Consider the following 498,041-nt stretch of genomic DNA (forward strand, 5'->3'; position numbering starts at 1 on the left):
AGCTGAAAGATTTAATCAACTTCTTGTCATATCGCATTAATGACGTCACTGAAGCTGTTTGATAAAAGCTGGAATTAGATCAAATAAATACTAGATATCAGTATTCATACATGGTGTTAGGCATTATTAGGAATATTAGTATAAAATGACAATGTGTAGTAGTAGCACTAACTGTGTGCAGGTAGTGTGTAGTATGGTTTTAGGACACAGCTGACAGTGTGTGTCACTCAATGAAATACGGCCGTATAACTGTGTAACTCTGTTCACCTCTGTTTCTCACTGCAGGTGTGATCCAGTGTGTGTGTGTGTGTGTGTGTGTGTGTGTGTGTGTGTGTGTGTGTGTGTGTGTGTGTGTGTGGACAGGCTGCAGGCCTCGGCGCGTCTCTTCTTGCGTGCCCTCCTGCACAGTGTTTTCTCTGAGATGTGAAAGCTGTCAGGGCTTCACTTCTTACTGGGGCATTCATCATCCAGGAGCAGCAGCTCTGCCTCTTCTCCTTTTAGCTTCCACTCTTTCACTCTTTCAGTCTATTAATGTGTGTGCTCTCGTTTTCCCTCTGTATCTTCTTCATAATGATCCCCCCTGGGAAATTACTCTCAGAAAGGGAAAAGCTTACGCAGATACACTCATTCACTGATTATGAACTATTGGTTTATTAACGCATTGTTTTCTCTGTGTGATTGGACACAGTTCGATTATTGTGGAACTGGTCAGCGCTGCAGTGGTTTTCCATCTTACATCCATCTTTCACTCGGAGCCTTGTGCCAGATCTGATGTTGTTCCAGCAACAGTCTGGTGTTGGGCTCATTTACAGCTCTTCCACTGGGTGGGGGGGACGACGTGCGACCAATCAGAGCTTCGTCAGAGAAGGTCAGACTGACGATGTCATTTTGTTAAATTAGAGAAAAATCAATGACATTGGGACCATTTGGATTTAGTCACCTTGTTTTTGCACATAAGCAAAGACTAATGGTCAGACTAATGGTCTCTTCCCAGTGACATTGCATGAGAGAAAGGTCGTCACTAAAATTTGCTTCAAGTTCTGTCCGGACATTCGGTCAACTTACAGAAATAACAACTCTCCCTGTGGCTTGTTGGGCTTATGTTCATATCAGACTGCAAGATATCTGCTACCACTGGTGTGGACACAAGCAGGGGACTCAATAACTCATAAACAGGAGTCTGTACTTGAAACAGATTTGGTACACAGGTGAGCAGCCTGGAGAGAGGCAAACAAATCTGGCAGGGAGAAGACGAGAAGACTTGGTCAGGAGCACTAAACACAAGGAGAGATTGCAGGAATGTTTGATGCAAAAGGTGCAAAGATGAACTGGCACAGAGAGAGAGAGACAGATTAAATACAGTGGGAAGGGAAGGATGATGAGCGACAGGTGGGAAACAAAGTGAAGTATCGGAAACAAGAGGAGGAGTAAGACAAAGTAAAAAAGGAAATGATGGAAGAACGAAAGAAACAACAGCAAACAATCTAAAAAAAAAACAGGGCGAGACGTCACAGCATCACAGAATAACGCTATTTAATAATAATCTGCCTTTATTTTCATCGGGTGCCTCCAGAGTTTAGATTTGGTTCCCTTCAGGCACAAAAACGACTTGGTGAAAGCTGGGGAACGATCCTGCTCGTGGTTCAAATGAACCACGGATAGTAAACAAGAGGCTGATTGCAAACTACTTTGTTAAAGTCTGATGTTGTGTAACCCGTCCAACCAGCCCAGCGCCCTGCTGACTCTGTGGCTCTGCAGCAATGTCACACTATATGTCCTTCAGGGTTGCCAGATCTGTGTGTACAAAAGCAGCACAACAGCCAATAAAACCGGCACCAACACCAGAATTCATGCAAAATATGCCCTTTCCAGACCATTTACACCACCTGTAAAGTCCAACAGCATTGCTATTGATAAAATAATACTGTAAATGTTTAGTTCTGCCTGGACAACATGGACGTACCGTCTCTACTTCTTATTCTCTTACTGTAGTTAAACACCATATTTCAGCTGAAGCCTCTTCATGTCACTTCTGTACTTTACTACTTCTGGTCTACCACTGTGTCTGTACACTATATTTTAATCATATAAAGCTACTTGTAGTAAACATATCTGTAAAAAGTGTCATACGTTCAATACCTTCTTTGATTTTATTTGTTTACCACGTGTCATGTTTCCCCCGTGGATGCATTCAAGGTTAGAAGTTGTACAAGTTAACTAGTTTGTTTATGTGGATGGATGGACAGCATGTTGTGTGTGTGTGTTGGTGTGTGTGTGTGTGTTCGTTGAATGATCTGGCGTCAGTTTGACAGGATTTGTGCTTAAATATATTTTCCCGAGTGTCTATTTGCACCCGGATACAAACAGCCAGACGGCCGCTGTTTGTCTGTTTCACACCGACTCTGTCACGTAGTGTAAAGGAGGACACGTTCCTCTGATGGATGTGTGTGTGGTTCAGGACTTTCTTCCAGCAGATCAAGGTTTGTATCCTGTGTGAGACCAACTATCATCTATTTCTCTTTGTTTATCTCAGTTAACTTACAAGTTTCAGTTTTCTTTTGTTGTTACAAGTCTTAGTTAGTTCGTAAAGCTACTTCATTAGGTTTAGGAAAACATTATTTTGGGTAGAATAATGAGGCAAATACAAAAATAAAAGGCAGGTAGATTAAACACAAAACTCTTTCCAACATACACAAAAGGTGCAAATAGCATCTGCATAGATTTTTTTATTCCAAATATTGATGTGATTATTAATTATAAATGCATTCATGTAATTTTCATGCCCAACCAGCGGAGAAAAACATTCATCCAGCAGCAGCTCTTCAACAGTTGCCCAACAAAAACTGGCAACCTTGATATTTTTGCACTCAGTCGTTCACCGTAAATCGTTTTGGGGAATTTTCAGAAATGAAAAGACAGAAGTTTGTTGTGGTCTGATCCTGGAATAAGAGGAGTAACACGTGGTTGAAACGTTTGGACAGACTGGGACAAAACTAAATAAAGCCCCTCCAGTGATGTGATGTTATGTAACCTGTGCACAAACAGGTGTATACTTTTAGTTAATGAGACATTTTGAAGGAAGGATTCTCACCTTCCTGAAAGCAGAATTAGCATCCCAAGTTTTGAGAGACAGTTCGCCCTGCCATGAAGAAAAGATAATGGTGAAAACTCAGAACTTTGCTTGTATTCTTAAGCCTGATGAGCATCAGATATTGACTACTGGCATCTCCAGTCCAGAAATACGAGCACTGCTGGTTTCTTCTGTGTTGTGCCCTCCAACAGAGCTTGTCAACAAGACAGCCAGTACCAGGAGGGGGAGCTGGGCGCTTAATCAGATGAAACGTGTGAAACTGATGCCAGGAAAGTGTCGTAACAGGAGGATAGATGCCATACACCCCCTGTCTCTTCTGCAAACATATTAATAGCTGTCAGCATCTCCTTTAAAATGTTAGACTGGCGATGGGGGATGGAGAGAACATGGCGATATCAAATCTGCAAACACACGCAGTTATGGAAACTGAAATGTTGTGTGGAGGCCTAATTTATATTCTGATGGAATTATGCAGACTCACGCATGAGAAAGATGAACATCTGCTGTTTCTACTAGGTCGCATTTTTCTACTGGAACATGAACAAAGCAGCATATTTATTCTCCAGAGGACAGGAACATTAAAAATAAGATCTCCTCTCTGTGCAGCCTCTTTCTTCCAGAAACAACCGAGTTCAGTTTAACACCGACATGAGAGTTTGACCATTTTCTAATACGACTTAAATTCATCCGGAGCAATCTGTCCTCTTCCTCTGACCCAAATTTAAGATCTTAAAATGCTCTTTTTCTCTCTCACTGCACTGAACTTATTTAGTCTGAAATGATAATAAGCTCTTGAGATACCAGTTATATCCAACAGAAAATCTGATTTGCTATAAATGTGCCTGCACAATATCAGAAATACATTTCAGTGATTAAATTCAGGTCTCAACTTTTCCCAATTCTCAAACTGGACGGGTTAATTTGGCGGAGATTGATTTATTCTCCTACAAGGGGGCGGTTAGGAGAAGCAGGTCAGAATTATCTCCAAACAAGAAGGCAATTTATTTCTGATGCGACAAGGAAAAGACTTTTGTGAGCAGCGAAATGTTCCTGTGGGTCTGTTCTCCTGTTCTCCTGCTCTGCTGCTCTGCATATTCAATCATCTGCACAGCACAGAATGCAGTTAGTAACTGGACAAGAAACCAGAAGGAAACTCATCTCAGAGGTGTTTCTTTGTGACTCTGACTGAATGATAAAAGCTGAGTGTGGACGGCACAAAACAGCAGCTCTTTGTCAACTTTGTCCTGCGACAGTGAGTTAAAGGAATAGTTCTGAGACATTTTGGGAAATGTACTTCACTTCCTTTTTGCCTATGTGCAGTCATATCACTCTCGTGTGTGTGTGTGTGTGTGTGTGTGTGTGTGTGTATGGAGCTGAAGTGGTTAGCCTAGCTTAGCATGAAGACTGAAAGCAGGGGAAACACCTCACTTATGTGTTCAGGGTATAAAATAAAACACCACAAACAAACTCTAAAACCCACTAATTCATCATCATAACATCTTTACATCTTATTTGTGTAATCTGTACAGATTTTTGGCACCAAATCGCTGCACAATAGTTTAACACAATTTAACCTGCAAACTGTGTTTAGTTTCCTCAAGACCAAAGATCCTCTATGACTAAAAGATGGCTCACTACAGAATGTGCCACTGGTATGAAATGATCTCCACGTTCAAGATATGCGGCTTGTGAAAAATGGGTCCAATATTTACTTTGGTGACTTTGTGGCGAAAGAATCGATCATAATCTGTGATCACGTTCACGTCTCTCATCGGACTGAATAAACTCCTGCAGCCGGTCACCTGAAGGGGCGGGGCCGAGGACACACCACCTGACACGGATACAGGAAGTGACTCCTCTAAACCGTCTCTGAATCCACCTTAACTTCAGGATGCAGCTCTCTGTTAGCAGCACAAGTAACAGCTCGGATGTTTCTTACCGAACTGCACCTTGGGAGCTGTAGTTGTACACAGGTTTGTAACTTTTACGTTTTAATCAAATAATCAGATGTTTCTTAAAGCATCTGCTCTAACTGATGAAACTAGAAGAGTTGTATGTCCATGAAAGCTGTAGAAGAGCTCATCTGGTTCTCTGTGAACATAATCTCGCCCTCTGCTGAAACTAAAGAGATGGCGGGATGCCTGACTCGCTGCTAACTTGGAGTGTTGTTTCCTGATATCAACACCAAATAGGTTCTCCACAGCAGAGAGCAGGTCCTCCTTTATGCTTAGCTGCAGGAACAGGGATTGCATTCGCTCTGACTGCCCTCCCTAAACAACCCTAAACTTACTGAGAGTTAAAGTGCAGCCTGGAGACAATCAAAAGTTAATTTCTTCTGACTCAACTCCCTCCAAGCTTTACACACCGAGCACTCCGCTCTTTCCCTGTGTTACCAGTAAATTGAACTCCGTTGCCCCATCAGGAAGGGCAGGTTGTGTTTGCACTTTCATCAGTCAGAGGGGAGGGGAGCTCTGAGAGTCCTGGACATGATGTCAGGAAGCTGACAGCTCCTCTGTGCAGCTGAGTTATTGCTTTGAGCGCTCCAGTACAGGTACAACACGTTATGACTACACCAAACACCGAGCTACAGACATGAGTGCTATCAGAGCGCCGTGCAGAGGAGGAGCCTCTCGTCACTGTCACTCGTGTCACCGTTAGCGCCGTCACATATGGTGACAATTTGGGTGATAGAGGAGCAGTTCTGTTATCGTTATGTTTTATTTCTGGCCCTTTTTGTGAGTGATTAGACACCTTCAGCCCGACAGAGAGAATAACAGCACAACACTGACACCAGCAGAGACTGTTCCTGTTCTCTACTGGCTCTTCAGCTTCAGCTACCTTTAAGAATGGGCACTACATAGGACCAAAAGTGGTTCCCCTGTGATTATGAGCCACTTTTAGAGCTTCTGTTTAGTGTATACTGTACTGTTAACAAGGCATATTGGTCTTTGTCACTGTACCACTTGTGTTTTAATTACTTTCATTGGCTCATTCTTAAAAAGATCTGTTTCTGAGATCACGTTAGGGGCAGAGCTGCTGTAGGGTCAGGATGTGGTTAGTCACTTCAGCTTTTAAGGACACCTCGCCTGCCTCTGTCCAAAGATAAAATAACACATCTACAAGCAAAGTTAAAGTCCCGTCACGCTAGCTTTTAAAAAGGACGAACACTTCCAGCAAAGTTTACTAGAAGCAACGTATAAGAGCTTCTATAACCAGCTGGCTGTGTAGTTAGTAAGGTGAGACTGAATCTGTGTCCTCCTGCTTCTAGTCTTTATGCTAAGCTAAGCTAAACACATCCAGCCTTCAGCCGCTCTCAGACAGAAGAATTAAGGATAAATCAATAATTAACACTTTGCTGTTAGGTATTCACGTGTGTATACACCGATATGCTAATTTTCTCTCTGACTCTGTCACATACAAACAACTGCTTTCATTTCACTTGTTGAACTTCTACCTTTAAGTTCCTTCCATCCTCGGCTCTGTGCTCGCTCAGAGCTCGTCTCCGTCTCCTGAATGCTAATGTGTCCCAACCAGCCAGCTGCTCCCTGTTTTATTTAAAAACCTTTTGTCAAGGTCCAAATTAAAATCTAGTGCATCAATTACATTTCCCACTGTGTTAAAGTGTCTGCTGAGGTCGCCTCAAGAGGCTCTGAAAGGGCTCGGATTTTCACATTTTGTAGCGAGCTTCAGACCTCACCGGCCCTCAGCCCCACGTCTCATTATTGTGATGTCCTCAGGCATAAGTCTCTACGATTTCTCCGACCAGAAGTCTTTAATGTTGCAAAGGAATTTGATTAATTTGTTATTATTGCACAGAAACAACTGTTTTTGTTTCATGTTGAATTTGCAGCACTGCACTGAAACGTGTCTTAAAACTAACCTAGATAATGAGTCAGCCGTGCTAGCAGCAATGTTTTGAATGGAAAAATTATATATATGTATAGTATTTATACATTTATAGTATTATCAAAAGGTATTCCAACTCATCCTGAATGAGACACGAATGTCTCACGGCAAACATTTCACTCAAAACCACAGACGTGAGGCTCGTGGTGGCCGTAGAGGAAAGCTCACCAAAGTCAGTGATATACATCATTTTAGGACTGTGGATCTCTGAATTAAATTACAAGGCAATCCAATATTTGGTGAAATAATTCAATCACATCCACAGCGGCTCCCTGGAGCCACGCTGCTGCTGCCACTGCTACAAAAAACTATTTGGCTGATTAGACGCTTCTTCCTCTAACACATCTTTAACCTTTGCCGTCCGATATCACAGCCTCCCCTCGGACTCAGGTGCGTCCCGGCCACCTGCGTCGGCGCTCTAGACACCAGCATAATGCCTGGCAGGTGAAGGTTTGCAGTTAGCTCAGCCGACTCAGCTGTCGCTTCTCTGCTGCTCTGATGACGGTGGTGCTTGTTGGGATTACAGTTTTCTTTATGTGATGCCTAAAGCCTCTTGTACCTGGTTGTGGCTCCACTGACAGCACCCTTCTCCTGCAGCTTTCAGGAAACAGTGTTCTCTTAAGGCAGGGGTGTCCAAACTTTTTTCACTGAGGGCCACATACAGAACATCCAAAGGGCTGGGCCACTCACTAGAAGTGATAACTTTAATCCACTAGAGGTGATGTATATCGCCTCACCTCTAGTGGATTAAAGTTGCCAAAATCAATCAAATGTAGGTAAATTCTGCTTGATAACTGAACAACAACAACACCAACATCAGCATCAGAGAGGGAAGCTTGAAATAGTCTGTGCTATAGAGCCCTGGTGCTCGAATTAACAGTCTTACCTCCACTTTCTTGTCCCTCGGTGGACACCGTAGATTCCTTTGTGCTCCCCTGTCCCAGCTGGAGCTCCATCCTTCGTACCTCCACACAGCTCGTCCCATTTAACTCCCATCATGCCAACTGCACCTGGCACAGCTTCAGACACATCCTCACCTGTCCTGGTGCTCTTTAGTCTGTTAACATCAAGCAGCTCCTCCTTAATGCTAAAGTGATCTTCATTAGTTATTAGCTGTGCTCTCATCGCACACTGTGTCTGAAACTTTCTACACTCACTTGCTCTCTGACGTTTCCTTAATTCTGCCATCTTGGGTCACCTGTAGCACATTTCTTCTTCTATTACTCATTTTATAGAGAAGCTGCCTCGTTCAAGACCGTTACTCCACCTAGTGGTGAGACTAAGAAGTACAACACAGTCCAGCACAAGTTCCATGTGTGGGCCGCATTCCAATACAGTTTAATCTTAAGGGCATGCAGGCTTTGTCACTCAAATGTACTGACCGAGGATTATCTGAGGGTACGACGGGCACAAAACGCTCCTCTGTGCTTCGTATCTGCATGAAGCTCCTGAATATACACCCCAAAAAGATGCTCTCATTAATAAGTTCCACTGCTGTCTCATTAAGATGGATGTGTGTCCTGGTGCACAGATGCTTCCTCTGATTGCACCACAACACCACAAGATGGATATGTTCTACACTGTACACCATTATGTACCAGTATACATCCCTGTAATCAATGTTTCAGGGCTTCCACTGTGGCCAGCAGGTATCGAAGACTTCCTTCTCTGTGCAGCGGTCATTGTTTAACCCATATGAATGCAGATACGCGTCTTAAAAAGCTAATAAAGAGGCAAAACATCATCAGACGACTGATGACAACCTGATTACTCGGACTGCAGACTACAAACCGAAACCAGAATGCTTCAGATACCAAAATCATGTCCCCTTTCCTATAAATTCTTCGTTTATATGCAGATATCTGTTCACTGACAAACCTCCTCATGCAGAAAATTATACATTTAGTTAAACTTATCACAGGTACATACAGTAAGGAGGGAAAAGAGCAAGAGTCAAAGGAAGGAAGGAAGGAAGGAAAGGAGGCAATGATGCAACAGTTTCTTCTGCCAAATTACCAGCACAGTATCCCTGTGGAGTTACGTTCATATTGGACAATATTGCAGCTCATGATTTATGCCAATGCCAATGCACTGAAATGGGTCGTCCATTAATCGCATGGCAGGCGGGTCAATTCCCGGCTCCTCCCGTCCACATGTTGAAGGCGAGACACTGGCCGCCATTTGCTCCAGATGCTCAGGCCCTGCATGGTAGCTCACTGTGAGTGTTTGAATGAGACGCACTTTGGATAAAAGTAAATGGAGTCAATTTACCAGTGTGGTAAGCGAAATTGGGAGGAGGTGGTACAGATGCAGGCATCACAGCTGATTTTTGCTTTTTTTAAAACCACATCACATCTTTACTAACCTCAACCACACCGTAGCTGCCCTGCACAGATTAAATTATTTTTAAAACACGGTCACTGAACATAATGTGGAGTTTATCAGCCTTCTCTCTGCTGATGGGGTCGACAGTATTGGATGCGAACTCATCCATGTCACTCCTTGTGTGTTTTGGAGAAGCATGGCAGGTCCCTCAGATGGCCTCTGCAGTAATTACAAATCACATCAGGTCCAGAGCTAACACCGGGCTAGTGTGGGAGGGGGTTTTGTAATCATATGCTGTTTGAAAATCTAAAGGGATATGCTTGCTGTCCCTTAATTACCGTCATGGTCGCTGACCGTAGGTTGCTGACTCATGGTTTAGGAAAACATGGAGGCAATCCCTTTTTGTGGAACCTTGAATGTTTTAATTTCCTCGCATCTCTTTTTTCTTTATTATTATTATCTCTCCTTACAGTGAAGGTTCCTAAGATGATTATTCATACATATACAGCTGCATTAGTTCTGCTGTGTTGTTTGAGAGTGCACAGACACTCCTCTCGGAGCACTGCGGCGCCTCGCCACAGACATGAGCCTTACCCACACGGCACTGCTCGGGCAGATAACGCAAAACAAATACAATCAGCCGCTGCCAATGGGCAAAAATTAGCATTCTCACATGCTAATTGCCAATTATGATAAAGACAGGAAAATTAACCAAGAGTGATGAGGAAGTGGGTCGTGACAATTCTGACATTCTGACGGCGATAACGACAGCGATTCATTGATCCCTGATGGTAACACTGATGAAGAAAGCGACGCCACTAGAAATGACTGGATTATTATAATGCCAATATGCAGCTCTATCCAGAATATTAGCTCATCCTCCACTCTGATGAGCATGTATGGGTGCAGTGGTGGGATTATGTAAATGGAAAATTGAAGGAGCTGGCGGTTTCCCTGGCAGTCGACTTCAAAGCTTCCAGGACTGGAGATGGAATTAGTGCTCTGCCTAATCCCACTGGAGGAGGGTGGGAGGGGGAGCTGCACTTTATTAATGCACCAGCAAGTTTAATCAGAGACAGAGAGAGAGAGGAAGGAACAGTGGGTAAGGAAAAAAGGTAAAAGATGGTGGCAAAGTGAGAAAAGACGGGTAAAGGAGGTGAGAATAAGAGATTGAGAGTGGAGGAGCGAGTGTGTGGTGTGTTTGTGAGCGGGGAGGGGGAGAAGACGAGCAACACGAGGAGGATCAAAGAGAATTTTTATGGCAGACCTGGAACACGGTGATTTCCCACACTTGCCCGAACACAGATCTTCTCCCGCCAAAGCACCACACCTGATATTCACTCTAACAGCAGGAGGAAAAGCACATAAGGACGACAACAGAACCTTAAGGGCAGATCAATACACACACTGCAGATGCTTGTGCTGCGTGCACGAAGTCTGATGTTAGGAAGTTGTTGTCCGTGTATCAGCAGCGGCCGCCAAACATACTGAGCAAAACAGAGCTGAATCTTCAAACCAGCTCCACAGTGAGATATACTGCATGACTTTTACCACTGGCAGGATCATTAGGGATGATTGTCCGGCTTCTCCAAATCCGAGACACTGCAGGATTGTACTGTGGCGGCTGTGGCTCAGGAGCGAGAGCGATTGGCGTTTGATCCCGGCATGTCTTAGTTTTCTTGGGCCAGATACTGAGCCCCAAATTGCTCCTGAAGCTGTGCCATCAGTGAGAGTGTGTGTGTGAGTGTGTGTTGGTGATAAGCTCTTCCTGATGGGCAGCGTGGCATCATGCACGGTAGCCCTGATGCTCAGTATATGAATGTGTGGGTGTGAATGTAGCGTAAAAGTGCTTTGAGTGGTAACTAGACTGGAAAGGCAGCATGCAAGTGCAGTCCGTTTACCTTTAGTCCTTGACTTCATGTGGTTGTGACCTTTTAAAGACCAAATACTGAAGTGCAGGATTCTGCTAATGATGATTTCTGTTTTCTTTTTCCTATACGTCTTTTGTTGGGCCTTCAGATGCCACCTCCATTTATTTCGATGTAAATACTGCGTTTACCGCCCAGGTAGACGGCAGCAGCACAGAGAGGAAGCGGCTGCAACTCGTGCCAAATTACAAAGAGGATATCGACTCAGTTCCCTGAGTTATACACCTCCTCACCAGCAGAGAACAAACAATGAAGAGAAACAGGATTTGGAACAACATCTTCAAATTTTGATATTGCAGAGATTTCCAGACAACTTCTGGTTAAATTACCCTTAAATCTGATGTAGATATTCATGGGCCTGAGAGGATGAACCCTGACCTTTGCTTTAAAATCACAATCAAGGCTACACACACGTGCAGTATGTTCTTCTAAACTCCATCATGAGGTGATAATTACCACTAATGGATGGATTCTTCTGAAATATTTTCAACAAATTCATGTTCCCAGAGGCTAAACCCTTAGTGTTTTGGGACCTATGTTGCAACTAACAATTTTTTTTTTCAGCTTTTTGTCTATAAAATGTGAGAAAACAGTTTAAATTCCCCATTTCAACTTCCCACAGTGCATTTATATTGCTTATTTTATTCAACAAACAGTCTATAACCCAAAAATATTCAGTAAAGTATTATAAAATGACCAAGGAATGCATGAAATCATCACGCTAAAGAGGGTGGAATCAGGGAATTTGGCTTTTTGGTTTGGAAATTGTATTTCCTAAAATGATTGACCAATGATCAAATCATTGCAGATTAATTTTCTGTCAACTGATAAATTGTTGCAGCTCCGTTTGGGACATTTAATGAACTTTCCTTTATGCCACTAACTTAACATGTGCAGCCTCATAATCTGTAACAAATCTGAGGGAGCAGATGAAGTAGGATTAAAACAAAGATTACTTGGTCAGTAGGCAGAACATTCAGGAACAGGTGAAAGGGGGGAAAGGCTGAAGGGGGCAACAGGTCATGAACAGAAGCCAACAGGAACATATATACCAGAGCTAATGGGGTAATGACGAGCAGGTGTGCAGACAGGTGGAGCGTTGGTGGACGGACAAAATGAGAACACGATGAGGACAACCAGAGGGCAGGAGAAGAATGGCAGGTCTGAAATAACAGGAAGTCAATGGGCGATGGTGGACTGTGGGGATACAGCTAATGATTATTTTCATTATTGTCAAATATGTCAGAAAATAGTGAAGAATTGCAGTAGTATGGTCAAAAAACCAAAAGATATTGACTTTACAATGATATGAAATAGAGAAGAGCAGGAAATTCTCCCATCTGAGGAAGTAAACCAGCAAAACAGTCGCAGTTATTTATTGAAAATTACTTTAAAAATGCTTCCAAATGTCAGATTGTCAGTATTTGGATCCAGTTTAATAGTTTATTGCCCAGTTTGAAGCTATACTCGTTCATTTTGCTGGGAACACGTCAGAGCCAACTGAGATGGAGATAAACATTCACGAACATGAACATGTCTCAGAGAATGAACAGCTCAAATGTATCTGTCTTATTTATAAAATCCTGGCACTGCCCCTGACTCACAGATCAGCCCATTTGGCCTCATACATTGATGTATAAATCAGCCCGCTGTGCTGGTGACTCTTTGATATACACGCAGTTTGATTCATGAATTTGCTGCCTCGCTCTGCTGTATAACATTATATCTGCGTGAGAGCCCCGGAGTGCTCGGAACGCTGCAGCCCCCTGTGTTTAATCAATAAGGCAGTGCTGATGAATTTAACATAATTAGAGCTGCAAATATGAAATCTGTGGCGGCATTTCCCTGCTTCTTGGCATGAAATTGATTGTCAAGAAAACAAGAAAATCGATTATTTTTCTTGGAAAACAACAAGACACTTCACGGAAACCAAGGCACCTCTCTGCATCCTGAGGAGACTGTAAAAACAAACAGATTAGCATTTTTACAAACATGTGTGCATATGTGTCACATTAAATACTGAGGGAATCTGCAGTGGCAAGACAGTGCTTAAAACTATTGGACTGCAGACTCCTATTTCTTGCGTTGCATATTGCATTATGTGGATGTGCCGCAGGTACAGCGGGCTGCTGCAGTCAACTGAAGGTGAAGGAATTAAATTATGTTGCCCACCAGCACCTTCACATGGACGTTTTAAGGTACTGTTTAACTGTCTGGAACAATAACTGCAGTGACAGTCTGGGGAAAATTCATTGCTGAGACATTCTGCCAAAGCTGTGACTTTGTTAATGGATTTTTGAGTGACACCGCAGCTTTTGTATCGAGCCTTACTGGATTGCGGTGAGTAAAAAGAGCCAAACTACAAAAGCAGGCCCTGTAAGTGATATTATCAAACCTTTAATTACATTTTTTGGCCACTTTTGGCCACGACAGCAAGTTGTTATGTCAGATTTACTAGCAAACAGCGCACTGTGGGTTTATTAGATGCTGTTTGCTGAAAACGTGACACAGATGTACTAGTTGTGGGTCATAAAACAAAAGCACTGAACTAAAAGCCTGTAAAACGGTTTTGTGGCTCTCAATTTTACTGTTTTGGTTCATTCTCACAGCTGTCATAGTGCTGTTTTCACCAAAAAACCTCTAAAAACACTACCTGCTCAGCACCAGCAGACCAACTAAGTGGACTATCTGGAGAATATCGTGGTGCATTTAGCTGCTAAAACACCAGATATTTATCTCTCTAGTTGGTGGAGACCAAAAACAGAGCTAAAAGACAGGGAACAATGGATTTAAAGTCATCTGATGGACACAAAATGACTTCTTAGATCACATCTTGTTCTGCTGCCCCCAAGTGGCCAAAAAATATCTGTATCTGTATCAGTGGTAGCTGCTAGAAGATATCCTCCCCATCAAACTAAGCTAGTAATGAAAAGGAAAAGCTCACACCGCGACCTTACTTGTATGTCATTCCTTTTACTGACTTTACCCAGCATGCACTTCATCTGATAGATTCCCTCCTGGGTGAAGGGTCAGAGGAGAGACACTGTGGAGAGGAGGCCCTCTGAACTCACATGTCATTACTTACACCAAACTGAAGCGACGTCTGACATCTTTTGACGTGACAGTTATTCTAACGCTCCTGTTTTAACCACACAGAAACATATCACCTTAACCGAGTCAGCCCATGAAGGACATACGCTCCCTGTGCTTTTCATGTTTTAGCTCATTAACTTCATAGTGTGAGGAAGTGTGTAGATCGATCTCCAGGCTTCCAGGCGAAAAAATCAACTTCCACAGAGTTGAAACTTGCACGAGAAGAGAAATCTTTCACAGTGTGAACACGCTTGTGACGAGGTCTGAACAGAGGTGGTGCTACATTCATGTGCCGGTTTGTCAGAACATCAAACGTACAATGAGAAAGCTTAGTCTTGTGGTCCACACATCTGGTTATGTGTACATATCGAGCAGACGCAACATTAATATTCATTTGGAGACATATTTGTGTCCACCTGACAAATATAAGTCCAGTATTCCCTCTCCTTTGAACTCTGTTTTTGGTCTCCACCAACTTCATTAAGCTCACCAGCTAGTTCTATCATTTATTGGAAGTGTTCAGTGGATTGTTACTGCTAACACGTATCAAACATTATCCAAATATGCAACCAGAAACTATTTTCCCTTTTTGTTTTTGCCTTTTTGTATCTGTGCTCTTGGAGGCAGAGGTTAAACTGTGTGCTTCCTTATTGATCGACCTTTTACAATACATGTAAAGAAGCCAGCGAGGCTAACAAAAGCTAGCCTACTGATGCCTGTGGCTGCCTCCTTCCATCCTGTGAGCTTCGCCTCATCCATGTACTCCTCTGCTCGGGGTGAAGGTGAGTGGAGCTACACTGCAGTTAGAACCTGACGTGCCACATGGTTTGTTACGCAGAACCATCTGGGAAGAAACCTGGACAGGGCAGATAATTGGACGACCCATCTGTCCGTCACCGTCTAACACGAGCTAACTTAACGAACCGTGTAGTTAAAACTCTTGCCAAAGCCGCTCTGGAGAAGTGCCGAATGAGGAAAACCTCTCCAGTTCAGATGCTGTAGCAGCATCTTTGCTAATATATTTAGGAGCTATTGCTATTGTACAGTTGCTTCTCGCCATCATCAGACCTGAACTCAGTCCACAGCTTACACCGATCGGTCCAAATCACTGTGGTTTGTCCACAAGCATGAAACTTTCAGCCTGTAATCTCAGGAATCCAGCTGTGTCACAAGGTTACACAGACTTTTGAGACAGGTGCAAAACAAAAAAGCTAGAAATGAACTGTGTGTACAACCAGCCACAGAACAAAGGCCTTTAAGAGCAGCATTTTTATTCTGAAAAGGGGCTTTTTAAATATGAATATAAGTAAAACTATACATCAATTTATTGCTCTAAAATATTCCTAGATGTTTTCCCTTCAAACGTTTTGTTCTGTGAATCATTAAAATGTGGTTTCTGCAGGCAGGAGGCTTAAGAAGTGCTGACTAAAGTGAGGATTGCCGACACTGACGTTAACGTGTCAAGCTCTAACACTGCCCTGCAGTTTTGACTTAGCTCTCATTACCACAGAGTTTGTCTGGAGCTGATCCGCACTAATCCACCGCTTTGATGTGATGTGCATGTATCTCCACTTGCATTATCATTAAACACTGGAGCCTCTACTCTCTTTCTGATTTTAGGAAACAAACTGGAGGCACTCCTGAATTTGGCAGCACATCCTTCTTGACAAGTGTGGTGGTTTGTTTCTATACTGCAGGACCACAGACACAAAAGTCTAAAGCTTTATTGACAAGCCTGAGAATGTTAATTATGCTCCACAGTATAAAGGTGCTGCTGCTGATTTTGCTTTTCTCAGAGCTTTATTGAGTTTATCTTGACAATGCAGCTACAATGCACTTTATATTCTAAATCAGAGCTACTGTTCAAGTAAAATGAGACCTGTAATCTTCTGTTCAAATGAAAACGTGTCATTAAGCCTTGAACTCCACTGTGGTACATTCATAAAATGCACCATCACTCTGATCTATTTCATGCCCTATCGCACAATAAACTAAGCAATGCAAAATGGAGGACAGCGAGCCCGGTTAAACGGATAATCATGACTCCAAACCATCCGAGAAGTAATGCGTGGAAACGTTTAGGATTCATTACCACAGATGGGAAAAGTGTGCGTGAACGTGAGGCTGTTTGTAGACTGCAAACGGTGGTTTCACATAGTCTGAGTGGCAGCAGTGTGCGGACTAAAGAGCAGCACATGCTGTTAAGGACAGCACTGGTTTTCTAACCTGGTTTCCTCTTCCGCTCTGATGTATGTGGCACACAGGATTATTTTTTTTACTCCCAGCAGAACTCCAGGAAGCCATAAACTGAACTAAATGAAGTAAAGAGCTGCAAAGCTAAAGGAACTCCAGCCAGAGGAACTTTCTACGCTATGACATCTAAAAAGTTATCACATGTGGTCTGATCAGCTGATCAGCAACCCTGCACCAAAACAGCAGCAGCTCCATTAAACAACAGCAGCATCACAGGACCTCATATTCACTCACCTGCTTGTTTCAGGTGGCAAAAACACAAAGAAATCATCTCTGGCTGCAGATGATGTAACACACTGCACTTACTAAAGTCTACATCCGTGGTCTTTGTTCCCAGAGAGCATCATCAGTTATGTGTGTTCATGGTGGGCTGGAGACTTGTTAGGGTCCAATCAATACGTGTTTTCAAGGCTTTATCATTACATTTGTTTGGTTTTTCGGGGCTTTTTGGGTGCATATAATTTATTGGCCTATTTATTATCGGCCTATTTTTTGCAATGTAAATGAGATGTTATGTTCTCAGTTTGTAGCAGTGAGGTTTTAAACTTCTACGCTGACAGCAGGCCTTTCTAGACGCAGTTAAAAGAAAAACCTGAATAAATAAGTGGAGAAACATGGAAGGAATGCAGATGCTTCCCTACATGAGGGCTCTGTGAATGGTTTGAGAGATAATAAACAATATTTATTAATATTTTTATAGTATTTTTTCTGGTGCAAAGAGACTTAAACACATTTAACCTCATAATTTTATGTTAGGATCTAAAAACAAAAACCAGGTTCATCCAGCATGGAAACATTCTCAGCATTTCAACCCCTTTTTTTTTTCAAACTTTTATTTTTCATCTTCCTCTTAACTCCGTCAGTGTTTGTCTCACATGACGTGTGATCTCACTGCCCTCTGCTGTTCATGGACATCACAACAACATGATGGTCAGAAGTTTGACGCTAAAGCACATTAGAAAACAAAATAAGTGGTAAATAATCTTTAAAAATCATTTACTGTGTTCATTTAAACACATATATATATATGTATGTATATTTATGTATGTGTTGTCAGAAAGCATACAAACACTCACAAACATGAAACTGATACCAAAACTGCTCTTAACTGCATTTTGATTATATTAACAATGGATCAAATAACCTCAGATTGACTTGATTTCAGTTTAGTGTCACAAATCTCATCAGCTTTTAACACTTATTACTGAATGGCAGATTTTTTTGGCAACAAAACGTGCTGTAAACCCAACAATGACATTTTATTTAGCTGAAAACCAGTTAATAAACCATCTCAAGGACACGGAGCAACATTATCATTTGTTTGAAGGCCTCCTGGTGAACTCTCTTTTTTGGTCTCCACCATCTCCTCGTCTAGTTCATGTACATGTTTTATTTTGTTGCTTACACTTCTCCTCCCATGTCAGTCTTCACTTCCTCTCATTGTATTTTTCCACCTGTCTTCCCCTCCTTCGCTTCCTGTCCTTGTTTGCCTTATCTGCCTGCCTTCCTGTGCACAGACCACAGCTCTGCCGGAGCTTCCTGTTGGACATTTGACTCCTCCTACCTGTGGTTCCTCCGGTCGTTTCACACCTGAGGGAAACTTCTGGCTCTTTAGCTGCAAAAATCCTCCGTTATGTTCAATACCAGGCTTTTTTTCAGGTGGTGGCTGCTGATTGGCCGAAGCTCTGATGGCGCCTACTTTAAAATGGACCCTGCTGTGCCAGCTTGTGTTGGTTTTTTGGGATGACTTAGAGTTAACTCCTCGCTAGTGTTATAATTGTAAACGTAGACTAAAAGCAGCACCAGGTAGATGTCGGGGTGAAGAGCCTTTTTGTCCTGTATTTTCTTTTATTTAGTTGATGTTATTCATATTATTATATATTATTATTATTTATTATTATATAGTACAGCTCCTCACTCTGAGTGTACATGTTGTTATATATTATTATTAGCAGTAGTAGTAGTGGTATTATTTGTATTATTATTATAATATAGAGTCTCTTATTTTGTGTTGTGCTCAGGCTTCCTCTAGGCCGGGTGTTTGTTGCTGGACAGGTAGCCCTAACAGTAAAGTTACAGATCAGAAAAACTAAAACAAAAAGAGTTAAAACACACCGAGGGTGATCTGTTGTTGTGGCCGGACTGTGGAGAGACAAGACAGAAAGGAGCTCAAAGAAATAAAGCGTCAACTCTAATTTTAGACATTTAGTTTTTATTGTGGTCTCAAAAAGTACAGCACAGACAAATGAAGCACACAAATACAATATCTAGAAGAACTTCAGGCTTCACTGAAGAATACAGAATGCCACATCGGTGACAATGAAAATATCATCATGCAGATTTTGTGGTCTTATAGGCAGTTTCAAAGCAGAATATACAGCAGCATGTACTTAACTTCATCTACAGTATCGTCGGACACGTTGGCCCTTATACGCCTACTACCACAAATCACTGATTTATTATCATAAAGGAAACCGCATTTATATTTTTACATTAGTGCAAAGCTGACCATAGCAAAGCAAAACAAGATGCAGGCAGGGGATGAAACCAGCACTGACATTCACTGAAGTAAACAGCTGCATAATAATACTGACGGAGAGCATCACTTCAATGGGACAAAGATATCCAACACTATTAAAACACAATCAACAGTGCAAGCATGGCAGTAAAATAACATCGTACATTTTCAGTTCTGTGACGAGAACATTTGTCAGAGCTGTCAGCATCACACGGGACGTGAGCGCTCGCGAAATGTTAAATACAGTGGTCACGTGTTGAAGTGAAGCTGTGAGCGCTGCTGAGATGAAGAACCGCTCGTGTGTCAGATGTGGGCTTTTGTTGATTTCAGTGGAAAATTAAAAGTGTGACTCAGAGCTGAGATAACAATCAGGCTGATGCTCCATAGACAATGATTTATTTTGTGTGTGTGTGTGTGTGTGTGTGTGTGTGTGTCCCAACTGGGGGAAACGCACAAGATGCTTAACGAGATAGTGAAGCAGAGGAAACTAATTTCTGCTGCACCAAATTATGTTTCATTTTTCAAGACTTTAATCTTTGTTTTTCTTTTTCTTGGGAAACGCTTTTACCTCTAAAAAGTATTCAAATCAAACAAGGAGGGGAAAAAAAAACACTCTTTGGTTATAAACGGTGGATATATGCAACTGCTGAACCCCTTAAAATCTCTGTTTGATCTGAGGTCAGAGGTTAAGTTCTTCTGCTGTGTGTTTAAAGCTTTTGAAAGAGGAAACACTGCATTGTTCCTCCTAAAGCCACAACAACACACATGACGAGTAGCTTATGGTGGCTAATGTAAGCTCATGTTAAAGGTGACATTACCGAGTGCTAATGACTCCTCTGCAGCTACAGTTACTTAGTTTGTTGTAACCTTGAAGGTCCCATATTCTGCACATTTTGAAGTTCATACAGGTATTTGGAGGCCTTTCCAGCGCAGGTGAACATGGTTTGATGTTCAAAAAATACATTATTTTTCTCTGCTGCAGCTGTTTTCAGCCTCTGAGTTAGGGAGGAATAGGGAGGATGGTCTGGACTTATACTTTGAGGGTCTGTAGACACAACAAAGACACATTTTTACACATACATATACATATGTGTATACAGACACATACACATGTTATGTTTTATGTAAAAAAGTGCATTTTGCGTAATATGGGACGTTTAAGATCTCAGTTCGAGGAACGCACTTTGAGCAGAGATGAGTGAAAATACATTTAATGACTAAAGCAGAATAAATCCCAAACAGAAAATGGGTCTGAGATGATAAAAATCTTAATATATATATATATATATATATATATATAATAATTTAAACACAGAGTGTGAATTAAACGGGAAAACAATCCTATTACTATTTACCTACTGATGCTTCTACACATGCAGCATCCTTCACTTCACAAACACTAATACTAAAACATTATGCAGGTTTGGATTCAACCACAACATAAGTGCATCTAATACCAATCTAGTTTCTACGCCGAGATAAACAGGACGAGTCATGGCTATAAATCATTGTATTTTAGAGTCTAGATCTATTTATTGTATGTATTTAGTGTTATCTGATGTCAGTGGGGGTATTTTGGGGTAAAATAAAGACATTAAATAAAACAAATATGTATGCAGTCCACAGCTGGGAGCTGGCAGTGACATTTAGGAGAACCATGTTCATAATAAAAAGTCCCGTACTCAGTGTGGAGCTGTTGCCGCTGTGCGACTGGTCAGCGTGACAGCGACCGCTCTGCAGCAGGAGCGTCGACTGGCCGGTCGACGCCTCCATCTTTAGCGTTTTACATTTTCACTGTCAGCCGGCTAATCACCTAATTCATTCTCTATGGAGCAACTCTACATTTACTGTTTTATTAAAGCTGCTGTGCGTAGCATTTTCAGGTCAGACCACATTCATGCTCAAGAGCATAAAGACTACATTCTCCATAAACTCCACAGCTTCCTGTTTCACACCCCTGTCCCCCGTGTCTTTGGCTTCACTGAGGTAAACATTTTTTTTGCGGCTTTTCAGCAGATTTCATGCCAAATGTGGACTTTGTGAAATGTAGCACAGCGACTGCCAGACTTATGAGGATATTTGTTCCCAATAATTACACTGGTGTCTTGAAAATGAATGTGGTGATACTTTAAACCGATTAAAAAACGCCACATGCAGCAGCTGTAGATTGATCAGCATTCCAGCTCTGAGTGAGTGAAGTAAAGCAAATACTCAGGCACGCGTGGTGCAAATCAATACGTTTAAAAACAAATGTGCAGTGAAATGAATGTAAATTATTGCTTTGGCTGATACAACAGTGGACATAGTGTCACATTCAATGAATTAAAATAGAATCAAACAATCATGAACGTGAGCGAGTGAAAACATTCATAACAGAATCTCTGCGGGGTCAAATAAAAGGCAAAAAAAGCTTGCAAACCTGTAAAAAGATGCTCATCAGATATTATTTCTCAGGATGTGAACGTGTGCGAGGAAATGAAAAGTGTTGGGAGTATCATTTGAGACAGACCGAGCTCGTCTTAGTAGCTGAACCGTGCTGTCTGACGCTGCTCATTTAACACGTGTGACAACAAGCTTTGCAATATTTCTGAACATCATTTTACAGGTTTACAAAAATTACATTTGTGCTCACAAGAAACAAACTACTGCTGTGATTGTAAGTTCTCCACATTCAATATTTTGGCAAGGAGAAGTCTTAGGTGTTAACGTCGTGTCGGCATAAAAAGTACAGTACAATCTATATCCATTACCTAATACAGACAAAGGTAAGAGACGGACTGGCCCTGTGTTGATTGAATCAGTGCCAGCAACAGTTCTTTGATGCTTCAACAAAGCATTTAAAGTTACATAATATATCTATATCTCTTCATTTGAAATTCAAAATACTGGTTTTGACACATTTGCACTCTTTTGCGTCTGAAAGCCCGACCAGCTGATTGCCAAAATATTCTGAGCTGATGAGCGATCTAAAAGGGTGTTTTTGGTTGAGAAAAGTAAATTTGGTTTGCAATGAGAATAAGCACAGAGTCCATAACTGAGGTGTAAACGGCTGTGATACAATCGTCATGAATCATTAAAGCAACAGATAATGATGAGTCGGTGATGGTGTGGTGCAGCCTCCTCATGCACAGCTACAATCGCTATGGTCGTCTCTGATGCTGGTGGTCTAACGCTGCAGTGAGGGCGTAGAGGCAGTGTGTGTGTACATGTGTGAGTGTGTGTGTGTGTGTGTGTGCAGTGGTTGAGTGAGCTTTTGGCAGTGACGCGACATGACGTTAGCTGGGACGAGGTGGGCTGAGCAGAGGAGGAAGAGAGTCTCCCCAGATGTGTCCAGCAGCTTAGAGGAACCACCTAAAGAGAGGGTAAAGGGTTTTCTGCTTTCTGATTCTCAGTTGGCCTACCGGACATCCAGGGGAGACCTCTGTGGGGGCGTGAGGGGGTCAGTGTGGGCGGTGGGGAGGGTCACAGCTCAGGGGTGTGCCTTTAGAGGTTGACCAGGTGGAGGTCGGAGGCGGAGAAGTGGGGGCACAGGGCCATGTCCGGGTTCTTCAGCTGTCGCAGGATCCTCCGGTGGAACTTGGAGCGAACCCGGTTGAACTCCATGATGTCGCTGGGATCCTCCTCGATCCAGAAACGGTGGAACTCCTGCATCAGATAACCTGACGCAGAAAAAAAGAAAAAAGTTTATTCTTTATGTTCTTTAAAATGACTGAAATCAACATGTTCATCTGCATTGGATCTGGAAACATCATCCCTCAACTGAAGTTAGCCTCAGAGTAGAGGCTTAATTCTGCAGGTGTGCTAATTTGTTTTACTCCTGAGCATAATTGTACATAATAAGAGAACGTAACCACTGTGACGCCTCGAGTTTGTCATTTGATCGTCACCATCTTGGTTTTTTGGAGCCAGAAAAGATGTTTGATTTCTTTTACCTGCTGCTTTATGGTCTATTGTCCTCTAAATGGGGCCATAATTTAGTAAATGAACATCACGCTCTGATGAAGAAGGCTGAAATTAGAAGCAAAGACCATAAACTCATTGGGGAAAGTGTTTACTGAGGTAATAAATCAGGGGAGAAGTCGCCCCCGACTGCAGGTTAAAGGCACCTCTGTGATCCCAACACGTTCATAGCTGATTCATCTGAATAAAACCAGCTGTAGGCTTTGTGCCCGGCACCAAACTTGTGACAAAAGCTGGTGAAAATTCAGACACAATGAGCAGCTGGATGTGTGTAGCCAGCGAATCACGCTGAAAACACAACATCTGATATATTATTTATGACCGTGTGCAGTTATGGCAAATGTGCTGGCAGACAATTATCTGTTTCCACATCCAGCAGACACGGAGCAACATCGGCGTTTATTAGTAGCTGTGTTTCAGGTGTTCGTTCTCGTTGTAGCTCAGTTTTGGGTCTCCACCTACACCTGAGAAAAATATCTTGGGCTTTAGCTGCTAAATGCTCCCATTTGTTCACCAGTTAGTCGCTACCTAACTCGCGAACTGCTGTTTGGAGTTTTGCAGGTAGTGTTCAGTGGGTTTATTAAATATATGTTTAAGCCAGGGGTCCCTATGAGACGATGATCCCCTGGGTGCAGACGTGTAAAAGCACCTGTTTCATCCTTACATTTCTTATTCTGTAAGTTTTTCAGTTGTACTTTTGGTGCTCTGTTATTGGCATAAGTGACTAAACCCTGATGATAATGGTGACTTCAGGCAGAGGCTCCGGTTCAGGACCTGGTAATTCACCCATTCTGCCAAACCAGGTTGATGAGAGTAAAGTTTGAGGGTTATAAGAGGCTACAAAACTATATTATATATTATCTGATTTAGCAAAGGTGTATCTATCTGCATATATATATATATATATATATATATATATATATATATATATATATATATAAATAGATAGTGAACTCACAGAAGGTCTGCTGGAAGTGCAGCAGGCTGGGCATCTCTGGGGCCACGTTGTACAGGTGAGTCTTCAGAGCTCCACTCACCAGCAGAGAGTAAGCCAGGTCTGTGATGTTGATGCCCACGATGGCGAAAGAATAGCTGGAGGGAGGTGATAAAAACACAGGTGTTAGTTTGCAGGAGGCAGTTTTTTTTGGTTTTTACTCAGGAAGTGTGTGTGTGTGTAATGTGGTAATTTCCCAGAAGCCCCAGCCAATCATGGCTTGATAAAAGAGATTCAGGCAGCAGGACAGAGAGGACTGGAGCGTGTTATTAGACAGCAGAGACCACCGCTAAAAAAGCTGAAAATGAACATTATAGGTACAGATGAAACCGCTGAGTCAGGAGAACATGCTGTGGGAACATGGGAGCTGTAGTTTTCTGCATGCCGATGAATTAATCTTTGTTAAAATCCCAAAAGCTACAACTTCTATTTACAAGTGCTGGAGCGGATGCTAATTCGTCTTCGCACATGGGAAGTAAATCCCAGGAAAACATTTATTTTTTTCAGGGAGAAATGTTAAAATGTTTGCGTGAAGAAAAACCACCATATAAAAAACTCCTAAATCTAAAAAGCAAAAACAAAATCTTTATTTAAACACGTTTCATTGACATTGGGATCTCTTTTTTTTTTAAAAGAGACCTGTGAGCAATTAAGAAAAACAGTTGCAAGTGTGATTGTGTAAGAATAACCTTTTAAAATGTTCAATTTAAATGAGAGAATGCAAGTTTATATGCTTTTGTAGCTACTTATAGGTTTAATAGCCACTTTTCCTAAGTTCAGTGTGGTAATGTCTGCTGTGCTGTGTTTAAGTGCAGTCGGAGAGCAGAGGTAACTTGGCAGTTTTTTGCATTAGAGCCTTATAAATAAACAAAATGCAACGCTGCTATGTAATAATTATACATATCTTTGGCGTTCTTTGGCAGTGAAAGTGCAGCAGCACCTTGGTTTCACATGACGGCACGTGGCCAAAGTGTGTGGGATGTGGTGGACGATTTAGACGTGAGAGGATAACGACGTCAGCCAATCATAGCTATCGCTTTAGTGTCGCCGCTGCACAGTTTTCACACTCGACGGTACAGTAAATGACTTGCAGTTTACAGCTTGCTGCTCTGCTGGAGTGTCCTCACAATGCTGGGTGGGTATAAGAGGATTTTCTGTCTTGGTGCTTATCAGCGCTGATGCAGACTCGAGGCACGAGGACACACAGCAGTAAAACACTTCCTGCCTGTTAAACACACATCTGTATCGAGGCCAAACCTCACACAGCTCCAGCAGCAGCAGCAGCAGCAGCCCAGTTTCACCTCCTCCGACACACACTCCACACACTCCACACACACGTGCATGCCACCATACAGCACATGTGCAGACACTTACCCAATAGCTTTGTCCAGATTCTTCTGTTCCCATTCAGGCTTGTTTATCTCACTGTGAAGGACACACACTTGAGTCACGGACTGTGTGAATGCTAGACAACACAAATGTAGAGAAAAACAAAACCAACCGAGGAGTCTTAAAGTCACAATGAAATGACATTTGCTTCTTAAACTGATTCATTTCCTTCTTGTTGTAAAACCCCGTCATGGCACAACTCTTAACACTGGAACAGACTGTTCAAAACTATGAAAGTGTTAACTAATACGTGCCACTTGGAAACAAGTAGTGTCTCTGTGTTTTTTATCTATATATGATTATTATTAAGCAGTCAAGTGGAGCTTCAGCTAATTTATACCAGTGACTCTAAACTTCATGTTTAATTTATCTAATGTCTCTTATAATAATATGGAAATTATGCAAATTATTCATTAAAAGTGAATGTGGTGTGATTGTAGTATAAAACAGGATAAATTGCACAGGCAGAGATGGATGAGATGTTTTGAATACAGGAGTTAAATTTTCTTTTATTATTATATAAGTTTTCGGTTGTATTTTGGTTAGAGTTAGGGCACCAAAAGTATCTTGTTAAATTTATGAAAAGATGATGGTTTGGATTAAAATAATGAGTCAAATACAAATATAAAAGGTAGGTAAACTGCATGTTTAATGCCTTTAATGTATCTATTATAATAATATGTACATTATCCCAATTATTCTTGGATTGTGCAATTACTAAAACTATTGTTCCAGCTGTCAAAAGAGAGTTCTTTATTTATAGATTTAGTTAACATATAAAACAATCCATCAATTTTCTTTTATTATCATACATTTTCGGTTGCAGGTTGGTTAGGTTTAGGCACCAGAAGTACTTGGTTGGGTCAAAATAATAAGTTAAATATGAATGTAAGAGGTTGGGTAGCAACTACAACAACTAGGCAGCCAGCAGAAGAGTCCATCACTATATTTATTATTATATATTTGGGTTGTATAATTTGGAGAGGCATGTGTTGGCATGTGTTGACACACTGTGGATGTGCCGTAAGTCAAGTCAGGTGAAGATAAGTTTTATTGTTATCCACAGAAACCACTGAGAATCTGTACAATGAGGTTGTTGTACTAAGACTCTCTCAGCTTAGGTTCTCCACACAGTTTTAACAGAAACACACACACAGAAGTGAATCATGACTGGATATAAAAATAAACCAAAACAAATGAATAAGTGCATATAAGTAGTAGTTTTTCAGTTCATTGTGACTTTAAGTTTGCACCAAATTCGTATTTGTATTTCATATTTATATTTAAAATTCATATTTGTATTTGTATGTATTTAATTTAAGCATAATTAATAAATATTATTCTTTTTTTAGCTCTTTCTGGTTTCCATTAAAGGATAAGGCTGGAAATGGATAGTTTCATTTTACAAAATGTTCAGTGTTTTCCTAAAGTTGATACAGTACTGAGATATTTTTCTCCGTTTCAGCCCAGTACTGTGTTGTTTTAGGCAGATAAGTGTAGATAAATCGTGTTTGGTGCAGCTTTAAATGCGTGAAACGTGCAGAGGAAGCTGTGGATGCAGTGCAGAGAATGAAAGTGAAGTACCTTGGCTTTCTGTGTGAGCTCCTACAGAGCATGTGAGAGTCAGAGAGGCAGGCATGGGCAGAGAGGTGGAGGTGGAGGTGGAGGAGAAAAAGAAGAAGAATCTTCATTTGTGAAATGAGACAGCTCACTGAGATGCCGATGACAAACAATAAAAGCAGCGGCAGTCGATAAAAGATGACGCAGTGAATGGCATCAAGCTGTAGGGATGAATATACTCGAGCAGTGTGCGGTGAAAGCAGAGTTATGGATGACTTGGATGACTCCTTTAATTTCATCATGTTGTGGTAAAGCTTTGGAATAAAGGGGGCTGCCGTACTTGTGCTTTGGCTGCAGGGAGTCGTGGAGCATCTGCAGAGCAGTGGCCTTGTCATGTTCTGCAAAATACCTGCCGAGAAACGAGAGAGAAGGAAATTTAGGAAACACTTCAAAGACCACAGGTAACCGTACATATGGAGAGTATTGATTATCTGTTATTAAATCCAGTTCTCAGGTACATTTATTTACTTATTTCCCATTAACCCTGTTGAAAATGTTCATATTTAATCTGATCTAAAACAAAAACTATAATAGATATTCATTCTTTTTTACAGCAGGAAGCAAAGACTTTGGTTTTTATGTTGCACGCTCATGTTGCAAGTTGAGCCTCTGAGCTCCAGATCCTCAGTGTGTAGTGTAAAAAAGTTAGTGGAGGTCTATAGTGTGTGTGTGTGTGCTAGTTAGTCAGTGTGTTAGTGTGTAGTGGAGGTCTATAGTGTGTGTGTGTGTGCTAGTTAGTCAGTGTGTTAGTGTGTAGTGGAGGTCTATAGTGTGTGTGTGTGTGCTAGTTAGTCAGTGTGTTAGTGTGTAGTGGAGGTCTATAGTGTGTGTGTGCTAGTTAGTCAGTGTGTTAGTGTGTAGTGGAGGTCTATAGTGTGTGTGTGTGCTAGTTAGTCAGTGTGTTAGTGTGTAGTGGAGGTCTATAGTGTGTGTGTGCTAGTTAGTCAGTGTGTTAGTGTGTAGTGGAGGTCTATAGTGTGTGTGTGCTAGTTAGTCAGTGTGTCAGTGTGTAGTGGAGGTCTATAGTGTGTGTGTGCTAGTTAGTCAGTGTGTTAGTGTGTAGTGGAGGTCTATAGTGTGTGTGTGCTAGTTAGTTAGTGTGTAGTGGAGGTCTATAGTGTGTGTGTGTGTGTGTGCTAGTTAGTCAGTGTGTTAGTGTGTAGTGGAGGTCTATAGTGTGTGTGTGCTAGTTAGTCAGCGTGTTAGTGTTTAGTGGAGGTCTATAGTGTGTGTGTGTGCTAGTTAGTCAGTGTGTTAGTGTGTAGTGGAGGTCTATAGTGTGTGTGTGTGTGCTAGTTAGTCAGTGTGTCAGTGTGTAGTGGAGGTCTATAGTGTGTGTGTGCTAGTTAGTCAGTGTGTCAGTGTGTAGTGGAGGTCTATAGTGTGTGTGTGCTAGTTAGTCAGTGTGTTAGTGTGTAGTGGAGGTCTATAGTGTGTGTGTGTGTGTGTGCTAGTTAGTCAGTGTGTTAGTGTGTAGTGGAGGTCTATAGTGTGTGTGTGTGTGTGTGTGTGTGTGTGTGTGTGTGTGTGCTAGTTAGTCAGTGTGTTAGTGTGTAGTGGAGGTCTATAGTGTGTGTGTGTGTGTGTGTGTGTGTGTGTGTGTGTGTGTGCTAGTTAGTCAGTGTGTTAGTGTGTAGTGGAGGTCTATAGTGTGTGTGTGTGTGCTAGTTAGTCAGTGTGTTAGTGTGTAGTGGAGGTCTATAGTGTGTGTGTGTGTGTGTGCTAGTTAGTCAGTGTGTTAGTGTGTAGTGGAGGTCTATAGTGTGTGTGTGTGTGCTAGTTAGTCAGTGTGTTAGTGTGTAGTGGAGGTCTATAGTGTGTGTGTGTGCTAGTTAGTCAGTGTGTTAGTGTGTAGTGGAGGTCTATAGTGTGTGTGTGCTAGTTAGTCAGTGTGTTAGTGTGTAGTGGAGGTCTATAGTGTGTGTGTGCTAGTTAGTCAGTGTGTTAGTGTGTAGTGGAGGTCTATGGAGGCCACATCTGATGGAAAACATCAGATTTTTGTGGGGGTGCAATCTCAGTTCTTTTATTAATTATTAATCTAGAATTTATAAGCATTTGAAGATACAATAAGCAAAAACACAGACGGAACATTTAAAGCACAGAGATTAAAGGTTTCTAAAAGAGCAGCAGTGTTTTGCAGAGAGTGAAGCAGCTGACAGCTTACAGCAGGTTGTGCAGCCCGAGCAGACCCATGCCTCTGAAATCAGTCTTGGGATCGCTGCCCTGGAAACCAATCTCACACCACTGTTTAGAGATCCGGCCGGTGAGAGGAGTGTCAGGACGCAGCTCCTTCCATAACTGCAACACACACACACACACACACACACACACACACACACACACACACACACACACACACACACACACACACACACACACACACACACACACACACACACACACACCTTAGTACAGTTAAATTATTTACTCTCTCAACAAGAGACTGCATGCTACATTTATCTAACATTAAGCTTTATGTAAATTATCTTTCTGAGTTTATGAATATTTAAATGCTGACTTAAAGGAGCAGTTTAACATTTTGGGAATTGTGTAAACTGGCTTTCTTGCCAAGACACAAGCAGAAAATTAGATCAATGCCAATGATCCGATGTGTGTTCGTTCAACATGAAGCTACAGCCAGCAGCCGTTAAACAGCCAATAAACACCGATAACAGCTCAAATAATCAGTCAGTTGAAATAGCTAAAGGTGACAGTTAAATAAAAACATTAATGGATAATGGAACAAGTAACAATAAATAGCTGCATGTAACAGCTGAATAGCAGAGATGGTTATCTTAGATTAACGGATCAAAGGTGGATTCAGCTAATGAATAGTTAAGCTAAAATTAATGGGTGATTTGATCCACCAGGATTTCAGGTTTCTAGCCTTCGTCTTGGGCCTCATTTGGTCTTTAACTGACTCTGTTTCTGTCCATTTATCAACTTGTGGACATTAAAGTCATCGTACAGATTGATATGTGCACTTTTTCTGTGAGCTGGTAGTTTGTTTGTTTTATTATGTTCTAGTCTGCTCCGTCTCAAATAAAAACATCTTGTAAAAAGTAATGGATAACTGGTTGAAATAAATGGCAGCGCAGATGAAAGGATTCTTGACTTGGGGGGGAAACTGGCTGCTGGAGGCAGGACATGTATGTAAGGATGTACGGTTCAACCCAAATTCACTGCTGTTACTGTGATTGGTTCAAACAGCCTCAGCCGTGCACCTTCATCAGCATGTCCTCGTGCTCGGGGTTTTCACAGTCGTAAGGCTCCCTGCGTAGCTTCTCCACCTCCGCCACCAGGCTCCTGTAGCCCACGATCTGCAGCAGACTGGCCTGAAGAGAGATGCCCAGCCTGGGGACAGAGAGAGAGAGGACGGGCTGTTTGTTGGAGGAGAACCAGAAGTATTAATGCAGCAAACCGTGGTCAAGAGCAGCTCAGTATTTACAGCTGAGGAAGAAGAGCGTGCTATTTATTCCCTGTCTGAGCAGGCTACTCAAAGTGTTGGCGCTGCAGTGATAACCTCGAACACAACACCCCGACATGCGTCACACAGTAGAGGACATGTGATAGAAAATGCAGAGTCTCACTGTGGGTTGGTGTCGGGGTTAATCTTCTTCAGGGCCATGATGTCGTCAATGGTTTTCTCCACTTTATCGGGATGGACGCTGAGGGCAGACTGCAGCAGCTACAGAAGCACCAGAGCAGAGAAGACAGAAGCAAAGAAAAAAGAGGGGATGCATGTAAAGAGACTGAAAATAGACGAGTGAGTGACACACCTGTGTTATACTGCACATATATTGACAATACGGAGACTCGTACCTCGTTCTTGGAGTACCTCATTGATGACTCTGGAGGGAGATGATTGCAAAGTGTAAGACAACTGCATACAGTAACATTACAAGCAAATCAAGGCAGATATGAACATTGATGCATCTATGAGTGTAAAGCTGTTTTAAACTGACAGCTGGTTCATATTAATTAACCAAACATAAATCTAAAATTAAATGCCAGGCAGTGTGTGGGCCTACCTATCTTGAGGGTCCGGCGGGCTCCATGCTTGTTGTTGTAGCAGATTCGCTGCAGCTCGCAGCGCCCTGTAAACTTCCTGGCGACAAACTTCAGGCCCCGCCACAGACATTTACAGTAGAGGAACACAAAGAACTGGGTCACCACTCTGGAGAGGAGAAGACGGCAGGGATTAGACCGATAACCAGACAGGAAATACACACAGGCGACAGATGTTGAACGAGGACCGTGTTTGGTTTGAGATGTCAAAGCCAAGAAATACCAACTCGTGTCCCCTTTTCACAGGTCGCATTTGTCCACTAGCTAAGAGCAGTGACGAGCGATGTTCTCTTTTCAGATTTGAGCACATTTTAAAGTCCTGAATGGGTCAAACTGTCTCGTATTTCATTTATCTGTTGAGCCCTGAGGAGGTCCAGACCCCCAGGTGAAAGACCACGTACACACTAAGTAAGATACATTTTGTAAAAGCATCATTTTCTCCCTGTTTTATTCCCCCATAGGTGGAGGTATAACTGATAAAAGGTGCTAATATTTGCTCTAATGGGCCTCAGCTCCAGTTCCTCCACCTCCCTCTGGAGCATCTGCATCTAAAGGAGGAGGAGCTGCACTTCTGAGCCTCTTGTGTTTGTGCTCTGTGAGGTATTTTGATTATTTTGTCTTGAAATAAAACAAATTGATAAGTATTCTGAGAACCCTTTAACTGTTCAGTGAATGATTTTCATGTTGTGCTTGTATTTGAACACGTTTACACGGTTTAATGTCCAAAAATAGCAAAGACGGCAGCTGCAGCTGTTTTCTGTCTCTGTCAGAACAGTTTGCTTTTGTCTCGCCTTCAATATGTTCGTGTTACCGGGAGCTGGTGTCTATTACATGAAAAAACAAAGGCGGACAGCGAGATGCTTTTAGGAGGTTTTCAGCAGGCGGGACCATAGACGGTAAAAAAAGAAGTGGACGTAGCCATGGTGACGTCACCCGTTGGATTGTGGGCCGCCATTTTGAAGCCTTGAGCTTCGCTTTCCGGGAGTCGCCATCTTGGTTTTTTGGAACCAGTTAATTCCTCGAAGACCACCTCTGATTGGTTAGTCACAGCGTAGTCCCGCCCTAAAACACACCCTATTCTCCTCCTATACATCCTGCTGTGCTGAAGAAGACTGTAAACTAGCGACTGAGAGCAGAAACTCATCAGGAAAATGTTCACTGAGCTGATAAATCAGGAGAGAAGTCGGCTCATTTTCTCGCAGAATTTGGGATCTTTAATGGTTCCAGGTTCTCAAATGTGAATCTTCTTGCTTTTTTATGGTCTCACATGACAGCAAATTGAATACTGTTGGACAGAACAGACATGTAATAACATCTCTGGGATGTTGTGATGAACATTTTGCAGGCTGATGATTGATCAGGAGTTCTGTAGCTTATTATATTGGGGGAGTTTCTACTAAAAATCCCATGAATGTGTGGAATTAAAATAGGTCAAATGGACTAAATGACTAAATGAAAGCACCCAAAAATAGAGGATGATGTCAACAGCAAAGTGAGAGAGAGAGAGAGAGACAAAAGGAAGACGTGACAGTAAAGGAAAGGAAAGTGTGCTGTGCTTCGTGCCTTCCAGGTTAGACCTGTGCTATTTTCACAGGTGACGCCGAGAATGAAAATGGAGATGTGTGTCTTGGGAAATGCATGGTGACCCATTAAGAAACGGTGGAGACTAAATGATTTCCTGCTTTCATCTGCTTCATTTTGCACTGAACAAAGAAGAAAGGAAGGAAGCAAGGAAGGAATACGTTATTACTAAAGATCCAGGACAGAGTTTGTGCAACATGCCTGAATCCTTGAGGAAATTTACCTAAATATAAATATAAATATAAATGTAGGACTTCATCATGTGCACAACAGCACAACACATGCACTTTAAATAACCAACAATCCTCCATCTGCAAGCTACACCCGCAGGGCCTCACTTCCCGCTCTGTTTGTTGGTTTTTGTGCTCTTTCAGGGCAAAAACAAATCTTCCTGATGCTGAGCGATCGCAGCATAACATGATCTTCAGTGTCAACAACAGGGAAGGTAAGCAGAGGCCTGGCTGATTGATTCCTCCGTCTAGGCTCGAGTGTGAGAGCGGCATGTTAAACAGCTCATACAGACGCTCGTCGGTTTTTTTTTTAACCTTCAAGGAATGTGAGCGCCGAGCAACAGCGACGGGAGGACGACTCAGAGGTTACACTGCAAACGAACAATTAAAGGTTTAATGCAAAGAAAATGTCCACAAACGGGAGACTGAAACCTGCAACCTCATTTTAAAGCCCCAAAGCAGCGATTCTGTGCATGAAGTAAAATCCAGTTTAATCCATGGGGAGCGCTGCTCCGCCTCATGAGTCAGTACAATACAAGACATATTTACTTTAAGTAGACAAGCTGCCTGCTTATGTCGTGTATCTAACTTCTGGAGTCATAAATGCAATAATAAAGCAGTAAACTTGGGTTGTCTACAGCAGAAACAGGTTTAAATGAGATGGATAATAAGATCTGTGGGGCTCCTGCCATTAAAGTGCATTGTTTGGACATGAAAACGAATATTACAGCTGAATCCAGCACCTCCAACGTCGAGCTCTGAGCACAGACTGTATAAAGAAGTGGACGTAGCTTCTGGGTCTGAACAGTATAAGTATATATATGTATATGATCTTGTTTTTCTGGTGCCAGAAATGATGCTTGATTTCTTTTACCTGCCTCTGATTGGTCACAAACTGGTCCCGCCCTAAAGCAAGCTCTGCTTTATGGTCTATTTTCCCCTAAATGGGACCATAATTCAGTAAATGAACATCCGGCTGTGTTGACTGTAAACTAACAACCAAGACTATAAACTCAGCAGGACAATATTTACTAATATTAGGTTCATTTCATCTCATTGACTTCCATTCAATCGGTCCTGCAGACACAGAAACTAAACTCTATCTTTCTCTCTGACTAACTAATCAGAGGTGGTCTTTGTGGAATGATCGTCACCTCTGGCTCCAAAAAACCCAAGATGGCGGCGCCCATGAAGCTTCAAAACACCTCTTTCATACAGTCTATGACTCTGAGGTGGTGTTAGGATGAGTGTGCATCAAGTGTGGGTTCATCCATCAGATAGTCGGCAGGTGTGTCCCACATATGAAATATATAAATCAATCAGAAAGCATCTAAACTAATAGTAGTAGATCCATGTGTGTGTGTGGTTAGCTCTATTCCACTGCTTCATTAATTGATTTATTCCTCCTCTCAGCGCCTGAGTGAACATTTTTATAATGTTATCTGAATGTAAATTATCTGTTTGGAAATGAAGTAAAACCAGGAAACATTTGAGCTCCTCTGAAACATCTACTGGTGTTTGTGTGGGTGGTGGCGGGACGCTCAGTGTCCCACTGAGCTCTGACAAACCGTCACACTTGGGGACCAGAAATGCGTCACACACAAGTGGGCACCTGACTACTGGGAAATACTGTAAGTGTGGGTGTCGGGACGGACCTCCAGTGTCGTCTGTGGGTCTGCAGGAGCTCCGTAAAATTCACAAAAGTCACAAAAAAGAACAAAAAGTCTGGATACGTCCACCTGCGCTGATCAGATTTGGACAGACTGTATGGAAACACATCACTAAATCACTGGAATGCCCCTTTAAATTATTCTCAACACTCTGATCAGCCAAAACCATTAAAGGGGGCAACATGAATCATTTTTGCATCAGTAAAGCATTACCACAATCATCTTAGCACATTAGTATAATTACTGTAAACGAGCTCGGCCGTCACTGAAAACCATTTAACAGCCTCTACTGTTGGTTAAAAAGGGAACAAAGCTACAGACCAAAGCAAACGTAGCAAAACAGCCACTGAATAATGTTTTCTAGTTCTTTAAAGATGTATAATCTTAAGTAGGGAGGCAGGAAACACTGGGATTTATGGGAAATGTAGTCTGAAATGTGAGAAACCACCAGTTTAATCACTTTGTCCTCATTATGCAGCGGTGATTGCACAATAAAACGGCAACAGAATCACTTTACAGTGATGTGTTGATGTCTGGAGATGAGCTTAGCTTAAACACGGAGGAGCAGCGCCACAAATCAGAAAACTGGAGGTGCACTGCACTGTTACAGCACAATAATCTGAATTCTTATTAGTTTTACTCCATTTTAGCTGATTTCCCCTTATTGAAATCATATATTGCCTTGTTTTTCTTCTGTCCTGTCTTCATGGCTCTTTATGTCTTATGTGTACAGACTTGCAGGAAAAACACATGAGAACATCACTAATGTAATTCAGATTTGGCTTTAAATACAAACCAATAACAAGGATCTTGTTGTCTCTATGTTTCCATCAGGACTCAGCATGCAGTGTTTTGGTATGAAATATTTAAATAAGACCATAAATAACATATAAATACACAGAAAGCAACAGATCTATTCATAGAGGCACCAAGGGAGGTCTCTTGGTTTTCAGGGAGATAATTAAGAGGCCTCCTTTTTAAGAGACCAGTTCACACCACAGCACAACCACTTACATTATCGACTGGGAAGAGCTTGAATAGGAGAAGTGAGGATGCCGATCTACAGGATTTAGTATAAACTGAAATGATTTGGCACAAAAGAGGCATCCCACCGGATAGAAGATGAACTCTGAACATTTTGATTTAAAAAACGTACATTTATGGAGGGATAATCGCAGTAATGGAGAGTCTTTACCTCAGGAAATGCTTCATCTTGGCTGCTGTGGCCGCTCAGGTGTCCTCGCAGCTGTTTTTCTGTGTGTGGATCACCTGAAAGCAGATGACATGAGTGTTTTTAGGCGTGTGGATGAGGCCGAGGCTCAGGCCCCGCAGCTCCGGAGCTGTCCGCGGTGCTCACACACCTCCACCGCGCGTCTGATCTGCGCCTTTCGCCTCCAGCCGCGGTGCCCCCGGTGCGCAGCGTCTCTATGAAACAGCCGCACACAGGAAAAAAAGGGGGGAGGGGACCTGTTTCCAAACCGTGTGGACGTTTATTTCACCCTTCACAGAGTCGTAATCCAGTAAAAGCAGCCTGTTAACGCTCCGGTGTGATTAGCACAAACACTCTGCATAATCCGGAGCTGCAGACGCATGAATGCGCGCATGAAAGGTCGGCTGCGCAGACAACACGATCAATACATCGATGTGTGAGCAGGCGGCATTTCCTCTTACCGGTTTTGAAATAATAAGGGGTGAAACAAAGGTGGGATGCGGCGTTTGGTCCTCTTCACTGGGCTCCAGTCGCCTGGTTTTCCTCCATGATGACAGTCACTGACTCAGGCTGGGGAGTCTAAAAGCTACAGCACAGCAATGCAGCGCACAACACAGCACCTCCATCAACACTGGAGCATTTCCATCCATCTGTACATCACCTGTTCCCCCACTGTCCTCAGGTAATGCTTTAAAACACATGTAGGGTCAATACGATATAATTAATCAATAATTTAACATTTAACAACATAGTTTTATAAGCAGAAGTGCATCTTTGAGTGCATTTAGAGGATTCTGTGACGCTCTTGTCTCATATCAGTGACTTACAGAACAACCTGAGGGTTAATGTTTGTCTCAGTACCAGTTAAAATACTGCAGGCTGTGAGCAGTGTGCAGGGACGAAGCCAGCAGCTCCTGGGCCTCCACCACCTCCACCTCCACCTCCACCATCACCATCCTGCTGTTTTAACATGGATTCACCTTTTTTGGCCACTGGGGGGCAAATTCCAATAGACAGTGTAAAAGAAGTGGATGTAGGAGCCTTTAATCTGCATTCTTTTCAGTGTCCAGCAGGGGGCGACTCCACTGGCTCCAAACAGGAGTCTGAATGGATGGAAGTCAATGAGAAAGTTAGCCGGCTTCTCTCCTGATTTATTAGCTCAGGTCCCATTTAGAGGAAAATAGACCATAAAGCAGGGGGAGACTTTAGGGCAAGGACGAACGGCTTTTCTGGCTCCAAAAAACCAAGATGGCGGCGTCCATGAAACCAGACTGGAGGCTTCAAAGTGGTGGTGCACAAACCAATGTGTGACGTCACAATAGGTACATCCACCTCTCTTATACAGTATATGAGATACCGGACGACCGCTCAGCCGTGACTCCAGTTCTTCCCTGAGCAATTATGCTTAAAAAATGGCTGAGTACAATTAATTGAATATCAAAACATTAATCAGTTACTCCTTTCAGCTCTAATGGAACTAATTCAAATTAGGTTAAGAAAGAAAATGCTATTAAGTGAGTCAGTTTATAAACATATTACAGTGAAAAATGATCTCATTTAGTTGAAAACCTGAATTTATGAGCTAATTTTGTTTAATCTGTCTTCTGCGTCACATTTACTGGAGGATCCTTGTTCTGCTGCACATACTTAATAAATAATAGTCCAAAATACGGTGTATTATCATGCCTGAGTCATATTTTGCACTCATCAGAGGTCCTGTGAGCACTCAGGTTACAGCAGCATGCAGCTCCTGTGACAAGCAGGATGAACACACATCACCATCTGTAATGACACAGACTTGTCACTTATTAAAACAAAACCAAGCACACGGATTATAAATGCAAAATAACTGAGACCTGATGGAGAAGCAAGAGAATATGAAATTAATTTAATGGTAAAAAAAGTAGAGCTCTTGCTGCATGTCAACATGCTTTACTTTTGGCAACACAAGGCAAACAAAGCCATGTGGTTTACAGTCGATCTGGTAGAATACCACATGAACATTAAAACAACGCCACAGGCAACAAAAGTAGAATAAAACCTTGTGATTAGTCTGCGTTCAAATATCCACTACCCTCATATAAAAAAAGTAACGAGCAGTTTTGACACAATAAATATTCGTATCTGTGCACTGATTGTGTTTAACACGTTGAAATCAAGTACAAGTGCAGTAACGGATGATTTATGATCACTTTAAAAAAAGAAAATATGTAATATAAATAGAAATTATCGATGCAAACTGTTGCAAACGGCCACACGGGATACGTGTTGTAACAAAGAAAGCCTGAACCACCCAGAAACACCTCTGGGTGCAGCCTCTAGCTGCCGTCTCCTCTCCTCAGTGGGTTTCAGTCAGAGTGCGGCCACAGCGGTGAGCGTCTCGGCCCTCTCGGAGTCTCCGTTGGCCTGCAGCAGATGGTCCGAGGTGCCCTCAGCCGTGTGGTCAGCAAACGCCTCAGAGGGGTCGTCCTCGCTGGAGCCGGACTCCGGTAAAGCGGAGTACGTGGGAACGGCATTGAACAGGACGAAACCCACGGTGATGACGACAAAGGAGATGATGTACAAGGTCGAAAACTGAGGATGAGACACGAGACGGAGAGATTACGGACATCTTCAGGGTACAGCCAAGGTTTATTTCCTTTTGGGTTTTTCTGTAATAATGTTAAAATGCTGCTGTTAATTCCCTCTCTATAAATACAAATTATCTTGGTGCTACAAATGGATTTTCTGCTACAGCACCTTTTTTTTTAATGATCAACTCGACTGCAAATGAAAAGTCCTGCTGTTGTGAGACTAAAACAGAGCTGAATAACGTGGTTTTCTCCAGGAGTGACCTAAAAATACACATTTCCTCACGTTATCCAACATTAAAATCACACCGTGGTGCTTTCTGAAGACACTCACTGTGTAGTGGAAGAGGAAGATGCCGCAGAAGAGGCTGAAGAGGTCGGCGGTGAGCAGGGAGAGGTTGACGGCGGTGGCGCTGGTCATCTTCACCACTACGGGCATGAAGCTGTACAGCGCGTACATACACAGGGCGTAGACGGTAAACAGCGTGGCTGCAGGACACAACGGACAGACACGACGTGATGCAGTGACTTCTCCAGGCAAAGGATGCTTTAAGGTAACAAAACCTCAAACCAACATGGTCTCAAATTTCTCTGATTTAACGAGACAGAAAATTAACTTACAGATGTGAAAGTCCCACTTTATTGCTGCGATTGCACGAGTTTCCAGAACAGCTCTGCAACGGTGAGCAACACAAAGTTAGCAGAGCGAGGAAAACACTTTGTTTCACACTGAAGTGAACACTCAAGTATCACATATAAGGCTTTAAGCTCTGTGGTGTTGAACCAAAACCAGTTTAGACTTAGATTTATTCTACAAACTACTGATGAACTAATATGGGAACTGTAAGGATCTAAATACACACAGATGCAACATTTAAGGATTCTTTAAATCAAGCAGCCTTTTGGTGATCATGTACGTTTCAGGAAGCAGGCGCACTAGAGTCTCTGGATACCTTCCGGCAAGCCTTCTCCTCAGGTCTCTCTTGTGATTAGATCTTAATCTCAATGAGACTAAATAAAGATGAAATAAAAATAAAGCCCTCTGCTAATTTGAATCGGCTCTTCTAGACTTTCCAAACCTTGCCGGACCAAATAAATCACATTCTGACGGTGAATCAAGACATTTTGGGGGTTTGTGATGCTCAAAAAATGTGTTCAGTGACGTGCAGACGTCTCTTTCATAACGTCAGTCTATGGAAAACAGTCTTTTTGGGCTCTATGTGGCCTCAATGGTGCATGGTCACCTGCATGGTGACATGAAAGCTACTAAACTAAATAAGGATCAACGTAAAAGTTTGTTTTATTGTGCTAAAATGACTACAGCATCAAAAGTTTTCTTCTTTCTACTGTTCTGCTCCTGTTTACTGTGGCTTTCCAATAACAGAGCTACATAACTCCTTTTAATTTCTAACCATTTATACACATGCTTTTATTGTCTTTTTATGCATCTTCTCTTAAACTTTAACCACTTATTTATTTTCTTGTGCTTTTATTATCTTTTACATGCAATTTAATGTTTCCGTGTCTTGTTTTTATTGTGTTTTATGCCACCTGTAAAACACTTTGAACTGCCTTGTGTCTGAAAGGTGCTTTACAAATACATTTGCCATCCCTGCGAAGCACACGGCTGTCGCATATCAGAGCATATGAGGGACTTGAGGAGTAACTCACAGCTGTATCCCGCTGATGACGGTCCCGAAGAGGCCCATCATGCCCAGGAACTCCACTCGGCTCAGGTTCTTCACCGTGTACTCCTGGCACACGTTGGATACGGCGTAGAGGAAGGCGCTGATCAGGACCAAACCATCGCCCAGCACGATGTCGCTGGCTGCACGGAGACACAGGGGCAGTTAAAGACACTTCCAATAATATTAATCATTTACATGGCAACTACTGAGCGAGCAAAGATCTCCACAGAGAGGAAATCCTTTAATAACGTGAGAGATTAAAAAAGAACAGGAAATATTTCAGGGATAATTCCAGTTTATTACAACTTGGGTTTAAGGACAATCCCTCTGGCTGCTGGAAACGTCCGATAAATCATTTTTTAATCTTTTAAGTGGAGATCATAAATTATAAATCCTATTTGAGCAGGGGGGGGGGGGACATCCTGACGGTTAAATAAAACATTTTTGAAGATTTTGTTCCAAAATAATCTGGATTAGAGAGTTTTAAAAGACTGACGGCATCTAATACAATAACTATCAACATTCACTTGTGCTGTAAAGTCCACACAATCACTTTTATATTCTCAGTGATTAGATACTCGTGAACTGTGTTAAGTTTCACAGCTAAATGATGGAAAAGTGCCCTTACTGGATCCCTGGTCTCTTCCGGCCAGGATGTCGGCTCCTACCATGGCCCCCACCCCCAGCAGACACACCATCACGGCTACAAAGTGCACCAGCTTGTAGCGAGTCTTCAGGAAGAACCAGGAAAGCACCATCAGCACCGGGATCACGAAGCAGTCCAGCAGCTGAGACACAAAAAGAAACCGGCGTTACGTGTGTTCACTGCTGAGACACTTTGGACGTCACCTCACCGATCAGTGAATCACAGACTCACAGGTGCATTAAGGTACCAGCAGCAGATATTCAGAAACAAAAGTTCCTGACAACAAAGCAAACAAATTAAATCAGCAGCTGTTTGAGTCGTCATCACTTTTTCAGCAAACATCCACCTTCTCCAGTGTGAAGATTTGTCCTCTATGATAATAAGAGAAACATCTTTGGCTTTTAAAAGTGTTGGCTGAACAAAATAAAGTGTTTGCTGGAAAACATAACAGACTAATAGAGATAAATAACCAGCAGACTAGATTTAACACTTTAAAAACGCCAAATTACAACCTCAGCATACTTTAGCATCATGTCCTGCAGCCAAACGGAGTATTTCAGTAGGTGGAAACAGTCTGAGGGCAGCTCAGGAGGAATTTATATGAGAATACAAGATGAGATAGAATGAAATATGAGACAGAGCTCATGTTGATCCAAAGTTGCTCAAAGGTTTTAATGCTGTCTGATTGGTGGGGGTGCAGCTGCTCCGTGGCTCAGGCGTCTGTGGAGTATTCAACAAAGCTAAAAACATAGAAACTGTACATAACACTGAGCTCAGCCCGCTCACCTGTATGCTCGTCAGGGTGGTGAACTGGTACGCCTTCACGACGGCGTAGTTTGCCTCCACATCTGCCAGACCCATCACCAAATATTTCCACCACTTGGTTTTTAAAATCTGGAGGATGTTCCTGTCACCTGTAGACACAAGGTGAGTGAAAAGACATGGTGCAGGTTTATCTGGTGTTCATCTTGTTTAATAAAACAATACTTCACTTTACAGTGGAATGAAGAGCAGGACATTTAGATAAGATATTTAGAGGTGGTAAAGGTGCCATCAGCCTCTCTGTGATTTGAGGCTGTTCCTATCTGAAGTGACATTTTGGAGGAAAATAAAACAACTCTCTGACAAATAATCTTCTGCCATAATCCAAACTCAAACCTACACATCGAGCTTCGAGCTGGAGGAGCTGGTGTTGCACAGTGTTTGTAAACTGTGTGCAATCTGAATTTTCGTGGGTTTACGTGCTAAAAGAACAGACGTGGAGACATAAGGGCACATTAACTAGTTCCACCCCAAACACGCAGATTTGTTTTGTGATTATTTCAGATCAAAATGGGAGAATTGGCAGAAGCTTTTCCACATAAATATGCTAAAATTTAATGTTATTTTTGTGTCATTTAATGATAAATTGCCATATAATTTAAAGCTGCTTCAATCAATATTTTCAGACACGTTCTTGGGAAACTCAGAGCAACTAATTAACCATTTATTTGGAATAAACCAAAGCTCTGGAGTCACTGAAAACAAGCAGGCGTCCGGACGCCGCTCTGACCTTTGCGGGTGACGAGGATGGTCGTGTAGACGAGCAGCAGCAGGGCGTAGTTGAGGAAGCTCTGCAGCATCGGCGTCTCCACCTTGGCGTAGGCCAGGTACTGACAGCTCACTGCTGTGCCACAGATCAGCATCGACAGCACCTGCCCCATGACCACGGTCTTCAGGAGACGCCTGGGGAGGCAGCAACAGCATCAGCATGTGACAACTGCAGAGGCTGGACAGCACCTATGTGTTAAAACACAATCCAACACAGCAAACCCTCCTATTGGTGCTCTAAGAGACGAGGGAGCTGAGTATGGAGGCAAAGCTCTTGTTTTACAAGTCAGTCTACATTCCAGCGTTCACCTGTGATCTTGATTTCTGCAGGACGTCTTCACAGAGCACACACAAGCAGCTGAAACAAGAGTCTGAACCTAAGCCTGTGGACTAGAGACTTCACGAACGAGTCGAGTCTTTGAATGGCTCTTTTAAGTGAACGATGAGAACAGATTCACAGTTGCGAGCCGTTCTTATATGCAAATTGCCTGCGCTGCCTTCATGTGTCACCTGTGTGCCCCACGAGTCTGAGCTGTCCACGCTGCCTTCACGTGAACGACTAATGACATCGAGTTTGAGTCGTCCACAGCACGCTCCATTCACGTGAACGCAGCTACAGATTCACAGCATCAGGGGAGGAGACATTAGTGAGCGCCGCCCGACTGGACTGAAGACATTTACATTCAGGGAGCAGGAGATATTAACGACTGAAGAAAAGTCATTTGTTATAGTTTCCATTGTTCTGATGTGGATTCGAGTCAAGGAGCTGAGTTCCTGTTTGTAAAGTAGTTCAGGTGAACACACACCAGGTAGTTTAGTACAATTATGCATTCACATTTGTATCATGTCCTAATTTCTATTCTAGTTTTATTTATATTGTTGATTGTTTCCTTGATGAAAACAAGTTACCTCTGGTTGACTTCTAATGAATAAATAAGTAAATATAACAACGAGTCAGTCGTTTGAACGGCTCTTTGAAAGGAGCGGCTCCTGAAGATCCGGCTCCCTTCAAAGAGCCATAAATCCCATCTCTGCTGTGGACTGAGAGGATGTGGAGGTGAGCCAGGCTGGACTGAAAAAGCGTCATCACTCACCATGTGAAGACATCTCTCAGGTTGTAACTGTACAAACCACAGACGAGCCTCCATTTCCCACACAGTCTCTCCTCTTCACGCCCCTCCATGCTGTCCAGAGCTAAACCTTGAAAAAAACAGGAAAAAAATCAAAGATGAAAACCTTTGGGGGGAAATTACAGAATTACTGTCTGTCACACTTACGGTCTTCATCAGACTACCCAAGCAGAACATGGTGCCAAATCTCCTCAGGAATGTGATGAGCCTTTTGTGGGATTATAATATGATTCTCACTAAAACTAGTGAGATGATAGATGTGTCTGATAGTCGCCCTTTTCTCTACTGACTAAATATGAGCCAAGAGCGTAAATCAGACAAAACTTTTTTGTTTCGTTTCTAAATTTTATGGCAAATCTATACGAAAGGAGGCTGTAAAATGAACTAGCTCGGTCATGTGGTCAATTCGGCATAGGCTGCAGCACTGTGCTTTCAAGGTCTCTCACTCAAAAAATGTGTTTACTTTGGAGGAGTTGGCGCCTCTAAGTGAGCAGATAAGCAGGTTTAACTATGATAAGCCAAACTTACGATATTTAGCATACCCCGAATTTGAATGCAGCCGCAAATAAGTCGCAACGTATGTTTAATCATAATAAAGAAGTTGTGAACGACTGGCGAAACCCACAGAAATATCAAAATGTAGTTTTTTTTCAATGCAGTTTGGCGTACCGCGAGTGACATTCATCGTAGCTACCTTGACAACTGAATAAAAGCGAAACATAAGCACAAGCTCCATTCTGATAAATCACATGTGTACATACGTTTTCTTCCTCAGTCATGGCAGGTGTGGGGAAATCCTCCAGCAGCGATGAAATGTCATGTTTCTCACAAACGCGGCGTAGCACCATCCACGAGGGGGAAAGTGTTCCTGTACAGCCAACCTAACATGATCGTGTCCGGGACAGCGTTCTGCGCTCTGATTGGTCGAAGGAAAGCTGTGTGACGTCTGCACCGTGCAGTCAAACTTGATGTGGTGCTGATGAGAATCTTTCAGAAGTGTTAAAACCACACTGTTAAAATACTCTGGTACAAGTAAAAGTCCTGCATTTAAAATGTTACTTAAGCTAAAGCTTGTAAAGTATAATCGGGAAAATGTACTTCATATATTAAAAGTTAAAAAAGTAAAAGTAAAATGTTATTATTACTTATGCATTGATGTAAAAGCAGGATGTTACTGATGGAGTTGGTTGAGATGGAGCTCTTTTTTTAATAAAAACTATTTTGTATGTATTCTGCATTAAGTCCATTCATTGTTTTGGTTTGTGAAACTTCAGAAAATAGTGAGAAATCCCGTCATATCAACCCAGAGCCCAAAGTGACACCTTCATCATATTTTTGTTTTAATTATTAAGAGTACATTTTAAATGATTAAAAGAAAAAGCAGTAAATCTCCAGTAATCATTATTATTATTGTTATCATTTCACCAAATATTTCACTGTCTTAAAAAATATGCAGCATTGTTATTCATGAAAACAAAGATGTATAACTTTGAGTTTTAGTTTCAGTCGGCTGCAACATTAACAACATTAAAGGCTACTTTCATGTCAACATGACTAATTATGAGCCAATAATATAAATATATGAAATAATAACCTCTGAAAAAGACCATTCTGCACAATGAGCACCTTCACTTTTCATTATTTTTGTATGTTTTCTTGCTGTTTTTAATGCAGGACTTGCATAAAATGTTGATTATATATATTTAAACTGTTATTTCTTCCACCACCAAACAAGTTGTGTTGAATAATGAGTTTGTGGTTTCACTTCCATATTTCAACCTTCAGATTTTTTTTTTTTTTGTCTGCCATGAAACCACCACTGCTGCCCTGGTAAAGCGTCCTTATTATCATTATTATCATTATACGAAGGTTAAAATCCTTCTTGCTTGTGTGAGAAACGATTTGACCAAAGTATCCAGACAGAGAAGGAATGATAACAAATATTGTTCTGATTGTAAGAAACATAAACCGTCCTTGACGCTCAGCAAATATTGTTTTCTTCTTGCTCCCCGCGCTTATGTCTGTTCCGTGTCACCTAAAACCAGATAGTGCCGAGAGTGGAAATCAAGGTCAGTAAAAGATAGAAAGAAACACATGAGAAAGCTTTCAGATCCTTCAGTAAGAGAACTAGTACCACACTGGAAAATCAACTTTGTATTTAAGAAGTGTAAAGTAAATGTATTTAGTTCCCCACTGCTCAAAGTCTGTAACTAATATTGAGACACTTTAATAACTTAAATATTTCCATATAAAAGGTAAATACTGAACTCTTTACTCCACTGAAACTTTACTAAACAAGATTTTCCACACAGAACATGTCACATATTTTAAATTTTGATGCATTTCTTCCCCATAAAAATCTCCTTATATCACCTCAGTGAGTCCAAACCTTTATTTTCTCATAACGTAAATGCAAATCCACAATTAGTTTAACAATTATTAATAATATTCCAGCCTGTTTTCAGTGCAAATCAATGTATTTGAACTAAAACACACCGTTTCATAATTCCAGACCACTGAAGTGCTTTATAGATACAAAACACAGCCAGTTTATTTTGATTAAAAACAGCCTGACATGCTTTTACTGGTTAAAACGAGCTTCACTTTGGCATAAACATGAATAATAATCCAATAAATACTGCACAGTGGTATGGTTTCAGAAAGAGCTACACTCTTGCAGGACAAGTAAAAGACCCTCAAATCTGAGCAAATGTACTTAGTTACATTACACACTGTTTAGATAACTGAAATTTAAAAATAAAAGGTAATAATAATAAATGTCTATTAAATTATGAGAGCTACACGATACTAAAACAAATCAATGTGAAAATTTGTAATTTCATCTATATTAAATCCAATTCAACTTTATTTATAAAACACATTTAAAAGCAACAGTAGTTGACGCAAAGTGCTGCACAATCAGAGAAGCAAAAACTGTAAGACGACGCAGTAAAAACCAACAAAGACAAAGCAAAAACAAGAATAACATGAGAGTTTGTCATCCAATGAATAAAAATGTGTGTTTTGTGGGTGATGATGATTAAACTATCAAACTGATGATGATGAACTTGCTCAGCAGACTTAATGCTAAAGCTCAAACGAGGAAAAGTGGCATAAAGAAACAGTTAAACGTAAAGTCAAGCATCTAAAACTGATTTATTTCTGACGCCTGGTGATGAAATGAGGAGCTCGGACAGAGTCGCTGAGCCTCTTCGCTGAGTTCTCGCGAGATTCCACGAGAGGATAAGTTGAGGGAACATGGCGACGTCTAATTTGCTAAAGGTAGGACCCACTCCAATTCAATTATTCCCCATTTAACGCCCGCTAAAGTGCTTGTCACCTGCGTTGTTGTGATGTTGGCGTTTAGCCTCAGGCTTGACCGACACCACACGGCGCCTGTACGCGACTGTAGCGTTAGCATCGACTTTAGCAGGGAGGAGTTAAGTTACATCTGGCTAACATTAGCTACTTATCAGTGATTTAGCTAAATAGAATAGCTACAAGAGGAGGCACAGGGAGACAGTTAGCGTTAGCATAACCTGCGCTAAAATACAGCAGCTGTCTGTGTTTATGCTAGCTACAAACCTCATATCATCTGTCAGCCGGTGGCACAGAGATCTGCGACTGACCAGCCCCTTGAAATACATGCTAAAGGCAGCCAGGAGCCACTACCGAGGCTGAGTCTGTGCACTGAGTGGACGGTAATCCTCAGCTGCTAGTTACCTTGCTAGCCCAGGTTAGCTGCTGTGTATGGCAGAGAGTCTGCTTCAGGCATGAGTAGGGGGGATGTGGCACATAACCTTAGCAAGGAGGCGCAGATTGAAGCTAATGGAAACACTGTGCAGCCCAAAACCTTTCTGCAGGGGACAGTAGCTGCTGTGTGTTATGGGCGGACAGGCGGTGCCACAACATGCATGTAATCCTGCAAACCCCCTTATGCATTAAATACCATCCCGCCCTTGTTGTGGTCTGTGCTTGCACTGTACCTGCAGGATGACAGTTTTACACACTTCCATGCTTGTAGGAAACAAACCCCTAAATTCAGCAAACCTTTGGGGCTTTTCAGGTGCTCATAAAGGTGATATATGTGCCACATTTATCAGGAATAGACCAATCAAGTAGATAAGTGATTAAATTAACCACACATTTCTGCTTAAAAGCTCCACTTCACTAATTGTTTAAGTCAAATGAGAGAATTTGCTGCTTTTCCTCCTCTGACATTGTAATAAACATCTCAGGACTTCACCCTGATCTTTAAAAGATTGGGACTGATGATGTTTTATAGACCAAAATGATTATTGGATTAATCAGCAGATTAATAAAGCCCTAAACCAAAGTCACATGAGATATTGTGAACCCTGTACATTGAAGCTGAGGTTGTGTCATTTTGCCAGTCTCAATACAAAATGCTGATTTAGTTGTTTTTTATTGTGCCGTGTGACAGTTTTACAATAAAAATCTCACTTCCACGCTTGTAGAGACAACACCCCTGACCACAAACCCCTAAATTCAGCAAACATTTGGTGCTTTTCAGAGGATCTTCTTTGCACATAAAGGTGGTTTATAATGTAATATAACACCTATAGTTTACCAGTTCTGGGGACTCAGCCTGTGAAGATGGTGACACCTTTATGAAGTGTGAGATAATAACCCCTGACGAAGCTGTCTGGGGGATCTCAGCTTGGGCTGGGAAACTACAAATAAAGAAAAGAGCCGAGCAGAAAGCCTGCTCTGCAAACTGCTGGTGGAGTTTAAAAGATAATGCAATGTGCCCCATTTCCATACCATATAACAGCTGTATGTACTGGACTTATCTTTATATGTACGTGCACTTTATTAGGTTCAGTTCATACTGACACATCATAGCTGCTTTACATATCAGTTAGATTATCTCCCTCTATCACCAACCCACTTGTCTATTATTCATTCTGTACATTGGTTATCTGGATTTATCTCTACATGCACTTTGGCTGCTGTTTGCACTCTGTGGTTAGATGCTAAACTTTTTGTTGCTCTGAGCAATGACAGCAGAAGCGGATCTACGGTTCACTGTTTTTGCAGTTTGATCAAGTTAAAGTGTGTTGTGCTTCTGAGAAAAGTTGGAACTGTTGGTCTGTCAGGGTCCCAGAGCCAGTTGAGCTTCACAAAGACACAGAAATAATGTTTTTCCTAATAATTTAAATGTTGGTTTGTGTTCTCTTAGCTGTTTTTACCTCCAGTCATAATAAGCTTTATTTCTTTGCAACTGGTTTGCTCATTGTGGGAGAACAGAGTATGTAGTTGGCTGTTTTGAATGTGTGTAGTATGGATTTGGGATGCAGCTATTATTATTCACTGGAGGAGGCAGGCAGGCCGACAAAAAAGATGCTTGACTTCATGGGAAATGTAGGATCCAGCGGTTTTGGAGCTTATTAGGGACTAAAAGTCAGGCCAAGTGTATTGACCTATTCTGCATCTAGTGATTACTTTTGTTACCGATGAATCTGCTGATTGTTTTTCCCTGATTGGTCAATTAATTGTTTTGTCTGCAAGACATGAGAAAACAGTGAAAATGTCCAATAGCAGCAGGTTGCCTCATCAAATTGTACCTAAAATATTTTATTATAATGCTAAACCAGGAGAATCTGGAACAAGTAAATCTTTTGGGTATTTTGCTTTAAAAACGATAACAATTATTATCAAACTATTTGCTGTTTAGTTTTGTCAGTCAACTGATCATTAGAGCTCTAATTCTGTCTCAGTTTTCTGGAGGTGATGTAAATGTGCAGGGCTGAAACGAACTGTTTTCATCATAATCAATTAACATTTCTGATCATTTTCTTCTGAAACGCCAAAGGTGGTTTTCAGAGTGGTTGCAGATTAATTGTCTGTCGTTAAGCAAATGATTGTTTCAGCTCTACCTCAGTCTGCATCCACCGAAACAGAGATTCATCTGCAGCAGAACAACATTGCTCCTGTTTTAAAAAAACGGAGACAAATGAAAGGATAAACCAACATTACGTGTTGTAGTAAGATGTTCTTAGATTGTCCAAGTCTGTGAACATCTTTCTGCCTCCTGTGTCTGCTGTTTGGACGACAGTGTGGACAACGCTGTCCGACTTGTCGTTCCAAACTCTTCCATCGGTGCTCAGTTTAGTCGTGATCTGACTGTGAAGGCCAGAGCATATGATTCACCTAATGATCGTACTCATCGAACCATTCAGTGAGCCGAATGGTGCCCCGTATAGAAGCAACTGCACTGATGCAGAACCCATCTATATGTGCCACGTTTATCCGAAATAAACCAATCAAGTAGTTAAATGGTTAAATTAATCACACAGATTTCTGCTTAAAAGCTCCACTTGACTAATTGTTTGCTTTTCCTCCTCTGACATTATGATGAACTGAATATCTTTAGATCTTTAGAACATTTTGACGGCGCTTTTAACCGTTAAATGGTGTTTTATAGACCAAATGATTGTTGGATTGATCAGCAATTAATAAAGCCCTAAACCAAAGTGAGTTATGAGCACATGAATCAGTCAGATACTGTGGATCCTGTACGTTGAAGCTGAGGTGACGACTGCTGGAGAATTACTTTATTTTGCCATTCTCTGATTTTGTTGCTTTTTATTGTGATGTTGTTTTTTAATTGTTTTAGATGAACAGCCCACAAGGTTTGTCACTGTGTAATGTTGTAATGTTAAATTGAAAGAAGCCTCTAATATTTTCCGTTCCTTTAGTGTTTCAAATGTTTGGTTGAGTCGTACCTTGGAAACAAATCTCATGATATCCAATAATGTGGTAAACCAGTAAATCCAATAAACTTCGTTCCCTCCTGTTTCCAGAACAAAGGCTCCCTTCAATTTGAGGATAAATGGGACCTGATGCGTCCCATAGTACTGAAGCTGCTGCGGCAGGAGTCCGTCACCAAACAACAGTGGTTTGACCTGTTCTCGTAAGTTTACCCATAATGCTTTAACAGGAACGGGTAATTTTGTTTGGGAGGATAATTCCTCCAACGTTGTTCCCCCCTGTTTGTTTCCACAGAGACGTCCACGCTGTGTGCCTTTGGGATGACAAAGGTCCGGCTAAGATCCACCAGGCCCTCAAAGAGGACATCCTAGATTTCATCAAACAAGCACAAGCAGTAAGGCTACGACCATAATGGGAAATTACACTGTGACGTGGCTTAACTGCATCCTGGTTCTTCCCTTTGTCCCACATTCGTCCACTTCACTTACATCCTAGAAAAGATTGTTGCTTCCACTAACAGGAAGGTGTATGTATATTATATTTACAGGTGAAATCAGTCTTCTCTGTCAAATGACCGCTGGTAGCTCAATAATGACTCTGGCTTCTTTTTGCCATCAACAGGCTCAGATTGTTGTTTTGAAGTATTTGATAATGTTCTGATAACCAGAAACAGCTGTTATCTGTCGCTCTCTGTAACACCACCAGACTCCATAGACAAAATCACTTATTTTACCTCACAAAGCGCAGAAGCTGTTTATCGGTTGGCAATCTGAGTCCGTCAGTGGCAAAAACGAGCACATTTAGTGGACGTCCTTTGATCGGGTACAGCTGCCCTAGAGGATTACGTTGCAGCCCCCCTACTGGACCAATAACAAACCACTGGGCCCAAACATATGTACAAACGGGGCCCAGGTTTAGAAATACCCAAGTTCCCCTTTAAGATGAATCTTATTCTTTAACATCCTGTTTTTATGAAGCAAACAAGTGACTGATGCTGTCGCTGGTTCTCCATTGTGTTGTTCCGATTCCTAGAAACTCTCCTCTTTTGTTTAATGTCTGTCAATGTGTCAGTTAGATTCTGCGGGTGTTAACCAGTCGTGTGTCTCTCACTCTCTCTCTAAGCGGGTGTTGAGTCACCAGGATGACACGGCGCTGCTGAAGGCCTACATTGTGGAGTGGAGGAAGTTCTTCACACAGTGCGACATCCTGCCCAAACCTTTCTGTCAGCTGGAGATCACCCTGATGGGCAAGCAAGGGAGCAACAAGAAGTCCAACGTGGAGGACAGCATCGTCCGCAAGGTGAGCAGGAGCAGGAGCAGGAGGGGCAACACTTTTCTTTTTTTACTCTCAAATATGTAATGTTACGTTCTGACGATGTGTCTCTGTCTCTGGCTTCAGCTGATGCTGGACACGTGGAACGAGTCCATCTTCTCCAATATTAAAAACAGGCTTCAGGACAGCGCCATGAAGCTGGTCCACGCCGAGAGGCTAGGAGAGGCCTTTGACTCCCAGCTGGTCATCGGAGTACGAGAGTCCTACGGTGAGAGGTTTCAAGGTTTCTTCCTGTTAAAGAGGGATTTTGTCTTGCTGCTGTCGCCATGTGCTTCCTGGGTGTCTGTAAATTAAGTACAGGGCGGCTACTGCTCTTAAAAATATCTATAATTCATGTTTGCTAATAAAAGGCATCCAGTAAATGTGTATATTGAACGCTGTGAGCCTGCCGTCATTTAATGTTTGACAAATTCACTTCAGAGTTGACTTCAAATGTCTCCTGTTACAGTTCGGCTTCACTGAACAGGAACGTATGTGACTCTAAGACGGTTGTAGTGATTAATATCTTTAATAATCATATTGCAACAAATATTCTTTAAGTCAACCAGTTGTTGTCATTTTTCCTTTGAACTGGCAGCACATGTTCACAGCTGTATTTTTCAAAAACAAAATGTGCCTCAGATTGAATTAAACAGTGGATTAAAATCATTTTTTCCGCAGCATAAACAGACTTGATTTGATGTTATTGTTTAAGAGTGTGTTCAGTGATCACATTCAGTTCAGATTATTTTTCTCTGACTCAAAATCTTTGTCCAACTTGAACTCTTTGGATTTCACATCTGTCTGCAGACATCTGATGATGTGAGCTTTTGTGTTTTCTTTATTTTGCTTCTCCTGAGCAGTGAACCTGTGCTCCAACCCTGACGACAAGCTGCAGATCTACAGGGACAACTTTGAGAAGGCGTATATGGATTCCACTGAGCGCTTCTACAGAACACAGGCACCCGCTTACCTCCAGCAAAACGGGGTCCAGAACTACATGAAATATGTGAGTATGAGACGTGGATGTATTGAATGACGTGATATGATCAAACCACACAGTCAGTGTATGTCAGACTAGCATCATTTTGAGAGTTTTAACTCCTAATTAATAATATCTGAGGATGTTTTTAAAGTTGATCAACTAATTTAGTCACAAATGTTTAACGTCGTAGTGAAGCACAAGTTTTCAGAGGCTTTAACTTTATCTTAGATATTAGTTGAGATTTTCACAACCCTAACCCGACATTAACCAATAAATGAAATAGTTTGATTGGACAGCCGACCTGCCCGTCTGTCTACATACCTGCCTACCTGCTCGCAAGATGCAAGTGCGCCCATAGTGTGTGACCGGAGTCTACCATGAGGCTGAATCTAGTGGCTAGTGGTACAAAAATTAAATCACTGCTCAGCAGCAGACTGTGGTGCAGGAAGCTCAAGAGAGGGAACAAGAGACTGACCGCCACAGACGCTCGTTCAGTGAGCGATCTCAGTAGTAACATTACTCAGGCAGCACGTTCATGAGCTGTGGGGGAGTGACTTGAGCCTGAGGGGAGGGGGTGGGATATTTTCAGCTGGATGCTTTCAAAAACTTTTGGTAGTTTCTCCAACATACAGACTAACACGAACTGCATACCGTGGTCCAAAATGGCTCCCCATAGCTTCATGTGATGCTCCACTACACCTCAGAGTCAGGAGCTGTACAGTGCCTGAGGGCTCAGTATAAGACAAGCTGTAACAGAGATAACGGGCTCCATCTAAAGGGACATAACACAGCGTGTCAAGTGTCACTGCTAGTTTCCGACCAACACAGTCGTCATTTTCGAGCCCAGCGGCCAAATGTCATGTCAAGTCAATGGCGCAGAATTTTCCTGCCATTAAAAAGCCTTAATATTCAGATAGCAGATGCGGCACATGCTCTGTTCGTCTCTGTGGAGATAACGAGCAGCCGTGTGCCTCTCCAGTCCGCTGTTTAAATAGCAAAGCACCAAGTGTGTGTTTTAAAGAGAATAACACTGATTGGTTTCATTCATGTCACTCCCAAAACCCAAATTATGATGAATTAAGAGACTAAACACAATCCCTTCGTGCCTTGTGCCTTACTTTGGCCCAGATTATCTGCTGTTTAAGTGGCAAATGTGGATTTGCACTTCAGACCACACTGTACAGTTCATGTAAATATGAAATATACGACCATCAGAGTCAGAAGCAGCTTTATTGTAGAATTTGGCTTCAGGGATGTCAGAATAGACATCGAGCTAGAGAACAGAATATCTTACTTCATGCATGCTCTTGTGCACAATGCAATGGAGTTGAGCTATAGATACATTATATTATACTAATTATCCGCTGCTACTCAGTTGATAATGTGAAAGCTTTGAAATGCTGTAAGTTCTGCTTCCTGTTCAAACTGATTTGTAATCTCTTGGCTCCTTCTCGTTGCCGCTCTCAGCTTGCTCTCCGCTCACCCTGAAAGAAAACAACCTTCAGTTCGCTTCATAACAAAGATAATAGCTGCCGTCCCACAGCTGAAATTCACATCACGGAGCCGAAATTTGAGACTTCAGTTGAGGCTCCCAGTCCCTGTTTTGGTGATGTTGGCCGTGAGCCAGTCGGACGAATCACAACAGTGAGACAGCCGATCTCATGCTGGTGTTCTTCACACCATCTCTTACTCAAACGAAGCTTTTAAAGCACAGCAGGGCCACAGGTGTTCAGTCTCACTCAAGCTTTAACTCCTTCTGTGAGTCTGACAGGATTTGGAAATTGGTGCCATGTACGTTTGTGTGGGTCAAAGCATTTTAATATTGTAGTTTTTTGACATCCTTTGTGATTCTTTTAATAATGTCTGTGCCATAAGGATCCCACCGTGAGGAGGTTTACCCACCGTTCATACCGATAACACAAGAGGAGATATTCCCCTATGATGCTCAATATCTGAAGAGCACAAAATTTGGTCTTTAACATCAAATCTTGAGATTTTTTTTCTCCTTTAATGCGAAAAAAAGCACCTTTTTGGCAATATTTTGACGCCCAAATCCTCCACCATCATCTTGTCGGTGTGTCGTCCCATAAAGAAATCTGACTGGTGCTACTCTGTGCCACAACTATGCTGCTGTACAAAGCAAACACTCTCCTTATAAGTACTGATAACACATGTTTAGTCTGAGTGTTTTTTTATTTGATGGGTTAGAGTAAATGAACTAGGGTCAGATTAAATTTAAATACTATTAACTGTCAAAAAGTTTGCCTGTCATTCTCTTTTGTTGATTGTTACGAGCTGATGGTTGTATTTACTGTGGATATTATATTTTAAAGTGAGCTGTAATTAGTTTTTAGTGGTAGAGAAGCCTCTGCACAAGATGCTTCTTTTTTTATGTACATGTTTTATCAGGTGTCTCTAAAAAGATGCTGTGAGTACTTTGTGTGAAATGCATAAATAAATGTGCGTGCTGTGGTGTGAACTGTCACCAGGCTGATTCGAAGCTGAGGGAAGAGGAGAAACGTGCACTGCGATACCTGGAGACGAGGCGCGACTGTAACTCTGTACAAGCGGTGAGTATCACACAGCAGCGTGGTGTATGTGACAGTATTTTAATTCTAAAAAATATGAAGTTACATTCTCTTATTTCACTTTTTAAAAGACTTCACTTGTGTGTTTGCAATCACACTTTAAAATGACTGTCTTTATTTTTTATTGTTTCCCCTGTGTTTGTCTTCCCAGTTAATGGAGTGCTGCGTCAATGCACTGGTGACGTCGTTCAAGGAGACCATCTTAGCCGAGTGTCCAGGCATGATCAAACGAAATGAGACAGAGAGTGAGTACGGCAGGACTGCTCCCACCAAAGGCTCAGCCAGCTCAGGTTTGCACCAGGAAATAGCCCTGACCAAACCTTCTTGTCCAGCATCCGAACCCCTGTAGAGCATCCCTGTGTGTTTCCACCACTCCTCTGAGCTCAGTGTGTGATGATACACTGAGGATAGTCACAGAGTGCCTGCGCTCAAACTGACCTGGTTTGATGATCTCACAGAAATGGGACTAGAACATAAATCCAGACAGAAATCATAGGAAAAAAAAAGACTTCTTATAACTTGCCTGAGAATCATCGCGTTTTTATGTTTTCTTCAGTATTGAACTACTCCAGTGATACTTGTCTGTACATCCTTGGGCACACTGCAAAGAAGAACAGTTGATGGCTAATTCAGCATACTTTACTTTACATACTCTCAGATCAGCAATGTGTGACGGACAGTTCACCAGAGAGACTTTGGGTCTTTTGATACTAGAGTGTATACATTTCAGATACAAAACACCGTCTCCTGATTAAAATACCGTCTAAATTTAGCATTTAACAATAAAAAGAGTGCATTTGAGTAGAAACTGACCTCTGCTCAGTTCTCATCATTATATTTGAATACATCTGTGTGTGTGTGTTCAGGTCTGTGCTCATGCAAATTGGATTGAATAAATGGATAAAGGGCGCCCAGTAGCTGCTAGTGTTATAATGCAGCTCTGTATTCAATACGCCGTGTAGTAAGAGACTTCTTCTGTAGGGCTTCAGCTAATTATTGAATCATTATTTTTGATTTCATTTAATCTATGAAACTAAACGAAACAATGACATTGATTTTATTTGGCACTAGAGCAGCTGTAGAATCCTATTTTACCTGTAAAAGTGCTAAGCTGTGTTTCTCCCCCTCGCAGAGTTGCACCTGATGTTCTCTCTCATGGACAAAGTGCCCAGTGGCATCGAGCCCATGCTGAAGGACCTGGAGGAGCACATCATGAGCGCCGGCCTGGCTGATATGGTCGCCTCGGCAGAAACCATCACCTCTGTAAGTGCCACACACGCATGTAGTGATTACAGTGGGAGATGAAGACTCGTTCTTAAAGGATGATTCCAGTGTTTGTGTCTATTGTGAATACGATATCATCACCACAGTCAGTCAGATGATCAGATCCCCACGTTTAGCTATATATTTCAAGTGTTTACCCATTTACTTTAACCATGTACTCATTATTTTCAGCTAATAATTTCCACTGTGTATCTATTATTTAAAGCTAATTATTTTTAGTGTTTATCCATTAATTTTCTAGCTGTCAGTTTTCACCCATTTATCCACAACTTTTAGCAGTTTCAACTTTTTCCAGTGCAAAAAAAGGTGCATAATGGTTTGATAACTGGTTGTTATGTCAGTAAATTTAAGTCTGTTGTGATCTGGAACATATATTGTTACCAGCCCCTTACTAGCTTTTTGTGGAGCTAAATGGACTCTTAGCTAAGATTATTTTGTCAAACTACTTCTTCCGTGAACTTTGCCGATCGGTTGCATCATCTGCTCTTTGTTGCAGGACTCTGAGAAATACGTGGAGCAGCTGCTCACCTTGTTTAACCGCTTCAGCCGACTGGTGAAGGAGGCCTTTCAGGACGACCCGCGCTTCCTGACAGCCAGAGACAAAGTGAGCTCAGCTTTTACTAACGTCTCCACAAAGACGCACCTGTCGGATTATGTCCCGAACTGATCACAGCCCTGTTTTCCAAACCTCTTTGCAGGCATATAAAGCTGTTGTGAATGACGCCACTATATTTAAATTAGAACTTCCAATGAAACAGAAAGGGTAAGAGTGTGTTTAGTAATTCACCTTTTGCTTTTAAAGATAAAGGCAGTAATGTCCGACTGTACTAATTTTCCTCTCCTGTGTTTACAGGGTAGGTTTGAAAACTCAACCAGAGTCCAAGTGTCCAGAGCTGCTGGCCAACTACTGTGACATGCTCTTGAGGAAGACTCCGCTGAGCAAGAAGCTCACCTCTGAAGAGATAGAGGCCAAGCTCAAGGAAGTGGTGCGTTTCAGAGGACTCTCATATTTATATTAACCAGAAAACCTGCAGGGCTCGTCTGTGTCGTGTCCCGGCCTTTTGACTTGCTCTGATTTTGATGATTTGGTCGTTTTCCTGTGACTTTCGTGCTTCTAACACGAGTAAATAGGCTGCGTTTCTTATTCTGTTTCATCTAAATGTCTTTCTCATATGTATTTACTGCTTGGTTGTGATTGTGGGTTAAAGTCAAACTGAAAGTGCTTTTCCACATCCAAGACGAACCGGTCGTCCTCCACGCTGTTTAAAACCCTCTGACCGGCTGACGTCTGGCCTGGTGCCACCGGTTATAAAAGATTATTGATGTGGTGGTGGAATATACAGGGGTTGTTTGAAAACTGACTGCACTCTCTTTGCTTGTCTGACTTCCTGCCCGTCTCATCTGCTCTGAGCTGCTCTGCTCGACGCGGTCAGGCCGTCGCTTCCGTCAAAAATAGACCAGGCCCGTATCTTTAGCAGAGCGGAGCGCCGAGCTGCTTCCGGGATGCACCACAACACTCCTGGTGGGGTTTAAAGCACGATGACGACGCAGACGCCCCCAGAGGGTTTTAGTTGTTATTAACATCGTCTCTTTCAGCCCTGTGATTTGCACGGGGGCTGCTAATGTCACTGAAGGTGACACGGTGGTTGGACATTGTCCCAAACATGTTTTGAATCCTTTATTATTGGAGTGAAGCTCTCTTTAATCACTGGTCAGTAAGTTATAGACCTATGATACCTTATTTAGAATAAACTGACTTTATTCTTTGCAGGAATGTTTTAATGTTTTAAATGATTTTTCAGTCTCAGGTGATTCTACTTTGGTCGTTGGTACCACTAAACATTATGTGGGCCCTTTTTTAATAGTAGAATCAACAGACTGAGTTGGCGTCTCCAAGAGCACTAACTTTTAACTCAATCATCCGTGTGCTTTCTGCAGCTGTTAGTACTGAAGTACGTCCAGAACAAAGACGTGTTCATGCGCTACCACAAAGCCCACCTGACCCGTCGCCTCATCCTGGACATCTCAGCGGACAGCGAGATAGAGGAGAACATGGTGGAGTGGCTCAGGGTAAGGTCAGGGTGGACGGCCCTGTGTGTCAGCGACTGTTTCTGCTCATCCTCAGGAACAGAAAGTGTAAACATGAATATGGGATTACCTGAGGATGCAGCTTTTCATCACCTGTGATGTCATTTGTTCAAACAGGAAGTAGGAATGCCAGCTGACTATGTCAACAAGCTGGCCAGGATGTTTCAAGACATCAAGGTGTCAGAGGATCTCAACCAGTCGTTCAAAGAAATGCATAAACACAACAAGCTGGCGTTACCAGGTGAGAGGTCCAAGTACGTCATGAACATGGTGCTCTTTAGGTTTGAGCAGCAGGAACCAACCAGTAGATATTCATCTGCTTTTACTCACTAAATGACTTCAACGATTAGATGTTTTATCAAAAATTGTTATTCCTTAAAGGACTAGTTCAACATTTTGGGAAATTTGCTCTCTTGCCATGAGAGGAGAAGATCAAGTCCGCTGTCACTAAAACAAGCCACATCTCATCTGTGTGCTGAATATGAAGTAGGAGGCAGAAAGAAACTGATAACACATCTGCTGACACCCCACCAGCTCACTGATGAAGGTGTTAGATCCTTCCTGTGTAGCCTGCACACCGACAGAAGTGTAACAATGACTCACAGGGAGTTCTGTGTTGTCACCACCAAGAAACGATCCAGTAAGTTTAAGATGTGCTAACTGTACACGGTGTTTCTACCCTGCAGCTGATTCGGTCAACATAAAGATCCTGAATGCCGGAGCGTGGTCGAGGAGCAGCGAGAAGGTTTTCGTCTCTCTGCCTACGGAGCTGGAGGATTTGATACCAGAGGTAGAAGACTTCTACAAGAAGAACCACAGTGGCAGGAAGCTTCACTGGCATCACCTCATGTCCAACGGCATTGTGAGTGCAGGAACACACAAACATACTACACACCTCACATCCTAACACGATTAAGCGTACGCTCCTCTGTCGTCCCGGTAATGACGGTAAAGTTCGCCCTCTAGTGTGACATTATTACCGACAACATAAAAGATGTAATTAAATCGTTTTTGCTTCTCAAAATTGCTCTTAAATTAAAAAAAAACCTTTTGCTTGTGTTATATATCTGTTTCCACTGAAACACACGGGGCTCTGACTAACAACTGGAAAGCAATCAGTCACATCAATACACTCCTGTGTAATGTAACCTAGTTTACCGCTCCAGCAAATTAATTCACTTAATCTGTTGCTCCTTCATCTTCCTCCGTCCCAAAACTCATTATGAGCCGACAGCTTCGAACAAATTAAGTCAAATTGGGCTCCTTGATGAATTTGATTGTAATAATTTTCTATTTCCAGGACGACGTCAGTTACACTTTGCTCCGCTATAGGCACTGAACCAAATGTCATCTCTCCAGATAACCTTTAAGAACGAGGTGGGCCAGTACGACCTGGAGGTGACCACCTTCCAGCTGGCCGTGCTGTTCGCCTGGAACCAGAGGCCCCGGGAGAGGATCAGCTTCGAAAACCTCAAGCTCGCCACGGAGCTGCCTGACGCCGAGCTGCGACGCACTCTCTGGGTAAATGGAGACGAGAGGTAGACTGATGCTGTGAGACAAACGCTTCATCGCGGTCGCCACAAACGCATCAGCAAGTTTCCCACTTTTTGTTTGGTTCTGAGCTGTGTTATTTTTACCATCACACTTTCCTCTCTCTCCCAGTCTCTGGTGGCGTTTCCCAAACTCAAGCGGCAGGTGTTGTCCTACGACCCCGTGGTGTCGTCACCCAAAGACTTCGCAGAAGGAACATTATTCTACGTCAACCAGGAGTTTTCCCTCATGTAAGGACCATCCAGCATGTTCAGCATCTCCTCCTCCTAACTCACCAGTTTAAAGGCACTGGAAACTCAAACTCATGAATTTGTTACTTAATAGATGTTAATTGAGTTGCTTTTGCCTTCAGCTCATAGAAATTGCATCAGTCGCTGCTCTTGTGTGTAGAAGACTTTTTTTTTACTCCCTCATGTCTGTACAGTAAGTATGAAGCTACAGCCAGCAGCTGGTTAGCTTAGCTTAGCATAGGGAGGAGGGAAACAGCTAGTCTGGCTCACAAACTGTCGCCTGGCCACTTTTAATTTTTGGCCTGATCCAAGGTATTTGTTTCAAATGAGTCCTTGTTTTTCCCTCATTTAAAACAGACAAACTTACAGCACAGTTCACAACCCCACGCCTCTAACCCTCAACCCTCCCCCGGTTCATGTAGATTATAGGTTATGTACAGGACTTATTTTGGCCTCTCAGGTAGGAGATGGATGGGTGTCAAAACTTCACAGATTCCCCAAATTTGTTTTTGAGAGTAAATCTAACCGTGGACACTTCTTTCTTCTTCCAGAAAAAAAAAAGGATGAGCTTCTTATGAGTGAGAAGGCTGTAAAATAAGAGGTGTCTGCACAACCCTCCTGATGCTCCAGGGCTGATTAGTACTGGATCAGGTTTAGTCTCCACTAATAGTATTTTAGAAAGCAATTTAAATAGCAGAACAGCAGAACAGAAAATCTTCTGTAGTTACATTTGTCACACTGTGATGGGAAACATTCGGTGCATACATACTGTATGTATATATTTCAGACTCTTGTCCCACATTTCCTCTGATAACTGAAATTCAACTTTCCAGAAAAAACTCCAAGGTTCAGAAAAGGGGGAAGATCAACCTGATTGGTCGGCTGCAGCTCACCACAGAGCGAATGAGGGAGGAGGAGAACGAGGGCATCGTCCAGCTCAGGATACTACGAACGCAGGTACGGAGGCGCTGCTGTTTGTGTAACACCACCCGCTGCCAATAAATGGGTTCACCTTTCATTTCCCATCGTTGAGCTTCACCGGACACCCGCAGCAATGTTTGTGTGAACTCACAGGCTACAATATAATCCCTCTGTCTCGTGTCTGTCTCACACGTCTCCCGTGTCCAGGAGGCCATAATCCAGATCATGAAGATGAGGAAGCGCATCAACAACGCCCAGCTGCAGACGGAGCTGGTGGAGATCCTAAAGAACATGTTTTTACCACAGAAGAAGATGATCAAAGAGCAGATCGAGTGGCTGATTGATCACAAGTACATAAAGCGGGATGAGACCGATATAAACACCTTCATCTACATGGCATAGCAGAGCACATCGGGATGACTCGTGTTGACTTTGGTTTCAGTGGATCAGGCCTGATGGACACTAGGATATTTCCAGGCTCCCCGTCCTCTATTTAAAAAAAAAAATCCAATCTTGTGCAGGGAGGCATGAATTTAAGACTGAGACCTACCTATTTAAAAAAAAGTGGAACTTCCTGCCTTAACGTTGTACAAAGAAAAAAAATGCAAACGCTGCAGTGGGAGTTTGCACCAAGTGGTTGTAACTGTTTTTAGTTGGAGGGAGTTTCCTTGCTGTCCAGATGAGGCTGTTAATCGTTAATGGTCTGTTTTTTGATGCCATGGTGTGTCGTCTGGGCGGCTACTACAACACTCATGCTCAACGCTTGTGCAAGTCTAACGGCATGCTGACAGGAACAGCTGAGGAACTCGGGATCTCAAAATATCCGCAGCCCAGTTTTAATCCGCGTCGAACCCAGACCATCTGAACCCTGAACAAAACGCCGCCCTCCTCGCTCAAAGACGACGCTGCTTTAAACCCAGCTAGTGGGCGTGTCGCGGGGGCCCCCCCGATGCTGTCGTGACTCTCTGCAGTCATAGTTAAAGTGATCAAACACTTAATCCGGACATTCAGTGTGTATAAAGAGTCCAGATAAGCACTTCACGGTATGCAGGACTGAACCAGGCAGCAACGCAGAGTGAACTCCAAACCCCGTCAAGCCTCTGTCCCTGGGTAAAAAGGAGAATGTGTGTGTGTGTGTGTGGGGGGGGGGATTAGCATATTGCTGCAATCCAGAACCCATTTCCCATTTAGAAAAGGTACCCAGGGACAGAGGTGGTGTTGGAGTCGAAGCGGGAGCTCAGCTGGTGTTTGCGGCTGCTCTCTTTGCTGCAGGACGCCTGGGAGGAGAGGCTGAGGTCAGTATTACACATGGTAAATACTACAGGTCAGAGCTATAGGAGAGTGTACCATGAGATGTGAATAATGAAATGAATAAATAAACAGCACCTTATTATAAAACAACACGCAGGCTTGTCATTCCTCCAAACTGTACATGACATTATTAAGGCTTTATCTTGTAAAGGAAAAGTTCAACATTTTGGGAAGCTCAGCTCATTGCAGAGAGTTGAATGTGAATCATGTCTTATCTATATTTCATATGGATTAAAAGAACCAAATATATATAGTTCATGTGTTAATTAGTGAGCATTAGAGCTGCTATATGGATTTAAAAAAAAAAATTTTACCATTGATCGGAGCCAGGCTAGCCGTTTCCCCCCGTTTCCAGTCATTTGTGCTAAGCTAAGCTAACTGGCTGCAAGCTGTAGCTTCTTATTTAAGTGTGAGGAAACTTCAGGGGCATAAAAAAAAAAAAGCAAAATCGGTGGGAAGTTAAAAGACTTGAGTGTATTTAGCAAACTTGCTCTAAAAATATTTAATGTGACAATTAAGACATATTGATCAAGCAACTTATTATAATGCGGCAACCATGAACCACAACATCCTCAGTTATTGATGAAAAAATAGACACGAGCCGCTTGGAGTTTGTGAAGACAACATGTTGATGCCTGAAAGAAGGAGGTAGAAAATGTTTTGTGGTCTGAAGATGAAGGAAAATCAAAGTCCTGAGAGCAGCTGGTCTGTATCTGTTTTGTGCCTTTCTAGTCTTTTCGACCACTCAAAGCGACTTTCACATTACGTTTGCACAGGAGGAGTCTGAGATGGAGGAAACTATCCTGTCACACAGGAGCATGTAGAGGTTCAGTGTTTTTCCTGAGACTGGACGAACCTCCCGTCTTCAGACTGATGGACTTCATCCGGCAGAGAAACCTCATTCTGAAGATCCATCAGTGAGTCAGGAGCTTTGATGTCAGGGTTTGTATTCAGGATAAAGTCCATACAGCTCATGCTTAATGAGCTAAATCCTCCATGACCTCTTTACTTTGTCTTAAAATATAATTCTTTACATTTGCTTGATCTTTAAAACAGCCGCACACTTTAACCCTTTCATGCACAGAGGTCACTGCAGTGTGCAGCTATTCAAAAGCTGTTTTCTTGTATATGCATGAGTTTTGATGGCGTAGCTGCACATCAGCGACTGCAGTGGATGCTACTGCATCATCTCATACACTAACTGCTACCCAATGGGAAAAGAGTGAAACCAAGATGGTCAACTGACAGACAGAAACAAACAAGTTGCTAATTTCTTTCTGTTCAAATCTTCTATAAAAAGAAACCATGCAGGTAAGAAAGACATGGGGACATCAAGTAACATCTAAGGAGTCAAGTATTGATTTTATATTATGATTAATCACATGTCCACTGAATTTTACATCATGCATCAGTAGCTAGATTTCAACTACTGGACATGTAAATATATAAAATTTGGATTGGAAAAAAAAAAAGGTCAAATCTTGTTTTTCGTGCCTAAAGATGAATAAAACCACTTAGTAAAAAGAATCCTGACTGAGGTAAGGATCATAATTCATCCATGAAAGGGTTTTAAAAGGGACGTTTTCCGAACATGAGAACAACAAACCGACTAAAAGGTTTCATCTCTCAGTCTCAGAAAACAGCGATGTCCAATTCACCGCCAGTAATGAAGCAGTTTGACACTCTGTGCTCTTCCCTGCTGCTCTGCCTCTTGTGTAATGTGCATTAATTGGATGAACGCTGCTCGTATTTCTACCAGCAGGCGGTTCAGAGGTGAGCAGTCGTCACCTGCTAATTACCTGGAGGCAAATAAATCAGCCCCAAACTTTGGGAAGCATCCAACCGTCCTGACCTCTGTGGCGCTCCTCGTGTCCGTGTAACCCCAGACCTTCTTATCGAAGCGTAGGAAGACATTTTACAGATAATGACAAAAAAATAATGTTAAGAACAAGGTGGGTGCCATTTGCTTCTGGGTGTCAGAGGTCATCAACACTATTGAAGGGATTCATCCCCTCAGGACCTTGAATAACGTTACTAAAAATAAATCATGGCAATGCATGTGATAGTTGTATAAATCTCACTAATTCTATTATATCTATTCTATTGCTAGAGGAAAAATCAGGAGACCACTGGAGTCATTAGCATTAGCATTAGGATTCATCCTCTGGGTACCCTGAATAACAGTAAAATAAACAACATGGCAATCCATGTGATCATTTTATAAATCTCACTTAAAAATGAAAATGCCAACCGTGAGATGACTTCCATTAAAAGTCAGGAGGCCACTAGAGTCAGTTGGGTTCATTCACTGGGGACCCTGAATTACTGGACTAAAAAAATCATGGCACTGCATCTGATATTCGTCTAAATCTCACTAAAAACTGATGATGTCATCCTCAAGATGAAAAGTCAGGAGACCAACTAGAGTCATTGGCACTGACATCAGGATTCATCCTCTGGGGACCCTCAATAACCACTAAAAACAAATCAGGATTCAAGATTCCTTTATTCTCTTTGTCTTTTATATATTTTACTGTAGGATTCATCCTCTAGGGACCCCGAGTAACAGTACCAACAAAATGAATGGCAATCCATGTAATAGTTGTCTCATTAGCATTAGCATGAGGATCCATCCTCTGGGGACCATGAATGTTGATTCTAAATTTTATAGCAGCGTTTCAGTCTAACACTGCCGCAGCAGGACGAGAGCCGTGTTACTAACGAGGCTGCTAATAACCCAAACTCCTGGTTAAGAAGAACAGTTTACCTTTGAGAAAACTTTATTAAAGAAGCAGTGATTCATGGGACGTCGTCACCATGACAACTCAAGATTTAAAGCTCCAGGCTCACTTTTACTGGAGGTAACAATGCCAGCCTCCATCCACAAAGCTCCAGAGAAGCAGCACATCTTTATTACAGAGTAGCACCTTGTTGACTCTCCTCCTCTTCATGGAGACCAGTAGATGGCGCCAGAGCGACGCTGCACCAAAACCTTAATCTGAAGCAGCTCCTCTCTGATCACACATGCACACGTCCAGAGGATTTACCTCACATGTTCTTGACTCTCTGTGTGTTGGCTGATGCTCGACAGCCGACCTTACCGCCGGTGAGGTTATAATAAAACTCAGGATATCGATTTTTCTGTCAGGACTCACTCACAGTCGATCAATATCATTATACAGGTTCCAGCTTGCCAATAAGTCGTCCTGCAATAACACATGATCTGACCTGAGGTCCACTTCTTATATGATTAATGTGATGCAGTCTGATGTAGAACTGTTCAATAAGGTATTGATTGGTAATGGAGAGCCCTTGAACTCATTCAGATGACACTTTTGGTTTATTTTCTTTCCCTATAAAGTGTTTTTTGTTGTTTACTCCATTAAATTTCAATATATAAATGCAATATGCAAAGATAAAACCACAAGTGATCAGGATTATGTAATCTGATTACAAAAATAGGAGCTATAATCAACTCAGATTACATTTGAAAGAATTTGCAATGAGATCGTAGTTGCATAGTTAATGATTACTCCGTTATATTGGTGATGACGTCTTTAAAATATGTCTAATTTTAGTTTAAAATGTTTGTTTAAATTACTCATGTGAAAGAAACAGCCTCCCTCATGCTGATCAATGAGGGTGATTGGATTTTACTGCTGATGCTGAATATGTGAAACGCCTTTAATTTGCATTTTAAATGATTTAAGATGTTTAAAGAGAAAAAAGAAAGAAAAAATATTTGAGGAACTGGAAGTTTTGCAGGTTAGTCCTTTTTTTTTTTAGATATAATGTGCAAAATTCTTACTGTTTGCAAAAATAGGCATGTAATGTGTGTTTATTCTGTATATGATGCCTAAATACATGTACTGTATATCCTTTCATAGTGTTAATACTGTTCATATTGTATATATTTAGTGTCTTCACATGTACCCCTAACTCTTATCTATTTCTTACCACTGTACATATGAACATTATTCTGCATTCTACTGCATTTCTGAGCTTCTTTTCACATGATAAACTGCATTTCTCTGCCTCAGTAGTTGTGGTCACGTCATATCAAACTAGTGATTTAGTCGCACTGACATGAGCCATTTTTCTGCATAATGACTGTTTTTACTTACGAGGACTTTATGGACACACTCTTCAGTAAAATGTCCGTAAATGTGATTTATGCTGATTTCTTTTGGCTGGATGAGCTTTAACCTCTCTAGTAGCACAGAAAAAGGAGAAAAGGCAGAATATTTTTGTTGAAGACGGAGCTGTGAAATAATTGAAGTAATTTCAGCTGTACTTTTTAGAGCCCATTAAGGTTTGGGAACTTTGTGTGATGGGAAAATGAAAGAAATCATCAATTATTGATGCTTTAAAAGTGAACTCTTGACCCCTGACACCAGAGGAAGAGGAGCTTAGTTTGTAAAGCAACTTTAAATCCAGAGTTCACAAAGTGTTTTGATAAAGCAAAACAGGATATGTAATATAACAGCAGGGAGCCGAACAGTGAGGCCGAACTAAAAGCTTTAAGTATTACAATGAATATAAACCAAGAAGAAAAAGACAAAAACTGGAGAGAGAGGGCAGAAGAAGAGATAAAAGACATTAAAACAATAAAAAAAAATGCAAATATTAATACAAACAAAAGAATAAGAGTAAATATAAAACCAAAACTAATATATAAATAAATTAAAAAATAAAGAATAATATATTATTATCTGTACTTAAGCACCAGAAAATATAATTAAATATATAAATAAAGAAATAAAAGATACAATGTGTTATTATTTGTACTTTAGCACAAAACCCCCCCCAAAATATGAATAAATAAATCAATAACATATGAATTCAGCAGCATTTTCGGGCTCAATACAAATAATAACAGTGTTGTTTTGTCCCACAGCCAAAAGCTTCCTGCAGATATTTATTCTGAACTTTATTTCTCCTGCAGAAACACAAAATAAAGCTCTCTGTGTTTGTTTTCTTGCGGAATCTCCTCAGCTGTTACATGTGAGCAGCGCTGTAATTAGGAGGATAGTTTTTTCTTAATTACCGCATATTGCATCCTCTCCTTATTTATGACAAAGAGGATTACAGCAGGCCTGCTGGTTGTGCGCATGCGCAGTCTGCGTGCGAGCTGTCATGTACCGGTAAAGGAAACACAGCACTTCCTGTTTGTACATTCAAAATAAAACGCATGGTCAGTTAACGCAACACAAGCAACCAAACATGAAACAACACGAACACTCATTTGGAGGCGTGATTCTGGCTAAAGTAAGTCCAATATTCTCTTATATTTCAGCTGTTTTTGGTCTTTGACAGAAATATCCGACTGCTGAGCTAGCTGCTAATTTTTACCACTAACTTTATGTCCACCAGTTAGCTGCTGTGGCTAACTTTTGGAGCTAAAAAACAGTTCAAAGTGAAAAGTTGTTGGGTGTAAAATCAACACATTAGCGGTTAGCTAAAAGATGCTAGCTCCATCGACTGGTGATAGCTAGCTAAGTTATTTCTGGTCTCATCAATATTTTTGTATCATACATAATCTTTGAAAGCATTGCTATTTAAAAAAAATGTTGCTTAAATCGACTTGAAATATTGTAGAAAATGTTTTAAAAATTTATTAAAAATATATATTGTTTTATTCTGAAATGAGGAGATCGGAGCTTCCTGTTTCCGCGCCGTTTGCTCCGCGGCGGCTTGACGCTGCTCGGGTGAGGAGAGGAGAGGAGAGCGGAGCTCCGCCAGCGGACCAGGGAGAGGAACCCCAGCAGCCCCAGGAGAGTGAGAGGCGGACCGGCTGGACCCCCGGAGGAGGACCCGAGAGAGAACCACGTTGCCACGGGAGAGGCCTCAGTTCAGGTAACCGTGATGGGAAAGCGGCTCCCCGGCGCTGCTTCCCCGGGAAGGCGGGCAGGCAGGCGGGCAGGGGGGCAGGTGCTTGTGAGGGGCTGCCGGAGATGGAGAGGCGGCGGTCGGCGAGGAGCACGAAGCCGCTCGGTGCATCTCAGGAGATCCGCGGTGCTTTTTACTGACCTACCGCGGCTGATGCAGCCGCTCTGCCCGCGGCTGCTGAGCCCCCAGCGGGAGGCAAAGAAGCTTATTAGGGGGCTAAATTCCTCAAACCACCGGTGTGAAACGAGCTGCACGGTTTTACTTTGCGCAAAAACAGCGGCATGTTCCAGAAATGAGCGCTGTGCTGTGTGGGCTTGTTGTCACATTCAGGGGAAAGACATGGGCGTTAATTGGGTTTGGCGAGGAGGGGCTTTAACTGTGCCATTTAAAATCTTAATCCAGTTGTAATAATTAATAAGAACAAGCCACAGTTGCCATTAATCTAAATGGGAGCCATATCTGGGAATAACATCAGTGGAGCCTTGAGGAGCAGGCATATCTCCAAGCTCTTAGTAACATGAAACATGATATTACTCTGATTAAACTGTGATATCAGTCATCAATAATGCCCTCCCCTCCCCCCACCCTGGCTTTGTAAGTTTTGCTGTCAGTTTGGTGACTCCCCTCAGTGTGCCCTCCTGCCTTTTACTGCCTCTGTCTGATGCTCTGGAGCCTGTTTTCCTCCCGCATGAGCTGCAATAAATTAATAATTTCAGGAGTGTATTGTTCTGCAGGGCACCAAGAGGCGAGTGGATGCACATTAATAGTCTCTGCCCATGTGTAAGCCCCGGTTTAGGCTACTCGCCAGGTATAATGGTCTGAAAAGTGGAGTCTTGGGACTCCTGGCAGGTCTTGCAGGGGTTTCCACGGGGTCTAAAATCTCTATAAATTGCCAGAGAACTTTCAACAGTGGCTGATTTAATAACTAATTTGATTCTTACTACTGTTGGGGACAGCCCAGTTGAATACTGAAACACCAGCAGTTGTTTTCCCCCATAGACATCGCTAAAATTAATTCCTATCAAATAGGCATCCACGGCCCAGCCCAGTGTCCCGATCGGGGGGGTTCCTTCAGCTTTAGTGCACTTCAAGTGAGATAAAACAACGTTAAAACCTAATAGCCTCACCCCTATGTGTGTGTATTGGAAAATAAACTATATCTTACAGCTGAATCACAAGAAACATCAGTGTTTTTAAGATCCAACATGACTCCAACAGTGGGTGCATAGCAACAATGTTTTCTGGTCTCCCTGGAGCAGATGAAATAGTTTACAGGATGGTATCTGGCGTATGTGTGGGAGATCTTGTGGTTAGAGGAATGAAAGTGAAGACACGGAGCTGAGTGGACTTGTGATCGGAGGAAAGTGACTTTCGGTGCCAGTGTCGTATGTCATGGCCGAGCCTACAGTCGCTGGCATGAGGAGGAGACACTGCAGAGAGGAGATCACGATGCTGGGAGGCTGGGAGGCTGGGAGGCTGGGATAGCCCTCCTCCCTGATGCAGGAGGGGGTGGATGAGGGATGGTCTGGCACACCCCTCCCTCCCTTTTTCCCCTCTCTCTCTCTTTTCTCCCACTCTGCCTCTCTCTCTCCGTCTCCCTCCCTGGTATACTGGTGCATTACTGCTCACTGTTCACTTCTCCGAGTGTAATCAGTCTGTCAGCAGAAGCAGACTCAATCAGTCACTCCCCCCACCGACACCGACACCAACACCGACAACAACACCCGAACACACTCCTCCGTGATCTCTGACCAGAAGGCTGCCAGGCTCTGCCGCCGCCCGCTGTGCACATTAATGAGATGATGCACAGTTTTGTGAACAGTTAGCATCATGATGTCTGATTGGGGGGAGGAAACATAATGACAATAAATCACTGTGATATTCTTTTCAGGGACTCAAACTCCAAACAGACATGGCTCATAATATCCTTCTTTCTGCTGCAGCCAGCATGCACAGTTTAGCTGCTTTATACACAGCACTGGATATATATTTGTTTTTGTGTCACGAGCAACAGAAGCAGGTGGAGAAAAGTTCGTTATCCTCCAGTGATGCAGCCTCCCTGGATGGATGGATGGATGGATGTAGATTTTCCTGTCTAATTTAGGGGTCCACAGGAAGGTTTGTCTGCCCAGGCTGAAGCTCTGCGGTCCCACTGACGGTGTTATCACAGGAGCTGTCCGTGGTGCTGCTCTGCTCGTGGCAGGGCCGACCGGGGGGAGTGTTGTCACGGTCTTCCACGGTTCTCATGTGAATCGCTCACCGTCAGCACATCTCACAGCAGTCATTCTCTGTTGGCTCTGTTGTTGATCCTCCTGTCCTCCCGTGACCAGGAAATCGTCTTCCTATCCCTTAAATTCGAGGAGGGAAGTGAGGAGAGGCGTTAGCATACAGACAGGCACCCCTGACTACCTGCACCAGGTGCATTTAGCCAATCCAGACCAGGGGATGGTTTTATTTATACTGATCTGCAGTGTTCGGCTCTAATGCAAGTAAGACTGTTCCGTAACCATACAGACTGGCTTATTTTAGGCCTAAACAGTTCGCCACCCGACCCTCTAGGCTAACTCCTAACCAACAGCCACGTTTCCATGGTAACAATCGGTGACAGACGCTGACCGGTGACGAAAAAAGAGGAAACATGGTTAAAAACAGTGTGATGGGAGAGTTTTTAGAGATCCTAGAGTCAACCTGTTGCAGTTTTAACGTCACATGTCGTTTTTTATTATTTCTGTTTTGTCCTGCTGAGTTTTTCCACTTAATTGTCCTCAGAACTGGTGAATGTTTCCAAACATTTAACCTTTTCTGCTGGAGTGAATGGAGCTGAGCGTTAAAATGCTCTCGCTCAGTCGGCCGTGTTTTGTCGGTCTTGATTTACCCAGGATTCCTGGAAGATCGGCGCCGTTTAGGGCAGTCAAAGAGCCGGACGGCTTCGTGCAACAGATGAATGTGCGGCTATGGCAGATCTGAGTCATAATCGGAGTGTAATGGGGTGAAAGTGCCGGGGCTCTCCAGGACAGGATCTGTCGAGTACAAACATGAGTGCAGTCCGGGCTGCACGCTCTCTCTCGCCGCCTCCTAATCCAGAGGCTGCACCCTCCAGGCCAAACACGCGGTAACGGGACGATAAGGCCTGCCCCAGTTCACAGGCTCCTCCGCTGTGTGTTATTAGCAGCAGTCTGGATTTATTGTTAGTCACTGGTCCTACAGGGAAGTGGATGTTATAGATATGTTTACCATAAGGTTCAACTTCACCAGCTCCTGATCTGGTACAGGCCTGAGCGCTGTCTGTGGTGCTGATACCTGAGTTCACGCTGCTGTTGAACCCTCTACTTCCTCCTCGTCTCCTTCTGTCTTCTCCTTTTCATTCTTCTTAACCTGGATCTCAAAAACCTGCAGCTATAATTAACTGGAGTGGCTCAATGAAAGCAGTTGTATTCAACGTAACTGATTGATTAATGAAAACAGAGGCCCTGAGGGAGGTGTTGTTTGTATGTTCCTGTTTGAATCGATAGGAAATAAAAACCATAATGGACAGAGCATTAATTTTTTTGGTCTATAGTGTGTGTTAGTCAGTGTGTTAGTGTGTAGTGGAGGTCTACAGTGTGTGTTAGTCAGTGTGTTAGTGTGTAGTGGAGGTCTATAGTGTGTGTGTGTGCTAGTTAGTCAGTGTGTCAGTGTGTAGTGGAGGTCTATAGTGTGTGTGTGCTAGTTAGTCAGTGTGTTAGTGTGTAGTGGAGGTCTATAGTGTGTGTGTGCTAGTTAGTCAGTGTGTCAGTGTGTAGTGGAGGTCTATAGTGTGTGTGTGCTAGTTAGTCAGTGTGTTAGTGTGTAGTGGAGGTCTATAGTGTGTGTGTGTGTGCTAGTTAGTCAGTGTGTCAGTGTGTAGTGGAGGTCTATAGTGTGTGTGTGTGTGCTGGTTAGTCAGTGTGTTAGTGTGTAGTGGAGGTCTATAGTGTGTGTGTGTGCTAGTTAGTCAGTGTGTCAGTGTGTAGTGGAGGTCTATAGTGTGTGTGTGCTAGTTAGTCAGTGTGTTAGTGTGTAGTGGAGGTCTATAGTGTGTGTGTGTGTGCTAGTTAGTCAGTGTGTCAGTGTGTAGTGGAGGTCTATAGTGTGTGTGTGTGTGCTGGTTAGTCAGTGTGTCAGTGTGTAGTGGAGGTCTATAGTGTGTGTGTGTGTGCTAGTTAGTCAGTGTGTAGTGGAGGTCTATAGTGTGTGTGTGTGTGCTAGTTAGTCAGTGTGTCAGTGTGTAGTGGAGGTCTATAGTGTGTGTGTGTGTGCTGGTTAGTCAGTGTGTTAGTGTGTAGTGGAGGTCTATAGTGTGTGTGTGCTAGTTAGTCAGTGTGTTAGTGTGTAGTGGAGGTCTATAGTGTGTGTGTGTGCTAGTTAGTCAGTGTGTTAGTCAGAATATGATGCATCGATTTAAAATCAGAAGCTCTGTAGTGTTTCTGTGGACAGAATCCTTACTTCTAGCAAGGCAGAGGCCGCGGCGTTGGGCTAGCATAGCAGAGAGAAGCAGGGGCAACTTGTAGTGTAGACTGTGACGCTCACATTCAGCCGTTTGTTCGGGTGTGTTGTTCAGTTGCAGCCTCGATCGTAGACTCTCCGCCAAAGTCTTCTAACTTCACAAGCTGACAGGCGTCTAATAGTGTTCGGTAAACAATGAGTGAAACACCGGAGGACAAGCTCTGCACACAGTCAGAAATGAGCAGAGAGAGTAAGTATTATGAATTATTTGTCATCCTGGATCAACACGCTGCCGCTCAAGTGTAGCTGATGATTAATACACATCCAGAAACACTGCATTACACTCTGTGTTATAATGTCCATCTGTTGGACTCGCTCCTCACAGTATTGATCTCTGATTGAGCGGCTTTTCTCACCTCTCTCTCCACTGCAGGCGCTGTCATTTCTGAATCATGACTCTATTGTTTTTTTTGGGGGGGGGCGGGAGGGGGGGGCTGCATCATCTGTCAGTCATTCCTCAGCAGACGTTCTCCTCCCTTTCTCACTTCTCCTCAGTAATGTGGTGTTTCTCGTGTTTTAACATGTTTTACACGTCCCTCTAAACACAATAATCCATGTGGACAGTTATGATCTTAAATGTCCATCATCAATGCACTGCTGTCAATCTTTTTCAGCTTACTCCAATGCAGCGTTCATATAACTCAGTGTGATGAATGATGGGGATGCCATCCTGCCAACATCCACACTCCCCCCTCTCTCCCTCCCTCCCTCCCCACCGCGCCATGTTGTCTGTCTTCTGTCTTTATTGTCCATTAGCTCAGAAATGTCGCGAACAAACGGGCCCCTTTTAGCCACTTCATGGCGAACAGAATCCCTCCTATCTGTCACAGTCCCACTCTTCCTGCAGCGTAGGCAGTTCTTATTGAGTTTCCGCCTTATTCCTTTTCAATACTTTGCCATCTGTTTTGCTTCCCCACTTGTAGGCGAGCTGAAGTCTTATATCATCACAGACCACGTCCTCCCAAACATCTGTCTGCAGTCCAACAGTATTTTTTTTTTTTACACACTAAAGCATCTGTTCTCACTAATATATTGTCGTAATTAGCTTTTTGGCCTTCACTTTCTGTGATGCATGCTTTAGGAGGGTCGCCAGATTGATAATCGTTGATATCATCAGATGCCATGTGACATTTTGGTCCTCCTTCTTGGATTACTTCTCTCTGTGTTTGCAGAAACTGTCACGGCTCAGGGGTGGTGACATCGTTTTCAAATATACGCATTAAAGTGTGTGAACAGTGAGCATTTAACACGCGTCAGACAAGACTGTGGTCGAAAGTCTGTCTTTAATAATACAAACGGGCAAAGTGTGACCTGTTGATAAGGCTTCCTTACATCACATAGAGCAGAAACGTCAAGCATGGATGACTCTTATTTAGATCAGACAAGCATGGCATCCCAACAAGATGCTGCTCAATTTGTCAGACGTGTACACAATTTAAAAATAATTGGCTGTGAATGAATTAGTCATAACAGGAACAACAGTGCAGGACAAGTTATTCAGCATATTTGGAAAAATACCTGCAGAGGGGATCGAGGCAGAGCACTGTTTAATGAGTGCAAAGGCATTTTTAGGGTCTTTTAGCTCGTTGGTTTGGCTTTGGCTAGGAGATGGTGGAGACCAAAATGGAGCTAAAAAAGTCAAACATGACTCTAAATAGACGCTAATGTAGCTCCATGTTTGCTTGATGTGTAAATCAGCTTTATAAGGTCATATATGTCAGATGTTGTTGTTTTTTTTATGGCTTGTTTCACTTTCCCCAAGTTAACTGTGACACTGTTGGTTAACACCAGAAAATTTGATGATTTTGGACATTGGAAGTCCTAAGAAATCTGTGTTTAACACAAAGTAAGCCAGCTTCCTAGCTTTAATTCAGACCACGGTAGTTGAGGCATCCATTGCAGGAGCTTCTCAGTAGTTCAGGTAGCAAGAACATTTTCGGCAAAGTTAGTAACTAGCTGGTGAAAAAAGTGGAACATTCAGCAGTTAAATTGCCAGATATTTTTGTTAGGAGGTGGTGGAGACCAAAATGGAGCTAGAAAGAGTCAAACGTGACTCTAAATAGATGCTAATGTAGCTCCATGTTTACAGGATGTGCAAATTAGCTAACACATTAGCCGTATCAGCTTTATAAGCTCATATATGTCAGATGTTGATGTTTTTATGGGTTGTTTCGCTGCCCTCCAAGTTAGCTGAGACACTGTTGGTCAAGACTGGAACATTAGGAGCATAATGCAGTAAATATATATACATAAAGTAAGCTCTCAGCTTCGGTTCAGAGTGTTGTGCTTGGAGGCATCCAGTGCAGCAGGGCTCTCAGGATTCGCTCTCTGCAGGTGATGTTGTTGGCCGTCCGCAGAGGCCAGATGACAGCATGGTTTTCCCCATTGCAGTCACGAGCCAAGACACCAGGCCATCTGTCAGATTCAGCTTCCAACTGCGACCTCCTCCTTCCCTCAGGAGTTTACTTCATCGCCCACTCAGGAGTCAGCTGGTCGAGCTCGTTGAGGCCTCTGAATTGAACTTATTGGGTATTTTCTTCAGTTAATGCCAAAAACTGCTGACTCAAGGCTTCAGTAAATGTGGACCACATAGACCAGGTGTTAATGTAGACCTAAGCTTGTCGACCTTCTATACCAATTTATCATCAAAGGGGCAGACTCACATATTTGATCATAGAGATTAATGAATGCTGTAAGTGGTTAAACGTATGATATTTAACTGAGTGCAGCAGGTCTGAGCTTTCGCAGCCTGTTTGAAGTCGACATATTACACGAGTCTACTGCCGGACTTGGATGTCCCTGAATGTCAGGAAAAGTTACTTCTTAATGCCCTCAGATTAATGGTATTTGAAAGGTAGAGTAGTCGGATTTCAAGTCGTACCTGCCGTCCTTTTGATTTGGCTTCCATCCATTTTCTGTTCACTTCATTTTCCCCAGATATTAGATGTCATTGAGCACCGCTCGAAGGTGAACAGGTCAACTCCGCTCAATTAAGAAATACTTTGTTTGATGGTGCAGCTAATGTGGCATTAAGGGACTCAAACTGGGGAGTTTTTCTAATATCTGATACTTGCTCATGTGGGGATGCTTGAATCCTTAATTTTGAATTTGTGAGTCGTTGGGTTTCTCTCTCTTAATTAACGAGTTTGGTCTAAAGAGCTGCCGCTATTTAGATAAAGATTGACTCATTGACTGATTGGATTTTGTGCTGCAGTGTGCAGGTTGGAATAAATTATTTTACATAATACAGTTATATAGTATTTTTTTCTACTGTTACTACTCATGTTGCTGTTGTACTACTTCATTTGGTTCTGTGACTAATTGCTAATTAATTAGGTCAGAATAGGCTCTTTTCTCTGTTGCTTTACTCTTAACAGGGCTGCAACTAACGATTATTGTCATTATCGATTAATCCTTAGATTGCTCTCTTGATTAATCAGTTAATTGTTTGGCCTATGAAATGTCATAAAATGGTGAAATGGAGACACATTTATAATATAAATATAAAGTCCTCAGCCCAGGTACTCACCCAACCGGTGTTTCAGTCCGTTTATGTTAATATCAGAGCTGCACAGTTTGGTTTAGATAATGTTAAAGCTCCTTTTACAGGTTACTGTGGCATAGAAACATTACTGTGTCCTCAAGAAACCTTTTTTTCTGCAGTGAGGTAAAGCTGATTCTTTGATAATAAGCAAAAGTGCAACAAAAAAAATCCCCATTTCCAGTTTCTAAGTTGTAATAATATGCTGCTTTCCTTCATTGTATATCAGTGATTTCTAACCTGGATGTCAAAGCCCCTCCAGCAGGTCACAGGATAAATCTGAGGGGTTCACAAGATGCTTGTTTGGATTGGGTGAAAAAGTTCTGCCACACAGTTCTGCTTTCTCTGTGAAATTTCAGATTTACATCTTCCTATTCCAGGATTAATGTAATAAACAAGACCATATGAGACGTTTGAACATCAAAACTTGAGACTAAATTTATCTAAATTCCCCTCAGGGTAATACAGGGTATCTACAGCAATGAATCTCACAAAAGGCCTTATAGAGCATTAAAAACCTTTTCTCTTGGCTGTAATGTTGTTATAAAATGCTGTTGTGTGCGATTGCAGGCTGTCTGGAGACGTTCTGCACCTGTAAACTGCACGTGAGCCTGGCGTGACAGTGAATTGTATGTGCAGAAGGCTGTTTTAAACCTTTTGTTGTGGAGTTTCAGTCGGCACCAACAGACCACAACACTGTCAGTGCTGCTAGTTACAGTGCAGTGGCTAGGAAGACTGCACGACTGAGAGAAGGTTTTAAAATGCATTTTTGTATGTTATTAAAGTCTTAAATCTTATATTTAACTTGGCGAACTCTGCAGAAGCCATGTGATAATACAGGTGAAGTAGAGGAAGCAAGCAGAAACTGATTTATTGTAGATATTTTTATGCTTTGGGGTAATTGTTGGACAAAATAAGTGATTTAATGACGTCAGTTTTTCACTATTTTCGGACATTTTATTGATACACAACACAATCAGTTGATTAATCAGTGGAGAATATTTAAAAAAACAGCTGATTAATGGTGGTTTGCAGCCCTAGCTGACACATTTCTGTCATCACATGGTGTAATATGTAACAGCAAATCCCCCAACCACACCAAGAAACATAAACTGTGTCTCTAGTCAGCCAGTAACGAGTGCAGCCATGCTTGAAACATCGCAGTTGAGGCGTTCAGTGACCTGAGAGGCTTTGAATGTCTGTAATAAATCTCCTCTCTATTGTCAATAGTTCTGGCTGGCAAAAGTATTGATTATGAAATCAAATGACACGGACAGATAAGGAAGTATGCAAATTGATCACCATGAAAAGTTCAGCCATGAATGATAATATTTTCCTCATCTGAAATTCATATCGACTGTCAGGGCTCACAGTGTGAATGCACAGTTAGCTCCGACTAAGGCTGCTGCTAATTAGATCTTTTTTTCATTATCAATTGATTTTTTTAAGATAATTCTTCAGCCATGTAGTCTGTAAATGTCCATAAATAAAGAGTAACTCTTTACACACTGAATGAGCAACGCAGCGGCTAACACAGGAGCATGTAGCGTTAGCATGCAGGAGCCATAAAACCCTTTTATCAGGATCTTCTTCAGGACATGAGACAGAGATCAGCGGGCCGACTACACATCCTCTCTTTAGAGCATCACGGTATTAATTTAAATTGGTTTGTTTAGGTGTGGGTGCTGTTGTCGTCCCTGTGGGACAGAGCGATTGTTTCCCCCCAAAAAGGTGTGTGGTGATTAGAGCTACTCTGCCAATCTGATCTATAGCTTATTCAAACGTTGCTACAGGGTTGTTTTTATCAGTTATCGGCTCATTTTTTTCACCTTTATTGCTCAAACACATAATACTTATGCTGGGACTACACGTTTGGCGAAAACCATTGACCTTGAGTCGATCGCTGCCCCCCATCATCCTCCGTCCACATCGTTCATCTCAGCGCCCTGTATCAACCTACTGGACCCGACGGGCGCCTGTCAAAACAAAGGAAAATCCCTCCAATATCTTTACAGCTTATGCTTGAGTGTCGCTGGGATACAAACTCTACACAGAAAGGTTCAAGCTTCAAACCTCAAACCACAAACCCGTGCTGGGAAATATGTTTTTAAAACAAGACGATAGTTGCATAAACTATTCTATAACTTACTGAATATTCAAAGATCATATGTGTATCTATGTATTTATTTATTTATGTGTCATTAAACAGGTGGAAAATACTAAGCAGTTGTTTGGTAACAACAACAAACAGTCATGTATGCTGGAGAGGCACTAGTTGTTGAAATAAATCTCGTCCTAAAAGGTAGAAAGGTTTGTGTCTGTCTGGTGCTTCAGTATCGATCACCCCCCCCCCCCAATAGCTCCATCTTAGTTTGCCTCCACGCTGACTCACCAGTCCCTCCGTATGCCCTGCCAGTGCTGAGCTGATCAATGTGTACATGGCTCCTTTAATGCATAGCAGTGATAATTAGGCCCCAGAGGATATCAGTGAATTGACAGATTAATCATTTTGACCCAGTGAATCCAGGCTGTGCTCAAGGCAGCGGCGCACATCGACTTCCTATTTCCACTGAGAGCTTTTCCTGTTAAGGTATTACAGTCTGCTGGATTCTGCTGTCAGTCGGCTGTGTGTGAGTGAGTGAGTGGAAGAGCAGCAGTGCTGGGAGGAGGATTGGTTTCAGAAATGCCAGGGGAAGTCACCTGTTGGAGAGAAAATGAGTTTTCGTGATGGAGTCCAGTGTTCATAAAAAGTGTCGTGACGTGATGTGTGTCTCTGGTCTGACTGCTGTCCCTCCTCTTCCGTCCTCGTCGTGTCCTTTTAGGGTTGCAGTATGTTCACTTCAGTGAAAGCCTTCGAGGGGCAGCAGTACTCCACCCTGAAGAGGCAGTGCTTGCAGAGTGGCCTACTCTTTGAGGACCCCCGCTTCCCCGCCACCGACGACTCGCTCTTTTACCAGGGCAACAGGATTGGACGCGTGGTCTGGAAGAGGCCTCGGGTAAGTTCGTTTGTGCTGTAAAACAGTTTCAGCCAATAAAAGCTGATGGATATTTATTGTTTTAGGCTGCTGGTGGCTGATGGATCTCTTCGACAGTTATCAGGCTCCAAAGTTTTAAAATATATACAATAGTTTAGTGTGGAGGTCAGTTCATGACACAACTAAAGGGAAGTATGTGTCCAACTATCTCAGTAAGCAGCCTGCAGTCCCATCAGCCATCTGTGTTAATGAGAGAAGTGACGCTGAAAGGACTTTGGCTATAGTCCTTCCTGTAAAGCAGCAGGGATAAAAGTGACTCTAATGATTTTAACTTTTACAGTGTGAACTGTGGTTGTATCTTTTATCTGATCCACGATCAGTAAGAGCTCTGAATGGTCTGAGGGTGAGTTAGAGGTGAGTGGACCCATGTGACTCCTCCCTGTGTTTTAGCTCAACTGTATTTGTTCTAACTGCTAAAGTGCAGAAGTTACTGTTTTGTGCTGATGCGTCAAAATTCACATAAATGTTGACTGGGAGAAAAGCGGCCTCAGTATTTCAACCGTAAACTGTACATAGCAAGTCGTAGTAGCTATGTGACATCACCCGCTGGTCTGTGGACCGCCGCTTTGAAGCCTGGAGTTTTGCCTTATAGGTGTCGCAGCCTTGATCGCACGGCCGTCACCGTTTTGGTTTTTTAGGGCCAGAGGTGACGTTTGTTTCACAAAGACCGCCTCTGATTGGTTAGCTACATGGTTGTCCTGCCTATTTTCCTCTAAATGGGACCATAATTTACTAAATGAACATCATGTTGTGTTGAAGAAGTCTTGAAACTAACAACTGAGACCATGAACTCACCTGGAAAATGTTTACTGAGCGAATAAATCAAGTGAGAATTCGGCTCATTCTCTTATAGACTTCCATCTATTCAGCCCCCTGCTGGTTATTATAGAAATGCAGGTTTTAAGGCTCTTCCACACTGGCTTCACTCTTCTTAACCATCTTTCCAAAAAATATTATAAGATCATATGATGCAACTGGACATACAGCAGATATTAGGTGTTTAAAACACTCGCAGGGAGTTCTCAATGCCAGAGATCCCCTCAGGAAGAAAGTTTGATGACTAAATCATTTACCAAATAACAGTATGTCAGTTGTCATCAGCCGCTGCTCTGCTCCTCTCTTCAGTCTTCTTGTGTAAGCCGGTGCTGTATGTATGTTTCAGTGGCAGATGATATCAGATGCAGGGCCTCAGGATTTAGTGAGCTGACTCCCCTGCCACTGTTATCCCCCTCACACAGCAGGCTGTGGCTCTGGATGGAGTAACCTCCTTCTGCCTGTGTGCCGCTGCAGCGACAGCCAGCGTGCATTGCCATGGAAACTGGGTCACACAGATTATATGTTTTGGTCTGTGCTGATGTCAGTCATGCAGACTGAAAACTGGAAGAAGTCAAGAGGAGAAAAAGCAGGAGAAGCATCCTCTTGATTCCCGTCAGGACATGATTTGTGTCTTCACTGACGGTGAGTTATATCGGGAGGTTAGGAGCCATAAACAGGCACATTTTAACTCAGTATTTTTTTAAAGAACCTATTTTTGGTTGTGACAATCACAGCAAAAGGAAACTTGCTTTAGTCATTTTGTAGAGAAAAGAACATCCTTATGAACAGGAGATAAAGGGGTGAGTTAAAATGGTTCTGGAGGAAGTCGGTGTCCACTGCATGTGGCATTCAGCACTGTGGAAAACCTAAAAACTGTTCACACCAATATTTGAAACAGCAAAATCACTGTCAATTCCAATGGAATCAATATAATTAGGAGATTTGCTGATAAAATAAATCTGCACAATGTTTTTGCATAAAATTCAACTTTTAGGTAGATAAATAGATTTACTTTATTGGTCCCAGATATTTTATACTGGATATTGTATTTTGTGCAGTTCAGTCTCTGTGAGAAAGGACCAATGTTTCACAGCTTCTGAATGATTCAGACGACTTTTCTGACAATCTTTGTAGGAAAATATCTTTTTTAAAAAAGCTAATGAAAAGCTAAAGTGATGTTGGACAATAGCCGATAAGTTTTGAGATATTCCCCAGCCTACAGATTCTGCATTCATATGCAGATATCTGTAAAGATGTGGTGAACTTTGACTTGTCGATTTGTGCTTTCTTGGCCGTGCTTTTGATAGAGGATGCTATTGTAGTTTGCAAGCTGTGTTGTAGACTCAGCTCCACAGTTGTCAGACAGTAGTCTTTGCAAACAAGCTAATGAGCTAACTGATGATTAGTAACCAGGTAGCAAGCTGGAGACTGGGGAGGAGTAAAGGACACAGTGGAGAGAAGAGGATAAGAAGCTTTGGGGGCTGTTGCGACTGACCGGCATGTCCGGGCTGGCTAGCATGTTAGCGGTTAGCTTGCCAGCCACAGTTGTTCACCAATCAGAGTTGCACGGATGTGGCACTTTGCGCTCTGACCAAAAACAAAAAGACTAATTAGCTTTTAACCAGCACTTTACTTTCAGTCCACTCACACAAATTCACTGAAAACCTCAAACACGCGCCGAATGTCTTCCTCTAATGGTGACTGAGAGCTCATTCTCGATTCATTCAGGCTCATTCGGGGGAGAGTGCACGATAATGAAGTTACACGTCAAACTACTCAGGGGAAGAGTGGGCTTGAGAGAATTAAATGTTCAGAACAATCAAAATTTAATGAAGATCCTGACAAAAGCCCATTTAAGATATCGCACTCACGTACACAGTCGACGCTGCATTTCTGCCCCGTCAAAGTTGGCGTCCTTTGATCTCCATACACAGAACAACACGGTCCCATAACCTGGATAAGACTGTGTGGGCTTAGATTTGTTATATTAAAATATGATGGCATATGTAGTGCTGAATTCCAGTTAATCTGGATTTTTTTTCCCCCAGTAAATTCTCAAATATTGGATTTTATTTTGAAACTGATTTATATTATATACACACTTTTATTTCATTACATCAGTTTAACAACAGGGTCGTGTCAAACCAATGTTGTTTTCAGTTTCTAAATACTGTTATCTTTCACTATTTTTCCAATTCCTTCCACTCTTTCTATCAGTGTTGTTTAAGTTAAGGATGCGGAGAATCTACAAATGATGATGTGAAGTTATAAATTACACCTCGCATGTTGCAGATCTGATGAAACGATCCTCTGAGCTGCAATTGAACATGTCATACCTCAGGTTGTATTTGTCAAAACTGTTTGGCAGTGATTGATGCAGCTGTTGCCCCGGTATGTGAGGGCTCTCCTCTTTTCAGGTTGGAAATCTGGTGGTTAGGTGTGCTAGTTTGTCAGTTTAGTTTCAGTGCTGTTATGGTAGTTTGGGGTTTGGGGGCAGTGGGTCAGACCTGGATACAAAGCAAGGCAAATGTGTTTGTGTAGCACCTTTCAGACACAAGGCAATTCAAAGTGCTTTACAGGGACATAAAACACAGTGGAAACAAGACACGGAAACATTAAATTGCATGCAAAAGATAATAAAAGCACAAGAAAATAGATAGTGAAAGCTTAAGAGAAGATGCGTTAAGAGACAATAAAAGCATGTGGATAAATAGTTCTATAGTTGTGCAGCTCTATTATTGGAAAGCCACAGTAAACAGTGATGTTTTAAGGCCGGATTTAAATGCTCTGATGGTTTTAGCAGCCTTTAGGTGTTCAGGAAACCTGTTCCATAGGAACTAAAAGCTGCTTCCCTGGACGCAGGGATGGAGGCTGCGTTCATTCCTGTGAAAGTTGCTCAGTGGTGCAAACTTTTGACTTTCCTAGGTGTAAAAGCACCTGGATTTTCAGCATTGTTAGGCCAGTAGAGCTGCTGGACCAGCGTCTCAGACCTGCAGAGCCCTCTGCTAATTGGAATGGAAATAAAATGAGCTAATCGCCAAAACCTGGCGCACATCCTGTGGTTTCAGCTCATTTTAGGTTGGCCCAGACTTCCTTCCTTCCATTCTTTTGCTCGACCTTAATTTTCAGGTTATTATCTGTGAATTAAGTCTTTTTGCCATAAAACACTGACTTTCAGGTTTAGAGCTAAATATTACATTCCTAAAGATCATAGCAACGTTACGGTAGACGGACAAATATATAAGGCTGTTTGTAGCTCTACATAAGTGTTGTGCAGGGCTGTAGATTTCTATAAATATCCAAATGTGGACATAAATTTCAGTGTCCTTTCTAAAGCTTCTAAAGACTCTGGGAAGTGTTCTCCTTTTTAAAAGCCTGTCATCAGCAGTCTGATATGTGGCACTGAGTGGACGCTTAAAAAGACAAAATCATCCAAACTGGTAAATCATCTTCGTGACTTTCAGCTCCGTAAGAGACTTTACGTTTTTTTTAGCAAAACAGCCAAAAAAGACAAATCCGCTCACCTTCTTTTATCTCACCTGATTAAACCTGAAACGGATCACCAGAAGTCTGATGTGGTCTAAAGTTATGTCTCTCTTTTGAAACTTGTTCTGGCAACCATCTGTTGCCTTGTTGAATAATGCAATTTTTTTTTTTTTAGATACACTGATATATGAATTCATGTGAAACTGGGACACTTGATAATATATTAATGGAGCGCCACAACCGTTGGACCGAGGCCCTGTATGCCGATTTATTAAGCAGCTGCTTAAAGATTTAAAACTGGCTCGCCATTTGGACTTGATGTGAGAAGAACGGATGAAAAAATGATGTCAAAAAACTCCACAAGTAGCACACAAACCCCCGAAACTTCAGCAGCCGTGCAAGTCTTTCCCGTTCTTTGCCAAGTTCAGTCGAGAAAACTGTGTTACCAACAACATCCTCCATCTTTCTTTGGTTGGTGCATCCTTGTTAGCTTCCCTTAGGACTTCTAGCTGTTTGACATCTTCATCAATGTGCTGTAAATAGGTAAAATACCAATAATGACAAATTGAGGAAATTGTGCTTGAAAGATTAATTAATTTTGACTAAAAACATTTAGATGTTACGAGTATAAAGTTAGAATTACTACTATGTTTAGTTTAGAGTTTAGTTAATCTAAGGCCTCGTTTGAAGGTCTAGATGATCCTGATAGTTTCCTGCTGGCTCTTTATCAATAAAAAGTTTGGAGAGAGACCGTTGTTAAATGCAGGAAAGAGCTTCTGGCATTTTTGGTTGGAATCAAGAAGATTTCATCTGCTCTCTTGTTTCCAATTGAACTAAAATGAGGTAGAAATCTTCTGTGATGTGCAAAAATGTGTCTGAAAATTAAATAAAAGTTGCTTTTTCCTATTTTGTGCAGCTTGTATTTGCCCTAACGTGTGAAAACAGAGCAGATACGTGTGTTATTGGTGTTGATGATGATTATGAGTTGAGATATTTGTGTTTGGTGCGTTTAAATTATTATATTTTAGACTAACAATCAGCCGAGTTGCTCACAATGTGAATGCCATGATGGGAGAGGTCGTGTTATCAGTGGCAGGGTGAAGGTTCACAGGCTTAAACCCCCCCAGAGGTTGTTGTGCTCAGTGTTATCCTTGCTCAGATGCATCCAGGCGATATTTATGGCTGCAATGAAGTCCCAGTGGCAGAGCGTGCGAGCATAAAGAGCAGGCTCTAATAAAATGTTCCCCCTCTCTGTCTGTCTCACATTGTCTCTCAACCTGTCTGTCTTTCTGCTGCCTGCTGCCCTCCTCCTCACCCTCTCCCTCCATCTCTGCCACTGACTCTCTGTTTATTTATGTCTTGGCTGGGGTGATTTGATGATACGCTGTGAGACTATGAACTTGTTTCCACTGACGGAGAGCTTTCTATACCATTTATACCATGGAAGCTGTCGCTTTAATACATCTGAATGTATCAGGTTATTTTGGGCACAGTTGCTATGGACGCTTCAATCCGCTGACCAGGTATTGGCCAGGGTTTTTTTTTTTATCATTACAGACTTCGGGGTTTCCGCTATCACTGACATTTAGTCAGCCACACTGGGCCGTCGATTCTGCTTGTAGTGCTGCAGTAATCCCTGGCTTCTTGTTAGCTTATATAAAAACTATTACAAGTTCCGTGCTAATGGACACAGAGAGTTTTAATTCAGGAAAAGCTTCTTTACTCTGTATGAGCCTTTGTTTAGGTTTTGGCATCGGGGAGGAAAAAGTTTGATCCTGCTTGATTGACCTGATTTTTGTTTTTTGCATAAATGTGATGAAAAACTTTTCAGTTTTGAAGCATTTAAAAGATAATTGTGTTTTTTTTTTACAACTTGTATCTTATTTCCATGTTTCTGGCTTCTATTTCTGTCAGTTTAGTCGTCGTACTTACTGTGATTGCAGTTTAGTGAGCTTCATTTGAAAAGCTCACTTCTTGCCAATTCAAGTTAGCGGAGGACTAAACCAGTATGTTAGCCGGCTTGGTGCAGAAGATCTCCAAATTAATTCAGCTTTGAACTGCCGTACTTGCTGTAGTTGTGTGCGCACACAACTTTTCCTGTGCAGTTACCAACAATCAGCTCCTGTTGCCGTTCACCACTAAACGGAGCGGTCAGGATAATTTGGCTAAACTGTTGTAGCAAACAAAAACATGTCACCAAATAAAGTTCTGGTCAAAACAACAAAAGAGAGAATTTTATTGTGTATCTAGTGCACCCACGTGACGCGATGTACACTCCAGCTAACAGTTTCTCTCTATTCCACTTATCGACACTTGGTGCCACCAAGAAATTTACGCTTTACTGTTCAAAACATCGACTTTGCCTGAGGAATACAAACGATGCCTTGAGAGTGAACGTACATTTACAAGAAAATGCCTCATTCGGCCTGAGTCGTGCTGCTGGATTCCACTTTTTGTGTTCTGTCTTTGTGTGTTTGTCCCTAGTTGTGTGTTTGCATGTGTGGCTGATGGATGCTGCTCAGGACGGCTATGAGGCTGGTTGACAGGTTCTCAGTAGCACGGTAAATGATTAGGCTTTGCTCAGCCACAATATTCACATTACTTCAGTGTCTGCAGGGCTGGGCAGGGATCGATACTCTATTACTCTTCCACCTGAGCCAATCCCTGGTCGGCAGGCGACCACAGGGAGCCCTCACCGCTGCTCAGACTCCACCGATCGATGTTGTTGCGGGCAAGAGGGGGAAAAAAAACGTGATTAGAGATCTTAACTCCGGCGTCGGTCAGACAGAGGGCCATGAAACGGCCTCCGAACGTTGCTTTGAATTGTTGTGCCGACTTGCACGCACGGACACGCTTCAGGCAGGAGGGGCTTCAGTGCCGGTCTCTGTAAGGTGAGAGGGGCTGCTGGTCGAGACTGCGGGCCTCCAGGGAGCTCTGCAGTGGCCTCTGCCTCTGATTATAAGTTTGCTTTTGCAGCAATCAGCTTTGCAGAGTCAGCGAATTACTGACCTTGGTTATGTCCTGCGTGCATGTGTGTGTGTGTGTGCTTCTGTTTCCCACACTTTTACATACCCCATAGTGTGTATATGCTGTGATCAGCACGATATCCACACATACACGTGACTTTTGTAGGTTGGTACGATCACTGTTTATGTTTAAAGCAGGATGGAGGGATGGCCGGAGCTTTGCTGCTAAAGGGCTAACGCGTACAAACACATTCACACTCACTTTCGCACCTACAGGAAATGTTCTAAGTCTCCGGCATGCCGTGGACTGTGGGAGGAAACCAGAGCGCTCGGAGGAAAAACAATGTGCAGGCGTCACACAGACAGGCTACAGTTGGCAGATAGCTTCAGTGAGTTTGTAACTATTGATCCGCTCTGATGCTAGAAGTCATTTACATCTTGCTTTGCTAACATCCCTCCAAAATTGTGAATATTTCATTTTCCTTACTTATAATTGTATTTTTTGTTGGGTGGAAATGGTCTATTTATAGATAAACTTTTTCGCTCTCTCTGAATCTATAGATTATTTTTACACTGTTACCTAACAGCAAGCGACGTGAGCGTCAGCGACAAAATCAAATTGCCTTGTTTTCTGTTGGACTGTCATAACTGGCCGCGAGCGACACAGCGTGACGCTGCATGTTGTTTTGAGCTGAACTTTTGTCAGATGTCCTGTTTCTATTTCTGTCGCTTTGAAAGCACCGTAATGGATGAGGCTGATTCGTGCTGAAATGAGGAGTTACCTGTTTGATATTTCCTCCTTCCACTACAGGAACCTGAATAAGGAGGCAGCGTGCTGGAGGGAGGTCACAGAGAGCTGATATTGATAAGTCTAAATGTCACAATATAAAACATGTGTTTCCAGTTTAAAGAGTACAAACACGGGAGGACAGTCGGCACTCGCTGTCTTTTACTAGAGTGGTTACATCTCCAGTCAGATGACGACGACAGGAGTGCATATTTGACAAACTCATTGTGGACAGAGAGTCACATTGTTACGTGGCTGTTAGGACACGATCTTAGACTTAACTGTTGAAGCTGTAGAATTACAAAAACGTGTAAATCTCTATGTCCTCGAATTGCTGCTGTTTCCCAATGAACCACACTGTCGAGGCGGTGGGATTCACTCTGCTCGCTGCCAGAAACATCCACACATGTGCAGTTTGGACAAAATCCAAGGAAATCAGGATGTGTGACATAACGATTTGACCTGCATCCTATTTCACAACCTTCAAGGGCCTTAACTGTCATCGTCACTCCAGATGAATCCCAGTGACATACTACATGCTCACTGTATGCAGTATGTGCTATTGACTAGTTTCCATATGTTTTTTTTGCAGTTAATATGGATTCTTACTATCTTAACTCTTATTTTTGTAATTAAACTGCTAAAGTGCATCTTGTTCCTCTGGACTGGAGTAGCAAGGACCCTGATCGGCATGTAGGCGGGAAAACTAAGACCAATTTCACTCATATTTGTGATCTGGTGTCAACAAAAGTATATTAAATCACATCAAATTTCTTTATTGAAGCTAGAAACTCGATATGAAAAGTGTAAAAGAAAAAACATTGGCAGGCCGAGGTTATCAAAGCTCCAGCTGATGTGTTTGCTACATGAGAAAATGCCCACATGCGCCATCTTTCTCCCTCTTTTACTTTTCTAACCCTAGTTGAGTGCTGCAAGTGTGTAAAGATAAAGAGCTGTTAAGTGGTGCTGTGCTTGCTGCTGTCTGTTGAGTAATGGCCGCGGTGCCCATCGACCCGCCGGGCCCATAAAGCAGAGAGTAGAAAACAGACAGACTGTTCACACCCAGGCCGCTGCCAGCAGAGCTCTGCAGACTGTAGTAAAAATCAGGTTGTTCTGTATTTTATATTACGCTGGTGTTAACCTTTATATTAAAAATCAGATACTGGCCAGTCACTGAAATAGTGGATACAGTGTTCCCGTTACACACATCTTAAATTATTGCTCCAGACTTTTATGAAATGTACCGAAGTTGCAGCTACATGACTCTGCAGAGCGATTCGCTCCGCTGAGCTCAAACGGCTGCTCGTCTGCTCTCCACACTTTGAGGATGAGCCGCTGCAGCTGTGACGGGCCGTCGCTCACTCGTGAATGCCATGACAACCGAAAGTGACATTTGCAACCAGAAATATATTGTTCCAGCTAACTTTAGGTAGTGTTAACGTTGAAGTTGGCGAATCCAGTGAATCATAATACTGGTGACATTATTCCAACCAACAGTGGTAAAATAACTGTGATGTTTATGCATGGAAATATTTCAGATAAGGTTGTCAAAGTCTTTAAGAAGAGAGAGAAAGAAGCCTGATGAGGATGAGGTGAAGTAATGTTCCTTTAGCTTGGCAGGGGCTCAAGGCTCGTAGCTCTGCCCTGAAGTTTTAAAGGGAAATAAATGTCTTGAGTCGTGTCTGCATGAACAGATGGCCAAAAATATGTTCTAAAGTCAGGTGTCGGTTTTATTTCATATTTTTGAATTACTGATTGATATTCACAAGAAAACCTTCCTCCGCCTGCTGCTGAGAAAAATCCCAGAGGAGTCACTGCGATGTGACTGGTTTTATTTACCGTTTATTGGAATGGTAATGGTGTTTCATAGGTCCAGTCTTGTCAGGTTAGACTAAGTCTAATTAAGCCTGCATGAATATTCACACTGACTTAGTTTGAGGACGGCCAGACCAGAGAGGGTTTTTCAAATCAGCATTCTTAAATAGACGAGTAATTGATCTTCTAATCTTCTACCACTAAGCTAGTCTTATTTTACCCAGAATGCATTGCACAACAGGCTATCTAGTCTTGCATTAGTCCCTCATAGGGAGGTTTCATGCAACAGATAAATTTACAGCAGCTTAAATCTATATTTAAGTCAAAAACTGGGTCTATTTTTATGCAACTGGTGGATAGCAGAAGCAATAAAATCCTTTTTTAAATCAATAAAACCACTTTTTAGTCAGTATTTTGTGTCAAATTGTTGAATATTTTAGTCAGAAGCCGTATAATAAGCAGGATAATTTACCGAGCGAGCGTCATTTTCCTGCATCACCCTCGAAGCCAAGGTTTTTTTTTTTTGCGATAACATAGTTAAATACTTGTAGTGCCCCCCCCCAGATGAGCATTATGCTTCTGCACGATCAAAAAATGACTAAAAGTTAGATTTCTACTTTTAAGTTGTTCCAATTCTAACTACAGAAACAGAACAAAACACCATTCTGTACATATGTATTTATATATATTTAGATATATACAGATGTCATTGGAAAACAAACAGCAGAGCTTAAATGTATTTTATATTCTATACTGTGTATTTTCAGACATTTAGTTTATTTGAGGTGGTTTTCCGACACACCTCCCCCCCGTTTGTAACGAATCCCTGCTGCAGCATAGCCATTTTAACAAGAGAGTAGAGGACAGCGTGTCTCTCTAAATGGTGAGTGTCGACTCACAGCCTGTAGTACTCGTCCCACACATTATCACAGGAACCACAGGATGTCTGAGTGTGTCTTTTGTACGAGTGTGATAGCTGTGTGTGTGTGTGTGTGTGTGTGTGTGTGTGTGTGTGTGTGTGTGTGTGTGTGTGTGTGTGTGTGTGTGTGTGTGTGTGTGTGTGTGTGTGTGTGTGTGTGTGTGTGTGTGTGTGTGTGTGTGTGTGTGTGTGTGTGTGTGTGTGTGTGGAGCAGCTCATTGAGCAGCACGTCGTTAGCTGTAATAGAGGTCCGTCTCTTACACACTGTGGCAGAAAATGGACCTCAGCACAGCAGCCAGAGAAAATGTGATTTCATAAAGGCACGCATCCCTCCCACACTTGGACAGAAGATCGTGGATTTGGTACGTGGGTGAGTCAGGACAGATGGTCTCGTTCTGATTCACGAGGTTGCCTCAATAACACATTTATGCTCGTTTGTGTCACACAAACAACACACAGTTTTGTTTTGGTCATAAACTCTATTTCAGAGCCTTTTTTACTCTGCAAAGTGTGCATTCATTGGAGCCTAGTTCTAGTTAACGGTGAGGGTTTTCCTACAATACAGAGCCTTCACATTAAGACTGCCAGTTAAATGTTGTCTCAGAGTGACATAATGCAAATATTTCACAATTTGTCAGGACAAATTGCAAAGCTACTAAACTCATCTGGACATATTTCAACTGGAAACCAAGCTTCTGGTTTGTTTGAGACCTGATTTCTAATCCACAATAAACTTTAAAGTAACTCTAAACCCTAAAGAATACTAGCCAAGTCCTAACCACCATACAGAGAGAGAGAGAGTGTGTGTGTGTGTGTGTGTGTGTGTAGAAATAAACTGTCAGCAACACTTTGATATATCAACACGGGACTCATTGACGTCCTGAAGTCTTGAAACTTCTTTATGCTCAGTGATTGAAAACACAGGTTGGTTATCGTATGTATTAACATCTGCTGTGTTTTATTTGGACCACAGTGGTGAAGCTGTTAGTTCTGACTGGACCTGAACGCAGCGGTAATGGGAGAGAGGACTTCCTGTGATTTCTCATGAAAACACTTAAAAAACGCCAAATTACCACCACGGTGTACTTTAGCATCCTGTCCTGCCTCCTGCAGAGTGTCTCAGTAACAGACTCCTGTTGTGTCCATAGACTGTGTGGTTGTGTGGTACATGTGTGAAAGGGCGACTCCGGATGTCCGGACCTGATTCTCCGGGAATTGTCTGGAGAAAACAGGTTCGGTGAGGACGGGAAGTGTCATTTTTTAAGCCAGATGGAACTAATTTTGATCCACATTTGGCAAAATGTTGAAAAATAGCAAAATTGTCTGATCAGATCTGCTCCATTGTTCAGGTGCCGACGTTTACATTCATATATGTTTTCAACTAGAATTCAAATCCTATTATTTTATTATTAATATGAGCACCAAGACAAACTCAATGCCTCGCTTGACTTATAAATGCCTGAATCGTGAGAACATTAGTTTAGTTAGTTTGACCTCTGAGCTTCCACACACCAGCAAATATACACTACTCACTAAAAGTTAGGGATATTCGGCTTTCAGGTGAAATTTCAGGATGAACCTCCACCAATACATTTCCTGCTTCAGTTAGAATTGGTATTTAAACAGTCCTCCTCATCCTGCTGTTCACATTCTGACATCATGAGACCAAGACGACACCTAACAGTTGATCAGCAGCACCTCAACACTGGAGGCTTCAAACAGGAAGTCCTCAGACGGAGGTGTTCACTGAGCTTAGAGGGTCACAGAGTGTCATCAGGAGGTTGGAACAGTGATACAGAGACTGGAAGAGTCACAGAAAGGAGAGGAGTGGACGTCCTTTGGCCACGTCCCAATTTTATATTTACCCTCGTTTACCCTCCACTGTTGTTAGATTTTCTTTCAATAAATTGTTTAAGATGAATAAAATTACCAGTGCATGCTTCTACTTAAATGTCCTACTTTCATGATATAATATCACTGTAGCATTCACTTTTTACATTTTCCATATATTTCACCTGAAAGTCGAATATCCCTAACTTTTTGTGAACCCTGTATTTGAACATTGTCCCGTTCTCTGTCTGTGTGAGTGTAGGAGCTGTGTGAGGACCCTCACCTGTTTGTGGATGGCATCAGCGCACACGATTTACATCAGGGACAGCTGGGTAACTGCTGGTTCGTGGCGGCGTGCTCCAGTTTGGCCTCCAGAGAGTCTCTATGGCAAAAAGTAAGTATATTTTTGTGTGTGTGTGTGTGTTTACTGTGTTTTAAGTCACCCACCTATAGTATACGCTATGTTATATGACCAGAAGTGTGTTTGGGGTCCTCTAACTATTTAATAGTCACTGAACGATTCAAAGATTATTCGAATACCCCCAACCCCCCCTCACCCAGACACACACACACTACTGTGCAGCCAGATACATTGTTTATTTAATTATCAGCCATTTTTTCAACTTTATCACTGAAGCATGTGTTACTTGTGGCAGAATGACACGTTTGAGTTGGAAGGAGAGGAGAGCCGGGATCAGAGCTAAGCTAACACAGCTGCTACCTAAAGCTGCTTCTAGCTAATGTCCGGTCACGGGAAGATCGGCTGGATGAAATGAAACCATGAAAACGTATTAATCTACCGCGACTATTCAGATATCTGAAAATCATGGCCCATCCCTACTGAGGACAGACAGGAGGATGTATGACACACGACGCATCATTAGGACCAAAAAATGGCTCAACAGCAGCTGATGACCTGCTCACATCACGTTCTGTTCATGTGTCTGTGTTCGCCACAGAAACGGCGTCTAATCCTCTTTATACAAACTCAGAATACGTCTAATGGAAAGTCTCAAAAACTGTGGTGCCTCACTGCCACCCTGCAACCAATCAACTAATTAATCTACTTTTTAAAGAGAGTGTTTGGACAAACTAGACTATTTCTAACTAAGAGTTTTAACTCTCCATATATTGGAAAAGAGAGAAGTGCATGTAGAAAATGTTGAAAAAGGAACTTTCTGTGCGCCCAGTGGTAATTATTCCATGTTTAAGTGTTTAAGTGCCCATTAGTAACCAGTAACCATTATGATGAGAAGTAAACACCAGAGGACTCATTAAAGCACCACAAATGCCTGCTTGGTCTCGGCAGACTATCAGTCAGTGGAAGCCTGATTGCTGGAGTCTCCCAGGAAGCACTAAGGCCGGATGGATGTCCTGCCTTCTGTCATGTGTTTTTGTTAATGTCTTTCACACGGCTAAACAGATATAGATAGACAGAGAGACAAAGAGACGGATCGATAAAACCGTTTCATACCGCTTTCTAACTCCCAGCTGTTCCAGAGATGCACTTTAGTTTGCTGTGAGGGAAAACAAGAGATGTTCTTCTTTCTTTATTAATCAGGAGTCACTGTAAATAAATAACTTAGCTTATAGGGATGACAGCTACAATGATCAGCAGTCTATATGGATCTTCAGGCTTCCTTTACGGCGTCGACTATCCTGTCCTGAAATACCTGTGGTGGAAGTCGCCCTCATCTAGCAGGTTGGTCACGCTCAGTCAGCCGATGTAAGAAATAGGAAAACTGTCCAATTCATTACTTTATACTCATCTAATGAATATACAAATGGCAGTTAGATGGTCTTTTGCAGAGAAATAAAGAAAAGTAGAATATATAATAATGCTCTGTCCCCTAATAGGGATCTATTTGACCCTGAGTATCTTTAAATGTCTGTAAAAGTATTAAGTTTGCCGTCACAAATCCACTACTGCAGCTTCAGACCAAAACTGTTGGTGTCTTGTTGTTAAATATTATGTGAACCGCACCGACTCTGGTGTTTCTGGAGTCGGGATTATTCCGAAACGTTCTCTGGCATCCTTTGCGACAGAGGAAACAAAGTGATTACCGAGGTTTTAATGGGATTTGAAACAAGATGCCTCTGCCTGCTGTAGCGAGACGGCGGATTGTGACAGCCTGCTCGGAGGGAGCGTGCACATACCGGCGTGCTTACGCCGCATCCTCCCCTCCGCTTACTCTCTGCTTCTCCACACAATCATCTCCCAACTCCTTAACCAATGAGGAGCAGCTTTATTGTGTTTTTTGATGTACAGGGTAGAATAAAGACAACTCCCAGTAGACAGATAGATCCATATGATATGTGGCTGCGTTTAAAGAAATATTCAGTGTGCAACATTTTGTGAAGCAGGTTTGTTTTCTTTTTTTGCCACCTGAGACCAGACAGGAGGCTGTTGCATCACCGAGGCATTGTGATATCAAATGTCGAGTGTACTGTGGTTCAATCCGAGTGCTGCCGGCTCTACTGTAAAGTGGAGGAGTTCGACATTTACGGGATTGCACTTATTTGCTTTCAGGCGAAGAGCTGGATGAGTAAACACCGCTCTCATATCAGCTGGTTAAATGTAAGGTTAGCTTGGCTCAACACAACTGGACTTGAAACTACTTCTTGGTCACGCACAGTAACTTCCTGTTGCTGGCGCCGCTCGTCGCCTGGCAACTGCTCAGAGCCAAGAACCAGTCGGGGCCACAATGAGCCGTAACGCAGCAAATTGTCGTCTTTATTCCGGCGTTTTTACACGGATTAAATAAACAAGACGTGACATGTTAATTAGTGAGCTTTAGACGTGCTCGTAGGCGGATTGTCTTAGCTTCTGACAGCTAGCTGATTCTCCCTGCTTCCAGTCTTTGTGCTAAGCTAACCAGCTGTGGCCTTATATTTAAGACACAGATACAAGAATGGCTCAATCTACTCATTTAACTCTGCACCAGAGAGCAAATAAGCTTATTCCTCATTACACGTAAGATAAAGAGCCAAATGCTGTGCTCTAATTTTGCAGCCTTGTTAAAAGAATGAAATGATTACGCTAAATCAAAAGACGAGGGAGAATCCCAACTGTAAAACATGGTGAGGACCTTATGTAATTGTCCTGCAGGCTGGATCTGGGCCCCAGAGGCCTGGGGTTTGTGACTACTGCTGGATGCTCTTGGTTTTTAGCTTGAAATTAAACTAAAATTCAAATTTAGAGTGTCCATTTGTTAGATCTAAACAATAGTGAAAGTCTGTTGAAGCAGCCTTTGTGCAGAGAAGTTCATAATCTACAGGCCACTCGCTTTACTTCCTATGAAAGCAAAACAAGTAGTCTCACAGGAGCAGACGGTCCCCAGTGAAACTGGAGCGCTGGTACAAAGCATTGTTATTTTGCATCGCTTTTGTACTCGGTAATTTCCTGCAAAACACTGCCAGACTTAAAAACACCTTTCATTTAGCCCTGGAGCTGCTGTAACTTCTGCTTCTAGTCAACACACTTTCTGTTTAGATCTTACCAAGGCATCTCTGTTCACCATAACTTAATAATAAGGTGGTCAATGAGCTAATATTCCCCAAATTTATCCATCCGTTTGATTCTTGCTCAAAGGGGGGACTGACGGTGTGAACAAAAGGACACATACCAATGAGGACACTCAATGATAAGTTATATTTATGCATTCAAGGCTGTAGACGGGATCGATTTCATCGAGACTCCTGAGAATGAGAGACCTATTTACCAGAGAAAATGGAGGTTTCAGACAGTTAAGGTGGCAAGTTAGTTACATGTTTTGTCTTGTTTGCGAAACGAGTCTAATACCTTCTGACATCTCAGTTATTTTCTTTTCTCTCACACCTCATCTGGCACGCGTCTTCTCATTCGCCGTCACAGTTGCTGCTTCATCCCCCGTCGCAGTGTGAAGCGGTGAGCCTGCAGCAGGAGGCTGGGAGATGAAATCCACATGCCTCCTCTCTCCTGTTTGTCAGGGTCACCATGCAAGACGGAGACGGATGAGGCAGCGGGAACCTGTTTCCCCTCGTTCGCTGGGGAATACTCGCACACATACACACCAATACGCACTGTCTCTATCCGTTAGCTCAGGGGGACTAATGTTGACTAAACCCGTCAGGGCAGGCTGTTTGTCAAAGAGGAGGAGAGGGAGAATAACGTCATTGCTCAACATGCGAACCCAGAAAATGATCAGTATTCAAACACTGATTAAGAAAATACAGATACACCTTTGTGATTTAGTGATTTATTTGTATTTAGATGTATTTACACCCAACATTAAAGGATACAAAGATACAACAAAGCACCTAACGGGTTCAGTAGCAGAAGCAAGTTTTATCTTTTTTTTTTATAAATGAGATCTGTTGCAAAAGGAGGAAGAGGAGGATGGACAGTTGGTCCGTTCAGGTTGTCAGGTGATGTGACACACTGTCATTTGCAGGGAGCCACTCTTATTAAAAGGTGCAGGTTTAACCAGGTGCAGGTTTTTGATTGCCAAGAATCAGCTGTCCACTGTGAAGGTGATGGAGCAGTCGACTGTCTCAGGGCTGCAGCCTTCCGCAAACGCAAACAGGAAGTACATCACCTTCCTTACCTTAGCCAACTCGGCGATCCTCTCGCCAAATTCGTGTGCGTCAGCCTCATAGCACTGGATAGGCACGTCGCTGGCATTGCTCTGCGCTCTCCAGAAAACCCCGGCGGGCTCCAGCAGCTGGCGCGTCATCAGGTTGGTGAGGTCAGGCGTCCAGAGCTGTGAGGTGGCCGTGATGGTGAGGCGTCCCACCTGGGCCAGCTCCACCCTCCACTCCGAGAAACCGAGGGACTGTTTGGAGAAGTCCAGTCGGTACACGGCCTCGTTGGGCAGCAGCAGGCGCTCGCCGTCCTGCCTCTTCTGGCCTCGCTGCTGCAGAGACTGAACCCTCAGGCGCATCACCTCTGTCAGCTGGTTGTCTGGCCGGAAGGGCAGCTTCAGCTCTGTAGACATCCTCAGACGGCACGGCGGGCTGAGAGGTCGATACCAACTGGGAGGCCGGATTAGATTGGCAGCTATGTCGAAACTAAGCGTCTTCACTTTCCACCTGTCCTCCTGCCGTGCAGTAACTCTTACTCTCGCCTCTGCGTTTGTACAGAAATGCATGTGTGCATGTGTTTGTAGCTTGGATTGGAGAGGGCGGGTGTTACACAGAAGCACAGAGGTGCTAGGCAACAAGATCTAATGACATTTGCAACCACAGCACAGAGTTTGCCCTCAGGGAGCCGTGCTTTGCTCTGTGTGGCACTCATTTGTTTGTCTCCTGTTTTTGCTCCGTTACAGATCCTTAAGTCGGTTACCTGACGTTAAGTCCAGTATTACCAAAAATACTAGACGGCACTTTAAATGTGAACATCCAAACTGTTTTGTAAGAATAAGGTTGCTCCTTCTCAATTCAATTCAAATTAAATAGTTTTATAGTTGTATGTACAGATAAAAACACGTTTCACCGCACAATGAAATTCTCAATTTGCCCTTTCGCCTTCAACGCAGCTTCAGGTTTAAAAAAAATAGATAAATAGAAAAAGAAAGCAGATAAATAAACAGTAGCTATACAGTAGACACACAAGATTAAAAAATATGTTCAAGAAGAAAAACTGTACACAAATTCAAGTCATAACTGCACACTGATTTATCCATTGCATAGGGAACTTGTGTATGTGTGAAAGAGGGTAACGGCGCCCAGAGCTGTTCCCCTACCAGACAGTGATCAATGATGGCGGAGTAGAACATCCTCTGAGTCCTCAGGACGATGTTGAGTGTCCAGGTGAGGTCGTCACTGATGTGGACTCCCAGGAACTTGAAGCTTCAGACTCCCGGATCATCGGGCGTTGATGCAGCCTCCTCATGCCCAGGAACATCTCCTTGGTCTTGTCTGTGTTTAGGGGGGAGGTTGTTGCTCTCACACCTCACTCCACCGGACTGGAAACCTCACTCCTGTCTCTTTGGGGGGTGCTAGTGAGGAAGTCTAATACACAGAGAGTGCAGTTGAAGCCCAGGTGAAGCAGCTTGGTGGTGAGTTTGTGGGGGATGACTATAGTCTATAAACAGCATCCTGATGTGGGAGTCTTTATTTTCGATGTGGGACAGCGCCGTGTGCAGCGCTGCAGATATTACATCTACACATGTAGCCATGTCCGGCCTTCAGGGGTTAGAAGATGTGCAGAAAATCTAAGGAAAGCATCGGTTTTTCATGGCTATGCTAGTTTATTGGATGGTACTGATCAACGTTAAATGACAAAAGAGTTCTCAACCCTTTTGGCCCTTCATCAGAGGTTATAACGTGAGGCTCATATCATCATATTTCTGCGTTGCCATAATTGCTGAAACTCCATTCCTGCAGCATCAGCAGTCCTTTGGAGCTACGAGTGATGAATCTAAGTCCGATATTCACTCTCCTTTTTTTTTTTTTTCCTGCCTCTTTAGCTGCCTGTCTGTCTGTCTGTCTGCCTTTTGGTGCTGAACAGGTAGCGTACGGTGGGTTTATCAGATGCTGCTGCTGGACTCTATCAGGCGAGGGGGAGGAGGGAGGAGTGAAGGAAAAGCCCTTTTATTCCCCTCGGTGTGCGTATTGACAGACAGCAGGGGAAGCCAAGGTGCCTTCTGCTTGTGTTTCTGGTCAGTCGTCGGGTCACTTACCTACCAGAGTTCAGTTGCTGCATAGCGACACTTGGCCCAGATGTAAGCTGAGATAAATGGAGCCTTTGCTCTCTCACTACTGGCAGTGCAGAGTCAGAGTAAGAAATAGCTGGGTGGAGTGCAGGGGAGATTGCCTCCCATAGGATTACAAAATGACTCTGAGGTTTCTGTGGTGCAGTGCTTTGTTTTTTTTGTTTTTTTTCTTTTCCCCCTCCTCCTCGTCTTAAAGGAGCTGTTGCTGCCTCACAGAGCCGGTCCTCCGGAGAGGCCAGATTCTCTCCATCAGCAGAGTGTCACCTCCTGTAGAGAGGGCTGACAGGAGCTGCTGTTAAGTTGGCGCACCTTGACATCTCCAAGGACACCCGCCGGAGCACTGTCAGTTAATTCACATGTGGTGTCGCTCACTGCATCATTCGCAGTTTTTATTGCCTGCCGTATTCGCACTGGCAGAGGTTTCACAGGTGCCCTTTTGCAGGTCGCCGCTAGGATGGGTGCTGTTATGACTCTGAGCCACAGTGGGGGGAAAACAACACTTCATACGCTTTAAAGAGCAATCACAACATGACGTCATTTAGAAAGTTACTGATGAACCCACTGACACGCAGCTAAAGAGGCAGATTTATTTTATTTTTTTTAAAAAGGAGAGTGAATATTGGACTTAGATTCATCACTCGTAGCTCCAAAGGACTGCTGATGTTGCAGGAATGGAGTTCCAGCAATTATGGCAACGCAGAAATATGACGATATGAGCCTCACATTATAACCTCTGATGAAGGGACACAAATACAGCAGACATGGCTTCTTCTTTTTAAGCCAAAAGGGTTGAGAGGTCTTGTTTTCATTTAACACTGATTAGTAAGTAAGCTAACATAGCCATCAAAAACTGATGCTTTCTTTAGATAACAGAGATTTTCTGCACGTTTTCTAACCCATGAAGGACGGACATGGCTGGGATAGTAACTCGTAGTAGTCCCAGGAAGTTATTAAAAAAGTCTAGATAAATGAGTGCTGTTATTATTGTAGCCACCTATTATATATGCTAGGTACTGCTCTGTGCTTATCTTTACTTTGCAGCAACGAGTCGACTTCTGATACCTGTTTGTGTTTTGATATTTTTGTCTCCCTTGCCAAAATAATCACTTCACAAAATGGAGGCTGGTTTATAGGGGCTTCACTGGACCACAGCAAATGAAACACACACACACACACACACACACACACACACACACACCCAGTCAAACAGTTATTACCTCTCACCCATGTCCTATTACAGCTCGATATATGACCGCGGCAGCCAAGGTGATAAATTTGTCCCCTAATCCTAAATGCATCAGCAGACATGAGGGTACGCTGTCTCACTCTGGCAGCCCACTCCACCTTGACATTATTTATACTCCACGGACCAACGGCTGTTTGTTTGGCTTACCTGCCCTCTCCTCCTCTCCCTCCATCCTCTTCCTCCCCCTCCTCCTCCTCCTCCTCCTCCTCCTCCTCCAGGTCATTCCCGACTGGAAGGAGCAGGAGTGGGATACAGAGAAGCCAGACTCGTACGCCGGGATTTTCCACTTTCGCTTCTGGCGCTTTGGTGAGTGGGTGGACGTGGTGATTGACGACCGGCTACCGACGGTGGACAACCAGCTGGTGTACTGCCACTCCAACGACAGCAACGAGTTCTGGAGCGCGCTGGTGGAGAAGGCCTACGCCAAGTTAGTATCAGTGCCAACAGTCACACTGATCCAGTTTTGGACCGTAAACTCAGTATCAGGTTTAATGACTTCAAACTCCTGCCTACATAAGTAGAAACTTTGAAAAACAATATTCATAAACACACACGGACTCGATTAGAAGATGCAATAACGTTGTGGATGCATATAACAATTATTTTCATCAATCATAATCTGCTGATAAGTTTCTTGCTTAATGCATTAATCAGTTTGTCTGTAACGGTCTGTCCAGAAACGGTGAAAAATATCTTTCCAGCTTCCTTCTGAATTCAAAGTTCAAATGATTTGTTTCATCAACTATCCAGAACCCAAACAACCAGTGAATCAGATATCAAAATAATTATTCTAATCAACAAATTGATTAAACAACAACATCAACAGCAGACTTTATTTCAAAGTGCTTTATGTGGTTAAAAACGGTTCGGGATGAGATGAATCAGCTTAGACCCTCAAGATGAAAACAAAATGAAGAAAGTTGTGAGTTTTAAGAAATGATTTAAAAGATGCCTCAGATGCTGGAGGTCCACAGCTGAGAGGCCCTGACAGCCTTTAGGAACAGGCAGCAGAGCTCTGCAGAGGACGCAGTAATTCAACAATGAACCCAGAGGCTACAAATCTGCTTTCAAAGTGACCAGTAAAATCTTAAAATCAATTCTAAAACTGCCTGGTAACCAGTGATGAGAGGCTAAAACAGAGCTTCTTGTCTTCCAGTGTTTGTTAAAAGCCGAGCAGCTGTGTTTTGTGTCAGCTGAAGGCGTGAGGCTGCTTTAAATGACCGTTTGTTGCAGCTCTAATGAACGTTCCCCCGACTCTCCTGCTCTCCCTGCAGGGTTTACGGCTGCTACGAGGCTCTGGATGGGGGAAACACTGCAGACGCGCTGGTGGATTTCACGGGTGGCGTTTCGGAGCCCGTGGACCTGCTGGAGGGTCAGATGGCGACGGACGAAGTGGCCCGAAACCAGCTGTTTGAGAGAGTTCTCAAAGTCCACAACAGAGACGGTCTCATCAGCTGCTCCATCAGGGTGAGCTCGGAGTATCTGACACTTTCTAGATCGTACCTGACTCTCTTTTTTTTTTTTCACTATTTGCACATATGAAGATGTAGCACTTAGTAGATCACCGCGTGCAGCATTTTAACGTTTGCCAGCATTGCAACACCTGTTCTGTGAAAATTGTCCAATCAGCCACGGCTGACCCGTCGTGCCCCGAAGCCCTTTGATAATCACAGCATAATATCCAGGGATGAAAAAGCTTCTGTCTGTTGCGACTGACTTTGTAGAAACGCTCACTGCCTGTATCTTGCAGCAAAGATAGCAGCCATCTTTAGAGCCAAAACTCTGCATAAATTCTTTCTGCAATTCATCAAATGCCCTTCAATGTGATGCAGTAATTTGTGTGAGATTACGTGAGGTACACACAAATGAACAGTGTGCACTTCAGATTCTTCCTTTTTGATGATAGTGTGCATGCCTTATCCTGTCCAAATTACTTGCATAAAGCCTGGTTGTCGCTGTGTGTAGGGAAGCACATGTACTGATGCAGGGATGATAAAGAATCTTAAGTGGGAAAAGAGTTTAAGAGGAAGCCACTGAACCCACTCAGGCTGACATTTTCTAGAAACCAAAGCAGTTTGAAGTGGAAGTGGAGTAGTACAAGATGAGTTTTAATTGAAGTCTTGTGTTCCTGGAAGCTGTAGTAGGTTGTTATTGGTCAAGACTTATTAGAAGGAGTATCCAGTAGTGTAATGTCTGAAGATGATTGACGGGGAGCATGGTGACCTTTCTTCAGTACTGAGATCTGGGTCCAGTTTCACAAAGGTAGACGTTGACTTGAGCCCTGATGAGGCCTGACAGTCTTAAAGGTCCCATATTATACAAGACACACTTTTTAATGTCTGTTCAACATAAAGATGCACCCCTGCTGTGCCTAGAGACCGCCAGACTACGAGGAAAGACTATTCCTCCTGCTCCTTCTTTCAGTGAAAACACTTTGTTTAGATTGGGCTCACTTTATGATGTCATAAGGGGGCTATATGTCCCGGCCCGCTGAACACCTGAAGCCACATTTGCCATCATTTTCCATCACTAACACCAACTCCTGGTGACACAAAGATGTCGAAGGCGAAAGAGAAGCCGCACGTTGTTTCTGTTCTTCTATTACTTTTGTGTTTGAAGTTTATTTTTATTCTGTGTGTAACAAAAAGCAATTTCCCCCTGGGGATTATTAAAGGAATTCTGATTCTGATTCTAAAACGAAGCCTTCAGACCAACTGCTGCAGCAGCCTCGTCTGTTAAGAGGGAAATAATGTGTTTTTTGTACATTAAACCATGTAAACATGTTCCAATAAGACAATAGTATGGGACGTCTAAGTAGCACTAATTAGCTCTGCCAAAATAAGATATTCAGATACAAGTCAAGTCGGTTTTATTTATATTATCTTAGACCCACGGTTTCATATGGTAATTTGGTTTATTTGAACTGCTTAATAAATGTATTCTCTGACAAAATGAGGTTTATATATTTCCTTGTTTGATTTGTCATGCATAAATCTTCTAGCTCCCTAGACCCTCCTCTGCTTCCAGCTTGTGTGAGCTCCAACTGTGTAGTGAGGAGAGATGACACCAAATGAAGATCAAGGCACTTTTATGTATTACGAGCTCAGGTTCTTTGGTAGCATACAAGTACAAGAGAACAAGGAAAATATCCACAGTCTCCACGATGTAAAAGCTTCTTTGTACAACAGCTGGTTTTCTGGTATGAGGGTAGTTTAGACAACATTTCAGACCAGTGGGCACCAGGCTGAGACATAGATACGATTCAGACAGGTGGTACCAATGAATCTATATGTATTTAATGTACAGACAACGTAGCGTCCTAAAAACATTCAACGCTTCTTTGACTTTCATTCAACGTTTCCCCAAACATTTCCTGCATCTGAATCACAGACAGTCGCCTAAATTATCTGTATTACCGTATTTTTCGGACTATATGGCGCACCGGATTATAAGGCGCATTAAGCGAAACAGATAAGTCAAACGTTATTCAACTCATTCACAATAACTCTCAACATTGTTCAGCTGTGACACATAAAATACAAAACAATACACTCACTTTTTCAGTTTGTTCCTCTTCCACAAATCCATCAAATTCTTCATCTTCAGTGTCTGAGTTTAACTGTCGGGCGGTTTTGGCATCAAGCGTGCCCGGATCCCTCTCGTCATTATTATTCATTATATATTATTATTTTGGGGTCCTTATACACACACCATAATATTATGTTGAAGCACAGTACGTGTTACGGTACTCCGCGAGGCTCCTGACTACGGTGGCTGTAATGCTCCGACAATCCATCAAGCATTGCGGCTTCGTAGCCTACCAAAGTCGTACTAAAACATTTTGACAGATTTTTGAGTGCCGTGTACCACATAAAATCAATTCAAGGTCAGTAAGCACAATCAGAATTAATACATAAGGCGCACTGTCGATTTTTGAGAAAATTAAAGGATTTTAAGTGCCTTATAGTCCGAAAAATACGGTATATTACCTAGAAAAGTGTGTGTTTAGTGAGCTTTATGAATAATGCTCGAGAGGTCGATGCAAAGAAATCCAGGACTTGTTTCTCTGCTCTCTCTTTGTTGAGAAAACAATCGTATGCCGTTTTATGAATTTCACTGTTTGGCCTTTTGGTCTTCTGTGTGGCGCCAATCTTATTCCCTGACGTCCTGCTCCAGCAGCAGCTAATTCACAATTCCTCGCTGTGATTCAGAGTGAGGCGCAGTTCAATTTTTAAATGATACGGCTCTTTTATATGCATGAGTTTCTACACTGGAGTGTCTATTATTCAACTGCAAGAGTAATGAGGCTCGGAGAATGTTACCACTACCATACAAAACCGCATTTTCCACCTTTATCCATTGTTTTTATTACTTTAGCTTGTAATTTTCAATCCTGAGGTGTTATTCTGGGGATGCATGAATTCTACACCTGTCCTCTGGGAGACCAAAGGCTGCTCTGCTGCGACTCTTTTTTCACCTTTCTTGGAAAGAAAGGAAGGAAAAAACAGGCTGGGATTAACAGAAGAGAGAGAGAGGCATGGTGGCTCTGAGATCTAAGTATCGTCAAGAGAGACCCCATTTAAAGGGCACCTGAAGATCTGTTTCCACCCACTGAACCTCCCTGTTTCTGCTGTTTTCCAGGCGACCACAGTAGAGGACATGGAGGCTCGGCTGGACTGCGGCCTGGTCAAAGGCCACGCGTACGCTGTGACAGACGTACGGAAAGTGCGGCTCGGTCACGGATTGCTGGCCTTCTTCAAGTCGGAGAAGCTGCACATGATCCGCATGAGGAACCCCTGGGGAGAGAAGGAGTGGAGCGGCCCCTGGAGCGACAGGTAACCACAACACTGCCGCCTGCAGGCGTGGATGAACCGCTGCAGCTCGTCCGGTCTTATCTTGTCTCATTGAGCCTTCTTCGTCCGTCTTATCCTGGAGGGGCCGACGTGGAACATTTCCAGAACAACAAAAACAAAGTATTTGTCCTCTCATAGGTGACCTTGTTGTGACCCGTACCAATTTAACCACTTTCACTAATTTGATTTTCAAAATGACAAAGCACACTGGTCCCCTTGGTGTCTCAAAATCTGACACACCGGCTTCTAGGAGATTGCATGTGATGAATGAGCAAACAACAGACGACCGAACAAAGACTAGTGGAGGTAAACGCGAAAGCTGCACAGTGAGAAATGTCATGTAGACAATGAAAAATGGAGATGCAATCAAGCTAATGGGCCGCAGAGCAAAGAGGGATGACTGTATTCAGCCCTGTTGGAGCATCGCTTGTCCGTAGAGAACAATATTAAACAGCGCAGCGTAGCTCAGATGTCATTTTCCTGGGATCCGCCCAAAACAATGGTGCCAAACTGAGCTGAAAAAACCCTCAATTCAGCCGTCTAGGAATCAAAATGACTGGTGCACAAGTGGTTGTTCCATCAGGTGGACAAAGCTCTTATTTCTGGAAAAAGGGTTTCCATTCTCAGTTTTTAACGTCTGCGTTACTTCTCCGTTTCCTCTCCGTCTTCAGGCTCTGTGAAACAAACAGGGAGGTGGTAACACTGGATCATAATGGAGTCTGAATTATTGATAAAGCAAAAACAGATGAAAGATGTTATTAAAGCAGCGTGAGTCATCTCTCTTCTCTCTCAATCATTCACCCGCTTCACTGAATAATTTATTCATAGTTTGATTTAAAAAAGAAAAAAAAAAAAACCTGTTACTGTAAATGGAGGCTGACAGACTGACAGACTGAGACGTGGACGTTTTGTCAGTGAATCATAAACAGTGAGACATAAACACAGAGCTAATGCATCCAGTAAATGCCCGTGTTTCCCCTGAGCAGTGAATACAGAGTGGACCTTGATGTGCAGGTACGTCTCACAGTAACAAACTCACATAGAGACACATGCATCATTTATATCTCTGAAGTTGATGCAGTTACTATGAATTTAAATTGCGATTATTAAACAGCTAAATGTCCCACTATTTATGACTGTTAATATCCAGCTAGTCATGAAAAGTGCTTTGAATAATTCATCCTTCCTTTATTTGATGTTTCTCTCTGAGCATAACTCCTGAAGAAAGAATGAGGATGAGTAAGAATTAATTGCATTTCGAGGTCCTGAAATGTTTTTGACCCCAGCGTGAAGAGAACTGTTGATTTGTCTAGGTGTAATTTACAGTTCTGAATTCATAATGCTGTATACTGTAATTTCTCTGAGTCTCAAATACTGTCTGACACAAACAAAGAGTATTTAAAACACACATTAGCATAACGTCCATCAGTAAAACTACAGAATCATGTCATCTATCTGTTGCTGTCTGTCTGATTTTCTCGCCCGCCTTTAAAGTTTTTACTGGGAGCCCTGGTGAAACTGAAAACACTAGACTGTAATATACCGTAAAAACATTAGCACAGAAACTGGATTCACAAACTTGTAGACAAACTGTGAAAGTGAAAGTTTTGCTTAATGTGAGGAACAAACATAACGTATCACCACTGAAAGAACCACATCAAATCCCCAGCACAGGAATTACTCTGAAAAAAAAAAAAAAAGGACACAACAGTAAAATACACACACGTGGCTCCAAAACCAAGATGGCGATTTTGAAAATGCTCAACTCCAGGCTTCAAAACAGGTGACGCCGTGGTGGCAACGTCCACTTCTTCGATATTATTCTTTTATACGGTCCATGACTGAAACCTGCTGCTGGCAGAAGAATGAATGCTAACACTTCCTGTTTGTATTTCACATTAAAAGCCTACCAGAAGAGGGAGGTGTTAAAAAAGAAATGTTTTTTTCTTCTGTTCTGGCTGTTATGTATAATTATGTGTTATGCTGCTGGAAGGCTTTTGTTGTGAAACAGGTGTGCAGGAAGTGTACTGTGCTGAAAACAGTGTTTGTCTTTCTGTTAAAAAGAGAAACTCTGGTAACTGTGTCATTGCGCTGAGATTCTACTGATTGATTTAGTGCTGTGGAAAATCTACATTAATCAAAATGACCAGGTTAACATGCAGGGAAATTAAAACAGGATCAGATTCCAAGAACAGACTTTAAAACGGGGAATAAGAAATAAAGGTGCCTCTAAAGAAAGCCTGGTTCTTTCTCCAGTTAGGTGGAGAATCTACAGTGTTATTAAAGGAAAAAATAATCATTTCTGCTCTATAAACATCATAAAACCTTGAACATTTAAATCTGTTTAGAAATGTAAACGTTATTGTGCTTTTTATTCAGCTCCCCCATTAACTTGTGTGTGTTTTCAGACATTTTCAGGCCAGTTTTCTCACAAAATGCTGTTTTTATGCGTCTGTCTTTGCTCGCTGCAGTTCGGAGGAGTGGAACAAGGTGAGCAAGAGCGAGAGAGAAAAGCTCGGCGTCACCGTGCAGGATGACGGCGAGTTCTGGTGAGAACCATAAATAAACTAAAGATTTAGTTGTTCCCTTTTCTTAGAGCCATTTATTAAGTTGGTGCTTCAACGATTACCTGTTTATTATGAGAACGTCTCACCTGAACTGACTTTACTGCAGCATTTTTGTTGTCAAAACAATAGTTTAGCTTTCTTGCTGAGATTGATGAGAAGATGAATACCAGTCTGTCTGTCCAATATGTGCACAGCAAGGCTTTAGCCAGCAGCCAGTTAGCTTAGCTTTGTCCAACGTTAACAAAAACCATCTACTAGCATCTCTAAAACGAATTATAACTAAATAATTTGTGGTTTTATGGGGTTATTTGTCCTGGTCATGCACTGTAGCTCCCTTAAAGGTTCTCAATACAATATTTCAGACTAAAACAAATCAACATGCACTGACATGACCAAAACAAGGACAGAGAGCTCAGGTCACCATTTCTACGCTGTGTCTTTAAATTGCAAATGGTTGTTTAATGCTGTATTGATGTTCTGGAAGTCGTATAGAGAATCTTTAATTAGTGGACTTTAGAGGAGCTGGTAGGTGGATTTTGTTGCCTCTGGACAAAGCCAGGCTGGATACAAAGCCTGGACAGATACGAGAGCTTCTAGAGAAGAAAAAGCAAGTAAACAATCATATTAGCTAAAATGTTAGACTATTCCTTTAAAGAGGCTTGTCACACATGCTATGATGATATTGACAGTATCAGTAAAGCTATGCTGTTTTTTTTTTAAAGCCCCTTAATCTAATTCCATATCAGCACCAGAAATCCCAGCCTCCCTTTAACGTGTCGCCCTTTTCTTTGTTCCTGATCTCATTTCCTCTATTTTTGTACCTGTTGAAGGTCTTCTTCTTTCAAGCTTTTCCCTCTAGTTGGTATCCACTCTCTCCGGTCTCTTCTCTCCTCTCCTTTTCCTGCCCTCCTGCAGGATGACGTTCGACGACTTCTGCCAGTACTTCACTGACCTGATCCTGTGCCGCCTCATCAACACCTCCTACCTGAGCATCCACAAAACCTGGGAGGAGGAGGTGATGAGGGGCTCCTGGGTCCACCGCCAGGACCCCCTCCGCAACCGGTCCGGAGGCTGCATCAATCACAAGGCCACCTTCCTGCAGAACCCTCAGGTCAGTGGAGGCGGCGTTGGTGTGCATGTGTGTTGTAGCAGAGAGATGTGCTGGACGGTGTGATGTGTCGTCCCTCCTCTCTCTTCCCAGTACGTGTTTGACGTGAAGAAGGTGGAGGACGAGGTGCTGATCTGCTTACAGCAGAAAGAAAAGAGAGCCACACCCAAAGAGGGCAAAGGGGAAAACCTCGCCATAGGCTTCGATATTCACCGGGTAGAAACACACACACACACAACAGTTTATAAACAAATAATTCCTGCTCTAACGTCTTCTCATCCCGCAGGTGGAGCTAAATCGGAAGTACCGTATGCACTCAGCCCAGCAGAAAGTAGCAGGCTCCATCTACATCAACTCACGCTGCGTCTTCCTCAGGAAGGAGCTGAAGGAGGGCCGCTACGTCATCATTCCCACAACCTTTGACCCCGGGCAGCAGGGCGACTTCCTGCTCCGCGTCTTCACTGATGTGCCTTCAGACTGCAAGTAAATCTGATATGTTACCGCTCAACACATCATGTAGCATTTTGGATTTGCTGCATGGAATATCTGCACCTAAACTTTAGAGTCTCAGACTCCCGACACACACCAGAGCCGTGTTTTTGTTTCTGTTTTATTTATCGTCTGGACTGGAAGTCATGAAAGCCGTCAGTCAACTCAGTTTCCTCGTGCTGCAAGTGTTACTTTAGCAGACTCTGTAGTTGGCTCTCTTGCAGAGGTAGTAATCAATGTTTTCAACCACTTTAATACTATGAAATGCATTCAGTCCAACACATAAACATGGAGATTGCATTTCAACAAGTTACAATCTTTATTACCCCAGTAAGTAAACCGTTTAAAGCATTTAGTGCAACACATATAAAGTACATTCAGTGCAGTGGTAGAATGAATGTGGGCTGGGTGGAATAAATGCCATCATTAAAAGCGAGTTCACATCCTGAGGTAAAAAGTCACTGTTAAACAGTCTGATTGCTGTTTGTAAGAAGCTGTTCGGGAGCGAGTGCTTATAGACTGAGCTGAAGTGATAAGAACAGAAAGAGGGAATTTCATACTAAATAGACTAATTTGGGGGAAGATAACCTCCTGATTTGCCTGATTCAGACTGATGAAGCCTCATATTAACGTCAAATAGGCTTTGGAATACAGTATTTCCTCAAATATTGACAACAGGCCTCTATTAGAGCCTGTATTAGAGTCTTTATTTCTTAACCAGCAGACTGGGGATCCTGTCCCACGTGAAACCAAAGTCAAACTTAACTTATTTTAACCCAAACCATCATCTTTTCCTAAACCTAACCAAACTGTCTGAGAACGTTAACCACATGTTTATTATTGTTACCAAGATAACGAAGTTCTGTTCCGCTCACGGTGATCAGGGGATGGTGGTGTGTCTCATACAGACGCTCTGGAGGAGTTGATGAACGATCTGGGAGTGAGAACCATTTGGAATAAATAGGCGGTCGGTACAGCTGCTCTGAGCGTGTTATATAACTGCAGAAGGGCGCCTCGTGCGTCGGTATGTGGTGCGAAATGGGGTGACAAAGCGGCGATATTTGACACCCCGGGATAAATATGAACACACAGACATCTGCAGCGACTGAAACCAGACAAAAACACTTTTAGTGAGTAACCCAGAACAGCAAGGGGATAAAAATACCATTAAAACATTACTGAATTTATTAAATATCATCCATCCATTGTCTATACCGCTTATCCTTAAGGGTCGCAGGGGGGTTGGAGCCGATCCCATGATGTTGGACGATAGCTGGACTGGTCGCCAGTCAATCACAGAGCCGACAAATAGAGACAGACAACCATTCACACTCATGCTCATATTTAGAGTCACCAGTTAACCAAAGCTGCATGTCTTGGGAGAACATTATATTATATTTGTTTGTGTCCCCCGGCAATTAAACGGAGACCTGGCTTTTATTTGAGGAAATACTTGTGAACAGAGCGATGAATGTGGATTTTATCTTCCATTACTTATTGGAATCACATTAGTAAAGGAAGGAGGAACGATTACAGCAAGCAAAGACTGTGTTAAAATGTTTATTTGGACACCTGACCGACCTGACTAAGTTTGTGTCACTGCTCAAGAAACAGCAGGGAGACATCCTGATGTAAAACAGATGCCTGCAAAGAAATGAACTAAAGCACATCAGTCTTTTAAAGTCTAAACAGTCTAACAGTCCCGCACACGCTCTGTCCGTCCTTCCCAGAGAGCTGACGCTGGACGAGCCTCCTCAGACGTGCTGGACGGGGATGTGTGGTTACCCTCAGCTGGTCACTCAGGTCCATGTACTGAATGCTGAGGGTCTGCAGGGACCGGACTCCAATGGAGGTGGGACCACCACACATGCGTCTGTGTGCGTCCTGTATGTGTCCTTGTGTGTTTGCATGTCGATGATCGTGTTCCTGTTAACGCCCACAGAGCTTCACTGCCTCGACCCCACAAAGAAACAGCTTCTGAGCAAAGCACGAGGTACCACAGCACCATCTGCTGAAACTAGAGCTGCTAATGTAGATCCAGCCTGTAGAATGAAGTCCTTACACACTCGTACACTGTGTGACTTTAAAGCCACTGTGTGTAGATTTTTAATACGATTATACTGTATTTCAAATTATTCTAATGTCATAACACAAAAATCAGCCAATCCTGGTGAGAATCGGTGCAGTCCTGTTCCTTGTGTATCCCCGGGTCAGATCCCTGTGGTTCTGCCACAGTGTCCACCGAGGGGCGCCAAACTTTGGAAATGCTCATATTCTCCTCACAGTGGCTTTAAGTAGTTGTAGCTGTAGTGGAAGAAGTACTCTCTGCTCGAGTAAAAATACAAATACAACAATTTAACTCCTAAAAACTTGATGAAAATAGTTTTTTTTCTGGCTGTTGACAGTATCTTCTCATTTTTGGAGTGATAAAGAAAGATATCCAATATTTCCCTCTGTAAAAACCTACTTTATGACGTTCAGATTGCATGACCACATATTTAGTCCAAATCATTTGCATATTTTATCATAGAATTTCAGAAAAAAACTAAAAATAATCGTCATAATGTGAGAAATCAACTGGGGAAGTTTTATGGTGACATCTAATACTTTACTTTTTTACCATATTCAGCTGCAGTGTCTCGCCTTTAATTATCATGTGTCATATGCACCTTACAGTGAAATCCTTACTTTGCTTTACTTTCACCCTCGATGTCGTTTTAAAAACTAAAAATAGATTTTGACAATAAAAGAAAAGGAGATAAAACTGTTCAGGCCACATGTAAGATATGACGTTAGCACTGAAGCATAAATGCAGCTAGTTTTAACTGCTTTGTACAGTTTGGTCCAGAAGCAGAAATCTGTTTTTGTTTCTCTCTAATCTTTGCTTTGTTTCTGACTTATTTGATAATTTCACCTGTTTGGGCCTCAAGCAGTTATTTAGATAAAATCATCTGAGAAGTTTAGAGGGGAAATGTTTGTTTTGGTGGAACAGCTAAGGTTTATTTATGAGGACAAGCCAAAAAATGTGAGGTACCACTGGTTTAATCTGAAGAAATGCATTACATTTCATACACTTGAGTAGAAATATAAAGTGACACAAAATGAAAGTACAGTACTTCATAGTTCACTTCCACCACTGGTGAGCAGCATGTAACTCTATCACAGAGCTAATGAACTGTAGTACAGGCCAAGAGACGGATTTTAAAACAAAAACTCACTTAATTAACAACATGTCAGCCCCCAGATCTCCATCAGAGCTAATTAATATAGGCAAACAGCACCAGCACCATTTCTGCATAAACACAGCTCAGGAAACAAAACAGCAATCAGAGGACGCACCTCGATGGCATCCGTACAAATTAAAGTCAATCAATTCTTCTTAGAACTAACGAAACTCTGTTTTTTCATAGTGTTTGGTCGGACATGGCTGTCTGTAAGGATTCCCTAAAGAGCCTGGGGATGAATTGATAATGAAAGCAATCACACAGTGCAGTGTTTTGGAGATAAACTCACCTAATCAACAAATATAATCTGATGTATAAATGTGTGTAAACAGATCTGATGCATAATAATGATGATATCAGCGTAATCTGTGGATTTAAATTAGTTTTCTCCCTCAGCTGTAGATCCCTACGTGATCATCACCTGTGAAGGAGAGAGGGTTCGTTCACCTGTTCACAAGGACACACGGTGCCCAAACTTTGACATCAAAGGCCTGTTTTACCGCAAGAAACCCAAGGAGGGCATCCACATCGAGGTGAGCTGTCGGTCTCTGCAGCCGTCCCTCTGTGGGACTGTAGGCTGAGAGCTGCTTTAACCCAGCGAGCGTTCATGGTCTTCAACACAGCGTGATGTTTATTTAGTGGATTATTTAGATTAGAATAGACGATAAAACAGGGTTTGCTCACAGGCCTTGAGATAAACCAATCAGAGGCTGTCTTCGTTGAATACATGTCACTTCTGGCTCCAAAAAACCAAGATGGCGACGGCCATGAAACCCAGATGGCGATAGGCTAAGCGGATCACGCATCAAAAGATCCAGACCGCAGACTGAAGATGGCCGACACAACGGCGTGTCGATCAAAATGCACATTAGATACATTTTCCCCAGAGATGGCTTCTGTACGCTTTAGTAGTTCTGATCACGCTTCATTTTTCGGATCAATTTGGATTTAAGTAGTTATCTGATGCTAAAGAAGGGGCTGTCTGTCAGAGATGTTCAAACCCCCAAAGCTCCTCGACCTCTCGACAAACCTTAAGCTACGTCTGAACAACGCTCGTCTTCACACTCTGCTACACACTTTCAGTTCAGTTTATTTTTATTTTTCTCACCTCCTGAACGCTGGCGCCATGTTTCTCACCTGCCTTTTCCATCCTGTGTGTGTGTGTGTGTGTGTGTGTGTGAGCTGCTAAGGAAATTTGCTGAACATCCATAACCAACCAATTACAGGCTCAATATCAGGCAATATGTGTACGCCAGTTAGTGAATTATTGATGGTGACATGATGCATTTACTCACTCAGACGAGGCTTTTAGACTTTTTAGACTCATAAAAATGGTTTATAGAATTTCGTCATTAAAGGATCACAAAAAGTAGAGAAAATGTCTAAAGGAGAAGCCGATCATAGCGACTCTTTTTAATGTAAACACTCAAAGTATGTATGGAAGTCAGACAAACAAACAGGCAAAGAGAATCTGCTCAGTTTTCGAAATAAAAAACCCCTTGTGCAGACTTTATATCATATATTCCACCATCTCGTCAATATTATTTAATAACGGGTGGCACCAGAGCAGACGTTAGCCGGTCAGAGGGTTTTTAACACCATATGGATGGTTCACTGCAGGCTGCAGCACCACACAGTAGTAAATACATACAGTAAACACATTTAGCCTGTTTGCTCATGTTAAAAGCACAAAAATCACAGATCCCCGGTGGGATGAGACGAAACCCGAAAGCAGCCAGAACTCGATGCAGACGTGCCCGATGGGAATTTGGGGTCAATCTACGGCTAGAAAGAACCATGTGGGTGAAAGGACCTCCTGCCTACACTCTCAGCAGCGTTTATTGCACATGAAGAAAGTGTCAAAGTGCCGTCAGTTTGTTATTGCACTGCTGTAAATGAGCACAGTGAACAGAGAACTGTATTTAATGTGGTTTAAGGGTGTTTAAGGCTGATAATTGATCTGCTTCATGAGGTCAGTATCGGCACAAACAGCAATCTGAGGGATCGGATCGATGCAGTTCAGACTGAACTCATCATTTTAATGTTTCTGCATTTGTCTAATTTTAGATTTTCTATATTAGAATCATTGTTTTCTACATTTTAAATCAAATATAAAGTTTAAAAAGTTTGTTCTCTTTGAAGAATGCTAAGTAAAGTTTATTATTTTTTATTTTACTTACAAACTCCTCTACATCAGCACTTCTTATTCTTTACTCTTCCTCTTTGTGCTTCTTGCTGTTTCTTCCTTCTATCAGGTTTTAATCTCTGTCCCTTCTGTATTTTCTCTTTTGTGACTGCTTATCGCCTTTTGTCTTCTCTCTCCTCTCTCTCTCATTTCCCGCTTCCCCCTTTTGCTTTCGGATCTCTGCCTTCCTCCCACGAGCGGCGAACAGATCTACAACAAGAACATGATCGTGGACACCTTCCTGGGTCAGGTGATCCTGTTCAGCGACCCCAACGAGCGGCAGGAGCAGCACACGCTCCACCTCCGCGACAAGGGCAGCCGCCAGGACAACGACCTCCCGGGCACGCTCACCGTGCGCCTCACCACCTCGACCACGCTCACCAACATATGATGCGATCGTTTGTATAATTAGAACGATCAGCACTCCAGGTGGCGTCCAGTCGTGCCCGTCGTTCATCGTCGCCGTTTGTGCTCAAACCATCGCAGGAGCTCGCTGTCTTTTTCTTTTTCTTTTTCTTTTTTTACCGCCGTTTGCACTCTCTCTCTCTTTCTGTCTCTTATTGTTTCCATCTTTTCTTTTGCTTCAGCATTTAGGTTTCTTCTACACGTGAAGGCCTGTACTTATATTTCTGGACAGTAGGTGTCCGCAGACGATATTTGGGCTTCGTATTTAACATCTTTGAACACATTCCTGCCAAAATTGCCCATTATTCCATGTTTGCATCCGACATTTGTTCTTAACTTCGGTTTACTTGCAGGTTTTGTAGCCAGAATCACCATCAACAACTGAGAATTTAAAAAAAAGATCTGAAGTTTTATCAAATCAGTTCGTCGGTCTGACCCTAATCTACAGACTTCTTATTTTCCGTCTGTATATCGTTATATTCAAACACGCTCTTACATGCACATACAACACATGCAGACATTTCTGCACTCTCCATGCATGTGCCAATGTTTCCAAGGGCTATGCATTGCCTTAAGGTTGAGTCTGTCTCTCCACCTTGAGGAGGCGGCGGGTGGGGGGGGTTATGTTAAATACTCTTTATCTTCTCCATCAGCTCTCCTCAGAGTTAGCACAGCCTCCTTTTCTGTTCCTTAAAATCTCCATTGCACCCCGCTTTCCGTCATATTTCGGTTTCTGTCTCCTGTGTACTGACATATAGTGTCTACTCTTTTATATCCGTGGATGTCCGTCCCACCCAGTCCGCTCACCCAGACACCTCGAGGCTTCACCAGTTTGCCGGTGCTTTGGAGAGCATGCAGCACTGTCTGTCACTTTTTACTGTGGACTTTACAAACGATAGCCAACAGCAGCTATTCTCTCCCTCTAACTGAGAGCTTTTCTGTGTTGTTCTGTGAGCGCACTCATGTGTGAAATCTTGCCTCCCGTCTTCCATCACTAGAACCATTTCAAACTCCCCAAGATGCTTTCTGCCGGTTGCTATGGACGATCTCAAAACTGCATGGCTTAAACAAAACTGAACTCTTTGCCTGTGCTGCACATGTCTCCAGTCGTAGCTTAGCAGCCGGTGCTTTTGATAGTGCTACCCTTCCTCTTTGACCCCCCCCCCATGTGTACACCTTCCCAGTCTAGTGGAGTGCAAAGATTCACCCTGACATAATCAAGTGCTTTATGGGACCAAAGATGAGCCAGACCCTTCGCTCTCTTAGTCCCCTTCAGACCGCCCTGGCCTGGCCTGGCCTGGCCTGGCCCGGCCCAAGCCTAGCTACAAACCACCACCCCCTGTGCCACATCATCTCTTAACGGCAACACCACTGCCTGACGCTTCCTCTGACTTGAGTCTGTTGGCCCGGGCCAAAGACTCATGCCACGTGACCCCGAGATACAGCAGCTGTGCTTCTGCTGTTGGCACAGAACAGGCCTGTGTGTGTGTGTGTGTGTGTGTGTGTGCAAGTGTGTGTGTGCGTGTGTGTGTGCGCGTGTGTGTGTGTCCTGCTAGTTGACAGCGTTGCTCTGATTTGGAGTATCTGGGAGTGCTTGCGGTGAATGTAAATCCGATAATCCACGCTGTACCTGGAAGAAAACGAGGAAAAGGTGTGAACCGTAAAAGGAGAAGAGCCCTTTAGGGGAACACACACACCTTGCACTTTATTTCATTTTAAAAGGGGGAAAAAAGACCCTTAAGGATGACAGAGAGAGTGGGGGACAGCAGAGGAGACGTCCTGCCAAACAACCTGTGCCATCGCCTTGGTCCCGGCTTTGCATCCACAGCAGGAAAACAACAAAGGATGAACTGTTCACTGATTCCAGGTGGATTCCAGATGGCTTTTGCACATTGAACCAACCCTGGTACAATGTAATCTGTCTCTGATGAACTACGGCTTTTGTTGCGTAGATCACGTGGCCATCCGATTTGACCTTTTAGCACGAAGGCTTGTAGTGACAGAAGCCCAGACAGAAAATCACAACTTGTGTTTGTTTTTTCAAAAGTGCAATATCATTGCAGAGACTTTTCATTCCAAGTTTTATTGACTGTTGGGTATGTCTTTTTTTTTTTCCCCGTGTTTCATATTAAGAATTAAAAATGTGAGTTTAAGTCCTCATCAAGACATTTCCTTTGAATGTAAGACAAACTCAGTCGAACTATCAAGTCAAGTTTTCCTGATTATTTTTATTTTTTTTTTCAGCGCCTTTTTCCATTACTTGAACTGTCACACATGACATTAATTAATTGATCACACATCTTTGTGTACAGCATCTTTATAAATGTGTCTTGCATGGGTTATTTTTCCAATATGTTCATGGCCTTGTATTGTACTGTTAAATTGTTACTATATATATTCTTTCTATCTCAAAAGTCTTGGAAATGCTAGTTTTGAGCAGTCAGCATGTCTACACTAACCTCACGTCAGTCTGATCATATCAACAGGTTTGAAACAGTTATGTCTTGTAATACAGTGATGCATTCATAATGCCTCTAGCATCGGTGAACATTAGCAGCAGTTGTTGACTACTATTTTAGGTGCTACTTATCTTCTCTGTGCTCTTTTATATTGTTTTCAGTCCGACAGGGTGTTGGGTGATGTTAGCTTGCAGACAGCGTTAGAAACTGTAGTGCCAAGCAGTGTAAGGTCAGAGATGTGAGCGTGTGCCTGGACAGCGGCTGTTTTTTGTTTTATTTACAGACCAGGCGGGAAAGAAACTGAAGCCCTTCTCCCTCCCTCACTGTCGAAGTGTCCTTGTGCGAGGCGCTGAGCTCCTAACTGCTAACTCCTAGCCAGCTATTTCACAGAGTAGCTTCCAGTTGTGACTGTACAGTATTTATCTAACGAATCTCCCCCCAGATTGGTATGATATAAAAAAGGATGGCCGATGGTTAACGTGAGAGATTATTGGTGCCAAAGGTAAATGTTGCTACTTGGATTGGGTGAATTTGACAGTGCAGAGACACAAGCCTCACTTCGTGCCTCTGATGGTTTGATCCACGTCCTTTTTACCAAATTTATACATTTTCCAGGATCCTCAAAGGCTCCTCAACATTAATGGTGACACATCGAAGGCACAAACTGGGTCCAGGTGACACTGGCATCAACTGAAGACTAAACTAGACTAAATACTCCGTGATGTGAGTCTCCCAGCAGCACCCTGATACTCCTCTGTAGCACCCCGTGTGATAACCCACGATAGACTTTACAGTAATAACTGCTCCATGGTACATTCATGAATGCCAATTCAGACGTTTAAAGTAATCATTGTGCCATTTGTGATGGTTATAAAACAATGCAGTTCAACATTTTTTAATGGCAGTGGGTGTTTTAATTATCAGCCATGTAAATTTGTTTGCTAGTTTTATTTTATTAGGAAACGACATTGAAGAAATTGGATGTGCCTTAGGCAACAGAGAAGCCTTAAAGTGTTAATAAGTCACCAACGATAAGAAAGCATTAATTACTTTAGGTTTCTTTACATTAGCTAGGTACAGCAGCTAACACACTTCTCATGGGCTAGAAGACGATGAGTTTACTACATGGATTTGAGCTGCATGTTGAAATTCCCATCAGCTGTGAGCACAAAGTCCAGAAACTTTAATAACACGTTTACTTTGCCAGACTGAAGTTCTTTGAATTGCTCCGTATGTCTAAATGAATTTACTTGTTGGTGGAGCTTGTATGAACATCGAATTAACCCTTTCATGTGCGCTGGATGCAGCTCCGTCACGTTCCCAGTTTATTTATTGCAAATACACAAACACTAACTTATCGTACTGCAGCAGTGCATCTTCATTTTGTCTCATGGCTCTATGGATGCCAGTGCTGGGTGTGACCATCGATCAGTCAGTCCGACACGTTGTGAACTCCTGCACAGACATTGATGTTCCCCAGAGGATAAATCCCGCTGAGGTTTTGGGGATCCTCTGGCTTTTAGCACTACCAGCTGGTGAACTATTAGATGAATTACCATAGATTTTAGTACACACATTCATGTTCCCCTGAGGATGAATAGTTATCCTTTTGGTGATCCCCGAACTTCATTACCAGGTCAAACCTTTACTTTAGCAGCCAAATACCTGCCAAACCCTGTGTGCATATATTATACACACTAAAATAACATGATGAACATGTTTTTTTTTTTAACATTATGCCTGCATGACTCCAACATACTAGCATTATCATAGTGGATATGTTAGCATGTTGACGTTAGCTTGTAGCTCAGTCCACCGCAGGGCCTACATGGAGCCTCACAGAGCTGCTAGCATGGTTGCAGACACTTAATCATCAATGTGAACATAAAGATAAAGTTAATGGCGAATTGAATTCAACATTAATTCAAGAAATATTCATTCATGTATCTTCACAAGTGAATTTCATGCACATCAGTTTAAAAACAGCAGAGAGGAGAGACAGCGAATGAATTGGTATTCATGAATGTGCCATGTTGTTATTATTTGACAATATAAGCTTCTCCTTCGGTCTTTATAGATTTTATATTCCTTCAGCCGATGCCAGTTGCGTGTTTTACTTTGAGGCTTCACATCAAGGTTTCAGCAGCAGCTTATTTCATGTGCGGATGTGACGCAGACATTTAGTGCCAGCTAACACACGGCCTGACAGATTTGATATATGGGAGTTTTTAGTAGAGTCACCGTGCCACTCCGAGTCCCGCAGTAATACTACGAGTGAGGAGCCATAATAACAGTGTGTCAAGGTGTTCCTCCTCCAGCTTCTACTCATGTGCCGCAGCAGTGCCAAAAAGACGAGTGGTTTACCGAGAATAGATGCTTTGAGGGTGATGAAGTCACACTGTACTTTGTGAAGATGCTTCGTAACTGTAGGACAGATGTGAGAGAGGGGAAGTTTTCCTATGTACCTGTTCTTGTTCTCCACTTTTTTTTTTTTTATATTTTTGTCTTTGTCTGGACTTGCGTTGCCATGGTTACTCATTGTAATTGTTGCACATTATGGTATTTTTTTGCCAAAAGTGTTCCGGCTTTCACTGTTAACCACCACACACACACACACACACACACACACATTTACACACACACTCCAGCTAACAGACTAACCAGGCTTGGTTGGAGTGCACGGACCTTGACTGCTTTTTTGACAGTTGCTATGAAGCTTATCGGTTTTCTGTACATATTTTTTCCGCACGGCCATGCCAAAGCAGGTTTTAAGGACACGAAACCAATCGAACGAAGCCGAACTGCTCAGAAACGGTGGTGACTTTTGTACCAATCCAAAAATGCCAGTGCATGTAGCAAAACTGCTTCAAATCTGCTCGCACCATTACGAGTCAAAGAAATGTCTATTTTTTTGTTTTTCTCGGAGTGTTGTGAAACATAATCCGCTGTTGCTACTTTGATAAACATACTGTGTGAAGTAGAAGGCTTGTGTTGCACACTTGCATGCATCAAAACAGTATCCAGTTTTCTAATATTTTGTATTCAGTAACCTGCAGTATACAGTATGTATATAAAAGTAGCAGCAACTTGACTTATCAGTTATTATTATGGGATCCATCTTTTGATGGATGTTATACAGTATATTCTAGGCATTCATTCAAGAGGAAGATGTTCTTGCTCACTACCTCTAGTGATCGGCAAGAATACGTAGAAGAATCAAGGGTGAATATTCACCAAGATGGTTATTGCTAGCCCGGCGATACCTGGCGTGTCTTATGTGCTCGATTTCTCACTGAACGGCGTCTGCGAGAGTTCGCTGCATGCTACAGGTGTCTTCCCTTTTCTTGGAGGTTTGGGAATGATGTGGGAAGGTGGACAAGAACATTGATCCCAATCTTTTCTGGAATAAATAACTTTTAGACAGAGCAGTTTCTGCTTTCTTTGAAGTTTGTTGGCTGCTGGCAGTGGCTTCAGATTTAAAAGCCAGTATTATAAAGTGTTGTCAATCATCTCAACTAAGACTTATGGATGGGGGATGAGGTGAAGAAGTGGCTTCATGTAGCAGTAGTGAACTCAGTTAGCTTTATCTGAGGCTTTGGACAAACTTGAGGACTAGCTGAAGCTCAAAGGTCCCATATTATGTGAGTTTTTAATGTCTTTTCAGCATAAAAGTGTGAGAAAAGACCATCCTCAGTCTTTTTCTCCTGCTCCATCTTCCACTAAACGAGGCGTTTAGATTTCTTGCCCCTAATGATGTCACAAGGGGATCTGTTGATCATCCTCCAGCCCTTCAGCAGGCTGTTGTCCCCCTGAAAACCTCCTGAATCCACCTTGCCATCCGCGATCGATTTTTTTGGTCCTCTCCAACACCAGCTCCCGGAAACACGAAGATGTCGAAGGCGAGAGCGAAGGAGCAGATTGTTCAGTTTTCTGAAACGGAGCATTCAGTCAGACGCTGAAAAAAGCTGCAGCAGCCAAACATAATGTGTTTTTTGAACATTAAACCATGTAAACATGTTCTAGTAGGACCACCAAATACATGTATGAACTTGAAAAAGAGCAGAATATGGGACCTTTTTAAAAGACTGGACAAAGTACAGCGTAAACCTTAAAACCACGACTGAACACACAAGTCGACACTGACTGACTGGACTGGATTTGAGGCGGTAAATGACCTCGAAAGAACGACAACTGCTCCATGTTCTTGTGCCAAAGCAAACATGGACAGCAACCAGTAGATTTTGCTGTTTAAATTCAGTGTGATTTGGGCTGAAAAGACCAAAACACAAAACTAAACACGCAGATTATTTAGGTTATGGTTTTTTTTTTTACCAGTATGTCTCCCCACGGGTGACACACAGGTGCCATGAATATCAAACATGTCTCTTTATGAGAACGAGGGTCTGCAACCGGATCTGAAGACTCAAGATTAGACGTGGCACCATTTCTACTTTGAGATAGACATGGTTCTTTATTACTGGTGACCCAAAGAGCCTCTCAGATTCTTCACCACTCTGAATTCTTCGACACATTAGCTAGATGTGCCACCGTTTGAGCCCACTTCTTCATGCCGTCCTCCTGATCATATAATCTCATTTACGGTGTAATACGCATCATTTAATCCCCTAAAACCACTAAGAAAAGGGAAGACGCTTGTAGCATGAGGCCAACAAGGTATCATAGGACTGGGAATAAGGTTTTACAGAGAAAAACTGAAGATATGTGGAAGTGGGAATGCAGAAAAGTAATTTATTTTGAGTTTTTTTCTCCCCGTTTATGACTTGCAGAGAGAACAATGAGCTGGTGGCCGTTGAGGTTTGCTTGCCTGCTGATCTTGTAGCCTCGTCAGCTTAGATACTGCTGCATGTGTCTGATGTTACAAGACACCGGTGAAGGAGTTCCCTAAAGAGCACGCCAGGTGTTACGTTTATCTCAATGACAGCATTTTTAGACTGTACTGAATTGCAATCCGTTGCACCAGGTCACCGGATACCTTTCTGCATTCTCGTCATTGACATTTTTATCTGAGATCGAGTCTTGTCCACTCAAGGAATGAGCTTGTGATTCTTCTTGTATTTTTCTGCTGATGTTTATTAACTGGAGACTGGAAATACCTACTGCATGGTGACACTTCTAGAAGATGCTACGGTCTTTATAACAAGTATCTTTTATCAGTATTTTATAACCTTGTTAATTTTATATATCCACTTTACCTTGCGTTCCAAACTGGTATGTTTACTGATAGCTAGGTTTCAGAGAGCTGTGCCGTATGTTCTGTACTGTGTGCTTGTCTGTGTGTTCTTTTCAGCGTGAGCTTTCCTTTTTCCTTTTCAATGCGTGTTCGTTGAATTCTCGGTTACACTGTGGTTATTTTATAGCTACAATCTGAAATTATTATTTTTTCTTTTGTATTTAATGTCAACTTGTGGCATGACTTTGAAATAAAACAGGAAAACCTACTCTGGGTTTGTCAGCGATTTTACTTTGTTTAACCATTTCTCCTCTTCTTCTTTTTTTTAAAAAAACAACTAATTCATTTATTCGATTTTCTTCAAAGAACAAACAGTTAGACAAACAGATGAACGTTCACATCGTCAGCATTTAAAAAACATATTTCAAGTCCAAAAGAGGTTGAAAAATATCTATAAATAATCATAAAATCTACAAATACAAGCCAGTTATTAAAAAGTAATGCACATAAATTATAACATCAGCAAATATTCAAGGAAAACCCTCTAAAGAATCTCCATAAAAGATCTCCATATAGTATAGTAGTGTTGTAGGAGTATTTTCTCCCTAAAGGGAAACTTTTCACTCAGCTTTGTATTATTAATTAATGAATTAATTACTTCATTTAGTTTAATAAGTAGGAAAATTATCTGAACCCATGAAGGAAAACTTGATCATTCAGAGTATCTGAGCAGCTGCCAGACGGATGTAGTGGAGTGGAAGTATAAAGTTGCACAAATGACAAGTACAAATACCTCAAATGTGCAGCGAAGTGCAGTAGACACAGTAGACGGTACTCAGAGTAACAGTACTTGGATAGTTTTGTAGATATTTGGCCATGATAACGATGTATTGGACAGATTGGTGACGCTTGAGGTTTGTGGATTATCAAAGTAACGTGTTACTATTTAAAAATGTAGATTTTGTCCACCTTGAACTCAGAGACATGTTTTACACCTCAGGACCAGAAACTATCTGCGTGGCAAGTTGCCACTAGACTGAGAAAATGTGTTATTTCCTTTAATTTCTGTAAACTGGCCCAAAATGATTACTTCATGACCTGGATCACCTCCCTCTCCACCTCCCAGCTGGCCACGGTCTCTGCCACCAACAGGCTCCACCTCCCAGCTAATCAGGATCAGCAGCCATGAATGAGACGCAGCAAGGGAGTCTGGAGAGCCCCCGTCACTGACCCAGACATCTGACCGTAACCGGGCTGCAAACGCTGAGCCCCACACAGGAGGCTGGGACCACCAGAGGACGGGAACGGGTGAAGGCTGCGGGGGAGACTTTTAAAACCAGAAGCTGAGTGACAGATTAAGACCAGAGCATAAAGACCAGCTGCATCTCCAGTCCTGCAGCATCTTAGTCAAGCGTCCTGTCAGCTGTGGGCCCCCCTCAGAAAACACAGGACAGGACGGGACAGAAGAGACCAGGAGAAAGAAGTGTGTTGAGAGGTAAGTGGGGCAGGTGAACGTGGGTCGAGGCCGAGGGCTCAGCCAGCTGCCAGGCCTCAGCGCTGCTGCCGCTCTGCTGTAGCTTTAGGCCAAAGCCTCTTACTGCTCTGCGTCCTGCGCCAGCACTTAAAGGAGCCATTATGCACCCTTCAAGTAAACACAGTTGGCTGCAGCTTGTGTGTGTGTTTGTTGCATAAAGTCTGGATTTCTTTACGTCCAATTTAGATTTCATAAGAGATTCCATTAAAGCTTTAAGTGACTGACACAACACAGAAACAGATGGAAATGACATACAGAGAAGAAGCATGTTAGTAGGAGCTTTGGAAGTGATTGGCAGTGAGTATAAAGGAAAGCATGAAGGCAGGAAGCAGGAGGATCAGTGGACAAATGGAAATATAGTCGATATCACATGCACAAAAACAAATATCTGCATTAGAAGAAGATAAAATTAAGATAGCTTGACTAAAAGTTGTCTTACTTCAGTTACGAAGGTCACAAAGTGTCAAAAAATACTGAAAAATACCCACTGCAACTTCCAAAGTCTTGTTTAAGTTCAAAAGTTAAAGATATTGAGTTTACAGAGAATTATGACACTGAAAAGCAGCAAATCCTTTCATTTGAGATGATGAAACCATGACTGTTGGGTTGTTTTGATGATCAAAATGACCAAACGATTATCAAAACAGATGCCAAATAGTTTCTCCGTTGATTGATGAACCATATCTTTATGTACGTGAGATGCTCTTAGGAGAAGTTAGCTGAGAATAAAATATACGGCGCACTATAACAGCTGAGAATATGAGAAAGCAAACTTTTATAATTAATATGTGTGTGTGTGTCTTAAAATGTCTTAAAGTTGCACAATGGAATCAGTGATTTTACATAAGCGATGCTGATCATATAATGAAGCTAGTATTGTTCCTAGTTTGGCTTGGGCCTCACTGTTACTGCAGTTGAGCTCAGAAAAATGTGAATTAGCGTTAAACAAAGCAGCAGTTCAGTCCTGGAAGCTCTCACCTCTGAGCTGCAGTGTTTTCATCACTGATAGTTCCACTTTATACTATAAATTATTATCATTATACAGTTTTGTGTGTATATGCACCCTCTGTCAGCTGAATATATTCATAATAAATGCTGTTTTTCTCCTCATTAAACCCCCAGTGAGGTTTCTGTTCTTGTAACACTCTCATGTGTTAAATACGAAGCTGCAGCAGGAGCTAAGAGGAGATATGACATGTTAGTGGGGAAACAGCTGACCTGAAGTTACTAGTTAGTCTCACTAACTGTTTCCAGTCTCTATGCTAAGTTAAGCTAAGCTAACCAGCATCTGGCTCCAGCAGACAGACAGACAGACAGACAGACAGACAGACAGACAGAGAGTGAGGTCAATCTTCAAGACACAATTACAGATATATTGAAGAGACTTGATTTGGGAAGTTGTATGTAAAGACAAATATTAGGATACAAGGTTCCTTTGAGTTTTGTAGATTTAGATATTTGGTTAATATGCTTTTACTTAAAGGGAAAAAATGGGCAAAATGGACATTACAGCGACATGAGTAGGCAGCTCTGAATGAATCTTTCTACGTGACAGCGTTAGTGATGGAAAACGTTTCATGTGGATGATGACTGTGATGAAGGCCAGTTGTTCTACATAGTGCATCTACCAGTTATCAAATGTACAAATGTGTTGCTAATACAGATCAAAGTATTGATGCCACTGAAAAGTAGTGAAGTACATTTATAAAATTGCATTAAATTATCTTAAAAGTAGACTTTTGTGCACTGACAGTGTTAATATTAGAAAGTGTTCTTTCTTTGCAGAGACCGAACCGCAGAACTCATGGAGGACACGAAAACATTAAAGTTTCTCGGTCGACGATGAATTCTTCCCGCCTCTCCGAGCCTGCGCCTCTGAATCCCCGCCATGTGAGTGAGAACTCAAACACACATACGGCACACATGCTTGTTAGAACAGCATTACAGACCACACACACAGATTAGCAGCCCAGGCATTAGCAAGGTCGCTGTTGGCCAATCGTGAAAACCTCACCGGGTTGGGTTGGGGTCTCGTGAGCTGTGATGACGGAGAGTTGAGGTTTTGAGGCGTTTGGCACATGAAGAAATGCCCCCTGTTGTAACGGACAGGTCACACTAACCAAAGACATTATTTACAAGAATAAATATCTGTGCAAAGCCACCAGGAGGATGAATTATAAAGGCTGTAACAAGGATTAAGAGACAGAGAAAGCTGTGGAGCTACTTTCCCTTCATGCTAAACGAGCTTAATGTAGCGTTCTATTGGACTTTTGCACGTTCAGAGAACAGAGAGTTGTGTTTGTGGTGATCAGCTGATGATTGAAATATCTCATCATTTGCTGCAAGGATTGGCTTCACATTTTATGCATGTGTTTATTACGTTATATTATGATTAAGATAAGATAAGATATTCCTTTATTATGAACAACATAGTGTACATAGGGGCAAGCACCACCATCATATTTCTAATTTGTCCAGTACTTTGTTTTAAAACCAAAAAAACTACAAAACTTTCCCATCAGGCTCAGCTGTGCTTTGTGTTTAGAGCTGATTAGCATGTGTTAGCGTGCTAACATGCTAAACTAAGATAAACTTTATGAATTCCACAGCAGGGGAACGATGGTTAACGTTATACCTACTAAACATCAACATACTCTACGGTTCTGCACAGACCTAAAACTGATCCCCAAACCCAGACCTGTAACTTGTACCCATGTCTTTAAGACCTGAGGCTAGATTTTTCTTAGTTTCATCCATTGCAGGCTGGTGCAACACGCTGGTTTTCCTCTTCCCACTGGGAATCTGCAACACATGACATGCAAAGTGATCAGTACAGTTAGAGAGAGAAAGAGAAACATGTCTCAATAAAATCTAATTGAAAAAGAACTAGAGCAGAATATCTCTAATCACAGCAAAGAGCTGTGGAGTTATAATGTGGATTTAGATAAATCGTACTTCTGTATTCTGCTTTCAAGATCAATTTGGAGTGAAATCTCCAGAAATGGTTGTAAAGAATTAGCAACGTCTGTGATCCTGCTGTTCAGGAGGCTGAAGGACGAGAAACTACAGTATATTATCCTCAACGTTTGTTATTATCACAGTGTTTTAGCAAAATAAAAAGAATCATGACTGTTTAGTTCACAGATATCAGAAGTTTAGGCTTGTGTGTGTGTGTTTGCATAATTTACCGTACATTTGGTGTGAAATGAGGCTGTGGGTGCCGTACAGATCTATAGGCCTGTGTTTTGGTGCAGTTGCCAGATTGGCACCCTGTGGTTCTGGATAAGAGGCTCTGTCTTGGCATTAGCTGAACATACTGTGACTGCATATGGGTGAAGCTGCAGGCTGCGTACCGGCGCTGCTGCCTGTTGGAGTTGTTTTCTTACATATAAAATGTGTCTCCACTGCAGATTACTTTGATTTTGTAGCGTGGCCCATCCAACTAAATGTTAATCTACTTATTAGACTTAGCCCCTCCCCCCCGTGGCATGGGTTATCTTCATCACTCATAAGGTTTTTTCATTTTTTTAGCCACACAAACTACTTATGTCGCCAACTTGTTTGTATTTCCTAAAAGGAGTTAGCTGGGAAAAGGTCGTCTCAGTTCCGTTTCAGCTTCCAGTTCTGCTTTTATAATCAATTCAAACTGATTTATTCATTTAAAATAGGACATTTGCTCATGAACATGGACCGCAGCAGAGGTTATTAATTAAAACAAATGAATATATGAGATAAATAACATCATTTCTATACTACAGTGTTATTTTTACACCACATTTGCCAAATCGTAGTGTTCACAGAGCACTAACTTTGTCCTTCTGCATTCAAGACACACGTAAAGGTGTTTTACTTTATGTGAAGGACATTAAGTGTAGGACATTAAAAGAGCATCACTTAAGAACAAACTTTAGTCATTGTTATTGTTTTATTTACAGTAGACGTGTACTGTGAATGTGTCTCTTTGTTTTGTCGCTCCATAAACTGTGTGAAAGTCTTACGCTCCTAATAAATTAAATGAAACCACACGGTCGTCACTGTGCGTGAGGCTGACGAGAAAAGACGACTCAGAGGGGAGAAAATGATTCAGCAGTCATAACTGCAACTTCTCTGGCTTGTACTTAAGCAATGGGATTATCCCCAGGAATCTGAGTAAGCCTTTAACAGCCCCCACCAGACCCTGTGACCCCCCCGCTAACCCCGTCACTCCCCTTTTCCATCGCTGGTGTCCCAACGCCGGCCGAGCCACGTGGCTGGTTGTCTCTGCTCTGCTGTGTCTGATGTCACTGTGAGTTTAAATAAACAGGTTTATTTGGGGACAAATTGGTCGTCACCACATTAATTTACACAGCAAACTCACCCACGTGTCATTAGTGGATATTATCTCCCCTGCTTGTGTGCACCGTGTTGGATTATAGTAAGTCTATAGTCCAATCATCATCATCATCATCATCATTATGATTTAAACACACTGAGGAAGAGCCCATAATGCCAAAGTAAAAGCAATAAAAGCTAAATGCATGGTTATATCAATAAAAACACATATAGGATGAGCAATTAAAGCTCGGAATAGTTTCAGTTTTATAAATAGAAAATTAGTTCTTGTAAAGGAAAAGAGTTGGTTTCCTCCTCCTGTCCTTTATCTACGGTCACTGCTCAGGGCAGCCAGTACAAAGTATTGTCGTCAGTGTCTTTACATTATTATTTATGTTTCACTCTTTCAGCTGGATGAACTCTGTGACTTGTCTCCTTTGCAGAGGCCACACATGGTGACGTCTGATGTCCTGGTATCAACCCGAGGCTGAACCATGGTCATTCTGCAGCAGGTCGGTCATGTTGGGTAGAAATTACTCTTTTATTTTCCTCCGCTCAGTTTTTGAACGTCTACAGTCCAAATGTGTTTTTCACATTTTTGATGTAGTCAGTGCTGCTCCTCATTTCTAGCCGACTGCTCTCCTTCTTTTTAATGTCAGTTTGTTTTAATGTAAAATACACAAACAAACACAGAACAGTGTGTAGATCAGGAATGGATCTGACAATAGAATAGAGAGTGTATGTACAATCAGAAAAGATAAAATGAGTTTTATTAAAAGTCAAACTGAAAAGTCCTTCTCTGTTCTCCCTTTAAACTAAACTACATCACCCTTGTAGGTGACACTGTTCCTGAAGCGCCTCCTTTAAACCCAGATAAGCAGACGACATTTATAATATCCTGAGAGATTAGATAGAAACTGATAAACACACCAGATTCTCACAACAGTAATATCAGATATAGCAAATAAGAACAGAATGGATTAATAATATAGCAAAAGGAAGGTGTTAGTGTTCAAGAGTCATAAAAAGAGTCTCACTTACCTCTGCTGGTTGCTGGTTTTGGACAAATGGCCCAGATTTTGAGATGATTTTGAGAGTTTTGTTTCAGTGGAAACTGGTTTGTGGAGCTCACAGCATCGAAAACTAACATTTAGACTTCGTCTTAAATAAAGTCAATGTAAATCCACACCCTTAGTGCAACTGCTAAGGGGTCATAAGTTGCTAGTTTTAGCATGATAAACGCCACCTGTACAGGAGCAGGTGCAACTTTGTGTGATAAATAACTGCCCCCATTTGTGAACAATGACTTTTCACTCAATTCATGCAGAACATGAGATGAAAACACAAGTTTAGTTTAGTCAGAAATGTTACTATAGAGTTTAAAAATGTTTCTGTGCCGCACTGTGACAGTAATAGAGAAAATCAAAGGTTTTAGATAGAGGACATCTCATCATAGGTGATGCTGTTAGACTAATGCTGAGCCAAAAATCTAAGAAAACTGTTGATTTTGGTTTCATGCTTAAACACAATATTCTTTCAGATTAGGGGATTAGAATTGTTAAATCAAACAAATGGTTTCCCCGCTGTGGAGAAAAGCAGACTAGAGGTCTGAACCACTCGGCTCAGCTTCTTCTGGGCCAAACAGAGAGACGTTCCCAGAAATCTGCCTCCTTCTGCCGACCTCACCGGCCTCAGGTCCATCAGTCCCTGCCAGGCCACTTAAGTTACCGTGAACTTTGAACTTTGCCGGAGCCTGAACTTCACCCCGATCAGGACCTGAGCCCGACCGTCTGGACGCTCTTACACAACCTCACTTCTTGAAGTAGATCATCGAACGAGCTGCTCCTGCTCCTTTGCTTTCATCTGCATTTGTGGCACCACTTAAAAACAAATCTGTTCCCATTGAATTTCTTTGATGAACTGACTCTTTAACATCACACATAGTTCGATCTAATTACACCTTGATGTTCCCAGTATTCCCTTAAATAAAAATTTAATTATTACATAGAATAGAAACATTCCAGATATCTTGATATCTATCTAGCTGTGAATCTCATTCAATGGGATGTTTTTTAAATGGAAGCAAAAAAAAAAAAAAAAAAGCATCTTTAAGGTCACGTCTAGACTGTGGGAGTGAACACTGAACTTTTTAGAGCGAGACAGATTAGGTGGATTAGCTTTTTTTTTGCATTTCGACAATAAAGTTCAGATGATGAGAGCAAAGTTTAAATGTTTAGAAAGAAATGTCAGAATGTGGAGAACAAACCTGACATTTACAAGATTAAAGTTCAACTTTAATCTTGTAAATGATGTTGTTTTTGTCTCGTGTCTGTTTTCTTGTGACTTCCTGTTTTATTTTGTAGTTTACGTTTCTCTCTCGTTTGTTGGCTTCACTTCCTGCTTGTGATTGTCCGCTCCGCACTGATTGTTTCCACCTGTGTTCACTTACCTTGTGTGTGTGTGTGTGTGTGTGTGTGTGTGTGTGTGTGTGTGTGTGTGTGTGTGTGTGTGTATAAAGTCTACATCTCTTTTGTCTTGTCCTTCGTGTCAAGAGCCAACATTCATTCAGGTCCAGTTGTGTGTTTGTAAGAGCTTTCAGTCGGAGTTTCCTTTCTGCTGTTTGGATTCTTGTGTTTTACTTAAACTTTTTCTCTTTAACAGTGATTTCCTGTTGTACCTTTATCGCAATAACTTTTCATTTAATACTTTTTTAAACTCATCTGTCTTCCCAAAAGTTCCACTTCAATCTCAAAATGTCAACATGACATTTTGACTTTACTCTCAACATTTAATTTTATTCTTGAAATGGAAAAAGAAAATATTCCCAATTCGATCCCCTTCCTTATTTTTTTTTTTCCCCTTGTGTTCGACGGTGGAAATCTGGTGTCAGGTGTATTTTGGGAAGTGGTGTGTATCACACCACATACAGTGTGTGACTCCTGATGTCTTAGTAGCTAATAAAAGATGAGGTATTTTTCTTCATCCATTGCTACAGAAGCCAAACACATTTCAGGTTGTGCACAAGTTTCTTAGCTCCTTTAGATATCGTGACTAAAAATCTACAAACTTTGTCAAATTTTGTTGTCTTGTGACTCATTTTTGCACAAAATTTAATTTCAGTACAAAAGGTTGGAGCACAACATGATTATGGTCAGGCTACAAGCACCCGACTGGACAATGAGACAAGAATCAAGTCCTAGTAATAAATAACAGCTGCGGATGGAAACACACATTACTTAAAGTTTAGTTCAGCAGATTTTCTTCAAACTTCGGTTATGTTTAGCTGAAAAAGTGGGCAGATTTGAACAGGATTTTAACTGCACATCACTAAATTTAGACCAAAGCAACACAAATCTTGATGGGTGGGGGGTGGGGGGGTGAGATAGGGGGGGTTACATCATGTCCATCCTGAGGTCGGTCAAGTTTAAGCCTTTTTCAGACTTAATCCTCCCATTCAGAGAGCTGGCAGCCGAATAAGCAGGCAGCTGTGGGTGTGTGATGCAACTGTGATATTTCCCAGTTATTCAACATAAAAAAGGAATCAGTCACTGTAAGATTACAGGAAAACAAGTTATATGATAAAGGAAACACATGACAACTTGTTGTTAGATGTTTTTTGTACTTTCATGGATGTTGTGGGTGTTAAATCACATCAATACAACAGAAACTAAAGTGTGTTTCTGGCTTTTTTTTTGGCTAAAGAATCTAAAGGAAGAGTTATACTTTGATAAATGTCTTTATTCAGGTGGGCTTATAGTTTTAATCAGGCCATAAAACATCAGTAATAAAACATTGATTACTTTATGTAGATCCATCGGTCAATGTCCAGCGTCAACGTCCAGCAAATGCAAGAAAACAAATATACCAATGATGTGAAGATTTTAATATCTGAACACCACTGATCACTACCTCCCCAGCACCTAACTGTGTCCTTTACCTTTCTGACATGTGATTTATTTATCATTTAGTTTTATTTTTCCTCCTGTATTGTTGACTCAACTTGTTAATTCATCTCCAGGGGGACTATGTGTGGTTGGACCTGAAAACGGGCCGAGAGTTTGGCGTCCCCGTGGGAGCCGTGGTCAAACTGTGCGACTCTGGACAGATCCAGGTCCTCGACGATGAAGGCAGAGTAAGTCAACAGGACGGGAAGCGAAAGGATGTGATGATCGTTTGTTCGTACATTACACTGATTCTTTTTTTTAAATCAGGTTTTTAAATCACAGTGAGAAGAGTTTTAATCTAAACGGAGCTATAAGCCTCAGTACTTACTTTAATAACTGTCGCTCTTATCCTGTATTTTTATTAGTCAAACCTGTTGTGAAAGACTTCAACTTCTCTTTGTTAGTTTTAGGTTTGGCTTTCATCGTTATCATAAGTATAACCCAAGGTAAAAAAAGAAAGAAACACAAGCAGACCTGCTGTACTTTTCATTAAATCTGTCCTTATTTGTCCTCTTTAAACAAGCACAGTGTGACGATGTAAGCATGCCAGCGAGGACTTTAAAAGATACTATGAATATAATGATATTAATGCAAAAATACATGCACACAAGTTGAGTTTAGTTCAAAGTTTAAATGAAAGTTCTGAAAAGAGACATTGTGTTTACGTGAGTTCAGTCCTCCCACATCTCAGCACTTACTTTAATGAATACACCTTCTAGAAATGATGTCCAAAACTTATTGTTATGAGCCGTAATCGTTATTATCCCTCTTATGTTCTCTCACGTGCTCCCACAGGAACGCTGGATCTCCCCCCAGAATGCCACCAACATCAAGCCCATGCACCCAACCTCCATCCACGGGGTGGAGGACATGATCCGTCTGGGCGACCTCAACGAAGCCGGCATCCTCCGCAACCTGTTCATCCGCTACAATGAGCGCGTCATCTACGTGAGTACTCACCGCAGCTCTCATCAGACAGCGCACGAGTGTTTACAGACGGCCAAGTCGAGGTCTTCTTCAGGTTAAGCTGTTTACGTGCACCTTCGATTCCCTGCAGCTGAGTTCACTTGTTACTATAATTAAAGCCGTTAACAGAATGTGTCCTCTTTGCTCTTTGACTGAGTGCGAGAGGTTAACTTGAATTAAATAGGATGAAAATAGGGATTTCTACAGCAGCACATTGTATTTGCAGACGGACGTGGAGACCTTATCTCGTTATTAGAGCTGCAGCAATCAGCTGATTGACATTCATTGGCTCCAGGTTCTCAAATGTGGGTGTTTCCAGGTTTCTGTGCTCTTCTACGACACTAAACTGAATATATTTTGTTGTTTGGACTGTTTTTCATGTTTAGTTTTGACTGCAGGAACTGTTAACTTAACACACAGGATTTATTCAGAGATTTATGGACAGTTCAGAGTAATCCAGACTATTTTATGACACACTGGCAGCCAATGCAGAGACCTGTGGACTGGTGTTTTCATTGTCTTTGTTTAAATTAGGAGTCTAGAAGCAGAATTATGAATGAGCTGAAGTTATCTGGTGGAAATGAAAGTTTCTTCAGGTCATGCTTGGAGGAGATGAAATGCATTATTTCTTAAAAATTTGCAGCAATAGTTTGATATTCTGAGAAATACACAGATGAAAAGATCAATACCACTCTCCTAAAGAGTGGGGGCAGGAGATGACCAGCTTGGCTCCGTCCAAAGGTAATAAAATCATTGTTTTTAAACTAGAATATAGGTTTTTATACAGATTAAACAGAAATCCTAAGAAGTGCTAGTTGACAGATTATGGACAGACCAGGCTCTCAGTCTTTATGACTGGAGTCAGGATGTATTGATATTTAACATACATGATACAGTATTGGTGAACTCTCAACAAGTTAAGTCTAGTCCTTTAACTCTGGCTTGGTTTTCTGTTTTTTTGAGTCGTGATTAGCACCGACCTTCATCCTTTCTTCTCCTCACCAGCAATAAGACTTCCAGTTCTGTCTGTGTTTACTGTAGCTGAAGGCAGTTCAGGCACATACGATCATTAACTGGTCATTCTGGTCACTGGTTGTGATCTTCTGAACAACTTTAATCTATCTGAAACTGAAGTTTCTGATTTAATGCAGTGATGGATGTACAAAACAAAATGAATTCTTAGGGATAATGTGTTAAAGTCGTGAGAAATAGAGGCTGATCTCACAAGAAGTGTTTCTTATCATTATCTTGATTTTAACGGAGGTAAATTGTTCAGTTATTCGTGGCCTCTCTTGGTTTCCATATCTTACGTATGTTGGTTTCCTTTTCTTGCTGCAGCTTCTTCAGCTGCTTTTAAAGTGTTTTGAAACACATTTGAACGACAAATTGACTTATAATTATTTTAGAAAGTTTAGATTTGCTGCAAGAGTCACAATTTCATGTGATTAATGTGCTTACCTTGGAGATGCAATAAACTTCCAGTCAGTCAGATTAGAACAATAATCATTATCATTATTAATTAGAGCAGAATAAACTTTTGTAAAAGAGGAAAGTATGAAAGTGAAGATATTGTGCCCCTAAAATACAAATGATTAGTAACCGTTTGAAACTCTTCTTCCTTTGGCTCCCTGCAGACATACACCGGCTCGATCCTGGTAGCAGTCAACCCCTACCAGCTGCTGCCCATCTACACTCCAGACCAGATCCGCCTCTACACTAACAGGAAGATCGGAGAGATGCCGCCGCACATATTCGCCATAGCAGACAACTGTTACTTCAACATGCAGCGGAACAACAAGGACCAGTGCTGCATCATCAGGTGTGTTAGTGCTAACAAGACATAACAGATGGAAACACACATATTAAGCAAAATGCACTTTTTAATGATTAAATATGTGTCTGCAAACCCTCAAACTATGAGAAAAGACCATCCTCCCTCTTTTTTTCCTGCTTTATCTTTTAGTAAATATGTGTAAAAGTATTGATGGGCAGATTTCTTTAACACCAGACTGAGCCAGGCTAGCTGTTTCCAGTCTTTGTGCTAAGCTAAGTTAGCTAACTTGGCTGTAGCTTCATATTTAGAGTGCAGGTATCGCTCTTCTCATCTAACTCTCTGCAAGAATGTGTTTTAGTTGTACTTTTACGTGTAATGTGCTATGTTTTCTATCTTTGTATTTGTATTTTTCATTAAGTAAAGGATCAGAGTACTTCTTTTTCTTACTGCACCACAGATGTGCCGTTATTGAAATGGTCACAACCACAGTTTGAAAACTTCACAAGAAGAAAAGAGGGACTGTGTCTGTATAAGAGTGTGATGGTCCTCTGTGCATGTTTTCGAGTCCTGAACCCCCAAATAGCTCCTGAACCGCAGCTTCGGAGTGTGAAAGAAGCGCTTTGAGTGGTCGAAAAGACTAGAAAGACGCCATACAAGTACAGACCACTTACCATTTCTCACTTATGTGTGACAGCGGTGAGTCTGGAGCTGGGAAGACCGAGAGCACAAAGCTGATTCTGCAGTTCCTGGCGGCCATCAGTGGTCAACACTCCTGGATAGAGCAGCAAGTCCTGGAGGCAACACCCATCCTCGAAGGTCCGACAGCTGCAGTGTTTTTAGACCTGATATCATCTCACATGTACATGCAGATTTGGAAAAACAACCTCACCATAAGTTAGCTTTAGTAGCTCTTCTTGAGCTTTTGATATTGTCAAATGATGTTCAGCAGCAGGTGGAGTCTCCCCATGGGTTTGTTTTCCCATCAGTCCACTATAGTTGTACACTGTCAAACATCACAATAGTAACGTAATAAATCTGTTTACTGTGCTGCTTTTCCCCCCATCACATCACTGTACGTGTCGATTTGTCAACTCCTTCAGCTTTCGGCAACGCCAAGACCATTCGTAACGACAACTCCAGTCGGTTTGGGAAGTACATCGATATCCACTTCAACAAGCGGGGGGCCATCGAAGGAGCCAAGATAGAGCAATACCTGCTGGAGAAGTCTCGTGTGTGTCGACAGGTGAGACACCGGAGCAGAGTTTACACAGCTTTGTCCATATTAAACACAGTGACGGCGAAACTAACTTCAGCTCTTGTTGGCTCAGTTTTTAGTTCAGCTAACTGTCCATAACTTCAAACTATGAAGAAAGATGACTAACTTTATATTATTTGATAGTGGCAAGCAGACACGTCATGTTTAGATGTGACAAAGTTCTCAAAAAATGGGTCACAGATATGATTTAATTCCTTAAAAATGCTCAGTGATTTCCCTAAACAGCTGGGCACTGTAGTTTCTAGCAAACGTTGCACCAACAGGATCAACCAGTGCATTTGTTGGAGACTATTTTCAGCGGCGGATTGATATAGATCGACACATTTGGTGTGCTATTATGTAATAGTGATGCTGTCCTTTCAAATCCAATGTATGTAACATTTTTAAATTCTTAAAACACATCTGGAAATGTAAGAAGTTTGCAGCCTACAGAGTTAAAACTTTATTTTTGATTCCTCCAGGCTGCAGATGAGAGGAACTACCACGTGTTTTACTGCATGCTGAAGGGGATGGCTCCGGAGATGAAGGCCAAGCTGGGCCTGGGCCTCGCCACAGACTACTCCTACCTCACCATGGTGAGTCTGTGGCGTAGTGACAGGCCACCATCTTTATTTCAATTAGTAAATATACTTGTGGATGTCATATTTATCCAGAATCAAATCAAACGGAAGAGCGTTTACCTCAAAGAATACAAATTATTTTGACAAAATTATCTTGACTTGAGTTCAACCTGCTAGTTTTTTCCAGCGTTTTGAACTGTATTTTATATTAAAGCTTGTACGTCCACTGCATGGGAGATGGACCCAGTTGGTTGCTACTAACTTTTGCTGACGATACTCACTTGTTTCTTCACATAAAAATGTTTCTAAATGTTTTATAGAAAAGTACAGAATTAGACAGAATTAATTTTCTGTTTAAATCAAGCAAACTTTCTTCAAATCCAAATAAATCAAATTTTATGGTGTTTACTGTCAAAAACAATCTTGAGCTTCTTATTGGAAGCTTTTTTGTCGCATTCGGATGATTCAAGCTGGAGTCAGTTCATCATAGCTTCCTGTGATGGGGGACTGAGTTGAAACGATTAGTTGATTAATTGATTAGTTGGTTGACAAAACATTGAATGCCAACTATTTTGAAAATTTAATAATTGTTTGATTGCTGTTTCATATGATCGTAAATTGATTATCTTTGGTTTTCGGACTGATTATCTAACAAGACAAGACATTTGGAGACATCACGTTGAGCTCTGGGAAACTGAGATAGACATTTTATAGACCAAATGAATGATGAAAATAATAATAATTACCTGCAACTGAAGTTGCAGAGAACTGCAGCTGCTGTAGATGTTTTTCTCCAGTCGACCACGAGAGGAAAAATGAGTTTTCATGCTTGAAAACAAAAACTCTAATAAGGTGTGAGTCTTCAACTTACAGTTATCTTTACTACTGATTAATCTGTCCTTTATTTTCTATGTCAACTAGCTGATCCTTAAAATGCAAGAAAATAGTAAAAAAAACTAATTTCCCAAAGTCCGTCTTGACATATTCAAACAGCTTTGAAATCATTTTACAGAGGCTTTGTGCTTAAAAATGACTTCTTTTTTTTTAATAGATTGTTTAAAGAAACGTGACTGAACAACTCATCATTTCAGCTCTACAAATGTGGCATTTATGCTTTATTAAAGTGTTTTCAGACAGGATATTTTGGTTTCATACAGAAAGAGAAAATGCCTCAGGGACGAGGACTAATTAGTTGGCCTGCCTCCAACAGAGAGCAGCACACAGCAGCTTCTATGAGCTTTCTGAGTAGGACACAAGGCTGGCGAAGACCCCACTAACTCGGCTAAGAAGAATAAGCTAAATATCTGTTTCCGTCACCTTCCAGGGTAACTGTACAGCGTGTGACGGCCGTAACGACCTGAGTGATTACTCCAGCATCCTGTCGGCCATGAAGGTCCTCATGTTCACTGAGACAGAGAGCTGGGAGATTTCCAAGCTGCTGGCTGCCATCCTGCACATGGGCAACCTGCGCTTCGAGGGTATGATGAGCTCCACATGCAGCTACTGATTCAACTCTGGTTTAATGTTAGAGGTCATGGTTGGCGACGGCGACGCACTGGACTGCATAGTATTAGTAGTATAGTGTTTCTAATGATGTGTCTGTGGGGCAGAAACAAACTTCTTAGAAAAGCCATTTATTTTAAAGAGACGTGAGGAAAACTGATCTTTTTTGTTTTCTTCAGCTCGTACGTATGACAACCTGGACGCCTGTGTGGTTGTGCGATCTCCTGATCTGATCACTGCTGCTTCCCTCATGGAGGTGTGTTTGTTTATAGATCACATTATTGTGGATCAGGAAAAGTAATCACCTCTAACCATCAATATCTTTGCCTTATGTGATTGTGGTATTCTGGTTTAGAGAAGAGGAGTCAATTTTCACACCTTTTATCACTGGTATATACATGTTTCTGTAATGTTGTGTGTTGTTCACTGTAGGTGGAGCCCAAAGACGTGATGGTGTGTTTGACCACACGGACTTTGATCACACGTGGTGAAAGTGTTGTGACGCCTCTTAGTGTGGAACAAGGCCTGGATGTCAGGGATGCTTTTGTCAAGGTACAAGGAGGTCGCAGGGCTTCAATTAACATTTACAACATTAACATACTGTCCATCAATCTGTTGATTAGTTTCTTGATTTAACTAATTAGTTGTTTGGTCTATAAATGACAGAAAGTTGTGAAAAATCAAATATCTTGTTTTTGGCGGCGTTAAGATGTGAAACGTAGATTCTTACTGACCTCGAGTCGTCCTCTCCCAGGGGATCTACGGACGACTGTTTGTCTGGATTGTGGATAAGATCAACGCCGCCATATTCAGACCGCCATCCTGTGAGAGTAAGATTATACGCAGGTCGATCGGGTTGCTGGACATCTTCGGTTTCGAGAACTTCACCGTCAACAGGTGATTCATTCTTAGTCATTTGACCAGAAACATCTGATGTGGGAAAATCTTTTAACACGGTCCCTTCACCCCTCCTGCTCTGATTTGTCTTCACTGCAGTTTCGAGCAGCTGTGCATCAACTTTGCCAACGAGAACCTGCAGCAGTTCTTCGTTCAGCACGTCTTCAAACTGGAGCAGGAGGAGTACAACCTGGAGGACATCAGCTGGCAGCACATCGAGTTCACCGACAACCAGGACGCGCTGGACATGATCGCCAACAAACCCATGAACATCATCTCCCTCATTGATGAAGAGAGCAAGTTCCCTAAGGTACTTTACAGCAGTCTGGAGCTTCAGGGATTCACTATTGATTTGTTTTGCATGTCTTTGTTGTTGATTCCTGATTTTTTTGTCAGGGAACCGACGCGACGATGCTGTATAAGCTCAACTCACAGCACAGGCTCAACTCCAACTACATCCCTCCCAAAAACAGCTACGAAACCCAGTTTGGTATCCAACACTTTGCTGGCGTGGTGCATTACGAGACCAGAGGTGAGGTTCTGCTCATCTTCACTCTCATCCATTTTACAGTGTTTTCATGCTTCGGTTAAAGGTTTTCTCCTTCATCTCCTGCTGAGAGAGGAGCAGTTTTCAAGAGGATTCTGGTGAAATAAAGGTCAGATGAGATGTGAGAAGCAGCTTGATTCGAAATGCAGTCGACCTGAACAGAACCTAATAGAGAGAGAACACCAACCGCATAATCTATTAACAGGCAGCCGTGATATAAAAATACAAAGATATTGCCCTGTAAGTCATAGAAACTAAGAGACCCGTGGCAAGCAAGGATAAAGCACTCGGCGTGATTGGACTGAGTGTGATTTATGTCAGATTCAGGTCCTGGTTCTGGTCTCTGTTCCTCAGAACCGAGTGAGCCTGCAGGAGAAGGACACAAACACTGCTGATTAACTTAGTTCACTATGTCAGGCACAAATAAACAGGATCTAAGAAACTGAACGCACCAAGCTGAGCAGACCAGGACTAAGATACATGTGGCAGTAAAGGGGTGGATAGGTTGGGGAAACACCAACAAAGGTGAAGCAAACCAGAAACAGGTGTGGACGAACTCCAGGGCAGGAAGGAAGGAAGGTAAAAACAAAACTACAAAATAAAACAGGAAACAATGAACCACAAGATGTGAAAAACACAACAGTGTAAATGACAAACAAACAGATCAGAGTCAAAGCCCCAAACACAAAGAGGGAGACAACAGAGTTGCTGTGATACTTCATGGTGTTTAGTTTGTTGGTGGTGTTTCAGATAATGTTGCATTTGCAGTCTCAGTCAGCTTTCTTCATTATTGTCAGCTGTTGAACTCGAACACTAAACTTTGCAATGCAAACAGAGCAATGTGCAGTGAAAACACACACTCTTGTCTGTCTGGTATCGTGTGAAATGCGTCTCGCTGTGCCAAAGATAAATTTCCCCTTTGTGACAATAAAAGTTTCTCTTCTCTAAGTTCCAGCAAGTTTTTGTCACAGTGGGAAGTCGAACTGTTTGTTTGTTCTTCATCTCCCTCACTGGGTTTCATCACTTCTGACTCATTTCACACAGAAAATGTAGCAGCAGCCATTTTGATTATTGATTAATCGATGAAGTTACTTATTAAGCCTCTCGAATGTGAATATTTTCAGGTTTTCTTTCTGTGATCTTAATTTACTATCTTTGTAAAACTCCAGTGTTTAATTAATACAGGCGGAATACAGACAACACGTATGACAATATGACGACACCACAAAGACAATAAATACATTAAAAAAATCAATAAATTGAGTATTAATAGGATCCTTTCAGTAATTAGACACCAATACCAATAATACATTTAGAGACTGAAATGTTAGTGTATTTATGAAGCTCCATCTAATCCCACAAACTTTTCCCATTTCTTATTGTGTTGTGCTTCTTTATACTGATTTGAAACAATTATTTCTTCCAATAGAAAATTGGCTTTACAATGTGTCTTCCAGGAGAAATTGATTAAAGTTAGCTCCTGATTGGGCTTTAAATATGAATATTTCACCTTATAGAATATTGCATTTATTATCTGGGGGCAGTTTTTATCCAAAATCCCAAACATAATGTTTTTTTTTTTTGTTTGTTTTTTCATTTAAATTTTTATTGAAGTTTTTCAAAATTACAAAAACAACAAAACAGCACAGACTGAAACATTACAGCAAAATTCCACCTGTACCTTAGCTGCCAGTAGCTCATAGGAAGTCACATCTGTCATGGACTTAGCCCAGTCCTTATAAACAGGGCCATCAGGATTCTTCCATTTGCTAAGAATTACTCTCGCAGCTAAAATAAAGCCTGTTAGGACCAAAGCAAATGCACTTTTAGAAACATTAGGTAAACAGGAACTGTCTCCCAATAGGCCCAATTGAGCAGAGACAGCCAACCATTCCTGTATTGTTTGAATCCCAAACATAATGTTTCATAAATATCAAGTGACCTGACAGTTGTTCTCTGTCCGTCCCTCCTTCAGGGTTCCTGGAGAAGAACCGCGACAGCCTCCATACCGACATCATCCAGCTCGTCCACTCGTCCAAGAACAAGTTCATTAAGCAGATCTTCCAGTCTGACGTGGCCATGGTGAGATCGACACACACCGCCACAACACTACATACTGACCGCACCAACACTTGGAATTGTTCACTAATATTTTTCACCTCCTTTGTGACTTTTGTTGTGACATTTAATGTGTTGCTGTCAAGTGGTGACTTTTGCCTCCCTTTAGTTTTTCTCCTCGCGGTGTTGGCTTTGACTAACGGCGAGCCCCTCCTCTCACTCTGCTGTCTCTTTCTCTGTTTCCTCCGTCTTTTCCTCTGACTTCAGTTTCTGTGTGGCTATCAGCAGCCCAGCACTCCTGCTCCAAAGGTAATCAACGGACTTAAGCAGCATGTGGTCACTCAAACGTGTGTGTTTTGGCTCAAACCGAATAAAAACCCACAAATCCAAACCCAGATAGCAGCAACACTCCTTCCTCCAGCGTTTCTTCCTACAGGTTTGCAGTTTATGGTAGAAGAAACCGGAGGGAAGAGTGTGTTTATCTGATAAGATTTAGCATGAAGCAAAGCAAAAACATTCAAAGAACCGAGGGGCTTTTGAAACAGGAAGTCCTGTCATGTTTTCTGTTCGGCTCATCGACGTATTAGAAGAACTGGATGTCGGGCCGCTGCTCGGTCTTGCCTCCAATTTTTTCCCAGCAGCCACTCGCAGCATTTTCCTCACAGTAAAACTGTTGTCAGGACGCCTCCAGCTGTAAACATGGTCATTTATTCCTCTTTGTACTGTATACGTTTAAGTAATGAGGCCATGTTCGGTCCGGTATCCAGTTTCTGAGAGGATTACTGTGAAGACTGCTGTCAGAGATTTTGTACTGTCTCTCCTGCTCCATGTGTCTGTTGTGTAGAGTCGTAATCGTGTGTCTGTGCCGCCGTCTGATCGTGTGTCTAGTGCTTATCCACCAACAAAATGTGATACAGAAATTAATTCCTCACAGTCTCCTATAGTGCTTTGTATTTTTAACACTGACTCATGTTCAGCAGCAACAATAGGCAGATCATTAATGCTCAAATACCTCAAATCAAATGGGGAAAACTTGAATATTTAAGCTCTGACCAGTGTTACACAGCAAAAAAAAGTTTGTACAGAGCCGTCAGAACGGAAGAAGTCATTGTTTTACTATTAATCAAACAAATAAGCTTAATTTTTGGCATATTAGTTCAGAATATTGATCTCACTATTTAATATTCCTACCAAACTTTTCTTTTAAATTCCTTTAATGTTTTTGATTGATTCTGTTTTTCAGTACCAGCTCCTCGGTACTTTAAGTCATTCAGTCTGTCAGTTCAGTCTGTGCTTGATAAAGAGGCACATCAGACGGCTGCTGTTTGGCTATTTACACCCAAACACAGAACAAAAAAAACATAAATAACTCTTTAGATCACTGTAGGTGCCATCAGCCAGGGTTTGATTCCAGAGAGAGAAAAACAGTAAATTTTATCAATTTATTTGTAAACTTAGTTGACAGGGTACATTAAACACGACTCACACCCGGGTATAAATAGTGTTGTTTACTATTGATCCCTGGGTGCAAACAGTATAATAATATTTAATGTATTTTTACTGTTTTAAATGCAGTGATTTCGATGCTTATTGCTCCATTTTCATGAATTTAAAATCGCTGCAGTCTGGTTGTACACTTGTTCATTTGGGATGGTGAAACACAGTTTAATGTAATTCTAACGTGTGTGTGTGTGTGTGTGTGTGTGTGTGTGTGTGTGTGTGTGTGTGTGTGTGTGTGTGTGTGTGTGTGTGTGTGTGTGTGTGTGTGTGTGTGTGTGTGTGTGTGTGTGTGTGTGTGTGTGTGTGTGTGTGTTTGCAGGGTGCCGAGACGAGGAAGCGCTCTCCCACTCTGAGCAGTCAGTTCAAACGCTCCCTCGAGATGCTGATGAGGACGCTGAGTGTGTGTCAGCCATTCTTCATTCGCTGTGTAAAACCCAACGAGCTCAAAAAACCAATGGTGAGACCAGCGTCTGTCTGTCTGTGTGTGTGTGTGTGTGTGTGTGTGTGTGTGTGTGTGTTGGAATAAAACACTTTTCCAGCTTTTAGCCAAGGTTCAGCTATATTTATTTGTTTAGTCCTTAGATTTTAGTTTTTAAATGTTTTAATTGTTGTCTCTGCTCCACTAAAGCTCACTAATTAACACTCTGCATAAAAACTGTACAAAATTGTTGTCCGACAACCAACAGAAACTCCAGGAAGTCGTTGCTCATGGGAAAGAAATAGTCATAACTTTTGGTACCGCAGAGATAAAATGGATTAACCAGTCAGTTTGTTAGCCAGGCGAGCTTCTTCTACCTGTTTCCAGTCTTTGAGCTAAGCTAAGTTAGCTGACTACTGGCTACTGGGGCTGCCGTCTGACTTCAGTAACTGTGTACGTCAGGCTTCTCTTTACTTCAGCTTTTGTAAAACGTCACCACGTCCTCGTCAGCTGGATACTTTGATGCTCTTCAACCATCCGGTTCTCTGTGTTTGTCTCTTTCAGATATTTGACAGGGAGCTTTGCATTCGTCAGCTGCGCTACTCCGGCATGATGGAGACCATCAGGATCAGGCGGGCCGGTTACCCCATCCGATACACCTTTGGCGAGTTTGTGGACCGATACCGAGTCCTCATGCCTGGCGTCAAACCCGCTCACATACAGGTCAACAGCACAAACACTGCCATCTCTTCAGTCCTGATTAAACCTGTTTACAGGATCCCTACATAGTGAGCACAGCACAGTGCACTATTTTGACAAAATGAGAAACTTGATCCAGGCAGCATCACTCACCTGATCTGTTTGTTTGATATTTTTTGTAGAACTGATACCACACAAGCTGTGAATGCAGAATATGCAGAATATGTCAGCATGATGTTCTTTTTCATACAGTATCTGATGAGTAAGAGTCATCTCTGGTTCAAGAGTCGTCACTTTCATGTGGTTCTCTCTCCTTCCAGGAGGACCTCCGAGGGACCTGCCAGCAGATCGTCCTGGCCCGGCTGGGGAAACATGGAGACTGGCAGATTGGAAAGACAAAGATTTTCCTAAAGGTTGTGTTTTTTGTGTAGAAGTTAACTTGCTGAGTTGCCTCAAGGGGGTCAACTAAGGAAGAAAGTTAGTGGGTTAGCGAGGTGTTGAGCTTAAAGCCAGAGTTTTCTTGTTTCACAAAGGTGGAATCAACTATTCTATATCTATACTCCATATACTCTATTCCCTCTGACTTCCCTCTGTGATATCAGACAGGCAAATTGTGAGGTTAGCTAGGCAGCTAGGTTCAGTGGGGTTTTTTGGCAAATATAAGAGAGTGTCAGCATAAAAATGTTAAAACACAACATGATTATGAATAACTTGGCCAAGTGGCAGCATGTATAACAGAAATTCAGGAACATGCAACAGGTTAGCATAGTAACAGCTGACAATAACAGCTTTATTTAAGATATTCAGACTTGATTTACACACCGGGTCCCACAACATCACGTCAAGATTTGGTCGAAATGTACCGAAGCCATCTTAAGACGACCATTAAGACCATTTCAGCTCATATTACCATACGAATAGCTGGGGCCTTGGGGCTGGTGTCGCTCTACTTTACCTCCTCCTTATTTGCTGTTTTGTCTCCTCGTCAGGATCACCACGACATGCAGCTGGAGATCGAGAGGGACAAGGCCATTACTGACAAGGTCATCCTCATCCAGAAGGCTGTGCGTGGACTTAAAGAGAGGTAAAGAACCTTCATGTCTTCATTTTGTGTGTACAAAATTAAACAAAAAGTAAAAGTACCTTTGTTTTGCATGTTTTTGAGTTTGCAAGTGTGCTGCTTATCTGTTCCATTTCCTTTTCTAAATGATGGATTCAGGATGAAGTTTTTCCTAAAACCTTAATCTAAAATCTAATTACTGTCTCCTCTTCGTAGGACTAGATTTCTACGACTGAGGAGTGCTGTGATTGTCATCCAGAAGGTCTGGAGGGGTCATCGTTGCAGGAAGAACTACCAAACTGTGAGCCCTTTATACCTTTTAATGTGTAGTTTTGGTTCAAATATTCTTTAACATCTTAAAGAGATGCAGTATGATGGTTTTTTTCCCACTGATTGTTCATATGAGCTGCACAAATCACATCGTCTTTACACCGCGTTTCTCCCCTTCAGATGCATTCGGGCTTCTTGCGCCTCCAGGCTGTCTACAGGTCAAGGAAGTACTACAGAAGCTACCGGACGACTCGCCATCGTGTCACTCTCATCCAAGCCCGTTGCCGCGGCTTCATCATCCGGCAGACATTTTGGCGGCGTCTCCGTGCCGTGTTGACCCTTCAGGCCTACACCAGGGGCATGATAGCCAGACGCCTCTGCCAGAGGCTCAGGGCAGAGGTAAACAGTTATTACATTTATTACTGCTACTTCTACCATGTTAATGTGCCAGACAGAGAGGACTATTGGTGCTGACGGATATGAAGAATAACGTTGGGGTAAAAGAAACTGTGATGTGTCACATAAACTGTGAAGCCTTAATATATTTGTTCATGTAGTGATTGAATACATTTTTCTTGCAGAACACCAACAACTTATATCTTATCGCCGTTTATAAAGAGTAATTTACCCATTTTGGGATATCAGCCAAGAGTTAAATGAGAAATTCGATATCACACTCATGTCTTAATGCTAAATATGAAGTTGGTTAGCTTAGCTTAGCTTAGCATAAAGTTTTAACAAAAGTTTTATAAACAATCTCCAAAGCTCACTCGTTATACCTTGTTTTTTTTTTTAAGTGCAATAACGTCAAGTTTTGATTTTGTTACCTTTGCTAGCAGCTTACTGCACAAAACAGGAAATCAGTTTCTTGTACAAGAAGGTAATGAACGTATGGTAGCACAAAACCACAGAGGGTTATATTTCAGAGACTTCAGATGTGCTGCTAGGTGTTTTTTTGGACTTTGGAGAGAGGCAGGCTAGCAGTTTCCCCTTGTTTCCAGTCGTTATGCTAAGCTAAGATAACCAACTGCCGACTGTGGTTTCATATTTAGCGCTCAGACATGTGAGTGGTAAGAACTTTTCCCGAAATGTAAAAGCACATATTGCAAAGTCTTCAGGGTTTATTCACATAATGATGTGCTGCACAGTTAAAGCTTTTACATGTTCACATCCCAGTGTTGCACATTAAAGGTCTCAGTAAGCTTTAATCACAGACACCTTAAACAACTATTTTTGATGTGGTCTCCTACCTTAAGCTGATAATTTCCTTTTTATTTCTATTGTAAACTTTAGACCATTTACATCCACAGTAAATATAGGCTTCATAATACATTAAAACGTAGCAGTGCTGCTCCTCCTCTGCATATTTTTAAAGTCTCAATCCCGCCTTTTGAGTCCAGTGCATACAGATGAGTCCATATGCAGAACATCAGTCTAATAATAACAATCAGTGAATAATGAAAAAGCAGTTTGCTTGAGTTACGTTAAATCCTGGTGTCCTGTCAGAGGATTTAAATGATCAATGAAGGTATCTATGATGTGCTACCTGTGTGTAAAGTACGCTAGATTTTCTCATTTGTTTTGGTGAATCATACAAATGAGGATAAAGCTCCAGACCCTGCCTGCTTTTAACATCTCAGCACTCTGCAAAGCGAGCATGAAAGGTTAAAATCAGTCCGATTCACCCGCCTCCTCGATTCCCCCGCCTGATAGACGGCTTTAAATGCTTCATCGATCCAAACAAAAACACTTTATTTGAAGCCTACTGAGGCCTTTAAACACAACGCGTCAAGTCAATAAAGACTTGGTCATGTTGAGAAAAGCTTCTAATGTGATCCTGGCCTCAAATATGTTGCCATAAAACCTTCATTTATACATTTTTTTTTTTTAAATTAGCTTGTTTAAACCTGGTTGCTTGTCTGTCTGTGAATTCTGGAAATGTTTGTGAGCTCATTAGAGTGTTTATGCCATTTTAACCTGCCACTGTTTCTGCCACACGTTTCTTTCTCTTTTCCTGTTCTGAAAGACAAATGTTGAATAAATCATTTGTTTTTGTGAATGTTTGTTTAATCTCAGTTTGTCATCAGCTTGATGAGATGTTAAGTAGCTTTCGGAGGGGTGTCAAATAATAGTCCTGAGAAAGCTCTGCTCTTCCAGTGACCCGACAAGGAAGAAGGGAAGTGGGTGAGCTCTCTGTGGAGGCGAGCAGCTCGAATACGGTCCACAGGCGGCTGCTGTTACATGTCGTCACTTATTTGTGTTTGTCTTTATGACTTTATGACCTCTGTACCACTTTTTATTGGTTGCATGTCATGTTGGTGTGTAGAAATTTAGATTTATTCTGCTGTAGCACTTACTGGAAGCCCCTTTAAACACCAAATAGAGGTAAAAGTACTGTTCAGCTTTAAGAAATAGTTTATTTTCTTTGCTCTTTGTTGTCTGGTCGTCATTTCTTAGAATTTATATGAACAAAGTCAGTTACCTGTTCGTACCTGTAACGTTTCCCTTCACTTCCTCTGCTCTAGTTTAGACAAGTAAAAATGCTGACCAGTATCACCTGCCCCCACCTGCCTCTGTGAACCCTTGTCCCCCGTTTCCTCCCTCGCCTCCCCTCACAGCTGCAGCACCGCCAGGAAGCCGAGCGCCAGCGCCTGGCCGAGGAGGAGCAGCTGCTGAACCAGATGACGGCGCTGCGGGCGAAGGCGGAGGCCGAGAGGAAACACCAGGAGAGGCTCGTCCAACTGGCCCAGCAGCAGGAGGAGAGGGAGAGGGAGGAGAAGGAGGAGGCGAGGAGGAAGAAGGAGCTGCTGGAGCAGATGGAGAGGGAGAAGGAGCAGCCCGTGGATCACTCGGACATGGTCGACCGCATGTTTGGTTTCCTGGGGAACTCTGGGCCGCTGCCCAATCAGGACGGACAGGCGCCGGCTGGTTTTGAAGTATGTATTTATGGTTTTTGTCGTCATGTTCGACTTCTTTCATCAGCTGGCCACTAACTTGGTCTGTATTTTCCTGCGGTTCAGGACTTGGAGAAAACTCCTCGCGGTGAGGAAGCTGAAGAGGAGGTGCTGAATGAAGCTCCGCCGTTACCTGATGAGGAAGACGAGGATTTGTCTGAGTACAAGTTCTCCAAGTTTGCGGCCACCTACTTCCAGAGTGTCTCCACCTACACCTACATCAGACGACCACTGAAACAACCTCTGCTGTTTCACGAGGACGAAGGAGACCAGCTGGTGAGGCTGAGTAGTCTACCTCTGTGCAAAGTCCAAAAATACACCTGCCAGCACCTCTGAAGCTCACGAATTAACTCTCTCTCACTCTTTTGTTTAAGTGTCAGTTTGTGGTTGTACTGACAGAACATACTGAAACTAACTCAATATTTTGATGCTAACATACTTTCATTATCTTCTTGTGCTAGAAACTTTCTGTTTTATGTTGTAAACTTCTAACATGATGTTAAAAACTTAAAATTTACAAGCGAGGTTTGGAGAGCTTTTTTTTAACCTTTCATCAGGACCAGGCTAACAGTTTGCACCTGTTTCCAGTCTTTATGCTAAGCTAAGCTAAGCTGCTTCTGGCCACAGCTTCATATATTTAGCATAAAGACGTGAAAGTGGCATCAATCTCAAGAAAACTAACTCTGTTTATCTCCTGTCATTGGCTGTCATTTAGTTTATGGGGATTATGCCAATGCTTCAATAATAGAACAATTAATAAACAACAACTACTACTAATAAAGGAATATCTTATCAAATAGCCAACTTACCTTTCTGCTGATTTAAACATCCTGTCCCGTCCTCCAGGCTGCATTAGCGGTGTGGATCACCGTGCTGAGGTTCATGGGAGACCTGCCGGAGCCAAAATGTCAGATGGTCATTAATGACGGCAGCGAAAAGATCCCTGTGATGACCAAGATCTACGAAACCCTCGGCAAGAGGACCTACAAGAGGGAGCTGCAGGATCTGCAGGTGGAAGGAGAGGTGAGACGATGCTGAGGGATCGAATCGATTCAATCAGCGTTAATGATCCTCAGGTGGTCGACGGAAATACAAACAATTTATGTCACTCGTTGTTTGTGTCTACAGAACAGCTCCATCGACAGCCAGAAGAGGAACAGCGTCAGACACAAGCTTGTGTCTCTGACCCTGAAGAGGAAATCCAAGATCGCAGAGGAGGTGGGATTCAAACCAGCAGCTTCCTCTGAAGTTCTCACCAGAATCAGTGGCTGAATGTCCCACTGGCTACACTTCTTGCTTCATATAAACAGTCTATGTTATGATTTATGGTGTTTTTTATAGTATTCAGTGGGCGTTTACAGACATCAAATATGATATTATCAATCATTCAGTCATCAGCAGGAATTAACCCCAGACCAGAGACTTTTCAATAATTGATAATACTTTATTTGTATTGCACTTTTTAAAACACACAGTTTACATATAGGATGAAATACAAGTATACAAAAGTACTTGCATACATACACACAAAGCATAACAGAGACCAAAGTTAAACCACAATATACCTGAAACTTTTGTGGAGGAACTCAATTTAGTCCCGAGTTCCTTCGATCAAACATCAGGTAAAGTTAATGAGTTTCTCTGAAGGTTCTTTGTCCCCAAAGATCCAGGGCACAAAAAACTAGGTGCTTCAACACTTAATGGACGCTAAAGCGTTTTTTTTTTCCTCTACCTCGTCTTCGGCAGGTGACCAGGCGGCTGACGGAGGGAGACTACGGCCTGCAGGGGAACAGCATGCTGGAGGACCGACCCACCTCCAACCTGGAGAAACTTCACTTCATCATCGGCAACGGCATCTTACGGCCCGCCCTCAGGTACTCGCTCCTCCAAGCAACTGTGGTTTTACTACATAACGCTCCTGGAGCGCTGTGTGTTCTGGACGTGGCTCTGGTTTTGATCAGATGTTGCTTCTCTGTCTCAGGGATGAGATCTACTGTCAGATCTGCAAACAGCTCACGCAGAATCCGTCGAAGAGCAGCCACGCCCGCGGATGGATCCTGCTGTCTCTGTGCGTGGGCTGCTTCGCCCCGTCCGAAAAGTTTGTCAAAGTGAGAAACTCTGTGAACGTGGGAACTCGTCCCAGCGTGCTGATTAGTCAGTTTTGACTCTGCATTGTCTGTTGTGTTTTCACAGTGTCTGCTCTGTCCTCTGCAGTTTCATTATTCTTATGTCTTATAATTATTGATAAAGAGATCCAGGAAACAAAGACTGAATGCAAGTGGTGAAAAGATGTAAAATAAAGTTTTAGTGAGGATGAAAAAATTCAGTAAGATGCAGCTTTATTGTCCATAATTCCTTTCTGTTATCTAATCCGACAATGAAAAGTAAATAAAAACAGTCTTGAAGCATTGAGGGACACAGACTGAACAGAGCTCAGACAACAAATCCTGTTTTTTCTCTGTGCAAACGATGAATTAAAATGTAATCAAGGGAACAGACGGGACAAATCAATTCCTGAAAACGCTCAAAATCACTAAACAGACAGAAGCTCAGTGTGAATGACGGCATCTGTCAGTCCCCAACAGATGAACCGCAGGGAGTCTGAGTGCTGTGAATATGAAGTTATTAAAGGAAAAATCATTCCTAGCTTCAGTCTTTTGGAGCAGTAAACTGAATATATTCTGGTTTTAGAGTGTTATTCCGGCAGGAGTTTATCCCCTTAAAACACATCAGTTTTGTTTCTTACCTTTTGTTATGCATCACTTTTTACTCCTTTCTGGAAATAGAATAGAATCTGTTTGTATTTCCAAACACTTTAGTTAACTCAGTGTGACTCTCTAACCTGTTGTTTTTTTCTTTCCCTCTGTTGTCAGTATTTACGGACGTTTCTAATTAACGGCCCGCCTGGTTATGCTCCGTATTGTGAGGAAAGGTTGAGGAGGACATTTGTCAACCGCACGAGGACCCAGCCGCCATCTTGGTTGGAATTACAGGTACTGAACGTGTTTGCTGCTCCGTGTTTGTCCTGAAAAGTTGTTAGTACGTCATGGCAGGCTGTCAGGAGATGTTACACTCTTAGCAGCCTGACTGTACAGAAGCTAGGAAGCTAATTGTCTCATAATTAGTGTTGATTTTAGCAAAAACGTTCATTTTAAATCATTTTGAATTGTTTTTTTTTTATCCATCAGGGTTAAACCACTTAACCAGGTCACATTAGTTGTATTAATTATATCAGAAATTATTGTTATATACTGCTGGAAGGAACTGAAAAGATAAAATATAGTAAAGAATAATTATTTGTCATATCGTGCATACTGGTTTTCAGTCATTCTTTCATAGTTTGGCCAATATGATCATGAAACGGATATTAAACTGAGTTCTACGTGGCATTAAAAACATTAAAAATATTGAATTTAACTTGTAGAATTCATAGAAACCCTGTTAATGTTTCTATCTTAATGATGCTGATGAAATAAAATGTACACTGCAGAGCACTTATTTTAACACTATTAGTGTTTCAGTTTTACATCAAGAGAACAAACCATTATTTATTTTAGCCACTTGTTTTTAAATAAAGTGACATGTGAGGAGCGTTTCGATATGAAGTATCTGATCTTTTTCACCCCTCAGGCCACTAAATCTAAGAAGCCCATCATGCTCCCAGTGACGTTTATGGACGGCACCACCAAGACGCTCCTGGCAGACTCGGCCACCACCGCCAGCGAGCTCTGCAACGCTCTGGCAGACAAGATCAGCCTGAGAGATCGCTTCGGCTTCTCTCTGTACATCGCCCTGTTTGACAAGGTAAAGACTAGAATATATTCTGTGTGTGCACAAATAAGGTTGTATGTTTGAATCGGCCACTGACAGAAGCTTAATCCACTGATTACTCGGTCAGGTGTCATCGCTGGGCAGCGGAAACGACCACGTCATGGACGCCGTCTCCCAGTGTGAGCAGTACGCCAAGGAGCAGGGCGCCCAGGAGAGGAACGCCCCCTGGAGGCTGTTCTTCCGGAAGGAGATCTTCAACCCCTGGCACAACCCCGCCGAGGACTACGTCGCCACAAACCTCATCTACCAGCAGATCGTCAGGGGGGTGAAGTTCGGAGAGTACCGCTGTGAGAGGGTGAGCCGCTCTGTTCGTCTTCTCTGAGTTGACAAAGCATGATTTAGGAGAAAATGCTGCAAAGTGAGAAAACACAGCAACAAAATACAGAAAATCTAATGACTCTAATAAATGAATGAATAAAAACTTAAATTTTTGCAGATTTTCCAACAAATCTTTAAATAACCTCAAACTTCAACTTTGAATAACGAGTTTAAATGTTGTATGAATTAGAGAAAAGGTTTTCTTTAATTTGCTTTTGCTTTCTAAGTGTAGTCGACACAGAAAACCGAACACAGACTTGATGTTTTCAAAGACTTTTTTTTTTTTCCTTAATTGGCAAAATGATGAAAACAAAAGAGTTGCATAGGAGAAAAATAAGAAACATAGTGGACAGACATCCAAACAAAAACATAAAGCAGTTATAATACATATATATATGTGATGATAGAGATTGTTATCATAAGCTCTCCTCTTACAGTCTGTAGAGAGAAACCCTTGTCAATCACTATATCAGATGGTGGTTTTCCGTCTCTTTGCCCCTTGTCTTGTCTTGTCTGCTCTAAAGGAGGAGGACCTTGCTGAACTGGCCTCTCAGCAGTACTATGTGGATTACGGCTCTGAGATCCTCCAGGAGCGCCTGCTCAGCCTCATCCCCTCCTACATCCCCGACAGAGAAATCACCTCAACTAAGACGCCGGAGAAGTGGTGTCCGCTCATCATCAGCGCTCACAAAAAGGTATCCGCCGTAAATCAACACTTTGTTTGGGCTTTGCTGTTGTGGGACAGTCGCTAACTGCTGCTGGCTGTGCAGGGATTACACACTAAAAGGAGGCTGAGCACGCAGAAGGTGAAGGAGGACGTGGTGGATTTCGCTCGTTTAAAGTGGCCTTTGCTCTTCTCGCGCTTCTACGAGGCCTTCAAGTTCTCAGGTTGGTCACAGGAAAGCAGCTCCGCGTTGTGTATCTCACCGTAAACTCAGCGCTGTGGCCGGTTTTTCACGGATGCGTCATGCCGTCTGTCCGCAGGGCCGAGTCTGCCCAAGAACGACGTGATCGTGGCGGTGAACTGGACCGGGGTTTACTTCGTGGACGAGCAGGAGCAGGTCCTTCTGGAGCTCTCCTTCCCAGAGATCACTGCTGTGTCCAGTAGCAGGTATGATGACACCATAAAATACTGAAAAATATTACACAAATTATACGTAAATTATAGAGGGAGCAGCTTTCTGGCTGAGGAGCTTGTTACCAAACTCAAAGACCTGCAAGAATTAATAATAAAGTCATAAATATTCTCACAAAGAAACATTGGACATGGCAGCAAGTCCTTAATAATCAATGCCTTTATCTGTTTTTTGATAAATCAATTAGTTTGTTTGTATTTTCATTAATGTTACTGTATTTACTTCCATAATTACATTTACTTTATGGTAATGTGTATCTGTCTGAAGGTCCACACAGACTGAAATATCTCAACAACTATTGGATGAATTTATATTTATATATAAAGTTTTTTTTAGACATTCATGGTCCCCAGAGGGAGAATCACTACAACGGATACATGATGCAAAGTTTTTGTTTTTTTCCTCAATTTAAAAAAAGGAAGAATTTGGGAAAATGTTAACGTTAAAGCAAAGTCTCGTTGTCTAGAGGGGGAAAACTGCAGGGGCAGAGTTTTACTTTGGCCACCATCAAAGGAGACGAGTACACGTTCACCTCCAACAACGCAGAGGACATCCGTGACCTGGTGGTCGCCTTCCTCGAGGGTCTGAGGAAGAGGTCCAAGTACGTGGTGGGACTGCTGGACTGTCACAGCCCTGGTAAGATTCAGCGATGCTTCAGAGATAACCATAAGCTTCATGTATATATTTTTTTAATTGGACCATATATGTGACCTTCATCCTGCAGCGGGGGTCGACTCCACATTCCTGAGTTTCTCCAAGGGGGATCTGATCATCCTGGACGAGCACGACGGAGAGCATGTGATGAACTCCGGCTGGGCTCACGGCATCAACGACCGGACCAAACAAAGGGGCGACTTCCCCGCTGACTGTGTCTACGTGCTGCCCACTATCACCAGGCCGCAGTACGACATAGTGGTGAGTGTCCGTATTCTGTCTGTTACAGAGTAGATTAATAGATAAAACTACAGTATATTATCTCCTTCCTTCCTCTTTCTCCCTCTCAGGCTCTGGTGACGATGACTCCAGATCAGAGGCGAGAATCCATCAGTTTGTCCCACGTGAACATTTCTGACATGGAGGACAAAGCGAAGGCGTACACACTGGAGGAGTTCTCCTACGACTACTTCAGGTGTGTGTTTCCCAGTCCTTCAGACTGAGGAGAGGAAATTGTCTTGTGTTTCTAAACCGTCCCGCGTGTTCGCAGGCCTCCTCCGAAGAGCACCCTGAGCAGGGTGATGATCTCGAAGGCCCGAGGGAAGGAGCGTCTGTGGAGCTGCGCCAGGGAGCCTCTCAAACAGCCTCTGCTGAAGAAAGTCCTGGCTCACGAGGAGCTCGCCCAGGAGGCCTGCCTGGTCTTCATAGATATCCTTCAGTGGAGGGTGCCGGGGTTCTGTATGCATGTTAAATGTTTGCAGGGACGTGTGTGTGTGTGTTGTTGTGGTTAGCGGTCGCTGTCCTTAACCCCCGGCTGCACCTGTGATGAAGTACATGGGCGACTACCCGTCCAAACGGGTGCGTTCTGTCAACGAGCTCACTGATCAGATCTTTGAGGGGGCGCTGAAGGCCGAGCCGCTCAAAGATGAGATCTTCTGTCAGATTCTCAAACAGCTCACCGATAATCACATCAAGTGAGTCTGAAACACACACACACACACACACACACACACACACACAGAGTTCAGTATTTCATCTTGAATCATTATCTTTGTTTAAAACGGTTTAAAATGGTCTGGATGAATAAGACAAGAGAAGATTTACAATACAAACAATCAATAATAAACTAGATATGAAAATATGTACAGTTTAGACAAGAGAGCTGCTGTAACACTTTTTATTTAATTTACTTTATTTAACCAGATTTGTCCCGTTGAGATCAAGGATGTCTTATAAAAGGGAGATCTGAGAATAGCAGCAACTCACAGTTTCAACAAAAACACAAAGATTTGAGTCACATTGAAAGTAAAACATTTGCACAGAGACGACCTGAAATCATTCAGGGCTGAAAGTGTCCTGATCAAGGTCAGTTTGGACCCAAACAAATTGCAAAATGTCCTCAGAACACCATATTTTTAGTTTAAAAGAGACAACAGGTAGGTTTCCAAGTGTGGCTTTATAGATGAAAACATACTTCAGTCATACATTTTTGACCACTGGTGTGTGTGTGTGTGTGTGTGTGTGTGTGTGTGTGTGTGTGTGTGTGTGTGTGTGTGTGTGTGTGTGTGTCTGTGTGTGTGTGTGTGTGTGTGTGTGTGTGTGTGTGTGTGTGTGTGTAGGTACAGTGAGGAGAAGGGCTGGGAGCTGCTGTGGCTCTGCACTGGTCTGTTTCCTCCCAGTAACATCCTGCTGCCTCACGTCCAGAAGTTCCTCCAGGCCAAGAAACACTATCCGCTGGCTCCAGACTGCATGCAGCGACTGCAGAAAGCCTTACGGTGACACACACACACACACACACACACACACACTTTCTTCTGATCTTTTCTTTCTGCTGCGCTCTGCTGACATCCACATAATCTCTCCTCTCTATTGTTTGTTGCAGAAATGGATCCAGGAAGTACCCTCCTCACCTGGTGGAGGTGGAGGCCATCCAGCACAAAACCACTCAGATCTTCCACAAAGTTTACTTCCCCGATGACTCAGACGAGGTCAGTGACGACTAAAACCCAAAAACTGAAGACTGAAGAAGAAATAACAAACTTTTCCTCTAATAAATGAATTCAGTAGCAATAAAATGCACTTATTGCTCTGTTAAATACCTGGAAGGTTTAGCAGCTGCAGACTTTCTTGTTCTGGCTGTAGTCGTAGCTTATTGTGGTTAATGAGGTTATTTTTAACTTCATGACCTTTAATATTACGCGTCACTTTTGGCCTCAGCTGTCGAGTTTCCATTGAGACGTTTTGATCAGATTCATGAATGTGAGCGTTTCTGATGAGACCCACGAGGGTTGTGAATGTTTCTGACACATTTCTCTCTTAAATTCACACTCATTCGGTACTTTGCATGTGATTTTTTTCCATAAATAAGCAGCCGTTTGTGTTCACAGGTGTTTGAAGTGGAGTCGAGCACCAAAGCCAAAGACTTCTGCCACAACATCTCTGGACGCCTCATGCTCAAATCCTCCGAAGGCTTCAGTCTTTTTGTGAAGATCACTGACAAGGTGAAGATCTGATTCTGTTTAGAGTCTGCAGGAGTTTTCTCTTATCTATGACTACAAACACAGTGTTTGGTAGAAACTCTGTAATTGTAACATTTAATGCCAGATTTTATTGCTCTCATGTTGAGCAAGAGATTAAATTAAGATTTAATCTTTTATCAAACATCCAGTGTGTGTTTATTAATAATATTACAGATTATTTATATAGAATAAAGTGCCAGATACACTCCCACTCCCACATAACAAATATAAATCGGTTCGGTTAGGTTTAGGAAAACATCATGGTTTGGGTTAAAATAATGAGTCAAATACACAAAATATACTCCTTCAACATAGTTTTGGGTGAAAATAGTCACATCTGCTTTAATATTAATTGCATTTTTTTAAATGCTTTATAGAGAATTCTTGATTTTCTGGTTTTCCAGGTCATCAGTGTGCCCGATGGGGACTTCTTCTTCGACTTTGTGAGGCACCTGACGGACTGGATCAAGAAAGCCAGACACGTGAAAGACGGTAAGAAAAGATGAGCTCTTCTTTAATCAAAAGCTGCCACGTTCTGTTTCTTCTCTCTGACCCGTTAACCGTCTCTGGGGGTGTGCAGGTGTTGTGCCTTCGCTCACCTACCAGGTGTTCTTCATGAAGAAGCTGTGGACCAACACCATGCCGGGAAAGGACTCCATGGCCGACTCCATCTTCCACTACTACCAAGTGAGTGGCAGCATTTAATTTAATAACAGTACTAATAACCACACTGTGACAATCATCCACTACAAGTACAGCTCCTGCATTCAAAACCCTGTTTCAGTAAAAACTGTCAAAACAAAAGAAATCTGAAATAATAAATTAATATAATTTACTCTGTTCCACTCTGCCGTCAATCCCAATAGGAATTTATCGTTTATCGTCACCAGACCAGGTGGAAATAGCCAAATACAGACACTCCTTTTTTTTTTAAAACTTATTTTTATTTTCGTGTGTTTGCTTGTGCTCACAACAACGACTGTTTTCTGTCCACAGGAGCTGCCAAAGTATCTGCGAGGCTACCACAAGTGTCCGAGGGAGGAGGTGCACCAGCTGGCAGCGCTGATCTACAGGGTGAAGTTTGAGGAGGACAAATCCAACTTCCACAATATGTCCAAGATCCTGAAGGAGCTCGTCCCGCAGGACCAGATCAGACTTCTGTCCCCCGACGACTGGAAGAGGGTGAGTTCACGTGTTAGAGCAGAATCTGACGTGGGAACAAAAGCAGATTATAAGTCTTCAAATATCTTGTTTTGACGGATCAATAGTCCAAAACCAACCTCAAACCTGCAAATGCTTCAAATCAAATAGTTTTATTTGATTATAGTTACGATCACACACACATAATAACGTGTGCTGATTCTGAGGTGCCTAAATGTGGAACTAATCCAATAATGAGATTAATATAACTATTGATAACTAAACATACAATATGAAAATTAAACCAGCTGGTACAGTGCAGGTAATCAATGAACAGACATTACAAGCTCAGTACCAAGAAAAGAGGGACACTGGGTGATGCCAGCTCACGTATTTTATTTTAGTATTTTTAAAGTATTTTATCCCCCTTTGCGAGCATTTATTTAAAAAACTGGAAATCTGAAAAAATCATTGGATCAATAAACTTGTTTTTGGCAGAAAATCCTGAATAAATTCAAATAAATCAAAATAAGAAATACATTTAATTAAAATACTATATTATATCTTATTACAGATAAATCGATCATTAAAGTCTAAACATTAATAACTTTATTCATATAGCGCCAACTAAGTGTGTCTATATTTATTATTTCTGGACTTTATTATTGTTATTTTTCATATATTGGTGTATTTCCAGATTTATTAACACTAAACGACTCTTAATGATGTGAAATATGTATCATACAGGGGAGATAAAGTTACTATGGTATGTTAATGTTAATGTATGTAAAGGGAATATTCTGATGCATTAGTATGTTTTATACTTTCATGTATTTCTAATAAATGTTTTTGTCTGATTATAGATATAACAAAACAAGAGAAGCCATGTAATTAATAATAGATGTATGTGTACTAAATGTAAGTCAGTGTTAATATGTGTCTCTCTCTCTCTCAGTCCATCGTGTCGCTGTTCAACAAGCAGGCAGGAAAGACGAGAGAAGAAGCCAAACTGTCCTTCCTCAAAATCATTTACAAGTGGGCCACGTTTGGTTCGGCCTTTTTTGAAGTCAAGGTAAAGATGCTGTTTGTTCTCTTTTAAAAAGTAGAAATACTGTTACAAGTATGGAAAGTAAAAGTCCTCACTGTGTGGAACATCCTATTCTAATAAATATATTATCACTGCGGTTCACTGCTTCATATACAGCTGTGTAGTTTCATCTATTAGTTGATTATAAAGTATTTTTTGTTAATGATCTAAATCTCTTAATATAGGACCTTTAAAATGAAGTATTTCTAATTTCTGCTGCTCTTTACTTCACTACAGTTCCTTAAAGTACAGCAGCGACTCCAGTAAATGTATTTGGTTACTTTCCAGTTTGAAGAGTTTATCATGTTTTTGGTTTTTTTTCTGCAGCAAACAACTGATCCAAATTACCCAGAAACCCTCCTGATAGCGATCAACAAACATGGAGTCAGTCTCATTGATCCCAAGTCTAAGGTGGGTTGTTTAGTTTCCTGTGATCCAAATGGGCACATTTGATATTTGGCTGACAAAAGTAGTTGAAATATATGAAATAACACACAAAACACAGATGGGTTGAAGAACTCCATTACCCATAATCCACCCGTTTAACCTTAAACACTGGAAACAGGGATTTAGATGTTGTCGTGTGGCTTTAAGTGACGTACTTGTCTCACTTCTCCTGCAGGACATCCTCACCACTCACCCCTTCACCAAGATCTCCAACTGGAGCAGCGGCAACACGTACTTCCACATCACCATCGGAAACCTGGTCCGAGGCAGCAAACTGCTGTGTGAAACCTCACTGGTGAGCCGCCCACATTTATCTTATTTATTAAATCCTTAATTCTGATTTCCTGAATCGTTGGGTGTCTCTCTTAATTAAAGAGTTTGGTCTGCACATCGCCCTCAGTGGGCGTAAAGTCTTTTGAAAGGTGGGATAATTAAGATTAGCAGCAGACAGAAACGATTGTTTTCTGGTGATTAACATATTTTTAGCTGTTATCCTCTTCGTTACTGCTTAACAAAGTGTTCAGAGACAACAAATTTAATGTCCCGGGCTTTTAATCCAACTATTTTTAGACTCTACGGTCATAAAAGAGTAAAAAGATCAGCCGTTGTGATGTGCTGAGATCTTACAGGTCGGCAGTACGGGGCTCAGGGTTGCCAGGTTGGTGGGTGTTAGTGCTCAGTCACGGTTGCCAGGTTGGGCGTCTTCTCTGCCTGGGAGTTTGTGCTGGACACTGACCAGATGTCGCTCATCTCTGCAGGGGGAGAAAACGCTGTTTAACGGATGTCACTGACAAATAAACTGCTGATTTCTTAAAGTTAGTTTGTCCAACAAACAGTTTGGAACCAAGAAATGTTCAAATCTGAATATTTATCATTTCTTATTAAGAAATTAGTAAAACAATCGATTATTAAAACAGTTGCAGATGAATTTGTCTTATTTCTGTTTTAAGTTATCAAACCAGTGACATTATTAGTAACAGAAATAAACACAGACATAAAACCACTTCGTTAACACCAGTGCTTCTCACCGATTGGTCACAGGAAGGGGAACTATAATTTGGTTTGTGTGGATAAACCTCATGTCAACCAAACACAGCTTTAGTATCACACAAAGTAGTTTCAGCACACAGCCGGGGCCTCAGACGACCGCTTTTCTGTCACTGCACATGGTAAAAACCTCGGATCGGCCCTTTAAAGTTGGTCACACATCCTCATTGAACCACTCAGACATAAAACTGTGAACAGGATACATGACTACAATGTTTGTTCTACTTCAACAAGCCAGAAAATATTTCCGTAGCAGGCCTGTTATCTGATTCATGCAGCAGTAGATCCAGACGTCCTGATAAAATAATCTCAGATTATGATCCATCAGTCTGACCTTTGACCCTTCAACCCCTCAGGGCTACAAAATGGACGACCTCTTGACCTCCTACATCAGCCAGATGCTGACGACCATGACCAAACAACGAACCTCCCAGGGAAACAGCAAGTGAGCAGACGGCTGGAAACTCATCCATTCTGACCCATCGGTCGATCGATCGACTGATCGACTGATCCCGCATCCACTCGCACACGTAAACAAACCCGCTGTGTGATCCCGGCAGGTCACAGGTGGTCCACTAATGCAACGCCAACGTTTTCACTCGTGTTTTTATGCATCGGCCCTGTCTTAAAACTCACCCGCTGCCTTTATTTGACCTTTTCCCGGTAATTCGGAGGTTCTGGTCTTCTGATCTGCTGTCTTATATTCTGTTTGTCATTAAGTTATCAGTGAGCTTTTAATTAATAATAATTTAAACTATTTTTTAGACAGAACATTTTCTAAAACGGCGGCATCAGCCCTAAGATCACAGATCGACACTCCAGCTTCTTGTTTGATTTACAAAAACAAGATCTTGTGCTTTAAACGGTCATAAAAGAGTAAAAAAGATCAGCCTGGACCGACCCCCCCCCCCCAAAAACACTTGTTTTCTTTGTGTGTCTTGTAAGTAGCTTCTTTATTTATGCTCAGTTGTTATAAGTTTATCAAACGTAGAGTCACTTTTGAATGTGTTTTAGCTGAAATCTCTAAAAATATAGACCACACCAAAGGTAAACTATCACTCAACACATGATCTCCATTCTCTCTCTCTCTCTCATCCGATCAGTTTTGCCAATCTATGCAGTCAAATGTGGACGAGTTGAAGAAACTATCCGGTTATATTTAAATAACTTTTAAATCCAGATCATCTCTCACTGCTGATTTTTTTTTTTTAATGCCTCGTTAGTTTGAGTGCCACACAGTTCAAAACCCCACTTCTGTGAATGAGTTAGAGAAATGAGCGTGAAATCGATCATCTACAGTAGCTGGTGACTAAAAATCCTCTTTTTTTTTTAATGTTTGAACCATTAGTGTTGATTTTTAAGCATCATAATCTTAATCCCTTTTTTTTTTTGTTAAGGAGAGATTGTTCCAGCCATGATGTGACCACATATCCTGATGTAGACGTGAATAAATGACATTTTGCAAATAGCACAGTGAGATTTCATTTGTCTGAAACACGAGAAAAAGGAGCAACACACCGACAACAGAGCAGATCTCTTTCATTGGATGTTTCTAATGTTGTTTTTTGGGGTGCAAACAAGAAACAAGTTGAATGTTCTTACCCAGTCGGCGGCTGTACAGGAGGTCGTCCATCAGTGGGAAGGTCGGCGATTCCTCCTGAATGAATGAATGATGTGTGAATGAGGATGTGATGTAAAAAGCACTTTGAGTAGTTTAAACCACCAGAAAGATGTTTTACAAATACAAACCGTTTATTTACCGTTCAAGTCGGCTCGATTTAATCCGGTGATCATGGATGTCGTGATGCCTTCAGGTGTTTTCCATGAGCTTTAATGAGCTGAAAAAAAGTCCTGACACCTCCTCTGAGTCGCATCTATTGACTGTTTTTATTTACATTTCACACATAAATACAGTATATATATATATACACACTGTACTAGGACTCCTTCAGCAACTCGATTACTAAAAATCAGCTGTAGAAATTAGTTTAATTGACGTAACTATAAAAGGCACCGTCTCTCAGGGTTAAATACTATCGGACGATGCTCCTACGCTGTGGACACAGGAAGGAGGACATTCCCTTCTATTTTGTACATTAACTGCTTTTTAATAAAGCAAATTTATCTGATTATTCAATTGATGGAATAATTGGTAGAATAATCGATTACTAAACTACTTGATGGGCTCTATAAAAGAAGCAGACAAAGCCGATTAAACTAGACTTAGACTAACCAGCTGCTGACTGAACATTAACAGACATAAAAAACAAACTAATAGTTTCCTCTTAGCGCTCCACAATAATTCAAATGAGTGAATTTACCAAAAACTATTTGATGTGTTCGTTAGCTCAACTTTTTCTTAAATTTTCAAGATTATAAAAAAAAAGAAGCTACTAAACGAAGTGAAGAAACGTTTCCGTCACTTTATTTCATTAAAACAGAGTGCACTTGACGATGTGCTGAGATCTTACAGGTCGGCAGTACGGGGCTCAGGGTTGCCAGGTTGGTGGGTGTTAGTGCTCAGTCACGGTTGCCAGGTTGGGCGTCTTCTCTGCCTGGGAGTTTGTGCTGGACACTGACCAGATGTCGCTCATCTCTGCAGGGGGAGAAAACGCTGTTTAACGGATGTCACTGACAAATAAACTGCTGATTTCTTAAAGTTAGTTTGTCCAACAAACAGTCTGGAACCAAGAAATGTTCAAATCTGAATATTTATCATTTCTTATTAAGAAATTAGTAAAACAACAGTTGCAGGTGAATTTGTCTTATTTCTGTTTTAAGTCGGCTGTTACCAAACCAGAGACATTAGTAATAGAAATAAACACAAACCATCATTAACTCAAACGCCTTCAGAACTAGTGAGAAACACAAAATATAATAATTCACTAAATACTGTACTTAAACTAAACAAAGATAATTTTCAGAACGACTGGTAAACGATTCAAACAAACAGATTCACATTCATACCGACGTCCTAATTGATGTTGACTTTATATATTAGGATTTTTATAAAAAAGGATTTCTCCTTGTGTGAAAGGATTCCTCATGTCACCGTCTGGTTTCTGTACAGCAAAAAATTACACAGCTGTCAGTAATAAGGTAGTGAAATAAGATAAGATATTCCTTTATTAGTCCCACGACCGGGACATTTACAATGTCACAGCTGACAGGAGGGGATATAAAGAAAATAAATGTACAGCTACGGTAGAGGAAGTAATATAACAGAGATATATAGAAACAACATAGTGTAGAAGTGGGAGATATTACAAAGCGACGTTCTCCTTCACTGATAACCGCCTCTCTTTAAACAAACACTTTGATTAGATCGTTTGGCTAAATGATCGTCCTGTAATCTGACCACATGGAGTCTGTTCCTGATAAACCGGCGGATACGTCAACACAGCCTAATTACTGCCGTGACACAGCCGTCTCTCCCCTCTTTGATTGATCCTCCGTCACAGCAGCTTACCTGTTTTGAACTTGCTGTAAGTGCCGTTGTCCAGCGTGGTTTTGGCGCCCGAGCAGAACGACAGTCCTCGTTCTCGCCACCTGCCAGCAAACACAATGTGACCATCGTTTCAGATCAGATGGGTGAGAAGTCCCTGCTACATGTAGGTGGGTAACTGCTGTGTGTGTGTGTGTGATTCACCAGTGAAAGATGAAGATGATGAGGATCAGCACAAGGGACACCAGGTCAGTGAGAATCCACATCAGGTTATACTCATCTGAGCTCTGAGGGACAGATTAAAAAAAAAGAAGTTCACATGTTTTACAGACTGTTTTACATGTGCAGATAAATAAAAAGGTAAATAATACTATATTCCTTTTGTTTTGTTAAACCAGGAACAGCTGTTTTATCTCTCAGTTCAAAGCCACCAGACTCTGTTGACAAAAATGGTAATTTTAGCTCACAGAACACAGGAGTTACTGGGTTAGTTGCTGTGGCTTTTTTTGTTTTAAAACATTAATTCTGATTTGAACAAACTCTTTAAAAACACCAAAGTCACACAATAATACAAAGAAATTAACTGATCAAGGCAGCAGTAGACCAGCAACTCCTGTGTTCTGCTAGGTAAAATGATCATTTTTCTCAATGGAGTCTGGTGACTCAGAAAAAGGTGATATAACAGCTGATTGTGGTTAAACCAAAAGGATCTTCCAGGTCTCTCTCTGTAGGGATCCTTTCCATGATGCTGTCAGACACTTGGAATAACAATCTGAGCCTGTCAGTGGATCAAACAAGCACTTTTAGTGTACCACTGTAAATGTAGGGAAGTTAAAATGGCCTCTGAGATGCAGTGGAGAAGAACAGAAATACTCCAGTAAAGTACAAGTACACTGAACTGAAGTGATGAAACGGTGGCTCGTGGTGCAGTTTGACGGTTACCATGAAGAAGAGCGGGGCGCTGAGGGTCCGGAGGAGCTGGGGGGCGTTGGTGGTGACCGAGTGGACCCCCGTGCACCAGGCCAGGGAGTAGAGCCACGGCTGGCTGATCACATACAGGTTGGTGGTGATGTTCACTGCAGCGTACTCACTGCACAGCGGAGTCACACACACACACACACACACACACACACACACGTACGTTAACTTAAGTTTTCATAGACTTACATTCATTTCCTTTAACTACACCTACTATTTGACTAATCGTGGTGGCTGTAGTAGATGCTGTGTGTGTTCTCTCTGTTGTTTGGCCCTTTTCCTCTCCTCTCTTTAGCTCCGCCCAGGTTTTCTACACCTGAATGAGGTGCACCTGAGGATAAAGGCTCCAGGCTCCATTTACAGGAAGTCCTGCTGCCTGCGCTTGATTTTTATGTCATGACTTCAAGCTGTAGGATTTATTAAACCCAAAACATGGTGTGGTGTTTGAGTGAGATTATGGGTCAGCATTAAGCATCTGGAAACACCACTTTTGTCCCCAATTGCACCAAAACCGTCCCCAATCAATTGGTTTAAGTCAGCTGTGTGTGTGTGTTAGTACAGTTAGTAGTTGGACCTCAGACTTTCACCTAACCCACCTCTGATCCTGGGTCTGTTAAAGGGGAGTTCTTCCTGCTACTGTTGCCTAAAACAACACCTGATGTTTGCTCATGTGGGGATTCTTGAACCCTTAATTTTGAATTCCTGAATTTCTCTGAATTCAAGAGTTTGGACTCGACCTGCTCTTTATGGAAAGCGTCTTGAGATAACTGTTATTGATTGATTGACATAGCAGTTTGCAGACCTTAAAGACACTTTATCCCTTTGAACTGTTGGTCTGTGCACACACACACACACACACACACACACACACACACACACACACACACACCGACCTGATGAGCTCGGAGGACATGGAGCTGTAGTGCAGGTTGAGCTTGACGATGTGGTTGCTCTGGAGCTCCTCTAGAGGGAGCCGACTGCCGGACGTCTGCTGCAGCTCAGGATCGATCTCCTGGACCAGAGACCGAAGATCTGAGGGTAGCCACAGCACCTGGTCAGCGAGCATCACACACACACACACACACACACACACACACACACACACACACACACACACACACAGATAGTAAATAACACACGAGTCATTAACTGCCTCCTGTCAAATAATGTATGATTGAATTATAAGGTTTCATAACTGAGTCATCTTTAAACAAGAGCGAATTAAACATGTTCCCTTTTAATAAACTGTTCAAGTTCAAAAAAATCATCTGATAATCGATTGATTAATTTTAGCCTGATTTTTGGGGGGGGCTGCGTAAAAGGACAGTTGCGAACACAAAACTATCATCACATTTTAAGATGATAACTTTATTGGTAATATTAATTTTAGCCATTTTAAGTAACGTCTTTAAATAAAATATCATTTTTGGGTAAATCTCTTCTTACAGTGGGCTCCATAAGTCTGAAACCACACTGACAATCTTAAATATTATCACATAAACCAGGAAATAATCAGAAAGTTTGATGATTTGATGATCATTTTAAAAATTCAAGACGTTCTTTTTGTGCTTTTCATTTATTTATTTCCCTTCATAGTCCGGTTATCTAAGCATTTACATGTAATTCACTTTCTATAGACACTGCAGCTTTACTTGATGTTTTGGTTTGCTAAATTTGAAGAATCAATGAAAACTTTATGTGATGAATTATGGCGTCTAAAATGGTGCAGAATCTTGAATATTTCTTCTTCATTTGTCAAATTTGGTACCAACTTAACTCCTTTGTACAAAAGCGTGAGTGTCGTCTGAACACAGAATTCAACGAACGGGAAACAACTCGAGTTGGTCAGTTCCACAAATGTGACATAATTTAAAATCACTAGAAATGTAAATATTTCTTACTATATTTGACCTCATATATAAAGTCCTGTGTTTTTAAATGTTCCTGAATCCTCAGACTCTCTCATTACTTTAATCTTCATGTGAAAATACTAAAGATTTTCAATGCGGTTTCAGACTTTTGGGCCCAACTGTATGTGATCAGATCTAATATAAACATGTGCAGGGTGTAGGTCTGTTTCACGTCCCTGTCCAGGTGTTCAGTTTGATGTCTGTAATAAATTATCTAAGCTCCAAATCATTAGGAAGCAAAGACTTCAGGGTGAGCTGAGGCCAAAACGGCAAACCAAAGAATCTAAATCCTCAAAAATAAAAGCACAAAACCAACAAAACCAAAAGACGAGAACTAAACTGAGACCAGGAGAACACTTGGATGAGCTCTTATGGATCCTGAACTTTTGTTTTTAATTTTTTAGGTCCTCCTCCGCCTCACCTGCGAGGAGTGAATGGAGGACTCGTTCTGGATGACGTCCAGCGTGCGTTGGATCCACGTGTCCCTGTACGGGTGACCTCTGGGTGGACGGTAGAGGTCAAAGATCACCAGTTTGTCTCTCTGAGCTGCCAGCTGGAGGAAGGCCTGCAGGCCGCACACGGACTGTTCTCCTGCCCGCCGTCGCTCCTCCGCTCCCAGAGAGCCAGCCGTGCCGAACGGATTGTGCTGGAAGGGACGACCATCAATACCTCATTAATGCTGTGACGTCGTCCGGTCGTCGTTTGCCTGTAACACAGCTGCCAACATGTTGATGCGACCGATACTTTCCACTCTGATTAACTACCTTTAATTTCCTCATCACCATCCTGCTGTTAGGTTCACATTTTTATCTGTCTGCATGTGAGGATTTAAATGAAGAGACTGCACCACACCTCTCAGTGGATTTCTACTTTTTCTACTTCTGACAGGCATTTAAAATATTTACATGCACACATTTTGTCTGATTTTAAGTTTTCACTGGAGGTAAAGGGCAACAGGGTGAAAGACACTACTAAAAGCAGCCTTATAAACCCCCCCAGCTGCAGGCCATTCACCGTAACAAATATTTACATTGAATATAAAAGAATAACCATGAATATTTACATTTCTTTTCTCAACACAGGCGGGTAGATGTCTGAAGAGACAATCGCCTGATGTTTGATTAACTAAATAAAGAGCAAACAAAGGAAGACGGACTCAGAGTCTAACAGAGCGGCGACAATACACACAATAAAACATCCTGTTCCTCTGATATCTAAACGTGTCGCAGTGGTTTGTTGGCTCGTGTCCATGAGTTTAGTTTAGTCTCCTGCTGACCGTAGTCAATTCCAGTTCATGGTTATGTAGCTAACGTTAGCAAACAGTGTCTCAAATCACAGTTTATCAGCTTTGCAGAGCTGCTTCTATACAGTATGACAGCAGTGGGATCAGAGACATGATCAGGACGGAACAGGGAATCTTCTTGTGCTTTATTTCAGATCCATCCAGCCCAAATAACTGAATGTGTGTCTGTGGAGGACGCTCCAGGTGTAACTCACAGAGAGGAACCAGGCCCCGGCGTTCAGGCTCTCCAGCTCGGCCCAGGTGAACATGGCGGCCGGCACGTCGGTCCGGTTTGGGAAAACCTGGTGGATGTTGGTGGTTCTTCGCAGGGTGCGGTCATGCATCAGGAAGGGAACGCCATCGAAGCTACAACCAAAACAAACCAGAAGCTTTGACTGGTGGGGCCAATTTGTTGGAAGAGACTTTGGTTTTCATATAAATATATTTAAAAAATAAATCAGCCTTCATATCTCAGGACACTGAAGGGAGCACCAGATATTTAGTACTAGTAATCCAACATTTTGGCCCACACTGAGACAACTTATGGAGGAAAAATCTGACTAAAATCAAATGCATCTTTGCATCAGTGTGTATAAAATTAATGATGTGAATAAAACCAGTCACCAGATTATTAAGTTAAACAGCTGTGGAACATTTTGAAACTCACATACAACATAAACTCTCATCTTCAAATCTTTTTACTGACTGTCTTTTTTGTAAAAACAGATCTAGACCTCAACATTAAATAAAGATTTTATATATAAATGAGGGAAAATGCTGTGGAGGAATGGTGCTCCTCCCTCCAGTAGATTTCCCGACTCCATACTGAGACACTCGATGTTGCTTTTTCCTTTAAATTACTGGGACCAGATGGAACATTTTCATCGGCTTGTATATAATAGTGTGCAAGAAACACTTACAAATGGTGACAAATTAGATTCCTCCTACAGAAAACCAGATCAGTGACAGTAAACTCATCAGGTTCTTACTAAAAAAAAAAGAAAAACTGACCGACCTGATAGTGACATCCGTCTCCAGACCTTCACTTCCTGCCTCCACGGCCTTCTCAAACGACATCAGTGTGTTTTCTGGAGCGAGCTGCAAATGGAGTTACACACACACACACACACACACACTCATCATCAGACCGTCGGTACATGCAGCAGCTCACAAAGTACAGCTGTGGTCCAAACACGTAGGAGGGGAAACATTCTGCTGAGCATGGCGTGTCTACAGAGCTGAAGGGGAACCATTGTTTCTGGGCCCAGAACAGCTGAGACAGGAAGGATGTGGACCCTGGTCCCGTATCAAAACACCAGGCCCACACAGTATCCCGGGACAGATTTAGGACTGATCCTGTGTTAAAATCAGGCTGAAACATGATTTTGCTGCTCTAGCAGGTCGTTTAACTGGTGTCAGAAGTCTAAATTTTTCAGATTCTGTTCAGAGGAAAATGTTAATAACGTATAACGTAAAATAATCTGACTAATTATTACACAGTGTGACTGGATTAGTGGTTCCTGCTCACCATGGGTGCTCCTCTGTGGCCGATGAGGGCCGGCGGGGGGCCCAGGCTCCCGTCCTCTTTGATACAAGGAGAATACAGACCGAGGGGCACCAGGTAGAGGGCCGACAGGACGCTCAGGTAGACGCTCATGATGAGAGTCCGCCTCACTGGAACACAAACAACAAGTGACATCACCTTGATATGTTATTTCTTTCTGGATTATTCTCACTATTCTCTTTTAAGAAACACTGGAAGGAAATATCTGTCTGTGTTATAATCACTGGAATAACAACATATCTTTATTTTGTTTTATTTTATTTTTTTAAATTCATGTCTCTAATAAAATTAGGATTATTCTAAAATTCTTACTTTTTAGGAAATGTGTTTTCTTGCCAAGGGTTAGATGAAAGGATGAAAGAAAGTGTGGAGATGACAGTTATTATTTCTTTATTATAGTTTATTTCAGTGAGGGATCGTGTCTGACGAAGTGTCCATTCATCAGGAATTAGAGGACGACAATCAACGGTCGATGTAGAGACGCAGTGGAGTCCATTAATCCCAGATTATGGACACCTCAAAGGTCATTATCCTGTTTATACCACGGTCAATTGCCTGAGAAAAGAAATTAGGGCCATTCGTTTATATTTTGCTGCTCCAGCAGGTCGTTTTGCTGGTTTGAAAAGATGCAACATTACTGATCTTAGCGTGTCGATGATTCCTCTGTTAGTCAGACACTTGGAGAAAGTGAATTTGCATTTACGTTTTTGATCGTCGACTAATCCTTTCAGTTTTCTCCGGTTTCAGCTTCAGATGTTAAATTTGCTGCTGTTCTGTGTCTTATGAATTAAATCTCCATCTTTTAGGCGGTCGGTCGGACAAAACAAGGTCACTGAAGACACGTTAGACAAGTTATTAATTCCCCCACTGATTTTCTTAAAAGCCTGTTTATTCTGTTTGTTGGGTTTTTGAGTAAATCGAAGCAGTTTAGTAAAAACTTTCAACACTCAATTCAAACAACGACTAGACTTCATGAACCATCTGGATCGTCAACCATTGACTTTCATTAACTAACTAACTAAAAGATCACCATTTAGCCAAGAAATAGTCCAGAAGAGAAATTATTTTTACAGATTTTGCACAGATTCAAAGAAATTATATGTAACATGTTAACTAGTGTTGGTAGGAGGAGCCAGGACAGAGCCATGCTAGCTGTTTCCATCCGTTTCCAGTCTTTGTGCTAAGCTAAGCTACCCGCCTCCTGTATCCAGCTGTATGTTTAGTGTACAGACGTCAGAGTGGAATCAGTCTTGCGTTTATAATTTTAACATGACGACAATCGTGCAAATCAAATGTGCACCTCACCTCCGCTGTTCATGCGGAAGAAATGCAAAGCTATGGGCCAAGCCAGCGACGTCATCAGCAGGACTCCTCCCACGTGCAAATAAGGTGCCGTCATCTGGGTCGGGACACAAGACAAGATCTGACATCAGGAGGGGAAAACCACAGTGTGAGGACGAGTGAAGGCCGATGGGAGGAAGAGGAGAAGGGTCACCTGGAAGGAAAGTAGTAAAGTCTTCCATTCTTTGCTCCACAGGTCCGACAAGACGGCGGTGGCTACGATGGAGAAAGTTAAACTCACCAGGATCCCAATCTGACCAGAAGGGCAAAAAGCAAACACATGTTGGAGTCAGGATTTGTTTCACATCTGTTGTGGAGTAATAAACACATTTCATCAATCAGTAAGATCTTAGATAGATCAAAATTAGCTCTACAAATAAATGGAATTATAATTATATTTCAGAACACATGGCATTTTATTTGCAAGTGCCCGCGGCATAAACAGGATTATCTGGTGAGTAATTAATCGAATGATGCTCAGCAGCATGAGCAGACAGAGCATCTCCATAATCCAGCGCAGAGAGAGGCGCCATTTTGACTCGTCATCGAAGGAAAAGCAACATTACTTACAGCTCGGTTATAGAAAGCAGTGACAGCAAGTCAGCGAGCACAATGAATCTAAAGTATTTACATCTGTGTGTTTCCTACTGTGTCAAAATGTCTCCTGTGAAATAACTTTCTACTTTGAAGGGAGGAACTTTCTGCTGTCCCGTATCAGTTAGGATCCTCGATCAGATCCATAATTCTGAGAAATGCATAAAGCTTCTTAACCACAAGAGATGAGACAGAGAAAGCCTGCAGTCACTTTAGCCTGAAGTGTTATCGCGTTTAATTTAGTGTTTCTGATGTGAGGATCCGTCAAACAGCTGCTGTAAAACATCTGTAATTCAACATCTGGAAATTCTTCACATCATATCTTGCAACTATAAATCCAACACGTACTGTTTCATTATGGGAGTGAATAATCTCTGGAGTCTCCCTTTTCATTTGTTTTTTATTTATTGTTCAGCTTTTAGTTTGTTCTGTTCCTGTTTGGATGTTTTCTGCTTCGTTTGTTCACCGTTTATGTTTCTGTGTGTTTATTTAGTTTCTCTTTCTTTAATTCTTTGCTTTATGTCTTTTGAGCTGCAATAACAGGGAACTTTCCCCACTGTGGGATCAATAAAAAGTTATCTTATCTGGTTTTCATATCAACCTTTCGCCTCTTTACATGATTTTCTTTTGGCTTCAGCACAACATGCACAATTGTACGATCCAAACATGAAGCTTCGGGTGTTTTATAGGAACGTATGTGGAACATATTTGACTCTACACTTAAACTGTCAGTGAATAAACACATGAGTCGCTATAAAAACTGGACAAAACCTTGTGACTCCAGTGTAAATGAAGCTTCTGGCCTTCTGACAGCAAACACACAGCCAGCAGCTGCACAGAGAAGAAAACACACACACACATACACATAGATTATATTCAATAGATGTAGTAATCAATATTCCAGTATCTTGATTAGAAGAGTAAATTTGACATGAGGGCCACAAAATAAGTAGAAACACCTCTGAATATAACGTCGTCCAGCACAACGCCACCTTTAACTATGACCTCCATAATGCACATAAGTGAATTTACACATTTCTAAGATTAGATATTCCTTTAATAAAGGAAGTAAAGGTGGGTGGGTGCGTCAATAAAACAATAAATAAATACTATATACAATATAAACAATAGACTGAGCAGTGGAAATTATGAAATTGCACGTGGGAGATATGGCTGAAATACTGATATTGCATGTTGAAGTGATTGTGAGCGGCAACATCAATATCTCAAACATTATAAACTGTGTAAAGGCAGAATTTATGGCTGTTGTATTGAGCTGCTTCAGACTGAACTCCTGTGCCTAATAAAGTGGCTAAAAAGACAAGATATAATCAGCAGGTGGGACAACTTTGGGAACAACTTAAGACACATGAGGAAAGGTTGATTGGTTGCCTCACCATGAGCACAGACACGTAGGTGAAGAAGGCAGCAGCGATGACCAGCAGCACCACAGACCAAGGGAACCAGAAGCCGAGGTTCCCGAAGTTAAACCTGCACGAGCCGCAGCGAAAACACCGTTAGAGATTTAAACCAGGACGCAGCAACAAGCAAAGCAGAATCACAGTATGAAGACACAGGAGCATCATGGAGCATCAATATAAAACTACATTAGCAAAAATAAAAGTGTGAACAGCAGAGGAAAGGAAACGGCTTTCTGTGCACGAACTCTATGAAGAGAATCTAAATGAAATCAAAAATAAAAAGCATATAGTTTCTTAAATAAGACAAAACAAACCTTTAGCCCAACAGAATTATAAGTAAGAGATCATTTAAGTCCTGTCACAATAATAATAATAATAATAATAATAATAGTGACACCGCTGGCTGTACATTATCCTGATTATTACACGGCTTCATACTAAAGAAATCAACAGTTTGACATAAAACACCGACTTAAAATAATGATTTTATTGATTTAGAACAAGTAGAAAGCTGCATAATAAAACTAATAATTTACAGACAATCCTATAGAATTATAAATAATCAAAATACTTTAATTTTTGTCACGGTGCTCCTACAGGATACAGTCCTGCTGGACCACAGTCTGATTTCTAATTAGGAATCTAATTGGTGTGTTTTAATTAGGGAAGTTTGAGTCCAGCTTCTTTGTGGTGTCTATTGTTTTTGGTAATTTCCCTCCAATTTACAGTCTAATGAAAGGCATTTACTTCAATTAATATTCAAATAAAACACTGGTTTGTACTAATTTAAGTGAAAATGTGTCTTAAAAACAGAGTCCTCATATCAGAATCTAGTTTAAAGACCACAGTTGTCTCAACTTTGGGCTTGTATGTGAAGAATTGAAAGTAAATTGATGTGTTTTGATGTGCCCTTTGAACTTGTGAGGATCAGACAAAGTGTCCTCACTATGTATGAAGTACAAGAACACACACAGTGCAGAGACAGTGAGGGTCAACAGGAGAAACCAGGATCTTATTTTGGCCCAGAGACGGTTAGTGTACCATCCTGTAAACTACGGTAGAAGCTCGATTGACCCACCAGTCGAAGTCATTGTAGTCGTTCTTCGCTTGTCCCCAGAAGTAGAGAAACAGCAGCGTTAAGCAGAAAGCCGCCACGAGCAGAGCAAAGCTGGCGCCCTCCAGCTGTCGGCAGCAGAGACACAAATAAACACCCGGCGTTTTTAAACTTGCCCTTTAATACGGCAGCATGTGCTTTTCACCCCCCCACCACACATTTACTGCCTTGTTTCCATGGAGACGGGAGGCTGATCTTTGACCTCTATGGAAAAACAAACATATGAGAGACTGTAAAGGAGCCGTTTTCCACCTGGGCAGTAAAAAAAAAAGGAGTGAAATCAGCTTTTTAAGTGCATTTAAGTGCTGTGCTGAATCGTCTGACGACATCTCTGGTTCAGCAGAGTTTAAAGTGATGATGCAAAGATCCTGTGAGACGACATAATCACTCACTGCTTCCTTTAGATTTCATAGTTTGTTCGGCCGTTTTCCAACATGCATTAATAATTTATGTTTTCATACAAAGAGTCACTAGTTGAATGAGTTTGTCTGGTGTTTTGATTGGTTCATTAAAAAGAGAATATTTTTTGCCTTCTGATGCCAAAAAAACTTTAATTTGTCAACTCATTATGTTTATTGGACATTTTTTACATCAAGTCACAAAATCATAAAATATATAAACATATAAAATGTGTTTTTCCTACTTCCTGGTGGGATTTTGGAGTCCCTCAAGTAAAAGCTCTGAATATTCCCCTCATTATGAACATGTTTGGTGTTGAAGCTCCACACAAACTTCACATTTTTTTCTTATATTGACTCTTTTGAAAATCAGGTTTTGCGTATCAGCTTCTCCAGACTTTTGTTTCTAACAGGACTGTAAACACATTAAACAGCTTTTTGGACTAAAACTAATCCTGTGAAGCCCAACACGAGGACTCTGAGTGGACCAGATGTCCGACCTTGTTGCAGCAGCGGTCCTCCGGCTGAGCGCCGCTCCTCTCGTGGCGTCTCCACCTGCAGCCGTACAGGCCGGCCAGACACGACACGAAAGGCCGGTGCTCGTAGCGACGCAGCACTTTGGCACGAAGGCCTCGCAGCCGGCCAAACTGCAGCTGGGATAACGTGGACGCCATGGCTCACACACACACACTTACATCCTGCTCACACACACCTGAAAGACAAGAAAACACAACACACACATTATAGTGACATTAGAAGTTATAAATAAACACATTTACTTGAATAATACTGATTTTTCCTCATATTTCTGTGCAAACATGCACAAAATGAGGCATTAAATCCTAAATTATCTTAAACTTTTGACCACAGATCTCATCACTGACTACAACTTTCCTTTTTTAATTTAAACAGAAACCTGGATATTTGATATTCAGGAATTAAACCCTCTGAAGAGGTCACCCACCCTGAAGGGAAACACTGATTTCTGTGCAAGCAGCAGGTTTTAGATCATGTGAATGTCTGTGTTGTGTTTAAAGACACTAATAATCCTGCTGTTAACACTTTTCAGACCAACGAGGTCCTCATCAAATTTTGGTGCCATCTTCTTTGAACTGCTTCCTGTTAAGCATCTTAATCCACCCGCCTGCTGAGCACCTTTTTCCAAATACGTTCTTGGTTTTAGTTTTGTTTTCTTGTGCAGGAAATCCAAGCTGCTCTCCAGCAGTTCCCAGAAAATCAGTGCGTGTGTGTGTGTGTGATCCCTCACCGTCGAGTTTCTTCACACGAAGTAGCTCTTGTGCAACTCAGATAAGTCATTATCTTTGCCAGAGAACAAAGGACGGCTCAGCTCGTTGTAAACCTCCTTTCTGTGTGGATTAAAATTACACTTTTAATGCAACTCACTCACAAATATTTGTCCAAAGACATCACACTGAAATAAAGCACATGTATATATATATATCCAGGAAAACCTGCTTTCTAGCATCTGTTTGTACATCTGTTGTAAAAGATCATAAACTCATGATTTACACAGAGAAACTTAGAACAATGTCCTGTTTACATCAATAAAGCAACAATAAAATATCTAGAATATTGATGTTTAACATGACTGCAGAAAAACGAAGCTGTCAGTCGTGGAACATTTTGCCATAAAGCTGCTCTTGGATATAACAAAAAAAAAAAAAAAAAAAAAAGCCTAATAGAAAAATCCAAAACTTCACAGTTGCCCGTCTTATCGGCATAAACAGAACAAAGTTTGAAATCAACACCTTGTCGCTATTGTGGTAAATTTCGCTCACATATGCTCATCAAATGTTTCATCCAATTGTAATCACAATTTGCATGTGCGGTTAACACCTTCATGCATGTGTTGCATGTGCGCCGAATTAAAGCCTGTATCCTAGTTAGTCGTAAATAAATGTTAAACATGTATAATTAATCACCCGCCTCGGCGAGCAGGCGTGTTAACATCAAAGTCACCGTTTTTTATCACTCGGTCTGGTGACGCGCTCTACAGTACACAGAGGACAGAACGGGACTGGTTGAGATCCGTCTGCAGCTAAAGCGTCAAACTGATCATCACCCGAAAAACATCCGATTTAACAACATATTAGTCTAAAAATCAACATGTAGCGTTTGTCATCCTACCTGCAGCTTCTTCCTCCCGACAAAGAAGCTGAGAAGAAGCCGCAGATACCGGAAGCTACGGGCTTCACCTTCAAAATTAAAGCACCGTATTTTTACACCGGAAAACCAATTTAACGCTTTTGTGTTGCATAAAAAGGGTAAAAAACGGGCAAAAATGCATTTTTTAGCAAGTATATGTATCTAGGCTTTATTTGAATGTGATTGCATAATTGTGAAGGCTTTATCTTTAACTTTGTGGGTAATTTAAAAAAAGATTTGCAGCATTGAAAGGATTTTTAGAGGAAATACAAACACTACCACTAATGTTTACTTTAATTGTGACTCAGGATGCCAAATAAATACATAATTTCGCTATGAGAGGCAAGATGAACACCAAATGCATGAATGGAAAATTGTTTTATTTTGAAAATAATCCCGGAAATACGTATATTGTGAATTTCGTGCTGCTTTACTTGAGTTCCTGTTATACCTGTCTGCGCCACCTGTTGCCACAGTGACGCAAACACAACGACATCAGGTGAGGCACTTTCATTATTATTCAGGAGGAATAATTTAGTTTGCAGGTAATAAAAAACACATACTGACAAAAAGCAGCATAAAACTGATCTAAAAACACTTTTACAAAATATAAAGAAGCATTAAAATATAAATATTCCTCAATCTAAGCATGTAAATATGATTCAGGGTTTAAAAAGTGCAATATTTGGTATTTTGTGTTGGACCTTTTCCTATTTCTATTACAGATGTTGAAAGATTTGTACTTAAAAAATTAAATAAATTAAATTAATCTATCTAAAATGCAATATTTTACATTAAACAAACTATAATCTAAATCTGGGCATGCAGATATGATTCAGGTTTTATAAAAAGGTATAGATATTTGTTGTTATTTTGGGAGGGACTTTTGTTTTTTGGGTTATTTTTCCTTCCATCTGTGTTCCAGATGTTGAAATATGTGAATGTGTTTACTAAATTTGAAAAACAATTAAAAAAAATATATATATATTTCCAAGCAAATTATAATCTAAACCCAACTAAATTAACTACTAAAACTGTAGCTAAAAAAAAATTTAAAAAAAAAAAGACAAAATCATAGCAAATCAAGGCAAAATTCAGTTTTGAGAACAAATGTAAAGTAAAAGAAAAGAAACTTCATGTTATAGAAAATATCTTAAACATTCTTGTAAGAAAAGACGTCAAACTAATAAAAACTATAGATTATAGTCAGAAGTTAAACACCAGGAATTCCTCACAGCTCAGCTAAACTCAATATTTACCGACGTTCTTATGTGGAGGCTGTAAAAGAGGAAAACTAACATGAGCTCCTTAAAAAGACCTAAACACGACTCCACTTTGGTGCAGGATGAAAATATCTCAACCAGCTGTGAGGTTTATTGGAAGAACTTCACATGGAGGCGAGATTTTTTTAAAAAGAAACTGATATTATGTGCAGAGGAAACATGTTTATTCCTCTACATGTTCTTGTTTTTTTACTTTTTCTCTTCCTGAATTAAAACAAATCCAAGAAAAACACAAACAATGTGGTGATTTTTAAAGGATTCAGGCTCCAAGTGAGTTAAACTGAGCTGATTATAGGTTTTTGGAAAGTAGTTTAACTCAAATTCTGGGATTAAAGTTCATTTTTAGGGGCTTTTTACACTTTTAAAAAAAATAAACTGCAGAGATTTTCCTGCCCTGAACTGAGCCTCTTTCCAGTTTCCCCCAAACAAGCAGGAGACATCAAGTCTGTCACAATAAAAAGAAGCTCTTCCTGTTTCCACTTGTAAAATAAAAGCTGGTGATTATGGAAAGCCGATAGGGTCAATATTCGTCTCCTGTTCCTGATGTTTGAAGAGATTAACTGATCTTCAGGATTCATTTCACAATCATTAGGCACCGAGTGAGCATCACTCTATTCTTATTATTTGTCTTCAGCCACTTTGCAGGGGGAAACGGGGCACAAGGGATAATCGAAAACTCACCAAAATGTCAGGAGTGGCGAAAAATTCGATATTTTGTGGGTGTCAGATATGGGCGTGCAGAAATGGCTCTCTAGCGCCCCCTAAACTGCAGCCCCTCACACCACTTTGAGCTAGAAACATGCAATTTGGTGAGCAGGTGTATGACATCCAGACGCACAAAAAAGTCTCAAGGACCCAGACCGGGAAATGAACAGGGCGTCCAGTAATTTGCATAAAGTGTCAAAACTAACCCTAACTGTAATATTTCATGACCAAAAAGGAGCAAGTAGAGGAAAGAAATCTCAGTTCTGGATTTAACAACAAACAATCAGCTTATCCCACTTATAAATCCACTAAAGAAATCAATAACTTGACACTAAATATTGATTTAAAGGTGATTTTCTTCCTCCATTATAAATGTAAAATACACAAAGGCACGTTTTTTTCCATTTGTTTTGGTCGCATAAAGACTTCAGACACTAAATCTTTGTTAATAATTCTTGTATTTGTGGTTAAAAAGCATGAAACCAGCATGTGGATGTCACAGTTATCAGCTCTTATTCCTCTGGAGAAATAAAGATTGAGTTCTGTCTTTTTTGTACCTTTTATTTATTTCTCCTCATAATCAATAACCGTCTAAGATTGTACGTATAACTCACTTTTTATCCACTGCAGCACTTTGTTATTTTATGGTGGGACTTTTCCTTTTCTTCTGTTACTGATGTTTATCTTTGTTAAATATGAAAAAATAATAAATTAAAAAAAGGATGTTATGTTATCAAATAATACGAAGTAGGAAGTAAAATCATGAAAATGAACATTTTCTCATAGACTTCAATACAACTGAAAATCTTTTTGCAGCCAGCATCGTTATTCTCTGCTGACCATTTGCAAGAATGCAGGTTTTAGGGGCACTTCTGCATCGTCTTCACTTCTGAGACCCTTCTTCAAATATTCAGTCTTATTTAGTGTCGTCAGTGACCGTAAACATAAAAAGTGGTCTATGGTAGGCTTCAAAAAGAGTTAAAAGATTATAAAGCATCAAAAAACAGGGGGAAATGATGGATGATGATGAGAAATTACCCATTCGACTTACCACATTCACCAAAATTTGAGGGCTTCATAATCGTGCTTTTATTTTGAAGGTTGCACCGCCTTGCTTCCTGTTTCTTGACGGGCGGCTTGACGCCTTCGGTCGGACTTTGGCGTCGAAAAGGAGGGAAGCGAAGTAAACTGTGACGCTGAAAAGTTGCTCCCATCACGGGAAACGGTTTGTACCGGAGGGCCGGACGGAGCAGCGGAGAGATGACCGACCTGTGCGTCTCCCTGGCGGTGTTGGGGGCTGCGGTGCTCCTCAGCGAGGCCGCCCGCCGGACAGCGGCGCGTCTCTCCCGCGGAGATTATTGGATTTACCTGCTGGAGGCGGCGTCCACCTTCCAGCTCTGCTGCTGCACCCACGAACTCAAGCTGCTGGGCGACACGGCCCGGCTGGAGCTGCCCGTCAGCCTGGCGCTCACCTACACCATGACGGTCATCCACCTGGTAACTTTCCGGGAGGCGACGTGTAACCCCAGCGGGGCTCTGGAGAGCGTTTGCCGCGGGAGCAGAAGCGGCAGAGCGGCGGTTGGGCTCATAGCGTGCCAGTTCGCCGCAGCGGTCGCCGCGCAGTTCTTCGCCGCCTCCGTGTGGTCGCTGGGTCTGTCCGACGTCCACATCCGGCACCGGAGGTTCGGGTTCAGGTGCTTCGACCCGCTCGGTGGGACGCTGCTGGAGGCCGCCGCTGTGGAGCTCGCCTGCGCGTTCACGGTCCAAGCCGCCGCCATGCATGCGCAGAAAATGGACGCAAAACTTCGCGCGCCTTTCATCGCCGCGATCATCACCGCGCTGGTGTACACAGGTGTGTTAATTATCCACGTGACCAAAGGTGGAGACTAATCACTGGAGCTGGTGTGAACAGAAAACCATAAAACAGCTGGTTGGTTTTAATTAAACTTATTAAACTCAAAATCAGATGAAAATAAACAAATCTGCAGCCAAAGTCTAGTTTTAGGAGCAGGTGTGTGTTTGATAGATTATATTCTGTGTTTAATGTATCTTCATGTTTGTATTTGTGCTCTTTACTAAACCAAACCAAGTAGTTTTGGTGCCTAAACTTAACCAAACTGCAACTTTTACTGCAAAGTTAACAAAGTCTACAAATAAATACGTAAAATAAAAATCCATTTTGACATTATGGGTTATTTTCTGGATTATTTAACTAGAAAAGTTTTCTGTCTTAGACTAGTGTGAGCAGGAGAACCAGAAAATATAGATATTTAGTAGACTTTCAACATTTATTGGCTCTGAACGTTTATCCAGTTGTCCAGATCAATAGATAAAGATCAATAGACTGAGTTAAACACAAACAGGGTTAAGTAAAATTTAAAATGTAAGTAAAAGTTGTCACATGCAGATTAAACTACTAAATTTCCCCACTTTCAGTTTAGATCGAAAATAATTAATTTACACGGGAGAAGGTTTATTGACGAGGAAGTCTCCATGAGTCCGTGGGTCTTTGTGACAGTTTTAGATGGTGTTCTGTCCCTCTGTGCAGGTGGAGGTGTTTCCGGAGCAGTTTTTAACCCCGCCCTGGCCTTCTCCGTCCAGTTCCCGTGCAGCGGCCACACCTACCTGGAGTACTGCTTCGTCTACTGGCTGGGGCCGGTCTCAGGTGAGCGGAGAGGCGGAGCATCCGTCTGTGTTTGGACGAGCCAGGCTAGCTGTTTCCCTCCGTTCCCAGTCTTTGTGCTAAGCTAAGCTAACGGGCAGGTTTACCATCTAGCAGGTTTATCTTTGATCTGGTTTCACTTCATTACAGGAATGTTCAAGCAAAAATGTAACTCGATAATCACTGTGAAGAAGTTCATATCAGGTTTCGGTAAAGATGTAGATCAGGTTTCAGTAAAGATGTAGATCAGGTTTCAGTAAAGATGTAGATCAGGTTTCAGTAAAGATGTGGATCAGGTTTCTGTAAAGACTCGGATCAGGTTTCTGTAAAGACGTGGATCAGGTTTCAGTAAAGACGTGGATCAGGTTTCAGTAAAGATGTGGATCAGGTTTCAGTAAAGACATGGATCAGGTTTCAGTAAAGACGTGGATCAGGTTTCTGTAAAGACTCGGATCAGGTTTCTGTAAAGACGTGGATCAGGTTTCCTTAAAGACTCGGATCAGGTTTCTGTAAAGACGTGGATCAGGTTTCAGTAAAGACGTGGATCAGGTTTCAGTAAAGACGTGGATCAGGTTTCTGTAAAGACTCGGATCAGGTTTCTGTAAAGACGTGGATCAGGTTTCTGTAAAGACGTGGATCAGGTTTCCGTAAAGACGTGGATCAGGTTTCTGTAAAGACGTGGATCAGGTTTCCGTAAAGACGTGGATCAGGTTTCTGTAAAGACGTGGATCAGGTTTCCGTAAAGACGTGGATCAGGTTTCCGTAAAGACGTGGATCAGGTTTCCGTAAAGACGTGGATCAGGTTTCTGTAAAGACGTAGATCAGGTTTCTGTAAAGATGTGGATCAGGTTTCGGTGTAAACACGGATGATCTGAATGTATTTACGTGTTTAAATGTTCTGTTTTGTTTATTTGTGTGTTTTGTTTTCTACGTTTATCTTGTTTTTGAGGATTCGGACCAAAAGTCTCTTTATAACGTCCACCAGAGTGACGTTTGGTGTCGTCCCTCTCTGCCCCCCTCCCTCCCCCCTGTCCGTCCCCCCTGTCTGTCCCCCCTGTCTGTCCCCCGTACCTCAGGCGTGGCGAGCTGCGTCCTGCTGTTTGAGAAGATCCTCCCTTTCCTGTCCGGGAAGAGCAGCACTGGGCCGGAGGTCCCTGCTGCCCGGAAACAGAAGACGCAGTAGAAGACGAGGACGCGTCCGTCTGGAGAAGGTCGACTCACGCTAGACTTCTTCCTCACAGTCACATAACTCTAATCTAAACACTCAGACATGATGATGATGATGATGATGCACATATTTTCAGATTCAGTGGGATATCATCATCATCATCATCATCATCATCATCATCATCATCATCTCAGATCACACCATCACAATACAGCAATTAAATGAAGAAAAAAAATGTCCAGAACTTGCCTGAAATTCGTCATGTTTTCAAACTTTTCTTCTCATCGGAATAATCCAGTGATCGTTGTCTGTACATCCATGAGTACATTGCAGAGAGGAGCTGCTATTAGTTAATTCAGCACACTTTTGAATGCTTAAATATTAACAAATGTAGGCAAAAAAAACCTCCCTGCTACCGACACTACTTTATATGAAACTGCACTAAATGGAGAAACAGCGTAAGGACATCTGGAAGTACTTTGAATATAACTTCGAATGAGCACAAATGAACCAAAGCGCACACAGAGAGAAAGAAGAAAGAAAGAAAAAGAAGAATATAAGCTATAAAGTGGGCAGTTATGACAGAACAGCCACTTAAATCAGTCATTTTTTCTATGGAGTTTGGTGGAGGAGCATTCCAACTTCCAGCTGTTACCTCATTAGAAACCTTTTTAATTCTTTAAGTTTTTTCAAAGCTGCACCTGAAGGAACCAAACAAATGTCCTCCATTATTTTACAGTAATTTCTGGCCTTATAAACCATTAAAAAAAAAAAAAAGGTTGTGTGAAAGAAAACTGGATTTTTACTGTGATTCCATTTTTTTAAGTTTAGACGCCGAAAGCTTTTAACTTCTGCTCGATCTTTGTTTTCTAATTTGTCGTGCTGATCATTTTTCACAGTGTAGTTTTAATTTTCCTCTGTATGTTTTTTTTTTTTTCTCTCCGTCAAACTGCAGAAACTTTAATTTCTCTGTGAACCAAGAGCCAGTTTATTAACTTCAGTACCTCTAGAGCCTGACGATGATTAAGGTGATTATTTTATGTAATAATATGAATAAACACCTCTTAAATTGTTGACTGAGTGTCTGTACAGTATTTTTTCAGACCACAGATTTTGTATAACGCTTTAATCTGAATGCATTTGTAATAAATTTTTTGATTAAAAGCTATTATTTAAAAAAGCGACATGTTTCTTTGTCATTTCTTGTGTTTAGAAAATTCATTTTATTCTCAAACTACCAAATAATTTCTTGTATCGTACTTTTAGTATTCTGTTTTCCTCCCTTAATGTATAAAATTATTATAACTTAACATGTGTGACAATAATTAAACTTAAATAGATGCAGTGCTTTTTTACTTATTTTGTCATTTTTCCTATTTTCTTTCCATGTTTCCACCTTATTTGCAAATTCAAATAAGCTTTATTGACACAACAGATGGTTGACAAATCATTGTTGATAAATATACAATAATAGGTAAATATCAAACAATAACAAACATAACCTATAATACACAGTATAACAAGAATACAGTATAATTTAGATATTAACACACAGGAGTTAACTACATGAGTAGTATTTGTTAACAGGATCAGTTTATAGTTGGTTTATTTAGCTGATTATCACTTTAAATAGTTTTTTTAATAGATTTCTTAAATCAAATGAATTTAATTTCATCAACAAAGCTACATAATGTGAACTGTTTGTCCTCGAGGATACTTAGATAATAAACTCCTGCTCCCCCCCTCCTCCCTCCTGGCACTTTGACCTGTGTGGTTTCTGTTACACAACATGACCTCTGAGCCATTTTCACCCGCTGACGCCAAACAAACGTCCTCTGTCGACTCTGCAGCGCCGTTAACATGCGACACGTGAAGAACACGTGAAGAACATGAGACCGAATGAACACATGAACGCACCGTAACCCTGTTTTACTGTTTTACATCAGAGACACGGAGGTGAAGACATTTGTTTTATATATATATATATTATAAAAAACAGAAAGTTTCCATTAGAATATTTATAAAAACTAAAAGAAGCATCAAATTACAATATAAAGTGAAGTATAAAATTAATTTTCCATACAAATATTAATATATATGATATAAATAATATAGAATCAATATAGTTTAGGTCACTGGCTCACAAACTATTTTCTACACTAAAATATTTATAAAAACTAAAAGAAAAAGAAACACTTAAATTCTAATTTAAAGTGAGTTTAGCCTTCTGTAGATAAATAAATAAATAAAGTAGAAAGTAGAATTTTCCATGAAAATATTTATAGAAAATAAAAGAAGCTCTAAAATCCAACATAAAGAGGTGGTGGGTGACACACGTGTTAGTATTTAGTGTTAATTTAGTGTTTATAGAAACTAAGAGGCGTTAAATTCCAATTTAAAGTGAGTTTAGTGTGAAGTATAATGTGAGTATAAACTATAAACTATAAAATCTATTTATATGAATATGAAAAATATAAATAAACAAATAAAAGATGCGTTAAAATCCAACATGAGTGTTCAAGTGTATCATATTACATGGAGGTTAATGGAATATTAAAAATATTAGTATGAAATAAAATCTAATATAACCTTTGTGGGTTATATGGTGAAGTGACTTTTGATTTAAGAGTTAAAAAAATTATATAAAATAAAGAGTTTGTCCACTTTTTTAAGTGTTAATAACTTCTGATTAACTGAATAAAAACTGTTTTTTCTGTCAAATATTTACATAAAACAAATAAATTACACATTTGTGATCAAAATAGTCGGTCGTGCTACATGAGACCAGGTTGGCATATTTATTAAATCATAATTTTGACACTAAATTGAGGTAATTTTTGTGCCAAACAGTAATTTATTGAAGGCGTCCATCATCTTTAAACATTTTCAGCGCTTTAAGACTCATCTGTGTGTCTCCCGGAGCTCAGGGCGTTAAATTCGCACATTTTTCAATGGGAGTTTTGAATGGAAGACGGGACAACGTGCGGCTTGAAACCCATTTTATTATGACAAATGTACAAGATCAGATTCATAAGAAATAACAGTAAAGTTAACAAAAAAAACAAACAAAAAAAACATAAAGGAGCAGACAAAACACCGACACGACCAGCCTACTAGCATCTATACACAGCGGACAGGGTGTCTTTCCTCCCAGGTTCATCATGAGGTAAATAGGAAACTCTGATAACACTTGTCATTGGCACCACACCTTCTTCTTCTTCTGCAGGTTATTTCATGACCGTGAGACACATACGGACACGTTCTCCTCCTCGCCTGTGCAGAGAACTTCGAACAGGGTTACGTACGGCGCACAGACACCCACAATCCTTTACTGTGACCCACCAGGACGCGCACACACACACTTCTGTTACACCTGAACTGGGCCTTTTTCTATCACCTGTCCAGCTAATCTAACAGCTAAATATCGTGTATAGAAGCCTAACTTGTGTGCACTGCAAGCAGCACGTATAGGTTTTGTCATGGAAGTCACGTTTAGGCCGCAGCCGGTATCAAAACGGGTATGATAAATAGAGTGGTTTATCCTCTGAAGACCATGCTCAGACTAATTTACAAGATATTTTACATTAACAGGCCTCGTTTCCTCTCTTAAATCTGATTCAGCCGTCCTAGATTATTATTCTACGATAATCCTTTCCCCTCCCCACCCTTCCCCGAGCTTCTGTAACATGCCTTTAGTAGGTCAGCGCATGCTTTACCCACATCCTGCGGCGGCGGCGACGTCTACGTCACGAGTCCTTCGGCGCTAACGCAGCAGGTCGGGAGGACCCTTTAGAAACATGCCGTAATGTTCTGGTTTTGTTACAAAAACTGTTGTGCCAATAGTGCTTCCCTACAAAAAGAAAACTATTAGAAACTCATGCAATCCCAAAGAATTGCCCAATATATTTTTTTTTCCATGATTAAAAAAATGCCTCTAAATATATTACAGCAAAAACTACAGATATACACACAGACTGGTTCCAGCAGAGGTCAGTGAAGTCATTGGTTTGTTTGTTTGTCGTTTTGTTTTTCATCCCCTCTTCATTCAAAAAAACTGCATCCTGACTGTCGCTTCAAAACGGATTATTCCACCAACTTGTTTATTTTTCACAATCCTGAGGTCTTTTAAATCTTTTAAAGTCGCCGGTTTGATGCAACTTGACCCGAATTTGACCCGAGATTGTGAGAAATAAGAGAAAAGTGAGTGGAAGAATGGGTTTGTGTGTGTGGGAAGGGTTGAGGGTAACAACGAAAATAAAAAAAAATAAAAAACATGAAAACAAAAAGAAAAAGAGGTGTTTTGGAGCTTTAGTGTTATTGTAGCCGATAAAAGCCTCCTATGAATGTCAACGTACAAAGAAAATAAGACACTTTACATTTTTACTCAAAGAGACAACGACAAATAAAAGTTTAGATATACAAAAAAATACATTATTAAAAAACAAAAATCACAAACAGTAACGTGAACGTAATAAGTTGGGAACTAGACTAGATCTCATGATTAGGAGGGACGCAGCACTCGGGCTGGAGTTCACCGCCGACACTGATGGCAGCGTATAGAGTTAAAATAATTATATATGTTTACAATATACAAAAGCTACTCTATCGTTCAATGAAAAACTCCAAAGGCAGACGGACAAAGCTGGCAAATGAAGGCTGGTCGACTTGTTTTTAGTCTAGAAGAATAAATAGTCCCGTCTAAAGCTTTCCCAATTTATAGATCTTTAAAAGAAAAAAAAAAAAAAGCCAGAATAGTTTAAAGGAAAAGTTCTGCATTTTGGGAAACACGTTAATTTGAGGAGATTGTTACCACTCGTATTACAAACGAGCAGCCGGTTAGCTTAGCTTAGCATAAAGACTGGGAACAGGGGGAAACTGCTAGCCTGGCTCTGTGCAACAGTAGCAAAACACACCAGCACAACCAAACCTTGGTTACTTGGTAAAACACAGGAGTTCCCGATCGACCGCTGTCTCGATTGGTTCGTTAGTTAGTGCGATTGTGCGATTTAGAGTTAGCTTGAATCCGAGCTAGCATATTAAAACCCCAAACTCACAGCAACTGGACCAGCAGCACCCGTGTCCTGCTATGTAAAATGACCATTTTTGTGAGTGGAGTCTGGTGTGTTTGAAAAGAGCGACATAAAGGCTGATTTCCTTTCCATAACGATCGGACCGATTCCTAAACTTTTGGTACCTACAAGTCATTTTGAAGAGAAAATGTATAAAAATAGGTTTAAACAGACCAGAGTTATCCTTTAAAATACTGTTTTACGGAGGGCGATCTGCCTTTTTATAATAACATGCTGATAAACAGTGAGCCAAAGAGGTGTTGGTAGGTAGTTTTTGTTTCTTTCGGACTACGGTTCAAATATTAATATTCAAATATTACTACAAATACCATAAAATGTTTATGCTACAGTAAACAGTAAGCTAAGCTAAGCTAAGCTAAGCTAAGCTAAGCTAAGCAGCTGCTGGCTTTGCATCAATAATCACATCCACCTTAAATAAATGAGCACTTTCTCCTAAAATGTCGAAATATTCCTTTAAGTATTAAACTGTAAAACCATAATTCATTTTTAAGAGATGCCCACAACTTCAAATTCATCATGGAATGACTGTACTCCTAAAAAATGTTGAAAATCCAAACCATTTGGGTCTCAAACAGGCAACTTTTAACGGTTTCCCCACAAAAAAAAATATCTTCAGAGCCAATTTTCCACCAATGCCGACGACCAGAGGAGCCAAAACTCGTAGAAATATTGGATGTGAGGAAATAATAAAACGTGGAGATGAGCGAGAGGTTTTTTGGACGACAGGAGGTGGTTTGGCAGTGGAGCTGGAGGATGTGGTGAGTTGGTTATGACCGAACGAAGCGAGAGAGTCTGTAGTTTGGTGCCCTTATCCACTGCACGATCCCACTGGCGACAGGGATCCACAGTCGCCGAGACTCGAGCTCCAGGTGAGGCGAGTAAAAAGGACGACGAGGAAGTGTTGGTGCGGGAGGGAATAATAAAGTTAAGCGATATAAAAATACAATACCACAAAAAAATGAAACAGTACACCGTTTTGTTTTTACAATTCTTCGTTATTGCAGACGTAGTCCACGAGGTCTGTGACGCCTAACAGGTCGTCTTCGTCTTCGTCCTGCGCCGCCATCTCCTGACCAGCCAGACCGTTGGGTGGCATGGCGGCAGCCGGTGTGGCACTGATGTTTTTGGGCGGCTCCAGAGGCGGGACGAGGCCCGGAGCGGCTGCGGCGGCGGCAGGGGGCCGGCCGACGACGCCCTCGAGGGTCTTTACGGGGCTCTGTCCGTTGGTGGGTGGCAGCTCCACAGGATTGCTGTCCACTGGGTTTGTTCCCTTTGACTCCTCGTCCGCTTTTTCCACTTTTTTCTCTTTCAGTTTCTCGTCCTGCTCCTCGTCCGAGTCGTCCGAGTCGATGCGGTTCACCCGTTTGCGGATGGGACGGTCCTCCTCCGACGATTCGTCCTCCGAGTCGTCGTCCGAGTCGTCTTCTTCGGACGCTCTCCTGCGTTTCAGCGCCAGCCGTCGGCGCCGCTGCCGGGAGTCTTCCTCGGAGGAGTCGGCCCTCCTCTTCACCCTCCGATCCCTCGAATCCTCCTCGGAGTCTCTGGAGAAACTCGCTGGGAGAAGAAAACGACACGAACACCGTTAGCCACCTGTAGTTCGGCCATCATTAGCATGAAGAGCTGAACCAAAGCTGAAACACGACCTCTCTCCTGTTTACACTGTGTGCGCCAAACCTAACTCGTTTTTTGTGTTTTTAAAGCGATTAAACAGCCGATTAAAGCCGAGCGATAAATCACTCTGATCCAACTCAATCTAATAAACCTAAACAAAGGAGAAACACCCTGCAGCACGTCTGCATTTCCTTCATCTTTAATAGGATTTGTCGAGTAATTTCACGCTGTAAACAGTCTGACTCCCCACATGTGAGCAGAAACCTTTTGTTGCTCCTCTGTAGCTCATTTATTGTGATAAAAATGGAAATATATCAAATCACTGTAATTTGTGGCCATAAAATAAATCCTGCAAACACCAGTTTGATATCTAGGATTTAGTTTATGACCAAAATAGGCAAACAAAACTCACTTTTCAATACATGACATCTGCAAAAAGGCATAAAATGTCATATAAACATGGTTATTTATTTATTTTAACTGTGAGTCTGTTACAGTTAGGAAGTCGGGTTTCAGCAACAAGCTCAGAACATCGTGGAGAAATTATTGTCACCGTCTGGGATAAAGTAAACACTTTAGGAGGAAACCATAACCATAACCGATAAATGCGATTGCAGGGATCGTTTCTGTTCCGAAATATTAAAAGACTTTTGGTTTACATGAGCGATCGTGTAAATTAAACTTTGGGGGCTTTGAAGGAACTCTGATTGTAAAGAACTTATTTTCAGCTATCAAATGCTTTTCTTTGTGATTATTTGTGGTATTAATTACTTGACTAGTGAATTTTAAACCCTGAGGTTTCTATTTCAGGTAAGTTAAAAGTTGTTTTATTCTTTATTTTTCACTTAACTTCCATATTCCTGATATTTGGTATTTTAACATGTTTGTATCTGTGTGATATTTTGTTGGTGTGTTAAAAGCCGTCCTTTAAATCAACTTCTGATCATATTATAACCCTGACAGACTAACAGACAACGCTCTCTCCGTCCATACACCAGGGATGGGCAATCATTTAATTACAAAAAGAAAAGAATATATATATATAATTTTTTTTAAAGATGGGTCGCCTGTCGGGAGCAGTAGATTGATCCAGGACGTTGGGATAAATCCAGGCACAAACATCAGTCTAATTTCTCTAGCCGATCTTCCTGCGATCAGATCTTAATCTTAGCTAAAAGCAGGTTTAGGTACCAGCTGGATTAGATCTGATCCAGGACGGACGGACGATGTGGGCAGCGAGGTCCCCTTTAATCCAAACGCTTTAATTCAAACATGTAATTCTGCTTCGTCTTTCAGCGATAAAAACTAAAAAAACTGTCCAATAACCAAAAAAAAACGTAAATGAATGAATGAACGGGTTAAATTAAATAACACGTAGTGACTCTGTCGTTCATTCAGCTCAGGCGTCGCTGTCCGTGGTGCTGAAAAGGTTTTTAAACACGACGCTACATTAGTTTATCTGGAGGGACTTCATGTTTCAGTTTCTACCAGAAAAGAAGACAAATAACGTCACAAAGAAACTTTCCCAGCAGGACTCTTAAGACAGCGGCACTCTGACCTCATGTTTCCATAGAATAAAAGTGTTTTTAGTGTGTTTTAGTGACTGACCTTCGCTCTCCGAGCTGTCCTGGCACCGTCTGGGTTTCACTTTGGCCCGGTTGGTTTCTACCTGAGAGCCTTCGGACTCGGACGTCTCGCAGTAGTTCACCTGCTTCTTCTGACTGCGCCGAGACCGCCGCCGACTCACGTCCAGGTCGCTGTCGCTGAACTCACTGGAGCCTTCGGTCACTGGACGCACACACACACACACACACATACAATAACAATTAGTAAGAATGTACGGGTAAACAGCTGCGGCCTGTTCGGCACATACAGGTGTTTCAACGACAGTATGAATATTCATGTGCTGAATATTTTATCACTGTAAATCTGAAAATTAGACCTCATGAATATGGAACATTAGAAGACTTCTGCTAGTAAACACACTTTATGAGACATATTTTTAGGCCGACACAACAATAATTAATGTTAGAGGCCTGGCGGTATTATGGTATTACCGTGTCTGGTTGCATAAAAGCACTTAAGCTAAGGTTGCTCTTTAATCATCACAGTGATTTCCTTAAGATGTTGTAAGAGAAATCCCCTTTGGCCTCTAAGTATTTGCTCTTAGCTACTTAAGTATTAGTATTTTCTCACTTAAGTATCCCCCAGAAGATCTTAAGGGGCCCTTATCTCTTAAAAGTTTAGGCTACATGCCGCCGACCAATCAGCTCACTCGTCACCTCGACAACATCGGCTGTTCCGACAGGAGGTGCGGTGACTTAAACCAGCGATGAGCAAGAAAAATGATAAATAACACCTGTAATTTATTAAGCTGTGAGTAGAGGAAGAGGCTTCTAGCTGCTAGGCTAATTTATGCAATGTAAAATGCCATAGGCTTAAGCTAATGACATTAGCATGTTGTTCGTGTGGGGAAAACGTGATGAGAAAGAGAAATGTTTTATCTGTGAACTTGTGCTTTAATGTTAAAATGTTATTGCTGTTAAGCCAAAGTCTCATGTGTGTCAGTGGAGCCAGTTTACAGTAAACTTTACCACCATAGTGGTGACTGAAGCATGAAACTAAACATCCTGAGTCTGAATACTTAAGCTAAAGGGTTAATTTAGGTTTGTCTCCTTGCCAAGAGGGAAATATCTACATAACGCTCCTCTTACTATTAAACTGATTGAGAGATGCTGCATTCAGGGGATGTGCTGTAGTGCAGAACAGGCTCCAGAAGAGGTCAGTGTCTGCTGGTGGAAAAGGCAGATGCTACTTGCACCATGTGCATGTTGGAAACGGGATATTTTGTGTTTAATGTGCTCTGCCTTTAATATTTGTATTTGAAGTAATTTTGGCACCTGAACATAAACAAACTGCGACTGAAAATAATAAAAGAGGACAGAAATATAAAAGATACTGCTGGTTTAACAGGAGTTGAATCCTCTTTTCTTGGGTTAAAGTCCTGTGATAAAACCATTCAGCACCAAATCTACTTTATCCTGTGTAGGAATTTATAGAAACATGTTTTTATGGGATTATTTGGGGTTTAAAACTGATGAAAAAGTAGAGCCAAGTTTACATCTACAAATCTGTGTGCACGAAACCGCTGCAGCAACAGGTACCAGCAGATTATTCAGCAGTTTAAAGGCCTGTGTGGCCTAAAACAGGTACTAGATAATACAATCCATGTACCTATTTCATCTTCATCCTCCTCTGTCTCCTCCTCCTCTTCATCGTCCGAGTACCCTCTCGGTCGCCGCCGCTTCCTGGAGCTCCGCCGTCGTTTGGGAGGCTTCTTGGTCCTCGAAGAAGAAGTTCGGCGTTTACCGCTGCTGTTGCTGCCGAAGTCGCTGTTGTTGGAGTCCGCTTCAGTTTCCGCCTCCGAGTCGTTTTCTGACACGACGAACTCTTCCTCCGAGCTGCAGGAACACACGCAAACGCACACGTGTGAATAAATCTTTGGTTCAGAATTCAGCTGTGAGCGAACCGCGCTCTTCTCGTCTCTGCTCGTACCTTTCACTGAGGCGGAACTCTTCCTCGCTTTCCTCCTCATCCACGGTGCTGTCGCTGTCCAGGTCGTTCAGCCGCCGGCGTTTTTTCCTGCGCTGGCCGAGGATGGGTCGCGGCGGGCGGCCGTTCTCCTTGCCCTCGTCCCCTTGGTGGAGGATGGTGGACATGTCCTTTCCTCTGTGGCCCGTGATGTTGGCCATGTCTTTACCCCGGCCGGCTCCTGTTAAAAAAACAAAACACCCTCCTCATTTCACGGACACCTTCAGAAATATCACTAAGTTTAAGATTATTAAGAATCGGACACGAAGATCGACACCATTTTCACATCAGTCCTCTAAATATGAAGCTAAAACCAGCAGCTGCTTAACTTAGCTTAGCATTAAGACTGGAAACTGTTAGCCTGGACTGTCTGCAGGTAAAAGTCTGTTATGTAGCATTGTGGATTTCTTTTCATCTAAGTCTTGGCGAGAAAGTGTTCTGACCTGGTAAATATTTTCTATGCATTGGACTGTGTTTAATAACGTGTGTGTGTGTGTGTGTGCAGCTGAGGGCGTCTACGTGTATCAGCGAGTTAAGTTTAAGGCCTCATTCAGCAAAATATCACTAATTAATTAAATTCAAGGCCCAATTCTGCAACAGAAATAAAATTAATTCACACCAAATGTAAAAAAAGAGTGGGAGTGAGAACTCGTGTCCTCTCACCTCCGCCCTCGGCTTCTTTGATGTCTTCCTCAATTGCCTCCTCGATCGCCTCATCGAATTCATCAAACCTGTGAAATTAAAACAGATGTCACATCGTTATCGCCTCGCTGGGATTCTGTGGCGCCGCTATGACATTACATGACTATTTTTATATTGTTTGCTACTCATGTCTCTTATATACACACAGTACTCTTAGTATTGTATCATCACTTTAAACTGCACATATCTGATGTACTTTGACACCTCATACTTCATTATATTTACCTATATACCAATAATTATAATACCATACACACAGGTTATGGTTGCTGGAGCTGCACCACTGAATATTTAAACACTTCACTTATAGGGTTAAAGTTACTGTGATGAGTACAATGCAAAGTATATATAGCCTTTTAATGTAATATCTGTAAGTAGTTTAATTCCTAACTTGTATTTTTATTTGATTTAAATAGCTCATATCTGTTTTCTTTCCTCTTCATGACTTTTATCTGGTATTTCTAGTCTAAAACTTGAGTCAAAGCACCACTGAATGTGTAATTTACATTAAAATGAGTGTACAGAGAAACCGCTGGCAGAATAATCTTCTTATTAAATCTAATAAAAAGTACGTCTCCGAGCACACGCACCTGTAGCTGATGGATTTCTTCGTCCTCGTGGACCTGCGACCTTTATTTCGCTTTGATTCTTTCTTCTCTTTGATTATGATCTCTGGCTTTTCTTCCTCTACCTCCACCTGGACGGAGTGAGCGTTTACGTTACAATTAATTAATTAAGTTACATCAACGGGCGAATATTAATGCGGAAAAAAATAAAATAATAAAAAAGTACAATCCCACTTACTGTACTTACAGAAGGCGTGATGATGTTTTCAACACTGATTCCGACATAAATTAGACGCTCTTTCCTGGAGGAGAAGAAATTACAAGCATGGAGAGTCGAACATTTTAACTAAAGGGACATTTCCCCTGTCGTTCATTTAAATTTAAAAAATTTTAAAAAGCTGGCAGATGTGAAAATGTCCAGTATTTCATGAGAAAAAAGCAAAAATTAACAACTAGAGTAGTTTAGAGCTCCATCACATCGGTGTACCAGAGACCATTTATCTCCATTGAAAGCATCATCTGGACAGTTTACAGACTTCGCTACTCTACGTTTCACACTACTATTTCACAGGCTATGAATAAAGTGCTTTATTTTTAAAAGAGTTTGGGCCATTTTTTAAAATTGGAGTGTCTATTTGACGCAAAATTTCCTAAAAATGTGATTGTTCCAGCTCCTAAAATGTGGAAAATCTGCGTATTTTATTGATTTTGCATAATAATAATCTGATTTTTGGGCCGTTTGTCGGACAAATCAGGACATTAGATGAGGTCACTTTGAGCTCTCGGATATTGTGATGGACATTTTTCACAGTTTTGTAATGTTTAACAGACCAAACGATGAATCAAGACAATAATTGGTGACAGAAATAGTCATTAGATGCTGCCTTATGAAGCAGTGACTCATGCTGAACAGGAGTTTGGTGCAGTAGGAATCATTTCTCAGTATCTGCACACTTTTAACGAGCAGTTGAGGAATAAAATGTCTCACCTTCTCTCAGCCCGTTCCTTCTTTTTCAAAGCAGCGTCGAGGTTTTGGAGCTGCTCGTCTAGTTTGTCGCAGAGCTGCTTCTGCAGAGGGGATAACGGGAACATTAAAGCTGCTGTCGTGTTTCATTTGTGTCTTCGTATCGTGGATGTTTGGCGCTTCTGACGGGTACGTACGTGCTGACAGGGTGGACAGAACCATTCTCCGTCTGGGATGATCATGAGAGGAGGCCTCAGGCAGGCCGTGTGGTACCCGCTGTCACACGAGTCACACAGTAAGATCTGGAAAAGGAGACGTCGACAGATGTGAGCGTCAGTGCTGGAAAACAAGAGCTGAAGCAGTTAAATCGACAGAGAATCATCTGCTGAGAGTTTCCCACCAGCTCGGGGTGATTCGGAAGACCGCAGTGTTTGCAGGGGTCGTCGTTTGGAGGTAGGTCGTCGTCCGAGGACGTCGACGAGTCCGAGCTTCGCCTTTCTCGGTTGCGATTCCGCCTCTTCCTGGTTCGCTCCACCTTGTAGTCCTCGTCGCTGTCGTCCTCGTCCTCGCTCTCCTCGTCCTCGGAGGACTCCTCGTCGGTGTTGTCTTCCTCGTCCTCGGAGCCTTTCTTTTTACGCCGCGTTCGCGTGTTGGACCACCTCATCTTCCTCCTCTTCCTCCCCTTTAAACAAGCACAACATGTTGACGTTCAACAGAGAGTCATTTCCCAGATCAAGCCAAGTTACCCTGTTATGTCTAAGGGCTTTTTTTTAACCTTCCAGAGGCTCACTGGTTTCAGTTAGGAAAGTTAAAACATGGCTAAAAGTTTTGGGAAATGATTGGCATTAAGGCTTTTTATTAACTAAGCTAATAAATAAAGACAGAGGACACTATTCTTATACTATATGAGTTTTTAATGAATTTACCATTATGTGTTAGTTTAGATTCATTCAAACTTGACTTTTTATGGCAAAAACATTTTGAAAGTTTGGGCTATTTTGCCTGGTGGAAAGAAAACACAGAATACACATTTAGGTGTTTATTTTACTGCACGTTGTCTTTTAGCCTTTGTAGATTTCTCCTAAATTCATGTCTTTAAAGGCCGTTTTCTCAAAATCAGTTTTCTCTCAGACCTTACTAACACTTACAAACTCTCCACTGTCATTCCTCCCTGTTTTCTGAGGGGTTTTACAGTGAGGTTTGTTCATATATCATTCATAGAGTTGAGTCATGAGTTATATAACAATTTATTCCTAAAAACATGGTGAAAATCTTTTTACCTCTGGCTGTTGACAGCAGCTTCTGATTTATGGGGTATAAAAAAAAAAAAAAATAAAAGATATCCACAATTTCCCTCTGTAAAAACGTTCGGCTCTAATATGTCAACAAAATGAAACTTGAAAGAGTTTTGAACCTGCTTCATCAAATGTTTAGATTTAAGCATGGAAATGGAAACTTCTTGTCTTAATGTAAACGGGGAAGTTTAATGGTGATATTTATTAGTTAAATTATTTAGCCTGTTCACACGTAGCGGCAGAAGGTGTAAGCAGATCGAATAAACAAGCAAAAACACTTTTTTCCTTCGGTTATTAAACATCGACTGTCTACTTTCATAAAAGGACAAAGACGTAAACAGCCTGGGGAGAACCGTACCTTAGGTTTGGGCTGACCCTCCTGATCGGCCTTCTTCTCTCTTGGTTTCTTCTGAACAGCTTTCACCTCCTCCTCCTCCTCCTCCTCTTCCTCGTCGCCCTCCTCTTTTTCTTTCTCACCCTTCTCGTCCTCGTGTTTCTCAGACGGGGGAGCGGCCTGCGATTTCTCCAGCTTCCTGTCGTGGATCTCTACCGCCTTTGGCGTCGGCCTGGAGATCCTCGGCGACCTTCGCAGGGATCTCCCCGTGTTCGTGTCGGACTCCGAGTCCCCGGTTCTCTCCTCTTTCTGAAGCTCGGCCTTCCTCCGTTGTGCCGGGGGCTTCGATTTACGCCGGGGACCCTTCTCCTTGGCTTCCTGGCCGTTCGCCACCTCTTTTCTTGTCGCAGGCTCCTCCTCTTCGCTTTTGCTTTTAGTTTCCTCGTCAATGGGCTTTTCGACATCCGGCTCTTTGCCTGGGTGACTCTCTTTCTCCGTCTCAGTGGAGGATTTGCTGTCGAGTTCTTTGCTCGCATTGTGGCGACCAGATTCCTCCATTTTGGCGGAGGTTTTGCTCTCTTTGCGAGCATCTTTCTCCTCCTTTGTTTTATCAGTTTTTGAGACTTTACCTGTTGAGGACTCCTCTTTACTTTCTTTGTCTAGACGCGGGTGTTTCTCGCCACCATCGGTGGGTTTTTCCTCGTCAGCATCCTTTTTAGTTTCTGCCTCGATTTTTTTAGGCTCTTCTTCAGACACCTTTTGCTCTTCTGTGTCTGGCCTTTTGGGTTTTTTAACGCTTTCTTCAGACTCGTTTGTTTCCTCAGCAGAGCTGGAGGGTTTGTCTTTCCTTTCAGATACTTCCTCTGTCGTCTCGGGTGCTGCAGGCTGCGCCTCACTTTTGTCATCCTCTTGTGGCTTTGTCAGATCCTGTTTAACGGCTGGTGCTTCTACCTCCACAGGCTCCCGCGTACAGTCGCTTATCTTGGCAGCATCATGTATCGTACCGTCTTTACAGTTGACAGCTTTCTTTACTCCTTCAGGCTTTTCCGTCTTCTCGGCGTTGGTCTCGGAGGCTGCTGTTACTTTCTCAGGGGTCTTCGCTGCATCTTTGATGTCGTCGTGCTTCTCGACAGGTTTACATGATTCTGGTTTGTCTAACTTTTTAACAACAGAGGACTCCGAGCTCTCTTTGGCGTTGGATGTTTCCTCTGATTTCTCACTGATTAAGGGTTTGTCTGGCTTTTTAATGACTGCAGAACCTTGTGTGACTTTCCGTGTCTCTGTATTATCGTCATCTCTGAGTATTTCGGTCTTTTTAACGACAGACGGTGACACAGGGTTTTCAGAGTCAGCTGCCTTCTCTGCCTGATCTTTGTCTGCACACTGTGTCTCTGTCGCTTTGACGACTTCTGGCTTTTCTTTTGGCGCAGAGTTTTCTGACTTCTCTGCATTAGTCTCACATGTTGCGTCTTCTTTAGCATCAGTCGTCTCTGCCGTTTCTTCAGGCTGACGTGACTCTGATGTGTCCATGTCTTCACAGGCTGCTTTTTTCTCTGGCTCTTTTGATTTCACTTCTTCAGGTTTCACTTTCTCTGACTCATCAGTTATTAATGGTTTATCGGTTTCCTTTAATGTGGCCGTCTTGTCTACAGCACACGAGTCTTTTATGTCTGTTAGTTTGGATTCTTTTATTTTTTCGTGCTCTTCATGATTAGACGACTTCTGAAGAGCATTATTCAAAGAGGACTTTTCTTTTGATTCGGCGCTTTCCTTTTCTACCTGCACATCTTGGCTTGTCTTTTCTTCCTGGTGTGATGTGACTCCCTCCGTGGCCTTTTCTGCACCGCAAGCTTCATCCTTTTTATCCTTCAAATCACTCGAGTTATTTTCTGCGGCTTCCACTGGTTTTTCCACTGATTTTTCCACTGATTTTTCAGCCGTCTGGTCTCTGTCGACGGCAGCGTCTTTTAGCGACTCGCACAAATGACTCTGCAGCTCTTTCTCTGACGCAGGCTGAACTTCACCGTTAACATGATCGTTTACACTCTGTGGTTTCTTTGTCTGCTCAGGGGCCGAGTCAGCTTTAGGAGCGTCCTTCACCTGAGGAACGGATGGGTTTTGCACTATAATGCCACTGTTTTTCTCAAAGTCTTCACTAAACTTCATTCCTCTTTTTTTCAAAGGGATTTTGGCCTGTTGGTCGTTCTTCAGAGTCTGCTGCGTCTCCTCAGCGCTGTTCTTCTTCGCCTCCTCTGCTTTTTCTGCTTTCACTGATATACACGCCGTCTCTGGGGCGGGTTCACTTGCCGCTGTGCTTGTTTTAGTGTCGGACACCTCCATCGGCTCTTCTTTGATGTTCTGGGCTTTTGTACTGATGCTGAGATCCTCTGCAGGCTTTTCTGCTCCGAGTTCTGCGTCGCTTTTGCCTTCAGCAATGCCGTTCAGTGAAGATTTGACCTCAGGGGTTTCTGATATCAAGTGGTCTTTCTCTTTCTCACTGTTCTCTGTCTTTGGTGAAACTGGACAGACAGCTTTGTTGGAGTCTTTGCGGTCTTCATCTTCACTGTCTTCGTCCTCAGACTTCTTAACTTCACCTGTAATGTAAACACAAAGCAAAACATCAAACGACTGCTCGTAAAAGTCCCAGTGCAGACGAAGAGGAGCTGAATCTAGAATATAAGAACTGCAATTCCTTATTTCTACAACTTTGACAGCATGAATGACTGCAAACGATGTAGTCGCAGAAGAGAGTCACAGATATAACTAATAGCTGGTTTTCACACCTGTCTAACTGAAAGTTGTGCCTTTGTTCTGACAAAAACACACATGCTTTATAAAACATAATATATATAATTCTATATATAATAACTAGCAGGTGTCTGTAGCACACGCCATCACACAGTGCAGTACAACTGAAAACATGACATAAACGACAATATTAATAAAAAAAGGCAAATACCTTCAATTAAGGAGTAAACTAGTCTGACTGTCTCAAGGATTTAAAAAAAATACTTTTTGTTTACATGAGTTTCAACCTTTGTTCTATTAGGACGCATTTGCTGTGTGAAATATTTGACGTCCGTGTTCGTCACGTAAAATCTTCAGCCTCCAACCTCTTTTTGTCTTAAAACCATCCTGCTGCTGCACAGCGTCCTTTCCACTGACATGTTATTAACGTTCAATAATAAACTGTTTATTTTGTTTATGCTTTTATAGTTAGTTATAGTTATTTGTTGTCATCCCATATTTATAGAAGCATCTTCGAACTGTTTTCTCCTTCACATCTTTTGTCACAGATTTTACATCTGTACTTCTACATAAATATTTCTTTCACTGTGTACAGAAAAATTCAAAACATTATTTAAAAAAAACAAATCTTACTTCACCCAAAGCTTTTTATATCTGCAGAAACACAATTATAGTAAAAAAGAACAAGTATTTATAGATCTCACTTTGCCAAAACATGTCGTGGAAAAAGACTCACAGACTCGGCGGATAAGATGGATGATACCAAGCCTTCTGTTAGAAAGGATTGCTGATATTTTAAAGGCTAATCAGCAAGTACTTGAGAGCATATGGACGCCCTTCATTAATTATGTGGAGGGCTTGGATCTGACAGAAGAGACCGTCTAACCTCTGCAGACGATGCAGTTTCTGAACTTTTAGAATTTTTATTTTGCTTAATAAGCACACGTGTTATATTTCAGGAGCTTTTTCTGTTCTGTGTCTTTGTTTTGATATTTCATATATTATATGAATATAAAAAGCTGTATTTTGTGTTGTTGGAAACTGAATAATAATAATAATAATATTTGTTTAGCTGTGTTGTCCTTGTCTGTTTGTGTGTAAGAACATGAGAGTGGTGGAAAAAGCCAAAGTCACATTCCTTGTATGTGTTCACATACTTGGCAAATAAAAGCAGACTGATTCTAGCCAGCAGCCCTCCTTCCTTACTCGCTTGTCGTGGCTGATACGGTTTTGTTCATTTGTTTCTGACTGAAGTTTGTACTGTTCTTTAACTGGCTGTAACGATAAATGCCGACCTAAACCCACAGAGACGTAACACACCTCTACAGGGTGTTCAGATCATGATAATCATGTCTTCATTGAATTACAATATTCTTTGGAAAAAAAACAAAACAGGCGTTAATAATCTGTAAACAAGTAATTTAAAAAGTCAAACCTTTACCGTCGTCTGCTTTCTCTTTATTCCCTTCGCCATCGGGGTTGTTCTGCTGTTCTTTTAGTAACAGCGAGGGATCAATTTGTGTCTTCAGCAGAGCCACAACCTCAGCCAACTCATTTCTGTCTCTACAGGAGGAAAAGAGGGGATAAATATAACCGCTACCTCTTCACAGTGCACAACACACAGCGCTCGCTTTCTTCCTGGAGAGAATTAGCATTTAGATTTAGTTTCACAACACCTACAGCGTGTTTGCTCTATTAAAAAAAACCAAAAACAATCTGCTTACTTGACGATGCATTTCCACGATGACCCGTCCAGGTCGTCCTGCTCCTCCACGTAAACACGCACATTGTCGTCTTGGTCCAGCTGGAACCAATACATCTGACCGTCTTTGTCCCGGCCGATCGGCTGCAGCCGCATCTTATCCGGCTCCTCCTCATTGATGGCAGTTTTGAACTTCACATTTTCATCAAACTGACACTCGCACAAATACTAAGGGAAAGAAGGGAGACGCAGAATGTTTCCAAATACCATAAAAACCCTGTGTGAAACACGTGCTGCTCGTAATTATCTTAATTAGTTTTTAAAGAGCCGTTAAAATGTGTGAGGAAACCAGACTGACGCTCTAAAACCAACAGTGAGCTCACTTTAAGTATCCCCGTCTTGCACTCCGTCGTCAGCTCCTTGTATCCCTTTTCTTCGAGTTCCCATGCCCAGGTTGTGTTGAACTCTTGGCATACCTGCGAGGAAAATCAGATGTTCTTACTCAGAAATTTCTTGTTAAGGGTCTTGGTGGAGTGCGTTTAGACTCCGGCGTACAGGCCGACACGTTCACCGTGGTTGGACTAACAACCCATCTGGCTGACAAGATCAATAAAGTCTGTTCAGACCTGGTTACAGTGAAAGGATGTCGATAGGTGGACTATGAGCACCTCTCTGGCAGCCTCGGCCCAGACTGAACATTAGGTCCTGTTCACCAACGTGCATCTTGAGTCACCTGATCACATGTGAGCAGCTTTAGCGCCTCTGTTTACACCTGGCCTGAAAATGTGTCTCCACTCATGATCAGATCTTTAACGTCAAACTTGTGATCAGTGACCTACGGAAAAGAGACATTAAGGATTTAAAATTCACTCGGTCAGAGTCTTGTTCACGTGTGAAGGTGAAGCAGAGCGTGACATAGACAGACAGATTGGTGCGGCGTCAGCAGTAATGCCGGCGCCGTACTGGGCCGTTGTGGTTCAGATTTACCGGTCGATCTACGTCATGAGCTCTGGCTGATGACCGAAAGTACAAGATTGTGGATACAAGCAGCCAAAATGAGTTTCCTCCGCTGGGTGTCTGGGCTCAGCCTTAGAGATGGGGTGAGGAGCTCGGACATACAAAGGCTGCTCCTTTGCATCGAGAGGAGCCAGTTGAGCTGGTTCAGGCATCCAGTCAGGATCCTCTTCGGGTCTTCTGGGTCCTTTCCCACCGTGAGGAGGCCCCTGCTTAACCTGCTGCCGCTACAACCAGACTCCCCCAGAAAAGGGGAAGAAAATGGATGGATGGATCGGCGCTCGTGCTGATTAACGGGGCTCAGCGAGCGGACACGCTGCTCCAACAGAAACATCTCTAAATGCACAGCAGGATGCAGATTCTCCAGATTACTTTATAACATCAGTGAACCTTCTGCTGTCGAATCTGTCCTGGACACACACACGTGCACACCTCTAAAACAATGCATTCATTCATTCATCCATTATACTCAAAGCCGTCGGGTTTGGACAGGTGTGTGTTACTGCAGCAGGTCTGAACAGGTTTCAGCTGCTTCTGAAATTACGATCAATTTCACGAAAGCATAAATCATTAGGAAAGCTTTAAGTCTGAGTGCCACATGGAGGCGGAGATGTGATTTCAGTCACTTTCCTGCTGTCTTTAAAGCAGCACAAATCAATGCTCCTCACATTAATGATAGATCAGGTGTTCAATGTGAAAGATGTGACGAACCCGCAGACAAACTCTGCCGGTCCCCCTCAGCTCTGAGGACCCCTTTAGTCTCTTTTAACCAGTTGTTTCAATTTTACAACCCACAACAGACCGCACGCTTTAGCGGCAAAGCTCGCTGTGGACGACCTGCCCACCGCTTCACAGCACACAGACAGAATTAGCGAGTAGCTGGTAAACAAAGTGGAGCATTAAGCGGTAAAAAGACGTAAATAAGGAGTAAATATGGTACTTGAATTCATCAGGTGGCCACAAAACAAGACTCCAATTGAATGTTAAAGTTGCTAATTAACTTGACAGTTATGAAACTAACATTGTTTTATTACAGTTTATTACACGTGCATCGTGTGTAAAGAAACTTGAAGCTAATCCTTTACCTTTATTAAATACTTCTCCCATCTGTCAGCGGACACTGACTTGCCGATTTTCCTCAGCAACTTGACGTGAAGATCGACGAGCAGCTTTGGAACTGAGGAAAGATCAGAGAGTTTGTTGTCACTCACAAAGTGTTGAAAATAAGCGCGTCAAGAGCTGCAGCCACCAGTCGATTAATCAGCTGTTTGACATAAAGTTAATTGGCAACTATCACGGAAATCTAATAATCTTCTGATTTATTTTTCCAAGCACAAAAAAAATCTCCTTAAATGTGAAGATTTGATGTTTTTCTGTCATTGCAAACTGAACGTATTCAGGATTTTGGTTGATTGCACAAAATAAAACATCACTTTGAGCTTTTGCAGAACAACCAAACCATTGATAACTCACAAAAATAAACTTTAATTAGAGCCTTAACCATTTTAAACACAGCGTAGCATCAGTTGCACATAGTTTATTAGACAGATATTAGAATCAGTGGCTGTGGTTGTTAATGTTTTATGTCCTCAAAGGTTACTGATACCTCGTGTTTGTATCTTTAACGGCCAAATGAAGCAAAAAAACAGATTTAACCAACTAGGTCTGAGGGCAGCACTGCCTCGTCGACCAAAATAAATGATTCATTCACACATGACTGGAGTCGTAGGGGTGCGCAGCGTATACACACACACACACACACACACACACTAGTGTATCTGAACCCTGCCTGTAACCTCAGAGAGTCCGAACGTTACTCCTCGATTCAGTCAGAATATCAGAAAAGCAGCATCTTCAGAAGGTGGTTTTTAAGGATCAGACAGACGTCTATGTTGTTGTTATTTGCCGGTGATGAAACATAAAGTGTAAATCTAATGCTGACAGCCGTCGAGCCTTTTAGAGGAATGAGCTGCTTGTGCCAGATTTATTAAGAGAGAAATACGTCATTCAATCTCATGATTTACCGTCCAGTGAACGTACGTTTCAATTTAGGCGCCAAGACGAATTTTATTTGTATTTTTATATCATTTTTTTTATTACAGTAGCTCTACTGTAACACACTTTGTCATTACTAACTATGAATAGTTTATTTTTACAGGGCTCACGTGGACACAGTGGTGGTGTTTAAAGTTTCATTCATCCTGATCGACTGTCCTGATGTTGTCCACTTTCTATTAACAGCATAAAACAATGAGTGAGGTTTAACAGGGAGGATTCATACTAAAGTGTTATTTAACAAAAAGCAATGACGGCCTGTCTCTCATAGAAGCTTCAAATAAAGACCTCTGCAGGTGAGGTAAATAAAAGGCCTCACACATGGTTATGTTTACCTAAGACAATCCTGTATTATTATTATTTTACTGTATTATTATTTAGTGGTGTTTAGAGTAAAAGCAGCTCCTGCAAAAAGTCTGGTGTTTCTCCAAGATGGCCACTGAAAACAACGTGGTCGGAGGGTCGACCTACACATTTAATAACATGTTTTTGTTACCCTTTAAACTCATTAAGCGTGAAATGTCAATGTGTGAAAATTTTAAGTCAATCAGGAAGACTTCATGCGCATGCGCAATTAATAAAAACAGTCAAGTTGACCGTAATGAGCTGCACTACCGGAAGTGTAAAAACATTGCTCGCATATGAACGTACAAAATGATCGATAACTGGTTAAAACATACCAGCAAATGCGTGGAATTAATAAACTAATGCGTTTAATAGTTGTTGAAAGCATACAGTTTGTAGGATTGCGTATTATTCACTAGCAGGATCCAGTTTTTGAGCGCCAAAAGCGCGTTATTTTGAAAGCCTCCGCCGGAAGTTGTAGCCGCTGCCGGCGCCTTGACGGAAGCCCACTACATGGCAAAATAATTTAACTGTAAATAAAGTGCACAATTGCTCCCCGTCACAGACAATGACATCTTCACAGGCTGGTGATCAAAACCCACGACGTGTTGCACGAATTATCGCCGCCTCCAGCGCCCCGCAGACGGCGTAACCGCCTCACATTTCTGCCTGTGTTGTGTTACGAGCAGCGTTACAACGGCAGATAAAGGCTGCTTGGAAAAAATTAAGCCCTATTCAAAAGCTAAAAAGTGAGAGAAAACCACGGATAATTCGGCGGGTTCGCGCCTTAGTTGTGATTTAATTAAGCATACGTGCCTTTTCCACTTCGAGCAGCAGCTCTGGGTCGCAGTAAACTTCTATTTAAGTAAACACGAAGGTTAGAAAACCACACAATAACACACGACTAGCTAGCGTAGCTGCTAGCCTGCTAGCATGGTACCATTATCATTAAAGCAACGGTGAAGTCTCTCCTCCTCCTCCCGTCGGCAGTTGGCTGTTTTACCGCCCTTACCTGAGGATGTGTCCTGCAGATATCTCTCCAGCTGGGGGAAGGTGAGCTCCGGTAAGTCCAGCAGCGCTCCGTACCGCTCCAGGAAGGAGCAAATCACGGCGTAATTTGGACACAAACCGGGGGAAGAACTCGCCGTTGCCGCCGAAGCAGCCATCTTTTCCACACCAGTGTCAAGCCAGCCGGAATGACATGGAGTACTTCCGGTGTTAACAAAATAAAAGCGTCAAATAAAAACATTATTATTACTATTGTGATTTATTTATACTTGTATATACAAGACTTTTACTTTATTGCATTTATTTGTTATTTACATTTTAGCTGCTGGAATCTGTCTGTGTCAAATTGGACAAAACACTTGCTTTGAATACGTCAGCTATGTGCTTAATATAGTTATATCACAATAATGGTTTTGTATATTGTGTATATTACAATTACAGTATATAATATGTATATAATACAGTAGATTACTATACAGTGGTTGTACAAGTACAAATATGACATAGTTGACCTGTTACGGAGTGTTTTTCTGCACTTCAGAGAGAAATATCGTTCAGTTTAGTCCACTACTATTATTTGTTCTTTAGTGTACAGATGAATATTTTTAGAGATTAAGCTGCTCATCAGCCTGAGAAGTATGAGGTTACTGTCATTCAAACAGGACGTGTGAGAGCGAAACTATCACCGCTGCAATAAGACAAAAAAAAAAACTTTTATTAAGTTTTATTGAAAGTAAAATACAAATAAAATAAATTAAAATAATTCTGTAAGGCTGAATAATAAAGACATTTGAGTTTTGGTCTCACTGTGATGCGTTCATGGCCATCAGGAGAATCGTCTATTGGTTTGTTTTAGTGATCACCTTGATAATTTTCTTATATTTGTTATAATACCTTTAAAAGCTGTTGGAGATTATATAACGGAAAATAATAACTATGAATATTTAAATGCCCCACAGCTAACAGACGTCTGATCAAAGGGACTGTTTAACGTTTGGTTTGAGGTTTGGCGTTAATATTAACGCAGGACGACCTGCTGCAGACAAACACTGCAGCTTTTGAGCAGCCAAACTCCACGTGTGTGAACGGGGGCAGGTGCAGGACTAACATGTGCAGTGGGGGGGCGCTCTAACTTCACAGCCCAACACAACAGAGAGCATCAAAACCAAACACAGCAGAGCGGGAAATTAAAAAAAACACGATAAAAATGGAGTCTTGTTTGTTTCATTTAAGCTATCTTTATTTCACATTTATTTGTACACAATAAATACAGTTAAACATCCACTGGTGTGTAAATATGACGCTCAGCAGCCTCTGCAGAGCTTACGTCGTAAAACGTGGGCAGTTTGTCACTGGGGTTCAGATTCAGACCAGTAGCAAGTTAAGGACAACTTCTCTATCGGGAAAAGAGACTTTCTTTTTCTTTTTTTTTGTCAATACAACAGGGTAAATGCAAACTTCAAAAATAAGTTTGATGTCATTCAGATCTCAAGGAGATCAACGAGAACACAGCAACGAGGCTGACAGATATCTCTTTTCCTCTGATCGAATTCAACTAAAGGTTTAATAGGTTTGTTTTAATCCTAATTCTAAAAAAAATAAAACAAAACCAACAAAACAAAAAAAGGAAAAACAAAAGCTGTGCTATTATTTTTTACAGATATCCATCTCCAAGCTCTCTGTAAACTATTGGTATTTAAAAAAAAAGGTCATATTTCAATCAAAAAAAGACACTACAATGGCTATTTAAGGCTAAATAACGCAAGAGCCGATAAAAGAAAAGAATTCATACCAATATAGCTGGTAAACAAAACGAGAAATATTGAACAAACAACGTAGCATCCACAATACTGAAAAGGAATAAGAAGACATCAAAAAGTGCTTCACTATGACAGTATAGTTTTTTTTTTTTTTCTTTAAACTGGACAGCTAGCAGCTCAGGATGGTTTCCTCCTTAAAAATAAAGGCATGTTTAAACTGCACATTACCTCAGTGTAAACCGTCAACCTTCTCCTCGGCCAGCAGCCTTTACTGGCCACATTAGTGTCATAATAACATCTCTAGATCTTTATTTTACAACGAGAGCGGGAAAAATAAAAAGTAGGACTATGTATGTACGCGCTACGTTTCTCCCTTTAGGAATTTCTTAGCATCTGGTGCAAAGAAAACTAACACAAGAAGCAGGGTTTAGAAATTAATAAAAAAGTAAAGGATCCATTATTTTGATCAAGGCATCTTTTCTAGAAGATTCTCCCTGCGGACAAAACAATTCAATTAAAAATTGCCACTTTTCCCTTGTTAACGTGAGGAGAGGACCAGCCTCGTCCGTGCCGGCGTTTTCTTTTTTCTTTTTTTTTTTTTTTTTTTGATCGAGTGTGGAGACGACCAGGCGTTTGGTTTGTGTTGGAGACGTCCTGCCGAGTTTGACGCGGTTGCATAGAAGTAATCTAATTGTGGGGGGAAAGTCTGGAGGCTCAGTGTCCGTCTGTCTGTGGAGATGTGAGGAGGAGCCACACAGTGAGACTGAGCAGAAATCCTCATTATTCATGTGCTAATAATGATCATTTCTAGTGTCGATGGATGAAAAAGTGCCGCATTCACTGAGGAAAGACTACGACTGTGTGTCGTGATCAGAAGGTGTTGGTCTCTGTCTAATCAATTTAGCTGTAAAGGTGTTTCCAACAAACACTAAGTGAATTTTTCCTGCAGGCAAATTAAATACAAAGACGTGAAATTGCAGAGGGCAACACGAAGGACGCGGAAATGACGCAAAGCAGGCAAATTTTCATGTCAGAGAGAGAGAAGGGCTGACCCCAGGCTCTCCCCTCACACCAGGCGAAGAGTCACTTCGCGTTCGGTGGAAACACGGCTTAAGAACTGGAGGAGGTAGGTTCATTTAAAATAGTTTAGTATAGTTTGACAATTTAGAAAAATAGTTTTTCTATTTTCGTTGCTGAGAGAGAACTGACACAGCCAGCAGCTGTTATCTTCAGACCCATGTGGGGCTCTAACTGAGGCTGACAGTCACCGATCTGAACAGCTCTGAGCTGCTCTCTGAGACAATTAGCTTGCTTGCAGTCGATACCACTGGTTCCTCTATTTTGGACTCTCTGTGCTGATCACGATGGTTTGTTGGAGCACAAGCGTTGCCACTTTGACATGTTCTCTCTTGGATCGGTGTGTTTTTTTGTAGATCCATAAATAAATCTGTGAACGGCACAAACCTGATGTGCCACCAAAGTCTAAACTGGTGCCTGTAATTTGTGATCCGAGCGGCTAATGTGACGTCATCTTCTCCTACATTAGCAGGTTTTACTGCATATTTAGGCCTCGCACAGGGACGCCACATCATCTGCCAGGTTTCACTATATCAATGTCTATGAGCGACAGCAAAGAACAGGAACAGGATCTAAACAGTGCAGGTTTTGGAAAAGACCAGGACTGATATTTGAGGATATTAACCACAGATATTCTATCAGTTATTAATATATTTTGACAGAAGTGAAAATGATCCATGTCCAGGTAGAAGAGGCGGACAATATAGACCAAATTATGTATGAGCTTTGAATAAAAATGGCCATATTGCCCCAAATAAGTCCAACAGGAGACAAACAGTGTGTAAGGGAGTGTGAGAAACGATGAAATTAGAGGAGAGTAGTTGAGAAAAAGGCACAATATTCCTCCACAGCACACTGACCCTGCGAGGTGTTGTGTGAAAAGGACAAGAGGGCAAAGTGTGGAGCCTCTCCTGGTCTCCGGAGCCTTCAGGAGGGTTTAAGTTTCCTCGGGTTTCCTTTGGGAGCACGTTTAGAGGCACGGAGCCGCTAAGAAGTCCCAGCTGGGTTCATCAGAGCCGTCGTCTTCGCCGCCGCCGCCACCACCAGGGTGCCGCCTTCACACCAGCGTGATCTCCACCTCCTCCCTCCGCTTCACCTGCCCACGAGGGTGCTGCTTAGGGGGCGGAGGAGCAGCGCGGACCTGGAAACATCCATGGATCGATTAATATACTGGTAAAACTGAATCTGTTTTTCTATTGTGAAGTAAAAAAAACAGTGTTTGTGGGTCTGCAGGATTTTTAAGAGCCAAATTCAAGCACTTTCAAGGTACCGACATCAAATATTTCCAGACTCTCAAAGTCTTTATCATCACATCTAAATTGTTACAACAAAAGAAAGTTTACACGATTCCTTGATACTTACAGCGATCAATGTGTACTGTCACTTTGTTAGTTTTGATCATGATTATCATATGATTATACACGTGGGATCGATTCATTTCAAATATTACAAGATGTTTGGTTTATATGAGTGACTGTGGTGGTGACACACCAAATTATGTGGAAAATATATATAGTATATTTGATTTCAAGCATTTTTCTAGTCTTCTAGTATTTCCAAACTTGTCAAGAAGGTTTTCCATAACTTTTCAGACTTTGTACAAACCCTGTTAAATGAGCTTGATGCTGTTCCTGTTCAAGGTACCAGGGCTCTACTGTTAAATCTACCTCCAGATCTCCGATCGCATATGTCAAGGTGGAAAGCAGCTGATTGGTTCCTCATGTCTGAATCACCAAAGCAATAGCAGCTGATATTATCTGCCACGATCAAACAAAATAATACCAAGAAATGCATTGTGGGAGTTCCTCTGTCATTAAAACCCAGTTACTGTCTTGATAAAATGATCTGATTCCCACTAGAGGTCTCTGTATCTGGAGTTTAATCAGAGGATTCAGAACCATTAAAGTACGATTATTATTATTCTGATAGCAAATGAAATTTTTACGCTTAAACATTTTGAGCTGAAGCGATAAGTCAGTAAATCATTCAGTGAAGAGACAGAAGAAGTTTATCAGCAACTATTTTGAAAATCAATTCATCATTTCAGTATTTTTATTTTTTTTTAGCAAAACACCAAATATTAAATGGTTTAAACTTCTTAAATATCAGCATTTGTAACTTTATGCTTTATATAATTTTTCACTGTTTTCTGATATTTTACAGACCAACAGATAAACTGAGAAAACAACCAGCAGATTAATCAGTTATGAAAATAGGCAAAGTCATGCACAATATGATCAATAATATAGATCTAAAAATGGCAGGTTGTCACTCTTTCACTGGACTGAGACACACAAAGAGAGGCAGACAGAGGAAAGGTGTGTTTACTCACAGGTCGAATGGTGCCTGAGCCGCTCTCGGGGTATTTGGGAGGCTGAGGGGAGCCCTGGGCTGGACCTGAAGAGAGCGGCGGACACACACAACCATCAGTAACAGTTTAACTGGTCACCTTTTTCATTATAACATCCATTAATCAATCAACATGTATCAGCAAGTTAAATCTGAGGCTTTTTAAAGGCTTTAATGCCACCGTTTAATTAACTTTAAGGCCAATTTTGGAAAAGAAATAAACATAAAATGTGAAATAAAGGCGTAATCTTCTAAGATAAGTACAGCAAGATGACAATAACTAGTTTGGTTGAAGGAACATTTGTCCAAATATGCTTATAAGTGAGAAAAATTATATAAATGATATTTATCAGTCTGAAATGAGGTGACAGTAAGGAAGAATGTCAATTTCTCTTCTTGAAGTCAGTCCTGAGTTATTATTATTATTATTATTATTAGTTATTATTGTTCTATAGTTTATATGTGGCTTTTAAATAAAGTGTGTTTTGTATTTGTTGCTCCTCATTTGCTCCGTGAGCCGTCTGTAGCTGAACTTTTACAGGATAGCGAGACATTTGAAGTCAATTCTGAACGGATTTCGTCAAAGATTAAACATACAGGCATTTAACGCTTAAACTTTTCCATATTTCCAGCCATATTTACCTGTCAACAAACGGGCATTGAACCTTAGAAAACGAATCCCTGGTCCATGTATGCAGAGAAAAGTTCAATAAACAAAATTGTGGGGGAAAAAACACAGACAAGCCGGTAAATCTTACTCTGAAAGGGACTTTTGTGCGGCGCTGGTGGCGGCCTGTGATGTCCGTTGTGATAGGAGGGTGGTCGGCCGATGGGGGAGGCCGTGGCGCTGCAGGGACTCGACTGCGGGGAGGACATGGTGGGCGTCTGAAGGGGGCTGCTGTGGAGAGGCCCCGGCTGGAAGGGACTGCGAGGGGATCGGTCACACTGGGCCAAAGGGGACGGGGAGGTCTAGGAAACAGCAGGAGAGAAAAAAATGTACGCAGTGAATTTACGCAGTGACGACGTTCAAGTCTGTGGAGTTTGTGAATCAGTCAGGACAGAACAGGTCAGAATTCAATAATGGGAGAAATCAGTGGATAAATGCTGTGCAAAGGGCTCCATTTCTGATCTTTAAATTCAGTGGTGATGTCTGATTAGATAAAGTCTCAGCTTTAATATGTCAAATCTAAAGTAAAATATCATGTGTTCACATAGCGAGCATAAACAAAACGAAACACAGTCAGCTGCAAGAACACCAGGATTAATACAGCAGCTCAGACTAAACAAATTCTCGCCAAGAAGACATCGTTCGACTTTTAAATTCAGTTGACAACAAAGTGGGCCGAGCTAATTTCGGGTTATTTCACCATACGCGTGCTGATGGAGGAGAGGAGGAGAGCGACGGTGGCGGTTTCAGACAAGACGATTAGGAAGATGTTCCACTCGTGGCCGACCCGGCACACACGTACAATATCTCAGATATTAATTCTAGAAGAGGACGGCGTTAAACAGAGCTCTTCAATGGTTACAGCTTAACTGTAACTTGGCTACTTGTTTTTTTTCTGTTTGTGAAGGCGAATAATGTGTTTTTCTGATAAGTGGACAAGAAAATCACTATTTATAGGTGGCTTATAGTGTGTGTGTGTGTGTGTGTGTGTGTGTGTGTGTGTGTGTGTGTGTGTGTGTGTGTGTATATATGAGTGTCTCTAAGAGATGAAAACAGCAGGAAATCATTTTAAATAGAGCAAAACAAATGTGATGAACGTGTAATATTCCATATAGTAGTCTGGATTTTCATGAGCTTGAAGGGAAGCTTATCTTGAGTCTTTCACTTCATTTGAGTGGAAAGATAATGTTGGTATCGCCATAAAGCTGAGACTTTCCTCTTCACAGAGAACTCAAAATGTGTTTGAGTCAAAGTGAATCAAAATGACAGAGCAGGTCACACATGTATCGACAAACCTGTGCGCTGCCATCTCTGTGCCCATCTCCGTTCTCGCTGGCGCCGGCGAGATCCTCCACCAGGACCGCAGGGAAGACGCCCACGACGCCGTTAAACTCTCCTTCCCAGAAACCGTCGTCCTCGTGGGTCTCTCTGCTCAGGATGCGGATGATGGCACCTTCTGGAAACGACAGCTCATCGTCCGTTTGTCCCGCGTAGTCGTACAGGGCCTTAGCGAAAGACACTGCAACAGAGCAGATGGACGGGTTAAGAAAAGCCTCGCTATTGGCCGTAAAGGCATTTATTGCAGCAGAGGTGATCCCTCACCACTGGAGTCTCCGTTGACAGAGCCGGTTGGTAGTTCGGTTTCGGGTTCGGTGGAGTTACTGGACGAATGGGATCGGGCGTCCAGCGCGGCGAGGGCCTGCAGCATGCTCAGTAGGCTGTTAGAGGAAGGCAGCTGCAGGTATTTCTCTGGGACGTAGCCCACCTGTCCGCTGCGGTTTCTGGCCTGGAAATGAGGATAAAATATACTCGTAATGACGACTGGTGGGAAATCCACGACAAACACCATCCAAAGTCATTAAAAACACAATAAAGTTAGAGGATAATTCAAGAATTTTTAAACCTGGGTCACATTTTTGTCTATTTTGGGTTGAAAATGACTGGAGAGCGACAGCGCCTTTCAAATTATGTCTAATAAATGTGTTTTTTTTAGCCACTGACAGGCTCAGATTGTTATTCTAAGTGTCTGACAACATTACAGAAAGGATTCCTACAGAGAGAGACCTGGAAGATCTTTTTTGTCTACCGTTATATCACTTTACAAACCCACCAGACTCCATTGACAAAAACAGTGATTTTACCACATAAAACAATAACTCCCATAGTTCCTAGTGTAGCTGCTGTGACTTTAGTGTTTTATTCCCTTACTTCGGATGCAAGCTCTTTAAAACACCAAGGTCACACAATAACACAAACTAACTGATCGAGGAAGCAGCAGACCAGCAACTCCTGTGTTCTGTGAGGTAAAATTACTGTTTTTGTGAATGGAGTCTGGTGCAACGGCTGTTTGTGGTTAAACCAAAAGGATCTTCCAGGTCTCTCTCTGTAGGGATCCTTTCCATAATGCTGTCACACACTTAGAATAACACTCTGAGCCTGTCAGTGGCTAAAACAAGCTCTTTTAGTGGACCTACTTTGACTTTGTACCTCATTTCAAACCCAAAATAGAACCCAGGTTTAAAAATACTGACGTTGTCCTTTAAGACTTAAGTCCTTTAAAATGCTGGAAGCCGTGGTTACACATTCAACAACGTAGCTCAGATGTGTGAATACGTACCTTGACCCAGTCCTCCATGTCTCCATCATCGATGACCTCCAAGATTTCCTGCTCCTCAATGGTCAGTTCATCTGGCTGAGACGCCTGCAAACGAGGAAACGAGGTCATTCCAAACCTTTTGCCTCAAATCCTCAGCTTTCAGCTCTTCTGTTCACTCGGTGTAAACAAGGTGTAGAAACCCACAGGAAACAGAGAAGCATGTGTCCTTCTAAAATAGGTTTACACTTTATTAGCTCCACCAAACTCAAAATCATTCAGTCTGCTGCAGCAGTCACTTTTTTGTTGATCTAAGTTTAAGCTCATTTCGGAGGCTTCTGATGTTATATTGTATTTTTACACAGCTTCATTGAATACTTTATTGAATTCTGATCAATTACGGCATTTTATGGTCGGTTATTTCTGCACAGCAGACTGTTGCTATGGACACAGTCCTGATAACAGTAACCAAGTCATTTTTAAATCAATATAATCATGTTTAAGTCTGTATTTTGTGTCATAATGTTGATTTCTTGAACACTTGAACACAAGTTTACATAAAACTTACTTTTTTAGATGTTTTACAAAATGAGAAAAACACAATAATGAAATGTTTTTTTAACAACAGGGGCGTGATCTTTTCCTCACGATCTGCGGGGCGTTACATAATTAACCCAACGTTCCCAGCGTGACAAAAATAGTTCCAGTTTATGATTGATTTAAGCCGTTATCATCTCCATTTAGTAAATCACATTGTCGATTTCTCCAGCACGAATGTAATGAGCAGGATGATGCACAGCGAGCGGCGTCATTATTGCAAAACGAACGCCTTCAGGATGATTCAAGAGCGTCATCACCCTGTTGGAGTTCGCTGTGCATCATCCCTTCCTGATCAATATGATATGAGCACTATGAGGGGGTACAAAGTTAAAGTATTGGCATTCTTACTTGTAATTCAATCCATATTTTAGAATACCCATATCTCATTGTTACTGACTTCAGTGTTATGTTTGTTAACTTTGTACTTTGTGTCTTATTGCTGAGTGCTACTGAGTGTAATAAATGGTTAATAACAGGATTCCTCCTTTGTGTTATATAGTGGATATTATGTTGTATTACTTTGATCTTGAGAACATTGATTTTATTTCTGATGTTACTGTGCTTTGTTTGTATTTTATTAACCTGTCAAAACACATTCACAGAAATGGTGATTAACGCATGTTGTCCCAATCAATAAAGGAATGAAAATATAGGATTTTAAGAGATTCATTCTAAAAAATAATTACATGTATTTGCTGTAATGAAAGACAAACACAGAAAACATGCGGTTGTGTTGTGCTGGTACCTTGTAGGAGTAGAGCACTTTGCAGGTGAGGGGGTAGTTTTTTAAGGTGCTGGAGGGGCTGGAGCTGCTGTCATCCAACACTTCGCCGCTGTCCTCCATCTCCTCCTCATCCTCGCGCTCCAAATCTGCCGTTCCCTGCGTTAATGTGACAGACGAGTGACAACAACATGAACCAGAACTACACTGAAGACAGATTATAGGAATATTAAAAATTAAAATAGCTACTTGTGGGTCTTACAGAGAGTGAGGGATCGTGGGTACTGAGGTTGTTCCAGCGTTCGTTCTCCAGCTCCTCCATCACCTGGTTCATGGCGCTCTTCAGCCACGTTTCAACAGCGACGCCCGCCTGCCGCAGCAGGTCCAGACGGGCCTCGGCTTTCACTTTCACCGTCTGTCACAGCCGAGGAAAAACGTAAACACACACAACTCGACAAACGTAGACAAGAAAAGACAACTGGGCAGGAGCTCTGGAGGAGCTAAAAACTAAAAACACTCTCACACCAAACGCTTTTGTCTTTTTCCAATTAATCATTTATTCTTTAAAATGCAGATAGTCACAAATTCTCAAGGCTAAAACCCACCGGGGGCGTCTGCGTCAACATTAAGAGGTCGGAGGGTTTTTAACACCATGTTCGACGAGGTTCGTCTTGGATGTGGAAAAAACAATTTCACTTTCACGAGAAATATTTTTTTTATCAATACATTCATTGATTAAGTGTTTCAGCTCTAAAGATTCACTCACAATTCACTAAAATTTGTGAAAATGACTGACTATACACCGTATTGGGGCTTGAACTAAAGAGTACCTTAATTATCGATCAATCTGGTGATTATTTTCTCACTTTAATTGATTAACTGTCGGTAAACACCAGAAAAGATCAATCAAAGCTCAAATTAACCTTTTTTAAGGTTAATTTGAGCTTTGATTGATCCAAAACACATAGATAGTAAATTCACTTTTAATTCACTGATTACCAAAAGAGTTTTAGATCAATCAATCAAATTAACTGACCAATACTTCTGCAGCTCTGCACTGCATGAAAACACCTGCAGCACAGCAGCGTTTAAAAACTGATCTGTGTCATTTCATCTTTTTAACCAGTAGGTGGAGGACTGGGGCCAACTTCAGTGTAAGGACAGTGATTGACGACACAGGGGAGCACATTTCCTACTAGATCAAACACACACACACACACACACACAGGATACCTCTGCCCTCCGAAGACTCTGCCTGGCCACCTCCATCTTGGTCTCCAGCTCACTGTTGTTCTGCTCCGATGACTCTTGTGTCCCGTATTCTTCCAGGGCCTGAAAACAAATCACAAGAGTTAAATATAAACGAACAAACGGACGGCTGACGAGTACAACAATCCTCTGATAAACGTATTAAAAGAACACAGGACGGAAAGTGTCCAACAACAAAGCCCTTAATTGAGGAGGTTTGATTGAGCGTCACTGCAGAGAAAGTGTGACTCATTTCCTGGTTTAATGGAAAAAGGCTGTTTTGATGGCGGCGTACTGGAAAAGCGTCACAGATGGGGGGGCGGCAATCACTTATCTTCACTACTTGACTCTCACAATAAATCAGGAGAAGAGGGTTCATGTGAGGTGACGGTGGCCTCTTATCCGCTGCCGCCGATCGTTTTATGATCTCCAGGTTTATCATCATCAAACTGACCGACCTCAGCGCTTCACAGCAAAGGCCAAATTCCAAATTAGTGGGGAAATTCAACAGGTATTTCGGCTCTGTGTCGACTTTAAAGTGACGCTATGATGCATCACATCAACGGGAAAGATCTCAGACTGCAGGCAGAGGTTTTTAAAAGTGCGACTTAAGATGAAATTGACCAAATTAAATCATTGTAATCATTATACAACATGTGTTTATGACAATCACAAATAAACACCCATAAAACCAGACAATAGAACACTTAAATCATCACATTTAAGTCATCTTCAGTACCAAAGTAACCCAGTGACAGTAATGTGTACATCCACGGAGTCGTGTTAAAGCATTTGGAGTGGTGGAAAAGACTAGACAATCCACTTACTATTCACCATACACTGTGAACAGGAGCTGCTAATGACTATTTGGCACTTTTAAATGGTGACAATTTGCCAAAATGTAAACAAATATTAGCAAAAAAAACGGCTCCATGGCAATATTATGCTTTACATCCTCCAAAGCTTCAAAATTATTGGAAGCAGTTGCAACATTTAAAGCATGCTTATGGAGATGATTATTCCATTAAGACTAATGGAAAGTCCATTAGTTTGAACGTTTCCATGCTACACAATCAATATATTTTTGACTGTAGTCGAATATATCAACATGGTTTTTATAATCCTGGAACGACGACACTCTCCTCTATCCATTAATCTACTCATGTTTGCCCTGAGAGGTACGTCTGCTGCTCCCTCTGCCACAAACCTGCATTTACATCTAAAATTACAACATCTGGTGCAAAAATTAGTGAATCTGAATCATTACTACATAAACTGTACCGTCTCTCTTCCTGCGAGCTGCAAATGTTATGAGGTACTGTAACTACAATGAAACCCAATGCTGTTTATGGTTAATGTTATTGTTCCTGGTGTGCTGTTTTGCCACCGCACAGGGAAATTCTGATAATTAATTAACTGATTTATGGACTGACAGCTTCCTCGCAGATTACTCTGTGTTCTTTACTGCCAGATTTTTTTTTAACACTAAACAGACAGGAACAGACAGTCTGACACAGAAACGCAGGTTTAACACCAGACACAAAGAAGAGCCATGTGAACTAGAGCTGCAACAATTAGTCAATTAATCTATTAGTTGTCAAATATTAAAATAATCTCCAGCTACTTTGATAATCAATCATTTTACCAGAATTTTTTTTTTTCAAGTTCTCTGATTTCAGCTTCTTAAATGTGAATTAGACATTTAGGGACATTATCTTGGGCTTTAGGGAAACAGCGATCAACATTTTTCAATGTTTTCTGGACTAAAAAACTAATCAATTACTCAAGAAAACGATCAATTGAGTAATTGATAGGGAAAATAATTGACGTGAAAAATAAAGAGAATCCTGCAGATTCATTTAACACCAAATGTGTGTGGAGGACACGGTAAAAGGTAGATATGGTTAATGGACTGTTCTTGTACGGCGCCTTATAGTGGCCCAACAGGGGTGTTTGACTTGCTCGGATTTTGCTGATTTGGTCATTTTTCCTTGATTTTGGTGCCACAGTTCTTTTTCTGTGTGGTTGAAATGAGTTTGCTGCCCACAAACATTATCTGTTCATCACTCTGATTGAGTTCTCACCCTCTGCGTGTGGTTGATGCTCTTGTACTCTCGGGCCACGCGGCTCGCCCATTTCCTCGCCTCTTTATCCAGGCTGTGCTCCTCCGCCGTTCCAGTCTCCTTCTGCAGCTGCATCACCTGCAAACACAGACAGAGACAGAAGGTTTGTTCTGCAATAATGATTATCCCTCTTATTACTAAAGAAATCAAAGATCTGACACAAAATACTGACTCAAACTATTTTAAGTTTAAAAAATGATTTGGTTTAAAAATGATTTTATTGCCGACACTAATCAGAGCAGCATCCATAACAACAGAATGCTGTAATTGACCAATCAGAATAAAGTATTCAACTAAGCCGTATAATAAATACAGATAACAGAGACACTTTACAGTATATCAAACTGCTGATTAATGGAGGTTAATATTGTCCTAATATTCAGACAGTTAGTTAAGTAGTTAAGTAGAGAATAACACACCCCTCACTGTAAATGGCCTCACACAGAAACACAATTAATTCTTTGTGAGAAGAAGGTTTCTAAAATAAAATCTTGCTTAATGCTATGAGCCACCAGGCCGCCTTCAGGGGAACCGTGTGGTTTTCCTGAATCCCAGTAAGAGAACCACCAGTGTGAGCTGTGTTTACAATTGCAGTTACATCACTGTGGCAACTTCCTCTTTGCATGTTACACGGGCCTCGTTTAAAAAGTGCTCTGTAGGAAAGATGTGCGCAGGAGAGGAGCTGGAATAGAGCATGTTTCTCAGCATCACTGCTGATCCCGGGTGTCTGCATGCAGCAGCAAGTTAAATTTAATATCACTGAGTAATTAAAACGAAGGCCAATTTTGCACATCTCTTCATTTAATTTTAGTGTTTCAGATGAGACTTTTCTGCCTTTATCAAGTTAGGAGGTTTCCACATGACAACAGCAGGGTGTGTGTGTGTGTGTGTGTGTGTGTGTGTGTGTGTGTGGAGGGAAAAGGCTGGGCTGGGGTGGGGAGGGTCAGTGCGCTCTGATGAGGCCCACTCACAATGCCTCCTTTTCACAGCTGGGCCGTTCACAGGGCCCAGCCTCCGTCCTGCCCCTCCCTCCCAGTCAGGCTCTATTCCTTACCGGATCCCTCTGTCTGGTGCGAGCGGTATGGGAGGGAGGGCAGGCTCTGCACCACTAATGTTTTCTTTAGGAACAGGCTGCTGCTTGTTTGACTTCCAATGAAAACAACGCCAGCGTTTGCAGTTTGAACAAATTGTGCAGTGTCCAGTGGAGCAGAGGGCCAGTGCAAAGCAGGGCGACGGACTAGCGTGGCTAGGAAAGAAGTGTGTGTGACACGGACTGCAATGCATTACATTCATGTACGGCCGCCACCAATAAACCACGGGCAGGTTTGCACACTGGGGTCGCCTTAAACGGCTGATAATAAATATTTTTGGACTGAAGGTGACATTTATGTTGATATACAGGGTAAAAAAATGCTATAAATGAGCAGTATGGGTGAAACAGATTCCAGTCCGAGAGACACGACGGGCTTAGTGAACAGGTGTGCAAAGGCACAACTCAGAACAGACTGCACTTAAATTAGAGGCCATGACTCAGGTGGGATTTGCTAAGCTAAGTAGTCTGTTTTAGAGTGAATATTTTAGACACAAAACTTTTATAGCCCCGAGTGTTTGGGGCGAGGCAGCTGGGAGAGCAGACTTTGATTAAACCACGGCAGGGGGGAGATTTAGGCTGAAAACAGCACTATGTTATAAAAAACTGCACCGGTGGGGCCGTAATGCTTCAGGTGCTGGCGGGAAACAATGAAATATAAACCAGGAAGTGCAGTTTAAGTATCAAATCCTTGATTTTGAAGGCATATCATGAGGAATCAACAGCAATTTACAGTAAAAGACCAGGAGGGAGGATTTTTATTACTCTGGAAACTTAGAGGCATCATTTTAAACTTTAGACAATCTAGAGATAAACGTAAAGAATGATGTCGCTGATGTTAATGTGCAGGCTGCCACCTGTTTCATTGTCTACACAGGGTGTGTAATTAGTGTATGTAAGTAAGTTAATTCTAATAACCCAAGAGTGGGACTTTAAAAAACAATAATTAAGTGTAAGATAATTATGGTAGCTGACTTCTAACATGTAAAGATGGACAGTGGAGGGGTGGATTACACTGTGGCAGTGCTTTGGAAAAAGTTTCGCTGGATGTTTTTATGTTTTTTTCACCGTGATCCAAAATCAAAGTGAAAAAATGGTCTAAATGACAGCAACACTGTGAATTTTGTTATCTTTTTGTTATTATCGTATAAATGATGACCCACATTCGGTCCAACAGATGACATTTGGGTGAATTTGTGCTGTCAGAGGTTATATTTCTATGAATAGAGACATTTAAATTGGCTATTCAGTGTGTTCTCTTTAATGCCATTAGTGTCTCATACAACACAGACAACATAGACAATGTTTGTAAAACAACAAAAAAAAAAAAACTGAACTGAGCAATAAAACAGCAGGATTTACCGTATCGGCCTCGATGGGCTGGTACACAAAGTCCGGGGCTTGCTGAAACATGAGGTTCTTCTGTACAAACAGCTTCTGGTGAAACTCCTGCAGTACCTACGAAGACGAAACACATATTAAAGTTTAAACATTTAAGAAATCTCATCTCTCATCTCATTTTCTATACCGCTTATCCGTAAGGGTCGCGGGGGAACTGGAGCCTATCCCAGCTGACTTTGGGGGAGAGGCAGGGTACACCCTGGACTGGTCGTCAGCCAATCGCAGGGCCACATATAGAGACAGACAACCTTCCACACTCACACCTACGGGCAATTTAGAGTTACCAATTAACCTAATGTGCATGTCTTTGGATTGTGAGAGGAAGCTGGAGTACCCGGAGAGAACCCACGCTAGCATGGGGAGAACATGCAAACTCCACACAGAAAGACCCCGGGTTCAAACCGGGATTCGAACCCGGGAACCTTCTTGCTGTGAGGCAACAGTGCTAACCACAGCACCACCATGCTGCCCTCATTTAAGAAATTAATCAGTAATCTTACCTTTATACCTTAAATTACACTCTATCAGGGTTGACCCTTTTGAGACAAAGGTGTTAAAGGCTGCAGAATACAAGGTTTGTGCGTGCGGCTTTAGAGACCCGTCAAGGTTTTCATGCACCAATTTGTGCCTTTTCTGCATCAATTTATGGTGGAAACGTCTGTATTTAAGTAAAGGAAAACACAGAGTTCAGGGTCCAGGTGACAATTCAAAAATCAATGGACTATAATTGAGTGAGGCTCTCAAATATTTATTCTGCTGCAGATCAACTTTTATCATTTAATTTTCTCCCTGTTGAGTCAACACACATGTAGGTGTGATTTGTTCTTGTCCTCCTGAGTGTTTAGTTTGTCCTAAAACCAAATCCCATTATCATTAAAAACTTTAATTCACTGCTTTTAAAATTTTTAAATAATAGTAAATCTAAGGGCCACTATTTTCCCCCATTAGACCAGTAGACCCAGAAGTGGAGCGTGTATTTAGGTTTCCCAGCTTGATCTGGACACTATATTTAGAACACAAAACACAACACAATACAGAATCATGAGCTCTTCGTCTGGACAGGTCAACACGTCACCTGACACAGAGCATCAGATCTGTTTCGGGGGAGTTGTGTAAAACACAGGAAGCACATGGGCTGAAATGTGAGTGGTGTTGAAAACTTCTGTATCCACTGCTGCTGCTGTTTTCCTCTCTAATGATTCGTTCACATTCTGGCCTGAACAGAAACAAAATGCCACTTCAGCAAGATGACCTGAACAAACGAGACCGGAGGAGGCCAACGACGGCTCAGGAGCGAGTAACCGAGGAGGTAACTCAAACCGTCTAATTAATTAGACGGCAAGGTAGTAGAGTTCGACTGTTCCTACATTTACTGAGACACTGAGGGACACTGACGGATCAGAGAGTCCCCGAACTCATCCTCTGGATGGTGTCAGGACAATCAGGGAGTCATTTAATAGATAATAGATAAAATAAACCCGATCCTGACTTCACTGAACTGTATAGTGATACAAACTGACGGCAAACACTTGTGGCTGCACGACAAGCTTGACGCACTACAGATATAATGTTGAACTGACCTCACCATTTTCACTCTCTCTCCCCACAAGTCATTCAGCTAGCCGGTGCTTTGCTAACCTTAGCTTCTGTGTATTGCAGTGCATGCAGGGATGCAATGAGGCGGCGAGGTGCAAAACACTGTGAAGGCGACAATGTAGCAGGTCACACTCGGCCGTTTTGTAGCTTTGTCGCTCGTAGTGGGAACACAGTTTGATGTTCATTCATATTTTAGCAACAGCTTAAGCTGATAAGTTTAGAGTTTTTGAATCAGGAAGTTCAGCATTTGGAAAAAGTAGCTTGTGATTAATAAGGCGAGTCAAATTTAGCGGTAGGCTACATGTATATTTAAACAACTCTTCATGTACTCTGCTGCTATGTATATATTTATTTTTACTTTTATTTTGAGCGTCATTTAGATAAATAAATATCAGATCTGTCTAAATATCAGAGGGCTCAGATCAGGACATCCTTGTGATGGATATAAACGTGTGGTTGGAGGACTTACCCCATTCGAGCTGTTCAAGAGGTGGCTGAAGGTGTTGTGGACCGCCTGGTACGTGTCCAGCTCAGTCTGACACAGTGACACCAGGTAATCTTTAACCTGCTCGTAGATTTTGCCATCTAAGACCTGCAGACCAAGAAAAAGAGGACAAGTTGACAGAGTGTTTCTATCTCCCACCATCCACCCGCCCATTATTCAGAGGCTTATGCCCCGACCTTGATGCAGTCCATGAGGTCAACGTCGTAGTAGCGCTGCTGGTGGGCGTTGGCGGCTGCTAGCGTGAGAAGGTAGTCGTTTCTGCCATGGGTGGCTTTGGAGTTGCACTCGCTCCTCTTGGCTTTCAGCTGGAATGAAAAGTTTCACACTAGGAATGTGCATTTCAAGCAAAAATACTATTCAGTACTCACTGTGAATTATTCACACACATACACACGTGTGCACACTGCCAGATGCAGCAGGCGTAGCTAATTCAAACACACTGTTGCTTTTATTATCAGCCATTTTTTATGCCTTTATTGCTGAAACACAAAGCAGAATAAGTGTTTGGTCCATAACTAAGTGATTGGGCAGCCATCGACCCGGCGTCTGCTTTAACCCAAGCACCACCGCGGGAGGAACAATCACCCCGGGAGGAGAGAGAGCTAAGCTAACCCAGCTGCCTCTGGCTGGGACTTAGGCTGCCTAAAGAACAAAAAGTCCAAGACTGTCTGTGCCAACATCTTTCCAGATCATTATAAGAAAAATATCATAATTTTTTATAATTTGATGACTATTTGAATAGTCAAACCCATCCCAGTTCACACACGGATGTGTACTGCAATAAAACATCACAATATCTACTTTTTTTTTTAACCTGGAGATCGCATACCTTTACACTTGCCCTCTGAAGACTGGATCTGGACTGGAAGAGACTCAGCTTGGACCTGAACAGAGGATGATGAGGAGATGTTTGACCTTCTTCAGTGGTAGTTTTGCATCAGAACATCATGTGGCTTGGTTTTTCATGTGCTTTTTTTAATGTAATCAAGTCAGCTAAGTACAGAAAGACTATGAACAGCTGCAAAACACTTTGACAGTTTGTTGAATTATCCAACTAGAAAGAAACCGGAGGTCAGTGGATTTACCCGTTTGTGTGTGTGTGTGTGTGTGTGGTATCAGAACTTTCCTAATGGGCAGAAAAATGTCTGCTATGTGGTGAGTCAAAGTGCCAGCTGCTCATGTTGTGGGAGGAAAAGACGGCTCCCTCACGTCTGAATATCAACTGTTTGTTGGGCTGCAACTAACGACTGTTTTCTTGAAGTCGCCGTCCACTCAGAAATGTGTTTTGCTTATTGTTACACTCACTTGGATGTTGGAGCTTCACTGTGCAGAGAGATTTATGTGCAGAGTTTGACAGTGGAAGTGTGTTTTCACCTTCATCCACTAACAAGTCTCAGTTTAAGATGTGCAACATGTTTTGTGACACCACAGCTGCTTTGGAAACCAATCACGGCTCCGTATGTGAAGCGGGAGACGCTTTGTGTCCAACAATTTAATTTAATTTAACGAAGGAGTGGATGAGATTTTTGTATTTATTATATAGGTAAATCAGGTTAAAGAAAAAATATATCAGAGATAAAAATGTCAATTCAAAACCAGGGGGTGGGTCTTTCACAGATTGTTTGGTTAATGAAATATCAGAGAAATTTGAAAAATCTTTTGCCCATCAAAATATCCTGAAGTCCGAGCTGACTTTTTCAAATTGCTTGTTTCGATCAACGATATTCAGCTCACTATGACGACAAGGAAAAGCAATAAATCCTCACATACAAGAAGCTACAGCCATCCAATGTTTGGCCTTTAAAAAAGAACTGAAATACTGAATCATTAATCAGAATAGTTGCTTGTACAGTGACTTTCTTCCAGTGACTGTCTCACAGGCCAATAGCTGCCAACACGAGTCAGCGTCCACTAATTGGTGTCATTTCTGGTATTTATGCAGTTAAGATTCTTTTAATCAAAACAAGTGGTTCACAGGCAGCAGTGGACAAAACATTTTGCACTTGTTTCATTTCATCATCAAAGACAGCAGAGGAATTTGGTTCATACTTGGCGTCCAGCTCTGCCTTCTCTCGGACAGCCTGTGCCATCGTCTCAGCCTCCTGGTACTTCTTCCTGCTCTTCGTCAGCTCCTTCACCGACTCCTGCAGCTCCGCCTGAACCACCGTCAGCTGATCGATACACTGAGGGTCGTTCGTTGGAGACACACAAAGAGAAACGAGGGACAACTTTACATTTAGGCAAACTCGTCTTAGACCTATCTACAGAACACGTAGGGTGAAGCAATGTGGGATACAGGAGCTATAAAGGCATCGCTTAAAAAGGTGAGTGTGAACAAGAGCAGCATTGTAGGCTGCAGGAACACGGCCAGCAGAAACCAGAGAACACCGCCGGTCACGTTTCAGCGCCGACTGAAGGCGGACTCAGACCTCACGATCAGGAAACAGGCTCAACATCCAGACCAGTGCAGAGCTTCACATCAGCATTGGACAGATACCGGGTTGGCAGTTATTAATGATAAGAGCGACGGCTGTGACTTCTGCCCTCAGTCTGCACGCTGTTTATTGTGTTGTTTATCAGTATTACACGGGCTGGAAAATATTATGAAGTGACTCTGACCAGAGGACAAAGAACATTAGTACTGCTACTTCCTTTATGAATCACTGAGGCTTTCAGGGGGTGAGAATAATGCAGAATCTGCAAAGGATCTGGCTGCATGTCAAGTCAAGTTTAGTTTGTTTATACAGCAAGTTTCATACACACAGAGGCAAAAAATACAGACTATATGAATGAGAATGGATATGAACAATTCACAGAAAGAAGATCTAAACATACAGATGGATAAAATGGATGGATATAAATGCATTTACAGCTCTTTAAGATATGTTGTGGCTGTGCTTGGTTTAATTACTGTACTACCCAATGCCTTCTCTTATCTGAACAGCATATATAGAGCAGCAAACGTCCACACCAGGACTTTAGACAGGACGGGCATTTAGACTGTATGTTGGTCTTTAGCATCCAAGGCTTAAAACTTGAACCTTTGTGCACATAAAAATAAAGTCATGTAAAATGTTATCTAAATGCAGCTCTAGTCCAAAACAATGTCAGTGTCGTGTTTCACAGGAGTGAATAAAAAAGGACACAAGTGAGTGAAACCTGAGTGGCGTCGTAGGGTTGACCTGTATTACCTTCCTCAGCTGCTGCTCCTTCTGCAGTCTGACCGTCTTGGCCGGTTCGGCCACCTGGACTTTGTAGTTGTCACAGGCGCTGATTCTGGACTGGGTGACCTGGACCGTGCCCTCCAGATAGGCCCTCCATACACAATACATGTTCCTGAGGCAAACAGAGGCAAACAGAGACAAACATAGAGGCGGTTTTTCTCCTGTAATTTAGCTTCTTGTGACGCAGAGGAAGGTGGCAGTACATCGATGTGAAAAATAATCTAACAATTCTTCAGTATTCATTCATCTGCCAATTGTTTTATTGATTAATTGGAATCATTTTGACTAGAAAATGGCAGTGAATTGTGAAAGATGAATGTTATAATTTCCAACATGCCAAGGTGACAAAGAAGTCCAAAACCCAAAGATATTGATATAATATTTACAATGATGTTTGATAAAGATAAACATTAAATCTTCACATTTAAGCTCCCATATTATACAAAATGCATTTCTGATGTTTTTTGAACATAAAATTTGTGTCCTTGGTGTGTCTAGAGACCGCTGGACAATGAGATAAGACTCCGTTTCTCCTCCTGCGGCTTTAAGTGAATGTGTGTGAAAACACTCTACTCCTCGCCCACTGAAAACCTCCTGAATCCACCTCGCTGTCCGCCATCGGTTTTCCCTCACTAACATGAAGATGTCTATATGAGAGCGAAGCAGCAGATTGTTCTGTTCCTCTAAAAACGTAAAATGAGCAGAATATGGGACCTTTAAGAAGCTGGAAACTGAAAAGTTTAAGCAATAATGCCAAAAGAAATGAAAAAAAGCTAAATAATATTGATGCTAATGTGTTATCATGGAGGTCCAGTCGTGTCAGGTCGTTCTGCTAAACGGTGGAAGAGTCTGTGGAGAGCTCACTGAAGAGCTGCTCCCGTTATTTATTGGTTATGGTAAAGAAGTCACATTTTAGATGTTGACCCTTGACCCCGGTGAAGTCAGAAATGTTAGCCACATGGTTTGAACTGAAACCAAAAACCTCACAGATGTCACTGATTAGCAGGATTAACTGTTTGTCAGCATATTATTTGACAACTTCAGATTTATAATTGTTATTTTGTTTCCCGGGCAAACCTAAAGTCTAACGGTACAAACAGTATGATCCTTCAGAAATCTCAAATGCAGCAATTCACATTAATTTTCACTGTTTTTATGAGAAAGAAAACGTGCAGTTCATGTAAATAGATCAGACATTGTGGGGGCAGCCCCTGTTAAGATTATTACTGCTGGTTTGGTATTACTTATTTGTTTTATTTTGAGAGAGAAGCCATGCGAGGTCTGATTGTACCTGAGGATAATGACACTAAAGATTATTCCATTCAACATATTCTGTTCTTAATAACCAAACAAGGCTGCAGTGTTTTGGCCCACAGGTTAAATCTGGCTACAGGTGACCTGTTTTCTAAAGTGTAGACGTCAGACCTGGTTGATTATGATTCAATTTAGCGTCTCATACAACAGCTGTCTGTTTAACCAGCAGTTAATATAATTCACACTGTCTGCATGATGATTTGGACAATAAACAAATGGAGGAAAATTGTGGGTGTTAAAACTTGTGCTTCTCATTTTGACCAAAACTGTGCCGCCCTATTTGGAGTAAACTATACAGTGATGTAAGGATATATCCTATATTTAACCAGGTAAAAAGTCTTGTTGAGATTAAAATCTCTTTTCCAAGAGAGAAGTGGCCAAGAGCGCAGCGCGAGCAAATTACATACAAAGTCAATACAGTGAAGTGAAGCAGACACGTAAAGACACAAAATCACGGTGGGTCACACAAGATGAAAATATTTAACTTGAGCAAAAACATTTAGCTGACATTGAATCAAACATGGAGCAGCCAGTCTGTGGGCACTTGGAGCTCAATGACACCGAGAGAGAGCGGAGAGGAGGAGAGGAGAGAAGAGCACTACCTTCTGACATATTCTAAAAACGTGCATCTGTTACTTGATTCTAGTGTTTGGTTGTATTTTTCTATGAAGCAAGTTGACATAAGCATCAGCTACAGTTAGCACAAGCATTAGCTCCTCATCTCCCATCGTTGTGTCTACTCGCACGAATAACACAAATAAACAAAAATGCTCAGGCGATCAAACTCGAGTGAGGCAACTATTCACTTAGCGTTTGGTGGAAACACAGCTTGAGGCGATGACATTTAAAACTTTCTCACTCTGGGGACCAACATCTGCAGAATAATGTGATGTGATGATATGTAAACGCACTTATTTCTAATATTTCTAAAATTTAAGAGCACGTCCTGCAGTGGGAAACAGAGAAGCAGAAACTGTCCAGACAACCCTTTGGAGAGAGATGTTACCTGTGGTCTGTTTGCTCTTCTGTCAGACTGTCCGGCCATTCTCTCTTCAGATACTGATTCGCCAACTTCTGGAGGGCCTGGAAGAGAAGAGGAGAGACAAAAACAGGGATGACCTTTCACCTTTGACACCAACACACATTTCCTGTGTCTCATCTTCACATAGGACATGCTCAGAAGGCCGTGTGCCCTCGCTGACCTTCGCCCATAAACCAGCGGGCTGCAAGAGCGTGTAGACAGAAGCAGAAAGAGTCACTAAAGTGCTTTCGGGTTACTTTTGTAAAGAGATTTCAGAGTGATTCAACACTGCATGGACTCGTTCACCTGTTAGAGAGTAGACGGTGGCTCACTTGCTGGTTTTTATGCTGACATGGCTCATTTTTGGAAGAAAAATGTAGTTTATTTAGACCACATTCACCCCTGGAGATATATTAGGTTCCTCCACCTCGGCCAACAGTGAGGTTAACCTTTGAAGAGCCGAAATAGCAGGCGGAGTAAACAGCAGGAGAAACAGAAAAAAAAAAAAAAAAAAAGGAGTGAGGAGGTTATCTCTGGTGTTTGAGAGCGTGTGCTTGGTATGTCAGAGAAACATATGTCTGCTGTAACCAGAACAAGCTTTAATATTTCCCCCCCGTGTGGGAGGTGTTCCTGTTTAAATCCATCTAAAATAAAAATGACAACAGAAATAGGTTTCACTCTTTTTGCAGCAGAAAGCTGAGCTGCTGACCAGGTGATTTTCCCAGAGGCAGGATTAATAACGCTTATTTTATCTCATCTCTAAAGGTTAAAGTATCGCAGGACTTGAACTGACTCTCTGGGAAACAAACGAAACAGGTCAGTGTGTTAAGTGCTGATCCCAGTGGACAGATAAGTCCAGACAAATGGGGGGAAAAGATCTATTTTACTTGTTTTTCCAGATAAAAGCTGTTGAACAGAAAGACCACTTTTGACAGTTTTTGCTCACTCCTGTGCTCTAGGCCCCAACAAGTGCCCATCAAGGAAATAAGCCCATCTATCCTTCCTCTGTCCGCTGTGAAGAGATGAGCCCTGTCATGTGGCCCTGAGGCAGGAGAGACCGCGGCTCTGAACTCGTTGGTCTTGGTGATCTTGGTGCCAAAGTTTCAAAGCGGCTACAAACCCGGCCATTGTGGGGCTCAGATAGAGAGAGAGAGAGATTCGCCAACTGAGCTAGCCTAGCGGACACGCCTGAATAGCGTGATGGGAACAAGGGAAGGGGAGGAGGAGGAGGGATGCGAGGACGGCAGAGGAAGAGCCAAACAGAGGAGGACATTTTACCTCGCTGTGTGATCTGAATAGCAATCGGCTAATGGCTAAAGCAGCTTGCAGGTGTAAGAGACCCAGAAAAAGGCGCGTAAAGAGAGGGGATTTGAAAAAAAGAAAGAAGCAAAGGCGGGATGTAACCAAAGGGGACGAAGTGTTCCAGAGACACTCTGACCCACTTTGATTCAACCATTGGCAGCGGGTGACTAATTGATCACATAACTAGCAGGCAGCATATCCCAGACACACAGAACACCTTTCAAAGTAAAGCACACAATGAAGACCTTCTCCTCATTTTAGGGCTGGAAATAACGACCATAATCGATTCATCTGACAACTATTGTCTCTGTTGACCCATTAATCATCTTGTCTATAAAATCTAGGAAAGTTAGGAGCGACTGTTTCAGCTCTGACCGTTTGTAGTTTCACTTCTGATTTTAGTTTCTATAATTCTCTTGTTTGACATTTTGGGAGAAGCACTTCCCCTTCTGATTTACATGTTGCATGTTGTTTGCTAAATCTGTAAAAAATCAAAGTCACTTTTTATGGCCTGGACTATTTTCTGGCTAACGCATTTAAAGAGTAAATTTACTAATACTCAAGCCACATAAGTGCACAGCCCTATTTCCTCCAAAGTTTCATTGCTGTACTGCATTTTACACTGATTTCTTTCATTATGGATTTATCCGTTTATTTTTTTCCTTCACTAATTAATGAATTGCTGATGAAAAACATTAGTATAACTTTGGCATGCATATCCAATAAAAGGCACATGCACCAGGTAACTAACACTAGCCTGCAGGCTCCACACTCCTCTGGATACCGTCATACCTTAGTTTGACTGCTTCTTAAATTCTCACTGCATTCATACAACATTTACACGCTGGTGCATGAAATACTCTCCATAATTTAAAAAGATTCTTGTCCCAGACATGCCCGTGCCTCCTAAAAATGTGCCAACACATCACAGATGTCCATACAAATTTAAAATTTTTTTTCTCTTCCTGGTCGGGTTATAAACCAGCCGATAACTAAGTTAACGTCTCAGCTGCCAAACACATGCTCACAATTTTAAATGGATTATGTAGCCAATTGGGAATTAGTCCAGGACGGAGAGTACCGCAGGAAAATTGAGCTCAAAAGCTCACTTTTTATGCTCAGATACACTAACTTAACTGAAATAATGTTGTTTTTACATTATCGTTTAGGTTTAGTACAGGACTTCTACCTCTCTCTCCTTCTTCTGAGACCACGTAAATATTTTATGTGAGGTCACATGATAACAAGGGCCTAACCAAGCCATGTAAATAATGTACGAACAGGTGTCAGAGATTTTGAGCCACACGGGCCAAACCCTATGAGTACATTTTAGATAAAAACTGCATGTAATAACATAAAGCACATAATAATATAATAATGCATTTAAACTGGGTGGTGAGGGTGTTTCAAGAGGCAGGATTCCCAGTTAAACCAGGTTTGTTTCAGTAAATTAGGTTTAGGAGATTCAGTTTCATACAGGAGGTTTAGATAACTGACCTCAGTTGCTATGGAAACCCAGGATCAGGCTTAGCTTTAACCAGTGTTGGGGTCAATCTGACAATCAATCAGTTTTCTGCTCCGCAGATCTTCTTCACTGCTACAACGCGAACATGTGAAACTGATCATATTATAACATCCATGCTGATGAAAAGAGGCCTTAAGTTTGTGAAACTTATAAACAGAAATAAAAAAGCAGCTGGCTGGAAGATGCAGATAATATGGCCTACGACTTAAGTTTTAGCCTCAACATGTAAAGTATCACTCCAGTAATATCAAAACTATCTCACTGCAGCTCTAAGAGGCCCATTGTTGATCGCTCAGGTTATTAATCAGATTCAGACTCAACGTCAACCGGCCCGGCGGAAATTTGGGCTGACTCGAAAATTGGTTGCAGGCGACCAAGTCAGGCTTAATCTGTACAGTGTCTGCAGAGTCTTCCGGTCAGCATGTGTGTTTTTAAATTCAATTTATTGTAATTAAATAAAGCTAATAAACAACTTTGACCTTTGGCTGCAGCCTCAGAATAAGTAACATTTCACCATTTGTTCCCTCTTTAAATAGAGGATAACTCCAGTGCTTTTAAATCTGGGCCCACTTCTGTCAAAATAAACTCAGTTGTCAGACTTTTCTTGCACATCTTTCAGCCCTCGTCAGTTTGTTTGGACTTTATCTCAATGAGCCCGGCTTCTCTTGATGAAACACCCCTCAGGACCAGATGCACACGGGCAAACAGGCATGTAAAGTGGCTAGCTGGCTAACAAGTAGACGTGCCCCCTCTCTTCACAGCGGCGGTGGACATTCCTCACGGGGCTGCAAAACCTGAACGCAGCCAAAAGAGGCGAGGAGGGTTTTCAGATGGCCGGCTGATGTCTGCAGGAAGCCGCGGGCAAAAACAACACAGCGAGGAGGAAACGAGCCAGTGGATCACCAGTGGATGTCTTTTCTCTCTCTGTTGTGGTGTTTTTTTCTGTGGCTGTTTACCCTTCATGAGCTCTCTGGCCACATACGGAGCGAAGAGCTTTCTTAGAGCCACATCATCACCCCCGCTGTCATATCGTAAAAACTAACCATATTTTTAGCAACGCAAATGACAAGGCAGCAAGCATCGGCAGCACAGAATGCGACGGCAAAGAGTTGGGATTTACTTACCTGGGCGTAGTCCCTCTCTACGGCTGCCCTCTTTTGGCTAAACGTCCTACAGAGGAGAAAGAGAGTGAAGGTCAATGATGCCACCTTAACATCACCATTAAGGATGAGAAGCGTGATTTTGCCAGCTTGGAAATGTAGCAGCTTATGAGAAAAACTCTTTTAGGATTAATAACCAGGCTGACAAATAGTCTGAAGAGGAACAGATGCCTTAGTCACATTAAAGGCTCTTCACAACCCCCAATAATCAGGTTTGCTCTGTGAGCTACTGGATACCTGGATTTCAGTATCACTCTATCTGTCTCTCAATCTTTATAATTATAAACATGTCCTTTCTTGACCACAATTTATCCATTCATTTTCATAAAGAGCTGCCTGAAGGAGCCCACATTACAGTAAGTGTTGGTGCGACCCTGGAACTAGTTTTCGTGGCGGAGTAAACCTACTCATTCCTGCCATTTCTTGGTGGAATAGCGGTAACTGACGTTTTACAAAGGAACTGAGGCAGTGGCTCATTGGTCGGACAGTTTTGGCCGCAGCCATCCGGCATCAGAGAAATCAAATCCTGCTGACTGCCTGCAGGCCACACAGGACTTAAATGTGCGTGCATGTGTGTGTGTATTTAATGTGTATATTTACGTTTAACTGGTGTCACAAAGAGCTCACGAGGAAGCAACTGATTATGAGCATTACGAGGAATAACCGACTGAACACACGTCATGAGTACTGACAAACGGGTGGAGACGGAGTGGGAAAGAGCCGCGGAGGCCGTTTCCAATGGTATGGTTACCAAATGGTTTGAATCAAACACTTGTTAAGAATGACTTAAAGATCGCTTCGTGAACAGATCACAGTCAGCAGTTGGGTTGAAGAGTAGTTGAGCTTTTCATGCTAAAGGAAAAAACCACATATCTGCCATGGAAAAAAATCCTGTGGTTGGTGTGTATGCCTTCAGACTATAACAGAGTCTAACAGGTTAGGTGTGAAAGCAGCAGTGAGCACTGAGGCTTCCCTCCTTCATTCAGCTTATCTTCAGCTGTCTGTTTATGCCACTTGTTTTTACTTTCCCTTCCTCTTCCTGTGCGCTCAACATGAACATTTCTAAATGATACAGTCTGGTACAGACACCAAACAAACCAAAAGTCTTAAAAGATTATCTACGCGTGATTCAGAGCATTAAAATAGCATTAAACAACTATTTGGTGTGTGGAGATAGTGGAGTAATGGCGTCTTGAGCAGAGTCTCACTCCCTCTGTGTGTGTGTGTGTGTGTGTGCTGTAATCCGAACTTTGTTTTGGTCGTAGGGACGGCCGTCAATGCATCAGAGTCTGTAGCACAGCGAAACAGAGCCGGAGAACGAGTCAGAAACACAGTCCAGCACACAGGGAGGTAAACACAGTAGCACAACAGCTAAGACAGGCTGGCAGCCGGCTGCAGTGAACAGAGAGGAACTAGAGACCCGGCCGAGGAGCTGCAGCAGCCGGGGTGGGGGAGATGATTTGGTCTGAGATGCTGAGAAATCGAATAGAGAACCTTTAAGTCTATAGCTGTGTCAATGTGGAGCCTGATATTCCAATTATAATCGTTTTAAAATCCGTTTACAATCAGTTGCAGTAGTTTAAACCTTCTCATAAACCGATCAAAAGAAAAACTTTACCATGTTAACGACTTGATTACTTTCTGGTTGCGTTCTTTCTACGCATGTCCTCCATCTTGGTGTAAATGTGTGGGGACATACACAATATCAAAGCTTAGATGGATCTCTGCGGATCGATAACAACTCTTAAAGGCCTCGGCTTACATTGTTAATTAACTATTGGAGAAATGTATTATATTGCAGTATTTGGTCAGATTTACTGAGGCTGTTTGTTGGATCATGTTACAATGAAGTACTTTTACAGCCCCGCAAAAAGTGTGCTGCTAATGTTTTAAATAGCTGAAATAGTTCAGCTGCTTTCATAAGTACATTATAGATCATAAAAGAAATGTGAGGTCCATCAGTAAATTATGTTCTTACACTGGTGTTTGAGCATTTAAGGGTTGATCTGATGACTACAGGAACAAAACAAACGATAACTCAAGCTGAATTTACACAAAAGTCAAGGAACAGAAGAGGGGTCAGTGCCCTGGAGAAACTTTACTGCAGCAAAATCATCATTAAGTCATTGAACATGTCGGGACTTGACGGCCGTGCTCCACCCTGGCTCTAAACAATCTGGCTTACTTCCTGGGAGCTTCCCTCTCTTCCTTTAGCCTGCTCCCTTCCTCCTCTCTGCATTTCCAAGGCTCTCTCTTTCTTCCACTGCCCCCCACACTCACTTCCTGTCATTTTCCCAAACAGAGCTTTTTGCTGACAAGCAGATGCAGTTTCCAGCTTGCTGAATCATTTCTCGTACGAGATCCGGGAGTGACCCCCGCGAATTCTGTACAGGTCGAGTTTCGCATTGTTTCTGGCAGGCTGATGTTACCGAGCCTCCCACGGCGAGCGACCCAGTGTAGTCAGAACATCTGGCAGCTCTCTATGACCTTAACCTCCAGCTGTTTGGAGGTTCAGAGCTCTGCCACCAACCACAGACAGGAAGTGGGGAGCCAGTAGGCTGTCAACTAAACCCAACTTTAAGGGTGAAAACACAACCACAACCTTTGGCTTCTCAACCTTTAAACTGCCTACGCATCTGGATACAGAGCTAAAACTGTCTGCGTGTCTTTAAGCTCATTGTTTTCTGGGACATTTTTGGATTTGTAGTTGCAGATTGCTGTTTTTCAGATGGTGGAAAACAATGTCAAACAAACCCAAACAATCACAGGACACTAGAACCAGACCACAAGGAAATATTTACTTAGACTTGTGCAAAATCGAACTAGAACTAAATGATTCTGCAACTACGGAAGAAAACCAACTGCAGCGTATTGTAGGTGGACAAGTGTCTGGTTTTTATTTAGATGTATGGATAAACAGGTGTTTATATTCAACATGCAGGCCGTACTGATCTGGATAGAAGAAGATGGGTTGTTTGTAAATGGACGTGGATAAACTCTTAGTTTTTTAACACACTTTAACTTGCAGGAGCTAACAATGCCGTGCTTTTCTGCCACAGTGGGACGTAAATAAAGACTAAAACATGTTTGAAATATCACATTTTGTAGGTGAGCCCGTATAGATGTGGACTGTCGGTATCATATGCTTCAACTAGTGTGTTAACATCTGCGTTAAAGCGGATATAATTGATGAAAACAGTGTGAAAGGAGTCGCTCGGAGTGACAAACCTACAGAGAATTATTACCTGAATCTGCAGCCCCCTGTGAGCTTTACAGCTTCGGTTTCAGCTTGTTGTTTAGATGTGTGTTTTGGTTCGCTCTTACTGCTCTCATAGTGTCATTTACAGCCACAGCAGGCAGCTGTTTTGTACCCACTGTACACTACTGCGCGCCACTTTTAACAGCAGACAGTTAGCGACAAGCTAGTGAATAAAGAGGAACATTTAGGAGCTAAAGAGCATCAGCTGCTCAGAAACACGACTCCAAGTGAATGATAAATGTTGTTCTGTGACTGCTGGATGTTTAAATTAGCATCTGTTTGCTAATAAGTTTGCTTTATCAACAATAAAGGTGATGATATGTCAATGTTGACTTGTTACTGTAGGTTTAATAATTTATTGGTTCCAGCACAGACAGAGCAGGAAAGTCTGTGCGTTAATTCATCTGCTCCTGACAATTCATTCGGTAATTAAAAAACCTGAATACTGAAGTCCCTTTATTCTTTATCTATTTGGATCCCCATTAGCTGCCAGTAAGGTAGCAGCTACTCTTCCTGGGGTCCACACACACAAAAACCATGCACGCTCACAGCAAACAGCTTGAATATCACAATGAGGGGCTCAAAGGGAGAGTCTGAAAAGTGTCGACCACCAAAGGGAATTACTCTGAACACTCCAGGAGCCTGACCAGAGAGGTGGAAAGCTGCGGTGCTTCATTCTTCACTTCAATGATGTGGACCCTTTGTCAGAATCTCTGGGAAACACCTACTCTGACCGTTTCTTCCTCAAACACAGGTGCTGAAAAAGGCAGGTTCCTCTTTGCTAAATTTGTAAACATCATTAACACGTGAACAATGTTCGTTTTTGTCCTCTGTACTGTCTATATTGTGTTATTTATTACTTTATCTGCATTGTGAGGCCGAAGTCAAATTCCCACATTGTGGACAATAAAGATTGTTATCTTATGTTCAGGGCACATTCAGTACTTTTACCTCCAAAGATCCTCTGTAATTAAAGAATGGCGTGAGCTGTGCCAGTAGTCTGAAATGGTCTTTACTTCCTGTCTCCTGAGTGGGTGTGGTTGCCACTTTGTGAACGTCGTGTGGATGGAGAGAAGCAGACGGAGCATCAATAATTTATCTTTGAACATCAACTAACTGCAGCCTGCACTAAACAACAGCTGGTTTAATCTTCCTCAGACTTTTGCTCAGTGTAGGTCGTAACGACTGTTTAGAAATGACTGTCAACCTGTTGCTGTAGTTAGCCTACATGCTAACTAGCTTTGGACTAAAAATTACCTGGTGGAGCAGCAGCAGAGTGACAGTTTTCTACTAGAAACAGCTTCAAAGGACATTTGTTTGGTTAAAATTAAAACACAAAATGGTACTTTTTAGTTAGTGAGTCACCAGAGACGGTTCTGAACGGACTGACTAAACTCAGGACCTGCAGCTGGTCCCCTAAAGGGGCGGGGCCAAGGACACACCACCTGACACAGATACAGGAAGTGACTCTTCGGGGGGGGCGTCTCTTTTCTAAATCATCTCTGAATCCACCCTGACAACAGTTTGGCCCCTGACTGCTCACCTCAGGTCCTCCAGGAGGTCACACTCTGTCTGGTGTTTGATGTGTAATCTGCTCATCTGCTCTGCATGTGTGTGTTTCAGCTCCTGGGTGACCCGGACCTGCACAAGAAGAAGACATGGCTCATTAGGAGGAACCTCGGGAGCTGCAGCTCTTACCAGACTGAGAGGTTTTCTCCACTTTGAAAACAAAACGTCAGCTCACAAGTGGTTATTAGTGAAAATGAGCTGCACTCATTATCGCGCGGTGATGGCCAGGTGAGATTCAGTCTCTCTGGGTTCCTAATTGGCTGTTTGATCAATTATGAAGCGCAGAGACCAGCTCTCGTTACCCCTAGTGTCGTTAGTGGGAGTGTCGTCAGCAGAAAAATAATTTCTCTGCTCCCTCATGTCAGATTATGAATTCAAAAATCGCAACTAAAATCAACCGTTTTAATCAATGATTTCTCAAATGTAAGAATTTAGTGAATTTCTTTGTCAGTAAACTCAATATTTTTGTGTTTTTGGAGTATTCCTCAGCTAAAATAAGCAGTTTTAATACATCACCTTGGACTCTTCACTATTTTCTGACATTTTATGAACAAAATAATCAATTAATTGAGAAAATAATCAGCAAATAAACTGATAACTGTTTTGTTATGATCAGTTATAATCTCCAAGGCTCAAGCTGGTGGTACTCTACATTTTCTCAGACATAAACCTTAAAAAACAGGCCACAAAGATGCACTTTAATTTCCTACAATAGCCGAGTACTGTAGTGTTTAGCAAACGTTACTCAAACAGGAGTAAATAGCGTATTTATAGGGGACTATTTTCAGCTGAGGATTAATACACATTCGGTGCCTCAGTGAGTTTGAGTGATTTACAGCAGTGGGATGGTGCATCAAAATAAACTACAAAATAAAAGTGTGTACACATCAATACACCTTTCTACTTAATAGTCAATAGTCATTTTGACAGTAATTATGACATTTATTCATTAGTAATGCTTCTTAAATGTGATTATATACTACATTTCTTTCTTAAGAGAAAGTAAATTGCATATTTTAGGTTTTAAACTGTTTCTGCTGTTTTACAGACCAAACTACTTAACCGATCAGTTCAATAATCACAGTAATGTAAATAATTGGCTGCTGCTCTAATTACATGACTGGATAGAGAGCTGACTGACAGTGTTACTCTCCCCAGAGACCCAATGACACCTGAAATGTGGCTCTTCCCAGTGTAAAATATGGCAGATCTTAAACAATTATTCCATTAGTTTGCCTAAAGCGTTCATCATTTTGATCATCTATTTATTATCATTTATCAATGAAAAAGGCCAAATAATTCTTACTTCAGGCTTAACAATTGTGATTATTAGGTGTTGAATGAAAAAAGCTATTTAAAAATGTCATATTTGGCTCTAAGAGTGTTCTGATAGACATGTTTTATTATTTCCTGACAGTTCATACACCAAACAACCAAAAATATCATCAGCAGACATAGAAAACTATTGTTAGTTGCAGCCCTAAAATAAATGCAAGTGCTAAAGTACAACTTTAACAATAAAACAAGCTCCCATCTGAATGTTTTTCTTTTAAACACAAAATTAAACAGCTTAAAGAAATGGGCAGACTTCATTTAGGAACTCACTGGGACAGCTTCACACATCCTCTCATCTTATCAGTTCAGTGAATTTGGTCCATTTTGTGGTTACACGGTATGAAGTTTGATTTCAAATCCAGGAATAGTGAAAATGAGCTGCACTCATTATCAATAATTGGCCAGATAAACTAGGAAGTGCAGTGACCAGAGGGCATTCCTGATAACTGAGTGTGCAGGCAACTATTTCAGCTGTGAGCCAGATTACAGTTCAATAATCACAATTTCAATGAAGCAGCATTAAAAAAAATTTCGCTAAAATCTAGCACTTAATGCTGGAATCATTTATCAATAGCAGAGAGTCCAAATCTGCTTTAACGCCATGATATACTCAAGAAACTGTGAATGCAACCTTAAAAAAAATACTTTTCCAAACTGACTATTAAACAAAAACAGATTTTTAAAGTAGTACTTCACCCTTCAAGGTGGCTAGTTCAAATGTCCAAAGACACACAGTTTATGATCCATAAAAGTCTGTAAACAGTCCACAAACTTTTTCATTTCACAAAAAAAAAAACAATCAAAACCTGAACTTATCTAACTGCAGTTTGCAGCAGCTCTGTGTGCTGTGTGTAAAATGTACTGGGACATAAATGGTGAATTTTCTGTGCTGCTGAGCCATGTTTTTGAAATTTGATCCCACATGAACATTTTTTCACACAGAACCAGACTTGGATAAGATTTGTGTTTTAACGTTCATTTCTCTCACTAAAAAGCTATAAACCCTGGTTTCTTTAACTCGGTGGCTGTTTTGATTTAAGCTACAAACACTAGTGTTAAAAGTTAACTAATGTTTTTCTTCTTTTTTTCCCCCCCGATTTCCCTTGAACGAGAAAAAAAAAAATTCACCGAACTACATACAAAAAACTGTCAATTTACTGTTCCGTAGCTTGAAATATAGTTAAATGACACAGCAGGGCGTAACTTCAGACTTTTTAAACAAATGTGCCTCCACTGTCAAAATCGGCATATACAAAAAAACCCAAAGTTTGAATCATGGCATAAAACTTTAACTTGTCTTGTCTGCTGTTGCCATAATCTTGCTCCACTCAACCAGGGAGACCGCGGATGGCAGCAGGACCAGAGTGAACCAAACTGATATTTACTTGAACTCAGGAGCTGCTTCGTAAATCACTTGTGCGCCGATTTAGCACAACAGCTCGGTAACAACATTTCTTTAAACAAAATAAGTTCATTTTAAGCGTTGCACAGTTTGACGACTTAAAAACGACTTAATTTGAGATAATTTGAATGGCATTTGGCAGGACCGTCTCTCCATTCGAGAAGGAGCGGGCTACGTTAACGGGCTATTCTCCCTTAAAATTGTGGCACATGGGACTTTTTTTTTAACAAGTTTTCTTCATTCGCTGCCATTTAAAAGACGCGACAGACGCAGATTAAACTCGCAAGACAACAAACTGCCGCACTTTTGCACATTAAAAACGTGCGTTTGTCGTCCCGGCCAGCCGAGCAGCAACAAAGCGTACATTTTAAACCATTAAATATGCACCAGTTCGTCGAGAAGAAACAACTAACGTTAGCTTCAACGGCTACTCCGGGAAAACTCACCTTTCTCGGTGGGGGTTGCATCCTTATTTCTTGACATAAAAACTACACAAAAGACGAATTTTTTAAGCTGGAAAAGTTTGTGCAAAATGTTTCCAGCGAACGATAAGCGGAGAAGGGTATTTCAGCCCGGGTCAAGCGGCCATGGCGAGTCCGGTAAGTAGTAAGTTGAGTCCCGTTGAAAACACTGTGGCCCCAGGGAACAGAAAACACAGGCGTCAGGCTGGACACCGTAAAACACCGCACTTCCTGTCGCCTTCAAAATAAAACCCCCGGTGTGAAATACTACTTCCGCGCGTAACCTTCAAAATAAAAGAGGCTCCACATCTAATTGATTAGATTTTAAATGTTTAAAATGTTTATGTTAGACTAAGAGTGGAGTTTAAACACATGCAATTTAGTTTGTTAGTGTTTTCTGATGTTTCACTTTAAAAATATCTATTTTGTATGTTCTTTATTTTATGAAATGTAAACAATTTTCCACAATTTTTCATGTCAGCTAACAATTTCATCCATTTATTCATTATTTCTAACATCAGCTGACTATTTTAACCACTTATCAATTATTCTTAGCTACTTATTGAGACATTCATCCATTTCTTTTAACATTAGCTAACTATTTTAACCATTTATCCATTGTTTTAAGCTAACTATTAAACTGTTTGTCCATTAATTTTAACATTAGCTAACTTTTCAATTATTTTAACTATTATTTTTCAGCTTTTCAACCATTACTTATACCTAACTAGTTCAGCTGTCAGCTAACTAACTAAAAAAAAAATATTGTGGAGGAAAACGTAATATATTTGTGACCAAAATGTAGTACAGTAGAAGTATAAAGTAGCGTAAAATGGAAATACTTGAGTAGAATATCTTAAAATTGTACTCAGGTGCAGTACTTGAGTAAATATACTATACAATCAATGCATCAGCTTATTAGAGTACACAGAGACATTAAGCTGTTGCCTGAATGTGTCTGTTTTTCAGTGATTGTGCAGCTAAGAAATGAATTTATTCAAGCACAGTGAAAGTCTGGCTCACTCCAGATAAACAGCAGTGGTGGAATGAGCTCCTATCGCTTCATAGAAAACCATGAACACAGTGAGGAGGAAGTTAGAAACGCTCCAGAAAAAAAATAGATATAAAAAGTAAAAATAGGGGATGAAAAGTGCGGCATTAATCCAAAAGATAAGCTGTGTTGGGTGGAGTTTGGTATATGTTAAATGTGGGTAGAACAGGTTATTGGTGTGTTGATTTCAGTGTATTAAACTATTAAAGAGGGAACAGATGAAATAAAATAAAGGTATATTCACAGACAAGGTGTTTTCTCAATCTTGAGCCCTCTAGTGGCCACTGGTGACAAAATGGTGTCTCACTACATGTCTGTAAATGTTTTTATCTACATGTATGTGTTCCTCTTGTGCATATTGTCAGTTACATGACTCATCAGCTTCTCTTTGCCAGAAAGGCGGGGGTTTGATGCACAATCCCACTCTGTGTCATAATCTGGTTTATCGTCCATAAACGTGATCGCAAGTGGTCTTAAAAGTTAAAGAAGTTAAGGTTCATATGACTTTTTGCATGCTGTCAGCTTGTCAGTGTGTTTAATAATAAACACAAACAGGAGCCACGACTTGTTCCTCATCTTATCAAACTTCTTCAATCCATATCAAAAAGCAGCTGGTTGCCCTTTTAAACAATAATGTAAAACCTGTTTGAGTTTATAAATCTACCCTCATTTCATTGTATGTGTTCCTCTAATTATGCCCAGCTTCCTCCCACCCTGCCTGTTATTGTGTTGGCATCCTGGCCCGGTTCAGAGTCCAGTAGAGGAAGCAGCTAAACCTTCGTCCAACAGGAACTATCGACAGCATTACTGTTACTGATGCATTATTTACTGATCATTTATCCATAGGTTTTAAAGTCACACCATTTATCCAATACTTTATTTACCCATTACCTTTAATGTTAGCTAACTATTTCCACTATTTATCCATTATTTTAATAAACTATTGGAACCCTTTATCCATTTCTTTTATTGTCAGCTAACTAGTTGAACGATTGATCTGTTACTTTGAACTATTTCAGCTTTTTAGCCTTTACTTTTTATTTCAATCACTTATCCATTATATTTAACATTAGCCAAACCATTTATCCATTACTTTTAATGTTTGCTAACAGTTTCCCCTTTTTTATTAATTTCATTTAGCTATTTCAACCATTTATCAATTATTTTCAGCTAACTATGTCAATATTTATCCATTACTTTTAATTACTTCTAATTTAATTTAATTTTAACCATTAAGACATTATTTTCCATATTTCTATTCATTTTTCTTCTTTTCTCTGATTGGCCCTATGTGGTCACATGACAAGCCACTGCCTCCATCATGGACCAGCTTCAAGTTTGCAGGAATATAATTGAGCTTCCGTGAGCAGTTTTCAAAATAAAATGGTAATTCACAAATATGCATGGACTATATTTTAGGAAGAGCAGCTTCAGCGGTTTATTCAGCGTATCCTGCTCAGACTTAACCTATGTTTTAGAAAGATATTGGCACATAGGTTTATATGAAAAAATACAACATCTCAGAGGTTGTCAGGGATAGAAAGTTAAGAGTTTGTTTGTTTTTACTGGACAAGTTTTGGCCTAATGTGTAATGTGCTGTGAAATATTCCTTTTCTCACGTAAAATCAAGACTTTTTACACATTTTTTATACATTTTCCCATTGCACAAATCAACAAAATCTCTTTATAATGTCCCATATACTTGCTCTTTCTATTGATAGACAAACTGAGGATTAAACGCCTGCATCCACATGTGTGCTTTTATTTTGAAGGAACACGCCGTATTTCCGGTAGCTTTGTTTTGATTATTTTGACTCTTTTTTTTTTAAATTGACCTCGCGGCTAAGTGACAGTACTGACAGCTCAGGTTTCAAGAGAAGATATGCAAGTGTGTCCACACCTCTGTTGTTTTGGCCTGTACGCTGTAGAAGGCTCTTTATTTAGCCGACTAGCTAGCTAGCTAGTTCATTAGCTCCCAGCTATGTCAACGTGGCGCAGGCTGCGTGTGAAGGTGCGGGCGGCTCATGGATTACTTTCCTCCAGACGGGTGACACCACGGCACACATGGCTGCAAGGACATTTAACCTCATGCCGAAGCCTGAGCACAGGCACACCTCTCCGAAATGACTTCTTCAAAGGTGGGGGGGGGCATCAGAGGAGGCGTCTGTTTACTGCATAAAGCAGGAACGTGTTAACAAGCTAGCAAACCTCATTCAAAAAACATCATTATTTAAAGATTTGTTGATCTAGAAATGCATACAGTTTGTATTATCAGCGCTGAAAGGCTCTGATGAACTGTTAAAGGCTTCTTTACTATTCGGCATGCATAGAATCGTCCAGAAATGTAAACTTTAAACATTTGTCCCCACTGCTATTTACACTGATACTACCATGTAATTTGGCGGGTGATATATAGCAAGCCCACCTACATGTAAAGTTATATTAAATTCCGTTCTAATATGTGAATTACTTCATATGCCGAATTGTAGAGCGGCAGCTAAAGTTTCAGAAAATATCTTCAATTGTGAGGTGCGAGTCAACATGAACGAAATGATGAAGAAGTAGATTAAAATTCCTGTTTTTGTGGTTCAGATCTGGAGGACCATCTGGCAGCCATGAGGAAGAAGGCGGCAGAGGCTCTTCCAGGGAGCAACTGGAGTCCCTTTGAGATAAACCCCAACCTTCCTCCAGAGAGGGCTGACATTGTGATCGCTGGAGGGGGCGTGATGGGCTGGTCCATCGCCTACTGGCTGAAGATGAAGATGAGTAGAGAAGGGGTGAAAATTGTTGTGGTGGAGAAGGACCCAACGGTGAGGGCCAAGTGCCAGAAATTCTTCACTAATTCTCATTTAAGATACATAACATATACATATATGTGTGTGTGTGTGTGTGTGTGTGTGTGTGTGTGTGTGTGTGTGATCAATCATTATATTGCTTGTTTCTAAGCCACCAGACTCCATTGACAAAAACAGTAATTTTACCTCGCAGAGAACAGAAGTTGCTGGTCCACTGTTGCCTCGATTAGTTAGTTTGTTTGTGTTATCGTGCGTCACGTAAATATATTTTTTTAACCAAATTAACCCGAAAAAACACCAAAGTCACACAATAACACAAACAAAGTATCTCATCGAGACAGCAGTTAGACCAGCACCTCCAGTGTAAAATCACTGTTTTTATCAATGGAGTCCGTATGACAGAATTTCTGCCAAATTGTTGATTCAAAACAACTTTTTCCGACCCCTTAGTATTGACAGTAGCTCACTTATAAGCAGCATGAAATATAATAAACCTGCATGTGTGTCTCCCCAGTACTCCCAGGCCTCCACCGTGCTGTCTGCCGGAGGGATCCGACAGCAGTTCTCCCTGCCTGAGAACATCCACCTCTCTCTGGCCTCCGCAGACTTCATGAGGAACATCAATGTAGGTCACGCCGAAGTCGCCTGCTGCTCGTATGGAGCCTCTCTCAGCTCAGTGCACAAAGGCAATGAATTACAAGCCTTTAACTTATTATTAGAGTTTGAACAACATCAGTTACTGATATAGTTGGATGTTAGCTCCAGCTGGTTTAGTATTTTGTGACTAATTTACACCTGGTTTTTGTCTGTATTTATACAATAATTACATTATAATATTAGTATAAATTAGAGATGCACAAGAATAAGAATCTTGTGCCCTTTTCATCAGGGAACTGAAGCCGTTGTATCTCTTTTATGCTCTCTTCAAAGCCACCAGACTCCATTGACAAAAACAACAATTTTAACTCACAGAACACGGGACTTGCTAGAATACAGATGCCTCGATTTGGTTTTAGTTTGTTGTGTTATTGTGTGACTTTGGTGGTTTTAAATGGTTAATTTTGATCCGAACTGACACGTGAGTTCATTGACGGAGGCAGAGGTGGCACAGCAAACTCTCATGCTCTGCAAGGTAAAATGACTGTTTTTGCCCATGGAGTCTGGTGGCTTTGAAGCGAGTGAAAAGAAAGCGAGAACAGCTTCACTTCTGTCGCTCAGGGCTGTCTGACGTTAATGTAAAATATTAAATATAGCGGATGCATCCTGACCAAAATAATCAAACTATCCCTTTTGATATGTAGAAATAATTATGTCCTACAAAGGAGGAAGTGCAGTTTGCAGTCTGCAGAGAAGACAGCCGCAAACTCTATATTTTTATTGTAAAATCTGCATTATTATATCGAAATAATCCCCTCAGGAACATCTCGGCGTGCTGAACGAGGAGCCGGTCGACCTGCAGTTCAACCACTCCGGATACCTCTTCCTGGCCAGCGAGGAGGTGGCTCACATCATGCAGCAGAACTACAGCACCCAGAGGTGTCGGCCATCTTTCTCTCAGCACAACGACGTGATGTCAGAAAGCCACAAATCTCTTCCTAAAGTGTATTTTACTACCTCTGCTGCAGGGAAGCCGGAGCCCAAGTTTCACTTCTCTCTCCGACACAACTGAAGGAGAAATTCCCCTGGATAAACACGGAGGGAGTCGTGCTCGCTTCATATGGTGAGTTATTATAGTTCTGTGTGTTTTATTAGTTTTATAGTTATCAGATAAGAAAATATGTTAGTTGATAATATTTGTGTGCTGTCGTCTCTATTTTTTAGTTCTAACGAAAATTAAAAGTCACATTTCTGATCCTTGAATCCTTGAAAATGCTTCAAATTTAAGTGTTTTCAAGGTTTGAGGAAAGAGCTTTTATTTTGAATTATGTGCTCGGAGAAAGCCTAATTGATATGATTAAATGTGATTTATCACAGCTGTAAGGATGGATAAAGGTTGAAAATGCACCTGGAAAATGCTTGAAAAGTGGTAAAGTCAAAGTCACCAGACTCCATTGATAAAAACAGTAACTTTACCTCAACACTATGGGAGTTGCTAATCCACTATTCCCATAATTGGTTGGTTTGTTTGTGTTGTTGTGTGTCACACAAATATTGTTTTGGATCTAAACTAACCCTTTAAAACACAAAAAGTCACACAATGACTCAAACAAAGTAACAGCAGTGGACCAGCAACTCCCGTGTAAAATTACTGTTTTTGTCAATGGAGTCTGGTGGGTTAGAAACAAGCAATGTAACGGTTGTTTGTGGTTAAACTAAAATAATCTTCCAGGTCTTTCTATGTAGGGATCCTTTTAATAATGTTGTCAGACACTGAATAACAATCTGAGCCTGTCAGTGTTTGGGGGAGAAAGTGTCTCACTTTTTAAAGCAACTAAAGCTTTGAAAAGCACAATATTTGTTGTGGAGTGGGAGCAGAAAGTGACATTACGTATAATACTCAAGTAAATGTACTTTGTTATCCTCTACCGCTGACCTTTTTAAGTGTTTAATGCTAATTCACATCAGTGAGGATGGATTGTGTTTGAATAAATTCAGATTTAATTTTCTTAACTTTAACTTTTGTTTGCACTCCTCCAGGGCTGGAGAACGAGGGCTCGTTTGACCCCTGGACTCTGCTGAACGCCTTCAGGAGGAAAGCCGTGTCCATGGGGGTCATTCCGTGCTGCGGAGAAGTCACAGGTTTGTATCGCTGATGTAAATCACTGTGCGTTAACCAGAAAGTTACTTCAGCGCTGCAGTAAAACAGATCGGCGTCCACTGTGGTACCACGTGTTGTATCTGAATTACTGTGAAGCTGTTAAACATTCATTTTTCAAGTGCACTGGGGAAACATTTCCGCTCTATCAAATCTCTGTCGCTCTCTGCTCGTAAAAATGAGCCTCGCTCAGAAACTAAAACATGGAAATAGTTCAAATCTCTTCTGGAGGGTTCACAGATATTTAGTTTCTGTCTCTACATTCACTGTTGTTCTGGATCAACATGTTTTCTGTCTTTATTTAGTCACATTTGGTGAAAAATAGTCAGATTTTTGTGAGTTTTTCAATACTTTTATCAGTTATTATGAATTGATTAATGAAATTCTTATGAAAACCTCTGAGTTGTGGTGTGGAGTAGAAGTAGGAAGCAGCATGAGATGGAAATACTCAAGTAAAGTGATTAGATAGATAAGTAAAATGTGACAGAAGTAAGAAGATTTTTACTCACTTTTCCTTCACTTGAGGCCAAAATTCATCTTAAAAGTGGAACATTTACTCAAAATACTACAGAAATCTACAAAAACTGACATTATGCCGTGTTTTTCTTTTATCTGGTTTGATTGATTAGTATTAATGTCTATTTCCTCCACAGATTTTACAACTTCGTCAACCATGTTAACAAGCATTTATGGTGAACAGTTGGACCTGAAGAGAATAAAATCTGTCAAAGTAAGTTTGACTGTAGTGGTGGAGAGTAACTCTGCACTTTGAGGTACTTGTACTTCAGTTGAGTATTTCCATGTACTGATACTTTCTACATCTACTCCATCACAATTCAGAGGGACATACTCTCTTTTTTCTTCCTTTGCTTTAAAGCCGCCAAACTCCATTCACAAAAACAGTGATTTTATCTTGCAGTCCACGGGAGTAGCTGGTCTACTGTGGCTCCTATCTGTTAGTTTTTTTTTGTGTAATTGTGAGACTTTGGTGTTTTGAATTGTTTATCTGAGTCCAAACTAATCCTTTAATTCATTGATTGAGGCAGCAGAAGCACAGCCAACTCTTGTGGTCTATGAGGTAAAATTACTATTATTGTCAATGGAGTCTGGTGGCTTCTGTTCCCCATCAAAAGGGCTGTCTGACTGCAATGTAAAGTGGTGAAATATTATAAATACAGCGTAGACTTAAATTGATATAGATTTTTTTTTTTAGGTGGGCCCTTTTTTTAGGTGGCTAATGTGTTTTTCTCCTCTTTGAACTGGTTAATATGGTTGATTTCCTGTTATTTCCTTGTTAAATACTTGGAACTCCTTTATTTTACTGACTGGATAATGTCCTGTGCTGAGCAGGTGCAGATGCCAAGCAGCCTTGAGTACCAGCCGGTGGAGTGTGCCGTGGTGGTGAATGCAGCAGGAGCCTTTTCTGGTAAACTGGCAGACAAGCTGGGAATTGGCTTCGGTCCCAAAGACTCCATCGCTGGAATCCCACTGCCTGTGGAGCCACGGAAAAGGTAGGGGATTATGACTTTAAGGATGATTACGCTCTTTTTAAACCTGGTCCCTTTTTTTTTTTTACATAGTTTGGAAAATAACTAGTATGAAGAAAAAGTGTCAGCCACTAAAAGTGCTTATTTTTGGCAAATTGTTATTTGAAGTCTCAAACAACATTACAGAAAGATTTCCCACAGAGATAGACCTGTAAGGTCCTTTTTGTTCAACTAAAAGCATCTGTTAAAATCGCTTGGTTCAGGGACACCAGACTCCATTGACAAAAACACTAATTTTCCCTTGCAGAACACCAGTGTTGTTAGTCTACTTTCTGTGACTCTGGTGTTTCATCATGTTGGTGTGGATCTGAAATAACATGTTGAGACACCAAAGTCATACAATAACACAAACTTACTAACAGATTGGGCCAGCTGCAGCACAGTTACTTATCTGTTCTGCAAGGTAAAATTACTGTTTTTATCAATGGAGTCTGGTGGCTTTAAATCGGCCAATGTAATATAATGTTTCTGGTTGAACAAAAAGGATGTTACAGGTCTTTATCTGTAAGGATCCTTTGCATAATGTAGTCAGACACTCTTAATAACAATCTGAGCCTGTCAGTGACAAAAACAAGCTCTTTTTGTATGTGAAAGAGGGCAAGTTTTCTTTGAAAGGGTCCAGCGGCGCCTCATGCAGTGCAGTTCATTAGTATTCGGACGCTGTAGTCCAGTGACTTGGAAAGCTGTCTAACTTCATAGTGCTGACTCTTGGCTGTAGTTTGAGGGTGTTTACTTGCAAGTCTTGCTGAAGTGTGTAATAATTGTTGCCACTGAGAGGCAGCCTGTGACTGCTCACCCAGTAAAAGTCGGCTCATACTAGAAACCTAGAAAAATTCAAATTAGATTCATCTTAAAACACCAAACAAACACCAGAGGAGAGCGTTTAATTCTCTCGCTCAAGAAATCTCCCCACAAAAAATGTAATTACATGAATATTTCTGCACTTCAGGGCCAATAAAGCAGAGTTCAAGCAGGATTGTAAACTGTTTTTCAGGTTTGTGTATGTGGTCCACTGTCCTGACGGTCCAGGTCTGGACACGCCCTTCCTCATCGATTACTCTGGAGTCTACTTCAGAAGGGAAGGATTAGGAGGGAACTACATCGCTGGGGCTTCACCAGAGGAGGTCGGTTACTGTTCGAATCAGTTTCCCTATTATTGCACATCGTGGAGTGTGTACTGCACAGTCGGTGTCCATTATAGTGCCGTTATTGTCAGTTTTGGAGCAGTGTGTCGCTGAAGGAGCTCTCACTTGTGTGTCCTCAGGCGGAGGAGCCGGACACCAGCAACCTGGAGGTGGACCACCAGTTTTTTGAGGACAAGATTTGGCCCAGCTTGGCAAATCGTGTCCCTGCCTTCGAGAAGCTTAAGGTAGAGGTGGAGAAATACAGCTCTGGTCTCCTCCAGATGAGCAGTGCGGGCATTTGCACACGCTTCATACGTGCAGGAAAATGAGCTTCGGCTTCAGCGGATCATGTTTGTGATGATTCGCTGTGATTCGAGGCTCTAACGTCAGCTAACGCTAGCTACAGGAACAGGAACTGGAATTAGCAGCAGCCTCTGGCTACGTTTAGCAGGAGGCTAAACTATTAGCAGCGTTCAGCGTATCAGACAGACAGAGAGAGACAGATAAAGACAGACAGACAGACAGACAGATAAAGACAGACAGACAGAGAGAGAGAGAGAGAGACAGATAAAGACAGACAGACAGAGAGAGAGAGAGAGAGAGAGAGACAGATAAAGACAGACAGACATAGAGAGAGAGACAGCTAAAGACAGACAGAGAGAGAGAGACAGCTAAAGACAGACAGAGAGAGAGAGACAGCTAAAGACAGATAGAGAGAGAGAGAGAGACAGATAAAGATAGACAGATAGAGAGAGAGACAGATAAAGACAGACAGAGACAGACAGATAGATAGAGAGAGAGACAGATAAAGACAGACAGAGACAGAGAGACAGATAGATAGATAGAGAGACAGCTAAAGACAGACAGACAGATAGAGAGAGAGACAGCTAAAGACAGACAGACAGAGAGAGAGAGACAGCTAAAGACAGACAGACAGAGAGAGAGAGACAGCTAAAGACAGACAGACAGAGAGAGAGACAGATAAAGACAGACAGACAGAGAGAGATAGACAGATGTATGTTGTCCTTCACAGACAATAAACCACCACGGGGTATCTCAGCTCTTTGTTCTTGCCCCCAGGTGAGAAGCTCCTGGGCAGGTTTCTACGACTACAACACCTTCGACCAGAACGGCATCATCGGGACGCACCCTCTGGTGAAAAACATGTACTTTGCCACCGGCTTCAGCGGCCACGGCCTGCAGCACTCCCCCGCGGTGGGCCGCGCCGTGGCGGAGCTGATCGTGGACGGGGGGTTCAGGACGCTGGACTTGAACGCCCTCGGCTTCAAACGGATCCTGGACGGGGAGCCGATGCTGGAGAGGAACATCGTGTAGAGGAGCGATCATCACGGCCGAACTATATTTACATCACTAATAATAATAACTCAATCAGTTTTTTAGCTGGCTGATTAGTTCACGTGCTCAGATTATGTTGATTTGGTCATTTTTCAAGCTTCTAACTTGATCAAACTTCTTATTTTGTCTGTTTTTAAACGTTTATTATTGATATTTACTACATTATAGCCTGCAGACAGCAGGTTACAGCTAAAATCAAAGAAAAACCTGTAAATTATGAATTGAAGATTTGTTTTTTGCTGCTAATGTTGCTTCTCATGTCAAAATAAGAGTTTTTGTCATATTTTACTTTGACGGTTTCTAAACAAATACAACCGAAGACAGATGACTTTTTTTAAATTAAAATATTTTAATGTTAATGTCAATTTCGGGTATTCATTGGTGGTTTTATTTCATAATTAGGTTCTCAGTTGCTGCATCTAACAGGTACTTCAGGTGTTGTGCAGAAATTGTGCACCAGGTGGGGCCATTTATGTTCTTTTATGGTTTCATATCAAGCAAAGAGCAGAGAGCTTCATCCTACTTGACACGTTTAACTCAAAAAAATAAAAGCAGAATGTAATTTGGAAGGTAGAGAGATTATATTGAGTCAGTAACACTGAATTAGAGAAGAGCTTCATTTATTTATTCTAAATGTGTCTCTTTTAAATTAGAATATTAAAATAAACAGTCGCTTTTGAGCGTCTTATAACTGAAAGATCAACTCTAAGACGAAGGGGAGAAAACATGCAGAAATAACAGCAGCTAATTGACGACCCAGACGCTCTTACAATATTAATGCTTTCTAAAGTGCAGGATTAATGAGGTGCATTAATATTAAACTGTGGTGTCTGTTGGTCTTTGCTCGGAGGTTATTTACAGCGTTGATCCAACATTAGCTTTGAGAAGCTAAGCTGACTAAACTGTCCTGTTTAATACGTAAACTCCTCGCTTATTTATTTGCATTACAAGCTGCATTGGAGACGCTGTTTTACTGGAAACCACTGGTTTAACCTTTAACAATGCATTTTATTACCTGTGGCTAATTAAGGAGGTCTATGTGACCACACGTCATGTAGGAAACAACATTGGATCTTGACTTAAGAATACAAAGTTGTGTTGTGTTGGGGTTTTTTTTGGCATATATCATTTAACAGGTGCACAATATGACCTGGGATGGGGTGTAAATGGGTTAAAGAGGCATTTTTCATTCACCTTTAAAGGGTATCTGGGGCTGATTTTTACATATTTTGGGTTTGAAGTGATAAGTAGGAACAAAAAGTAACTGATCCAGTTGAGCCACCAGACTCCATTAAAAAACCCACTAATTTTACCTCACAGAAGATCAGAGTTGTTAGTTTGGTTTCTGTGACTTTGGCATTTCCACATGCCAGTTTGGGTCTTAACTAATGCTTTAAAAGACCAAATCATGCAATAACACAAAGTAATAAACTGATCAATGTAGGTGTAGACCCTATTGCGGAGACCCTGTTCTGTAAGATAAAATTACTGTTTTTGTTAATGGAGTCTGGTGGCTTTAAACCAAGCGATATAATCACTGTTTCTGGTTAAACCAAAAGGATCTTACAGGTCTATCTCTGTAGGGATCCTTTTCATAATGCTGTTAGACACTTGGAGTAACAATCCACAAAAGCCTTTCTGTGGAAAAAGTGCCCAAGTTTAAAAATATCATAGTTGCCCTTTAAAGACGGTATTTCAGTACATGCACTTTGTACTTTTCTCCGCTGAGTAACATAACGCCAGCTTGCAGTTCTGCACAAATGCTACAAATTATCTTGTGGTTTTCTCTTGCAAGTAAATATTTCTAATCACACCGTTCCCACATCAAGCAAAGTAAGACCTGCCACCTCCACATCCTCCAAATGTCAACTTCCTGCAGCCAAATGCAAAGCACCTGCAAAAACCAAGAAAATGTAAGAGTGAAACATGCAACACAGTTATTGGCAAAACAGCAGCACAGCTTTTACTTATTTAACAGAAGTCCCCTCTTTATGTTTGAGGTAAAGGTAAAAGAAATTAAAACTACAAAAACTTTGGTTTTGCATGAATTAAACTAAAAATAACAAGATAATCGTTTAGTTTTAGAGGTGCTATTAGGCTAGCAGTTTCCCCGTTTCCAGTCTTTATGCTAACATATGCTCACATATTTCTATTTGTAAAAGTAACAGAAACACATTTTTTATGTTCAGATGTTTTATTTTTATACGTTTTGTTTTATCTCATCTTAAGCCTACGCTAAAATCACACATTAACAATTGTCGATGGCTGTTTTATGTCGCTAATTGCTAGCTAGCTAACACGCTACGAACAACAAGGTATCAGACCAACAAGTTGTGTCAATAGTTGATTTATTTAAATTGACAGTTTGTGTCATTTAGAGGGAAAATAATTTAATTTAAAATTTATTTTAAACATAGCTAAATTTGATGCTAGGTCTCCAGGGTAGTCGCTAAATCTAGCAAAAGCATTTGCTAAATTGGCACACTGGTAATTACCAGACTGTAGTGTCTGTCTGTCTGTTTTTTTGTGTCTGTGTCGGTCAGTCTGTGTCTATTTTTTTTTTTTTGTGTCTGTGTCGGTCAGTCTGTGTCTATTTTTTTTTTTTGTGTCTGTGTCGGTCAGTCTGTGTCTATTTTTTTTTTTGTGTGTCTGTGTCGGTCAGTCTGTGTCTATATTTTTTTTTGTGTGTCTGTGTCGGTCAGTCTGTGTCTATTTTTTTTTTTGTGTGTGTCGGTCAGTCTGTCTTTTTTTTTTTTGTGTCTGTGTCGGTCAGTCTGTGTCTTTTTTTTTTTTTTTGTGTCTGTGTCGGTCAGTCTGTGTCTTTTTTTTTTGTGTCTGTGTCGGTCAGTCTGTGTCGGTCAGTCTGTGTCAGTCTTACAGCCCTCCGCTGACCAGGGGCACCACGTCTTAGAGCCTCGAGGTCAGCAGAGGTGGTCTGCTGTAAAAGAAAAAAGGCCCACACTTGCCTCATAGAGCGAACCCCTACAATGAGTTGTTCGCTCACACAGCTATTCTGTGCGATGGGAGCCGCCGTGTGTTTTCACACATGGGTGACGTGGTGACCCATCGGGTGAAGCTAAGCCCGACGGTGCCCCCAAGCTTCGGCAGTGTGGTAACCTTGCAGATCTACCGGGGTCCTATATACAAACTCTCATGTGCTGTCGCAGCGATGTCATGCGTGACATCACATTCTGGTATGAGTTCCGTCTGATTGTGACATCGTGCATGACATCACATCCGGAGTTCCGCCTGACGAGTTCCGTGACATCAAATCCGAGCATGAGTTCCGTAACACAGTATAGTAACTGTGGTGGTGCTGCAATACCAAAGAGCACCATGAGGTGGCGCCCCCCTGTAGCGTTTAGTGATGGGAATTTCGGCTTTTTTTAGAGAGCCGGCTCTTTCGGCTCCCAAGTGGCTCCTCAGATTATTTGTTACTTCAATAAATGTATTACCAGATTATGTGTAAAATGAATTACTAATGTAAAAACACATTATATAGAATATTTATTGTTTATATTGCTTTATTAATTTTAAATTATTTAGTTTTACTGGGGTCATGGAGCTCTGGGCTGCAGGTCTTGGTGTCTGTGGTGTTGTCCTGGATGATGCTGTAGACACACTGACACCTTCATTAACAGCAGCTTCCCTTGCTTGTCTTTCCTCCTCTAACTGAACTGATGGTGAACAGTACACACATGTCTGTGCAGGTTGTTTGTGGAGCCTGATGTGAAATTTTAATTTTGCAAAGTCTGCACTCTGCCCTCCAACTATCAACTTTAGCGACTTTGGCTTTCTGGGTGTCGCCATCTTGGTTTCTTTCTATCCAGAAAGACGCTTCTGATTGGTTAGTCCCAACCCTAAAGCCCCCCCCTTCCTGGTGTATTTTCCTCTTAATGGGACCATAATTGACTAAATGAACGTCCTGCTGTGCTGAAGGAGACTGTAAACTAGCGACTGAGACCATAAACTCATCTGGAAAATGTTCACTGAGCTCATAGACTTCCATCCAATTAGACTTCTGGTTGGAGCCAGTGGAGTCGCCCCCTGCTGGACATTAGAAAGAACGCAGGTTTTAAAGTGTTTTTCAGCCTCTGGTATTTCCAGATGCACCTGTGTACCTGACTAAACTAACAGCAGCCTGTAAAAGTCCTGCAGAGTCTCTGCAGTTGAATCAACAGAGCAGGAACACTTTGTGCATCTTTTACCATCTCCCCCCCCCCCTTCATTAAAATGCAGCTAATGGTATCTGTGTCCATCGCTGAGGGGCATCTTATCATTTTAAGAACCCTCTCATTTCATAACTGCTCATGGAAATATGCTCCACAAATATGAAAATGGTCCGTCTGCAGCCAGAGAAAGATGGCAGAGACACTTTGTCCCTGCAGCTCTTTTCATTTTGATGCAAATGTGAGGCAGCCTCGCAGGTTTGAGCGAGGGGGAAGGGGGACAAGGGGGGACAAGGGGGAAACGCAATTGAGGGATTTCTTTGTGAGGCCTGACGCAAATCCCAAATGTTCCCAGGGCTGAAAACAAAATCAGCATGGGTGCAGCGCCCGGCCATGTTGGCCCCTTCAATAGATGCACCTTCTGCCACGTAAAAGTGCAGAGGGCTTTCTCGCCCAACACCATCCTCCTCATGCTGGTGTGAATACATACACTGAAATCATGAATCCGGAGCAGGGGAAGCCACTGCTTCTGTTTTTAGACTTTTTGGGAGTCTGGCTGCCAGTCAAAGTGGACTGACGCCCAGTGGGAGCTCTCCGGCTGGCTCCTGCCTGTATGAAGCCAGTGTACACGGTGGCATGTGGCTGGGATTAGGAAATTTCACTGTGGATTAAAACTTTCCTGCCTCTCCATGGCCACTTGCGAAAAGAAAGGAGTCTGAAGCTGCAGCGGAGATCCAGCGAGCGCTCTGGGCCCATGGTCTCACTTAGCAGGTATGTCGAAACAAAACTTTTCTCTTTACAGAACTGATGATTTACTAATTAGACTTTTGGTGCTTGACAGTTTTCTTAAATTTAGAGACATCTTTCATGTCTGTAACAGCACAAAGGAGTCAAATATCTTGTTTTTACTGCTGCTTCAAGGAAAGTGATCTCTAGCAGAATATACAATAGTGGTGTTACCAATTATATAACAAAGGAGTACACAACAGTACTTCTTAAGCCTTATTACGGATAAATAACTCCCAAATGATGTAAAAATACTGACATATGAGGCTCATTAGTGAGTCATTAATGATAATAATTATACTTTTGAGTGGCCATAAACTGTTGACAGAGATTGATTTGATTAATGTGCATCTCAAACCATTTTTTTCCAAAACAAAACAAGTTTTTTGAATCTCAAACTTGAGTCTAATCAGCTCCTGTTATGTAATCCTACCACGTGGTGCCAACTGCACAGTACAAACAGGTAAAATAACACTTATACTGTAAATCAATAATGAATAATTTAGTTGTTTGTGCCCATAAAAAGACACATAGTTCTAATCTAATGATAAATAAGTGATGTTTGGTGTTATTAATTCACTGCCTGTTTATTTGCACGCTCTGACTTGACATGTGGGACCATATTACTACGACGGGTTTATTCATAAAACCCATCAAACTCTTCATTTAGGTCACAAATATATAGTTGTTTTTTTTTAAATAAAGGGTCAATAACTTACTGAACCGGGTGGGCACTGTAGTTTTTAACAAATGTCACTCAAACAGGAGGAAATAGCACATTTGTCGGGGGACTATTTCCAGCTGCGGATTAATACACGCTTGTTTACAGCAGCAGAATCATGTAATTAACATTTGTTAAAAACTACAGTGACCACCTGTTTAAATGAGTTACTGACCCGTTTTTTAAAAATGAAACTACATATTTATGACCAGTTTTACCGCTTAACCTTCAGCGCTATTGTGTCAGCGCTATCGGACACAATATTTGAATGGGACGGTTTCTGGTGGTCCCTTTAATGGAGGTCTATGGCACAGCGGACTAAGATGTATCAGACGGTACATGTCAGTAGGATCAATTCTTTTTTATGGGTTTTACTTTGACTGTAAGAAAAATATAGAATATCAGACGTAGACAGCACAGCACTCAAATTAGTCTCTCTAAGCTGTGTGGTGAATAATATCTAATCCAATACGTGAAAATATTCCTCATGGTTTTTACATAGTCAAAGGCTCAACTGGTGGTTCTGTTCGGTTTTACTTTATTACATCTGCAGTTTAAGCTCAGTGAGTGTCGTCTGCTGTACAGATGCTGAAGCCCCTTGAGATAAACGAGTGTGACTTGTTGACTTGTTGTGACTGTATTTCGTACTCTGAAACACATCGATGCAGCACCTGAACTAATCTCCTGCGTTTCTTTTTCCAGCTCCAGGATGTTCCAGCTGCTCCAGGGTCACATGCAGCCGGCTGGTCATAAAGGCCGCAAAACTCGGCTGGTCACCAAAGACGGGCGCTGCAACATTGAGTTCGGCAACATTGAGTACAGTAACCACTTTGCGTACCTGGTGGACTTCTGGACCACCTTCGTGGAGATCCGCTGGCGCTTTGTTCTTCTCCTGTTCGTGACGTCGTTCACCGGCAGCTGGTTCATCTTCAGCCTGCTGTGGTACTGGATCGCCAAGAGCAACGGGGATCTGACGGGACAGAACCGCACAGATGGACACGTCCGGTGTATAGACAATGTCAACGGCCTCACGACGGCGTTCCTCTACTCCTTGGAGACCCAGACCACCATCGGGTACGGTGGCAGGGCGCTGACGGGGCACTGCGCCGGCACGGTGGCTCTCATTATCGTCCAGTCTCTCATCGGCGTCTTCATCAACTGTTTCATGTGTGGCGTCATCTTGGCCAAGATCTCCTTGCCCAAGAAAAGGGCGAAGACCGTCACCTTCAGCCGCACAGCCGTCATCTGCTTGAAGAAAGGAAGTCTGTGTCTCCTGATCAGGGTCGCCAACCTCCGAAAGACCTTGTTAATCGGCAGCCAGATCTACGGCAAGCTGCTCCGGACGACAACCACACCAGAAGGAGAGACCATCATCCTGGACCAGGTGGACATTGACTTTATGGTCGACGCCGGAAAGGATAATTTGTTTTTTGTTTGCCCTCTGACCCTCTACCACGTGATTAACAAGTCGAGCCCGTTCTACGAGCTCTCCTCCGACTCTCTCCCCCAGCAGGACTTTGAGTTGGTCGTGTTTTTGGACGGGACGGCCGAGTCCACCAGCTCCCTCTGCCAGGTCCGGACCTCCTACATCCCGCAGGAGATCCAGTGGGGATACAGTTTCCTGCCCATCATCTCCCGCACCAAGACGGGGAAGTACCGCGTGGATTTCTCAAACTTTTCCAAGAGCGTGCGGGTCACCACGCCACACTGCGCCGACTGCTTCAAGATGGACTCAGACCAGAGAAACCACAACAACCTGGAAAATCACAATAAGCAGCAGAAGCTGGGCATCGACAACCCGGCGTTCCAGGTGATTGACATTCACGAGACTGTGGACATGACGAAAATGTGAGCGGCGGGAAGAGGAGCTTTAACGACACGGTGGCTCAGGAAGTGGCAAATGCAGCAAGAGAAGCTGCGTTTCTCACTTCCTCTCAAGCAGAGCTTCACTTTTAGTCAGACGGAGGAGGAGGAGGAGGAGGAGGAGGAGGAGGAGGAGCGGCGTCTGAGAAGAAATATTTGTCCGTGAACATTTGAGTTGTCGCTCAAACGCCCCAAAAAAATTCAGACATGAGCGGGAGTTAAGCTCTCGCTCAGCGGCTCATTACAATCAAAGCACCTTTGGGACTTGTGACTTTGTCTAGGTAATGTGTGGAAGAGGGAGAAAGAGGGATTGAAGTTTAGACGTGTGGAAAATGAAAGGGGTAAAATACTGGATGGCACAGTGGGTACTTCTTGAGGAGATTAAGGCCTGAGCCTGTTATAATGAAAAACTGAGTGCTGTAAAGACTGGGGGAAGGAAATCCAAAGTAGGACAGGCCTTTTGAGTTTTCTCATTATTCCTACTAAAACACTAACTTCATGTTGTTTTGATGTCATCTTGACAGATCTTGTATGCCTTGATAATTAGGAAACTGTGAACATAGCTGCTAAATGATTTAAACTGCGACCAGTCTACAGTTTGTAGATCATTCTGTGTAACTTCTTCTCAGGGAAAGTAACATCTTTAGCCGGAATAAACCTTTTTCATAGACTTTATTGTTATTTCTTCATGCTACCTTTATTTCACCATTAAGTTCCCGTTAGCCTGCATTCTTTGGCCGTCACAAGCTGATATAAAGCGCCGCCAACCTGCGGATGTTTGGCCTCAGAGGGCCCTGATGCCCTTTTTTGAGTCAGGCGAGATTATGTAAATGCAAATATTAATATTAAAATGAATATTAAATAGTTATACAAGTGTGAAATTTGCCAGGAAGCATCCTTAAACAAAAGGGGGGGGAAATAATTGCTGCTGTTCTATTTTAAAACATGACAAAAAGAAAGCACACTGACTACAGTCTCCACACTTTGGCCTCCAAACAAGAACGAATCAAGCCAGAAATCTTTGTGCTGAACAGCCACATGAAAACAATCATGAAATCAGTCTAATACCACCTTAAAAATACAGTAAGAATCAAAGGATAAGGATATTTTACACTACTGTAATACTAATCCTGTTACTTATAAAGCAGTAAATGTTCTTGTACCCAAATACATTTCTTATTTACTTGATTTATGTTCTAAGACATCCAGACCTCTCAGGATCAAAACCAAACAAGGTGAAGCATCTTTCACGCTCTGCTAAAACCGTCAGCTCGTTTAAATCAGAAAACATCACTGTTTACTGCGGCTTTCCAATAAATCAGCTACATCACTTTGTTTTAATCTGTAATTATTATTTATTTGATCATTTTTGTCAAAATAAAGTAAATGATGTTATTTTACACGAAGCGAAGCAGCATGTAAACGTTACGACCTGACAAATCACGATGAATGTTTCACAAATATTAATCTTTATTACACAAATAAAACTAATACTATACTATAATATCAACTGAACCAAACTGAATATGAGCTATAAGCATCTGAGTTGATTATTATTTGGTTTGATTACAAAACGATATAATTAATAAAACTGAATTGTTTAGCTAACAAGCTACAAGTTTATCTCCACATCTTAATCTACACTTCGATATATGTTTCTGAAATCATGAGTAACTTTTAATTTCTACTTTTACTCAGGTAAAAGATCTGAATACGTCTTCCACCACTGCTGGTTTTTATTTTCCAGTATCAGAGGGAATAAAAGTAAAAACGCCAGCACAGCTTTTGTCTCGTGCTCCCTCACTTTATCCACAATCCCGTGCCATGAAGACTAAAATAAACTGTGACAGCTGGCCTGGCCACTAGAGAGCATCACAGAGCTGCTCCCATTACCATAAAAATGTTATTATGAACAATTAATGCTGAAGTAGGGATGTGTTTTTTTTTCTTTTTTGTTCAAACTGTCCCAGTTCTGCCAGCTGACTCTCTTTTCATACGCCTTAGACTGATGTTTGAGACACACTACAAACTTCTCATGTTCACACTTTTCCCCACGTGCCTTGTAGTTAAGGAAACAGCACCTGATACAGTATCCTACTGCATCATGTTGCAGTGACGGACTTTGTTATGGCAGCTGTGTGTCAGGTTGTTCGTCTAAGGCCGCCTCCAACACGAGGCAGAGTCTTCTGAAGCGGCTTTCATCCCGTTTGGATTTACAGAGGCGAGCTAACTGGGCTTCATCTGCATAACAATGAAAGGAGAAACTGTAGAGAGGGATTGGCGCAGTGAGTCTGAAGCGGCTGAGACGAAAAAAGAAAAGCCAGATGAAGGGCTGAGGGAGGTGTGTGTTAATCTGATGGAGCCCAGAGCTGCTGCACTGATAGCAGTCACACTTTATCCCCCCGTTGTGGTGGAGATATGGCCAGAAGTACTTCAGCAAAAGTAGAAATACACGGTTACAAGTAAAAAAACTCCTGCATTCAAAGTATTAGCATCAAAATTAGCATATGTAAAGGTCCCATATTATGTTATTTCTACATAAAATGTGTCCTTGGTGCATCTTCAGACCCTCAAACTCTGAGTAAAGTTCGTCCTCTCTCTGTTTCTCCGGCTCCATTTTTCAGTAAATGTGTGTGAAGACGCTCCGTTTAGATTTGGCTCCCTTTATGATGTCACATCTCTTGATTGTCATGTGACCTCATCCAGCCCTGAAAATCTCACTGTCCGCCATCGTTTTTTTTTTCTCACGGTTACATGAAGATGACGAAGACGAGAGTGACGCAGCAGATTGTTTCTGTTCCTCTAAAACGGAGAATTCAGGCAGAGGCTGAAAAGAGCTGCAGCAGCCATGTTGGTTATGAGACAGATAATGTGTTTTTTTTTGGATATGAAACCATTTAAACTGTCTGTTCTAGACAGAGGAGGAGGAGAGAAGTACTTATTATGCAGAATAGTTCAGAATAATGTATATTAATAATAAAAACTAAACGCAGCACAAAGGGCTTTACAACAAGGAAATTACAGGTATTGAGTGTCTTACATGAAACTCACATAAAATATATAAAAACAAATTAAAATCATTGAAATAGAATAGATAGCACAAAAGATAGATTAATTGAACATAAAAATAGCAAAATGAATAAAAACTAGTCAAAATAAATACAGAAGCAGCATGAAATTAAGTTAAACTTGTCAAAAACGGACTTTATTCTTTAAATATTGATCTTTTCATCAAAATATTATATCTTAAATATTATAAATTCAAGTGTTTCAATATAACAGCGGCTCTAATTCAGTTTTTGACTTTAAATATTTAATGAGTGTGTTTAAAATAAAGTTTTGTGACTGTGGTATTAACAGAAGAAATCCAATCACCACACCTTAAACTCTTCGACACAAAGAGGCGGACAAGTTCAAATCAGAGTGGCAAATGTGTTTTATTGACAACTCCTCGATCCACATGGGAAGCAAATGGAAATTCACATGTAAACATGATGTTTAAGGTCACTTGGATGTTTGAGCGTCGGCAGGAAGCGAATTTATCCCGCTGAACGTCTTCTTTTCAGTATTACGTCACTAGTAGGTTGCTTATGTAAAGCTGAGCATGCATAAGAACCTTCCCAGCAGCCTTCGCTTAACGATTAATCACCGTCAGAGGAAATGGGTCGACTATATTACTTATAACGCTTCCATCACGTTTACCACATCAGAGGCCTCTCAGATGATCAGTGTTTATTTCTCTACGATGTTTTCCATCAGTACAGATGTGTCATTACTCATTTTGTCTTCTTCTATTACGGTTTAATGGAAAAGTGTCACCAGCTGTTTATGCTCAACTTCCATCGACTGGAAAAAAAAGAAGTGGACGTTGCTTCTGGATCCGATTGGATGGAAGTCTATGATAAAATGAGCCGAATTCTCGCTTAATTTATCAGCTCATTGAACATTTTCCTGATGAGTTTACAGTCTTCTTTCATTCAGTGAATTGTTTTCCCATTTAAAGGAAAATACACAGGGTGCTTTAGGACGGTACGACCTTGTAACGTGGGTCATGCCTAAACCTAACCAATCAGCTTCACCTATAAAGCGCCAGTTGTGGATGAATTTGCAATTTCTTTTGCCAATTTTCTGTAAATTCTGTAACATGATAACTGACTTAAAAGGGCAGCTGAGGCCGATGGGAACGTCATTATTCTTGCAGGTTATTTGGTGTTGGGAGCGCCAGATTAAAAATTTATTTATCACCAAAACCAGTTGGATTCATCCTAATTTCATAGCAATCCAGCCAGTAGATGAGAAATTTCACACTAAACCTAAAATGCCAACCTCATGTTGGCTCCAGAGGAAAAGTTTGAGGATTATCAAAATCATTAGGATTCATCCTCTAGGGACCAGGAACGACTGCCAAACATTTAATGGCAAAACATTAAATAACCGTTGAAATGTTTCAGTCTGGATGATCCATTGAACCACACATGGCCAACTTCTGCTGCTTTACTTTGTTTTCTACTGATCTAAATTTAACATCTTTGGGTCTAAGACAATGTTTTCATAATTTTTGACATTTTGTAGAATAACTGATTAACTGAAGCGGAAAATAACCTTATTTTTTATTGTTTATCTGCTTCTTTTGGTATGTTAATTCATTTAAAAGCAGTGAGTATGAAATTACATCTTCTGACTTATAATTAGATGAAAGATAGCACAGAAAATGTTGTTTACACCTACAGGGAATTTTGGAAATCTCCAGATCACCTGATATTTTTGGACTGACGGAGTAAACATCACGTTTGACTTTCACTCAGAAAGAAAAAAGGACTATAATAATACCTGCTCACTGTGAGGCAACAGCGATAACCGCCGAGGAACTGTGCTGCCTTTTAATTAACTATTAAATGATTAATTAATTACAGAAGCTAATGGAGCCACTGTTCATTTAGGACCCATTTCTAGAGTGTAATTACAGCTGTGCTCTCATTTTAAGATGTTCCACTCACACCCTTCAGCGTTGTGCCAGTTCACAACAGCATTTTGACCTCATGTACGTTCATGTAACCGTGTTAATTATTAAAGCTCACACACAATACACGTTTATAGTTCTACACCTCTGACATGACTGGAAACATGCTAATGCTAATGTCATGTACATTATAGTAGCATTAGTGTACACTATGCTAATGTTAATGTAATGTACATTATGCTAATGTAGGAGTACACTATGTTAACATGAATGTAATGTGCATTGTGTGAATATAAGTGTACACTAAGCTAATGTTAATGTAATGTAGCTTACATTAAGCTAAATGTACACTAAGCTAATGTTAATGTAATGTAGCTGACATTAAGCTAAGTGTACACTATGCTAATGTTAATGTAATGTAGCTTACATTAAGCTAAGTGTACACTATGCTAATGTTAACATAATGTAGCTTACATTAAGCTAAGTGTAAACTATGCTAATGTTAATGTAACGTGCTGTATGCTCACATAATTGTACGCATTGCTAAAGTTAATGTACATTGTGCAAACATAAGTGAACACTAATGTGTTTACATTACATTAACGCTAATGTTACATTAACGCTAATGTTAATGTAATGCAGGGTATGCTAATGTAGGCGTAAACTAAGCTAATATTAATGTAATGTACATTATGCTAACACAAGTGTACACTATACTGATGCTATGGTAATGTAGCTTACGTTTTGCTAATGTAGGTATAAACTATGCTAATGTTAATGTAATGTACATTATGTGAATATAAGAGTACACTATGCTAATGCTACTGTAATTTACTCTATCCTAATATTAATGTAATGTACATTATGCTAAAACAAGTGTACACTATTCTTATGCTAATGTAATGTAGCTCATGTTTTGCTAATGTCAGTATAAACTATGCTAATGTTAATACTAGGTAGCCCACATTATGCTAACATATGTGTAAACTATGCTAATATTAATGTAATGTACATTATGCTAACACAAGTGTGCACTAATTGATCATTAACATGTTCTGTCCCTATCAAATACACAAATAAACAAATAATGTAATGTACATTATGCTAACGTAATGTTAGTCAGTCCAACAGTTGCTGAGATCACTCAAAGACTCATGGTGCAAACTCATTAGGATACATCATCTGGTGACCATGACAGTCTGAATCAGATTTAGTGACAATCAAAAGGTTAACGCCTTCAAATCGAAAACAACAAACCTCTTGGGAAAGTCATTTAAATCAGTTGGATTCATCCTCTGAGGACCACGAGTGTCTGATCCAACTTACATGCCAGTCCACTGTATTTATTTTGACACTAGTGGACATTTTTACAATAAAACCGACCTGATGGCCCTAACCCTCTTTACAAAGAGTCGGGGGATCGCAGTTCTTCCTCTGGGGATCATGAATTTCCAATCCATCAAACCTTCAAATATATTGTTTTAAAGCATCTTTAAAGGGCTAAAATAACGATGCAGCTGCTTTGGTGGGTCACGGCGGTAAACATTTCTTATGACAAAGAGAGGAAAATGTTGCACAACCACTTTTTATGTTATTCTTCTTTAAATTATGCCTCAGCTGAGCAGATCCAACACACACACACGGCTGTTACTCATCCTGTTTTAGTAAATCAGACGTTCAGGCGGCGTCTCAGCAGACCAGCTGGTCATCTGCCGGAGAAATTATTCATCACGTTTACGGTTTGGTAGCTCCCTAAACCGCCCAGACAGCCGCTGAGTATGGGCTAATGTACTCGATATTAATATTTTAGCATGATTTCTGCTCAGCTGCATCATAAAGACCGGTTTCAAAACGCCCCCCCCCCCCTCCAGGAATGACCCACCGCTTTATATGATTTACTTTTACTCTTAAATAATAAATTTATCATAATTTCTGCCTGAAATGACATAAAATATTGAGCTAAAATCAAGTATTCTTGTTGTTTTTCGACAGATGAGGCTCCCACGGCTGATGAAGCGACTCGTAAATAGCCGTGATTTTCTCTCCCAGCTGGACCAGCGATATAAACCAGTGACCTTCCACTCGCACACCTGCTCGCATTAAGATAAGTGCTTTTATTCTTTTCCCCCTATTAATCACTTATTGCCTCAGAAAATCTCTAGCTTTCACATTTATGATGGGCTGTAATTGGCAGGTTTACTGCTAATGGATTTGGCCTAAAATGAATCATTGTCTACTAACATATGGAGCCCTGGAGTGGCCATAAAGAAAAATAAAATATGTTACAGCCATGTTTTAATACGCTGACGTTTAAACCTCCTCTTTTTGGTAACGTGGGGGCAGCAGAAACAAGCAGAAGACACAATATCCGTCTTATAAATGTTGAGTATGTTAGCAAACGGTTCCAAACCCGGCAGACGTGGAGCAACGTTAGCCTGAATGTGTCGGTCAGATATTCACTCTGATTCCTGTGAAGCAAAAAGTAAAATCGACTGATATGAATCGCGCCCGCAAGGCTGCGATGAATAAGTATTTCTTTCCGAAACAGAATTTAAGACTATTTTACACACTTAAATGTGAATTTAAGACTTTTTTTAAGGGACCTCTTAAACATGTGATTGTCTTCAGCGTCCTTTTTGGTTTAGCAGCACACGCTCAGTCGGTGCTGGCAAACAATCGGACACAAACATCTTCAAACCTCTGATTTAACGTCACAGATAGTATAATCAATCGTATAATTGAGGTGGGCAAAACACAGTAAAGAAAGGATTCGATCAGCTTGATTTCACCAATACAGATCCATTAGTATTGATGCTGATCAGAGCAGCTTTAACTCTTTTCATCCGAGGTCAAAAACTCAGATATAGATGTTTTCCACATCTTTTTTTTCCAGGACTATTTGAAAATCAAGATTTACTTGAAGAATTCGTCTTAAATAATATCTGCAAAAATGCTTTTTACTAGAACGATGAAGATGTTAAGCATGAACGTTGATTCACGACTTAACAGGCGACATCTGTGGCTGCAACTGTGAGCAAAAGCTTTACTCAGAGTAACTTTTTAATCAAATTAAATCATCTGGCTTAACTCTCTGGCGTCGTGGGGGTCAGGGGTCACCACCTGGACCCTGAATCGCTCGCTGCAGCGTTACAGCACAGCTGCAGTTTCATTTCATCTGCTTGTTTTTTCGTTTGACTCGTCCTCCTGGATGTTTCTGCTGGTTCCCCCGATCAGCTCTGGGGTACATTTGACTCCTCCTGTGTATTTATAACCTACTTCTCTCATTGAGAGGCTCTTTCCAACTTGTGTCGACACATAAATGAGGATTTTACGTCAAATTGTTGTCGACACACACACACGCAGACGCTGCTGTTATATAACGCCGATAGATTTGCTTCTGTGGAGCGAAACGTCTCAAACGAGGCGTTTTAAGAGGCTGGAAAATGTAAAAGCTGCGTCTTTAGATCATTTAGCGCCATAATTCGGGCTCGGAAAGTGGCTGTCACAGCAGATCACAGATTTTTACGATAACCAGAACTACCACCAGGCTGTGAAAATACTCTGTTAAAAGTATTTAAAATGTTACTCAAGTAAAAGTATGCAGGTAAAATCAGGAAAGGTGTTAAAAGGAAAACATATGAGGAAAATGTGACTTTTCCACAGTTACATGTTAAATATTTGTTGAATACATGACTGATTGGTCAGTTACAGCTTCCTCCAGTCTTTATCTCTGTATTACAGACTGTTACTGTGGCTGCAGCTCCAATAGCGGAATCAATACAATTGTTTTTTTATCAACAAAACAGTTTTTAAGTCAGTATTTTATATCAAATTGTGGATTTCTTTAACACAAAGCAGTTTCGTTTTGCAGTAACGACCGCCCCTTACTTATTATTATTACTCATGCTTTAATTTAAAAGTAAGGTTTCACTGTTGGAGCTAATTTATATTTTGTTTGTACAGGACTGCAGCTAATGATTATTTTCATTCTGGATTAATCTGCTGATTGTTTTTATTCAAAAGAAATTAATATAATCTTAAAAAAGCAGCACATTTGAGAGGCTGGGACCAAAATAATATAACGACAGATTATCAAAACAGTTTAAATTAAATTTTCTGATAGTTTGATTTATAATAAAGCATATTTCATAAACTAGTAAGCTCGCATGTTTTGTGTGGAAAGATCTTAATTTGTAAAGTAGTTGGAGCTGTCAGATAAAAGTTTGTGAGGTCAAAAGTACAATATTTTCCTCCATCGCATGACAAGAAAACTACAAGTACATCAAATTTGTACTGAAGTACAATAGCTGAGTATATTTTTTTAACATTTCTTTTCAAAGACTGGTATCAATTTAAGTGTTTAAATGACAATCTGTGACTTAATCTGGGAGCAATCGTGCTCTTTATCATTAAAATGATTTAGTATAATGAGGGATTTATGTGTTTTCTTGTTATTCTTTGTCGTGAACCCATAAACAGTTTATATATCAGGCTGTTGAAATCTAAAAAGACGGTTAAACAGAGAAAACCAGCCACTTATTACATGACCAAAATAAAGAGAAAAGGCCGAGGGCGTGTAGGAGCACGTTGTTAAGCAGCTTGGATTTGTGTTTTTTCTCTCCCTCCGTGTGTATTCAGGTTACAGATCACAATTTCTAACAAGGTGACATTTCCCTCCTTCCAACTATGCTTTTATTCTGACGGGGTTTGACAGCCACGTGCGTCCGGTCGCACGTACTGTACTGCAGCTGGCGAACACATGTCGACCCCGTGGAGGGACGGAGGGAACGACTTGACTTGGATATTATTAGCTCGTCTTCACTCACTGCAGCGCTGATCTGCTTTGACATCGCTCATAATCATCTGGTACGAGCGCTCGCAGCAAACGCCCCTTTGTCCGAGGCCCCGTGATGCAAATGATCTGGTACGCTCAAAGGCCGTCTGACTCACTGAGTGGCTGCATCTCATTCCAATTTCAAAGTGTTTATCTATTTCATTACAGCTCTTTTGTTTTTTTTACGTGTTTAAAGAAGGCTGCTGGGATAAATCCTTGATAGAAAAAGAGACACACAATTTAATAGACTAGACAAACGAAACCACAGTCGCAGAAACAAGCACTTTACATTTCCAGAATATCACTTACATGAATCATCCCAGTGGGTTCTTTGTGGGTTTTGTTTTGTTTTTTAGCCACAACAGACAGCACTGTTACAAAAAATAATAATAATAATAAAATAAAAACAAAAAGAATCACTCAGTTCTCGTGCAACAACTATTACAACCTTCACTCGGTCAAATCTCACTGCAACAGAGGAATGTCGGAGGTGACTCGGTGTCACCGTGGTTATGGTCAGCGTCTCTCTCTGGCATGCACCTGGAAAAAGGGCGGCGACATGAGAGCCAAGGATGCGGATTCACCGTCACCCAGGCTGAGAAGCAGCGCTGCACTTTGTGTTTTTCTCCTCTAAGACCCTGAGTGGACACAGAACTGCACGTTTGGTTGGAGCCAGCGCCCAGCGGCATGAAAAGATCATCTCCTCAACTCCTTTTCTTTTTGTGTTTTTTCCCCCCTGACTTCAGCATTGTGGGAAATATTTGCTTTCTTGCTGAGAGTTAGAGGAGAAGATTAGCCAGTTAGCTTAGCTTAGCTTAGCATAAAGGCCGGAAACGGAGGGAGACGGCTCAAAGTCCACCTAACAGGCATCTCTAAAACTGACAGAGGCCACGTTCTCACGGCTAAACCCTGATATTATTTCTGTTTTCACATTATTTTAAATGTGGCCAATATCAGATTCCAGAGTGAACAGGTTACAGTCCTGAACAGACCCGAAGCCCCAAAATAAACCAATAACGAAGGACGTGCCACGCAGCACGCCGTCGTAAACATGGAGGCCAGTTTTATCTATTTGACGTCACACAAGAATCTCACTGGACGTTCAGGTTCAAGTTCATCTCTCTGAGAAAGAGTTGTACGTGTCAGGTTACTGACGTAAGAGTCGCACAAGTTCAGACTAAAGTCGCCTTGAAAAAACAAAACCAAATCAGATTTAGGAGCTCCATGTGCTCCCTGTGCTGTTTGCTCTCCGGTCTAAAGCTCCGCCCAGGTCTCCTACACCTGGTTAATCCTGAATGAGGTGCACCTGGCGCAGGAATGAAGGTGGATAAAGGCTCCCGGCTACATTTGCAGGTTGTGGACTGTCTTGTCTCGTTGCCTGGGAGTTTTATTTGGTGTCGCTCTCTTTTGGCTGTTTGTGGTTTTTGGGTCGGGGTTGTTCACACCACATAGATTGGGTCTTTTTCTTTCCTTTTAAAGGTGTTTGAGTAATATTATGGCTCAAAGTTAAGTGGCTCAAAACAGATTCCATGTGATTTGTGCTCTTTACATTGTTTTAAAAAAAATCTGATCTGAGTCTCAGATAAATAATAATAAAATAAAATGAGAGAAATCTGATTTAAGCCACTTCTGCCTGCAGTGTGACCATAGCCCAATAAACACCAGGTATATTCACACGACCTTCTCGTCTAACTCGCAGCAACAAAGGCACATCTCCAACAGATTTCTGAGGTAAGTTCAAATCCAAATTACAAATCAAACTGTTGTTCTGTTGCCAATGAAATAAAAATAGATAGAAAATAAAAAGATCAAATTAAGGCTAAAATGGACAAAAGGGGAATTAAGTTGGAAAGTGACTCCAAACTTATCATCCACTGGCACATTTAAAATTTTATTCACTAATAAGAACAAGTTTTATTCTTTTGTGCAGCAGAAATCGGACTTAAAGACTTTTAGCTTTTAGAAGTGAGATCTGTGAATGCGGCGACATCGTTGAAAAGACGTTCAACACAAGCAGCCGGACAACAAGCCAACAGTTAAGAGACAGTTTGGGTAATAATTTTACATTCACCTTCATTTTCTCCTCCATGAAAGTTAATTGACCGCTCGTCTGACCGTTCGGCTGCTCGTGTTTCTCTCGTTTTGTTGTGAAATATATTTACTGGTTTTCAGTTTTTCCTCACAATAAATAAAAGCAGACAAACAGGCACAAAATGGAGAATTAGAAATAAAAACAATAAAATGAACTCATCATTCTGTCGCATTTCTGCATCGTTTTAGTTTCCAGGTAACGTGAAGCAAACATCGGCTTTTCCAATTATTTTACCTGTAGTGGTGATGTAGTGGTGATGTAGGACTAATCTATGGACATCACATCACTGCAGTACATCAACGGCAGATGAAGGTCAGGAAGTGATCTTGCACATTTGAAGCACTATTACGAACTGGGTCGTTTGCGGTTGCTTCAAATCGATTAAACGGAAAAATTACAAAGAGATTTTCCCAAGGACCAACAGTTGTTCATAAGGGGAAAGAAAAAGCTGAGTTGGACAATGTTTTGTCAAAGGAACTCGTAATATCACTAACGAACTCGCTCCTCCATCTCCTCCGTTCAGCTTTTCACTTCCTGTCCTTCATCTAGATGTCGCGCAATCGTCCTCTGAGTCATGTGACACCAAACGACGAAGTTTGGGAGAGAGATGGAGATAAAAAGACAAATCAAATATCATTTTCACTGAGAACTCTTGGCACTTCCACTTCTTTCTAGCGATGCAGCTGCATTCACAGATCTCAGATAGTTTTCAGAGTGTTATTAGACCAAAACCATTTAAAATGAATTATAACAACTCTTTCTTTACAGTGTAAATCCTAAAGGGATGTTTCATGTGGATGTCCAAACAGTGTTGCTGACAAATAAATTCCTCTGTGCGTGCGTGCGGCACTGATTTATAAAGCCGAGTCCTCCTGCTCGCCGAACCCTGCCGGCACTGCCTACATGCTCCAGGATGCGTTGCACGTGGGCCATCTCAGCGTTAGCGTCCAACAAAACGCCACCCACGGTGAAATTCACCGCAGCAGAACGATTCAATTTCTGTCGGCATCTCAGGGTCAGTTTGAGCAGAGGCTTCTGGTCGCTGTCTGGTCTCGGCAGCTCAGGTTCAGGATGGTCCCAGACGGCCGGATCCTCCTGCATAGATAACGCAGACGCAGCCTCGACCTCTGGCCGTATAAACACAGCTGCATATCCAAGTCGGCCAAAACACTGTAAAATTGTATCCTCGTCCAAACCGTCAACACCGATTGGACGTCCACATGAAAACGTGGCAAAATTTCCTTCTTTGAGATGCTTTATGCGAACCGGGCACTGGCCTGCAGAAGGCATTTTCATGTATTGTAGTAAGCATGCACTTATATGAGTTATTAATGAGCAAAATGTACGTTCAAGAGCAGAACCATCGAGAACTACAATCCAAAGCTTGTCCCTTTAAATGCTGAAGGATGGATAATGAGAAAAAAGGAGAGCGAAATGAGAAGGAACCTCCTTATATTCCACTGTGGGCTTGCAGAGCGCTGGCACTCTCATAGAGATTAAATTCCCCTCACTCTGTATCTCGGTTCAGAGAGGGTGGGGGGGGGGGAGGCAGAGAAATAAAAACACTGGCTGCCATGAAAGGAGAAGCAGCTCTTCATTTAGCACGGTAAACAAGAAGCTTTGAAGTCAGCCATTTAAAATAGGATTTACATGAATAAATAAATCAGGCGAGCTCCAACACTGTTCATGAAATCGCACAAGAAGGCAGACGGCTTTGGGTAATCGTCTGTGACGCTAACACACATGACAATGCAAATAATATTGATAGGCTATACTCTGGGAGTTATTAATAAATACCACCTGCTCTGCTCCACAGATTCTTCTTGTTTAAACGTGAGATGATGTCAGCTTTCATGACCTTGACAGTTTATATTAAACACCACATTATTGACACCGTCATGAACAATGACGCCCTGTTTTGTTTTTTGTTTGTTTTCTTTTGAAGATGTGCTTCACAACCCTGTGCTTCACTCCCCTGCACGCAAAGCATAAAAAAATAATATCAAAATCAAAAATAACACTAAAATCTTTCACGTCCTCCCTAGGGATGGGGTTTGATAGCATTTTATCGAATCCTTTTCATTGCATTAAAGGCTAAACGGCTGATGTCTCATTTTAACCAACGACAGCAGAAGAACCAGAGGTGAAAGTAGACGAAAAGAAATCCCTTGAGGAGATCTTTGATCATTAAAATAAACATTACTCATCTACAGTCCTCGAAGCCATGAGATTAATTTTACTTTCCTAAACCATTATTATCAAAATCTCACATTTCAGCTGCGGTCTGAGCAGCAAGCCGATGACTAGCCACCTTGTATCTCTGCTGTTAGCTCACTGCTACGTTAACTGACCGAAAGTCTCTGAGTGTTGTTGAATTTATGCATTACTTTGGATTAAAATGCAAGAAATCACGTTTGAGGATTTAAATCCTAAATTTGGTAATTCATGCTGGGTTTAGTTATTTTCCTCTGCTGTCAGTGGAAACATGTTCAAACTCGGCAGTAACGGCAGCTGGATTCTTCTATTATATGTGAGTAAAACAGAAGGTTTGATAAGAGATTCGTCGATTGACGACCCCGGCTATCGGAGCCCATCCCCGGTCCTCCCCGTCTCCGCCCTCGGCCGCCTCACTATCTCTGCTCTGCTCTTGTTACATGTGTGTGTCATGGATGGCGAACAGAAACGGGCGTCTGCAGTGCTGCCTGTCTCTGGATCAGTCTTTGCTTACATGGTTGTGACGACCACTGTTTGGTTCCATGTCTTGGAAGACCTCTCAAACCGGCTTTTCATCATCATCCTCCTCCTCCTCTGCCTCCTCCCCTTCCTCCTCCTCTCCCTCCCTCGAGCTTATCGGTACGGCGGTTCAGGCTGTTGAGGGTTCGGCCTGTAAAGCTGCTGCACGCGCACCGGCCGCCCGTTCGCCGGCCAGCCGCCCGGTAACTGTCCGATGACCCTGAGGCCGACCGGCTGGCCGTGTCCTGGAAGCGGGGTGCTTGGGCTGAGGATGTGGGTCTGTCCCGGTTGGGGTTCAGGCGGAGGGGTACTACTTTGATAGCCCGGAGCCGAGGCGGGGGGAGAGACGGGGTAATGAGGGAGGAGGATGGCTGGCGTGAGGCCGTAGCGTACCTGGAACACTCTAAGAGGTCCCTGCGCTACAAAGCCGTTGGGCCGCTGAGGCTCCTGAGGCTGCTCCGAGTCCTTCTTCACCTGCGGGACTTTGCTCTCCTCCGTCGTCTTGCTTTTGCTCGGCTGCCGCTTGGCCTGCGCGATCTCCTGCATCTTCTCCGCTTGAGCCCGGCGGATGTGATACGTCTTCCTGGAGCTCTGGAAGGAGTCCAAGAACTCATCCAGGCTTACGTTTCCCTCCATGAACTTCTCCAGCAGCTCCTGTGAAGCAGGGCAGACAAATAAACCGGCATCAGCAGACAGGACAACACACAAAGGGAGGTCCGACCGCGGGGAATCGTTCAAACAAGCTCCTCTGAGTAGAAAGAGGATTTAATCAGCTCGGGGATGTTTACCCATGAACTTTGGCACAGTTTTCGGCTACAACATTTCACTGCAAGTGCATTTTACACAGCTAACAATGGTCCATTTGCTGCAGCTATTTCATCTGGCAAAACTTGAAAGCCGCGTGATCCGTCTCTGCATGTGTTCCCAGGATGTAAGAAGCCGAGTATGAGCCTCGTCTGGTGGAGGACAGGAGTTTGTATTTGTGAAGTAATAACTGTACATAAACAGTGGCGATTTGGTTTAGTTTTACAGGCCTGAGACCAAAACGCAAGGGATTACTCACTTTCTGGTCATTTAATTACATTCTGCGTGTTCACACAGGCAAAGAGCAGGACGTCTGTGGCCCACAAACACTGCGCTTCATGCGAGTGGCTTTCTGTTGTAACCTGATTTCTTAGACGTTGTGTAAATTAGGTTTCCATAATTGGGGTAAAGGGATTAGAGAAACGCAGTTAACGTGCTGCGTTTGGGGCTGTTGGAGCCTGAGTTTCTGACTTGTGGACACACGACCAGGTGTCTAACAGGGATTTTAGCTGTGCACGACAAAGATGTTGAACAGCGTCGACAGGAAGTGTCGCTGTGAGGTCAGATCATTACGCTCAGACGTGCGTTAATCCATTTCTCACAAGTCTGACTAAAAGTGAATCTAAATTAAGTCTGAATTAGATGAATTAAAACTAATAATTACTGTGAGGAGACACCGAACGTCTTTCATCTGGCTGTGCTGACAGTTCAAAATATGGCCCAATAATCAGGATTCTTACTTTGTCCAGCAGTTTTCTTTTATTTCCTTAATTTGGTGAAGAAAGCCATGTTTTTTTTTTGTTCTCAATGTGTGAGAGACTGCAGGTAAACAGTGAGGAAGAGTGCGGACAAGGTGAATTATAAACAAATAGTAACTGGCTGTGACTGAGGAAACATTTAGTCGACTTAATCTGAAAAAATAGAGATAGAGATACTCCACTGGGACAAAACTATGACCAAGTTTAATGATTTTTTTTTAATCTATGAATAAAAACAAAATGACAATTGTTCTTCTGATAAAATTCTGAGTAAGGCTGCAACAAACAATTATAGATTAATCTGATGAATAATTAATAACTCTAGTCTATAAAATGTCAGAAAATACATTTAAAAAACAATTTCCTAAACACCCATTTGATTAGTTAGCTACATGTGCGTCTAATGACGTCTACTAACATCTTGTTTCGTCTACATAAGTGATGCACTCATAAAAAAAGATTTAAAGGATAACGGTGGTTTTAATTCTACCTTAAGAAGAACTGGCCACAAATATGTAGTTTCATCTTTAAATAAAGTCTTTTAGATTAACAAAAAGCTTAAAAGCTGGACACTGTAGTTTTTGGAAAAGGTGCATTTGCTGGGGACTATTTTTAGCTGTGGATTAATACACACTTACAGCAGCAGGGCAGTATATGTGGGACTGAATCAAAATAAACTACAGGTAATGAACAAACATACAGTTTTTGGACAACAATGGAGCTCAGACGGCAGACGGATGAGATTCATCAGGCTTTGTATACCCAGACAATGAAATATGTCACTAAATACAGAATATCAGCAGTCGTATCCTTTAACAAATGTCTGCCTTCGGGGCTAAATTAGAGACCGAATGTTAAACTTCACATAGCCTCAGACTCTGTCCTCCCACTGAGACACCACAGCTTCTCCGTCTGTTGCGGACACAGTTAAATAACCTCAGGTCACAGTCAGTATATTGGCCTGACTGCCCCCCGCAAATATACAACAGCTGTCAGAGGCAGAGCGAGCTTCTGGTGTACATGACTTACAATACAGCGCGATTATCAATACATCATTAAATAAATACATAACTAAATGTATGACAGATTTATTTTGTCCTCTGCAGCAAGTTACACTGTGTATAAATAAAAGTATAAATGTATTAATAAATGTGCGGGAAAAATGCATAATGACTAAATAAATATACAAATGTATGAATGTATGAATGTATGAATAAATGAATATATGGATAAATACATTAAATCAAAGAAATTATTCATTTGTTTGCACATTTAATCATACAATTATACATTTAATTATGTGATTATACATTTATTTATGTATTTATATATTTAGTTTTAGCCCTTAAAACCCTCCAAATATCACTTAAACGTTGTTTTGATTAACAAATTTTAAAAAAAGCAATTAAACTTGGTCATAGTTTTGTCCAGAAGCAGGATTTTATTTACCTTTGGGGAGTTTTTCCTTTTAGATTTCTTTATATTTCATCGTCTCTAGACTTTTTCTCACTTGTAATCTCTTTATTCACAGTAACGTCATCTTTGACAAGTGACAGAAACAGAAAACCTGGTTTTCTTTTATGAGATTCACCAAGTAAGATAAAGTTAGTGTGGGTTTCTGCTGGAGGACCTTTAATTATTAAGAAATGTATACAGCTAACGACGCTTCTGAAAGGGTTTTCTGTGCACAGACGAGGGAAAACATCACTTTGGCAGCAGAGTGGTCCCCGTCAGCGTCAGTCCTCCCCGGGCTGCAGCCTGACAGCTTTAACACATCATCGCCAGGCCGCAGAGGAAACAGAGCTGTGAACTGGAGTCAAAACCAGAACCAGGCTGCTTCTCTGAGCGCTCGCTGCTGCAGCACTCATCTGTAGAAGTAAACTAAAGACAAGCTCAGTTTAACCCTTTGAACTCTGTCATTTAAATGATCCGTCTGCGTCATTTCTTGGAGTATCTTCACATGCTTATAAAGAATAAATTAATAATGAATAAAAGCACTGAGATGGTGCCGAGACTAAACTAAACTTGGACACGTTTTTCATCAAGTTTGACTAAATACAGACAGAAAACATGTTGATCCAGAACAACAGTGAATGTAGAACACACACACACACACTATAGACCTCCACTACACACTAACACACTGACTAACACACACTATAGACCTCCACTACACACTAACACACTGACTAACACACACTATAGACCTCCACTACACACTAACACACTGACTAACTAGCACACACACACACTATAGACCTCCACTACACACTAACACACTGACTAACTAGCACACACACACTATAGACCTCCACTACACACTAACACACTGACTAACTAGCACACACACACACACACACTATAGACCTCCACTACACACTGACACACTGACTAACTAGCACACACACACACACACTATAGACCTCCACTACACACTGACACACTGACTAACTAGCACACACACACACTATAGACCTCCACTACACACTAACACACTGACTAACACACACTATAGACCTCCACTACACACACGGTGTCCGTCTTCATCAGCTTAAAGGCTGAAGTGATTTACACGAGCAGAAAGACAACAACTAGTTCAACTGTTGTTTCCTTCAGCAGATATCTGAGTTCATGTTGGAACCTGACAAGGAATCTTCTTAACAAGGCAGCTTTTTTGACTTAAGGCGACAAAGGAGGAAGAGGAGGAAGAGGAGGAGGAGGAGGAAGAAGAAGCTGTTGGCCAAAGTCTTCAAAGGCAGAAATTTGTGTCTCACACTGAGGCCAAATATGCTTTTCAAGATTTTGACCGTCACAGTGCTTGTGAATGCATCCGACATCTGAAAACATGTTTTGGAAACTGCTGTATTTGAGACATTAGAGGGACACCTCTGTATTGAATCAGGTCTACTGAGACACAGTTATGCTGCATACACCTACATGCAGACGAGTGTAATTTTAAGGATTATTTCATCATAAAATTAAGAGAATTGTGACGACACAAATTAGAGAACATGTCAGTCTTCGCTGTGCAGCAACTGGGTGCTATTTTTTTTTGAGTTTATGTTGATCAAACGTACAGAGGTGTTTTTTTTTTTTTTTTCTTCTCTCCAGCGTGTGCGTGTGCTGGCTGTTGCTTAATCAATCAGCGGACGGCCGCCCTTAATGACTGAGTCATGGAGATATCGATCGGAGCCGTGTGAATGTGGGTTGGGGGAGGTGTGGAACGTGTGGATCAATCCAGGCCTTTAGCAGCAGTGTGGGCTTCATCTGTGAATACGAATCACCGCCCTCGTTGAGGCCAAAGCAACATGCAGGATTTAAACAGGACCTCTTGTTAATGCGTCACAGAATGAATGTTATTAATTATATATATATAAAAAATACGGACCACAAGGACGAAGATAAATGATGCAGGCTGTCCAAAGATAACAGACAGTGTTTTATTCCAGCAAGGACCTTCCTCTTGTCTTCTTTTATATGATTTATGTTTAGGCAGCGCATACCAGGAATATGACAAAACACTGATGAGGTAACACATGATTTCATCCTTAAAGTCAAACTGGAGCCACAACAATCATTCATTTCGCAGCCAAAATCCAATGCAGTCCATTTAGAATGAGTTTCATGGGCGTTTTAATGAAGAGGAAACCTATTTGTGCTGATATAAGTAAAAAATATGGCTGCAAACTTTCATCATGCAATGTCAACTAATACAGGAGTTGCCTGTCTTCTGCTGTGATATGTCTAAAAAGCCCCCGGGGATCAATAAAGGAGTCATTTCAAACTTAACTGTACGACAGCTGATGAGCTTATTATAACCTTCAAACAGAGCTGAGCATAAAATCAAACTTATCTCTGGTTGGACATGATGAATTTCTGTGCAGGTGGAGAAACAACAGGGTTCAGGCTGATTAACGAACAGCTACTGAACGCTGAGAGACCAGAAAATATGATGAGGCTGATTTTGGTTTCTTTGATTTAACATAACAAATAAGCCGTTTAATTTCAGCAGGACAATGATAAACACAATCCGTCATGAGCAGGTGATATAAACGAAGCCAACAATACCAATTATAGTGATAAAGATATGTGAGGAGTATTAAGAGATGTTATCTAAACACACAGATGGAGATCTACTGTGGTTATATTCATTATGAATTAGACACAATCATGAAAAGTGGGTTTATGATGTTGCCTGTAAACATGTGAACATAAAGCTTTTGTCCTGTAAACACAGTGAGGTTTGTGGCTTATCCACAGACATGACAAACCTTCGTGTCGGCATGGATGGATTTGACACTGTGACGCAAATTAGCCATAATTAGCATCTAAGCTAAGATGCTCTGTGTTGTGTTTGGTGTTACGGTGCGTTTCCACCAAGTGCAAAATCATGGTGCAAAAGATTTGAGTGACTTGATGTGAACCGAACCAAATGATCTGGTGATCAAACTCGAGGAGCGCGAGGATGATATTCACTTTGTGTGTTGGTGGAAACACAGATTAACAAACCTTTTATCCATACGAGACATTTCCCTTTAATCATGAAGCTGCATGTTTCAAAATAAAAGTCCATCCTTGTGACTGTTTTTCCACATAGAATCAAGGTTAACGTGTCGGCTGGATCAGATTATATTATATCATCTGAAACCTTCAGCCTTAGTTGTCAGATGCAACTTAAAAGCACTTTGTCATTTGTCAGTGCTGCCTGATTCAATAGAGGACTCACTTGTAAATGTAACACTATGTTGTGAGAAAGATGTGGAGAATAGTAGTTTCTTCTGAATGCAGGATTAGCAGAAGATGTGTACAGTGTAGTTGCTCTCAGATGTTGGCGGACTGCTCGCTGTATGCATGTATCTATGTATGTATCTATCTATGTATGTATGTCGTGTCTTTAGAGATCAGATTGCACAGAATTGAGTGGGTTGTCAGCTAGACTGCAGGCTTTTCAAGAATCATCCTCAACTGTGCTGCCAGAGTGATGAAAGGCGGTGTTTGAATCTCAGCGAGAACAAGAGAGAAGAGCTCCATTTTAGGAGTTTTTCCCTTTTGTTTCTTTTTAAAAAAAAAAAATGTTTTCTTATTACCTCTGAATGCTCCTCGGCACGTGCCACCTCCTCCTGCAGAAGGTTCTGCGTCGTCTGCAGGCTGTGCTTCTGGACACGAGTCTCTGTAATGACAAAGAGACATCAGTGAAGCACGTGAGGAGAGGAAGAGGAGGCATGACTTCACTGGAGTTGGAGAAAAAAGGGAAATCCAGTAACCAAGAAACCACAGCAAGAGAAAATTATTTTCCAAATCACAAAGAGCCTTCAGGGTATGTGCTGACGAGGAGATGGTGGTGATGGGGTGGACAGTTGTTGGCTAGAAAAAAGGGAAACAGGCTGTAAATATTCAACTTTGGGCTATTTTGGGAGGCTGGTCTTCGTTTGGTTTGACCACGAAAGTGAAATCTATCTCAGAGTCTCATTTTTGCCATCCCCTCCTTTTACTTCCTCTATTCAACTTTCACAATTTCTCCTTTATCCAGCCATCAAATCTATTAAACCTCAACAAATAATTAAGGATAAATGTACCTTTTGACGTCGCACCACAGTGCTCATGCACACACACACACACACACACACAAACACGCTGTGTTTGAATCATTCATGTCCACGTCAATACCATAAAAAATACAAGGAGCCTTGACAAAGAGGACGGGGGCGGCAGCTTGAAAAACCGCATCACATAATCTGCTGCAGAAAATATTCAAACCAGCGCACGCTGAGCAGGCGGTGACAAGAAGACTGACGAGATATTGTTTTGTAATTGTGGTGCACGAGGTCAGAAAACTGTCAGGAGACACAGATGAACACTGGATGCTCAGTGACGGGCGCATTTTCACAAGTCACCTTCCTTTTTCTCTGGAGATCCGTGGCCAGAGCACAGGGTTTCTACAGCAAGTGGAATTTAAAGCTTTTTAAGACTTTAATACAACTGCTTAATTAAATGTAAGGCCAATTTTGCAATAAAACTAAACATCAAATGTGAAAATATAACTATACTCTTCAGAATAAATACATATATTGCTGGTTCAAAGTGATAAGTACAGCAAAATGACAATTAAAGGTAACGTTTAAGGAACATTTGACCAAATATTACCAAAATCAGAGTCTGAAATGAGGTTATAGTAAGAAGGAATGATCATTTCCCTGCTTAAAGTCATTTAGAGGCCTGTTGTTTATACATGGCTTTTAAATAAAGATGTAAATGTCCCCCGTCTCATTTAGCCTACAGACAGACAGTCTGTTGTCAGGATGCATTCAGTGTGTTTTATATTTGGCGTCCGGTGTATTTATATCCTGAATGTGTGACGGCGTGAAGCAAATCACCAGTTCAAGCTGACGGGTGCATCGACACGAACGAGGCTCGCTCTGAAACGCTGGAGATTAATGACCGAACAAGGCGCTTGAGAGAAAAGGCTGAAGTTAAGGAGGACGAACACCACCTGAGAGTTACTAACAGCTGTTCGTTAGTAACAGCTAGGTCCTCCGTGCCTCCCAGACAGACTCTACGGGATAAAGTTTGCAAATACGAATAGGAAAAATCAGACTATAAAGAAGTGGACGTAACTTCCGAGTCTCAAAAGCGAAGACGATGCAGGAGAGCCTTAAACCTGAATTCTTTTTCAATGTCCAGCAGGGGGCAACTTTATGGTGCCGACCATGGACCACAGCGATTGTTCATGTCGTTTTCATCTCTCCTCTCATTTCCTGTCATCTCTGTGCTGCTAATAAAGCAGAGTTTTGTTATTTCTAACTGTGAGGGAGAGCGTGATGCTGACTTGGCCCGCCAACAGCTATGGTTAAGCCTTTGAACTCTGCAGTAGAGATGGTCCACCTGCGTCTACACTGTCATTTCTTAGAGGAGAAGAGTCGATAAACCATTATGATTGATGAAAATGTGGAAATTGAGCCATAAACAACTTTTTTCATAAAATTTTAGTAAATAAAACACACAAAGCATAATGACTGAAAATCATTATTCTGAATGTAGAAACAGCAACAAAATATTCCCACAAGTCATTTGAAGTAAAATCCTGAAATAGGCTGCTGAGGTAAATCTGCAAAACAAATAATTCCCCTGTGTCTACTTTGGTGTTTTTGTTTATGGTCATAGTTGCCACCTACATACACTAAACACACTTCATCATCAGCTTGCAACACGACGTCAAGACCAAAATCTTTTGGCTGCAAAAACAATGAATGCGGCATACTTTTATACGATTCATTTGCACAAAAGTAGACAAATACTGGGTAAAAAAAATGGATGTCAAGTAGTCCAGCTTGAGATTTGTCAAAAACAAAATAACACTTGCTTACATACAGGAAGCCCCACTAATGCTGCGTCCACGTGACGACCAGCAGACACGAGCAGGAACGGCCACAGCCGGCCCAATAAATATGTATAAGTGCGGTGCTCGCACAGCATGCGTCCACGTCCTGGGGATTGTGGTTAACCATCATTATGAACAGGCCTGACCCAGCTGACTCCGAAGTGCGCCTTTCCCCTTTAAGAGACGCTGTGACAGCCACGATAACCCTCACAAGTCAGACTGAGTTCAGTGGAGACTGAGGGGCGAATAAAGGTCATTGTAACGAGTCTAATCACTCTAAAGCCCCTGAGGGAAATCTCTACCCCCCATCTAGACACATGAAGGGAAAATGGACGATGTGTGCAGGCGGTTGCATTTCCAGACAAGATGTTCCCTGCTTGCCACTGAAGTACGGTAATGTAAGTTTTGGCAGTCAAATCATTCACCCAGATCTTTGCCGGCGATAAGATCCCTTTAAGAAGGAGAATGTGTCTGAGCAGAGAGTATTATGGCTTCAGCAAAACCTGCACGGCGCTTTCTGCATTAATAGTCTATCACTCTACATTACATGTAAGTGTCCTGGCCTTCATCGTCGACTCTGTTATAGTGAAGAAGAAAAAAAAAAAACAAGAGTGCATTAAGGAATGGCCTTGCTCGTGACCCCCATGCTGCAGATGTGAGGTGATGGGGGTGTAATGGGAGGCGACAGCCAGGCAAACAAACACTCCTGTAGCAGCTGTATGTGACCTACATTTGAGGAGGTGGAAGCTAACGGGGGCAGCGGGCCTGCTGGAGGCCAGTGCGGCGTAGCGCGGCGCTAACAAGTGAACGCCGTGGGTGATGGAGTAACACGTTTTGTCTGGGAGCACATATGAGACGATGAGGAGTCGGTGGAGTCATGCTGCTGCTGTAGCAAGGAAACGCAGCTGGAGAACTGTGTGGGCTGCAGTTTGTCTGTACAGTGTTTCCCTAAAGGACTCCTGTTGACTGAGCAGATTTTTAAAGCAAACAAGAGTAGAGCTGAAACAAGTAGTCGATTCATTGATAAGGTGATCAGCAGATAAAACAATGAAGGTTACAAAATACTGTGAATTGATGATTTTGCCCCAACAACAAGCAGCGTGAGCGAGCGTCAGCGACAGAATCAGTTTGATGTCCTCGTTTCCATGATGATGAACTTTAGTCGGACGCCCCACTTTTCTATTTCTGTCACTTTAAAGCGGCGTGATGGACGAGGAACAGCTGATTGGCGAGGAGTTACCTGTACGAAAGCTTGCCAGAGAGTTGATATCGATTTGTAAAGAAACGTCTTCATATCACAGTATAAAACAAGTACACAAGTGGGAAGACAGTCGGGACTCGCCGTCTTTTACTGGAGTGGATTCGTCTCCAGTTTGATCAGCTGGTAGCTGCTTGGCTTGTTCACACAGTGACAACAACAGAAGTGCGTATTGACGGAGTCGGAGTGGACGGAGAGCGTTTCCGGTGTTACGTGCCGTGGAATGACCGTGGGCATTTGTGTTAAATGTGGGTTGACAGTTAAATAATTGCTATATACTTATTAAATTTGGGTTGAATTATTGTTCATGCAGGAAAGAGCCAAAATAAAATGTCATACTTTGCTGCTTTTCTGTTTCACATCATCGTAAGTTGGATCTTTTGGGGTTTTGTAGTGTTCGTAAGACAAAACAAGCCATGTGATGTTTTACACAATTTGACATTTTAACAACCAAATTATTGTATATTGTTTCTATTTTTATACCTCCTCTTGTCTAAACTGTACATCTCCTCCTGTTATGTCCACTAGTTTATTATTTATTGTTTGTATTGTACTGGACGCTCTATTTTTGTTACCCACTGCTGCTGAAGCGTAAATGTCCCCGTTATGGGACTAATAAAAAGGAATATCTTATCTTAACACAACATAAAACTTTACAAACATGGAGTTGAGGGACCACATGCTTTATAGCTCAACAAGTTTAAAAGTGTTACGCCCCACTAAGGGCCCCTCGAAGCCTCAATGGTTCCTACATGCCACAAAAGAAGAAGACTTTTGGATGAAATGAACAACAAAAAGGGACAGATTTTTCCACAGAAAACATTAAGATACCTTGCCAAGGACCAGAGCGCCTGTGAGGGGAAAACTGAACTGGATGAAACAGACAAATTTAAGGGGGTCAGCGAAACTATTCTCTGGGAACAGACAGACGAACAGACAGACAGACAGATGGACCAACTGACACTGCCTCCCAGTGGCCCAGATTTAAAAGGTCAGTTCATAAAGTTTAAATGATAGAAAAAAAAAAAACATCCATCTATCCAGGCAGAGTTCTGGGGATTATCTGCGATTATGACGGCAACATTGTTCCTGAAAAGAGACGCCGCTGTTGAGTTCTTCTCTACATTTTAAGTGCTTTCAGCGACACAATATGACATCCCATTAATATCCTTTGTACTGGAGAGGAAGCTAAAGTCTTACAGAAACATATCCTGGACGTAATTTAGTGAAGTAGCGAGTATATTTTGAAGTGACATTATTAAAAAGGCAAACTAGCTCTCTTTGCAAACACTTATTAATGCTGAGATGATCGATAAAGTTTATCAGCAGCTACTTTGATGTTTGATTAGTCATTCAAGTATCTTATTTAATCAATTGTGAATATTTAACTAGCTGTCTTAATCTTGTGTGATTCCATCTGTGGGTGGTGGAGCGTTGGTCGGACTAAACAAGACATCGGCTCTGATTCCTGGAAGCTGTGATGGGAATTTCACTATTTTCATTTTGCATTTCTGCAAAACATAGATGACAGATTAATGGAGAGAGGAAAGAGAGGAAAGTGAAGAGAATTATTAATTGCAGCCCCAATATTTACGTGTGGATTGATCCTTATCAAGGTTGACAGGAAGGCCTAGATATTTCTTCTGAAGTAAATTGGACATGTTGAAAACAAATTTGTCTCTCTCATACTCTGGTCCTGGATTGTGTCTCGTCTCCAGACTGAACCAACTGCATCTAACGGGTTTCAAAAACTGTGTCGTTGGCAACATCGACCTGCGACAGATCTGGAGTCATTAAAAGTTTGAGAGTCGGTACCCACAACAAAACAGTCTGGGCTGGCCGTCAGGCATCAGTGCCCCTCAGGCCCCGACTGTCAAGATGTCACATCCAGTCAGGTTTAGAGAGTCAGCGTTAAAATCCTCTGCAGTGACCCGAGTCCGGACCTACACCGTGTTCTTGGAGGACTCGCACTGTGGGAGCCACAATTGATGTGACAGTTACTGTCACTGTGCTGAGCAGCTACCTCTCAGCAAACAGCTGATGTCAACATGTTAAAAGCTACCGGGGGCCTGCAGTAAACACTGAGACAGAGTACAGGAGTGACTCACCTGTCTCAGATTGGAGGAAGTGGCTACAGAAGCTCTGCTACTTCTACTGTCACTTAATCCCTGAAGTCATCCTGTGAGAAGATGCAGCCCAGACACAGCATCTCCACTACTGCTTCTACTAAACACTGTCAAGGTTTCATGTCATGATTTAGAGCCTCAGTAAACCTGTTGGGATTATTTTAACTTCATGAAACAGTCATGCCCACTTTACATGGTGACTGGCTGGTGTGTTTCAACTTCTACATCGATTACTTGCCAACCATTGAATTAATCAGCCAGCTATTTTGATAATGGATTAATCTTTTTCAGTATTTTTAAGGGGAGTGAAGTTGTGAATATTTTCTTTAGTCCTCTATGAGAGTAAACTGAATATCTTTGAGTTGTGGACAAAAGAAGACATTTGAGGACGTCATCTTGGGATTTGGTAAACACTGACATTTTTAACTCAGGTATTTTTAAATGTGGGCCCCATTGTTCTGTATTGTGGGTTCAAAATGACTGATGGGTATAGAAACGTTTGGAATTGGTCCAATATATTGCCTAAGGCGACAGCTGCGAGCAGACTACAATAGCTGTCATGTAATCCTTTAGGGCAACGTCATCCATCAAAGTAGGTCCAGTGAAAGTGCTTGTTTGCTCACATTGTTATTCTAAGTGTCTGACAACGTTATGGAAAGGATCCCAACAGAGACAGACCTGGGAGATCCTTTTTGTTCAACCACAAATAACCAATACATTGCTTAGTTCAAACCCTCCATTGTAAACAGAGTCATTTTACCTAGTTGCTGGTCTACTGCTGCCTCGATCTGTTGGTTTGTGTTATTTTGAGACTTTGGACTTTTTTTTTTTTTAAAGGGTTAGTTCTGATCCAAAAAAATATCTGTGTAATACACAATAACACAAACAAACTAATCCATAGAGGCAGCACAAGACAGGCCACTTTGAGGTAGAATCACAGTTTTTTCTCAGTGAAGTTTGGTGGGTTTGAGTAGAGCGATATCACGGCTGTTTGTGGTTAAATAAAAAAGGATCTTCCAGGTCTGTCTCTGTAGGGATCCTTCCCATAACGTTGTCAGACACTTGGAATAACAATCTGAGCCTGTCAAGCACTTTTAGGTTTAAAAATACCAGCGTTATCCTTTAATATATACACTCTCAGCCACTCACCACACTGGTCTCTGAGCAAGGTGTACTAATCACAGTGAGGTTTGACAGCAACACTCAACAAATGAAGAAACGGCTTCTCAAGCAAATCAATGTTGTCTGGATGGAGCCGAGTGGAACGATGTGAACACACAGCACCACAAATCTGCAGTCACAGACCCATGGTTTTAGTTTTCAACACTTATTTAGCACAATGATGATGGAAATACATTTCTAAAAAGTTCATAGTTGTTTGTTGTAACTCTGTAGTTCACGTTGCAAAGGGTTACATCATATCGTAACTGATGTGATACAACAGAATTTGCTGTTCAAGAAGAAAACACAAAAAGCCACTTTTGTTAAGTTGAAAAAAAAAAAAAAAAGGAGGGTGTGACGCAGAGGACTGATGAGCGGCGGTGTTTTAACGGACCAGTCTGATGTTTGTAGAGGTGCATGAGATTATTGTGTAGCAGCTTGCTGTTACTTTCACATCATTTAATCAAGTTAAACACAGTGGACAGTCACGCATGATCGCACTCAATTTGGAGGCTGCAGATTTAACATATCTGTCCTGCTGACGGCTGCTGGGGTTTAATGAACCAACTCGTGTTTTCATACCGTATAAATCAGCTGTGGATACAACTGTGGATGCTATTACCCCAAAATCCCACTGGTTTTGCTCCGTCCTCTGTGCTGCAGCAGATCCCACGGGCAGCGTCTCATAAGTGTTTTGCCAGGCTGATTAGTTGACTTGCCAGATTTTGTGGATTTCATCCTCGTTTTTCCAGCTCCAAGCTTGAGCAAACAGGCTTTGTTTGTTATTTTGTTTGGTTTAAATGTGTTTATGGTGGATACTTACTACTTTGTTGGCTAAATTGAAGGTGAACAGTCAAAGTGTCTCCACATCCAAGATGAACCTGGTTTGGTCATCTGTGGTGTAAAAACCCTCTGACCTGCTGACGTCTGGCCTGGTGCCACTGATTAGAAAATATTTTTGATGTGATGGTGGAATATACCATCAAAAGAGTGCACAGGGAGTTTTATTTTGAAAACTGAGCGGATTCCCTTTTGTTAGCCTGACTTCCTGGCCGCCGGCTGCAGCTTCTGTCAAAAATAGACCTGGTAGAGCGCCGAGTCGCTTCTAGGACGCTTCTGAAACGCACCGTGGTGCTTCTGGTGGGAATTTGAAGTTTTAACTAGAGCGGCCGCAATCAGCCCCGATGGCAGCACCACAGAGAGAATCGCTCGTATTAATGTACAGGTCAATGCAGACCACTGACGTTTCTGCTCTAACTGCATTAAATGTTATTGTTTTGATGCAGAATTATACATCTACTGATTTATTTACATTTTAGGCATTATTCTAGTACTGCAGCACTTTTAGTCACACAAAAGAGGAGCTCTGAATGCTCATTTATCATGAAGACAGAGAGTCTGCTGCTGATTCACTGAATACGACAAATTAACAGATTTGTCAGTAAAATCGGTCAATAATAACGAACACAATTCTTTCCCCTCCAAAAGATGCTAACTCTACTGTACTGAATGGTTATGAGAACTCAAGTGAAGAAATGCACTTGAACATGCCGGGCAAGCGATCTGCTGCTGATTATACACAAATAGGTCATGGTATTACAGATGGGGCCTTTCAGGGCATGGATGTATCCAAGGCTTGAAAATTAGCCAGCGAGTCCGCAGCGAATTACACCCCTGCAGCACTCCGGCCTCATGTTTGTCCTTTCTAACACAACGCTGAAGCAACCTGAGAGGCTTTCTGTTACATCCGACACGAGTGTGAGAACAGTTTCACAGCTTCTGGCAAAGCGTTACAAAGTCGCTGTATCACTTAGCTGTTTTTAAGTCCGCTCAGCTGAACGCAGCCGCCCTGAGAGACATAATGTTTGTGATCAAAATGTTTGACAATATCAGAACCATCTGGTTCTTTTAAGCGCTCGACAGCATGGTGTGTCCTGTCAATCAAACGCTGTGATCAGCACCATGACGTCTTTTTTCCCCCCTCTGTTGTCGGAGTCTGTGTGGTTTGGTGATCATTTCTCCGCCTGTTCAGTCATGGTCAATGCCGCTCACAGGATTATTGCTGGCTTTAAGACAGCTGTCTAATGCCAGGACCCGTGTTTCTACAAGTGAGAGAGCGCATCTGACAGATTTATATTTAATCTATTTCAAGGATTTTTCTCAGTTTTCTTCCCATTTGGCATGCCCAAGTCTCTGCACACCCCCCCCCCCCCCTCCCATGTCACTGCTAAGGCCTGGGTGGGAGTTGTGCAGAGGCGCCCTGAGAACAAGAAGGAATAGCACCAGTGCAGCAACTAGATCTGAATGATTAATGGTTTTATATCAAAACTTTCATTTGAAAGAGTGAAATATTAAAGCCAGGATTTTCAAATTGCAATTTACATGATTAATAGTTCCTTATTTGACTATTCCAACATTTGTTTGCCAGATAGGTATTTGGTTTTCAATTTTAGGATTTGTTTTAAATATGAATAAACGCACATTTTTGCACTACATTCATACTTTTTAATTGCACTGATAAGAAGTATAAATATATGCCATCTCAGCTTGGGCGCCTCGCATGTAAAAAAAAATGTTGAATTTAAAGTTAAAAGTAAAAATTAATGCCTTTAATTGAACAGGAAGATGTGCTGCGGCATTATTCCGGTGTCTTAATGAGCTCTAGCAAATGACATTTTTAGATGGTATCTGTGGATTCTGTATTTTGCATTTTACGGGTTTTAATTGACATACTTGGTAATCAAACCTGAGGCTGTAGACAGAGCTTGGGTTTGATTCTTTCCAGCTGCATATCACATATACAGGCCTACAGTTTAATTCATAGAACATAACCACGATTAAAATCAACACAATATTGGTCAGAAAAATCACAAACCTCAACTCTTTAAGCCAAAAATGTGGTGGAAAGCATCTCGTCTTGTAATGTGGTACGGTCACTTGGACAAAGGGAAACTGTCACGAGTGATTAAAGAGCTCATTTTCTGGTTCATACTGGTATTTGGGGCGCCTACAAGAATATGTTTATATGTAGTAATGTTCAAAAAATGCATTATTTTCCTCTTTTTTCAGCCTCGTTCAGAATGCTCCGTTGTAGCTCCAGTCTCTTTAAGGCAGAACCAGGCTGCTCTGATTGGTCAGCTCCCACAAGCCGCCCAAGCAGGCACCGCTTAGCATGATGTGGGGCAACATGCTAACACCAAGTTCAACAGGCTAACCTGCCAAATAAACAGCAAAACAACATAAACACACGGCAAAACTTACAGCTTCAAAGTCTGACACTGATCCATCTGTGAGCTCAGACTGTTAGCAGGCTAGTTAAGAGAGCACTCTCCAGTAAAATAACATTACACACACACACGAGTTGTATTTTGCTTGTACATTACTGTCACGTTTTTATATCTAAAATAACGTAGATCTGCTGGGTCTTCACCTCCACAGGTGGTGGGAGGACATGAAGAATGTCGCTGGGTTTTTGCAGCCAACAGCAGCATAATTTGTGTGCTTTGCTCGGACCCCCGACCAGAGTTAGCGTTAGCCACGCAGCAATGGGGCTCCAACCTGCTGCCTCCAATGGCCGATCACATAATCAATAAGCATTTTTCCAGACATTTAGTGAAAGATGGAGCAGGAGAAAAGGAGTCAGGGCAGACTTCTCTCATAGTTTGAGGGTCTCTAGAGACACCGGGGACACATCTTTATGCTGCCAGACATTAAAATGTGCATTTTGCCCATTAATTTCAAAATAAAATCCTGGGGAAACCACAGATGTAACCACGCGGCAGGCATGTACTGAATACCAGACAGAAAGCTCTTGACAAAACAATATGGCCCGTACCCACAGTCTTAATGGCCACCAAAAATGTCTACAATAGATTATTTGTCCCAAACGTGGTTAAATTGTTGAATTATAAAAATACACAGTCAGTCGTAAAGGATCCCTCCATGACAATACTGTTCCCTTAGCCACACTATTTTTATTCTTTTAATTTAATTTAATTAGTTTTTACTTTTGTTGTTTCATTCTCATTTTAACTGGTTAAGAAAAGTGCTGTATAAATAAAGTTTGTTATGCTTCATTATATTACCTAACCTCTTGCTGAACTTACACTTTGTACTTTTTGTAACAGGCCTGTTGAACTATACTCAACAGCCTGTGATTGAATTTCAAGCTCTCTCAGTCTTTTTATTTGTAACCCATGCCGTTTGTGGTGAAGCTGAAGGCAATTTTCCACACTGAGAACAAATAAAGCTTCTAACCTAGTCTTTGCAGCAACAACAGGGAGGACCTTCGCCTAACAGCCAGTTATATCAACCCTTTGAACTCTAATCAAAATGGTCCATAGGTGCCTAAATTGGTATTTTTGCTTATTGTGACATTATTTCTTGGAGTATCTTCAAATGCGTCGTATCTCTATAATCTGTACAACCTCAGCTAAAAGGTTACAGAAGTCAATAAACCATAATAATAAGTAGTGAGATTGCATCATATGAATCTGACATGCTTTTTTTTTGTCAAATTTGACTAAATAAAGACAAAATATGGGTGTTCAACTCATGAACAAGTTCTTAGCTTTCTCCTGCAAAAAGAATGAATCCTCTATCTATTATAGTATTTATTCTAGATGGATTTAAACAGGAAGATGCAAACATGGCCAAGCTGGGGGCTCGCGGGCCGTCCATTTTCAGTGTTAGAACACAGAAACAAACCAAGTTCCTCCACCAGATATTCAAACTCTGGGATTTTGAGATGGCAGGCAGAAACTTCACCGCTGTGCTGTGTCTGACACCTTTATCGTACTGCAGCCGACAGTGAGCAACACCCTGAGCATCTTCACTTGCTCTTTGCATCCTCTGACACCAACTCACCCCTAAAATATGGATCAGACGCTGAGCTAACACACAGCTTCAAAAGCTGAATCCGGTCTGATAGCAAAACACCTCATAAATGTCTAAATCTACAACGGCATGTTGGTGTCTCACACGCTGACGAAACACAGTGAAACATTCAGGCATTTAAAAACCCACAGGTCACAAAGAGCATAATGCTCTCATTCAAATCAGGATATGGAAAGCCCCAAACAAAAAGTGTGGTTAATAGACACCATCTGCACTTTGTTCTCCACCTACAAGCAGCCGGCTGGGTTCCCGGAGGAAGAGAATATAAAAGACTTGTCTCTCAGTTCACTTAGATCTGGTATGGTGGCAACAAACACGCCCATAATCCCACTCTGATGACCACACCCAGCATCCCAAACACAAGCAAGAAAACAGAGCGAGACACGGCAAGTACAGTCCCGCAGCTCAGTGGGTGACCTCTGCTTGTCCTGAACCACTGGGTGTGTGCAGGATTTACTGTGAGGTCGCTGGGTAAAGGTTCAATTTCACATCATATCTCACATAGTTTTTTTTTTCCCTATTACAAGAACAAGTCATTTCTGCACTTTCATGCTCTTTTAACGTGGGTTGCTACGTGGATTACAGGAGATAAAAGAGGACTTTTTAAATGGACAAAAGGTGCAGTCGAGCCATTGACGGTGAAATGCAGCAGTCAGAACATCTGAAAGCTCTTAATGTTATCAAATGACCCTGCCTATAATGGTTTGACGAAACTGGTGCAAGGAGCCAAACGTGAGGCGGCCAAATAGAGTTACTGTTTCAAATTAGTGTAAAAGTCTCGATATCTATCTCACCTGTCTGAGCGCCGGCTTCAGGCCTGGAAGCTGCAGGTTTTGCCGTGTTTTATGTTTGTGCTGTTTGTCTGGCCGGTTAGTCTGTTGAACTTGGTGTTAGCATGTTGCGTGGCTAATGTGGCTAATCAAATTAACTCCACGAGTTGGCTGGAAACGCAGACCCCTGCTGGTTTTCATTCATTTCCAGCTGACTTGACTAGAAAAAAAAAAAGTGACATAATTGTGCACTTCATGGCTACATACATGCTATCATGCTAAGAGCTAAAGGTCCGATGCTAAAGCTAACAAGTCTCAAGCAAACAGCATACTTGCTAGTTGATGATCCATACAGGAGACGTGGAAATAAAGAAACAGCACCGCTCTTATAACACGTAGAGTTTGTTATTCCTAGAATTATAAACACTTACTTTATTCTACGGTAACCCTTCTGGCTGCTTAGTTTATATACTTGGGTGAATTAGATTCATGCTTTATTGCTCATGCTTTCAACCAGTTTATTTTTACTTTAAATATTATGAGAGAAAAGGCTTTTTAGGACAAAGATGAATAAATGTGTTAAGTCAAAGTAAAACTTCCTTTAATCCAATTAGAGAAAAGCCGCTGATGTGAACTTAAAAGTTGGCTGTGGCTGCAGTGTTCTCTGGTTTACTGAAGCTGCTGAAATATTTAAATGGTCAATTATTAATTGTCTGTTTTAACATGGATTTCAAACTGTATAATTAATAAACAGATGCAGAAAGAATCTCTTTGCTCTTTGATTCGTGTGAGACACTATATCTGAAACTGTGTTGATGCTTTTAATAGAACTGTGGCTGTGCCAAAAATATCTCAGTCATCTGATGCTGTCAACGTTTGGCCTATCATCCATTAAAATCAAAAAATAGGCCTCAAGACCAAATCAGATTATAAAGCACATTTAAGAAGGAACAGCAGTGGACCCACCGTGCTGTACACTCAGAATAGCAAATACAAAAGAAACAGTACACAAAAAGGACAATAACGAGAGGACAGACTCTCATACCAAGGAATAAAAAATAAAAGCCAAGGAATAAGAATGTGTTTTTAGGTGGGATTTAAAAACAGGCAGTGCAGGGGCCAGCCAAGCACACAGGGGCAACTTGTTCCAGAGTTTAGGGGCCATGACTGCAAAAGTGCGACCTTCAACCTCGATCTCTGGACAACCAGAAGCAGCAGGTCAGCGGTTTTGATGGGAGGTGTGGTTGTAGAGGTCAAAATCTTTAAAGTCATACCTAAGACATAGGAGGAGGAGCAGCCTATGTCTCTCAGAGAATCTTCCTTAAACTTTTACTTAAAAGTTTCAGCACTGTTGCACATCTGCAAGGCTCCACGGTGACAGTGTTTCACCTGCTTTTGCACTTAAAAATAGATTCGTGCCGACCGGAAAAATAAGATGCAAGCGCAGTGTATGAAGATTACAACCTACCATGATCAAAAAAAATGTTTTTCTCCTCTGCTGCTAATCGTTAAACTACCAAACAGAGTGCGTGTGTATTGGATTAATTTATTTAAAGGCACGATTGAAGCCTTTGTGGTTATGTTTAGGCACTTGAAGCCTGTAGTAAGGGAAAGACCAAAATTCAAAACAGCACAATACATGACATGCTAACTTTCACAAACATTACGTTAAAGTTCATTAAAACTAAACTACAACATATCCCGTACTACAAAAGTGCTTTTATAGCCTCAACATAACCACACCTGCGCCTGATATCAGCAACTCATCATATCAGCAATTAGATTTCCTTCAAAATGTATTTGGCAAAGCGCATTAGTAGTATATACACACATCATTTCAAAGAGACAGGGTTGCTTCAAAGAAAAGGCTCACCCATGTAAGGCTCTACAGCGGATTATCTTTTATCTTAAAGGTTTTAAAGTTAGTGCAGATGATTAGCAGCCAGCGCAGCAGCAGCAGGAAGCAGAGAGAAATCACTGCCAATACTAAGTTGTGAGAAACTGCCCGGAGTGGATGTTAAACACTCAAGGTTTCAGCTCCACCAGGGGACCACAGCTACAGCGCGCTGAGCCAGTTTTCTCTGGACACAGATCCCCGTCCACCCGACAGCAGGATGCATTAAACAATACAGCTGTCTGCCTTGAACCGCCCCTCAGTTTGCCTCCGCTATGACAACTCGCCCCAAGAAAACACTCCTCATTCATCTTTTTTTTTTTCCCCCTCCCTCGTTGCAGCAAATGAGGATCAGATGTTTTGCGGAGGAAGGACGCACCCCCACCCATCCTGCTTTGCTGGGGAGGTGGGACAGCGTCTGCACACACTGACAGGAAGTTTAACATTCCTCCCAACTTCCATCACTGGCCGGCAGCTGAGGCTGTAGCACAGATCTGGCAATGCCTTTTCACCAGGGTAAACCAAGCACTGGGCCTGCTCCATAAAGAAACACTCACTTATAAATGAGCAGCAGTTGACTTCACCTCTGGAAATTAATGCAGCAGGATTTATCTTATCACCTGCTCTTGGCATGCCTCTTTTCCACTGCATGATACGGCTCCACTTGACTCTCCTTTTTTTTTTAGTTTTCCGTTGGGAAAAGCTTACTTGGTACTTTTTTGTTATCACCTCCGTCCAGGTTCCAAGCAAGCTGAGTCAATACTTAAAGTACAGTGAAAACACTGCAGAGCAGTAGTCTGTCAGAGAGCATCTACACTACCACACAAGACATCCTGCACAAGTAGCGGCCCAGATTTTAAAAAAATGGAGCCCAAAACGATCAACTGATGAAGCTCAAACATCTTTGTTTGGTTGCAGGTGAAAGGATTCTGCCAGAGCTGGATGGAGCAACGCACAGCGAGATTGTTTCTGTGTGTTTTTGTGTTGCATTGAAGATAATGTCACAGCATGTTCCCAGTAGTGTACCAAAATGTCAGTACTATTACAGAAAAAAAACGAACTATCCTTCCTTTTTTGTCACCTAATCTGCCAATAAAACGAGAGAAGAAGAAGAAGAATCCAATCCAAGAAAGCAGCAACTTAACAAGCAAACCTGGAGGATGGAAACACTTCGATTCGGCGGCTGGAAACGATGTCCAAGCGTTTACGGATTCATTCAGGCTGCAGAAAAACATTTGCTGGTTTGAATCTGCTGCTCTAACCTCACATTGGCACAGAGGTGAACATGCGATGTCTGAATTTTGGGGAGAAAGGACACAACTTAAGCTAAAATATGTTTCTGTACTGTCTGCAGGGAGCAATGAGTGCACCAATAACATTACCTTTAAAAAAAAAAAAAAGCAGCAAGGTAATAGACCCAACACTGACATTAACTGTCTGCAGTGGAAAATGAAATCGAGTACCAAAAGTGAGTAGAGCCGAGCGGTGCTATTCAGTGGAAATAAAGCATTACACTGTGGGGAATTTCTGAAGCTTGCCCATGAGGCTTAAAATTTGGGGCCGAGGCTTAAAAAGACATCCTCTGGTGCTGCCCTGTGGCTGCCCCGTCAAAAGCATGACTTGCCTAAACAAAGACAAGGCCCCTTTCACCCCACAAATTCCTTGACAACTGCTGCAAGCTTCCTGCTGGCATTTCATCTGCTCCATTTTGTTCCCATGACCAAACTCCTGTCGTGCTGAGCGGTTGAAGGCTCGTCTCACTGACACGCTGAAGCTTTTCTGTACTCTGATGTGAAACTTCCCTCATTCTCTGCACCGGCGAGAGCGTCACAGTCAGTCAGTCAGAACCGATTCGACTTTCATTTTGCTTTCTATGTCTCAGGGCTTGCAGTGAAGGGCTGTGTGGCTTACTGCAATTACAAGGTAAGACAATGAGGAGCCACTGTGGGATGTGATGTGTAATTACTTTTAACCTTAAGTGGTTAGGGTGCAACCTTTTCTTGAGTTTTCTTCTTTTGGTTTGTTTTCACTGAACTCTGTATAAAAGCTTATGAAAGCTCTGTGGCCGCTTCAGTCAATAAGGACTGCAACAATAGTCAGCTGTTAAAGGTCAAACTGAAAGCTGTCCTGTCATCAGAAGAAATGGGTTTCTGGGAGGCTGCAGCAGTGCTTCACTTTCATTAAGCGAGGCCGTATTTACCCATCCAGTCCTGGGATCTGAACCAGTGACCTTGTCATCACAACCACACTCCCCTCGCCAGTGATCGTCCACTGGCACCCGATATGAAACCAGAAGTGTATCGGATGCCCCCCCCCCCACCACCACCATCACCATCCCTCCTCTTTGTCTCTTCAGCGGTGGGGTAAACTCACCAAGCTGACTCTGTTTTTCCCAGCATGTGGTTGCCAGGTTGGACAGTTCCCGGTATTTCTCCGCCAGTTGGAGTTTGCCGTTGCAGAGACGGGGTCGCCGGGCGAGGCTTTCTTCTGCCAAACTCCGATTGGTGGTCAGCAGCATCTCCCTGTCCACTTGAAGCTCCTGAAACTGAACAAAAGTACAGTCAACAAATGTCAGATTAGTCCTGTGCAGCAGTGTGTATGTTGTTGCCCTAACATATGTACAAAACATTATTAGACTTTAGACTTTTATTTTGAAGGGTAAACCATATTCTTCCTCCTTTTCTCACACTTTGTGTTGTTTCTATACTTTTATAGGGGTTCATTTTCTTTAATTTCAGTATTTCAGCTACATATTAGACCTGCAATGATTTGTTAGATTTGAGACATCTATCATGAGCCCCATTTTTACATATATTGGGTTTGAAATGACTGGCAGGTACAAGATGTTTTGGAATTGGTCCAATAGACTCAAACACTAACCCTGTTATTCTAAGTGTTTGACAAAAGTTATGAAACTGAGACAGACCTGTAAGATCCATTTTGTATAAGCAAAAACAGCTGTCTCATTGAAGCCACCAAACTCCATTGACAAAAACAGTAATTTTACCTCACAGATCACAAGAGTTGCTGGTCCACCACTGTGTCAGTTTGTGTGTGTTATTGAATGACTGATGTTTTAGAGGGTTAGTTCGAATTCAACATAATATTTGTGAAACACAAAAAATGCCTAATAAACAACTGATCAAGGTAGCAGCAGACCATCTACTCCCGTCTTCACTGAGGTAAAAGTGCTGTTTTTATCAATGGAGTCTGGTGGCTTTGATTAGAACAATATAACACCTGTTTCTACTTAAACAAAACTGATCTTCCAGGTCCGTCTCTGTATGGATCCTTTCCATAATGTTGTCAGACATTTCAAATAACAATCTGAGCCTGTCAGTGGCAAAAACAAGCACCTTTAGTGGACCTACTTTGATCAGGTGCAGTAGCCCGAAAAGGATTTCATTGCAGCCATTGTAGCCTGCTCTCGGCTGCCAGCTGAGGTGACCTACTGAACAAATGCCAAACATTTTTGTACCTACCAGTCATTAGAAACCAAAAATATATAAAAATAGTAAATGGAGTAATAATGTAATGTAAGAATAATGATAAAAATAATCACTAGTTGCAGCTCTAGTACATTTACTGTTCTGCTTTTATGTTTTGGTGCTTAAATTTAATCTACTTTCATTCATAAATCTGTTGATGAGAAGAGAAGTTTGTCAGAGAGTGTAGCACGGCTGCTGTGTAGCTTGTTGGCTGAATGGTGCATTCAGTGACTCATTCATACAAGGGAGACTGTGTATTCTTTGTTTCTGTACAATTGCACTAAAGTTATGTTGGTGCCTTGCAATAAATCAGTGAAAGAAAAGTCCCAGTGGTTCTTGTTTCCTATACAACACAACGCAGAGCTAGATCCACAACAGCTGCAGGAGCTCGTACACCCTGAATGACCCTGGAAATGGGAGGGGACCGCGGCTGGGCCGAGATAATATTCTGTGCATTTGAAAGCCACTCAGAGCTGCCTGATACAATCTCTGTGGTGGGCAGGCTGCTTCATCCTCCGCACAGGCCACTGAATCACCTGGAGGTGAAGCGTCCTGCTCAGGGGCACCTCGGCGGTACCTGCTGGACGAGGGAGCGGGGTCCATCAGTCACCATCATCATCAAACATTAAAAACTGACTGATATCAACTGCTGCATGCGGTTTTATGACTTTAAAGTAGGTTATTTTTGGAAACAAAATTATTTATGTCTCATAAATAGTCATTTTTAGTCCAAATCAAAGCTTTTTGGAATAAAACCCTTTGTGTGTTTGTGTTTTTGAGCTTGTGAGAAGCTGAGTTTTGAAAGCCAGAAATGTAAACACAGAGGAAAACAGTCTGTGAGTTGAGAGTCTATTGTCCCCGTGTTCCTGTGTTCACACCGTGGCTCAGAGCGTGTATCAGGAAGTGGCGTTGGCGCTTTAGTCTGCTGGCGGTGGGCTTTACTCAGACTGTCTGACGTCACAGCGGAGGCTCGTTTTTAGCCAGTTCAGATCGTCATAGAAACATATGCTGCTCCAACAAAACATGTTACTGGATAAATGAAGTCACAGGATGCCAACAGAGAGAAAAGTACTACGACTACTACTAATACTACCACCAATACAACCACAATTACTACTACTACTACAGAGAAACACCCCTACAACCCAGTAGAATCCCTTTTAATTAATTAAATCAGAAAGAGAAGTAAATTTTTTCCACAAGTTTAAAGCGGATCATATCGTTATCAATGATTAATGAGATTAAATATTAAATATTAGCACACAGACTCTATTAGACAAAACATGTCCAGCTGATGATAACTAACTTCAGCCTGCTGTCTGAGCTGCAGTGAAGCACCTGATTGTGACTGACGGGGCATGTTTGTTTTCCCGAGTTATAAAAACCCAGAGGGCCTTTTTTCCCCCCGATGTGCTGCTCTGATTAATCACTGTGATCAATCAACCGATAAACCCGCTGAGCTCAATCAGACAGGTTTGAACAATATACTCACTCATATATTGCAGGGGTGGAAAGTAAGTACATGTTTAAAGATTAAAACAGCCATTTTTAGCTTGAGGCGCCTCATTGGGGCCCACTGTCATATTTCAGATATTAAACTGAGTAATTAGTGGCCTGATCAAAGAGACGTTTACCCTCCTCGGGAGGTTTTCTGCTACGCATCCAATATTTCACAAAAAAAACTAAGACTAGAGGGGAAAAAATGAGCACACATTTGTTTTCTACCTCGTGAAACACCTCATGACCCCTCAGATTTATCTTGTGACCCTTTGGAGGGACCCGACCCCAATCTTGGGAGCCACAACTCTACTGTATTTAAGTCTAAAACTACATCCACCTCGATGAGCCACAGCTGTAAGATGCTGCGTCAGCGTCTGATAATCTAAGTACTTTTGATACTCCCAGTATATGTTACTCGTGAAGGATTTTGGAGCCACACAGTATTAAAAAATCTCGTTATGGTCGTCAATCTCATTAGGAGGGTCATCATGTAGTCCCAAATTAAACCCAATTTCAATAAAAATGCAGTAAAAAGAACAATTTTTACTCAGAATAAACTCTGCTTGCCGACGTATTTTCTGAGAGAAGAGGACTCAGGACCACCAGATGTATTCAAATAAGTCTTGGTGAATTTAAAAGTCCGTCGTAAAAACGCGAATATTTTCCCGAGCCATCTTCTACGTGTGCGGCTCCTCTGGTAGGTTGGGAGAATCTACACTTCCAGTATTTTTAAAGAGGGTTCTGCATGAGTTCATACTTGTGTAGGACTCTGAGGCCACACTGCTCATTTCCCCTGATGTATAATATCAGATTTCATAAAAATTTAACAGTTCCTTCTGACGTTATTGGCGCACTTTTTGCAGCATCCCTTATAAAATGCAAGTGGAAGCCCTGAGCCTTAAAAAAGTAAAAGATTTATGGGTAAAAATGACATTTCTGTGATGTTTATGACTTAAACATGCTGTTGAGTGTAGTTGTTATTCTGCTGGGGGGTTGAGCGATGGTGGTCGTATGTGTATATAGGGGGAAGGGAGGGTAATCACTGTCACTAGACCATAAGAAAACTATAAATTATTTAAACGCCGCTCCCTTTAAATCCTGCTGAACAGTACTGTCGCAGCACTGCTGTGAGGAAACAGCCGCCGTCTCAGACACAATGCCACTTTGTGAGCGTCACACTGCAAAAATCTGAATCCTCTTCGGCTATTTCATCAGTCTCGGCGTTCCTGTGATTCTGCCCCGGCCGGACGCGACTCTTGCTCAGTTGCTTTTGTTCAACAGTGAGTCACGTAAAGCCTGAAGGCCGTTTCAGTGAGTCCGGTGCTGTACGCCGCATCTGTCTCACATTTTACGGGTCATCAATGGGATGTTAAGAGTCCCAAGTTCAGAGGAATTTGCAGAATGTGCCCTGCAGTCAGGAGAAGGTCTGAGGAGCAGAAAGAGATACTCCTGTTCATTCTTAAACATTTCCTGGGCAGAATTAAATTGCACAGTTAACTTCAGACTTAAAGGCGGCCAATTTTCCTTAAACAGGAATCAAAAAGCGGACACTCCATTTCCTGCTTGGGCTAGTCCGCCTCGTTTATCAAACTGCTGCAGTCTTCAGGGAGTGAGTGTTTCTTTTTTTTTGTATTCTGATGCACGAGCTGTAATGAAAGGCCTGACAGTGTTTACCGTCCCTGACAAATGACACTTGGGGAGCACTTAAGAGTCGGGAGAAAACGAGGAGCAGCGCTGTTGTTTTCTGTGGTTGGACGTGTCTCACCACATGAAATGCAGTAAATAGGTGTTGCTCTTTTATCTCAAATGAGGCTCAAGCTTAATTAGGCTTCTGCAGTCCGAGGCCACCAATTTAAGATTCAGTCTGCGATGAAACTCACTGGGTGCAGAAGTCTTTTCAGTCAAAGAAAACTCTTCATGTGACACCATGCTGAGAGAAATGAAGTGAGTCTCTATTAGACGGCCAGCTTGAAAACTCTCTTTGGGACGAGTTTAAGGCAGCTACGATCAATATTCTTCTATCGACAATGGATCAAACGACTGTGTTATGTGAAGGTGTTGCTTGTAGTGAAGAGCCCACAGTTCACCTCTTTATTTTGGTGTTAAAGCCTGTGACTTTACAACTCCTCACCTACAGACAAACATACATAAACACCATATTGGCCTTTGGATCACACGTCAGCGTCGTCACCATATTGGACCACACAGGACTGTCCTGCAAACACATTTAAGTAAACAGGGGAGCTGCTGTTTTTCTGGATAAAAAGCACTATAATGTCTTAAATTTCTCAGCTGATGTCAATGAGCCGTTTTTATATTCAAAAGGTTTTTATGTTCTACATGGTGCAGGAAAAAAAAGTTGTTTCTTTAAAGTAATTAATTAATAACTCTGGCAGAAAGTGATTAAAGTGTATTTCCCAAAATGTTGGACTATTCCTTTAAATTTTCTACAAGCATTTGAATGGTCTTAACATGCAAAATGCGGGTTTCAACTATTTAATCAAAGAATAACTAACAAAAATTACCAAGTGTAACCATTTAATGCCCATTTTAGGTACTTTTAGTGTTTTTGCCTCCATTTGTTGTCCCAATCCTCTTCTTTCACAATAGATTTGTTTCCCCTCTCACGGTTAATAAACAAAACTCATCCGTCAATCCAAATGTTTGTTAAGAGTCACTAAAGGAAGAAACTCCTGCAGCACTGATGAAAAAAAAAACCCTCATGTTTAAGATCACTGCGCTACACGCAGCTTGTTGCGTAATCTGTTATTAATGAGAATATGACTCCGCCAATCAGGCTGGAGCATTCGTGATTTCTGAATCATTATGAATGATTAAACTCAGTGGTTTACATAACGCTCATAATTAACATGAGATTAATCAAGCGTCCTCCTCCCAGGGCTCATATGCAGATGAGGGATGGGTTGTGAAACCAGCCAGCCATAATAACACAGAGTACACGTTTAGATGAATTCTTTCTGCAAAGACAACTTGTGCGTTATTAGTTAATGAGAGAGAAATGGGAGTTTTGGATGAATAGTTGCTAAAACAACCCCCAGCTCTCTTGGATAGTGGATCCGAGTCACTCCGCTCTGGTCCTGGGGGAGAATTATATGACCTCTCGGTGAGATTCGACCTCTTTGGCTCCAACACCTCAATTCATTTGCACCAGCCAGGTTTCAAATGTCACATCCTTCGCCAAGAACCGGGTACATAAGTAATGTCTCTTTGTTTTCTGAAGCAAAATCACATGGCGTTCAGCTTTTGGCTTCTTCGAGGAAGAAGAGTGCAGCAGAAGAAAGGCAACGCATGAGGTCCAGTCCAGCGGTTCCCGGAAATATCAACAGCTGAATGATTTTCTTGATTGTTCAACTCCTTGGGTGTTTGCACAATCACAATGAGAACATGTATGAGGATGACTATCCCGCCCTGGTTATGTTTCACTGCACACACTGTTGTTATCACTCCACCCATAGCTGTGAAAGCCAGGCAACTCTATAGCCCACTGAATCCTGACTGGGAGTCTTTTCTGTCCGAGCACCCCCGAGGCAAACCTAATGAAAATGGGGCCCATGAAAAAGTTTGGGAGCCACTGGTACACCTTGCATGTGTGTGTGTGTGTGTGAGAGAGAGTGACAGAAAGATTGATGCAGCACCGCTTTACTCAAGGAAGGTCATCATGCAGCCCCAAAACGTGCCTCTCTGACATGGAGAGCAGGAGACGCGGAATTCCCTTCAAAAAACCTGGATATCTTAAATTGCCATGTTTCTACGCGAAGCTTCCATCAAAATGACTACATCTTGTGGTATTTTTTGATTGAAAGAGACTGTTGCTCAATTCGGCGTGAACACAATGAAAGAACACGCAACGTACTGCAGTAAAAGTACACTTTTATTCAGGATGAACTCTGCTCGAAGACGCATCTTCTGAGAGAGGACTGAGCACGACCGGTGGGAAAAGTTGAAATTTTATTCAAATAAGTCTTGATATGTGTACTGAAATAACGCCGAATGTAAGAGTAAGCGCTAATAACGCTAATATTTCTCTCAAATCACCTTTTACCCGTGCATCTCCACTGGTGGGTAAAGAAACTCTACATTTCCAGCTTTTTAAAAGGGAGTTCGGCGTGAGGAGCCAAGCCACATAACGGCGCGTATGGGGTCTTCAACACCTCGATATGATGCTTCCTGCACGATTAGCACGCTTGGAATAAAACAGTCACTTGGACAGAAGCACAAAAGAATCATTTTGCGTTTTATCTCCACTTCAGGAGCTAATAGTGCACCCAAAATATTAGGGGCAACCCGGGGTTACGGAAAACGAATTGGAAATCCGACCACTCGCCACGCAGACAATCGATGAGCCATGTAAAGCGGATTTGCGTTACACACTGAACCCCAAATGTGAGGAGCAAAAAAGCTCAATTTTCAGCGCCGAAAAAACCACCAAAACGCATCGTTACGGACAAAAGAAGATGTTTAACAAAGCGGGTGAAACAGCGAACATTCCTCACGGCACTTTGGCTCTCAGCGGAGCGGAGAGGGCACCTACCTTCTCATTGAGCCGAATGATTTGGTCCATTTTGTCGTCGTTTTGGAGGAGCTCCCGCAGCTCGGCGGTGCTCAGAGCCCGGTAGCCGTCGGGACAAGCGCCGGACTCCTTCAAGTTGGACATTTTATCCCTTCAAACTGCGGCTGGAGACGGTTTGGAGACACAAAGTCCGCACCGCGGTCACATCTCGCTCACGTTGGAATGCGATCAGTCCGCACGCAGCAGCGTCAACGGCGTCAGCAACCGTCAACCGACACACTTCCGGCCAGCTCCTTCAAAATAAAACACCCTCCATTGCGCCCTGATCACATTTACTCGAGTACTTTTGAGTTACTTTCACTTTTAGTATTTCCCATTTTCTGTCACTTTTACTATCTGCAGCATTAAAACATGAATAATTATAATCCATGTATAAAATGATATAATACTACTTGTACTGCTACTTCTCAGAAATAGGCCTCTCTGCATAATGAGTGCATTTATTTACTTTACTCTAAGTATTTTGATGCCATTATACTTTTGTAGTTTTATGTAAATAAGATATTTAGTGCAGTACTTTTACTTGGAGCAGAGTATTTCTACACTGTAGTATTAAATAAAAGGTCTGAGCACTTCTACCACCACTGATCTGACTGCGACCGTGACGGTTAATATTATAAAATAGCATGTTTTTAATACAAATGTTCTACCATGTAAGAATAATAATAATAATATAATATATATAAGCAAATAACTGTAACCGCAGTCATTATATCGTTACACCTCTTTTTTATTGTGACTAAATTGCACATAAAACAGCTAATCTTTCAGGTGGATCTCCAACTTAATTAGAACAATAAAGTTTGATCTCAACCTTTAATTATAGATCTTTACTCATTCGTTGATTATATTTAATATTATTAATCTGAATCCGCAAAGTAACTAAAGTCATCAAATAAATAGCAGTAAAAAGATACAGCAGTTTTAGAGTAGCAGAAAATGGAAACACTAAAATAACGTAACCTAGCAGTAACAGTAATCGAGTAAATGCACAATTTCTATTTATTTCTGACATTGTATTGGAGTGAGGATTCACATATTTTCATTTGCTGCTGTCATGGTGTTAATGAAGGTTCCCTGAGGTGTGAAATTATTGATATTTTTACCCAAATGTGGCGCTAATTGTGCTCAAAGGCTCATTTCTCCACATCACATCTGCCATTATGTCATTTTTAACCTTGAAGCATCACAAAATAAAATGTTTTATGCACCAATATTCCTTTTTTAGCTTCTATTTTCTGACAGCGCTGCTTTTTTGCTTTTTTCTGCTTTTTTTTTTCTCTGTGTAAAGTGAACACCTTTAGCTGTGCCTTCACTTCACACATGTGGAATTATGTAGTGAACTAAAAAGTGAGGTTCACATTCATGAGGTTGGTTTTCACTTTCAGGAAAACAGCAAAATCAGTGTCAAAAACAAAAACACTGAGCTTCCCGGCTGCTCATTCTCATCTGCTGGAGATCTACCTGTAAAACCTTGTACCAAAATCTGTAAAACTCCAGCCAAGGTTTAAAAATAGCGGAACAATCCTTTAAAGGACGTCTGTGGGCAGTTTTTCATACTTCTGTGGAAGCTGAGTCACTATTTGCTGTTACATTACAACCATAATCTTCCTTTTAAAGTAGCGGCAGTGACGGGATGTCGGCCACAAAGGCTTATCTCAAGAGGAAACGGATGTGTTTGTGTGAGTGCTGCAGAATCAAAGGGGAATTAATTATGCAAAATAAAGGCTTATTGTATGCAAATGCAACCTATATGTGCACTCGAATAACATTACAACATCACTGTAATCACAAATGTAGCATATAACCTTCCACGAGGACATTTGAAATGTGTTTTTCTTCCTGGCTGAGTGATTTTTCTTAAAGGATATTTAAATACAGCCTCAATAATAATCTGTATTTCTCATTAAATCTCTTTAAAACACCTAAAATCATCAAGGATGTCTGTTTCTGACTGTCCTGCCGACGTGCATTTTTGAAACCACGTCATAAAAATATGGTTTCATTTCTTAAAAAAAGATAAATGATCTCCTGAAACAGGTGGGCGATGTGGTTTTTAGCAAACGTTACTCACGCAGGAGCAGACGGTGCACCTCTTAGGGTCTATTTTCAGGTGCGGTATGATACATATTTGGTGCTCTGGTGAGTATTTACAGCAGCACGTGATTCAAAATAAACCGCAGCTCTGGTGTTAATCGTAAAGAAGGAACAAGTCACCCAGTGTGGCTTATTGGTGTGTTTGAAATAGGTTTTGGTCGATAATGTGACGCACAGGAATAAGATCTGGTGAGATGAAGATAAAGATTGTTGTTGTCAGCGTTTACATTTTTATTCATGTATGAAATAAACAAAACAGACAGAACATGTTGGACACAACCAGGCCAGCTGTTTCCCCCTGCTTTCAATCTTTATGCTAAGCTAAGCTAAGCTAAGCTAAGCTAATAGCTTCCCGGCTCAGCAGCTTCATACCTTCAAGCATATTTTTCAAAATATCGCACTATTTATTCCTCCTTTTAAACCGGATTTTACAAAATATATTTGGAAAATATGTAGACTGAAAAAATATCTAAAATCAGACGATTTTATTTTGATAAACCGTCGCTCACCAAAACTAAACAAATATTTAAACTATCTACAAATATCAAATAACTGTTGATATAACTGATTGGACTGATTGTCCAGTGCGATCACTTATTAAAAACAATGCTACTGATAAATAGACTACTTGTAGCAAGTAAACAATGTCGGTTAAAGTTAAAATAAATCAGCTGAAGGTTATTTCAGAAGAGTCAAACCTTTCTGCCGCTGTTGTCTGAATACCACTTACACTTTAAGCAAGTTTCTGCCTTTTCAGCACCGTTCTTTGAGCTTTTTATTCCCAAACTGGTGCACGAAACACAGAAAATTTCACCTGTTTTCTATTTAATGAATAATATATGTAAAAAAAAAAAGGGTGGAAGTCTTCCTGATCTCTCTGCTCAGCAGTGATCCAGATAAGAGAGTCAAAAGTGTCTTTTTGAATAATCTCCCTCCTCAAATCTCGCGGTCTTATCCCACGTCGTCGTAGTCCTCCTCACCCTGGGTTTCGTCTTCACCTCCGATGTCGTCGTAGTCCTCCGTGGAGACGTTGTCTGCGTCTGTGTCTGGATCTGGATCGTCGCATGGTGCCGGAGGAGGAAGAATATTCTCCTCATCATCATCCGCTTTTACATAGTCGTCCAGGTTCTGCTCGTAGTCGGGGATGCTCTGAACGTAGTCAGGCGTACTCTCCACATAGTCGGGTGTAAATTGCTCATAGTCGGGGTTGTTCTGCACGTGGTTGGGGTTGTTCTGCACGTGGTTGGGGTTGTTCTGCACGTAGGTGGGGTTGTTCTGCATGTGGTTGGGGTTGTTCTGCACGTAGGTGGGGTTGTTCTGCATGTGGTTGGGGTTGTTCTGCACATGGTTGGGGTTGTTCTGCACGTAGGTGGGGTTGTTCTGCACGTGGTTGGGGTTGTTCTGCACATGGTTGGGGTTGTTCTGCATGTAGGTGGGGTTGTTCTGCATGTGGTTGGGGTTGTTCTGCACGTAGGTGGGGTTGTTCTGCATGTGGTTGGGGTTGTTCTGCACGTAGGTGGGGTTGTTCTGCATGTGGTTGGGGTTGTTCTGCACGTAGTCGGGGATGCTCTGCACGTAGTCGGGCGTACTCTCCACATAATCGGGCATAAATTGCTCATAGTCGGGGTTGTTCTGCACGTGGTTGGGGTTGTTCTGCACGTGGTTGGGGTTGTTCTGCACGTGGTTGGGGTTGTTCTGCACGTGGTTGGGGTTGTTCTGCATGCGGTTGGGGTTGTTCTGCACGTGGTTGGGGTTGTTCTGCACGTGGTCGGGGATGGTCTGCACGTAGTCGGGGATGGTCTGCACGTAGTCGGGGATGGTCTGCACGTAGTCGGGGATGCTCTGCACGTAGTCGGGAGACTCAGCCAGGTTTTCGTAGCTTTGGGCCCCTGAGACAACACATTTCATATCAAGGCAGAATTTAATCGATGCCATTTTGATTATTTCATTGAAAAAGTGAAGTTTAAATGTCCTGATTTTGCCTCTCTGCTCCGGAGGAGGTAATCATGGAGGCATAAAGAGAACTGGATACAGAGCTGGAGGCCTCCATTCATTCTTATGGAAGCTGCTCAGTGGTGCATGAAGCTGAAAAAGTTCGACTTCCTGGGCGTAAAAGAAGAACCCGGATCTTCCTCATCTTCCTCACCATAGAGCATGGCGTACTAGTGTTTCAGCCGGTTAGCTCTCTGATAATTAGAACTGGGATAAAATGCAATAATCATCAGGTTGTTCTAGACTTTCCAAATGTTACTGGAACAACTGGATCAACTTTTGATGGTGAAACGAGTCGATTCACTTTGGTGATTTACAGATTTCTTTGTAAAAAAGTCTGGAGTACTTTAGTGACTAAAACAATATCATGTCAAGCAACATGCTGATCTTTAAAGGAGAATTCAGGTATTTTTAAACATAGGTTTTATTTTTACACGACTGTAATGAAATCCTGCCAGCTGAGGTGCTTTTTACTGGACCAGATCCAAAACATGTTGTACCCACCAGTCATTAAGACACCAAGAGATATAAAAATATGGCCAAAGGTTTAACAATCCTTAATGCACATTACCTGACTAATGTTAACAATGATAACTTTAGCATTAAGTGCCTGCTAACTAAACAGTTGCTATAAAAAAACGTCATTAGAAAACCATATTCCCCATAAGTCTAACTTTTAATTATCAGCCTTGTAGCTTTGTCAGTTAAAACTCAGACTGTTACAGTAAAAAATAATGACAGCAGGTATTTACGGCTTATAAAAATGCAGGAGAAGCAGGCTACTCCTTTTCCCTCCACAGTTTGTGGCACAGTTGCTTGATTTAAATGGACGTCGTTGTGCCAAAAAAAAAGAAGAAAAATCATTACTTTTGGTCCGATTTGAAAAAAGCTCTGGCGTACTCTTGTTTGGCCCAACTGTGGACAATCTCCTACATTCCTCACTTGGCTGATTTGGACCACAGCTTGGATTAAAATATGCGTCTCTCTCTTGGATTTGAGTCCAGTTTCTGGTGTTTTGCTAAAAAAAACGAAATGGTTTTATGTTCTACTGTCGTCAGTGGCTGCATGTTTGTTGTTTTTCCGAAGACAAATTCATGTAATGCCACAAATGTAATCCGTTCTTTGCTCTTTACATTTAGGATTATTGTCAAATAAGATGAGGAGTTGCATTCTGCTCTCGTGATAATGTGGTGGAAGTGAGAGGATGATGTGTGGTTCAACAGAGGAAGGAGGGTTTTTTGGTGTAGTAGTGCGTCATATGATCCCTGCAGAGATCCAATCAGTGTTTCCAGGTGGGAAATGCAGAATTATCGTACCACAGACTCGAAATTATCGTATTTTGGGGTAAATTATCGTACAACTGTCATAACCAAAATAACAAGCTTACTGTTGCGCGATAGTCAAATGTAGTGGTTCTATATGTGTTTAAAAGCGTCCTCATCCACTGCTGTGTTCTCCAACTTAGCTGTGTTACACTAATGTGTCCCCCATAAACAAATGACAGGTGGGAACTAATGAGCTAAATCATGAGGCCACCCACCGTGAGGGAACTGACACAGCAGGTTAACTTTTTTGAAACAGTATTCATAATAACTGAGAAGAAAATAAAGAGTAAATCTGGCTTCACTTAGTGAAATTTATTTTTGCATTCCAACATTTGAATACTATTTGAATTACTTATATGAACAATCTTTTTTCAAAGAATAATACAGAACTTTCTCTCTTTGTCCTCAAAAATGACAAATAACTGCACATCTTCAAACTTAAAAAGTTCCTGCTGCCAACTATTACTCAATAATAAAACAAATCAATTAATTAATGGGGCACGATCAGCCAATCATGCTCGTTATTCCGAGACCAACGTCACCTGTATCCAGGTGCTCGTATCTCACGCTAAACCAATTACGATTGGTTGGAAATGTCACATGACCAGAGATGCCTTCAGAGTTCATAAAAACAGTGTGGCAGATTTGAGCAAAGCTGATTGGAACCACACGTTCATGGAAACTGTCAAGTTATCGTACTGTTGGTCTTTTTTTGGATTATTGATCGTACAGAGGGCAAAACTATCGTACGAATACGATAATTATCGTATACCTGGCAACACTGGATCCAATAGACTCTTACCTGCTGTCAGAAACTGTGTCCGAGGAGGTAAAGGTGGAATATTGGCTTTGGTGTCTCTCTCCTGGTATTTGTTGCTCCTGAGAAGTCAAGAAGACAAATATGTTTTGTAGTCACATTTGGAAAATCAGACCTTTCAGACACAGCAGTTGTTATTTACAAGGATTTCTGGTTGCACTTGAACTCAGTTTCAGATTTTAACCTCAGCTGTGCATCTTGTTCACACCGAATGTGGAAAAATGTATCGTACTTGATAAATCTTCTCTGTGGAAACTGTACGTTGTTTTTTTTATTGTGCGTTTAAACTGTGTATCTAAGGGATAATGCCCCACGAGGTGTCCGTTATCAGGAATTACTGGACTCCTCGTCATCCATTAACTCCTGATTATTGACACCTTGAAGGACATTATGCCGCTTATATCATAGTCACTTGCCAAAGAAAAAAATTAAGACCACTCGTTTATATTTTCGTGCATTTTACAACTGAAATCTTAAGTTTTTCACAAGCCGTTAACTCCATGAGTGGAACAATCATCACCAGTTAATTAGCTTCTTATGCAAAGGAAAATAAACTAGCTTGGTACATTAGGCATCCATTATCGACACCCAGACCACAATGTGTAATGTTTTTTCTTGGTGTAAAAGAGATCCAAACCTCAGTGAGACGACCTGCTAATAATAATATCTTTTATTTAAATATAAAGCCACTGAAAGGCTGAAAACAGAGGGGAAACTTGGTCTCTTTAATATCCAAAAATCTGCTGATCAGCACCTCTGAAGCTCACTAATAAATCTTGTATTTTACAAATAATAATAAACAAATAAAAGATATAATTCACTTCCAAAATGCTGGAAGGAGGATTTATTTATTTATTTTTGCCGTTTCCCCCTATGTCCAGTACTAGCTAAGCTAAGCTAAGATAAGCTAAGCTAAGCTAACCGTAGCTTCAAATTTAACGGGTAAAAGTTTGGTGTCAGTCTTCTCATCTAATGTGAATGTGGAACTCTCCTGTACTCAATATGAAATGTGAGAAATATTAAATATGTTTATGTGGATTACGTGACACTGAAGTTCGGTCGTCTCTGAAGTTGTAAGATTCTGTGTTTGCCTGTGGAAAAACAAAGGAGAGAGCTGTTAAAGTTAAGAAAAACTCTTGATTTCAAATCTTCGAGCATTAATAAAGACCAGAGGAGCATCATTTTAACTAAAGTGTGTCGTTGAGACCATATAACGAGGCTCTAAGTGGGACATAATCATGAGGAAACCTAAGAATAAATGTTCATGTTACATTAAATCCTGTTTATGTCTAAATTTAACTTCACAATTGTCATGTTTACCTACTTAAAACACTGTTTTTTCCTCCTTACCTGCTTCTATCTTATGATTATCAGTATATTTCCTTCCCTCTGTTTGCTCTGAGTTTATCCATACCCCTAAAACCATCACAAACACCCCACCACCCCTCTTTGCTGCTGCAGCCCAGTTTCCCCGCTGGGATCATTAAAATTTCATCTAAGCTAATCAAATCCAGAGGGTTCCCCTAATAATAGCAATTCATACAATTATAATAGCTTTTCTTCTGCCTTGTGATGAAGCCATCAGGGCGACTCTTTCAGTTCCCCTTCCTGTTCTGGCTTTTAATTTGCGGTGTTATTGAGCAGTGAATCCAGTGGAAAAACAGGTAGTAATTGAAAATGAAACTCCTTTTGCTCACTTGCTGTAAATTCAACTTTTCCCTGTAGTTCTTCCTGAACAGAGCGGCCTAATGAGCACATTAGCAGCTGGTAGTATTTCGGTATTTACTTCGGGACATGTTAATTACTTTGCAGATCAAGATTTTACATAAAGAACGTATGAAAAGCTTTTAAAACATGAAGAAGACGAAGAAGAAGAAGAAGAAGTCAGGTCTGAAAGTGTGTGAGTTCACAAACACACTATAATATAATAAAACTTGATTGTATTTTCTTGTATAGTTACTGTTTATTTATCTCCTTTCTTTTTCTATTCATCTATTTTTTAAATCCTGAAGCTGCATTGAAGGCGAAAAGGGCAAAGCTAGAATTTCACTGTGCGGTGAAACTTGTTTCTATCTGTACATGTGACAATAAAACGATTTAATTGGAATATAATATAATATAATATAATATAATATAATATAATATAATATAATATAATGAGGGGAGGAGAGTTATTGGCTCTCAGAGTCAGTAACTTCTGTTAAATTACTTCTTAAAACCCATTTTTAAGATCAGATAAGATGAACTTTGTTAATCCGGGGAGCAATTGGGGAAACTCTTGTGTCGCAGCAGCTCAATAGGAAGATAAATAAAAGACATAAATGACAGAGATTCACCAAATTCATCCTCCATATATTCAGATATACAGATATACAGATCGTTAAATGTCACTAGATAACAGACTTTTTTACGAGATGCCGTCTTTTTGTTTCTATCTTTTATCTTTTTGTTTTTCTATTGTTAAACTTTTATTTGTATGCATGTATATTTGCATATTTTAATATCTTCTATCTCTTCTCCCTTCTGCTTTTGTCTTTTTCTTCTTGCTTTAAATGTAAATTTAAATCTTAATCCTTTTGTTTGCTCTTCTCTGCTGTTCTGTTGCACCCTGAATATCCTGTTTTGCTTTGTCTTACTTTGTAAACTCAGTTTTTAAGGGTTCTATACAATGAAAGACATTATTATTATTGTTATTATTATGATTATAATGTGGCACAGGCTCCTGGGAAGTGTTTCTGTTCATAGTTTACTGTCCGTCCACGGTCACGATTTCCCACAGTGACACAGTCACAGTTCTTGTTTCGTCCAACCAACGATACCAAACTCTTAAGTAGTAAGTAAATCTGCACATTTGAGAAGCCGGGAACATAAATGTTTAGAATTTTTTCTTAAAAAATCGTCACTGATGGTTTCATCTGTAAGAAAACATCATATTTCATAACATCTTCTTAAGTTTTATATGCACGAAATCTTAATTTGTGAAACCATTAAAGCAGTTAGATAATTGCAGAGGATGTTTCCCTCTGAAATGCAGCTTCAGCAGACGTATAAAGTATAAAGTTAATTACAAATATGTCAAATTTGCACTGAAGAACTGTACTTGAGTAAATGTACTTAGTTACATTCAGCTACTACTGACTGAATTATACCACATTTTATTGACATATTACAGTATTTTATTACATTATATGCTATATTTCTATTACATGTCTGTATTACTACAGACAAAAACTAAGCATCATTAATTGATCATGTTATATAGCATACTATTGTATGTAAACACTGTTTATGCTGACTTTGACACTATTAATCACACTCTGACTACTTGCTCTTGAGTTGTTTCCATTTATTTTTTAATTTCTGTATATATGAGAATTTATTTCTGTCACTGTGGTGCTGCAACACTGATGATCAATTTACCAATCAGATCTCATCTTAAATTATCATTCTGTTGATACCAATGCTAACGCTAATGGGTCTAGATGCATTAAACATTCATCACATAATGTTTTTCCACTTGGTTTTTACTTCAAATCATCTGCATTATGTTCTGCTATAACTAGAGAAAAAGAAGAACAGGAGACAGAAGTCAACATTTTAGTTTTCACATGCAAATGATGCCTCCTCCAGTAAAGTGTTGAGACCTACCCGCCCTGGATATGCACTTGTTGATGAGAACGAAGATGAGGCTGATCACCAGGCACACAAAAACCATCCCAAGCAGCACCAACAGCCACATGTATTTACGCAGAAGATCCATGGGCGCTCTGCTCGACAAACACAGGAGAGGAGCATAAAACACTTAACAAGAAAACATCTGAGCTGCTGCTTTTCAGTATAGAGCCCTGTGGGACGGAAAGACCATTCACCACTTCCTCTTTTTTAGAGCGTTGACTAAGGCTAAAGGTTATTTTGGTATTTATGTTAGCATTCTGAGAATCAAATGAGCCTCTTGACAATCTCTCAGGGACTTTTTATTCTTGTGAAGAAGTCGACAGCGTCTGTAGTCGCTCAGATGAGGCATCCTGTGTCTGTTTCTGACATGAAGAAAAAATTAATTGTGTGTGCCAGCTAGAAAGAGGTATATAATGTGTGTTCCCTTATCTCTTAGCACAGAATGATGTCAATGCTCTGTTCTTTCTGTTTATCTGCATGCACACATATCCTCTTTGCAACAGCTTCCTGCCTATTGCCAACAAAAAGACAAAAAATAAACAAATAATAATAAAAAGTACAGACAAATGCTGCTGATTCAGAGTGAATACTCTCTAGATGCTGTAATATTTTTGTGTTTAATACAGAAAAAATTGTCTTAACCACCAAGTAACTTTGAAGTCATTTTGCTTGTTTATCACCAATAATTCCACAAAACATCAACTTCTCCTTTCTGAACACTCAGAAAATGTCTTACCTTCTCAGAGAATAGCTGACAGCTTCAGGCTCTGCGTCAAAGTGGCTGAAGTTCTCAGTAAATAGATAATGAAAGTGAATGGTGCGATGTTACAAAAGCCATCATGTATTGGATTTGCATGACAGTTTCAAATTTTCTTAGTTAACCAAAGAAACTCAGACTGCTCTGTCCCCTCCCCACCGGCTGCCATGCTCCAGTGACTCCAGCATGTGTGTGTCTGCATGTGTGTTATGTGTGGGTGTCTGGGAAAGTCAATGTGAAGTGTGAGAGAATTTGTGATGTTTTAGTGGGAGGTGATGCTCCTCATTTTAAAGACGTCATTTTAAAGATGCCAAAACTGGTATTTTGAACATAAATGTTGCTATGAGTGTATTCCCACTGATGTGAATGTCTTGCAACCTTATAATGCCAAAGCCGGAACAGAGCTTCCGATTATACATTTTCAGTTCCTCTTAAATTTCCACTATGTTGGTTTTTATCACCATATATTCTTTAGTCTTGTGAGGCTGCATTCTGTTAATTATTTTTCTCTGTTTCTGTGTTAAAAAGAGAAAACTTGAATTTGAATGTTTAATTTTTTAAATCATCTATTTATCAAAAAAATCAGTGTAAATTGCTTTTATTTTGAAAGGTGACACCGGATGTACTCAAGTTAGCCAAATTTAGTAAATGTCTTACAGGAAGTGGATAATTTGCCTTCAAAATATAAATCTAAAATAAATAATGAAAAATTATTAAGACATTATACTACATTAATATAGACTCTAAAATGATAATCACAGTTTTTTCCTTCGTATATTCCTTTTAACGCATTTGAACACGTTACGACTCAAAACAAGTGTCATAGAGCAGTGACAACGTGGATTTTATTTTGAAAGCTCAAGCGGAAAGAGTGATTTTTCCCCTCGCTAGCTTGACAGTAGTTGTGATGTTAGCCTGTTTTCTTGGACGCTCCTAGCGCTTATCCCACTTCCCCTGCTAACTGCCTCAAGCCCCCCCTCAGGAAACCATGGCCGAGCAGGCCTCGGGACCCCCTCCGTCGTCCCAACATGACGGTAAATTTCTCGTGTTTGTGTAGTTTTGCGGTGGGAAGTGTTGAAGGCTGCGAGCACCGAAGCCCAAGCGGCCTCTGCATCCTTGACAACATTAGCTAACATTAGCATCATCAGGGCGACGTGTCACTGGCTGTCACTGCCTCACAGTGAACATTTAACACTACGCAGTTGGTGCATTCACGAATATCGACTAAGTTATTAAAGCCTCATGTTGCTGAATGGGAGCTGTGTGCTTTCGCATCCCGATTTAACCAAGCTAACGTTGTTTTGTGTTTAGCTAACTGTTACAGCCTAGCTGCTGGTTAGCTTGTAGCTGCAGCTAGTCTGAGTAAATTGATCTAAAGGTCGGCACTGGCCTCTGTTAGCCCGGCCTCAGTCTTTAACGTGGATCACATGGATCCTATCAGACCATTACAATGTGCCATGTATGGCCTGCACACCCGGAGGTTGGTCCATAATACAGGAGGGTGAACCTGCAGGAGGCTGATCCTGCAGGAGGGTTCTCCCTCTGGTCCTCAAACAGCGGTCAGGGGACCATCCTGGGGTCCTGCAGGGGACTTTGTGCTGTGGATTTAAGTGCATGCACATTTAATCTTGCAGGATTTCATCATGTGTAATAGTCACACCTGCCTGACTGCAATTTCTGGCTGCAACAAGCCACTGACAGTCACAGTGTGGCCATGAATATAAGCATGTGTGGACCTTTTTGGTGGTCTAAGATGTACAAGAATCATTATTTTGCTCACAGGTTTCACTTGGTGCTTTAATATCCAGCTGCACATTCAATGCTACAGCAGCAACAATCTAAAAAGTAAAGTCCCATTTTCATCCTGCACTTTCACGGCTGTGGAAACATGAAAGAACCACAAAATAATGTGATTTACTGGTGGCTGTTTCAGACTTTTTTTTTTTTTTAAAGAGCATTAGAAAGCACCCTCTGCCAGTCACACTTTGTTTGTTAGTGTCCGATATTGTGTGCAGTTCCTTTTCATCTGATCATATTAGTGAGTCCTTTCCAATAGAGTGTCAGTGTTGTGTACGGTTTACTACACAGCGACGTAATCACATAAAACCTTGAAAACCCACCAGCACATTTTTGCCACCTCTTAAATCTGAAACTAGAAATGGAGCTTGTTGTGGTGGTTTTAAATAAAAGAGAAGATGAGACAAACCTTTGTTCGTCCCACATTGGGGAAATTTGCATATAAATAAATATAATATAGATTATGAGGAAGCTTTTAATTATTGATCTTTAAAGAAACAAGGCAAAAGGATCCCTAAAATTACCTGAAAGGTAGAGTGAGACTGCTGGATTAGTTTCTGAGTGAGAATTACATGTTTTTTCTTTGTTTTTTTGTATTTTTGTCTCATCTGTTCGTTAAGAGTTTTGTTAATTAATATATGATTTTATCATTATGCGTGAAAAAGTGTAAAATTAACCGTAAAATGATGAAAGCTGGTCTTTCTTGCTTATAGTCTGCATATTCTTTTGCACATAATACTACAGATGCTCAACAACAAGAAGAGTTTCCACTTAAGTTCTTTAATTTGACTCTAAAGCCTTTTTTACTTTTGTTTTCCAGGCTTCTTTCATGCGGTTCATTCATAATAAGCCTTACACAGATTCTAGATGTTGCCACATCTGTATTTGATCTCAGGTGAATGGAGGTTTGGTTGTTGCTTGTTGGTTAATTACTCACTTTATGAGCTTTATGGATTCCTAAACTGAACAAGTGAGTTTTTCCACACTGAGACAGACGGTTTGACGGTCAACAAAAGCCGTTATTTTACATGTAAAGCAGCAGAAGTATTGAGTTTTGCTTCAAGTTTGAGTTGCAGCTGTGTAAAAGGGCTTTTCATCGTGCTGAAATTTCAGCCATGTGAATATATGTCCAGCTTATGTGGAGGTGGAATTTCTGCCTTGGAGTTTGCTCAGCTATCACATGATCGTTGTGCTGAGTCGCTCTGCTGCTTGTGTGCTAGTAAATGTTTCCATTCATCTGTCTGTGTTCGAGGATATCATCGTCTCTCTCTCTCTCTCTCTCTTTCTCCTCGGTCTGCTGCTTTTTAATAGGAAAGAAAAATAAATAAGATCTCAGCAGCACCGGAGGAAAACTCAGTGACCCCAGGACAGTCTGGAAGACGTTTTGTTCATCAGTTTAGGCTTCGGATCTGAAAACAAACGCATAGAATAAATAGGCATGTTTAAGCAAAGTGACGGATATATTTTTATCTTTAGTATTTGTTTGAGAAGACTAATAAGTCCCCTGATATCATTGATAATTAAAAATGATATTATTTGACTGGCTCGGCATCCGTTTATTTGAATTTGACTGTGGTCTGAAATCCCCAAATTATGGATTTCACAGAGAATGTTTGGCGGCTAGCTTTCATAATATTATTGGATATCAACATTTGATCAATTATTGATCACTCAGAACATCAAAGAGTTAAACTATCTGAGTCCTTTTGTCAAGGCTCCTTGTAGGTAACATTTATATTATGTGTTTATTAAGTTATCTGTTATTTATTCATTAAATGAGGGAATATTGTGCAGCAAGTTGGTCATAATTGCTAAACGAACCCTGACACATTTCACAACAGGGACTGGCTCCTTATTGTACAACTTTGTACGAAAGAAATTAACAATTTGACACAATATACCGATTTTACTGTTTGCTTTATCAGACGTGCGTCCACAGAAATGGTCTGCTATGTAAAGGACGATGCTTGATGAGGTGTCTGTTATCAGGAACTGATGGACGACGTGGAGGCAGAGAAGCATCTGCTGGGCAGGTTGAGGGCTTGATCCTGTTTATACCATGGTCATTTGCCAAAGAGAAAAAATGAAGACCTTTTCATTCATATGTTTCATGTGTTCTGCACATTTCCCAGGATGCATTACTCCACTTCTCTGGTAACACTTTTGACTAAGAGCTGACTGGTTTGACTAATGCATGGAACAGTCATTACCATCCCATTAGGTTTCCTATGCAATGGAAACATTGTTCACTACTCCAGGAAATAGGACGAATCATAGATGCAACGTGGCAACAGGAGATCTTTCTAGTCCTCTCTGCTCATAGATCCCTTTAGCTCGGCTGTTAGCCACAAAGCTAATGCTATGCTAGCAAGAGTCAAGGTAAATAACGCTGCGTGCAATCAGTAAATATAATATCACAGCATGTTTAACAAAAACAGTAGCAGCTAACCAGCGGTGTCAAAACTTCAGATAACAAATTCTTTCCATAATTGATGGTCAGGTGAATATTTTCTATAAAATGTTTGGTGTCAAAGATGTTTAGTTTCCTGTCGTAGAAGTTGAGCTCATTTTTACAACAATTGTGTTTGGTTATTTTCTTGCAGCTGTGTTTCATTGATTTTTTACTTGTAATAAATTGGAACTGAAGTGAATACAAGTTGAATTTGCACTTTTTTTTTTTAACTATATGTAATCAACAGTTGATTAATTACAGCTCTGTGTGTGTGTGTGTGTGTGTGTGTTTTTTATTTTCACCCAGAGGTGCTCGAGCAGCGAGTGGCAGCTCTGGAGCAGGAGAGGGCCGAGTTCATCAGACTCAAACAGCAGCTGGAGGCCGAGTTCAACCAGAAGAGAGCCAAGTTCAAAGAGCTCTACCTGTCCAAGGAAGGTTAGCATCCCTTAATCTGGAAGTGTGCATACTGTCGCTTCCTTTGCAGGGTAAATAATTAATGGGAGACACAGCAGCAGCGTCGTCTGGCTTTCTCAGTCTGCCCCTCACATTTTCTTGTGCTTTTTGTCCCCAGAGGAGCTGAAGAGGCAGACCACGGCGCTGGATGGCGCGCAGGTTGAGCTGAGCTCCATCCAGGACCAGCTGGTCGAGGCCAAGGCCGAGATAGAGACCATCAAGGCGGTGGCCACCGTGTCGGAAAACACCAAGCAGGAAGCCATCGACCAGGTCCGCAGCCAGTGGCAGGAGGAGGTGGCCTCGCTGCAGGCCATCATGAAAGGTGAGCTGCCCACTTTACTTCCAGACTGAAATATCCCCCTAATTATTGGGTTACTGTGAAGTTTGGTACGGGCGTTCATTGTGCCCAGAGGATGAATCTCGATGCCTGACTTTGATCTGCAGGATAAAACTTAATGCAGATACATTTTAGCATGTGCACTGTTAAACATGCAGATTTATTCACCCCACATATTGAACTGTGAGCTTAATATCCAGGACAAATGTAAGTGCACTATGAATTAAGACACAACTACTGTGGTGTGAATTAGCAAGTCAGAAAGAGTCTTATGTAACAGGTATTTAACTACCTGCATCGCCCATGGCTTAAACTGTATACTGCAAGTGTCTACATGTCAACCTGAAGGGAAAACTGAAGGACAATATCCTGAAATAAAAGAGAGTTGCACCAGTATCACAAGCACTGTGCCTAACAAACTAGACTTCTAAGGTTTGATGCCTGCCTGGAGGATTTGTCACAGGTTTGTTTCCTCTCTGTTATCCCACAGACACCGTGCGCGAGTATGAGGTCCAGTTCCACCAGCGTCTGGAGCAGGAGCGAGCCCAGTGGAACCAGTACCGGGAGGCCGTGGAGAGGGAGCTGGGGGAGCTGAGGCGCCGCCTCACTGAGGGCCAGGAGGAGGAGAACCTGGAGGACGAAATGAAAAAAGTGGGCCTCATTTTCTGTACTTGATGTGTTGTTCAAAAAATATTTTACCGGAAGAGGAGCGAGAGGTTTAGTCCTGCATTAAGCTTTATGAAATTACATTTTGAAGGTGTATTACTAACCTTGACCATGTCATTGTAACTCTCGGCTTTAAACTGTTCCTTTTACCAAACTGACCAAGAGCTAAATAATGTGAAATTATATTATTTATTCATTTGTCAAAGTTTTAAGTAAAATAAAATGAGATAAAATCACTTTTACCTGAACAAAAATGACCCCATTAATAATAAGAGGGACAACTAACCCAATATAAGAGAGTCTTTGATGCTCAATAACTTGCTGTTGAAAGTTATAAGAATTAAATGGAAACCAGTTTCAACCAAAGACCTTAAGCTTCCCTCTAATGTAGGAACGACTGTTGTAAGATGTGTTGCTGATTCCCATGAGGGTAAAAAGTGTGACAACAGACCCCAGTCTCCCCTATTCGTGTTAAAATATAGGGAATAAAAGTAAATAAAGTAAAATACAGATACCAGAAAACTCTACTTAAGTATAGTAAAGTAAAGTAAGACTAAAATTCAGCTTGTTTGAGAACTTTGTATCATGTTTCTGTGGCTGTAAAAGGAAATGAAGCTTACAAAAGAATTGTAATTTGTGTTGCTGCGCATGCATCTTTAATGAGGGAGCTTCAAACCTTTTTAAAGGCTCAGGAGGATGCGGAGAAGCTGCGCTCGGTGGTGATGCCCATGGAGCACGAGATCGCGGCCCTGAAAGCCAAGCTGACCACGGCCGAGGACCGGGTGAAGGAGCTGGAGGCCTCTAAGGTTGGTCAGCGCTGAATCAGTGACTCAGCCGGGAAAATAAGCGGCTAAGAGGTTGTTAAGTGGGTGTAATATTGAGCAGACGAGGCTGCTGCTCTCTCTAAGTAATCTGAATTTGAAACTGTTTGATTGCATTACAAGTAGAAAACCTTTCCTCCTTTCTTTTACAAAAGATGGCACTGATATTTAGTTATTTTTTAAGGCTTAAGAAGTCTTTTATTTAATTTCCTTTAGTGATGTTGAACACTTATAGAACAAGTTTTAGTTAATATAAATGACACACTGTTGAATTATTATGGTTTTTATTGACTTTATTAATGTTGGAGGATTTTGCCGGCATTGTTCTGAACCTCATATGATATAATAACATATAATAATAATTTTCAATTAATTAAAAGTTATAGTATAAGTTAAGGATTTATATGATGAGAAATTGTTGAACATACAACTGGAAAATACTTGTGATAATAATCTTAGTAAATTAATTGTTTTTTTGGCAGGTGCTATTAAACAGAAGTATGTTTGAAAGAATATACTTTGTGCTTAATGCACCCTGACTTTTGTATTTGACCTTTCCTTAAACATAACAAAGTGGTTTTGGTGCCTAAACATAACCAAACTGCATTTGAAAACTGCCAAAAATAAAACTAAAATGTGTAAGTTAACTAAGTCTATGAGTAAATTCAGTCAGTTTTCACAGCATTTAGCTCATTTCAGCTCATTGTTTTGGTTTTTCCGCTCCTCAACTGTGATTCCAGCTGCAGCTCACAGTGTTTTCTTCGATACAAACATTGTAGGAGGTAAAAAGGAGAGTAAATATTTGACGAAACACGGCTCCAATAGATGCAAATGTTGCTCCGTGTGTCAATAGGCAACTGTTCACCACAACAACATTTTAAGGTGAAGATGCGTCAGTGTTGTGTTTCATCAAATAATCCTTCTTATCCTTCAAGTTGTTTCTCCGTCTGACACCCTTTTACCTCAAACCTCCCAGTAGAGGAGTTTCTTAAAGAAATTGTGAGCTTGAATCAAAAATGGAGCTTCAGATGTTCTAGAGGAATGTATTAGCTCAATAAAAGATAGTTGACAAAAAGAAAAGTTAAGCTTGAAAGCCAGTAAACCAGAGTTGCATGTTTCTCATCCTCTTGTCCAGGTTAAGGAGCTCAATCACGTCCTTGAGGCTGAGAAGTCGTGCCGTACCGACCTGGAGATGTACGTGGCTGTGTTGAACACTCAGAAGTCTGTGCTGCAGGAAGATGCAGAGAAACTACGGAAAGAGCTCCACGACGGTACTTACTTATTTAAATATGTAGGTTTTGGGGAAACAGAAATGGTTTGAAAGAGTGTTCAGTAACATTGATAACACGCTGATGTCCGTCCATGGCAGAGCGAGTGAGCGTCGCCAGTTCCTGTGTCCGTCCTTTCAAATTAAATGCCCTCCAGTGTTTAATACATGGTTTAATCATATAGATTTAATTCTGACAAGCTGCAGCTCCCCAGTGGAGTTTTTTCTTCCTGCGACCAACTGCGTAGTGAAGATTTGATCGTCTAAATGAATCTCCTAACGCAGGATAAGAGCATGTCAGGCTATGAACTTTAACAAACTGAGTCTTGTCTCGAAATGACCAAACAACAGAGATAACTGTGATGGAAGCAGACAACATTTATGGCAACAAAGAGCACAGCGATGCCTCTCCGTTGGCTGAGCCGCGTTTGAACCAGACGCTGCTAAAACCTCCTGCAGTGCCGCCGCTCCGTGTGATTGACAACTCAGCTGTCAGCAGCCTGACAGGAGAGACACTTTGCGGTGTGCCACAATTTCACAACTGTACTATAACCATGAATCACATTTATTTATTTATTTTTAAAACCGCTGTAACTGTGTTGAAATGTTATGATTTCACTTCACAGATTATGAGCAGAGGCCGTGAAACGTGACCTGACATGTGGGCTGTTTATTGGAGTTTAGTGTGGGCGGTAACTGTGTGGATGTACATTGAAGAAAAAGCTCAGCAATAAAACAAAACCCAGAAATTAGCTATGGATGAGAAATGACAGTTAAATAATACAAATACAGGAAGATAACAGGGTAAAAGTTGTGAAATATGACTTCCTGTGTTGTTATTTAAAGCTGGTCCCCTGTAAATGTTGTTGTGTTACTGTATCTGGCACACAACCTTTCTAGAAGTGTCTCATCCTTTCCTCTCCGTGTCGCCTCCCTCGTTTGGCGTCCCAGTTTGTCACAAGCTGGAGTTGGAGCGGCAGCAGCACAACCAGCTGAAACACACGTGGCAGAGGGCCAACGACCAGTTCCTGGAGTCCCAGCGCCTCCTCATGAGGGACATGCAGAGGATAGAGAGCGTGCTGTCGTCCGAACAGCTCCGCCAGGTGGAGGAGATGAAGAAGAAAGACCAGGTACACACACACAGATCTGTTAACGTCTGTGTTACAGCATCACATGTTTGAAGTGTTTGAGTGATAAGAGATCTGCTGTGGAGAGACTTTTACAGTTCATGGAAATATGTGACGCTGCGTATAGAATTGTGAGTTTGTTGGCAGATTGAGCCTCTGGTTTGACAGATTTAGCTCCGTCTTTCTAACTGAGACGTGATCTTGGTGGTAATAACATGAATGAGCTGATGTGCTGTGTGACTAGAAGGAAGGAAGGAAGCGTCACCCAGAAGATGGATGGATGGATGGATGGATCTCAGTAACTTGTTCATGACTTCTCACTTGTGGATGAGGATCAAACGGCCGCGGGTTCATGATAAACTACAGAATTAGATCTCAAATTTTAATCATCCCGCCACATGTCGATGGGTACGTTTATTAAGACCCTTCGAAAATCTTATATTAAATGCTGTCCAGCATCAACCACAGGCGTGTAGGCACAGCATGCAGCGTGAGTTTGTTTTGCGTCAATGAAAACGTGGCAGTGATTGGCAGTAACAGTCCTTCCAGAGATCTTTCAGGCTTCTTGGAGGACTGAATCTGAAATGTGGTTTTATTTTGGTTTGTTTGGATTATTTGTATATTTGGTGTGCCAAAGGAAGCTCGGTCACTGTCTGCAGAACATGGAGAAAATCACTACTTTACTACCTCTCAGTATTCTTTAGTTTTTTTCTTTCAAAGTGATAAAATTTTCAATCATACTCGTTCTTACGAAGCAGTTCAGTATCACATGTTTTGCACAAACATAGAAAACAAATATAAAAAGAAAAGCAATAACAGAAATAGAATAACACGTAAAATATATAGCAATACATCTTTTTGCTATCATTGAGCTTAAATCAATAAAAGCACTTTCTGCTTTACTAAAGTTATGTTTATCTGGATATATAGCCTTTATAAATAATTTGGGATCCGACGCAATCTGTTTTGAAATGATCTTTTCAATTAAGTTTTTCACGTCTACCCAAAAAGTTTTTATTTGACTGTATTCCCACATACAGTGTATTAATGTACCTTTTAATCCACATTTCATTCACATGTCTGGTATGTTCCTATTATACTTATTTAATTTCACAGGTGTTTGAATTGTAGTATCCTTAGACGACTATTAATTGACACTTTATGCCTCTCAGTATTTTACAGAAAATACAAACTTGATATAGTTTTTACATAATTTATTGGCTTTGATATTATCAAATTCAGTGTTAAACCTGGTGTTTCAGTGTCTTTATCAGAACATTTTAACAGTTCTATCACAGTACTCATAACGGTATCTTTAGTCACTGTAATCGTGATATAAAATCTTCATACTGTTTCATCTCTACCTGATAGAAGAAAGCCAAAAATCATGACGTTAACAGTGTCTGTAGAGCAGTGGGTGGGTTTATTTTGTCTGTTTTATCTAAAATGTGTTATTGTACTTTACATGTACGTCCAATTAATGTAAATTCTTGTATGTTAAGTTGTGCTCATATGTAAGGAATAACACGCAGAATCACCTTGGATTAGATTATTTTAAAGGTTTACCTCATTAAATGGCCACCTTTTTTTTGTTTGTTTGTTTTGTCTCCATTCAAGGAGGAGGATGAAAAAGAGAGGCTGAGCCAAGTGAAGGAGCTGCACGAGGAGGATGCGGGAGACAACACCGAGCCTTTGGAGGATTTATTCCTCGGGCTGAACGTCGAGGTATGAGCATCATGTAACGGGATACGTCCCTCAGAGAGAACAGAGTAGGCCATTATCGTCTTACGTCATATTATGTTCCCCTCTCAGTAATACGATCTTAAACCTGGCAACACGGCAACACGGCACCTTCACTTTTGTCCTTGTGTATTGTGTTTCTGCTCCGCTGTAACTGGTGAAAACAGCCTGGTGTTACAAACCAGTGATAATTTGAAAAGTATATTTTATTGCTTTCTTCTACATTAGTGATTTAAATCTTCTTCATGTAGATTCACATAGAGATTTATAATTTCTGAGTTATTCTTAAGATGTCTGATTTGTCAAATTACACTGAATGTGACATTGATTTAACTCACTGCAGAATATTTTTTTAAAATCTGTATTACACAACGTGTTCTCCAGACATTTGTTCGCTCTTTTGTCTTTCAGCCGCATGCCAACCACAGCGCCCACGGCTCCATGCACTCCTTGGACACCGAGGTGGTGGCGGGGGGCCCCATGGACCCCTACAAGGAGAACCTGCGGAGAGTTCAGTCAACAGACAGCCTCGGCTCCTCGCTGTCCGTCCAGCAGGGCCTCGGCGGCCAAAACCACAAGGCCAAGTCGGCCAGCCACTTGGACGAGTCGGACTTTGGGCCCTTGGTGGGGGCCGACTGCGGGGTGACGGACAGTAGTTTTGGCGAAACCGCGTCCATCAGCTCCATCAAGCTGACGGCGAGCCACTTCCTGCTGACGAAGGACCAGGAGAAGGCCATCAAAGCCATGACGCCGGAGCAGGAGGAGACGGCGTCGCTGCTGTCCAGCATCTCCCACGCCCCCGACACCGCCTACCTACCGCCTGCAGGCTACCGACTCGTCAGCGACAGCGAGTGGAACCTGCTGCAGCAAGAGGTGCTTTTTTTCAGAGAGGGTTTGATAGTTTGAAGACACTTTAATGGTTATGACAGGACATAAAGTGCACAGAACACTTCCAAGGTTCAAGGTTTTCCCATGAAAAGGTTTAAGGTGGTTACTTCCTGGAAAAATGTAACTTTTCCCAGGAGGATTAATATTTGACTTTATGTATTATTTTCTTTCATATTTATTAGTCAGACTTAAGTCATATTTTTACAAGAACAACACTCAAACAAAGCTGCAGAGAATCATTCGATCCTCTGGTTTTTCAGCTTATCCTCTTAATGGTTTAATGTCTGAGCAGTTTTTTTATAGGGCTGAGGTTATTACCGTGTGCAGCGGCAGTGAAGGAAAGTCCATCACATGCAGACGTTTCACTTCATCGCACGTTATCTTGGTAGTTAAAGGAACTGGATTATAATGTTAGATTGATCTTCTGCACTCAATCCTCCACCCGTCTTCGAAATCAGCCCCGCTGCTTTGATTTGACGATGGATGTTGTCCCATTAAGCCCCGTGTTGAACCCTGAGGATAGCTCACATTTAAGATTTTAAAGGGTTTTGAGTCCCAGCTGACCTGTAAACTGCCGTCCTAGCGAGACGGCTTTTAAGATGCAGGTAAAAAGTTGTTAAAGATCACCGTGATAACAGGCCCAATCATGACGGCTGTGTGGGAAGTATCTCGAGCTTTGGAGAGTGCGTTTTTGTTTCAGTACAATGCTCTTTGGTTTATGACCACACCGTCAACGCACAAGCACAAACATGCTGAGAAATCCCAGGATCCTGCAGATATTTTCCCAAGAAACAGGACCAGACCCAAGAAAAGTATCACTAATGTCTGTTAATGAACGTGCCACAGCTCTTTCAAACGGTCTTTCTTGAGCATTAGAGGAGTTTCGTTAACCCAAATATTCCATATTATGAGGTGTTATCATCTTGTTGCTCTGCCGCCAGGTGAAAAACGCAGGCAGGAAGCTCGGCCGACGTTGTGATATGTGCTCCAACTACGAGAAGCAGCTGCAGGCCATCCAAGGACAAGAGGCGGAGACCCGAGATCAGGTTTGTGTCCTCGCTGTCATTCCAGAACCTTTTTTACCGCAAAAAAATGTTTGTCAGCAGCAAACCGCGGATGTTTTTAGAAGCACGGTATTGTGTTTGAGGTGGCGTTCACACTGTCCTCCAGGTGAAGAAGCTGCAGGTGATGCTACGTCAGGCCAACGATCAGCTGGAGAGGACGATGACTGAGAAACAGAGTTTGGAGGATTCAGTCAAAGCAGGCAACGAGGAAACCGCCACTAAGGTTGGCACACAAACACCAAACACTACACTACATTAAAAAAATGCCAAAGTAGCTATTAGCGTTGGGAAGTTCAGGACGTATAAGAAGTGTCTTTTATGTCTAAGCAGATTTGTGGACATACATTCGCAGTAGATATTGGAGATAATGATAACCTCGGAAAGTTAAAGGCACCCTGAATCTCTCCCTTTCACCTTTACGCAGTATCTCTACCTCATTTCTCTCCTTCCACACCCCCTCTTTAACTCTCCCACGCCTCCCCAGGTGGTCCTCTTCATCTGAAAACTCCTGAGAGAGAGAGAGAGAGAGAGAGAAAGAAGTGGTTCATATATTAATATGTGATCAAAGAAATGATCCATTATTGATGCTGTTACAATCCCTCACATCTTGCTAGTTAGTTTAACACTGAGTTTCTGGGTTTCCTTCTTGGCTGATTCATTATTCCAACGTCTGTTACGTCTGATCTGCCGAGGGAGAAAATATCTATTTAGTTACATGCAGGTATTTTACCTAAAATGCAGCTTTGCAAAGACACAGTTGTGTTTTCTCATCCGCTCTGGTTTGGTATTTCGATGAGTCACCACAGTGGGCGGAGAGGCCCAGTAGGAGGGAGTGTAGTAACTGGTGGTTGAGCGGTGCAGTGCAGTTCTGGTGACCCGTGTGCCTACTTGGACCAGTTTTACAGTGCACATATTCTCTGTGCTGTTTTTGTCACTGCAGCTTGTGGAAATGTATTTTCATCGGCCTCTCCAAATTCACACAAACCTGATTTTATGTAGGATTTTCTGATCCGTTAACTTTCTTTTATTGTTTTAGCCCAATTTTAGGGCTGCAACTAACAAGTATTTTTAGTCTTTTGTCATTTGTTTTGCTGGAAAAAGTCAGAAAATTATTTAAAAACCCCAGTGTAATTTTCTTCAAACAGCTTATTTTCTCCAACCAATTACCGTTTATGATCATTTTTGACAGAGAAAAGCAACAAATCCTCACATTTAAGAAACTAAAACCAGAGAATGTTTGACATTTTGTACATTAGAAATTAAAAATGTTCTGTCAATCAGTTAATAGACTTATTGTTTCAGCTCTAATCTCACGCCTCGCGTTCATCTGATTACTTCTCCACAGTCTCTAATTTCATGGATTAAATCACGAGCATCCAGACCCAAAATAACTACAAAATACCCTCACAAACTCGTGTGCATGTCGAAGTGTCGAAATCTTTATGGTTTGGAAAATACTTCACTTTAACCGTTGTGGTTAGGAATAATATGCTTGAATCAGAATTTCCTCTCGATTTTCAACATAATCTGGTGTCATTTGTTTATTATGTGACAGCACACATTGATTACTGTGGGTATAAACAGATCCTGTGAACTTTAGATGTGATGATAAAGGCTTTGGGATTCTGGAAATATTTGGTCCAGATACCTTGAAAGTGCTTGAATTTTAAAAAGCTGAATTTTACAGAAGGCGTTTAAATCGCACAAACCTACTGCTCATTAATATGTTCTTCAAAATGACTTTTCTGGGGTTAAAAAAAAACAAACATCTGTATTTTCTATACGTCCCTCGTCTCCTCATCCAACAACAGCAGGTTACCAGGGCAACAGCAGCATTGAGTCATCGTCTCGCCAACGGGTCGGACGAACCGAGCGCCTGAAGCGTGGCAGCTTTTATTCAGTAGATGTGCGGCTGCGATGATGAGCCGGATGTGGTCGAGCTGAATCATAGCTGTGTTTCTTCAGTGATCAGCGGTTATTTATTTGATGGGTGGCAGAGTTATTAAGAGCTGCAGAACGCTGACATTATTATTACATGTAAACCCAGCCAGGGCTGCAGCTAATTATTATTCTAATTATTGGTTTATCTGCCCTTTATTAGGGTTAATAACAAGGGTTATTGTTAATAAATCCTACGGCGACATCGTGAAACGTCTTGACTAATAAATATTCTATTTAATATCACACAGGACAAAGAAAAGAAGCAAAAGCTCACATTTGAGGAGCTGCAACTAGTTTTTGCTTGTTAAATGAAAACAAATTAACTTGAATGCAGCCTTGATAATTGTTGTTTGCAGAATATCACTAATAGACCAGTTGGTTTTCTTTGGCTTTTATGTCACATGCTTTAGTAATGTAGTTTTTACTCAAGTGGTCACTGTGTCAATCAAAAACAATCCCCCGCTAGCTCACCTGGTAGAGCAGAACACCCCCTCTCTCACCTTCACTTCCTGTCTGCTCTTCACTGTACTCTCAAGAAATCAAAATAGAGAAAAAGAACTGTGGATATATATTTTAATGACCATCTATGATTTCACGTGGAGCACAGGCTGTTTTTTTTTTTAAAGTGTGAGATCTCCTTTTGTCAGTCCACAAACCCCCGGAGGCTCGTGTTAGACAGATGTCACAGCTGTGGCACCGTTCACAACTGGTACAAACACTGAGGCCGTTTGAAACCAGGATGATCAGCTGTCCCTGCAACTGCTGGTCGGTGCTGCAGAGAAGCTCTACGGTTGGGCTTTTGAAGTGCTAAGGCCTCAGTACTAAATCATTAAATTCTTCATTTGTGTGTCTGATCTCTACATGATACTTCACTCGCATGTATGTTCAGTATTTCTGATTCTAGACCTTTCTCTTGTCTTACTGTTGTTGGTTTTCTTCTGTGTTGTAGGTGTCCGCTCTCATGCAAAGAGTCCAGGAGTCGGAGACGCTGCTCGGCTCGCTACAGCAGGCCTTCAGTGACGCTAAGAGGAACACGCAGGAGCAGATGGTGAGCAGCGTATTCCTCCATTAGTCCTGCCTTCTCTCCGGCTGTGTTCGGATCTGTGGTTATGTCACAGTCTGCTGATGCTGGCAAGACTTTAGCCCTGCGAATAAGCATATCGGTTTTTTCTTTGTGATCAGGCTCTGGTTATGTTATCAGACATGCAGCCAATGTGAATTTCAGCTTGTGCCTGTTAGTGTTTTTTTTTTACTTTTCTCTGCCTTGGTGGCAGAAACGTCACTGTTTCTTCCTACAACAAATATTTGCTGACACGATGGAGCTCTTGGCTACAAGATTTTTGTCCCTAAATGTCCAAAAGTTGCTCGTCCATAACAAGAAACGTACAGATTTATACATTGTGATTCCTGCTAAAAATATAATATCCATTGATTTTTCTGATGTCTGGTTTTGTCCATGTTTAATTTGGATAATATAAAAGTTATAAACTCTCATTAAGTGAAAGTCCACTAATTGGTTAATAGTCAAGTTTAGTTTAAACCTAAAAAAAATAATTTTCTTTGGAAGTGAAACTGAACGGGTGCATAAACGTTGTTGTTCCTCCCGTCCACAAACATTTGCTGACAAGACGGAGCTCTTGGCTGCAGGATTTTTTTAACTTGACGTTCAAAACGTTCTCGTGCAACATAACAAGAAACGTGCAGATTCATACATTGTACATGACTGCAAGAAAATTAATATGCAAAGTTTAAGTAAGACATACGTGGAAAAGGACAAGCTGACGTCTTGTTTTGTTCCACCAACAGTCACCGATTGAAATATTTTTGATTTAGATAATATAAAAGTTGTTGAATTATCTCATTAAGTCTCAGTTCACTCAGTTATTGGTTAATAGTTTAAACCTAAAATAATAAACCAAATAGTCACTTATTTGGAAGTAAAATGGAGCTTTTACATAATCACTCTTCCTCTGTACCACAAATTTAGGCTGACGACACTGATTACTGAGTTTGTTTGTTGAGATGCACAGATTTGAACAGCAGTGAAAAATGCCATGTGCATGTCTCAGTAATGTAGTGTTTATGAAGTGTTTTCCAAACTGTGAGGAGAAAACAGGAGGAAGAGAGTGAGACAGAAACCTTCCTGGTGATTAATGTGTAGCTGCAGACACGCCGCAAACTTCAGGTGTGATTTCAAAGTCTTTGCAAACAAGCTCGTCTCCCAGAAAAAAGAGATTCAAGGATCTTTATTGTCATACCAGCACACATTTACACATCAGATGGCACAAAATTAAGTCCAGAGGTCCCAGTTATAAGCCGAAGAGAATAAATAAACTGCTGCATGTGCTTTAATCTTAAGAAACAGGGGGTTTTCATACTGTCATTAATTCAGTCATGATGTTTATCGGAGAAAAATGAGAGCGTTACAGAGAGAGAATCAGATGGAGTGAGGCTCTAAAAGTAGACGCTGGCCGGTGAGTCACTCTCCACCATATGATGGGCACACTGGCACATGATTAATGATTAATTTTGTTTGTTTGTTTCAGGCGGTGCTGGTGAAGTCGAGGGAGCAGGTGGCCGACGAACTGAGCCGACTGCAGAGAGACAACGAGAGCCTGCAGGGAAAACACAGGCTGCACTTGGAACTACAGCAGCAAGAGGACTTCCAGATGCCCGATACTGTGGAAGTACGTGAAGCCGGATTCACATCCCTCAAAGTTCAGCATCAGTAGTAGGGCGGCGTGTCAAAACTGTCTGGTACTGAGAGCTAGCATTGAATTCTTTTGTTTTCTTATTCTTTCATCCAGTAGTACAAGTACAAATACCTAAAACTTGCAGTTAAACTTGTATTTTTAAACCTGGTTTTTACATATTGTGGGTTCAAAATACTGGCAGATACAGAATATTTTGGAATTGGTCCAGTAGATCACCTCAGGCAGTGAACAGGCTCCAACGACTGTGATGTAAACCTTCAGGACAACTGCACCTGATCACAGTAGGTCCACTAGAAGAGCTTGTTTGATCCACTGACAGGCTCAGAGTGTTATTCTAAGTGTGTGACAGCATCATGGAAAGGATCCCTACAGAGAGAGACCTGGAAGATCCTTTTGGTTTAACCACAAACAGCTGTTATATCGCTCTCTGCACACACACCAGACTCCACTGACTATAATAGTTGTTTTACACACAGCAACACAAACTAACAGATTGAAGCAGCTCCTGTGCTCTGCGAGGTAAAATTACTGTTTTTGTCAATGGAGTCTGGTGTGTTTGAAGAGAGAGATGTAACAGCTGTGTGTGTTATGTGTCCATAACGTTGTCGGATACAATCTGAGCCTGTCGGTCACTTTTAGTGCACCTACTTTGATCAGGAGCAAGAATTACATTTCAGCCATTGCTGCCTGTTCTCGATCTACTGGACCAATCCCAGAACGTTTTGAACCTAAAATATGGCTCAGCAGCATCGTAAAGGTCTAGAAAAAGCGTGTAAGTGGACCTTGAGTGTAGATTATTCTGTGACACACACTGAACCCAGCATCAGTGTGATTTGGGTTCACGTGAGGAAGCGCTCCATTTGCCACTAAACATCCCGCTGCTCTTGGGCTGCACTTAATTTAAAAACTGTCACATCGTGAGCTCTGATGTCCCCATTTCATGCCACATAGCGAGTCGGGAAAGTGACACCAAATTATAGAGGAATAATCCCTGCAGTGTAGCGGTCAGAAGCTAATTGCTTTAGCGGGAACGCCTTTGTGACTCCACTACCTAATTTTCGCTGATTAATGGTACCACTCCTCATTTTAAGCTTCCTGACTAGGTGATTATACGATCTGTTTTTTGTGCTCCTCTCTCTCAAACACGCACTTCTCCTCCCACACTGTTACTATCAGCCTCTTGCTGAATTATGCTGCTTATCTGGCAGAGTGGGCCTTGTTCTTTAATGGAGGTGGAGCAACGCTGATGATCCAGTGACACTTTCATCTTGCGGGGGAGGGGTTAAACAAGCTGCTCACGTAACGTTTAAATCTGTATCTACTACATCAGGGTATCAAAAAAATCATTTTAGTACAAGACAGTAGCACTTACGGATATTTAAGCGCTGATAAGCAAGTACAGACAGCTCTCATGCACATCGAATCTTCTCTGATTTCTAAGTTACCAGCAGTAAGTTTCAAATAAGTGATTCACTAAATATGGTTGCAGCATTAAAAGTTAACGCTGGGGAAGGCAGTTCTGTTTTGGTTATCTCTCAGCATGTTGTAATTCAAGTGATCTGAGAGAAAACCAAGCTTCTGCTCCTCCTCCTGGCTGTTTTCAGGCTTTAGTGAATCTCGCCCATGACTGGAGACTTTGGCTAATCACAGGTTCTTCTTCTTCTTCTTCTTCTTCTTCTTCTTCTTCTTCTTCTTCTTCTTCTTCTTCTTCTTCTTCTTCTTCTTCTTCTTCTTCTTCTTCTTCTTCTTCTTCTTCTTCTTCTTCTTCTTCTTCTTCTTCTTCTTCTTCTTCTTCTTCTTCTTCTTCTTCTTCTTCTTCTTCTTCTTCTTCTTCTTCTTCTTCTTCTTCTTCTTCTTCTTCTTCTTCTTCTTCTCCTTCTTCGACTGATCCTATTGGCGTGAAATGTAGATACACATGCACGTCACAGTCCTGCAGAAAAAGTTTAAACTATCTACACCGCAGAGCAACCGAAACAAAGGAAAGAGTTAAAAAAAAAAAAAACATCTAAAGTAGTTACACAAAGAAAACTGGAGAAGGTGAAAATGTAAATTTCCTCTAAAGTTAGTTTGCTGAAGCCTCATGGAGGAGATGATCATAAGTATTCCAAAGGTTTTTACATTCCTGCAAATTAAGGTGATGTTTTTTTCAAATAAAACGGTAAAATATGAGCATTTGAAAAGGAACATTACAGTAAAGATGATTTAAAAGTATAGAGTAAGATATTAGAATGATAGAAATGATTGTATTGTGGAATTAATCAGGTAAAAGTGCATTTAAAAAGAGTGTAATCGATCTTGATGCCGGTGGTGTGATTTATTTATTTATGTTTTGTTCAGGAGCTTCACAGCCAGGTGCTGCGGCTGCGCGAGGACCAGGTGGCGCTACGGACGTCCGCCGACCACATGGAGGAGAAGCTGAAGGCGGAGATTCTGTTCCTGAAGGAGCAGATCCAGGCGGACCAGTGTCTGAAGGAGAACCTGGAGGACACGCTGCAGCTGGAGATCGAGGGCTGCAAGGAGGAGATAGGTGAGACTTGGGTGGTCAGCTTAAAGACTGGTTAGTTAACCGGCCAGCAGCTACACGGCAAATAACTAACCAGTCACTTTTCTGGTAAAACTACAGCAAACAAACCTTTTCTTATTTTCTGGACTTTTTTTTTTTTTACATTCTCCTCTGTTTCTGCTTGTGTTTCTTCTCCATTGATCACAATCATTCAGACATCTTGGAAGGTATGAAAAGACACTTTGAATGAGCTCATTTTCTGTGTGTGTGTGTGTGTGTGTGTGTGTGTGTGTGTGTGTGTTAGTTGTGTAGCTGTCACACTAATACCTGCAGTGAGCCTAAAACATAGCGCTTTCCCCTCACACGCTTTGAACTTGTCTTGGAGCGGCTAAAATGTGCATTAACAGATAATTCGCCTCACTGGATGTCGTCCTGACGTGTTTCACTGTAAGTTCAGACGTTATATGAAGGACATTCGTACATCCTGTTGCTTAGTAACACCGTTGTAAAACAGTGTGTGTGTGTGTGTGTGTGTGTGTGTGTGTGTGTGTGTGCACTCACAGCCTTACAGATGTTGCTGACTGAAAGGATTTCACTCACCCACAGTGTGATGAGAGATTCGGTGCTCAAATCGTCTCTGTTTTTAGGTAATAGGTGATTATTTGTATAGTTTTTATTTTCTAGCGTTTAGTGCTTTTTATTAAATGTGCTAAACAAGCAAACTGGCTTTACCGTGCAGAGTAAAGTTCTGGTGACTGGAAAAGTCTGGAAAAGAGACTTAAAGGATGAAGAAGGACGCGCTGCTCCATCAGAAACATCACTAACGCACGAGAGATTATTTTACAACGTATTTTAGTTCTGATAGTGAGTAAACATCGGCGTAGCTTCCATTTAGGTTGAGCACGTCAGTTGAGTATGCGATCCAGGACACGTGTGTGAAGAAGACTGTGGTCACGTGTGTCCTCAGTGCATCCAGGGTGCTTTAACACTCGTCCTGAGAGCTGGTCGGATCACAAAAGACACACGTTAACGCAGCAGGTCTGAGCATCAGTTTCACACAAGCCAAACACACACGGCGACGTTCAGCAAAGCAGCTTTTCCTTCGTTAAAGGTGCAGCTTTGTTGCATTTTTCATGAGTGATTTAATTCAGAGAGAATATCTAGATCTGTGCATTACGGCCCTCTAACGATGCCTCCACCTCCTCCTCCCCCCCACAGCATCTTTCTCCAGTCTGAAGACGGAGCTGGAGCGAGTGAAGGCGGAGAAGGAACAGGTACTCACTCTATGATACATGCCGCTCATCTTTGTCCAATGGAAAAACAGTCAAAAGACCGCATGTGGTCAGTTTTTATCTTCTGTTGTAACTAGAGATGTCCTCATCAAGTTTCTTTTAATCCTGATACTGAATTTTTAACCAGAACTGCAACTAGAGATTATTTTCACTTAACTTTTGTTTCCAATTAGCTGCTTTCAATCAGCTAGTTTATCAGATTACCATCTACGCCCGTCAGAGTGACTGCCATCCATTTAATAACCCTTTTCAGCCACCGCCACATGTTACTATAGCACCCATACTGTATATTTGTCGTTTATGTAGTTGGAGAGCAGTCTAGCGGAGAAGACTGTAGCGCTGGAGAACATCCAGGGCCTGAGGATCAGCCTGGAGCAGCAGCTGAAGGAGCTGACAGCTGCAAAGGTCGGCCTGGAGACATGTTTACACACCAAACTCACTTAATGTGACCAGATCCTTTACAAACCCCAGCCCTAATATTATACAACTCCAGCCACAGTGGGTAACATGTGCTTATATATGTCAGGGGAAGATAAGCATGATGTTCTTTGCATGTTAGAGAACAGCTGTGTGTACAGTACGTCAATATTTTACAGCATTTTATGACGAAAAGCTGCTTTGAACTGCTGTTAGACGACACTGAAGCGTTCATTCAGCCACTAATGTCATTTAAATTATTCAGTTAGACGGGCTTCAGTTAAATATTCATCTCAGTTCTTCTGTAAAGTTGAAGCGTTTCAGTTTATTGTCTCCATTTAGCCTTTCTAATTGAATGAACGTCATGTCGCTGCAGAGCGCACTAGAGAGTCAGGCCTTTGACGAGAGGGACAAAGCCCAGCGGCTGCAGACGGAGCTGGACGTCAGCGAGCAGGTTCAGAAGGACTTTGTCAAACTTTCTCAGACTCTTCAGGTAAGGAGGCGTTCTCACTTTACTTTAGGTCAGTCTGTCTGTCGGTCTGTCGGTCTGTCTGTCTGTCTGTCTGTCTGTCTGTCTGTCTGTCTGTCTGTCTGTCTGTGTCGGTCAGTCTGTCTGTCTGTCGGTCGGTCTGTCTGTTTTTGTTTTTTTTTGTGTCTGTGTCGGTCAGTCTGTGTCTATTTTTTATTTTTTTTTTTGTGTCTGTGTCGGTCAGTCTGTGTCTTTTTTTTTTGTGTCTGTGTCGGTCAGTCTGTGTCTTTTTTTTTTGTGTCTGTGTCAGTCAGTCTGTGTCTTTTTTTTTTTGTGTCTGTGTCGGTCAGTCTGTGTCTTTTTTTTTTTGTGTCTGTGTCAGTCAGTCTGTGTCTTTTTTTTTTTTTGTGTCTGTGTCGGTCAGTCTGTGTCTTTTTTTTTTTTTGTGTCTGTGTCGGTCAGTCTGTGTCTTTTTTTTTTTTTTGTGTGTGTGTCAGTCAGTCTGTGTCTTTTTTTTTTTTTTGTGTCTGTGTCGGTCAGTCTGTGTCAGTCAGTCTGTGTCAGTCTTACAGCCCTCCGCTGACCAGGGGCACCACGTCTTAGAGCCTCGAGGTCAGCAGAGGTGGTCTGCTGTAAAAGAAAAAAGGCCCACACTTGCCTCATAGAGCGAACCCCTACAATGAGTTGTTCGCTCACACAGCTATTCTGTGCGATGGGAGCCGCCGTGTGTTTTCACACATGGGTGACGTGGTGACCCATCGGGTGAAGCTAAGCCCGACGGTGCCCCCAAGCTTCGGCAGTGTGGTAACCCTGCAGATCTACCGGGGTCCTATATACAAACTCTCATGTGCTGTCGCAGCGATGTCATGCGTGACATCACATTCTGGTATGAGTTCCGTCTGATTGTGACATCGTGCATGACATCACATCCGGAGTTCCGCCTGACGAGTTCCGTGACATCAAATCCGAGCATGAGTTCCGTAACACAGTATAGTAACTGTGGTGGTGCTGCAATACCAAAGAGCACCATGAGGTGGCGCCCCCCTGTAGCGTTTAGTGATGGGAATTTCGGCTCTTTCGGCTCCCAAGTGGCTCCTCAGATTATTTGTTACTTCAATAAATGTATTACCAGATTATGTGTAAAATGAATTACTAATGTAAAAACACATTATATAGAATATTTATTGTTTCTATTGCTTTATTAATTTTAAATTATTTAGTTTTACTGGGGTCATGGAGCTCTGGGCTGCAGGTCTTGGTGTCTGTGGTGTTGTCCTGGATGATGCTGTAGACACACTGACACCTTCATTAACAGCAGCTTCCCTTGCTTGTCTTTCCTCCTCTAACTGAACTGATGGTGAACAGTACACACATGTCTGTGCAGGTTGTTTGTGGAGCCTGATGTGAAATTTTAATTTTGCAAAGTCTGCACTCTGCCCTCCAACTATCAATTATATTAAGATGTGTCCAAATTTTACTACGTTTTCTGTCGCTCATGTTTCTCACCTGTCCTGCCTGCAGTCTGACCATGTAGCAGTGATCTCTCGCTCTCTTGTCTCTCCCTCACTCCAGTTCGTGTGTTCACTGCGCTGTGTGTCTCAGTTACCAACCCCCCCCCTCAGTGTGGACACACAGACACAGAGACACATCTTGACCAATCACGTGCGGCTTTAACAGAAAAAAGACGAGAAAAACAAACATATCGGCTCCCGTCGTTCACTTCAAAGAGCCGGCTCTAAGAACCGGATCGTTCGCGACCGACACATCACTAGTTGCTGAGCTACACGGTAGCTATCGATCAATCTACGATGGATCTAGACTCTCAGACCGCAGAGGTTTGGTCTCTAGAATGTCAGAGAAGTGTTGAAAAATGGCCACTAGATTCAGCTGCAGCCCAGAATGGTGTCTTTTATACCCAATATTTAAAAACTCTAATATAAAACAGTCAAGAGCACCAAATATCATTAATATAAGTGGGTTTTAAGTGACATGTCGTTTATTTTTAAGTAAGTAAAGTTTATTTAGTGAAGCACTTTTCACAGAGCAAAGTCACCAAGTGCTTTACAGGAGTAAAAGAAAAATTAAAAACAATAAATATAATAAAATCACAAATAAGATCATAAAAATGAGAAACAACAACAATCAGCCATGAGAGTGAACAGATCTAAAAACACACTGATCATCGAATAAATATGTTTTAAGCTGCTTTTTAAAATGATTGGACGGGACCTGGTTTACAGAGCCTAAGTTTATCAATGTATCTTAAATGAAAGAATCCCGGTCAATGATTTCTCCTGTGGAGGTGAACCAGGTCACAGGTTTAACTCTTATGTTGCTGCTGCTGTTACAAAGTAATAAACTCCAGGAGTTTGTTGTGCAGGTAATAAAAAAAAGAATTTGTCCGTCTGTCCATGTCTGCAGGTACAGTTGGAGCGAATACGACAGGCGGACTCGTTGGATCGAATCAAAGTCATCCTCAATGACACCAACTTGACTGACATCAACCAGCTTCCGGAGACATGATACCACTGGACGAAAACTGCCTTCAGTTTCATTCCCCTCTTTCTCCTTTCACTGGCCCGATAACATCATTGATCCGACCCCTTCCTCCTCCCCTTAACCACCGGAAGAGGAAGAGGAAGAGGAAGAGGAAGAGCTCGGAGGGACGAGGACGGATGTGGCGCGAGGAGCCGTTTGTGTACATTAAGAGTCCTGGATTGTGGATGATAGAATAATGAAGAAGAACACTACTAAAAACATGTAAATAACTAAATGTGTGACTCTGGACGGAGGGAGCCGAAGTCTGTCTGTCTGTCTGTCTCGTTTCTATTGTAGATATGACTGTCTGTATTAGCTCAACCAAAAAAGGTTTGTCGTCCTCTAAAGCACTTTTCATCTGCAACTTCTCTTTCCAGGTAAATGGAAAACTATTGGATGCATAATTTTTCTTCCTTCTGTTCCCAAAAACGGTTGATAATCGCTTCCTTGTTCCGCTCGCTTGTTCTTTCCCTCCGTTTGTTGTGTTTTTTCCTCACCATCTATTTCTGCCTGTTTTTCCACCTTGTTCTGGTCATTTCACTCTGTGCAACCTATGACAAAGACGTGACGAAGGAAGAATTAATGGGAAATACTTGCACATAACTGGGATATAAAAAAAAAAGAAAAGAAACAGGCACACAGTTCGAGCAATACCCTCCATTTCTTCCTCCACTGTGTGTCGCTCCGGTTGTTTTTTTTTGTTTTACAGCTACAGAAACTTTTGACTTGTTCAAAGTTTTATTCTTCAGCTTCAGGCTTGATCGTTAGGAAATCATCCAAACACTAGTTACTGCAGCTCGTGTCAGGAAAAGAAACCATTCAGTGTTTAGTGGAAAAATAATGGATTTTAATACACAACTTTGCTCCTTTTATTGATCGCCTTTTTTTGAATTGACCCTGGCTTGACTTTCTTAATGTAGTTCAAACGACAGTGGGCTGCTTTTAGGTCATAATGGAAGAGTGCACTATCACAACACTGGCACAAGGTGTTCCTCTTCTGTCGCAGCAGGGCAAAAGAAATAAAAACTGGAAGAGCGAGTTGAGATATTTGCAGACGTTTTCTTGTCTGACGAGGAAATTCAGTGAGAGAAATCCCGCTTTGTTCATCACTACAAGAAATTCTGTTTTCTGTGAAGCTACTAATGGATTTGATTTAAGGGGTCAGTGTAAAAATAAGAATTCACTGACCCAAAGCTGCTTCATCAGAAGAAAACGTGAGGTTTCTGTCGCTGTCAGATCCAACAAACGCTTTGTTTGAAGCTCGCTGAGGCCTTAACCCATACTGACAATAAACAACTGCGCTGTGTCTTTTTTTTTAAATCATATTTAATCCAGGGAGTCTGATTAAGAGCAGGGTTTAACCACAAAGAGGCCGGATTACAGAAGGGGTTTGTTAAGCAGCTACACATCTTTTTCTAACTGAATAAATAAATGCAAGAATATTAGGGAGTTTGTGCGAGTCGACGTGACTCTCAAGCGCTGTATTTCCTCAAATTGTGACCTTTTGGGGCTTTTATTTGAAGCAGGCCTGTGTTAGAGACACTTATTTCAAATTCCCCCTGTCTGATCAGTATATTTGCTCATTTTTTTTAGTATATAAAGCTTCCTTGTTTTCTGATCTGGTCCCGTTTTGATACTGCGTCACTATAAAATCCAGTGTTTTAACACACAGGCACAAGCAGTGGCTGAAATGTGACATCATCACTAAAGATCAATAATCCAGAACAACAAAGCAGTGAAAATATGTTGATTTTTTTAAATGAAAGTGATGGAAATGTACATTATAACAGGCACCAGGAGTTTATGAGAGGCTTTTTTTTATTTGAGGAAATGCGGAACGTCGCTTCATGTCCAAGAAACACAAGTTATCAGACAGTTCAGCAGGTGTTAGATTATCAGCTGCTGTCAAAATAAGCACAGACGAATATGATTTTAAGTATTAAAAGACAAATGATATGGACGGAAAACTACTCGAGAACGAGCAACAACCACAACCTTTACAAGAACTCCAGTTAATCATCCTTTTGTCTCCCGTGAGGATCGTGACTCAGTGGTTGCACACATGAAGCTGCAAAAATGGGAAATATGAGGCCCGATGGAGGGTTTTTGTTTTGTGCATTGAGTTTAAAACAGTAAACAATACATAAACACATACAGCAGCATTTTCTGGTTTAAGTACGTGTTGATCACTGTTTTTTGTTTTCTTTGACTTGCATGTATAACATTTCCTTATGTTGCATATGTCAATACTGTAGATACCTTGAGTTGATATTTATGACAGAGTCATGCTATGTGTTATGAGATGATGTGGATGTGTGGGTGAGTCGGCCTGAGTTGCACTGACAGAAAACTGTATGATTGTGGGCTGATAACTGAGAAGCGCTGAGCTTAAAGTAGAAATCTGGACGTTTATTTTTCTCTGAAGGCCTTACTGCGTTATTTGGCTTGGTGTGTTTTAATTCAGCGTCTCGTCTGTCACAGTAACAGATTCTTACTCGTGGCCCGTGTGGCATTAATCTGAGGACTCGTCACGGACATTCACTAATTTAATGTTGTTTAAAAGTAGATTTTTCATCTAACACTGCTGGATTATTCGAAGAACTTCCGTTAAATCCCCCAAAAATGATGGGAGTAGATGTGAAAATGATCTGAAAGCTCACACTGCGCACTGTTTAGCTTTTAGGATGAATAGAAAGTCACACGACACGACAAATAAAAACCTAAATTTGTTTGTAAATTCTAAAGATTATGTAGTGATTTGTTTTTGGGGAGTACGACTTGTGGAAAATGTGCTTTTTGTCGTTTCCGTGCCCCATTTTTACTGACAGATTCGCCCTTTTCTCCACAGTTTTAATGCTGACGTAGCATCTAAACTGACTTTTCACTACCTGCGTCAACAAAGAGCAACATCACTTTTTATTATTAGATTTAGTTTTGGCACTTCTGCCTGCAGATTAATACCGGCTCGAGTGCACAGTTTGAGCTTTCAAAGGCAGCTTCTATCATTCCATTTAACTGTGATGAATCAAAGCATCGTTATTGTACGTGTCTTACATGAGATCTGTAGCAGGGGTTGGACCGATATCCTTGTCTGCTGACATTCACGGGCGCAAAAAATGTAACGTAAAAACTCCAGAGCCAGTTTGACGGAGTTTCTGCGCTTTATTTGAATTGTTATCAACAATAAATCATCATAATAAACCACCTTAAATATCTGATTACGTGCGGGTGGCAGCAGGAATGTAAACGCTGTTTCACAACAAGAATAAACGAGAAAGAAATGGTCCCATATTTTGTTCATTTTCAAGTTCATACTTACATTTGGAGGTCCGACTAGAACAACTTTACTTGGTTTAATGTTAAAATTAATTTAACAGCAACATTTTCAGGGCCAGAGGAGGTCACATGATCAACAGATCCCCTTATGACATCACAAAGGGAGCAAAATCTAAACGGCGTGTTTTTCACGCACACTTACTGACAAACAGTTCGACAGTTCGGCCTCCAGGTTCATACGTTTACGTTTACAAGACATTAAAACGTGCATTTTGCATAATATGGGACCTGAATTTTGGCTGTTAGCGCTCCAGAAATGTCAGCACTGACCCGTATCGGTCGAATCCTTCGTCGGTTTTCCTGCGAATCCACTTGTACTATTTCAAACTTGGAAGAAAAAACAAACGGTGAAATGTTGACAGGAATTGTAGTTTTAGTCATTAGCTGAAAGAGAGGCATGAGCAGCACGCTGAATGACGAATATGATGAAATTTAAACAATATTTACTATAAAGTTCTGCCCACTGAGGTGTTGTGTGTTGAGTTTTAATCAAAACGTGGTTTTTCTTTTTTAAATTTTATTTTAAATCTCCTCCATGTTCGTGTAACACCACACCGTCAACAGTGTAATATATGTGACAACTTTTAAACTACTACTGATGTTGGACGTGCAGGCACACTGTATCCCCTCCCAACATTTGAAAGATTTGTTAAGATGATTAAAATAAATCATTCGTTCAAACTCTGGTCACACATGTGCTCTTTTGGAACATTTGGGCGTTAAACAGATAAAATAATTACAAATTTTATCATATTTTCCCAGTTTAAGAGGTCGTATGTATTTAAAATCTAACAGTGATGATGTTAATTTGACATTTGAAGTGTTTTCTACAGGTCATTATGACACTGATGTACAACTTTGAGGCCTCAGTAGTTAAATTGTTCCAAATGTGCCTAAAATTTGCTGCACAAGTTCACATTTTTATTAGCCTGTGAACCACGACACAGACCTTGAAGCACATCCACACTGAGAACCTTGAACGATTTAAAAACTTTGGCATCTTGCAACACCGAAAGATCACCAAAAATATTAGAATTGACTTTTCAATGTCCCAAATGTCGTGGAAATCCATCCAACAGCTGTTCAGACATTTTCCTTCATGGTGGCTTTGAGTTCTGGGTTTTTGTGACGACGTCTCTCACTATTTTGTGAATTTGTTACAAACTGAACAATCAATCGATTAATGGAGACAATAATTATTAGTTGCAATGAGCTCCACCTCAACCAACAGTGAAAATCCTGCTTTTACATGAATGCATGAGGATTAATAATCTAATGACAGAATATATTATAGCATAACATCCACAGGAGGCATTTTTCTTTATTATTTATTTTTACTTATAATACTTTACATACTTTTACTTAGGTGACATTTTAAAGGCAGAGCTGCTACTTGTAATAGTACTTTTAAAGTGTGTTATCACTACACTTACATACGTAAAAGTATGAATTATTGATTATTAATATTAATTATGTGAGTTTTTCTTCCACCACTAGTTAAAATGATGCTGCTGCAGTGCATGTGTTGGCCTGTGGGGGGCAGCAGTAGCGTCAGCAGCACTGGGAACCTGCTGCTAAAACGTCCCATGAAGAAGAAACGACTCGTACGGTAGAAGGTGGAAAAAAAAGCAGAGGGACGTCCTGTTTACAACAACATAATGGAGCCAAAATGGTCAAATACCGTCTGCAAGCGGGTTTTATTGACTGGATTTATATTGTGTATCGCATTAGGTGAGTGCTGAAGCCCAGTTTGGGTTACATTTCAATTTGGAAGCGGTTGATTTTGTGGTCATTATTCAAGGTGGGATATCAGGTTAGCTAGCTAGCGATGTTGTATCGCATCTCATGTACGGGAGACACCTAACTACACCCCTAACCTCTGTTCACAATCATGCTAATTAATGTACTATTGTTCACCCTCATAGCCAGAGACAAGATTTAAGAACACCGAAAACAGTTTTTCTAGGTTAGGTTAGCTAGACCCTCCCTCTGAACACATCGGCACAACGTTACAGATAATGTATTAATGTTTAGTTAAATTCACTAAAATTTGAATAAGGTTTGGTTTAGAGTGATGGCTACCGCCCATGTTTAGTGCCGTACTGCGGAAGGCGATGGTGGAAGCGGCGTTAAAAACAGAGAGGCTAACCAGCTGGCTCATGTTAATATTTAGCAGAAATAAGGATCACTGGGTTTGTCTTGTGTATGCCGATTTGAAGAGTGACCTCTAGTAATGTAGAATATATCTTAAATTGGGATCAAGTATGTAGGTAATTTCGGCGATAGACAAAGCTAACTTAAAATGCCAGGTTTTATAATATAGGTGTCGTTAGGGGTGAGTCTTTACGGTAACTACGTGTCATACGGGGGGAATAGTCATGTACTAAGCAAACCAGCTCACACCATTTACAGTAATTTACAATATATCAGCAGTATATCTTTATATCATCAGCATTATCTACCAATTACTGTACTTCATTATCACACAGTGGCTTTAAAACAGTGCCGGCACTATAACTGTGTGACTCCCTACCTTGACTAGCTTAGCCTGCCAAGATAACATCTCATTTCCTTTTCCTGACCCAGATAGTGAAGTTTACCATCAACATATCAAAGAACACGTTATGATACAAGTGGCAACACAACAGTAGGCGATTTTTCTCAGAGTTTAGCTTAAGATTTACTTTGATAAGTTGGCATTATTGTGGCTTTGTCTTTTAACTACATGTTGCTGCTAAAGGCTCTCTATATAATATACATGTGATTTACTCCAGAGACTCACTCAGATACTGTAGAATGAGCCCTAAACTGTCTAATCTGGTAACTGGGGTGAGAATAATTAGTTGCAGCACATGGGAAAAGTGGACTAGTTTAGAGTTAATTAAGTTTAAAGGCACCAGCACAGACTTTTCATAAGCACACCTTCCTGGAACATTTGCTGAAATATTGAATAAACCCATCATTTGAAATAATGCACTGCAACTTCCTGAAGTTTGGAGAAGTGGACTGATTGCGGTGCTCTGCTTTGAATCTCAGACTAACAGCATCTGACAGGAGGAAACGAATCACAAACTCTTCCTTCTGTTTCATATTGTGAAATTATCTTCAACCGATTACTGACTGGCTACTGTCCATAACAGATTATTTAGTTTTTAATGCACGGCGTTCCCTGGACTCTGAGTCTTTCAGACAGGATTTGATGTGATTGCTGCTCTAAGTGCAGACGATAGGAACTATTTATGTTCCTGTTTTATTTACATCAAGTCTATCAGATCCTCCTCGTGTGGGAGCAGATGTGAGAAGTCAGGCGTCTGTCTTTGCCATGGCTGCCTGACTTTATTTTTCAGAGGTGTCTATATAAAGACATGAAGGTGAGCGTATTGTCAAACATTTCCTATTCCTGGTCAGTCAGTAAGCTCTGCAGTTAGTACTTTGCATTTATAAACCCACACCTGTGAAAGAAAGGGATATTCTGCTTGTTATTTCGTGTCCTGTCACTTGTAAGTAGCATCAACACCAGAACAATATAGTACAAGAATAAGATAAAGGAAACTTTATGACAACAACAAGTGAATTCCTCCCTGTGTGGGATAACCACATGGGGGGGAATTCACTTGTTACAGCAACAGAGGAGACAGAAAAGGTGCAGAAACAAAGTGTCAGTAACAGAAGTACTGCAAAAACACACATAAAAATAAATACAAATATGAAAATATGAAGTATATACATGTGTGTATTGCACATGTAAAAGACAAACGAGTGGTGGTAAAGTTCAGGTAGTGGCTGTGATATTGTTGTTTAATATAATATAATAATATTATTATTAGACTTATCTAATAAGCTGTCACGACACTGCACTACTGCCACTGTTGTATACAGGTTGATTCTTATTTATTCCTTTATTCCTTATATCTTCTTTCTTTGTTTTATTTATATATTTGTTAAGGTGAGAGAGAAGCGGTAGTTCGATTCTTCTGTTTGTCCTCGTACATACAGGAAAATTGACAATAACAATCCTTTGAATAATTAGTCCTTTTTTTTTGTGCTCGCATCCTTGAATAAATCATTTAAATGAACAGAGAGAGTTTAAAGGATATTTGAGATAAATCATTGTTGTTTTGATCCAAACTTCAAAGAACAACGTCCACATTTCTCGGCCTGAAGTGAAACTGAAACTGTATTAAATCTTATCAGCCCATTTAGAGCTCCACTGTTTACTGTGCACTCAGCACACAGCTGAGCAGGAACAGATAATGAAACAGCGTCCAACGTAGCAACAAAACCCGGAGAAAGTTAAGAAGGGACGACGATGACAAATGGAACGAAAGCGATAAACATGCGGTGATGGTTTTTCAGGGGAACATTTCTGTGATTTCCCTCCACCTCCATAGTTAAAACAAGCCACAGCACACTGTAACATCAGTTCTTACTGCTGCAATAACTTCAGGCCCTTTATTAGAGGGAATTAATTAAGTCATTTGAGGGGAACAGCTGAGTGAATGAATGGTGCAGGTTAATAATTTAAAAGTATGAATTATTAAGTCGTGCAGACAGATTGTACCTTTGCTCCTCGCACCATTAAACCACTGCTGTTCCTGCCGACCCACCTCCTCATTGATTATTCAACCACACCAACAGTACCAAAGATTCACTGGTTCCAAATGTCAGAATCAGCTTTATTGTTCATAGAGAAGGAATTTGACTCCTTGTTACGGGACATGCATCTAAAAAAATATCTGTTATGAAAATATCTATAGATATAAATATAATAATCAATACACAAGTCGAGTGTTTCAGTGAAATGTAAACAAATACAAAAGGTCCAAAGGAATCGACAGTAAATGGGTTAAGTATTGGATTTCTTTGAGGGCCGTTTGCTAATGTAGGCTACATTTACTGCTGGCTGTGTAAACGTGCGATGGTTTCACCTCCCTCCCCTAAAATGTTCAATAAACTTTGCATTCTGCTTCCAACATTTTCACTAATACCAGGAAACTTTCTTTATTCCCTTATTTGTTAACAGTCACAAAGCCTACATCGGCCATCGACATACACGCCGACCCTGAGGTGATGATGCAGAACGGCACCACGGGGATCCTCCGCTGCACCTTTAAGTCGAGCGAAATGGTCAGCAACTCCACCTCGGTGACCTGGAGCTTCCAGTCGAGTCAGCCCGACAATCAGTTCTCCAAAGCTCCATATGTGGTGAGTCCCTGTGTGTGAGCAGTGGGGAGCTTTCCCACAGCTCCAGGATGTTTTCCCTGCGATTGTATTATCTGCTCCGACACATGAAGAAAGGCTTCACGCTCATTGTGATAACAAGAGTTCAATAAACACTAATGGTGTCTCGGTGCTGAGGATTTATTTATACTGTGTTTTAAACAAGACGGTTTTATTTGTGTGTTGTTTTTAATGCTTCCAGCTTGTGTCTCCACATGTTCATCTGTTTATCTTGTGTCTGTGTCTTCAGCGTTATGATTTCATACCACAGTTTGTTTTTAGTGTTCCTGTTTATTTCTTATTCTCGTAGCACGCCGACGGCACCAAAGCTCCTTGTAAACGCCGGGTTTCAGGCAAGAGATCCAGTGTTTATACAGCAAGATAGATAATTAACTGTGTATATGACTGTTATTCTCTCAGTGTAAACTAATGTGGGGGTGTTACAGTAGGTGCTCAGGAAGATTCATGTTTCACCGAACTCCACAAGTCGCATTTAAGGATTGCTTCACCGTGTTGTGAACGTTAACAGTTTATCTGAGGGAGAAACCGATACTGTGTTGAGTCGACAGAGTCACGTCCCGTCCACAATACCTGCTCCTCTTTGTTTACTGATCAGTTGGGCAGGGCGGGGCCCAGGCTGTTCATGTCAGAACAGATATACGCTTGGAGCGCGTCCACATTAGCCAGTTTTTGTTTTCCTTCCACTCGAGCTCTCAGTTCAGACTCAGATTGCACCTGTCTTCTTCTACGGCATCTAAAACATCAGCTTGGCGTTTCGGCGTGTGCGAGGAGAGCTGAACTTTTTATTTATCTCCGCAATGCAGCATCTTTAGGATCACTATAAATATTTCTGACAGGCGATTAAATCTTTATTTTGGTTCCCGTTCAGCTGTCTGACAATAGAATGTAACTACCTGTAACAGTATTGTGTGTTTACAAAATAAAAATATACAAAATGATTTAGAAAATGTCCTTATTTTCATGTTCTTATTACACAAAACGTTTTCTGACCTTTTTGAATCTTAGCAGGACAAATCACCCCCCCCAAAAAAACCAATAAAAGAGATTCAAACTAAACTAAAACAAAGTTTATTCTAAAAATACAAACCAAACCAGCAAAACTGCTTTTTAAACTGAAAAAACTAAATTGAAATTGAAAACAAAAAGCAACAAAATAACTGCAGGGAACAATGACACCATATTTTTCCATGTCTCTTCGGTTAGTTTGGATTTCCAGTTTTCCCGGTTTAACCCGTCTTCTCTTCCCTTTGTAGATCTCCTACTTTTCTAATGGGAAAGCGTTCCCGGGACAAGACGAGTTCAAAGACAGAGTGCAGTTTATTGGAGACATAAAGAAGAGGGACGTCTCGATACAGCTGAGTCCGGCTCAGTTCAGCGACAACGGGACCTTCTTCTGCGACGTGAAGAACCCCCCCGACGTCACGGGAACACCGGCTCGAACGGAGCTCAGGGTCGTTCTCAAAGGTGAATGCTTCCGGGCAGACATTGAGCATCAGAGATGAAGATATTTTGAAGTTAAAATGCCCTCACAGTGGCGTCCCTACCACCCAAATGAAGTAATGTCGTGGTTTATCTTAAATTCTGCAGCGCTAAGCTTTAAATCTAGTTTTAAAGCCAGAAAGGATTATCGTTAAACCTTCTGTAAATCTCAGTTTAGTAAAATTAAAGCCTTTCACCTCCTCAAAAAAAACCATGTTAAACAAAATACTAGTTTGCAACAACACCAGGAGGGTTTTTTTTATATTCTGGCTTAACGGCGGGCAACTCTTCATATAATCACACATCTTTGGAGCTGTTTCTGCTTGTACTCTTCCTGCCGGCAAGAACCACAAGAACCCACAAGAAAAGAGGAGACAGAACTGTGCCGTGTCTAAAAATGGTGAATATAAAATATCAAAAACCAGATCCAAGATAAACATAATGCCTAAAAAGAAGGTTAACGTTCAGGATCTACGGTAGTGCTAACTAAGATCAGTGCTAACCTATCCTGTAGCTGCTTTGCAATCAAAAGAACCACCTGATCTGCCTTTTAGAAAGGGTTTAATGTGAAAGCAGAGCAGCAGGAAGTAGTGGTTTGCACATTGCAGCAGAGCCGCTCCACCGCAGTCATTTCCTGTATCTGTGTCATGTGGTCTGGCCTTTGCCCCGCCCCTTTAGTGGCCCACCGGTGGGTCCTGAGTCTGTTTGGTGAACGTGATCACAGATTCTGGCCGACTCCTTGGCCCCAAAGTCACCAAAGTAAATATCAGAGCCAGTTTTCAGAGGACAGGTGTCTTCTGAACACTGTGAACTTTAGAGATGGAGGAAATGAACTCCTGTTTGAGACACAGATTTGGTTTGTGAAGCGTCTGCGGCGGGAGGCTGCTGAAGTGCAGCAACAGTCACAGACAATAAATGGAAGTATTGTGTGTTTGAACAGCAGTCAAAGACAAACTAACGTCCTCAGTGACTCTGAAGCTGCCGATTTTATCAGCTGCTGGAGTCCAAAGCTAGTTAGCATGGAAGCTAACGGTCGTGGCTGTCGACCTGCACTGAGCAGAAGTCTGCAGAATGATAAAATACAAACAGCTGTTGCTCAGTATATGTTGTTTAGTAGTTATTCCGTCTGCTTCCCTCCATCCACACGGCGTTCACGACGAGCCGACCACGCCCACTCAGGTGACAGGAAGTGGAGCCTTTTTCAGGGCACAGTCTGTAATGCACCATCTTTAGTTAGAGAGGATCTTTGTGTGCTGACGGTGAGAATGTACTTACTTTAAATTAAAAATGGTTTTGAGTTGAGTTTCACACAGATTAGCACAAATATCAAGCGCATTTTAAATTAAATCTGCCTCAGTTAGGGTCCACAAATGAACTCCATGATCTTTAGGGAGGCCTAGATGATGCTCTCTTATACTGTCCAGGTGTTAAAAGTGACTCTACACCTCCCAGCCAATCAGAATTGAGAGTTCCCAGCTCCAGGCTCCCTTCACACTCTGAAGTCGATACGCCCACAATCTAAAAGCAGGTGCATTCTTGTTATTTGTTGTCAGCGGCATGAAGCCCACATGTGCGTGTGATGGCTTGTTATCTTCTGGCTCGCCGGCGGTTACTCCGCCCTCCAGGTGGGGGCTCGTTCTGTAGCCGGTGTTTGTTTCCAGGAAGCAGCACAGAGGACGTTTGTGTGTTTATTTTAGGCCCCACAAAGACTCGACGTGGTATTTCTCCTAAACAAACTGACTTTTTGTCTGCTGGATGGTGTCAGCTGTGCTGAGAGTTTGTAGCTGGAGGAGGAGTTCTGCCAAAACATTAAGGCCATGTTTTATTTGTAGCAGTGCAACTTTATTTATACTCTGAGCAGTGAAAGCCAATTGTAAGTGCAGATGTGGGATCTCGGCACAAACGTGCTTTGAAAGTTGTGTTTTCACTCGTTTTCAGCGGCGAACAAAAGGGGGACAAAGACGGATAAAGTCACTAGATAAATAGTAAGACCATAGAAAGAAAATAATAATACTAATAATAATAATAATAATGTAAATAAATAGACACATAGTAAGTATGATTATTACCCTTTATATCAAAATGATAGTTACAAACAGGGTGAGTTTACTGTACATTTAATATACATATTATAGTTTCATTTCTCTGTATTTAAAAAAAAAATGCCTTGAGGTTAAAAATCTCCTTTTTATAAGAGTGTTTGCATTTAAAACCGTGGTTACAGACGTTAAAAGGGCATGAATGTACTAAAGTAGAGGTCATCATATCGAGGATCACGGAGGGAGGGATAATTAGATCAGTTTTTAAAAACACTTAAAGTAGACAGTTTGTGTGTAGAAGTAGTGAACTGAACTGTATTTTGGGGTCCTGGCAGCTTTATACTTTGTTAAATGGACACAAAGATGAGTCAGACGAGTGGCTGAGGGGTAGGAAGACAAAAACACCAACTTTGTGTAGTAAATTCAACCCTCTGTGTGTGTGTGTGTGTGTGTGTGTGTGTGTGTGTGTGTGGTGTCCAGAGTCTCTCCCTCAGAGCAACACGGCCGTCATAGTCGGAGCCGTGTGCGGCGCTTTATTCCTGCTCGTCCTCATCGCCGTAGCCGCCTGCCTCGTCATGAGGGTGCTCCACAACCGCCACGATTATGAAGGGTGAGTCTCCACGCGTGTCACAGGTAGTCGTACCTCTACACTACACAAGGCCTGTTCAGTTACCACATGGGTTATATCGTACATAATATAATGTGCTTATTAATTTAGTAATGTATTTGTCCTCCTCCTGTCGGGAGGCTGCTGTGAAAACAGATAGTGAATGAAAATAAAATACAAAATATGCAAATATGTGCATTAGTTAACACTTGCCGGCACACAACTGTAGTATCGTATATTGAAAGCATATATTTATTGTTTATAAAAGCTCAATAGGGCAGAAGCATTAAAGTGTTACCAGGATATTTATATTTATTTTAATGGCAGTTTTATAGTCAAGTCTTCAGACGTTATTCTTTTCTAGAGAAGTTTTTTTTTTAAACCTGCAACTCAGAAAACAGCAAGTGGTTTTCCAGCTAATCAAGGGGTGAATTCTCTGTCATACAGTATATGTAAGGGATAATAATAGTACATAAATACAAAATATGACACAAAATACTGACTTAAAAAAGATTTTAAAAAGGATTTTCTTGCTTCTGCTGCCAGAACGACAGCCATAGCACACAGAAATATTCAGGTTTACAGAGATAACAGACCGTAGAACATCTACATCTCTCCAACAAGTAACTTTTTATTCATTTATTTATTTATTTATATCTTATGCACCTCTCGGCCAATCACAAACAAGCTTTCTTAGAGGCGATCGGCTCCTTTTGAGTGAATAAAAGTTTTATTCACATTCAGCTGAAAAGATGTTTTATGTCGTTGAGGTATCAGGTAAGTTTTAAGGATTCATTTGATTTTATTCCTCTTGTGATTTGACCCTTTCGGTGATTTAATCCTCAGACTGTAACCCTCCGCTAACTCTTTCTGCATGGGAGCAGGGTCCACTCTGTCTGTGGAGATGAATCTGTACGTTGTGGGCTGATCTGATGTTGTTACTAACTGTCAGTGTGTTTGTTAACGACATGGTGAAAATCTAGTTTGGTTTATGTGCTTGGGGTAGTTTGACCATGTCTTCCCGTGTCCTCCTCCTCCTCCTCCTCCTCTTCGTCTCAGTGAGATAACCAAGTACTGACCCGTGAATGTGAGAGATGTTAAATTTAGCATCGAGATTTGCTGTGAAGTCGGAGAAAAGAGCTCCCGCTGGGCTGCTGGATGGTCTGAGGCTCTTTGGGGTTGCTCTTTGCACTGGTGCCAGTCACGTCCCTCCATTACTGTGTGTTAACGCAACTAACTCCACATTTTCTATTAACATCATCGTCGTCAGCTTCTCAGCATGTCGTCTGATCATTGTTCATCACCTTTTGTCTCCTAAAACTCAAAACTAACTCCATTCTTCTTCGTTTTGTCTTCCTCCTTCAACACCAGCTTCTTTTCTTTCTTTTTTTTAATGAAACATGTCTGATCCACACAAATGTTTTAAAGTGTCATGTTGGCAATTATAGGACAAAAAGCTCGTTATTAAAGGGGAATTTAGACACGTTTTATGTGGATGTTCAATAAGTGTTGCTGCTAAACAAATACCTCAGTGTGTGCTGCACTGACTTTGAAAGCTGAGTGCTGCAACATCAGTTTGACATTCGAAGAACTCCCTAGCTGAGTTTCCATAGCATGAGTGTACGAGTGCAGAGGATGTTATGGACGAGGGTAGATTTTACGGGTGAAGAAATAAATGCAGCGTACAGAGGGCGGAGGCTGCGGGTGCCGGAGGATCTGACTGGCAGGGAACCATCCAGTCAGCTGAGCTGCCGAAACCGGACAGCGACCACCGATCAAACTGACCACCGATTGCTGCTGTTAGTCTCCTAGTGCATCCTGGTACATGTAGGCGCTGCCAGCACGGCTCCACGAGCAGGAGAACGGAGGTTTTCTCTTTCGGTTTAGCACGCTCTGAGGTATTTATGGCTTCAGTTGTCTATTAGCAACAACACTGATTAGACAGCCACATAAAAAAAGTGGTGAAATGTTCCTTTAAGCTCAGATAAACTGCCTCTCTTACTGTTATACAGTGTCTTCACTACAGGTGCACTGATGTGATTTTTATGTTTTACACCCGTCCATGGACTGAATAGCTGAAAAGAGGGATTGATGCAAGTATTGAGTACAAATTAATGAACGGTAACGGTTCTATTTTATTATTGATTAACCTGCAGAGAATAAATAACATTATAACACAAAGTGAAGTCTTCAGACCAACTGTCTAAAACCCAAAATTATACACAATATAAAACAGAGAAAGATCATCACAGTGGAAGAGTTGTGAGTATTTGGGGTTTTTAATATTTGAAAAATAAGTTTCAGCTCTAATAAACACATTATTTAATTGTAAATAAATTAATTAAATGGAAAGTTAACAAGAAAACTGCACAGATTTATTTCTCTAGACAACAAGACATCAGCTCCGTCTACCAAACTTATCACGGCAGATTGCTCCTGTTTGTTCAGCACTCTGCACTGAGCGCTGGGGCTGCAGCTAACTATTGTTTGAAGATTGTTTAAAATAAAAAAAAGCCTTTTCAAGCCTTTAAAACAGCTTGTTTTGACTGACCCACTGTTAAAATGTCCACAGATATTCAGATTTAATATCATATGTGACAAAGAACGAGAGAATTAACTTAAAATCCTGTGAAAATAGAAGAACACAAATCATCATAAACAGTTTTTCCTTTAAGTCAAAACTATTTAACCTGTAAAACTACATAACTTGTACAAAGCATTTGAACCTTTTCCCCAGAAACTTGTATTGTACATTGAGCCAAAATTGTGGATCATGAAGGAATTTATTTAAAAAAGTACCTGGAAGCTGCATCAGCACCAGTCTGGCGTCATTTTAAATCCCATCGGTGCACCTTTGGTCTCCTCCTAGCGCCTGTCGCTACTGCCGAGCACTTTGTTAGCATCCAGTGTGTCATCTCTCATTGTTCTATTATTTTCTTTGTCTTGTGTCCCATTATTTGTCTCCATTTGACTGTGTGCACCAATGATTGGCCGACACCATGGCAAATCGTAACCCTAAAATAGATGCACGTCCTTGGAAAGCGTGAGCTCTCAGGCTCCGCGGCCACGAAAGAAGGTGGAGTCCAGCCAGGAGGGCTCCAGGTGCACCAATCCCTCTGGTCCGCTACAGGTAGGAGCTGGGGGACGGAAAGGTCCACTGGCTGCCTGCGCCTCACTGGGAGAATGTGCATCTATGTTGTTTATCCAAACCACACTGAATAATAATAATAATAATAATATAAAGCATTTGGTTTAGATCATCATAAAAACCTTCACTAATTAATTTATAGTATCTCATTTGATTAGTCTGATATATAACCCTCCGTAAAACAGAGAAAGGTCTTTTTAACACAGCAGTTTCTGTGCAGATTAAACAAGATGAAGAGTTTGTTCGTAGTCTAGAAGGATTAAGGAATGCTTAATGTTTTCAATGTTCAGTGTGCTTGAGTTTGAATCAATTAGTTGGAGAAAAAAAAAGCTTTATTTTCAACATAATCTGGTTTTTCATCTGCACAGTCACTCTTAATATTTCAGATGAAACCATCCCGTCGTCTCCCGGTGTCTCACAACAGATTATAATCCCAAAGCATACAGTTAGAGTTCATGTGAACAGCAGGTAAAATAAAAAAAACAATTGCATTTATTGTAAAAAAGTTAGATGTGACGTTAAAATCTGTGCGACCCCTAAAGATAATAATTTAAATGATATTAATAGTAATTATAAATGAAACAAAACATTTCAAAGAGCTACAAAGAAAAATTTCAGTATATGTATTTGGTCATAATACAAAATAAGAGTATAAGAAATCCAATAATAGTAAAACAGATATGACACGCTGGAAATAAAACAGAGTGGTGTCACAATTAATAAATAGAGTCCATCTTCTTTCCATCTGTGGAAACAAACATTTAAAAATAGTCACAATCATCATTAACTGTGTGTGTGACTGTCAGAAAGGGTGCTTTAAACTTAAAGGAATAGTTCAACATTTTTGCAGTGAGGAGATTTGTGCCAATCTCATGTCTGTAGACTCATTATGAAGCTATAGGCAGCAGCCGCTTAGCTTAGCTTAGCATAAAGATGCTACAAGTATCTTTAAGGAGTTTCTGCTGGTGGCCCGACACAGTCGAGGTATTTCCACCACCTTTGTGGATAATAAAGCTGTACTCAGTTTTATTCTATCTGGTTCTTATTTTTATTAGCGTTATTAAAAGTATTGATGACATTAGTCAGAAATTATTAAGTGCTGGTGTCTCTGTCAGTGAAAATGAAACTTCAGATGCATGAAAATAAATGAGATAAAGTTTTGCTTTTTATTTATTTAATAGTCTAAATAGTTGTCACTTCAATTTCCTGCGGCTTGACTAATCAATTAATCGACTAATAGATTCAGCTCCCCTGTGTGCATGAAATGTTAACGAGCCAGTCGGAGCCAAACTGTGTCGGAAAGTAAAGTTAAACGAATCTGCCATTCAGAACTTCTATTGGAAAAACACCAAATTAAATTTGGGCTCTTAATGGACAATTTTAATAAATGTTTATCCAGCTGCATGAGTTAAAACCTGATTTAATTGTGGAAAAACAAAACTTCTGCATATATCAAGTTTCTGTTCTTCCCGCTGTGATGAATCTGGATTTGTTTGCTCCTCCTCTGACTGCCTCTCTTGCCTTTTCTCCTCATTGCTCCAGGGCCCGGTGATATACGCCCAGTTGGATCACTCAGGCAGCAAAAACTCATTCCATAAGATGGAGCCAGTGGTCTACGCTGACATTCGTAAAAACTGAAGAGGAACTGGGGGACCAAAACAAATCGATAAAACACAGTAAAGTATCAGACCTCTCCATCAGCTGCTCTTGGGAAGGGTGGGAATATTTCAACAGGGACAAAAATCGGCGCAGTTTCTTTTTCTTTTCCTCCATCGTTTGTCCTCTGAAAGCACGATGCTGTTACGTCTCCATGTGCTTTTAGGCACAGAAAAACACTCCATCAATCACTCCATCACAGCAGCCTTGATCGATTCGATTGTTTGCAAACACAGGGATCAGAGTTAAAAAAAGAAAAAATACGAATGCCTTCACAGATATCATTCCACATCTGAGAATATTTTATTCTAATCGTTGTGGCTTTGTGCCTCAAAAAAAGGTTTCCACAGGCTGTTGCACCAGCTGAACCAGCAATCAGCTACTAATATCATAAGTAATATATATAAATTGGCAGTAATCAAAAGGTTGTTGCAGAATTTAACACTACTGACGCTGCCCTGTCATGTGACCTCGCTAACGTTATTTATCGATCACCTCTTCATGACTTCGGTGCTCACAGAAAAGCAGATTTCTGGTTTTGTCCTTTACATTTTTATTCAGACAAAAACATCTGCGTCCTCTAATGTGGATTTAATGGTTAAGAAATATTTTTTAAAAAACAAAAGGGAAAGGCGGCTTTCTTCACGCTAGTCTGCTGCGAACAGAAAAGAAGAGAGGAAGGAAAGTTGGTGGTCGAGTGAGTTGCATTGTGGGTAACGTAGACACCCACAGATGTTGACAAGAATGAAGAATGTGCTATGCAATCATGGACTGTATAAAAGAAGTGGACGAAGCTTCGAGGTCTGAACGGTGAAGCTGAAGAACCTTAAAGCTGCGTTCTCTCTAACGACCAGCAGGGGGCGACTCCACTTTATGGTCTCAGTCGCTCGTTTATAGTCTTCTTCAGCACAGCAGGACGTTCGTTTAGTAAATTATGGTCCCATTTAGAGGAGAATAGGCTCCACCCACTTCTTTTATACAGTCTGTGTATGCAATGCTAGCACCCTTAATCTGCATGGTGTCTGTCCAGCATTAGCACCTGCAGCTTTTAAGTTATATTTTAACTCCTAACTCCAAAACTTCACATGTAGTTTCTACACAGCTGGTGCAACAGCCACAGTTCATCCCCGCTGTCGGGCGGGTCCATAGTAATCTTGTTTTTTTTTTTTGTTTTTTTTTTCTTGGGGGCGCACACACGTAGAGTTAGATCTCACATCGCCTTCAGTAACTTTGCATGCAGTTGTAACGACACCTACGAACTAAACTCCACCTGGTGCTCCTCAACTAGTCGTAAAGCAGAAGAAGCCGTCTGATGCTGTGTTACTGTGAATGCTTCAGTTCTGGCATGTTGTTGTGGTACCTTTTTTTTTTTTTTAGATAAACCGCCTCAGTAAAGCATGTTTTTTAACCCGTCTGTTGCTCAGTATATTTGTTTTTATTTTAAAATAATGCAGCCCAGGTAGAGTTTTGTGTTCTGCTTCACACTTACAGGCGTTTCTCTGCCCGTGTGATATGAAAGAATAGAAGAAGTTTGCTGCTAGTGGTAACTACCTGGGCAGGTTATTTTTTTGTTCAACATAAACTTTGAGTAATTTTTTGAATTATGCACGATAAAACAAAATGTTATAACTGAGGTGAAATATCTGGTGAGAAATCTGGGAGCTCTCAAATGCTACAAACACTGTCTGCATGCAATTTACTAACACAAAAAAACATTATAATGAAAATATCCATCCTTTTTTCTTGTGTTAAAGCTCTTTGTTTTTCCAGACTTGTGGGCCAAATATAATAGATAAGTTCTTTTCAGATGCTTTTAAGCTTTAAAATGCATTCCAAGTCTCATTTTCTTTTGTCTTGAAGCATTTAAAAAGCCAAATTTATGTTAAAAGTTTGTTTTTGTTTCTGGTTTTCGATGACCTATGAGAATGATATTTGTCTTGCAGCCAGTCTAAATGCCTTCAGCTTCAGCTTGTGATTCCGAATGCAGTAAATTGACCAGTATTTGTATATATTTCTTGCTCATGTAAGATATAGTGCTGTTTACTGTAACTCATTCCAGCGTTGTGTGGCTGTGGATGTCTTTCCAGAGAAGGACAGTAGCTTGCTGTAGAGGTTTAGAAAGATGGCGGCATGCTACATGAGTTCTCTCTCTTTTTTTTTTGTTTTTAAGTCTTAATTATTTGTCACCGTACACTCCAACGCACGCAGCGCCTGCAGGAAGCGTTTAGCCGACTCAAAATGTCTTCAGTTAAACCTTCTTCAGCCAACAGTGTGCACAAAAACACAAAAACGCAAAACCAATGTGACGTCTCTTGAGTTTTAAGGTCGTTGAATGTGAAAGAGATTTGAACAAAAACGGCTCAATTATGAGGTGAAACTGTACGTTCATGTCTACGAGCAACTCCTCTCACATTATAATGTTATACATTTTCCTCAGGAGAATATTAGTTACACATATCCTACTTTTTCTCTGTCGTAAAGTATGGTTGACTGTCTCATTGTGAATGTCACAGGACTAAAAGTCTGTAGCCATAACGTCTGTAAAGCTAATTACACACCTGAAAACACAACCAGTGGCTAGAATAGTTAATTGTCGGATCAATAACGTCAATCAGGACGATAAAAACAACACACACGACATGCATGACGAGTGGTAATGGATCAGAAAGCGTCGTTGTCCACATGTGCTAATGTTAGCATTCAGTCTTAATGTGCCTACGGTTAGCATGCTAACAACGGAGAAAAGCTCACGTTTAGCTCACACGCTATCGTCGTTATGTCGACATGTGAAAGAGTGACTAAGTTAAACCTCTGGATGTCAGCAGAAAGAAGATTTTTGTCTGTTAAAGTGCTTTTTAACATGCTAACACTGGGTGTCTTAGCACAACATGTTAGCATGTAGCATGTTAGCTTAGCGTGTTAGCAGTAGTCTCCAAATCAGAATCAGAATTCCTTTAATAATCCCCAGGGGGAAATTGCTTTTTGTTACACACAGCTCCAAAAGAATAAGAATAAAGTAATGATACAAATAATACCACTACTACTACTACTAATATATAACAACATGTACACTCAGAGTGAGGAGCTGTACTATAGTACATATATATAGAGTAGAGTTTACAGTATTTAGACTAAATAAAGACTAAATAAAGTCGAACCTGGCAGGAATTCAGTCGTCGGGATTCATCCTCTCATCCTGTGGAGACGAATGAATCTTTGCAGCGAATATCAGCAGAAATTCATCCAGAATGTGGGAATATTTGCAATTAATTATAAATAACTGACATGAATGCACGAGTGTTAGCTGTAAGTTGTTTATTTCATGTTCATCTTTAACTTATTTCTCTACATGGAGGCTAAACACCCAGAACACTACATAATTCCATTCATTTAACATTAATATTATTATGTGAGTGATAATTTTGCTTTGAGACTACGCTGTGGCTGAAGAAAATCTTAATTTAATGCATTTTGACTGGACTTTGGCTGTGACACCACACAATGCAGGCTCTGTAGTCTTCCAGATTATGTTTTTCTCTTTAATGTTCAGGTCTTTTCTGTTGCCTTATGTTTGTTTGTTGTTTTTTTTAAAAAATAGTTTGCATGTTTTTCAGTGTATTCACCAAATCGAACAAGAAAACAACCTGTATGATACCTTTTACTGCTGGTCGCTTTGCTCCTACTCGTGACTAGTCGCAGTGTTTAGTGCTGTTGTAGAAATTGTGATGTAAAGTATAGATTATGGAAGATCTCCAATCTGACCAAGCTCAGTGTGTCGGTGTCTTAAAGTTTTGAGCGAATGCAGGTTGCAGAGTTCACTCACTCCGCTCATGACGAGTCTTAAAAGTGCGTGCGTAGTGTTTTTTCGATGGTAAATAGTCGTGTGTTATTTGAGAATTGTTTGGTATGTTATGTTGTAAAATCTGCACTATGTCTTGCATATCAAAGACAACAAATTCCCTGTGATTTTTGTTTTTTTGTTTTTTTGTTTTGGATCATCTCGGAATGACTTTGGCCTCTGTTAACGTCTTTAAAACTGGAATGTTGTACATTTAGTGCCTTTTACATTTCATCAGCTAACTTGAACATCTGCTCCAAAATAGAAAAGATTAAGATTCATTTATTTTCCTTTTATTGTATGTATTTTTTTATACACATAATATCGCCTCTGTATCCACTGTTCAAATTTTATATAAAACCTATTCCTGGCCAATTAGATGTGTGTTTGTCCTCATTAACCGAGAACTTTACTGTTATTTACATTTTTAATTCAAGTTGCCTCTGAAAATGGAAAAGATAAACGCATTAAATCATAAATAACGGTGAAACAAAGATACTGGTAGGCTTTATTTTCACTGTTCGGCCTCCGTTGGTTGTATTTATTTGATGATTTAAACAGCACCCACTTGGTTTTTGCTCATCCTGACTTTGTACAATATCAAATAACTTTGTTTTATCTCTTATGAGCTGCAAGAGGAGTATTTATATTGTATTATTAATTTGAATCTGAAAAGTAAGCCTTAAAATCAACACTGTGGAGTAGAAATTGCTATATTTCCCTTTGAGATGTAGTGGAATAGACCTTTAGAGCTGCATAAAGTACCTCAAATTCACATTTAAAGTGGATTCTGCTATATTTTATAAGCACAGCTTGAAGGGATGCAAGTAATTTCGTGGTATAATGAGAAAAAAGGCTCGTTAATCGCTGCATCACCTGAGTGTGAGCAGCAGGAGGCAGAGTTGATCCATGTGAGCGCTCGGCAGCATCACTCATTTCTATCAGCACACCTCTCCTCCTCCTCCATCATCAAATTACTGACTTGTGTGTTGGAATAGCATCCCGCTGATCTCACTTGAGTCCCTCCCATGAAACAAATATCTGGAAAAAACACACACACACAAAAAACCCTCCACACACCCATCGGTGATTCCTGAAAAGGGAAACAAAAAGTCTGGGAATCCCGGTAGATAAAGGGGGTAATCCCCCAAAGGAGGCGTGCATCATGCTGTGTGCTTTATTTGTAATATGAAGCTGTGAGTGTGTGTGTGTGTGTGTGAGCTGAACATATGACACCAGTGATAAAACATAGGGATGCTGGGAGGGTGAATGTGAAACCTGCTGCTGCTGTAAGAGGACGACGACAACAGGTAAGACCTTTAAACACTTATTATTCTTTTTTTTTTTTATTTTACAGTCATTTATGTTATTTTTCACCTGTTTCTAGCTGCATGTCTCCTACTTGAGTACAAATTTTCACTTCATCCTCCATTTAATTTTGGAAGTATTGTACTTTTTATTTATTTGACAGCTACAGCTTCTCTGGTTTAAGAGTTTTTTTTATATATATATATATTTAATTTAATATTTAATATATTTATTTGATATAAAAACATCAGCGTTTATTCCTCACAGTTGTATTTGTACTTTTTTGTAATCCCAGCTCAAGACCCACTTTCTAGCTTTTTCTGGGCCTTTCAACCACATCATACTATCTTCATCAGCCCAGCAGCTTTTATGAATGCATTCAAAGAGCGAATAAACACTTTTATTTATTTTTTACATTTTTACATTTTTGATAAAAGAAAGGGGAACTTAAAGTCTCCTTTACTAGTTTTTCTGGAGCTTTCAGCCACATTACACTGCCCTCATCAGAATCAGATCTTCATCTTTTTTAACAACATTGTTTTTTTAAAGGAATATAAAACATTTAAAATGATTAATTCAACTGATTACAACATAAAATAACTGATGATAAAAATGAATAAGGGGACATTTTACTGTGTAATGAGAACTTTTAATTTTTCACACTTAGTAATAATATTTCTCTGTATATATTTAAATAAAACGGTATGTTTAGGGCAGGACTATATTGTGAAGAACCAATTGGTCTTCGTGGAATTAATGTTACGTCTGGCTCCAAAACCAAGATGGCGACGGCCATGAAACCAAATTTGAAGCTTCAAAACTTCGGTCCTTAAACCAGTGGGGGGCGTCACGGTGGCTAAATCCACTTCTTTTACACAGTTTAAGCAAGAAAGATAGTCAGTGTGAAAAATTTAAAGATCCAGGAATTTCCCCTGTGGAGCTGGTGGAGCCTAAAACCTGAACTAAAAGGAGAGTAAACATTCATCAGGTGGATTAAAAAAAAAACAAATGAAGGATGTTTTTCTGTGTTGTTTCGGTGCGTAAATAACCAACAGCTGGCTAACATGTTCTACTTTATATGGTGATATTATACAAGTATTGAATTGAATCAATAACTGCAGCTTTAAAAACATTTAGCTGATAAAACTTTCTGCATTTGGACACCTCGATATTTCTGTTTCTCTAAGTAGAAGATCTGAAAACTGAATTTAATTCAATGGTTTTATTGTCATACGCACAGATTAAAACAAGTTTCAGCATACAATGAATTTCTAACTTTGCCCTATGAGCCCCCAAAGCTGTTTAAGACTGAAAGTAAATTAGAAAAGTGTTCGAAAAGACCAGAAATTCACTTTGCAACTGCAGCACCATTTTACATCAGAGCACAAACCTGTGAAAACCTAAAAGTTTCTGTTCAACAGTATGTTCAGTGTGAAATAAATAAATGACGTTTAACTACTTAAAAAGAAAAATAGCCTGTAGCTCATGACACCGCCAAAATAAAAGCTTTTTCACAGTTCATCCTAGCGTTGAGGGAGTCAGAGCTTCAGTGAGCACGTGGACAGTTATCACCAAAGGAGGAGAGAGACTCACTCTTTCACTTTCCCAGCCGGTTGAGGCATTCAGACAGATGACATCTAAAGCTGAGTGTCTATGTGAACTGCTGTTACTCATTATAATTACAGACTTGTTTGTTTACAGTACTGAAAAGGACATGTAAGCCTCCAACACACACAAATGTCTGAAGGGTGGACACATTTCTGGGTGGTTTTTTTTCCAATAAATCAATAACTGCTGCTTCTCGTTCCCTCTGGGTGGACACGTGGAGCATCGACATGCTCCCTCTTTTCAAGCATTTACCCTTAAAAGGCTGCCTTAAGGAATTAAAGATAACAAACATATGGAGAACTATGTTTCATTAAAATGCCCCAAATTCCAAATGGAGATTTGGCGCGTGAGAACATCCAAACAAATCCTGAAGAAATCCTCCAAACTTGAGGATTAATAGAGGGTATTTTTGGTTTGTGGGGGCTGTGTCTCCTTGAAGTGGAGCATAAAACTGGACTTCACAACCCCAACCCCCTTATAAGGCATTTCCCAGAGAGCAGTGGGAGGGGGGAAGAGGGCCGAGCGATGCAGGATATTCTCACAGGATGTGATGGCTGGACAGCAGCCTGAGCCGTGCGATGTGGAGGGAAGAGCCAGCTGAGGGGAGCGTTTGGCTTGTGGCGTTCGCTCGGTTACTATTGATCAGTGAGTGGGTGGGTGTGCGCGCTGAGGATGTGAAATCAACATGGTCAGGAGGCACTGCGAGCGTTAGTCATCAGCTGAAAGTGAGGTAAATGTCTGTTGTCGCTTTGGTTTGGTTTAAAAGAAGCCCTGGACTGGGCTGTGGGAACAGATGCTGCTGGTTGGAGAATGTGTGCATGTTTACAAACTGGAAGAAGTACTTTTGTTTTATTGCTGCACTCAGTGTACAGTGTAAAAAAATACTCCTTCATGAGCAGAAGTCTGCAGAGAAGATTGTACATGAAAAACATGTGATGTTAATACATACATGAGATAAAACCTCTGTGTTTTTAGTACTTTTACTTCTTTCTAAGTACTTTCTCACTTGTACATTATTGGCCTGAAAAGGATTTTGAAAGAAATAGAACTGAACAAGGTGGAAAATCAGCAGTTAACAGGCAGGAAAAGTGTGAAAAATGATGCCAATGCTGGAAACAAGATTTTTGATTACTTATAAAAACTATTTAACTTTGTTAAACAGATGATTTAGAAACTTTTCTTTGCTTTAAATACTCCAATACAGTCACTTCAAATGTGCAGTGAAAGTAAAGAGTATTTGGAAAAATGTACTTTAAGTAAAAAGTCTGTGTAAAAGTCCCCTGTGACTGATACATTATCAATATCATATCTGACATTATTAGATTGTTAGTGCTGATGTGTCTCAGCTACTTTTAAATACTTTATAATCAGCTCTGTCTTCTTCGAAATCAGGGTCACAAGATGGTAATTTTCTTTATACTGCACATATTTTCATTACAGGTAAACTCCAAGTGAAGCACAAATCAATAATATCGACGACCACCGAGCACAGACACTCACACAATAATCACCTGTGAGATAATCAATGGGAGAAGAGTGAAGAAAGTTCATATTTTGTGATAAATGAGATCAATTGAACTAGTTGGAGTTTGTAACTTAAATGAAACCATGTGAGACGTTTAGAGGAAGTGACTGTTAAAAGCTCATAGACGTGTGAAATTTCACAAAACACAGTTTTTATGAGAAAAGAGGTTGGAAACTGTTTTAATCTTTAAGGATGCACCGTATTTAATGAGCCCATCATGTGTTTTAACGTGATAATTTGTGCTGTCAAATAAACGCAGTGGAGTCGAAGTATAAAGTAACTCAGTGGCAGCTTTTTAAAGGGTTTAATGACAACTGCCAACAAATTCACAAGCTTTTCAGCAGCACTCAGTGAATGATGGTGATATTGTGCAGCTACGAGTGCTCTTCATCTGCTCTGCATCTGCTCAGAGCGAACATTTACTCACAAGCAGCACATGAGAGCGCAGAGATTAATGTCTGTAGTGAATGAAAGAGCAGATCCGTGGTTGTGTGAAGGTCTTTCACGAGAGCTTTGGGAGGGTTTTAAATGAGCGCAACTACAATAATGTCACTTTTAACACTAAAGTGAACAGTAGGAGTTTTTACAGAGCAGGAGCTGCTGACTTTTCTGATTTAAAAAAACCTGTTTTTGCTATCTGAAAAGCTTTGTGGCCTCTTTTCTTTTTAAATTTCCACGTCTCTCACTTGCCATTACTGCAGTGCTAATTACTCCCACATTGTCTGCCCTGCAGGGTTGCAGGGTTGCACGCTCTTCTGTTTTCTTCAGGGGAACCTATCAGGAAATATTTTAGCAAGTTTCCGCAAAATAACAAGGCACAGACCTGGTGTCTCGTAAAAAGATGACTCACTACAAAACAATATCTGCTTTTTCTGTTTCAAAACAATAACCTACAGAATTGGTTTACATTTGCTCAGAAGTCACGGAAATCCTTCAGCTTCTTTTGCTTAGTCATTCTCTCTCTCAGTATGAGCAGCTCTGCAGATAAATACAAGACGTAGTACAGTAGAGGAGGCTTTACGTCGCAGCATACGACTAAGAAAAAGCCCCTGATGTATAGCAGGGCATAAATAGCACTGTCATAGGTCCGCATGTCACACAGTAGGTAGGGCCACTTCCCTCTTCCTTCCCTTTTCGAGTCATATCACCTCCAACATGCTTCCTGCGCTCATGTGTTTCTAACTCGTGTGTTCTGGACTCTCCCTGTGCTGCAGCACCATGGCCGCCTTCCAGCTGCTCTTCCCGCTGTTGGTCAGCTGCGTGGCGGCATCCGCACATCCTCCCCGCCACCTCCCTGCATGCCAAGTTGTAAGTAACGCCTGATAAACACACACACACTCACACACACACTCACACATCTAGTGGTGGTTCAACAGTAACAATTTGACATTTAAATCCAGGCACAGTCCTCACATTACCAGTTAAATAAATACTGAATAAATGTGGGTTTGTTCATCAGTCGTTAGTTTATTTTCACGGGTTGCCCACGGCAACTGAGATGAGGCACCCAATCCATCAGGTGCTGGAGGTATTCTCAGCTCGTCTCCAGGCACGAGGTTTATTTGAGAGCTTTCGACCTGAGCAGATCCGGTTTATTCGTCTTAGCTCTTCGCTCTCAGACCCTCAGGCTTTCAGTTCTGTGACAGTGAAACATCATTTGGCTTCACTGGAAGTAGTTTTGCATTCCAGTGCGTGCAGTGTGTCAGGCTGTGACATCCCTTCCTTGGAGTTTCTCTTGAATCATGTTTTAAGTTTTGGCCTCTCGTACAAATTGCAGTTCCTGTTCCAATTATGTAGCATACTGGAAATGTAGCGCGCATCACTTCCTGTGTGCCGGAGCATTTTGGGCACAGGTTGAAACACTGTGTGCAGTGATGGAAAACCACTCAGTGATGTGAGGTGGATAAATCTGGGCAGTCATTTTCTGTCTGATAAAGATAAGATAAGACAAGATGAGATATTCCTTAATTAGTCCCACAATAGAACGTTACAGCAGCAACATTAGAGTGTTCAGGACAAAACAATACAAACATTAAATAATAAATTAGTGATATAAACAGGAGGAGATATAAAATATGTACAGTTTAGACAAGACAGTAGATGATAATGTGAAGAAACAAAGGTCCAGTTGAGTTGGCGACTTAAACCTTTGGCCAGTGGTTCCCACAGGATTTACTTCCGTTCCTCCTCACTCTACATCTTCCTCTGGATCAAAATGAAAGAAATAAGCAGCAAAAATAGACGAAATCCCTGTTAAAGATGCAGTCACATGACTCTGTACACCCCCCCTCCATCTGCATGTGGACCGTGGATTAATTGCAAAGCTTCACCACCGTATTTGAAATACACTTTTACGGCCGCTGGTACCTTTTAAAGTGATTATTCCCTGAACACCGTTGCAGAGTTGCAGACTACAGACTGGAGGCGTGTTGTGTGTTTCAGTTTGATTATTCAACAAAAGCTGCTGTGTGTTCACGTTGAACCCAGACAAATCAGTCAGGAGCAAAGATCAGCTCTGCTTCTCTATTCTGTCTTTTTTTTTTGATGATGATGTGGTCAGAGGCTATTTTTAGTTCACCACCCTGCCCAAAAGAAGAAGAGGTCATTCTGACTTCTGACGTCATTGCACTTTAATTCAACATTTCTTTATTTAAACGTTGGACATCTTAAATGTTGTTTTCGTCAAACAAAACAAAAGCTCCTTTCTTTAAGTGTTCTTTAGGTTCTTTAAGTTATGCATGAAAAGCAACGCTGACCCAAAAAATGATCCAATCAAACCCGTGATCCGATCTGAAGTGAGGTTTTGTGATTGGTTGCGCGGCCGCTGGCGATGACAGCAGTCGTCATGGTGATGCATCGGGCTCTGCTGCACACATGTTTTCCAGGTGGGCAGCAGTCAGAGCCGGATGGACAGACCTGACATGGAAAACAGAACCACCGAGTCTTTTTAGTGCATAATTCCCTCTTTGTTACTTTTCCTCCTCTGCAGGTGAGAGAGACTGTAACTGTGGGGGGAAACTACTTGATTTGTCTAACTCAGACTGCTGAAGACTCATATTACCTTCAGGCTGAACCTCACAGTGCAATTTCTGAACAAAATAAAGATTTATATGTAGGTTTTGTCTCCCATCTCTCACCCTGGAGTCATGCTAGGAAGGAGAGGACTGCTAGTCATTTATTACAGTATTACTGTGACTAATGACACACAGTTATGCTCCACGCAGCAGTGGGTAAATCACCGATCACAGCAGAAGTCAGAGAGAAAAATAATCCTGTTTTTAACGATATGTTCTTAAAAGTACGTCTGATTTGTTCCTCGGTGCCTGAAAACAAATACAAGATGTTTTGCCTTCAAATAGTTCTTGGATAAATCAGTTTGTTTGTTTGTGGCTGGCGTGTAAGCAGCGAGGAATGCCACTTCTACGATACCACAAACATGCCAAGAAGCTAAATGCCTCAGAGAGAAAACACAGGAGGGGGCAGTTTTATGAGCTGTTGTTGAAAAAAAAAAAGGGTGGGGGGGTCTCCGGCCATGTGTTTTCAATTATGAAGTACACTTAATAACTTAAATATTTGAATCTATTAAGGGAAAAGGGGGAGAGCGTGAGGAAAAAGCGTGGGCTTGTGATAAAGGTGTGAGGTCTTTAAGCTGGAAAATCTCTCTTTTAAAGCTGCTATCTTGGTGGAAAAGCTCAAGAATGAGAGCTGCAGCACCGGTCGGTGAATAGCAGTTAAGTTTCTGAATAAATTCGAAGAGAAACGTCCGTCGTAAAAAGTTTCTTTTCATTAGAGCAGCTCACCATCATAAGCCTCAGAGGGCTGTGTCGCTGCCAAGATGATGCCGTAGATACTCTGACTCATAAATCCACGGACGCTTTAATAAACACTGTGTCTGTATTGTCTCATGGTGAGGCTATCTGGCAGCGTGCCGACATAATCAGACTTGTGTGTTTGTCTTTGTTCTCAGGTCCAGATGGATGTGTTTTGCAGCGATCTGAGCCTCAGAAGCGCCCCAGACGACCTTCCTCGTGGCGTCCAAATGCTGGACCTGTCCCGCAACCAGGTGCAAAATCTCACCCGGGAAACTCTAGCGTACCACACCGGCTTCCATCATCTGAATCTGCACTCTAACAAGATCCACTTCATCCAGCCGGGGCTCTTCAAAGACATGACTGATCTGAAGGTCCTGGATCTGTCCAGGAATCATTTGAATGTTTTTGCTCTCTCCAAAATCAACATTGGGCCTCTTACAGCTGTACAGTCACTTGATCTTTCGAGCAACGGGCTGTACACAGGAATGTCTGACTATTTCCTGGCTGATTCTCCGTCGCTGGCAAACCTTTCACTCAACAGCAACAGCATCACCAAAATAGCACAAAATGCTTTCAGTGGAGCCTTGTCCCTGACGAAAATCAGCCTCCACAATAACGTCATCTTGGAGATCGAAGACGGAGCTTTCGACTCCCTGGATCGTCTGACTGAACTTGATTTGTCCAAGAACTCAATCACGTGCATCACAGACTTCAATCTGCTTAATTTAAAAGTGCTCAATCTGAGCAAGAACAGCATGGAGGGTTTCCAAAGCACGAGACCAGCAGAACTGTATAAACTTCTCTATCTTGATCTGAGTGAAAACAAAATGCCGTACTTTCCTCTTCTGCCGAGGAACAACATCCTCGAACACCTGGACGTTTCACGAAACCAACTCCAGAGCGTCAACGTCGAAGGGAATCCTGAAAAAGAGACGGGTGTTTTCTTTCATTACCTGAGATACCTGGACATGAGTTACAACCAGCTGAAAAACATACCGGAGTACTTTTTTTACTGTATGGGATCACTTCAGGTCCTGAACGTGAGCAATAACTGTATCAGCTCGTTCTCTATCACCAATGAAAGCCTTCTACAGACGGTGAAGATCGTCGATCTCAGCTATAACGCGCTGCAGAGTCTCACGTTTGGGGAAAACACTCTGCCGTCGTTGGAGGAGCTTTTCTTGCAAGGAAATGAGCTCAGCACTTTGGACCACCAAATATTTCAAAGACTTCCAAGCATCAAACACCTGCAGCTGCAGCAGAACAATCTGAAAATCTGCGCCTCCGACCAAAACCACCAGGATCCTCCAGACTGTGTTTCCTTCTCTTCCGTACCGAACCTGCAGTTCCTGTACCTCTCCGATAACAACCTGAGGACTCTACCTGCGAAGGCGTTTGCCGACACCCCTCTGAAAGTCCTGGACTTATCCCTGAACCCGGGCTTGGACATGGACAAAGACGCCCTCTCTGGTCTGGAGCGTTCCCTGGTTCACCTCCTCCTGCGGGAAAACAACCTTTCCAGTCTAAACACAGATCTGTCCTCGCTGCGGAGCCTCAAACACGTAGACCTGTCCACCAACCAGTTGACCACTCTGCCCACGTGGAACAAAGAGTCCTCCATCGAGTCCCTAAACCTGCAGAACAACAACCTGGTGACGCTGGAGTACAGCACCATGCTCACTCTGGAGCACTCGCTGAAAACCCTCTACATGGGCTCCAACCCTCTGAGCTGCTGCAGCAACCTCGGCTTCCTCCACATGGTGCAGCGCTCGGCGGTGGTTGTCCCCGACATCGAGACTGTGACCTGCGTTCACGAGGAGCATCTGGAGCCGGTCAATATCGAGAAGGTGACCGAGGAGATGTGTCACAAACCGGGCATTAAGAACTATGTTATTGCCATTGTGGTGATGGCGTTAGTTGTGATGATCGTGCTGGGGCTGCTGGTTAAGTGTTTCCACTCGAGGAAACGAAAGCACAACCGAAGCTTCAATGCATAATGTGAATGGACAGATGTAGGAATATTATATATGAGACAACTTTTTGGGGGGTTCACCCAAAGGAAAACACGAGTGTCGTGTCCGTGATGCCGCCCAGAGTCTTCTGAAGGAACAATTTTGAAGCCTTAATTTTGGGTTTGCCACTACCAGCTGTGCTACTAGAGCGACTGAAAGGAGAATAGGCCCGAGTGAAGCCGAGATGGGACGTGCAAGAAGCACTGTGATAACGGCCGACTCGAGAAACCCCGTGCCACAATATCTCCAAAATGAAGACAATACAATAGACTTTTGAAACCAGAACTATTTGTGGAAAGTATTTTCTCCTTGTACTATGACTTCAAAAGAGAAGTTAGGACTTTTTAAATGGACTTTTCATTTCAGGAACTGCAACTTAAAAGCCTGGCTTGGTTTTTAACATCAAGTCACATGCTAACCATCGGTTTATTGAATGTAAAAGGAAATATTTCCACACTAAAGCTCTTCAGCACTGTCGAGCATTTTACTCTAGAAGGACCAGACTGAGATGTTGAAAAATATTTTAACTTTATGGACTGTAAGCTTATTTTCTTTCTTGGTGAAAGTTAACAGAGAAGATTGATATCACTGTTGTGTCTGTATGCTAAATATGACTCTATGGGCAGCAGCTAATTAGCTTAGCTTAGCATAAAGATTTGAAACAGCTGGGGGAGACAGCTAGCTTAGCTCTGTCCAAAGGACACCTCCAAACCTCAATGATTAACATGTTAAATCTTGTTTGTTTGATAATAAAATGCACAAGATATGATGAGTTTTGTGGACAATAGCTAAGCTAGCTGTTTCCATCCGTTTCCAGTCTTTATGCTAAGCTAAACCAAGCTAACCAGCTGCCATCTGTAGCTTCATATTTACCGAAAAAGACACGAGATTCTCATTTAAGTTTCAGAATGAAAGCGAATGAGCATATTTGAAGGTTAAATGAAGGTTTCCCTGCACTCAGTGACATTCAGTGTAAGACTATCTGAGGGTGGGATTTTCCTTTAAGCTAAAAATAAAGACACAACACTACAAAAGGTCATGGAACAAAATGCTCTATTCATGGTCGATGAAGTGTGATCAGATGAAGTATCTGTGAAGATAAAGCCATCCCTTTACCCTTTTAAGTAGTTTGCACTTTAAACGTCCCTTTATTTGTGTGATTGTATCTTGTATCTGTGATTGTTGACACTAAGAAATACATTTTATTTCCTTCTAATTATACAAACTAACCTGGACATTTTAAACAGCAGGCTATGTTTTCTGTAGTCTATTAATTCCAGGTCAGCGGTGCTCCACTTGGACGCAATGTCTGTTAAAATCGACATGAAAATGTCTCAGTACCCTGTAGGGATGTTGAAGTTGATAGCTGGACTAAGCACTGAAATTAATAACTGTGATTTAGAAGTACAATATGCATACTGTTTGTTTTTTTTAAATAAATAAAGACATGAATATGAAATCCAGTGCTGTAATGCAGTGTGGGCTACACTGGGATCCACTTTCATACAACCTAGCTTGCTCCTAAAGTAATAATAATAATGATAATGATAATAATAATAATAATAATAATAATATTTGGCTACGAAGTCAAGCTCATTTGTAACTTTTCTCATCCTGTGATGTTATTTTGGAAGCAATATTTTTTACCGGATTCATTTTTTTACACTTTTACACTGTGTGAGGCATCATTTGTGTCCTTTCTCCTCATTATGAAGTAAAATTATATTTCACACTGTATATAACATAATGTTTAGAGTGTTTGTGAGGAGTTTGGCCAGTTTTCTGTAGTTAGACACACAGGATTTTAGCTAATTTGATGGTCGTAGCTTTCTTGAAGAGAGAAGATTGCGTCAGTACATCCAATATGAATTAGCTTAGCTTAGTTTAGCTTAGCACAAATTAGCCAAAGTATAAATTTGTGTGTTTGATGCTTCCAGTCTTTGTGCTAAGCTAAGCTAAGCTAAGCTAAGTGTCTATTTAGACGATTTATCTCTCTGCAAGACAGAAAATAAACCCATTTCTCAAAATGTCGAACTGTTCCTTTAAGCACGCTATCATAGTACAATAAAACGCAACCTAACGATAGTGAATGAGATAAAACTGAATGTAGTTTTCTGATATTTGTCTCTTGATTATTAAGAAAAAACACTTTTCTGTGCCTCAAACTGTTTAATGAAGTTATATATATTATTTAATTCTGTATTGTTTGTTATTTGATGTGCAACTGAAATGAGCAGATAAGGGCTGAATATTTATTATTAACACTAATGTCCATAATGATTGATACACATAATAAAATATTCGTTCACCACTTGAATGCCACAGAGTCTATATTCAAAGCGTCCAACGATGACATTTTCTTTTTAGTTAATCATTTAAAAAGTCAGTTGACATCTTTGAATGTCGACAGAAAATCCAAAGATAATCAGTTTCATAGGAGATAAAACAGAGAAAAGCAGCAAATTCTCACATTTGAGAGGCTGAATTTTGCTTTAAAATGATTTAAACAATAAATCCATTATTGAAATAATTGCAGATTAACTTTCTGTGCATTCACTAATTGATTTATTGGATAATTATTGCAACTTAACTTCCGAAAAAAAAGGCCGAAGTGAACTCCGAAACACAGATGCAAATGATGTTTTATTTGAAATTTGCAGATTCAGATATAAAAACAACAAAATATAACCAACAAATGAAATTGTGAGGCTGATGTCAGCAGGCTGACTGTCCAGTGGCCTCCTGCGGCGCTTCATTTATCTTAAGACAATGTAATAATACAGTTTAAAGGAATAGTCACACATTTTAAGAGTTCAAAGCTGGGGTCGTGTAGTATCAGTTTCAACAACTTTTCAACAGTTTGTGTCATATATGTTGTGTTTTTGTGCACGTTCCCTGCCTTCACTCCCTTCCCCCCACTCTGTCTGTGTGGGTGTCCTCTCATGGCTGATCGACGAGACACACCTGCTGCTCATCACCCTCATCATCTACTCTGCTATATAACCGGACCTGTGTCTTCGCTCTGATGCCAGATTGTTCCGTCAACTCGGTGAAGACAACAGTGCCGCTCAGTTTGATTTCTCTTGTGACTTTTTGTGAAACTTTGATGCCTAAACATTTAGTCTCTTCCTGACTCCTCGTCCATCAGCTTGTCCACCTGCCTGCCAGTGACTCGTTTCCTCGTCTCTGCTTTTTGTTCATTTAATAAATCCTTAAAATAAAACAGTAAAACAAGCTAAGACTTGAAATTAAGAGAAATAAAGTGATGAAAATGAAGAATAAAGTCGATAAGAGACTCTCTGTCACTGTTACACTTGATGAGGCTTTTATTTTGACAGCTTTCTCCGGCCTGTGTTTTTCCATTTGGATGGAGGCTTTAAGATTGAGAAAGTGCTGCTCAGCATGAGGAGCGTTACTGTACATTAACTGTCTAACGAAAGCCGTGTGACTCAGACCCTCCTCCCCCATCCTCCCCCCGGGGAGAGACAAACACATCCACAGAAGCTAATCTGCTGTCCGGGGTGGTACAGGAAGTTGCGTCTGTTTTACTTCAGACGGGGGGAAAAAACCCTCAATCTCACGGATGCTCAGCCAAACATTCACACAGAAAGAGCTCTTACTTTAATAACGAAGCGTCACGTTGGGTCACATTTGTGTTTGTGTTTGATTTAAACGCCGCCCTGAATCACATGAGAAGCTCTTTAAACACCGTCAAGTGTTTATGCTGTGTAACTTGAACTCTGAAGAAGCTCCTCCAGGCTGCAAAGCAAGTGTTTGCTTAAATACTAACTGATGTTTCGTCTATATATTTTTGTTCTGGTGGAATAGAGGACTCAACAGTGAGGCTCCAGCTGCTGTTTCACCAGATCAGCCTGCAGTCGGTCTGCTTGGATTTATTATAGAGAATTTGCTTATTTAACTGAGGCTCCGTGTGCAGCCACAGGAAACCCCAGAGGTCGTCTGCAGCCTTTTTATCTCCTATCTGGAGCTGTCTAGACCGTGTTTATGTGGGTGACAGTTGTGTTTGCTCGCTGTTTTAATGAACAAGAGCAGCTTGCTACATAACTGATGAGCTGAAGAGAAGCGCACAGACAAAAGAAGTATTATTACTTATAATATTATCTATAACAACTTTATTTATACCTTATGATTACTGATTTTATACATTTTGCAACTTTCATAATCAGAAAGAGCTTGAAATGTTTTTGATGAAATAATGAGAATAAACAGATAACATTGTGGACAAGAAATCTTCACGATATGTTTCTCACAAATAATAATAACATAATAATTAAACAGCTCATAGTGAAGATAAAATAACTAAATAATTAAGAAAAGACCTTCAGGATCTGTGTGTTACTTTATTGTGTTTACTTGATAACTTCAGGTATTTTAGGCAGGTTTTAGATTATTAACACAAATTATAGATCAACTAATAAATCATAGTGTGTTATTATAGGTTGAGTTTCCAGCAGTATATAAACTAAAGATTATAACACTAATCATAATGCAGTAATATAATATATGTGATTGTTTTAATATTTAGATTTTTACCTGCGATTTTATGCATTTATTTATTTTACATGTAAGAAAAGTATCATGTCATCAACAATGTTATCTATTTATTTCCATTATTATTTTATTCTTATTATATTTCCCTTGTAGTAAACATCATGTTAATCTTACTGTTAATCTTGTTACTTTTGAAGTCTTTCTCATGTGATCAATATTGGAAGCTCCTGGTGGCTCATGATGTGACTTAAGCTTTCTGTTTCCTGGAGTCTGGAAAAGACCGAAGACGTGACGGGTTAAAATGTGTTTTCTGAAAGGCTTAAAATCAACACACACCTCTAAAATCTTAATATAGTATAGTTAGACATTCATAAACAAGAAATTTGAAGAAAAAAATCCATATATCTTTATCAGTATAATCACTTCAATGCCATAAAACTTCCTGAAAAGTCAGATTTTGTGTTTATCATCACTAGAAAGTCCAGGAAGTCTCTGAACAGGACAGAAGGACTGAAACACATCTCACACGTGGTGCTTTACAGACAGATTTCCCCAAAACAGGACAGAAATGATTTAGTTTTATTGTCATGCTAATACTTTATTACTTTAAGTAAGTAAGTATTCTTCCACAGTGGCTTTCTCGGCTCCAGGAAAGTGATCTGGGAGGTCAAATGCGACGCAACTCTATTTATTTTCCCAGCGAGGGATCACCTCAAAAACAGAAACAGCCGGTAGTGGACGCTCCTCTTCCTCGGGGAGAGGAGGGGTCATGACCGTCGATCAGACTTCAGATCTGTCTACGTGCAGGCAAAATGCTGCTGCAGCTTTCAAAGACAAAACAAAGCATCACGGTTTCCTCTCAGAGTCTTTTCCTGCTTTGCTCTCTTGTTTATGGGACGAGCGGAGATAGAATCAGAGGAGGCCGACGGGAAGTATTTGTGGCTCCTTAATTGGAAGCAGACCTCAGTCACTTTTCCTCTCCTCTGTGACCGGCCTTTGAGTCACGCAGGAATATCAACCTGTGTTTATCACAGTTTAGTCACGCTGAGATCAAAAAACCTTTGACCAGAACGTGTGGCTTAGTCACACCAGACACAAACACTCTGGGAAAAGAAAGTGAGAAGACGGAGAAAACAAGTTTTCTGCTGCACCTGCTGTGACAAACAAAGGTCTGACAAACATCTTGGCCTGTTGGTTTCATGAAATGTTTGTTAAAAGCCTCAGTGATTGATAGATCGATCAGTTATTATAATTGTATACACCAATACACCGTCAGAATACATAGAAATAAAACACATTAACATTAAGAATCTAATTCTTCTGCTCCAGAACACAAACTGTAATGTCTGCAAGGAGTAAACAGATGTATTGATCATAACAAGATGGAGACTGAGTGTATGTTAACAGTAATGGAGGGCATAATATTATTAATTGATCGTTTAAAGTACAAAACACATCCAGTATCCTATAATTCTCTCTTATCTTTGGTGGTTTCCAGCCAGAAAGTTTTGATTTTATGGGTCCAGGTTTTCAGTTTTTGACATTTGGAGCAGTGAATATCTATAAATCTCACTGCTATCGTATATTCTCCTGAATCTACCTCTGTAGTTTTCCTCACATTCAATCAATCAATCAATCATTCAATCAATCATAATCTATATACAGTAGCGCCAATTCATAACCGTGTTATCTCAAGACGTTTTCCATAAAGAGGAGGTCAAGTCCAAACTCTTTAATTAAGAGAGAGACCCGACGTGGCATGGGAAGAGCAGTAACAGACAGATAGATCCTTCATTCATCCTCTAGCAGACATTCAGGTGTCCGTTAGCTCCCACAGACAACTGACAAACAGTAAAATGGACAAATGATAAATAACAAAAGTCAGAGAAACCAGTACAAAAGTGAGCACACTTGCAGATTGTTAAAAAAAACTGAATAAAAAAGCTGATGTGAAATATAGATAAATAAGGAAAATGCTTTGGGGAAGTTATCTCTTGTCATTAAGACTGATCCAACCACCATGTAAAGAACCTGATGTTACACCAGATTAGCATATTAGCATGCTAGCATGAGCTAATCATCACTAAAGAACTGGAAAAGTTGACGACGCTCGACGAAAGGTCGCAGGACCAACAAACTCTTGAGAACACATCATCTGGGAAATCTGGTGGTGAAATCTGTGCAAAGAGTTTAAAATCTGGATTAAAGTGTCGGACCAACAGATCGCCCTCCCTGCAGAGACGCTCCACCGGCACGACTACAGGAGGAAAATATTCTGCTCTTAGTCGTGAGTCAAACATTTCTTTGTGTGGGAGTTTCACTGGAGGAAGCTGAACTCATTGCCTCAGTATCTTGGCTACAGGGAGACAGTTGTATCCTGCAACAGAAATCTAAGAGACAAATATCTCAAAATCTGGACAAATAAAACCAAAACTACCTGCTTCATCCCACCAGAGGTAACTCAGAACAGCTGCTTTTTCTTTTGGATCAACAGGACCAGTAAACATCCAGGTTACCTTCTAAGAGAAATATTCACAATCCTGTCAAAGTGCAGCTCAAACCTTCGTTGTATAAACTCTTCAGCATGTTCATGGACAATAAAATGGGCCGTTTGGCATGATGTTGTGTTTACCACACAGCCACAGGTCCAAGATCTTAACTCAAACAGCTTAACTCGAAACTGAATCAACCTGGACTCTCAAACACAATGTTCTTGGATAGACCTCAAAGCAATTAGGGTTAAATGTGCCTTCTTTCTTTTGCAGAAACAGCAGATGCAGGATGTATGATACCATTGTCCTGAGTGTGTGTCCTGTTTGCACTTTGGGTCTGCTGCCCTCCTCGACGTTTCCACACACACACACACTTGAAGCACGACAGCTGTGCAACAACTAGAGATGCAACAACAACAACAACCGACAGTTTAATGGAGAAAACACGTAGAATTAAGTGTGCCGGCAAACTCTGACCTTTCCCATGGTCCTCGGCGATAAATCGGGATATTGAGCGTTGTGTGGGAGCAGTGGGATTACTGTGGATGAATAATAGGATGCTGTCTGCTCTCAGTTTGCCAGTCAGTGAGCCTGGAGATCATGGAGCAAGGCACAGCCAATCACACACACACACACAGGTCAAACATGCAGATCTGCCTCCACTGAGATACTCCCCAAGACGGTTTCCTGACTTGAAACAGATGGAAATACGACTGAATCATCATAACGCACTAGTTTACATTGGCATTGTCTGGTTAGGTGTCGTATGAATGCTGCAGTACCTTTTTTAGGTCAGCCGGTCCACCACCAGGAGGTTTGCATTTGTGGTTTTGAGTGAAATGTCTCAATTTTTGCACAGACATTCACGTCCTCCTTAAGATCCCATCATTTTTCATCTCGCGTCATCACCAGGTCTGTATTTTATGACCACAATACACAACATTCAGCTGTACTTTGAGTTTAGTGCCACATGTTAGCAACATCAGCATGTGAGCTTAAAGCTTTGCTCTGCCTGTACAAATAACAAATTGATCCAAATATACAACATGGTCCAACTCCACAGTTCGTCTGCACTCAACGGAGCATTTTAGCCTCTTGTTTTGGCACAATTTTCCTGTTTTGCTTCACTCCCACTGCTCTCATCAACCTTGTAAAAGCCTCCTGTGCTGCTGCTCAGCTTTTCACAGCTGACGGGCAAAAAGGAGCATCTAGTGGCTAAAGAGACATTTTTTTTGAGTTGGTGGAGACCAAAATCAGAGCTAAAAGAGGCAGAAACACGATTCAAAGTGAGTGTTCGTGTTTCTCTGCGTCTGCTGGGTGTGTAAATAATAAACATGATCGCCATATCAACGTTATCAGGTGATAATATGTCAGTGTTAATGTTCCCCAAAGTGGCAGAAATACACAAATAGATAAATTAAAAATCAGTCAGTGCAGGTTTAGATGATCTCCGACAGCGTAGTGACCAAGTCCTACACTTTAGCGCCTACTAGCTGCTTACTGCGGTGAAACTGTGTAGCCGTGCACTCGTTTAATTCTACGATTGTCCACACAATACTAAGAGCATAATCAGACACTGATACGCCCCCTAGAGCTCAGGAGGCACATTACACACACAAGACAGCCAACTATACGACTCCTGTGGACTGAATTAAGCCACTTTAACTCAACAGGGAACCTTTTCTCAGCTGATCCACTCTTCAAGTTTAAGATTGTGGGTTTTGTTTTTACACTAAACCACAATGATTTCTTTCACGGTGAACAATTACTGTGGCTCGTTGTGTGTAATCAAGCTCCTGTGGAGAAACATTTCCTGATAGTTTTGTGGTGTATAGACTATTGTTTAACCAATTGTTTCTAGACAAGAGTGAGTAGGACTGAAGGACTAAGCCTGGACTCACCCTGAGTAACAGACAGAAAAGGGAAATCAAGTAAAGTCAAGCTGCAGGAATGCTGCTCTGGCCCCCATGATAAATGATAAATGACGTTGGAGGAAACTCCAAGCCGGCGTGTTACACCCATAATCTTTCCTACAGGGTTCAACAGACTTTAATTGTTAACAACAATGCAAACAGACAACCAAACACTGTGTATCTCTGTGTGTATTCCAAGGGAGAGTCTCATTCATCCATCTAATGTCTTCTGTCTAAGTAAAGGGCAGCTGGACTTCTTCAGTTTTTGGGATGTTTCTAAACTTATCTGAAAGGTTTCATGTGATGATGACGGACTGACGAAGCTTTAAACAAAATAGTTCTGCCTCTGCTCACATCTCCTGTATGAATAAATCCTGCATGTGTGGATCTTTGGGACAATGTGTGATTAGAAATACACAATAACAACAGGGGGGAAAAAACAAACACTTGTTGATGCCATTGTTTCCCAGCTAACAAACTCCCAGCAGTTTACTTCTGCACCCCTCCTGCGAAATGGACTTCAGGCATTTGAACTTTGGTGCCGTCTCCTCTTGTATCACGTCACTGTTTATTACTCACAGACGCACCAGTTCCTCCTCAGTTCTGTGGAGCCATGCGTGGTCTGTGACGTTTTCTCTTGAGGGTATTAGTGTTGCAATCATTCACATAAAGACAGTTATTATTGTAGTTATTCGAAGAATGAATGCACGGACGTCAGCCTGTTGGTTTCAGACATACATCTATTACTGGATGTAGGTTTTCTGCTGTTTGAGGTCTCATATTATGCAAAACACACTTTTTAATGTCTTTTCAACATAAATTAGTGTCTACAAACCCCCAAACTACGACAAAACACTGTTCTTTCTCTTTTTCTCCTGCTCCATGTTTCAGTAAATGTTTTGGTCCCACTTGTGATGCCTAATGTGTTTCCCATAGATGTATGCGTGTATAGATGTGAAATGAGGCGTTTTGCAGGGATTGTGACTCTCAAAAAATAAAAATAAAAATAGAACGTTGCATCTAGAAAGAGGGTGAGAAGAGCAGCAAGCACAGTGTGGAGAAAAACTTTTTGTTTTTTGAGCATTACAGCATGTAAACATATTCTAGCATGACGCCTAAATACAAAGTCTAATTTTGTCTAATTTAACAACCACACGTTGTATTAGCATGTTATCTTAGCATGAATCTCCACACAGGGATCGTCCTGTTAGCCTGTTAGGATTCAAAATTCCTACAAATATTTCGATTATTTCTCACTGAAGAGAGGATTTAAACTAGTTTTTCCTCCTGAAAACAGGGGTGATGTGTCTACTGTTCCTTGTAGTTGTTTCTCGGTCAGGTGAGTCAGCAGAGCAGGATAAACTGTGCTCCCCTGTGGGACTTTGGCAACATTATCCAAGCAGGGGTGCAGGGTGGAGGGACGGTAAGCCAGCACGCCTCTAAACAGAGCCACATGTCTCCAGGTTGAGGCCAACCAATCGGACTGTGCAGGCAGGATGTGAGCCCCCGGGAGCCCGGCGGATCACTTTCAACATGAGAGGGAAAAGCGCCCGTGTGGGGCTGAGCTCTACCAGGGAGTGCGCATTAAGGCTTTTACAAGTGTGCAGAGCCAACAGAAAAACCTCTAACACTGCAGCACAGGTCCAATAAACATGAAACTTGGCTCAAACTCTCATTATAACGCAGGAAATATGTTTTTACGTGTGCCAGGAGGGGCCACTATAAATTCCAGCAACAATTTTTGGCTGCATGTGCAGATTTCAGGCCGAGTGTGTGTGTAGGAAGTGTAAATAACGGTTGTACGCGGCCTCGTAACACCCTGTAAAAGCTGATATGTGTGGTTTGAAGATATGAATATGTTGTGGTTCAAGAGTCGGGCAGCAATGAAACCTGTAAAGTGGAGAAATCACAGGTTTGATACCAAAAACGGCGAAGAAGTTGTATTGTCAGAGATTAAAATGTGTCACATATTCTATCAATTACTGTTTTTTATAATAAAACTTAAACTTAAACTCTTAAACTCTGTTCGTACTATTTAGTATTTCAGAAAAAGACGTCCAGATACATGTATGTCACATGCAACATGTCCTACTACATCATTTAGCAGTAACTTCTTAGGCTGTTCTGACCCAAGAAGAAGACACGTCACATGGTCTGAGGTGCAGAGAGTCGACCGCAGTATTTGGTGGAAAAACGTCAAATGTTTTGTTTCTTTAAGGAAACCAATTATTCATCAATATTCAAAATTTTGCGCAAACGTTGAGCAAGAGGGTCAAAGTTCAGGAGATGAAGAAACGTGTCCAGATTTTCCTGCTGACTGCTTGGAGAGCGTGTAGGGGTGTTTGCTCTCTAGTGTCTAGTATGAACCACGAAGACTCGTCAGATCATCTGAGACTAGTTTAGCTTTCTGTCTCCAGAGTAGAGAAACACAGAGAGGCAGCGCTGTACAAATAAACTTCTTAAAAAAAGAAGAAGTATGGTTTGGAAAGCAGGGCGGAGATGGTTGTGTGATAGATTAGCAGTTTCTGAAATACTCAAAGCAGCATGTCTGGCACCTTCAGTCACTTAACTCTCCTTTCTGTCCTGTTCTGATGCTCGGATTCAGCCGAGTTGCTGCCGTGTGATTGGCTGAGTAGATCTTAAGAAGCAGGTGAGCGGGCCGGTGAGCGTACACGTCAGTAGAGGAGCTTAAATCACACACAGAAGCTTCATCTGTTTTGGACTCTCCAGATCTTGTGAGTCCTCCAACGTGTCCATCTTTAGGAAAACAACAATCAAGACATAATGACTATTTGATGGCGATAAATTCTCCCTCTGCCCAAACACGTTCTTTGCTTTTTGTTGCTCCAGTTTCCTGTTTGACCTCCTCTGTGCAGAATGATGTATGTGCAGTCATTTTAACTACTTTTTATAACTACGTCACCGTCTTTCGTGCAGAAAAGACTCCATCAGACAATAATTCTTATTATTATTAGTGTTATAGGATTTAAAATGGGTAGAATTACAGCATTACAGACCCCCTCTTCTTGTCTTTGGATGTGAGCTTTGATTAAAGCTGCCTACAGCCTGATCCCTCTCAAAGCCCCATTGACTATATATTATTATAAAGTTGTATGGTATCATAATAAGATGCTTCTTTTTGCTGCATATCTACGTTCCCTTCTGTTATTGCAAATATGGCTCCCATTTGTATGCCACAGGACCCCGCTTAGTGCTTTAAAACTACAATTCCCAGGAGGTGGAGCCTCCTTCATGCTGCCAGTGATTGAAATGGAACAGGTGATTCACTGCATCGATCCAAGTGTGCAGAAACCTTTTCCATCAGTTTGTCTCTTTTTTTCCAAAAAAACCCCCAAAAAACACAAAATAGTTTGAGCTGACGTTTCTACTCAGCTGATTTATTGTGCAGATTAAATGATTTTTTTCTCAACTAGTCATCTAGTTTGAAAAGGTATAAAAGAAATGCATAGTTTAAACTCACTATGCAAAAAAAGGAAATGCTCACTTAGAGAAACTCTCACAGCAACCTCTTCAACTCTAGAATATATCTTACAAAAACAGGTACATTTTACAGTCCGTTACAGTGAAGTGTAACACGTTACGTTGGACCTGATCCTCCCTCCTGGACTCTCTTCTGGTTCTGCTTTGTTTTTCTCTTCTCAATCCCACAAGCATTTTAAGAGATTTTACTGTTACAAAGGTGCACTTCAGTCAAAAGGCGATAAAACCTTCAGGTCATCGAAAGAAGACGTCCATCAACGGGAGAGTCGCTCTGTAGAAAAGTCTGGTCCGGCTCGGCTCTGTGTTCAGGCACAGAGCCAAAAATTCCAAATAATCAATTTCATGAAATGCGTGTTTGTCTTGCAAAGTCCTGCAAGTAACAATGTTAGCTCGGTGGAGGAATTAAGTCCTGTGTGTTTGGAGAGGCTGCTTTCCAACGGTCTGGAGCTGCACTAAAACTAATCCTTTCACCTCGCTCCCACATTTTAGACCCGGTGCTCCTCGCTGGCAATAAAAAACACATGTGCCATTAGTCATGGGGCAGAAAAAATACTTATTATGAACAAACTAATATTTACACAGAAACAGAGAGCAGTTTTGTTCTTGCACTTGAAAATAATAAAAATAAAAAAAAACAGCCAGAAAGTCTTTGTCCGCTGCGTCTGAGGCCTCAGCGCCTCTGGGACGGGGCGGCTACGGTTGTCCGGGGGGGCTGGCCGCCGCCGCCTCGTCGTTGCTGCTGTCCACCTCCTGCTCCATGGGGCTGTCCTCCTCCAGCTGCTGGCTGGTGTAGTTGGTGATCTCCAGGAAGCCGCTGGGCTCCACCACCACGTTGGACTGGCTGGAGTCGGGCAGGATGGAGTACTGAGGAATCACCTGCATGCGTCATGTTTGGGTTTCAGTCAGTTTCCAAAAAGTACATTTACTCAAGAACTGCACTTAAAGGCAACTTTGAGTATTTTCATTTACTTTTTCTTCTTCTACTCCACAATTCAGAGGAAAATATTCTACTTTTTTTTACTTTTTTTGATGACTCGAGTTACTTAAGATAAACATACAAAATAATTCATGATGTGTTGTGTCTTAGAATAATCGAAGTATTTATTGATCCTGAGTTCATTCTAAAGCTACCCAGTCACTACTACTACACTGTGGTCAATACTGACACAGTATTACAGTAATTAACTATATATTGAGTATTTCTGTTATCAATATATACAGCATAGGGATTTTCACTTTGTCCAAATAGTTTTTCTACTTATTAGCTAATGAAATTCACAGTTTAATCAACCAAATAACATTTAAAGTGATGGTTTATAAAATATCAGTGTTTATTAAGTTACACTAACTAGTTTTATGCTTTTATTTAAACCTGCATGCTGCCATCACAAGCTGACTGAAGACCTTCACTGATTACTGATAGTTCATTTACCTCGATGACCTCCAGGTCTTCTTTGCTCCTCTGTGCCGTGAGGCCCTGCATGCAGCTGAACTGCGGGGCCTTCGTGTGGGAGTGATGCATGGAGGTCCCCGAGCTGCTGATGAACTGGCCCGAGTCCAGCGTGCCCGACACGGCCTGGACCTCCATGGCTTTCCCCAGGGGCCCGCAGTCACTGGAGGAGTCCACCACCATGGGCTCCGTGCTGGGATCGATCTCCGCCTCCATCATGGAGATCTTCAGGATGTCCGACACGGAGGGCTTGTCCCCCGAGGGCCCGGAGCTGGACTCGGGGATGAGTTTGGCTGTGGCCTCGCCGCTGCTGAAGACCGGCGATGAGTGGTGGGAGCTGCCGAAGGTGATCTTGGTGACTGTGGCGCTCTGGGTGATGATTGGCTGCTGCGGTTCAGATATTTGGACAAAGGAGAAAAATTACAAATGGAAGAAATGAGAAAACTTTCATAAGTAATGTGTTTAAAATAAAAAACCTATGACCTTTTATCATTTCATGGATTAAAAAAAAATGCAAAACAAAACAGGAAACTTTGCTTCATACATAATTATGACGGCGTCACCGTGACTTTTGAGATGAAACGTGTTGGTTTATACATGAAATAATGAAGTATTTTTAATATTCACTCTCTTTAACTGTTGTTCCACATCACAAACTCCCATCTAAACTGAGCTGGACAGTCATAGTTTATTCTTTTTTATCTCATCCTTGAAGCACACCTGCTCTTCCACATCACTGCCCCTTCCACTGTTTCTCTGACCGACTGTGGCCGTCCTCATTTTTTCCTCTAATGTCAGTTTTACTGTTGAAGGGATGAAAACATTTTGGGGAAAATATCAGCAGCTGGAGGGTGTGCCGGTGTTTAGTTGACAGGCTGAGCTCCTGAACATCAACAACCAAACTTCTGCCGTAGATTACAAGCCACAGGCTGACGGTGTTGTTAGCAGCGATGCTCCAGGGTATTATTAGTTTTATTACTGATGTAAAATCAGTCATTTTTAGTGATTGAGTCAGATGTCAGTGAGGCTGTAAATCACGTCTGTGTTAGTGTCTCACGGCCAGAATCCAGCCACAGCGACACTAAACAGCAGAGCAGCAGCTGAAGCAGCTGTAAATCTATTTCTTTCTGCTCATCAGTCTGCAGCCTGTTCAAAGTAAAGTTGACAAAAGTTTTATTTATTTAAGGCAGGAAAAACCCCGGTACCTTCACATGCACGTTACATCAGACGCCTGAAGAAAAACTCATTAAGATGATTGACATAAGTCGGGTCAGGAGCGGCTGCCAGCTTCCCCAGGGTGTTTTTTTTTCTTCCTCAAATAATATAGGAACTTTAAAATGTGACTGAATGTGTCTCATTATGTGCTTAAATGAGAAGAAACAAATGTCCCGTGTTGCTTTGCGTTTGGTTCTCCCGGCAGGGCGGCGCTCACCTGGCTGGAGGCCGTCTTCTCGGTGCTCACCGGGTGGTGCGCCTGCAGCGGAGGAGGGTGGGACATGGGTGTGTGCAGCGGCCTGTGGTGAGACGTGGGAGCTTGCTGGAGCTTTGGGAGCTGCGGCGTCATCAGGGGTTTGGTCGGTGTAGCCGGGGTCGTGACCTTTGGCCCGGCGGGGGCCGGTGCGGCCGCGGGTCTGTCTTTGGGGCTCTGGGCTAAGGCTTGAGGTTTGAGCTGACTCTGCTCTCGTAGTTTCGGGAGTTTCTTAGTCAGAGGAGGGGTGGAGGGGAAGGCGATGGAGGAAGAGGAAGAGGAAGAAGAAGGCTGGCTGATCTGAGGTTTACTCTGCAGTTGTGGTGGCAGTGGTGGCGGCGGCGGCGTGGGCGTCAGATGGGTGGAGGCAGGAGTGTGCCGGCTCTGATCGGCCTCTGCCTGGCCCGAAGGAGGCGGCTGAGCGGAGTGAACGATCTGCTTTGGGGGGTCTGTAGCCGGTTGGCTGGAGCGGTAAAACAAGCCCGTCTGGGGGTCCAAGGTGTCGCCCTCCATCTCGCCGACCTCGACCACGGTGTCAGACTTAGCATGGCCGTCCGAGGGCTGAAACACAGTCACAAACAAGATGGCTGCTGAGGGCTCACATCAAACGGAGACTTCACAGATGTAATGAGACAGCAGTTAAATATCAGAGAGCAGATCAAATATTCAAGGTTTCTCTCAGAGGCCACTGGCTCCTATGCTGAAAGTGTCAGAGGCCATTTTTCAATTATTTTATTTTTTTATTCCATACTGCTTATTGTAAAATATATCAAAAGTAAATAAATCAAAAAATAAGAGTAATTAAAAAAATAAAAGTAAAAATATATTATATATATTTTTTGGCTTTTTGACAACATCTGACAGTAAATGATTAAATTTAAAGGATAAAAACCAACTTAATTTAACTATAACAATGGGATTCTCTCAAGTCAGTCTACAAACCTAAAACACAACAGTTAAATTGACCAGAAATTGATCAGTTAATCAATGCTGATGTATTAAATGACAGCTGACATCACAGATACTATTACTCTCTTTCCATTTTAGTTTTTTTTTTTTATATATATTGTGAATATAACCTGAGTGAAAACACTAAATGTTTTGGCAGAAAAACTGTGGGTTAATTTGACTTATATTATATCTCTATAAGATATATATCTTAAAGTTAATTTAAAAAAAGTTTGTTATTATCACCAAATGATTTTTGTTTTTTTTTTGTTAAAGGGTAATTTCACCCAAATTCCCAAAAACATTTTCTCAGTTTTAGTAGTAATCCACAGACTTCTTCAGTACTTTGAAAACTTGTTGACATTGTGCTGTTTGAATTGTCTACAGTGGTTTGTGGTGCTCACCATATATCAGGTATTTCTATAAGTTGTGGGCACCACAAACAAAATTCCACTCACCTCTATTGTTTTGGGGTGGAGGCATAAATTCCAAAACTATTTTCACTGTTAAAAACTAATGAGAGAGAAAATGTTCTTATGATTTGGGGGAAGGAGGCAGTGCAGAAGCCCTCAGAATAATAAATACAAACAAAGTGGACACAAGCAGGCTAAGCTAACAGCACTACATTATACTCCATCACAGTATCGGCTGTATTTGTTTAGTTATCGGCCCGTGTGTCCGTCCTGAAACTGGCATTTAAAAAAGCAGAAGAAGCTCTAGTGTTTGTTTATACAGGAGTATCAGACTACAGTCCTGCTCTCAGGTGTCCCCCCCCTCACCATGTGGCTGATGTGCGAAGCTGCGCTTGCAGAGGAGGAGGCGGCAGCCGGTTTGGTTACCACGGTAATGTGGCTGCTGCCGCCGCTCTTGTAAGGCTTCCCCAGCTGCTGAGTGGAGGACATGACAACGTCATCGGCCTCGGAGGACGCTCCGGCTCTGCTGCTGACTTTACCTGGCCGGGGGGGAATCACAGCCGTGAGCATGTTAAATGTGGGGAAGAACACACACACACACGCACGCACACGCGCACACACACACACACACACACACACACACACACAGGGGAGAACCATGTTTCACGGTATCAAATTTGAGGTTTTAGTTTGAAGTTTAGTTTGTTCCACTGAAATTGTGAGCTGCCAACCAAAAAAAAGGAAGTGCTCAGTGCTGATAAGTCGTGTACATACTTGGACATAGTACATTTACTCCAGTGCTGCAGTACTTTAGTACACATTTGAGGTACTTGTACTTCATACTTGAGTCTTTTCACTTTGGATTAAGCAACCCTGCAGTGTATAAATGTTAAAATCAGCTCCACTGTCACCAACTGCAATATAAAGATGATGCTTATATATTAATGCATCACTAATTATATATATTAGTTACATACTGCATTACTCTGAAATGGGTCATTCATACAGTACAGTACATAATACACATGTACTTTTACTTTAAGTTCCTCTCCAAGATATCTCAGCGGCTCAGACCAAAACAAATGTGCATCTCCGTCCTCCCCTGCAGCAGCCAGACCTCTTTCTCTTTCTCGCTCTCGTTCTCTTTCGTTCTGCACACAACAGCTGACGGAGCTTTTGTGCTGCTGCGTTAGCTCGCTAGCTGAGCAGCAGCTCTGACTCGTTTTTTTTCCGGCTCTGTTTGTGCTGCGGGTTCGGGCATGCGTTTGGACGCACACACACAGGCAGTGTAACTTCAGTCACTTCTGCTCAGGACGCCATTACTCCACTGTATCTTTACATAGCACATAGCTGTTTAATGCTATTAAAGGACATATAACAGGATATTTCTACGCTGTGGTTGTTACTTTACTTCTTCCATTGTCGTATGTATTTTGCGGTGACCAGTACCTGCAGTGACAAACTCGGTGCTGGGTTCAGCCTCTGAGGTGGAGGGCCGGGGGGACTCTGGGTTGGGCTTCTTCTCCTGCGCCAGCTGGATGGGCACGGCCATCTGGCTCAGGTCGATGGTGTGCTGTCTGGGTTTGGACTCTCCCTTCTCCTTCACTAACCAGAGAGGAAAAACACACAGATTTATTACAACGCAGGTCGTAAATTCTCATTTTTAAAAGCTCAAACAATTTCCAGTTCCTTTCTAATTTATTGCTCATTTAGTGTGAAACATCTGTGCAGGAAGAAGGGAGTTTTCATACGTTAACACGGCTTGTACCGCTTTTCAGAGTAATATTGAAGCACTGTTCAAGCCCTTTCAACGTACAATCAATGTTTACTGTCACACCACAAACAAATATGATGACGGGGCATTTTTCAAGGTGTATAATCAAATTCAAGCACATCCTTAAACCTTGAAAACGTAACAGTCACATGCACCAAAACTCCGTCACTTTAGGGAATTTACCATCAGACACGGATAACGCTGTTCTAATGTGTAGCTCAGTGTACTCGCTCCCACCTTCAAGTGCTCCGTGGGAATGTTTATCTCGGCCCATCTACTCATCGACCCAGTTCCACTGGTTTGCAGCCCAAAGAGCTTATTGTCAAAGCAAAACCCCAGACGAACATAATTACTGCGGGCCACAAGCTTTTTGGTCTGTTTTTTTTAAACATAAGTAGCTTCTGAAAGGTTTTTTTATTGATATTTACTGGTAGGCTTTAGATAAAAGGCTGGAAACATCTCCTTTGGCCTCATTGCTGCTTCAGTCAGCATGTATACAGGTGATACAGCCTCCATTCTGTCTGTGACATAAAGGCTCACCTGTTGTCTGCTGCAGCTCCAGCAGAGCTTTGATGGTGGAAGTGGCCGACTGGGATTCCCCGCCAGACACCTCCTGGTAGATAATAGTGGGGCTGGACTCCACCGATACTTCCTGCTCAGTCCAATCCTGCTCTCTGGAGGACACCACATGCACTACAGGCTGAGGATCTGAGGAATAACGGGAACAATGTGGGACAACTTTAAAGGAAGCTCATAAATACGCATCTGCAAAAACTCACAGCCGACTCATCTCTTCTCTATTCCATGGAGAAAGGGAAAGTGAAGTATACCTTGAGTGCTGCCATGGGAGGCCTCGCCAGCTAAGGAGCCCGAGTCGTCCTTCGCGGACCCGTCCTGGCTTGAGATCTGAACCTGCCCGATCTCTGCTGAGCGGGTCACCTGCTGCAGAGTCTCAGTGACCAGCTGCCTGGTCTGTTCGCTCACCACCGCTGTCTGGAAGACTGGCTTCGGCTTGATGAGAACCTGGAGGTAACCAAAAGGAACAAACGGCGTTCTGTGAGGCAGCAGTTCCTGTCTTTTTTAACTTTAGGTACCCTGACAGCCCTGGGAATACCGCAGTTATCCTTTAACCATCAGGAGACCACTTGCAGTAACAGACGTTGGCTGTTTTACTAGTTTTTGTGTTTTGTTTTTTCAATTATAATGCCGGACAAATTCTTCCTAGCTGGTAATTTATTGGTTATTGTGATATCTATGTGAAAAAAAACTGTTTTACAGCAACTGTGATAATAAAGAAGTTTTGTAAACAGGTGCCATTTTCGTCACTGGAAATTGTTTAATCATGCTGGTACTCAAACTGACTTATAATTGTGAGACGGTTGCTGTTTTGGCTGATCTAGTCTGTGGTTTACGGCACTGTGAATTCAGTATGTACTGTACATCTATTGTGTACTATATATAGCTGGCTGACTCACTGACCACAATTTCCCCTTGACGGTTAAATATAGCCTGAATGCAGTTTCTTTTTTCAGACTGGATTGATGAGTTTGATAGTGAAACTATGACATATTGTTATATTAAACACATTTCATTTTAATGACAAGTCAGTCATTCACCAAGTGAGGAGATACTTTTATATTTCTACTGCTTTAGTTGTGTAAAGATATCATAGCCGCACATAACACCTGGAAACTGGCACGACGGAAATTACCCTGAGAATATATTCTGGCACCTGTGTGTTAAATTTGAATTCCCCAAAAAGATTTAGAGAGAAATATTGGGGAAGACTGGCGTAGTCAGTTATCGCTTTTCTGTGGGTGTTTCTTTTGAAATCACTAGATTTTCTTTTAAATGCCACGTTAGGTATTCTTGGTGTTTGTCAGAAATATGCGACTTTCAACAGAACCAGTTCTGCCCCGTTTGAAAAAAGAAATAAAACTCAAACCTGAAACTTTCCCAGGAACCGAAAAGCACCTACAACTGCTGGTTTTAATGTACAGGCTGATTATACAGCTCCTAATAACAGGAGGCAGCACGGACACTGATTAAAGACTGAAGAGTACAAATAAAATACAAAAATCATGAAACCAAACTGAATAGATTTTTGGATTATATCTTTCATGTGGCCAAGCGTCACTGATCATTACTTTATTACAAGCAGAGGCACCACAACAGGACTGAATACTGACCTTATATTTCCCTTATAGTTTGCTGGATGTCTAACAGCATCACTACGTCGGCTTTCTAAGGTGATAATATGTCCGTCTAGTGTTTACAGCTTGATCTGCTGCCCACAAGCCGCAAGAACAGATAAAAAAAAACATCATTTGATCTGAGAGAGCAGCTGAGTGGATCCCCGTCAGTGTGTCTGATTCATTTTGGTTCAAAACTCAATTCTCTCCCCAAATGGAGGAAGTAAATGGCGGAAGAGGAAAGGTCAATGTTAAAGTACGTTTTTCAGCCTAGAGACTGGGGGATTTTTCTCTCTTCCGTTTGACCTGCTGAATGTTCATTTTGATCACTTCTACAGTCATCAGATTGACGACAGACTGCGTCAGTCAGAGCGGGGGGGAAGTCTCCTTCTTCAGAAGAACAAACTGAGATATTTGTTCTCATTTTCAGAGAAAGACACTTCAGTCTTATTTTGTTTTTCCTAAAGCAGATATCAACAACCTTGTGGTTACTTGATGTCGGTCATATGAATATCCGCTTGATGTTTGTGAACAGTCACGTGACAACCTCACTGGTCTGTGGTTAAACTGGATCTAATGGTGACATTTTAATCTTATGCCTTAAAGCCACTATGACTGAAGGATGTCTGACTTCCCTCAGTGGGAAACAGGTTATTTCAGAGCTGTAAGTAGTTAAAGGTAGGGTCTGCAACTCATTATAGAAGCACTTTTTGCTATATTGGGTGAAAAACTAAAACAATAAAATAAAATCCAGCGTCTGTCAAAGGATTGTAAACTCATCGGCCGACCCGCCCGTCTACCTGTGTACACGCACGCTGCCAGTGCACAAGGCTCAAGCCAGTGAGCTAGACCGCAAGATCGGTAGAGGAAGTGCAGCCGAAATTTAAACGACAGCTCTGTGGTGAGTTAGTAGAGCGAGAGCGAGCAGACTGTTGTTTAGAGAGCGAATAGCAGAAAAGCTTCATTTAAGATAACACTATAATAGAAAGATCAGCAGATTAGCTGGTGTCTCACCTGCGTCTTGCCCTGCTGGCCGTAGACGATCTTGGTCGGGATGATCTTGGTGGCGGTGGACTGGGATCCGGAGCTCATGCCTTTGGGCTGGGTGACGATCATCTTGGTGATGGGTCTGGAGGCGGTGATGATCGCTGGTTTGGTCCCCTGAACAGCCTGCAGGCCCTTCTCACCCTGATGCACACAGAGAGTCTAAATGTCCACAACAGTTCAGATTACGTTCAAACTTCGTTTCATTTCCAGGCTGAGCTGAGCAGCATGAAAAACAGCATGTCTTTGCAACCTTTAAGATATAAATACTACATATTACTGTATTTAACACATTTTAATGCCTTGAATTCAGAGATTTTTAATTTAAAATGTTAAAAAAAAAAAAAAAGGACTTGTGGTGGTGGAGATATCTAGTTGTGGTATAAAAAAAGACATGCAAACATCACAACTGTACAATAAATGGGCTAAAATTAACACACAAACTGCACCAATTTTAACAACAAAAATAATATAATATATTATAATAAATAAACATGTATGTGATCAGAATAATTTGAAAGGTTGTTTCACTTATAGCAACAGTCCAAAACCCAAAGATCTTCAGTTTAACACCAAGAAAAGGCCGGACTAACTGAATAATCTACATTTTTGCTTGTAGAATTACCTTTAGTTTTAGATTAGTCGATTATTAAAACAGTGTGTTTTGCTCTGGCTGTCTTTGGAGGGTTTATACTGCTAACTGATGAATCATCTCGACCACAGTGCTTAAAAATCACGAGCGGTGTTTGACTGACCCCAGCGTTCAAAAGTGTGGTGACCACATTCTTGCCAGGAAGTCCTTGTATGGTCGCTCCTTTTCCTGTGGTTTTCTGAACCACGATGACATTCGGCTTGGAGGTCATGGGGATGGTGGTGATCTTCGTCGTCGTGCCTGCAGCAGAGGGAACAAAGCGTGTCATCAAAACCAAGACCGACCTTAACAAAACTGCAGAGGTTCTGTGAAATCACAGCTATAATATAGTCGGGTGAGTCAGCGACTCACCAGAGACGATGTTACTGCTGATGATCTTCCCTCCCAGAGTGGCCAGGGACTTGGGCACCACGGTGATGATGCTGCCGCTGGTGGTCTTGACGTAAGTGGTCCCGCCGCTGGAGGCTGATATCCTGGCGCCGATGCTGGGGCTGACAGTGGGTCTCGTATAGGTGGCCTGGGTAGCTGCGTAGACACGTACACAGTTATCATCTACCAACAAGGCCTGGTGTGAACGACTCAATTAAGTGTAAGAGTTTAATGCTGCGCTCACACTAATTCAGGAGTGAGTACAATATGTTACACAAATACTTAGGATATTGTGACTGTTTTCTCATGTTTTACAGACCAAATGATGAATTGTTGAATCCAGAAAATAATCAGCTGATTAATCAGTAATAAAAATAACTGTTAGCTGCAGTCCAAGGTGTTTGATTTGGTTTTATTGGGTGTAAACTGCCACGAGTTGTGAATCATTCACCTGTGGCCTGAGTGACCAGCTTGGTGGTCATGATGGCTCCGTTGCTACTGACGACCATGATGGGCGACGAGCTGCTGCTGGACAGAGCCACCGATGAAGGCTTGGGCAGGATTTTGCTGGGCTGAACCTGCTGAGTGATTATCTTTACCCCTACACACACAAAATATAGATATGAGAATATAAACTTTTTTATTTCTCAAAAAAAAAACCATTCTGCAATATAATTACCAAATCACAATTATAATTCAAATTTTTTAAAACTGGAAGTATAAAACAGAACAGGCATAACTTCCAGACAAGGAAAGGCATATGGAAAGACAAAGAAAGAAACAAAGAGGCAGAGATAAAGAAAGAAAGAGATAACGGAAGCAAGAAGAGATAAAGAGCAAGATTAAGAGATACAGAAAGGAGAAAACAAGAGATAAAGAAAGATTAAAGAACGAAAAAGATAAAGAGTAAGAGATAAAGAAAGAATGAGGAAAGCAGGCAGCAAAGAAACTGTATTCTGTGTTAACAGTTATAATGTCTGCAGTAATACCACTAAAGCCACTTCAATTGAAATTTAATTTAAACAGATAAAAAAAGAGAAAGAAAGACAGTTAACAAAGGAAAGAGTAAAAGAATAAGAAAGGGATCAGTGAAAGAAGAGACGCTGTTACCGGACTCCTGTTTGATCTGAATGGTGGGCTTCGTGCCGGGTGAGCTGGTGGTGGTCTGGGTCTGGCCGACACTAGAGACCCCTAAAGGTGAGCCCTGCTGCAGCTGTTTGGGCGAGTGCTGTTTGGGGAACTGGGCCAGGATCTGAGCCGGCGACCCCACCAGGGTCTTCGGTGACGGAAGTCTGGCTGAGGCCACCTTCACTCCAGCTGAGGCACCTACGACGGTGAACACACGATGAGACTCATTATTACCTCTCCACGATTACTTTTGGATAGCTGGGTGATGGTTTAGGATAAATCTACACATTGTATGTATGCAGTCATGCAAAGTACAACAGGTGCTTTCCTATAGAAGCCAAACAATTACTCAATTAAATATTATAAATAATAAATATTATAGTTCCAGCCTCCAAAAGGTGAAAATTTGCTGCTTTTTAGTGTTGTAAAACAGATTTTACACAGGAGCTGGTGGTGACCAACAACAGAGCTAAAAGCGGAGAGAATATTACACTTTAATTTGTTCAATTGCTCCACATAAATACTCTGTGTTTAAACTAAATGTTTAACCACAGTCAGTAAATACAGCTCTAATTCTGAGGGGCAATAACAAACTGAGGCTAGTTAAAGGATATTCCTGTAATCTTAAGGGTGTTTGGGCTCTGGTTTGTTTGCCCCCCTTTGGTGTGAACACAATAATTGCACTCAAAACAACCACAACGATGATCCAAGCCAGGTGCACTTTGCATTCTGGCATGCACGCTAACTGTTTCTAGCAGTAGCAGTTAGCCGGAGAATGAACTGAGGTCCTCGTAAACTTGCGTAGCAAAGTTTCTCTCACAGACAAACGAACCAGTGCAGAACTCTCTGGCTACTGTCCCACACACATCGGACCAATAAGCCCAAAATGGACGCTTAGAGTCTTCGTGTGTGAGATTCTTGGTAACATTACTTAGAGGAAGGACCTACATGACGCCACGGTGGACATGACCACTGAAGGAGTAGAGGAGACCACCGTGGTCACTGCGACGGTGCTGGATGAGGGGCTGGAGCTGGCGGGGAAGACCACCGTCTGTTTCTGGGTGGGCATGGACAACATGGAGGCGGAGCCCAGCTTGGACATGGCGGCATTGTTGTGAGCGTGGGACTTGGACAGGATGTTGGGCACGAAGTTGGAGCTGGGAGAAGTGGTCACGATGATCACCTGAATGAACGAGACATTTAAAACCCCGAAGTATTACAGAGAGAGATGTGTTGAGGAAGCATTAGAGCGTGTGGACGAGCAGCACTCACTTTCTGTGTGGTGGTGTTGGTGGTCTGGATGGTGGGCTTGGTGAAGGTGATTTTGACGGGGGACAGGTGTGGCGGCAGAGAGTTGGCGATGCTCTGCATGATGTTGCTCATCTTGGGGCTGCCGCTCACCGGCACCGTGATGTTCTTGGATACCTGCGGAGACACCTTGGTAACCTCCTTCAGCATCACCGGCGACGAGCTGGACGAGTTGGTCCGCCTTCGCTTCCGAGGCTTCTCATCTTCATCGGAGCAGCTCACGCCTGTCAGGGGAATGGAGGATGGAAATTCAGACTATCACAGAGCTGACAGTAGTTCTGTCGACTGTTCTATAAAACTCACAGTTTCCTACAGTCCAAAATAATGTAGCCAAATGTCTTGTTTTGCTCCTTCGACTGTCCAAAACCAAAACATATTCAATCTACTTTAATATCGGAGAAGGAAAAGCAGCAAATGTGCACATTTGAGACGATGGGGCATCAAATTTTAGGGTTTTTGCCCGACTATCAATTGATTATGAACATAACTGCAAATCATTTTTGTAGCAATAAACTAAGCAATTAAAGGACAAATCAATGAATCAGGGAATCTCAAAATGCAACTGTAAGACACATTTTTTATCTTTCCAGTTCTCGTTACCTGCTCACACCATCTGTTTAACAAACACACACATAATGGCAGCAGATGCTCCCTGAATTGTCAAATTTGATCCGATAAGAGAAGTTTCGTTCAGGCTTTCAAATCCCAGCCAGTATAAAGTTTACAAATGCGTGAAGAATTGCTGAATCTTTTGTCCTGTGGAAATCCAGAGTCATCACAGGATGAAGCATTCGGGTTGAATGAAGTTAAAATCAGTTAGTAGTAAATAAACATGTCCTACGGTGCCCCCTTCAGGCTCATCAGGACATTTCTTAAATCTAATCTCTAATAATCACCACTAAAAACCAGAAGTCCCCCCCCCATTGTTTACAATATACAGAATATAATACTACAGAACATAACAATGGGGAAAATTTTCACACGCATTTATCTTAAGGGAACTCTTGAAACAGAGAAAAGAAACTTCCCTGCAGCTTTTTAAAAAGCAGCGCATCACTCCATTTTAGCCTGAAAGTGCCCCTTCACTTAATACAGAGAGTTCCACCACAACACCCGACACCCCCGGCCCCCTCACAGCTCTGACTGAGTGCTGCTCCAGCCTCCCTCCACTTTGCACCGTCTACTTCTACTTTGACGGGGGGTGTGTGCACAGCAACGGCACAGCTGTTTGTTTGAGCTACAGGACACAGCGACCTGCTTTTCTCTGGAAAAGAGAAAATGGCTGCTAGCGTCACAGACATCTCTTTGGCGCTTCAGCATCTACTGTCAGTGGATACGAGCGGGAAACGTGTGGGAAAACAAAGAGCTGTCGTTATGTGGGACTGGACCAGTGAGCTTGGACCCCCCCACCACGGACACTATCAAAGGAATAGTTTGGGATTTCGAGAGGACGACTTCTTCAAAGAAGTTCCTGTGAGGCCTCCCAGCCAAAAATACTCCTGTACACAGCCCCCCACCCCGTAAAACCACAGCCTGTCGTTTTTACACTGCAGTTTCAACATATACCTTTTGTTATTTTTGAGAATGAATCAAGCTGGTTACCATTCTGGCACTTTCAGCTGATACACTGTCTGTTTTATGTCCCACTAGCATATCTGGTTTCCTGGATTCCTCCTGTCAATGCAATCTAACTGGATAAATGAGCAAAAGTTGCTTGACACTCACTTTTTACATAGACGGTGCTCCCGCTGGGCAGCACCACCACGTTGGATGAAGGACTGGGTGGTCGTGGTGATTTCACAGTCGCTCCTATGATGCCGCTGGTCGCTGTGGCGCTGGTGGAGGTGCAGGTGGTGCTTGTGTAGGAGTAACATACAACCACTGCAGGGACGACATCAAACACGTCATTCAACACCTAATCTGTCTCAAAACACCACTAGCTGAGCAGAAGGTGATACCGGCCCACCTTCTTTGTTTCCTGTTTCGGCTGGCAACAGAAGAGAGGCATTCTGGTTGGCTGTGGCGCTGGCCACGGCGTTGGCCGTCAAAGTAAAGGCCGTCTGAGGGACCAGCCTCGGCATCAGGGGAACAAGCCTGCGTCCCTCAATGGACCATTCAGACGAGCTGTTAGGACCCGACATGCTGAAAAAGATGTCAGGCAGCGTTCAGTACTGAGACGCTGGTTTTTAAAAGTACAATAACAATCACAGTGTCTGCCTCCTACTGTAAATACTGTAAAGTATGTGGCCGGGAAATGGGCACTTAGACACTTACTGATATGCAATGGTGGTGAGGCGTTCATCATTGACCGCCCTGCGAACTTCTGCACGATGGCGCTCTGTAGAGATACTGGGAGGACGAGGGAGGGGGGCGGATAAAAGGGTGCAGCACATTTTAAATAAAGCAAAGTTTGGGTGCAATAATGGAGGAAACTGGAGTTTTTCCAGCACTTGACAGCTAAGTTAAATAAACTCAAATTAATGAGGCTCTCTCTTACTTATTCTATTTCTTTAGCTGAAAAGGGAACTGTTAAGTCACGTAGTTTATTATATCAATGCAATTACAATTTAAGCATTTTCAAGGATTTCCAGCACCTGTACATGCTGCTTTAAAAATATGTAGGAATAAACTACCCAAGAATTTTAGTGAGGTCTCCCAGCAGATCCTTCTTGTCCTTCGTCAGGTCTCCTTGGGCCCGCAGGGCACTGATGACCCCAGCATACGCCTCCAGCTCTGGGGAACAGAAAGCCACACATCAAACACCACATCCAGTCTGTTTATGTCTGACTTTTCATGTCTTAGCCAACTTTTTATGGTCAGGATGTGAGTTCAATCAGATAGACTCAAACACGAAATTCTCTGCCTGATTCAGATAAACCAAGTGTGTGTTGTGTGTTGTGTGAGCACACCAAGTTTGCGGAGTATTCTTTTGCACTCATCCCTGCCCAGGTCAAGGATGGTGGGCCATACCACAGGCATGGTCCCAGTCAGCACCGGCTTCTCCAGCTGAATCATGGGCTACGTGGAGAACAAACAATTATGCAATAATTGTAATACTTTAGCATAAACCAACACTGCTGCTTTATCTGTTTATTCTTCAACAAGAAGCTTCTTTCTTCTCATGTAAGGTAACAAGGTCCAAATTATGATGTTAAAAAGTGGACATAATTGTGGTAATAATGTCCTGTTTCACCACTTACATTATTTTTTATTATTGCATTGTATAGCGAGATTACAACATTGATTATCTTTTAATTTCCAGACAGAACTGACAGACTTTGATAAACTGTAAATGATTTAATCACAACATGTGCGTTTATGCTCTACGCTGCCTTTAAATGATGTGACAGTCACCAAAAACTAACTCTGTCTATATGGTTATTTGTTTCCAAAAGCTTTGGGACTTAAATCCCAAAAATCCCATTCGGCTCATGGAACTTCAAGAATAGTGTATATTTATACATATTTACTGCAAAATCGGTATTTAATAAGAAACAAAAACATGACAGAAATAGAAAATAAGAGCTGATCAGGGTACGTTGAAGGCATCAATAATGTTTTCAAATCAATGACATGATGGTTCTTTAGTTTCAGAGATTATACCAGACTCCATTCACGAATCCAGCTATTTAATTCCATCTCGTTTAAGGACACAAATTAATTCAGGAGGTAGGAGAGGAGCCTGCTCCGCACATATGGGATATAATTCACCAGGCCGAAAATGCATTAGAGTGAAGTCTGAACTTTTTAAGTGTTTACACTGACCAGTACCGCCCACCTCTGGGCGGCTTAGTAACTACAAAACACAGTGGGGAATACACGGCCATCTATACACAAAAATGGAGATTTTCTTTCATTTAAATGTTGCGTTGAGATCAATTTATATGCCGAAAGTAAGATAAGTCCCTGATATTTATAAACCCGTGCATTTGTTGTGCCAGGTTGTGGCATTTGCAGACAGGCAAAGAAACATTTAGCTGTGGTGTTTTCTGGGTCAAATTCTGACAAAACAACGGGAAACGGCACGTACATTAAATGACCCCCTGATCCAGCTCAGTGCAAAGAATAACGGTAATAAACAGCCGTAAATTGTTTATAGCAACGCGTCAGATCTTGACAGGGCGAATGCTCAACGCAATAAGATCATATTTTGGTTCAATGAAAAGATTTACAATGGCTGATGTTAGCTTAGCTGGTTAGCTAGCTATCCCTACGAGCCAAATAAATGTCTTACCATCCGTTAGCAGGACAACTTCAAGGCCTCGTTAACTCCGACATCCAAACAAACATGGCCGACATGAAGACGCTTAGCTGATCTACAACATCATGTAGTTATTCTCCGATAAACTGCTGGAAAAAAGCAAAAGCCAAACTGCTAAATTAGCCCCGTCTCTCCAAAAGATGTACTGGTGTTTATGTTTTCTGCTAACTAGCTCCCGCTAGCCTGTGGATGTGGGGTTTTCTTCTTCGTGTGATGTATTTGGGTATTTGCTGCTTCTTCTTCTTGGGAGGTGCAGTGCTGCCACCTACAGATTAAAATTACACACTAGAATCACAAACAAATACATAAAATAAACAATAAAAATATTAATTACTAATATCTTGATTAGAAGCGGAAACAATATTAAGAGCCAGGACCGTAGTTTATACTTCCAGTCCGCCACACTTCACACACATAGGAAATTGTTGGCTGGCCTCCAACCAAACTCTGTATAAAAATCAAATAATTTAACACTTTATTCGTCATTTTTGTTCATTTATATTTTCACCTCTCTATATTATCATCTAAGATGTTGTTTCCATGCCTTCTCTACACTTCGTCTTCCTTACAAGTATGTAAATCTAATGGAGAATATTATTATTCTTCCAGAAACCCTCACAATCTGAGTTATTTTAGTCTAAATAATATCAGACTCACCCTTGACAAATGAAATGTGTGTGGAATTGTGGAATAGAAATTCTCCTTCATGTTATTAAAGTGATTAAATTAAAGTACTAATCTACACTGCATTTCACTCAGCAAGCCTTCATTTGGCTGTTTGATAACTTTACTTCACAGATTCAGCTGAATAATCAGAAATATAATCAACAAATATGCTACTTTTAGTTTAAGTACAAGAACTCAGTACCGCATAAGGCTGGTTTTCATCCCATGTGTAGATATATATGTATATATTGATTATGTAATGACAAGGTGTTGTTCGTATTTCCACCTGCACATCAAAATATTTAGTGGCTGCAGTAGATGAAGTACTCAGCTCAGTAAAAGCAGCAATAAAACAAAGTAGAAATACTGTTATAAGTTAAAGTATTCAAAATTGTACTTGTTTTTATTGTTAATGAGAATCTACAAAAGAACTAAAGTTATCAAATGCATGTATTAAATCAAAAAGGCACCATTCAGACACAAGGCAATTCAAAGTGCTTCACCGGGACATAAAACACAATAAAAATGAGACACAGAAACATTAAATCACATGTAATAAAAGTAAAAAAATAAAAAAATTTGTGGTAGAAAATGAAAATACTTAAGCAAAGTACTTAAAAATTGTACTTCAGTGCAGCACTTCCAACCATTATCTATTAAAGTCGGGAAAAAAAAACACATTATAGGCCTTAAATTTGACAGTTTAGCAAAATACGAGGCGCTCCTGAACGCAACGGGATGGAAGGTGGGTTTTTCTCCTCTTTTTTCCTCTTTTGGGGAGAGAGGGGGGACAAAGCATTTCCTTTTTCCATTTGCATCACACTGAGGAGCTAAAAAAAAGTATAAATTAACACAAAAACCCCTCCGAAGGCTGCTTTTCCAGCGGAGGGAGTTAATAAAGTGAGCGGACCTGCAGCAGGATGCCACAGAGACGCTTTTCATGAATAAAAAGCGGAAATAAAAAGTAGAGGAGTTTTTGCTCATTTGGGATTTAGCAGCCAAAGTTTGACGTAATTCTTCCCCGGACATCAGGAATAAAGTGGAGTGTCATCATGGAAGTATTTCCTAAGGAAAAATAGAGGTTATCCTCATCTTGGACTTGGAGGTAATGTGAGAAAGTTGGATTAAAAAAAAAAAAAAAGCAAACAGTGAAAGGACAAAGTTGTGTGCAGAAGTTCACGGTTTTCCAGATGTCTCTGCTGATGCAAACAGCGGCTGCCTAATGAAAAATTCACACCCAAAAGACAAGAAAGGTGCATTTTCCCTCATTTTATCGCAACACTGTGGATTTTAGGCTTCAATCAGTTGGATTTATGACCAAGTTGGGAAGCGCTCCTGTTAGATTAACGGAGTTTTAGGCTGTGGATGCTGGAGATCAGTGAACGAGCCGTCGACGCTTTGTTTTCTTTTTGTTCTTTTGGATATGGACGGACCAGGAGGAGACACAATAAAGGAGCCGGTTTATTAAATGAGCCTCGGAGGTTATTAGTGTTAAAATGTTATTTGGATGAAGTCCTCGGAAAACTCGTAAGGGAAGCCCAATGAGTGGCACACAGTCAACTCTCACTGACAGGTAGGCTAAATCCTCCTTTTCTCATTTTAAAACATGCATGCTCACCATTTTATCAAGCTAAAATGTTTTCCATAATCGGTTTATGAATGGAATAAAGACAACTAGTTGCATCATACCAGACTCCGTTAAAAGAATCCCTCAAATTGACGTTAATTTTACTGCTGGAAAATTTACTCAACTTGCAGAAAGAATTGAAAGATATTTTACTATTTAGTTGTGTTGTGGTTAATTCGGCAACCAAATGATCGAGCAGAAAAGGCCAGACTTTGTAGAAACGGTGTAATAGTTTGCCCTCTTTATGGCGCATTGTGGTGGCAGACGATGGCGTCTGTGCTCGTTGGGAATATACGTTAAAGGCTGAGTTTTAGTCAACTATAAGGTGCCTCATCCACTGGATGCATGCCGAACTGTTTGCAAGCAACTAATAATACATGTGAGGCCTTCAGTTTTTTAATAAGTTTGATCTCTACCTGAGAAACACGGGGTAAGTTAAAATCTACAGGTTTCTCAACACAGTTCGTAGTGGTGTTCCCTCTAAAAAACTTAAAGGGAACCTAACGGTGCTCGGTTTTTCCCCTGTTTACTGGACAATGTGATTGGTTTTGAGTGCTAATGACAAGCTCCCCTCCCCAGCCTGCAGGGGCCATGTTCCTGGAATATCTAATTCTTTACTTGTGGCTCCTAAAAGGTCACCGTATATTAAAGGTTTCTGCACATTCTTCTGCTCCTAACCTCCAGGACAGGAAGTTAAAGCACTCTCTCACACACACACACACACACACACACACACACACACACACACACACACACACACACACACACACACACACACACACACACACACACACACACACACCTATCATCAGGTATCCCAGCCACCTGTGTCTGACTCACTTTCCTTGTTGTCTGGCTGGACGGACTGAAACATATCTGTGTAAACACGACCTTCAGTATTTGCTCAGTGAAACAGGCCCATATTTAGAGGGTTAATCCAGAGTCTGGCAGAATGTCTTTACGAGCGTCTGCAGCATGGCACACAAACTAAAGCTAGAGGTCACAAGAACATGTGTGTGTCAATACAAATTGATTGTATGATCATATGAGTTCTCCCTTTATTGATCACAGGAAACACAGACCGTCCTAAAGTGGGGTTTGTGCTGTTTTTCATCAGCTTCTTGGCAGAGAAATAAATCCCCGATAAAGTCTTGCAGCTCTGGAGTTTGTTTGTCTACTTCTGTAAGAACCATATGAGGTGAATTGTTTTCTGAAATGTTAATGGTTGACTTTTCAGATTCCATCCTACATTAGTAACTTGTGTATTTTTGCACTCGGTAATCAGGAGCTTCCTCTGAGGAAACACTAAAACAAAGGCACACATGACTGCCTTCGGAAAGTCAAACAAAGTCACTTGATTTCTTGACCTTCAGCCTGCAGAGAGGACGCAGCCATTCGTCTGCTTTGCTGCTTTTTTAACAAGAACAGGCCTCTTCTGTGTAGTTTATATTCTCTGTCTTTAGTGTTCCCATCACAAAGTGCACGCACACATCATATACGGTTTAAAATCCTAGCAGGCTGTGGAAGTGCACAGTAAAAATGTCATCTACAGACACATGGAGGCGAAATCCAACTCATTTAAAGTTGTACTGAATTTGTTACTTTATACATTACGTCGTATTTATCTGTCTTTATTAGAGAAAAACAAGATTGACATTGTCACAAGATACTGAAAGTGGTCGTTATCTCATCCTTATCTTAAGGTTATTAGTCTATAAGTCTGTACTGCAAAAAAAAAAGGGGGTTCAGTCGCCCGGCAACATTTGTGCCAACTCCAGCAGTGGTTAGGTCACCTCTTGGACGCTGTTGAAGGGTTTCTCAGAGAGAAGAATTTCAGTTTGAGCAGCCTGCTAACATTTGTGATATTTTACTGTGTGGATGTGACAATCCCCAGCGTGGGACATGTTCTCCTGTCTGTCTGCCCTCGAGGGAGAAGACTAGAGCGACGCTACAGGGCTCCGCATCGGTCCTGTTGGGCTCTCAGTACCTTTTTACTAGACGAGGAAACTCAAGGCAGTGCCCAGTTCCCTGGAGGATGGGTAGAGGCAGTAGAGTTTTAAGCCTTTAAAGGGAAATTATGCCTTATTACAACAAGAGTTTTATTTTTGTAGCTCAGGCCATTGCTTTTATCATCTCTATTAAAGGATTACTCCACTATTTTTAAACCTGGGCTCTATCTTTACATATTTTTGGTTCAAAATGACTGACTGGAATTAGTCCAGTAGATCGCGTCAGCCTGCAGTCATGAATGCATTAGAATGGCTGTAATGTAATTTTTTATATTACTGAGTGTACGTCCACTAAAAGTGCTTGTTTTAGCCGCTGACAGGCGCAGATTATTATTCTAAGTGTCTGACAACATTATGAAAAGGATCCGTACAGAGATAAACCTGTAAGATCAGCTGTTAAATCATTGGCTTCACTGCTACCAGACTCCATTGACAAAAACAGTAATTTTACCTGACACATCACAGGAGTTGCTGGTCTACTGCTTCCTCGAATGGTTCATTTGTTTGTGTTATTGTGCAACTGTGGTGTTTTTTAAAGAGTTTGTTCAGATGCAGACTAACATGTTAAAACATCAGAGTTGTGGCAACTAGACTAGTTACTCCTGTGTTCTGAGAGCTAAAGTTACTCTTTTTGTCAATGGAGTCTGGTGGCTTTGAACTGAGCGATGTAATGGCCGTTTCTGGCCTACCCTACATCCACCCTGCTATTTGTGTGATCGCATGATTTTTCTTTGCAATTTAGGATTAATTGCACGACATTTCAGGTGAGCTCACTTTGAGTTTCAGCCTCTAATAAAGCGGCTAAACTGTTGGTTTGCTTCTAATGTGTCTCAGGAAGATCTCAGGAAGTACTTTTTAACATGAAGCTCTTTTTTTCCCATTCTTCACACATGTGAACTGGAAGCAACACCATGAACACATTAATGTAGACTTCAGAAAGTGTTCACCTCTATGACTGTATGTGCCCTTTGTTGATTAAAGACCACAGAGACACAGGAACAGATTCACTGTGGCTTTTTCACCTTTTTGTTTCCTATTCTGCCCAAGACAGGTGCCTTGTGTGCCTGTACTGCATATGCATTTAAGACAAGTGAACAGAAGTTGATTATGTATGAATTTACTAAAGGTCAAGCACTTTTTGCAGTTTTGAATGGAAGAGTTTCTTCTTTTTTTTATATACAGGCCTTTACAACTAAAAACAGATTACTCTCTGTCTCCTATAAACGTGCTTAATGCCTTCCACTAGAATCAGAATCAGGTTTATTGCCAAAGAATTTGTCTTGGTGTCTGCACCAGATTATATTATTACTTTTAGGAGTAATATTTTGAGTAATGGAGATCATCCTGTCCGCTGTGCTCTTGCATGTTCATGCACTGGTTGCAACGTAATGCATTTGTTTTGTTTAGTGTCAAAACTAATTGAAAAGGAGTTGTTTTTTTTTTCCTCATGTTACATTTCACTGCTGAGCTGCACCTACTGTGCTCTCCTTCTCTTGCTGAGTGTTTGCTGTAGAGGTGAGTCATAGCATCAGTCCAGGAGCTGCTGAGTAAGTCAGGAGCTCCATACAAACAGATGCAAATACATGTAAACACAGTTCTGCTGGAGAAATCAGGGAGGCGGTGGGATGCAGCCAGGAGGAGGATTTCTGCTTTGAGTGCAATGATTCAAAACAGGTATTAACACTTTTTCCTTCAGACAACACAGCTCTGACTCATTTGAAGCATCTATGATTCATTCTCCCTCAAAGGAACATAAAACTACTGGAGCTGACCTAAAAATCGCCTTCACAGATAAGTTTGGCACCGATTTGAGTTTGATGATTCAAAACGGGTGTCAGCACAACTATGATTCATTTGAAGCATCTCTGTTTCATTCTCAGACGAGTTTCTCTCAGCTGTCCTTACCCGTCCTCTTCAGCTTTAGTGTGACTAAGCCCGTGTGACTCGTTCATTAGCGTATTTATCGGTGTGTTTTGTCGAGTATGACGGAGCTCAGCCGAGGGATGTATGATCAACCTGAATGCCAACAGGCCGTGAACCAGCTCTTTTGCTCTTTGTCACACAGTTCTGCTGATCTGTGTGTTTTCCCCACCCACCCATCCCCATCCACCCACCCACCCACCAACCTCCCCCTCTCCTCCCGGCTGTGACGGGAACTGGTGACATCACTGTTAAACAATGTCTGTCGGGCCCACCAGGCTCCTGGCCCCTCCTGGCTGACACCACCGCTGGCGACACATCAGTGCAGGATGGCGACCGACCAGGCAGAGCACCACTGCTGTGCTGCTGCATAAACAAGAGTATTACACACAGAGATTAGTTCATGTTCTTAATTAGTTCGTTGTACAATCAGCTCTTCTATCAGAGTAGAATAAATACAAGAAAGGAAGATAATAGAATGAAATAAATAGGGCAAATCATAATATCACACGCAGAACTACAGCAACAGGAAGCTGCATCAGAAAGTTCCACTTCCAGGCTATTAAGTCGCCTGACAGCAGAAGTTTTCTGAGCTGCCACATAATGGAGCCGACCTGATGGCATAACTAAGAAGTCCTTTGGAAAGGACGTAATCTTCTTCTGCTGGACTCCAGTGATCTTTGAGCAGATCCTGACTCACTTAGGTTCAAGATGAAAACGCTCTCAAAAAACGTTTGGCAGAAAATGCACGTAATGTCACAAAAAGAATTCAGCTTCCTCAGCAGGTGCATTCGTTGATATCCACGCTTTACAATACAGTTTGTGCTCCCTGAAAAATGTGAGTTCTGCATCAAACATTGGCGGTGGAGAAGACAAAGAGGGGCAGCGTTGATCTGTGTGTAGAATTAAAAACCGCCTTCATGCTCATGTTTGTCACAGCAGCTTGTATTTGAAAATGACGTGTGAGCATCCAAACATCATGTAAACATGCTAATATTCCACTTTCGGGAGGATTTGGGACATAATTAAACAATTTGATGCAAAATATTCAATGTATTTTATTATCTTGACGTGTACTAGAATACTCATTTGTGTCTCTGAAAGTCAACGGTTAGCAGCTCTAGTTTCTTGTGACAGTAATAAACAGTGTTGACAGTGTTTGAGAGCATTAGCTTAGCAACAGGACGTATGTTGAGGCTGAGCCTTGTTATAGTGTGAAAACACACTGAGCTACTAACCGCTGACTGGGAGTTGTTGACAGGAATTAAATGCATTTGTGGCTCAAGCGGTTTTTTTCTTTCCTGGACCAGTTTCGACTTTTATATATTCATCAGTGAAGACAAACAAAGCTTCATCATGACAAACGACCAAAGTGCAGGCAGGTCACAGAGCATATGTTGAGCAGTGAGCTGGCTCAGACGTATTAATTACACTTCTATATTATTCTGGGACCCACAGAAAGGTGCTCAGCCTTCAAGGTTTAAGCTGTGCGTTGTCACCTTATCGATATAATCATGATTTATGCGTGACGAGGAGCTGATCAACACATCACGAGTTATGGGAAAATATGGGAAAGCTGAAGCTTTGTTTATGCCACAGACTGTTCTGTGTGCCAGTGAGATGGAGGTTTCATACACGGACTCTACTCTGCAAACAGTCTTGAATGTTTTACAGCCTGCTTTGAGCTACTTGATTAGATCGTTCCCGGGAGTTCACAAGCTTGTATTAAACTTGGATGTTTGTGGTGATCCAGCGGTGGGAGCCAAGTGATGTCAGACGCAAACTGATGATTAATTGATGGAAGACTCCCTCTGGAGAGCTTAAATAATTAACCAGTGAAGTTGTTGCTCACTTAAAGGACGAGTCTGGTGAAGTATTGTCTGTGTGTCCAAAGCCTGATATAACTTTGTGCTATTGGAAGGCTTTTCCAGGGAAATGATTTTGGAAACAATATGTCCAGTAATCGATGTTCTGATCCTGTTTGAATTGTTCCATGAATTTAAATTTATCACTTTAAAACATCATTGTTCAAGTCAAGAAAGTTGCAGTTTGTCACAAAGTGCACACATAAACTCACCGTTATCTGACCAGATGTGTTTTATCAGAGACTCCTGGTCTGTTTATCAGTCCGGGAAGCCAAAGAAGGAGCACTGCTCCTGTGACCACATCCTGATACCAAACACACACACACACACACACACACACACACACACAGCTCAGCTTTAGTGCCGCCGGATAGCTGGACGTCATTTATGAGACGTTTGAGGTGTGTCGTCTATCTAGTTTGGTATTTTTACAGTTTTATACTTCAAAAACAAGAGAGGAATAAAGAAGAAAACCCCCACACTGTCCTCTTATTTGCAAAAACCTGTATTGACCCTGAGGACCGATTAATTTTTCAGTAAAGTAAGAGGACAGTGAGCGAGACCGTTCTTCTGTTTTCCTCTCTTGTTTTTGAACCTTTTGTCCTGCACACCTGTCCACAAAAAAATCAAGGTGTGCATGAACCTTTTTTGAACCTTTTTAGGACAGTTTTATACTTCAACAGTGTGACGACAAACACACACAAAAACACATCAGTGTTGTACTGATGACATGTTCTTTCTTACTGTACTTTATTTAGATGTAATCACACTCACAGAAATCAGAAATTTTGGAAATTATCCATCCAAATTCTTGTAAACAGGATATCTCAGGAACCTTTGAGTTCATTTCTTCAAATTTGGCTCAAAAGTAGATTTTGGTGGTCAAAGGTCACTGTGACCTCACAATAAGTGTTAATATAAGAATTCATATGCTAATTATGCTTTGACAAAATTTCACACAAATTGGATAAAATAATGATAAAATTAAAGGTCAAATTCGCTGCGACCTCAGAATGTTATTGTTAGTTTATGTTAAAAACAATTTCCTGGCCGTTATTCAGCAGCGTAGCTCGGGATCAGAGGGGCGGGCGTTTGGTTGGACACTGAATCATTTTAAATGAATGTACTGTTTATATTCATGGTTTTCATGGGGGTTTGTTTTCCACAAGAAAACTGTACAATATCAGAATTATCCTTTTAACCAATTGATCATCTGTCTTTATCGATCAGTGACATCAGGTATGAGATTCTGTTTAAAACAAAGTTAGCGTGTGGTTTAAGGAGTCTTCTCCTTTCACAGCAAACTTCTAATATTTTGGCCAGATGATTGGGAAATTAAATGATTAAATAGAGATGGTAACGTCTGTGTTACTTGTTTCGATAGTTAATGTGATAAAGTCATGTTTCTGCTCAATGTTGTTGACTCATGCAACTATTGCTTTTGTGCAATATGTGTAAAAAGAATCCAGTTTAGGAGCTTGGAGATTGTTTTCCAGGCTCTTAATGGGCTTATTCAATGGCGTTCAGCTCCTCGGTCCCTTAGATCGGACTATAAATCTTTCTTGTCTGCTGTCTAATTTTCCATTACATAGTAGATGTGCTGTTTTCAAATCTAAGCTCACATTTTTATTCACTCGTCTGTTTGACCCACTCGTTTTTCAACCTGTTATGTTTAGAATTCGTTAATTCTTCCCTTTTTTTATTTAAATTTTTGCTTCATGTGTCCAGGAAATAAACTTTGACCAATATTACCTCATATTTGATGTATTGAGCAGTGAGAAAACAATGGTTGTGTGGTTTCAGAAAGCCGAATCAACTATCGTAAAGGTATAAATCATGTTGTGTTTTACAATATCTCACTGCGTTCATAGTAAAATCTGAGATCTATTGAGTTTTAGCTTCTGTCTCGGTGGGATTTTGTCTCTGGAGTCCTTTGCCGTTATCTTCCCAGAGGAATCTTCTGGTATTTTTGGCATCTGAGACCCAAGTGGACGTCTTTTTGTGCTCCTTTGATAACTGTGCAGTAAGGAAACAAAGAAGGTCTGAGCAAATTAGCCAGCAGACATGTACGCTGGCCGAGTGACACTAATACAATAAGTAAATTAATGATTCTCTTTTATCGTGGTGCCAGTTAACTTTTCACATGGACACGAACACTTTCCCTTCTGTGATCTCACATTGGTGAACTTTTGAACCTTTGGTGCTTCAAAAGCATTCGGCAGAAAAAATGCATGAATTCTTAGTATAGCCTGAAAAAGTATTACCTATTATCAACGAGCCAGTATTAGCCTATTACATATATATTGGTAACGAGGTCATTTAGACACAGCGTCTAGCTCATGTGCTGCTCGTGTCCCACAACATTTAAAGTTACCAGCTGACCTGAATCAAAGAAGTCAAACCCCCCCCTGATGTGTCTTCATGAATGTGCCTTAAATATCTGAAGCTGAAAGCTGAATTTCTGCTTCTTATCCACCAATTATACTCAGCTGCCACCCACTGAGCAGGATGCAATCTGTCCTTGTCTCGCCATGTCTTATCAACTGCTAATCTCCTCCAACCACAGCATGGAGGCTCCCTAAGTGGGCCCTCCAGTCTCTGAGAGAGAGAGAGGGAGGCAAGGTTGCCACTGTAATACTCTCCTTTTCAACATAGTTCAACCCTTTTTCTCTGAAATTATGAGCGTGTTGTTGTTGTCTACAGGAGTCGAATCAGTTTGGTATTTGGTCCAGTTTGTTTTACAGGAAGTTGACGCAAAGGAAAACATGTTTTTTTTCTTTGTTTTTCTGTCTTCTGTTTGTCTGAATCAAATATCCCAGAATTTAATTCACGTCAACTTGTCTTTGTTCAACGACTTTTAGGTTTTTCACACACTCTTGGAGCTATATTCAAATTTCCTCGGCCCTGTTTTTCTGTCTTCCCTCAGAGACACTTGTGCGCCTCCTCCTACTTGTCTTCCTCCTCCATTTCTTTCCCAGCCTTCTCCCGCATTCAGGAAACTGGGGCCGAGCCAAGAACCCTGGTCTCCGTTTCCGGGAATCTGCCCCACAAAGCCACAGTATAGTAAGTTGGCTCTGACGCGGGGGCCATTGTTGAAAGCCCAGGGCCCCCATTGTCCAAGGGAGGAACAGCAGCACAAACAAACCCCCCTCTTGCGGAACGAGTAGGAGGAGCTGTAGGGGGGTCACGGAGAAGGGAGTCTCTGCTATTAATATATAAACTATCACCAGCGAGTCCACCTCCCATGAGGGGTATGCACATTAACTCAGTTAAAGAGATACCGAAGCCTGTTGAGCCAAAATTAGACATCAACAACTTTGTTTTTCCACTTTGATAACATGGCCACGATCAGAGCTTTAGCAAGACTATGAATCCACCAATAAGCTTTGTACACGGGCGTGACTGTTTGTTGTACGAGTGGCTAAGAAGAAGAAGAAGAAGAAGAGCATGTTTGTATGTCATTGTTCTGTCGTAAATTGTGACCAGATGAGGGTGCAGGTGATCGAAAGCGGTTTATCGGTAACAACCAGTAATCAGCCGGTCTTGAGGAGATGGTTGGAGAGAGACCACCGCTGGTCCAGGTGTGGCTCATGAAGCCGATGACGTCCCAGATCCTGGAAAATAAAAGGAACAAGCAACCGCAGGGGGACGAGGAGGTTTACTTTACGAAGCATTTTAACCATGTGAAGCAGTGACGGCATTAAAAAGTGTGTGTTACATCCCTCCTCATCAAGGTGAAGAACTTCATCCAACTTCACTGAACATGTTGACTACATTTTATTTATATGGCCCCAAACTCACAAATCTCAGTGTGCCTCTGGGGGCTTTTACAATCTGCACAGCACAAGACGCCCTTTTATCCTCAGACCCTTGGTACGCATGAGGAAAAAAAATCCTCATAGCAACATTACAGAAGAGGTAGATTCCCAAAATGACCTACAAGAGTGTTTCCAGTGCCCTCTATGGGATGACTGGGGTCCAGCCACCAGCAAGCAAGTTACATTACATAAGTTATTTAACAGCTGCAGTTTGGTTTGGTTTAGACACCATAACAACTTGGATAGATTTACGAAAAGAGTCTGGATTGGGTCAAGAAGCATCACGTGTTGGGTAAAAGCTTTGACTTTTGGTTTCACATGGACACAAGCAGCTATCAGCTGTGTGTCGCTCTTTAAACTGAGTCACCTGACTTCTTCCTGTGCCACCATTTTAGTTACTGCGGCCACTAGACGTCGTCTGTGTAAACATTGGTCATTTAAACCTCCTTGAAAAACATGTTAACTGGATTTATGACGTTATTCAAGTTTCTGATCGTCTGTGTGACATATTTTAACTATAAAAATGATCGTACAACTTTATAACAAATATTCGGAAGACATGTTCTTAACCCCCCGTAACACTGACATTGTACATTTAATTCTCCTTTTCTTAAATCTTAAAGTTACCTTCCTATAGTCGACATAGTTCACAAACATCTTTCTAAATATCAGCAGTGAGCCACAAAAGGAAATTTAGGATTTTTTTTTTGGAAAACTATATAAAATCTGTGTATATCTTTAATAATTTTAACTTCACATTGTGTCTCTTTAGGACCCCAAGCATTCTCAACAAGGACCCGACCGACAAGAAACCCACGAATGAGAAATCCTCCATCTCTCTCAAACATGAGTTTGACCCCACAGGTAAGAGATTCTCTCATTTCTATGATTTGATTGTTGCTTTTAAATGCTTCTTTAATTGTCTGCAGCAATTCTCCAGTGAAGCACTTTGTAAAACCAGCTTTAAGGTTTAATTGGATGTATAACTGTGTTTCCTTTAATTTTTTTATTAGGTTTTAACCGTCTAACGTGCACAGCAACAATACATTACATTGTAAAAATGACTGTTTTGCATTGAAAGAAAGTTTTAGTTTCTCAATAGTGAGCATTTGCTGCTTTTCCTCGTTTCTTATGATGCTTTTCTAAATGTATAATATGAATATGTCACATTTAGCTCTAGAATATCGGGACTGTAAGATGTTTCAATGGTTAAAAAATGCCAAACGATAACATCTTTTTCTTCCAATTGGAGGATTAATTAATTAATAATGAAAATACTTGTTAGTGGCAGTCCACCTACATTTATAGCGTTGGTGTAACTTGGCTCCAATTGTGTCCAATGGCTGCGCAGCCTGTCGCTTGGGGACATCATTACGGTATCGTGTGGACGGAGGAAGAGGCACAGCCCGGGATAGCCTAGCTTGCCTCAAAAATGTGTCGCCTGTAGTTGTGCCCTCGAACAGCTTCAGTCTTCACTCCATAAATCCACCAGCAAACTGCCTGGTACCCAAACTGTCCTTTCCCAGGAGCTGGTGTTCATGGAGCTTCTCTAAGCTTGTTCATTGTCGCAAGAGGCATCATTTGGTTTTATTTTTGTTGGCTGCTCCTCTAAAGATGATATGTTTCCTGCTCCTAACTATCGGCCGACCTCTAACATTAACTACATGTTAAGTTTACAGGCGGCGCTCAGAGATAAGTTGTTCAGGTGGTTGCCTTAATTTCAGGGTTGATATTAATCCTTCCTGCCCTTTTCTTCACCCTGGAGGCTCTTTCATGGAGTCCAGAAGACAACCAATTATCCACTCAGGAGAGGGAAAAGGAAAAACCACACTGTGCCGCCGTTCTTCCTCCGTGGCCACAGGAAGAACATCCCTGAAAGAGCGTTTTTGATCTCCCAGATGGTCTTTGCAGACTTTGGGCTCAAAGTTAGAGTGAATATAAACGAGTCAGCTGAGTTACGGAGGCTCACGAGGCAGATTCAGATGGGCACTACTAGCTGTGCTCCTGGCAAATGGTCATGGGATTTCCCAAATTATCCATAGAAGAGAACACAGGATGGGTTGATAGATATAAATAGGTTAAAGGTTGAACACGAGTAGCTTTATGGAGCAATTTTTGAGCAACATGCGTGCAACGTACTACTCTTTAATGCTTTTCTCCTGATCGGCGGTCGGTGGCTGTAACAAAGATAGTGAAGAAGAACATGCAAACATGGTTGGAAACACTGGACAGTTTTAAAAACATTCAGAAAACTAGCTTTAGAAATGTTTTTTGAAGGAAGGATATCCACTCAGAATGTCTACTAGGCCTCAAAAACTTCTGTAAACGTACCTTTGTTTGCAAGAAAGCCCCACAGGGAACTTTTAGTACTTAATACATAGTACTGTTCATTATGAGCACCAGTGTCTGTTACACAAAGATGAGTGTGAATGAGTCATTGCATATGCTGGACTATATTGGCAACAACAGTAATCACAATATGATATCCTAATATTCACATTAATCACAATGAGTTCATTCCACTCTGGTTGATAATAACTTGTACTGTTTGTCTGCACCATCGTCATATATAAGTGTTTTTCCAACAACTTACAAAACATTTTACTCTGAACAACAACAAAGATGATTTAAGTGTACAGAGGACATTAAAGTGAAAAAGAGAAGGCTTCTATTTAAAACGTTTTCTATTTCGGTTTCTCGACTTCCTGTGTGGACAATTTTTCCCACAAGTGACTGCAGCAGACGTTCGCTAACAGAGTTTCTTCTCCAAAGTCTAAACTTCCTCCTGTAATTACTTCTGTTACTACATTCAACAGCGTGTGAAATGTAAAAGAATACACATACATTGGTTCATCGTCGGTTTGAAAATATCTTTTGATGAATAATGCTGAAGTATTCACTGTTAATGGTTATGTGATAATGACAGGTCTTGTCCAGCGGTGTGTGATAATCCAGAGAGATGAAAATGGCTTTGGGCTGACTGTGAGTGGAGACAACCCTGTGTTTGTGCAGCTGGTGAAAGAAGGTAAGGCTCACACACACACACACACACACACACACACACACACAATCCCTGACATAATGAATGCCCCAGCCCTAATTCACACCTGATCAAACCCTAAGATCAAATCCTGAACTTCAACCTCCCAAAAAATGTCCTCACAATGCATAAAACTGAACTTGGTCCTCACAAAGACAGCAAGATGAACACACACACACACACACACACACACACACTTGTAGAAGTCACGTCTCTGACTCTGTTCTGTCTTATAAGATGGAGCCGCTATGCGAGCTGGTGTTCAGACTGGAGATAGGATCATTAAGGTGAGCCTTATTTGTTTACTTCTTACTTTCAGGATCAGCAGGTGAACATTTCTGCGTCCCTGCATGAATTCAGATACTTAGACTGCAAAGATTCACTAAAACGTAACGTCCACCTACCAGATCTGCAGCTAGATTGTTTGCTAGAAACTATAGTGAGCAGCTGTTTTTAGGAAATTAGAAGAAATGACATCTTCAGTAGTGACAAATGTGGGTTGGGAATATTAAGAGATGTACTAACGCATTGTTGGTTTTCATGGGATTGTTTACAATAACAGAAATATAGAAGATACCGCCAACCTTATCCTCTCCTGTTTCTCACAGGTTAATGGGACCTTAGTGACACATTCAAACCACATAGAGGTTGTAAAGCTGATAAAATGTGAGTATGACTTCTAGTTATACCTGCGACATTAAGAATATAGTGTTACTTAGTTAGCAGTAAGGCGTAATAAAGTCTTCTAGTGGTCAAAGATTGTAGAAAACATGGACGGGGGTTCGTGCTTGCAGCCATTGTTTTATGTAAAATCCACATTTTCGCTGACTGTGAAACTAATTTAGCCCTCAAAGATTCAACTCTGAGTCTTTCTTGTGGAGAGTAAACATCTAGATTTAATCCAGTCAGGGTATTTCCCCCGTTCACTTGTGTGTACAGCTGGCTCGGACGACACATATAATTCACGAGCTAATATATGAGTATTATTTTGTTCTTTTCGCTGCTTTAATGCGGTCAGATGTTCCTCTGAGGGAGGTCTTTGTCTCAGCTGGTTTTGGGGATGTTTTTATGTATCAGCGTTCTTGTTCCTCCTCACCCTCCCTTCATTCCTTTCCCATGACTCCTCGCTGGCTGGCAGCGGGTTCCTATGTAGCGCTGACGGTGCTGGGGAGGCCTCCGGGGCTTCCTCACATCCCCCTGGAGGCTGAAGTGGAGGAGGAGAAGGGTGAAGGGGCAGAGGTCAGCTCACCCTCCTCCGTCTCGGGGCAGCTCTCACCTGCACTGCCAGGTGGGGAGCGGTGCGGCCCCCAGGAGCACATCGCCTCCTCTCTGCCTGACGGGGTGAGGAAGAAACCTTTTGTTTCTCAAGTTCTTCTGCTGATTATGTATGAAAGGTTACATTACAACTTCAAGTTTCTTAAAAAACAGAAAACTTTACTGTTATAATCCCACCTGATTATTTCTTTATGCTTCATGCAAGACCACATTAGACAAATACAATAAAGTTGTATAAAGGTATGAGGTATAAATAGAACACAGAGCAATAGATAGATCTGAGCATTTTACTGAGGCTTTCTGTTACAACAGCTAGAATAACTTGTATTAATGTAAATGTGTTTCCATTATTACTATCTGCCTTATTTTGTTTTTATATAGGTGAGTAACAAGGCTGCGTTAGATATAAGGAAACAGTTCTAGCTGTTGTAAATATCTAGTGCTGAGGTTGTAAGTGGGGAAAAAAGGGATAAAAAAAGACAAATGTATCAGGGTTTGTACTGTTTTTTGTTCTTTTTTGGTTTGTTTTCACAATACAAATGTACCTTTATACCTTTTCTGTTCCACTTTCATTGTTAAACTTTTCAGCTGCATTGTCTGTGTACAGAATTTTACAAAAGAGAACATTAAACATGACATGCTGAGCAAACTTGCTCTGAAAATTAAGATTTTAAAGAGATTATAATCTAACATCTGATGTTTTCCTCCAGCATAACGTAACACAAACTAAACGGGCTGTATAGGATCATATTTTAGACATTTTAAGTTAGTTAAAGTTAATTAATTAGCTCATTTTAAAGGAGTCCTGCAGAACTACTGAACATCTCCTGCTGCTTTGTACATTATTGTAGTTATATATGAATCCTGAATGAATATATTCACATGGAAATGTAACATCACTCGTTTTACAAATGACATAATCAGCTATTTGAAGACGCAGGAGAGGCAGTTCCCTGTTTTTCAGATTTATATTGGACCCGCTGATCTCACATGGTGAACTGAAGCTATGTTATTTTTAACTGTGACAATGTTCATGATATCAGCAGCTTATCTGGCTGGTACCACTCCCACGCTGCTCATTATCTCTAATTACCTCCATCGTTTCAGTCCATTACTGCCAGGTTTTACCAAACCTGCTGCACTGTGTCAACAGTTTGTCCTCTTTGTAAAACTGAACTTGTCGAACTAGACTACGGCTTCATAAAATCTACTGTTGCTGCGAACAATTTGTTCATTTTTACTTGTTAATGCTGTTTTTCTTCCTCATTCTGTTCTGATACTTGAATTTGAAGACGTACTGAGTGACATAGTTGATCATATATCGTATTTGCTGATAAATTTCCATGTTTCCCTTTTTTCTTTTTCACTTTCAGTCTGATTTGTGTCACTTCTCTCTTTCCCTGAGTAGACCAGACCCTCCCTTCGATCATCACATCGATGCGTTGCATGAACAATTATGTAATGACGTTATTTTCGGTGTGTATCTTTGTCACACAACGTGTTTCCTCTTTATCTTTTCTTTTAGGGTGAGAACAAAGCCGTGCAAAGCCAGAAAGCCGACGTCCTGCAAGACATGCTAACCAAGAAGCAACAGGACCTTCAGGTGTGTTTTATTTTATTTAATCTCTATTTTGAATAAAAATGATTATACATTACAGTTTATTACCAAATCCAGAATATCTAAACAATGGCCGGTCTGCCGTATGTCAAGTTTCCACCAGTTACTTCTACTTATGTGACCGTTTTTGACCTTTAACCATGTCACGAGATCAGATATCTTGATTGTGACTTGCTGTTCATCTACTGCACCGAGCCTCTCTGGGATTTATTTGTGTAAAGGCAAAGGAGGAGGAGTACAGCAGAAACGTCCAGCCCAAACTACTCAAGGAGATCCAGGAGGCCAGGAAGCACATTTCACTGCTGCAGGAGCAGCTCAGCAAAGCAGTATTACAGGTACACACACACACACACACACACACACACACTCACGTAATTATCACAACTAAAGGTCCACTTCTAACCTTATAACCAAATCAAGCAGCCTTTAGGAGTTGTGAGGACTAGTCAGATCGTCAGGATGCAGGAACATCGTCACACACACACACACACACACACACACACACGCACACACACACACACACACCACCACCTCTCAAAATGTGTTAAAACTCTGATCCTTTATGTCCTTTGACAACGAGGTGACTGTTTCCTCTGAAGTATAAATAAAGCGTCGCCTCCCCTTTTGCTTCCACAGACTTTACATTAACACAGTTCACTGCACGAGCTTTGGTCTCCTGGACTTGTGTTAATTCTAACTGATAAGGGGGAAATCCTAAATTCCTGTGTGTGTGTGTTTGTGTGTGTGTGTGTGTGTGTGTGTGTGTCAGGATGGAGCCGCAGGGTCCAGGAATGGGGAGGCTGAGGAGGGGGACGGCGGGCCTCATCTGAGGGAGCAGACCCCGTCCTCACGGGGTGACGGCGGCAACGACGGGACCTCGACCAACAATAGCTCTGTGGGTATAACGACGCGTCACAGCAGTTAGTGTGGTGAACCACATTACCCAGAAGCACTCTGGCCTCACTTTGTCCAGTGTGGTATCGTCGTGGTTTCGTGCCAACCGCTCAAACCAGTGTTGGTAGATGTTGGTCGAATTTGTTAGTTGGTGAACAAATAATGAAGTGAGAGCAGATTTATTAATCGTTTAAGTCATTAATCCACATGCACTGGTACTTTCTCTGTTTTATGTCATTGTAAACTTAATATCTTTGGGTTTGTGGACTGTTGGTCAGACAGAACAAGCTACTTGAAGACGTGTCCTTGGGCACATTTCACTATTTTCTGATAGTTTACAATGAATTCGTCAAAAACAAATCAAGAAAGTAGTAAATTATTTCTAGATCGACGTCCTACGTTTCCAAAATAGCTCTCAGATTCATTGTAAACTTCTTCTGCTGTATATGTGCTTTGTCTTTTATGGGTTTTTATGAAAAGAACTATTGTACCGCGGATCAGGTGCTGCTGTTATATAATACATAATACATTGTGCCCACGATCTAATGTTAAATAGAACAGGAAGCCTCTCTGGAAATACGGCTTACACAGACTCCTTTGTAATAACAACCTTTTTTATCACAACTTCTATAAATAGGGTTGAAATGGTCCTACTCTCCAATCTCTGGGGATTTCCCAGTATTCAGCACCAGACTAAACAATCAATTTGGCTTAAGTGTTGTGTTGTTCTGTGTGTGTATTAATGTGTGTGTGTGTGTGTTTCTGTCGGTGTGTATTAGATGCAGAGCAGCCCCCTCCCTGAGAGTCCTGGCAGAAGAGAGACGCCCTGCCAGAGCCCGGACATCAGCCGCCGAGACGGCCTCAACTTCTGCTCGTCGCCGGACACCGAGGACAGTCCCGACACGGTAAAATACTCACACACATGTTTAGTTACTGTGAAGTCATTTTGAGGAGGTTTTCAAGCTAAAGCACAAATATCATGGTGACGTGTGTGTGTGTCTGTATATCGGTGCATATCTCACAGGACCCCACTGCTCAGTGCATTGTGGGTAGCCCTCCCTGCCTGCTCAACCTCCAGATCATCGGAGCAGAAGATGACTACTTTGACTCCCAGCAAGAGCAGGTATCTAAAGTAACTGATGTCTTATTAACACAGTTTTGTTTGTCGAAAGTCTGGTTTTTTTCTGTATTTTTCAATGTTGTAATTTTGATGTATAATTTTCCTAAAGAAAATACCTGGAAATGGAAGTCAGACCCCTTTTCTCTCTCTCTCTCTCTCCCCGTCAGATTAATGGACAGTGTAGCTCTTTTCAGAGTTTAGATTTGCTGAAGTCTCGGCCGGCTCACCTCGCGGTCTTCATCCATCATGTTGTCTCTCAGTTTGACCCTGTACCTTTGGTATGTATGCAGACACACACACACACACAATACAGACAAAGAACATAATGTTAGTTTGGTAGCATTCTGTGGGTTTATATGAATATGTATATTATATTAATATAATAAAAAATTCATATACTTCCACTGTATGTCATCGTACTTTAACAAGCAGGAAAGGTGAAAACCCAACTCCCTTTTTTTTAACATCTTAAAAAATTGATCACAAATTTCTGAATTCCTATAACACCAGGACACTGCACTTTTAAGAAAGAAAAAAAGAAACTCAAACAGGAGTCAAAAGTGCAATTTGTTCGGGACTATTTTCAGCTGCGGATTAACACGTATTCACAGGCGATAGTTGTTTGTGGGATCTCTTCATGGTGAGGATTTTAAAAAATATAGAATATATACATATATATACAGCTTTAAACATAGAATTGTACAGAAGTGAGAAGACATGCAGAACCGAAGTGCAACTGTCTTCTGCAGTTCATTTATGAATATATATCACAGTACATATTCATTATAAGGTCTGTTGTTTGACCATCTGAGTCCCAGTCAGAGTGCAGGTGAAGCTACCTGTAGTGTTAATATCATAACATCACAGTACATCGTTGTCGAAGTCATTGTCCAATAGGGTCATCGCACCGATCTTGACACAGTTAATGGTGTAATGAGCACTGGTGTAACAATAGATAGGCCAAGAATCAGTCCTTGTGGAATTCCCTCTCTGATCTGAGGAAATCTTGAGTTTCTGATGAGATCAAATGTATTTAGGTGGTAAAGACGCAGCGTTGTCTAAGACTAATAGGCTAAACGAGATGTGGATCTGCGCGCAGACAGCGATATAAAGCTCGTTCTGTCTGCTTTACTCCTGCAGCTCTGTTATCTCTACGCTGAGATGCACAAACAAACCAGCTCCAAGGAAAGCCGGCGCTTCTTCATGGAATTCCACTCGCTCTTCATGGATCGAACGGCAGTAAGTTATTCCACAGCTTGTGTCTTTTCTCTTAGGCCACATTTCAGACTTATTGTTTTATAGTTTGTGTATTTTAATGATGCGACTCACTTTTTTTTGTTCTGGTTGTCTTACCCAGAATCTGAAAGTACCAATGCCAGAGGCAATTGCAGCTGAACTGGGTAAGGACTGACTTGACATGCCATAGAAATATCATATTTAAACATTTAAAATTTTACATCATCCACAATAAGCTGCTTTGATTTATGCAACATGATTTATCTTAGTTAATAATCAGTAGGCTGAAGAAGCTCGATTAAACGTCCAGCACTGATCCCATAATAGACTTAAACTACTTCATGCCTTCAGTGAAACAATCTTATAGAAATAAGATAACTTTGAAAACGTTATTTCAATAGGTGACATTTCCTCCCTCATATATTTCTTGAAAGAAAGTTTATGGGTGATGGGATGATGGACTGGATTCATCATTTTGTAGCAATTTACCATTTTAGATATCCTCATTTCTGGTGTACAAATGGATATTTTCAGCTGACGGCGGTGCTAAATGAAGATCCAGGGCCACAAATAATATTAGGAATTCTCTGATTTACACTTTTAGGAACAACTATAAGACGGGAAAGCACCAACCAACTTTTCCTGTCCAGATACTGATGCTGACACCTATGCTATTTGTCTATACTAAGTAGTGTTGTAACACCAGTGCTCTTTGTTGTCGAACTAAATGACTAATGACTTGTACCGCAGATTTAGAATCTCATGTTTTTGCAGCTGCTTGTTTAATGAGTTTGATAAATGCTTGCAGTTATTTAGATAAACTTGTCAGCGTTAAGAGTTACGACAGCATATTAAAGTTTTGAATATTTTCGGGTCTCTGTGCAGAGAAGCGGAGGCTGGAGTTAATCCCAGAGGAGCTCTGCAAACAGTACACCCAGATGATACAGGACGCGCTGCTGCCAGACCTGCACAAGAACCTGGAAGACTTCAGGTTAGAGTCACACAACTGTACAACCCTTCTCACAGTACACACTCTTAATACTACGTAGTAATACTTTTCTCTAGTCTATGAATGAACGATCCATTTCTTTGCACTGCCTGGAGTACGAACTATTTGATATTTATTGATATTATCATTTTGTTGTTGGATGATTTGTCTAACTGTCTTGAAGATCTCAAGGGGTTATTTTAACAAAGAATTTCCAAGAACAATGATTTAACTTTGTTTTAACTGGTAAGAAATGTTTTCCCAGGTTAGTTGTTTGAAGGTTGCATGTCTCTATATGTTGTCCTGATATCATTTGTGTACTTGTGCTAATGTTTATGTGTGCAGACAGAAGCGCAGCATGGGTCTGACCTTGGCCGAAGACGAGCTGTCGAAGCTGGACTCGGACCAGCAGGCCTTGGAGAAGGAATGCTCCTGTGCCGAACACATCCTCTCCAAGATCGAGGATATCCTGTGAGTCTCTGATCTCACACAGACACAGACATGTCTACATTCAATTCCTATATTCCTTAAATGATTGTGTGTGTGTGTATGTGCTAACTCTTAGTTTCCTTTTGCAGGGTGACGTCACAGCCCACTGAAGAGGAGAAGTGGTAAGAGCAGAAACTAACAACAGCTTTCATTGTATTTTAATTTACACTGCATTGCATGAAAAGACGGCAGTGTGACAGTAGTTAGTATCTCATGTATGGAAAAACCTACAGATTTGTAAATGTTACTGTGTAATAAATAATAATCTGTGTGTGCTGTCATGTTGCAGCCAGACGATGCAGTATGTGATCCTCACCTATATGAAGCACCTCGGGGTGAAAGTGAAGGAGCCCCGTGGCCTTGAACATAAACGAGCACGCATCAATTTCCTGCCCAAGATCAAGGTCACTAAGCGGCCATTTTGGATCATCAGCCATGCTTTAAGATGGTTTTACAGTCTTGTTTGAAATGCAGCCCTTCTGGTAAATATCTCAAAGGCAAATGTGTGTCACTTTCACAAGCAGAAGAGCATCAAGCCCGAGAAGGAAGGTGAAGAGAAGGTGAAAAAGCCTCGGTTTCCCAACATCCTCGGCCCGCCTCGGCGTCTGAGCAGAGTGGATTCCACATCAGGTGAGAAAGACGGCAGTTTAACCCCCGAAGTTTATTGTTTTAAAACTTTTCCAGGTTCTACAGATGTGATTAATGTCAGTGCAGAGGGAGGCAACTGGTTAAACAACAGTTTAAACTACTAGAATCCTAAAAAATAATTCTAAATATTCCTGTTAGAGGTAGAAGAGAGGTGTATTTGTGCATATTGGTTCTTGCCCGTGTGTTTCTACCTGTGTATATACATGTGTGTGTGTGCAGTGGGGAAGGCCGTGGAGATGAACAAGCAGCGGTCACCAAAGGTGCTCTCTCAGCCGGCCTTCGGCATCCCCGAGCAGTCGGACTCCTCGGCCTCCAACTCTGGACGGACCCGTGGAAATCAGCTCAGTGAGGGATCGGACACAAGCGCCCAGTTCACGCCTTCCACCACCTCCCCGACGCACAGCTCGCCCACGGGTCAGGCCTCAGACACCAGCGGACATGACTCAGACTCCAGTACGACACACCTGCTTCTCAAGATTTTCAAAATGTTCCCAGACGAAAAAAGTTGGAAATTAATCTTAAAGCAGCCGCTAGCTATTGGAATATTATGGGTTATATGACAGTAGCATCATAGAGCAGTGATTGTCCAGTGTTTCATAAAGAAGAAGAGATCCCAACACAGATTTATGTGTAATAGAATATTTTAACCCAGTTTGGGAACCAGTGCACAGGATAATACCAGAAGTAGTATTAATATATATATGTACATAATATAAGTAACATGCCACAATCATGACTTTTGTTCATTTAAACTTTATTCTGGATTTGTCTCTCTTGTTTTTAATATGGTCCCTTATCTTCTATTGTAATTACTGCATGATGAGAAGCACTAAAAGTCAGATCATCCGAGCTGCACCAGACTAACAGTAAAGGACAAATCATCAGTGCCGTTAGTTTTGCTGAAGTACACGAACGTCAAAAAAAACTGACTGCACCGCTGTCCTCTTCACGCTACAGACGTGTCTCCGTTCTGCATCCAGCCCAGACCGGGCGAGGGTCTGCAGCCTGCCGACCACCAGGACGCCGTCTCCAGTCCCACCAGCACTCAGTTTGACTTCAACCCCTCCAACCTGGAGCAGCTGCAGGAGGAAGACCAGGAGACTCTCAGGTATTTACAGGCTTCGGGTTTTTAAAATACACACAGAAGCCCACAGCCCTACTTTAAAATACCCCATACCTTACTCTACCTTTTTACTAAACCTTACCTTCTGCTGCTAAATAAAAGCAAATGAATAGTCGTATCTTTCCACTAATATTATAAGGCATGTAGAGCACACAAATACCCCAATATTTAATATGAAATGTTGGCTTTTTAATGCCCCCCGGTAGGGGCAAATAGATCCGCTGTACGGCTGCCTAATAGCTGGGAATTAAGCAGTTTATTCATTACTGTTGAATCTGATGATTATTTTTGACCCTTTAAGTCTAAAACCAAGAAATATTCAGTTATTTGAGAAGCTGGAACCAGTAATTTCTTTGATAATAGAGTAAAAATACCAAAGTTGGATACAGTTTTTAGACTGTTTAGTGCAGTAAATTGAAGATGAAGTCAAAATTAGATTAAATTAAAGAGTATCATGACAATGAAAGTCGTATAAAATCCCTCATCTGTCCTTTACTGCTGCCGCCGTAATGTTTGTAGTAACGTCTCTCCCCGTGTCTTTGGCCGGCGGCAGGATGGAGGTGCAGTGTGCGATGAGCTCGGCGGACATCCAGAGTGAAGACGACCAGGGAGGTGAGATGGAGTGTGAGGAGGACCCTCTGAACTGGCAGAGTCTGGTCAGCCAAGACGTCCTGGCAAGCCTGACGCCACAGGAGATCAAACGGCAGGAAGTCATAAACGGTGAGCGACCGGCGTCTCACAAATTCCAGAGTATGACGTGAAAACGATCGAACACACATCGAATGTTCCTGTATGTGTGTGTGTGTGTGTGTCCACACTCAGAGCTGTTCTACACTGAGCGGGCCCACTTGCGGAGGCTGAAGGTGTTGGACACTGTTTTCTACCAGAGGTTGAGCAGAGACGGTATCCTCCCCCCAGAGGACATCAAACACATCTTTACCAACCTGGAGGAAATCATTCAGCTGCATGGTAACGTCATTCAGACACACGACTACGCTGCAGACGCGTTTCGACTTGTTGCTGCATGATATTTCCTTTCCTGACTTTAAGAAGCTAAATATGTGTCCAAGCTTTTAACATCATCAACCCTGATTTAGGTCTATTAGTACAATTATGTTTACACTTTTTACAGTGTATGATGCTCTACTACTAAATATAGGAAGGATTAAAGTTAACAGGTTAATTTAAGAGACAGAGTTTGTTCTTCAGTTCTCAACTATCAGCCAAAACTAGAAAACTTTCATCATTTATAAGAAGTTTGGAGTCCAACATCTGAAAACAAGAACAGGAAAGCTGCACACTCATAACTTAGATTAAATCATTTAATTGTTTATCAGCCGTGTTGGAATGTTTTCTGTCTTGGTTTTTATCCTCTATTTTACCGGTTTGTGCTTTTTTTGTTAGTGTGACTGCGCTCGATTGATTTATTCTAGTTTGAAAAAGGTGATCGTTGGTATGAGCTGGTTAGTTTTCCTGTTCTTTTTCTTTGTTCTGCCTCCAGTGGACTGTTGGACCGTGAAATGCAAAAGTTTATGAACTGAACGCTGTTATTCAGATGATGTATCCAGGTACAGATTTCATAATAATATCAGGTGTAAATGGAACCTTTGTGTACACGAAAGCTGGATCCTGTCAGAGCTCAGTTGAAGGGCCTGCTAAACCAGCACGAGGCTCCGTTTTTAAAACCTATAGCTCACAGTATCCCTCCGTTTTCACTCACACAAGAGCATCAACATCAACGAGATGCTGAGTGTTTGTATTTCAGAATTTCTCCTCACTTTGCTCCACAGTTTCGATAATGGAGCAGATGGCAGCGGTGAGGAAGAGGAGTGAGACATCGGTGATCGGTCAGATCGCAGATGATCTCCTGGCGTGGGTAAGGCCGGCTTCGCTTCATGCAGGAGGAAGATTAAAAGCTTCTGCTCAGGATGTAGAGAAGTGTTGGCACCAAATGTAGGATCCGAGGAGAGGACATGGAGGATTACTTCTAGGATTTATTAGGCTCTGCGTTTCGGTACAAAACCCTTCATCATAGGAGGTTTATGTTAGAGCTTCACCCACACAGTTGCCAGTGAAGTGGACAGTTATTGTGCAGGACGTTATTTATTCCCCTCCTTTCATCTAGAAACTCTTCATAAAGTCACATCCTCTAAACATCATCTTGCATTTCACAGGAGGCAGTTTAAGCTTCAGTTCTTAGCTCACACAAACATCCACACGGCCAAAACTGAATTAAAACATCAGAATTAGCTAAAAGCTTTTGTATAATCTGAGAAGAGAAGCAGGAGGAGAGAGGTGTGTATTGATGAAGGCACATGAAACGAGATCTACACATATTAATCAGCACTAATCGGGTGAAGACGTCCGTTAAAAGTGTTATTTGGAGCAGAAACATCGGCTTGAGTAAAGACCACAGATGTGATTTACTGTGTTTGTGTTGATTCCAGTTCAGCGGGGAGGAGGAGGAGAAGATAAAAAGAGCAGTGGGAACTTTCTGCAGTAACCAGCCGTCCGCCCTGGAGCTCATCAAGAGCAGGAAGAAGAAAGACCAGAGGTTCACGTTGTTCATGCGGGTCAGCACAACCGTCTCCTGACGCTTTGATGTGATGTGGTGAACGTACATTTTAATCAGGAGGAAGTCGACCTTCTCTCATCCTGGTCATTTATTTATATAAAAGACTGAATGAGTTCATTCACGATGAGGGAAGAATGAGTGTGGAAAGTACCTGTAACAAGAGAGAAGGTTAATTCTTGGCTTGAAATAATGCTGTATGATAAAAATAGTAGTAGTCCTCTTAAATAAAAAGTCCCTGTATGCAGATGGAGATCAGGAGATGCAGCTGAAAGCTTGTGAATGGACCTTTTGTCAAAGGGCAAGAAGGAAGTTTTCTACTTTAATGGTTTTTAAATGTTATATGTTAATATGAGTGTTGGTTATATCTCACCCTATAGTGTGTTTCTCATGTGCTGAATAACCTGGGATCAGTAGATAAGGAGCTCATTTGGAGTTTGTGTGTTTAACATAACTGTTTTTACTGATTTTCACCCAAAAATAGCCGCATTTCTGCTGCAATAACACAAAGTAATAAACTGATCAATGTAGGTCTAGACCCTATTGTGGAGACCCTGTTCTGCAAGATAAAATTACTGTTTTTGTTAATGGAGTCTGGTGGCTTTAAACCAAGCGATATAATCACTGTTTCTGGTTAAACCAAAAGGATCTTACAGGTCTATGTCTGTAGGGATCCTTTTCATAATGCTGTTAGACACTTGGAGTAACAATCCACAAAAGCCTTTCTGTGGCCTTTTTGCATGAATTAAACTAAAAATAACAAGATAATCGTTTAGTTTTAGAGGTGCTATTAGGCTAGCAGTTTCCCCGTTTCCAGTCTTTATGCTAACATATGCTCACATATTTCTATTTGTAAAAGTAACAGAAACACATTTTTTATGTTCAGATGTTTTATTTTTATACGTTTTGTTTTATCTCATCTTAAGCCTACGCTAAAATCACACATTAACAATTGACGATGGCTGTTTTATGTCGCTAATTGCTAGCTAGCTAACACGCTACGAACAACAAGGTATCAAACCAACAAGTTGTGTCAATAGTTGATTTATTTAAATTGACAGTTTGTGTCATTTAGAGGGAAAATAATTTAATTTAAAATTTATTTTAAACATAGCTAAATTTGATGCTAGGTCTCCAGGGTAGTTGCTAAATCTAGCAAAAGCATTTGCTAAATTGGCACACTGGTAGTTACCAGACTGTAGTGTCTGTCTGTCTGTCTGTCTGTTTGTTTTTTTATGTCTGTGTCGGTCAGTCTGTGTCTATTTTTTTTTTTTTTGTGTCTGTGTCGGTCAGTCTGTGTCTATTTTTTTTTTTTTGTGTCTGTGTCAGTCAGTCTGTGTCTTTTTTTTTTTTGTGTCTGTGTCGGTCAGTCTGTGTCTGTTTTTTTTGTGTGTGTCTGTGTCGGTCAGTCTGTGTCTATTTTTTTTTTTGTGTCTGTGTCGGTCAGTCTGTGTCTGTTTTTTTTGTGTCTGTGTCGGTCAGTCTGTGTCTATTTTTTTTTTTGTGTCTGTGTCGGTCAGTCTGTGTCTTTTTTTTGTGTCTGTGTCGGTCAGTCTGTGTCTTTTTTTTTTTTGTGTCTGTGTCAGTCAGTCTGTGTCTTTTTTTTTTTTTTGTGTCTGTGTCGGTCAGTCTGTGTCGGTCAGTCTGTGTCAGTCTTACAGCCCTCCGCTGACCAGGGGCACCACGTCTTAGAGCCTCGAGGTCAGCAGAGGTGGTCTGCTGTAAAAGAAAAAAGGCCCACACTTGCCTCATATAGCGAACCCCTACAATGAGTTGTTCGCTCACACAGCTATTCTGTGCGATGGGAGCCGCCGTGTGTTTTCACACATGGGTGACGTGGTGACCCATCGGGTGAAGCTAAGCCCGACGGTGCCCCCAAGCTTCGGCAGTGTGGTAACCCTGCAGATCTACCGGGGTCCTATATACAAACTCTCATGTGCTGTCGCAGCGATGTCATGCGTGACATCACATTCTGGTATGAGTTCCGTCTGATTGTGACATCGTGCATGACATCACATCCGGAGTTCCGCCTGACGAGTTCCGTGACATCACATCCGAGCATGAGTTCCGTAGCACAGTATAGTAACTGTGGTGGTGCTGCAATACCAAAGAGCACCATGAGGTGGAGTAGAGTAGAATATTAATTCACTAAAAAATCATGCTCTTTTTCACCCTTTTCCTTTAAAATAAAAATCAGCCCTCACATCTCTCCTCGTTGTCTTTCTTCAGGAGGCTGAGAGTAACCGCCTGTGTCGCCGGCTGCAGCTCAAAGACTTCATCCCTGCAGAAATGCAGAGAATGACCAAGTACCCACTCCTACTGGACAATATTGCCAAGTACACAGGTAGGAGCTGCACGGACGCCTGTTTGCTTGTGTTGTTGGGAACAGAGCGGATACAGATAAGAGAGTTTGTCTGTGCTCCCACAGAGGATGATGAGGAGAGGGAAAAGGTGAAGAAAGCTGAAGAATGTTGCAAAAAGATCCTCAACCACGTCAACCAGGCCGTCAAGGAGGCGGAGAACAAGCTGGTGCTTTTGTTTTTCGTCACTGTGAAGTATATTTCACTGAGGGTTAAAGAAAAGCATTTAAAGAGCTGTGTTTCCTTCTCAACAGAGGCTAGAGGACTATCAGAGGAGGTTGGACCTCTCGTCTCTCAAGCAGAGTGAAAACCCCATGATCCTGGAGCTGAAGGCAGGAAACTGGTTTTCATCCCTGAGATGTTGAGTTCATGAACGAAGCTGTTTTTACTGAACGTTTTCTGGTTTGTGTTCCTGCAGAATCTGGACCTAACCAAGAGGAAGATGGTGCACGAGGGACCGCTCGTCTGGAAAGTCAATAAGGACAAGAGAATTGGTACACACACACACACACACACACACACACACACACACACACCAGTATGCTCATCCTGCTAATTGTTAAGTATAAGTGTGGAAAAATAAAGTGGTGCTTAAAAAAATAAAATTAAATTTATCAGTGTTTCATCATAAGTCTTCCTCAGGATATTAAGGGACACACACAGTATACACCCACACACTCTCACACACACACACACACACCCACACACTCTCTCACTCACACACACACACACACACACACACACACACACCCAACATGGTTTCATATCTCCCGTGCCTTCCTTTCAGAGCTCTACACAATCCTCTTGGAGGACATCCTGGTTTTGCTGCAGAAACAGGACGAGCGTCTGCTGCTCAAGTTCCACGGCAAGAATCTGGCCAGTGCTGCCGACACCAAGCACATCTTCAGCCCCATCATCAAACTCAACACCGTCTTGGTTCGTCCGGTGGCAACGCGTAAGAACTCTTTTATGAAATGCTGAATGCTTTCGAAATGACTTTTCATCCGGTGGCACCGTGTGGGTTTGACAGAAACTGTTGGATAGATTGCTGTGGCATTTTTACCACCATTCAAGCTCCTGACTAGATAATCTGTAATGACTTTGGAGAGCGTTGGGCGTTTCACTGTTTGCATTTTTGTCCTCATCAGACAAAAGGTCTTTCTTCGTGCTGTCCATGTCGGAAAACGGGGCTCAGATCTACGAGCTGATGGCTCAGACGGTGTCCGATCAGAGAACGTAAGTCTCCCTCCGTAAAACACGTCCGCACGCTGTCGTCGTCTTTCCGCTTTCCTCGCTCTCATCCTGCTCCTTCACCTCCGTCCATCCAGGTGGCAGTGTCTGATCACACAGTGTGCCGACGCCATGAAGGCCAAACCTCACAGCAGAGACGCACCTCCGGCTCAGTCTGAGTGAGTCCACTAACGCAGCCTCCTCGTCCTGTTCTACCGTGTGACATTTCCTTTTCACTGTGTCTAAACTGAGTGTATTTCAGAGCTGAGCGAGATGCTATTGAGATCATCAATCGTGGGATGCCCAAGACGAGCAAAGATCCTAACGGAGCGTCAAGCGGAAGCATCGATTCTTCAGGTAAGTGTTGAAACATTTACTTTACTAATCACTGTCAACAATTCTAAAAGATTTAAGTCCTTTATCAATCAAAAATGGTCATTATCCACCGGCTCCAGCTTCATAATTCTGTCGGTCTATTCTTATATCATCTTAAATTGAACATCTTTGGGTTTTGTTTGAATAAACACCTTGACTGCACAAACTATGTGTTCTTCTGTTTGTCTGTTTATGGACTAAATGGTCAGTTAAGTGAACAATCTGATTGAAATTGTATGAATATGTTAAATTAAATTGATCATTAATACACTGTACCTTCATTTATTTCAAAAAACTACACTTGAAATATATTTTCTGTAAATGTTATTCTTCAGTCTGACCCTTTGAATCTGTGTATTCCAGATAAAGACGCCGCCTCTTCTCCAGACATTCAGTCTCCACCGACCATCAACCCGTTCGATGGCATGAAATCCGAAGACGAGGAAGAGGACCTGGGCGTGGCGGACAGACCGGAGGAAGAGGAGGACGACGAAGAGGTGGACGAAGCAGAACTAGAGGCTTTCCTGGACGGGCGGCTGGCGGACACTCTGCCCTTCCTGCAGGAGGGCTCTCGTCAGGGCATCGCCATTGAACACAGAGAGCACAACTCATTCAGCGTGCCCCCCTCCAAAGGTGAAGAGGCCCTCAGCACATGTAAGTTAAAGGATCAGTTCACCCAAATCTTACCACATATTCTCCTCACTTCCCTCTGGTGGTGTCCTGCAGAGTAAAAACCAGTCAGATCACATTTACCTCAGGAAATGACTCGTCTTTCTCTGTCCTAGTGGCCATGCTGAAGCAGGCTCTCTTCACCTACATGCTAAGCAGAGAGGCAGAGGAGGAGACGGAGGAGAACAGGCAGAGTGGGGCCCCCGGGTGTCCGCTGAGCGCCTCTCTGCCGGGGAGCCCCGAGGGGCCCTCTGTTGCATGTGACGAGAGCCGAGCGTCTGCAAGCTCGCAGAAAGACGACGCTCCGCTTCCCTCAGGACACACGGGGCTGTCTGAGGCAGCTGAACGCAACGGTGAGGGCATCAGTAGAAATGTTTCCATCTGGATCTTTGCCTGCTATGATGACGGATTAAAGGAATAATCCGACATTCAGGGAGCTGTGTTTATAGACAGAATATTGACACCAGGCTCATTATCTGTCTGTTGAATATAAGGCTGCAGCCGGTTGGCTTAACTTAGCAGGAAGACTGGAAACTTCTGTGTTGATGGATTAAACACTTGTTTTGCTTTAGGAAACTTAGGCACTAATGACCATGTTTTACAAATCTTTTATTCAGTCAGTGAGTCAATCTATGATTCTCCATCCAGGCGGTTTTGTGGTTCTGGATTTCGGTGGGGGCTCTGAGGAGAGCAGCACTGATGACGATGGGGGAGTGGGAGCCGACGTGGGGATCGACATGAGGAAACTGCTGTCGTCCTCCTCGCAGACTGGCGGCGGCAGCGGCCCCAACCTCAGCAGGCAGCTCATGACCCACCTGCGCCTCCTGCAGGCCGACCTGCAGTATCTGAAGGTACCTCAGCTGGTCGCCTGCTACACCACAGTATGTTCAGAGCATGCACAGTACGCACAGAACGGATGTTTCTGGGGTTTGCTGGTTGTGATTCTAGTGTTTTTTTTGGTAATCCTCATCAAAATCCAGTCCAGTGTCTTTTTTATAACTGTAGTTTAGTCTTTTGATCAAGACGAGCATCATAAGGCTGTTTAACCACGTGGGGGAAAAAAGATTCTGTATTATGTTTCCACCTTAAAGTTGGTGAAGTTTAAAGGGAGTTTTTGAAAAGAACAAATGATCTAACAAGGAAAAAAAGGACAGCTTCACTAAATGAGGGATTTATTGTCTGCAACTTGAATCCCAGGAATCCTGAGAAAAGACCGATTATATTTCCAAGAAGTAAAAACTTTACAATAAACTTCAAATGTGTCAATAAGATAGTTTTAGCTGGATTTGACTCCTAAATAACTTTAACTATAGTAGGTTGAACTAAAAAGTGAAAACCTACAGTAGTATTAACCAGCAGACACACGTGGAGTATAAACTTAACTGTTTCCACTATTGGGGTGAAGTGTAAGCATGTGACCGTAGACTGTATATAAGAAGTGGACGTAGCCGACATCACGTCCATCACAAGTTTGAAACCAGAGGTGTCTTTCATTAAGAATATTCTGCTTTATCATGTATTTTCCCTCTAAATGGTTTCATAATTGACTAAATGAACATCCTGCTGTGCTGAAGAAGACTGTAAACTAGAGACTGAGAGCAGAAACTGTTCACTGAGCTGATAAATCAGGAGAGAAGTCGGCTCATTTCCTCATTGACTTCCATCCAATCAGACTTCTGTTTGGAGCCAGTGGAGTCGCCCCCTGCTGGACATTAGAGAGAATGCAGCTTTAAGGCTCCTCAGCATCGACTTCACTGTTCAGACTCGTATCTCTTCTTACATACAGACTCTACAGCCTCTGGTTTCACAGTAATAAACTGACTAAAGCTGCGGCAGCACGTTAATCCTCCTGATTCCTTCATGTTTGTGGACCCTTTGTCGGTCTCGCTGTGTATTTGCCTTCGTCTCATTGTGACGATCTGCTTCCAGGAGGTGGAGGTGAAGTACAACGAGCTGCGACAGACCCACAGTGACCCGGCTACTGACTCAGACGACAACAACGGTGTGTTTCACTTCTCTCTGTCGCTTTTGTGCCTTTTTATTTTGCACATTTACAGCGAATCTCAAACACTGTGTGGTATTTTTCAGATGGGATCCAGTGATGAAAGACCTCCTGCTCCCCTCGTCCGTGTCAGTTTCACGTTACTCCATGATGACTTTCTTCTGGATGAATCCTCGACCCTTTAACTCCGGTGTCGCCCCAGTAATGAAGACTTTACGTCTGACGTCCCACTTCAGGCGTGTGTGACGATCAGCGGCAGACGTTCTCACGATTATGAGGAACTTTCCACCATAAACTCAAAATCCTTCTGAGGAGAGACATCGTGGAATCACCTGAGGACAGTTCAGCTCATTTTGCTATTATAATAATAATCAACTGCATAAATTATCGTAAACACTGGAGATATGAAGCGGCACAGATGTACTGCAGAGAAGAATTAAGACATGCAGAGACATGAAGACTGAGACAGCGACCAGAATGATGGAGGATCAAGTCGACTGTCTTGTTCAGGACTTCCTGCTGTGAGCTTGACACAAAAGAAATAAGTGATAACCTCTACTGTACATATTTAACCCAGCATGCCACAAACACGCTTAAAGATTGACTTCTTTATTTTGCAACCGCATTGAAAAGCAACTGCTAGATGCCAGAATTTCCTCTCACCTCACTGATTATGGTTTTTAAATTTGGCAGCATCGACAGAAATGGTACAAGATGCCGTGAGTATGTTGCAACGCCTTTGGCCAAGCTTAGCGTAAAGCTGGAATAGAGGAGGAGCAGTTAGCTGCCTCTAAAGTTCACGAGTGAACACGTTGCACCCTGTTTTATTCACACACAAACACAGCAGCTGGGTGCCGTGTCTGTACAGGCATGATGGTACCAAATCTGGTACCAAAACCTCACCATGACGCTGAAAAGCTGCTCACAGAGACCAAACCTGCGATCTTTTACAGCCGCCATGCTGCAGCTGGAGACATGGATAGATAAGCTGTGTTAAGAAACTGCCACTGAAACCACCAATCGCTTTGTTCTCTTCCGTTTCTGTTCATATTATTGTAGTTATTTCTCTTTAGAGGCGTGTTTGAAGGTGTGTGTTTTTGAACCCTGAGCAGAGCCAGGCTAGCTTTTTCCCTTTACTTCCAGTCTGTATGCTAAGCTAGGCTAATCACACCCTTACTAAACCCAGTGCACAATCAAGAGAGCGATGCTGAGGTGCAAATTTCGTTCAGTATTCCTTCAGGCACATGAGTAATACCACTCACATGTAGCGCTTAGATCATTTATTCGGGGACTGGCCACAGCTTTCCAACACACACTTGTCCTATTTGCAAAGCTAAAGACAGTTCAAGTACTGTTTGTTTACTGCTCGTCTTCTTGGTTTGAATGTAGTAACATAACAATGAAATGCTGTTTAGCAGCGGACTTTAAAGTCAACCATTTGAAATGTCCTATAGCACTTGAATGTAGCATGATATAGCAAACAAAAAACCTAGAACCAGATCACTGCACCAATCGACTCGACGCTGTTAGTTCACCGCATGTCAGCCAAGAGATGAACAAAAGGATGAACAGACAGAAGATTCAAATAATCCACATCGTTCAAATGTTCTTTACTTCCTACTTGTTTAACCAGATATCACCACTGCTTACTCATGAATGCACACAGACGTCTCCTCTCTGTTGGCAGCATTCAAAAAAGGATTTATTCACATGGTGGGTGTGTAGCTGCTGTTTTTACTGATCCTGCACACATGTAAGAGCACAGTGCACCAAGAAATAGATGCTACAAGCCTTTTTCAGAGTGTGTGTGTGTGTGTACATGAGAATTCATTGAATTTGAACTTGTGTCATTTGTTTTTAATATACAGAGCTTAACAAATGAATCAGACCAGCTGTCATAAAAAGGAGAAAACACAAATATTTTAGAAATCTGTCAAAAACTTGTTTCAAATTAAACATTGTATTATTATTTATTAGGCAAATAACAAACTGGAACAACTAAATAGTCCTTATTCACATATTTTAACCAGAAATCTTAATATCTAGTTTGCTCCAAATAGTTCCCAGCTGTTCTTACAGACTTGTTTCGGATTAAATTAGTGTGTGATCTATTTTTTAATCCAATAAATCCCAGATCTGTTCGATAGGATTCAAGTCTGGACTCTGACTTGTCCAGTCCATCAGTTCCACTACTCCAGATTCCTTTTATATCATTTCAAATCCATCATTCTGATTAAAGAGCTGCACATACTGGAGGGTTAACCATCACAGGAACTAAAAAGATATTTAGGTAATCAGTAATACTGTTAATTTAGGGCAGGGGAGGCAAACACCTTCCACTGGGTGGAGGTCTGATACATTTGTTAAGCTCTGTACATTCAGACTTCCACTGGCCCCTGTGATAGCGTGCACAGTGAGGGGGTTTTCTAATCTGTGCTGTTATTGTGAGTTATTCTAGTTTCTGGCTACTTCTCCAGCTTGTTCACACCTTCATGTTCGGTCTCTCCAGCTCTTTGCCTTATGCATCCCTTTAGGTACAAGCTGCAAAGACTCACTCATCAGATCTCTGCTCTTCACTTTAATGGTTGGACCGAGAAGACGCAAAAATATTCACAGGGCCACAAGACTGCACAGATGACACAGTTATTACGTACAGCTTCGGTTTTTGGACGAAACATTAAAGAGCAAAAGCAAACCTGAAGAGAATATATAGACAGAAAGAATTGTTAAGGACCATTTTCAGTGTAAAGAAATATAATGTACAATTATGACTGTATATCAAAGATTGTGTGTGCCGTTTTGTTTTGTTTTGTTTTTTTACATCATGCAATCATGTAATGTTTTAACACAAGCTACTTAAAAAGTGGGTAAAATATCCATGCAGCATTAATCTGTCTTAGAAATGTTCTGTTCAAAATGTTATATTTTATTATATTATCGGTATTAACCCCGTTATTAACGTGTCTGCTGACTTTGTTTAGAGCACGAATGGCCCCGTTTCTGATCCGCTGCTGTAAGAAAGAAGGGAAAGACTGAAAAGAGAGGCGTTAACAGACATATGTTTGAATTAAAAGTGGGACGGTGGATTAGCAAAAGCTAAAATTAAATTAAGTGAATTCACGATTTTTAATTGGTGAATCCATCCATTTTCTACGGCTTATCCAGGTCCATGTGGAGTCATTTTAATTAATTAGACATATAAAAGTATTGTTATATATTTTTGGAAAACACAAAATTATTATAAAAGCGATTATAAATAACTTTACTGCATATTGTCCCTACTGGTTTTCTGTCATACTTTAATATTTAATACTTTGATATTTAGGTCATGACACAGGTATTAAATTTCATTCTATTTGGTGTAAAAAACATGTATTAAAAATGAAATTAACTTTGTGAGCCTGCAGAAATCCTGGCGTTGAATCAAAGACGTCTTTCTTCAGTCGGATGAAACTGTGTTTTATCCTAAATGTGTTTATATTTTAACAAATCCCATGAAAACAAAACACAACCAACAACATGTTGGTGTTTCCCAACTTAAACCCTGTCTGTGCATTCAACCCCCACTGAGCATGTACAGTAAACTGTCACAAATATTTACTTTTAAAAAGGTTCAGTGATTCCACCTAAGACAGCAAGGCTCTGTACACATAAAGGACTATTTTCTGCTGCGGATTAAAACACATTTGGTGCTTTAGTTGCCGACCATTTAAGTAACACACTGCAACACTTACTCACAGTTACTTCTATTATTTTTAATACAAAACCTTCTCAAAACAAAAGCTTTATTCTGACATATGAACTATCTTGCCTCTTTCTTTAAAATGTTAATTCACATTTCAGTTTGCAAGAGATGATTCTGCTGCGGCTGAAAACACGTTACTGTAAAATATAAATGAACACAGGTTCGGTGGCTTGAGGTGAAGTTAGAAATATGGCTGATGTCTACAAGAAAGGACGACTATAGCAGATCTGGAGTTAATACAGTGTGGGAGCGCCTTGATCACACACTGCTTATAAATACAGTCAGGCCACAAGTAGGCTACACTTCTAACTACACAGACAAATAAGTAAGCTGAACTTCCAAAGCATAATAGAAAACCAGATCACTTTACAAAGCACACTTGGTAGATGGGACTAAAAAAAAAAAGAGAGAGAAGCAGTTTGACACATTGTCGTTTTTCTAGATGCAAAGCATTTGAGGCATCCTACGAAGTGTTGAGGCAACGGTGCTACGTTTGGAACGAGAGTGAATCACTGCCACTGTATCCAGTGTATCATCAGGAAAACCTTTTTCACAGCAGACATTTCTACTTGTAGCAGCAGGTGTTAACTCATGACGACAACAGCGTCTTAAAACTGAAGCAGCTACATGAAGTCCAGCCGTCGTTCTTTTGATTATTTTTTTACACCTGTGATTTTCCTGCCGTGTCAAAATGTCGTCTGTAAAGAAGGTCCACTGTTAGACATCGTGTCTGTGTCTCCAGTCTATACTAAATACCAAATCTATTACTTCGTAGTACTGCTAAGAGAGATATTTGCTTCTACTATGTATCTATTGAAAAGCTATATCAAGTTGCATTGTGGGAGATGTAGGCTGCAGTATTCTTGGAGGTTTGACCCAAACTAGAAAGTCTTTTTTAATTTATCTGTCTCTCAGGCGTCCATCCACTTTATGGAAACGTAATATTTAACCCATAAGAACCCTTTTTCTCCTTTAAGTAAAACTCTGGGGGATATAAAACAGACTAAACGGACCACAAGGATCACATTTCTGAACTTATTTTTGAGATCCTGCCCCGACTGTCCAAGACCTGGGATGTTAAATTAGAATTAGAAGTGTTAAATTGTTAGAAACTCATCTTTTAATAACAAAACCAAGCAGTTTAAAATCAGCTGGTTGTGTCACAGGTGTTAATCAGGCTGACTGGGTCACATGACTGCACCAGGAAGTTTAGTAGACTATTTAAAAGGTCTGTGGGCTCTTATGGGTTTTAATTACTCCTTTAAAATGACTTTTCCTCCTCGGCCAGTTCTTTTTGGTCAAACTATCTGGGGTACTGGAAGCAGCTGCCTTATCTGCAGTGAACGCCCCGTCGTGTCTCTGGCTGTTGAAACATTTTCCCTGCAGAGTAACTGTGTGTATAACTGTGTCATATCTCCACCCACTCATGAAGCAGTCCTATGTAAGCTGGCATATGTACACATAGATGCAGCACAGGAGCTCTGGAGGCCTTAAACTCTCTGTCAGCCGAACTCCTTCACTCAGTCTTGTCTGAAAGTCCGTCCAGTTTTTGTGAATCAATTTCTTTGAGCTTGTGGTTCTCCAGCCACCTTTTGTACTTAGCCCTACTCTTCTTGTAGCCAAATCTAGCTATGTCCACCATGAACACCCAGGCCAGTCCGTACATGACCACGCCGCCGAGCTTCATTATCAGCGTGGTCCTGGGCGAGGTGAGCTCACAGTAAAACATCACCGTGCCGACTCCCACGCGCACTGTGGCGAACAATAAGATAAAAAGCAGGTCCACGGCGTCGCCCAGCAGGCTGTCGTACAGGCCCAGCTGGCGCAGGAACCAGCGGGTCTGGAGCAGGGGGTTGGTGAGCTCGCTGCCGAAGATGACCCCACAGGTCTCGCAGCCCGACACTCCCATGAGCAGAGCCAGCAGGATGCTCATGATGCTGGCGACGTGGTGCGCCATCATCACAGGACCCTCAGTGCGGTTGCATACACACCAGCACATGTCGAAGATGAAGTAGCCGAGGCAGATGGTCAGGGCCAAGGTCTGGAGCTCGGTGTTCTCTGTACCTGGAGACGGATGGGAGCAGGGTCAGGCAGTGACACTGAGCGTCTGCTTTGTGCCACCAACCTTATGTAATGAAAAACTACAGGAGCTTGAGATTACAAAGCTCATTTTCATTAAAATGCCCGTGGTGCTAGCTGTGTAGTGGATTCAGACATAAGAACACGCTAAAACAGGACTGCAGACAGACTTCAGTCACCAAACACAGTGCTGCAAACCTAAATCAAGCCTGGACACAGAGCTGCTGCTCCAGTTTATCAAAGACCTCTGTTGTAAAAGAAATGTCTATAAAACTGTTGACAGGCCAAAAATACGGTCAGCTATTACTCTTTGTATTGCACCTTTTTAGGCAATAGGGCAGTAAACCACTGTGGTACGCACCGTTCACCCACCCAGCCGGGACAGAGGCATGATGGGATGAACTCTACTGCTATTTGGTGGGTCACATACGCTGGAACGTAACCCTGAAGCTAGAAACTGTGGCAGGATTCATTAACCCTTTCATGCACAGAGGTCACTGCAGTGTGCAGCTCTTCAAAAGCTGTTTTCTTGTATATGCATGAGTTTTGATGACATAGTTGCACATCAGCCACTACAGTGAAGCTGCTGCAAGGAATTTGCTCATTTTCTTCTGTTCAAACCTTCCATAAAAAGAAACCTTTGCAGGTAAGAAAAATATGGGGACATTAAGAAACATCTAAGGAGTCATGCAGTTGCTAAATTTTGCAAGTATTGATTTTATATTGGGAGGGAATCATGATTAATCACATTGTACATCAGTAGCTATATTTCAACTACTGGACATGTAAAAATATCTTCATAAAATTTGGGTTAAAAAAAAAAAATCGTGTTTTTCATGCCTATAGATGAATAAAAACACTTATCATAGGGTATCATAATTCATGCATGAAAGGGTTAATAATAATTTTTTAGTTGATTATATTTATATATAATATTTATATTATATATATATATATTTATATATATATATTATATTAGCAGAGTAGAAGTATAAAGTATTTAGTACTTTAAAAGATGAATTTAGCTACGGTTAAGTCATTTACAGCAAAGGAGACACAGAATAATTCTAATCTGTCTACGTCTCTAACAGATTTCAGCAACATGTATTTCAGGCTGCATTTCTAGACTTAAAGTCAAGTCACCTTAAACAGTTTGTGTGCATGTTTCTCATGGATTAGTAGCACTGACCTGCATGTGTGAGGGGCCAGGGTCCGTCTATGAAGACGACGTACGCTGTCAGCAGCACTATGAGGACCCCGTGGGACAGAGTGACCAGCCGACAGTTCCACTCGGGCCCCCGCTGAGCGAAGGTGCAGGAGAAGAACAGGTAGAGACAGAACCAGCCAATCAGGCTGCAGGTCACCTCCAGGACGGTCATGGCTGCCTGGAAGGGACGGAGGATGGTTTTCTCACTGTGTGTGTGTGTGTTTAACATGAACATATTCTATTATCATGAAGCACTTCTAGGTCTTCTAGGTGAAATTTAAATAAAGAAGCCTGTAAATAATAGTTCATATTTTTTGTTTTTGAAAAATCATCATGTCAGAATTGAATCCAGTAACTTTTTCTCAGGATCAAATGGTTGTTTGGAGTTTAGAGTTCATTTTAAAGCTGCTCGTTCTGTTGGTTGGTCGGTCCACAAACATGTTCCCACCTTTGGGGGGTCACAAATTTGACATAGAGGTAAAGTGTGTGTGTGTGTGTGTGTGTAAGAGACACACACACACACACACACACACACACACACACACACACACACACACACACACACACACACACTGTGATGGTTACACCTCTTCTTCTTTTCTTCTCTTCTTCTTCTTCTTTTGACCAAATATACAGTGTAGAAATAATGTCACTGTAGTTTGCTTCCCAACAAACACTTAAATTTACTCAAAAAAAATCAAACTACTTTTGAGGTATTTTTACATTCGTACAAAGAGAAACGTTTTGTGCAGCACAGTCCTTTAAAACTGTCACAGATTCCCCAGAGATTTCTTTTTTTTCTATTGTGTGACACTATCACAGAAGACTTACCTTCACTCCTCCTCCTCTCAGCTGTCCTCAGACTCAGGATACATGTAGAAAATGACTCCAACAATCACACACAGCCTCGGCCCCCATCACTGTTTATGCTCCGTAAAAGTCTTCGTGAAAAGCGGCTGAAGCTCAGCACATTTCAAACGAACACATGTTCGCTCTGTCAGAATGACAGGAAGGCCATATGCAGGCTACTATAGACAGCTAGTGGATCCTTTATCCCTTCCCCCTGGATCTCAGACGTGATCCTCTTAAAGGATTACAGTCCCTACTTCTCCTGCAGATACCTGCTTTTAGACGGGATGGTGCGATGATACGAGGCTGCAGCTGAATCACACTCAAGTAAAACTGAACTCTAAAGTTTGCATCACAAGCCAGAGATGATTCTAAGATCCTGATTGACTTGATGTAGACGGTTTTCTGTCCTACACCTTCAGTCTTATTACTCCCTATAGTCGGCCACGTACTTTGTGTTCTGTTGATGCAGGTTGTTTTACTGTTGCTAGATCTGAGGAAGGTGAACCAATGCAGGAGACATCGATCTGGAAAGAAGGAGCGAGGGACAGAAAAGACAAATCACAATTTTTTTGTCCCAACAACAAAACTGCTGCCCCAATCAAATCAGATTGTTGTGTTAACCATGAACCGTGCACCAGTGTGCCCAGAGAACAGCGAACTCCTGCTCCACCTTTCAGTGAATGTGTGTGAAAACGCTCCGTTTAGATTTACCTCCCCTTATGATGTCACAAGGGGACTGTCAGCGCCAATTACAAACACAAAAACGCTCTCTTTGGAGTTGGAGGATGTTTAGATGGTGACGGTGAAACAGGACGAAAGGCGGCTGATACCTCCGAAACTGCAGAGCAGCCAGACTTCAGTGACCCAAAGAGCAGGACAGAGGTGTGTGTGTGTGTGTGTGTGTGTGTTTTAATGTCAGGTGGTGGCTGCTGATTGGCTGAAGCTCTGATGGCGGCTGCTTTAAAATGGACCCTGCTGTGCCACCTTGTGTTGTTTTTTTTTCAGGATGAATTAGGATTAACTCCTCTCTAATGTTGTTATTGTAAATGTAGACTAAAAGCAGTTGCAGGTAGATGTCGGGGTGAGAAGCCTTTTTCTTTATATATATATATATATAGACTGTATATAAATACATTTTTAACACTTTCTTTTGCACTTGCTTTCTTGTCCGCAAATCACTCTTTTAATGTTATTACCTACTTTTTTTAGTGTTGTTCTCAGCCAGCTTTATTTACCTGCTGCTGGTGTGTATGTAAACTGATGTTCTGCACACATGAAGTTCCTAACAGATAAATAAAGTTCTTTGAATTGAATGAATTATGGAGTGTGTGTTTTCTTTCAGTTTCTTTTCTCCAGTGAGGAAAAGTTGGTTGATGTTTTCATCAGATGTTCTGTTTATTGTTTTGGCCTTATAATAAATCAGTTCTGCCTGGACAGGTCGTCCTCTTCAGGGGAAGAGAGCAGGCTCTTACTTTGTGTTACTCAGGCCTCCTCTAGGCCGGGTGTACCGAGGAGAAACACAGGAGGTCTCCACTGCAGCGCGGCTGAGAGGAGGAATTAGCCTGGATCGCTCTCCTCTGTGACGGCAGGTTAATAACCTGTGAAGCGAAGGTCGCTCACCTGACAGCCCTGCAGCATTAACCCACTTCCAGAGTCGCTCTAATCTTACACGAGTAGATTATTGGTCGGTGGACAGTTAAAGCAAGCACAGATGTAATTTGGTCCACGCGGTTCTATAAATACATTTACTTGATATAAAAACGTCAATAATATGAGGCTGAGTGGATCTCTACAAAAAACATCTTCACATGAACATAGTGTTTACACATGTTGGTGTTAATCCACTTTTCGTGCATCATACAGGTGCAATAACTGTAATATATAACATCAACCTAATGTGTTTTCACTGGGTTTTGGAATTCACAGTTGCTTTTCTACTTCAAGCTCTCAGATAATTTGATCCAAACCAGGAAGTTTATTAACAGTAGAGTGCCAAAAGAGTGAGAGTTGGCAGCCAGTGTATTTAATCATCTTGTCACCCTTCAGATTTAAATTTGAGGTCACTTTCTGATTCTCCTCCTCCACATTTCAGAGGGAAACATTGTGTTTTAACTCCACAACACTGATTTAACAATGATTTTGAGGTTTGTACAAAACAAACATTTTAGAGGCGTCACTTTGGACTCTTTGGATTATTATGGTTAAACCATTTATCCACAGATGTAGATTTATTAATCCCAGACCACTGCTATTAGTCTTCATAAAAGAGGTTACAGAATATCAAAAATATTCCAAAATATTGAAATGTATGCAAACCAAACAAGCCTAGGAAACAAACAAATACTTTTATATTTATTTTATATTTTATTCCCATGACCCTCTGCTCAGTCTGTAATCCGTCTGTCATTTGTTGCCAATTTGTCATAGTCAGACTTTTATTATATGATAAAAGATCATTTCAAAAAGAGAGAAACTAAGAACTTGTGACCACATTTTACAAGCCAATCAATTTATTAATGGAGAAAATAATCATAAAATTAATCTAGAATCAAAATAATAATTAGTTGCAGTCTCATGCAAAAAACAAGCTTCACCCAAACACTTAGATGTTTGTAATAATTCTATAATTCTATGATAAATTATATAATAATAATGTTTAATCCTACAAAACCTGAAGTACATCTTATGTTGCAGGAGTTATTATCTCTCTCACTCAGTAGGTGGCGCAGTGACTATTGTTTACAGTGGACACGGTGAGGAAATAGAACCGTAGAAGAAGAAGAAGAGCCCGTTTCCTCTTCCTGGGTTAACTAAAGGTAAACAAACACGCGATAATGACATTCAAATACATTATTACAGTCGTAGTTGGTTCACATCAGTTAATTTGCAGTACAAGTTAGTTCTTCAGCCGGTGAAAAACATTATAAAGACTCTTAAAAGGAAGCAAAGGTGAGTGGCTTAGCGGGCTGCATGTGGAAACAGCGGTGAGAACACGAGGTGAAACTCCGTTCATATTACTAATAGTTTGATATTAAAGTGAATATTGTCAAACATTTATTTCTATTTAAACATGTTATATTACCTTAACTGACTGATTAGGGGCCGTTTTTTCATTCGGCGTTATCCAGATATACCAAACATCCACGTATTTTAGGATAATCACACCTATATTGGTCGATAGCTAACGTTAACTTGATAATGTGACCTGCTGGCGGCGAGGTGGCTAACAGGTGACATTTAGATAAAATGTAGAGCAATTTAGATGACCAGCTGCATGCCGAATTTACCAGTAGACCCAGAGCAGCCATGTCAGTCCTCAAAATCTCACTGTTTCTTATGTTTCTGCTTGTACAAGACTAAAGTAGCGCTAATTACCAGAATAAGTGAATGAAATTTGGCGCAGCTGCATTTTATCTCTCATAATGAAATACGTACAGTTGCAGTTTGTTGACGCAGCTTATTAAAGCTCAAACTAAAGCTAAAATTCGTAGGAAAAAAGTAAATTAGGTACACTTTGCCACCATCCTCAAAGGCATTGTAAATTTGATGTGTTATTTCTGCAAAGACAATGCAAGATGTTTGTCTAGTTTTACATTGTTTCATACTGATTGAACTATAATGGTTTATATTAAGGTTAAATAGTACATAGTAGTACAATTTCTTCTCACACTAAAGTTGAATCATTAAATAAAATGTTTAAAGTGGGCCTCTCATGTCATTACTACATCTGTGTTGAACTACCACCTCCCCTCCTGCTCCTCTCGTGTCTCTCTACAGGATGGCTTTTCCATGTGTGCGACTGTGCACTCGTCACGTGAGCACAAGGCTTCAAATCTGTGGTTATGCTACACTCAGTAAAGCATCCAGACCTCAGGAGAAGAGCGGCACTGGTCCAGTTTTTCAGTATGTCGGCCAACACAAAAAGCCCAGCCATAAAGTGTTCGTGTGGGGCTTCAGCTTCACCGGCGCTCTGGGGATCCCCAGCTTTGTGGTGCCGGACAGCGGCAGGAAGAAGCCTCGCAGGTACCAGCTCACTCCTCACCGGCTGGAGACCGCAGAGCAGGTGAAAACAATGTCACGTGTATCATTGATCATTGCTAAGCATCATTACAGAAAGATTTCAGCCATATGATGAGTTTCATTTCAAACCTTGTGCACTGCTAAAGTGGTAAAGTTTGATTTACACTCAGTGTTGCATCAATATAAAACAGGCTATACTGCATTTTGAACCTTGATTTATACGATTTAATATATAAATGATTCAAAAAATGAACAAATGTGTCTCTCTAATCATTCTAGTCAGCACTAATGATGTCTTAAACCTCAGTTGGACCGGATTTGTTTCTTTAGGGGAGGTTTAAATGTTATATTCACTGGTTGTTGGTCAGTTCATCATGTGTGTGTGTGATAACTGCAGCTCTATCCTTTTATTATGAATATGAAAAAGGAAAAAAAGATATGTATGATCATATAAATATACTTGTGTACTGGCCCAGCTCTAATAAGATGAGCAAAAAAATACTGAAACCAATCCATTTTAGACCAGGAGACCATCAGGAGGTTTGTTTGTGTGTGAAAGAAGAACTCACCAGCTGCTCCTCTTCTCTTGCAGATATCTTCTGCTGCTTGTGGTTACGGCTTCACTCTCATCGCCTCCCTGAACAAAGATGTGACCAAGCTGTGGGGCATGGGCCTGAACAAGGACTCTCAGCTGGGCTTCCAACGCACGCAGCACAGCCGGCGTAAGATACAGAACCAGAGCTACTTAAATGCCAACTATGGATCAGATGACTCTAAATGAATAAGCAACCACATCACCATAACAAGATTAAGGTTCTAATGTCAGATGTTGTGTTTCTAGCCTGTCTTGATCATGAATTGTACGTATAATGACACCAGCATGGTGTAATATACATATATATTATATTTTTATACCTCTCTCTTTGTCATGCTGGCTCTGGAAGGGTCAAGATGTTGCCAGATATAGATTTTAGGAGCTAATGTGTTCACATTCAGTTGTCCTGCACACAACAACCCCTCTGTTAAACTCACTACAGTCCACACTGTCGATTGAACACTTTACGTTTAATCAAATTATAAAGCTTTTGCTAATTAATAACCTGAATAATATCGGTGCAGCGTGCCCTCTGCCTTACATCCCTGCCGTTTCACTGCAGATCAGAGCTACGACTACGTGCTGGAGCCCTCCCCGGTGGCTCTGCCTCTGGCCGAGCCTCTGCGGACCAGAGTGGTGCAGGTTGCATGTGGCCGCGCTCACTCTCTAGTCCTCACCGACCAGGAGGGAGGTAAGAGACTCGCCTGAACCCCAGATAGCAGATAGCAGATAGCAGCAGTAGACATTGTTCAGCTTGTTTGGAAGAAACATCATCGCAAATAAATCACCTTCCAGAGGAGACGTGGCGGCTGAGTGTTCGTCACAGCTTGTAGAAAGAGAAAGAACACCTGGTATTGTGTTGGTACCAGCCACCTGTCGCACTGTGTGCCCTTTTACGCCCCCCCCACCCACCACCACTCTCTGAAAATGAATGATTATCAGGCAGCTGTTAAATCCTCTCTAAAAAGCCCATTAACGTCTTCTGCTGCGTTCAGTAAATTAGCTTACAGGTGTTCTAACGAGCGCCACTTTAAAACAACCAGATCACAGTTTGTAAAATGAGTTTCTGTGTCTTTGTCGCCTGGTTTGGATATTTGTCTCATATTCCTGTGTGTTTAAGTTCTTAGCGTGTTTTATCTGTGATCTGTGACTGTAGTTTGGCCTGAAGCAGCTCACCCACAGTGTGGTCTGGGGCTGAAATAGTGAATCGATGAGTTGATTGACAGAAAAGTAATTAATTTGATCCGAGATTCTTCCTCTAATTAACTGGTTTTAGCTTCTTTTCCAGTCTTCTGTGAAAGTACTCTGAATGTTTCTGGGTTTTAGTCTTTTCATGGGATTTGTTGGCAATAACAAAATCATGGAACAACACCAGAGTTATCCTGCACAGTGAACATTTCTTTTAGTTTTAATTATTTCTAATCATTTTAATTATCAGATTTCTAACTGTAGTTTGGCCAGATGAGGGAGATTGATGTGTATCGTTACCAAGCTTCAGCGTTTTGAACTTTCCTCCTGCAACAAATGTTGACTGATGTCGATTCAGGAATAAAACTAATAAATGTTTAACTTTTTTTATCATTCCGAAGTTGCTTTAACTGGGGCTTTAACTTTTCCTCCAGCCTTCGACTGAGTGAAGCAGCTCTCTCTCTCTTTCTCTTGCAGTTTTCAGTATGGGCAACAACGCGTACGGCCAGTGTGGAAGGCGGATAGTTGAAGATGAAGTCTACAGGTGTGTCCTGAAGCACTTTGCATGTTCAAACACATTGTTGCTGCTGCTGCTGCTTAGTCAAATATCTCAAGATCATTTTCATACCTTTTGTCAAATGCTGCAGCTTAAAAAAAGTTCTTTAAATCAGGTTTATTACATTTGCGGTGCTGTTTTGGTGCCTGTAGTTTCGGCCGTCACTGTTTTTAATCTGGAAACAGGACGACATCAGCGCCAGATGGGTGTTAACAAGCTGACAGATTATCAAAATCATTTTATTTGGAGGTAAAACTGAAAGTAAGCATCTGATTGTACAGGTTTGTGCAGCTGTGGAAATGTTCATGTTCACATTGTGGGTCATAAAAAGCAGCAGATTCATTCAGCAGATACAAGACAGTTTGCAGACTGAGCAGTATATCCGTTAAATTAGCATTTAATGACCCGGATGACAGATTCTGGCAGATGTTTATTCGCTTCAGGACACTTTAGAGCCAAGTGAGATACATTAGACCATGTCGTAACTGTTTAAGGTCATTTGGAAAGATTCATGGATAGATGGATAGTCTAGCAGAAGCACTGACGAGTTTATTTTTTAACTGTGAAAGATGCCGGTCAGTACATAACTTCTTGGTAATTCTTCAATAACCAAATTTAAAGGAACCTCATCAGAAAAATGTGCTTATTCGTTTATGTTAAAAGGAAACAAACTTGTTCTGTAAACTGTGAACAGTTTGGGTAATCATTTTACCGTCCTAATAAGTTTACAACCTGTCTGATTGATTGTCTGTCTGACTGTTTGCGTTCCCTGCCCCGTCGTCATGACTACAGTGTTGTTACTATTGATTAGAAATGATGGCCAAAGCTATGAAAGCTAGACCCAGGCTGTACAAATCTGGAATTTCACTTTTGAAGCACTCAAACAAAACTGCGTGTGTCATGTAGAGAAACCAGTCCAATCACACAATCACACAGTCTGATGTTTTCATTGAGGACCTTTTGTTTTACATCTCATCCAAAGCTCCATTCACTCACACAGACACCCTGGTAGAAATTCAAATCATACAGCCATTTCCAAAAGCTGGAACATTTGTGAACTGCACCTTGGAATAATGCAAGCGAGGGGAAGCTAAGAGAGACGGATGTGACCTCTTTTGGAGACGCTGCTGTCTCTGAGTGATGGATCGGTGATTTCTGTGTCTCATGTTCAAACAGTGGCAGTCACATCATTCACAAGATAGAGGGCTTCAGCAGCAGGGTCGTCCAGGTGAGTGCAGCCTTTCTCTGTGCTGTGATGATTGATGTAGTGTGATGTCTCATTCCCCCTCCTGTACCAAACCCTCAGGTGCACTCAGATATTGTCCCATTTAAGGATTTATACATATTTTGGGTTTAAGATAACTGGTAGATACAAAATGTTTTGGAATAGGTCACGTAGATCGGCTCCGTCTGCAGCTGCGAAAGTTAGAAAAGGTACATCCAATAAAAGTGCTTGTTTTTGTGACTGACAGGCTCAGATTGTTATTCGAAGAGTGTGACAACATTATTGAAAGGTTACCCACAGAGACAGACCTGTAATATCCTTTTTGTTTAACCAGAAACAATCGTTACATCACTCGGTTTAAAGCCACCAGACTCCATTGACAAAAACAGTAATTTTAAACGGTAGAACACACTGGAGTTTCTAGTCTAGTTGCTATGATTTTTATGGTTTAGCATGTTAGTTCAGATCTGAACTAACTGTTTAAAACTCTTTAAAGTCAAACAATACCACAAACAAACTAACTTTTCAAGGCAGCGGTAGCAACTCCCATATGTTCTATGATGTAAAATTACAATTTTTGCCAATGGAGTCTGGTGACTTTGAGCCGAATTTATATAACTACTGTTTGTGGTTAAACCAAAAGGATCTTCCAGGTCTCTCTCTGTGTTGGGATCCTTTCCATAATGCTGTCAGACACAGTCTGAGCAAAAGCGGCAAAAATAAGACCTACTTTGACTGGCACAGTTCCCCAAAGGATTACATTACAGCCGCTGGAAGTCGTTTGTGGCTGCTGTTGACCGAAGCCTCTGGATCAATTCCAAATCCAAGTCATTTTGAGCACAAAAGATGTTAAAAGACATAAATATTTATGTAAAATATAGGACTAATTAGATTTTTAATCATGTTTGTCGTGTGCATAGAGGTTTAATTCCTCTTAAGACCGTTTAAATGGCATTAAATCACCCTTGTATTCTTCCAGGTGGCATGTGGGCAGGACCACAGCCTTTTCCTCACGGAGACAGGAAAAGTGTTCGCATGTGGATGGGGGGCAGACGGACAAACGGGTCAGTGCACGTCACCAAAAAGTGCTTTTTTTAAATATTGGGCAGAGTCAAATACATTTAATTTCAGGCCTGTTATGTGTGGATGGCAGGAAGATGGAAACTTTTCTCCTGTGCAGTTGGTGCAAGTTTGAGGTTCTGCAAAGATGTTTTGCCCCAAAATTGGCAGAAAATGGAGATGCATTAAGAATAATTTCAATCAAGTTCATTGCCATCTCTATTTGTGGGATATCCACTCCCAAAAGATGCAAAATAAAGAAAAAGTTGGTCTAACATGATTGCTAACCAACTAAAGAGACCTTGGGAACTCTTTTTTTAAGATGTAACAATATTAGCTTTTCTTATCCTTCATAAATACGTGTCATCCCTCCCGGTCCTCCAGGTCTGGGGCACCACAACGTCAGCTCCAGTCCGGTGGAGGTGGGAGGGGATCTGGCCGGGGTGGAGGTGCAGCAGATCAGCACGTACGGAGACTGCAGCCTGGCCGTGTCCAGAGACGGACAGCTGTATGGATGGGGCAACTCCGAGTACCTGCAGCTGGCCGCGGTCACCGAGGCCACACAGGTGAGCAGAACTAAACGGGAGTGTGGAGGCTGAAACGGCCACAGAGAGACGAGCTGCTGCAGTGGCATGTGTTAATGTCAGCACTGGGCCTCCGTTTGACTTCTCTCGTGACACAAAGAGTTGCTTGATGGCTCTGTTGGGTGCTATTTCCACCTGTCAGTCATCTTACCAGGCTGTCAAAACGTCTTTCCCAAGCTGCTCAGATCACAGCAGCCAGTAGTCAAATACACAAGATGTGATGTTTGAACATTTTGATCCATAATCCTAAATCTCTCTAACTTTGCTCTGTGAGTTTGACTTGTAAGAATATTTCCAGTCAGATTGACTAAACCCTCTTAACTGCACAAACTTTTCATAATCTTCTTGTTTTAACTCGATGAATGTCATCTGTTTAAGGAGCTGCTGTTTGATCACTGTAATCAAAATGATGAATTGAACTGGCAGCCCAAGGCAATGACACCCAAAAGATAAGAAGACTAAGGAAGGCTGAACCACGCTAGCCTCCTCCCAGGCTACAGTTTATTACTAATGATAAAACACTCTGAAAGTTACTCTAAGTACATTTTGCTGATAATAACTTTGCACTTTTACTGAAGTAACATTTCAGAATTTCAGACATGAATCAAGATATCAAGAGCTTTAGATGAAAACATTAAAATAGAATACACATAATGAAAATGAAAATAATTAATGATTAAATAAAAACAAGTGAAAATAAACAGAATTCAGGACAAATGTGTTGGTACATGTTGGTCTTGCTTTAAATCGCCACATCACGGACAGAAAAATCCACGTGCACGATGAATATAATGTTATTTTGAAATACCAGAGGGACGAGCAGCAAACGTGTCCTCAAGCAGCAGCAGTTCACTGATTTGTCTCTTCCTCGTCTTCAGATCAACTCCCCCCGACATCTTCCTCTGAAAGGCTGCGGGAAGGTGGTGCAGGCGGCGTGTGGGGGCACACAGGTGGCTGTTCTCAACGGTCGGTCCACACAAACACACCACAGAGCGTGTTTGAGCTGTGAGCATGAACGACAGACAGACAGACAGACAGGCAGGCAGGCAGGCAGACAGACCGAGACAGACAGGCTGTTTGATGCTCTTACGGCCTCTAGGTGGCGTCACAGATCACAGTTTTGGGTGTGTGTGGCTTTTAGCTAGTTGCTGCGAGTTACCTGCAGCCTTTTGATGAGCTGTTTCTAAGTGAATGTTAATGTTCAGAGCTGATCAGCTGTAGCCGGTCAGTCGGTCGTCTGTGGCCGCAGTTTGGTCGTCTTTTTAGGCTGAGAAGTAAACGCAACCTTCCTACGTCAGGAGATGACTCCCGTACCATAGTACAGTATAGACAGTACATGTCAGTGGCACTGTTATGTCACACAGTGGAGTCACGTTACCTGCTCCGTAAGACAAGACAAGACAGGGTGACGTCACGCTTGTCCTCGATGAAAAGAGGTGTAGCTTCACAAATACCTGTTTTAGTCGTCGCTAAACGTCGAGCATGGTTCCTGTGAGCGATCCCAAGGTGTTTGATTCGTAACGGCTCTGATCGTGGAGACACTCTACGGATGGCAGCGCCCACTTCACTGGTCCAAGCTGAAATATCTCACCGACTATTGGATGAATGGAGATGATGTTTGGTTCAGATGTTCATGTGACCCAGAGGATGAATCCTGTTGACTCCAGTGATCCATAAACTTTTGCTCTAGTGCCACCAGCAGCCACCAGTTTGGGTTTTACTGAAAAAATCTCAACAGATTAGCTAATTTGTGCTGGGCCTGACAGACAGTCTTGTTTATTACATCCTTTTGTTTCAGCATGTCGGTGCAGAAATATCAAAGTAAGCCCATCGATGTGTCTGTGAATGTTTCAGAAAAAGGAGAGGTGTTTGTTTGGGGCTACGGTATTCTCGGAAAAGGCCCCAAACTATCTGAATCCTCGACGCCGGAGGTGATTCCCTCCACGCTGTTTGGACGCTCGGAGTTCAACCCGTCTGTCGCTGTAACCCGGATCAGGTGCGGCCTCAGCCACTTCGCTGCAGTGACGGGTAAGAATGTGTGTGTTGTGAAGGAAAAAGCTCTTTAAGAGCTAAAGCCGTGCCGCCTCATCTCATCACACCATGAAACAGTTTATCGATGCTAGCTGACAAGATTTCTGCTTCAAATTTCAAATAGAATTATTCTCCTGAGTCTTTTTGTTTACAGCAAGGATAAGAAATGAAAACATAAAACTCTTAAACAGCAAAGTCCGTCTGCGCCAACAGTGAGGTAAAGATGTCTGGGGAGCATTTTGCTGTTCAGTCAGATCATTTAGTCTGTTTATGGCGCTGAAAAAATCTGCTGCTTTTCTTGTCATGTTTTTATCTGCAAAGCAGCGGCTGGAAAGCAGGCGCACATTCTCCAGGAACGACTGGGAAAAAAACAATACAACCTTTAATCCACTTTTTATGAGTCAGACTCAAACTTCTAAACCAGGCAACAACAGGAAAAGTGAGGACAGAAGTATCTGTAGTATGTTACACCATCAGTCGCTGCCTTTTTCTAAAATCAAAAACCTAAAATGTCAGTCACAACTCAGACAGTAAATATTGTCCTTCTTCTCCATCACATTCAGCAGGTTTGGCACATTAAGCACAACTTTAGCTTCTTATTTCTCATACAGACATGAGATGCAATTGAGATGCAACATGAAGTGCAATTCCCAAAATGTTGAACTGCTCCTTTTACATACCTTAGTCTGCCTGGAAGCCTGGTTATAATATCTGATTCTAATATACTCGTCTGATCTTAAAGACATCTGCAGCCAGGTCCTTCTGCCAAAGTCATGAAAACCATCAAATGAAATTATTTTATTCAGGTTTAGTCTTTTTTTTTTTATTTCCTGCAAAAGCAAACACATGCCTTGTACCAAAGTGTGCTTTCACTTCTAAGATTTATTGATTTAATAGGAATAATGTAGCCTAAATGTGAGGCAGCTTTAAAAAGCAGCCATTTTCCACTTTATCCTAAAGAACCTCTCTGTTTTTCCACACTCATTATTCTAATGCACATGTGCTTATTGTGTAATAACAAAAATATGGAGTGTTGTTTTGCAGCAGGTTCCTATTTTTTGTTCTATTCTGCGTGTCTCAAAGATCGCTGCACTAAAAGGTCTGACTGCACTAAAGGCTGTCCTGCGTTGACGCTCAGCAGGCGCTCCGTCTCACAGCGGGCTCATGTTTGATGGTTGCGTTGCAGATGGAGGCGAGCTCTTCGTTTGGGGGAAGAATGTGAGGGGTTGTTTGGGCATCGGGAAGAGAGACGACCAGTACTTCCCATGGCGAGTAAGACAACACTGGTTCAATATTAGTCATGCAAACAAAAGAGTGGGAGCAGAGGGAGATACGGGTTTTGTCTGACCCCTTTCTTTAAATGAAAATACAACACTGTGTGTATTCCCCTTGTTTCTTCCTGCTTGTGTGGTAGAAAAAAGAAACTGTGGATAAAATAATAGGTAGAATTAGGTTAATAGGTCATTTTAAATGCTTGTAATGAAGTCGTTTATATCTATTATATCATATCCTCAAGATAAGCTGTATGTAAAGGGTCTAAACATTTCGACACCTGTATGAGATTTGAGATTTAATGTGGTTAGTAAAACCAGAACTAGTCCAAACAGTACAACAACAGTCATCTTGGTTTTACCCATAATTCTTCTCTGCTTTGCTCCTGTAAGCTGCATTTGTCTCTTTGATTCTGGTTCCCCGTCAGGTGACTGTGCCGGGCCAAGTGCTGGATGTAGCGTGCGGTGTGGACCACATGGTGGCGCTGGTGAAGTCCCTCCTGTGAGCTGCTCAGCGCTGGATGAAAGTCTGGATGTTTGGCCGAGCCTCCCTCCCTCCCTCCCTCCCGCTGACCCCCAGGCGCCTCGGGGAGCCGTTCGGGGCCACGCTGGAGTCTTGAAGCCAGCTGGTCTCCACAGGCGACGGACCCTCGTGTCCCCCCGTCAAACACAGAGCAGAGCAGTCGGATCTGCAGCAGACCGTCACTTCATCCTGCATTAAGGTCGTATGTGAAGGACATCAGTTTTGTTTTTGTTTTTTTTTAAAAGTAAAACAGCGAAGAAATGCAAATCCGTCTCTGCTCACAGCTTCTCAGTGGGAGGAGTTGCTGCATTTGTTTGTTTTTTATAACTGTAAGATGGATATCGGAGTTATTCGGACAAAACACGACCTCTGAAGACGTCATCTTGGACTCAAGGACTCTGGGATGGCAATTTTGTTTTCCACTTTATAGACTAAACGATTAATCTGCAGATTAATTGATGATGAAAGTTGCCATTGCCGCCCTCGCCACAACTTTGATTTAACTCTATAAAAACTCTATAAATCTTATAGTTTCCACTTCCATCAGTACGTTTTAATGGAAATGTTGGCCACAACTATGAATATAAGACCCAAGTTGTAATAAATAAGCAGGTTTACAGGTGATTAATGCTGTAAAATTTAATGTCTTGTTTCCTCTCACTTGCCGTTTACTCGCCACTGCACATGAAAATGACTTTTAGAGGAATGTGGTCCGTGAGTGAAGTCCTCCAGTGTGGAATGGACAGGACTGTGATGTGTTTGTAAAACACTGTGCCATCTAAACAATCCAGCAATATGATTATCTCCCTGCCAGCTGCAAATAGAGGTGAAGGCCCTTTGCCAGGGAAAAGACGCGTTTTGAAGAATCAATTTTACAACATGAACTCGTGTCATCACAAGTGCGTGCATGTTGTGCATATAAAAGCTCAGGAGCAGCAGAAAGCTCCAAAAAAAACCCCACAATCTCGGCACCCGGGACGCTTGACAGGATGCTGATGAGACTCGTGTAACATGAAACATGATTAAATGATTTTCTTTTATTTTTGTGGATGTATTGAAGGATAAACCTGCTTTTCCTACAGTGTTGGTTTGATTACATGCACAATGTGCAACTGAGAAAATGACATATTTAACGTGTTCTATCAAAATACATATATTTATATTCACTGCATCAGTTATGTGTTAATAAATACTGAAATTAGAGTTGAAATTCCTGACAAAGCTTCATTCAAAGTTTTATTTTAAAATCATTATACATTTTTTTTTTAACATTTCCCTAAAATGTATTCTGGTAGTTTGTGTTTAAAGATAAGAACTTAAAGTTTTGTTCATTAAAACCAGTTCTAAAATACTGTAACTAATACTAATGAACTGCTGTAACAAAGAGTCTTTTAGTGAGTGTGCATCAGGTCTGCTGACTGAACTGTGTCTACAGGCAAGAACACAATCCAACACAGGTGGAGATAACCAATAATAAATGAATGATGAATGTTTATTTGGATTTATATCTTTATCTCTTTCCTCTACTAACCAGCAAATTACAATAACCGTAAGGAAGTTATGAGAAAATAACAGATTCAGCTTCAGCTATCTGAAGCCGGCGCCGTCACAGGTGCTGCTGTGCACTGCTCTCCTCTGAGCTCCTGTGTTTTAGGGCCATTCATCATCGTGACAAACTGCAGGGCCCTCAGAGCGTATTTCTGACAAAACTACTGAGTGAGCATAAAACATACAAGCTGTGATCAATCCACACAATGTGAGAACACACAGGGACAATTTATAGTAATACTAAACAGGTCTGAGAGGAAAAAAAACCCACTGTGTTCTCCAATTGTGCCAGAAATATTTGGCTGACATACTTTTAAAGGTCGTGGGGTCATATTTATCTCATAAATGTGTCTGTTAGATAACAACAAAACAAGTTGTAACTTAAGCCCAACAAATTCTCTGACTCTTTACTGCTCACAAGGACCAACAGATTGAACATCCGCAGGTGTTACACCCATAACTCTGTCATTGTTTGGTTGTAAAAACTTATTCTGTGCTCATAAATCTAACCAGTTGGAGTTCTTCGCCGTGTTTCTGCCTCGATGCTGTGCTACACGTTAACGCCTTTCACACCTCTTTTGTTTCCTGAACTAAATAAAAATCACACGCAGCATTCAGTGTAAAACAAAGATGGCTCAGTGAAGAGTCTTCTTGACGCGGTGGGATGTTATTGGTCAGTCTGTCCCACTGAGGCGGCGCTAAAGGTGCTTTGCAGAGCTTTTGACCACTAGTGGTGCTGTGGAGCCACGTCTTTGGAGGTAATTATCCCCTGCTTTGGCGTTCCTCTCCTCCCTCTGTCAGGATGTCCCTACTGTGGCTATTGTGTGGCTCCTCCCACCTCATTGAGACATTTCCTGGAGCCTTTATAAGCTTGGTGTTTCCAACATGGCTCCTTCTTCTCTCTCCAAGTTGGCTGTTGGTTGTGTTTAGCTCCGGTTTATGTTACAAGTGGTCTAAGTTAGCAGCTACGTTTTCACAGCTCCCAGTGGCCACCTGTCATTACTGATGTATGATTTTCATGGTTTGGTAATGTTAGGCTCCTTAAAAACCCTCTAAGTTATTCATTTTTCATTTGGTTTGTTACTCCACTGATGAAGAACACGAATGAAATCAATGTACGACTCAAACCATCTCTGAAAACCGGCTTTGTGGATGTTTTTTCCGAGGAAAGTGAATGTGTCTGACGTGTTGTTGTTGCCGTTGGGCTTCGTCTGGAGGAAGCGCTGACTCACTGCTGCTCATATGACACTTCTTAAAGTTTTCATTTGCCTTTTCAGTGGGTGGAGATTTCCCACCACTGAACTTGCAGCTCCACACAATGTAAATCGATTGAGCAGTGCAAAGCAATGCATTTCAATTTGTTCAGCTCTGTTTGCAGGCTGCTTAGTGTAATTGTAGTGAAGGGGGGGGGGGGACTGAGAGAGTACCACAACATGTAAGAGGATTTTAGAGTAAAAAGCAGATCAGTTAAAGTTACTTCATACTTTTGACTACATTTATCTGACAGCTGGAGTTATTCTCACATTAACATTTTACCAATAAAACACTGGCCTGTAAAATTCGATGTATTTTAACATATTAAACCAGTTATTCCCACATTATTACAGTAACGGGAGAAAATGTAATTGTTGCTCCCGCCCCGGGGGTAAGCACAAGCCTTGCTGTAGGGGTTTATGTAAGGGGAAAGATGATCATGATGAGGGGAAACACTAACACACACCATATCTGCCTCTTTAACCCTGCTTTGCAGAGAGGGTTTCTGCAGCTGGAGCTCTCCTCCTCCTCCTCCTCCTCCTCCTCCCCTTGTGTCTTGTGTACTGAAGGGAGCTGAAGCAGAGAGAAGGTGACGTGCGGAGGCAGCCGGGCAGGGCTACGAGGACTTGGCTGTTCTCTGATTTGTTTACACAGGTCAAATAATACAGACAGCCGATATACCTGCAGTCCTCCCTGCTGTCGTCCATTAGCTGCAGGCTGGAGTGGAGGAAGGGATCACTGGAGCCAAAGACCAGTGGACAGAAGGGCAGGTGTGTGTGCAAAACATGTTTTCCCCACATTACCGTATGAGTAAAATCACACCATAACTACATGTGCAGGACAGAATGAGGGAGACGTTGGTTTGTGGTTTTGTTGTTATGAGGATCACAGAAAAAGTCCAGATGGGACTAAATAACGTTTAAAAGAAGAAATTAACATTTTATTTTTCAAATGAAAAGTTAAACTCATGCACAATAAAACTTATTCTTGCTCAGTTGAGTGAACTCACGCTGCAGCTGTGGTCTGGTGTCACCAGTAGCTCATAGTTAATTATAATCAAACAAAACACGATACAGTTATTGTTTTACTGTCCTAAAGTCATAAAGTCTACCTGTGCTGCTTCACAGTATAATTCTAATAACCTGTTCTGGTCACAGTGGCTGCTGTTCAGGGGACACTGAGGTTTAAAGTTCACAAAGGTTTAAAACTAATGAGCGTGAAATGTTTCACAGCGGTCTGCCAGTTAAGGGCAACACACACACTGTTGACATGTGAAGATATCTGTACCTGTCCCTACCGAACACATGAGGACACACCTGTTTTATCTCGCCAGGCTGAGGGTCCCTCCACCTTTAGGCCCCTCCCCCGGCCACGGAGGGCAACGACGCTATGAGAAACGGGCAAATCTACGGATGCAGCGCAGCCAGGATGTGAGTAGACGTTGACATTTTGTCCTCAGGGTGGCGCTACTTGACAGCCGATGATGAAGGGGTTCAAAATGGAAAGGGTTAATCCTCTGGGAGCTTGAATGTGCTTCGTAAACTTTGTCAGATAGAGTGGTCAGAAACTTTTTAACCTCTTAGTGGCTTTAGATTAAATATTAACAACATTAAGAAACATCCTCTGGGGACTATGATCATTTTACAGCAGTCTTAGTGGACATCTGATCATTATTTTTAAGATGCATGAAGCAAAATGTTAACTGGAAATATGGAGCAGACAGTGGTGCAAGAAGAATATTCACTAATAAGTTTTTCTAAATAAATATTTTTAACCAATATTCCTCACTAAGAGAAGCAGCAGCACTATTCTGTAAGTGCTTATTTACTCCATGCTTGAGGCCCTGAGTGCATCAGAGCGCTGAGGGTTTCTAAAATGTCCTAAACAAGTCCCTGTTGAACTGATGTAGTGCTGATGTAACAAACATGCTGGCAACGTGAGCCGCCACCGCTGCTGTTTGTGCTCGGCTGGTTATTATAAGCACAAGATGACGTCCTCCACTTCTAGTTGTGCTTCTTTTTCTTTTTGTTCCCAAACCTTGTGACCGTCTATACAGAGTGTGTATAATAATGTGTTCATGGCTGTAAATAGACTACAGGTTAAATACCACACTGTAACAACAAGTCCTGCATTGACAATGTTTCTAATATATTAAAATGATAAAACGTCTCCTGTAACTGTTATGTTATTATTCCTCATTCATTAATGCAGAAGCAGGATTTTACTGTGATTAGTTAGTTGAGTTCATTTTTAACTATTCTATCAGACTGCAACTGATTATTTCCTCCATTAATCGACTTGTTTGGTTTGTAAAAATTCAGAAAATAGTGAGAATTAAAACAATTAAAAAAGCAGAAAATCCTTAATTTTGAGACGCTGCGAGCATTAAATATTTTTGCATAATAAAATTACTCAAACACATTAAATTAAAATAGATGCAAATTACTTAAGTCAGTCAGCTAATTGATTAATCAGCTAACCACTTCAGCTGTACCTGTATATACTGTCGGTAATTTAATTTGGAACAAAACAGGACATTTTGTATGTTTTATATGCAAAAAATTTTAGTAACTAAATAATAGTAGTGAAGTAAAAAGTAAAAGACATCCCTGTAAATGAAATGTGGTGGAGCAGAAGTAGAAAGTGGCATTTAATGACTGTACAAGTCAAATCAAATGTGTATTTAAGTACAGTAATCGACTGATGTAGCTTTATTTTTCAGTTTGTTTTGTAAAAATGGTAAAATTTGATTGAGAAATCTGCTTCACAGTTAATCTAGAGGCTCCGACAACCAGACCGGGCAGAGATGTCACCAGTTTATTGATTAAAGTACACATTGGGAGCAGAAAACAGTGAGAGGACAGTCCCCGTTGTTAAGTGAAGACAGTAAAAAGGACACATTAGTGAAAACTGAACACGCAACAAAAAAAGAAAACAAAAAAAGAGAAGCTTGTTTATTTTTTTCCACACAAGAAGCCCCAAATGAAAAGAATGAAACGTTTTTTGTTTTTTTTTTCTTTGAAATGGAATCAGAAGAAATGAGACCTTCCTCATGTTTTAACACTGATAAACACAGGGCTTCTACTATTCAGCTGCAATCAGAAGAAAGGTTGTTGTCGGGTGCAAGGTGTTGTGGGAAGAAAGAAAGAAAGAGAGAGAAACATCATCACTAAATGCTTAAGACCAACAGAAACCTCCCCGTCTGGACAGGATCTCTCTAAAGTAAATAGCCCTCCCCGTTTTCACATCAGTACAGCAGGCCTGTGGGGGTGGAACCTGCATTAAAGTGCAGACTGGGGCAGGGAGGGGGCAGCTTCAAGACCTAAATGGACACCAGGGCCGGGAGAGAAACGCTCCTTCCCCGTGTGAACATTAGCTTATGTTTAGCACTCAGTCATTATTGTAGTACATTGTCAAAGTGGCTCAGTAATTTATTACTAGTGTCGATGCAAACATTTCCATCATTGCATTTCTCCTCAGGTCTTATTGCGGGTTCACACTGTGAGCAACACGGCCGGGTCACCGAAACCAGAAGAACCCGACAGTCAATCAGATTCAGATGATCTAGTTCGAGCACCAAACTAATCCTGAAAAGCAGATCTTTCTGTTTTGTTGTTTTGGGATTAAACATGTTAAACGTTGTACTGCTAAGCTAAGCTAACCGCCTCGTCCTTCCAGCTCTCCACCAGCTCAGCGTTCTAATAATATGGTTATTATTTGACTTTAATGCTTCAGTTACACTTATTTCTTGAGAAATAAGTACCATTGACAATATTGGGACAGCTGCTGTCTTTGTATTTTATAATCAGTGTTGTTTTATTCTGCGCTGATGACGATCCTGTTGGCTTTTAACACAACTATCCTCCTTTTCTCAGCTGAGCCTGAAAACTGATCTAAATGTTTTTCTTTTTATATTAACCAATACAGTAAAAGACGAGTGATTCCAGCAGCTCTGCACGGCTCGTTTTAAAGACCAAAAAATGGATTAAAGATTGTAGTTTCTGATCCTCAGCAGCTCTGGTGACGTAAACATGAAAATGTCAGCGGTTGCTAACAGGCTCATTATCACTAGCAGCAGAGCAGAGCTGAGCTGAGCCTGCTGGGAACGTCACTAGTTTTGAAGGTCATAAATCAAAGTATTGGACAAACTGAAACTTTCACCTGCTGGTGGCGCTACATTAAAAGTCAAGGGATGGGCCAAGTCAGCCAGGTTCCTCCTATGGGAGCTCAGTCTGAACACAATAATTCACCAGAGGCAGATTATTTAGTCTGACCACAAACCATTTGAGAAGCTTTATCGTGACAATGTTAAAATCATAGCTGATTAACTTTCTCTAGATCAAATGATACATTAATAAACTCTGAAGTTACTGATTAATGCCTCATAAAGCCACCAGCCCATGAATCTATTCAAATCTAGCCAACTTCCAGAGGAGAAAAGGTTGACTGGATTAATCCACAGCCTTTAACGGACGTTTCAAACCTACTGGGTCTGTTCTCAGAGTCGGAACAAGACGAGAGGGACGCATCCAGTCAAGCGAGACCACATGTACAATTGGAAGTGGATGATTGGTTGAACAGGGTGCGTTTGGCTTCCTGTCTTTGTCCAGTTTGACTCTGATGAAGACAGTAGTTTTGAAATCAGTCACTGTGCTCCAGTCTGCTCTTTGTCCTCTGGAGGTCTTCTGTCCCTCCAGGAGGAGCCTGTTTTAGCTATAAAACCATCCGGAGTGACCCGTCAAACCACTTTGCTCACAGTGTGACTGCATATTACTTTTTAAAAACACGTCTCTCCTCATCAGGATCGTGGATTCACTTCGTGTTTCACCAGAGCGAACATCTGAATTTAACTCCAGTCGGATCACTGCTGTAATTAAAACAAGAAAAAAACTAAACAAAAAAACAAACACTCAATATGACTCAACCAGGCGTCGGTCATCGCTGGCTACTTCACAAATTGTCTCCTTCAATTGCACACATGTATAGTAATTTGACAAAGGCATCGGTTTAGGCATTCAAACATCTTGGCACTGAGAAATGACCTGTGGAGAGCAAAAGAAAAAAAAAAAGGAGAGTTTGAGATATATATATATATATATATATATATATATATATATATATATATATATATATATATATATATACACCTCTATAATATTTCTTTTGTTTTTGAGAGTACATTCGTCATCCTTCCATGAGAGGATTTATGTAACTAATACAGTATGGTGCTCAAGAGGGTCAGGGAGTGGGAAGAAGCAGCTTCAGAGAGGAGAAGTCTGGTAAACTAAAGCAAGAACTACCAGAGCAGGCAGTGGAGGGCCACGAGTGCCGGGGAGGGAAGGAGGAGTGGGGGTAAAGAAAATGACCAATAACAAAGGCATCGCTAACACACTGTCACACACCCCCCCCCAACCATACGCCACGCACACCCACGCTTTGTGGTTCGATCCCTTCCTTTCAGAGCCCGTCCACAGTAGTCCGCTAACAAGCTCTTGGCACTTTTTGGACATGATAAAACGTTTGAACAAAATGACTTTTGAAAACGGTCGTTAACGTCGTTTTTTTTTTTTTTCCCTCCGGCTTCCTTCACTGTGACGTGCTCTTGGTCCGCAGAGCTCCGATCACACTCTGGATGTTTTCCTCAGGAACCTGGAGAAGACACGAGGCTTCATAAAGCTCTGATAGATTATGTTTTCAGTGAATCGATGAATTGTTTGGTCTGTTTTAAACTTATCATAACGTCACATGAGATACAGCAGCAATATTCTCACATTTGAGAACCTGGAGTCATTAAATGTTGTGAATTTCTGCTTGAAAATCGATTATAAAAACAGTTATGGATTAATTTTCTGACATTTAACCACAGTGAGCAGTGTTGTGGGGCTCCTGTCTTACCAGGGCATGGTCAAACTTGAAGGTACTAATGTAATAAGCTGGAATGTCAGCCGTTGCCAGGGGTTCTGATATTTGAGCCACGATGCCGCACTCATCTGCGAAAAACAAACAAAAAAATCATTCACTACATTACTGATTGATGTATTAACAGTTTGTTCATCATCTCTTCAAAAGTCCGCCGTGGCTTCAACATCAGATTATACTCTCATTTTCTGTATGTGTTTACTGAATGACAGGCAGGCGGCACCAATCAACACATCAACACATCAACTCTGATCCTGACAGCTGAGGAAAAGAGGTTTCTTTTGTTGCTGACTGCTGCTGGGAGATGAAGCCATTGTAGAATATATAATCATCTAAAAGTAGGTTGGTAAAGTTGGAAACTTCAGGACGTGCTGCTCTGTTTGTGTGTCATCGATAATTTAAGCTTATTTATTATACTGACACTGAAGCATGCGTTGTGTTTGGAGATGGCTTCATCACTGATACTGTAGCTGCTCATTTAGCCATATGGTCTGGTAGCTGCCGTGTCAAATTATTATTATTATTATTATTATTATTATTAGGCAAAGAAAACTCACCAAATCCTAAAGGTTGCCCCCCAATGCGAACCATTTTCCAAAGCTCACCAGAAGCACTGGTGAAGAGGACGTTGTTTGGAAACCTTGAAGAGAAAAAGTACAAAGAAATTCAATATATTTAAAAAAAAAACAACAACTAAATGTAACAGCACCTACAGTAAACACAATGGTTTGTTTTATGGGGCAGAATAAAATCTCTGATCTCTGTGATGTTTAAATTTACTGAGCTTGCCAGTGCACTTGTTTGACAGCTGGGTCAGCGGGGACACTTGACACACAATGCAAACACAGCAGTGATGCCAACTGTAGCTTATAAGATTTGTTATCTGTAGAGTTGAAGAATAAAGACCACACTATTCGGCGTCTAAACCGGCCCAGCTGACGAGCTAAGGAGCTACAGAACACGTCTGCAAACACACAGCAGCAGCGACACACCGGGTCCTTTGGTGGACGTCTGATCGCTGCTCCAACAGGCTGCTGTGCAACACGTCTGCTTCGCACGACGTTTTACTAAGACAGTTCAAACTGAAATGACGTTAGTGGTTATATGCAAAGAGTTTCTCTGTCTATGTAGACGGACAGCCGGGGAGGGGCATCATCAAACTTGTATCATGTCACTTTTGGGCCTCAGTGGGAGTGGCTCTCTCTACTTTGAAGCACTTCTTTGTTTTGCTCTAGTTAACAAATGTCAGACACCTGGCACGGTGAGCGGAGCCAGTGTGGGACAGCAGCAGCAGCAGTCGAGGCTAACTATTAACCACTCAGTGAGTGAAGCAGGTGAATTCTGTTACCGCCGTTCAACCTGCCGCACTGAATAATAGAGCCATTGTGATGAAGGGTAAAATGGGTGACCTATTCCTTTAAGGCAACACATTAGGTCTTACATAAACGTGGGGACAAGGCTGACCTACATGCTGCAGGAGCAAAATGTGAACTTCAAAAAACATAATGAAAGTTTGGTCCAATTATTATTTTACCTCCACATGGCTCAAAGACATCACTGACCCATATAAAGGCTACTTCATTTATGAATGGACCACATGGGATCTGCAGCTGCTCAGGTTTCTTTATGCCTTGCTGCTTAATTAGAGGGTATACTGTGAGAAAGACGCAGCGGAGAATAAATGAGTCACAGTGAAACCCACTGCGACTTAAATACATCGTATGTACCCAACTGCTCTGCTATTGCTTAGCAACAAACTAATCGCCCCCTCAAACAACAATCAGAAATTTGCTCCGCCTGCATAAACATAATGTTTGTGCAGGTCTTGGCTAAAAGAAAACAGCATCTTGAAAGAACAAGTGCGGTTAATTACGCAGCAGCTCTATAAACATGCAGGTGTGTCGCAGGTGTTTTCCTCTGCTCGACCTTTGAGTCGTCTGCTCGTCCATGACCAGCGAGATGTAGCCCTCGATCAGGGAGAAGGAGAAGAAGCGGATGTGGCTGGAGTCCTCGCTGCTCGCTCCAGGCTCTTTTTGCCTGCAAAGAGACATAAAGAGGCTCAAAATGTGGAAGTAGTGATGCAGAGATCACACTTTCACTTTTATCCTCTTCCAGCGAAGACGTCAGAGTCTTTGCTCGCTAATGGTCAGCGTGCTGTGATGGAGATGTGCTGTATTGTGGAGCAACACTGTGAATTTCAACCTGATCTGCATGCTTTTGTCATGACACAGACTTGTTTTATGAATGAATCCTGGAAAAGCCACACTAGCAGCACTGTGAGTCTGTACTGTCAGCTAAACGCTATCATCTACAAGCTAACATGTTCCCATTGTCAGTTAGTATGCTAACACTTGCTAATTAGCAGTGATGGGAACGTCGTTAGTTTTGTGGGTATTTGGTCATAAACCAAAGTATTTGAAGAGTCAAGGGATCTCCAAAGTTATTACAATTCATCGTGAACGTCTGAACCAAATATTAACGGCGATCCGTCCTATAAGTGTTGAATGAATGAATCATTAGGATTCATCCCCTGGGGACCATGAATGTCTCCCATATTCTACTGTGGCGTCAGTCTGAACCGCTGCTTAACGGGCTGAAAAAAGACTTTAACTCAAGAAAATGCCATTACAAACAGCGCTACACAGCAAGTGAGCAGAACAACAAGCTGCCTCGACTGTCCTCACTCTCATACACTAAATCCTTTCACTCGACGCTCACAGTTGTTTTGAAAGCCGCTAACAGACTCCGATCGAGAGCAAACACAAAAAGGCCCCTGTGAGGACGTGTGTTTAAAATAAGACGAGCTGGTTCTTACCCTCCAGAGTAAAACATGACGTCCATGAGCAGGGTGGCTACAGAGGGCAGCGTGTCTGGGTCCAGGCTGGTCACACAGAACATGTTGCTGGGACTAGATAAGGGGTGGATGATGGGACGGGGCACTGAAAGACAAGAATTATCGAATACATGAGGAAGAAATACAACCAGGGAATAATGAGCATTCAATTTACATTCTGGAAAACTGTTGAAAGCTCCAGAACAAGCTTTTAAAACAGTATGTTTTGAGAAAAAACTTCTGCAAGCTATATTATTTCCAACAAAGTGCTTCATTTGAAACGTATCTTAGGGAAATGCACACTTTAATAACTAGTTCTTTATATTATATATAGTCCACGTCTTTCTGAAATACCTCATAATTACAACAATAAACTGGATTTCAAATAGTTTTCCACCAAACTGCCACAGACAGTGAGGATATGTTTAGAATATATTACATATTAAACACATAAGTCAGAATCTGTCTAGCAGATACTTTGTGAAACTTATTTCCTCTTGAGAGTACAAAGCTAGAGTAAAATTCATATTTGGAGAGGTAGCAGGTACAGTGATGCAAAACCAATGCATTCCTACTTGATTTATTATGTGGGACTGCAAGAAGTGCAGGAAATTCTAATAAATAAGTGATGAAGTGCACTGATATTTGTAAATCATGTTCAGTAAAATCTCCGAGTTGAAAACTCAGAATTAGTTCAGTAAGTTTCCAAAATGGTATTCATATGCATCTCCACTCTTGGATGTAGTTTAGACTGCTTGGGTGGGGTAAAACTTTCTCTCTTCAACAGAACACACATGTAAGTGTGTGTGTTTACCGAGTTTTGGCTTCACAAAGCCGTTGGTGACTCCCAGATTGTGAGCAGCAACAGTTTCTCCGTTGACCACCCGCAGCAGAGTGAATTCGGAAGACAGCGTGTGCATGACCATTGGCAGGTCTCGCTCTCGAACCTGTGGACGAAAACACGACAGCGGTGAGCCGAGAGCGAACGCCGGCTAACACGGCGAAGGATGAGAATCTCTCTGAGTGCTGCTTCTGAGTTTGAGAGCCAGTTAGGTTGTGATGAAATGCTGTAATTGACTTTTCAGCGTGGGCCGCTCTGTAGCTCTGTAGCTCTGCTTCATCCACATTTATTTCTCTTAATGACTTCCTACATGTCATTAAATAGCTTTCGATAATCTCCAGAAAATGGGTTTCTACTGCTTATATTCAGCACGTAGAGGAGGAGAAGGGCTGCAGCAACACGGCCAGTTTAAGGGAAAGCAAGAGTTGGAATCTTTACTCTCAACACATCTTGTAGCCGCGTCGTATCTCAGCCTCAGGAGTGCAAACAAGACGATACAGCGCCTGTAATACCAGGGCAGGGCGAGTTTATACCTTTCAAACACAGCGGCAAATAAAATAAGGACAATAAAATTAGCTTAGTTAAGTGCTCCAAACTCAATTCAGGAAATAAAAGGAGAGAAATGAATCAAAGCACATGAAAACTGGAGAATTTTTAATTCAGGGTGCATTTAAGATCATCAAGAGGTGAAAATATTCCTCAGACAGTGACACGGTATGATCATTTCACCACGATACGACCCAGTCGAAAGCGTTTAGCATCCTCTGCCTGTGCATCCATACCATAATACTGTAGCTTTTGATGATGTGACGTTGATGGACGGGGAACCATAAGTATGTGCAGGAACGTTCATGGAAGTGAAGTTCTGGAGATATCTGGTCTGAGAGGAGGGCGTTCTGCACTGAATGTAGAAGAATAAGTATAATGTTCTTTTCTATACCCACATATTTTAGATTCAGGGTGTTAAATTGTGTTTGAATGGCTTTGTGGTCTGGAAGTATTGACTGGAGCTGTCAAGAATAATGGAGCTGAGTTTATACTGTGTGTAAGACAATAAGCCTCGGAGAGACTTCTTTGTTGTCTCTGGCACAAACGGTGTTCTCCTGATGAACTGATGAAAGGAAGGAAGAGAAAAAGTACATTTAAGTGGAGTGTTTCCTTACCGAGGCTGACACCTATTACCTCTGCTGAATTTCTGTGTGTGTGTGTGTGTGTGTGTGTAGAAGGTGAGGCTTCTTGCGAGGAGCTGGCTCGACTCAGTCAGGATATACTTATGGCTCCGTCTAAATGAATGCATTCAACATTTGGGTCAGGCTTTACCGCTTTATGTAACACAAAAGATCCTAACGGTAGAGAAAACACACACACACATCTTAAGCTGGTCTGTCTTTTGGTCTGCTCCGAGATTCTGTAACATAATCCAGCACTCACAGTGTGAGGCAAGGACGCAGGGGGGATATGGGTGGTGGTGGTGGTAGTGTGGGCGACAGCAGGTTTGTGCCTCCTTTCATCTGATATACCAATAATTAGGATTGTGGGCAGGAGCAGCCGGTGTGCAGACAGGAAACAGGCCCCGGTATGATACCTGGAATTCCAGCAAGAGGCTGAGCTGCTGATCCCCTTTACGTAACAGATTATCAACATCGACATGGGTTTTTTTTTCTTTCATTTTCATAAACATGCCAGAGCTGCTCAGCAGAGCTTGTTTTTCCACTAAAGCAAGGCAATAAAAAAACATTCCCTGTGGCCAGAGAGGCTTCGGCATGAGAGCGGATTTCTTCCTAAATCAAAGGAAGTGGGCTGTGGAAGGTACACTATATCCAGGGTTATTGCTTTTTCATGTCAGGCACTGTGGACATAAACAGTTGTTTTGTCAGTGGTTGTATAATAAGACAAATAATGCTGCTCTTAAAAACATGCTGTGTGGCTGAAAGACTTTTGGCTCTGGAAAACATATGATCGGCTTTCTAATTGCGTCCAATACAAAGACACATGTGAGGGGTGAGCGAGCACACAAGAGGACTTTATTTGTTGAATTTACCACAGAGTGTGACAGATTTTTGTCCGCTGCAGACAATGCCGATGTTGTTCCAGAATTAAACACAAATACAGCAGCACTGGGGCGTTATTATCCACACTCACCAGAATGAAGTCCGTCTGATACGTCGACAGCATGAAAACAGAGATGTTGTGGTCGGCCAGTGGTGCGATGACTGATTTAGCGATTTTGGTGACTCCGATGGGCTGCGAATTGGAGGCGTTGCCGCCCCCCGACACCACGTTGAGGGCCAACCATGTGGCATCGGCAACACTGATGTGTTCTGACTGAGGCAGCTCTGGGAACGGACACAAACAGTCGAGTTAAAAAGAGCAGGAGCCACAAAATCACACTGATTTGCACTGATTCAGGACGAGCTAGAAGGGGCCATTAGTCTCCACGTATTTCTTCCACCCACAGTGGAAACAAAGAGACTAGGTAGTTACAGAAGGATGAGCAATGACCATGAGGATTTGTTCCTTATTTTTGTTGTGCTCTTGTTCCTGTTTTCATCTGTTATACTTGTACACACAATTTGGGTACTTTTGCCGATGCTTTTCATTACCTGGAAGTCTGGGAAAAACAACATAATGGTGAATAATAATGAATCTGTGTTGAGAATATCTGAGAGGCTGGACACAGACTGAGTTAGTTTCCAGACTCGATGACTCTTCTTCTCTTCTTTAACTACATTTTAACATTTGTCTTTTTACGCAGTCACTGGTGGCTTCAACTGGTAAAATGATCTCTGACATCACAGCTATGAGCTCTTGACATTAAAGATGGAGATTAACATAATGAATCTCTGCAGTGAAGCTTGGATCATACTACTGATTAGGGCTAAAACAACCCAGTAGTTCATTTAAAGAAAACTATTTTGTTTTTTTTCAAGCAAAAATGACAAATACTTGCTGCTTCCAGCCAGTCAGCTAAAGATTGGCTGCTTGTTTTCACCATATATGATGGTACATTAAATATTTGGGGGTTTTTGGACTGTTTGTCTTGATTGTTTAATATATGAAACGTTGTCCTTAAATTGTTCTTTTATTTCGACAATGAATTGGAAAAATAATAATGAAACAGACCTAACGCTTATTAAGAAGCTTTGCTCCAAAAACCTTTAGCATCACAACATCTTAGCTGAGTTATTACTTGATTTCTATCAGGTTCAGTTAATAAACCACCTTTAACCCTTAAAAAGCCACCATAGAACAAGCCAGAGCATATCTGCTATACATCAAATACAACCTTTATATCCCAAGTTTTAATAATATGTACAGACTTATGTCCAGACTAACTAGATAAATTGCTAAAAAAGTGCAATAAATCTTAAACAACACACATTTTTCTAAATAAAAAAAAGATTAGAACGTTTTTGTTGTGTGCGTTTTATACTGGATTTCTGCAAACATCAGTGGAAGGAAGCAGCGCTCTGGGACACGTTGAAGGCCTGATATGAAAGTGTCTTATTTGGTTGCAATTCTACCGGCAATGAAAAAGATAGATATGCAAATGGGGTCGCGGGGGGGTTAACATATAGAAGATCAAGCAGAGAATTGAATATTAACCTGAGACTAACATTAACTCAACGGACTGGATTATATAATAATGATCAGATATTGATCTGCACCTGGACATATTATGTCTGTATAAATGTCACATTGCTTTGCCAGAGTTTCATAGTTCAGTTCAAGAGAAAACAGGCACCGACACACTCGGAGCCAGTCACCAGTACAAAATACCTGCGCCAGTTATGCAACACATAGCCTGTCGTCTCCAGGGTAACCAAGGAGAGTCGCCATGGAAAAGGGTGTGTAATGACATGGATTCACTCAATCAGCCAACCACAAAAACCCGGCGACTGGCAGCTTGGCCTCACGTCCGTAATGACAAAGTGTGCTCAAACATTAGCAGCTGAAGCTACGTGGTGCTGCAGAGAAGCAGAGATTACACAGTGTGATCTTTTCCTGCTGCCTGATCTATGGTTGCCACAGCGACTTTAAGTGAGGCCCACCTTTGAAGCCTTCCTCATCGACTATTATGGTGTAGTCCTCTGGAGTCTCTGTCAAGCTGAAAAACTTGCATCTGAGTGGGAGAGAGAGAGAGAGAGAGAGAGAGAGAGAGGGGGAGGACAGGTCAAACAGTGGATACAGTGTGTGAAAAGCTTGACCACATAAGTCTGTCTAACAATTACTGTCCCCTGCAGCTCTTCTGCCTTCTCAAGCATTCATAAAAGACACATCAAACAGTCCGTCTGGAGAATTAAGGAGACGGCTTCCTATGCAGGGACCAGCCCAGGACTGCAGCTCTGCCTGTTAATGTCCACTTTCATCCTATATTGAATATGAGGCTCATAACCAAGCCATCAATAAAAGCACAGCAGTGCTCCCGACACGGACCTCCACAACACACTGAGAGGAACCTCTTTAGAAATAAGCAAACACGGGGCCACATGACCAGAGAGCGTCTCCTAAAATGTATGTAAGGGATGATGTGCAGCGAGCCGTGGGTCCTGTCTGGGCTCGTTTTGCAATAATGACCAGATTGCTGTAGATTATCCTGCTTATTACACGGCTACTTACTAAAAAAAAAAAAAGAGGAAGAGAATCAAATCGATAACAATAACACAAAATAATGATGATTTTATTGCTTCCTCTATCACAACTGTGTCCACAGCAGTAGTCTGACATACAGACATGACAGCTCGTAAAATGTGGTAGATATTAAAGCCGTGTAATTGAGATAAATTATCGATAACAACAGGCTAAATGGAGCAATACAGTTTAGCCACATGGCTGCAGGGATGACCACGTCTGTTCACCTCTCTGCTCCACACTTAAACATCCCAACAGTTTGTCTGACTGATTTTCTGACTAAATCTGGCACAGATCTCCTCGGTGCCCGCAGGATGAACTGTAATGACTGTGTCGTTCCCCCCGACATCATTTAGCAGCATCACCAGGTCAGAGTTTAAGAGGTTTCTCTAAACAGCTTCACAGCCTCACACATCTGCTAGCATCTTTTCCACGTCTTCTCCCTTCTGATGTGTTTTGTCCTGTTAAATGAAAGAATTGAAGACATTCTGCTGTTATTGGAAAATCTGGTCAGATAGCATCGCTTTGTTGAAACACATTCAGGTCGGTTAGAGATTCATGTCGTTAAGCTGACAAATTATTGACCAGCTCCACACACACACACACACACACACACACACACACACACACACACACACACACACACACACACACACACACACACACATACATGCTGGCTGATATATCTGGGAAGTGCTTTGATTGTTAATGTAAGAAATGCAGCGACTTAACTTGCAGTGTCACAGGGTCTCTGTTGTTGGGCACGAAGCCTTTTTATGTGTTTGGTCCTGACAGAAACGTGTCTGCAGCCCTGAATATCTATTAAATACAGAAGGCCGACATCTAATGTCTCTTCAGATTCATAATCCTGTTTTCAGTGATCAGACAGTTGCCGATTCAAATTAAAGTGTTTTATTTTCTTTTTGCACAGCTGCTTTTGTTTAGGCAACATTTGCCAACAGCCAAAACGTAGTTTTTTATCTTCCCTTCAATGTCATCTTATCAAATGCCCATTTAGTTAAAAGCATGTTTTTTTGAAAAACTTCATGTCGCAATTATTTTGTCTGAAATCCAGCTGTCAGGATTCAATGCACCAAACCACAAATGTTGTGAGATGGCGAAGGGGATTGGATATAAGGGTATAAATCAGCTTGAAAGCATGTCTAGCGGACTTTCTTAAGCACAAAGGAGAGCAGTGCACTGGAAAAACACCGTGCACAACACATCTGTGATAATCACATCTTTACTGAGTGCTCGCACGTCATATTTGGCTGAAAGGTGTGAAAAACAACAGGGGAATAACAGAAGGGACCCAACAATGCTTCTGGTGAGAACTAACAGCAGCATTTCCTCTTGGAACTAAATGAGCTGTCAATTGTCTCTTTGACTCGCAGTGTGTTTTTGCAAAGCCGGGACATTAGGATGATGAGCATGACGGAGGTTTTATCTTGAGCCAGAGTTAATAATACATCTCTAATCATGATCGTGTCATTATGAGCACTACTTAATGACCAACCTCATTCAATGACAATTTCCATCCAGATGAGCAGTGAAATAGCAAATCAGTGCAGAGATTCAGGACGTTAAGCCGTCCCTGAAGACGTCGCCTGCATTACTCACATTCTGTGTGCGCACAAGGAACTTCACACGAGCATTTAAATGAGTTTAGGCTGGAAAGCATCGCAAACAATTTACGACCTGACCGGTGATAAAAAAAAATCCCAACAAATGTGCATTAGAGCAGATATTAAATTAGCGGAAATGAAGGTGGATTTATGATTCACATAAGATAAGATAAGATTTAGTGTGCTGTCACGAGGAGGACATCTCAGTCTCCAGACTGGGTACTGAACCCCTAAACTTTTCTGGTATTGACTGAAATGTGTCAGAGGCATTGAGCATCTAAAAGATTATTACAGGAGCCTATTTTTTTTTTGTCAAAGACAGCAGCTGAAAACGAGTTTTCAGGCTGAGCTAAAAGAGACTAAAAAGCTCCGTAGGGAGGGAGGGAGGGGGAACTGCAGAGCTGGGTGATAATTCCCTGTGAGTTTGTCAATACAAGTGACATTAAATTACACTTTTATCATTGAATGCATTGTTTAAATACAGATATTGACTAGTGCAGCTTGTACACAGGTGCAGTGAGCAGTTTTTACATGCAAAAGCTTCTGAAAGTTACTGAAAAAAAACATATCAGTATTTTATTTGTACAGAAAATCATGTAAAATATATATCAGCACTTTCTACATCATACCCAGCTGGTATTCCTGCTCTTCAGCTCTGGGCAAGTCATGCCAGAACCTGAAAAAGAATGTACTGGAGTAAAGCTAGTTTGATTAATTAAATCAACACCTACAGTAAGTAGTGGAGAGTGGAGGCACAAAACAACATTATTGTAAGCTTGTTAATGAGGCTTATCAATGCGAGGAGGCGCTAAGGTGTGTCCGGGCCGTCTGAGGCACAGTGTGGGAGTGTACAGGGAGAGGAAAGAGCTGGATAAAAAAAGCTAGTTGCAAAACCAGTGTCATCTAAGGGACACTCATGTTCTGCAGTCAAATGATATGAACTTACATAATCATTAATGGCCGGCTGCCATGACCGCCCAAACATCCAGCCTCAGACAAGGTGCATCATTTGGCCCAAACATCAAATCAGGAGTCCGTCTACCTTGACAGAGCCCTTCAGGCTGTGACAGAAGTCATTCAATCAAAGATATGGAAACTCTTATTTGTTTTTCTTACTTCAGCGTCGCATCTTTCCTACGTAGCAGTCTGAACCGATGCTTCTACATATTTCAAACAGCTGCAACACGTCAATCTAAAGTGCTGGTTTTAGTTGTTAAAATCCAAATGTAGAAATGAAAAAGCATAAAGCATAAATGTTTCCACTTGCTGAACACCACCATTGAGTACACACCCACAGACTGGACACAAATAGGCTGCCAATGTGACAAGCATACATACTGAGATGTGAATGCAGACCAGCTCTTTGAAAGCACCATTTAAGGTGGAGGAAAATTAGATGTCTCCCATTATCTTCTGATCAGCAATTAGGAAAAGTGATCTCTTGTCTTTGTTATGGGCCTTATATGCAGGTTAGATATGCACTTCAGTGTCCGATCAGCTGCAGATTTCCTCACCAAACCAGCATTCGGCATTCTCATAGCTTTTTAATCAAAGTATTCACGACTGATATCAGAGTTCTGTGAGGGAACGAGCCCATAGCTTCCTTATTATTGACAGTATCAAAGCCACAGTGTTGTGCACAGACAAACAATTCAGTTAAAGGCAAAAACCACACTTATCACATGTTAACTTCCTCCTTATAAACAAAGCTATCGATCTCCTATTGCGGTAACTAGAGACGTGGCTGCGGCAAATATCAAATTCCTGAAAAAGGGAAGATTGGATCTCTCTCTCTTAAGAGAAAGTTACTGATAAACATCAGCTGACTTGAGCTTATCACAGATATGCTGTATGAGAAATTGCAGTGCAGAGATGCTTAGGATAAGTTTGAGGTAATTCAGAGACAACGTTTCTTTAATAACCAACTTTAATGGACCTTCTGTGATGCTTGATATGCGTTTATTAGGTTTACATTTATATGTTTATTGGAAGTTTAGACCAATATTGGGATCAGCCTCAAAGATACAGCACTGGTCAAGCTATACTTTAAATAGAATTACATTAGTTAGCACTAACTCAGCTGTATGATAGTAAAGTTGGCCGTGTGAGGTTTAAATTACTCATAATATATTAATTTAGTTTAATTATCTCTAACAGTGGACATGAGGCATTCATGTTTGTTTGATTTTCGGGGACTTCCCTGTTGAGGTCGAGAGGTGGGTTGGCCTATCTGTGCCAGCACTGGACTGGTTTTTCATTATATCTCAAATGATGTGATTTTAGTTTCTGTCGTGGGAATTTTACCTCCAAATGATTATTTATCTCGTGTGGTGTTCCGCAGGGGTCAAGTTCGGGCCCATTATTGTTAATGTTTAACTTGTCCTTGTTGCCTCTTGGTCAGCTTATCAAGAAACACGATATGCGTTACAATAATGACGCTGATGAGATGCAACTATACATACATACTGGCTCCCAATGATCTGAGCCCTATTGACACATCTTCATGGTTTTAACTCATGTGTTTTAATTATGTTTACTTGTGTGTAATGTTTATTCGTTGCACCATCCACACTGTGTGCAGCAAATTGTGCTTGTGCCTTGACTGAAATGTGCTATATAATTAAAAGTTTTGCTATTATTAAGTGCCAAGCTGAATATATTTGAGTTTGTTGACACCAACTCTAGTTTATAATCTACATAAGTCTGAAGCTGGTACTGCAACATGCTCAATGTGTACATAAAAAATGCATTCTGCTTATGTTTGCAGCCAAGAGCGAAGAGAGAATATGACGGTGAAAACCGACGTTACAGGCTGATGTAACGACATGTAGCTCTGCAGCCTCTCTTGCTGGACTTGTGCAATAGCCGCGGCAGCTGTGGCTGGCTGTTTTCCACCAGCAAAACAGATCAGTTCACACTTTGTAAAAGGTGGTGAGCACAGCAGATTATGTGATCAAGACGCAGCAATCCTGAGGGCAAGAAATGCTAAAAAGCTACTTTAAAAAGTGACAAGATTAAATAGTTTGACAAGAATAAAAAAGAAATGTGTCTGTATTTAGTCACAGGGATTAAAGTAAGGAATATTTGCGAGCCTGAAAAGTTTTCCAAGAGGACAATTATTGATTTAAGTGCTACATGAATGTAAAACTGCAACTTAAATCCGGCACGACGACTGTTTCGATGGTCGCTTATTGCTTACACCAAACATTCTCCGGTGCCAGCAGGATGAGTAATAATAAAATTCAAGCACCTTTTAAGCACTTTCAAGATACCTAAACCACAAATTTCCACAATCATGACATCAAACTTGTTACCTTAAATGCAATTCCTTTAAACCCACAGTCAGAAAACCAAATATGACGACAGGATCGTTTCATTTCAAATATTGAAAGATTTTTTTATCTGCACGAGCGAATAAAACACCTGATTATGCTGAAAATCAAGCACTTTCCAGGGATTCTATTCACACTCAGACCTTTTCCAAATCCTTGAAAACATGCCTGGCAAAACCAAGCATCTCCCAAACTTTCCAGACCCTCTGGGAAGCCTTGAAAGGATTTGCTGCATTCCTCTGTTTGGTATCATTGTAGCCAGCATGCATTACTGGGACCAGACAAGGAGGTGAAAACGGCGATGTGTGTTTTATAGATCCAAAACTAAAATCGACAGATTACTTGCTTACGACAGGTTGGTTGCAGCCCTGTTACAGAAACCCAGGTGAGTAATTCTACACCAGGTAACCAGTAATGTGAAGGGACTGTGCTTTATCAGTGACTTCTCCCCAGCAGAGGGTTTGATCACTGCCTCTGTGTCAGTCAAGTGAGCTAATTTGCTTAGGCTAATATTAATGGACAGCGTGTGGAGGGTGGAGGTGTAAGAAAGAAAACTGCACAGCCGAGCAATGACAAGTGGAGAGGCCCGTTGTCATGTCACTGCAAGGGCTATTTAATTAAAGTTTCCTCAAGCTGAACGGCTCCTAGGACAGGAAACACAGTGTGTGCTGCAAAGATCTCCCTGCTGCCTGTGCAAGTTTAGTTAAAAAACATGCAATCATTTTCCTGAGAGCTGGAAAAACAGGCTGCACACACACAAACACACACACACACATATACTGGCGCAGACCCAGCTACAGATGGCACAAAGCTAGAAAATGACACTACAGAACAAGGATAGGCCTGGAAACACACACACACACACACACACACACACACACACTGAATAACACAGAGAAAAGGTGCATTTGAGGCATTAATGGAAGAGCAGGAAGTGGCAAACACAAGTCCACGCAGCTTTAGTTTGCTGTGATGTTCACAGGAGCAGAAAGCAGCTCTGTGGGGAGCATGAATGACTGTGTGTGTGTGTGTGTGTGTGTGTGTGTGTGTGTGTGTGTCTGCAGGCTCGTATCGAAGTTACCCACCTTGTTTTGGAGGCCAAGAAAGCGAGTTTTATTAATCCGTGAGTGCAAATCTGGATCCCCTCTTTCTCTATACTCGCCACTTTCAGGCTGTGCTCTAAAATATGAAGCTCCATCTTTTACGTCTTCTCATTTGAGGAACGACTACAGGAAAAAAAAAAAAAAAAAAAAAAAAAAAAAACCTAAACACTTTCAGATGAGATGCATAAATAAATAAATACACACACACACTCGCGCGCGCGCACACACAGGGCAGGCTAAGGCGTTTTAAATAGAGAAAGAAAGAGCGAGGCAGGGTGGAATAAAGAAAGCAAAGAGGTAAAAACGGACCTGCTGTCAAACCTGAAACGGAACCGAGCGCACTTCCGCTCCAGGGTTTTCAAAATAAAAGCCCCACCCCTGTTTTTCTCCTCCTCCTCCTCTTCCCCTCTTGCACATGCTGTCTGTGCAGCTGAAGTCAAGCCAGAAGAAGTATTCTGGCACATAAGTGCTCTGAAATAGCAAAGTGCCAAGTAAGAGACAGATCTTTACAGATAATGATTTTGTTGCAGTTGGATGAAGTCAGGCTAGCAGTTTCCCCCCGCTTCCAGTGTTTGTGCTAAGCTAAGCTAAACAGGGTGCAGGCTGTGGTCCCATATTTAAGGTAAATGAGGGTATTTCCCAAAATGTGGAGCAATTAGTTAGTCGTTCATTCGATTAATGTGTTGGCAGAAGAATTCAATAGGTTATTAGTTTGATTATTCCAATTTTCGAGCCAAACTGTTAAACATTATCCAGCATTTGTGAAGATATCCTGTGCTGCTTTACTCCAGTAAACTGATTTTATTTGATTTGATTGAACAAAACAAGCAATTCAGATGTAACCTTGGGCTTTAGCAAATTGTGATTAACATTTTTCTGTATCTTTCTCACAGTTAATAGAAAGAATAGAAAACACTGAACAGATGAACTGATAATAAAGATAATTGTTAGTTGCAGTTTTGAAACCATTTGGATAAAAAAAAACAAAAAACATCTCAAGTAGATGAATTAACATATTGCTTGTTTGTATGATGATTTAAGTTATTTTGTGTGGAAATTTTAAATAATAGAAGCGACATCAATATAGAAACACATTTAGACTTTTATATTTCCTTTTAAATCTAAGTAATTAAATAGATAATTGCTGATTTTCACTGACTGGAAAATAATTTGTTAATGTGGACATTTCTGCACCTTAGAGCACAGATCTATTTCAATTGTTTCAATTCCGGTACTTTTATTTTGAAGAAACAACACGAAAGCGGAAGTGACCTTGCCGCCAGCTTCCTGCAGCTTGTCAGACCTTTTAAATGGGGGAGCAGAGGACCGCTGGTCCCCATGTTTGCTCTCCGACTGGAATAGTTAGCAGCTGGTCGGACTGAAACAAACAACTTGCCATTCAAACGAAGGGGGCGGGTCTGCAGGGCCGCCGGGCATCATGGGAAATGGTGTTCTCCGGTGTGTTTGTCCAGACAGGTAGCCTACACATGTGCAAAGTGTCACACACTGGATTTCCAGTGAAAAACAGAGTGCTGGTTTTTGTTTTGTTTTTTTAATTTCAGGCTTTTGTTGCCTTTTTTTCCCATAATTACTCCAAAATGTAGTGGACCAAAGTAAAATAAGAACACATGAGGCTCAATATTTGAGTAAAAGACTACAAAGAAATGAAAGAAATGATGTTGGCCTACATTATATAGCTGCATTTCCTTAGGCTATATACATGAATAGTTCAAAATCCTTACAGCAGCAGGACATATTTATATACTACACATAATACAAATATAGATATATATAATACAATACACACACTATATAATAATAATAATAATAAGACCTTTACTTGTCACATACACAGTTATACACAGTATAATGTTCTGAGTGCCTGTTCCAGACTGAAACAATAATAAAAATAGAAATAAAGTATAAAATAAGCACACAAAGAGTAGAAACACAAAGATATATATATATATATATATATATATATATATATATATATATATATAAATAAATCAAAAACTGTGCAAAATATGTGGACGTATATACAAGCATGACAGAATAATAATGATGAATAAACAGAATATAATAATGCAAAGTGCAGAGATCGTACTGAAAGAATATTTGATGTAGTCAATCATATAAAAAGCAATAAAACATGCAGCATGCTATAAGTATAGAGAATCTGTGACATCTCTTCAATCACATCTTATAAATAATCTTTTTTTTTAAAAAGAAAAAGCTTTTTATTAATGCCGTCATCATTCGTCATTCATGTCTTACTGGTTTTATTATTACTGTTGCTGTTTTTATCTATTATTGTCATTTTGTTTTTATCTTAAGGATCTGATTTCACTTCATGTCCTGAATTGTTTGTAATCATGTAAAACACTTATTATTCTTATTATTATTGATGAATGATACTAATTGAGGAAACGGTGCAGGGGTACCGTTGTAAAGTCGTTCTCTCACTGTGTGATGAACAGAGTGAATAGTGTTATAGTATAGTGTATTATTATAAAGGTCAAGTCATCATATTTAATATGTAGCTAAAACCATTACAACCGTTAGCAGAATTTAATCTGAGCTCCAGTTTATTCTCCTGCTCCGTCTTCTTCTGTTTAACCCAGGGGTGTCCAAACTACGGCCCGCGGGCGTGAACCTGTGCTGGACTGTGTTGTACTTCTTAGTCTCACCACTAGGTGGAGTAACGGTCTTGAACGAGGCAGCTTCTCTATAAAATGAGTAATAGAAGAAGAAATGTGCTACAGGTGACCCAAAATGGCGGAATTAAGGAAACGTCAGAGAGCAGGTGAGTGTAGAAAGTTTCAGACACGGTGTGTGACGAGAGCACAGCTGATAACTAATGAAGATCACTTTGCATTACGGAGGAGCTGCTGGATGTTAGCAGGCTAAAGAGCACCAGGACAGGTGAGGATGTGTCTGAATCTGTGCCAGGTGCAGTTGGCATGATGGGACTTAAATGGGACGAGCTGTGTGGAGGTACGACGGATGGAGCTCCAGCTGGTACAGGTGAGCAAAGGAATCTACGGTGTCCACCGAGGGACAAGAAAGTGGAGGTAAGGCTGTTAATTTGAGGGTTTTATTCCCTGAGATCAGAAATCGACCAGTTTTGAAGAGAGAGATAGATAGAAATACTTTATTGATCCCCGGGGGGAAATTCTGGCGTTACAATAGTAAAGAAGTAAAAGTGATCACCACCATGAATACAAACAAATAAATAAGTAAAATAAAAATGTACAAAATGTTGCAGGTAAAAAAATAAATACAAAGGCGATGTACATCACCTCTAGTGGATTAAAGTTAGCAGTATAGTACTTCTAGTGAGTGGTCCAGACCTTTGGATGTTTTCCTGTATGTGGCCCTCAGTGAAAAAAGTTTGGACACCCCTGGTTTAATTTAATTTTAACCACTGGTGTTCGTGAAATGTGCTGCCAGGTAACTATCAGTTAGTCTTTTCTTAAGTTCTTGGTATATGCACTATATTCTCTTTAGGTTGTGGTGAGCAGATCCGACACCAGTGTTGAGTTAAGAGCATAATCACTGTGATTATGTCATTACTGCACCTTTCCTCTCTGTTCTCCAGCCTCTTTGTCGCAAATGTGTGCGCATTGAACATATACTGTAAATTACATACGGCGCCACAACCTGGCAATTATTTTCTGTGGAACGTCGGAAAGCTGTCGAGTGTCGGAGAGCTTGTCCTCCATCTTGTTTGAAGTCCTGTGACGTGGGTGCGAGTGGTGGAAAGCAGCGGCAAGGCGCTTCTGTTCTTTTAACTGAATCGATGTTTGCTGCGAGGTTTGTCACTCTTTCACGTTTCTGTACGTCGGGCCTATCTCAGCCAAGCCACTTCAAACTGCTGGGTGCCTTTTGAGTACGTGACGCTTTTTTTACCCCCTTCAGGTTAAAGCCACGATAATTGGCTTCCTGTTGCGTCTCCAGTGTTGGAGCCTGTGTGTGTGTGAATGGTTTGGCCCCTGCTGTGAGACCTCAGTGAACATACAAATATTCTCTGCTTGTTGTAGCAGTGTGATTAAAGCGGCTATGCTGGCCTTGTGGAAAAAATTGCATTTGACACATCTCCACCTACGTCCTTGAACATGTTCTTTGCATGAATGAGACAGTTGTAGAGGAGCTCCACTCTCACGCTTCTCCTCTCAGCTGCTGCACTGGCTGTCTAGTCCACAGTCGCTGAGCTTCTCGGAGTGTTTTTGCTTGTTTATTTATCCACTTTCGTTGCTCTGGTTGTGTCTGTGATTGATACTCCCTGATTTATCAGCCCCATATTGTCATTGACACCTCTTTGGTCCACCTGGTGAAAGACTCTGAATGCAAATGTCACACCTGAAGCCACCAGGGAGCCCTGAAACCTCGTGTTCACTGTGTGTCAAGGCTCTTTAGGCAGTTTGATTGATTGTAAATTTGCACATTTTCACCACTAAAGTACTCCGACATCTACTCTGCATCATTCTGTGTCGTAGGAGCCGCTGTGTCTAAATCCAGCTTTAACACCTTTATTGTTTCAGTCTACTTTGCTCTTGCAGCGTGCATATTATGTCTAAATAAAGTTATAACCACAAAGCAACTGCTGCAGAGCCGACATGGGGCTGTACATTCGTCTGTGTGCATTGTACTTTGAGCCGATAGAGCACAAGGCAGCAGGTTGAGGGCTCAGTAGGTCATTTTCGCCCCCTGGGAGCTCACTAATAGGTTTCTTCAGCCATATTCACACCTAGAATCACACCCAGCTCCTTTTCCTTGAACTCTTTCGAGCACATTTGGCTGCACAAAGTTTGGGGACCACACTTTTGTTATTAGTCGTAGTATTAATTCAGGTTAAGGACTGGCCGGTAGTGCAGTGGATAATTGTGCATGCCATCGGCCTGGGGAACCCGGGTTCGACTCCCTCCCAGTCCCGGCTACCAAAAATGGGCGAGGGTTGCGTCAGGAAGGGCATCTGGTGTAAAAAACTAATGCCAAAACTACAAGTGGATCATCCGCTGTGGCGACCCCGGAAGGGAGCAGCCAGAAAAAGGACAACAACAACAACAACAACAACATTAATTCAGGTTAAGGGCTTAAATTAGTTGCTTCCAGTCCGTCGTGTGTGGAGTATTTTGGCCCAGAGGAAGAAGCTGCACCAACCCTAAATCCCTGCCTGTAAATCTCAAACCTCCAAGCGAGCAATCTCACAGCGCTTTTTAATCCTGATTTGAATTTTGACTGCTACATCAAGAGTGGCACCGAAACTCTGTCTTTTCTGAAGTGTTGTAGCATTTTCTCACACAGGCAGATGCTTGAAAATGTGTTTTTATCACATAAGCAGGCAGGACTTCTGCTTCTTCGTTCCCTCCATCCAAAACCACACCTTTTCCCCCGAAGGCTCCACTTCTGCATTTCATTTGAAAGTCTTAAACTACTTCCCTGATGAGCGTGCTCTTGTCTGTGTAAATCACAGAAACACTGTGGTGTTAATTGTCTCTAGCTGACGGCCGCGGCCGCTACAGCATTTTCTAGCCAACGCTCTAATTGGAATGAATAATTAGTTGTAGCAGCCCACAACAAAGTATTAGTCACGTAAAGAAAAACAGGAACGACCACAACAAAGTGTGTCGAAGAGGAAAAAAGTATTTCTCTTGTGACAGCCAATAACATAGAGATGTTTTTTATTTAGTACACTGAGGCCTTTAAAGGGATTTGATAGTCCTTTTGATTGTGGTGTACGTTTACAAGTCATATGTAACGTGAGCTGGTTGGTCTGGAGAGAAACACTCATCTTTCATGTGTGAGTTCCTTTTTTGTGGTATTCCCTTTTGGATGATAATAATAATAATAACAATAATAATAATAATAATAATGATACTCTGCAATGTTGAACAAAACTGTGAAATAGTTTTTTCTTGACAGACACCTCATGAATATTCACCACCTATTATTATTTATGAGCTCGTTGCATCTGTTTAAATATTTTTCTCCAGTGCACACAAGGCAGTTCTTTGTGTGAGAGACTTGAAATGAATATGAGTTGTTCAGAAAAAGGATTAAAACCACAGAGGAATTGTAAAGACAGCCTTAGCAGCTAGAATAGTTCAGATTCAGCATCATTTCTTTATTACAGACGAGTCCTACCAGTGTACATGGAACACATCTACATTTACTTTTCATGTATTATGTAGAGTATATCATGCACTGAAGTGAGTTATAACTGGATCTTTTATTGTATTGTACCTATAGGTGAATACACAGACCTGAACCCGACACCAGCGTGCTGTAAAGACACTAATAGGTTCACTTAGATAACAGTGCTGTTGTATTTAGCTGCTGCCTGACGGTCGTTATGACGACACTTTTATCTACGGAGCTGCTTACAGCTTTCTGTCCACGGGGGCCTTAAAGGTCAGGGAGCAGTAGTAGTTGGAGTCACAATCACGACTGCATCCACAAGGTGTCTCTAAGATCGTCTTTTGCACGTTTTTGCTGTCCTGATGTGTTTGATTGTACGACCGGGCTCAGCAGCACACACTAGAGGTCTCTGCTAAGAGGTGTTCACACTTCCTCTACAGTAGCTGTGTGAAGAATGACAATACATACACTTTTCACACTGCATATTCTTAACCCAACCCACTTTCTCACACACACACACACACACATGGTAAACCCAGTGTTAACCTTATAGCCCAGAGCTATATGATTCACACTGTTCTTCTCCACCCTGAATTAAATGTCCACTGGAACACACTACTTTGAGTTTTCATATTTAGCCCCGTGTCTAGTTGATTTTTCAGGAGATAATTCAGCAAACTGTGGGCGAACCCTGGCCCAGAGCAGGCGAGCATGTCTTAGGTTAGCTCGCTTGGATTGTGCCAGTGTGAGAGCTTTCTTCGTCTGAGGCTAACCGCTCCCTGAGGGGCCGGGGTTAAGGGAGCGGTTAGCCCCAGGCTAAGTGCAGAGAGAAGAGCCCTTAAGAGCCCTAAAGACGCGAAGAGAGAAGTTTAAACACTGACTTACTTCTCCTCTCTAGTCCTACACACTGGCCCAGGTGTAACACCCAGCACCGACGGCGGGATGCCAGCTCACACAAAACCCCTCCCACCAAAAACGATTGTCCAATAATATCTGAACAGCTGTACCTGGGTGCAGTGGGTCAGGTTTTGAAGTGGTCTGCACGGGGCTCTATCAAGACTGAAGCTCTACACTGAGCTGCAGTTATCAGGTAACTAGCTTACTACAGCATTAATTACACATCAAACATCATGTTGTGGGTTTACAGGCTGTTAAAGAAGGTCTGTGAGGGTTCAGTGCTTAGAGCTCAACATTATTGGAACTGGGCCTCCCTCTCGCTGATTATCTCTCAGGCCTTCTTGTGTGTTCTTGTGTCCACCTTAAGACAAACAAAGGGAGCATCACAGTGAAGGATGAGTAAAAAAAAGACTCTGTAGTACAAAGAAATGCCTCAAAAAGGGAGACACACTAACAATAAGACAACATGGGAAGAGATTTCTCCTCAAGGTCACACGTATCAACTTGGAAATCATCAGTTATTAATGTTTGCAGCACAAACAGATGTAGTATTAGTATTAGTGATGGTATAGTATCATATAACACATCGACAGACAGAGACACCCTCTCACATCAACACATGATCATATGAAACAGTTGCACTGGGAATCATTCATCAACATTACCGTTATCATTATCATTATTCCACCTCTCCACCCCCCCGACCTTCACACCCTGACTTTGTGCCTCCCTAAATAAAACACACACTACTTCCCTTTCTATGGCACTAAATGTTGGCAACAAGTGTAACCCATGGCATCATCTAATATGAGTCTAATTCCCAGGGATACTGGCCTGTTTATGCACATAATAAGTGTTCGGGGATGAATTTCATCCAAATTAGTTTTTAGTTGGTCTCATTTGACACCTCTGCTGCTTCGTACCAAAGTTAATTTGGGAAAAAAAACACACACTAGTACAGGAATAGGACAGGAAATGAGAACAGAACGAGCCGGCGCTTGTTCATTCGACTTCGCCAATTTAGCATTTGGCAAAAAGGAAGGTGTATTTTACTGTTGGGTTCAGTTGGTGACGGTGTAACGCATCCTGTCGGTGGCTCATTATACGCTTGTACACAGAGCCTGAGGGTCTGTTCACTCTTTTCTGAGTGTTTTCAATGTGAGGGATGCTTTTGACACACGGTTTTCGGGTTGCTGTGTTCCTTGTGCTTATCCGCTTGACTTCCATTTTGGAAGACAGCCTTGGGTGAAGCAGAAAAGAGTCCTATGACGGTGTCATTTTTAAAAAAATGTTTATTGTGTGACAGGATTAATGGAGACGAAAGGAGTCGTGTGGTGGTGAAAATTCTTGACATTGAGATTTTAAGATACCAAAGACACTGAAATCTGATGGCAACGGTGATATTTTGAAACATTTTCATTCACTGGAAATATCCGAGTGTGACGTCACGTTACTCATAGTTGGACAGTCATCAATCGGAACATGAAAACTGTAAAAAAAAACAACCACCAAAATGGAAATCCTGCCGGGTGGAAGCTCGCTCCCAGAGTCAGATCCCCCCTGAGGAGCAGAATTAGCACAGGAGGAGGTGGAGTGGACGTGGGGTGCATAAAATCACTGAAGTGAAATGACAGCCAAAGGCAGGGAGCATTTTAAATTCTGGCAGCAGCACGATTATTGCTTCTCTGAAAAGTCTTTAAAGCAAATCGCAGAAGCTGCAAATGACAGTTGACAGTGTGGGAAAAATCTGCATGTGGCTCAGGTAAGATGCAGCTGAAAGCTCAGAAAGAGCCAATAAATGGGCTCTGAGTTGGGATTATTTTGTCACAGATACTAATTCCTACATCAAGAGGGAATATGCACGCTCGGGCTATAATTTCTTTAATGTTATACGAACCATATAGGAAGCCACAAGCCTCACAAGTGCAGTAAGAAGCAGCAGAATACAGCAGGTGTCAAACTTTCAGAGACAAACATCTTCTAGATTGTTCATGAAAAAGCCGTCCGGTACTATTTACGGTCCCGTCGTGCTCCTGCCAGCCTCAGGCTCTATCCGACACTTCCGACAGACCGATTTCCTCCCGCTTCCAGCCTCTGAGTCATTGTACTCTGTGAGCACACTCAGCACTTTTCCAGATGCAGCTGTGCTTACAGGTGTACAAAAGACCTGAACACATCAGTGGCCCCAAACAGCAGCACAGAGATGGAAGCAATTCTGGTGACGTCTGAGCACAAAAATGGTCTATTACAGTACAGGAACTGCACAAACACACCATTTGTCAAGCTGGCTGTTATGTAATGTTTTATATTGAAACGTGGATGAGGCCGACCTTTGGATTGGACCCACTTGTGTGTCCTGCCAGTCGGCAAAATATAACGAATAAAGAAGAGATTTGGGTTGCAGAGGAAAAGTACATCAAGGAGCAGAACAGAGATACTACCTACCTGTTGTTTTTACTGAGCTGTTTTAGCTGGAGACCAATCATGACAGTCCTACATGAACACACACACACACACACACACATTACTAAGCTGGGTGTATCTGATTAGCTGCCGTCTGGCTATTTGCTCTCATTTAATGACCTCTTATCCTCTACTGGAGGATCTGTGCTGCTGTTTTCTTCGGCGGGGATTTTGGCTTAAATGATTAAAGGTCCCATATTAAGCAAAATGCACTTTTTAATGTCTTTTCAACATAAACATGTGTCCTTGTTGTGCCTACAGACCTTAAATTATAAGTAAAGACTGTCCTCCCCTTTTCCTCCAGCTCCATCTTTCAGTAAATGTGTGTGAAAATACATGTTGCTGTCTTTCTGATGTCATAAGGGGATCTGTTGAACATGTGACCCCCCTGCAGCCCTTCAGGTACCCCATCATACGTCCCCCTCGCTGTCAGCCAGTGTTTTTTCTTCACTAACACCAACTCCCAGTCACACGAGGACGTAAATGTGAGCGCTAACTGTGTGAAATTGTTCTGTTCTTCCAAAATGGAGCCAAACAAAAGCTGCAGAGACAAGTACTGTGTTTTTTCGAACATTAAACCATGTAAACGTGTTCTAGTAGGACCTCTAAATACAAGCATGAACTTTAAAATGAGCAGAATTTGGGACCTTTAACTCAAATTGTCAGCCCATCCACTAAATCTAACTACTTTCCATCTGCTGAAATTGTTAGGATCCCTTGTTTTCTCCGTCTCTCTCCCTTCTGTGTGTCGAGTCGAGGAGGTTACTCCAGTTCACCGGCCCACACACCTGCAGTCTCCACACACCTGTACCAGATTCCCAATCAAGCCACCTGCACCTCTCCAGCCTTTAAAAGACCGGCTCAGTCCTCCGCTCTTGGCCGGAGCGTCTGTTACCCTGCGGTGGTGAACATCAGGCTCCTGGCAACTTGACTTCTTTATTAGATTAGATTTATAGAAATCTCCCCTCTGTTCTCCTCGTCCTCTCAGATTCCCAGCACCCACTCCTGCCCACTACCTTCCACCGAGTGAACTTTTCTCCTAACCAGAAACTACCTGTCTCTTGTATCTGTCTATCTTTAGTTGGACACAACAGAAATGTTTTCTTGCTAATTTTACTTATGGGGAATCTGATAAACGGTGAAACTTTGATAAACATTAAAAGGATTTTGAACATCTACTCGTGAACAGAAGGAAGTGTTTGTTTCGTGGCTTTGCACCGTTGATCCATAATGAATGTGTGAGTCTACCTGAGTGTCTGAATCATCAGACGCTTTATAGGAATAATATAATCAGGCAGACATTTGACCTTTGCTCAAGGATTATAGCAGCCGCGTGTTTCAATCTTGGATTTAATGAAATAACTTTGTGGGTGTGAGATATTTTCATTGCCAAATTGAGAAAAATGCAATATGTTAGTACTGTAAAAGCACGGACTAAAGCCTGAAGACATTCTGGTCTGGAGTTTCTGTGCTGCTCCGGAGTCATTCAGGAGGCAACAGAGCCTCAGACAGAGGCATGTAAAATGGAGGACAGGGGTAAGCTCTAATCTCTTCCCCGTGACCCAGATGAAATCCTGAGACCAACCAGGCTGTTGGCAGGGCTCAGCCCACGTCTTAGAGGTACCTCCCTCCACCGGTGCACACAACTGTGATCTGTGCAAACACCATTCTCCATGGCTGAATGGACTTTGTACGCCCTCAAGAACAAAAAAATACCAAAGCCTGTTACCTAAACTGACAGGTTATATAAGTATCAACCGTTAATCAACATACGCTGTGTGGAAAATGCGAAAACGACATTTTTAGCTTTTGACAAAGGCGATAAACAAGTAAATAAACCTGATAAACTGTGAGGAACTCTCTTCTATCTGTGGCTCCTGCATGAGGACCACTGTCTTCTGCAGTGTCATAAATATTGGGGGCAATGAAACCTGCACTGCTCACCTGATATGAAGACCCTTAAGCACGCTTTAAAAGTGGAAAGACGGCAGTTTGATGAGTTACTACGCCGTCAGGAATCTCCCTTTAAAAATGCTGTGTGGCCGTGATGCTGTAGCGAGTGCTTTCTGAGGTTGCCATGGTCACGCTTGGCTCAGTGCTGTGTTTCTGAGAGCTGAAATCACCAGTTCAGGCGCCAACACTGTCATTTACAAACCCTCAGCAACCCCTGCTGATACTTACTAGACTAGTCATATTCATCAAAGCTGAAATTTTACACTTACAGCCTTTAAGGGTGTTGTTGAGAACATGGACGCATTAACCTCAGCTTCTCATTTCACTTTCATTGCCTGATTTCACTTTCATGAAATGGCTGTAATGTTCTCTTTTGCCTCTCCACCTGCAGAGGCGGAGTCCTCGGAGTTCAGCTGCAGGATTCAACGAGCCACCAGAGCCACTCGTTCATCATTTCATGCATTCTCCATTTGTTAGATAGATGGCTGAAAGCTCAAATTTTCTCATTTCTGTTGTGCTCAAAGACATAAATCACGAGTTCAAAATGTCTTACTCTTGACAGGAAAGTAAATGGCCATCCACCACAGGTCTGTGGATATTCCTAAAAGATGTTTTTGTTGTGCCCGTTGTCAGACAAAATGCCATCTCTTGTCATTTCAAAGCACACAAGAATAATTGTGCATCTTTGCTCTTTATTATTTACTTCACAGGTGTCGTGTCACAGGATAATTATAGAGATGTTATTATTGTTATGCATTTCATGGTGACGTGCACCTTGAATCTTTGCTGGGTGAATGAAGTGATGAGCAATTATGCTTCTTTCTAATGATGAGAAGCTTGGGAATAATAATAAAGGCTGCTGCCTAACTCAGATTTTCTGCTCAGGATGTTTTTTCCTCTTCTTTAAGTAAGTAAATTAACAAGTTAACCGTTAAGTGTTTTGCTTAAAAGTTGGATCAAGTGATTTGTTGGCTACTATGGGGCAGACATTTAAAGACTATTTCGTGCTGCTCTACAGTTGGTTTACAGTTTTGGCTGAAAAACCTCTGCAGAGTTGACTGATACTCAAATATATCAAGTTTTTGTTTCATGGCGACCTAAATGTTACTCAACACAGAAACCCAGCGTCTCCTGGTTATGTTACCTGTACTGGAATAATAATAATGATAATTATAAGAGTTGTGGTATAATAGAGTTGTAGCAAATTCAAAATGCATCTTGGGAGTTGTGGTTAACTTCTTTCCTCATGCATCAAAGATTATTTATAATTCAAGAGCTTCATATGCATCCGAACCTTAGAGGGTTAGGGTTAGGGTTACCTGATGTGTTTAGCTGCCGAAATAACTCCAACACCCCTTTAACATTACACATAAGCATTTGATTAATTGTCCATATAGAAATATTGATTAGAAGCGCTGTGACTGAATGTGACTCTCTCTTGACAGGCATGAATTATAGAGTGAGGTGGTTACAGGAAAACCAGATAACTGTTTTTTTCTACTAATCATCTGAGCCAAGCCTGTCATGGGGATATTTGTGGCTGAATATTGCTGACAGAGATTTCAAACCCTTTCACTGTTGTGCTATTATAGTTTGCATTAAGGGGTGAGAGCACAAAAGAATGGGCAGTCACACAGTTAATTGATTTTCCTTTGTTCCCTGCATGTGAATCAGAGCTGTGCAGCCTTGTGGTTCTCTGCAAGGGTAATCTGGTAAAAGGGACAAAAAGGAGAGCCGTAGCTGCCTCGTAATGACCTTATCAGTGGAATACCACTTGAAACATTACCTGTCTACCAATGCAAGACAGAAGTAGAAGTTAGAACAATATAATGTGTGTCTAATTTCCACATCAGTTTTAGCCATCTGGCTCAAAATTAGTTTTTTTTTCTTCTTGGTAATAATCACTTGAAGCAGTGACTGGGGAATAGAGATTTGTTAAGTATCTTCAAATTGCCAAGTTATTTAAAGGAAAATATTAGAGATAAAAGTCACTTCGCTAGTCATGGTGATGAAGTAGCCAGCCTGTATAATGTTCTCTGTAGCTGAGAAGATCTAGAGACGGTGTGTGTTACAGACAGCCAGTGGGCACAGATGCTCTTGGTTGTATTATGGGAAATGTGGAGCCTGACCCACACTAGCAGGTTTAAGTCGGGATATCTTGGCCTCTGTTGTATTAATCTTTATATTCTTGCTCTCTCTCCCTCTCTTGTGAGTCCCCCAGATGTATAGAAGTGCAATACTAAATCACTGAACTACCTTTCTGATATAATTTCTGCTTCAAATGTGGAACTGACTGTGTGTGAATCTTCCTCTACTTAATACCCACTTTTAGGCCCGACTCAAGGAATGGCAGTGAATGATACTACTGGATGGATTGCAATAGATTTTTGTGCAGATCTTCATGGTCCCAAGAGGATAAATCACAGTGACTGTGGAGACATTTTTTACTTATCCTGTCAAATATCCCAACAGCTGCTGCCACATTAACTCACACACAGTTTGGAGCAGACGTCCATATTTCCTTGATGATGAATCCTAAAAACTCCAGACTTTTCATCCAGCACCATTATGAGCTTCACGTTTGTGTTTGCCATGAAGTTTAGTGCAGTGCATTGTACTAACTTTGATATTACAGCTATAACTTTTCATCTGACGCCCTCATCAGGTCAAAAGTTTTAATGTTAGCATGCTAATATGCTAAACCAAGGTGGCTTCTGTGGTAAACCTGCTAAACATCAGTGTTTTAACGCTGGTGTGTGTCCGAGGGGAGACTTACTTAGTTTGACCATTACTCATCTATATTCATTAAAAACAAAGACCCACATGAATCTGTCTTGCTATTCAGTCTGTGGGCTCAGTAGTTTGAGGTCATCTACTAATCAGAAGGTCGGCGGTTCGATCCCTGGATCCTTGGGCAAGATACCGATTGCTCCTGAAACTGTGTCTTTGGTTTGTTAGTGTGTGACTGACTGACTAGAAAGGTGCCATACAAGTGCAGCACATTTACCATATTCAATTAACTGTCCTCGGGCTGCATACAGGCATAAACTTGCGTGATGACTCTGGTTTTGTATTAGCAGGAAACACAGCAGTCCAGTAGTTTCCTGTTGTTTCCCAGTCAAAATACATTACACTGGTATCACTGAGCTGCCAGGAACCGCCTGCTGTTCACAAGCACCATTAGCATGGCCCCTGACATTATTATTACGTCGCTACATTAAATCACTTTGCAGCATTTTTTCCTCATTATGCACACAATACCACTTTAAACTGCGTCTCTTAATAAAGATGTTAATAATGAGAAGTTGAAAAAAAAAAACAAGCGCCGCAAAGACAGAAACCACAAAAGCACATTCCACGTTTCATGTGATCATGTTTTTAGTATTCACAGCACATTTTGTTATGCTGCACGAGTGTTGTCAAACAGAAGTTTTGCTTTTGTTTCATTTCTTTGCAGAATTTTCCCTAAATGGTCTATTTGCATGCACTTTCCTAAGTTTACAGTTACTGCAACATACTGTATCTAATCTATTTATTCTAATAATCCAGGAATCTTTGAAAAGCATGGAAGAAAAACACAGAAACAGAAACAAGGAAAGGCGCAGTAACCTGTGCATGTGGCACTAAAATATAATCTGGCACAATGCATTCATAGTCATACATTCAACAAACGAGAGAATAAGCCAAACAAGTGCCTGAGTGTTAAAAAGGAAACAAAACAACAAAGGAGAGATTTTAATTCACATCAAGTCACGCTTCCAGATAGTCAATACAGCAGCCAAACAGGCAATGCGATAGTGTTCAAAGGTACAAAATGTTGTCCAGAATAAAGACTTATAGCATAATCTTAGAGCATCCACAGTCGTGTATTTTGTTTTTTTAATACAGAAAACAGTATCAAACATTAGGCAAAGTCATCTCATGACAAAACCAAGAACATATGCATGCAGTTTTGTTTTTTTTTCATAATATTGAGCTTGCATACAAAGGCAGACAGATTACAAAATCAAAATCACATGTCAGTTGTATTCATTACATATTCATCAGAGAGAGAGAGAGAGAGAGAGAGAGAGAGATCACTGCTGTGTCAAGGAGTATATTGAGATGCCAACAAGGTTTCACAGCTGGTTTGTGCCTCACAAATCAATGTGGCTGAAGAGGTTGTTAATCGGAAAACGGAAATGTGAGGGCCGGTGTGATGCATTCGACATTTCATTCGGCAGCTTGGAAGGTGTGATACCATTCGTTAAAAAATAAAGTTTCATCTAAATGAATGTTGTTGTGTGAAATCAGTGTGATAGTCCTAAGAAGAGTAAATTATATGACAACTGGACGTGAGGGATGTTCGCCACTGTCCACCTGCTGTAATTAGGAGGGTTAAGATGATGTGATTGTAAAAAACGGTCAGCCACACGGACAGAACTGACATGCTCCTAAAAACAGACATGCCCGGCCGATCACTTACGGCGACGCGAGGTAATGACAAAAAGCTGTTAGCTGAATTGCAAGCCTGACGAGAATCCTGAATGGAACATGAGGACTGTTTGTGTGGCGTCTCTGTGTTACCAGTCAGTGCACGGTGGAAATTTACAAGAAAGGTGGGTGTGGGGGCATGCAGAAAAGGTCATACTGCAGAATCAAACTCATAAAATCACAAATACATGGCATGCATCCCAGCCTACTGATCCGTGAGGGCAACTCAAGTTGACAGTTTTCAGTCCTGGTAAGTTTCCAGGACTGCACAGGGACTCGGGGTATCAAACTTGAACATAAAATATTGAATGAGGAAAAAAGAAAACAACACAAATAATTGAACAGGCTAGAGGGAGTCGGGGTAAAGTTATCTGAGTTATCTTAGTGTGTGACTGAGTGTGACATAGCTCCTGGTAGTTTGCTTCCGGTCTGTGAGTTCAACCATCTCTATTCCCAGATATGCGTGAGCCCAAAAACAGAGCTTTAATTTGACTTATAGACGATATTAACAACACAGAGCACTGAGCTGAACATTCGTAGAGGATTTACTGTGGAATAGAAGGGGTTAAACATGTACATTCTGTTTGATACATTTAAAATGGAGCTGCTTACATTAATAAAATAAAGTAAAAAAAAAAACGTCAACATATGCAACAACATAGTAACAATATCCATACACGGCTAGTATATTAGAAAATTCTGCCCTTCTCACCCCGGCCCACCTCAGCAAAGCTTGCACTGCACGACTGAACAAACTTTAGCGAAGGCGTGCCCGCGCTTTCAGCAGCAAACTTGAACTTCAGCAAGAGTAGGCTGTTTGTAAACAATACATGCTTTTGTTGTCATTTTTTTAAATATTTGACGTAAACGTTCTGTTTGTTTGTTGTTTTTTTTAAAGGTTTTTTTTATTTAATTCGGCCCTTTTGACGTACAGCAGGAACATTTTCAGCCGCGTTACAGTTGAAAATGCCGTCAGGGAGTTTTCTGTGGAAACTCATTTCCTGTAGTGTAAACAATAATCTGTGCACACAGCCATAGAGCCGCCCAGTCAAGTGCTATTGTGGCTCGACAAGTGATTTGGTGAGACTTCACTGTGCTGTTCATTACAGCTGTTCTCCGTCAAGTAGCCTCTCTACCCTTCCTCAGGACGTAGTAAGGCCGTGTGACGTGATCGCAGCGTACAGCGACTGTGAACGTTTCCAGCTGAAATTAGCCACAGATCATCGAGTGAATATACGATCTACCTTCACATACAAAGTTCTCCTCGGCTCCTGACTAACCGCGGACTGGAAGCAGCTATTACTCGCTCCCGCTCTTGCTGCACTTGTTCCACTGAACGTCTGTTCCAATTTGAGTCAGTGGTGCTCTGCTGACACTCTGAAAGAAATTTAATCTTGCCCTCGAAGTCCGAACCTCTGTTCTTAAAAGCATTCACTCTTAAGAAATTTTGTAAATATCGCTTTTGACCACAGACAGAAAGGCGGGCAGCTGACTGACAGCAGCGCTGTTCCTTGTACCCATGACTCATCTCCTATTTTGCTTGAATGTCGAAATGCATATCTGATTCTGCTACCCACTGTAGATAAGAAACGGACTGTTTCAAGTCTGGGTAGGATGACTGTATGGACGAAATGCTTATGGAGCCTTGACATCAGGATGATCACACAACTGGGCAGCTCTATTGATGAGGGGCAGCACTGAATAGAAGTAATCCGAACACAGGATGCTGTGACATCTGGCATTGTCTCAGATTGATTAGTCTATGCAGAGACACACAGGGAATGTGTTTGCAGCGTCATGAATAGTTTTTGCTGTCAGAAACCATCGAGGAGGAATGTAGGCAAAGTTGATTTTTGTTTCATTTAGTTCGAAAAGGCCAAGCAGAAATTTGGTAACCTGTCATCCTGCCAGCTTACAGATGAGCATCAGTCATCGTAAAATCCTCTAAACACAATTAATGGCTACTAACACCCGTCAAGCCTTAGATTCTCAGGTTGTTTTGTGTGGTTGGACGGCGGTTATGGTCCGTTCTCCTCTCCAACAAACTGCACTGCAGCTTACTGGTAAGAGGACTGAAGGTCTCAGTATACTTCAAAAAAAATAAAAAAGGTACTTCACATGTGGCCCCTCTTTGTGATGGTGGAGAGGGGATCAAGAAAGCCCTCTTCAGTCTACATTCAGATAACTGCAAGCAAGGCGACTCCAGGTTGGTCCGTCCGGCACAGCGTTGAGTCGGCCAATTAAATGCATGCAAGCACACAGTCATGGTCGATTACTTTGGAATGTAAACGCCATATTTCTGCCGTTTCCCTTGCGAGTAAAACGATAGTGATATAACAGATTTATGTAGTGTTTTGGAATTTAATAAGCCTAAAAACTAGTGAATTTATAACTCAAACTGAACCTCCTGAATTATAATTCATCGTCATACCAATACCTGAAACAACATGCCCCCACCAACAAAATCTTAACTTATCTTTGAAGCTCTGTTTTTTCATTCTTCTAACGTTTTTTTTAAAACTTTTGGTTCGTAATACCACATGTGTGCAACACCACAAACACCTGCCAGAAGAGACAGTTGTTAAACCCATCATAACGATTAATCAGGTAGGTGGTGGAGGTGGGATGCAGCTTTTCTTCCCCAGATTCACACGTGGACATTCGGGGCCGGTACAAACACTGTTATCTTTAGACACAGTTCGACCAACAAGGCCCTCAAATTCAATAACAAAGGGCATTCTGTAATTCTGACGCCTTGATTGGCAGGGTGACATCATTCGTCAGCGCCACACGGAACCATTACAAACCTGTTTGACATCGCTATAGTTTAGGTTTGGTTTGGTTCAGGCACAAAAAGTCAGGGAGCGGTCACGGTCACGGCCAAGAGAAGGGACACTGAAGTGAAGTTCAGTGTTTTGCCGACCCGTCTAACCACCTTTGAGCCTCTTATATATATATTTATCATTATGTTTTGCTGGTGGTGGGCATGTTGTATGTATGTATGTCATTTGAAGCACACTGCGACCTTTTAGTTGTACAATATTTAGAGGAGGTTCCTGTGACGATGTGCTCACCAGGCAAAGAGACTCGATCTTAAGGATAAACGCTCCACATTTCTCGTTGTTGTGTTGAACTGTTGGTCGGTAGCCGCTTGCAAAGAGGCTGAACGACAACAGGAACTTGGCTACAAGATAGTTTTACAATCATATTAAAGTGCAACATCTTCAGTTATCGAAAAACAAAAAATGTGTTTATTCAGCAGCTCCTCTCCACAACAACTCTCCCGCTGACTGAATTTGGTTGGTTTACTTTACACTAAACATTTCTGCATATTCCAACAGTGTGAAATGTTGCTACATCCTTTGTTAGATCCTCCACTCTTTCACCACCAAGATGTCAGTCTGAAGGCTTCGCTTGTGCTGTTTCAGGGACTGGTGAGTCATCGGTGAATAAAATTTAACTGCTGTAAAAGATTTCATCCAACTGAAAGCAAAATGCTCCTTTTTATCATCACCGATCATAACAAGTGATTTAAAATTCAACACTACAATCGCCGTGATTCACTTTGTCGAACTTCTCCCTAAAAATAAATAAATGATTGAGTGAATAAGCAGCCGTGCAAACCCCCCCTATTGTATAAGTGAAAGTGTTGT

General features: G+C 41.5%; 22 protein-coding genes across 26 annotated transcripts; 11 read left to right on the forward strand and 11 right to left on the reverse strand.

Moving 5' to 3' along the window:
- Nucleotides 1-22,597: 22,597 nt before the first annotated feature.
- elmod1 (ELMO/CED-12 domain containing 1) lies at nucleotides 22,598-35,838 on the reverse strand. The gene is made up of 10 exons (XM_070843316.1): nucleotides 35,822-35,838; nucleotides 31,109-31,254; nucleotides 30,900-30,928; nucleotides 30,668-30,765; nucleotides 30,302-30,431; nucleotides 29,242-29,375; nucleotides 27,358-27,426; nucleotides 25,443-25,493; nucleotides 24,033-24,166; nucleotides 22,598-22,773 (listed from the first exon to the last, which is right to left on the reverse strand). Exons 1-10 carry the CDS (start codon nucleotides 35,836-35,838, stop codon nucleotides 22,598-22,600), a joined length of 984 nt encoding a protein of 327 aa, XP_070699417.1.
- A 1,912-nt stretch (nucleotides 35,839-37,750) lies between these two features.
- slc35f2 (solute carrier family 35 member F2) lies at nucleotides 37,751-44,309 on the reverse strand. Its single transcript, XM_070843758.1, has 9 exons — nucleotides 44,222-44,309; nucleotides 43,425-43,530; nucleotides 42,293-42,465; nucleotides 41,527-41,654; nucleotides 40,723-40,882; nucleotides 40,078-40,234; nucleotides 39,028-39,080; nucleotides 38,741-38,895; nucleotides 37,751-38,410 (listed from the first exon to the last, which is right to left on the reverse strand). Exons 2-9 carry the CDS (start codon nucleotides 43,511-43,513, stop codon nucleotides 38,189-38,191), a joined length of 1,137 nt encoding a protein of 378 aa, XP_070699859.1. The 5' UTR covers nucleotides 43,514-43,530; nucleotides 44,222-44,309; the 3' UTR covers nucleotides 37,751-38,188.
- A 2,352-nt stretch (nucleotides 44,310-46,661) lies between these two features.
- On the forward strand, nucleotides 46,662-62,554 carry cul5b (cullin 5b). Of its 2 annotated transcripts, none has more exons than XM_070843262.1 (19): nucleotides 46,662-46,742; nucleotides 50,288-50,397; nucleotides 50,490-50,589; nucleotides 51,318-51,494; nucleotides 51,594-51,735; nucleotides 52,370-52,515; nucleotides 54,981-55,061; nucleotides 55,231-55,369; nucleotides 56,212-56,342; nucleotides 56,860-56,967; nucleotides 57,062-57,126; nucleotides 57,217-57,349; nucleotides 58,302-58,433; nucleotides 58,569-58,692; nucleotides 59,138-59,313; nucleotides 59,811-59,972; nucleotides 60,114-60,232; nucleotides 61,066-61,189; nucleotides 61,361-62,554. In XM_070843262.1, exons 1-19 carry the CDS (start codon nucleotides 46,719-46,721, stop codon nucleotides 61,553-61,555), a joined length of 2,388 nt encoding a protein of 795 aa, XP_070699363.1. In that variant the 5' UTR covers nucleotides 46,662-46,718; the 3' UTR covers nucleotides 61,556-62,554. The 2 variants fall into 2 exon arrangements, with proteins under 2 accessions (XP_070699363.1, XP_070699364.1); XM_070843263.1 differs by having other exon boundaries at nucleotides 55,231-55,324.
- Nucleotides 62,555-79,249: 16,695 nt separating this feature from the next.
- Nucleotides 79,250-114,830, forward strand: capn5b (calpain 5b). Its single transcript, XM_070843734.1, has 12 exons — nucleotides 79,250-79,414; nucleotides 92,335-92,466; nucleotides 100,232-100,440; nucleotides 101,288-101,480; nucleotides 104,655-104,848; nucleotides 107,338-107,415; nucleotides 108,349-108,544; nucleotides 108,635-108,757; nucleotides 108,828-109,024; nucleotides 110,761-110,882; nucleotides 112,657-112,787; nucleotides 114,648-114,830. The coding sequence occupies exons 1-12, from the start codon at nucleotides 79,250-79,252 to the stop codon at nucleotides 114,828-114,830; spliced, it is 1,923 nt and encodes a 640-aa protein (XP_070699835.1).
- ompb (olfactory marker protein b) lies at nucleotides 96,566-97,048 on the reverse strand. The gene has a single exon (XM_070843735.1). It carries the CDS (start codon nucleotides 97,046-97,048, stop codon nucleotides 96,566-96,568), a length of 483 nt encoding a protein of 160 aa, XP_070699836.1.
- A 14,003-nt stretch (nucleotides 114,831-128,833) lies between the features above and the next one.
- Nucleotides 128,834-161,559, forward strand: myo7ab (myosin VIIAb). Its single transcript, XM_070844289.1, has 48 exons — nucleotides 128,834-128,851; nucleotides 132,358-132,471; nucleotides 133,079-133,231; nucleotides 134,884-135,068; nucleotides 135,718-135,839; nucleotides 136,124-136,266; nucleotides 136,761-136,874; nucleotides 138,184-138,337; nucleotides 138,542-138,618; nucleotides 138,795-138,914; nucleotides 139,117-139,259; nucleotides 139,359-139,569; nucleotides 139,656-139,791; nucleotides 141,782-141,888; nucleotides 142,132-142,173; nucleotides 143,684-143,821; nucleotides 144,347-144,505; nucleotides 144,802-144,894; nucleotides 145,471-145,565; nucleotides 145,758-145,842; nucleotides 145,992-146,210; nucleotides 148,430-148,747; nucleotides 148,832-149,041; nucleotides 149,612-149,788; nucleotides 149,894-149,983; nucleotides 150,512-150,639; nucleotides 150,747-150,873; nucleotides 151,639-151,758; nucleotides 152,396-152,569; nucleotides 152,664-152,891; nucleotides 153,439-153,609; nucleotides 153,685-153,802; nucleotides 153,899-154,025; nucleotides 154,517-154,686; nucleotides 154,775-154,965; nucleotides 155,055-155,179; nucleotides 155,255-155,412; nucleotides 155,525-155,678; nucleotides 156,324-156,479; nucleotides 156,587-156,692; nucleotides 157,092-157,205; nucleotides 157,628-157,715; nucleotides 157,804-157,910; nucleotides 158,220-158,405; nucleotides 159,319-159,435; nucleotides 159,778-159,861; nucleotides 160,073-160,192; nucleotides 161,301-161,559. The coding sequence occupies exons 1-48, from the start codon at nucleotides 128,834-128,836 to the stop codon at nucleotides 161,391-161,393; spliced, it is 6,585 nt and encodes a 2,194-aa protein (XP_070700390.1). The 3' UTR covers nucleotides 161,394-161,559.
- A 1,791-nt stretch (nucleotides 161,560-163,350) lies between these two features.
- LOC139212738 (glycerophosphodiester phosphodiesterase domain-containing protein 5-like) lies at nucleotides 163,351-176,341 on the reverse strand. The gene is made up of 16 exons (XM_070843259.1): nucleotides 176,259-176,341; nucleotides 175,492-175,703; nucleotides 174,558-174,661; nucleotides 173,456-173,549; nucleotides 172,830-172,889; nucleotides 171,619-171,717; nucleotides 171,429-171,522; nucleotides 170,088-170,233; nucleotides 169,575-169,657; nucleotides 168,775-168,925; nucleotides 167,699-167,923; nucleotides 166,261-166,418; nucleotides 165,332-165,479; nucleotides 164,594-164,676; nucleotides 164,414-164,493; nucleotides 163,351-163,540 (listed from the first exon to the last, which is right to left on the reverse strand). Exons 2-16 carry the CDS (start codon nucleotides 175,663-175,665, stop codon nucleotides 163,458-163,460), a joined length of 1,782 nt encoding a protein of 593 aa, XP_070699360.1. The 5' UTR covers nucleotides 175,666-175,703; nucleotides 176,259-176,341; the 3' UTR covers nucleotides 163,351-163,457.
- Nucleotides 176,342-180,293: 3,952 nt separating this feature from the next.
- LOC139213164 (aquaporin-11-like) lies at nucleotides 180,294-183,178 on the forward strand. The gene is made up of 3 exons (XM_070843802.1): nucleotides 180,294-180,997; nucleotides 181,694-181,810; nucleotides 182,884-183,178. The coding sequence occupies exons 1-3, from the start codon at nucleotides 180,406-180,408 to the stop codon at nucleotides 182,988-182,990; spliced, it is 816 nt and encodes a 271-aa protein (XP_070699903.1). The 5' UTR covers nucleotides 180,294-180,405; the 3' UTR covers nucleotides 182,991-183,178.
- Nucleotides 183,179-188,600: 5,422 nt separating this feature from the next.
- rsf1b.1 (remodeling and spacing factor 1b, tandem duplicate 1) lies at nucleotides 188,601-206,158 on the reverse strand. Of its 2 annotated transcripts, none has more exons than XM_070843332.1 (16): nucleotides 206,005-206,158; nucleotides 203,678-203,769; nucleotides 201,962-202,054; nucleotides 201,601-201,806; nucleotides 201,312-201,439; nucleotides 197,153-199,722; nucleotides 195,900-196,181; nucleotides 195,697-195,801; nucleotides 195,524-195,603; nucleotides 194,783-194,837; nucleotides 194,560-194,666; nucleotides 193,931-193,998; nucleotides 193,232-193,448; nucleotides 192,911-193,137; nucleotides 191,285-191,464; nucleotides 188,601-189,619 (listed from the first exon to the last, which is right to left on the reverse strand). In XM_070843332.1, the coding sequence occupies exons 1-16, from the start codon at nucleotides 206,156-206,158 to the stop codon at nucleotides 189,048-189,050; spliced, it is 5,136 nt and encodes a 1,711-aa protein (XP_070699433.1). In that variant the 3' UTR covers nucleotides 188,601-189,047. The 2 variants fall into 2 exon arrangements, with proteins under 2 accessions (XP_070699433.1, XP_070699432.1); XM_070843331.1 differs by having other exon boundaries at nucleotides 194,774-194,837.
- On the forward strand, nucleotides 198,582-357,526 carry mpzl1l (myelin protein zero-like 1 like). 2 transcript variants are annotated; one of them, XM_070843335.1, is made up of 6 exons: nucleotides 198,582-198,590; nucleotides 348,229-348,402; nucleotides 349,692-349,902; nucleotides 352,437-352,566; nucleotides 355,588-355,693; nucleotides 357,254-357,526. In XM_070843335.1, the coding sequence occupies exons 2-6, from the start codon at nucleotides 348,268-348,270 to the stop codon at nucleotides 357,347-357,349; spliced, it is 678 nt and encodes a 225-aa protein (XP_070699436.1). In that variant the 5' UTR covers nucleotides 198,582-198,590; nucleotides 348,229-348,267; the 3' UTR covers nucleotides 357,350-357,526. The 2 variants fall into 2 exon arrangements, with proteins under 2 accessions (XP_070699436.1, XP_070699435.1); XM_070843334.1 differs by lacking the exon at nucleotides 198,582-198,590 and adding an exon at nucleotides 344,825-344,928 and having other exon boundaries at nucleotides 348,221-348,402.
- Nucleotides 207,648-241,467, reverse strand: LOC139213035 (F-BAR and double SH3 domains protein 2-like). Its single transcript, XM_070843643.1, has 20 exons — nucleotides 241,288-241,467; nucleotides 238,079-238,176; nucleotides 233,241-233,286; nucleotides 229,275-229,351; nucleotides 226,922-227,066; nucleotides 225,780-225,913; nucleotides 224,560-224,614; nucleotides 223,907-224,035; nucleotides 223,695-223,817; nucleotides 221,591-221,686; nucleotides 219,100-219,216; nucleotides 217,001-217,099; nucleotides 216,030-216,182; nucleotides 215,792-215,926; nucleotides 214,471-214,554; nucleotides 213,456-213,639; nucleotides 213,149-213,372; nucleotides 211,945-212,155; nucleotides 211,170-211,234; nucleotides 207,648-209,978 (listed from the first exon to the last, which is right to left on the reverse strand). Exons 1-20 carry the CDS (start codon nucleotides 241,306-241,308, stop codon nucleotides 209,895-209,897), a joined length of 2,280 nt encoding a protein of 759 aa, XP_070699744.1. The 5' UTR covers nucleotides 241,309-241,467; the 3' UTR covers nucleotides 207,648-209,894.
- foxred1 (FAD-dependent oxidoreductase domain containing 1) lies at nucleotides 244,308-252,270 on the forward strand. Its single transcript, XM_070843558.1, has 11 exons — nucleotides 244,308-244,491; nucleotides 244,946-245,163; nucleotides 245,663-245,773; nucleotides 246,566-246,684; nucleotides 246,774-246,868; nucleotides 247,786-247,887; nucleotides 248,557-248,633; nucleotides 249,254-249,414; nucleotides 250,445-250,574; nucleotides 250,715-250,819; nucleotides 251,655-252,270. The coding sequence occupies exons 1-11, from the start codon at nucleotides 244,335-244,337 to the stop codon at nucleotides 251,907-251,909; spliced, it is 1,530 nt and encodes a 509-aa protein (XP_070699659.1). The 5' UTR covers nucleotides 244,308-244,334; the 3' UTR covers nucleotides 251,910-252,270.
- On the forward strand, nucleotides 256,723-259,458 carry kcnj1b (potassium inwardly rectifying channel subfamily J member 1b). Of its 2 annotated transcripts, none has more exons than XM_070844094.1 (2): nucleotides 256,723-256,870; nucleotides 258,315-259,458. In XM_070844094.1, the coding sequence occupies exons 1-2, from the start codon at nucleotides 256,854-256,856 to the stop codon at nucleotides 259,456-259,458; spliced, it is 1,161 nt and encodes a 386-aa protein (XP_070700195.1). In that variant the 5' UTR covers nucleotides 256,723-256,853. The 2 variants fall into 2 exon arrangements, with proteins under 2 accessions (XP_070700195.1, XP_070700196.1); XM_070844095.1 differs by having other exon boundaries at nucleotides 256,735-256,870; nucleotides 258,309-259,458.
- Nucleotides 274,203-304,857, reverse strand: vps37d (VPS37D subunit of ESCRT-I). The gene is made up of 4 exons (XM_070844157.1): nucleotides 304,674-304,857; nucleotides 297,507-297,678; nucleotides 280,738-280,820; nucleotides 274,203-274,742 (listed from the first exon to the last, which is right to left on the reverse strand). The coding sequence occupies exons 1-4, from the start codon at nucleotides 304,794-304,796 to the stop codon at nucleotides 274,203-274,205; spliced, it is 918 nt and encodes a 305-aa protein (XP_070700258.1). The 5' UTR covers nucleotides 304,797-304,857.
- Nucleotides 307,031-314,720, reverse strand: LOC139213223 (DNA-directed RNA polymerase II subunit RPB1-like). The gene is made up of 4 exons (XM_070843872.1): nucleotides 314,592-314,720; nucleotides 311,986-312,034; nucleotides 310,929-311,005; nucleotides 307,031-308,698 (listed from the first exon to the last, which is right to left on the reverse strand). Exons 1-4 carry the CDS (start codon nucleotides 314,701-314,703, stop codon nucleotides 307,761-307,763), a joined length of 1,176 nt encoding a protein of 391 aa, XP_070699973.1. The 5' UTR covers nucleotides 314,704-314,720; the 3' UTR covers nucleotides 307,031-307,760.
- rabep1 (rabaptin, RAB GTPase binding effector protein 1) lies at nucleotides 316,291-340,326 on the forward strand. Its single transcript, XM_070843480.1, has 18 exons — nucleotides 316,291-316,409; nucleotides 319,931-320,059; nucleotides 320,196-320,399; nucleotides 320,905-321,065; nucleotides 321,767-321,886; nucleotides 323,037-323,172; nucleotides 324,120-324,298; nucleotides 325,913-326,020; nucleotides 326,447-326,908; nucleotides 327,865-327,969; nucleotides 328,094-328,210; nucleotides 330,878-330,976; nucleotides 332,475-332,615; nucleotides 334,980-335,169; nucleotides 336,364-336,419; nucleotides 336,744-336,842; nucleotides 337,231-337,347; nucleotides 339,745-340,326. The coding sequence occupies exons 1-18, from the start codon at nucleotides 316,364-316,366 to the stop codon at nucleotides 339,844-339,846; spliced, it is 2,571 nt and encodes an 856-aa protein (XP_070699581.1). The 5' UTR covers nucleotides 316,291-316,363; the 3' UTR covers nucleotides 339,847-340,326.
- Nucleotides 357,527-364,646: 7,120 nt separating the features above from the next.
- lrrc32 (leucine rich repeat containing 32) lies at nucleotides 364,647-371,962 on the forward strand. The gene is given in 4 exon segments (XM_070843513.1): nucleotides 364,647-364,739; nucleotides 364,742-364,851; nucleotides 366,861-366,954; nucleotides 369,614-371,962. Coding segments are annotated over 4 exon segments (2,139 nt in total). The 3' UTR covers nucleotides 371,456-371,962.
- Nucleotides 371,963-383,786: 11,824 nt separating this feature from the next.
- emsy (EMSY transcriptional repressor, BRCA2 interacting) lies at nucleotides 383,787-401,068 on the reverse strand. The gene is made up of 20 exons (XM_070843964.1): nucleotides 400,869-401,068; nucleotides 399,544-399,652; nucleotides 399,268-399,367; nucleotides 398,909-398,983; nucleotides 398,601-398,776; nucleotides 398,360-398,515; nucleotides 396,599-396,858; nucleotides 396,275-396,509; nucleotides 395,309-395,524; nucleotides 394,650-394,799; nucleotides 394,181-394,354; nucleotides 393,933-394,069; nucleotides 393,148-393,321; nucleotides 390,772-390,964; nucleotides 390,482-390,649; nucleotides 389,617-389,772; nucleotides 388,534-388,706; nucleotides 386,771-387,367; nucleotides 385,321-385,725; nucleotides 383,787-384,764 (listed from the first exon to the last, which is right to left on the reverse strand). Exons 1-20 carry the CDS (start codon nucleotides 400,869-400,871, stop codon nucleotides 384,582-384,584), a joined length of 3,840 nt encoding a protein of 1,279 aa, XP_070700065.1. The 5' UTR covers nucleotides 400,872-401,068; the 3' UTR covers nucleotides 383,787-384,581.
- Nucleotides 401,069-403,042: 1,974 nt separating this feature from the next.
- LOC139212852 (rho guanine nucleotide exchange factor 12-like) lies at nucleotides 403,043-434,702 on the forward strand. Its single transcript, XM_070843405.1, has 38 exons — nucleotides 403,043-403,134; nucleotides 413,573-413,664; nucleotides 415,727-415,825; nucleotides 416,078-416,127; nucleotides 416,449-416,506; nucleotides 416,979-417,181; nucleotides 418,641-418,718; nucleotides 418,955-419,068; nucleotides 419,503-419,628; nucleotides 420,407-420,532; nucleotides 420,652-420,750; nucleotides 420,915-421,025; nucleotides 421,888-421,986; nucleotides 422,105-422,147; nucleotides 422,869-422,974; nucleotides 423,317-423,442; nucleotides 423,550-423,582; nucleotides 423,750-423,864; nucleotides 423,985-424,090; nucleotides 424,328-424,561; nucleotides 425,066-425,216; nucleotides 425,785-425,951; nucleotides 426,054-426,200; nucleotides 427,022-427,107; nucleotides 427,679-427,804; nucleotides 430,033-430,147; nucleotides 430,232-430,332; nucleotides 430,418-430,495; nucleotides 430,582-430,657; nucleotides 430,951-431,118; nucleotides 431,312-431,399; nucleotides 431,492-431,572; nucleotides 431,656-431,750; nucleotides 432,132-432,422; nucleotides 432,554-432,790; nucleotides 433,086-433,288; nucleotides 434,367-434,439; nucleotides 434,526-434,702. Exons 1-38 carry the CDS (start codon nucleotides 403,103-403,105, stop codon nucleotides 434,537-434,539), a joined length of 4,347 nt encoding a protein of 1,448 aa, XP_070699506.1. The 5' UTR covers nucleotides 403,043-403,102; the 3' UTR covers nucleotides 434,540-434,702.
- Nucleotides 434,703-439,700: 4,998 nt separating this feature from the next.
- LOC139213476 (TLC domain-containing protein 5-like) lies at nucleotides 439,701-441,642 on the reverse strand. Its single transcript, XM_070844182.1, has 2 exons — nucleotides 441,453-441,642; nucleotides 439,701-440,248 (listed from the first exon to the last, which is right to left on the reverse strand). Exons 1-2 carry the CDS (start codon nucleotides 441,640-441,642, stop codon nucleotides 439,701-439,703), a joined length of 738 nt encoding a protein of 245 aa, XP_070700283.1.
- Nucleotides 441,643-446,100: 4,458 nt separating this feature from the next.
- rcc1l (RCC1 like) lies at nucleotides 446,101-456,869 on the forward strand. Its single transcript, XM_070843751.1, has 11 exons — nucleotides 446,101-446,385; nucleotides 446,935-447,064; nucleotides 447,500-447,628; nucleotides 448,603-448,669; nucleotides 449,858-449,909; nucleotides 450,886-450,970; nucleotides 451,350-451,531; nucleotides 452,428-452,515; nucleotides 453,404-453,577; nucleotides 454,767-454,852; nucleotides 455,280-456,869. Exons 1-11 carry the CDS (start codon nucleotides 446,101-446,103, stop codon nucleotides 455,355-455,357), a joined length of 1,356 nt encoding a protein of 451 aa, XP_070699852.1. The 3' UTR covers nucleotides 455,358-456,869.
- Nucleotides 456,870-463,725: 6,856 nt separating this feature from the next.
- Nucleotides 463,726-478,730, reverse strand: castor2 (cytosolic arginine sensor for mTORC1 subunit 2). The gene is made up of 9 exons (XM_070843857.1): nucleotides 478,444-478,730; nucleotides 471,822-471,892; nucleotides 469,912-470,105; nucleotides 467,743-467,875; nucleotides 466,911-467,034; nucleotides 466,022-466,132; nucleotides 464,653-464,735; nucleotides 464,072-464,166; nucleotides 463,726-463,825 (listed from the first exon to the last, which is right to left on the reverse strand). The coding sequence occupies exons 1-9, from the start codon at nucleotides 478,554-478,556 to the stop codon at nucleotides 463,763-463,765; spliced, it is 987 nt and encodes a 328-aa protein (XP_070699958.1). The 5' UTR covers nucleotides 478,557-478,730; the 3' UTR covers nucleotides 463,726-463,762.
- Between the last annotated feature and the right edge of the window lie 19,311 nt (nucleotides 478,731-498,041).

This window comes from Pempheris klunzingeri, chromosome 14, assembly GCF_042242105.1.
Source record: "Pempheris klunzingeri isolate RE-2024b chromosome 14, fPemKlu1.hap1, whole genome shotgun sequence".
Classification (NCBI taxonomy): domain Eukaryota; kingdom Metazoa; phylum Chordata; class Actinopteri; order Acropomatiformes; family Pempheridae; genus Pempheris; species Pempheris klunzingeri.

What these genes read in the sequence shown, in the direction of transcription:
- ompb (XM_070843735.1), bottom strand. Translation starts at nt 97,048, where the DNA reads ATGTCTACAGAGCTGAAGCTGCCCTTCCGGCCAGACAACCAGCTGACA.
- cul5b (XM_070843262.1), top strand. Translation starts at nt 46,719, where the DNA reads ATGGCGACGTCTAATTTGCTAAAG. An exon ending in CTTCCAATGAAACAGAAAGG is followed by an intron (nt 57,127 to 57,216) that starts GTAAGAGTGTGT and finishes CTGTGTTTACAG; the next exon opens with GGTAGGTTTGAAAACTCAAC. An exon ending in TCAGGATACTACGAACGCAG is followed by an intron (nt 61,190 to 61,360) that starts GTACGGAGGCGC and finishes TCCCGTGTCCAG; the next exon opens with GAGGCCATAATCCAGATCAT.
- rcc1l (XM_070843751.1), top strand. Translation starts at nt 446,101, where the DNA reads ATGGCTTTTCCATGTGTGCGACTGTGCACTCGTCACGTGAGCACAAGG. An exon ending in CCTCACCGACCAGGAGGGAG is followed by an intron (nt 447,629 to 448,602) that starts GTAAGAGACTCG and finishes TTTCTCTTGCAG; the next exon opens with TTTTCAGTATGGGCAACAAC. An exon ending in GTTGAAGATGAAGTCTACAG is followed by an intron (nt 448,670 to 449,857) that starts GTGTGTCCTGAA and finishes ATGTTCAAACAG; the next exon opens with TGGCAGTCACATCATTCACA.
- vps37d (XM_070844157.1), bottom strand. Translation starts at nt 304,796, where the DNA reads ATGTCCAACTTGAAGGAGTCCGGCGCTTGTCCCGACGGCTACCGGGCT. An exon ending in GGAAAAACAGAGTCAGCTTG is followed by an intron (nt 280,821 to 297,506) that starts GTGAGTTTACCC and finishes TTGTCATTACAG; the next exon opens with AGACTCGTGTCCAGAAGCAC. An exon ending in GTGCCGAGGAGCATTCAGAG is followed by an intron (nt 274,743 to 280,737) that starts GTAATAAGAAAA and finishes CCTGCTTCACAG; the next exon opens with GAGCTGCTGGAGAAGTTCAT.
- rabep1 (XM_070843480.1), top strand. Translation starts at nt 316,364, where the DNA reads ATGGCCGAGCAGGCCTCGGGACCCCCTCCGTCGTCCCAACATGACG. An exon ending in AGGAGCTGGAGGCCTCTAAG is followed by an intron (nt 321,887 to 323,036) that starts GTTGGTCAGCGC and finishes CCTCTTGTCCAG; the next exon opens with GTTAAGGAGCTCAATCACGT. An exon ending in GGGCTGCAAGGAGGAGATAG is followed by an intron (nt 335,170 to 336,363) that starts GTGAGACTTGGG and finishes TCCCCCCCACAG; the next exon opens with CATCTTTCTCCAGTCTGAAG.
- slc35f2 (XM_070843758.1), bottom strand. Translation starts at nt 43,513, where the DNA reads ATGGAGGGGCGTGAAGAGGAGAGACTGTGTGGGAAATGGAGGCTCGTC. An exon ending in CTGAGAGATGTCTTCACATG is followed by an intron (nt 42,466 to 43,424) that starts GTGAGTGATGAC and finishes CTGCCTCCCCAG; the next exon opens with GCGTCTCCTGAAGACCGTGG. An exon ending in CATCCTCGTCACCCGCAAAG is followed by an intron (nt 41,655 to 42,292) that starts GTCAGAGCGGCG and finishes TTGTGTCTACAG; the next exon opens with GTGACAGGAACATCCTCCAG.
- LOC139212738 (XM_070843259.1), bottom strand. Translation starts at nt 175,665, where the DNA reads ATGGCGTCCACGTTATCCCAGCTGCAGTTTGGCCGGCTGCGAGGCCTT. An exon ending in CCTACGTGTCTGTGCTCATG is followed by an intron (nt 172,890 to 173,455) that starts GTGAGGCAACCA and finishes TTCTCTGTGCAG; the next exon opens with CTGCTGGCTGTGTGTTTGCT. An exon ending in CCTCCATTCACTCCTCGCAG is followed by an intron (nt 166,419 to 167,698) that starts GTGAGGCGGAGG and finishes CTCGCTGACCAG; the next exon opens with GTGCTGTGGCTACCCTCAGA.
- LOC139213164 (XM_070843802.1), top strand. Translation starts at nt 180,406, where the DNA reads ATGACCGACCTGTGCGTCTCCCTGGCGGTGTTGGGGGCTGCGGTGCTC. An exon ending in CACCGCGCTGGTGTACACAG is followed by an intron (nt 180,998 to 181,693) that starts GTGTGTTAATTA and finishes CCCTCTGTGCAG; the next exon opens with GTGGAGGTGTTTCCGGAGCA. An exon ending in CTGGCTGGGGCCGGTCTCAG is followed by an intron (nt 181,811 to 182,883) that starts GTGAGCGGAGAG and finishes CCCGTACCTCAG; the next exon opens with GCGTGGCGAGCTGCGTCCTG.
- elmod1 (XM_070843316.1), bottom strand. An exon ending in AACCCCGACACCAACCCACA is followed by an intron (nt 30,432 to 30,667) that starts GTGAGACTCTGC and finishes CTCTGTCCCCAG; the next exon opens with GCTGGGCATCTCTCTTCAGG. An exon ending in CTCGGGCTGCACAACCTGCT is followed by an intron (nt 27,427 to 29,241) that starts GTAAGCTGTCAG and finishes GTTTCTCGGCAG; the next exon opens with GTATTTTGCAGAACATGACA.
- foxred1 (XM_070843558.1), top strand. Translation starts at nt 244,335, where the DNA reads ATGTCAACGTGGCGCAGGCTGCGTGTGAAGGTGCGGGCGGCTCATGGA. An exon ending in ACTTCATGAGGAACATCAAT is followed by an intron (nt 245,774 to 246,565) that starts GTAGGTCACGCC and finishes TAATCCCCTCAG; the next exon opens with GAACATCTCGGCGTGCTGAA. An exon ending in AGAGAATAAAATCTGTCAAA is followed by an intron (nt 248,634 to 249,253) that starts GTAAGTTTGACT and finishes TGTGCTGAGCAG; the next exon opens with GTGCAGATGCCAAGCAGCCT.
- LOC139213035 (XM_070843643.1), bottom strand. Translation starts at nt 241,308, where the DNA reads ATGCAACCCCCACCGAGAAAG. An exon ending in GACCTCCTGGAGGACCTGAG is followed by an intron (nt 233,287 to 238,078) that starts GTGAGCAGTCAG and finishes TCTCCTCTGTAG; the next exon opens with GACGTTTAGCCAAAAGAGGG. An exon ending in GCACAAAAGTCCCTTTCAGA is followed by an intron (nt 211,235 to 211,944) that starts GTAAGATTTACC and finishes CGCTCTCTTCAG; the next exon opens with GTCCAGCCCAGGGCTCCCCT.
- castor2 (XM_070843857.1), bottom strand. Translation starts at nt 478,556, where the DNA reads ATGGAGCTTCATATTTTAGAGCACAGCCTGAAAGTGGCGAGTATAGAG. An exon ending in ATCAGACGGACTTCATTCTG is followed by an intron (nt 467,876 to 469,911) that starts GTGAGTGTGGAT and finishes TTTCGTCCACAG; the next exon opens with GTTCGAGAGCGAGACCTGCC. An exon ending in CTTTGTGAAGCCAAAACTCG is followed by an intron (nt 467,035 to 467,742) that starts GTAAACACACAC and finishes CTTGTCTTTCAG; the next exon opens with TGCCCCGTCCCATCATCCAC.
- emsy (XM_070843964.1), bottom strand. An exon ending in GACCTCACTAAAATTCTTGG is followed by an intron (nt 398,984 to 399,267) that starts GTAGTTTATTCC and finishes TCGTCCTCCCAG; the next exon opens with TATCTCTACAGAGCGCCATC. An exon ending in CTCCCATGGCAGCACTCAAG is followed by an intron (nt 390,650 to 390,771) that starts GTATACTTCACT and finishes GTTATTCCTCAG; the next exon opens with ATCCTCAGCCTGTAGTGCAT.
- mpzl1l (XM_070843334.1), top strand. Translation starts at nt 344,856, where the DNA reads ATGGAGCCAAAATGGTCAAATACCGTCTGCAAGCGGGTTTTATTGACT. An exon ending in TCTCCAAAGCTCCATATGTG is followed by an intron (nt 348,403 to 349,691) that starts GTGAGTCCCTGT and finishes TTCCCTTTGTAG; the next exon opens with ATCTCCTACTTTTCTAATGG. An exon ending in GCTCAGGGTCGTTCTCAAAG is followed by an intron (nt 349,903 to 352,436) that starts GTGAATGCTTCC and finishes TGTGGTGTCCAG; the next exon opens with AGTCTCTCCCTCAGAGCAAC.
- capn5b (XM_070843734.1), top strand. Translation starts at nt 79,250, where the DNA reads ATGTTCACTTCAGTGAAAGCCTTCGAGGGGCAGCAGTACTCCACCCTG. An exon ending in TCATCAGCTGCTCCATCAGG is followed by an intron (nt 101,481 to 104,654) that starts GTGAGCTCGGAG and finishes GCTGTTTTCCAG; the next exon opens with GCGACCACAGTAGAGGACAT. An exon ending in GGGACCGGACTCCAATGGAG is followed by an intron (nt 110,883 to 112,656) that starts GTGGGACCACCA and finishes CCTCAGCTGTAG; the next exon opens with ATCCCTACGTGATCATCACC.
- myo7ab (XM_070844289.1), top strand. An exon ending in GAGAACTTCACCGTCAACAG is followed by an intron (nt 139,260 to 139,358) that starts GTGATTCATTCT and finishes TCTTCACTGCAG; the next exon opens with TTTCGAGCAGCTGTGCATCA. An exon ending in ATCTTACGGCCCGCCCTCAG is followed by an intron (nt 150,640 to 150,746) that starts GTACTCGCTCCT and finishes TCTCTGTCTCAG; the next exon opens with GGATGAGATCTACTGTCAGA.
- rsf1b.1 (XM_070843331.1), bottom strand. Translation starts at nt 206,158, where the DNA reads ATGGCTGCTTCGGCGGCAACGGCGAGTTCTTCCCCCGGTTTGTGTCCA. An exon ending in AAGAAATCCATCAGCTACAG is followed by an intron (nt 193,999 to 194,559) that starts GTGCGTGTGCTC and finishes TTAATTTCACAG; the next exon opens with GTTTGATGAATTCGATGAGG. An exon ending in GGACAGCTCGGAGAGCGAAG is followed by an intron (nt 189,620 to 191,284) that starts GTCAGTCACTAA and finishes TTCTTCTCCCAG; the next exon opens with CGAGTTTCTCCAGAGACTCC.
- LOC139213223 (XM_070843872.1), bottom strand. Translation starts at nt 314,703, where the DNA reads ATGGATCTTCTGCGTAAATACATGTGGCTGTTGGTGCTGCTTGGGATG. An exon ending in CAAGTGCATATCCAGGGCGG is followed by an intron (nt 312,035 to 314,591) that starts GTAGGTCTCAAC and finishes GTTTTTCCACAG; the next exon opens with GCAAACACAGAATCTTACAA. An exon ending in CGACCGAACTTCAGTGTCAC is followed by an intron (nt 311,006 to 311,985) that starts GTAATCCACATA and finishes TTGACTTCTCAG; the next exon opens with GAGCAACAAATACCAGGAGA.
- LOC139212852 (XM_070843405.1), top strand. Translation starts at nt 403,103, where the DNA reads ATGAGTGGCACACAGTCAACTCTCACTGACAG. An exon ending in TCCAAGATCGAGGATATCCT is followed by an intron (nt 423,443 to 423,549) that starts GTGAGTCTCTGA and finishes TTCCTTTTGCAG; the next exon opens with GGTGACGTCACAGCCCACTG. An exon ending in CAATATTGCCAAGTACACAG is followed by an intron (nt 430,148 to 430,231) that starts GTAGGAGCTGCA and finishes GTGCTCCCACAG; the next exon opens with AGGATGATGAGGAGAGGGAA.
- LOC139213476 (XM_070844182.1), bottom strand. Translation starts at nt 441,642, where the DNA reads ATGACCGTCCTGGAGGTGACCTGCAGCCTGATTGGCTGGTTCTGTCTC. An exon ending in CTGGCCCCTCACACATGCAG is followed by an intron (nt 440,249 to 441,452) that starts GTCAGTGCTACT and finishes ATCCGTCTCCAG; the next exon opens with GTACAGAGAACACCGAGCTC.